The sequence below is a fragment of the Gopherus flavomarginatus genome, chromosome 20 (genome assembly GCF_025201925.1).
Source record: "Gopherus flavomarginatus isolate rGopFla2 chromosome 20, rGopFla2.mat.asm, whole genome shotgun sequence".
Lineage (NCBI taxonomy): Eukaryota > Metazoa > Chordata > Testudines > Testudinidae > Gopherus > Gopherus flavomarginatus.
Window position 1 is genome coordinate 25,138,276 of NC_066636.1, and position 562,983 is coordinate 25,701,258.

Below are 562,983 nucleotides of genomic sequence, written 5' to 3' on the forward strand. Positions count from 1 at the left end.
TGGGTCCCAGGAAGAGGGGTGCAGGACTGGACTCCCCACACTCCGTGACACCTCGCTGTCTGCAGAACCTGTCAGATCTCCCGAATCCTGCTCTGCCATCCTGGTACCCTCCCTCTGCCCGGCTCGGGGATGCAGCCGTGGGGCTGGACCCTGGCGGGGTGAGAGCTGTGACTCTCTAGGCCTGCCTGTTAGTGCATGGGGAGTGTTCCCCAGCTGTTTGAATGTGTCCGTATCTGACTGGGGCCCATGGGACACAAGGAGCTCCCTGGCGAATTCACGCAGCTGGCCGGGAAGGTCGTTCCTGAACCACAGCCAAGCCCTCTGCCGCACCGAGGCTCACTGAGTGCAGCGTCAGCCGTGTTTACTCTTTGTTTCCATTGCCGCCATAACAACGCGATGAGCCATGTCCAGGTGGGCTCCCTCCAGCCCTGGCCCTTCCTGCTGCTCTCAGCCAGGCAGGCCAATGCCAGTGGCTCGGCTTGATCCACTGCGGCAAGGGACTAACCCGAGTCCTAATTAACAGGGACTCCAAAGAGGGAGGGGGAGACAGAATTCCTGCTTGGATTCTCCCAAATTACAGAGAGCAGAGATTTTCCATCCTCGTGCTTTGCGTGTGCTGCTCCCCCACCCCTGTTTTCTTTCCATGGCAACATGCGCTCTGGAACGCAGGCTGCACACTGCTGGGTGGGTTTGGATCCAAGCATCACGACCTCCTGAAAACATGCAGTGTCTGAACAGGCCCACACCACCCTCCTCGCTAAAAACAGGATGGGGACTCAGATGTGCTGCTAGCTAGAGAGGCAGAGGCAGGAGCTCTTGACACGCACATCCCCGGGGGACTAGATCCAGAGAGAACATGGTCAAACTGCAGCTTATTCTGGGGGTTTTCTCCAGGTGAAAGTCTGCTCCAGGCAGCTGCACCCCCGGCAGCCCCAGAGGCCCCGCAAACGGTGGGAAAGGCAGAGACAAGGACAGCACAGCTTGTGATGCAAGCGCCCCTCTCTCCATGAACGAAAGCTGGGAAGACATGAGCAGGCAGGAGGGTTGTGTCACCATCCAGCCCATGGCCTGCCATGTGCAGGGAGGGGAGATCCGCAGGTATTAACTGGCCCATTGTCAACCCTGCAATCTCCCCTCTCTTACAACGACATCCCCAGGGAGCCCTGGGCCCTGATTCGGGGGCTGCTTCACTCCCGTTCAGCTGCAGCTGACTTACGTTCCATGCACACGCTCTCCGAGGGGGGCCAGGCTGCCTTTCCAGCGAAGAGCATGGTTCAGTGTGGCAAATCCAGCACAGACTCTGCCTTTTGTTGGCACAAGGGATGAGCCCCGTTGCAGATGCATGTTAGGGTTTAGTTCCTTCTATTTCGTGTTTGCAGTTTTCAGGTAGCGCTTTTCAGTGCAACAGCTTCAAGCAGTAGAGCCTCTCTTGTAAACCCTCAGTCCCCGGAGCAGTGTGCACAGCAGAACAGAGGCTGAAGGACTGAGAAATTAAGAGGTATTGGCTAGGGATGAGAGAGAGGTTTTCAGATGGGATTCGAGATGTAGCAGGGAGACTATTCCCTGCAGGAAAAGCTGCAGAAGAGGCTCTTTCACATGCAGTACAAGGCCCCAATATGCTGCGTCTGCAGTCTTCGCAGGATAAGCAACCGAGGTGACAATAACAGTGTCCCTGGGACAGGGGAGCCTTCCTCGATGCAGTAGGGAGTGGGGTGGATTGACCTGGGAATGTCATTTAGTTTTACTGGGGCTGTCTGCGTGGGGGATAGGAGAGCAGGGGATGACTTTAGGTGAGGGACGGTACCTGAGTCTGTAACCTGAGCCGGGAAGGGGGTGGGGAGTCGACACCTTTGCCAGGCAAGCTGGACAAAGGGAGGGAGCCTGCTGGAGGGGTTTTTGGTTTCAGTTTTGGGCTGGCTGGGAAGACACTGGGAACCCCTAGTCTGGGGTCTAAGCTCCTTGCCCCCCCGAGGGACTTGGCTGAGGGGTCCTGGTTGTACCTACAAGCCCTGCTTGGGACTGTGTTCCTGTCATCTAATAAACCTTCTGGGTTACTGGCTGGCTGAGAATCATGTCTGATGGCAAAGTGAAGTGGGGGTGCAGGACCCTTTGGCTTCCCCAGGACCCTGCCTGGGCGGACTCGCTGTGGGAAGCGCACAGAGGAGCATATGCTGAATGCTCCAATGTCAGACCCAGGAGGTGAAGGTGTGTGAACTTATTGTCCTGAAGACAGTCTGCTCCAAGGGAGAGGAGGCTCCCCAAAGTCCTGCCTAGCTTTGTGGGGAGCAGTTCCAGAGCATCACCCGGGGACTCAGTGACAGCCTCCTAACTCCACAGTAGTTTTGCACACAGCATACCTCATACCATGATGATGAGTGCATTGTAAACGCAATGCTGCTGCAGCTGGGCCAAGCCAGACATAGCACAGCACAAAGCATCTGTCGCAAAGCTGTGACCATTCCCTGGGGCCTGGCAAAGCTGCAGCAATTGATGCTAAACTGCTGTCAATTCCCTGCTCCCTTGAGGATCACTAAAAGCCTTACAAGCCATATCAGTGTTTTACAGAGGGGAAACTGAGGCAGAGAGGAGGTTACACAAGGAATCGGTCACAGAGTCAAGAGCAAGAGCAGCTCTTTAACCAACCCCCAACCATCTATCCTCCTGCAAACACCTCCCAGCAGGCTCAGACCAGCCGCCCCATACAGGGCGGGGTGGCAGGTTTACGATGTGGGGACTAAGCTAAAACATTCCAACTCTTTTACGACTCGCTGCACATTCAAACCCATTCTGCACAGATTCCCAGTTTAGCTGCTACAGAAAACCAATGTGACAAATAATTTGTCCTTGGAATTTGCAACGCTGAGAGAAGACACTCCGTTTCTACCCATGGCCCAGTGCAGGAAGTCCCGGGGGAGAGACAGGCAGGCCCTTTGGAGATACGGGGGCTGAGAGAAGGAGTTGCAGGGTCTGCTGGGGAGAGAGACAAGAGCAGGCATCTGCAAGGGGGTGATGCTGGGGATTCGGTCTCCAGGGTGGCAGGGCACAGGGAAAGTGCAGGGGTGTATCAGGCTCAGGGGGTATAGGGGCACAGAGGCGCAGGGGGTCAGCACATGGGGGGAATGGAGGTACAGGGGGTTGGGATATAGGGGTGTGGGGGGTTGGTACACGGGGGATATGGATGCACAGGGTGGGTCGGGGCACAGGGGGGTCAGGTATAGGGGCACAGAGGCGCGGGGGTCGGCACATGGGGAGATTGGGGGCATGGGGGGTCGGGGTATTGAGGCACAAAGGCACGGGGGTCAGCATGCGGGGGGATTGGCGGTATGGGAGGTCGGGGTACAGGGGTTGGGGTATTGGGCACACGGGGAAATTGGGGGTATGGGGGATCGGGGTATTGGGGCACGGGGGGGTTGGGGCACATGGTGGGATTGGGGTACAGGGGGTCGGGATAGTGGGGCACAGGGGGGTTGGGGCACATGGCGGGATTGGGGTATGGGGGCTCTGGATAGTGGGGCACGGGGGGGTTGGGGCACATGGCGGGATTGGGGTATGGGGGCTCTGGATAGTGGGGCACGGGGGGGTTGGGGCACATGGCGGGATTGGGGTATGGGGGCTCTGGATAGTGGGGCACATGGCGGGATTGGGGTACGGGGGCTCTGGATAGTGGGGCACAGGGGGGTTGGGGCACATGGCGGGATTGGGGTATGGGGGCTCTGGATAGTGGGGCACGGGGGGGTTGGGGCACATGGCGGGATTGGGGTATGGGGGCTCTGGATAGTGGGGCACATGGCGGGATTGGGGTACGGGGGCTCTGGATAGTGGGGCACAGGGGGGTTGGGGCACATGGCGGGATTGGGGTATGGGGGCTCTGGATAGTGGGGCACGGGGGGGTTGGGGCACATGGCAGGATTGGGGTACGGGGGCTCTGGATAGTGGGGCACGGGGGGGTTGGGGCACATGGCGGGATTGGGGTACGGGGGCTCTGGATAGTGGGGCACGGGGGGGTTGGGGCACATGGCGGGATTGGGGTACGGGGGCTCTGGATAGTGGGGCACGGGGGGGGTTGGGGCACATGGCGGGATTGGGGTACGCGGGTGGGGGTATTGGGGCACAGAGGGTATTGGGGGTACGGGGGGGCCAGGCTCGGGGGCATTTCAGGGCGCGGCGGGAGGGCTCGTGGGGGCTGCCCAGGCCCCACCCCCGCGGTTCGGGCCCCGCCCGGGCCGCAGGGAGGAGCCGGGGCCGGGGCCGGAGCCGGCCGGGCCGTGTGGTTCCGGGTCGGGCGGGAAGATGGCGGCGCCCATGGAGCTGTTCTGCTGGGCCGGGGGCTGGGGGCTGCCCTCGGTGGACCCGGACTGCCTGGCCGTGCTGGTGAGCGGGCCGGGCCGGGCCGGGCCCCCCGGGTCCCGCCTGGGCCTCCCGCCGGGCCCCTCCCCGGGACAGGGCCCCGCACCCCCGGGTCTGGGGGGAGTGAAGGACCCGCACCCCTGGGGTCTGGGGGGGGGGACCGGCACCCCCGGGGTCTGGGGGGAGTGAAGGACCGGCACCCTTGGGGTCTAGGGGGGAAGGACCCTCACCCCTGGGTCTGCGGGGGGGGAAGGGGAGGACTGGCACCCCCGGGGTCTGGGGGGAGTGAAGGACCCGCACCCCCGGGGTCTGGGGGGGGGACCGGCACCCCTGGGGTCTAGGGGGAGTGAAGGACCCGCACCCCCGGGGTCTGGGGGGGGGGACCGGCACCCCCGGGGTCTGGGGGCAGGGGAGGACCGGCACCCCCGGGGTCTGGGGGCAGGGGAGGACCGGCACCCCCGGGGTCTGGGGGCAGGGGAGGACCAGCACTCCCACCGACATGCTGGGCAGGGGGAAGGCACAGAAAGCCTCAGGGTAGCTCCACAAAAGGACACCAGTTTTGCACCCCAGGTTTCCGTTCCAATGGCTGGTATCCAGACCCACGTGCCGAGCCACTTTAGCTAGCCAGTAAAAGCCAAGGAGAGGGGTTTGGGCTAAGCCCGGCCCTCAAAGGGAATTTGGCACCTAAATCTGGGCCATAGAGAGGCGCTTGTCTCTGCTCTGGACTCCCCTATCCTGGAGCCACGCACCTACACTGCTTCTTGCAAGAAACAGGAGGAGGAGGTGTCACCTCTAATCGTTAGCCTAGCCACCTAGGGTTCAGCGCCTCTGATGTGGAGAAGGAATTTGAACTTGGGTCTCCCCATCTGGCAGGTGAGGTCCCTAACCACTAGTCTGTGGGGTGTTCTGGGGCCATTCTGCCGTGACTGGAACCGGGGTCTCACATCCCAGCTGAGCGCCCTGGCCGCTGGAGTCATTCTCACTCTGAGCCAGTGCAGAGTTAAACATTTATACACAGACTCCTTCTGAGTCTTTCTTCTGCTTCCCTTCCAGACCTACGCCAGATTCACAGGCGTGCCGCTCAGAGTTCACAAGGTCACTAACCCGTGGCGAAGTCCCTCAGGTAAAGGCGCTTATGAGAATGGGGCAGGGGCATGTGGGGGATAGAAATAAACACATGGCACACAGGTGATTATTGGAGCCATCACAAGCCACCGGAAAGTAGGCAGAGATTATCTCCCTGTTACAGGTGGGGAAACTGAGGCATGGTGAGGTGCCCAAGGCAAACTGGTGGGACAGCCAATATCAGAACTGAGGAGAGCTAGTTCCCAGCTTCCCTTGAGGCTGCTGGGCTGCACGGCCTTTAAACAAAGCTTTCCATTTAATTTCCCCATTTTCTTTAAGGAGGCAGGCAAACAAACATCTCCTCTTTCCTGACTTCATGGCCCTGCCCCGGGGCAGGGGGACATTCTCCCTTTTGGAACTCAGCTGTCAGAGCAGCCCAGAACCCCTGCCAGAGCTGACAGCTCTGCGACATGGTGTTTGTTACTTTTGAATCCTGTCTGCCACATCTAGCCTGGAGACTCCTCAGCAGGGGCCAGCCACATGGAAAGTTTGTGTGTGAATTCCAGCCAGTTCGGAGCTGTCCATGTGCAAAATCCATTTCACCCAGGAATAAGTCTCGCATTGTTCAACGCCAGACCAGTTCAGGCTTCCAAAAGGAAGTCACTGCGTGGGCTGAGACCAAACGCGGAAACCCTGAACACCACTGCGGCATGTGAAAACAAAAGGGTCTCTTGCAACCCATGTGTGATGCTGCCACCTGCGCCAGGATCCCCAATGAGAGCAGGTGGGGCTGGGGGTGCTCGCTGCGTGCAGGAGGCCTGTGAAGAGGTACCTCTGGGCAGGGTCTCCCCTGTATTCCCTTTCTCTGCTTTCAGGGTGTTTACCTGCTCTGAAGACCAAGGAGGAAGGTGTCCTGTCCCAGATGCACCAGATCATCACTCACCTCAGGAAAAAGGTATGGGATGGGGACACTGACTCAGGCCTGTTGCCCCAGAGTGAGAGGAGACAGTCACCTGCCCCCTGCGGCTCACACCTATGGGGGTGGGAGTTGGGGAAAACTGAGAGTGAAGCCGCTGATGGAAATAACCAGGAGGGCTTGCAGCAGTGGGTGGGGAGCCGAGGCATGGGTGAGCAGGGAATGCCAGAGCCTATAGGAAGCGACCCTTGGAGAGGGGGCTCAGCAGGGTCTGCAAACCCTGCCAGTGGAAGCATTGTGTTACGCAGTTGCCACAGGAGCTTGCCCATGGACCTATGCAGCGACACCTGGCTGGTCCTGCAGTCAGACAGTCTGGACTAGGAGAGGGGAAAGAACTGCCAAATGCCCAAAGCCCAGCTCAGCTTCCCAGATCCTGACACATCTGCCCTGAGCAACACATCTGTAGTGGCCCTGTCACAAGGACCATGGAGGAGAGGGCAGAAGATGCAGGGGTTCCCATCAGAGAAGCCCTTCTGTCCCTGTGTGCTAGTTTCACCCTTTGGAGTTGCTCTGTGTCTGGAACTTATGTGAAGATTCAGTTCTTCCCCTCCTGTCTTCCCTGCCCCCAAGTGCTGAGGCAAGTAGTGGACCAGCCTCGTGGATGGTTTGCCTGGGGCTGGCTAGCTGTGGGGAGGAGCACAAGTGGTTCCTTTGAGGCCTGAGGGAGGTGTCAGTCTGGGGACTCGGGCAGCTCTCAGACGCCAGGGTGTGGGCCAGCCACGCCGCTATTCAGGCTGCTCCCGGCTCTGGTGGAAATAGGCCTGCCTGGTGCCAACTTTCCTAGGAAAGGCTGGAGCCGCTCCCCTGCACTGCTTGCACCTTCCATCCCAGACTCTGCCTCGGCCCCAGCTTTCCTCCTCTGGGTCATGTGGCAGCACAGGCGAGCACAGCCGCAGCCAGTGTGTTCTGAAACGGAACAGGCTTCTGGCCAGGTTAAACACACCAGGCTGTGCTCGCCCCAGGGCTGGCCAGAGTCTCCCCTTGAAAGATGTAAGGGGAGCAGGCGGCCTGTGCACTGGGCTCCTGTCCACGCACCTTCCCCCAGCCCGTCGATACTGCTCCCGGGAGTGTCTCTGGACGTGAACACAGTTCAGCTTTGGTCAAGCTGGGTGTCTAAAGGGAATACGTCTCCTCTGGGCAGATGAGCTCTGACTCCATGCTCGTGGAGTCGGCCGCGCATCAGCATGTGCATTTTAGGAAAAACCCACGCGTGGCACTTAGTGCCTGGAAAAGCATCTGTGAAAGGAACTTGCCTGGGGCTAGTGTCATCCGCCCCGCATCCCACCCCTGCCTGTACTACCCAGACAGGAGCCATGTCTGCAGTTCATGGGGTGGGGGCTGGAGCACAGGATGAGCTCAGTCGCCACTTCCAGCTCAGGCCTCACACTGTTCCCTTTACTCTGTAGCAATACAACGCTGACTATGATCTCTCTGCGAGACAAGGGGCAGATACACTAGCCTTTGTGTCTCTGCTAGAGGAGAAGCTGCTACCTGTGTTGGTGAGTGCTCATGTAGGCCAGTGGAAGTGCTATGGGAGGAGCTAGCTAGTTCAGAATTCAGATGGATTCTGGGTCCAGCCCAGTGGGACGGTCCCTCACAGTGAGTGACTGAGGCATATTGGCGGATCCCAGAACCGCAGGGTGGAATCTGGAGATTGGGATTATGGTGCAGTGACAGAGCTGTGCGAGGATCAGGGTGGGGGTCTGAGGTAGCAGGGTGTCTCATAGGGCACTGCAGAAAGCAGCCCTGCACTAGTTCTTGCGGGTCACCACTGTCCTCGTGCCGTAGATTCACACGTTTTGGGTGGACACAAAGAACTATGTGGAGCACACGCGGAAATGGTACGCAGAGGCCATCCCCTTCCCGCTCAACTTCTTCCTGCCCAACCGCATGCACAAGCAGCATCTGGAGCGGCTGCAGCTGATCTGGGGGGAAAGCTGCTTGGAGGACGAGGAGGAGCTGGAGAAGGAAGTGAGTGGGCTGGTGGAATAGCTAAGCTCGGCTGTCATGTTGCTTCTGGGGGGAAAGATCCCAAAGACGGGGCACTTCTGTTCTGCAGCTCTTGCTACCCTTGTGGCAGCTGGGAGGACTGGCTGGGGCTCCTGGGAATCCATCACCTTGCCCCTAGATGGAAGCAACATGAGGGGTCACCTTGTCCCCAGCCGCTGGGCATGCTCCCAGTTCCCGCTGGATTAGAACAAAGCCAGCTCCCGTGGGGCACTGAGTTTAACCCTTTTGTGCCCAGCCCCAGAATACTCTGGTCGTTGGCTGTGAAGCAGAAGCCAGGGTCGGTCCCTGGCAAGGGCAGGTCAGCCAGTGGCTTTGCTCCCAATAAGGATGACATTTGCTTTCTTTGCTGGCGTTCTTGGACTGGAGATAGCACAGTCCCAGGACATGCCTCCTGCACCTCGTGTGCTGAGGGGATGTGACACCAGGCCTGCATCTCTCCTGCTCCCGTAGATGTACCGCGAAGCCCAGGAGTGCCTGACGCTCCTGTCTCAGCGCCTCGGGGACCAGAAGTTCTTCTTTGGAGACTCGTAAGTGGCTCTTGGAGGAACTTTCTTTGTGCGGGGAAGCGAGGGCTCTTTCCTCACCTGCCCACACGTGGATCTCATGCCTCTGCCTGGCACTCATGGCTGGGAGCAGAACGTCAGAGCAGAGGGGTTATGGTGTTAAGTCTCAGGTCTCCTTGCAGCTCCCTGGCATGCTGTGAGACACGGGCTTTGGCAGCCCTTTGAAAGAGCTCTGGGAATTATAGAGAAACCTCGGAGGCAATTAAAGCGAAAGTGGGACCGTGAGTTGGGCTGAATAGTGTCTCTCTAATGGAAGACAGGGCCCTGGGGAGAGGGCAGTTCCTTTCAGCCCATTAGGCTCCATCCGTTCCCACTGCCGTCCCGACAGTTCCCCTTCCTCTCCCGTAAAACTGAGAGCCAGGACCAGATATTCCAGCACTTCAGCCACGGCCTGCGTAGGAAGTTTTAGCCCATTAGACGGCTGCCTTGTTTGCTTCATGTTTAATGGGCCCATAATTTATGAAGCTATAAATGGTAATGGCTGAATATGCTGCTTATTCACTTCCAAAGAGCCAGCTGCGGTGAGCAGGAGTCAGAGAAGACAGACACTTATTCAAGCGCTTGCTGAGAAGCCACCTCCTGCCTTTGGTGCCCCAGCACCTTTGGCATTCAGGCACCTCCAAGATTGCCTGCAAGAGGAGTTGTGAGCTCCCGCAGCCAACAGCCCTAGCCAGCTCCTGGCAGCACCATCTCCTGGGACAGGCCAAGATGAGTGTAGCTGGGCTCACCACCCACAGCCAGCGCTCCTGCTCTGCTTCCTGCACGTTGGGACTGGAGTAGCAGGGAGAGGAGCAGCCTCAAGGGCTCTAGGTACTTTGGTTATGCTCAGCGTACACAACAGTTGGACCCTAGTGACGGTGTAAATTTGAGCCAGCCTGTTCCTACAGCCTGGGGTCGTGTGTTCCCAGTGCTGAGGGTCCTGGGCCACTGGTGCTGACAGGCCAGGAGCCACTAGCTCAAGCTCTCTTGCCGCAGCCCTGCTTCCCTGGACGCATTCGTCTTCAGTCATCTGGCGCCTCTTTTGAAAGCCAAGCTGCCCAACGGGAAACTGCAGCAGCACCTGAAGTCGCTGCAGAACCTGTGTGACTTTTGCTCCTCCATCCTCAGCCTCTACTTCCCCTGGGACGGAGGTGAGCAGCCAGGCCTCCAGCCCATCCTTTGGCACTGGGAAGCTGCGGGTCAGCTGGAATCACTGAAGCAAGGTCACAAAGGTGGGGGTGGGGGGAGGGATGTGAACAGGCTTGAACCATGCCTCAGACCCCACTAGTCACAGGCTGAGACTTGCTAGCCCACGGCAGATCAGTTGAAGTGGGACAGTGCCTTGGGGAGGAGCTCAGCTCACCTGCACTGCTCCACTCCTGGCTGCTGAGGAGGTGGGGGGGAAGGACTGGACTTCCCACCAGGTGTAACACAGGGAGTGCTCTGTGTCGGCCATGGTGGAGGCATCTCCTGACACCCTGCTGGCTGTAACGGGGGTCTGGTGAGGGTGGGGAGCGCCCCCTCTCCGGCTCTTGGAAAAGGAGGGGCAGCTTTCCTTTTTTCTCCCCCTGCTGCTTTCGGACCCTTGCCCCAACTATTCCCTGTTCACCCTGTTCCCCTCCCCCGAACAAGGGTAACATGGCTATACTCTTCCAGGCTGCCCCTGCTGTCTGCCCTCTGGGCTGGGGTGCACGTCGCCAGCGGGATCTGGGGTTCTGACGTGTTGTTTCCTTGCAAGGGGACGCCCCCTCCAGCGCCCCCAAGACATCTGCCTCCGAAGGGACCGAGTCTGAGGAGGAGCCCTACAAACGGCGCAACCAGATCTTGTCGGTGCTGGTGGGACTGGCGGCGATGATTGGCTATGCTTTCCTCAGCGGGATCGTCTCCATCCAGCGGGGCCCTCCTGGGGCTGCCGGCCCCCGGCCAATAGCCATGGAGGAGGAGGAAGAGGAGGAGGAGTGAGGCGCTGGTCTCGGGGCTTTGGTTCTCACTCGTCTCAGTATCACTTGAACTGACTCTTTTTTTACAGTGCTGGGTATGCCTAGTCTGATTCCTGCAAACTGCCCCTGTGTCCCGGCAGGACCTAGTGGCCCTGTTCAGTCTGGATCCTGGCGCTGCTACAAACACCAGCCCAGATTTCTAGACTGTGTCGCAAGCAGTCTGCCTCCCACTAATAAACCTGGAGCGCCCCCTGACGGGCATCTGTCTATGCTCTCTGTCTGTCCTCTCTGCAGCCCTGGGCACAGAGCCTGCGTAGTGCTGGGGGTGCTCAGCCCTCATGAACCAATGTGCTGGGCCCTCAATCTCTCCCCAGGGCAGACCTTCCCCACGGGGGCACGCAGGACAAAGCAGCATGGAAAGAGAACCTTGGCTTGAAGCTGTCCCTGCTGAGCTCTGCCCCACAATTCCCTGGCTACCCCCACGACAGCGGGAAGAATCCTTTTGGCTTCACATGCAGCTCTGATTCCATCTCTCCGTCCCCTGAAGGCTGTGTCATGCGCTAGAGCCTGCGCCTTTCCAAGGCGGGGAAGCCACAATTGGAGGGGCCTGGCCTAGAGGTTCACAGTGACTCTGCCTAACTGCTGGGCTCTTGACCTGGCCCTGCCAGCAGCTCCAGCCATAGAATATGAGTTGAAGCTTCAGCTTCTGGGCCAGCAGCCAGAACTAGCCCCTTGAGGAGCTGCCCTGAGATTACCAGCCCAGGTCAGAGCAGTGGGGCTCAGGGAGAGCAGGGGCCATTGGGGAATATTTCCCACGCGTCACTTAATGGGTAGCGCCTGCCCTGAAGCAGGGCACTTGATATCTGCAGCTGGCTGCTCTCTCTGTCCAGTCAGACCTCAGATCCTCACCTGTAGCATTATGAACCCGTGGTTAATTGCCCACGGGACAAGCCCGGGTCTTGTAGGACGGGAACTAGGAGACTCCATTTGTCTTCTCACCTGTTCACTGTTTGTTCTCCCTCAGTCACGGCCTCTCCCAACCCAGGGGTCCCAGTTGTTTCAGTCTCTCCAGGAGGCTGATTGCTTCTATGGCTCATCTCTGGGCCCCGTCTGTCCCGCCATATCTGTTGAGGAAGAGCAGCCAGGACCAAAGGGTGGGTGATTTGTCTGACAACCTTTTCATGCTTGCTTCCATCTCGTTCTCTAGGCAGCCTGAGGCTTGGTTTGCTGTGGCCGTGCTGCATGCAGAGCCCTGCTCTGAGCTGGCCATGGTAATGCTCAGGGCCTTCCCCACACGCTTGGCCCCCGGTGCCCCCGGTCAGCTTTATGAGGGGTTCATGGGGTTCCCTCCAGTGTGCGTTTCCCTGGCACTTGCTGACAGTGCAGCTTAGCTACTTCTTCCTCACTGCCTTCCCCAGGCTCAGCAAGCTAATCGGTCTGTGCCAATTGCAAACATCACCTCCCGTCACAGGCTGGAGCCCTGCGGCAGCCACCATTAGCCATGTGCCACGCTGAAAATTCACCATTAGTCCTGTGCTTTCTCTGGAACCGTAACTAGTGTCCTACCCTCTGCAAGGGCCTTTGACACCTTTTGGTGCCAGATCCAAAGATTGCCAGGGCTGCAGTAGGTGTAGTCCTGTCCCGTTACTCAGTGCCCACACGACGCCATGGGGCAGGCAGGGGAGACTTGCTGAAATCCAGTTGTGCACAGCCGTACCCAGTGCTACGGCACAGCTCAGAATGCTGCTTCATGGAAGGTCTCCAGCCCAGCCCAGCTCAGTGACTGACCGGCCTCTATGCCCACCCCACACGATTCCCACTAGGGCCAGTTCCACTGCAAAGCTGGCAGCTTTAGGACACTAGTGCCCCAAACACAGTAGACACAGAATTCCAGGCGAGCACCCACACACAGGCCCTTTACCTCTGCCCCCAGGTGCCAGGAGGAGCTGCAGGAAAAGAAACACCTGTCAGGGATGGTGCAGGAAATCTTAACACTGCCTCAGCACAGGGCTCTGGATCTGCCCTCGCAAGCTCTTGCCTCACCATGCGTTGCTGTGACACCTCCAAGGGCAGTAGCATGTGCCTCAGGCCCCCACTGCCAGAGCCCCGACAGCACCACCCGCTCTCCTAAGAGCCACAGCCCTACCCTGGGGCCTGACTAGTGACCTCCTGGCTGGTTTGCAACATCTGTCCAGAGCTGCAGGCTGCACCTGGAGAGGAAACGCTTGGGCACGTACTGGCTGGAGAAGTCTCTGCCAGGCTGCAGCAGGGTTTATCCCCCGCACCCTGGCCCTTGTGCCTCACCTCTGCAGGGAGGAGAGTGACCTGGGCTGAAGGGGGCAGGGAGGTACTGCTCCACCAATGCTTTCCCACAGTGGCTACTGAAAGACCAGGAGCTGGGACTGACTGTTGGTGGCAGGCGGCCTGGGCTGGCTTTGCTCTCTGAGGGGGAGGGAAGAGGTGCTGGCTCCCTGGGCAGTGGGAGCTGAGGGAAGCCCCCTTACCCCAAACTCACTGCTGTGATTTGAGAGGGGCTATCAGGGAGTTGCTGGCCTGTTCAGGTTAGAAATTCCTCCAGTGCTGACAGCTCTGTTTGCATTCCTGTGTGCACACTGGCCAGGACAGGGGCGTTCCTTGGCGCTGCCAAGAGCGCGACGCTCCAGAGCAAGTAGCCAAGGCCCCGAAGGCGGCAGAGTGCAGCGTGAGGGGCTGGAAATGCTCATCTGAGGAAGGACACCGTGAGATGGGGAGGGCAGGCGGTTAGTGCATGGTGCTGCACCTACCGTACACACAGGGCTCCCTGCCCCTCGCTCGCTCTTGGTGCTGGCAGGAGGCCCAGGATGACAAAACGCAGTGCCTCCGAGTGTGTGGCGGTGCTAGTGGAGAGCCCTAGCTTCATGTTACCTGTAACCCCAGTGCTGCATCCACTGCACCCCACTTTATCCGGGGCTCAGCTCTTGGGGCCACGCCAGGGTTTCCTCCAACTGCTCTCACATTCTTAGGCTCCACATGGAAAAGCGGCTCCTGGGCGACAGCTGGCAGGGGAGACTGTTTGCAGTACACAGCCCTTGCTTGTTCTGCCCTGTGGCACCTCTCCTAGGATGCCTGGATGCAGAGCTGTGGCTGCCCCAAAGAGAATGCCAGGGCCTGTTTCCCTCCAATTTAGCCAACCAGGCTGCAGTGCTGGCATGAGCTCCTGGCGCTACTTGCAGGACAGAAGCTCTTCTGCTGTGGACTCAGACAGCCTGACGTCAGCCAGCGCCCACATGCCGGTTTCTACAGTGCAGCCCCCTGGGGGGGGAACACTTGCTGGGGAACCATGCATAGCATGCTCTCAGGCATGCTACGACCCCCAGCATCAGAGGGCTGAGGTTCAACTCAGTGCCACACACTGCCCTGTGCTCAGCTTGTGAGGCCAATCGGTCTCGGGATGCCTGTAATGGGCACTTTCCCAGGGCATGACATTCACCCACCTCTCTGGGTGCCTCTTGCCTCCCAGATGTACATGTGGTAACCCCACAGTTCAGCACCCCACCCCTGCAGGTCCCCCCGTGCTGCTGCTTACCCTGCACTCCCTCCTTTGCAGCCAGCTTGGGAGTGACCATGCAGGGAGCGATGCAGGGCCCTGGGCCAGGCTTAAGGCAAGCTGTGTGTGACGACCTGGGACTGTTCTTAACGTTTGCTCTGAATACTGTGTTGGTGCCTCAGTGTCCCCATGGCAGTTCTTAAGTATCTAGGTGGTGGGATAAGGGGGTGTGATTGCTGCAGAGCAAAGGGCCAGTGCCCCTAAATGCCTGGCACTCTGTCTCCTAGCAACTGATGGCCTGGGCCCCTCCTCTGCAAAGGTACCAGCTGAAGGTGTTGGAGACAAAGAGATCAGGTGACCTCCTGGCCTGGGAAAGGAGCTGAGCAGAGGAGGGGCTGGCTGGGGACAAGGAGTGAGGACAGACGTGGGGATCTGGCTCATTGCCCCCTAGAATGGACCCAGCCGAGGGGTCCGGTTCTCTGTACCTACAAGCTCTGTTTTAGACCCTGTTCCTGTCATCGAATAAACCTCTGTCTTACTGGCTGGCTGAGAGTCACGTCTGACTGCGAAGTGGGGGTGCAGGACCCTGTGGCTTCCCCAGGACCCTGCCGGGGCGGGCTCGCTGTGGGAAGCGCATGGAGGGGCAGAGGATGCTGAATGCTCCAAGGAGAGACCCAGGAGGTGAAGCCGTGTGAGCTTCTTGCCCTGCAGACAGTCTGCTCCAAGGGAGAGGAGGCTCCCCAAAGTCCTGCCTGGCTTGGTGGGGAGCAGTTCCAGAGCATCGCCCAGGGACTCCATGACACTGTGATGCAGGCGGGAGCAGGTGGATTGACCGGGGAATATCGTTTAGTTTTACTAAGGCCTGGGCTACACTGGCACTTAACAGAGCTGCAACTTTCGCGCTCAGGAGTGTGAAAAAACACCCCCCTGAGCGCTGCAAGATACAGCGCTGTAAAGTGCCAGTGTAATCAGTGGTGCAGCGCTGGGAGCGCGGCTCCCAGCACTGCAAGCTACACTCGTAGAGGATGTGGAGTATGTGCAGCGCTGGCGCTGCGACCACACTCACACTTCAGAGCGCTGAAGTTTCAAGTGTAGCCAGACCCTGAGACTGTCTGCGTGGGGGATGGGAGAGCAGGGGGTGACTTTAGGTGAGGGACGGTACCTGAGCCTGTAACCTGAGCCAGGTGGGGCGAGGTGATGCCTTTGCCAGGAAACTGGACAAAGGGAGAGGGGAGAGAGAAGGAGGGGAGAGCCTGCTGGAGGGGTTTTTGGTTTCACTTTGGGGCTGGCTGGGAAGAGACAGAGAACCCCAAGTCTGGGGTCTAAGCTCCTTGTCCCTGAGGGACCTGGCTGAGGGGTCCTGGTTGTACCTACAAGCCCTGCTTGAGACTGTGTTCCTGTCGGCTAATAAACCTTCTGTTCTACTGCTCCCCAGTCACTTACTGCAGGAAGCGCTGTCCATGGGGTTCAGTAGATCCCACTTCTGGCACCAGTTGTCACGGAGTGTGGGGGAGTCAGTGGCCTGCACCACCGGCTTCCTGTGATTCACCGGGACTCTCAGCCAGCCAGTAACACAGAAGGTTTATTAGCCGACAGGAACACAGTCCCAAGCAGGGCGTGTAGGTACAACCAGAACCCCTCAGCCAGGTCCCTCTGGGGGGCAAGGATCTTAGACCCCAAACTTGGGGTTCCCTGCCTCTTCCCAGCCAGCCCCAAAATGAAACCAAAAACCCCTCCAGCAGGCTCTCCCCCTCCTTCTCTCCCCCTCTCTTTGTCCAGTTTCCTGGGCAAAGGTGTCACCTCGCCCCACCCCCCTTCCTGGCTCAGGTACTGTCCCTCACCTAAAGTCACCCCTGCTCTCCCCTCCCCCATGCAGACCATCCCAGTAAAACTAAAGGACATTCCCAGGTCAATCCACCCCGCTCCCTACTGCCTCACACAAGCAGAGCCCCTCCACTGCGAGTCTGTGCTTGGAGCTGGGCCTGCCCCTCCTTGCACACAACCCCAGCAGGCAGGACAACTGGCAGGAGCCCTGCCCCTCACCATGAGGGGAGAATGACTCACCCCCCCTTGTCAGACTTCTGCCTCCACCCCACCCTGGATAACATCATTTTGGAAGTATGTGCTGCATTCTCCCACTTCCCATTAGTGAGGGGAGGGGAGGGGAGGGCATTGCTGCAGCCTCCGGCCCCTGAGCTCCCTGCTACTGGAATTACTGATCCAGCATGAAACCTCAGCGGACGGGCTCCCGCTCCCTTTGGAAAGGAACCGCACGCTTGGCTGACGTCAACGCTTTGATTACATTCCCGTCTGCCTGACTCCGCATCACCTTCCAGCACAGACGCCAGCTGGTGGGCAGGCTGGCGCTAGGCAGTGTGCAGGAATGGCACCATAGCGCGATCAGGAGTGCGAATTCCCTGGCACCACCCGGTCCCAGCCTGACCCGGGGCCTGCTCCGGACGCTCCCAGCTCCCCGTGGAGACACCGGCCTCCACGTCATGGTTGGAAAGAGCCGCAGTGACAGGCTGGGCCTTGCCCACAGGCACACAGCGCGTCCCTGGCACTGCTGAGCTGGATCCCAGCTGTCCTGCGGCCAGGCCCCTCCGCTCACCACGCTGCCACCTGTTCCTCACACGGCAGCTAACCCCCCTGTGCTGGGCCCAGGTAGAGGGGCTTGTGGCTACAGCCCAGCTCATGGAGAGAGGGCCCCAGAGCCCTAGGCAGCCCCGTTTCACATGCCTCTATGGTGGGGCAGGCAGGGGGAGAGGACTGGACAGCAAATGGGCCACAACCCTCCAAACTGACTCCAGGGAAGCAGGAAACACCCCCAACCTCCCCAGCCTGAGCAGAAGCAGGAGCCCTTGGCTTTGCAGCTGCCCCCCAGCCATTGATGGGCCAGTGCTTTAGGCTTTGGGCCTGCTCAGAGGGAACATTCAGCTACTCTTGGGCCACCAGCCCTGATGCTTCCTCCCCTTCACATGTCTCACCTGGGCCCTTCCCCACCTCACCTGGCCCCTCCCCAGCCCCTGACTCTGGCCAACATCCAACCAACCAGGGAGGGGTGGAGGAAAAAACACCAGGCAAAGATGTAGAAAACCTGTTTCTTGTATTAAAATATCTAGAAAACAGTGGGACCCGGTGCTCTGGGAAGCGGCTTATCAGGCTGGGGAAGGCGGGAGCCCTGGCCCTGGAGGCAGGTACCCAGGTGGGTCGGTGCTCAGCCCAGGGTCCTGGGTCTGTCATGAGCAGGTTGGCGCGTCCTAGCATGACGACACTCAGTGTGACACACACACCCCCAAGCCCAGCCTCCCCCCTCCCTTGGATCCTTCAGGTCCCCTGCACTCAGGTGAGGTAGGACCCATCCCCAAGTCCCTCCCTGGAGGGATGAGGGGTTTCTGTGTTAAATGGAGAGGTATCAACGAAGGGGGGTGCATCCTTCCTCCCCCCACAGCCCCAGCTGCAATCCCGCCTGCCCTGGCCTCTTCCTTAGCGTCTCCACAGGTAGGTCTGGATGGAGTCAGCTGGAGCCACAGCCTCAATGTAGCCAACACCTGGGTCTGAGATCCCGAATGGCACATCCGTGGGGTACCTGGAGAGAGCGAGGGGGGTGATGAGGCACACGGGAGAGAGGGAGGCAGGTCTGACGGAATCGGAGGCAGCTGGAGTTGAGGAGGGGCTGGAGGGCTCTGAAGGGCTTTGGGGCTCTCCCCCAGGAGGTTTCTTTTCTAAAGCACCCACATCCTGGGAACCCACCTGCCGAGCTCCTGCCCCACTCGGAGAAAGGCAGGCCGGGTCTGGCCCAGGATGCTACACTCATGGGCTGTGCCAGGTACCCACCTGTTCAGGACCACGAGCACAGCGGCACCGTCCGGGCGCAGGAAGGCTGCGTACTCCAGGCTGCACCTGTAGCATTTCTTGGAGATGACCAGCCGCACGCGCTGGGAGCCCTCGGGGATGAACTTGCTGCACAGACAAGATGGGGAGCAGTGAGTGCACAGCACAAACTACATTTGGAAAGATCATTAAGTGGCCCGCTGAGACCCTCCGCAATTTTCAAGTGGTCTCAAAAAAAAAAGTTTGAGAACCACTGGTTTAGCGCTCCACTCCAGCCCCAGCTGCATTAAAGGCTGAATTTAGATCCAGGAACCACCCAGGAGCTGTGCCTTTTCCTAGGCTGCTGGGATCTAGTGCACGGCTGGCTACTCGCTGCAAACCAGCACAAGGACGGGTGCTAGGAGCAGCAGGATCCCATCACAGCACTGCTGCAAGTCAGCTGGGGTCAGAAACACACACTCAGGCCAAAGGGGCACATTCAGCCTGGCGTGTCCAGGCACACGTACACACGTGACGAGCTGCACTCACCCCCCTGTACATGTGCACAGGCCATACAGTGCCAGCTGCACTGCGCAGCTCAGCCCTCTCGGAGTCTTCGGCAGGGCCCAGCTCACCTGAAATGCCCCATGTGGTAGAACATGGGCTGCTTGTAGAAGAGATCCTTGCTGCTGTCCACGATGACTGGGCTGTCCACGTAGTTCTTGCTCCAGTTGGGCCCTCCCTCCAAGTCCAGGGCCAGGTTCCAGTCGGTCCAGCCAGTGACGTAGTAGTTCAGGTTCTGTGAGAAGATGAAGCGGCTCAGCTGAAGGCTCGTGCGGGCCGAGCTGCTCCTGTCCCCCAGAGGAGGCTGAGGCAGTGTGCACCGGGGAGGCCTTACCATCAGGATGCTGTGGCTGTACTTGCTCCCTCGGTCCCAGCCGCCCAGAATCACCCTGGGCTCCCAGAAGTAGGACCCTGTGGAGGCCTCTGTGGAAAGCAGGTAGTAGCTGGGGAAGAGGTGGTGGGTGATGGACAACGTGAGGTCGATGGGAGCCAGGAAGTCCAGGTACCAGTGGATGCCAATGCCGTTGATGAAGCTGGCGGCCACGGGGTCATTCAGGACCTGAGAGGAGGACGGAGGAGGAGTCACCTGCTGCCAAGGCCACCACCAGGGGCAGGGAGCCAGGCTGGTGCCAACCCCCTGGTCCCCCGCAAGCCGCGCTGCCTGCTCGGAACAGCAGGCTCCCCAGCGAGGGAGCTGGGCAGGGCCCAGGCGTGTGGACTCACCACTTCCGCCCAGTAAGGCAGCATCACTCGCTGGTCGTCCAGCATGATGAGCTGGATGCCTTTGTGCGAGCTGTTGGCCAGTGCCGGGCCCAGGTCCTGAGCGATGAAGTCCCGCTGGTGCTCGGGGGAGAAGCCCAGGCATTGGAAGGGGTAGAAGACAATCTCCCCAGCTGTGGGCTCGTTCCCAGCCGTCACCGCCCAGAACGTCAGGTTGTGCTTGGCGTATTCGTCCAGGAACCTGGGGGCCGGGGAGACAAGAAACATTAGCAGCCCCAGCCCTGCCCCCCAGCGCCCCTCCTGGGGTGCAGAGATCAGTCCCTCTGCCCCCCATCCACATAGTCTGTAGAAACCTTGTGACGCAGGAGGGAGTGGGGCAGATTGACCTGGGAATGTTTAATTTTACTGGGGCTGTCTGCGTGGGGGATGGTAGATCAGGGATGACTTTAGGTGAGGGATGGTACCTGAGCCTGTAACCAGAGCCAGGAGCGGGTGGGGCGAGGTGACACTTTTGCCCGGGAAAATGGACAAAAGTAGGGAGCCTGCTGGAGGGGTTTTTGGTTTCAGTTTTGGGCTGGCTGGGAAGACACAGGGAACCCCAAGTCTGGGGTCTAAGCTACTTTTCCCCTTGAGGGACCTGGCTGAGGGGTCGTGGTTGTACCTACAAGCCCTGCTTGGGATCATGGTCCTGTCGTCTAATAAACCTTCTGTGTTACTGGCTGGCTGAGAGTCCCGGTAAATCGCAGGAAGTGGGGGGTGCAGGGCCCTAACTCCCCCACACTCCATGACAGACCTCACCCACAATCAGATCATTTGGGGGAAGTTCTCTGGGCTGGACGATACTGGGGGTCAGACTGATGCTCACAATGGGCCCTTCTGTGACTCTCATTCTGATGGCTCAGGGAGCTCACATGGACTCCTCTGATGCCCCGTCCCCAACACCCATCCAGCCCCTTCCCTCGCACAGCCCCAGGGCCAGCTGTACCCACCGAGACCCGCCCCATCCTGCCGGCTCCTCTCCCCAGGAGAGCCCCCGCCCCGGGCTGCCCTTTACCTGATGAAGTAGTTGGCCCAGGTCTTGTGATACTTGTCCCCCGGCTTCCCCTTCAGTGTGCCCCTGCCTGTCATGGCTCCATTGGTTTTCAGCCAGGTGGGGGATGTCCAGGGACTGGCATACAGGAAGAGCGGTGTCCTGGCCACGGCCTGGGCATGCTGGAGAATGGGGATCTGAGGAGCATGGGGAGACAGGGGATCATGTGTTGCAGTGGCCCTATAAGCGACTCTCCCCAGACCCCCTGCCCCATGGGAGCCTCCCTCCACCCGCAGCCTCTCCTGTGAAATGGAGCCCCCATGTCAGGCTGCCCTGGGGCGAGGGCTGAGCAGAATTTGGACATTGTACAGGTGAGAGCAGGGCCCAGGGACATGTGGGACATGGCACCTCATGGCCCTTACCCAACCAGCCAGCCTGGCCTTGATGGGCCTCAGGGACCCCAGTGCCCCCAGAAGGGGCTGGGAGACACCTGCCCAAGGGGCTGTCAGGAGCAGCCAAGCCAGCATCAGCTGGAGAGATGAGGGCGATGGTGATGGGGCAAGTGTCGAGGGGGGACTCAGCCCCAGCCCGTGATGGCCACAGGAAACACCTGGCATCAGGCAAGACCTGGGAGCTTGGCCAAGGAGCAAACTGAGACTGGTCCCTGTGACGAAGTGGGACTGTTCTTAAATGTTTCCTCTGAATACTGTGGGGGGCCTTCAGTTTCTGGCTGACCCTCTGTCAGTTGGGAGCTGGCCGGGGACGAGGAGTGAGGGCAGACGTGGGGGTCTGGCTCACTGGGCCACAGAATGGACCCAGCTGAGGGGTTCTGTTCTCTGTACCTACAAGCTCTGTTTTAGACCATGTCCCTGTCATCTAATAAACCTCTGTTTTACTGGCTGGCTGAGAGTCACGTCTGACTGCAAAGTGGGGGTGCAGGACCCTGTGGCTTCCCCAGGACCCCGCCTGGCGGACTCACTGTGGGCAGCGCACGGAGGGGCAGAGGATGCTGAATGCTCCAAGGAGAGACCCAGGAGGTGAAGCCGTGGGAGCTCTTTGCCCTGCAGACAGTCTGCTCCAAGGGAGAGGAGGCTCCCCAAAATCCTGCCTGGCTTTGTGGGGAGCAGTTCCAGAGCATCACCCGGGGACTCCGTGACAGTCCCTCCCTGCTCCATCCTGTGCCGGAGGCCTTGCCCTCACCTTCCCCAGGGTAGGCTTCCCGTCCCCGCCTCCAGCACCACCCCCAGCCAGTCCCCTTTCCTCGCTTCCAACACCCCCCCCAGCCAGTCCCCCTTCCCCTCTTCCAGCACCGACCCCCCAGCCAGTCCCCCTTCCCCTCTTCCAGCACCGACCCCCCAGCCAGTCCCCCTTCCCCACCACAGCTCCTCCCCGCCCAGGGCCCTTGCTCCCCAAGGGAACTGCTCACTTTCAGCTTTGTGTCCTCCTCAGTCAGGCTGAAGTTCCTTAGCTCAAAGTCCCCCTCGGAGTCATCATAGGTGTAGAGGCGGACCGAGAAGTCACAGCTGGCCATGGGGATGCGGACCAGGTTGTACTCGATCCCTGTGGGATAGGAAGGAGGTGATCCGGGGCCCAGAGCTGAGTGGACTGTAGGAGGAGGGAACCTGGCCCGTGGGCATTGTTTGTCCTGGGGGTCAGCAGCCCTGCTCGCCCCGCCATGCCTGTATCTCCAGGGCTCAGCCCCACAACTCACCTTCCTCTGAGAAGTACGACTTGAGTAGGTTGGTCTGGGCATCCAGGGACAGGGCCATGATGTTCATGGCGGCAGAGTCTGTGAGAGCCCCACCAAAGCCCTTCACTTTCTGGTACCGCTGTGCCATGTCCAGCTTCAGCAACAGATCTGCGGGGCAGAGAGCAGCCCAGCTCAGAGCCCTGCAGCTGGCAGCAAGAGCCAGGGACAGCGGCCAGCCCTGCCCTTGGCATCCCAAGTGCCCAAGCCGATACCTGGGGCCGTGGAGTCGCTCTGGAACCTCCCCTCGCTGCGCTCCAGCCGCTTGCCCATCTTGCTGCTCTCATACTTGGCGTACGTGCCCAGGGCCGGGACGACAACAGGGTCCAGCGTGTCACAATAGGAGGCATTGCACTCACACACCAGAGAGTCATGGCCAAAGTTCTTGGCATTGCAGGGACGGCCGCCTAGGGATGGGGAGACAGACAGGGCTGGGGCAGGGCTCCGGGTACAGTTTGGGGCTTCCCCACCCCTCCTGGGAGAGGTTATCCCCCCCCCCGACCAATCCCATTCCTCCGAGCTCTGGGGATGCCCCTGAGAGAGGTCCCTCCCACACAGTCCCAGGCACCCATCCCAGGTGCAGCAGGATTCTCAGCACACCCTTTGGTCCCTCAACGCCCAAGACTCCTGCGCCAGCCAATACCCCACTACGCCCCCCCACCCCCACCCCGAGGAGAAGTGCAGAGGATGAGCTGCACCCAGGAGGAACTCTCCCCCCCGGGGCACACACATGACACATCACAACCACTTACCTGCCACCCTGGGCACTGTCTGGATGAAAAGGAACCAGCCCATGATGCTGGCACACCCGGCCCACATGGCGCCTTTCCTGCCCAGCGCCACCCCCACAGCCAGTCCCAGCGAGCACGGCACTGGGCACCTGGGCCTGAAAGCAGGATGGAGGCTGTGAGTGTCGGGGCCGCTGGGTCACTTGCTCCCCACTCACTGCGCCCTCAGCAGCTCCAGCCTCAGCAGCAGTCAGGCGAGCCCAGCACCGCAGGGACTCCTGGAGCAGCACATGGGGCGAAGGGGAGGGCAAGGGGCTCACGAGAGGCTGTGTCATGGAACAGAGCTGGATGCCCCAGCAGAGTCCCCTCTACCTGCGCCCCCTTGGGTAGCTTGGGCTGAGTCTGTCACCTGCCCTCAGCTCTGTGGCCCCAGGATAACCTGTCTGCCCTGCCCAGTTCCCCTTGCAGCCAGGGCCTGGCCCGGTCCTGCTGCTTTTCCTTTTGTGGCCCCCAGACTATCTTCCGGCTCTGCCCCCACAGCATAGGCTCCTATCTCTGCACTGGGCTGGCACCTTGTCACGGAGTCCCCAGACAATGCTCTGGAACTGCTCCCCACAAAGCCAGGTAGGACTTTGGGGAGCCTCCTCTCACTTGGAGCAGACTGTCCTCAGGGTAAGAAGCTCACACGGCTTCACCTCCCGGGTCTGACCTTGGAGCATTCAGCATCCTCTGCCCCTCCGTGCGCTTCCCACAGCGAGCCCGCCCCAGCAGGGTCCTGGGGAAGCCACAGGGTCCTGCACCCCCACTTTGCAGTCAGACGTGACTCTCAGCCAGCCAGTAAAACAGAGGTTTATTTGATGATAGGAACAGAGTCTAAAACAGAACTTGTAGGTAGAGAGAACAGGACCCCTCAGCAGGGTCCATTCTGGGGCCCAGTGAGTCAGACAACCCCATCTGCACCCACTCCTCGTCCCCAGCCGGCCCCAAACTGAAACCCCCTCCAGCCCCTCCTTTCTGGCCTTTGTCTCTTTCCTGGGCCAGGAGGTCACCTGTTCTCTTTGTTCACCTTTAGCCATCCCCTTGCAGGGGGGAATGGCCCCAGCCATTTGTTGCCAAGAGACAGAGTGTCTGCCATTTATGCGCACTAGAGACTTAAGAAATGCATTGGGGAAACTGAGGCACCCACACAGTGTTCCAAGAAAACATTAAGAACAGTCCCACTTCGTCACACCTCTCCCCCGATCTCAGCTCGCTCCCCTTCTGCCCGTCTCAATGCCAGGGAGCTGCTTCACTTAGGACTCTGGCCAGGATTCCCCATTGCCCAGCGAGGACCGCTCCACCTCCTGCACGGCCAGCTCCAGCTTCTCTCTCACCTTCAAAGCACTACTCAGCTCCACTCCTGGCTCCAGCAGCGTCTCTCCACTCCTACACCTGCTCCACCCTGGCTTCTCCGGCTCCACCCAGCCGCTTGCCAGCGCTGCTCCCTTTCCCACTCGCCCACTCTTGAATGTGAACCTTCCCACTCAGCCCCCAGCTCTTCCCATCGCCCCATCCCCGGCACAGATCCTCCGGCTGGAACACAAAGTGCCCCCATGGGATGGGCAGTAACAGCGGGTGCTCTGTATTCCCCATGGGGGGGCTCAGCAGCCAGGCATGGCTCAACCATTCCGGACACCTTGGGAGACACCATGCACAAGGGCTCCCAAGTGATGGCTGCACCAGAGCCCTCAGCTCCGGAGAGAGGGGCTATTGGGTGCCTTTAACCTCAGTTTCTGAGCCCTGCTCTGCACAATTGCACCCGCAGCTAAAGCACGTCCGGGCTCCAGCTCAGCTGTGCCCACTGCTGGTCGTACGTTTTCTGGGCATCAGCAAATGCAGCATTGCCCCAGCTGGCAGTACATAGGGAGCCCAGCTGGGCCCTGCCCACCCTGCAGAACTTGCTTGGCATTAGGAACATAATTTACATAAGCGACCAAGCAATGCGTCTGCTCAGCAACCACAACTGCCTTTCACTGGGACTGGCTGTGCCTAGGGGCAAAGCCACCACCACATCCCAGAGCTCCGGAGTGGGGCAGGCGGTGCAGCACAGCCATGCAAACGCCTCCCCTTCCCACTGCCCCAGTGTGTCATGCATGGGCCTGGGAACTCGGTCCAACCACTCGGTCTAACCACGATTCTGCCACTTCTGGGACTCTGGGCAAATCTCTGTCTCCCACAGAGCCCCAGTTTGCCCATGTGTGGAATGGGGCAGCTCCTCCCTGCCTCCCTATCGGCCTGTGTGGGTTAACTAATGAACACACTTCATATTCCCTGTGGGCAGCTTCCCACTTCCCCGAACAGCCTCAGTCAGCCCCCACGCCCAGCACAGAACAAACCGGACTAGCCCCACTCACCTGGTGAGCCAGCAAAGCAGAGACCCCCTGCTGCCAAGGCCACAGGTCCTGCTCTGCCTCTCTCCCCAGTCCCCAAGAGACTGGGATGCAGCCGCACCTGCCTGGTGGGGCAGCAGCACCGTGGGAGGAGATGAGCCAACCTGCTCAGCCAGAAGAATCTGTCACGGAGAGAGGGCGGCTCCCTGAATTCTAAAGGGAATCTGGGGAGGATTTTGCAACTTTTGCTCCAAAGTTCCCAGCAGCATTTGCAAATCTCTGGTCACACAATGCAACCCAGGAGTGGGGTAGGTCCCGAGTGCTAGTCTGGGGCAGAGGGAGAGGACCCTCAGGGGAACCCCCTGCCTGCCCTTCCATCTCCCCTGAATGCCTTCTGTGGACTTTCCCTGATGCCCCGGAGCAGCCCCAGCCCCAGTCCAGAAACCTGGGGACAGTTCAGAGTTTCTCGTCTGTAATGTGTTTGTGCCACTTCTGCTCTCATCCCTTTTCAGGCTGTTGTCTCAGGGTCCCCCAAGCTCTCCTGGGGGTCTCTGTAAATGCTCAAGTCTCCCCCAGTCTAGACAGCAAACCTAGGGCTGTCTCTGCAGACGTCTCCGGTTCTCAGCATTGTCTGAGTCACCCCGACACCCACCTGGCCTCTGGCCACAAGTCTCATGGGAACAGTTCTGCAACCTAATAAGCTTTGGTTTACACGTCTCCAGCTATCTCCTGCACTGGCATCTCCCGTGAACCCCACCAATCAGCTAGTTCTCGGCTTTTGGCAGAAACCCCCCGAGCCCCCTCGGTGAATAGCGAGGAGCTGGCCGGCCAGAGGGTAATACACCTGCCCGGCACGTCTGCGTCACAGTCACCCCAGCACTGGTGCCCCTGGGCTACCTTTCGCGGACTTTGTAAATAGGAATGGGCAGTGGCAGGTGCCCTGGCCTCCCAGGGAACCCCTGAGAGCAGCTCCCTCCTCAAGGACCAGTCCACTGGCTCGTCTGGAGAGCTCAGAAAAGCCCCGTGCTAGGAGCAGTGATTACCCTGGGACTTCCCAGGAGGCAGAGGTCTTACAACCTTGTTAAAACAACTGTTTATAAAAGCCACCCACACCCACACACTTTCCAGTGCTGCTGTTCACAGAGGGTGGGTCTGACTGTCCCCCTCCAATCTCCACCTCTCTCCTAACAGTTAAACAGGCCACAACAAACAGGTCCCGTGTCTTTCGGTTGCTCTAAAGAGCCAAGATCTGGTCAGTGCTGGCCCATTCCCGGCTGTCTCAGCTGCCCTGGCTAGCGTACCTGCCATGGACTGTGGCAGACCCAGCCCTTCCAGGCCAGCACCGAAGGGCAAACTCTGGGACGTGAACCCCTCCAGTCCTGCCTGGAGCCAGCAGTGCTGGTCTTGTCTGGTAGATTGTTTCCTAGCACAGAGAAAGGGTGAGAACATCGCAGGTGTGGCAAAGGCTAAAGGGCAAAGCAGGCAGCCAAAGACCCAGCTTCCTGACACCTCTCCTGGCGTGTGAAGCAGATGCCAGCCACGGGCTCCTGTCAAGCTCTGCACCAGGTGGCAGGGGACAGCGCAGCTTGTCTGCGTTATTCAGCAAGACAGGAGACCCCAAGAGCGTCCTGTGCCCTCAGCCTGGTGGTTCCCCCCTCCCAGCTGCCAGACCCCTTTCCCCAGAGCCACTCCACAGCTTGGGAGCTCCCAGCATGGTGCTTGCAGTTGCATTGCTCCAGCAGAGCAGCTGGGCCACAGTAGGACTTTGTAGTTATTGTGGCGCTCAGTGTCGGAGCACCGCAAAGGTGCTGGCAGCAGGCCAGGTGCATCGCAGTGTAAATGCTTCAGCACCAAGGCCCTGGTGGCTCCCAGGAATCACGCAGCTGCATTGCTCAGGGAAAGGGGCTTTCCCTGGGGCAGGCCAGAAAGGGGAAGGCTGCAGAAACCCTAGGGCTCAGCTGGTTCAGGTTTGGGCCCTGGGCAGTCCAGCTGAGCCAGGTCTCTGCAGGCTGGGGAGCCCTCTCCAGCTCATTATCTATTCCAGGAAAGAGGAGCTAGCAGGCTTCCACGGCAGACTCACTGAGTCTGTCTCCTTGGCGCCCTCATGCACTGGCTTCTTGCCCAGCCACTGCTGCTCCCCTGCAAATCCCATGCAGCCTTGTACCTGGTTGTAACATCCGGCACTCGCAGCCTGTCCCACACACAGTTCTGCAAAGGGTTTCTTGGGGTTCTCCGCTGCACCCAGCTCCTCCGCGAGGCCCGGCTAGCCTGGGGGCCTCTGCGCCCAGCTCCTCCCCGGCGCCCGGCCAGCCTGGGGGCCTCTGCGCCCAGCTCCTCCGCGGGGCCCGGCCAGCCTGGGGGCCTCTGCACCCAGCTCCTCCGCAGGACCTGGCTAGCCTGGGGGCCTCTGCACCCAGCTCCTCTGCAGGACCTGGCTAGCCTGGGGGCCTCTGCACCCAGCTCCTCTGCAGGACCTGGCTAGCCGGGGGCCTCTGCACCCAGCTCCTCCTCAGGGTCATTGTGACTCTTCCCTCTGTGGCTCTTCGGCAGAGCGGGGACAGCGCATTAGTCCCTTGGAGCAGACTGTCTCCAGGGCAAGAAGCTCACAGCTCTTCACCTCCTGGGTCTCTCCTTGGAGCATTCAGCATCCTCTGCCCCTCCGTGCGCTGCCCACAGCGAGCCTGCCCCAGCGGGGTCCTGGGGGAGCCACAGGGTCCTGCACCCCCACTTTGCAGTCAGACGTGACTCTCAGCCAGCCAGTAACACAGAGGGTTATTCGATGACAGGAACAGGGTCTAAAACAGAGCTTCTAGGTACAGCGAACCGGACCCCTCGGTCGAGTCCATTCTGGGGGGCAGGGAGCCAGACCCCCACGTCTGCCCTCACTTCCCATCCCCAGCCAGCTCCCAACTGACACCCCCTCCAGCCCCTCCTTTCTGGCCTTTGTCTCTTTCCCAGGCCAGGAGGTCACCCAATCTCTTTGTTCACCTTTAGCCATCCCCTTGCAGGGGGGGAAGGGCCCCGGCCATTTGTTGCCAGGATACAGAGTGTCGGCCATTTATGCGCACTGGAGACTTAAGAACTGCATAGGGGAAACTGAGGCACCCACACAGTATTCAGAGGAAACATTAAGAACATTCCCAGTTCATCGCACACTGGCAGTCTCCATCGAGAGGCTGCTCCAAGTGCATGGGGTGGCATGAGGTTCTGTCTGGGTGTCGCTCAGGCGCCAGATGATGGAGCTGGTACTCTTCCAAGCTCCACCCACCGAATAAGATCCACCCATGTGACACCCTCTCAGACACTTGTGCAAAATATGCCCATGCAGCTCGCTCCACTCTGTGGGCTTGGCTAGGCTCTGTCTTGGGTGGGTGGGGATGGCTCTCCCATGCCCGCCCACTCTTGGTGCGGCAATAAGCTGGCATGCACTGCAGCTGTTCACACCGAGCTCCTCCCCACGCGCTCCGTCTGGTGAGCTGACAAATAGGAGATCGGCTACACGCTGGCACAGGGTACCGGGGTGAGCCCCACACAGGGGATGGGCAGCGCATGCTCCGCAAAGCTAGTGGTCCCAGTTCTGCAGACCCAGACGCTGCTGCCTCCCTGGCACTGGGGCATATTTTGAAGGCTTTCTTGCAGCCCATGAGTTCAGTGTCTAGCTTAGCAAAGCCACCGTCCTGCCTGGGGCTGCCAGGGCCATCAAGACGTTACATCCCAGCAAGGCTCTTAGTCAGCCGGCTGGCGCCTCCTTGCTGCCAGCCGCTTCTCCAGCCCTGGGCTGTCCATGGAGCAGCATCACAGGAGCAGCTGGAGAAAGGAGGCTCTGGCTGAACTGGCGCCATCAGACACCCAGCGAGAGGAGCTGTGGTGGGTTCATCAATCACAGGGGGGCTCCCTACATCCCCCTCAAACGATCCCAGTCATAAACTCACCCATCCCCCAGCCCGTGCCGCCTTTGCCCCCAGCCGGACAGGGCAGAGTCCAGCCCCATAGTACGATGTGATCCGCATCGAGCATGCTGGAGCACAGGCTGTGTCTCTGGCTGGGGGCTTGGCCCTGTGGCCAGGTTCCACGGTCCCCCCCCACTCCCACCCCCACGGGCCTCACTGGGTCATTCCATCCCCCCAGCAGCTGGGCGGGGCTGGGAAAGCTGGATTTTCTAATGACCTCCAGCTCCAAGGTCTGCAAGCAGAAACCTGCCCAGGCCCCCACCATGAGAGAGGGCCCAGTCCCCTGCCACCCACATAGGGGGCTGGGGGAGAATCTGGATTTGATTTTGCAGCTTCGGACCCTTTCTTCCTCCCTATCCTCCCACTAATGCACCTCGCGGCAGCGGGCGTCCCACCCCGCCCCAGCCATCGCCCCACTGTGCCCACCAGGCACTCGCCTGCCCTGGGCAGGGAGCCAAGGGGCTGGGTCACGCACTCCCTGGGCCGCTGCGCCCCCTGCTGGGTCACTGTTTTATAGCACCACTAGTGCATGTCACCTCTGCGCCAGGTGACCTCTGCCAGCAAACTGCCCCGGCCCAGGGGCTCTCAGCCAGGCAGGGCCCCTTGGGGGTGTCTGTGCACACAGGGCCCGATGCAGGACCAGCGGCGAGGGAATGCAGATCCCAAAGGCTGCGAGACCCAAGCCCTGGTTTGCATTACTGGCTGCTGTGCCATGCTGGGCCCTGGAGCCCGGGGAGTTCCCTGTATTTCTATTTGAGCCACACACAACCTGACCCAAATGTGAGCCACCCCACACGCCTGCCCCAGCAGGAGCCTCACTGCCAGCGGGCCCCCCCCCCCAGAAGTGGCCCCCTGGGGCCTGCTACTCCTGCCGGCTGGCTCTGGCACCAGTCAGGAGGGGCTGGCGCAGAACCCGCCCCCCAGCCCCGTGAGTGGCTCCAGATGCTCTGAAGAGCTTGTGCAGCCACCCAGCAACACGCTGCACTCAGCCAGTCCTTGTGTAAGGTGCATCTGGTGTGACTCTGGGAGCGCCCTGCGCTCACATCCAAACGCCTGCCTCCCTTGGCCCACGTGCTGCTGCAGACCCCACTGGGACACGGGCTGCATGTTCAGCTCCATACAAGGGGGGCGGGGGACGACTCCACTCTCAGGTAGAGGCACACAGTGCCCCGTGCTGTGCCCAGACAGGGTTGTGGGAGACACAGAGACAGGGGCAACTCCAGGCACCAGCACACCATGCACATCCCTGGGGCAGCAAGCCACGGGGGGGGAGGGGGCGCTCTGCCGGTCGGTCGCTGCGAGGGCAGCAGGCAGGCTGCCTTTGACGGCTTGCCTGCAGAGGGTCTGCTGGTCCCGTGGCTTCGGCAGACCTCCCGCAGGCATGCCGCCAAATCCGCAGGACCGGGGACCTCCCGCAGGCAAGCTGCCGAAGGCAGCCTGCCTGCTGTGCTTGGGGCAGCAAAATACCTAGAGCCACCCCTGCCCAGAGAGACCTTTGTCCTGCTCCCCCCAGCCATCTGCCCCTGCCCCCCATTTCTCCCCATGTCCCTGCCCATCTGCCACCCAGGTTCTGTCATTCACCTCATCTGCCTCTTGCCCCACTGGGGTCTGCTCCCTTCCCCTATGCCCCAGGCTCCAAACCCCCCCACCATTTGCTTTATTCTCTAGCATTCTGCCTCCCCGTGGCCTATCGCCCACCCCCCATCTGGCCTCGTTTTCCTAAGCCCCCCCCCACCTGTCTGTAGCCCATGTGCTAGCTCACACTCAACTGCATCCTGACCTCCATCCCCTCTCCCCCATGTCCTGGTCTTCCTCTGGGTCCTTGCCCCCCACCATCCCTACTCTCTTTCCTGGATGTCCCTCCAGCCTCAAGTCAGGGACCACCCCCCTTGCACTCTGAGCATTTGGGAAACTGAAAGCACGAACGTTACAGATGCCGGCAGCGTGGGCATCGCGGGCATGGGACGGGGACTGATGGGGCAGCTCCGCAGGAGCACACAGGTCATGAGGACGAAGTGCAGAGGCTGAGCTGCCCCCAGGAGGGACCCTTCCCCCGGGTCACACACGACGCATTACAAGCGCTTACCTGCCACCCCGGGCGCTCTCTGGATGAGAAGGAACCAGCCCACGATAGAGCAGACGCGGGGATCCTTAGGGAGGCCAGTGCACAGGATGCACCCGACTGGCAGGCTGCAGCCAGGCCAACGTGTCCTAGGAAGGCTGGGGGGGAGGGACTGAAATCTCCAAGGAGGCTTCATGTGGAATGTGACCCACCAGAGAGAAGCCCCTTGTCCCAACCCCCCACAGCCCACAAGGAGATGCCTGGCCAAGGGGAGCCCCCCAGCCCTCTTCCAAGCCCCATCTCAGAGACGCATTGTGATCAGCCCCTCAGCTTCTCTCTACCTGCCTGCCTGATGGCTGGGGAGCTCCAGCCGGACCGGGCTGGGCCAGTCAGGGAGAAGGCCTCTTGGTCTCCCCTGAAGCTGGACGGGGGCTTGGGGCCCAGCCCATTCCCAGGGTAGCAATTCTGCTTTAGGAAAGTGACTTTAATAATGGCTCCAAAGCGCGGCTCGGTGCACGGCCCTGCTCCGCAGTCCAGAGCCAGGCAGGCAGCAGGCCACTGACCGACTCACAGAACCATACCAGGGGCAGAAAGGTCAAAGCACCCCCACCCCCTGCCTACATCACTGGTGTAGCTCCAGGCCCCAAGGCCACTGCTTGGCCATGGGCTCTCACCTCTCTGTGCCCATTTCCCCAACTCACCCCTGGAAGGGCTGCTGTGGTGCTCAGAAAACAGCCCACGCTCAGTGTCTGTGTACGCACCTTGCCTGTTCCCCTGCTCCCCTCAGGCCAGCCCCAAGGGCCCTGGCACCCCCCAGAGCCACCACAGGTTCAGGTCTCACACGACCAGCCCTGTTCACCCGGCGATTCAGCCCGAGCCACTGGCTGCCAGCCAGCAAAGCCAGACTGGCACCTGTGCAGCAGGCTGCTGAGGTGACAGGAACTAACAGGCTTTGCCCTGCTCTACAGAGCTGACAGGGACACGGTGACACCTGCCTTGCACGCCGCACCACTCGGTGATCATTCCCTGCTCAGTCCTGGTGACAGGGCCCATCCCTGGCTTTGCATGAACGTGAGGGGGAATCCAGGGAGGATTTCTCAACACTTGCTCCAACGTAACCTTCAAATCCTCTGGCAGCACTTGCAAATCTTTGACTTTTCACCCACTCCAGGGGCAGGGAGCAGGCCAAGAAGATGAGACCCCTGCCCCTTCCAGCCCTTTGGGGCTTAGGGCAGATCATTCCCTAGAACCCCCCCTGCAAATCTGGCCGGACACATGGTCATCTTACAGCTGGTCTTGGACCATGTCAGAGGATGGGGTAAAATCCCTCAGAACATACATTCCAGGAGTCCCAGCTGAATGTGGAGGTGAGGTTGAGTGCGTGGCAGTGTCTTAAAACCGTTAAGGGGACACAAGCCTCACAAACCCAGGAAAGGCCAAGTGAAGGTTAAAGACAAACGCAATCCAGACATGGTTATTAGGGGCTGGAAATGCCCAGCTTACGGCACCCAAACAAACGTGCGGCCGCCTTGTAGCAACATCATGCAAGAGCCAGACACTGATCCCTGTGTAACAACACTTGCACTTCCCACTTAAACAGATTTAGACATATTAGATTTTCTCCCTTCATTTCATCCTGTTGCCGAAGGCTGGAGTTAGAGATGTTTGCAAACCTTAAATTCTGCATTCCCAAGCCTTAAGGAACACGTGGCAACTGCTTTTAACTTTCTTCACTTCAGGATTTCCTGGGTTTATAATGCCTAGCTTGGTGATAATTGCAACATCCCTGTAACATTTGCAGGTTCTGATAGACACACACAGGCTTAATGCCATTTCAACAGATTGCAACTGGTGGTTTCCCTGCCTTCTATTATTATTACTACAAACTTACCATGAGAACTACACATTACTAGTGATACTGCAAATGAGGTGATGCTGGGGTGCATCAACCTTCAATGTTTCATTGATGGGGCAGCTTCACCACAGCACTTTGGCTGTGCACCCCACTCTGGAGCAGTGCAAAGTAGCCAGAGCACACAGGCCACTTCCCCCCGCCCACGAGTCCCTTGCTCACACCCGGTTCACCTCACACTCCTCTGTGTGCATGCAAGCCCATGTCCACTCTGAAGCTTCCTCCTGTTCCCCTCCCTGGTGAGCAGATTGGGTGAAACAAGGAGCTTTTCAAAGCCATTTGTTTCTTTAGGACTGACAGTCTCTCTGCTGTCCAGCCCCACCAGCATCCCTAAGGGCAGGTTGGCTTCATTTACCATGGGTCATTCTGAAAGATAGCATCTTTGCTGAGGGCACTTTCAGCTTTGCTGCCACTGAGCCAAAGGAGATGGCAGCCAGCCGTTGTGTACAGAACTCTCTGCAGAAGTTGATTAGTTGTCAGTCCCTGTTGAAGAAACTTGCAGTTATGAAGACCGCTGCCAAAAAATTACCATTAATCTTCTTTAAAAAACAAAACAAAACAAAAAAAAGTCTTCAACTGTAGTCAATGCACCAGTTTTCAGGGAGCCTGAAGTGGGCAGTTTGAAGCATCTGTTATCCCATTAATAAGATCATTCAGGACACACAGAACAGTCTGACACCAGGTGCTAAACTTCTTAAAGGAACCATTTTAAATTAATTTTTATTCAAAGTAACCAACCAAATTACTTGGCAATGTTCAGCAATTTCATTCTGTGCTCCAAAAGTAGGAGGTGGAATGTGGAGGAAAGTATGCTGTGTTCCTCACACAGAAACCAGTGGTGAAACACCTGCCTTACGTACAAAATGGCTCAGCTTCAGTCACGGGGCCACTGGTCTGCTCGTCCCTCCTAGAGCAGTAAGCCACTGGATCACACTCGGAAGCAGGAGGGGTTAGATTTTGTCCAAGCTTCGGTTTTATCCTCTCGAAATATAACTATGGGTGTTAATCAGTAGCCATATAAATGGCTAATGCTTTTTTGGAATCCTATCAGCTCTTGGCCTCAGTGAAATCTTGTGGCAGTGAGTGCCACAGGTAAATTATGCACCCTGTTAAAATTATTTCTTTTTATGTACTTTGAATATTTATTTCCTTTCAATTTCATCTGCTGGGCCCTTGCTCTGCTATTTGCAGAAAAGGTAAAGATGCTCTCTCACCCATTCCTTATTTCCTCTCCCTCAGGCCTGCGAGCCCTGGGGCAGGTGCTGTCAGAGCACCATGTTCCCTGGGCTGCTGCACCCTCTGCTAGTCAACAATTATTCAGTGTATACAGCACCATCCACAGCATGAATTTTGCCAGGCAAAGTCCCTGGCCTGGGGAGCTTGGTGGGGGTGGAACAGCATCCAATATGCCCCACTGGAGCCGGATTCTGTCACAGAGGGACAAGGAATGCAGGGCCCAGAGGCTGAATGAGACTGGGCTCTGGTCTGTGACCCCCTCCTCCAGTTATCAGCCACTGTCTGGGGTGGGAGGCCAACCTCAAGGAGCTCCCTGCCATTCCACATCTTGCAGCCTGACGGGGGAAGGCCAGAGATGCCGACAGACAGCACCAGAACAGGCAGCCCAGCAAGCCAGCGGGAGGTTGGGAGCCAGCTGTGGCACCCACCCCAAAGATGGACCTCCCTGGGGCAGACCAGTCTGCAGTGCTCAGCCCAGGGGTAATGGCTCCTGGCGGCTGCGCAACACCTGCCCACTGGATCTCCGCATGAAGCCACCGTCCTGGCCCAGGGGACTCGCTTACCACCCTGTGGACTGAGTCTCCAGCAGGGGGTTTGTAAAGGAGACTATTTACCAGCATACTCAGGTGTTTCCCCTCCAGACCCAGCTGTTCCGGTCTCCCTAGTTCAAGCCGGGTCCTGCCCCAGAGGCACCCAAGGAAGTGTCACTGGGGCAGGGGCAGCCAGGGACGCAGCGCATGGGAGGGGAGAGGCAGTGAGGTTTTAACTCCCAGTTGATGTAAAGCTTCAGACAGGCACCCAGACCGCTCGCAGCCAGAGGAGGGATGCCCAGAGAGAGCTGCTGTTTGGCAGAGCAGCAGTGATCGTGGTTACAGCACGTGGCTCTCTACTCCTGTGGGGCAAAGGGAGCCAGCTCCCTCTGTCCCCTGGTCCAGTAGGGCCCACCTGGTTCTAGACATGCTGCAGGCTTGTGGCTCAGCTCTGCCCCTGCTCAGGTGCTGTGCTTTGCAAGGGGCAGATCTAGGTGAGCACTGGCCTCCCTGTCCCCCTGAGGGCTCCACCCAGACCTGCCTGCAATGGCCCCACAGAGCGACTCTCCAGAGCAGCATGCCAAGTCCTCCTCCACCCCCCACCTTCCTCTGCCCCAGGCCCCCCGAGCCTTCTCACTGCCGTCTCCACAGGTAGGTCTGGATGGAGTCAGCCGGAGCCACAGCCTCAATGAAGCCAACGCCTGGGTCTGAGATCCTGAATGGGACGTCTGTGGAGTACCTGGGGGGGCGAGGGGCAGAGTCAGTCAGACTGCATGGCTGCCCAGTAGAGCCAGCTCCACTACTGTAGTGCCATGTGGGCCGCAGGAGCAAAGGGAAGGGACCACAGCTAACCTCCCCCTGGTCCCAGGCCCCTCTCCAGATGAGGATCAGTGAATGTGACCAACAGAGCTCTCACCCACCATGTGTTCAGTGCCTCCCCTCTGCCCCCCTGCCAGCTGCTTCCACGGTTCCCCAGTCCCCTTGATTGTACTGTGAGCTCGTGGGAGCAGGGTATGTGCCTCCTGCAGAGCTGGGGGCACCTGCTAATGCTCAGGCCAGCGGCTTGGCCCTCCTCTGCCCCCACCAGCACTATTCTTGCAGTGCACAGTGAGTAGCCTGGTTATCTCCAAGTCTCTTTCGTCCTGCCTGCCCCAAAGCCAGCTCCGGGCTCCCAACTCTTATCCCAGCACTGACTCCCTAAGCCCCTGCCCCACTGCCTTTCTGGACGAGGCTCCCACACTCCAGGCCCAGCCACGCACCTGTTCAGGACCACAACCACAGCAGCGCCATCCGGGCGCAGGAAGGCTGCGTATTCCATGCTGCACTTGCAGCTCTTCTTGGAGACAACCAGCCCGATGCGCTGCGAGCCCTCGGGGATGAACTTGCTGCGCAGACAAGAGGGAGTGGTGAGCATAGAGGGAAGGACAGTGACAGCCCCGAGAGACAAGGCTGGGCCAACGGCCTCAGCCTGAGGTGAGAGGGAGAAGAGCCTGGCTCACTGGGCACTGCTGTCATTACTGGACCTAAAATTTATCCCAGTTGTGAGCTCCGGCGTAAAAAGGCTGCACAACTCCCTGAGGTGTCAGAGTCACCTAAAGCCCTGCCGGATCGAGCGTGAACCAGGAAATAGGTCAAGTTGTTTTCAATCATTAAATTGAATGGGTGCACAGAACCCAAAACACACAAAGCACGTGAGCCCAAATGCAAAGCGCCTCCTAGCATCCCCCAAGAGCAGCGCTAAAATGACGCAGGTTAGAGAACAGGAAATGTGGAACCGAAAATTAATAAAGCAAAATTGGTGTGTCAAATGTTTGGTGGGCAAAATAATGCAGGAATAAACCAGGCAGGCTGGCCACGTTTTCCCCTTTGGGCGGGGGTTCTTAAAGATACTGGGTGTGAGGGGAAGAGGGAGAACCTCAGCTTCCAGTCGCCCAGCAGGCTGCCTGCCTGTTAGAAACAGGAGACATGAATACTCTTTGCAGATCAACATTAACCCTTTCCTTTCCCTCAAAGAAAGTTGTTCTAAAAATGAAAAACTAAGATTTTGCCTCCCAAAGGAGAAAAATTTTCAAGGTTTTAATTAAGTTTGTTTTGCATAATCACCCAATTTCGATTTCTGTATAAATGTTTCTTTTAACTTCTGGTTCTTCCTTGTGTTTAAATCAACAAACTTTCAACTTTAGAACAAAGGGTTTGGGTGTTGGTCAAGAAATCGAGTAAACCGAGGTCCCTCGGAGAAAACTCGGGCCTCTCGGTATCTCATTTTCTGGGCTGGGCTGGAAAAGCGTTTCACACACCTGTGACTCTTTTGACCCTGGGAGTTCACTCACCAGCACACGTGTACTGAGCCGGCTGTGGGCACAATCTCTGCAGCCCTCACCAGCCGACCAGGAATGTCCCAGCTCACCTGAAATGCCCCAGGTGGTAGAACATGGGCTGCTTGTAGAAGAGATCCTTTTTCCTGTCCACGATGACTGGGCTGTCCACGTAGTTCTGGACCCAGTTGGGCCCCCCCTCCAGGTCCAGGGCCAGGTTCCAGTCGATCCAGCCGGTGACAAAGTTGTTCAGGTCCTGTGAGGGGATGGCAGAGATGCTCAGCTGGAGGCAAGGGACAGGGCAGGAGATGCTCCCAAGGCAGCTTGCGTGGGGGACCCGAGCGGGCCTTACCGTCAGGATGCTGTGGCTGTACTGGTTCCCCCGATCCCAGCAGCCCAGGATAACGTCCCTCTCCCAGAAGTGGGACCCAATGCAGGCCTCTGTGGCCAAGATGAAGTAATCAGGGAAGAGGTCATGGGTCGGTAACAAGGTGTCCTCTACGGGAGCGATGAAATCCAGGTACCAGTGGACGCCGATGCCATGGACGTAGCGAGCAGCATTTGGGTCACCCAGTATCTGGGAAGGAAGGAAGGAGGAGCAGTCACTTACTGGCCCAGGCCTTCAAGGGCCTTCCAGACCCACACCCTTGGAGACAGCAGGAGAAAGAAGGGCCCAGTGACGCCACCCATTGGAGAGCACACTCCAGATGGGCTCTGCCCAACAGCACAGGTCCAGGCACTCTGCTGCCCTGAATGACAGCGCAGGTGCCGAGAGATCAGCCCCTATGCCAGCCGGGACACACGAGCGGCTCACTGCTCTGCAGCTGGGAACAAGTCCAGAGGCCAGGGCAGCATGGCGTGCTGGAAGGACTGTCTCAGCACTCCGCTCTGCGCTGGCCCACCCAGACATTGCGAGGGAAGGCCAGGATTTCCTGGGTGGAAAACAAAACGCAGGACAAGCCCCTGCTGCTTCCCAGGAAGCCAAGATTACTCGGGGCCCAAGAGTCCCAGGAGAACAGCCAGGGCAGGAGCCCCTGGGGCTCCCTGGCCAGCCAACTTTACCCCTGCTTCATCCAGGCTGGACATCAGGCACTTGGTTCCCAGCCAGGTCTCTACCACGGCCGGTTCCTGGGAAACCCAGAGGCTGCATCCTCGAAAGCAGAGAACAGGCAGATAGGGCCAAGCACCCCCAGCACTGAGAAGACCCTGCAGCCCAAGCAGAGAGCAAACGGGTCCCACAAAAGAAAGGAACCATCAGAGAGCTGGGAGCTCAGCGCCCTGGGTTGCTGGGTCCTGGCTGCCCCAGACCCCAGGCATCATCGCACCCATGCAGATCAGCTGAGAGCATCGGATGTGTGCTTGGGAATCCCAAGCTGGGCAGCCTGTGGGGACTGGGGGGAGCCCCATGCTGGGCTTGCTATTCTCCATCAAAACTCCCCCAGGGCCAGGAGCTGCTTTGCTGCAGCAACTGCTGGTCGCCACCAGTGTCACCTCCTGCCTGCCTAAGGCACAGCCTCCTCCACACTGCGAAGCAGGGCCCAGCCTCCAGGCACTGCTGTGATAAACAACATGAATGGGAAGGCTGGCAGCTCTCCTGGGAGCAGCGGTTGCCAAGCCAGGCGGTCAGCACAGCCTCCACGCTTACAGCCAGGCCGAAAGGGCTGGAAATCAGAGGCAACTACATGGAACCCCGCTGCCCCAGCGGGCACCTTGAGGAAGGATCAGGGCAGCTGTCTCTGGGGGCTGGAGTGTGCTCTCTGCCCCAGCAGCCCCGCAGTCATCCAGGGGTAATGGGAGCAGCTTTGGCAGGACTGGGGTCTCCCTGTATGTCCTAAGAGCACCCAGCCCTTGGAAGAGGGAGCACCCTGCTCAGCCTGGCAGGAAGCCCAGCAGGGCACACGCCAGGCACCGCCAGGAATGTGCCGGTTGAGTATGCTCAGACCACAGGCCAATCCCAACACCCAGTATCTCCCCACAGAGCAGAGCTCACGCACAGCCAGCCCCAGAAGAACAGGTGAAGGAGCAACAGGCCTCAGTGTGCAGACTCACCACTTTGGCCCAGCGTGGGAGCAGCATTCTGTTGTCATCCAGCATGATGAGCTGGGTGCCCTTGTGCGAGCTGTTGGCCAGCGCCGGACCTAGGTCCTGGGCGATGAAGTCTCGCTGGTGCTCGGCAGTGAAGCCCAGGCACTGGAAGGGGTAGTTGTTTATCAGTCCAGCTGTGGGCTCGTTCTGTGCCGTCACCGCCCAGAACGTCAGGTTGTGCTTGGCGTATTCGTCCAGGAACCTGGGGGCCGGGGACGAGAAACATTAGCAGCTCCAGCCCCGCCCCCCAGTGCCCCTCCTAGGGTGCAGAGACCAGTCCCCCTACCCCCCACTCGCATGGACTGTACAGACCTCGCTCACAGTCTGCCATTCTGCTGGCTCAAGGAGCTCACACCCAGGGCCGACCGGAGGTGGGGGGGGAGTCGGGACAAATTACCGGGGCCGGCGGTCCGGAAGGGGCCTGGGGTCCGGCCTTGCTGGGGGGCCCGAAAAAAATTTTTCACCGGGGCCCAAATCTGCTCTCAGCGGCCCTGCTCACACTGACTCCTTCAATGGCCCGTCCTGCCCCTTCCCTCGCACAGCCCCAGGGCCACTTGTACCCACCAAGACCCACTCCCCATCCTGCCAGCTCCTCTCCCAGGAGAGCCCCCGCCCCGGGCTGCCCTTTACCTGATGAAGTAGTTGGCCCAGGTCTTGTGATACTTGTCCCCTGGCTTCCCCTTCAGACTTCCCTTCCCTTTCATCTCCCCGTTGGTTTTCATCCAGACTGGGGATGACCAGGGACTAGCGACCAGGGACAGTGGCTTCTTGGACAAGGCCATGGCTTGGTGGAGAATGGGGATCTGAAGGGACACAGCATCGGAACCAGCTCACCATATGCCGCGGGGTCTCAGGAAGGAACGTGCCTAGACACAATGGTCCCCTGAGGGCTGCTCCCTCTAAGGAGGGCAGCACGTGGCAGCTCAGGGCTGCAGACGCAGAAGTGAGCCCAGAAAGGCTGCAAGACAGGGGCGCTGGGTCACTCGCTCCCCACTCACTGCATAGATGGGACTTTCCCCTCACAACTCGCCACGCAGGAGGGGCTGGGAGACGCCTGCTCTGCAGGGCTGTCAAGGCAGCCAAGGAGCATCTGATGGACACCCAGAGCAATGGCTGAGGGGTGAGTGCCACAGGGCGGTGGGGGGTCATCCCTGGCCCATGATGGCCACAGAAAATACCCTAGATGATATGGGACCTGGGAGCTTGGTTGGGGAGCAGAAAACCTGAGCAAATTGGGACTGGCCACTCCCTGCTCCATCTTGTGCTTCAGGCCTCCCCATGGTTGGCCCGCCGTGGCTAGGCTCCCTTCCCCACAGCCAGGCCCCCTCATCCTTCCTGCCTGGGCCCCCTCACTGTGGCCAGGGTCCTTCCCCCTCAGCAGGGTCCCCTCCCCATCCAGTGCTGCTCACTTTCAGCTTTGTATCCTCATCCTTCAGGGTAAAGTTGAGGAGCTGGTAGTCGTAGGGGGTGTCGTCATAGCTGTAGGGGTGGGTGGAGAAGTCACAGCTGGCCATGGGGATGCGGAGCAGGTTGTACTCGATCCCTGTGGGACAGGAAGGAGGTGACTCAGCTCCCAGTGACTGCACATGGGGACAGGGGACCTCAGGCTGCAGGACACGGGACGTGCAGCTCCTGAGAGCCATGAGCCCAGAGCTGGGGCCTGCCTGCCCCCCACCAGCAGGTCAATTCCATACAGTCCTGCCCCAAATCAGCCCCCAGCTCTCACCTTCCTCCGTGAAGTAGGATGCGAGCAGGTGGCGTTGGGTCTCCTTGGACAGGGACAGGATGTTCATCGCGGCTGAGTCTGTGACGGAGCCACCAAAGCCCTTCACTTTCTGGTACCGCTGTGCCGTGTCCAGCTTCAGCAACAGATCTGTGGGGCAGAGAGCAGCCCAGCTCAGAGCCCTGCAGCTGGCAGCAAGAGCCAGGGACAGCGGCCAGCCCTGCCCTTGGCATCCCAAGTGCCCAAGCCGATACCTGGGGCCGTGGAGTCGCTCTGGAACCTCCCCTCGCTGCGCTCCAGCCGCTTGCCCATCTTGCTGCTCTCATACTTGGCGTACGTGCCCAGGGCCGGGATGACAACGGGGTCCAGCATGTCACAATAGGTGGCATTGCACTCACACGCCATCAAGCCATGGCCAAAATACTGGGGGCTGCAGGGACGACTACCTAGGGATGAGGAGACAGATAGGGCTGGGGCAGGGCTCCGGGTACTGTTTGGGGCTTCCCCACCCCTCCTGGGAGAGGATATCCCCCCCCCGACCAATCCCATTCCTCCGAGCTCTGGGGATGCCCCTGAGAGAGGTCCCTCCCACACAGTCCCAGGCACCCATCCCAGGTGCAGCAGGATTCTCAGCACACCCTTTGGTCCCTCAACCCCCAAGACTCCTGCGCCAGCCAATACCCCACTACGCCCCCACCTCCACCCCCACCCCGAGGAGAAGTGCAGAGGATGAGCTGCACCCAGGAGGAACTCTCCCCCCGGGGCACACACATGACACATCACAACCACTTACCTGCCACCCTGGGCACTGTCTGGATGAAAAGGAACCAGCCCATGATGCTGGCACACCCGACCCACATGGCGCCTTTCCTGCCCAGCGCCACCCCCACAGCCAGTCCCAGCGAGCACGGCACTGGGCACCTGGGCCTGAAAGCAGGATGGAGGCTGTGAGTGTCGGGGCCGCTGGGTCACTCGCTCCCCACTCACTGCGCCCTCAGCAGCTCCAGCCTCAGCAGCAGTCAGGCGAGCCCAGCACCGCAGGGACTCCTGGAGCAGCACAAAGAGAGGCGGCCACCTGCCGGCGGAGGGTGTCAGGGAGCTGAGCCGCTCTGGTAACTCCTGTCTCAAACTCACCTCCCTGTCCTGTCCTTCCGCCCAGCCAAACCCAAGCTGTGACTCAGCAAGGCCTCCACCTCCACAGCCAGCCCCAGCCTCTCTTTTAAAGGGAGCCTTGGCTCCAGTCCCTCCCACATCTGATCTCATTTCCCCAAGTCTCGTCCCACCCCCAGTCTCTTCCCAACCACACCCCTAGTCTCCTTCAGCCACCCTGACTTTGTCCCTTCTTATCCAGCAGCCCCTGCTCCCGGGATACCAGCTAATCCTTCCCCTCACCCTGAACCCCACCTGCCCCTGAGGCTCACCTGACCCAGCACTTAAGCGGTTGTAGTGGGCACCTCAGAAATCTGGTCTTATATTTACCAACTTCATTAATGATCAGAGCAAGGGAGCAGAGAGCAGGTCCATCCCATTCCCACACAACACTGATCTGTGCATTGGTGCCGGCCCCAGCCAGAGAGAATCAGGAGGCCCTGGAACCATCAGACACCTGGGCAGGAAACGATGACAGCATGGGACTCACCCTGTGAGGGCACAGAGTGAACGACAATGGGTGGGAGAGACAGGGGGAAGGCGGCAAGAGAGGAGCTGGGTGCTTGCGTAAGGACCCCATCCATCTTCCCTAGCCAGTAACACAGGCATCTTTTGCAATGGCTCAGTTCCACCTGACCTCGATTACGATGGCAGCCTTAACGAGGGATTAGCAAATGCCCAGTCATACCAAACTACATCTACTGCCACACGACTTCTTACAGTGTCCTGTATTAACCCTGGCATCCTGGTCAAATTCCCACTTGGGCAATACTCTGCCAAACTAGAATTCCCTGCAATGTCAGGGGATGGAGTTATTACTCACTTCCTGCAACACTTGTTGCGCCGTTCTTCCTGGTACACAACTGCTGCATTCCACCCTGGAGCTGGGCGCATTTCAGTAGTAAGTACTCACTGTGTGGAGAATATGCAAAGTGCTTAGTGATGCCTCTAGCTGAAAAGCACTGTGGGACAACACACTGAAAATAAAACCAAAAAAGAAATTTTTGACCCTGCCAGCTGTAGGTTAGTTCAGGCCACATGGGGAAGAAAAGTTACTTAAAATCTGGATAACTGGTAATGTCACATTCACCTCTTGCCTGGAAATGACACCCATAGCCCAAGACTCACTCTGGTTTAGACTGCCAAGAATTCCCTTTTCCCCAAGAGATAGATTTTGAGAGGATGAGGCCACATAATTATCGCACCTTTACTGGGATTATTTTTCCTGTGGATTCCACGTCAGGATTAAAATTATGAATTTGAAAGAGCCTAGATCAAAACTCCAGCACTAGCCCTGATTGACCGCAGGCCTCTGTGCTTGTCTCCACGGGTCCTTGAGGCGGGGATTCATAGATTCCAGGACTGGACGGGACCTCGAGAGGTCATCAAGTCCAGTCCCCTGCCCTCATGGCAGGACCAAATACTGTCTAGACCATCCCTGACAGACATTTATCTAACCTACTCTTAAATATCTCCAGAGATGGAGATTCCACAACCTCCCTACGCAATTTATTCCAGTGTTTAACCACCCTGACAGTTAGGAACTTTTTCCTAATGTCCAACCTAAATCTCCCTTGCTGCAGTTTAAGCCCATTGCTGCTTGTTCTATCATTAGAGGCTAAGGTGAACAAGTTTTCTCCCTCCTCCTGATGACACCCTTTTAGATACCTGAAAACTGCTATCATGTCCCCTCTCAGTCTTCTCTTTTCCAAACTAAACAAACCCAATTCTTTCAGCCTCCTTCATAGGTCATGTTCTCTAGACCTTTAATCATTCTTGTTGCTCTTCTCTGGACCCTCTCCAATTTCCCCACATCTTTCTTGAAATGCGGTGCTCAGAACTGGACACAATACTCCAGCTGAGGCCTAACCAGCGCAGAGTAGAACGGAAGAATGACTTCTCGTGTCTTGCTCACAACACACCTGTTAATGCATCCCAGAATCACGTTTGCTTTTTTTGCAACAGTATCACACGGTTGACTCATATTTTGCTTGTGGTCCACTATAACCGCTAGATCCTTTTCCGCCATACTCCTTTCTAGACAGTCTCTTCCCATTCTGTATGTGTGAAACTGATTGTTCCTTCCTAAGTGGAGCACTTTGCATTTGTCTTTATTAAACTTCTTCCTGTTTATGTCAGACCATTTCTCCAATTTGTCCAGATCATTTTGAATTATGACCTTGTCCTCCAAAGCAGTTGCAATCCCTCCCAGTTTGGTATCATCTGGGAATTTAACAAGCGTACTTTCTATGCCAATATCTAAGTTGTTGATGAAGATATTGCCCTGTGTGCCCTTCTAATGCCATAAAGAGTCCTGCGTGAGAAACAGAGATTGGGCTAACAAAACAGAACACTGCTGGTCCCACCCCCTCATTCAGGTCCTATTGGTATCCAGGAAGCAGGCGGGCTGCTGCTAAAGGACCTCCCCCCAGCCTAAGGGGAGGATCCACAGGTCTGTGACACCAAATAATTGCGTGGGACAACCTATGAAAAAAGCAGGATCAGGAATGAGGTCACAGGACTAAATGAAGGGAACCTGATGGGGACACCGAGCAGAGAACCCCAGACAACGCCCACTGCTCCTCAAAGGTGTCAAGGGAGCCAGCGGACACCACCCAGAGGAAGTCTGCCCCGATGCGTGAACGGACGGAGGAGTGGAAATAGGCCCCACAGTCGCAGGAAATCCCATCGGCCAACCTCCTCTCCCCCCACTCATTCAGGTGCTAGGCAGTTGGCACCCACAAGCACCAGGAAGGATGAGGGGAGGGGCTCAGAAAAAGCCTTGATATTAATCTGACTGGCAGAGTCAAGCACTTCCCCTGGGGCTGGCTGGACAAGCTCCCACTCACTCGGCCCCTCCCTGCCAGCCATATGGGGCGGGGGAAGAGTCCCACGACTGCCCCACCAAGCTGCAGACCCGGTGGGAGAGGCTCCGGGCCCCTGAGTAGCGGGGGGAGCAGGGCTGCTGGAGCAATTTGTATAGCTAGGGTGCTGAGAGCCATTGAACCCAACTGTAAACCCACTTCAGGCCAGCGGGTGCGGCAGGCCCCCCGGACTCCTAGTTCCAGCACCTATGGGGGTGGGGGCAGCTGCTCCCCTGGCTGGGCACCCGGCGGCCGTATCCCAGCACCCGTCTAACAGCGCCAGCCTCAGTGTGCCGGGCTGAGCAATGGGAGCAGCGGCGGGGGCCGATCCCGGGCCACAAGCCGCCTCCTCCCCGCCGCACCTGCCCACGGTGAGAACCCAGGCGTCCGGGCATCCGGCTCCTCCGGCCACTCACCTGCGGGACCGGCCGGCGCCAGGGTCCGGCAGCAGCGACGGCTCCGCGGCCTCTCGCAAGCGCGGACTGGAGTGGACCGAGAGTCACATGACTGCGGTCACATGACCCTGCCAGCTGCGCCCGGAGGGGACGGGCCCGAGCCGAGCCGAGCCGAGCCGGAACTGCCTGGGGCCGGGCCGGGCCGGGCCGAGCCGGAACTGCCTGGGGCCGGGCCGGGCAGCCTGGGCCGGGGGCTCCACCAGCCCATCACACCCGAGTTCCAGTGGCCCGGGGGCTCGGTCCAGCCTGCGGCCTGTTCCCACCGTTCTCCCCGGGGCGCAGAGGACACGGAGCCCCGCAGCAGGTCCCCTCTCCCTGGGCTGCGGAGAACCACGGTGCCAGCTGGGGAAGTGCAGGGGCCTGGGAGCAAGTGGGGAGACCAGGAGCTCGCCCACCCCCCAGTCCCCCCAGCAGCCCCTTCACTTATACCCAGGACCCTCAGTTCTGTGAGCAGCTCCCCCCTAGAGCTGAGAGATCCCCTTAGAAAGGCAGCGAGAGGTGGCAGATGCCCACAGCCTGCCAGCAGAGACAGCACGGTTCCCGCGCCCTGGCCCCAGTCCTGCAGTGAGTCCCTGGCCTGTTGTGCGAGGGCCTGGAGAGTTATGTAACGATCGCTTATAACTCCACCGGCTGCCCTCCCACCCTCAGCTGAAGCAAACCAGCCCTTGCCCCCCACCAGGGTCAGAGACCATCTCAGGTCGGCCTGGTCCTCAATGCCCAACTCTCCCCTGTCCCTGTGTCCATCTTGCCTCGCATGGATTTTCTCTCTCTGGCACATGCACTCAGCCCACTGCCTGCACCTGCAGTTCCCCTCAGATGCCTCTTTCCCCCTCCCCCACCAGCTTGGCCCCCATTCCCAGCAGCCTATGCTGCCCCCTTCCATCCCCCCCCCAATCCGCTGAGCAGTTTCCCCAGGGAGTGTGCAAGCTGCTGCTGGTAGCCCAGGCCAGTCTGGTGGTGTGTCTCAGCTGCACAGCGAGGGAAGCACTCTCTCTTTTGGCTCAGGGTAGCTCCTGCCCACCCACAGCTGAGGAAGCAGAGCCCAGGACCAAGACTCCTAAGAAGCAGCCCAATCCTCCAGCCAAAAGCTAGAGTGGGGCTGGAGCTGGGAGGGACTGGCCTCCTCCAACGCACGTGTGCACCGAACAGATCCACCCACCGAGTGCAGGCTCATAGAATGTAGGACAGGCCGGGACCTTCAGAAGTCACCTAGTCCAGGCCCCTGCCTGGAGGTAGGAGTGAGTATTATCTAACCCCATCCTGACAGGTTTGTCTAACCTGTTCTTGAAAACCTCCAGTGACTGTGATTCCACAATCGTCCTAGGTCATTTGATCCAGTGTTTGATTCAATGCACATACCTCCACACACACGGCCCTCACACCTTGTGCCCAGATGCACACCTCCCCCCGCACGGCCCTCACAGGCTGTGCCCAGACGCACACCTCCCCCCGCACGGCCCTCACACCTTGTGCCCAGACGCACACCTCCCCCGCACGGCCCTCACACCTTGTGCCCAGATGCACACCTCCCCAGAGCCCTCACAGGCTGTGCCCAGACGCACACCTCCCCCCGCACGGCCCTCACACCTTGTGCCCAGATGCACACCTCCCCACAGAGCCCTCACAGACTGTGCCCAGATGCACACCTCCACACACACAGCCCTCACATGCCTCCATACACAGATGCACCCCCCCCCACCCCACCACCTGCAATGACCAGATTCCCCCCACACACACAATGCCAGAATGGGACCATTGTCCCTGTCCCAGAGAGAGGTATGTTTTCTTTCTCATGACAGATTAGTGAGGGCCCCAGGGCTCCTTTTCCCACTCTCCTGGATTGAGCCAGAGCTCTTCCCAGCTGCAGAATGGAGGCAGCCAGTGCAGGTCCACGGCAGGCCGGCCAAACACCAGGCAGCCCAAGCTGGCTCCCAGGGGTGTATAACTTTATTTGGTTTCTTGTATAAGTGTCAGTGCAGCTTAAAGCGCCTGCAGTGGAGACTCCCTGCAGGAGTTCCCAACATGCTTCCTGAGGTAAAAAGGTGCAACCCACACTCCCCCTGCCCACCCCCCCCACCCCACCATCCCAGAATGGGGAGAGCTGCATCGCGGCATGCAGCATACAAGCAAAGGCAGCGGCTGGCGGGGGAGGAGGAGGAAGAGGCTGCCAGAGCCCAGGGATGGGGACTCAGTGCACAGAGGGCTTTGGTTCTGCCCCTAAACCTGGTGGGGCCAATTGACCCCAGCTCCCAGAAGCCCTGCTGGAAGCTGGGCCTTGGTTGTGCCCTGGCCGTAGCCCCATTCTCAAGCCAGAGCGCCACCGTAAGATCCAGGCCCACAGCTCAGGCCAGCCCAGGGTAGGGCGATGAGACGAGCTGGAGCAGGCGACAAAAGGGAAGGTCACGCTCTAGGGGAAGGGGCTGCAGCCTCCGTTCAGGGGCTGCGGACTTGCCAGAAGAGGAGGGCAGTTGTAGGGAAGCCCAGCTTGGTCTGCCCGGCCCCTCCTTCGCCCACTCCAGAAAGGAGTGCATAGCATCTAAGGGGAGCAGGACTGAGTTGGGCTCAATCTCCCTGGCACAGATGGCGAGCATTCCCTGAAGGCAGGGGCCACATGAGGCACAAGCCTGTCGTGGGAGGACATCACCGGGCACATTGAGCCCAGCTTCCTCACCCTGGGAACCATGTTAGCGTCTGAACCAGCAGACTGCAGAGCAGGAGGCAGGACCAGGCTCAGCCCCTGCTCTTGGGTTATTACTACAAGGAGGGCCTGTATGGACATCCCCTCACACACACACAATGCGCAATAGCCCTGTCCAATATACAGCAAGGGCTTCACCCCAGGAACACCCCAAAGTACGCTGGCCCCTCGGAGTGAGCACGGGGGCAGGCACTGCCTCTCAGCACAAAGCAGGCTGTGTCCATGTTCCCCAGTCCCCAATGCAATCTACAGACTGCAGCACCTCCTCCTTCCCAGAGTCCCACATGGAGATCTGCCGAACCAGGCCACGATGCTCTGCCCTTGGCAATCTGCGTTTGTGTCCTCAGCTTGTGCTTTCTCCCACTGTCACCTGGCAGTGAGGAATGTCTGCAGGGAATGAGCCAGCCCAGCACCGGGGGGAAGGCCTGCCCCGGCTGCTTCCAGTTCTCGCTGTGGACCCCAGGTAGAGAGCCTGATGCTGGTGGAGACTCCCAGCTGGGCTTGGGCATGAGGGGGGTCAGACAAGGCTGAGGGCAACGTGGCGGCTCCCCTCAGAGGATGCTCTCTTTGTAGACCCCGTTGAGGCTGTGCGGACGGCTGCGCTCCAGCCGGCGGGCAGACAGGAGGCGACGCAGCGAGGAGGTGGAGCTCAGGTCCCCACAGCTCTGCAAGTGAATCCCTTCTGGCAGCGTGTGCTCTTCTGCCTGCCACGGGCTCCAGGGCACCTGGCAAGCCACAGCAATAAGGGCAGGGATGAGGACAGCAGGAACCTCGCCACAAGAGCACATCCAGGAGAAGCCCTGCCAGGCAGAACAGCCCCCAGCGAGTGCTGGGATGCAGACTGGAGGGGTGGGGGCCGCCCCAAAGAGGAGCCCTGAGAACCCAGGGAGCAGGCACCTTCCCCCCAGTCACCCCTGAGCAGAGAGAGGCCAGAGCCAGGAGGCAGCTGGCCCTGGTGCGGGACAGTGAGAGCAGGCTGTGACTCAGCTAGGCAGCAAGCAGAGGTAGTGCCTGCTGTCCCGGCCAGGAAGGCAGAGTAGCCTTGGGACTCCCCAGAGCAGTTCCCAGTGCACAAAGTCAAGAACAGCTTCAGGGACCCAGGGAAGGATCAGAACTCTCCAGGATAAGTAAACAATCTCCTGGGTCTCAGGCCCATCAGGTCTCTCACAGCGGCTTTAAGCTCCCAAAAGGGACGAGCTGTGACTGAGCATTGTCCCAGGGACAGAGCTGCCCTGCACTAGGAGGGGAAGGTCAGTGCATAAAGTCTCAGCTCAGATGCCAAGATCGTGACCTAAAAGCTTCATCAGAGCAGGGAGCCTAACGGCAATCTGGGGAGATGGCTGCAGGATGAGGAACGTCAGCATGGGTGGCCTGGAAAGGAGAGTGCAGGGGAAGAGGGCTGGTGACATGCGGCAAAGGTATGCACTGGGCCCACAAGCTGCAATTACAGACCGGCCAAGCCCCAGAGTTCCTGGAGACTGTTACCCAATGCAGGCTGGGTCCTTCCAGAGCCTCCTGCACTGAGCAATGCAGGCAGCACCTCACCGACCTCCACTAACCTGGGAGCAGGGAAGGGTCATGGGCACCTTTTTACAAGTGGGAAACAGAGGCCAAAATGGGACTGAGTCAGTGGCAGAGCCAGGAGCACTGAAGGACTCAGGAGTCCCCTGCTCCCAGACAGGCCCTGGACCACAGGGACACTGAGCTCCAGACTGCAGAGCCACATCCTGGCCCTACACGTCCCACTGATGTGGGACCCATCCCCTCTCCTAGCTGTAGCCGCCATTGCTTCCTCCATGAAGCCCAGGCGGGAACCAACAGAGAGAAACAGGCAGGCCCCCGGCTCCTCCAGAACAAGGGGCAAATGCTCCCGAAGCCCAGGGCATGCAGGAGCCCCTGAGAAGCCCTGCTCAGAGAAAAGGGAGCAGGACCGGCTCTACCATTTTTGCCGCTCCAAGCAAAAAACAGCTCTGACTGCAGCCGCCCAAACTGCAAAAAAAGCCCCCCAGACTGTGCTTCCCCAAGAAGGGATGGGATGCCACGCCGGGCACATGCTTGCTCTGCTGCTGCCTGGAGCCGGCCCTGAAAGGGAGGGGCAGCTGAGAGCGCCAAGGCAATGGGCAGGTGTTTGCAGGGGCTATGGCAGCCCGAGGGCCAATGTGGCCTGGGGGAGAACATACAGAGGGTCATGTCCCTCTCATGAGCTCACTGTTGGGCACCCAACCAGGCAAGCATAGAGAAAGGCTGGGATAATCAAGGGTTAATAGGTTGACTCTGCAGCAAGTGGCTTCAGGACGCCATCGCCCAGCAAGAAGGGACCTGGGAGCCCCCAGCCAGGCAGACTCCCCAGGGAAGGGCAAATGCAGGGGAGGCCGAGGTAGACAGGACTGGTCCTGGAAATGCCTGTAGGGGACAATCCAGGCCTGGGCCCAGGGGGATGGGCAGCACAGGGCCTGCTGGGGCTTCTCAGCAGCCCTGCACGCAGAGCGTGGCCAACACGGGAGCCCCTACCTGTTTGTGGCCCTGGGAGCCATGCCCAGCCATCTCCACACCAGACGCCAGGCTGCGCTTGGATCTCTGCAGGAACCTGGCCAGCAGCCCCCGGGTACCACGACAAACCTTCAGATCCCCCAGGGAGCGTGTTGCTGCCTTCGACAGCTGCTGTGTCACCTTCTTGGGCACTGGCAGCTGGTTCTTCCTGGCAGAGGCGGCCCGGAGGAGCTGGGGCGAGTCGCAGTGCGAGAGCCGGAACAGGCAGGCCTCAGAGCACAGTCCTGTAAGGAGACCGGCCAGTGAGAACCACGGCCGCAGGGGAACACGGTGGGGAGGGGAGAAAGCACCGGTCCCATGGGTTCCCAGAGGCTGTGGCCAAGAGGCCCAGACTGCAATGCACTCCGTGGGGGTGAAGGGCCTTCCTACTGAGCCAGCCTCCCCCAGCAGGGGATGCTCTAGGGAGCAGGGCAGGAGCACTGGTTGTGGGGGAGCTCCAGGCTACTCTGCTCCCAGCCGCCCCCAGAAGGGGCACTACAGCACACTGCCAGCCACTTCCAAGTAAAGGCGGTCACTCGTCAGGCCCCCAGTGATTTCCAGCCCATCCCCCAGGTCTGATGTCGGACACTCATCCTAAGCCTGATTCAACCCTGACCTGTATCTGCAGAAGAATTGGATGCATCATCCTCCAGCGCTTTGGTATAAAGCAGATCCCTCAAGTCGACTGGAAGGAGAAAGAAAGCCAGTGGTAAATACTCAGGCTCTACCCTCCTCCTGCCCCGATCCCATCACAGCTGCGTGCAGCCGTTCCCTCACACAAGCACTGTGCATGGGTCTGCCATCGCACACACTCCAACCCCTGCATGGGCCAGTGGCACCCACCCACTGCCAGGGGTGCACCAGTCCCCTGGCATGAGCTGCATATCAATCTATGCACCAATTCCACTCTGTGCCTGCAAACCGCACTCACCCAACCTATCAGTGACCACTGACGAGCAACCCCCGGAACACCCCTTGGTCCATCCCCCACCCCAAGTGCGTGAGTGAAAACAGACTGACACATGGGCACCCACATCAGCCCTGCTCCCCCTGCAATTCCCACCTACCAGGATCACCGGCAACAGCAATGCCGGGGTCGCTGTGCGACCGCACGAGCGGCCGTTGGCTCAGGCCCCGGGCTGGGCCCAGCAGGCAGGACGTCTCACTGTTGCGTCGCTGACGGCCGCGGTGCCCGCGATCTGAGTACAGGGAGCCAGTGGAGCTGGTGCCCTGATGCCCTGGCAGCAAGGTCTTGCCCTTGAGTCGCACCTCAGGGAAGCAGGGCCCAGCGCAGCGAGCCAGCCCTTCCAGACGATTGCAGCTGTGGGTGATGGCCCCGCCTGGCTCCAGGAGCCTGTCGTAACTGGGATCAGGGGTGGAGCAGGAGTAAGAGCGCTCCCCCCGCACCCGGGGCCGGGGCATATCCTCGAAGGGGCCCTGCAGGCCCAGCGTGGGGCTGTGGGGATGGTGGCCACACTGCACGCAGTCCATGCTCAGGCAGTAGTCTGCGCGGCTGCGCTGGATGGAGCGGAAGAGGACGTAGTCCACCGAGCGCATGGAGCCCTGCAGCTCCAGCAGGCAGGAGTCTTCCGAGGGGCTGCTGTCGCCAGGGATGTCGATGATCTCGGACATGACCAGGGAGCCACTATCCATGGACGCTGCAAGGCACGCAGGCAGAGCGGGATGCACAGGGTTCTCTGGGAGGGATCGGAGCACGTCCCCAGGGTACCTGCCTTGGGAACTCCAAGCCCAGCCTTGTGGGGGACCAGCTCACAGGCACAGGACTCCCAGCTCCACCCCTACTGGGCACATGCCACTGTCCTTGCACCCAGCCAACAGGGACAGCGCACCCATACGGTGCTCACGAGGACTTTGCCCCCGCCTCTCCAGCCCCCAGCTCCCACCCAGTCATGGGCAGACGTGGGCACAGGCAGCTCCCTCCTCCCAGGACCCTGCCCCCAGCTGCTGCCCAAGAACCGTTACCTTCCCCACTGAGCACGATGGAGGGGACGTGGTCGCAGGTGCAGCCGTGCGACAGATCCGTGAGCTGCAAATCAAACAGCGTGGCCTGCAGAGTGGGCAGAATCACGTCACATTACAGAACCATACGCAGGCCGTACGGGCAGGGAGATGCTGCACACTACGCTCTCCCCGCAGCCACTGCTCCTGCCCCACAACGCCCCCTGCTGGGAGAGGCTGGCACTGGCATAGCCGGGAGCTCCCCCTAGTCAGCACTCCTGCCCTGCCCCCCCACAGCACCCCCTGCTGGGAGAGGCCAGGGCTGGCATAGCCGGGAGCTCCGCCCAGCCTGTTTTCCTGCCCTGCCCCCACTACAGCACCCCTTGCTGGGAGAGGCTGGCACTGGCGCAGCCAGGAGCTACCCCCAGCCAGTGCTCCTGCCCCCCAATGCCCCCTGCTGGGAGAGGCCAGGGCTGGTGTAGCTGTGATAGATATAGCAAACTGTAAGCAGTGTGCTGTGGCCAGGTTGGCCCCAGGAGGTTACAGAGACAGGGCTAGTGAGGTAGGCTGCTACCTCAACACCCCACCCCAGTCTCTCTAGCACCACAGTGCAGTCAGTGATAGGCTGAGGAGACAGCAGCAAGAACGTGCACTCGCACCCGGGCCCTCAGCGTCTGGGTCCCCTGGAATCCATTACGGTTAGAACATTAGAACGGCTGTACCGGGTCAGACCAAAGGTCCATCTATCCCAGAATCCTGTCTTCCGACAGTGGCCAATGCCAGGTGCCCCAGAGGGACTGAACCTAACAGGCAATGATCAAGTGATCTCTCTCCTGCCATCCATCTCCACCCCCTGGCAAACAGAGGCTAGGGACACCATTCCTTACCCATCCTGGCTAATAGCCATTTATGGACTTAACCTCCATGAATTTATCCAGTTCTCTTTTAAACCCTGTTATAGTCCTAGCCTAGTCCTGCATCCCCTCACCCAACCCAGCTCTGGCTTCTCCCTCACCCTTCACTTTGTGGTTTGACCTGGGGCACCCTGAGCCCCTGGTGAGAGGACTGGGCCAGTCACCACCTGCTCCTCACCAGCCCCACCTCTTCGCACAACGGCCCAGCGCTGGGCCTGGCCAAGCCAAGAGCCCCTGGGCTCCTTACCTGGCTGACTGCCCGGAGTCCCATGACAGTCTCATAGGATGGGGGGAAGTCGGTAGGGTAGAGAGGCACAGGGCTGTCCATGGAGCCGTTATAGGTGATGCTGTGGGTCCACATGGGAAAGGTGCATCAGCCACAGTGGGGCACCAAACCTCCCATGGAAACAGCCTAGGGGAGGTCCAGGCTGAACCCTGCCTGGAGTTACCCCTGGGTCCCCCCTAAGCCCTGCCCTGGCCTCCCCCTCCCTACCTCTGCCCCCAACCCCAGCTTGGCTCCACCCCTGCTCCCAACTACCTCAGACTTCCCTGTCCCCCAGCCCCACCTCAGGTTCTCTCCTCACTGCCCTCCCCCCACCCTGCCCTGTGCTCCTGCTGATCCTGTGTGTCCCTGGGGTCCCCTCACCCACACCTCAGCAATGGGCTTCCCCTCCCTGCCTCAGAGCCCACCCCACTGCCCTCCCCTCCAGGGTGTCAGTACCTCTGGGCATCGGTCTCGGAGCTGCAGGTGTACTCTGGTGGATAGTACGGGGGCGGTGGCACCGGGGGCACAAACTCCTCCAAGTCCATCATGTTCTGCAGGAAGGGGTCTGGGGGCGATGTGCACTCCAGGGTCACCGAACTGGAGCGCTGCGGGGCCAGCTGCAGGGAGAGGGGAGTGAGGGGGAGCCTGCCAGCGCCCCAGGACAGGTGCCTAGGTTGGGTACAGGACACATCGCCTTCCCCTGCTGTTGGCCCTACTCACCCAAAGAGGTGTCGGGGGAGCAGCTCCAGTGCCCCCTACTCCAAGTCCCTGCACATTGCACCACTGCAAATTCCAAGGAGCTGCTGCTTGCGTCCCTGGGGACAGGCAAAGCATGGGGATCATGGGCAGGGGACATCCCCGCCCCCCGGAGGGAAGGAGATTGGAGGGCAGGATCCAGTCCCAGCCAGGTTCTCTCCAGCTTCCCCAGGGCCTGACCCTCCAACCCTGAGCTCCTGGATTCCTGTGGAGCGGAATTCTCTGGGAGAGGAGCCGCAGGCCAGGCTAGGACTCACCACATGGATAATGTCCAGGGAGAAGATCTGGATGCAGCACATGACAGCTGAGAGCGTGCAGACAACGGTGGAGAAGATGGTTAGGCCACAAACACTGAATAGAAGATCCTGGGACGGAGGAGAGATGGGAATGAGTCCCAGAGATGCTGCTCAGGGTGTGCGTAGGCTCTGTGCAGAAAGCAGAGAGCTCCCCCAGACACCAAGCTGCCTACCCCAGTGCCCCCCAATGCAGAAAGCATAGAAAGGACCTCCCAGATACAAGCCACCCAGAGAACAGCCCCACCACAGATGCCAGCACCCTCCACCCCAGTGGAGAGATCCCTGATCAGGCTCCAAGCCCCCCCGACTCCCCCACAGAGAACCCCTGCAGACTGCAAGCCTCCCCACCTGCCCAGTGCAGCCAGCCCAGTTACCTTCAGAGCCATGCGGACGCTCCGGCAGTCAGGGCTGGGGAACATGGTCAGTGTCTCGCCCTGTCTGCTGCAGGCAGGTCCCATGGATGGGTACTCAGAGAGGACCTGGCAGCAGACACAGGAGTCTTTCTCCTGGAGGGAGGAGAGACCCAGAGTGAGTACGGTTGTCAATTCTGGTTGGATGTATTATTGGAGGTTTCGTCATATGGCATAATCTTTAATTAAGATTAATCTTTAATTCCTGGAGGGTTGGCAACGCTCAGAGTGAGGAATGGCCAAGTTCCAAGGCCCAGACACAAGGAATCCTGCCACTGCCAGTAGGTCCCCGGGAGACCCAGCCAATAGGTCCCTTCCGCAAGAGCCAGCCCCAAGTGTCCCAGCCTAGCCTCTCTTCATGCATCTGGGATACTGCCCCTCCCTCCCATGGCCTATGGCCCATTGCCCTGCTCCAGGCACTCTGCTCGGCCACAGGCATTGATCTGCAGCCTCCCCCAGGTGTGCCCACTCCCCAAAGGGCTATCACCCAGCCCCGGCTGTCCCAGCCCCAGGAGGCAGAGTTCCTCCAAGGGCTGGCCTGGGTCAGGCCTTACCCTAGTGCAGGCGTCCAAGGACTTCACCAGCTGAGCATTCTGGCAGGAGAGGATGGAGCCAGCGAGGCTCAGCATGATGCCCAGCACGGAGAGCAGCGTGAAGAAGGTGATCTGCAGGCAGGACAGACAGAGGCCATGAGCTGGGCAGGCACATTAGGAGAGTGAGAGGCAACAGGCCAGTGTGCATGTTAGAAGACTGCACACGTGATACAGGCATGTGTGCACAGGGGATTGTCTCTTCGCTCTGCCTCCCCGTTCTGGAGCTGGGTGGGGGAGAAACAGGGGACTGTGGTGGCCCAAGATAGAAGCTGGGTGAGGGGCTGGGCCCTGCCCTGGGTCAGTGAGGACGCCCACAGCCCACACACAGGACACACCTACCACCAGGGTGAAGGGCCGCTTCCAGGAGACAATGCCGACGAGCCCGGACAGCGCCAGCTGGGGGGACAGAAGCACAGGAATTACAGTGGGAAGGAGAGAGGAAGGGCAGGAGGCCTGAGACCCCCACAGGCCACGAACCCTCCTCTGAGCCCTGTAGCCCCCAAAGCTGGTCCCAGAGGGACTGGGGCCAAGGCCGAGCCTCAGGAGTGGGGCCCATCCCGGGTGGCAGCAGCAAGGCCAACAGGCAGGAGCCAGAGAATAAGGGAGCTTGAGGAAAGTGCTGATTCAGGGCACTCTGGAGAGCCCAGGGCCTGCAGGCAGCTCCAAGCAGGACAGCAGGACCATGGCCAGGCACCCCCGGCAGGGGTCTGTGCTGCTGGAACAGGCAGGAGGGGTGGGTCCAAGGTGAGCTGGGGGAGGGGGTGTCAAGTGTCTGGAACACAGAGCAAGGATCCAAGAGCTGCTGAGGGCCTCTCCCAGCTCCTCTAGGCCTGCAGCCCCATTGGTAAGCCAGGGACCATCCTGAACCCCTGGGATAGTAAGGGGATAATAAAGGCTGTTGCACACCCTCCCCCCTGGGCCAGGGAGGGCTACGGCTGATGGCCTCGGAGATGGGGAAGTAGCAGTAGCACCATGAGGGCAGTGAGCTCGCCTGGAGGATGTACAGTGGGAAGCCAGTTCAGGGGCATTTGCCCCAAGGCCAAATTCCCAGCCCTGCCACTACCCAGTCTGGGTGCCTTGGACCAAGAAGAGCAGGGAAAATGCATTGCTGAGAAGTATTTTGGAAACTCTCCTAGCCAACAAAAGCTAGAGGGGAGGAGTCTTCCCTCCCCCTTCCCCCAGCCACACAGTAGCTCACTCCCACTGACTCCCCAACCAGACCCCGGAAAAACCAGCAGCACACACAGATGGCCATCCAAGGCCTGGGCCAGCACCTCTGAGCTGCTTGGGGACTCCCTAGTTTCCCTGGAGATGGCAGCTCCTTGTCTGTGAGAACCAGGAGACTCACCAAGAAGCCGGCCCAGGAGGGACAGGAGTGCCGGACCTTGGTGGAGGGCGTGATGGTAGCTGCCACAAGGCTGAAGGTGATGATGAGGATGCCCAGGATGACCTGAATGAAGCCCAGCACCAGCAGGATCTGCAGCCAGGTCCTCTGCACTCGGAGATGGGTGATGCTGCGGGAGGAGCGGCCAGTCAGGGAATAGCTGGAGTCGCTGGTTGATGGCATGACTCGTTTCCAGGTCAGGAAAAGACAGAGTTCTGGCCCAGGTGGTGCATGGGAAGCCTGGTGCAGTTAACGGAACTGATGCCAAAGGGTGCAACAGTCACAATGTGGGGCTGGCTGGCCTGCCCAGAAAAGCAGCCAGGACCAGATCAAGCGACACTTGCTTTTCTGGCTGAAATCTGTGCAGTTTTTGTTCCGTTCTCTCTGTTCCTACTGCTCTGAGCTGGCCACGTGCTGCCCCATCCACCCTGGAGCTGGGAGTGGGGATTCTGGATCAGGCGGGATTGGGGACCCTGCTTTCTGACTTTGGGGTTCACTGTACCAGCCTCAAGCACTTTGGCAAGGCCAGTCTGGATCCAACTCTTCTCAGTCACAGAACAAGCTCCCCTGGGATCCTCCGTCTCAGCATCCTGCCCGGGGCGGAGAACATCTGGCTCAATACTCCTCACCTGACACGGAACATCTTCTCAGAACCTGGGTGTCCCACTGTCTTCTGCCATCCCTGAAAGCAGCTCCAAGGACTGCATGGAGCTGAGGTTGGAGGCACCCAGGGTCAGACCTGCAGGTAAATGTTTTGCTCCATAAAGACACAGAGACGTGATGGGAGCTGCCCTCTCCAGGCCAGGGCTCTGAAACCAGAGGAGATACTGGAAAAGGGGAGCAGCCAGGCTTGATGGGATAGAAGTGTCTCATCCACCCTCCCAATTGGGTTTAGGAGCATCCTCAAATCCAGTTCTCTCCCCAGGGAGTTTGGAGAGGGTCACAGACCAGCTAGGAAACACTGAGTTCGCCTCTCTCCCAGTGAAGGGTTCTCAGGCAACATTGACGCTCCCAGCTCCAGAGACTTTCCCCAGCTTCCACTACCGAGAAGAGGGTAAAAATGGACCACTCTTCCCCGAGCTGAGCGCTCCGGCTCCAGGCTCACCAGACAGCCCTGCTTAGCAGGGACTTGCCCTGCTACCATCCCCACTCCCTCAGGCCTAGGGACTGAGCTGGGTTCACTTAACTTGAATGCTGGGATGGTGTTTCAATCCCCAAACACCCCTTATGTTGACATCTAGGCAGCAGCCAAACAAAAGGTGGGGGAGGAGGAGATACCCAGCAAACAGGAATCCTGCCAGGCAGAGCTGAGCGTAGAGTCAATTAAATGTTATCCATAAGACTGTGGGGTTCAAGACTCCTGCACCCAGCAGCTGCTGGCTACAGCCAGCCACGCGTTGGCCCTAGTCCCGGGCGGTCTGCAGGGCAGGGCACGACAGGCCACTTCCCCCATGGCGAGTCCCCTATTAACCCATCTCCGGCAGGCGGGATGCTCAGGCGCCAGATAGACAAAACTTAGTGGCTCCTAGAAGATTAATGACCAGACAGAAGCCGCCGGAAGCCCATGGAGGAGCTTGGTGCGAAGAGGGAGGGAGCAGCAGCCGGTCCAGGTGCAGACAGCGGGATGGGGCAACGGCTCTGCACTGCAGCCTCTGCCCAGGGCAGTTCCAAGGCAGGCTCCCGAGAAGCGAGGCCCGAGCTGCCCCCGAAGCTGCAGCGATGTGAGGGCTCTAGCGCCAGGGTCCCAGTCTCCGCAGCGCCAGCCAGGGTCGGTGCAGGGGGCGCGGGGCTCCCGGTCTCCCCAGCCGGGCGCCAGGGAAGGTGCAAGGCTGTGGGGAGCGGAGGGGGCTGGAACCCGCTTCTGCGCCTCGCCCCGCGCTGCAGCAGGAGCCGGCCGAGGGAGGAGCCGCGGAGTCTACGCTGCCTCCGACTTGCATCGCCCCGGAACGCTCAGCACTGGGCTGATGCTGCGGGGAGGGGTGGGGCGAGGGGACACGCCCCTTCGCGCTGCACCTTGGGAGTTGTAGTCTCGGGGAGGCGGGGCCGGGAGGGCCAGCAGCACGCAGATGTGAGCCACGGACCCGGCTGGGGCCCTGCTCGGGCTAGAGAGCGACCACATGAGCATCAGGCTGCGCTGGCCAATGAGAACGCGGCCAGGCTTTCGGGGGCGGGGGGGCCTGCTCCAGCTGTGCCCAGTACTTCTTCCAGGCTGGGAGGGGGAGCCCTCTCCAGCTGTGCCCACTGAAACTCCGCTTCCCCACGCCCACACACACAGCTGGAACTGCCCCAACAAGTGGAAGAACCGCTGCAGCTTGGCTCTTGGGGAGAGGGAGACAGGCATTTCAGACGGCTGGGTCATCAGGGAAAGGAATGAGCTGTGAGAGCGGTGCTGCCATTAAACACTCCCCTCTCTGCTTGCAGCCATAACCCCAGCAGCTCCCCTGGGCCTCCCCGCCTAATGGAAATTCTTTCCTACAACTGCAGCCCAGCTTCTACCCCGCTGAGCAATACACCCAGCACTTAGGGGCACAATGGCCAGGGAGACTGTTCAGACAAGGCACTACCCCCAAGCCTGCAGGTGCTCTGCCCCAGCGAGGATAACACAGGATAGGTCTTCCTCCCAGGAAGAGAGCAGCAGCAGGAGATGGGCTGAAGGCTGCCAACAAAGGGGAAATAGGGTCCCCCTTCCCAGTGGCTCCTGCCTCCCAGAGTGGAACTTCCAGAGCACCCCTCACCACCCATTACACCCTGCAAGTTCCACCCCCCACCTCCCCACCCTCAGCCCAGGGGATACTCAGCTCCACCAAGGGCAGCTCACAGAAACTTGTGACTCCCCAGCTAGCTGATGCCCTGTTCCCAGGAGAGGATGATGGACATGAAGCCAACCCAGAAAGCCCTAGAGAACAAGGAGTTAAACTTTATTATTTTAAATAAAATCAAAGCTGACTTTGCATTTGGCACAGGAAAAAAAAATCCACCACAGCTCTGGGGCAGGTGAACTGTGCCCTGTAGTGTGGAAAGTCTCCATGCCAGCTGTCACCCTCTGCCTCTTGCATCCCCTGACATCACAGGTCCCTAAGCACCCAGCCCCACCCCTCCAGAGACAGAAAGGAGGCAAAAGGAAACACATCCCTGCCCTTCTTACAGCTGCCAGCAGCTGAGTTACAACTCCAGGGAAATCAGGGAGTGCTGAGGCCAGGCTGCTGCACTGCAGGGATACACAAATGTAGTGCTGGAAGGCAGCACTTGTGGCCAAGTCCCATCCATCTCCCCCAGCCCCTGAGGCAGGGTCGCGTAAACCTAGATCCCCCAACAGGTATTTTGTCCAACCTGTTCTTAAAAGCCTCCAGTGACAAGGATTCCCCCACCTCCCTTGGGAGCATAGTCCAGAACTCAACCACCCTTCCAGTTTGATTAGACACTAAAAATGTTTTCCTAAGTGTCCCTGGCTGCAGATAAAGTTCACTGCTTCTGCTGTGCTGGCCACCCCCAGCAAAGGCAAGAATTCAAATCAACAGTGCAACCTATTCTGCACCCAGCCCCCACTCTAGGGAAAGGGGCCACTGCCTCTGCCCTGGAGCCAGGAAGAGTCTTGCTTGCTGCCCCAGCACACTGGCAGGATAGGAGAGGGGGTGGCCACCACTACAGCAGTTAAATATCAGAGGGGTAGCCGTGTTAGTCTGGATCTGTAAAAGCAGCAAAGAATCCTGTGGCACTAGTTTATAAGGTGCCACAGGATTCTTTGCTGCTTTTACAGCAGTTAAGTGGCTTTTAGCTAGCAGTGGAGCCTGGAGAGAGGGCACTAGGGAGTTGCCAGAACATTAGAGCTGTTTCAAGCCAACCAAACTCAGACCCCAGGGTGGGAATGGTGAGCTGTGCTCCACCCACAAGCCAACATGCTGTGGCATCTGCCCCCACCTCCCTCTCCATTGTTTGGCTTCCTCAGGACAGCCTGTGATGAGTCCTACCAGCCAGGGCAGGAATGACCCTATACATTGTTGACCCCTGCAGCATTGGGGGAGGAGGTAGGCGGCACTAGGAGAGAACACAGTGCCAGTAGAGTAGGACACTGGGCACTATGGAGCAGAGATGTGGGGATCCCTGGGGAAAGGATGCAGATGAAAGCTAGGAGCAGGATCTCCTCCAGCTGATGCCCAGGGGCACTGAAGAATCATACAAAGATCAATCATGCTACATCAGCCAAGCCAGGCTATGCAAGGGGGCCAGGGAAGCCAGGGCTATGGTGCCTGCTCCGCAACTTCCTCAATGACAGAGTAAACCTAGATCCTCAGGCTTGACTCAGCCTCCTGGTACCACGGGGCAGGCAGCACAGAGGCACAGGGAGCCCCAACACCCAGAGCAGCAGCTCAGGCCTCTTGCCTGTTAATCACGCGAGGAAGGAGTTCATCATAGGGCCCTGAGGCACGTGCTGGCCAAAGGCTGTAGCCACAGCACTAGGTGGGCAGCTGCAGGGAAGGGGACATAGGCCCAGGTTATTAGCACCAAAGTTACCCTTCACTGCACATATGCGCTAGGTGGCAACCCCAAAGCTGCTCCCCATTCTCACCTCAGTATCACACTGGGCCAACAGCCAACCAGCAAGTCACCCCCACTGGGAGGTCACAGCCGCTGCAGGAAGAGCATCTTTGACAGATAATGAGGTCCCACTCCAAAGGCAGTACAGTGAGAAACCTTCACCTATGCCTAGCCCAGAGCCAGCTCCACCCTCACGGCCTTACTCCCTGAATGGACAGAGGGGAGGCTGAGATTAGGATACAAGTCTCCCCCTCTGCACAGGAGCAGCAGGCTCTCTGGGTTAAGCAAGAAGCAATTCCATGGGCTGGGAGGGGTCTGGGGATCTCAGGCCCACAGTGCAACAGGGGCCAGGAAGAACCAGGAAATGCAACATGCACAATTCCCACCCCACCCAAGCAGTTGGTGTTGGACATGTGGGAACTGAAATGGCAAAAGCCCCTTCCTGAGCGCAAGGGGAACCCCATCTTTCCCCACAGCCTCTGTCCACAGGGGTGGCACAAACACGAGCAGCCTCCACCCATGAGGGAGGTGGTTAGAGCAGCAGAGTATCTGGGCATCCCTGCTTCCAAGCTGGGATGAGGCAGCCTGTGATTGGCCGAGGCAGACACAAAGGGACCCAATGAAAGTGCAACTTGGTTTCCTTTTCTTTAAAAATAGCCCATGTGAGAGTGATGGGGCCTTGGGCTTGGCCTGCCCCTACTGCGCCCGGAAGGCACTGCCCGCTGCCCCCGTCGCAGCATTGACTGCTGCTGTGCGCACTGCCTGGTTTGAGAAGACGCCTGCGGCAAACTCTTCCTGTGCCTTCTGGAAGCTGGCACCTGTCCGGCGGTACAGGGAGTGGATCTAGAAGAGAAACCCACAGTCAAGGGGCACTGTACTTGGGCCCAGCACCCAAACTGGGACCCCAGCACTACTATAGACTGAGCAGGCCACAGCAGAGGAGAGGGGGCACCCTAGTTAGAGTGCGATACCCCAGAATCTGGGCAGGCTCAGCCAGGCCCTGCAGAGCCCAGCAGGACCCACAGGGCTCCAGCATGTGCTCAAAGCAAGTTCTCTGCACCACAGGGACAGGAAAGCACTGGCTGGGATCCTGCCAGAAGGGCCAAGGCCCCACTCAGTACTCACCCTCTTCAGCATGATGATCCCCGACACGGCCACCACCGTGAAGAACACAGCCACCAGGATCATGATCACAGCAGCAGCCTGATTTTTCCTCAGCACAGTCAGACTTGCTATCCAGCCACTGCAGTGAGAGAGAGAGAGGGCTGCCCATGCACACAGACTCCCAGCCCCATCCCCATCATGACAGGAGCACCCAGCAACCTTGCCCAGCACCAAGTCCTGCTGGGATGGACTAGCTGGCACAGCTGGGTCTCTGCATAAGCAACACAGGGCCAGGCCAGAGAAAGGAGAGCCAGCTCCCGAGCCTAGGGTGGCCCCTACCTGAATCCCGAGCCTGGGATGCCGATGGCCTGCAGCACATACAGAATATCCTGGACGAAGAAGATGAAAAAGAACGCAAAGAAGTTGAACGAGCTGTCGCTCCTGAGAGGCAGGGGGAGAGAGAGAGAGAGAGAGAGGCTGGATTAGTTAGAGCATCCCTGCTCCCAGAGGAGACTCCCTCCCCCCTCCAGCAGGGCCAGTGAACACAGGCCTGAGAAGCAACAGCCAGGTCCAGGAGGCACAGCCAGGCCTGTTCCTTTACCCCCCAGGAAGCACACAATTCAGTCACCCACAAACTTGGGCACTTCACTCTCTTGTGGGGTGGGTGGAAAGGCTCCTCCCTAATTCCCTAAGGCAGACATGATACAGGGCCCCACCCCTCCCGGGCAGGGGCCAGTGCTACTAGGGAAGCATGGAGATCTGGTACTCTCCGATCATTATCCCTTTCTCCCGTAGGAGTTTGGCTGCAAGGTCCACAGCCCAGAAGTCACGGAAGATCTGAGGTGTCACCAGTGGTGACAGCCAGGCAGACCCACTGCAGCTACAGGACATCTCTGGTGCCCTGGTAAATGAATGGAGCTGCTCAAGAATCAGAGGCTCTATTGATTTGCCAGCCCCAGAACTCCCAGCAGGGACGTACCGGAAGGCTTTGTACATTGGCCTGTACCAACACAGGAAGGAGCAGGGTGTGAAGAGGAGAACCCAGAGGATAGAGAGACCAAAGTGCGAACCAGTTGCGACCTCCACGCTGAACCAGGCCAGGGAGGCCAAGAAGTTCAGGAAGAGGGTCACGGTGCTGGCTAAGAGAAACAGCAGGTTAGGAAACCCCTGGGGCAGCAGAGCCCTAACCCTCCATGTGTCTCTCACACACGGACACACACACCCACCCACCCCCTCCCCAACAGCAAGATCCACCCCCTTTGGTCCCAGCACTGGGAGTCAGGAATCCTGCTGCTCGAGGGGGCAAGGGAGTGCACCTCCCAGCCAACTCCCATATGCAGGGTATTCAGTCCCAGGCCCCATCCCCCTGAACATTGCAAAGTCTGGGCCTTCCCCCCTGACCCCCAACAATGTACAGGGATATTCACACCCCTCCAAACCCTCTCCTCTACCCCCCACATACTTGGGGATCTGCACCTTGGTGCCCTTCTCCAGATGCTCACCCATCCAGAGGTAGTACATGGAGGAGACTGTTTTCTGGAACTCCATGGGGATCTCCACAGCGATGTCCTGGTAGAAGCAGGGCTTCATGGGGCAGAAGGAGGGCAACGGAGGCCAGTTGTTTTGTCTGACTGTGAAGCAAAGCAGAAAGGATGAAGCCAGAGTGCAACCAGAGCAGTTCCCAGGAGGAGGGGAAGGCTACATGCGTGTGTGCACGCGCGCTGCACTGGGCCAGGGCGTCTGGGCTGCTGACCTTCCCCTGGCTCTAGCACTTACTTGCAGCATTGCCCAAAGCTGCGTTCTGCAGCTCCCGCTCCCGCCTGTCCAGCTCCTCTGCCTTCCGGTTCAGCTCCTCCTGACGCTTCAGCAGCTCAGCTGTGGCGGCTGCTGCTGTCGATTCCTAACAGAGAGAGAAGGGGCGACAACTCAGCTACCGGGCCCCAGAACCAGCTGCTCCCAACCCCTCTCCAAACTGTGACTCAATTCCACCAGCCCCAACTGAGAGCACAGGAGTCAACCAACCCTACTGCCAGCATGCTGGCTTCCCTGCCCTGCCCCCATCACCTGAGTTCCATAGGAGCCGTAGTTTTTGGACTCTGGGGGGCTGGGCTTCTTGGGGGGCTGCATGGCAGAGGCTGGTGGCTGGGGAACTTTGGTGACCGGTGGAGTCGGCTGAGCCCCTGGCTGGGGCTGGTAGGGAGGGGGTGGCTATTGGAGACATAAGAGAATAATTAGACATGGACACTGCTCACAGTCTTCTGCTTATATCTAGGAGGCAACAGGCAAGGAGAAGGGAAAGAGACAGAACAGGCCCAGAGTGTGTAGGATGGGAGCTGCTGACATTCAAACGTCCAGAGCCGGTGTTAAGCTTCCTGGAGTGGGCAATGAGCACCAACCTCATGGCAAATTGTTAAGAAGCAGGGCACTGAACCCAAACTGGGTGTCAGGTCTACACTTAGATTTCACCAGCCAAGTGTCAACTCCCCAGGCACTGTAAGAGCTTGATCATGGAGTCATAGACAGTCCCTTTGGGCACTCCACTCCCTCTATCTTGCCACCTAGGCAAGCTTGCCTTTCTGACAGATGGTCCCTTACACCAAAAATCACAACAATATTCAGGTTACTCCCAGCCCCGAAGGACCAGTCACTTATCCCAGCTCAATTGCACTTTAGATCTCACACTAAAAACACTTGTAGCCAGTCCTATAACTAACTAAAGATTAGTTAGAAATGAGAGTTATTTACAGGGTTAAAGCAGGTAAACATACACACAAACGAGTTAGGGTCTTAGGTTCCAAGAGATGGTAGAAGCTACTGTAATATGCAAGTAGTGTGTTCTTTAGGGTCAACCCAGGCTAAGTATCTGGGAATTCCTTGCTTATACTTAGAAATCTTGCCCTCTCAAAGTCCAAGCAGCACAGTGAGAGAGTTTCTTGTTAGGAATTTTTATGTGCTTCCCCCAAGAGTTCGGGGTGATGGGATGAGTTCCCATGCAAGCCTCCTCTTCATGTGTGGAATGCAATTAAAGTATTTGTTCTCTTACATTTCAGTGGGCCTTCTTGGAGGGAAGGACCTAACACCTTCTGTAGGAAGCCACCATTTTACATTCATTAATGCTCCTTTCCTGTTTGATGACTTACACAATTACAGAGGATGAGAATGCAAATACTTAATACCACCTCATAACATGGGGTACAGATGTTCTAAGTGAGATTAATACATACAGCAACTTAGAAGTATTCCATAAAGTCTAAACACAAACACAATCTTGTAAATTTAAGATTTTAACAAAACTTAACACCCAGGCAAGCCAGACTGGTTTCCAGCTGTGCATCTGTCAGTGTTCACAGGAGAGCTAGGGGCCTTGGCATGAGCTGGCACCAGGTCTGCCAGCCTGACAGCTGGGCATCACAGCTGCTGCGCTATCAGCTGTTAACCCACACACAAGATGCCTCTCCATGCACATGTAGCAAGCCAGCCCAGCACGAGAGGCTGTAGGGAGCAGGAGGGCTCAGCTCACAGCAAGTGTGAGAAACCCAACACTATCCTCCCACCAAAACAAGAGCCCAGGGAGCCCCCTGTCCCCAAGAAACCCACATGAGCTGGCCAGTTGCCAAAGAAGCCCCAGCTGAAAGGGACAGGCCACAGACTAGTGTCTGGGATGTAACCCAGGAGAAAGTGAGCATTTCCACAGACAGCCAGACCAATGCAGAGGACTAGAACCCTGAGGCCAGTGCAGGCTCCTCCCCAATGCACTACTCTCAGCGCACAGAAGCTTCCTTACCCCTCTGTTATCGAAGGGGTTGTACACATCCAGAGTCGCATACTCCGTGCTGGGCTGGTGCTGCATCACAGCAGGATCCTGAAATGGAGCATGAACCTGCAGTCACCGATATCAAACAGTGCTTCCATTCACCTGCTATACCCCAGGCCCTGCAGCAACCCACCAGCTCCCACTCCCAATGCTCAGGACAACATCCCCCCCTAGCCCATGCAGAGGGCACTCTCTCACCGGGCCCTGGCAGCCAGCACAGCTCATAAATTGACTCAATCCAAGGGGAAGCTCAGGAACTGGGACACAGTCAGAACTGCTCAGGCCAACATGGGCAGCACTGGTCCGATAGCATCACCATGCAGAATGGCGCAAACCCCGCAATAGAGCAGTTCTCCCTGGACCCCACTAAGGGACCTGTTTGGGAGTTAGAAGGGCTGAATGATGTGTACAATTCTCTCATCTAGTATTTTACAGAGACACACAGAGAGAGAAAACAGCACCCAGCAACAGACTGACTTCCCAGCAGGTCTCAGAAGCAGAATTCCCAGAAAGCCTCCACCAGCTCCCAAGGGCTTTGCTGGCAGCCAGGCAGACAATGCATCAGCCCTGGAAGGCCAACACCCAACTCCAGTGCTCCTACATGGCTCTGGGCACCCAGCGTGAGGCGCGGATGCTGGAGCACAGCCCTGGCTTGTGGAGGGCAATGGCAGTACAGGGGCGACAGGGAAGCAGCTAAGGACCGGAGAGCAACAGGAAGCAGGACATGAGGCAAAGGCAGCGGCCAAGCCCCAAGGGGCACCAGGGACCATCTTGTTCCCTTCCCCCCGCTCAGTCTACGGGAAGAGCTCGCCTCCCTCCCTGGAAAACTGCCCGAGCCGTTCTCCTGCGCGTACAGCGCCGAGGATCCGGGGGAGCAGCCGTCCTGCCAGACCCCACCGCCCAGGTTTGTTTGCTGAGCCGGGCCGGCTCCGCCCGAGCCGTTCTCCTGCGCGTACAGCGCCGAGGATCCGGGGGAGCAGCCCCCCCGGGTCCGTTTGCAGAGCCGCGCGGAGTCAGGAAGCTGCCCCCAGGCCCCGCCGCGGTGCCCGATGACGTGGATTGGGACGGGAAGCGCTGCCGGGGGAACGCGGAGGGGCCGGGCAGCACCCCAGCTCCGGTGCAGGGCCGGCCCCGGGGTCCCCGCGCTGCACCGCGCCGCGCACCTGGAAGGGGTTCGCCCCGTTCTGGGCCATGCCAGGCTCCAGCCGCGCGACCCCAGCCTCAGCGACTGACTGCGCCGCGTCCGCTCCCCCCGCCTGACCGACGCTTATTGGCTACCGCCCCGCCTACGTCATCGGCGCTGCCCACGTTGGGGGCGGGAACTCCGCAGCTGAGGCCTTGACAAATTGGAGAAATGGTCTGAGGTAAACAGGATGAAGTTCAATAAAGACAAATGCAAAGTGCTCCACTTAGGAAGGAACAATCAGTTTCACACATACAGAATGGGAAGAGACTGTCTAGGAAGGAGTATGGCAGAAAGAGATCTAGGGGTCATAGTGGACCACAAGCTTAATATGAGTCAACAGTGTGATACTGTTGCAAAAAAAGCAAACGTGATTCTGGGATGCATTAACAGGTGTGTTGTAAACAAGACACGAGAAGTCATTCTTCCGCTTTACTCTGCGCTGGTTAGGCCTCAACTGGAGTATTGTGTCCAGTTCTGGGCACCGCATTTCAAGAAAGATGTGGAGAAATTGGAGAGGGTCCAGAGAAGAGCAACAAGAATGATTAAAGGTCTTGAGAACATGACCTATGAAGGAAGGCTGAAGGAATTGGGTTTGTTTAGTTTGGAAAAGAGAAGACTGAGAGGGGACATGATAGCAGTTTTCAGGTATCTAAAAGGGTGTCATCAGGAGGAGGGAGAAAACTTGTTCACCTTAGCCTCCAATGATAGAACAAGAAGCAATGGGCTTAAACTGCAGCAAGGGAGATTTAGGTTGGACATTAGGAAAAAGTTCCTAACTGTCAGGGTAGTTAAACACTGGAATAAATTGCCTAGGGAAGTTGTGGAATCTCCATCTCTGGAGATATTTAAGAGTAGGTTTGATAAATGTCTATCAGGGATGGTCTAGACAGTATTTGGTCCTGCCATGAGGGCAGGGGACTGGACTCGATGACCTCTCGAGGTCCCTTCCAGTCCTAGGGTCTATGAGGCATGATCACGCGTGGCAGCGGCGTGTGCACATGCATAGGGCTAGAACCGCCGCGCTGCATGCTGGGATGTGGAGTTTCTCCAGCCCTTGAACTCCCGCTGCGTGACTGGAATGTCTCTGGGTCCTTGTCCGCAATGCATGCTGGGAGCTGTAGTTTCCAGGGTGACACACACAACAGAAGAGGAGGTCAGGCAGCAGGTGCCATTTTGTCTTCCTTCCCTTTCAGCGAATGAGGCCTTGCCTGCCCCCAAGCCTAGCGCGGCCAGCGCTGAGCAGGGCGGGGGCAGCTGCAGGCACCGGGCCTCATTACGTCTCCTGCACATCAAACCCAGGCCTAGTCAGTGCCTGGCCAGCTCAGAGCCACCCTTACGAGAGGGGGCCTGTGAAGGACTCCCCCACCGCAGGGCTTGGTGGCGCCTGGGCCAGGGCTGCTAGGCCCCTTCCTGCCGTAGGCTGAGCAAGTTTGAAGAGGGAGCCAGGAAACGACACTTGATTTGTAAAGAGGATGCAAGTGTGTTTAATTCAGAGTGCAGGAGCAGCAACTCCCGATCCAGAGAAACTTACACCCGCCGGAGAGCAAGGAACATGGCATCAGAATAAACGCTCTGGCTGACAGACTGAGGGCAGGACTGGCCCTAAGCCTTTTGCCCTTTCCTGGCTGTCACAGGATGGGTGGTTCCCGACAAGCCATTCTATGTGAGCATCCCAGGGCATTGGACTCAGATTCATTAATTACCATGAGTTGCCGTCCATCGTGAAATCCACCACAACCCCCAGGCCTGCTGTCTCTGAAATCTTACACAATTACAGAGGAGCTACAAAATGTTCAGGCCCACATGCAAGTGACCTGAATACCCCCCTGCCAAGAATCCCAGCTCACAGGTGTGTCCAAACACAAGTGCTGTATCTTATAATTCACCATGCTTGGCATAAGCTCATGAATCCTTCTTTCAGAGAAGCCAAAGCAGTGAGAGGTTCAGGGCTTTACCAGGAGATGGCGTGGTTGGGAGGTGAGGCATAAGAGAGTAAAGGTCACTCTGCAACTTCCAGGGTGATCCCACTTCCACACTTCTCATTCCAAAAAGATACTGTGGCTAAAGTGGAGGATGGATTCCCACACCCCCAGGGAGAGATGGTTCATGGAACAGAAGCAGATGTTGCATCAGAGGAGCAGCCCAACTCCCAACTGAACTCCACTAACCTATAGTTCCCCCAGGAGGGCGAGAACAGCAATTCTTACACAGGGCAGGGAGCACAGCAGAGTCTGGACTGAGCAGAGAAACTGGTCTACTGTGCCCCCGCTGCTGGTTTGTTCATATGATAGGACAGCGCAACCCCAGCCGCACGGACTGCATTGTGCTCTCTGCTGTTTTTTTCAGGGAGCTGAGATCCATAGCACTGAGGCTAGAGATGCAGGAGTCAAATTCAGGGGTGCCCTGAGGCCTCACCACAGCCACATGGTCCTGCAGCATTTTCACCTTCCCCCCAATGACCTCCAGCTGCTTCTTATCCACCTTGTTCTGAAGAGGAAACGAAAAGGAGAAAGATGTTAGTATGAGGAGTCATGCGTGGAGCCACCCAGCTGGTACCATGAGCTGGGTCCTGCCCCAACACAACTGTCCATCCAGGATCACAGGTCACTTGATCCTAAGGAAGTATCACAGCCTTACCGTATAAACAGGTTTTTCCCTCTTCCTAAATTAAATAGGGTATTTTGCAATTATCTACACCCCATGGGCAAGTGAACAGCCCCAGAGCTGGAGCAGGGTCTGCCCAGCAGCACATGGGGCTAGGACCTGACCAATGGGTGCAACCCAAGAGGCAAAGTTATGAGACTCTAATCCTAAGCTTCCCTGAGGAGCTAAGTCTCCTCTTCCCCAGGCCTGTTGAATTGGCTCCCCCTTACCTTGGGAGGCTGGTACTTCTCTCTGATGTGGGTTCTAATGGCTGCACGCTCAGCCTTTCTCTGGAGCATAGACCACATCCCGTTTGCTCCTGAGTTGGAAAGAACCGTGTCAGCAAGCTGCTTCACCCAATCAGAACAGGGTGGTGGGTATAATAGGTTTCACTGAGCTGGAGGAAGGTTGGGACAGAGAACTGCACTCTCTCATGGACTGACCAGCCTACGCAGCCCGCTGTGGGCCATGCTCTGTGCTCACTGAGGAACATCACACACAGAAGATGACTATACAGACAGGTCTGTCATTAAAGGGGTCCCCTCAATATGTGGGAGGACCCCATCAGATCCAAGCAGGACCTAGAACATCTCATTGAGCTGGGCATGGTGAGGTGGCCAGTTGCTCTTACTTCTTATCCTGGGTCCTCTGGTTCTGTTCTGCATTGGTTTATGCAGCCTCCCAATGCCTGGCAGTCCTTGTCCCCAGGAAAGACAGCAGAGATGCAGCACTGCAGCTGTTTCACTGGGGCCCTGAAAGCAAACTTCACTGCAGATCCCATAGGTGTGAGTTGGAGAGAAGAGGTGAGCAGAGAGGCGGGAGCAAAGGCAGCAAGGACAGCAGCAGTCAGTGCTGTGCAAGGTGCAGAGACAGACCTCAGAAAGTGGAACAGGTCATCCGTGCTGAAAAGGAACAACAACATCCAAGCAATTTTCTCTGAGATCGTTCCTGTCTCACGAGCAAAGGAAAACACAAAGCAGAAGATTCTGGAAGTGAATTGCAGGCTAGGTAAGTAGCATGGAGTGGAGGAGTTTTGTCAAACATTGGTCCCCCTTCACTGGGGAGAGGTGGATGTATAGTTTGGATGGCCTTTGCCTTGGCAGAAGGGGGACTAATCTCCTAAAGGACAGGTTGGGCGGACACCTCAAGCGGGGTTTAAACTAATAGTAAAAGGGGAGGGTAAAAGAGGGAAGATATGAGTATTCGGCACAAAATTGAGATGTTAAGAACAACGTTAATCAAGGAACCTAAGGACATGGGGAGAAGAAATTCTTAAATTGCCTATTCATCAGTGCTAGAAGCCTGGGTAACAAATGAAATAATTGGAATTGGTCATTTATAATTTGCATTTGTGTGACTGGAATGTTAAAAATCAATGGCTGTAACCTATTTAGGAAGGATCAAGTGGGCAAAAAGAGAGAGAGAATGGCACTCTATGGCAAAAATTGCATTGCCTGTTTCTGATTCACTGATAACTCAGAAGAAAATTATCTTGAATGTTTACGGCTCAGTGTCCTAACAGATAAAGCACAAAATTGAGTAGTAGCTACAGATCACCAAATTCCAGGGTGGCCATCTCCTTAGGCACCTACTTAGGATGTGTAGAAAAAAAATGATCATGGAGGACTTCAATTTGAGTGAAAGATGCTGGAGATCTCATGCTGGCAGTATTAAAACAAGCTTGAAAGGTATAAATTTTATCAATAATTATTTATTAATAATTTCCTATCTCAAAAAGTGTTGCAGTCAACATGGAGGAATTCTTTAGTAGACCTTGTCCTAACAAATAGAGGAACAAATTAATTAACAGTAGCTTAGGTACAAGTAAAAGCAACGAAGAGTCCTGTGGCACCTTATAGACTAACAGACGTATTGGAGCATGAGCTTTCGTGGGTGAATACCCACTTCGTCGGATGCACTCTTTGCTGCTTTTACAGATTCAGACTAACACGGCTACCCCTCTGATACTTAGGTACAAGTGATCATGACTTGGTCACATTTATACTGTGCAAGCAGAATAAAGTCCACACCTATAATATATATGCTTTGTGCTTTAAAAGGGCAGATTTCACAACGCTAAAAACAGTTTCAAGCCAAGTCAGCTGGAAGAGAGAAGTTAGTCAGAAAATGTGATTGATAATTAGGAATCATTTAAGAACAGCATATAATAGATGCCCAAGAAGCCAAAATCCAACAATTGAGGAAGAAGGCAGTGCTGGGTAAAAAACCAGCCTGGTTTACAGGGAAAGTGAAAGCACGTATAAATGTGTGTGTATATATATAACAAATGGAAGAGAGGCAAAATTGATAGTAACTAATATAAATCAGAAGTATGGTATTGTAGAAAATTGATAAGGGAAACAAAAGGACACAAGGAGAAATGTATAGCCAGCAGAGTTAAGGACAATAAGAATTTTTAACAAAATATATAAAGAACAAAAAGAATCCTGACAATGATATTGATCCATTATTAGACTGAAATGGAAGTGTTATTAATAATGCAGAAAAGGCAGAAATGTTCAATAAATATTTCTGTTCTGTGTTTGGCAGAAAACCAGATGTTAGTCTCATCATATGGTGATAACATACTTTGCATTGCAATAGTATGTCTGGAGGATTTTAAGCAGAAGCTTCTAAAGTTAGATACTTTTAAATCAGCAAGTCCAGATAACTCACATCAGAGTTTTAAAAGAGCTGGCTGAGGCGCTCACTAGACCATTAATGCTGATTTTCAATAAGTCCTGGAGTACTGGCTAAGTTCTTACTGGGTAAGGTGGCACACGAGCTGATTTTCAGTGGCACTCACACTGCCTGGGTGCTGGCCACCGGTCCAGGGGGCTCTGCATTTTAATTTAATTTTAAATGAAGCTTCTTAAACATTTTAAAAACCTTATTTACTTTACATACAACAATAGTTTAGTTATATATTATAGACTTAAAGAAAAAGACCTAAAAACATGAAAATGTATTACTGGCATGCAAATCCTTAAATGAGAGTGAATAAACGAAGACTCGGCACACACTTCTGGAAGGTTGCCGACCCCTGAACTAGAATGATATAAAATTTACATGGCACACATTAAATGGATAAAAAACCTGATCGGTCTCAAAATGTAATTGTAAACGAAGAATCATCATCAAGTGGATGTGTTTACAGTGGGGTCCTGCAGGGATTGGTTCTTGGCCCTACACTATTTAACATTTTTATCAATGACCTGAAAGAAAACACAAAATCATCAGAGTTTTCACAGGACACAAAAATTGTGGGCATGGTAAATAATGAAGAGGACAGGACACTGATTCAGAGCCATCTGGATTGCTTGGTAAACTGGGTGCAAACAATATGTGTTTTAATATGGCTAAATGTAAACTTAGGCTATACTTACAGGATGGAGAACTCTTAAGCAGTGACTCTGAAAAAACATGGAGGTTCTGGGGGATAATTAGTTGAAGTTGAAAGCCTAATGTGATACCATGGCCAAAAGACCTAATGCATGCCTGGGATACATAAACAGAGGACTCTTGGGTAGGAATAGAGAGATTATTTTACCTCTTTTTGGCACTGGTGTGACTGCTGAATGGAATCTGTGTCCAGTTCTAGTGCCCACGATTCAAGAAGGATGTTGATAAATAGGAGAGGGCTCAGAGGGTACGTCTGCACTACGGGATTGTTCCGATTTTACATAAACCAGTTTTATAAAACAGATTGTATAAAGTCGAGTGCATGCGGCCACACTAAGCACATTAATTCGGCGGCGTGCATCCATGGTCCGAGGCTAGCGTCGATTTCCGGAGCATTGCACTGTGGGTAGCTATTCCATAGCTATCCCATAGTTCCCGCAGTCTCCCCCGCCCCTTAGAATTCTGGGTTGAGAGCCCAGTGACTGGTGGGGCAAAAATCATTGTCGCGGGTGGTTCTGGGTAAATGTCGTCAGTCATTCCTTTCCGGGAAAGCAACGACAGACAATCATTTCGCGCCCTTTTCCGCTGGATTGCCCTGGCAGACGCCATAGCACAGCAACCATGGAGCCCGTTCAGCTTTTTTTTTTTTTAATAGTCACCGTATGTGTACTGGATGCTGCGGACAGAGGCGATACTCCAGCGCTACACAGCAGCATTCATTTGCTTTTGCATGATAGCAGAGACAGTTACTAGTGGTTCTGTACTGTCTGCTACTGGTGTAAATTGGCAATGAGATGACGGTTATCTGTCCTTCTGTGCTGTCTGCTGCTATCATGGGGGCCCCTGGCTGAGATTGGCTGGGGGTGCAAAGGCAAAACTGGGAATGGCTCCCCAAGTCAATCCCTCCTTTATGGTTTCTAAAAATAGAGTCAGTCCTGCCTAGAATATGGGGCAAGTGTGCTAGAGAACCAGTGTATCAGAGAGCACAGCTGCTCCGTGTCAGATCCCGCAGAAATGATGAGCTACATGCCATTCACAGGGGTTGCCTCTGCAACAACCCCACCTGTTGCTTCCCTCCTCCCCCAACCTTCCTGGGCTACCGTGACAGTGTCCCCTCCATTTGTGTAATGAAGTTATAAAGAATGCAGGAATAACAAACAGTGACTTGTTAGTGAGATAAAATGAGGGGAAGGCAGCCTCCCGGTGCTATGACAGTCCAGGCAGGACATTAAGCTGTGCGGGGAAGAGGAGCCCAGCATCCCGCTGCTATGATAGTCCAGGCAGGACAGAATCTTTTCTTTACACAGGAAAGGGAGGGGGGCTGATGGAGCTCAGCCCCCAGTTGCTATGATGAGGATGGTTACCAGCCGGTCTGTACCATCTACTGGGAATGACTGAGAATCATTCCTATTTTCACCCAGGCACCCCCAGCCAGCCTCACCTGAAGCCAGCCAGGAGCACTCATGGGTTGATAACAAGGACGGTTACCAGTCCTACTGCACCATCTGCCACCGGGCAGGGGAGAGGAGCGGATACTGCTCTTCACTGCTGCAGCATCGCATCTACCAGCAGCATTCAGTAGACATAGGGTGACATTGAAAGAAGTCAACAAATGATTTCTTTCCCTTTTCTTTCACCGGAGGGGGGGGGGGGGGTTAAATTGACGAGCTATTCCCTGAACCACACTGGACAATGTGTTTGACCCTACAGGCATTGGGAGCTCAGCCAAGAATGCAAATACTTTTCGGAGACTGCTAGGGACTGTGGGATAGCTGGAGTCCTCAGTACCCCCTCCCTCCCTCCAGGAGCGTCCATTTGAGTCTCTGGCTTCCCGTTATGCTTGTCACGCAGCACTGTGTAGCCTGGAGATTTTTTTCAAACACTTTGGCATTTCGTCTTCTGTAACGGAGCTTTGATAGAACAGATTTGTTTCCCCATACAGCGATCAGATCCAGTATCTCCTGTACGGTCCATGCTGGAGCTCTTTTTGGATTTGGGACTGCATCGCCACCCGTGCTGATCAGAGCTCCACGCTGGGCAAACAGGAAATGAAAATCAAAATTTCGCGGGGTTTTTCCTGTTTACCTGGCCACTGCATCCAAGTTCAGAGTGCTGTCCTGAGTGGTCATAGTGATGCACTGTGGGATACCACCCGGAGGCCAATACCATTGATTTGCGGCCACAGTAACCCTAATCCGATATGGTAATACCGATTTTAGCGCTACTGCTCTCAGCGGGGAGGAGTACAGAAACCGATTTAAAGAGCCCTTTATATTGATATAAAGGGCCTCATAGTGTGGATGGGTACAGCGTTAAATCGGTTTAACACTGCTAAAATCGGTTTAAACACGTAGTGTAGACCAGGCCAGAGAAGAGCATAAGAATAAGGATTAGAAAACATGGCATAGTGATAGGCTAAATGGAATGAGCTCTTTAAGCCTAAGAAAGAGAAAGTTAAGAGGCAACTTGATTACAGTCTGTATCTACATGGGGAACAAATGTTTAATTATGGGTTCTTCAGTCTTGCTGAGAAAGGTCTAACACAATCTAATGGCTGGAAGTAGAAGCTAGACAAATTCAGACTGGAAACGAGGCGTAAATGTTTGTCCGTGAGGGTAATTAACCATTGCAACAGTTTACTGAGTCACAATAGATTCTCTGTCACTGAATTTTTAAATCAAGATTGGGTGTTTTTTAAAAATATCTGCTCTAGGAATTATGAGGGCATTACTCTGCCCTGTGCTATACAGGAGGTTTGACTAGATGATCGCATTGGTTCCTTCTGGCCTTGGAGTCTATGAATCCATGTAGGGCATGGCGAGGTGCTATTTGTAGGGATGTCCCAGTCCCAAGCTGGCCTGGGAGGAATCCCTGGCATGACAAAGACAGACAGACAGGGAAATTCCAGTGGCTTTGAACCTCCTGGCCAGCTCAAATCAGGATACAGGACACAAGGGACCCTCAGTGCTGCTAGTTCCACTAACATTTCCCATTCAGACATCTTCTGAAGACACACAGCAGGAAGTGGAGTGGATAGACTGCCCTGATATGCCAAGGGGATTGCCACCATCCTGGGAGCTGGCTGTATGGGGCACAGAGGGCAAGCATGCCGAGCCAGACACAGGTCCAGGAATTCAGTACCTGGGCAACAGTTGCACCTGCCTCATGGCCACAGATTATCATCCATCCTCTTGGAGAACAAGAGAGAGGAGCTAGAAGGAATGCGTGGCCCAAATGCAGCCATTCCCCACCCAGCCTCCAGGTTGCCAGACTGATAGCACAGGGCTTGGTAGCTCAGTGCATAATGTCCAGGGCAGAACTCTGGTCCCTCTCAAGCTGCAAAGGGAGTTGGCTGTGTTGCTACCCAGGAGGCTGAGGGCAGGGGGTCAGGCTGGAAATAGGGATTCTCTCCCGGACCTCGCTGGGTACAGGGAACAGGTTACTCACTCAGATCCAGCTCCTGCTTGCCCTCAGCTGGACGCTGATGGCCGGAACAGTGGTGTCAGGCTTTCCTGTGCTCAATCCTGGATGCTTATTGTGTCACTGCAATGTGATAAGCTGCTGGTTGAGCAGCACTGTTGGAGACAGATTAATGCTCCCAGCCCAAGCTCCTTAAATTGGAATCAGGACACGAAGATGACTCAATGTCACCCCCTCCCTCACCCAAGTCTCAGCTCTCACCAACTCCAGGTGAAGCTGAGCTTTTCCTTTATCCTTCTGAGTGATGACAGGGTGCTAGGCTAGGGCAAAGTCTGTCATAGCCAGATGATGCATTAGCAAAGCACCCTGCATGAGCGCTCCTCATGCATCGGTTCTGTCTCTCCCCCCAGTCCCCTATGAGACTTTCCCTGCCAAGCATTTAACCAAGAACTAACATGAAGATTCCACTATGTTTGTGGCTCCAGTGGGAGATAGCTCAGTTCAGACAACTCCTCCTGCTGTGCAGCTGGTAAAAGAGCGGAGAGGAACAGAGAGACTAGCTCAGCAGCAGAACAAGTGGCTAGTGGCTATGCTGTGAGTTTGGGTAAGGAAAGCTCTTGTTGGGATGGCTGCCTGCAAAGGGACAGCTACAGCGCACCTAGACAGTTTTCCTGACAGCCATCACTAATACAGTCAATACCAATACATCCTGTGGGTGAGTGACACACTCTGGCAAGACCTCAAACAAACACTCAGGCTCATTTGGTGCAGACGTTAATGAGCATGGGACACTTCAAAAGTCTGGATTTGTCACAGCAACCTGGGCTTAAAGTCTCCTTTTTTTTGTCTTAGGAACTGGCTGCCAGCCCCACACCAGAGCTGGCTGCATTTCATATTTAGCACCTTCCAATCACAAAACACTGATCTTGAAATGAGGAGGCTTTTCCAGAGGAGCCAGCACATGCTCTGCTGTCCCCTGGAACAGCAACTGACGTCTCCAATCTTCTTACAGCCAACAAGCCAGGCTGGAAGACCAGGAGCCCTGCTGCAGTGACCTCTGCAGAGGTGCCAAGGCTACTAGGTAGCACATGGCAGCTACAGAAGGCACAAGAGCAAACAACAATGCATAGGAAGTCCATCAGAGGAATGTGGACAGGAGATGGCCTCACTGCTTGGAATGGCTCACCCTCAGGAAGGAGTTCTGGCTGCAAAACTGCAGAGCTGTCTGTCCCCAGTCCGGTCTCCAACCTATAATTGAATCAGAGTCACACAGCAGTAACTCTGAAACAGGATTGAGGCATCAGAGCTTATAGCTCAGATCCAGCTGCAACCCTCACACCAAGAGCATCCCTTGGCAGGTGCGTTTTTGGGCACCAGTCAAGCATTCAAGATTGGAATGAGTTTTACAGCTGGAAATGGGTCAAGCAGAGCAGAAACCAATACAAGGATCCTATCCCCTCAAGTATCTTCTTGCTGGGACAAAGGACTCCCATCCATCCTCTGCAGAAGCGGAGTGCAGCTGATGCACAACATCAGGGCCCAAAAGAACCACCAACAGTACATTTACTACCCAATATAAGACAGCAGCTGAACCTCCATTTCCAGGGAATTAGCAAAGATCTGGGGGTTAGAGTTCTTATTTAGGCTAATGTCCCATGCACCACATACCCCATCTTCTGGGATGCGGGAAGCAGCGCCTCAATCCCAGGGCACCGGAAAATGCCAAGATGGGCCCCCACTAGTCTGGACGCAGACTGGGAGGAAGGCCAGAAAGTTTAATTGACTTCATATTTATTTTCACAAAGACTGTACAAAATTCATATAAAACTCTGGTGCGGGGATGGGCTATGACATTGATCCAAAAAAATAATTCCCATGCAACCCCACCAGCTTCATAACTTACAAGGAAATGGATGAGCTACAGACAGCCGGGAGCCCTGGGGAGGGCAGGAGGAGAGAACAGGAGACAAAGCAACACATGAACAGAGGTATTCACAGCATGGACGTAAGAGGCCCCCTCCCCTAGGAGTAATGGCAGCAGCAGGGGCTTGGGTCCATGGAGTTCAAAGGCAGATATAGATTTGGGTATTTACAATATCTCACATATCAACAGTTTTACATAGTAATAAAAAGATCCAGGGGGTTTTGTTTGGGGTTTTTTTGTATAAAAAAAGCACCAAGTGTCCGAATAGAAATCACATAGGCCTCCACGGGGGCTAGAATCTGAGGACAGACTGGGCACCAGCAGTGTCACCGGCTGATGTCTCGGCTAGAGTCCCAAACTTTTGTGCTTGGCTCTGTTTTCAGCATGTCGAAGAATGGGTGTTTGAGTGCCTCGGCCAGAGTGATGCGCTTTGATGGCTCATACTCCAGCATGCTCTCAATGAGGTCGAAGAGATGGTGGTGGTCCTCAGCCTCAGAGGTCAGGTATCTCTGGGAAGATGAGGGGGAGAAGTCAGGGAGAGAGACACAGCATGGCCCACCACCCACACTGCAGCACAGCTGGGAGCTCCCAACACACTTCCAGGGCAAAGAGCCCAGTTAGGGCTTGGGACCTAGAAGGCCCCAAAGTTGTGGAGCATTCTAATGAGCACATGTTGTCCAGTTCTCATTTCTCTTTGGCAGGCACCTCCCCCAGGGCTTCTCAGCCCCCAACTCCCTTCCCAGCCTTCTGGCTAAGCTCCCATCATTGCCTTTTCCATTTCCAGTCTTAATCTCTAACTCAGTTCTGGTTTCCATCAAGAAGCCATGTGGACAGAGCCTTTCAGGGGCTCCCAGCAGGCCACGTTCACAGCCCTGCTGGCTACACAGAGTCCAAATTCTCAAGAGCTGGGGCAGGCATTAACAGTTCCCATGGGAAGGGAAGGGTGCCCCAGCTGGGAGCCTTACCCGCAGTGGTTTGCAGTTCTCCCGGACATAGCGGCCTGCGGAGGTGTTCTCGTCCCAGTCCAGGCGACCATGGTAGAAATATTTCTGCTTCCTGCCAGAGTAAGAGGTGACACAGAAGGGTACGTCTATACTGTGTCTTGTCTGGACACGATAAATCGATCCCCAAATCAACGCCCATACTCCACCTCGGCAGGAGTAAGCGTAGTCGACAAGGAAGCCACGGCAGTCAACTTGCTGCTATGAGGACGACCAGGTAAGTCGAACTAAGATACTTTGACTTCAGCTACGCGAATAGCGTAGCTGAAGTTGTGTATCTTAGTTTGAACCCCCCCGCTAGTGTAGCCCAGGCCTAAGTTACAGCAGAAGGGACGGAGCAATGAGGCCATAACAGCAAGGAGCTGGAGTGGAGACCCCCTGCCTCCACAGAGACTCAGCCACCCAGACAATATGGGGCGGGGATCACAGGCATGCTCGGCCATTCTACTCCAGAACAGCACTGTAAACAGAGCTGATTCAGTAAGGAACCTCTGAGCCCAAGCCCCACATCAGCAGGAACTACCACAGGGAAATGAGGCAAGGAGAGCAAATGGCAGGTCCTGCAGCATCCCGCCAGCCTCTCTCACCTGGTCTTTCGGATCATCCGTGAAGGAATCGGACCCAGGATCCTCTCCATCATGGCCAGATGCTCCCGGTTGTCATGAGTCTGGAAGAGACACAGATTGGCCCAGCTCATAAGGGGATGTCATGAAGCAGACTCGGACTCCTGCACAGCTCGGGGGATTCTCCAGCTCACTGGAGCTAGGATGTCTCAGCCTCTTACTGCAGCCACAGAATGAGTGTGGTTCCTGGCTGCCAGCCAGTGCCCAGTGCACCGCTGACTGCAGCACCAGAGGACACCAATGATCAGGAGAACCCACTCCCAGGTGTGGATGTCCCAAAACAATAGTGGCAGAGTGCCAGGATTTGACTCCATCAGCTTGAAGCTGATGTGGTTGTGGAGCAAAGACGTGAGTCTCACCTGGAACAGAGTGAAGCCTACATAATACTCGAAGACAATGCAGCCGATGCTCCACACGTCACAGGGCTGGGTCCAGCCGAGTTCTAAGAAGCAGAGAGGTTATTACCAGAGGGAAAGAGCAGTCACTGCACAAGATCTGCCAACCTCCTTTTCTATAAGCTGCTGCCAAAGGAAACTTTTGCCTTGACTGACACTCAGCATGCTCACAGCCTGTACTGAAGCCAGTGTGCTGAGCTGTGCATCTGCTGGCATTTCTAGAAAAATGGCATGGCAGGCAGGCAAACAGCCCATAGCTCAGCGAACAGAGCCCATGGTGCCTACTCAGTGTGATCCCTGGGAACTTAGGGGCCAGCACCCTGCAGCCCAGCACGCAGAGCTAGCAGTACATACCCAGTAGGACCTCTGGGGCTCGGTAGTGCCTGGTGGAGACAATGGTGCTGTGATGCTCATGATCAAACGTTGCACTGCCAAAATCAACCACTCTGATGGCCGTGCTCTTCACGCTCCGCTCATCTCGCTTCTTGGAGAGAGGGAGAGAGAAGGGACCACTTACACAGGAGTTTTACCAGGCAGCCTCAGCCCCTTGCACAGCAGGGCACCACAGAAATGGATCGCTTTGGAGGAGCATCATTAGGCCTGGCACTTGTCCTTCCACTCCTGCCCACCCACAAGCGCAAAGGCTGCTCTCACCAGCTCTCAGAGCACCGTGGGGCCACTGCTGTCTGTTTACAGAAGATGAAGGCAACTCATGTGATAACTGGGCCCTGAACAGACACAGGAACCCTATCAGTCCCATCCCATCCATCTCTCAGGGGCAGGAGACTGACATTGCAGAATTGTTCCCTACAGCACAATTCACTAGTGCTCCCACCAGGAAAACGGGTGCCCCCCACTCCTTCCTATCTGATTATAGGGCCAGGGGAGGCCAGAAAACCTCACAGGAGGCACTTAAGGTGAGGGCAGCCCCTTTACCTTTTCCAGATTATAAGTGAGTTCATAATCCGAATTCACAAAGAGGATGTTCTCGGGTTTGAGGTCCGTGTGAGTGAGTTTATTGTCATGCAGAACTGGGGAGGAAAACATGATCAGAGTCAGAGTCCATTAAACCCAGCTGACACCGACACCAGTTTGCAGTGGTCAATGAATGTGGTTTACATTGTCAGACACTGCTCCAGCCCAGGGTGCAGGGAACTGGAGCTGATGGGCTCCACACACAGAGTTGTGGGACACAGAAAGAGAGGGTACCCAGATCTGTGGCACCTCTTTGTCCCCATCCCACATGATTACTGCTCTTACAGAGACGGGTAAAGGAGGGTGGGTTCACCCCAATGCACCATTTTCCTTCTCTTGGTAGGCAGGGAGGGCTTGGCCTTGGAATCTGCAGAAGGGAGCCCCTTCTAGTGATGGGGTGCCCTGGGCCTATCAGATGCAGAGCTGGCACAGGTGTGGCCCAAAGATCCTCCTGCCCCATCCTGTCAGGGAGGGGAGCGGCTGCCACTCACATTTCACAGCCTGGCACACCTGGTAGGCCATATGCCGCACTTGGTGGATGGGGTAGGGCAAGTAGTTGTTGTCCTTCAGAAAGTCGAAGGTGCTGAGCCCCAGCAGCTCAAAGGAGATGCACATGTGGCCATGGTAATCGAACCAGTCAAACATCTGCACACACAGGCTGAGAGGAGACACTTCTGTTAGAGACGGTCCTAGTCCTCCCCGGCCATTCCCCACCCCCCAACAGGGCACAGAGCAGCCAAGACTGACCTCAACCCTACAATACTTTGAATAATGAACTCAGGACCCCAGTGTGGCAGACTGGGATGGCACTGCCACCCCACACCCTGCCATGGGCTTCCAGGCAGCTCCCTAGCAGCTGGAGGGCATAGGGGCTAGGATGACACTGCTTCCCTGGCCCCACCACAGCAAGATACTCACTTCTTATTCTCTGGATCCTTCTCATTGATTTTCTCCAGCACGTTGATCTCCAGCCGAGCAGCCTCTTTATACTTCTCCACATTTTTTATGATTTTTAGGGCGACGCGTGCGCCCCCTCTGGGGAGAGGAAGGAAGAAAGCAAGGTCACTGTGAAGCTCAGCCCATGCCCTGGGGAAGGGGTGTCATGGACTAGCCAGGTCCAGCAGAGATTTTGGTTGGCTGGAGAGTGCAGGCTGAGATGGTGGGTTTATTCCACTACAAACAATCACAAGACCCACCATTGTATCCCACACCATATGGGATCAGCAGTGGGTGCCTACTGATCCACACTGGATTTGAACTGGAGTCCAGGAGGGAGGGGGCTCGTCTCCCCACAAAAGCTCCAGCCTTTACACACACATTCAGCTGGTTGCCCACCCACCATGCGAGCCCAGTCAGCACGCTTACCTCCGGTGATCCACACACTGCACCACTCTGCCAAACGTGCCTTCCCCTAAGGTGCTAATAATCTCATCTGAGAGGGAGAGAGAGAGAGAAGGCAACATGAGGGAGTGAGCAGGACCTGGGTGCAGCGCATACACAAGGCAGAGGAGAATGCATTGCGACACCTAGCCTGCACACAGCTTGAGACACCAATGCAGCAGAATGCTGACACCAGCTGCACAAGGCAACTGCCCTAGTTCCCTGGTATTTTGGTAACAATGCAAAATAGAAAATTAATATATTTAACGAAAGGGAAGGAGGGAGGGAAGGGGGTTTTCTCTTTAAAAACAATGAAAATAAAACAGAACAGAAAGATAAGACAGATCTGCGACTGCGATGGGAGCTTAACTAGAGAGCTAAATTATGTTACGATTCGGCTGTACATCTTTCTTGTAGCCAGTCGCCGACGCGATAGATCAGATGCCCCTCGTCGTCGTCCTCCACACTCTTGGCCCTTCTGCTGCTCTGTCGACTCCGCTGCTGGCCCAGGCAGACAGGGAATTCATCATTCACCAGCCAATCAGATTTTCAAACCAGCGCAGCAGCCAGCGTCACACATTGGTTGGTTTGGAAATTCACATGGTTGTTTGAGGAGGGGTTGCAGGAGGAGATTCCCAGCCAATTCATACGGCACAGAGGAATATATAACGATAGGGATATTGCAAGGGAACATGTCAAGATACAACACACTAGCTCAGAAAAGAAAAAAACAGTTTGCTTTTCTTTGCAGCAAAAAAAGAAAAAGAAAAAAAAAAAAGAAAAAACCTACAAACAGCCCCCCCCCGAACCAGTGCAAGAGCGAAGACCAGAACAGGGGCGAGCGGAGGGGATGGGGTAGTGAGAGGGAGGGGCCAGCTGCTCTCACTTCTCTGGGGCTTTGGAGAGGAGCAGTGCTGACGTTCACGTCCTGGGTCAATGCCAAGAGAGCACACAGTCACCAGCCAAGTGTTCGGTGACCACAGGGAGGGGCTCACATCAGCCCCACATCAGCCACCAAGGAAAGGCAGCAGCAGATGGCGTGCTGGGAAATCCATCACAAGTAAAGGGCCAAGCTGCCCCTGCACAGACATCCCCACCCTTTTCCAACAGGCCCACCCCCCCACCAACAGCCTTCCCCACCCCAACACAGAAGGAAGAACTAAGAGGTTTACAAAGCACAACGTTGCATCCAGAACCAGACAGACCTTGTGAGTAACAACCCCTGAGGCAGATCAGAGACCTCTTCATCTGCCCTCCCCTAACCAAACTGGTCCTGGAGAAACTAACCCCGCAGAGAAAAGGAGCACAAAGTGGAATGGGCACAGCCTGGGATGAGGTCAGATGAGAGACTTGCATCAGAGAAGAGAGAGTTCCTGTTTTCAGTTCTTCTTCAGCTAAGTAACCCCACACTTGGGAGCAAAGAGCCAGCAGCCTGGAGGCCCCATCTCCAGCCCAGGACTCCCATCCTAGTCCTGGAACAGCCCTGAACATACAGCCAGGACATCAAGTGGAGACAGAGAATCTTGAGCCTACAGAAAACGGAAGGCAAGCAGCAGCGTAGGCAAGAGGAAGAAGGCTGGGGACCCTACACTGGAAAAAGCCTGTTGCCTCCATCTGAACTGATTGGTGCACACGCCAAACTGTTTTGCCATAGCCCGCTGCACAACATCTTAAATAGCCAGGGCCCACCCAACAGAAGCTAAGGGATGGTTCTACTGCTCAGACACAAGAGCTGAGCACCCCAGGGACCAGGCCTCCTGCTACAGCACCACTCCGGTGGGGATGCCAGGCACTGGGGCTGCAGGGGCCAGTCCTTCAGTCACAGCGATACTGAGCTCTCTGAGGCAAGGACCATCTTATCACTTCCATGCTGCCCAGCACAGAGACCCTGCTGCTTGGTTGCGGCCCTTAAGCAGTACTGTGATACAAACAACACACACAACTACAACAACAGCACCCTACTGGGGCACAGGAGATGGGAACGACAGTCACAGCATCACCGCCTGGGGAAACAAGAGGTGGGGGCTGCACAGACCCACATGGGTTGCACTGGGCCCGATGGGGTGCCCAGCTCCTCTCCTGGCTTCTCCTACTGGAGGATGGGTAACCCAAGAGGTGCCTGAAAGCTGCCTGGGCCCATCAGGCTCAGGGCAACTGCTGCACTGGTGAATCAGGACGGCGGATGGGAGCAGCTGCCTGCACGAGGTTTTTTTATGCATTTCACAAGCTGAGTCTGAGACTGTGTAAGAAAGTAAGTGAGTGTCCTACTTACCAAGCACGCAACCTGGGAGAGAAAGGTTACAGGGAAAGATCTGGAGTTACAGGGTACTCACCGATGAGGAGCGGCTAAAGGACCGGCTGCGGCGCCGTCTCCGCCTGTGCTTATTACGCCGGCTGCTTTTGCAGCTGCGGTAGCTGCCGTCATGGTCCCGGGAGCGCCGGTACTCATAGGAGTGGCGGTACTCAGTTTCATAGTAGGGTTCCCCGCGTTCACGGCTGTAGTCATTCCGCCTGTAGCTTTCACAGTAGCGCCTGTCATAGGCTCTCCTGTCCGAAGAGTGGTCGTCATAGCTGGGGTGAGGAAGAAGAGTAATTGGAACATGACTGGGCCCAGTTGGAAAGCAGCAGCAGCAAGCCCCAGCTTCCCTGAGTTGGGGCTTCCCTGAGTTCAGGCTTTAGTGACTGCTCACATGCTCCCCCAGGAAGGACTAAAGCAGCTCTCCCCACAGCCCCATTGGCAATAGTCCTCCAGACACCATCCTATGCCTGCTGGCATCAGTGCACTTCCCCCAGAGTGACTGGCAGGGGGCAGCCGGTCAGTCTTTCCTCCAAACTGGGGCACCAAACTTGCCAGGCCACCTGGCTGGCAGAAACTGAGCTGACTGCAACTTCCTTCAGTGCAGTTACAGGGGTGCAGCCAGGTCCCAGCCTGCCCCCAGCACTCACCTCCTGGAGCGAACATGGTAACTGTCTTCCCGCTGGTGCCGCCGGTCACGCTCACTGCTGCTTGACCGGGACCGCGTCCGCCGCCTCTTGTGCTTGCGACTTCTGTAGCGCTCGTGATAGCTGCCTCGGCTGCTGCGCCCCGATGAGCGGTACCTTCTGGAGTGAGGCATCTAGAGGAGAGGGCAGAACCAGCAAGTGACCTCCAGGGTGTCTGACAGCAGAGAAAGCCTGAGTGGAACTGACCCCAGACAAGCGTCACACAGAGCAGCAAAATGAAAAATTGTCCAAAAGAGCAATGGGTCAGAAACCAACCTCCCCCCATGCCCCTTTGGAAGAGGTGACAGACCCCCCCGGGAAGGCTCCTCTCTGTCAGCAGTACAGGAGTTACCATTTCACCAGGCTAGCTGCTGCCCCAGGACACCTCCCAGAGACCCATCCATCACAAACACAGCAACACCAGCTGCTGCGAACACGAGTACAAGCTCTGCCTGACTGGGGCTCTGTCTGGACTGTGCTAAGGGCTCTTGGACCACACACTGAATTGGGATGAAGACTCCAGCTCCAGACTTAGTTGCCAGAGAGCTCTCTGCCCTAAAGAGCTCCTGGGTAAGTATGACACCAGCGAGTGTGATCAGAATGCATTACAAGGCCAGCATGGCCCCAGGAGAGAGAGGAGAAAGAAGCTGGCTGGTCTCTAAAAACCTCTCAATTCGCCCCGCAACCCATTTTGTACTGAAATATTGTTTTTCTGACCAGCTCTGAGGGGTGGAGTGTGTTGTGTGCACACGCGGGGACACCACGTCACATGGTTATGGGAGACTGCAAACAGGGGCAAGGACAAGGGCAGCAATAGAGACAGCTCTGAAGAGAAGCAAGTGCAGACTCAGTTGCGTGTGACACTGATGGAGCAGCGAGAGGGGAAGGCAAAACGGTCAGCAGTGTTCTGAGCATGCTACATGGGAGAGGCAGCTTGCAGGGTGTTACTGCAGCAGGTCAAGGGCAGAGATGAACTAGGCCCAGTGCAGGGTGTGAGGGAGCGAGGATGGAAAGGGTTCAGAATCCTCAGCGCTATACTGGACATGAACATCCGCCTAGATCTGTTTTCACTTTGGTCTGTTTCCTCATTTACATTTCCCTTCCATCTCACCGCCCCCCAGGAACGGATGCGCACAGCAGGACTCAATGAAATGCCATGCACGGAAGAGGACATTGCTTTTGTCCAGCAGAATTCAGAGATACTGGCCTCTCCCTCTCAGATTCTGACAGTTTCCATTTGGGGCCTACACCCCCCCATTTATCCAACACATGGCATCGGCAGCCCCAGGAAGTTAAGCCCAGCCTCTGGCGTCAGCTCTACATCAATGGAGAGTTCATCAAAAACACCCCCAGTCTCTCGTATTATCTCTAATCAGAGCCTCTCTGAGTGAAGGCAGCTGGAGGGGGCTCTCAAATTCTGCCTGCACAGGGATAGGTTGCAAAAGTTACGGGAACTCACTAAGCACCTCAGTGTTCTCTGGAAGGGACAAAGCCCCAGGGACATGTCAGTGAGGGGTCCGGGTGCTGCAGGCTGGAAGAGTTGAAGAATACAAGCAAGTCTGGGAATCACAGCATTATTTTTGGTTCTGGGCACCCAGGGCAAGGTCAGATTCATGTCCTCAGAGGACCAGGACCAGCCAGCTCCATACCAACACAGCCAAGCACTTTGCTCCCATCAAGTGAGCTTGTTTCTATCAGCTGAACTCAACAGTAGAAGGAAACTTTCCAAACAAGGAAAGGCGAGGATGCCTGGGCTGCTCACTTGTCTCTCTGAACTGGGCCAGTGGAGGGGAAGATGACTATCCAAGTGTATCAAAGTACCTCTGTGCTGGAGCAGAGCCCTAGGCTGGTACACATAGACTCTCTGGTGACAGGATCCATGCTGCTCTCTCCTTAGCAGAGTGCCTTTTTCCAGCAGAAGGGTCTGTACTACTCCCCATCCCCAAGTGAAGAGGCTTTGGCTACTGCTATTCTAGTGGCCACATCTGCATGTTCCACCCCCAATCAGTCCTTCATTTTGTAATGAGCACACTCAGAAACAGCCAACATACTCTGGAGCCCCACCGGCTTTGCTTTTTGGGTCTTGGAAGGAGGCAGGTGAATGAGTGCTCTGGGTGCTGCTGGCATCTGGCCCAAATGCCTAGCGGAAGCAGGCAAGCTCCAAAGGGAACCGTCTTGGGATACTGGCGTGCAATACAGCAGCAAGCAGGCCTTGTGAACAGGCCCCATAGGACCTGTACAGCAAGGCAATCCCATGCCTCTTTGGGCACGCAGACACATTCCCAGTGTAGGCCAATTAAAATGCTAACGCTGGGCACTTCCCTGATGCCTTCTTTGTTCACCGGCTCTCAAAGTTCAATCTCGCATGTCTCCCACCCCCCAAATGCAGGCAATAATCATCTCCATTTCACAGACAGGAGAACTGGAGGGATGAAATGCCTTAAGTGGATTGTACAGCCACTGAGGCAGAACGCAGGAGTTCCAATTCTCAGCCCCTCTGCTCTTGCCACCAGACTGCACTCCTTCCCAGAGCCAGGAAGACAGCCAGGCCCCCTGCCCCCCACACTCTTGCTAGCACCTCTAGATAACTCTGGCTCTGAAATATTAACTAGTAATTAATTGCTGCTGCCTGGTCTCCTCTGTCAGCATGTGAAATTAGAGCTCCCATCACCCACTACTGCTCACTCACATAACTTATTCATCCCAAGATTCACTGGTACACCTGGCTCATTCCTTGTACTTGCAACTTCACTGATATTGAAAGCAGGTGCACAGAGACATAAATGGCTTCTGGTCAAAGATGGTGGAGTCGCCTCCTTATGAGTAAGTAAGCTAAGATATGGAGGGCAAAGCCAGGCCTCCCTGGGCAACCCACAGCTCCCGCCCTGCTGGGTAGCTTGGACCGCAAACAAACACTTCAAGCTCTGAAGCCAGGACAAGAGACACAGTTCAAAGGCTGCAGCACCCATTTCACAGACAGGAGACACATTTCTCGTCTTTAATAAGAAATCAGCATTTCTGAGTTTCATCCTGGCAGCTATTCAGATGCCAAGTGATGCTCATTACAGGAAACCCAATCCAAGACCAGCATTAATGCTGGCTCACAAACCACAGCATGGTCACTGTAGAACAGTGGGGCTTCCTCGGAAAATGACAGCAGCCAGCAGAAGCCACTAAGCAAGGTGCCACTCTCATGAACTGATATCGATTTTGAGCTAGCATGTCATATTCCCACTCACTGTGCAGTTATAAAAACCAGCCGAGAGATTGAAATGGAAGCAGCAACCAGCTGCTGCTGATAGTGGTCCCTTCAGGGATCAATGCCACCACTGTGAGCATTTATACTGGGCTTTCCAAACACCACTGAATTAATCTAGACACCCCAGCAGAAAGGAAAATGTCACGGTTCCCATCTACAGACAGAGAAACTGAGGCACAGGGGAAGGAGAGTGCCATGGGCACAAAACAAGTGAGAGCTAGAATTAGAGCCCCACAATCCTAACTTCCAGACCTCTGCTCTGATCCCACCCCTGATCCCTGCTCCCAGCCAGCAGTGAGCTCTGCTGAGTGCTCCACCTGGCCCTGGAAGCCCTTCGCTCTGGATCAGGCTGCAGAGCGACCCAGATCATATGGACACTGAGCAGCCAGCAGGAAGGGAAAGCTGCTGGGTGTGTGCCTGCCACTGGGACAGGGTGGGCTGCTCCTAGAGACAGATCATAGGAAGCACCAGCCCTGGGATCCCAATATTTTCAGCCCTGGCACCGGAGAATTAGAAATGTGGCCCCACCGCCTGCTCCCCACCAGCGATCACCTACATAGGCACCTGCTCCTGTCTGGGGGCAGCAAGACATCAATAGCAACGCCTGCTAGAGACAACCACCCGAGTCCCCCTGCAGAGCTGCCAGCCCCTGCCCTGTCCCTCCCGCACCCCCAAAACTGCCAGACCCCCCACCCCTGGCTGCCAGATACCCCTGTCCTTCCTGCACCGCCTCAACTGCCAGACCCCCCCCCTCGTCCTTCCCGCACCGCCTCAACTGCCAGACCCCCCCCCCTCGTCCTTCCCGCACCGCCTCAACTGCCGGACCCCCCACCCCTGGCTGCCAGATAGCCCTGTCCCTCCCGCACCCCCAAAACTGCCAGACCCCCCCCTCGTCCTTCCCACACCCCCTCAACTGCCAGACCCCCCCCATCCTTTCCGCACCGCCTCAACTGCCAGACCCCCCTGTCCCTCCCGCACCCCCAAAACTGCCAAACCCCTCGGGCTGCTAGACAACCCCCCAAAACGGCCAGCCGCCCGGCCCCTCCCCCACAGGCGAGCCCAGGCCCGACCCGCACCCTCCTCGCAGCCAGCCCGGTGCGCTTGTCCCACAGGAAGTCCGTGTTGGCGGCCGTGGGCCCCCGGCGATCCGGGCCCCGCTCCCCGCCAGGCCCCGCGCCGGGCCCGCCTCCGCTCCCTCCGGAACCGGGACCTCCCGATCAGGCCGCGCGCGCTCCCGAGTCCGCGGGGACGGGCGCGCACGGCGACGGACACGGAGCCCCGCCCCTACGTGGTACGGCCTAAGTGACGACCCCACCGCGCCAGCATTGCGTCACACAGGTGGCCCCGCCCCATCCCTCCACATCTAGAGCCCCGCCCCCACTTCCGTGTCCCTGCAGCCTCCCACCTCTATACCCCCACCCCCACCCCCCTGTATCCCCACAGCCTCCCATAACCCCCACCTCTCTGTCCCTGCAGCCCCCCACCTCTATACCCCCACCCCCCTGTATCCCCACAGCCTCCCATAACCCCCACCTCTACAGCCCCCCATATTTCCCTGTGTCCCTGCAGCCTCCCATAACCCCCACCTCTCTGTCCCTGCAGCCCCCCACCTCTATACCCCCACCCCCACCCCCCTGTATCCCTACAGCCTCCCATAACCCCCACCTCTCTGTCCCTGCAGCCCCCTATAGCCCCACTTCCGTGTCCCTGCAGCCCCCCACCTCTATTCCCCCACCCCCACCCCCCTGTATCCCCACAGCCTCCCATAACCCCCACCTCTCTGTCCCTGCAGCCCCCCACCTCTATACCCCCACCCCCACCCCCCTGTATCCCTACAGCCTCCCATAACCCCCACCTCTACAGCCCCCCATATTTCCCTGTGTCCCTGCAGCCTCCCATAACCCCCACCTCTCTGTCCCTGCAGCCCCCTATAGCCCCACTTCTGTGTCCCTGCAGCCTCCCACCTCTATTCCCCCACCCCCACCCCCCTGTATCCCCACAGCCTCCCATAACCCCCACCTCTCTGTCCCTGCAGCCCCCCACCTCTATACCCCCACCCCCACCCCCCTGTATCCCCACAGCCTCCCATAACCCCCACCTCTCTGTCCCTGCAGCCCCCCACCTCTATACCCCCACCCCCACCCCCCTGTATCCCTACAGCCTCCCATAACCCCCACCTCTCTGTCCCTGCAGCCCCCTATAGCCCCACTTCCGTGTCCCTGCAGCCCCCCACCTCTATACCCCCACCCCCCTGTATCCCCACAGCCTCCCATAACCCCCACCTCTACAGCCCCCCATATTTCCCTGTGTCCCTGCAGCCTCCCACCTCTATTCCCCCACCCCCACCCCCCTGTATCCCCACAGCCTCCCATAACCCCCACCTCTACAGCCCCCCATATTTCCCTGTGTCCCTGCAGCCTCCCACCTCTATACCCCCACCCCCACCCCCCTGTATCCCCACAGCCTCCCATAACCCCCACCTCTCTGTCCCTGCAGCCCCCCACCTCTATACCCCCACCCCACCCCCCTGTATCCCCACAGCCTCCCATAACCCCCACCTCTCTGTCCCTGCAGCCCCCCACCTCTATACCCCCACCCCCCTGTATCCCTACAGCCTCCCATAACCCCCACCTCTACAGCCCCCCATATTTCCCTGTGTCCCTGCAGCCTCCCATAACCCCCACCTCTCTGTCCCTGCAGCCCCCTATAGCCCCACTTCTGTGTCCCTGCAGCCTCCCACCTCTATTCCCCCACCCCCACCCCCCTGTATCCCCACAGCCTCCCATAACCCCCACCTCTCTGTCCCTGCAGCCCCCCACCTCTATACCCCCACCCCCACCCCCCTGTATCCCTACAGCCTCCCATAACCCCCACCTCTCTGTCCCTGCAGCCCCCTATAGCCCCACTTCCGTGTCCCTGCAGCCCCCCACCTCTATACCCCCACCCCCCTGTATCCCCACAGCCTCCCATAACCCCCACCTCTACAGCCCCCCATATTTCCCTGTGTCCCTGCAGCCTCCCATAACCCCCACCTCTCTGTCCCTGCAGCCTCCCACCTCTATACCCCCACCCCCACCCCCCTGTATCCCCACAGCCTCCCATAACCCCCACCTCTCTGTCCCTGCAGCCCCCCACCTCTATACCCCCACCCCACCCCCTGTATCCCCACAGCCTCCCATAACCCCCACCTCTCTGTCCCTGCAGCCCCCCACCTCTATACCCCCACCCCCACCCCCCTGTATCCCCACAGCCTCCCATAACCCCCACCTCTCTGTCCCTGCAGCCCCCCACCTCTATACCCCCACCCCCCTGTATCCCCACAGCCTCCCGTAACCCCCACCTCTACAGCCCCCCATATTTCCCTGTGTCCCTGCAGCCTCCCATAACCCCCACCTCTCTGTCCCTGCAGCCCCCTATAGCCCCACTTCTGTGTCCCTGCAGCCTCCCACCTCTATTCCCCCACCCCCACCCCCCTGTATTCCCACAGCCTCCCATAACCCCCACCTCTCTGTCCCTGCAGCCCCCCACCTCTATACCCCCACCCCACCCCCCTGTATCCCCACAGCCTCCCATAACCCCCACCTCTCTGTCCCTGCAGCCCCCCACCTCTATACCCCCACCCCCACCCCCCTGTATCCCCACAGCCTCCCATAACCCCCACCTCTCTGTCCCTGCAGCCCCCCACCTCTATACCCCCACCCCACCCCCCTGTATCCCCACAGCCTCCCATAACCCCCACCTCTCTGTCCCTGCAGCCCCCCACCTCTATACCCCCACCCCCCTGTATCCCCACAGCCTCCCATAACCCCCACCTCTCTGTCCCTGCAGCACCCTATAGCCCCACTTCTGTGTCCCTGCAGCCTCCCACCTCTATTCCCCCACCCCCACCCCCCTGTATCCCCACAGCCTCCCATAACCCCCACCTCTCTGTCCCTGCAGCCCCCTATAGCCCCACTTCCGTGTCCCTGCAGCCTCCCACCTCTATTCCCCCTGTTATAAACAGATAGCTAAGGGTTAATGTTTTTTTCACCTGAAGCACCTGACCAGAGGACCAATCAGGAAACCGGATTTTTTTAACTTTGGGTGGAGGGATTTGAGTGTCTAAGGTCTTTGTTTTTTGGCTGCCTGCTTTCTCTGAGCTTTGGAGAAGTAGTTCTATTTTCTAGTCTTCTGTTTCCAAGTGTAAGGACAAAGAGATCAGATAGTAAGTTATATGGTTTCTTTTCTTTGGTATTTGCATGAATATAAGTGCTGGAGTGCTTTGATTTGTATTTTTTTTTTTTTTTTAAATTTTAGATACTCTTTTTATTTGTTTATTTGTTCCATTTGCCTTTAAGTTCTCCACTAGGGGAGGTGGCTTTTTAGTTCTATAGGATGCACTTCCTCTGATGCGGTTCCCTTTGATGTCAACGATGTGTGGCAACAAAGGAGGTTTACGTATCATCAATGTTGTCCCTTCAGGAGTATAGGCTCGCAGCTGTAGTTTGTCTTCCAAGTGAGCAGTTATTGCAACCCAACCAGCAGAGGACAGCTTTATGTCAGCCACTGCCTTAAGGGTGCCACTACAAACTGACCATGCTGCACTAAAGTGGCTTCATACTGCCAAGGGAAACAACAAGAAACTTCTTCGTTAAAGTTTAGCTCTCCAAAATTTTAATTTTTAAATTCAACACATCACAGGAGCTTCTAACAAAGTAGCTAATGCACTCTCCCGTAAAAGTTTCCCAAAATTCAGTAGTTAAAAAGTGTTCTTAAAATGTACAAGTCTGTTAGTTATATACTTAGCAGTATATGTAAAGGTGTATGTGTTGTATTAATCTGTTTATTTTCAAGTTCTAGAATAAAATCGCCGCCAGTGAGCTTCCCCACTGTCTGCAATTTGGGGGGCGTGTCATAAACAGATAGCTAAGGGTTAATGTCTCTTTCACCTGAAGCACCTGACCAGAGGACCAATCAGGAAACCGGATTTTTTCAACTTTGGGTGGAGGGATTTGAGTGTCTAAGGTCTTTGTTTTCTGGCTGCCTGCTTTCTCTGAGCTTTGGAGAAGTAGTTCTATTTTCTAGTCTTCTGTTTCCAAGTGTAAGGACAAAGAGATCAGATAGTAAGTTATATGGTTTCTTTTCTTTGGTATTTGCATGAATATAAGTGCTGGAGTGCTTTGATTTGTATTCTTTTGGAATAAGGCTGTTTATTCAATATTCTTTTAAGCAATTGACCCTGTGTTGTATCATCTAAATACAGAGAGAACATTTGTACTTATTTTTCTTTCTTTTTATATAAAGCTTTCTTTTAAGACCTGTTGGAGTTTTTCTTTACTTCAGGGAAATTGAGTCTGTACTCACCAGGGAATTGGTGGGAGGAAGAAATCAAGGGGAGATTTGTGTGTTGGATCGCTAGCCTGATTTTTGCATTCCCTCTGGGGGGAATAGGAAAGTACTTTTTGTTTCCAGGATTGGGAACAGAGAGGGAGATTCACTCTGTTTGGGTTCACAGAGCTTGTGTCTGTGTATCTCTCCAGGAGCACCTGGAGGGGGGAAGGGAAAAAGGATTATTTCCCTTTGTTGTGAGACTCAAGGGATTTGGGTCTTGGGGTCCCCAGGGAAGGTTTTTCAGAGGGACCAGAGTGCCCCAAAACACTCTAATTTTTTGGGTGGTGGCAGCAGGTACCAGGTCCAAGCTGGTAACTAAGCTTGGAGGTTTTCATGCTAACCCCCATATTTTGGACGCTAAGGTCCAAATCTGGGACTAAGGTTATTACACCCCCACCCCCACTTCTGTGTCCCCGCAGCCTCCCATAACCCCAACCTCTCTGTCCCTGTAGCCCCCCACCTCTACAGCCCCCCATATTTCCCTGTGTCCCTGCAGCCCCCTATAGCCCCACTTGTGTCCCTGCAGCCTCCCACTCCTATACCCCCACCCCCACTTCCCTGTATCCCCACAGCCCTCCTACTCCTATACGCCCTCCCCCACTTCTGTGTCCCTACAGCACTCCATAACCACAACCCCACATAACCCCCACCCCCACTTCCCTGTGTCCCTGCAACCCACCACCCCTATAGCCCTACCCCCACTTCCCTGTGTCTCTACAGCCCCCGCCCTACCCTTGTAGGGATAGCTAAGAGTTTGAGCATTGGCCTGGTAAACCCAGGGTTGTGAGTTCAGTCCTTGAGGATCTCGGGCAAAAGCAGTCCTTGGTCCTGCTAGTGAAGGCAGGGTCCCTTCAGCTCTATGAGATAGCTACATCTCCTACAGTCCCTCCTCCCTACAGATGGTCCCAGTTCCAGCCCCACCTCCCTACATCCTGCCTGCCCAGCTACAGTCCCTCCACCTACCATCACTACAGCCCCCTTGCTCTCATAGCTACCGTCCCCCAGATCCCCCATGCAGCTTCTACTCTCTCTCCTGTTCCAAGGCCTCCACATGTCCACTACTCTCCCAGCTCCCCCAACTCCAACCTCCCTTCCACTTATATGCCCTATACTGACTCCATGTCTTGCCCCCCAACACCTGCAGTTCACAATCCAGAGCTGGGGCCCAGTACAAACCCCACAAGGAGCCAGTAAGAAACCTGTACAACAGAATCGATATTGAGACGTGGCCAACACTAGTATCCAGACAGAGAAAACCTAATCCAAATGATGAGAAATGAGCATGGACTTTCCACTGAACAGCAAGGAGAACCCAGTATTGCCACTGGGTCCTCCCTGATGAGCCTTTCCCTCAGGAACCCGTCCTCTTTGGGGGAAGAAGCAAACCAGACTGTAAATAAAGACAAAGGGACAGGCAGAGCACTCAGCGCTGTCACCTTCCCACAGTGGCTGCTTCTGCCTGTGGAGGAGGCACCGGGCACCATTCTGAGATGCCTTAGAAACAGTAGAAGCTACAGGGCCCTTGAGTCAGAGGAAACAAGGCCCAGCTCACCCGCTGCAGCCAGCATTCAGCCACAGTTTGGAATTCTCACATTACTATTTTTTAAAAAAGTAACCAACCAACCCAGTTTAATGGGGTATTGTTCTGTTTATTCAGCCAATAACAATTTCCACAGGGCTCACTGAAGACTCAGAGAGGGATTTGCTCCCTTCCCTTATCACAGGGACCAAAATAAGTTCAGACATTCTCTGCTATGGGCACTGTGCAATCAACCAGACAATTCCCAGCTCACTTTCCAGGGGCTGCAAATGTGGGAAGACATTTCCGATGCTTGGATAATTCATTGATGTTCTCCATCCATGAGCACTATGGTGGGAGAGAAAGAGGTTAGAGTCACAGAGCTTAGTCTGCCTAACAAAGTGCCAAACTAACACTGCGAGAACAACCCATTTGTACAAACCAATGTGAGCACCTCCAGTACCCACACAGACTCAGCCCTGGGACAGCAGAGCAAGGAATGAGAACCACACCCACCAAGGCATTGCAAGCCTGGGGCTTTCCTAAACAAAGCAGGCTATTTGGATAGCTGACCTGCAGTTTGTCACAGAGTTGGGGGATACAGGGCCCTGCACCCCCACTTCCTGTGATTCACCGGGACTCTCAGCCAGCCAGTAACACAGAAGGTTTATTTAGACAACAGGAACACAGTCCAAAACAGGTCTTGCCGATACAGACAACAGGACCCCCTCAGTCAGGTCCATCTTGGGGGGTCAGGGGAAGCCAGGAGACCTGTCTGGTCTCCCCTCCATTTTCCCAGCCAGCTCCAAACAGAAACTCTCCAGCCCCTCCTCTGCCTTCGTCCCTTTCCCAGGCCAGGAGGTCACCTGATCGCTTTGTTCTCCAACACCTTCAGTTGGCATCTTTGCAGAGGAGGGGCCCAGGCCATTAGTTGCCAAGAGATAAGAGTGTCAGCCATTCTCTGTACAGACAGCATCACAGGGGCCCTCTTGGGCTCTGCAACAATCACACACCCTGATCTCCCCACCCAGATACCTAAGAACTGCATAGGGGAAACTGAGGCACCCACACAGTATTCAGAGAAAATATTAAGAACATTCCCACTTCATCACACAGTTTTCCTTCTGTATTTTATACCACATCAGAGTTGAACCCCTGCCCTCTCCACAGTCAATGACTGTGTCTCTTTCTCCCCCTTTTACAAATGCAGACAGAGCTGAGGCAAGAAATGTCTGCTTTGGTCTGTGGTCTTTATTTCCATTCATCATTAGGGTTAGGTGAAGCCCCAACACACAGTCTCTTACTCTCCCTCATCTGCAGCTAGTCCAAACCCACCCCACAGAAGGATAATTTGGGATATAACTTTCAAGATGTGCAGAATGTGGGCTTAGGCTCCTAGTCGGACTCACTATGGAATGCAGGGTGCTGGAATGACCCAGTCAGAGAAACAGACAGCTTATGGGGAAGAAAACCTGCTGTCTCTCTCTCAGTGGATGGGTTCTTTGTGAGTGAGATGTTTGCCCAGTCCCAGTGGAATCTCCCTTTGCTTACAGAGTCAAGTTTGGGGTAACTGAAACCGAGTAACTTGCTGTGTAACATTTGCATCTCTGAAGAATCCTACCAACTAATTCCAGAGTCCCCTCGCTGCCAGGGCAGGATCAATGATTTAGTTAACAAATGGGCAAACTCTGGGGCAGAGAAACAGAGTGATTTACCCAGGGTCACACAACAAGTAGTGGCAGAGCCATGAGAGGGTCAGGGGGGCAGCAGGACAGATAATTCCATCCCTGCCATGTTGGGTGCCTGCTGGCATTGTGCCTCTGCCCAGCACACCTGTGGAGAACCTGCTCTCCTGAGGGTCCTGTTAGGAAATTAAACTGCATGTGGTATTTAGCGGCCCAAAGCTGATCTGAGGAGGTGGGGTGTGCACAGGCTGCCCTCAGCTGGGGGAAGGGAGGGGAGGCAGCAGGTAGCTCCTCACCAGGTTCTTGTTGACGCTGAGGAGGGTGGCCTGGTACTGGGCCAGTGCCTGCAGGTTCTGGGCCAGTCTTCCCAGCTCCTGGGACAGCTCAGCCACGGCCTCTTCAAAGCCTGCAAGACAGGTCAGAATTGCTGGGGAGCAAGAGGGGAACCCCTCCACCTCCCTCAGCCTCCTTCACCACCTTCCAGCCCCTCCCAGCGTGTGGGCTCACACCCCACCCACCCCACCCTGTGCAGGGAGCACCCCCCACAGCTCTCTCAACCCCCTTCACTGCGTGGGGAGACACCCCTCTCACTGCCCTCCAGCCCCCTCAGAGTGTGCGGCACACCCCACCCCCTCCGTGCGGGGGGGGCACATCACACCCCACCCCCTCCGTGCGGGGGGGGGGGCACATCACACCCCGCCCCCTCCGTGCGGGGGGGGCACATCACACCCCTCCCCCTCCGTGCGGGGGGGCGCACATCACACCCTGTGCCCGGCACTAACACCAGTGCAAACGTCATGATTTGAGACCGACTTCTCACAAGCGCCACAGACTCCCCCTCCCGTCACCTCTCAGCCCCGCCTGGGGGCCCCCGGGCTCCATCCCCCGCCCGCGCTCTGCAGCTGGACAAGCAAAGGACCCGGCAACCCCGCCCTTCCCCCGCCAAATACTGCACCGGCCAACCGCGTCCTGCCCCGGAACCCCCCCCCCACGGGCCAACCGCCTCCTGCCCCGGGACCCCCCCCCACGGGCCAACCGCGTCCTGCCCCGGGACCCCCCCCCACGGGCCAACCGCGTCCTGCCCCGGGACCCCCCCCCACGGGCCAACCGCGTCCTGCCCCGGGACCCGCCCCCCCCCACGGGCCAACCGCGTCCTGCCCCGGGACCCCCCCCCCCCCACGGGCCAACCGCGTCCTGCCCCGGGACCCGCCCCCCCCACGGGCCAACCGCGTCCTGCCCCGGGACCCCCCCCACGGGCCAACCGTGTCCTGCCCTGGAACCCGCCCCCCCACGGGCCAACCGCGTCCTGCCCCGGGACCCCCCCCCACGGGCCAACCGCGTCCTGCCCTGGAACCCGCCCCCCCACGGGCCAACCGCGTCCTGCCCTGGAACCCGCCCCCCCCCACGGGCCAACCGCGTCCTGCCCTGGAACCCGCCCCCCCCCCACGGGCCAACCGCGTCCTGCCCCGGGACCCCCCCCACGGGCCAACCGCGTCCTGCCCCGGAACCCGCCCCCCCCCATGGGCCAACCGCGTCCTGCCCCGGGACCCCCCCCCCCAATGGGCCAACCGCGTCCTGCCCCGGGACCCCCCCCCCCCCGCCAACTGAGTCCTGCCCCGGGACCCCCCCCAATGGCCAATCGCATAGTGCCCTGGGAGTACCCCCCCCCCCCGGCCAACCATGTCCTGCCCTGGGAACCACTCGCCTCACACACACGGGCCAGCTGTGACCCTGCCCTGGGAAACCTCACCCCCAGGCAAACTGTGTCAACTCCCCACCCACACACAGGTCAGCCCCATCACACCCCCCCTCAAGGCCAGCCATGACCCCACCCAAAACATGCGCCAACCTGACCCTGCCCTATGGGTCCTTGCCTGGGCCCAGCCCCTGCCCGCACTGCTGCTTGGCGCTGGTTCCTAGGATGAGCTGCTGTTGTGCAGGGGGGAATCTTTCTGGCCTCCACCCCAGGAGCATCCCAGCCTTGTGGGGATCCCGTGACACCTTTGACCTCTGTGGCTCAAGACACCCCATGGGAGAGGAGGGTGAAGCTGGGCCTGGGCAGGCAGCAGTGGAGACCCGCCTTGTCCTGCCACTCAGGGCCCCTTGCTCCCTCCATGTTCAGTGCCTGCAAGGGCAATACCATGGGGAGGGGGGCGTGACTCCCAGGCCCAGATGGGCACCAGCACCATTCTGTTTTTTATGGCTGGCAGGGCAGCGAGCACCAGGGGCTGGGGTGTGCAGTCTCTGCTCCACAGGCAGGGCCAGCTCCAGGGTTTTTGCCACCCCAAGCGGAAATAAAAAAAGACGTGATCGGTGGCAGCTCCACCGTGCCGCTTTCTTCTTCAGCGGCAGGTCCTTCCCTCCGAGAGGGACTGAGGGACCTGCAGCTGAATTGCCACCAAAGAGCCCGAGGTGCCGCCCCTTCCCCGTGGCCGCCCCAATCACCTGCTTGCTGGGCTAGTGCCTGGAGTCGGCCCTGTCCCCAGAAGCTCTGGACTGGCCTCTCCTGTAAGCCAGGCTCCAGGGGGTCAGAAGAGGAGTCCCAGCCTTCCCAGAGCAGTCAGTCATGGAGCTCAGATGTGTTACTGGTGGGGCCATGCACATCTGTGTGGGGCCAGGGACGGGCTGGCCAGGATCGGGAGCTTTAGGGGAGCGGAGTCCTAGCATTTTTTTCTGTTATAAAGTTGGGTGGCAGCCTGCAAAAGGCGAAGAAATAGCGTCTGAAACATTGGGCTCTAAATTAGCTGTTCTCACGCTAGAGAGAGCTCTTGGAGTCATTGTGGATAGTTCTTCGAAAACATCCATTTAGTGTGCAGCAGCCGTCAAAAAGCGAACAGAATGTTCAGAACCATTAGGAAAGGGATAGGTAACAAGACACCAAATATCATAATGGCATAATACAAATCCCTGGTACCCAACAGCTTGAACATAGCCTGCAGTTCTGGTCGCCCCATCTCACAAAAGATATATTAGAACTGGAAAAGGTGCAGAGAAGGACAACAAAAATGATCAGGGGGATGGAACGGGTTAGGGTTAGGGCAGAGATTAAATCTGAGACTGTTCAGGTTGGAAAAGAGCTGACTAAGGGGGATATGACAGAGGGCTGTAAATCACGAACAGTGTGGGGAAAGCCAAGAGGGAAGCGCTATTTACCCCTTCACAGAACACAAGAACCAGGGGCCGCCCAATGAAGTTAACAGGCAGCAGGTTTAAAACAAACCTAAGGAAGTTCTTCACACAATGCACCCCTGGAACTCATTGCCAGGGAATGTTGTTCAGGCCAAAAGTACAACTTGGTTCGGAAAAGACTGGATAAGTTCATGGGGACAGGTGAGCAGGGACCCAACCCTATGCCCTGGGTGTCCCTAGCCTCTGACTGCCAGAAGCTCGGACTGGAGGCAGCAGGGGATGGATCACTGGATACTTGCCCTGTTCTGTTCACTCCCTCTGAAGCCTCTGGCATCGGGCACTATCAGAAGACAAGACACTGGGCTAGAGGGACTATTGGTCTGACCCAGTGTCGCCATTCTTATGATGTTCTTGGCCAAAGGGATGCCGGGGCTGGGGGTGCAGGGCTCAGCCAAGCCTTCCGCTCCCCAGAACTGCAATAGGTGCCTTCACTGGGGTGCTTCAAGGACAAGCGATAGAAAGGGCTTGTTTTAACAGAAGGAAGCTGAGATTCCCCCTGCGGGGGCTGGGCGCCTCCCTCCCCGCTGCAGTCTCCGGGCTCTCGTCAGGGGGCAGCACTGGCTTTGCCGAGCCCGCGGCTCGCCGCTGGCTGGGCCAAGCCGCCGCCTGCCCGCGCTCCGGAGGCTGGAGCTGCGGCTCCCCCAGCCCAGCTAACGTCTGCCCGCCTGGGCGTGTGCAACAGGCTCGCTGTGGCCCGCCGGCACCGGCTCTGGGGCGGCCATGGGGGAGCAGCGGCCGGCGGCCCCGGCGTCCTGCGGCTGAGCCGGCTGCGGGGCAGGGAGGGGAGCGGCGCCCCCCTCCGCGGGGTCCCCAGCGCCCCCCCTCCGCGGGGTCCCCAGCGCCCCCGGCAGCATCCCCAGCCGCGCCCCCGGCGGAGCCCGGAGCTGCGGCCGCCTCCGCCCGCCGGCTCCGGCTGCGGTGAGCATGTGCCCAGGGGAGCCGGGCTGGGCGCCCGGGCAAGGGCGTTTGAAGGGAACCTGAGCAGGGCGCTTCCCCGGCAGGATGGAGGCGGCGCCGGGCTCGGAGCCCCGGGACAGGACGCAGGGCGCCGACCCGCGGGACAAGCCCCTGGCCCTGGACGGGGAGGCCCCCGGGCGCCCCGAGGGTAGCGCGGGCTCTGGGCCAGGCCAGCCGCCCCGCGCAGTGACCCCGGGGGAGGCGCCCGCCTCGCAGCCCGGGGGCGGCGGCAAGGCGCAGGCGGCGGAGCAGATCCTGTCGGACGCCGAGAACCCAGCCGCGCTGGCCGGCACCTTCGTGCAGCGCCAGCTCGGGGCCATGCTGCAGCCCGCGGTCAACAAGTTCTCGCTGCGCATGTTTGGCAGCCACAAGGCGGTGGAGCTGGAGCAGCAGCGGGTGAAATCGGCCGGGTCCTGGATCATCCACCCCTACAGCGACTTCAGGTGAGAGGGGCCTGGGCACCCCCTGCCCCCATCCTCCCTAGCCAGCCACCCTCTGCCACCCCTCCCCATCCACCCCTACAGCGACTTCAGGTGAGAGGGGCCTGGGCACCCCCTTCCCCCATCCTTCTTAGCCAGCCACCCTCTGCCACCCCTCCCCATCCACCCCTACAGCGACTTCAGGTGAGAGGGGCCTGGGCACCCCCTTCCCCCATCCTCCCTAGCCAGCCACCCTCTGCCACCCCTCCCCATCCACCCCTACAGCGACTTCAGGTGAGAGGGGCCTGGGCACCCCCTTCCCCCATCCTCCCTAGCCAGCCACCCTCTGCCACCCCTCCCCATCCACCCCTACAGCGACTTCAGGTGAGAGGGACCTGGGCACCCCCTGCCCCCATCCTCCCTAGCCAGCCACCCTCTGCCACCCCTCCCCATCCACCCCTACAGCGACTTCAGGTGAGAGGGGCCTGGGCACCCCCTGCCCCCATCCTTCTTAGCCAGCCACCCACTGCCACCATCCTCCCTAGCCACCCCTACAGCAACTTCAGGTGAGAGGGGCCTGGGCACCCCCTGCCCCCATCCTCCCTAGCCAGCCACCCTCTGCCACCCCTCCCCATCCACCCCTACAGCGACTTCAGGTGAGAGGGGCCTGGGCACCTCCTGTTCCCCTCCTCAGTCAGCTACCCTCTGCCACCCAGTCGGGCCTTACCCCTCCCCATGCACCCCTACAGCGACTTCAGGTGAGAGGGGCCTGGCCACCCCCTGCCCCCATCCTCCTTAGCCAGCCACCCCCTGCCACCATCCTCCCTAGCCAGCCACCCTCTGCCACCCCTCCCCATCCATCCCTACAGCGACTTCAGGTGAGAGGGGCCTGGGCACCACCTGCCCCCATCCTCCTTAGCCAGCCACCCCCTGCCCCCATCCTCCCTAGCCAGCTACCTCTGCCACCCCTCCCCATCCACCCCTACAGCGACTTCAGGTGAGGGGGGCCTGGGCACCTCCTGTTCCCCTCCTCAGTCAGCTACCCTCTGCCACCCAGTCGGGCCTTATCCCTCCCCATCCACCCCTACAGCGACTTCAGGTGAGAGGGGCCTGGGCACCCCCTGCCCCCATCCTCCTTAGCCAGCCACCCCCTGCCCCCATCCTCCCTAGCCAGCCACCCCCTGCCACCCTTCCCCATCCACCCCTACAGCGACTTCAGGTGAGAAGGGCTTGGGCAGTCCCTGAGGGACCTGCCTGCTCGCTGGCCACCCACTGCCTCCATTCTCTCTGGTCAGCCATCCTCTGCCACCCAGCCGGGCCCTACCCACTTCCCATCTACCCCTATGGCAACTTCAGGTGAGAGGTGGCCCGGCACCTGCTAAGGACCTGCCTGCTAGCTGCCCAGCCCCTGCGCCTGTCCTCCCTAGTTGGCCACTCCCCGCCCGCAGTCTCCCAGCCTCCCCTTCCGCTGTCTCTGTCCACGCCCAGCCTAACCACCCCTTCCTGTCCACCCAGCCAGGCCCTACCCCTGTGCCCCTTCCCATCCACCTCTTCAGTGACTTCAGGTGAGAGGGGCCCTTGCCCCTCCTGACCCCACCTTCCAGCCAAGCCCCTGTCCTCCAGCTGATACACAGGGTGGTCAGGTTGCATGTATCCCTGCCCACCCCCATGCAAGGATGTCTGCCCAGGTCCCCCTCTCCCCCTATGTCCGCCCTCCTGCGGCCTGGGGCTGGCGCTGTCTTGGGTACTGAGCATGAGGCGGCAGGCTAAGTCTGGCCTTCCTCTGCTGAGGTGGGCCCTGCTCAGCCCTGGGGGTGGGTCCCGGTGGCTCAGGTCTCAGTGGAGTGAGGGTGCTGCGTTCTGTCCTCCCTGGTCCCCATGGCCCATACCCTCTAATACTCCAACGGCTGCTCCCTCGGGCTGTGAGCATCTGTCTTCTATTCGTGCTGGTGCTCTGGGGCCTGCAGCCTCAGCCCCATTTTGCGGGGGAGGTGAGGTGGGGCTGGCCCAGGTGCCAGGGTCCTCTCACCAGGCTAGGGGCACCTGAGTCCTACAGCTCTGGTAGGAGGCCAGGGGGTGACATTCCATGGATGACCGGGCAGTGAGTTGGGGAGGTGGGCTCCATTCCCCAGGAACCCTGAAGGGGCCCTTCCTCAGCAGCTTGTGCTGTTCCTGCAAGCCAGGCACCAGGGACTGGGGGAGTCAGGTCCCTCCTCCCCAGACCAGTCAGGGAGATCAGTCTTGTCACCAGGGCCCCTCTACCTCCAGGTGGGAGCAGGGCAGCAGCTGGGAGCTGTAGGGGAGTCGGGGACTAAGAACCGACAGGATACAAATCCAGTGCCGTTCACTTTGCTGTGCAGGAAGTTTCTATTCCCAAGTCCTCGCTGTCATCAGCCTTCCCTGCACCCAGACTCCCCAGCATCTCTGGACCACTGGGATTTACCCCAAGGAGGCCTCACCTAGAGTGGTCCCCCTATTCTTCTTGGGGACCCCTTTCAAGCAGGCCCGGTGTGACCCTGGGAGGCCAGCTGATCACCAGAATCAGAAACTCCCCTGCTGCCCAAAATTCACCCCCTGCCCCTTTTCTTTGGAAGGATCCTGTCCCTGACTTTCCAGGGAAGGGGCTCTGCCCAGCACGTGGTCAGGGGCGACTCTGCCATTGGAGCCACAGGACCAGCAGATCCTCCGCAGGCACATCTGTGGGAGGTCCACTGGAGCCGCCTGCCGCCCTCCCGGCGACCAGCAGAGTGCCCCCCGCGGCATGCTGCCCCAAGCACGTGCTTGGCATGCTGGGGCCTGGAGCCGCCCCTGCACATCATTAGTCCTCCCCTCTTGCCACTACTCTCCAGTAAGGCAGAGGCTAAAAGTAACATGGAGAGAGCCCAGGGTACTGACCGGGATGTGCTTCTGCTGCCCAGCAATCACTCTGCTTGAGCATTTTCCAACCAACCCTATAGAATCCCAGGCTAATTCCTCTGGCAGCAGGACATGTGGTATCCCACGCTCAGCCCTTGGGAGTGACTCAGACCCTCTTGCCCCTGCAGTCCCAAGTGTCCCAGCAATCTCTCCCCCACAGCTCGCTCCTGCATCTGACAGTGCTTCGTGTATGGACAGGGGAGAGCTTCTAAGTAGCTGGGCCGAACCGACCCTGGGCACCGGGGCACCCCCAACAGAGGAAGCCAGATCCTTCTGTCTGCCCCTGAGTAGCCCTTCTCTCCTGCCAGTGGACTCGGAGCTGTTTTTAGTTTGTGAGTGTACTGAGTCGTCGCACACATCCAAGGAGATTAACTCCTGTCCCAGCTCTCGCAGAAGGGGCGCTTACAGAGCCCTCCCTCAGCAGGAATGGCTCTGGCTGTGCAGGCTGCTGGTGGAGTTGCACTGGGAAGGGCAATGTGACCATTTAGCGCGGGGTGTATGGCAAGAAGGCAGGCCTTCTGCTGGCAGGTCCAGGCACACTCTGTCCCTGGGGTCTCCAGGGTGTTACTGGGTTGTCTACATGGTGGGAAGGAATTGGATGTCACAGGGATGTTGAGTCACATCGGATGGGCTTTCTCTGTGAGGGTTGAAACTGCAAGACGATAATTTCTAGTGGAAAATTATGCCATGGTCACTGTGACCCAGCAGGAGGCTAGCACCTGAAACGGAAAGTCGTCTGCTCACATGTAGGTGTAACCAGGGGTCCCCCTGCAGAGAGGCCCTGATTCGCAGGGATGCTAAGGATCCTTTACACTGCTCCAGCAGAGTGTGAAGGGCAGTAAAGCAGCCATGTGTCACAGCTGCACCCCCTGTAAGGGCCTCAGCAGCCCCACGTTTACAAGCTGCAGCTCCTGTGAAGTCATGGTCCCTGCAGCTCTGCCTGGTGAAGGTGACAGGGTGACATGTAGGGGGGCTGGTAGGTAGCTGTCCAGGCTGGATTACGCCAATGTTGTTTATTATCCGCATTATGGTAGCAACTGAGACCAATCAAGATCAGGGCCTTGCTATGCTGGCACTGCCCGGCATAGAATAAAAGCCAGGCTTCGCCCTAAAGAGCTTACAAAGTAAATCTGAGACAAGAGGCGCCAGGTGGGTTTGGGCAGTCAGCAGGAGGGGAAGGACAGGGTTAGCTGGGTGAGCTTGTGCATGGCATTTGTCAGGGGCCAATGAGCTGGGGCAGATGACATTAACCCCTCCATAGCCACAGTCCTTCTGGGCTGGCACCCCTAACAAAGTACTAATCAGTAGGAAAGCTCTTGACTGCAGCTGGAAAGTCCCCAGAGTTGTGACTTGGAAAAGATTAACGCAGCATACAGCGTGGCTCCCAGAGAGGCATTAGTGACCAGCTGCTCATCCTCAACTTCTGACTGTTGGTTTCTACTGTTATGGAAATTTGGGGTCTCACCATTGTTAACTCCCCAGAGCCCATCTCTCCCTGCAGAGGCCTTTTTTGGTGCCCACCTTAGGAGACTGGGCTGTCAGTGTACTGAGTTGGCTTTTGCACCTGCCTCTGTGCAACCCAGACACTGGGGCAGCTCTCTAGCTCTGTCTTTAACTTGTTACTTGAAACTGTTCTTGGCTGTAGGACCAAAGACACCTTGCGACAATACAGACACGGGTGTCTAGGGCTGGGTACAGTTCTGCTGGGTCACAGGAAGAGCCGGAGTGTGAGCTGGCCAGGTTACCGCAGAGAGATGGGGAAAGGAGCCACATGGGCCTGGGAGGAAGGAGCAAAACTGCCCTTGATTTCTGTGAATGATTGTGGACTCCTCCATTACCCAGTGTTTGTCATGGGGGTCTGGGGCTGAGTGGCAGAGGGGAGAAGGGGGATGTGTGTATCTGACTGGGAGAATGAGAACATCCATGGCCCCACTGAGTGTGTTTAGAGAGAGAATTTAGGGTGTAATCCAACCCCTGAAAGAGTCTATTATGGGGGTTCTTCCCCATTTCTTTGAAGCATCTGGCCACTGTCAGAGAGAGGAGTGGGGTGGATGGGCCATCTGGCGGTGTCTCTGGGGGACTGATCTCTCTCCCCCCACTTCCCTCCTGGTGTCTTTCTCATGGAGGAGCAAGTTTTGGTTCTTTTCTTTTTCCCCCGTTCTGAACGTGGCGGTGACTCATAGACTCTAGGACTGGAAGGGACCTCGAGAGGTCATCGAGTCCAGTCCCCTGCCCTCATGGCAGGACCAAATACTGTCTAGACCATCCCTGATAGACATTTATCAAACCTACTCTTAAATATCTCCAGAGATGGAGATTCCACAACCTCCCTAGGCAATTGATTCCAGTGTTTAACTACCCTGACAGTTAGGAACTTTTTCCTAATACCCAACCTAAATCTCCCTTGCTGCAGTTTAAGCCCATTGCTTCTTGTTCTATCATTAGAGGCTAAGGTGAACAAGTTTTCTCCCTCCTCCTGATGACACCCTTTTAGATACCTGAAAACTGCTATCATGTCCCCTCTCAGTCTTCTCTTTTCCAGACTAAATAAACCCAATTCTTTCAGCCTCCTTCATAGGTCATGTTCTCAAGACCTTTAATCATTCTTGTTGCTCTTCTCTGAACCCTCTTCAAGTTCTCCACATCTTTCTTGAAATGCGGTGCCCAGAACTGGACACAATACTCCAGTTGAGGCCTAACCAGCGCAGAGTAGAGCGGAAGAATGACTTCTCGTGTCTTGCTCACAACACACCTGTTAATGCATCCCAGAATCACGTTTGCTTTTTTTGCAACAGTATCACACTGTTGACTCATATTTAGCTTGTGGTCCACTATGACCCCTAGATCTCTTTCTGCCATACTCCTTCCTAGACAGTCTCTTCCCATTCTGTATGTGTGAAACTGATTGTTCCTTCCTAAGTGGAGCACTTTGCATTTGTGTTTATTGAACTTCATCCGGTTTACCTCAGACCATTTCTCCAATTTGTCCAGATCATTTTGAATTTTGACCCTGTCCTCCAAAGCAGTTGCAATCCCTCCCAGTTTGGTATCGTCCGCAAACTTAATAAGCGTACTTTCTATGCCAACATCTAAATCGTTGATGAAGATATTGAACAGAGCCGGTCCCAAAACAGACCCCTGCAGAACCCCACTTGTTATACCTTTTCAGCAGGATTGGGAGCCATTAATAACTACTCTCTGAGTACGGTTATCCAGCCAGTTATGCACCCACCTTATAGTAGCCCCATCTAAATTGTATTTGCCTAGTTTATCGATAAGGATATCATGCAAGACTGTATCAAATGCCTTACTAAAGTCTAGGTATACCACATCCACCGCTTCTCCCTTATCCACAAGGCTCGTTATCCCATCAAAGAAAGCTGTCAGATTGGTCTGACATGATTTGTTCTTTACAAATCCATTCTGGCTATTCCCTATCACCTTACCACCTTCCAAGTGTTTGCAGATGGTTTCTTTAATTACTTGCTCCATTATCTTCCCTGGCACAGAAGCTAAACTAACTGGTCTGTAGTTTCCTGGGTAGTTTTTATTTCCCTTTTTATAGATGGGCACTATATTTGCCCTTTTCCAGTCTTCTGGAATCTCTCCCGTCTCCCATGACTTTCCAAAGATAATAGCTAGAGGCTCAGATACCTCCTCTATTAACTCCTTGAATATTCTAGGATGCATTTCATCAGGCCCTGGTGGCTTGCAGGCATCTAACTTTTCTAAGTGATTTTTAACTTGCTCTTTTTTTATTTTTATCTTCTAAACCTACCCCCTTCCCATAAGCATTCACTATGCTAGGCATTCCTTCAGACTTCTCAGTGAAGACCAAAACGAGGTCATTAAGCATCTCTGCCATTTCCAAGTTTCCTGTTACTGTTTCTCCCTCGTCACTGAGCAGTGGGCCTACCCTGTCCTTGGTCTTCCTCTTGCTTCTAATGTATTGATAAAAAGTCTTCTTGTTTCCCTTTATTCCCATAGCTAGTTTGAGCTCGTTTTGTGCCTTTGCCTTTCTAATCTTGCCCCTACATTCCTGTGTTGTTTGCCTATATTCATCCTTTGTAATCTGACCTAGTTTCCATTTTTTATATGACTCCTTTTTATGTTGTAGGTCATGCAAGATCTCGTGGTTAAGCCAAAGGTGGTCTTTTGCCACATTTTCTATCTTTCCTACCCATCAGAAGATCTTGCTTTTGGGCCCTTAATAGTGTCCCTTTGAAAAACTGCCAGCTCTCCTCAGTTGTTTTTCCCCTCAGTCTTGATTCCCATGGGACCTTACCTATCAGCTCTCTGAGCTCACCAAAATCCGCCTTCCTGAAATCCATTGTCTCTATTTTGCTGTACTCCCTTCTACCCTTCCTTAGAATTGCAAACTCTATGATTTCATAATCACTTTCACCCAAGCTTCCTTCTACTTTCAAATTCTCAACGAGTTCCTCCCTATTTGTTAAAATCAAGTCTAGAACAGCTTCCCCCCAGTAGCTTTTTCAACCTTCTGAAATAAAAAGTTGTCTGCAATGCAGTCCAGGAACTTATTGGATAGTCTGTGCCCTGCTGTGTTATTTTCCCAACATATATCTGGATAGTTGAAGTCCCCCATCACCACCAAATCTTGGGCTTTGGATGATTTTGTTAGTTGTTTAAAAAAAGCCTCATCCACCTCTTCCACCTGGTTAGGTGACCTGTAGTAGACTCCTAGCACGACATCACCCTTGTTTTTTACCCCTTTTATCCTAACCCAGAGACTCTCAACACTTCCGTCTCCTATGTCCATCTCCACCTCAGTCCAAGTGTGTACATTGTGTGTACATTACGTAGGTGAAGGTCAGGGCAGGAACCCAGTAAGCCAGGCCAGCCCCCTGTGGAGGTCACAGCCTGCAAAGCCTGATGCATCCATCTGCCTGCAGAGGGCTGGATTCTAGTCTCTTCCCCAAGAGCTTGGCTTTGCAGAGTGAATTCATCTGGCACCGGCACCACATTTCCAAAGTGAGTTAGTGGGGCTGTAGCATATGGTGGGAGGCGAGTCCAGCAGGGGAAAAACCAGGCTGAGAATTGCAGGAACCTGGCCTCTCTGAAATCCAGAGCACAGCAAGATGCCCAGGCATAAAATTGGTGCTATAGGAGATACAGGGGCTCCTCTCTGCCCAGTGCAGAGCACTCCCTGCTAACCACTCCCTCTGGCACTCGAGGAGCACCCTGGAGCACCCAGGGCTGGGTAGGATGCAGCAAGGGGCGTCACTCTCCCAACAAGTGCGGTTCTTTGGTCCTGTGGCTTGTGCAGCGGGTTACCCTCTGGCACGGGGAGGGTGCTGGCTGCAGACATCCCTCAGCCCAACAGAGGAACAGCAGGAAGGTACGTCTCCTTTAGCCCTCAGCCCCCACCTCTGCCTGCATGGTCACAATGTGCTCAGTACCCCGGCCTCTTCGTGGCTCTGACCATGAGCCAGGCTTTGGGAACCCAGAGCCCTGCCCATCTCATCCTGCTTGTGTAACCAAAGAGCTTATTGTAAACTCTGTAAGCCCCTGTGGGCAGGGCCCCCCACCAATGATGGAGGGCCAGAGCCTGAGTTCTCGGGGAGGAAAGAACCTGGGACCTTCTGTTCTTGGTCACTTGTGCCTGGGCACTTCAGCAAAAGCCGATTGTCCTGAAGCGCGGAAGCGAACCCAGTGGGGGCTCTTTTATCCTTCCCCCCTCAACCCCGCCCCCAGCTACGCCTATGGGCCACACCCTAAAGCTCCCTCCTGGAAGTCGGGGCTAGCACAATAGGCAGCAGTCGGGGGGTTCTGGGGGAGAGGGAAGTTTGTGTCTTGAGTTCCGGGCAGACAGGGACAGAGTCCATCATCTGAACTCCAACCCCAGTGCCGACCCTGCTTCACTGGGTGCAAGTCCCGTCCCCTCTCTGGGCTCAGTCTGCCCGTCCGTGGCCCTGATCCGCCTGCCTGGTGGGTGCCCACAGTGCCAGGAGTGAAGGTTTGCAAGGGGATGCTGGGAGGTCCATGCTGTTGGGTAAAGCACCACCAGGGAGGGTCTCCGTACCTTGCCTCCTCATCCACGGGAGGGAGCTCCTGTCCCTGGGCTGGCAGCAGTCAGCCTGGCACCCTCCGCAGGGGGAAGAGTTGGTTTCTGCAGGGGCTCTCCATAAGGCCCCCATTCTCCATAGCCCAGGCATCATCCTTGAACCCAAGCTCTCCTCCTCCTCCCCTGGCAGAACTGGCGATCACCATCTTGGCATCATTTCCCGAAGCCTTGCCTCCCCTCTCCTGGACTCCCCCCCGGGCCTTCAGCCCCTCTCACCGGTACTATTGCAACTCTCTTCTGCCAGGCTTGCCAAGCCCTGGTCAGCAGCATGGGCACAGTGAGATACCCACTCCGCCCTCTCCTTTCTGGGTCAGAATCACCCTCGCTGTTTTCAGAGCCTAGCCCAGGGCTAGGGAACAGATCTGGCCCACCTGTTCCTCATTAACAGCTGCACCAAGGACAGTCAGGCTCTATGCAGACCTGCTGTTTGTGAAGAGAGGGAGGCAGAAGACGGGAGAGGACGCTGGGGCAGAGGCTGTGATGAGCAGGTGGAAGGGTTTGGGCCTGGAGGCCCACATAGCTGCTGTAAGTGGATGGAAAAGGCCTGGGAGCTCCTGTGGAGATAAAGAGCAGGGCAAGATGCCAGGTGGAGAGGGAGGCCAGACCCTGTGGTGGGGGTGGTGGAGAATACATCTTGTGGAATTACTGAATGAAAGGGAAACTGAGGCAGGGTGCTACAGAGCCACCCCAGGCCACCAGGTGCACTTGCCAGGCAGCCAGTGTTGTTACAGGCCCTCAGGTGCTGGGTCTCTGTTCTCTTCTCATCAAGCTTTGGCTGTCTTCTGCTTTCATGCATCTCCTCACTGTCAGGGCAAGAACTTTCCCCTCCACAGCTCGTACTACCAGGCCCAGCCACCCTATCCTTTGCTGCCTCAGCAGCTCTCCGATTCTTATCATGGAGCCTCCTCTCTCTCCTTCCCTGCCACTGTGCTAATTCCTTTCCCCTTGGGACCTTGGGCTGGGTGCAGACGCAGCCCCTCCGTGTGCTCATACCACGGCTCTCTGATTGTTTGGGGGCACAAAGGTTGGGAGTAGAGCTGTCTGGCCTGGCCTGTTGTGTTGCCCTTGCACACGGCTGGTGAGCTGCAGCTTGGAACGGCAGGCTGCTCTCAGCCCTCTGAGGTGGAGAGACAAATGGGGTGATGCATGCATGCGTGTGTGTGCTCGTGTGCTTCCTGGCTGTGTATCTGTTTGGGGCATATGCAGTGGGAGGAGGGTGTGTGTCCGTGTCCATGCGTGTGCATCCTGGCTGAGTATCTGTTTGAGGTGTGTGCACGCAATCTCCAGAGGGTTTAGAGAGTCCAAGGCCAGAAGGGACCCTGCTGATCAGCAAGTCTGACATCCTGTGTCACGCAGGCCACAGGACTTCCCTGAATCGGTTCCTGTTGGATCTACAGCTCATCTTTTTGATTAAAGTATTTCTGGTGATGGAGAATCCCCCACAGCTCTGGGTAAATTGCCCCAGTGGTTAATTACACTCACTCTTAAACATTTGCATTTCATTTCCAGTTTGAATCTGTCTCTTTTCAACTTCCAGCTGTTGGCTCGTGTTAGATTTTTGGCTGCTCGACCGAGGAGCCCATGATCAAATGTCTTGTTCCCCAGGAAGGTACTTACAGACACTGAGCAAATCAACCCTTAAACTTCTCTCTAAACAGATGGAGCTGTGTCGCTGTAAGGCAGGTTTTCCAGCCCTTTCATCATTCTCATGGCTCTTCTCTGAACCCTCCAGTTTAAACTGATCCAATTTCTCACGCAGGTTTAGGTACTAGAAGGAGGTTTTCATTCTCTCTCTCCCTTTCTCCTTCCCTGGCTCCATTCCCCATCTCCTTTCTTGTTCCTCTGCTTCTCTCCCCTGCTTCGTGCCCGCTCTCCATTCCTCCTGCAGGTTTTACTGGGACCTCATCATGCTGCTGCTGATGGTGGGAAACCTGATCATCCTGCCCGTAGGCATCACCTTTTTCAAGGATGAGAACACACCACCTTGGATTGTCTTCAACGTGCTTTCAGACACCTTCTTCCTGGCCGACCTGGTATTGAACTTCCGCACGGGCATTGTGGTGGAGGACAACACGGAGATCATCCTGGATCCACACACCATCAAGATGAAGTACCTGAGGAGCTGGTTCCTGGTCGATTTCATCTCCTCCATCCCGGTGGATTACATCTTCCTCATCGTCGACCTGGAGACTCAGGTGGACTCCGACGTCTACAAGACGGCCCGGGCCCTGCGCATCGTGCGCTTCACCAAGATCCTCAGCCTGCTGCGTCTGCTGCGCCTGTCCCGCCTCATCCGCTACATTCACCAGTGGGAGGAGGTGGGACTGCCCGGGGAGAAGGGTGGATCAGCTGGGGGGATCCCTGCCTGGAGGGATTCGGGGGGAGGGTTTCAGAACCTCTGGTTAGGGGGAGGGGCATCTTGGGGACCTGTGGCTGGGAGGCTTCGGGAGCTTTTGTGGGGAGTTAAGGGGCATGTGGGGGCTCCCTGTCCTCCCATGCGGGTACCTGGAGAAGAGCGCTGGCTTTTCACAGTCTTTCTCCTGGCTTGTGCCCTTGCTCAGATTTTCCACATGACCTACGACTTGGCCAGTGCTGTGGTGCGGATCGTTAACCTCATTGGCATGATGCTGCTGTTGTGCCACTGGGACGGCTGCCTGCAGTTCCTGGTGCCCATGCTGCAAGATTTTCCTGAGGACTGCTGGGTCTCCATCAATCACATGGTGGTGAGTGCCCCGCCCAGCTCTTCTACACTGGAGCCTGAGATCCCCAGGTTCTTTGTGTCTCCCTGGGATGGGGCTGTTGGGCTCCAGCCTATCCCTTCCTTGCGGTATCTGCTCTCCTCAGCATCTGTCATCCCATTCTGATCTAAGAGAGCCCCAAGATGGAGCAGTGCCATCTGCTGCCCTGGTGCCTGTCATGGGACATAAGGAGCAAAGCCTTTATTGTACAAGACAATTGTTTAAAACCATCCCCCATCCCAGACTGCCGCCACAGAACGGTGTTCCTGTGGGCTCCCGGAGGAGCTGAGCCCAGGAGCAGGCTGGCTGGGGATCAAAGCGGGAATCCCTGGCCAGGGCCATGGGCTCCATGCAGAGTCCCAGTCTCCACTGTGGCCGTGACACGTGCACTGTGTCACTCTGTTAACAATGAATATGCTGGAAGGCAGATCCCCTCTCACCCAGCTCAGCGGCCAAGGGCTGCATGGGGTCGATGAGGTCAGAATTTGACCTCCCTGGCCCTGCAGGGCTAACAGGAGAACTGCCTTTGGAGAGGGGTTGATCTCCTGAGTGAGAGAATGGGGCTGTTTGCAGAGACGGGCTGCAGTCTGTGTAATGGGGATCGTGGCATGTGTATGGGGTGTGGGAGGCTTAGTGTTTATAAAGTGACAGGCAGGTGATAAATAAACCTTATGCTGATGGCTCCAGCCTGGGAGACCTCATGGACCAGACTATCATGCATGTTCCAGGCTGGGAACGTCCCCGGCACACACGCCACTAGACATACACTCTTACACACACCCAGGTGCACACACTTATACCTGTGCTAATCACACGTGCACACATGTGCTGTCCAGCCGGGGGTTGATGGAGATCCCGGAGTCTGACTGCAGCCCTGCAGGTAACAGTCAGACGGGAATCTCTCAGTCTGGGTGTGTCCCTGCTGTAGCACGTCTCTGCTGCTAATTAAATCCGACAAGCAAGGGAAATCCCTCACACCAGCTGCCAAGAGACAGCAGGCAGGAGGGGCTCCTGCTGCCTCCCTGGGAGCTGGGCTGGGGGCAAAGCCTCTGGTCCTTAGATCAGCCCAGAAGCCACTGCCCCCTGGGGAAGGAGGCCCTGCCCCGGGTGTGTGGCCACAGACGTGCTCCCCTGCTAGCTGGGAGCTCACATTTCTCCCACCCTGGGGTGGGAGATTCAGAGAGGCTGTGTATTCAAAGAAATCCCTGACTACAGTGGCAGGAACTAGCCCGGCTCCAGCCTGCTCAGGTGCCCTCCTGTCTGCAGAACGACTCCTGGGGGAAGCAGTACTCCCATGCCTTGTTTAAGGCCATGAGCCACATGCTCTGCATCGGGTACGGCCAGCAGGCTCCAGAGGGGATGACCGACGTCTGGCTCACCATGCTCAGCATGATTGTGGGTGCCACCTGCTATGCCATGTTCATTGGCCACGCCACTGCCCTCATCCAGTCGCTGGACTCCTCTCGCCGGCAGTACCAGGAGAAGGTGAGTGCCCCTGCAGGGCTTGGGGGCGTGAAGCAGGCCCCAAAGCTCAGGCAGGGTGATAAGGGGCAGGCCTTGAGGCAAGCAGGGGAGGTGTGTGGTGGGGAGATAGAGCCTGGGTATGAGCTGGGAATGAACAGATCCTTGTGTCACTAAACACTGCCCGACCTGTGCCGCTCCTTGCCATCTTCTTCCCTGGTTCTGTCCCCACATTGGCACAGCTGGCCCAGGGCTGCCTGGCACCATGCTGCACTCTTCATTCTTGCCCTGGGGCTCAAGCCACAGGCATGGGCCCCCTCCCAGCCACATATGGAGCCCCTGCCCTTCCCATTTGGGTGTGTCCAGCCCTGGCATGAGTGTTTCTGTCTGTCCCTCCAGTACAAGCAGGTGGAGCAGTACATGTCGTTCCACAAGCTGCCTGGGGACACGCGTCAGCGGATCCATGAGTACTATGAGCACCGCTACCAGGGCAAGATGTTTGATGAGGAGAACATCCTGGGAGAGCTGAGTGAGCCTCTCAAAGAGGTAGGCAGTTCTGGAGCCAGGGCCAGCCCCGCTGCCCCCTTTGGGTGGGTGAGTGCTGGGGCCAGCCCTGCTGCCCCTCGGGGGGTGATCGCTGGCGGGTTGCAGCTCTCAGAGAGGTAAAGTGACCCTCTGCTGCCCTTCTCCCAGGAAATCATCAACTTTAACTGTCGGAACCTGGTGGCCAACATGCCGCTGTTTGCCAGTGCCGACCCCAGCTTTGTGACAGCCATGCTGACCAAACTGCGCTTTGAGGTCTTCCAGCCTGGGGACTTCATCATCCGTGAGGGCACCGTGGGCAGGAAGATGTACTTCATCCAGCATGGTGTGGTCAGCATCCTCACCAAGGGCAACAAGGAGACCAAGCTGTCCGACGGCTCCTACTTCGGGGGTGAGGCTGGAAACGGCCATGCTGCTCCCCAGATGGGAGGGTGTGTCTGTGGTTCCAGGGTCTGGGATGGAGATGTGATGGGATCCCCTGGGTACAGCCTGGGAGCGTGGGACCACTGTGCCCCCTTAACTCTCCAGCCTGGGCTGTCACTCACAATGCCTGGCTAGTGGCCAGCTGCAGCCCCTCCAGGCACTGTGATCACGCAGCACAGCCACATGTGGAGCCCCACTCCCAGCTATATTGCATGAATGCTCCCAGAGCCACTCATGAATCAGACAAGGAAAGGCACCAGCCAGATCTCCCCAGCTCCCAGCCTTGCACCTCAGGAATTTACCACCCTGCACTGCTCAAGATGAGCAATGCAGATTTATTAATTGGTTCACCACTTCATGAATGGAAAGTGGATATACACCAGCCTTTGCAAACCTGAGCACATTTGCCACACACTTTGGGCAAACTCCCTGGTAAAGATAAACAGTTAAACAAATGTATTGACTACAAAAGATAGATTTTAAGTGATAGGCAAAAAGTCAGAGTTAGTTACCAAAAGAAAAGAAAATATTAGCACGCAGCCTAAACTCTGAACCCTACTGGACTGGGCAACATCGAGATTAAGCAGTTTTTCTCACCCCACTAGATATTGCAGTTCGTAGTATGCAGATTTCACCCTTGAAATCTGGGCCAGTCTCCTCCATTGGAGTCTCAAGTCTTCAGTTTCCTTGTTGCTTGCAGCACAGGTGGTGGCAGGAGAAGGGCCAAGCAGGGGGCCCCTGTGTTCTGTTTTATACCCTTAGTCCCATGTAGACCGTAAGTCCAGGCATGTCTGGTGGCCATTGCTGAGTCCCCAGGCAAGGCTGAGCAATTCCCCTGGTGTGGCTTCATGCAGGTGAGTTGTTGCATTGTAGCTCCCTTGCAGGACAGTAGCTGGGGGGTGGGGCAAGGGCTGGCTCAGTGGTTTGAGCATTGGCCTGCTAAACCCAGGTTGTGAGTTCAATCCTTGAGGGGGCCACTTAGGGATCGGGGTAAAATCAGTCCTTGGTCCTGCTAGGGAAGGCAGGGGGCTGGACTCAATAACCTGTCACGGTCCCTTCCAGTTCTAGGAGATAGGTATATCTCCAATTATTATTATTATAGCTGCTGATGGGTTGTTTGACACCTTGCCCGGGTGTTGGTTACTTTCCTGCTGTTGACTCTGGGGGCAGGGGGCTAATATCTGGCTGATTTCCCAACTTACAGCGTGTTTTAGTGACAACCATACAACACAATTCCCATAACGTCACATGCATCAATGATACATATCTATGGAGAGAGAAATGATTTTCAGTAGATCATAACTTTTCCCTTGATACCTCACCCAGCCTGTTTTATATGCAAGTTCACAGTCATATGTAAATGAGGAAGATGGGGGTTACAGGACACTCCCCCAAGGTACAGAATGTCACAGGAGAATCCTCGCCCCAGCTCTTGTACTCCTGTGCCCATCGCCTCATGGCTCTAACTTAGGCTCCACCCACGCACCTGGGTTTACTAAGGTGCCCCTCACCCTACAATCTAAGGCTTCTTTGAGTTAAAATACTTAGTAATCTGCTGCTCATGCTGAGGAGGGGGTCTTGTCCAAGGATTTGAACTGGAGGGGCTGGGAGCCAGGACTCCTGGGTTCTCTCCCCACCTCTGGGATGGAAAGGGAGCGGTGTCTAGGGTTAGAGCAAGGTGTGGCCATGCTGGACAGGACTCCTGGGTTCTCTCTCCAGCTCTGGGATGGAAAGGGAGCGGTGTCTAGGTTTAGAGCAAGGTGTGGTCATGCTGGACAGGACTCCTGGGTTCTCTCTCCAGCTCTGGGAAGGCAGTGGTGGTAAGAATGGGGGAAGAGGAGGGGCTGGGAGCCAGGATTCCTGGGTTCTCTCTCCAGTTCTGGGATGGAAAGGGAGCAGTGTTCAGGGTTAGAGCAAGGTGTGGCCATGCCAGACAGGACTCCTGGGTTCTATTCCTGACTCTGTAAGTGGCTGTTGCGTTGCCTGGGATTGATCCCTTCCCAACTTTGTGCTTCAATTTTGTTCAGCACACAAGCTCCTGTAACATAAGAGGCACTAGACAAGGTAACTGTCTCCTCCTCTCTGGCTGGGGGGTCAGTGCCAGCAGGGAGATGGCCACAGCCATGGTGCCAAGCTGTGTGTCCCCACAGAGATCTGCTTGTTGACGAGGGGGAGGCGGACAGCCAGTGTGCGTGCCGACACCTATTGCCGCCTCTACTCGCTCTCGGTGGATAACTTCAACGAGGTGCTGGAGGAGCACCCCATGATGCGCAGGGCCTTCGAGACCGTGGCCATGGACCGCCTTGACCGCATCGGTGAGGGAGCACCCACCCCAGGTGCATGCCAGCCACCCCCACGAATCTCCTTGCTCCCAGGCAGCTGCTGCACTGGCATGTACCCACCTGCTCCCCAAACCCCTTCCCCTGTCCTCGGGCCTCTAATGTCAGGGGCATTTCTTTCCCTGCCTCCTTTGGGGTTGGGCTGAGGAGCCTGCTCAGGGATTCCCTCCCTCTCCCCAGTATGAGGTAAGAGGAGCTGCTATATGACATCGCTTTTGTTCACAAGGAGGGTCTGTAAGTTACCCCTCCCAAGCTCAGCCTCCCACTGCCTCCCCCTTGCACTCCTCACTGGTGAGGGCCGACCTGACTAGCTGCTGGCCCTGGGGGAAAATGGGACCCAGGGGTGCCAGCCTACACCCTTATTACACAGCCGTAGATAGACACTCAGCCAAGAAAACTGCTAGTGTCAGCATAACTCCATGGTAGAAGCAGGGGGCCAGGACTCCTGGGTTCTGTCTCCCTGCTCCTCACCCTCCCTGTCTGTAAGACGGTGGAGATGCTCATATCTGCCTGCTACTCCCGTGGTTCCCCGGACCTGGGCACAGCTCAGGCAGGTGTTGGTGACCCTGTCTTTTCTCTCTGCCCCTCAGGTAAGAAGAACTCCATCCTCCTGCGCAAGAGAGCGGAGCACAGCTCGGGGGCCATGAACAATGAGATGATCCAGCAGATCGTCAAGCACGACCGGGACATGGCCCACAACATCCAAGACCTGCAGCAAATGGCAGTAGGCCGGGAGCTGAGTGGCAAGCCAGTGATCTGGGAGCCTCTGGTGCATGCACCGCTGCAAACGGCAGCTGCCACCACCAACGTGGCCATTGCCTTGACTCACCAGCAGAGCCTGCAGGCCCACATCTTCCTGCCACCCTCCTCCATCTCCAGCCCACTCTCGCCTGAGGCCACCCTGCTGACCAGGCAAGTGCGCAGGTCCCAGCCCAGCCTGGGGGGGGGCTCCCAGCCTTCCTCAGTGAGCTCCCAGTCCGGTGTACAGTCCCACCTGCAGACGCCTGCCGCCAACTCCCCTGCATCCCCCATGGTCCAGTCCCAGTTGCCTCTGGAAAGTGAGGGGCAGAAAGCTGGCCATGTGGAACTGCCGCAGCCAAGGCTGGTGCAGAAGGGAGAGCCCCTGGCAATAGCAAAGCAGCCCCTGATGGGCTCCCAACCCCAGCTCTCCAAGTCCCGAGGCACGTCAGTTTCCACGTCACTTCTCCAGCAGCCAGCAGGGGCTCCGTCCCCCAGCTCTGAGCAGACGCTCCCAGCAGGGAGAACTCTCCACTACAGCCTGTCCCGAGCCACTGGCTCCCACATCTCTCTGCCGATGCAGCCGCAGCAGCTGGTGAAGCACAGGAGCATCCAGGGCCTACCCATCGGGAGGCTTACCCAGGACATCCGGCTCCTGTCGGCATCTCAGCCATCCCTGCCCAATGAAGTCGCCCAGCAAGTGGACGGGAGTTCCTCCCATCAGGGCAGAAAGTCAGCGGGGAACCTGGCTCACAGGTCATCTCCCTCAGTAGCTGGACTCACCAAGCCACCCCCTGGGGTTCCAGGCCAGCCAGCACACCCACAGCAGATGCCTTCAGGATCTTTGGTCCAATCCAGCCGGCCCGTGAGCGGAGCGTCCACCCCGCAGTCTCCCGTCTCCAAGCCCAGGCATGCGGCATGCCCCTCCCGCAAGGGTTCCGTGGCATTCAGTCCTGAGGTGGAAAGTGGGAAGCCCAAACTCCCGTCCAACATATGAGAGCCCAGGGCTGTGTCCCAGCATGGGGGAGAGAGGAGTATGCTCTCTGGAGAGCCGTGCTCCTGGGGCTGTTGGACATGGGGCTGCGGCAGGGAGAAAGGGGGCCAGCCTCCACCAAGGCCCCCACCCCAGGCTGAGGCTGACTGGGCAAGGAGAGGAGATGGCCAGGGATGACCACCTACCATAGACACCGACTCTGCCAGAGTCATGTGCCTGGCTGCAGGGCAGGCTCTGCCCAGGGATCGCTCTGGGATTCCCCTGACTCCACTGAGGACAGGAAGCCACTAAAAGGCTTCCCCCATCTGCTCCCCACAGCAAGGGGGCAGCAGGGCCATGGGCTGGGCTGACTCCATCAGTGCACTCTGCCTCTCCCTGGGAACACTAACCTTGTAAGGGGACCTTGCCCCTACTCTGTCCCCTCACTCCACCCACTCCCAAGGGGCCCAGCCCTGCCCTGCAGGGCATAGGCCCCGCTGGGGTGAGCAGCGTCAGGAAGGCACTCGGCAGATCCTTCCACTCATGTTAGGAAGTTCTCCCAGCCCCTCCACCTCGCCCATCCGTCAGCTGCGTCCTCACAATGGCCTGCTTGAAGCCTTTGCCCTGTGGGGGAGGCAGGGGGAGGGGGATAGGGCCAGAGCCCCATGGTGAGGCCTTTCCCCTAACCCACAGCAGAGGACAGAGTGAGGTGGATGGACCCCATGGAGAGGCCTTTGCACTGGGGGAGGGCAGAGCGGGAGGGAGGTGGGGGGCTGCAAGGTTGCTGAGAGACTGACATCCCCCTCACTCCAGCTCCCAAGCCTCTGTACCCAGAGGAGGATGCCCGGGGCCCCAGGGCGCGGGCTACCATGGCCAACCCAGGAAGCCAAGATGAATCCATCCAGCACCCTGTGGTCCCAAGCAGCTCCGAGTCCCCAGGACTCCAGGTGTCTCCCCTCTCTCCCTCTCATCCCCAGCTGGTCTAGTCTGAGAGGCCAGGCCTCATTCGCTTGGCCTCTGCCCCCAGAGGCTGGCAAGTCACTCCCACTTGTGAGCATGTCTCAGCTGCTCCATCTCTCCCATAGGTGACTTTAAATGTGTGCAGCAGGAGCCCATGTGAGTGCCTCTAGCCTAGAGAATGCAGTTCCCTGGGGAAGGGAGGCATGTCTCATCCCTCAGTGCTCCGAGCACCTGGTCGTTATAGTCAGGTGGTCCCTGCAGAAAGTGGGAGATCTGGACCCAGCAGAACAGGGCTGTGGGCCAGGGCTGTCCTGGCTGTAACTGTCTGGGCTGGATTTGAGCTGGTGGGTTCCCTCCATCTCACAGCTCCTGGCCTGCCCTGGGGTCCAGGAGGCTGCCTCTGAGGACATAGGCCCAGTGCTGGCTTCCCTGAGAGGCTTGTTCTTGGTATCTGTGGCTGGTCAGAAGATGATTAATCAACCTCCCCCCCCCTCCCCGTGCAAGGAGCCAGGCCAGGCCTGGAAATGCAAAAGCTGAATAGAAACATCCCGAGGTCCCTCAGGACCTGTGCTGGGTGGCCATAGGTGATGTGCATTCCTATGAGACAGGCTCTGATGGATGTTCTGGGAGCCTTGGGGCAGCCAGACCCAGAGACCTGACTGAAGGGCCTCCTTGGCTGGGTCTTGTCCCCTACACTGTATTGAGGCAAGGAGCACAGGCTAAGGGCAGGGGCTGCAGCTCAGGGCTCTCAGCATCATCCTGAGATGTGCATTTCTCACTAGGCATGTTCTTGGCAGACCAGACGGTTTCCTGCTCCCCTCTTGTGGGAAGGGACTTGCAAACGAGTTTTGCTACCTCTGCTCTCGACTGCTAGCTCCTGCACCCCCGGAGGGTCTTTGAGAGCTGATCCATGGGGTCTCTCTCCTCTTACCTCGCAGGCTGGTGCCTATTGCCTGGGGTTAGTCTGAGTGAGCAGCATTGTCCCAGGGAGTTGGATGTCAGGAAGGGTTGGTCCCCACCCGCTGTCCATGGTCAAGTCTTGCTAAAGACCCAGCCCCGGTTTCTTGAGGTCAGTCCAAGATGCTCTTTGTCAGCATTAAAGTGACTCCAGGGAGATTGCAGAGGAGATGCTCACGTCCCCCCACCCCATGCTTGTCAGTCATGCCCCAATCACTGCCTGGATCTCAGCTTGAAGCAATGTTGCTTCCTGCACTTGTAGCCTCCCCAGGGGGAGGATTCTGCGACCCTGTACAGAAGGGTCAGGATTTTCGGGGAGTCTCCCAGCTCAGCCCGAGCTGCCCCTCTCCAGGAACCAGTAGTTAGCAATGTGTGTGCGAGTCGTGGCTCTGCTAAGCAGCTGAATTCTGCTTACGGTGTTGCTTTTGGGTCCAAACATGTTACTGATTCGGGTTAGAGTAGTGCCCCCCACCCCCAACTCCACTGTGCTGTATAGCTTCTTTCCACTACCAGTCAGGATAATCGTATCTTGTAGTCCCTGCTCTGGGAGGACTGACAATGTCAACAATATGGAGCTCAGCCCTGTAGGTACCTGTGCTAGAGGCGATAGGCCCAGCCGTGGCTAGGCACAGTGTTGGGCTAGGGGTTCTTTTCGTACAATACTTCTTGAAGGTAAGTTGTTCAGTTCTTCTCTTCATTCGTATTTTGGGATGTTGGGACCAGAGTCTTCACTGCAGGACAAAGAGGGGGAGCTCAGCCCTTGGCAGAGTTCAGTCCAGTGGGAATCACTTTGATGCCTGTATTGGAGGGAGTATTCAGCACTGCCTTCTCATGGACTTGAGTGTCCTTTCCCTCTGTCCCTGCCTCTCCCTCCTTCCACTTGGCCCCCTGTGTCTGTCCCAGCAGCTCCTCTGGAAGGGGCCTGCAGTCAGGTCACTTAGATTCAAACATTCCAGGATCTTATTGTTTACACTACGTAACGTAGAGACATTTGTAGCAATTGTGGTAGGATTCCATTGAGAGGAAGAGTGCCAAGGTGTGGGCTGGCCCAGGTGGCAACCGCAGAGCCGTGGCCCTCTTTCCACAGCATCTGGAACCTTTCTGGTCTTTCCAGAGAGGAAACCATACTCTGTGTGGCTGTGTCGCCCTGCGACTCCTCCCCTGCAGGTTCCCTATCATTGCTAACCCCGGGCAGCCCTGCTGCTGAGAGTGCCAGTATTCACGGTGCTCTGGGTAACCCCCAGCACAGTACCACTGTGCTGCCCAGCCTTGTTCTAAGCAGGGTTACAAATGCAGCAGCCGTGTCTGTCTGCGTCACCCCAAGGAGGTGGGGGGGCATTAGATGCAGCAGGACATAGCTCCTGCCCTAGAGAGAGGCTGTCACTCCTATCCATATTAGCAACAGGGGGAATCGGCTGGGGAGAGGCCACAGTAGAAGGAGAGAGAGAGTGTGTGTGTGTGTGTGTGTGTGTGTGTGTGTGTGTCTAGTCACCAAAGACCATGATCCTTCACTCTTGCACTCACAGCAGTCGATGTACAGAGCTTGTAGTTTTCATATTGCAGAGACTTTAAAAGCGTTTTTTAATTTTTAGTCATTGTACATAACAGATTTAAATAATAAAGAGCGACTCCAAGTTGGCAGCTAACTGCACCTCTGTCAATAAAGCAGCTGCTGCCCACCCCATCACCTACTGCTGGGGTTAGAGAAGCCCCTAGCCCCTGCTCTCCAGCAGTCACAGCTCTAGATGTCCTCCTGCCAGTGGCTTCTTTGGTCATGGTGCCTATTAGTGACACCAAGCCAGAGAGAAGGCAGCCCCTTGTGCCCTTTGCTCAGGTGATGCTGGGCAAGCACCTTGGTGCTGGCAGTTCAGGGTCTGCCTTGCTCTCTGGGACAGTTACGAGTAATTCTCAAAGCCCTTCAGCCCTGATGAAATTGTAATGGGTCCTTGCCTCATCCAGAGACTGCAATGAAACAGGACAATGCTGCTTCCCTAGACCAATGGCCCATGCAAATCCAAATCTAGCTACTGGGAGGGGATGGCACATGGGCGGGGGGAAAAACTGTATCCCCCGAGCCCTCATTGGATCCAGGAAGCTGTGCCGCAGAGGGCAGGCAAAGCCAAAAAGAGAGACCGAGAGAGCTGGGGGCAGAGGCTGGGCTCTCCCTGGGATTTCATTGAGGGCTTGATGGGCCAGCACAATTCTAGACAGGAGGCACTGCAGAGAAGGCTCTCGCTGCACAGAGAGGAAGTGGCCAATGTTAGCTGAACAGAGGGAGCTGGGGGAGGGGGTGGCTTGACTGGGCCAAGTCTGTCGTGGAATTTAAAAGCAAGGATAGAGTGCAGAGTCTGCAGTTTGCCCTTGGCCCGTGCTTCCACCTCAGGAGCCAAGAGGAGGGTGTGGCTGCATTGTACCGCCACCCCCACTCCCCAACAGGAAGCAAAGCCTGGCTGCATGGCAGCAGCAGGGACCCCCCCCCCCCTTCATTTTGGGATTAGTGTTTAATCTTTAGAGTTTTTCTTCCATTTATTAACGCGGGGGCGGGGGGGGGAGTTGATCTTGCCTGATTGCAGCTTGGACTTTAGGCATTAAATGGATTAAATCAAGGTCACATAGGGCACAATGGACTGGTGCTGGGGATCCAAGCGCCCCTGGAGCCAATGAACATTTCTACAGGGAGCAGAACCCTCTGCGGTGTGTGCTGCACCCAGACGAAACCATCCCCTCAGAGCAGGCCCAAAGCAAGTCCACCCGGCCCTGCCCTGGGGCATAGCTCTGACACCATCCACAGGCAGCTGCTGCAGCCTTACAGTAGCTCTCTAGCCAGGCCAAGATGGGGCAAAGCAGAGGGCATGACCCCAAAGCAGTGCTCAGCTGACTGCCAGTGCTGCAAGCTTCCCTGCAGCAGTGTCCTGGCAGGCCCCGATTAGGCCCCCAACACAGTGAGCTGGCCCCTGGCCATACTCAGCTGGGATGCCCAGTACTGCCCCTGAGGCACAGCAGTGTCTGTCTACCTGCCCCCCGGGGGGAGGCAATGGGGAGGGGGGGCTGCACAGCAGGTGCCCATGTCTGTCTGTCCGTCCCCAGACATTTGCTCACTGGAGGCACTAGCAGCAACCTCTCATGCAGAAATAGGCTCCATGACACAGGAGGAGCTCAGCCCTGATTAGCAGGTTTCTTGTTAATTTGATTAGTTCAGATTACGCTGACTCTGGGCCTTAGGCTCCCTGCATCCCAGGGGCCCCATTTAGGAACACCAGGTGTGGCGGTGCAGCCTACCAGCTGTTTGTCTGGATGGTGGTCAGTGGTGCTGACAGCCACCAGGGAGAGGACCCCCTCGCTGGGGCTGGGAATCCCTCTGGAGTAAAGTGCAAGTGAGGCCCTGGCTCTCAGGCAAGAAGCTCAGCCACACAGCTTACACTAGGGTCCTTCTGCTCCCTCGCCCATGCACCCATGGAAAAGGGGGGTGCAGGGGACATCTGCTGGGAGCCCTGGGGCTGGGCCATTGTATAGAAATTGGAACAGGTTCTACCTAACCTGGGGCAAGCCTGTTCTCCTGGGCTTTGCTCCTTCCAGAGGGGGCTCTGTCACGGAGTGTGGGGGAGTCCGGCCCTGCACCCCTCTTCCTGGGACCCACAGTGACTCTCAGCCAGCCAGTAAAACAGAAGGTTTATTGGACAACAGGAACACAGGTTACAGCAGAGCTTGCAGGCACAGTCAGGACCCCTCCACCGAGTCCTCCTGGGCTTTCAGCGTGCTTGGATCCTAGCTAGGATACCCTGAATTCCGCCCACACAGCCCCAAGCCCAAACTCCAACTGCTTCCCTCCTGCCACTCCCTTCCTTTGTCCCCTTCCCGGGCAAAGGTGTTGACCTTTCCCCTCCCTTACCTAGCTCAGGTTACAGTCCCTGGCATCGTCCATCCCCTAAAGTCCTCCCCTGCTCTCCCACTTCCCACACAGACAGTCCCTACTGCATCACAGGCTCCCCTCAGGAGATGACTATGAGTAACCACATCACAGTTAACCCTTTGGGTCCCCTAAGAAGGTGGGAAATTACACTGCCCCGCTGCACCGATCAGCTTTGTGGGTGCAGGTCCCTGGGGCCCGGCCCAGCAGGGCCCTATCCAGGCTGTTTTCTTGCATGCACTGAGGCTGCAGGAAGGGAAAAGAGCATTTGCTCGGAAATGTCATTTCTGCCCATATGGCCCGGGTGCTGGGAGAGCTCAGATTTACCCACCAGCTGCCCAGTTCCTCTGCTTGGGTGCCACGGTCAGGCACCACAGAGAGTGCTCAGGCTAATCACAGCCCCTGGCCTGCCCTGTGGCTGTGAAGAGAGAGCAGCTCCAGGGGCAGGCCCTGCCCCAGTCCAGAGAGGAGAGTGGCGCATCTTGGCCAATCCCAAATCCCTGTATCCCAGAGGAGCAAGCAGCCCAGTTCCCCCTCCTACAATGCTCTCCTAGAGCCTGGTCCTGGGGGGTGTTAGATGCAGCCCCAAGGAGGCTGGTTTTGCACTGATTAGCAGAGACTCTGTCCCATCAGCTTGTCCCTTGGGAGCCAGGCACCTTCCATGGCCATTAGCCTCCAGCACTGCTATGGCCATGGAGAAGCGGGATTGGTGGGATTTAGCTTTAGGGTCCCACTGCCTCTGGGAGCAGCAGCAGCTGGTGAAAGGGATTACAGGGAGTTGGGCAGAGATTGATTAAAGTGAGTTTAGTTGGAGATTAACGACTCATGGCAGATAACAGGGAAACTGCCAGTCAGCACATGGGCATGAGCAGAAATGCATGGGGTGAGTGACCGGGGGGGGGGGGGGGGGCTATAGCACCAGCCCAGCTGCTCCTTGCTCCCAGAGAGGGGAAAACCTCCAGCATCAGCCCCACCCCCATCCCCTAAGCTAGAGCTGGCCCTGGGGAACCTGCAGCAGAGCAAGGTCCTGAGAAAAGGGCAGGTTTCTGGCTGCTTGGAAGCAGGGCCAGTGGAGCATCTTTACTTCCTCTGCCCCTGCCCCAGGATTAGCCCCCTCCCCACACCCCAGCAGGATCCTGGCCCCATAGGAAGCCCCCAGGGGCAGGCACCTGAACATGCTGCAGGGCCCTGGCAGCACCAATGATCCAGAGCCTGACCCAGCTGCTGGGACAGGCTCCCTCCAGCAGCTGTGGGAGGAAGGAGCTAGTTCTGGTAACTTCCCCAGAGTCAGAGCTGGGGAGATATAGGTCTGAGGTCTCAGCCCAGGGCAACTCCAACCCTGGGGCAGGAGCTCCTCAGCTGGTGAAGCACAGGATGGGCATTCCCCTGCCCTTGATGGTGCTCTGTACTGCCCTGGCGACCTCTCCGAGGGTGCCACCCATCCAGCACACCACTGTGTGACTGAGTTCTAATTGTCTCTGCCCCGTGCTTCTGGCCCCAGTCCCAATGGCTCCGGTGCCAACACCCTACCCGCTCCATGCCTTTGTGTTCATCATCCTCACCCCAGCTGCCACCTTCCCCCCGACCCAGGGTCCCCCACACTGCCAAGGAGGCCAGGGACCATAACAGCTCCTGGCTTGACCTCCCTGGGGCAGCGGCAGAATCCTGGCTGGGAGGATGTGGGGGTGTGGGTGGGTGGGAGGTTGTGTTGAGGAGTCTGGGACCTTCCTCCCCCATTTCCCTCTGGGTCTGGGGCAGTCCCTGTAGTGATGTTGGTGATGTATCCACAGAGTCCCTGGGTGGCCGGTTCAGTAATGCCAGGGAAACAGTCTTGGGTAGGAATGTTTACTGGCTGAAGCCTGGAAGCTGTGTGGTACAGATAGGGCCACAGCATGGAGTGAAGCAGGGAGCTCCCAGTGTGGGAAATGGGAGAGAGGGGCTGGGGCAGATGCTTCCAGCAGCTTTTCACGGCACCTTCACCACCTGCATGATGTTGGTGTAGCCGGTGCCAGGTCTCCAACCTGTCACGATAATCACAGCATCATTGGAGCGCAGGAATCCACGCACTCTCCCTGGGGAGGAGAAGGAGCTGGTGAATGAGGGGATGGCAGGCTGGTGAAAGGTCAGGCAGGAGCAGTGGCGGGCAAGGTGGCCCTGGCAGGGTCCCCATGGAGCAGCAGGGGGATGGAGAGCTGGTTGGGCCAGACAGATGGCATGGGGAGGGGATTGCTGGGGGCTGGGTGGAGTGGTTGGGACTAGGCACTGAGTGGGGAAGACTGTGCCAGGCATGGGGTAGAGAAGAGCTGGCTGAGCCAGGCAGGTGTTGTGGGAAGGGTCACATTTACCCATCTCTATGCTGAATTGCACTCTGCGATCCACATCATCTGCCCACACCTTCTGCTGTGCCCCCCGATAAAGAACAGGGAAGATGCCCCGGCACAGGTGTGCCTGGCGTGCCACCTGCTCATTCCGTGTCACGGCGATGATAAGGGCACGAGGCCGGTAGCGGGAGAGCAGCTGTGCAGACCTGTGAGAAAGGTGGGAGGGTAAAAGGAGTAAACTAACCCCAATTCCCATATTCATTCCTTGGATTCAGCCTGGTGTGCGGACTGGATTTCAGATTGGGAGTGCAGTCTAGTAGTTAGAGCAGGGGTCTGGGAATCGGGACTCCTGGGTTCCCTCCTGAGCCTGGGGGGTGGGGAGGGGCCTAGTGGTAAGGGATGCAAGAGGACTAGGAGTCAGGACTCCTGGAGTCTATCCCTGGCTATCACTTATAAGGACCTCAAGTCCTTTCCCCTTTCTGTGCTTCAGTTTCCCATCCATGCACTGCGGATAGCCCTGTCTCCACTGCGGTCTGTGAGATCTGGAAGTGCTGCAAGCTCCCTGCAGAAAGAGCGCTAAACAGGCCAGGGGTTAGTGATACACATTGTTCCATGGGGAAGGTTCCAACCCACTGGTCCCCTCCTCTGTGCTGCTCCCTCCCCTGGGCACCCTGAAGGGTACAGCTTCCACACAGCAGCCTGACTCCATGCTCTCTCCAAGAGCCCAGCCCCAATCCCAGGAGGCCCAGCCCTTCACCTCTTACCTGCCCGAAGTGGTCAGCACAATGATGGCCGCAGCGCAGCACTTGAAGGACGCCTCCACAGCCCCAATGGCTGTCACCTCAGTGGGGTCCTGGCTCAGAGGGGTCACCTTACGCAACTCCTCAAACAGCTGCTGGTTATAGATGGCGGCCTCAGCCTCCCTGGCAATCTGCAGAGAGAAACCAAGCAGCTGGTGAATGAGCTCACTACAGCCAACACACCCCACCCTCCCTACAGCATGCCCTGCTGTGGGAGACTGATCCATGAGCTGGCAGCTCCCGCCAAAGCCACACTCCCACCCCACTGCCTCCTGATGGAAGAGAAAGCTCCTCCCACAGACAGCACCCCTACTCTGCTCTCCATAGCACCAAGCTGAAGCGCTCTTATGTCTCTCCAGGGTACGCACCGCATGCTGCATGTGCACAGCTTCCACAGGGTAGGCCCCCTGGGCTGTTTCTCCTGACAACATGATGCAGTCAGCTCCGTCCAGCACAGCATTGGCCACGTCACTGCTCTCTGCCCGAGTGGGACGGGGCTTCTTGATCATGCTCTCCAGCATCTGTGGGAGAAAGGGAGGGAGACATCAAGGACATGTTTCACACGATGACATGACCAGATACTCATTGCTAGCGCCAGACCAGCACTTCACCCAGCATTTCCAGGTGGGGCCCTGTCCCCAGGGTTCCCAGGCAGATATAGGGGTTGGGGGTTTTGCCTAGTGCCCCAGACCTGGTGGGGCAGGATCTGGAGTCCCCAGCTGGGCACAGAGGGATTGGGTCTGTCCAGGTCAGCTCATGCTACTCAGGGGACCACACTCACCTGCGTAGCACAGATCACAGGCTTCCCGGCACGGTTGCAGCGGCCAATCATCATCTTCTGAGCCAGGAAGACTTTCTCTGCTGGGATCTCGACACCCAGGCCCCCACGAGCCACCATTATCCCATCACTGGCTTCCAGGATCTCATCGAACCTGTAGCCAGGACAGAGCCAGGCTCAGTGCTATGGGCAGGGCACAGAAGAAACCTGGCCCTGGTGTCCACCACCCCAGCCAGCTCACAGGGGATACTGCACTGCTGCAGAGTGTGTTAACAGAACCAGTGAGTCTAGTGGTTAGTGTGCAGGAAGGAGAGTCGGGAGCTTTGGGCAAGAGGAGGGCACAGGTAGGAGTTTCTCTTTCCCATGGCCAATTTTACAGCTGGACAGATAGGGCAGTGTTCCGGAGTGCCCGATTCCTGGGACTGCACCCAGGGATGGGTGGGAGGCAGATGGATTCCAGGTACTGGGAACACAGATACACAGACAACGGGGCAGATCACTCAGTGCAGTGTGTAGCTGAGGGTGATCAGGGGGCAGAAGGACAGACGGACGCAGGGCAGAGATGGGCTCACTGGGGCACAGGAACGGATGGATGCAGCGAGACTGGGAGATGGACATGGGGTGGCCAAGTGCTGTGGGACATAGGAACAGATGGATGGGGGGCAGATGGACACTGGGAGGGTGAGTACTAGGTGGGGCAGATGGGAAGACGAGAAAGTTACTTTCTGACACCCTCATGGTTCTCAATCTTGCTGATGATCTTGATAGCGCGGCCGCGTTCACCCAGCACATCCCGGATGGCGGCCACATCTGCGGCTTTGCGGATGAAGGAGGCAAAGATTATGTCCACACCATGCTTCAGCCCAAAGTGCAGGTCACGGATGTCCCGCTCTGACACAGCTGGGAGGTCAACCTCTACCCCTGGCAGGTTGACCCCCTTGCGGCTGCACAGCATCCCCCCACTTTCCACCTCTGTTATGCAGCTGTCAGCACCTGGCCAGGGAGAGAGTGGCAGGGTAAGGCTGAGACACCCTGCCCAAGGGAGTAGCATGAGGCACAGAGGGGGCAGCATGGAAGCTCAAGCGTGCAGCAAGGGGCACAGAGGGGGCAAGGGTGAGGGAATCACATGGAAAGGGGACAGGTGACTTAGACGGAGGGGGCAGCACAGACATGAGGGGCAACAAGGAGCAGTGCAGACACTCTAGGAGCGTGGGCAGGGAGCCAGTGCAGAGGCCCACAGAGTGTGGGGGGACGTACTGATTTCCTTGACCAGCAGGGAGATGAGCCCATCATCCACAAAGATCTTCCCACCGACCTTGACAACGTTGGGGAGGTTCTTGTAATCCACCCAGATGGTGGCCTGGTCGCAGCACTCCTTGAAGGCATCATCAGTGGTGACCGTCACCCGGGAACCCTTCACTAGCTCCACCTCCATGTTCTCACCCTGCAGCAGCATGGATGGGATTGGGGCTCCATCACAGAGTGGCCTGCCCTGATCCAACCAGAGCAGCTCTGCTCACCGCAGCCCATCCCGCGATGCCCCAGCCCTCCACAGTCACCTTCCCAAGCCTTCTGACAATGCTCCCCCACGCCCAGCACCCACTGTCCCATGTCCAGCTCACTGACCCCTCCAATGACGGTCTCTACAGCACAGCTGGGCAGACACCACACACACACACTTACTCCCCCGCAGCAACCATTGCCCCCATGCCCAGCTCACTGACCCCTCCAAGGACACTTTAAGCAGCAGAGCTGGGCAGACTCCAGCTTTTTGCTGCTGATCTTGCCATACTCACCACTTTCACCAGCCCCGTGCGGATTTCCGGCCCCTTGGTGTCCAGGGCGACGGCCACAGGGCGGTTGAAAAGTGGGTTGGAGACGAAGCTCTCAGTTGCCTCCCGGATATTTTCAATGGATCTGGCATGATACTGTTGGAAAAGAAGGGCTGGGTCTTTAGGGCAGGCACCATTCAAAGGCCCTGTGCCTTGTCCCCAGGGACCCTGCCCCACCCTGGGGCTCTGCACCTTTGCCACAATCCTTACCCATCCTGGGACCCTGTCTTGCCCTTCCCCTCTCCCCAGGGTCTCTGTGCTCTGCCTCTGGGACTCTATCCCCAGGGTGGGCCCCATCCTGGGTCTGCCTCCAAATCTGCAGGAATCATTTCCCACCCCAGCCCCTTCCCCCAGGGCCCTAACATGAGGAATCTTCCTCGTTCCAGCCTCAGCAGACAGGACTGTCAGCCAATCACAGGGCAGGATTGCTCCCCAGCAGTCTCCAGTGGGCAGGATATTCCCCAACTGTGCACTACAAAGATCCCACCACTATCCTGAGAGACTGGGGGTTCGTGGTGTGATGTCCCTCCTCCTGTACCTCATGTGAGCCATGCGAGAAGTTGAGGCGTGCGATGTTCATCCCAGCCTTAATCATCTCCCTCAGCATCTCCACAGAGCGGGAGGCAGGACCTGCAACAGCATGGGGCTCAGGTGAGTACTGCTGATGGGCAGGTGCCTCCCACCCCACCCCCTCCCCAGGAGGTGCCTCACATCTTGTTCTTGTGCCCCAGGAGCTCACCTGTGCTCCTTGCTCCCCCTAGATGGGTCCCTCACACTCTTATCCAAACCCAGTGTCCCTTAGAGCCATGGTTCTCTATGACCAGTCTGAGGACCAGCACCGGTTCCTGACATCTCCCTAACACAGTTTAAGAGGGCAGCAAGCTAGCCCCTGGTATTGAAAAGGTTGAGAAACACTGCCTCAGAGGAACCAGCACCTCCGCTGGGTTAGCTGCTGCTGTGAGTCCTCCCAAGGTTTAACTGCAGCAGTCCATGTGGGGGAGGGGGTGGGTACCTATGGTGCAGATGATGCCAGTATTGCGGGTGGTGACGGGCTCAGAGTCGATGTCCAGCAAACAGAGATGCTTCAGGAAGGTGTCGGCCATGGCCGCTGTCTGCTGGTGCCTCTGGAAGAAGGCCGTGCCAAGCTCCTGGGTGAGCTGGGCCATGTTGTCCAGCAGCCTCAACTCAGCACCTGCTGACACAGGGACAACTCCTGTGTTAGGACCCTGCCGGGGCGCTCTTCCAGGGGCCCTCAACCCAGGCACTGGGTCAGGCTGCTTGGCTGGGTCTCTCTCACGCAGATGAGGCAGGCAGGAAGTGGCACAGCTTATCAAGGCACCTGACAAGTGCCCAGTGATCACTACTGTGCCTCATGATGAGAGTGCTCACAGCATTGCTGCTCCCTGAGTGCTAGAACTCACTGCAGAGACTGGCCTGTGTCCCCAGGGTAATTAACACCTTGTTAAATGGAGCCCCTGGATGATTGCTTCCCAGGACTCAGTGAAGGAGCAGCTGAGCAGGGCATAGACTCACCTTCCATGGTGTGGATCCAGAATCCCCAGGGGCTCACTTGCCCACCAGCTTCTGGCTCCATGCCTCCAGTCACATGTGTCTCTGGGATGGACACTCCCAGCCCAAAGGTCACATGAACAGTTCAAAACTCACCAGATCCAGGCTGACCCTGCAGCTGACTGACAGCACAGGAGAGGCCATTACCCATCCCAGGAGATGGCAGCACCACCTGGGACACCATACAAGCTGCACACCCCTATAGAACAGGGGTTTGGCCTGCTGTCAGTCTGATAATATACAGACCCTGAGGCCTGAGCTGTGAGTGCCACATACTCCCACCCAAACCCTCAAATCTGTCATTAGGCATCCAAGTATCTGCCTGCTGCACCTTCCTCTCCATCTATGGCCACACAAGGACAGAAAGATGCAGAGCTGGAGTTTGTGTGGACAGAAAGGCTGCACCCATTCCAGTCTCAGTGAGAACATGGGAGTCTGCCCCAGCTGGGATAGTACGAAGGGCACATGGTCAGTCCTCAGCTGTGGGGTGACAGGTAAGGCCTGGCATTTCCATCTCAGCCACTGTTATTACTAATGCTCCTGTGGCATTATAACATCACAGACACTCCTCAGGACCAATAGACATGCCCCCCACCCTGGAGAAGGAGGGGTAGGCTTGGGGTGACTGGGAATAGCCCTGGGGAAGCCAGTGGAGTTATACTGCGGGAGAGTCAGGCCCCAGCTCCAAGGACCATCCCCAGGAGGAGAGATGCAAACGTGAGGGCCCCTGTCAGGATAGAGACTGCAGTCTGCGCTCCCCCTCCTCCTGGCAAGTCTGCACAGGATGGAGTGAGCTGCCTGCAGTGAATTGGGAGCCACCCACCTCACTCAGGTTTTGCTGCTGCCTTTCCTTCTCAGCGGGCTCTGTGGCAACGCCCAAGTGAAAAACAAGGAAGTGGAAGCCATTTCCTTACTCTCTGCCAGCCCCTCTTGAGCCGCCCATTCTCAGTCCCTCCTTACTCCCTTCCCTGCTGCTCCCTGGCCCAGGCGCTGTCCCACTCCCGCCTGGGCAGCTGGGGGCATCCTCTTCCTGAACTGTTAACCCAAACCCCATTTATTGGCTCAGCCTAATGCTGGGGTGTCTCAGTTACAGCAACTCCCAGCCCCAATCCCTGCCCCATGCACCACACATCTCTCCCCCAATGCTGGTATGTGTCCTAAGAGCCCCATGGTCCCAATTCCCCCTCTGGGCAGGTGTCAACTGGTTCTCCCATCTGCCTGTTCCTGCTCCCAGGGGAAGGTCACAACACCCTTGCTTTGGCTTCCTGTCCAGGCAGGCGACTGCTGCTCCCTTTGGACAATCAGGCCTGGGGAGGAGAAGGATTATAGGGGCTTACAAGAGTCTGGCACTCCCTAGGGGCTGGGAGCCTCTTCAGCCTCTGGAGCTCAGAATCCCTTACAGACATTTTAGCCCTTCACCACCCCCGGGCTGTGCTTACTGGAGGTGCAGCCCAGAATCTCAGTCCTAGTATAGACAGGCTGCCAACCCCTGCCATGCTCAAGGGTCAAATTCCTTTCGGTCATCAGACCCAATCCCCTTCCCCGTCACACCCAAACCCCTCCCCTCAGCCCCCTCCCCCTCCCACCAACCCCATCCGCTCAGCCCCCACCCCCTTCACTCCCCATCACACCCAATCCCCTAACCTCAGCCCCCTTCCCCTCCCCTTCACACCAATCCCCTCCCCTCAGCCCCCTTCCCCTCCCCTTCACACCAACCCCCTCCTCTCAGCCCCCACCCCCTTCACTCCCCATCACACCCAATCCCCTCCCCTCAGCCCCCTTCCCATCCTCTTCACATCAATCCCAGCCCCTCAGCCCCCTCCCCCTCCCCCTCCCACCAACCCCATCCGCTCAGCCCCCACCCCCTTCACTCCCCATCACACCCAATCCCCTAACCTCAGCCCCCTTCCCATCCTCTTCACACCAATCCCCTCCCCTCAGCCCCCTTCCCCTCCCCTTCACACCAACCCCCTCCTCTCAGCCCCCACCCCCTTCACTCCCCATCACACCCAATCCCCTCCCCTCAGCCCCCTTCCCATCCTCTTCACATCAATCCCAGCCCCTCAGCCCCCTCCCCCTCCCCCTCCCACCAACCCCATCCGCTCAGCCCCCACCCCCTTCACTCCCCATCACACCCAATCCCCTAACCTCAGCCCCCTTCCCATCCTCTTCACACCAATCCCCTCCCCTCAGCCCCCTTCCCCTCCCCTTCACACCAACCCCCTCCTCTCAGCCCCCACCCCCTTCACTCCCCATCACACCCAATCCCCTCCCCTCAGCCCCCTTCCCATCCTCTTCACATCAATCCCAGCCCCTCAGCCCCCTTCTCCTCCCCTTCACACCAACCCCCTCCCCTCGGCCCCTGCCCCCTTCCCTCCCCATCATACCCAATCTCTTCCTCTCATCCCCCTTCCCATACTCTTCACAGCAGTCCCCTCCTCTCAGCTCCCTTCCCCTCCCCTTCACACCAACCCCCTCCCCTCGGCCCCCGCCCCCTCCCCATCATACCCAATCCCCTCCCCTCAGCCCCCTTCCCATCCTCTTCCCACCAGCCCCCGCCCCTTCCCACCAACCCCCTCCCCTCAGCCCCCGCCCCCTCCCCGCCCCTTCCCACCAACCCCCTCCCCTCAGCCCCCGCCCCCTCCCCGCCCCTTCCCACCAACCCCCTCCCCTCAGCCCCCGCCCCCTTCACACCCTAATCTAAAGGGTTAACGTTTGCAGGTTCCCGCCCATAACCCTCCTCTAGCCTCCTCCAATCACAAGGCCCAGTAAGGGGTAGCCCCGCCCCTTCACTTTCTACTGGCTCAGAGTTCTCGATCCCGTCTCATACGATGGAGCTGGCCAATGAACGCTGCCGCCTGCCATGGTCCTCCACGGGGCCCCGCTCCCTTCCCGAGGCATGCCGGGAGTTGTAGTCCGTGGATGGAGGAGCGGCGCTGTCTGCCGCGGGGTTCCGGCAGCGCGAGAACTACAAGCCCCAGCGTGCCGCGCGGCACAGCGGGTCGCTCTCCGAGCGGCGGCGGGTGGGGGCGGTGCCGAGTGGAGACAGGCTGTGGCTCTCCTGTTGCAGGCACCGCGATGAGCGGGGCAGCGGGGGACAGGGCGGCCTTCCTGGGCTTCTTCCCCCAGGTGCTCCGGGACCTCACCGCAGATGGGCTCCAGCACCCCGAGGTGGGCGACGCGGTCGCCCGGCTGAAGGAGGTGAAGCGCGGACTGCGGGGGCTCGAGGTTACCGGGCCAGGGCACGGCTGGGGGGAGCATGGGACCTGGGTGCTAACTGCCGTCTGTAGGCTTCAGAGTGAACGTCTCGCTGCGATGAATGGGGCAGCCCCCTCCCCCAAGCTATTGTTTCCGGCCGCCTGCAGGTTTACTGGACCAGCTATGTTCCGGTCGCTCTTGCTCTCTAGTGTGATAGGTCCCTAGCTGTTGATTGTATGGCAGTACTGTGATAGTAAGGCAAGGCCTTCATCCCTCTGGGACCAGCGAAAGGCTCCTCCTCACAGTGCGTACAATGCAGGTGGGCTTTGTACCTCTCTGCAGCATGGGCAGGGAACTGTGGGATGAGGCCCTCCTGGGATGACTGCACAGCTTCCTTTCCCCTTGTGTCCTCTCCAGATTCTGGAATACAACACCTTAGGTGGGAAGTATAACCGGGGCCTGACAGTGCTGGCTGCCTTCCGGGAGCTAGTGGGGCCAGAGCAGCAGGACCCAGAAAGCTTCCAGTGTGCCTTGACCGTTGGCTGGTGCATCGAGCTGGTTAGTGTTTACTCTGAATCGGGCTCAACCTGGAGCTGAAGATGCTCTTATTGGGGTGGTATCTCAGTGTCAAGGTGGGATTTTGGGATGCAGAAGCTCCGTAATGGGGCCTAGTGCAAGTTTATCTTATAACTCCTTTTATTGTAGCTTCAAGCTTTTTTTGTGGTGGCTGATGATATCATGGACTTCTCACTCACCCGACGTGGCCAACCCTGCTGGTATAAGAAGGTAATAGAGGCTGTTGAGGTCTTAGTGGGGGCACTGGGGCGGGTGAGAATGAGGCTGGGGTGCCTGGGGTATTGGGGGAGAGGTGGAGGAGTCTCTAGAAAGTGGGCATGGGGGTGCCTGTGTGGCTGGGCCTGCTGGTGTAACCTGTCCTTGTTCTGTTGCAGGAGGGAATTGGTTTGGATGCTGTGAATGATTCCTTCCTCCTCGAGTCTTGTATCTACCAGTTGCTGAAGAAATACTGCCGGGGGCAGCCCTACTACGTGCACCTGCTTGAGCTCTTCCTGGAGGTGGGGCTGGTCCCTGTGCCCCAAGATCTCCCATCCTTGGGTCACCCCCACCTCACTGCACTCAAAGGCACTTCAGACCTTGTTCAAATCTCTCTGCTTTGTTCTTGGAAAGTCTCTGCCTTTCCTGTGCATTGCCCTGGGGCTGCATCCCTGCAGCACTGGAGGGGAGTGCCTGTGAGGCAGTGACAGTGAGATGGCAATTCCTGCCCCCACCTTCAGTGATGGTGAGGAGGTGGGCACTCAGGCTCCCCATGTGCTGCCTGACGTAGGTAGCTCCTGGGTCTCTTCTCAGAGCATAGTATGAACGTTGTCATGTAGGGTTGGGTTCATAACATCTCTTGTCCCCAGACCTCGTACCAGACTGAGCTGGGACAGGCACTGGACCTCATCACTGCTCCGCCTGGCCACGTTGATCTTAGTCGTTTCACTGTGCAGAGGTGAGGTGCTGGGGCAAAAGAATCCTGCCTGGTGAGGGAGGAGTGGAGTCCTCGGTTCTCTAGGTTGAGAGGTGACCTTAACTCTCAAATAGTCCGGTCACTTCGGAGTTCTGCTAGCTCTGTCTAGCTTGGGAGTTGTCAGAGAGGGGTGCTTACCTCTCTTCCAGGCCCATTGGGCTCTGGGGACAGCCCTGCAGGAGCAACTTATCCCTCCAAACTAGCTGGAGAAGGGACACTGTCTCCTCAAGCTGGGACACTTGATTCCCCTGTTGCGGAGCAGGACTTGTACCCGACCTGTCCCACAGGAAGTGACCCTAGTGTCTGCACCGAGCAGATACAGGGACTTAAGTTGACCTGAGGCCAGTGTTACTGAGTGTGGATACTGTCTGGCAGGTACAAGGCAATCGTTAAGTACAAGACCGCCTTCTATTCCTTCTACCTGCCGGTTGCAGCTGCTATGTACATGGTGAGTGTAGCTCCAGCTGCTGGTTATGTGGGTTCAAACAGCAATGCAGAGGCCATGGGGTGTGAGCCAGGCTGGACAGGGGGTCCCATGTTAACAGGCGTGGGGATGGGGGGGTCTGGAAGGGGTGGGAGGCTGGGATGGAGGGGAGCTGGTGTCTGAGGATCAGGTGAAGTGGGGAAGGAAAGAAAGGTGGTGGGGAAGGATATAACAGGCTGGGGGATGCAGGTGCTGGAACATGCCAGCGAGTGTCTCAGCCCCTCCCGTCTCTCAGGCCGGCATTGACAGCGAGGAGGAGCATGCCAATGCCAAAGCCATCTTGCTGGAGATGGGCGAGTTCTTCCAGATCCAGGTAGGAGACTCCTCCCTGCCCCAGGGTGTTCCTGGGCACTGGGACTGGGAAGCTCACAGTGCGGAGGCCTGTAACTGGCTCTCTGCCCATAGGATGACTTCCTTGATTGCTTTGGGGATCCAAACGTGATGGGTAAGATTGGCACTGACATCCAGGACAACAAGTGCAGCTGGCTGGTGGTGGAATGCCTGCACCGTGTCTCGCCAGAGCAGAGGCAGCTCCTGGAGGTAACAGCAGCAGCTGGGTAGAGGGTGGGGAGGCAGCTTGGCGTAGGTGGGAAACAGTCCTGACCCTGAGGCACCAGCTTGGCTCCAGCTTTGTTCCCCTAGAGTGAACCTGTTGGCAGAACAGTGAATGTGAATGTGAATCTGGAAAAGCTCGCTACTCATGAGAAGTCCTGCCAGCAGACCCTGACACCTACTAGGCTCTAATAGTCGGGGTTTGTCACGGAGTCCCTGGGCGATGCTCTGGAACTGCTCCCCACAAAGCCAGGCAGGGCTTTGGGGAGCCTCCTCTCCCATGGAGCAGACTCTTGTCAGAGCAGGAAGCTTACACGGCTTCACGTCCTGGATCTCTCCTGGGAGCATTCAGCATATGCCTCTCCATGCGCTTCTCACAGCGAGTCTGCCCAGGCGGCGTCCTAGGGAAGCCAGAGGGTCCTGCACCTCCACTTTGCAGTCAGACGTGACTCTAAGCCAGCCAGTAACACAGAGGTTTATTAGATGACAGGAACACGGGCTAAAACAGGTCTTGTCGGTTCAGCGAATGGGATCCCTCCGCCGGGTCCATTCTGGGGCCCAGAAAGCCAGACAACCCTGTCTGCACTCACTCCTCATCCCCAGCCAGCCCCAAACTGACACCCCCTCCAGCCCCTCCTCCTCTGGGCTTTGTCTCTTTCCCAGGCCAAGAGTCACCTGATCTCTCTGTTCACCTTTAGCTTAGGGGGAAGGGCCCTGACCATTTGTTGCCTGGGAGACAGAGTGTCAGTGATTTATGCACACTGGCCTTTATCCCACCACCTAGAGACTTAAGAAATGCATTGGGGAAACTGAGGCACCCACACAGTATTCAGCGGAAGCATTAAGAACAGTCCCACTTTGTCACAGGCATCTAGAAATATATAGTGCTGAGTCCTATGGCAGGAGGATGCAGAGCCCAGAACAGGGGGCGATGATGGCTCCCAGTGCAGCTGGTTGTGGCAGCCAGCAGCTGCATTCTGGGCTGGGCCTTGTCTGACCGTGTTCCTTGGCTTCCAGGAAAACTATGGGCAAAAATCGCTGGAGAAGGTGGCCAGGGTGAAGGAGTTGTATGAAACTGTGGGCATGAGGGAAGCCTACCAGGAGTGTGAGGAGAGCAGCTACCGCCGCCTGGAGGAGCTGGTTGAGAAACATGCCAACCACCTCCCCAAAGCAATTTTTCTTGGCCTAACCGAGAAGATCTACAAGCGTCAGAAATGACGGGGCGGGGTTGGCTCCTCAGGGCTCTACCAGGAAAGGCATTGACAGGCCTCCTTCCACGAGGCCCAGCTTCTGGCATGGGAGCTGACTCTTCAAATTCATCTGCTGTGGGGAAGGTGATGCCTCCCCTGTGCCCATTCCATTGAGGATGACGAACCGTATACTGTCTGATATGGTCTCTTGTTGGAGTGTGTGGGAGAAACTGCTGTCCATGTAACAGATCAACTGTGATAGCAGAGATGCAAAGCATTTGTATCAATAAACATAATTTATTGTAGCTGCTGCCTGTGTCATTATGGGGGGGCACCTGGCCCTGAGAGCCTCTGCCTCTCTCACCAGCACACCTGCCTGCATGGAAGGGAAGGGGGAGCGTGACACCTGTGCCCTGCTCAGCTGGTGTGAGCAGTTTTGCTGCCTATCTGGCCTGGGGTGGACATGGGATCTGGTCCCAAGGAGCTCAGCTGGCCCAGAGATGAGCTGGTGAACTGCCATAGAATCTGACCTAGCTGCACCACTAGTGTTCCTTTGGCAGGATGGGCCTGGGGAAGGGGAGCGTCTCCAATCTGGCCTCTTGGTAAAGGGCCTGTCCAGAGCATCCGCTCTCATCCCACCTGAGCAGGCTGTTGGGGAGACTCCCGCATGCAGAGGCTCCCAGGGAGTGAAAGCTGACAAATGAGCAAAGCAGGTCGTAAGGGTGGAAGGACAGATCCAGGCTGGCGGGTTGTAAGCACTGGTTTCCTTGTGAGGATGGAGGGTTGGGTTGGTAGAGGTTCTCTTGTGCAGGCAGTTCCTGGATTTGCAGCCAGTGCAGGGTATTTCTGCAGTGTAGGGGGGGCGGACAATGGAAGATTAGTCCAGGCATGAGGATGTCTGCAGCCCGGGGCAGGGAGGGTTAATGGCAGAGGCTGGCGGAGGATGGATCACTCATCACTGGCTCCTCCCTGCAGCTGGTGAGCTCAGCCGAGCTGCTGCAGCCTCTTTCTCCATCCCCTCCAGCCGCAGAGCCATCCCAGGAGCTAGGCAACCGTGCGCTGCCTGCAGCAAGGACAGGTGAGCATCCCCTGTGGGACACAGCATGCTCCAGCCTGGCTGTGCTGCCAGTACCAGCAGGGAGCTTGCCAGGGCATTACCCAGCTGTGGTGGGAACCCCTTGGTCCAGGTGCGGGACTCACACCCCTCAGGGGGCCGGTCCCCAAGCCCCACAGCGCCCTGGTGGAGCTGCAGCGCCAGTGGGTCTCACCCCCCTTCCCAGCCAGGCACAGGTGTGGTAACCCCTCTCCAGTGCCAGCCCGTTACATCTCTGCGGGCTGCAGCTGATTCCCCCTGCCCCGCAGGAAGCGTGGAGGCCCCCTGTCCCTGCTGGGGGTCAGCTCCTAGCCCGTCCCCTCTCCCCTGAGTGTGCGTCCCATCGCAGGCTGCCTGTGGTCGCTCCAGGCTCAGCAGGGAGTGGCCCCTATCGGAGCCTGGCTCCAGCCCTCCTCCGATTGCCAGCCCCAGCAGCTGTGCTCTTAGTATGGACTCGGGGAGGGGGTGGATGGTGACCCCCTCACTCCGGCAGGAAGGCAGCACCAGGGGACTAGATTGGCCTTGCTGGGAAAAGCCCGGGGGCCAGGCCAGAGCAGAGCTGCTCCTTTCCCTCCCTGCTGGAGAGGCCATGCTCCTCTCTCTGCTGGGCAGGGTTACAGGATCCACTGGAGTGGAGCAGCAGCAGCTCCCTGGCACTGAGACCAGCCTCCCCTCCATGCAACTGGGCACAGGCTATGGGCTTGTGTTGCCTCCTAAAGACTTCGCCACCTGCAGCCTGCGTGCAGGCCCTTCTCGTATTGCTATGGGCAATGTGCAGGGCCTAGGAGCCCCAGTCGTGCCCCAGGTCCTCCTGGTGCCGGTTGATGTGCTAACAGGACAGAAGGCACCCGGGACGGGGCTGGGGCTGGGACAGGCTGAAAAGTCTGCATGCAGGTTACAATGTAACACCCTCCCACACACACACATCTGTGGAATAGGATGTTTCCTGTTGCCTGTGTGATGAGCTGGGAGTCTCTGCTGGGCCCTAGTGTGACTTTCTTGAGCTGTTCCAACCAGGACTGCCCTCCAGGGGCAGGGATTGCAGTGAGGAGCCCAGAGCTTTGTCTCTGGTTTATTTTTACAGCAGTTGTTGGGGAGGGGAGGTGTCTGGGGCTGAGCAAAGATGTCAGCAGCCCCTTGAGCCTGAGCCCAGGGCTGGCTCCAGGCACCAGCACGCCAAGCGCGTGCTTGAGGTGGCATGCCGCGGGGGGTGTGCTTTCGGTTGCCGGGAGGGCGGCAGGTGGCTCCAGTGGAACTCCCGCGGGCACGCCTGTGGATGCTCCACGGGACCAGCAGACCCTCCGCAGGAATGCCTGCAGGAGGTCCACAGGAGCCGCGGGACCGGCGAGCGACAGAGCGCCCCCCGCAGCGTGCCGCCATGCTTGGGGCAGCGAAATGGCTAGAGCTGGCCCTGCCTGAGCCTCTGTCGTCGTTCCACCTGCCAACGGGCCCCAGCCCTCTCAGATGTCAAAGGAGGGGTCATGTACCCAGGGTGCATTTGACACCAGGTTCTGCCTGCTGAGACTGATAGCACAGGGGCCTGGGGCTGGATTGTGAAACGTGGTTTGTGAAGAACTGGTTTGAGATCCTCCAACTCATTTCATGTGGGAGTCGTGGATCGGCACCTCCCACCAGGGCTGGATCAAAGCCAGTGTCCCCAGAGGGGAAAGGCCTCCCCTCCCACCCCCCCCAAAACCAGCCTGTCCCCGCTCTTTGTTAGCGGAGGGTCTCCCTACCACTCATGGCTGGTGAGTCTCTTGGAGATGCGGTAACCAACAAGCAGGAAGAAAATCCATCAGGCCATAGCTGATTCAGGCTCCACCTGTGGCTCGTCCCAGCCACGGACTCCCCCTTACCCACCCTCCCTGGATGGCCGGGCAGAGCTGGGTGTGGCACACAGAGTCCAACAGGGCTGGGCATGGTGCAGAGGGCAGGTCCACGTGACAGGAAATAGCGGTTGTCATGAGAACAAATCCCTCCTTGTGAATTATTGATGACCAGAGAGATGGAGATGGGGAGGGGAGAGGAGAGAAACGGAGGCAGGAGGGGGTACGAGTGCAGAGGCTGCCTCTTATGTTGGTGGGGTGAAGCAGCCTGAAATGCCCCAATTCCCTCTCTCCAAGCTCATAGGTGGGGGGTTGGTACCAGCAGGGGCTGCCACTGGGGGTGTGGGGGGGAATGAACAAATTGCCATTTGGCTGCTAGGATGTTGCAGCATCACTTGGCCTAGTGGTGCTTCCTGCAATGTTTAGCAGAACTATCCTTGTGGCCTAGGGTCAGCGAGTGCCATGCTGCGAAATTCTCCGAGGCCCCTCAGAGATCAGCATACACACGCGCAATCCCCATTTGCTGCAAAGCCCTGACAGCCACACACATCTGCAGTGGTGAGGGGACCAAAGGACGTGGAGGGTGAGCTCCTGGGAGATTCAGTGCAATGGCCTCAGCTGACACAAACCAGCTGTACCTGGACCAGGAAGCTCAAGAGAGGCCTCAGGTCAGGAGCAGTTGCTGGCACCGGGGTGGGGCAGGGAATGTGACCTGCCTCCTGCTTTCCTTTGGGGAATGGGACCTGCATGCAGTAGCAGTGGTGATGTCTCTGTGCTTTGTCTCTTCTATCCCTGCAGTCCATTTCTCTGATGCCTGCCCATGTGTGGGGGCAAAGCCAAGCAACTCCCTGGACGCGACCCCGGCCTTTTGGCTGCTCTCCTCTTGATGCTGGGGAGCCTTTTGGCACAGCCCAGAAGCCTTCCTGACAGCGAGGCTGAGCCTTCAAGGGCATCATCTCCTTGACTCCGCATTGCTGAGACACTGGCTGACGGAGACCTGGCAGAGGTAACTCAGTCCTGCTGCCCCTGCCGAGCGCCAGTGACCCACAGAGCTACCATTCCACGTGATGTGAAATCCCAGAGAACAGCTCCCAGGGCCAGAGAAATGGGACAGACTCTACCTAGCCCAGAAATGCAGGGCAGTTCCCTAAGACTGGATACTTTAGAACATTGTCCAGCGCCAAGGAGGAATCAATTCCCAGCCAGGCCCATCTCCCTGTCCAGAGGTGATGGGGCTCTCAGCCCCGCATGGGAGATGATTCCCTGACTGGATCCATCTCACTGTCTGGGAATTCTTTTGTTACTTGCCCTCAACTTTCTCTCTCCTGATTCCATCCCATTTCTCCCAGCTGTGACCCCTTGTAGCAGCCTACACTCCCATCATGCCCTCCTAGTATCTGTGGACCCTGGAGCTGTCGCTCCCTTTAGCTGAGCTGCCCAGATCAGCCCCTTAATTCTCTCCCCATAAATTGGTCCCTCCGGTGCATGCCCATTTGGCTGATAACCTGCCTGCTCCAGTGACTGATAAGCTATTTTGCTGTTGGCAGGGAGTTTGAGCTGGGTGTTCGGAGCAGCGTGCCTGTGGGGGCCTGTGACAAGCTGAGGAATCCAGGTGCTGCCAGCTAGCACCATGCTGTCCCCAAAGAAAGGTCTGCTGTGCAACCTCAACCACATCCACCTGCAGCACATCTCCCTGGGGCTGCACCTCTCCCGTCGACCCGAGCTCCAGGAGGGCCCTGTCACAATGGCTCCGGGAGACCAGACAGGCTGCAACGACTGCCAGGAGAACTGTGGTGCCTTGGAGCAAGTCGATGCCAACTCCAACAACACCTCCATGCAGTGCCGGTGCTGCAAGTCCCACCCGCAACAGACCCCAACACTGGATCTTCGGAACCAGCCTCTCCTGGAGGATTTCCCTTCCCTGCACACTGAGGAGGAGGTGGCTTCCCCTTCAGACCTGGCTTCCTCCTCTGTCAGCAGCTGCTCTGATTTCAGTTTGGATGACACACCAGTCTCTGTTTACTGCAAGGCATTCCCCAGTGAAGAGGCCCTATCTCCTGACAATCAGCCAAACATCGTCCCCCTGGAGGATGCCCATGATGCGCCCTCACTGACTGACAAAGGGGAACCATCTGATGGGAGAGATGCTAACCTCAACCTCCAGGTACAAGAGCGACCAGATCCTGGGGCCCGGGAGACGCCAGACAGCCTGTGCAGCAGCAGTTTGCTTGACTCCGCATCTGATGACGCTGACTCTCCCAGTGGGGGTGGGCAGGAGAACATGGCAGAACCGCTCCCTACCAGCATCTGTGCTGAGTTGGACTCCAACTGCAATGCCCTGCCTGCCCTAAGAATCCAACCGTGTGGTCTGTCTGCGCTAGCACCAGGAAAGTGGGTCCCCAGTCTGAACAGTTCAGTGAGGGCTCCCCCCCCAGTGCCCCCGAGGGCTAAGAGGGGTCTGCAGGTGCTGAACAGGAGTGGAGTGGAGAGGCCTGCCCCAACAGAGGTGCCCCCTGGAGACCAGTGCAGAGATGCCACTTGGAAGAACATCACCTCATTCCATGAGTTGGCTCAGAAGCGGAAGAGGAACATGGCTGGGCCACCCACCCCACAGGCCAGGAAGGACCGAAGCGACTGGCTAATTGTATTCTCCCCTGACAAGGAGCTGCCACCCCCCAATGAGCTCACCTGCTGCAGCACCCTGTGCCTGGAGCCACCTGGGCACCAGCTGCAGCCCGACGAGCAGGCAAAGCCCCCCAGCTGCAGCCAGAGGGAGGTGACCACGTTCAAGGAGCTCCGGTACCGCAGTGCCATCAACAAGCAGAAGGGCCAGCTGGCCTGGGAGCCAGGGGACAGAGCAGCATACCAGGAGCAGCCTGAGCCCCAGCAAGCAGCAATGGGCAGAGACGTCTCCAGTGGCAGCAGCAGGCTCCAGGGCCCCGGCGGGGTGCTGGCTCCACAGCTGGATGGGCACCTCCTGGCACTTATGGAAAGCCACCAGACGAGGAGGCAGTCTCGGCCTGGGCTGCAGCCCATCACAGAGGGGCTACCGGGTGATGCAAAGGAAGGGGTGCGACCCCTGAAGGGCTACGTCCTGAGGAGAAAGATGCCTGGGTCTGGCTGTGATAAGGAGGCACTGGGCTGGAGGCTCGGGGGACCGGAGGGGGATCTCTGGGTGTCGGGGAAGGCCCAGAGAGGACACAGAGCCTGCAAGGAGGGTAAGAGCACCAGCTGCTATCAAGGCACTTCCCCCTCCTCTGCTATAGGGGTTCCCCAGAACTGGACTGGGGTTGGGGACATTTCCCCATGTATGGAGGCCTGTGTTCCCTGGGGACAGAGCTGCAGAGTCCCCATGGGGTTAATACAGGGTTTCCTTCTCCTGATCCTGGCACACCCCCATCTCCATCACTAACCCCACCTGTCTCTCCACTTGCCCCATTCCTGGCGGGCTGCAGGGCTGGGGGATGTGGAACTGGCTTCGGCTTGGGGTGCAGGGTCCTGGCACAGGCAGACTGCGTTAGGTGTGCCTGAAATGGGTGTGTAGGGCTGAGCTGAGGCAGTGGGGTGGGGCTGGGATAGGTTTATGGGACAGGTTGCCAGAGTGAAGTGGTGGTGAATGCATGTTGCATCTGTGCACTGAGCTGGCCAGTTCTTTGCTATGCTGTGCAGATGATTTCTGTGCAGCTCAGCTGCTTTGCAGAAGACAGAGCCCCTTTACTGGGAGGAGGCATCCCACCCTTACCCTCCTTGTCCTAGCCTCTCCTCGCATACACTCCCTTCCCTCCCGGCTGCACTCTCCTTCCTCCATGGGTGTGCTGCAGCTCACCACTTCAGTGCAAACTCAGGCATAAGGGGCTTGGAGCCTGTTTGACTGCAGGGGGAGAGGGACGCACTGAGCTAGGTGGCAGGCAGAACCCAAGGCCATGGGTTAAACAGCTGATCCATCTGCAGCTCCCTGAGTGTTGACTTGGGGAGACAGCCTGGCCCAGGTTCCCTCAGATAGAATGTGGTGCAGGCAGAAGTCCTGCCCTAGCCTAAGAGCTCTGGGATACCCTGAGCCTTGTGGGATCCCTGAGCAGCTTCTGCCCAGGGACCATCGGGGATGCACTTGGTTGCCTTATTGGGCACGAGGCTTTGCTGGGGTCGCACACTGCTCTGGGCTGAGAGATGAAATGGGCTTTCAGTGGGGTGGGTGTTTCCATCTGGGGGGCTGAAGGGGATTTTTTAGGGGCAGGTGATGGAGAATGGCTCAGGATGGGGGACAGAGCACTGCAGGGAATGCTGATAGCAGAGCTGGGCCCCGCTTCCAGCCAAGGTCCCCGAGAGCCCTTGGGTTGGCGGGCTCCTAGGGCTGTCCTCAGTGTCTGGGAATAGCTTCTTTCTCCTCCTGCGCCCTACCTGGGGTGGGTGGTTCCTGGTGCTCCGTTGGTTCCTGTGGGTTGGTAGGAGGAGCCCTTGGTTCAGTGGCTCCAGAGACCCTGAGCAAACCAAGTATCTCTAGGGAGAGCAGTGGACATTGCTGGCCCACCGGGCTGCAGTGTTGTGCCTGAGTGGCCATGTCTTGGCACTTGGAGGAATGTCTCTGTTAGTGGGGGACAGCACAGCCTTGGCTCCCTGCTCCTGAGAAGGGTGCCCCAGGACTCTGGGTCTGAGGGAGACCAGGACTGAATTTCCCTTTCTCTGAAGGCTGCCTCCATATTTTCATCATGCTCAGCCACTTGGCCCTTAGCACCTCCGTCCCTCTGTCCTGTTCTCTTGGGGAAACCTCCCAGGGGCTGGGGCTGGGGCTGGGGCTGGGCCCCCACAGACCCTTTCCCGATGCAGGTTGGGGCCTGTGCAGTGACAGAGGGCACAGGCGTGTCCATGTGTCGTCATGGTTGTGAAGTTGCTGTGTGTGTGCTGTGACTCCTCTGAGCTAACTGTCTCTCCATCTCTCTCTCCTCCCCCTGCCACCCTGTCGCTGCTGCCCTGGGAATGGCTCACTCTGATTTATTGGGGGGTGTCCATTTTCTGTTCCATGCTTCCTGGTTTGTTTGATTTCCACCCCCTTGTTCTCCATGCCCACATATCTGCCTCTCTCCATTTCTCCCGCTGTGTTCTCCATGCCCCCGTATTTCTCCCCCGCTGCGTTCTCCATACTCTCCTTTCCCCTGCTGTGTTCTCCATGCCCCCGTATTCCTCCCCCGCTGTGTTCTCCATACTCCCTTCTCCTTCCCCCTGCTGTGTTCTCCATACCCCCGTATCCCCCCACTGTGTTCTCCATGCCCCCGTATTCCTCCCCCGCTGTGTTCTCCATACTCCCGTATCCCCCGGCTGTGTTCTCCATACTCCCTTCTCCTTCCCCCCGCTGTGTTCTCCATACCCCCGTATTCCCCCGCTGTGTTCTCCATGCCCCCGTATTCCTCCCCCGCTGTGTTCTCCATGACCCCGTATTTCTCCCCCCCTGTGTTCTCCATACTCCCTTCTCCTTCCCCCCGCTGTGTTCTCCATGCCCCCGTATTTCTCCCCCGCTGCGTTCTCCATACTCTCCTTTCCCCTGCTGTGTTCTCCATGCCCCCGTATTTCTCCCCCGCTGTGTTCTCCATACTCTCCTTTCCCCTGCTGTGTTCTCCATGCCCCCGTATTCCTCCCCCGCTGTGTTCTCCATACTCCCTTCTCCTTCCCCCTGCTGTGTTCTCCATACCCCCGTATTCCTCCCCTTCTGTGTTCTCCATACTCCCTTCTCCTTCCCCCCGCTGTGTTCTCCATACCCCCGTATCCCCCCACTGTGTTTTCCATACCCCCGTATTCCCCCCTGCTGTGTTCTCCATACTCCCTTCTCCTTCCCCCCGCTGTGTTCTCCATACCCCCGTATTCCCCCGCTGTGTTCTCCATGCCCCCGTATTCCTCCCCCGCTGTGTTCTCCATGACCCCGTATTTCTCCCCCCCTGTGTTCTCCATACTCCCTTCTCCTTCCCCCCGCTGTGTTCTCCATGCCCCCGTATTTCTCCCCCGCTGCGTTCTCCATACTCTCCTTTCCCCTGCTGTGTTCTCCATGCCCCCGTATTTCTCCCCCGCTGTGTTCTCCATACTCTCCTTTCCCCTGCTGTGTTCTCCATGCCCCCGTATTCCTCCCCCGCTGTGTTCTCCATACTCCCTTCTCCTTCCCCCCGCTGTGTTCTCCATACCCCCGTATTCCTCCCCTTCTGTGTTCTCCATACTCCCTTCTCCTTCCCCCCGCTGTGTTCTCCATACCCCCGTATCCCCCCACTGTGTTTTCCATACCCCCGTATTCCCCCCTGCTGTGTTCTCCATGCCCCCGTATTCCTCCCCCGCTGTGTTCTCCATACCCCCTTCTCCTTCCCCCCGCTGTGTTCTCCATACCCCCGTATTCCCCTGCTGTGTTCTCCATGCCCCCGTGTTCCTCCCCCGCTGTGTTCTCCATACTCCCTTCTCCTTCCCCCCGCTGTGTTCTCCATACTCCCTTCTCCTTCCCCCCGCTGTGTTCTCCATACCCCCATATTCCTCCCCACTGTGTTCTCCATGCCCCCATATTCCTCCCCACTGTGTTCTCCATACTCTCCTTTCCCCTGCTGTGTTCTCCATGCCCCCGTATTCCTCCCCCGCTGTGTTCTCCATACTCCCTTCTCCTTCCCCCCGCTGTGTTCTCCATACCCCCGTATCCCCCGGCTGTGTTCTCCATGCCCCCGTATTCCTCCCCCGCTGTGTTCTCCATACTCCCTTCTCCTTCCCCCTGCTGTGTTCTCCATACCCCCGTATCCCCCCACTGTGTTCTCCATGCCCCCATATTCCTCCCCACTGTGTTCTCCATACTCTCCTTTCCCCTGCTGTGTTCTCCATGCCCCCGTATTCCTCCCCCGCTGTGTTCTCCATACTCCCTTCTCCTTCCCCCCGCTGTGTTCTCCATACCCCCGTATTCCCCCCCCTGCTGTCTTCTCCATGCCCCGGTATTCTCCCCCGCTGTGTTTTCCACGCCCCCGTATTCCCTCCCGCTGTGTTCTCCATGCCCCCGTATTCACCCCGCTGTGTTTTCCACGCCCCCGTATTCCTCCCCACTTTGTTCTCCATGCCCCTGTATTCACCCCACTGTGTTCTCCACGCCCCCGTATTCCTCCCCACTTTGTTCTCCACGCCCCTGTATTCACCCCACTGTGTTCTCCACGCCCCCGTATTCCTCCCCACTTTGTTCTCCATGCCCCCATATTCCCCCCGCTGTGTTCTTCATGCCCCCGTATTCCTCCCCCGTCGTGTTCTCCATGCCCCCGTATTCCCTCCCACTGTGTTCTCCATGCCCCTGTATTCACCCCGCTGTGTTCTCCACGCCCCCATATCCCTCCCCACTTTGTTCTCCATGCCCCCGTATTCCCCCCGCTGTGTTCTCCATGCCCCCGTATTCCTCCCCACTGTGTTCTCCATACTCTCCTTTCCCCTGCTGTGTTCCCCATGCCCCCATCCATATTCCTCCTCCGCTGTGTTCTCCATGCTCCTGTATTCCCCCTTCCCCCCACTGTGTTCTCCATGCCCCCCTGGTTTTGGTTGCATTTCTTTGCAATGTTCCTGCCTGCAGTTGGCTCTCCCCTCTCTCGCTGCCCCAGGCCTCAGATGCTGCCGTTCCAGCCTCTGCTCTTCCATTTCTCGGCCGACGGGAAGCCTCTCTACTGCAGCGCAGACCCAGTGGCACCTCCCCTGCCCTTGATCCCCTCCCTTAACTCCAGCTTGGAGAGCATTGAGCTGAAGTCTCCTGCCCTCTTCACCTCGTCCTTTCGCCCCACGCTGAAGACCTTGTCCTGTGATGAAGTCTGCCTCCTGGCCAGCAATAAGGGGAGAGTCTTGGGTACCTTCTCCCCGGAGGAACTGCTCCCCATCCGCCTGTCCCCCATAGGGGCCTACTCCCCCCCACACCGGGAAGTGCTGCCTTTCCTGGACAGCTCAGACCTGTCTGTGCTCTTCTCCCCGCTCTTCCCACGAAGCAGAACCTTCCCAACTATGGCCTTCCCCTCCCACCAGGTCCCAGAGCTGCCACTCGGCATGGAGGTGTCCAGAGCCTGCTGCCCCAGGGGAGAGGCATGTGCACACAGTCAGGCTGGAGCACGCTCTGGGGCAGCGTCTCCTGAGAGAAAGCAGAGCAGAGGGTCCAAGAATCCAAGACCTCCCAAGCAACGTAAGCTGCCCGTTTCCTTTCCTAGTTTGCAGTCTGAGCACCTGCTCTTCCTCTCTGCGCTAGGACCAGGCACCCAGGAAGCAGCTGTGTGTGGTGATTGGGAAGTGATGCCGGGGAGACGGGCAGAGAGGATGGGACAGTGCAGGAGAGCAGAGCATGGTAGATGGGAGCAGTGTATGGGGGCCAGCTTCCTTGAGACCCGCACACAAGGTTGTGTCTGGAAGGATTCTAGGGGCTGTGTGTAGGCAGGGCTGCTCCTCTGTGCCAGGAGCCAAGCACTCAGGGGAAGGCTGCAACAAAGACAGGCAGGATGGCTTGTGATTTGGGTCGGGCACTAGCCTGGGACTCTGGACACCTAGGTTTAATTTCCCTGTCACCTCGCCTGTCTGGGCCTTCGTTCCCATTGGGACAGTGGGATAACACTACACTGCCCTGTTATACAGGGGCACCTGATACCATCTTGCAGGCTCTTTCCACGGGCTGGGGATGTTTCTGGGGTTCCCTGGCCTTCTCAACTCTGCTCCTTTGTGCCCCACGCTGTTTATCTGAGAGTCAAACTCACCTGACAAGCTCTGGGATACCTAGCTAGCAAAGAGTAACTTGGTCAGGTTGTCAGTTGTTGCCCCCAGAGTGCACCTAGGTGTGGAGCAGGGGAGCTCTCATCGGATACTGTGCTTCTAACGCCCCACTCCCCATCCTGGCTGGCTTGTGTGGTCACCACAGGGCTCAGACACGCCACACATTTCTTGTGTTACAAGCTCAGAAAGCCTGCGTGTGTGTGACTCAAGGTGTGTGTGCATGACGGGCTGGGAGCATGTGGCCCCCACTCCCCAGCTAACACTGAGGTTTCTCAGTGACTACCCAAGGGGGGCTTGGAGCAGCAGGAAGGAGGCTTAGGCTGGGGGATCCTGCTAGACTTTGTGCCAAGGGACCCAGCACACCTGCCTTTTGGGGTCTGGACAGGGTGCTGTGCTCGCTCACTGTCCCCTCCTTCTCTCTGTCCATCTGTCTGTCCTGCCCCATTCCCTCTCTCCCACTGTCCTTTGCCCTGTCACTCTCCCAGACCTGCCTGGCGGAGCCCAGAGCCGTGTGCACCCCCCCAACCCCAGCACTGGTGCAGATGCCCCGTGACTGTGCCCCCCCAACCCCCAGCACTGGGGCAGGTGCCCTGTGACTGTGATCCCCCCAACCCCCAGCACAGGGGCAGATGCCCCGTGACTGTGACCCCCCCAACCCCCAGCACTGGGGCAGGTGCCCTGTGACTGTGCCCCCCCCAACCCCCAGCACTGGGGCAGGTGCCCCGTGACTTTGCCCCCCCCATGCCAGCACAGGGGCAGATGCCCTGTGACTGTGCCCCCCCAACCCCCAGCACAGGGGCAGATGCCCCGTGACTGTGCCCCCCCAACCCCCAGCACTGGGGCAGGTGCCCTGTGACTGTGCCCCCCCCAACCCCCAGCACTGGGGCAGGTGCCCTGTGACTGTGCCCCCCCAATCCCAGCACTGGGGCAGGGGCAGGTGCCCCGTGGCTGTGTCCCCCCAAACCTCCAGCACTGGGACAGGGGCAGGTGCCCTGTGGCTGTACCCCCCCACCCCAACCCCAGCATTGGGGCCCTGCTGCCTCCCGATTGGAGAGCCGCAGTCAGCTGGGCGCTGACATCCTGCCCCCATAGCGGCCTCTCGCATCTGCTGCTGTCACACTGTCCCTGCCCAGGCTGGGGGGCGCCTGTAGGTGAGTCCCATACCCAGCGGGAGCCTCTCCCCTTGGCTGCCCCCTTCCCTGGCCCCTGCCTTCCAGCCTCCTCCCCCGGGAGCTGCTGCTGAGGCTGGGCAGTCACTTCCTGGTGCATGGGGCCTGGCAGGAGGGGAGCTGTGCTGTGCCCAGGTGCCTGCGGATCAGCCGGTACCTGCCAGCTCAGCACCCCAGACCCCCAGCCCTGGGACCGGTTCCCTCCAGCTGTGCCTCCCTCCAAACCCTCAGTCCTGGGGCAGGTTCCCTCCAGCTGTGCCCCCCTCCATACCCCCAGCCCTGGGGCTGGTTCCCTCCAGCTGTGCCTCCCTCCGAACCCTCAGTCCTGGGGCAGGTTCCCTCCAGCTGTGCCCCCCTCCATACCCCCTGCCCTGAGGCTGGTTCCCTCCAGCTGTGCCTCCCTCCGAACCCTCAGTCCTGGGGCAGGTTCCCTCCAGCTGTGCCCCCCTCCATACCCCCAGCCCTGGGGCTGGTTCCCTCCAGCTGTGCCTCCCTCCGAACCCTCAGTCCTGGGGCAAGTTCCCTCCAGATGTGCCTCCCTCCGAACCCTCAGTCCTGGGGCAGGTTCCCTCCAGCTGTGCCCTCCTCCATACCCCCAGCCCTCGGGCTGGTTCCCTCCAGCTGTGCCTCCCTCCGAACCCTCAGTCCTGGGGCAGGTTCCCTCCAGCTGTGCCCCCCTCCATACCCCCAGCCCTGGGGCTGGTTCCCTCCAGCTGTGCCTCCCTCCAAACCCTCAGTCCTGAGGCAGGTTCCCTCCAGCTGTGCCCCCCTCCATACCCCCACCCCTGGGGCTGGTTCCCTCCAGCTGTGCCTCCCTCCGAACCCTCAGTCCTGGGGCAGGTTCCCTCCAGCTGTGCCCCCCTCCATACCCCCAGCCCTGGGGCTGGTTCCCTCCAGCTGTGCCTCCCTCCGAACCCTCAGTCCTGGGGCAGGTTGCTTCCAGCTATGCTGCTTTCCGAGCCCTCAACCCTGAGGCAGGTTCCCTCCAGTTGTGCTCCCCTCCGAACCCCCAGCCCTGGGGCTTGTTCCCTCCAACTGTGCCCCGCTCCGAACCCTCAGTCCTGGGGCAGGTTCCCTCCAGTTGTGCTCCCCTCCGAGCACCCAGCCCTGGGACTGGTTCCCTCCAGCTGTGCTCCTCTCCGAACCCCCAGCCCTGGGGCTGGTTCCCTCCAGCTGTGCTCCCCTCCGAGCCCCCAGCCCTGGGACTGGTTCCCTCCAGCTGTGCTCCTCTCCGAACCCCCAGCCCTGGGGCTGGTTCCCTCCAGCTGTGCTCCCCTCCGAGCCCCCAGCCCTGGGACTGGTTCCCTCCAGCTGTGCTCCTCTCCGAACCCCCAGCCCTGGGGCTGGTTCCCTCCAGCTGTGCTCCCCTCCGAGCCCCCAGCCCTGGGACTGGTTCCCTCCAGCTGTGCTCCTCTCCGAACCCCCAGCCCTGGGGCTGGTTCCCTCCAGCTGTGCTCCCCTCCGAGCCCCCAGCCCTGGGGCTGGTTCCCTCCAGCTGTGCTCCTCTCCGAACCCCCAGCCCTGGGGCTGGTTCCCTCCAGCTGTGCCCCCTTCCGAACCCCCAGCCCTGGGGCAGGTTCCCTCCAGCTGTGCTCCCCTCCGAGCCCCCAGCCCTGGGGCAGGCCTGGGTGCCTCATGACTGTGACCCCCCAAGCGTCCTGCGCTGCGGCAGAGATGGATACCCACTCTGGGTCACCACAGTACTAGAGTGCGGGCTCCGTGGGGAGCAGAGTGGGAGTTAGTTCTTTGCCATCCCAGACCCTGCCTCCTCCTAGGTCTCCCTCTGGTCTCTCTTGCCTGGGTTTGTGGGATGCCCTTGGAGGGAGCAGTGACCTGCTGGAAGAGCAGCAAACGCCCCTGCCTCTCTGGGAGCTGGGCTTGAACTCCAACTGCTCTCACACAGGGACAGCTGCTTACCAGGGGTCTGTATATGAGTGACTCACTTACAGGGCCTGTTACAGGCTCCCAAGGAGGGCTGTATCCCTGGGCAGCTGTCCTGGTCTCCCCACTCTCGGGAGAAAGTGTTCCTAGCTTGGAGGGAGGCTGTGGCCATAGAGGAATTAATTCGGCAAGCCACATGTCCACAGCAGCTCAGGGATTCTGGCTTGTAAGGGCCAGCGCTAGGGGCCATGCCGGGGCCAGCATCAGGGGCTGTGCCAGGGTCAGAGTTAGGGGCCGGGCCAGGGGCTGTGCCAGAGCCTGCACCAGGGGATGTGCCAGATCTAGGGCCAGTGCCAGGGCCCAGTGCCAGAGGCCGTTCTGTGGCCAGTGCCCGGGGCCAGTGCCAGGGCCAGGGGCTGAGCTGGGACAAGTTTCCTTTGCTGGGGATGTTTCCATCTTCGTCCACCCTGGGAAATCTCTTCTGAGCAGCTTCCTCTCATCTCCAGCTGCCGAGCCCTTTGCTCTGGCCTGGGAATTGGAGTCTAGACGCTGCACGTACCCATTCAGGGCTGAGCTCCCTGAGCCACTGGCTAGTAACCTGGAACATACTGTGCAGGCTTCTCCATTGCTCTCCCTCCCCCATCCCAGCCCTGACACTGACCTGGCCTCATTTCCCTACGCTCTGGCTAAGGACACCCAGGAGTCCATGAGAAGGGAGAGGTGAGACTGAGGTGAATGAGGGACCGTCTCCCTTCCCAGGGATGGATGCAGCCCCGCTAGCAGGAATGTGCTGCACTGGCTGGCTCATAGAAAGGCCTATGAGGAAGGACCCTGCCAGCCCCTAGTGACTGTGGCCGTGGTGCTGTTTGCTCCCGGACAGGGCGTGCTGGGCCCGGCCCCTGTGGTGCCTGTGTCACATAGCCCCTGCCAACTGACTGACCAGGTTCTCTTTCTCTCTCTAGTCAGACATTCTCAGTCCTTTGCTGGTGTTCCAGGGGCAGGCCAGCACTGGATGGCAAATACAGACAGAGCCTATGACCATCTGAGAGAGCAAAAGAAAGGTAACCGTTGCCCACCCTGAAATCTGTGCAGGGGGAGCCCTTCCGTGCTCTTGGAATCCAGATGGGTGGGAAAGTCCTGTTCTTGAGGGGGTCTCGTTTAATTTCTGAATCAGCTTTGCAAAGGCACAAGCAGGCCCAGCCCCCTGGGACATCAGAGCCCAGATGACTGCCTCAGACCTGGAGTTTTTCACTGTCCATGCCATCTGGAACGCCTCTCCAGAACCGTAACAAGGAATTTTTGCACCCGAGACAAGGGCCGGCTCCAGGCTCTTTGGCAGCAATTTGGTGGCGGGTCCCTGAGTCTGTGTTGGAGGGAAGGACCTACTGCCTAATTGTTGCTGCCACTTCATTCTTTCCTTGGCGGCAATTCTGTGGCGGGTCCCGGAGTCCCTCTCGGAGAGAAGGACCTGCCGGTGAATTGCCATCGAAGAATGAATGAAGCGGTGGTGGCAATTTGGCAGCAGGTTCTTCCCTCCGACACAGACTCAGGGAGCCGCCACCGAATTGCTGCCGCCGAAGCGCCGCCGATCGCCGTAGAGCTGCGCCCCTCCTCTTTGCACACCCGAGGCAAGTGCCTCATTCGTTTGGCCCTTGTTACGGCAGGCACTGCTCCTCTCCTACCACAGGGTGATACTTTTGTTATAGACGCATCGATTTTAAGGCCGGTAGGAGCTATTCACTTAAGAAAGAAATTGGTAAAGTCCAGGTAGGGAACAGTCAAATGAAACAGAATCCTATTTAAATCTAACATATGAAGGCAAAGAACTGAATATTGACAAAATGTACAAGTGCTTACATACAAATACTAGAAGTCTAAATACTAAGGTGGGTGAACCAGAATACCTGGCATTACAGGATGATGTCCGTATAACAGGCATCATGGAAACCTGGTGGAATGAAGATAATCCTTAGAACATGGAAGTACAGAGTATAAAATATGTAGGAATGACCGAGTAAGTCACACTGCTGGGGAAGTGGCACCATACATTAAAGAAAGCATAAATCTTACATGAAATAAACGGTACTATGGAATCTCTTTGGTTAGAAATTCCATGTTTGACTAAAGAGAGTATAGCGGTAGGACCATACTATTCATCATCTGGCCAGGAAAGTGATAGTTCTTGTGAAAAGCTAAGAGAAGTTAGAGAAGCCACAAAAGCAGGAAGTGCAATAACACTGGGTGACTTCAACGATCCTCATATTGACTCATGGCATGATGCAGAGAGAACATTTCTAGACACCATAAATGACTGGTTCTTGGAGCAGCTAGTCCTGGAAGCCACAAGGGCAGAGCCAATTCTTGATTTAGTCCTAAGTAGACCACAGGATCTGGTCCAAGAGGTAACTATAGATGAAGCACTCAGTAATAGTGACCATAATGTAATTAAATTCCACATCCTTGTAGGGGAGATAATACCAAAGAACACCCCTCACAGGAACATTTAACTTTACAGAGGGGAACTACACAAGAATGAGGATATGCTTGTTAGACTTAAATTGAAAAGGAGCTGTCCCAAGTCGTAAATGCCTGCAAGCATCCTGGGGAACTAGTTAAAAGACAGTAAGAGGACCTAATGAATGCCACTCTGAGTAAACAGCAGAGTAATGAAGGCTGTTGGCGGCAAAAAGGCATTGTGTAAAATTTAGAAGTCAAATCCTATGGAGGCTAATAGTGTGATGTATAAACTCTGACAGATTAGTGTAACAGTATCTGAAGGCAGGCCAAGAAAGATTTGAGAAGCTACTTGCTAAAGACTAAGAAAGTAACAGTAAGAGTTTTGTAAAGTACCTCAGAAACATAAAGCTTGCCAAACAAGCAATGGGCCATTGGATGACCAAGATGTTAAAGCTGGTGTCTCACCAAAATATTTGGGTCCAATAAAAGATACTACTTTATAGCATATCAGGGTTGGAAGGGACCTCAAGAGGTATCTAGTCCAACCCCCTGCTCAAAGCAGGGCCAATCCCTAGACAGAATTTAACCCTGGTTCCTTAAATGGCCTCCTCAAGAATTGAACTCATAACCCTGGGTTTAGTAGACTACTGCCCAAACCACTGAGCTGTCTCTCCCTCACCTTGTCCTGCTAAGGCATTCAAAGAGCATTCAAGGAAGACACAGCCATTGCAGCGAAGCTATGTGAGTTCTTTGCATTGGTCTTCACATAAGAATGGCCACACTGGGTCAGACCAATGGTCCATCTAGCTTAGCATCCTGTTCTCCGACAATGACCAATGACAAATGGTTCAAAGGGAATGAACAGAACAGGGCAATTACTGAGTGATCCATCCCCTGTTGTCCAGTCCCAGCTTCTGGCAGCCAGAAGTTTAAGGACACCCAGAGCATGGGGTTGTGCCCCTGACCATCTTGGCTAACAGCCATTGATGGACCTATCCTCAAGGAACTTAGCTAATTCCTTTTGAACGCAGTTATGCTTTTGGCCTTCACAATGTCCCCTGGAAATGCGTTCCACAGTTTGACTGTGTGTTGTGTGAAGTACTTCCTTTTATGTGTGTTTTAAACCTTCTGCCTATTAATTTCATTGGGTGACCCTGGTTCTTGTGTTATGCAAAAGGGTAAATAACATTTATTCACTTTCCTCACACCTTTCATGATTTCATAGACCTCTATCATATCCCGCCTTAGTTGTTTCTTTTCCAAGCTGAACAGTCCCCCAGTCTTTTAAATCTCTCCTCATGCGGAAGCTGTTCCTAATCATTTTGGTTGCCCTTCTCTGCACCTTTTCTAATTCTAATATATCTTTTTTGAGATGGGCGAACCAGAACCGCAGGCACTATTCGAAGTGCGAGTGTACCATGGATTTATATAGTGCCATTAGGACATTTTCTGTCTTATTATCTATCCCTTTCCTAATCATTCCTAACATTCAGGGCCTGCTCCAGGCACCAGCGAAGGAAGCAGGTGCCTCGGGTGGCCAATAGAAAGGGGTGGCACTTCGTCCGCTGTTGGGGCAGCATGTTCAGGTCTCCAGTGGCAATTTGGCGGCGAGTCCGTCCCTCGCTTGCCCTTCGGCGGCAACTCCATCGCTCCGCTTCAGTCTTCAGTGGCACTTCTGCGGCAGCTCAATCAGGTTTTAATTTTTTTTTTCTTGTCCACTTGGGGCGGCAAAAAAGCCGGAGCTGGCCCTGCTAACATTCTGTTCGCTTTTTTGGCTGCTGCTGCAGTTGAACAGATGTTTTCGGAGAACTATCCACAATGACTCCACGATCTCTTTCTTGAGAGGTGACAGCTAATTTAGACCCCATCATTTTGAATGTATAGTTGGGATTATTTTTTCCAATGTACATCGCTCTGCACTTATTAATGTTGTATTTCATCTGCCATTTTGTTCCCCAGTCTCCCAGCTTTGTGAGAGGCCTTTGGAACTCTTCACAGGCAGCTTTGGACTTAACTATCTTGAGTAATTTAGTATTGTCTGCAAACATTGTCACCTCACTGTTTACCCCCTTTTCCAGATCGTCAATGAACATGTTGAAGAGCACAGGTCCCAGTACAGAGCACTGGGGGACCCTGCTATTTACCACTTTCCATTGTGAAAACTGGCTTTTATTCCCTACCCTTTTTGTTTCCTCTCTTTCAACCCATAACTGACCCATGAGAGGTCCTTTCCTCTCCCCCATGACTGCCTACTTGGCTTAAGAGCCTTTGGTGAGGGACCTTGTCAAAGGTTTCTGGAAGTCCAAGTACACTGTGTTGACTGGATCACCCTTGTTCATCTGCTTGTTGACACTATCGAAGAATTCTAGTAGATTGGTGAGGTGATTCCCCTTAAAAGACTTGTTGACTCTTCTACACCCTATTGTGTTAATCCTTGTGTCTGATAATTCCGCTCTCTGCTATAGTTTCAATCAATTTGCCTGGTACTGAAGTGCCAGAATTGCATCTGGAGCCTTTTAAAAACATCAGCATTATGTTAGTTACCCTCCAGCCGTCTGGTACAGAGGCTGATGTAAGTGATAGGTTACATACCACTGTTAGGAGTTCTGCAGTTTCATATTGGAATTCCTTCAGAATCTTAGATGAATACCATCTGGTCCCGGTGACTTATTACTGTTTACTATCAGAGCTGTAGCTGTGTTAGTCTGGATCTGTAAAAAGCAGCAAAGAGTCCTGTGGCACTATAGACTAACAGACGTATTGGAGCTTGAGCTTTCATGGGTGAATACCCACTCTGTCAGACTTTGTCACCCATGAAAGCTCGTGCTCCAATACGTCTGTTAGTCTATAAGGTTCCACAGGACTCTTTGTCACTTATTACTGTTTAGTTTATCAGTTTGTTACAAAACCTCCTCTACTGACACCTCAATCTGGGACAGTTTGTCACCTGAGATGTGGGAATCTTCTTCACATCCTCTGCAGTGACGACCGACTGATGTAGAGAATTCATTTAGCTTCTCTGCAACAGCTTTGTCTTCCTTGAGTGCTCATTTAGCAACTTAATCACCCAGTGCTCAGCTGACTGTTTGGCAGGCTTCCTGCTTCTGATGTACTTAAAAAAGTGTTCACTCTCTTCCAATTCTTGTTTGGCTTTCCTAATTATACTTTGACACTTGACTTGCTGGAGTTTATGCTTCTTTCTATTTTCCTTAGTAGGATTTGACTTCCGTTTTAAAGGATTCCTTTATGTCTCTAACCGCTTCTTTTACTCTGCTGTTTAGCTATAGTTAGGGTGACCAGACAGCAAGTGCAAAAAAATCAGGGTGGGGGTAATAGGAGCCTGTATAAGAAAAGACCCCAAAATCAGGGCTGTCCCTGGTCACCCTAGCTATGGTGGCATTTTTTTGGTCTTCTTACTGTGTTTTTTGTTTGGTTGTTTGGATATACATTTAGTTTAAGCCTCTATGGTGGTTTTTAAAGTTTCCATGCAGCCTGCAGGCATTTCATCCTTGTGACTGTTCCTTTTAATTTCTGTTTAACTAGCTTTCTCATTTTTGTGTAGTTCCCTTCTTTGAAGTTCAGTGTCACTGTGGTGATATTTCCTTCCACTCCCACAACAAGGATGTTAAATTTAATTGCATCCTGGTCACAGTTACTGAGCAGCTCACCTATATTCACCTCTTGAACCAGATCTTGTGCTCCATTTAGGATTAAATCAAGAATTGCCTCTCCCCTTGTCAGTTCAAGGACTAGCTGCTTCAAGATGGGGTACAGAAATTTTATCTCTGCATCCTGTCCTGAGGTGACAGGTACCCAGTTCATATGGGGTCACTTGAAATCCCCCATTATTATTGGGTTTTCTGTTTTTGTAGCCTCTCTAATCTCCCTGAGCATTTCACATTCACTGTCACCATCCTGGTCAGATGGTCGGTAGTATATTCCCACTGCAATACTCTTATTATTCAAGCAAGGAATTTCTATCCATAGAGATTCCATGGTACAGTCTGGATCATTTAAGATTCTTATGATATTTGACTCTTTGCTTTCTTTCACATATATGCCACTCCCACACCATTTAATATCAGGCACTCAAGTTCACCCATCTTAGTATTTAGACTTCTTGCATTTATATATGAACACTTATAATATTTGTCAATAGTTAGGTGTCTGCCTTCATGGGGTGTAGTTAAATGGGGCTCTTTTTCATTTGACCTTTTTCTCTTTAGTTCCTTCCAGTGCTTTATTAACCTCTAGCCTTTCCTCTTTATTAGGATATAGAGTGAGCATTGGCCTGCTAAACCCAGGGTTGTGACTTCAATCCTTGAGGGGGCCATTTAGGGATCTGGGGCAAAAATTGGTCCTGTTAGTGAAGGCAGGGGGCTGGACTTGATGACCTTTCAAGGTCCCTTCCAGTTCTAGGAGATTGGTATATCTCCAATTATCATTATTTTTTATTTATTTATCCTCCCCTAAGGGATGTCTTTGTCCAAATCATGTGCTCCTCTGGACCTGTCAGCTTTCCCCAGCCCTCAGTTTAAAAACGCCTCTACAGCCCAAAGGAACTATTAGGAAATTAATAGAAAATAGGACAGAAAATATCATAATACCACTGTATAAACCCATGGCATACCTGCACTTTGAACACCGTGTCCCAATCTGGTCGCCCAGGCTCAGAAAGAATGTAGTGGGCCTGGTAAAGGTTCAGAGAAGGGCAGAAAGATGATCAAGGCTATGGAACCTTCCAGAGTAAGAGAGACTAAAAAGAAGAGGGCTGTTCAGCTTGGAAAAGAGATGATGAAGGGGGGGCTATGATAGTGGTCTGTAAAATCATGACTGCCATTTAAAAAGATGACTATAGAACTATTATTTATCCTTTTTCACAACACAAAAAACAGGGGTTACCCAATGAAATTAATAGGCAGCAGGTTTAATACAAAAAGAGGAAGTACTTTTCACACAATGCACAATTAACCCGTGGAACTCATTGCCAACGGATGTTGTGATCGCCAAAAGTATAACTGAGGTTTTGCAAAGAACTAGATAAGTTCATGGAGGATAGATCCATCAAATGGCTATTAGCCAAGATGACCAGAAATGCAGCCTCATGCTCAGGGCCACCTTAAACCTCTGTCCACTGGAAACCAGGCGAGAAGATGGGTGGATATGTCGAATTGCCCTGTTCAGTGTGCTCCCCATGAAACTCTGGCTTTGGTCACTGTTGGAGACACAATACTGGCCTAGATGCACCACTGTTCTGACCCAGTGTGACAGTTCTTAGGTTCTTATTCTGCTCCTTCAGCCAATCTCCTGCATGACAGGACAGATAATTCCACTCAGCAATTCCTGCATCCAGCCAGTAATGGGGGTTAGCAAGAGCGTATCTTTGAGAAACCCCCAATTTTGACCCAAAGGCTCCAGGTGCATCCCAGAGAACCCGCTGCCCCTAGGAGATGTTGCCCTGTGCAATCAGCCTTGCCCTTACAAATTTGTACCTTATTTGCAGTTTCAGTTTGTCTAACTTGGCCTTCCAGCGGCAGGCTTCACTCTCCTTTTGGCTGGGAGATTAGCGAGCTAGGGGTTTATGGACTAACATCCCACCCTCTTGGTACCTTTTTTGGCTGATGCATTCTTGTTTGTGACCTGGAGTTGTGGCTGTGGGGAGCTCCTGGAGACTAGTCTTTGGGGAATCATGCGCCCAGTCTTTTCCAGCAGGTGGTGCTGTTGAGCCTGAAAACTTGGAGCCCCAGGTGAGTAGACTGGTGCGGGTGGCCCTGGATTCTACAAATACCTTTAATCTTCTGTAGCAAACATTTGCATCTTTGGCTTGTTGTCATGGTAACTGCCAGTTTCCATTGCACCTTTATTCTTAGACTCCGAAGAATTGCTAAAGAGATGACGGTTCCCATGGCAATGCCCTGGGTTCCCCAGCAACTCTGGTGCATCTACACAGACCTCAGCAGTCAGCCTGCCACCAAGGGTGACAGACTTGGGATTGCAGGGCTGGCACTAATGCTCTGAAAATAGCTGTGTGGAAGCTGCAGCTTGGGTTGGAGCTGGGGGAGGCGCACTGCCAAGGGCTGGGTAGACTTACCCAGAGGCTGGAGCAGCTGGAGCCACCCCAAGGGGCCCAGGTTCTGTGGCTCGATTCGGTCCCAGCCAACAGGGGGCACTGTAGGGAATGGGGAGAGAGTTTCACAGGGGAGAGGGGCCGAGCCCTGTCCCAGCCAGCGGGGGTGCTGCAGGGAACAGTCTGGTAGAGATTGCAGGGGACAGGCGCTATCCCTGTCCCAGCCAGCAGGGGCTGCTGTGGGGAATGGGGGAGGTTCACAGGGGAGAGGGGATGCTCCTTGCCTTAGCCAGCAGGGGGTGGTGCTGCAGGGAACAGTCCGGCAGAGATTGCAGGGGACAGGCGCTATCCCTGTCCCAGCCAACAGGGGGCACTGTAGGGAATGGAGAGGGAATGTCACAGGGGAGAGGGGCCGAGCCCTGTCCCAGCCAGCGGGGGTGCTGCAGGGAACAGTCCAGCAGAGATTGCAGGGGACAGGCGCTATCCCTGTCCCAGCCAGCAGGGGGTAGTGCTGCAGGGAACAGTCCAGCAGAGATTGCAGGGGACAGGCGCTATCCCTGTCCCAGCCAGCAGGGGGTGGTGCTGCAGGGAACAGTCCAGCGGAGATTGCAGGAGACAGGCGCTGTCTCTGTCCCAGCCAGCAGGGGGCGGTGCTGCAGGGTACAGTCCAGCAGAAATTGCAGGGGACAGGCGCTATCCCTGCCTTAGCCAGCAGGGGTCAGCGCTGCAGGGTACAGTCCAGCAGAGATTGCAGGGGACAGGCGCTATCCCTGCCTTACCCAGCAGGGGGTGGTGCTGCAGAGAACAGTCCGGCAGAGATTGCAGGGGACAGGCGCTGTCTGTGTCCCAGCCAGCAGGGGGCGGCGCTGCAGGGTACAGTCCAGCGGAGATTGCAGGGGACAGGCGCTATCCCTGCCTTACCCAGCAGGGGGTGGTGCTGCAGAGAACAGTCCGGCAGAGATTGCAGGGGACAGGCGCTGTCTCTGTCCCAGCCAGCAGGGGGCAGCGCTGCAGGGTACAGTCCAGCGGAGATTGCAGGGGACAGGCGCTATCCCTGCCTTAGCCAGCAGGGGGTGGCGCTGCAGGGTACAGTCCAGCAGAAATTGCAGGGGACAGGCGCTATCCCTGCCTTAGCCAGCAGGGGTCAGCGCTGCAGGGTACAGTCCAGCAGAGATTGCAGGGGACAGGCGCTATCCCTGCCTTACCCAGCAGGGGGTGGTGCTGCAGAGAACAGTCCGGCAGAGATTGCAGGGGACAGGCGCTGTCTGTGTCCCAGCCAGCAGGGGGCGGCGCTGCAGGGTACAGTCCAGCGGAGATTGCAGGGGACAGGCGCTATCCCTGCCTTACCCAGCAGGGGGTGGTGCTGCAGAGAACAGTCCGGCAGAGATTGCAGGGGACAGGCGCTGTCTCTGTCCCAGCCAGCAGGGGGCGGCGCTGCAGGGTACAGTCCAGCGGAGATTGCAGGGGACAGGCGCTATCCCTGCCTTAGCCAGCAGGGGGTGGCGCTGCAGGGTACAGTCCAGCGGAGATTGCGGGGGACAGGCGCTGTCTCTGTCCCAGCCAGCAGGGGGTGGCGCTGCAGGGTACAGTCCAGCGGAGATTGCAGGGGACAGGCGCTGTCTCCCCAGCCAGCAGGGGGTGGCGCTGCAGGGAACAGTCCAGCGGAGATTGCAGGGGACAGGCACTATCCCTGCCTTAGCCATCAGGGGGCGGCGCTGCAGGGTACAGTCCAGCGGAGATTGCAGGGGACAGGTGCTGTCTCTGTCCCAGCCAGCAGGGGGTGGCGCTGCAGGGTACAGTCCAGCGGAGATTGCGGGGGACAGGCGCTATCCCTGCCTTAGCCAGCAGGGGGCGGTGCTGCAGGGTACAGTCCATCAGAGATTGCAGGGGACAGGCGCTGTCTCTGTCCCAGCCAGCAGGGGGCAGCGCTGCAGGGTACAGTCCAGCGGAGATTGCAGGGGACAGGCGCTATCCCTGCCCCAGCCAGCAGGGGGCGGTGCGTGGCAGGGACCAGTGTATGAAGTGATGCTGTCCAGCCCTAGCTATTCAGGGCTCCCTTTCCATTTTCGTGGGCTACGGTGACCCGATGTCCCGATTTTATAGGGACAGTCCCGATTTTTGGGTCTTTTTCTTATATAGGGTCCTATTACCCCCACCCCCTGTCCCGCTTTTTCACACTTGCTGTCTGGTCACCCTATCGTGGGCTCACATGCAGCTTTTGTGGGGTTACGTGGTTGGAGCTGGTGTAGGGACTCAGCACAGGCCTGACTTGTCCCTTCTCTGTCCGTCCCAGCCCTGCTGGTTGGCATCAGCGGCTCCGTGGAGAAGCTCATTGCTCACTTCAGCATGGCGAGGAGCCTGGTGCAGAAGGTAAAGCGCTGGGTAGGGGTGGGGTCTCTGGCCTGGGCCGTGGATCTGGTGGATGAGGCTCAGCTGCTGCCTTGACTATTAGCTTGGTCTTGGCCCCTCCCTGCTGGCTGGCTGGCTGGGGCTATGTGGGCATCGTGGGCACCCTGTTCCCTGGCCTGTGTCTCATATGCCACGAATGGCGGGAGCTGGAAGCAACATGGCGGGCTGTCCCAGGCAAAGGGAACTCACCATCCCTGTCCTGCCTGTTCTGGGGAGGGACACGACTCCTGTCTCCCCACCACTCCAAACCATCACCTGCACCTCTCCTTACCCAGACACAGCTGGGCGACAGCTGGCTAAGCCCAGATGTGAGCTACCTGCTGCTCAACACCCTGTGCCCGGCACTCTATGCCCTGGTGGCAGATGGCTTGAAGCCCTTCCAGAAGGACATCATCATGGGCCAGAGGAGGAGCTCGCCCTGGAGCGTGGTGGAGGCCTCGGTCAAGCAGGGTAGGTTGGGGGGATGTTGCTGGAGGGGGCTTAGTCTGGCCCCAGAAGACACCATCGGTTCCCCTGGTCGAATAGCGAGATAAAGCGCAGGGGGTGTGTGGGAAGGGCCAGCCAGGTGCCTCCAGCTCCAACGCACCAATACTTTGGGATGCAGGTGACTGGGGCCATGTCCCCAACGCCTCTCATTGGCCTGATGCAGCTGTGGCTGCTGGCTGCTCTCTGAGCAGGGCCCCCAACTCCACGCCAAGCTTCCGGGAGGGAGAGGAGCCAAACTCAGGGGAGACGGCTGCTGAGTGGCTCTGTGCTGTGTGTTCTACAGGCCCCGGCACTCGGCCCCTGCACTCGCTGTACTGGCAGGTGTCCCAGCTGGCTCACCTCCGCAGCAGCAGGCAGAGGTTCCACGCCTTCATACTTGGCCTTCTGAAGTAAGTACCAGGCTTGGGCACTGCTTTGCCTCCCTAGGAGAGACTGGAAGAGCCGCTGGGCTCCCCAGGCAGGATGGTCCCTGCCAGGGGAGTGCTGGGCCTGGGAAGGGGGTGGTTCTGGTGTCTCGGAGCCCTTCTCCGTGCCTCAGCCTGCAGCTGCTGGACTTACTTTCACGTGGGTGTGCACACTCGTGCTTGCTCTCATCCTCCTGCTCACAGGTGCTCCCGTGTGTGGGCGTGTGCACTCTCTCGTGCTTGCTCTCACCCTCCTGCTCACGGATGCTCCCGTGTGTGGGCGTGTGCACTCTCTCGTGCTTGCTCTCACCCACCTGCTCACGGGTGCTCCCGTGTGTGGGCGTGTGCACTCTCTCGTGCTTGCTCTCACCCTCCTGCTCACAGGTGCTCCCGTGTGTGCTGTCTCTCAGTTTCTGCCATTTTCTCGCTCGCTCACACTCATGGCCATGGCCTCACTCATCTTTATGGTCCTACATTTGTTCTCAGCTGAACACTGGGACTTATTCAGGGTGAGATGGGACGCCTCAACCCAGGGGAGAGGAGCTGGGGTGCAGGCATATGGGGGGAGGAGCTGATGCTGGCTCCTGCTGTATGAAGCACCCAGGTTCAGTCTCAGGCCTGGTTCAGGGCGCCATGGCGCCAGAAGCTTCGCTCTGGTATGACACTGGCACAAATGAGCAGAACTTGGCTGGGGGCACCCTCGTGTCTGCTACCTTCAGACGGGGATCCCCCTGTGCCTCCTGCACACTCCAGGAGCTGGACCCTTGGTAAGCCTTGTGTTCATCCAAGTGAACCCAGAGACCCAGCTGGGTGGGAGGAGCACTAGGATGTTGCTGCCCCTAGGCAGACGTCAGCAGATGTGGGCCCTGGACTCCTGGGCCTGCTCCAGCTAGGGCGGCCCCCGAGTCAGGCAGTTTAGTGCTGTTGGCACGGCCCAGTCTGGGTCTGTCGTTATGAACAGTTGTAACTTGGACCTTTTCCGTCTCATTCAGCATAAAGCAGCTGGAACTGTGGCTCTCCCACCTGCAGAAGAGCTCAGGTAGGGAGCAGTGGGCTCTGTGAGCCCCCCAGGGCAGTGCCTATCTGGGGCTCCTTTAATGGGACACAGGAGTCCTTTCCCACCACCATGCCTCAGCTGAGGATCCCGGGCAGCCTGGTTGCTGAAGTACAGATGGAAACTCTCCCCCTGTACAGGCTGCTAGTGACAGACCCAGAAGAGACAAGCTGGTGTCCCAGGGTGGAGGAGTGGGATGCGGGGGACTTGGTGGGGTGGTTCTGTGAGGTGGAGGGGGTCTGGGGGTTAGTTATGTGGGAGGGAGCTCAGTGGCGTGGGGTGGCTCTGAAGAGTGGTTCCGTGGGGGAGCTCTGTGAGATGAGGGTCTTGGTAGGATGAGAGGTTTCTGTGCGTTGGTTCTGTGGGATGGGAGGGCTCTGGGTAGGGTGGTGCCATCTCACCCTGCCTGTGTCTCTTAGATGTCATCTCTGTCTTCTACCTGCCCACGGCCTTCTTCTCCCTGAGCCACGGCCCCTGCCCGCACTTGGCCCATGAGCTGTTGCTCCTCGTCCAGCCCCTCTCTGTGCTGACCTTTCACCTCGACCTGCTCTTCGAGCATCACCACCTGCCCATGGATGTGCGGCCCCTGCCCCACAGGCCGGACTCTCCCCACAGCCACCCTCTTGGCCCTGCCCTGGTGGCTGCTCCCGCACAGGGCCGGGACCCTAGTGACCAGGCCGAGGGGGCTGAAAGTGGTGCTAGCCCAGAGCACCAGCTGCCCACCAATGGCCCCAGGAAGGCAGCCCTGGTGGGCTCAGAGGAAAGTGCTAGATCCCAGTACAGCGCAGCAGTCATCAAATCACCCCCCAGCATCCCGGCAGGCGTCGCCCTGAAGCAGACATTCCAGCAGGTGCTGCAGTGGGGGGAGCAGATCACCCAGACGCTTCTGGGACCTGAGTGTCCTGCCGAGCCTGAGAAACGCCAGCAGCCTGTCCCACAGGACACAGGAGAGAGGCGGGGCAGCTGGTGGGAGCAGTTAAGCCAGACCTCCGAGGTCTACACCACGGCCACGAAGGAAAGGTTTCCCTTCGCCTGCTGGACAAAACTGCGGGTGGCTGCAGGGGACACCAGCTCCAGCCTCGCTGCTCCTCCCCACGGATCCGGCCAGGCTTCCGCGAATGAGTTCGGTGCTCGGGGAGGGGAGGGGGCCAGCGACACAGACCTGCAGCTCCTCAAGCCCAGAGCTGGGGAAGGTGGTGCTGAGGCTCCAGGTCCAACATCCTCCAGCGAGGCAGGAAACTTGGAGGCTCCTCATGCTGAAGAGCTGCCGCCGCAGGCCAGGACCAAGGGATACGCAGGCCCCAGGGAGACTGAGCCACTGGAGCCCTCTGCCAGCAAGCCATGCCTGCCCCCGTCCAAGGACCCGGCCCCTGATGGGAGCCCATTGGCCACGCCCAACCTGAACGTGGGCGGCTCCCCCATCTGCCCTATCTGGCTGGGCCGACTCTTTGGGGCCACGTGTCCGCCTGCCAGAGGCTTCCCCGCCTACTCTGACACCAGTGCAGCCAAGTCCAGGTCAGTGCCGGGCGGGGCGGGGCAGGGTGAGTCCTTGCAGGGCTTCCTCCTTTTTCAGGGCAGTGGCATGGCCCATGCCCCGCATCTGTGTCCAGCAAACAGCCTGCAGCATGGGGTGTTAGCAGCTTCTCAGTTACAGGCTCTTGGGTGCTATTGCATCTAATGGTACCTGCCCCCCAGGGGAGGGGCTGCGGGCTGCTCTGTGTGAGGCCCAGTGGAGGAGCAGGTTCTGGTCCATTTCCCCGATAGACATTCAGGCCTTTTGCTCAGCCTTTGGCATCACCTGCCCAATTCCAAACTCACCTGGGATGTTGCTGCAGGAGAAGAAATGCCCAATACTGTTGGGTCAGTAACACCTCTCCCTCTCGCCCCCGGCGCTTGCACCCAGCTTCGCCCATGGGTCCAGGACGGTTTATACCGGACCTGGCGGGAATGTTATGGGGGGGGAATTCCAAATTTTGGACACAGTCTTTGAAAATGTGACTCTTTCTTGCAGTGTTTTAGTTGAGGGGCCACACTTGGGGACCTGGGGATCTTGTCCCTCCTTCGTTGCCCTTGGAGATCTGTGAGCCTTTGTCTGTCCCATCGAGGTGTTTCTCAGACTTTCTGGTGACTCCCTCTGCTCTCTGGCAGGAGACCTTCCAGCTGGCTGCCCCCCAGTGTGAACGTTCTTGCCCTGGTTCTGAAGGGAGGGCCCTCTGAGAAGGCCTGGCCTCAGGAACAGCAAGAGAAGAAAGTGTCTGACTCGCCGCAGCTGCACAGGTGCCCGGGGGGCTTCCAGTGTTTGGGACTGGGTGGGTTGAAGACTTTGATGGATTTCTGAGTTCCCAAAAGCACTGGGTTGGTGCCAGGTTCGGTGTTCTTCTTCCTCACTGTCCTTCAAGTCCGCAGCCCCTGCTAGCCCAGCCCTGGGCTGCCTCCACATGCGCTGCCCTGTCGATGTGTCCCAATCCCAACCTGCAGTCCCCTTCTATTCCAGCTCTCTGAACTGCACAGTGGCTTTGTGAGGGAGATTCCTGACTGAATTTTCTAATTGACCTTGGGAGCCATCTGGACTAAAGGCCCTGGCGTTTCCTCTCTGGGATCCTGGCTCGAGTACGACAGGGCATCGGGTGTCTCAGGTCACTCCACAAGGTCTGGTCATGGGCCAGCACCTGTCACCTCGGTCTTGTTGGAGCCTTTTTCTTGGCTTGTGGACTGCAGGTTACTCACCCTTTATGTATCCCGGCTTGTGGATTGCCAGCCACGATCCCTCTGTGGAACCCCATCAGAGCCTGGCATAGGGTTGCCAACCTTCCAGGATTGGCCTGGAGTCTCCAGGAATTAAAGATTAATCTTTAATTAAAGACGCTATCATGGGAGGAAATCTCCAGGAATACATCCAACCAAAATTGGCAACCCTCAACCATGTCCCTGCCCTACAGGCCTCCTCCCGTGGGTCTAGCCCCTAATTGAGCCCTTGTTTGTTGTGCAGGGTTGTGCGGGCGCTGTGTGACCACACCGGGGCTGGAGACGATCACCTGAGCTTCAGTAGAGGGGACATCCTGCAGCTCCTAGCCACAGTGGATGAGGACTGGATCCGCTGTTGCCATGGAAACAACACCGGCCTAGTTCCTGTTGGCTACACGTCCCTGATTTTATGAGAGGGAATCCCGCGTGGAGCATCTGCCAACCCCAGGGCAATGGCCGTGACCCTGTGATTTCCCTAAGCAGCTTTGGGGGGCTAGTTCCAGGACACGCGTACAAAGGGTTCTCTATTGTCATTTCTCTGCAGTTTAGCAGCACCAAGCCGCAGGCTCTAGCCAAGAGATGCATCCTCACAGAAGTGCCAGATGGCTCCCTGCCACCCATGCTTCTCTGCAGCAGTACACAGTTAACTTAGTGCCCGCTCTGAGCCCTGTCCCTGCATCGCAATAGTCCTGCTGTGTCTTTTGTGTCTTGTCTCAACTGCTGTCCCTCTGCTCCTGTGCAGTAATCACACTTGAGTGTGTACCTTTCCTGCTGCCTCCTGTCAGCCCAGCATGCCCGAGTGCTGCGCCCCCCCCTCCCAACCCCGGCTAGGTTCTGCAGCACGCAGGCCCAGGCTGCAGCAGGGCAGTGGTTGGGCCCTTGGCTGGTGGGGGGGCTTAGCCCCAGCACCATGTAAATACTTGTGATCATAGGAACAAAAAACACTGGGCAGGAATGGGGCAGAAATAAAAGGTGCAACTGAAACACAACCACCTGTCGCTGGCTCATTGCAAACCTGGTGCTGTGCACAGACCGCAGGCAGGCCCCCGGAGTGCCTGTCACAGCGCCCCTCCCCGCTGAACCTGTGCATCAGCTGTCCCGATTTTATAGGGACAGGCCTGATAGTTGGGGCTTTTTCTTACACAGATGCCTATTACCCTGCACCCTCTGTCCCAATTTTTCACACTTTCTATCTGGTCACCCTACTTGCAACTCAGAGCTCCAGGGCCCAGGCTTCCACTTTCCTGGGCACGAGCATCTCTAGGGCTGTGCTGCCATTTCTGGGCAGCAGGTGGCAAAAGGTGCAGCAGGTGCAGGCCAGTGTGTTACCTGCACCCACAAGGGCTAATTGGGATCCCCACGGAGGGAGGGAGGGCGAGGGTGTGTGTGGGGGTGTGGGTCATGGAGGGAAGTGAGGAGTAGTGTGTGGCGAGTCACAGGGAGCGGGGGCTGGGTTGTGGTAAGAGCAGTGTGGGGGAGTACACAGCTGGCGTGTGGTGGCTAATGGCGGTACATGGAAGGGGTTGGGGGGGGTGGCTATTGGGGATGGAGGAAGGTCTTGAGGAGCAGGGCTTGAGTGCTGGCTGGGATGCACAGTTGCCGCTTGACCAAGAATTGCTCTATTCCCCAGCCTGCAGCTTTTCCCAGCTGTTGCTCAGGTCTAGTGAACCCACAGAGCAAGGTCAGAGCAATGGAAATTCCTTGTGGTTCTGAAATGAAGCCAGCGAGGCCCTTGCATGAGGCGACAGCGCTGCCTCGCCCGCCCCCACAGGCCCCAGCTCCAGACACCCCAGGGAATCAGGGGTGCTGCGTTGGGCAGTTGTGGTTTTTTTTTTTTCTAGACAGTTAGTCCCATCTCAAGCTAAATCCTGCTGGTTCTGTGCTGCTTGTAAGGGGCTCACAGTTAGTCCCTGCTGGACTCTGGCCCAGCAGGCTGCGCAGTAAGGAATCAACCAGAGTGCTGCGTGCGGAGCAGGAGCTGTTTACAGCTTTCATCCCCAGGCCCAGATGGAATCGCTTTCCCTAATGCAAGCCACGTTGTTTGTCTATTCTTAGCTGTGAGGGATGTGACCTCAAGTAACCTTTCTGGGGCTGGGCTGAGGCACCTGGGCTATAAGAGACTGTGAGAGGATAGCTGTGTGGGCTTGCTGCCCTTGTCTTGCCACCAGCTGATGGCTGCACCTGATGTGGTCAAGGGGGTGCCAGTTACAGCACAGGCTGCATAGTGTCAGGGAGGTGGGTTAAACCTCCGAAAGCAGGGATGTGCTTGTACAGCAATACCTCAGGGAAAGATACACCACAAACTATGGCCATGAAATCCTACAAAGGAATGAGCTGAAGGAGGTGAAGCCCAAAGGTTGAAGGCAGCAGGAGGGAGGTGCGGGCTGCTCCAAGAGTGTGGATCTAGGCTCAAGGGAAAATATAACAGGCATAACTGTCACATGTTTCCCTAATGGCTTGGGGTATGCAGAATGACACAGGCTGGGTGCTGGACAAGCCCTGACCCAGCCACGAGATAAGCCACCTAAAGCCTGTTGTTTCCTGGTGCAGCTATTCCACCTATTGAGCTTGCTCCCAGGAGACTGGAGTGACGTGCACTAAGACACAATTGAGCCATCACAGTGAGCTGAGCAGGTTGGCTGTGGCCAAACATGGTGCATGGGCACAAGCCTGCTGAGGGGGCTGTAGGGTTCATGTTCCCTCCTCTCAACACAATGCAACTGCTGGTGACTGCTCGGAAGTCAAAGCTGGCCTTGTCCGGCAAAACATTAAGTCTAACGTGAGTCTGTGCTTTGAGCCAGTGGGATCCAGAATTTGGATTATTTTTTAAACCTGTTCTTCCTAGCCTCTGCACAGCTGGGCATATACTGATCCATTCATACTGCCATCCCTTAGGTGGTGAGGGTTGTCCCCGTGCTTGGCTCTATCACCTGTTAAGACTAGCTTCTGCTACTTGAACACAAGTGCAGCTCTGACCCAATATGGTGTGGGGAGGAGTTCAGGAAGCCTGGACAAAATATGTCCCCCTCCAGCCCTGTCACACCCATGGGAGGGACTGATGTGGGGAGACTATGCTAAGTGAGGCTGCTCCCAGACTCATACCAGCTGGTCTTTAGCAGAATGTCACAGCAAGCCTGCTAGGGTGCCGGCAGCATGGGCAGCCTACATGACACTAGAGGACCAGCATGTGAAAGGGCTGGTGGGTTTTCTTTTGTGCGGGGTGAAGGGAAGTTGCCTTTGTGTACTTGAACATGACCAACACATGCAGCTTCACAACTGACCATTCCAGAAAAGGCCTGAAGTGTCTCTGAGCTGCCCTCCCCCGTGCCTCCTGCATTGCCAGTGAACTCTTATTTAAGTCTGGAAGGGGCAGGGGTGCAGCATCGGCTCCCCATGCACAGAAATGAGCAGGGCTCATGTCCTAGCAGCAGATGCTGACTTCAATGAGGCACAGCACATTGTCTCTTCATGCTGTTTGTCAGTCCCTGTGTCTCAACTTCTTGGTGGCTGGAGGAACATTTGACTTTCTCATATGCGAGTCAAGTACCAGAAATAAAGTGTGCTGGAGCCTGCACAAAGGAGACACAGGCCTCCAGGCACACATGCTGTGAGCCCATGCTAAAAGTCCCACACCCTGCAGTGTGTCTAGTCCACACATTTGGTGGCTGCCTCTGCTTCTCACCCCACACCTCCTCCCATGTCACCTTGATTTATCTTCAGTCCCTATTTACCCACTCATTCCTGCTCTTAGTTTTTAGTGGGCATAGCTGCAGAGGCCCCAGTGTATTGGGTGCTGCTTCCTGCCCCCCCACCCCCAAGACACACCCTGCTCCAAAGTGCTTACAGGCTAAACGAACCAGTTAGACAAAAGGTGGGCACCCAAAAGCAGCAATAGTCCCATTTTACAGATGGGAGTCTGAAGTATACAGACATTAAGTGACTTGCCCAAAGTCATACAAAGAGTCAGTAGCAGAGCTGGGCATTGAACCATGATCACCAGAGTTCCAGCCCAATCTCTTAACCTGACCCTGGCTTCCTCAACAAACTAGATGTTGATTGCCATGATCATGCAGGAGGGAGGAGCAAGCAGACCCATCTCTTTTATATGTATCCTCAATTCCTCAGCATCTCCCCAGATCCAGTCTCCTGGATTCTTATGCTCTTGCCTTTATTTCCCTCCTCTCTTCATTCCAAGATGTCTCTTTATTACTCCCTGCACCAAGGCACTGCTCCCACAGCAGCAGCTATGGGATACACTTTCCCCATATTCCCTGTGACAGCATCTCTCCCTGTCCCAGGGATAGGGGACACTGGACTTCCCTGCTGGGCTTATAGGGTGCTTGCCTCTTTTTGAGAAGGGACAAGTTCACTGAGGGCATCCATAATGCGGATAGCTTGGGGCCAGGCAGCCACCCCCCCTTCCATTCCTGCTTGCTCTGTCATGCTGGCTTGCTAGCAAATGTCTTTCCTGAATGGACTGGGCTTCATCCATTTGTCTCCTGCAGGGGAAGAAGTCTGTGGTTGACTGGTGATACCATCATGAATGGGATGGAGGAGGCGGGGGCATGTAGGGTACTGCAGTTCAGATCCTCCCCCACAACGACAAGTGTACTTCCGCTCCACCTTATAACAGCTCTACATCCCTTGGGAAAAGCAGTGATGTGCTTGTGACATGGAGGTTGACACAATCAACAGGCAACACACTAGCCCTGCTGAGTGATTGAGTTTCCCATTTACGAAGGACACTGCATTCTTGACATGCTCTGAGACCACTGTACATGTGCCTGGGCACCTGGTTGTCTGCAGCATGCTTTGTGCCTCGGAAAGAAGGTGACCTCAGAGTACCTACCATAGCAGATGTGCAAGCAAGAGCCAGGCAGGGCCTATGGGCTGCATAACAAGCTACTCTCAAAACTGGTGCGGGGGCAACAGGCCAGTGTGTGGAAGTGCCTTACTCCCACATTAATTAATTTACCCTCTCACACACAAGGAGTGAGTCAGTGTCAGAGCCAGGAATAGAGTTCAGGAATTCCTGGTTCCTAGTACTCTCTCTGTTGACAGGGCCTAGGCTCGCTCTTCATCTTGCCCTTGGGGAGGCTGTAGTAGGAGGTAGTCCTGGGCCTGACACTCAGCTGTTGACCATTTGTATTTATCAGCAAATTGATTAAGCATACACATTTACTGAGAGCCAGTGTCTCGCCAATGGTACCTGCCCCACAGGACTATGAGCATTTCCAATAGTTTATTTGCAGGACGAATATTGTACATGCTGCGGAGAGTTAGAAGAGACACCCCAAGTCACTGGACATCTATCTCAGTGTTTGGGATTTGAGCGCTGGCACATGAACCAATTGCCAGTGAGGGCCTGTGTACCCTCCCTTCCCACTCTACAGAAATGTGATTAAAAGTTGGTTGCATGCCAGTATAAATGAGTGGTTTACTCCTAATTGTGAAGTTGGAGTTGGTGCCTGTGGAAAGTCTGCTTCAAGGTGGCATCTCATAGAAAAACAAAGCACAATTAATCTGGGATTCTTTCAGTCAACTGACCACAGAAGAAAGTAGTTTTCCCCAGTAAGAAATTTCCATAGTTCTCTCCATGGCTTAACGAGTTTCTTAGTGAGCACCCCTAGGCAAGCCAGAAATGACCTCAGAAAGGCTGAGTCATCTATCCTGCTCTGCTACAAACTAACACAGATGGTGTGTGGGGGCACTCAAAGTCTTTGGTTCCTCTAATGATCACAAATATTACATGTACAATTACTATGTGTGGCACCTGCACTGACCAGGTCTATGAACTTTGGCAGAATATTAGAGTTGGACTGAATGGTGCCTGAGTTGATAGCCTTTTCCATCTCCAGTGCCCATGATTAGGCACATATTCTTTGTTTCACGGTTTTCAATTGTTTTAGGCCTAATCAAGGTTTCAATTTGTTTTACTGTCCCTCAGAGTTCAACCCCAAGGAGATCCTGACCCATAGCTGCTGGTGAAAGATTTTCTTCAGTTCTATGTCAGGTAGCATTTAAGTGGGTTCCATCTGAAATATATAACTCCTATTGCCAAAATATCACTTGCCAGTTGGAGCTGGAAATTTGCTTGTCTAGTCCTGGCATCTACCCTGCCTTTTCCTGCTGTTGGGGTGTGAGATGAGTCTAGCCCCCTCGAGCTCTGCCTTGTACATAAGTATCCTCATGTCCGGGAGACCAAAGCCAGGTATTGTTACAGTAATGGAAATGGTGTAACCTTAAAGCAATGCTGTTTGCTTATTCCTTTTCTTGGTATGTTCAACACTGGAAACTTAACTGGCTTTGCATTTCCCATCATTGCTATGGATGCAATACAGAGTGCACACTATCCCAGTTTCTGACTTGAAAAGTCGATAGCCGCTATTCTTAGGACCCAGCTTTCCTGCCACTGGGTTTCTGAATGACCACCTAGGCCAGAGAGACTTTTAAACCCTTTAAATGAGATTTTAATAGCATGAGTCAATATTTTGGTAACTGGTCATTGTTCTATATGACAGGATAAAGGGCTTATTTTATTCCGTTCTTACTTCCAGCTCTCTGTGTAATTCTTAGCCTTAGACAAGGGACACTGCATCTTAATTGGAATGTTATTTTGCTTGCATGTGCTGTGTGTATGTATGACTGAATTCCACAGCTGTCTCTGGACTCTGAAATGGGGTCAGCCTGGCAGGAGATGAATCCGGGTGCTTTTCAGTTAATTGTTTAATAATACAGTCTTTGAGATGATATCTGCAGCATGGAGGGAACAAATGCAAGTGTATGGGTCAGATGAAGCATTTTAATAGTAATACAGAGAGTCAGCCCAGGGCTGGGCTCCCATATCAGTATGCTTATTTTTCTGTATGTTACATTACAGCAGTTGGCAAGAAACCATTCTGTCCTGAGCGACCAATACAAATAGACAGCAAAATGTTCCTGGTGACTGCTCCATTTTCCTGTGAAATACAGGAATTCCTTAATATATGGGAACTCTGGAGGCCATTAAATTAACAGAGCAGGATAGTGACCTGAGTCTCATTGTCACCTCCTCCATGTGCAGCAGAGTACAGGCTAAGCACTTCAAAGGATTCAGAACAGCCTTCTTGGAAGGTCATGGTCCCAACCTCAGAGGGATGAGCTGAGTGGACTGACTCCCAGGTGAACTTCTGAGAAATGGTGTGACAAGGGACCTAGTGCAGTTTTTGGGAAGCCAGAACCAGGGATCAGGTTATTAGAAATGACCCAAAAAATGTGATTTCTAAGGGTTTTTGGTGTTGTCTCCTACATGCATTCCACTCACAATGTGTCCGACAATGCAACTAGACTCTCCTGAGGAGAGTCAAAAGGCCCATAAGGGGATGGTAATACTTGGCCAGGCTGAATGCTTCAAGGGACTCCAACTGTCCCTTATTCTTTCCTAGATCACCTTTTTGTTTTTTTGGCTATTTCCTTTTATATGGGACATGGTTAGCTGTTACAATGTCAATGTATTTATCTGGCACGCCCTCTGATCTAATATTAGTGGCAGTGAATATGCAGGATATGGTGCTACTTTGAGATTAGTTTGTGGTTACTGGCGTTGATGCAGAGAATTTAGCAGGAATTGGGGCAGTGATCTGAGTTCCTCTTGATTTTGGATATGGGCATCATATTTATAGGTTTAATGACTCATATACCAACCTGCCAACATGTGCAATCAAGGTTATACATCCCTGTGCTTAGTAATACTGGATGCCTGGGCCTTGTGCTGCAGCTCCATTTAGGCTCCTTGCACCTCCACTGCGATTCATATCAAGGTGTATTCAGTGCCTGCACACATGCTGTCAGCATCCTTTCTACTACGGGCTGTACAGCAGCAGGAAAAACAACAGCACCCAACTATATCTGCTCAGTATGCCAACAGTGATCAGGCAACGTGATATTCAAAGGAGATGGGGCAGCCATACAACTTAAAAAAAGGCTGTAAGAAGCTCTGAACACATCACAGGAACTGTTGGGACAAAGAAGCAAAAAAGTGAAATCAAGAACATGTGAAAGAAAAAAACCCACAAGTCATTAATAGGAAAAGTTTTTCCATTTAATACTAGACTCTCTCAGGATTGAGATGCAGGCTTTTTATGCAATTACATCCAATGTTAAAATTGGTAATACATAATTTACAAAGATTAACATCAAAACAATGATCTATTTAGATATGCTTTTGTAAAAAGGAAATATATTAGCAGCATTTATTTTCAGCAATCACACAGCCTACACCCATGCAGACTAAGAGTTCATATCTATTTGCAATAATGTAGTGCTTCCTGGTCTTAAAACAGCGATCCTGGTGACACACTGGTCTTCTCATTATTATAAAATAACCAAAAAATAAAAAAAGTCATTAATTTCTACACCAGTAAGAAAAACAATTCTTTGCACTTACCTAACATTTGATTGTCTAAAAAACATTTTGTTTAGTCTTTCAACAAAAGAAAGATAAAATGACAGAGCTAGTGTCTTGCTTCTGTACGCACTTTATTTTTTAAAAAGTTTTTAGTGTTTAACACCGTTTGAGACAATGATTTCTGTTATTAACTAAATGAGACAACCCAAAATTTTGGACATGCGATATTCCTACTACACGCATGAGTATTTTATACTCAGGGTTCCTGGTACTGTACAGTGCTTCTCTACAGTAAGAAAATATTTCAAACTATTTTCTTATTTCTTTTTTTTTTTTTAATAAAATATTTTTTTCCTCAAAGGGTTTTTTCCTTTCTTTTTTTTTCTTTTTAAATCAACACATAAAAGTTAATGGAATGAGTCATGTTCCACTAAGAGTAAAATAATAATTATAATAATAACAAGAATGTACATTAGGACAAGCTTGGTCCATTAAAAAGGAACATGTAACTACCGTATTGCTTTACATCCACGCAGCAGATATATACAACTTGGCACATTAAAAACTGGTTTCTCTTATAAGAACATCTAAAACAGGACTGTATATGCATATGTACGTCTGAAAGACAAAAAAGCAAAGCTATTTTAAAGGGGCAGTGTATGCCTACTGCCCCCTCCCTTTGCCACTAGCAGGGCCTGACCCAGAGACAGATGACAGCTCCATGACACTGGCTATAGGGGAAGGTTACATGTTGAAATACAGGGGATCCCAGTACAGCACTAGTTTATGGCAAACTATGGCAATCACAATATCATGCAGTGAAAAGTTAACGCCTTGGCTGTAGCCTTTGGGAGCAACACTTTCATAACGGCAGAGAGAGGGAGTGGTAAAATACACTATCTCTTTAAGAGACAGACGCTTTAAGCTGTACAGTTAGAACACAAGAATAGTGTTATTAGTTGATATATTCTACAGTTCACAACAAATACTCGCTCTGAATACTGCTTGACGGTTCATGTAGTGATGGTTTCTTTTTTTATCTTCTTTTAACAGATTTTCATTTGCACAACACATTAGACACACAAGAACCACAGCTTATCAAAAGAAACAACAGCAATGGTGTCGTCAGGATTCGACTCGCTTTATAAAATTTCTCTGCAGAAAAAATGTGAAAAATTACACACCCCCATTTCAGGATGTGGAACAACAAGTGCTTCGAACAACCAATTCTTGTTTCACTCTGAGCTGACTGGGGGCTTTTCCTCTCTACCGATCAAAGGAGCATCTGGGCACTGGCCATTTCACGGTGAACCTTTTATACATCCTGGTACATTTCCTTCCTCTCTGAACTTGTGCAAAACTGAGGCCGCTCCTTTAGGACAGCCTTTATTTTAATCCACTGGGCCTTCACCCTCCCTATGGACTTCATACATTGGTACATGCCACTGGCAGTGCCAATGGTATCTTGTACAATCATAGGACAACTGGTCTGTATGGGGAATATTTTCATCAGAGTAAATCAGTCCTCATCCTTCTATTTACCCCCTCTTTTTCCCGCCAAGTGGGGACATTAAGCAAAAATAAATTAAATCTGACCATCTTGGACAAATAATCACAAGGTTTTCTCAGTACCTAACATCAATACAAGGCACGCCCAACAACACACACACCATAAGAGCACTGCAGAGCAAGGCAGGGCCACCTGCCTGCCCAGACTTCTAAGTGCTAACTGTATTTATGTCAGTTTTCTTCTACCCATCTCTCCTTGGTTGTACAGGAAGGAGGGAGCTTCCCCATCAGTCTCTAGCAGACCTGGTAGTGGACTCCAGATCACAGTCTGCTGCTGGGACATCACTTCCTGAAGCTGCTCTCCAGGATGGTGAGAGTACGCCTCCTCAATTTTCTTCCTGATCCTTCCTCCAGCAGGTAAGTGACATCAATAGCTGCAACAGACCACAGGATTCTTAGTAAGGAGCTGATACAGTATTAATCATTGTACCTGATGCTCTAGTATTAATCCCTGTAACATGACAGAGAAGTGTGGTCTACTGGTGTGAGCACAGAAACTCCTAGGCTCTAATTCTGATGTTACATTAAACTCTTTCTAAGGCATAGGGCAAGTCTCTAAAGAATTGATCCAAAGCTCACTGAAGTCAATAAGAGTCTTAATTCACTTCAGTGGGTTTTGGATAAAGCCCTCAATCTCTTGTGCCTTTCTCTCAATCTTCTCATCTGTAAACCAGAGACAATAATAATTAAACTATCTATCTCATTGGAGGGAGGGAGTGAATAATTAGTAATGACAATGCAAATTCAAAAAGTCCTATATAAATGCCTGTTTCACTATTAACAGGAGATTTCACTCATCTATTTAGTGGGAATTGCAAATGCTTCTTATATAAGGCCCTACCAAATTCTTGGTCTATTTTGATCAATTTCATGGTCATAGGATTTTAAAAATCATAAATTTAATGATTTCAGTTATTTAAATCTGAAATTTCACAGAGTTTTAATTGTAGGAGTCCTAACCCAAAAAGGACTTGTGTGGGATGGGGGTCGCAAGATTACTGTATGGGAGGTGTGGTCAGGGCCGGCTCCAGGCACATTCTATGAGGCGACATTCCACCCAAACCTAGGACAGCATGGTTGGTTTTTTTGTTTTTGTTTTCGGTTTGCTGGTCCAGCCGCCCTGTAGGGGCAGCAGTGCGAAGGAGGGGAGCGCCCTGCAGCAAACTGGGCAGGGCAGCCCCTGTTCTTCCCTCTCCACCGACTGGAGTGGCGCGGAGCCCTCCCTGCAGGCGGCACAGCGGTCGGGACCACGGGACAAGTGCCCCGCTGAAGCCTTGGCCGCCCCCCTGCTCTCTCTCTCTCCCCCGCTCCCTTCCCTTCCTCCCCGCTAGACTGGGTGCGCACTCCGCTGCACGTCTGCAGCACAGGGAGTCCCCCTGCACCCTGGCTCCGGCTGCCCAGTAGGCGTTTTTTGGTTATTTTTTTCCCCCAGCTTTGCCGCTCTGGCCACGCTATAGGTCCCTCCTCCTCGCTGCTCCGGCTGCGCTGCAGGTTTTTTGTTTGTTTTTTTCCCCTCCTGCTTTGCCGCTCCGGCCACGACACAAGTTTTTTTGTTTTGTTTTCTTTGCCGCTCCGGCCGGCGCTGCAGTTGCCCCCCCCCCACAACTTTGCTGCTCTGGCCGCGCCAGAGGTTTTTTAATTTTGTTTTGTTTTTTTCCCCTCCTGCTTTGCTGCTCTCCGCCCCCCGCGTTTTTTTTTTTGTTTTTTGTTTTGCTTGGGGCGGCCAAAAAGCCAGAGCCGGCCCTAGGTGTGGTACTGCTACCCTTATGTCTGTGCTGCAGCTGGCGGCGGCACTGCCTTCAGAGCTGGTCAGGTGGAGAGAGGTGGCTGCTGGCCAGAATTCCAGTTCTGAAGGCAGAGTCACCGCCACCGGCAGGCAGCGCAGAAGTAAAGATGGCAGACACGGTATTGTCACCTTTACTTCTGCGCTGCTCCCTGCAGAGCTGGGCCCTCTGTCAGCAGCTCCCACTTTCCAGCCACCCAGCTCTGAAGGCAGCAGTGCAGAAGTAAGGGTGGCACGGCATGGTATTGCCACACTTACTTCTGCACTGCTACTGGTGGGGCATCCCCTTCAGAGCTGGCCACCTGGCCAACAGCTGCCACTCTCCAGCCACCTAGCTCTGAAGGCAGTGCAAGAAGTAAGGGTGGCAATACCACAACTCTCCCTAAAATAACCTTGCGTTCCCCCTGCAACTCCCTTTTGGGTCAGGATGCCCCAATTCTCACCTGTGAAATCTGTATAGTATAGGGTAAAAGCACATAAAAAGACAAGATTTCATGGAGGAAGACCAGATTTCATGGTCTGTGATGTGTTTTTCATGGCTGTGAATTTGGTAGGGCCCTATTCATAAGAATGGCCCTACTGGGTCTGACCAAGGGTCCATCTAGCCCAATATCCTGTCTTCCAACAGTGGCCAGTGCCAGGTGCCCCAGAGGGAGTGAACAGAACAGGTAATCATCAAGTGATCCATCCCCTGTTGCTCATTCCCAGCAAACAGAGGCTAGGGACACCATTCCTGCCCATCCTGGCTAACAGGAAACATTTGTTAGGAGAACTCTGGACACAATCATGTCCAGTAGCAATGAGTTCAGTTAAAAGCATTTGCTTTACTAATATGCCATGCATGACTCCAAAAACAAACCTAGAGAGGAAATCATTGTATTGCAGTGTACTGAGGGAAGGGGTGTTTGCTCACCATTTTTCCCTGGGATTTTCTCTAAGAGGTTGAGCAGGATTTGATTAAGTCTCTCTCTCTGAATATGCCGCCTTTCCTCTGGAGTGCACAGTTGCCTTGTGACAGAGTTACTTTCCTCCACCTTTTTATCATTCTCACAGCCCTCACTAGAGACTGCCTCTCTCTCTGGCTCTTCCAGGCTGCGCATCTCATTTGAAGCTTGTTCTTGGCTTGCTAGCTCATCCTCAATGAGTGGAAGAGGATCTTCTTCTTGGTTCAGGTCTTTGATCTGTGGCTTTGAGCGGTCTGTCTTCCAGGATGATCTAGCAGGGAGAGAGAGGTTTAAAGATCATAGTTTTGGAGACACTTGACAAAAAGGTCTATTGTCAGTGAGTCAGTAATCCCAACTGTGGAGGGGCTTATGAATTTTCTGTGGTTTGGAGCCAATCACACAGTAGAATCCATGAAGGGGAAATCTGCAGCCAGACACAGTAATTATAAAGCATGAGAGGCAATGCCCATAGCATCAGTTTACCTTGCAAAGCTGCAAATGTTATTTCACATTTCCTGGGTTACTTCTGCATATTTAAAAAATAAAACATAATTCTCCTACTACCCTGAAAAAATATTTTTTCCCAAGTGCCTAACCTCAGAATCCACTGAGAACTTTCTCTCTAATCTTCAACAGTCTTGACTAGGTGTTTCTAACCCCCTAAATGGCATAAGACTGTGGGATCTCTTTGAGCCTCATCCTGATGTCAATCTGCACCACCCTCTGTTTAGGAATCTTTAGTGGCTATTCTGCCTTTGCAGTGGTGGGCCCTAGGGCTCCCATGACACGTCTTAAACTGCTTCTGCCCACTTTCAAGAGCACCTAACCCCCCTGTCTTTCTGCAAATGTGTTTTAGGAGGATTGCTGCTGGCTCCATATTTATTATCGTTCCCTCATGTTCCCTCTCACTCGTATCTGTTTGAATTTTGAGTGGGTTGTTTTTAATTACTTGGCTTTACTGTTTTTACAGCCTCTCAAGGGTACTGATAGGGCATGGGTCCTTTACAAATAAAAACAACTATCCCACCTCTTTCACTAAAGAACAACTCAGTAGGTAGGACTCACCTGCCTCCATTTCTCTTGTAGTTGTCTGGTACATAATGAGGCTACAACAATAATAAAGGTCACAGTTAAACAAAGCACTAAGAGCTCAGCATTGGACAGTATAAAAATATCACAAATTAAATCCAATGTAGAAGGAAGAGATGGCCTGCCTCATGCATTGGAATTTAGTGGCTTAGGAAAAGGGATTGAGACCCATCATGATAAATACAGGGTGAAGGCAGAGAACTAATCATCCTTTAGCACCAGTCCCTATTACTCATCTCTTAACACCGCAGCCCTCTAGGTTTCCTGGGTAAGCTTCAAAACCAGTGGGATATTTTGCTATAAAACACTCCTATTCAGAGAGCCTGATTTTCCCTCTGTAGGAATATGGATAGAACCTCTAGATCAACTACAAGAGCTTGTTGCTCCTGAGGAGGAGAAACAAGCTCAGCTCTGAAAGCTCTGCCAAGTTAGGTGCTTCTGAGCTTGGGGACTAAGCTGCTGACACTGCTAGGGGAAAGGGTGTGTACAGGAAGCAGCTCGTACTTCCAGGGTATGGGGTGGTGAATGAGAGAGATAGGGAAATGTGAAGGTATCAATGCTTGAGATAGAGAGGGGCACTGCACTTCATGGTCTGGTAGCCTATCTGGAGTTCTCTTCTTGATAACAGACATGTCATTTTCAGTGCTGAAGGTCAATGATATGCAATTTGATGGAGCTGAGATAAAAAATTTGAAATTGCTCCTGTTCTATTGAGAACTGTTGTTTAGGGTTGGCTGCTCAAAACAACTTTTAGCAGAGCCCGGACTTGGGATAGTTAGACACAGAATGTGAGATGCGCTTACACTGTAAGCAGCTTGGGACAGGGAGCAAGTCTCTAAATAAATTAATGTTAATAGTGTTACTATTAATATTAATGCCCAGGAGTACAAAGCCAGCACAGACAGGGTCACTGTGGGGCTATTTTCTGTGAAGTTCACTGAAATATGAAAATGTGCTGCAACTGCTGAATTGTTGCTTGAGTCAGGGTTCAAGTTTTCTCCAGCCAGGAATGTCCTTGGTGAAAGCAGCACTGGGGTTTCTGTTGGAAACCAGGATGTTTTCGGCCGTACACATCTCCATTCATTCTAAGTGCATTTTCCTGAGAATTGGCAATGGTCTGACTGCAATCAATTTTCTTTTCAGATTATTTTCTGATCAACTTTCTATCCCGTCTGAGTGTAGTGTTAACATGTCAGTTCTCCTTGGTTTACCAGGCTTCATTCGGAAGCAGGGAGGCAAGAGTTTTCCAAGACTGTGTTCTGTCTTACATTAAGAAACTGAAAGGTCATTAGAAGAAACACTTACTGAGAAGTCTCTCTTGGGTGTGAGTTTCTTGGGGAAGTGGTCAAAGGCATACGGCTTGGTGCAGGCAGGATAGCGATTCCGGTGGATTTTATAGAAGAGGTGGGCTGATTTATCAAGGCGGTAATCACAGATATACACATCCGGCTCCTTCACTCCTTTTGGCCTCCCTGCAGTTACAGCAAAAACCAAAGTACATATAGCATTCCAGGACAAGAACAAACAGCATACACTATGGTATAGCGATTTATTGTGAGCACTTACACTGAAGTCCCAGCTACTCTTGTTCTATTCAATTCAGATTCATAACAAACAGGGGAATCTTTAATTAAATTTAAGAAAGAAACTTCCTTGCTCTAATCCCACTACGCACCCATCCACATGTACAATATATAAAAAAAACTAATGAGAAGGAAAATGCAAGGAGGTGGGGCTGAGGAGAGCTGATGTGAAGGGTTAAAGAGGAAGAAGGGAGCATTCTCTACTGTAAGTGTTTATTTTCTCACCGAGTAAAGCCTGCTTACCTTTACAGTAGGTGTAGAGGTCCAGCACACAGCAAGTCCCCACCACAGCCTCTAAGGGGATAATCTCATACAGTGGCACCCGGAACAGCTCATTGTGATAAAATCTTCGGGAAGGCGAGTGGTGGGTTTCATGTGGACGGAAATAATGATGACCAAACGCAAACCGCTCCTCTCTGTTAAAAGGTGTGAGAGACAATTTCCCTTGAGCTGTGGTTTTGACTTCACTTCATGCCCTACATTCACCACGCTTTTTGAGTTATCTATATTGCCCTTTTAGCATTGGTTATGACCACAGACAAGGTCACATCAATGTGCCCTGTGTTTTCTTGTTTACCCCTTCAGCAAATACCAATTCCAGTCTGATCTCTAGATCTTGTGTCATAAAAAAACCACCTTTTCTTTACACTATTTAAAGAAGACTATTGCAAGTTATTCTATTTTTGGCAGATACCCAAAATGTCTTGAGTGCAGAAAGTGCCTTGAACATACTTTTCATTTTTCCAAAGTTTTTCTATGCGGAAGATATCAAGTTTCTCCCTGTTAATGTGTGATAGCAGCCGGTAGGATTGCCGGACAGGGTGCCCATCTGGAGTTCTTCGGCTGTCTCTCATCAGATATACGCAGTCACCTGGCAATAGGCACAAGAGACACATCCTGTAAAGAACATCTCGTGTGACACAGCGGCCAAAAAACAAAGAAGAGGCAGGTTTAGTTAAAACAATAACATGACAAAGCTGCCCCATATTTAACCCTGGAAGAGTAAAATACAAGTAATGCAGAGCAAGTGAACAAGGGTCAGATTGCCTTGGTTTCCTTCATGACACATTCTACTAGCAGAGAATGAAACATAACGTGAATTTTATGTCCCCAGCCAGAAATGATGATACAGATTCATTGATTCCAAGGCCAGAAGTGGTTTGACCTCTTGTATAACACAAGCATAGAACTTGCCCAAAGTAATTCGTAGAGTATATCTTTTAGAAAAACATCCACTCTTGATTTCAAAATTGTGAGTGATAAAGAATCAACCATGACCCTTGGTAAATGGTTCTAATGGTTAATTACCCTCACTGTCAAACAGTTATCCTTACACCCAGTCTGAAATTGTCTAGTTTCAACTTCCAGCCATTCGATCATGTCATACTTTTTTCTGCTAGACTGAAGAGCCTATTTGTTTTCCATGTAGATACTTACAGACTTTACTCAGGTCACCCCTTAATTATCTTTTTGTTAAACTAAACAGACTGAGCTCCTTGAATCTCTCACTGTAAGGCAGGTTTTCTAATCCTTTAATCATTCTTATGGCTCTTCTCTGAACCCTCTCTAATTTATTAACATCCTTCTTGAATTATGGGCACAAGGAATGGACACAGTACTCCAGCAATGGTCACACCAATGCCAAATACAGAGGTAAAATAACCTTTCCAGTCCTACTCGAGATTCCCTGATTTATTTTTCCAAGGATCATATTAGCCTTTTTGGTCATAGTGTCGTACTGGGAGATCATGTTCAGCTGATTACCCATCATGACCCCCAAATCTTTTTCAGTCACTGCTTCCAAGGACAGAGTCCCCCATCCTGTAAGTATGGCCTACCTTTTTCGTTCCTAGATGTACACATTTAGCAGTATTAAAACACATATTTTGTCTGGCACCCAGTTTACCAAGAGATACATGGTGCTCTGAATCAGCAACCTGTCCTCTTTATTATTTACAACTCCCCCAATTTTGATGTTATCTGCAAACTTTATAGTGAGGATTTTATGTTTTCTACCAAGCCATTGATAAAAGCATAGGGCCAAGAACAAATCCTTGCAGAATCCTACTGGAAACACGTGACTGATGAAGATTCCCTGTTTAAAATTATATTTTGAGACTTATTGGTTAGTCAGTTTTTAATCCACTTAATGTGCACCATGTTAATTTTATATTCTAGTTTTTTAATCAAAATGTTATGTGGTACCAACTCAAATGCCTTACAGAAGTCTAAGTATATTATGTCAACGCTATCATTTATCAACTAAATGTGTAAACTTATCAAAAAGATATCAAGTTAGTTTGACAGAATCTATTTTCCATACACTCATGATGATTTCCATTATTCTCTTTAAATTATTTTTTAATTGCGCCCTGTATCAGGCACTTTACCGTCTTGCCAGGGATTGATGTCAGGGTGATGGGCCTATAATTACCTGGGTCATCCCGTTTATCCTTTTTAAAAACAGATACAGCATTAGCTTTTATCTAGTCTTCTGGAACTTTCCTCATGCTCCAAGGCTTATTGAAAAATCAACATTAATGTTCCAGTGAGCTCCTCAGCCAGCTCTGTTAAAATACTTGGATGCAAGTTATCTGGACCTGCTGATTTTAAAATGTATAACTGCAGTAGCTTCTGTTTGATGATGATGTGCTAGCACCACATGATAAGACTATATCATGTTTTTTCCCCAAATACAGAACAGAAATATTTATTGAAAACTTCTGCACTTTTTGCATTATTAGTGATGATTCTACCATTTCTATCTAGTAATAGACCAATACCTTTGTCAGTATTCTTTTTGTTCCTATATATTAAAAAAAACCCTTCTCATCATCCTTAACTCTGCTGGCCATAGATTTCTCTCTGTGTCCCTTTGCTTCCCTTATCAATTTTCTACAGTTCCGAACTTCTGATTTATTTTCATTACAATGAATTTCCCCTTTCTTCCAATTTTGTTTTATTTTTATATATATGATGATGATGTTCGTCCATCGTGGTCGATGAAGACCTCAACAACTCATTTGTTCGATGACCGGGCTCTGTGCGTCCGAAGATGACTGATCAGTCCGATTCAGGCGTGGAACGTCCTGTCACACGTCGGGCAGACATGTGATGGCACTGTCAATGATGTCACATGTCGGGCAGCCCTGGACTTGCGTAACTCACGCTTTCTTTCAGCCTCAGCAGTACGCCTCGCCTCAGAGATATTACTGCCTGTGTGAATGAGGCTGCGCCATGCTGGACGGTTCAGTGCGAGGGTTTCCCATGTGGCAGTGTTGATCTCGAGTGACTTCAGAGAAGTCTTCAGTGTGTCCTTGAACCGCTTCTATTGTCCTCCATGGGAGCACTTTCCCTGGGTGAGTTCTCCATAGAAGAGCTGTTTAGGAATGCACTCGTTTGACATTCTCACGACATGTCCGGCCCATCTGGTCTGGGCTCCCATCAGCAGTTTGTGAACTGACGGCAGACTGGCTCTGGTAAGGACTTCAGTATTGGGCACTTTGTCCTGCCATCTGATTTTTAGAAGCTTTTGCAGACAGGAAATGTGGAAGTGATTGAGCCTTTGTGCATGACTCCGATAGACAGTCCACGTCTCGCAGGCATACAGCAGAGTTGGAAGCACTACTGCTCGGTAGACTTTCAGCTTCGTTGGTAGGCTGATCCCTCGACGTTCCCAGACGTTGCAGTGCAATCGGCCAAATGCAGAGTTGGCTTTAGCAATTTGGCAGTTTACTTCATCATCGATTGACACTGTTCGGGAAAGGGTACTGCCCAGGTACGTGAAGTGGTCCACTGCCTGAAGTCTCTGTCCATTTACAGTGATGGACAGTTCTGAGTACGGAGCGTGGGGAGCTGGCTGGTGCATGACCTCAGTCTTCTTGATGTTAATGGTGAGACCGAAGTTGTTGCATGCAGATGAAAACTTGTCCATACTGGCTTGCATTTCTGGCTCTGTACTAGCATTCAGAGCACAATCATCGGCAAAGAGAAAGTCTCGAAGTACAGTTTCCTTCACCTTGCCTCAGTTCGTCTCAGATTGAATAGTTTCCCGTCAGTTCTGTACTTCAGGCCTACTTCTTCAGTGCAGTGTTGAAAGGCATCAGTCAGAGTGGCAGAGAATATCATGCTTAACAAAGTGGGTGCTAAAACACACCCTTGCTTGACACCGTTGGTGACTGGGAAGGCCTCAGATGTTTCACCGTCATCCAGGACATGGGCCATCATACCGTGATGAAACTGACGTACCATTCATATGAATCTGTCTGGACAGCTGAATTTCGACATGATCCTCCACAGGCCCTGGCGACTGACAGAGTCAAACGCTTTCGTGAGGTCCACAAAAGTTATGTAGAGTTCACGATTCTGTTCTTGACATTTCTCCTGTCGCTGACGCGCAGCGAAGAACATGTCAATAGTCCCACGTCCCTTGCGAAAGCCGCACTGTGATTCTGGTAGTAAGCCCTGCTCCAGGTGAGTGATCAATCGTTTCAACAGAACCCGTGCAAGAACTTTCCGCATTGTAGAGAGCAGCGAGATTCCACGGTGATTGTCGCATACCTGGCGATTGCCCTTCCTCTTATAGAGGTGCACGATGGACGCGTCTCTAAATTCCTGTGAAATGGATCCCTGCTTCCAGAAGGACTGAAACAGCTCAGTGAGTTTCCATAGCAGCACAGGTCCACCGACTTTGTACACCACTACTGGTATGGCATCTGACCCTGGGGCTTTGCCACTTGACAGCTGGTTGATGGCTTTCTTTACTTCGTTCTCTTCTGGTGAAGCACGCACGCACGCACTGGGTTTAAAACAAATAAAAGGAAGTTCTTCATGCAGCACACAGTCAACTTGTGGAACTCCTTACCTGAGGAAGTTGTGCAGGCTAGGACTATAACAGTGTTTAAAAGAGAACTGGATAAATTCATGGTGGTTAAGTCCATAAATGGCTATTAGCCAGGTTAGGTAAGGAATGGTGTCCCTAGCCTCTGTTTGTCAGAGGGTGGAGATGGATGGCAGGAGAGAGATCACTTGATCATTGCCTTTTAGGGCCACTGGATACTGGACAAGATGGACCTTTGGTCTGACCTGGTACGGCCGTTCTTATGTAACCAGCACAGCCCTATTCCTCAATTGTGGCTAGTAAGGAATTCTTAAATGATTCCCAATTATCAATCACAGTTTTCTGATTAAATTCTTCCTCTCAGCTGATTGAGCTCATAATTGTTTTCAGCTTTGTGAAATTCGCCCTATTAAAGCACCAAGTGAATATATATATATAAATAACTTGTGCATTTTATTCTGCTTGCACATTATACATGCAAAGAAGTCAAAGTCATGTGCACCCAAGCTACTATTAATTATTAGCTCAGTTATCAGTTCTTCATCATCTGTTAGGATAAGGTCTAATAAAGAATTCCTCCCTGTTGTCTACAACATATGAGAAAATAAAAATAAATTATCAAAGGGGTTAGGACTGACAGCAAAAGAGGATTTGGCTAGTAAAACATGTTATTCAAATTTGTAATCGTAACTGTACTGTTCTCCAGGCTAGCCAGAGAACAAGTCATTGATGGGAAAGAAGATCATTGATCAAAAAAGCACTAAACCTCTGACTACTCTCACAGAACTCTAACAGGAGTAAAGCTCCTGAGAGATACATGCAGCTCAGAGGAAATAGATTAAAGAGGGCCGAGCAAAGAGATCATTCTTCAGAATTGTGACTCTTTGCTCAGTGTAATCATGGGACAATTCCATGAACTTCTGCTTGTTCTTTACCAATGAAAGGAAGAAATAGCAGGGAAGTGAGTGTGGCCCAGAACTCAGAGCAAGCGAGAATGCTAGAGAAATGTACAGTGTCATTTAAAATGCCACAGGATTTAATGTGCAATATTTTAAGATATTTCCAACTATATTTGAATCCATTCACAATGAATGAAAAGCTGTGAAGGCCCCAGGACAGCAAGTTCTTCAGCCCAAGACAGTTAGTAGTTCTGTGTAGGGCCCTGCGAAGCTGAGTCCTTTTTACATGCAGACAGAAACTGGTGTTTGTTTGCAAAACCCACTATCTATTTGTATTTTCCTCACAGACTGATATCATCTGGGAAGGGGAAAAAAAATAGCCTTTTCAACTAACTTCTCCCACTTCAGTTCAGAGTAGGTTCAGTTTGTGCCTTGGTTACTTCCAAAACTTCACACAAGAGATGCCAGGCCACCGGGGCTGCAGTCTTCAGAAATCAAGTTCCATGAAGACCTGAAAGGTCTCATGATTCCTGGGCCTTTTCAGTCAATTTTTGGATTAAAGTTGAAAAAAAAAAAAAGTTAAATAGATCATTTGTCAAATTTGCACATATTAAAAAGGAGCTCTGAGACTCTTCCCCTCAAATCTATTTCAGGGATTTACACTGCTGCCCAACACCAAAGTAACTGAGATATATATACTGCAATATGTCAAGAAATGATAGACATAAAAATGAAAGCTCTTTTTTCCTATTTAGCCTTAACACGTGCCCTGCTGCCATAGGCCTCTCTTTAAACCCTTTGGCACACGGAGTTAAGGGCTTTTCTTCAGGGAACACTTCCTTTTCCTATTAAAAGGGCTGTAAGGCATATCTTCCATGCTGAGATAGACTGCTGGCCACTCAGCCGAACACCAGGAAGCAAATCAGTATTTTTAAAATCTTTGACTTATTAAATGAATAAAGTTTCAGTTTTTAAAAACAGAGAAGCAACTTTAGACCCCTCTGCCACCCACAGGGAGACAGCAGAACAACTCCAGCATCCACTGTACATGACTCTCACCTTTTAGAGCATCCTGAAGTAGAAACATGGCCAGATCGGTGAGGGGGAGAGTTGTGGCTCAAATGCATTTCATCATTGACCGCTGGACACAGGGAGAGCCTGTTTGCAAAGCCAGGGCTCAGATGACTAAATTCTAAGCATATTTTCATTTGGAAATTTACTAAAAAATTACTCATAGGTGAAACAGGAATAACTCCCCCTTGGCCCTGAAAGGCAGTTTGCAGCTGTGAGAGTGCCTCTGTGCCACTGTTCCTGCTCCCTGAGGTGTCCCAAGAGCTGTGCAAATCTCAGGCCACTGGTGAATTTACGGTATGGAAGTTCCTGTTTATTCTACAGAGTACAACTCCAATTGCAGTTTCCTAGCTCTGTATGTTGGAAAATCTGCGCTGCCCTGTTATTCTGACAGGTCTGTATTGAATGGGTGGTTCAAAATTGACCTCAGTACATTAATAATACTTTGGGTGTCTCAAAAAAACCAAACAAAACAACAACAACAACAAAAAAACCTAGCTGAAACAGAGGAATTAGACGAAAGAGAAGGAACAAACCTAGAAGCCCAACATCCCCCCAGTCAGCAACCCAATGACAGAAACCAAAACATAAAGAGGAAACCAAATGTCTTTGATGTGGCCAAGATGGTTGCCGCAGAAGGATTCTAAGAAAGGTTGAGGAAATGAGCATCCTAGAGTCCCACACAAAAGATGGAGAAGGCACTGCTCCTGGTCTCATTTTTAGTTACTCTCTCCTCTCCTGAAAAGTCTCCCATCCCCCCACACCCCTTAATAAACATACCAACTGGTTTAACTCAATCTTGATCAGTTCTTTTTATACTGTATGAATCTCTTTCTAACCTTGTCTGTATCTGTGGGATGAAATTAAGAAAAAGAAAAATTCAGGTTCAATATCACGAAAAGTCTCCTGACAGAGACCTCTACGAGAGCTGACTCCTACAGGGCTTGGAGCTTTGAAACAATGACTAGAAGTATACGCTGTGAGGAGCAGAGGAGGGGATGGATGATCTAATAGGTCTTTTCCACGTCCAGCTTGTATGATCCTATGATCTATTCAGCTTGGTACCAAAGTGCGGCTGAAGCCCATGCCTTCCTTCTTTGACTTGCTCTTTCCTGTTAATTCCCAGCAGCTGTCTCAGCTTTCTCTCTTTGGTCAGAAGGAAGCCTGTGCCTCTGCTAAAGAAACATAATGCCTACCCATCAATCAATATGTATCATCTCAACCTCCTCACTTTGTGTCACCTGCATAATAGCTAAGAGCACAATTTCATATTCATATGAAAGATGCATGTGCTTGAATCAAGGTCAAACCAGAGAGCTCTTTGTATCTCCCTTTCTGATGGAAATCACAGCAGTCACCAGAGAATGCACACACCTTGGCGCAGCAACAGGTCATCCCGTAACAGACAGATGAAATAAACACAGCCAGGCTGGGCATAATGGGGACGAGGAATCATGGGGACCTCCTGGCAAAAGAAAGAAATGGACTGGTGAGCTGGGGTGACCCTTTCATTACATCATTTACAATCTTTCCAGCACTGGGGCAGAGGCCAACCATATATGCTGCCCTTTTGGAAATGCTCAATAGAGCTGGACACAGAATAAGAATTAATATTTAACAGAATTAAAGAGGACTCAAGAAGATTGTAATGTAAAGCTGGAGAACCTCAGATGCGCATTTTCTGTCATGTGTGAGCTGTCAAAAGCTCTGGGCCTCATAATTCTATACTGGCCTAACCAGACTCTTCTGCCTTGGAAAGAGGGGAAATGCTTCTGTGCAGTTTCTCTTTTCCTGGGATAGGAGATGTAGGATTCTGACTACTAATTTGCTGCCAACTTGATTAATGTTGCAGCTGCTAAAATCTGGCATGGGTTGCTTCAGAAGCTTGCTTTCTACCTTTGCTAGCCCAAGAGAGAGAACTGTGAACTGATCCCACACTACTTGCAGGCCAGCACAAAGCTGAGAGCAATAAGAATTCATTCTTCACTAATTCCATAGATTAGTTACACTCTGACTAACTGGCACATGCAATAATATAAATGCAAGAAGTATTACAGTTTATGATTGTTACATCAGAGCAAAAGCAACTGAAAATAGTTTACCCTGTCCACAGATCGAGGGTCACACTGTTCACACAAGTAGTGTTCAACATCAGAATTCACACCCATGCAATCGCAGTGCTGCCAAACCTAAAAAGAAATCCCGATTAGGAAGACATGGGTTATAATTTGTAAATAAAACACACCTCCTCATGAGACAGATTAAGAGAGCATAAGAACAAGCAACCAAAAGGAAATGCAGGGCTTCCTGTGAAATATTTCATATATTGTCAGATGAAAGACAATAAGATCCGTATGCTGTTGGCTTTTATTCATCATTGCTGAAGTTTTGACTTCTCTATATAAAGGTATTGCTGGCTTTTTCATGAGTGTTAGCTCCTATCCCTAGTGATTTATTTGCATTTCCTGTGTGGAAAAAGCGGTGCTAAGTTCTCTTTGGGGAGAAAAGGGAGATCTAGAAGGGGGAGTCTGCCCTATCAGCTGTGTGGAAGCTGTGGGTATAGGAACTATTCACTATGCGGAAGGTGGAGCTGGGCACTCCCACTCCCTTTTGTTTCCCCTTACCATGCACTTGTCACACTGGATCATGAGTCCTTCATCTTTGTAAAGGCCACAGATGCAGCGGATTACATCCTCATCTTTCTCATGCCCATTCTCCTTCTCACAGATGGACGTCTCACTGCTGTCGGCTTCGCTTGCTGTCTCCCCCACAATTTCGTCGATCTGGGCAGAAGCCTCATGGCGAGCATTGTAATATGCCTTCCGTAGTCGGCACACGTCACGTCCAATCGGAGACTTCCTGCCATAATATTTCTGAATACAAACAAAAGAAGCAACTCAATCTTCTGAACATCCCCTACTTTGGGCACATTCATCCACTCTGCCCGCTTCAGTGTGCATCCTTGGGAGATGACCTGCTCTGCGTGCCTCATGTACCTCTGGGTAGGTGTGTTCACTCTACCCACTGCCATGTTTATGGGTCAGATGTCCCTACCTGGCCAGCTGTTGTGTATCTCTGGGGCCTGCCCCATATGTCTTAGAGGCAAGTGCGTGTGTCCTGGCTATCCCTGTATGACCCTGAAATACAATTTAGTTCCTTTGAGAAGTACCCTGGTCTCTTCAGGCTGGAAAGATGCACACTATTCACAAGTCTTTACTTTGTTGGCACCATATAGCTGGAGCAAGTTGAGAGATCAGGCTGAAGTGAACCAGTTACTAGTATCATCTCTCTGCTCTCACTTAGCTTGTCAGAGGACAGTTATCTGAATCTCTCTCTCTGTTGCAAGAATCTCTGTTGCCATGACCATTAATTCAGGTCACATCCACATTGCCTGTGCAGTAGCTTTATGCCTTGGCAACCTCACCTCAGCATTCCGGAAGACCTTCAGCATGTCCCCATCAAAAGCTTCCACCGTTTTATAATACCCAGTCAAGATCTGCTTCTCAATGGTGGCAAGGTCCAAGGGGTCAGAGATCTTCTCATAGTAATCTGCATTTCTAAAAGAGGAGGGAATCTATAGTGTTATTTTCACCAACCCTTCAAAGATGCACAAACCTGTTAGAATAAAATTACAGACTGATTTGAGAAGCAAGAACTTACTTTTTCTTAGGAGGAAGGTTCAGCAGTGGAGCTGCGAGAGCCTGCCTGGAAGAGTCTGTAAAGGAAGCACAGAGTTGAACAGTGCTTTGCCATATCAGAATTAAACACGAGATGTAAACAGTGAACTCAGTCTAAAGAGAGCCCCCTTTTCACCCTCAGACACAGGAAACAGGAATTGTTGGGTATTTTAAGGAATTGGCTATTGGGCACTCTTCACATGTACAGCATTGGAGATCAGTTCACACTGCAGCAGCATCTTGCACACTGAATCATAGAGCTAAATCTATGCAAAATAACTTTTGTAGGACAGCCCCACCTGTGGTAGCAGGAGAAAAAATTGTGGGAAATGGAGGGTGGAGCTGGGGGTAGGATAAGGGGGAATGGAGAAGGGGTTGTTTGAAGTCATGAAATAAATTTATTCTTCTTTAATACGATATGCTCTGAAGACCCTCATCCCTGTGTTCTGAAGAGTGATAAGGTCTCAATGCAGGCTGATAGCAGAGTGTCTGCTTCACCTTTGTAGGAGATGATGCTATCACAGATCTCCTTGAAGATTTGTGCAAGGCGTGCAGCACGAGCCACTTCAATGTTCTCTTCAGCTGCAGCCAAGCGCCGTGTTCGCACAGAACGGGAGGTTTGGAGGGCTGAGAACTGTGTCATGAAGACATCTGAAAGAAGGGACAAATACAAACCTTTATATAGAAGTTCTACCTCAAGAGGAACTAATGTCCTCTTCTCAAATTGAATACTTAAGATGACACCAGATGCTGTCTCCTCTCCCACACCACTGACACTGATTTGGGTTACAATTAAAAGTAAAGGGTCAGATTCACTTGTATTTTCTGGCTATTTTGTGCTGCTCTAGCCAGCTAAGCTGGATTTATGGCTATGTTGTGTTGCTACAGTGGAAAAAAGGAACCAGAACAAACTAGGGAATGTGAACCAAGGCATGTGGGTCCCAATTTCTCACTTAGCTGCCAGAGGGGAGCCAAATGCTGGAATGGGATTGCAGGGGTATAACTGAGGGCAGTATTTGATCTTCTGAATGGAGCAGCATTTTGGAGTGGGGCTTGTAACTTTCCTGTGGCAGTCATGTCCCATCCCCATAACAGATGGCAAGCCAGAAAACCTTGTTTCCCAAAGGCCTAAACTCAGAGATGCTCACTGTTATGAGGATAATGAGAACTCTCAAAGTTAGTGTGGATTGCTGCTGCAGGTGCTGAGCAGCTCTTTTCTCATTAAGGACCAATCCTGCCCTGCATTATTTATGCTGTTATGCCAATTCCCTAAAATGTCCACATCAGGTTTCTCCTTCTCTGAAAAATCACCTGTGGGAAGAAGGGACAGGAATTCCAAACGAACAATAGCATTTCCAGTGGGAGCTGTGAGCCTTCAGGATCCAGCAGAGGAACACAGGGATTTCTGTACTGAATAGACCAGTGGTCTATCCAGTCCAGTCCCTAGCTCTGACAATGGCAAAGGCAAATACCAGATGCTTCAGAGGAAAGTGTAAAACCTCATAACAAATAATATTAAAATAATATGCCTACAGAGGGATTTTCTTCCTCACTTAGGGTGACAGTGAAAACAGATCTGTACATAAACACCCCGATCAGTATTTGAAAAGCTATTTGGACTTGGCAGCAACTTTCTATTGGATCTGAGAACTGATCTGAATTATCCATCTGTAAAGTTTCACACCAATGTGATTTGACTAGGTCCCACAGAAGAAAGAGGTAACAGCAGGAGACTGTGCAGGCCTCACCAGATTTGATGTTGCCGTCATCGCGGCAGATTCCATTCCAGCGATTATATAATGATGCGGAATGGATGTTGTCACTGACATGTTTCACTTCCTCTTGTTTTTGCCTAATCTTCTCCCAATTCCGTACCAGAAAAACATGACGTTTTAGCACAAAATTCCTGCAAAAATTAAAAACATTCATTTTCAAATCACCTCAGTCTTAATGTTGGCTATGGGAAGGAGAAGAAAGAAGACAACAGCTTAGATATTCCCCCATCTATTTGGAAGTACTGTTGGGATACCACATGCCATCTATTATGCAGCACGCCAGAACTCAATTTGGAGGTATTGATGGGAGCCCTTTGTTTCAAATGGGTTCATGACAGTCTAAGTCTTGTTTTCTTGGTGACTTTTGAAATTGGCTGATCATGTGTTATTGAAATGGTAACTAAGTGGTGACGACGGTGTGTCTGGAACTGCCCTCCAGTAGTGTGGTTCTTATTAGTGACAATGATAATGATAGGTAAATGCATGTCCAGCAATGAAGAGTTTGAAATGTTGCATCCCTCAAGTTTCTGTTCTGTCACCTCTGTAATACCTTTTTGAGAGATAATTCCTAAATATATCAGTTTGCTGATAACACAGTTATAGATCCATAGATTCTAAGGCCAGAAAGGACCATTGTGATCAACTTGTCTGACCTCCTATATAACGCAGGCCAGAGAACTTCCCCAAACTAATTCCTAGAGCAGATCTTTTAGAAAAACAACTGCTCTTAATTTAAAAATTGACAATGGAGAATACACCATGGCCCTTGGTAAGTTGCTTCAATGGTTGATTACTCTCAGTGTTAAAAATTTACAGTTCATTTCCAGTCTGAATTTGTCTAGCTTCAACTTCCAGCCATTGGACAGTATTATATCCGTCTCTGCTAGACTGAAGAGCTCATGATTAAATATTTGTTCCCCTTGTAGGTACTTTTAGACTGCAATCAAGGTGACCCTTAATCTTCTTTTTGTTACACTAAACAGATAGACTCAAGGAGCTCAATCACTAGAAGATATGTTTTCTAATCCTTTAATCATTCTTGTGGCTCTTCTCTAAACTCTCTCAACTTTATTAATATTCTTCTTGAATTCTGGATACCAGAACTGGACACAGTATTCCAGAGCAGTCACACCAATGCCAAAACTAGAGGTAAAATAACTTCTCCACTTTTACTCAAGATTTATGTATCCAAAGATCACTTAGCCCTTTTGGTGACAGGTCATGTTCAGCTGATAATCCCTAAATCTGTTTCAGAGTTACTGATAGAATCTCTCATCCTACAAGTATGGCCTACACTCTTTGTTCCTAGATGTATACATCTACATTTAGCCATATTAGACCACATATTGCTTATTTGCACCCAGCTTACCAAATGATCTAGATTGATCTGTATCAGTGTCCTGTCCTCTTTATTATTTAGCACTACCCCAATTTTTGTGTCATCGGCAAACTTTATCAATGATGACCATGTTTCTTTCCAGGTCATTAAAAAAAAAATTAAATGGCATAGGACCAAGAACCGACCGCTGCAGGACCCTGCTAGAAACACACCCTTTTAGTGACTGCCCCCGTTAACAATTACATGTTAAGACCTATCAGTTTAGCTGTTTTTTAATCCATTTAATATGTGCCATGTTAATTTTACAGCTTTCTATTTTTTAATCAAAATGTCATGCGGTACCAAGTTAAATGCCTTACAAAAGTCTAAGTATATTACATCAACCCTACTATATTTAACACCAAACTTGTAATCTCATAAAAAAAGGTGTGAGATTAATTTGATGGGATCTATTTTCCATAAACCCATGATGATTGACATTAATTATATTATCCTCCTTTAATTCTTTATTATTTGAGTCCTGCATCAGTCACTCAATTATCTTGCTTTGTGAATCCTGATAGCTGGGTCTCTTTTGGAGGGACTACCTTAAAGACAGAATTCTAGCTTCTGGGTAGGGAGCATCAGTATGAGGAGGGTCTCTTTTCCTTTGTGTCCCCACTCATGATGGGCTATCTTTGGAAGTTGTGAAGTAGGTTTCATTATTTTCAGTCACATTCTTTCCATGAAAAGGAAGGCTATTTACATTATGCAGCTTTGATTTTCAGCAGCATAATTTGCACAGGCTGTGTACTTACCGGTATTTACCCTCTGATAAATTTACCAAAGAAACACACATATTCCCAGCAAGGGGCCATTATTTTCCTTTTCATTTACTAGGGACCACTTGCAGCTGCTGCAGATTACAGCAACTAACTGCCCAAAAGGTCTAAGAGCTGCCATCACATCATGCCTGCCACCCTGCGTTACTTATGCTGGCTGCCTGAGGAAGTAGTTGACTGAGTTTAAAGTGGTTTAAAGTGGATCTGGACAAACTGTAAGGGACTAGGGCACAGGCAGTTTGGCCTAGTGATCACAGCTGGGTTGGGGTCCACACATCAGGGACATGAGCAAGGGTCGGAGGAATCACTAGAGCCAGGTTCAATAAGCATGAGTCAGGATCAACGTCAGGTCAGGGTCAGAGACCAGAGATAGTAGCAGGCTGAAGTCAGAGTCAAAACCAAGCTGGAGTCTGAGTCCCGAGACCAGAGGTAGTACCAAGCTGGAGTCAGTAGGCAAGGGTCAGGGTCAGAGCCATGCTGGGATCAGAGATCAGGAGCTGAGGTAAGGTGTGGAATTGCAGCAGGCCCAAAGTCAGACAGCTTCCTGGGGCATCCTCCAGGGTTAAATAGGGCACTTGGCAGAGGGCGGTAGGGTACTGTCACTCTGGGTCCCTTGGGCGGTACTTACTGCAGCATCTAGTCTCCACAGTGCTCCCTGGTCATGGCTCTCAATGGCCCCCTGGTGGCACTGTGGGAATGTCAGCTATCTCAGGCTCTTCAGACCCAGGATCTAGTCCATGGATCCTTACAGCCTCATCCTGATGGTAATCTGGGCCCTGACAGTTCCACCACTGTATTGGTGAGCAATGCTAAGGTGTTGAACGTGCTCTTCTGGCACATCTCTCCCCACTTTTAATATATGCTGCATAAAAAACATTACACATTCTCTCTCTACTATTTTCCTTTCTAAAGAGGTCTTAATAAATGCATCAGGCCAAACTGCTGCCTGCCCTGTTCTACTCATTGCCAGCCATGCTAATGCAATGAATTTTGTTAGTTGCACAGGAAAAACCTTTGTGTGGTTGGTTCCACTCAAACTAGTACTTCATGTTGATTGGTTCTGCTTCGCTAAGAGCGGATTTCCTGCCAGAACAGCAGCAGAGAGCAGGCTGAGGCATTCCACACTGGACTGAACAGGTGTGCCTGATTCCAGCAGTAACATAGTGACACATTACCCAGGAACAATGTGATCACTGATGAAGTGTGCGCATTCTCCACCCCACTAGTAATGACCCATTCCAAAACAGTGATTGGAAAGGCCATCCTAATACTAATGCCACAATTTCAGATTGAGGACAATGGATCCTATCTGATCCACAACAGATCTTAATATTTAATCTACTTAACACAGATCCCAGCACCCCTTCTTCTTCAACTGGACATTCTGTGATGCCTTTTTTAATGGAGAAAAGATTCATTTTGATTTTATAGCAACCCTGCATTGCTGGGGAGAATAACAACACTGAAATCCTTCATTACCTTTCTCTGTTGGACATGGGCTTCATCTGAAGCTGTGGGGTTAGCCTGTTTGGCGTGTTCACACTTTCACTATTCTCCTCTGGAATGTGGCCCCTCTGTAAAACAGATAATTCTGGTGAGAGAAACCAAGGACAAATGGTACAACAATTCATTTGAGCAACAATCTCTGAACATCGTTTCTCCAGTTTTCTATGCACATACGTAACAAATATGCTTCACCTTGGTCTGGTTGAAACAAACTGACTTCCCAGTAACCTGTTTATGAGAGAAGAGTTGGCTTCAGTACTCACCCCCTTCTTTAGTTTGTGCTTTGACTTTCTCTTCTCTTTCGATCGTCCAGGCCTTCTGTGTGTGGTGACAGGCTGGGTGGTTTTGCCTGAGAGTCCATTCATTCGCTGACTCTTGCCCCCAATTATTCCTCTGCATTTGTCAAAACCACACTTGCAGAGTTGCTTTGAAGTAAAGAGAATAAATTATTTTTTAATAAAATCACAACAATGGAAAAATCTGTCAATATTACCAAATACCAGCTCACTCACATATAACACAGTGTGGCATTGTTAATAACCCCTAATCTGCACAGAATCGTTCATCTTTTGTGAGACTCATCTAGGTTTAGCAGTGTGAGCCTCACCTGTTTTTCAACATTAAATGAGTGAAAATTGTAGTCGTAAGTCAGTTCAGTACCAGCAGGCATGTCCTTAAGTGCGTACAGCCCAATCCGGTAGACACCATTAACAGACCTGTAAAGAAAATACAATGAAAATGTCCTGGCTTCTATAATCATGCAGGGATTGCAAAGTCTGGAGGTGGTCGCTAAAAGAATTGGCGGTGGAGCGAAATTAGGCTTGTCCATAAGAACATAATCACAAATCACATTAGGCACCACAAATTAAAGAATCGCACCCCAGCACCAAAATTCACTTATTTTCAGGGCTTTATTCTGAACCAGAAACTAACACTTGACCTCACATTATCATTGAATATATCTATTAATTCTATTACTTTCCATAATTGTTTTTGTGTTGAGTTTTCCTGTTCATATAAAGGAAAAACTAATTAGCACTGGGTAAAGCTACACTAGGTACAGACAAGCAGGGCAAGCTTCCACACCATGCTATCCTTATTATAAATCATATTAAGCTCACCCAACATTCCAGTGTAAAGCCACCCCTGCAAATCTCTGCTAATACACTCACTCCCTACCTGCTGTATTTCCTGCTATCCTAACACTAGGGTCTTTCCTAAGTAGACAATAGTGGTAACAGATAGTGGTAAATTCTGACTATTTTACTATTATCCTAACTCAAATACATTTGAACTGTCAGAGGGGAAGAGCATATGGATTTATCTTATTGAACCATCTAGTCTTAATGATTTATAATATCGAAGCAATATGACATACATAATGTAGGAGCTTCCATACCAGAACAGACTATTTAGATCCATGCAGGACAGCAGCCTGCCTCAGAGATGACATTTACCTGACAGCAATATGGTACAAGTCTTGCACAATACAAGATCCTTAGTCAATATTTTGATGTTGTTTCAATCTCTGCCCAACTCACCTCTTCCCTATTTCGAGACCAACTTCTCTAAGGGTACGTCTACACTACGGGATTATTCCAATTTTACACAAACCGGTTTTATAAAACAGATTGTATAAAGTCGAGTGCACGCGGCCACACTAAGCACATTAATTCGGCGGTGTGCGTCCATGGTCCGAGGCAAGCGTCGATTTCCGGAGCGTTGCACTGTGGGTAGCTATTCTGTAGCTATCCCATAGTCCCCGCAGTCTCCCCCGCCTCTTGGAATTCTGGGTTGAGATCCCAGTGCCTGATGGGGCAAAAATCATTGTCGCGGGTGGTTCTGGGTAAATGTCGTCACTCATTCCTTCCTCCGGGAAAACAACGGCAGACAATCATTTCGCGCCCTTTTTCCCTGGATTGCCCTGGCAGACGCCATAGCACGGCAACCATGGAGCCTGTTCAACTTTTTTTTTACTGTCACTGAATGTGTACTGGATGCTGCTAACAGACGCGTTACTGCAGCGCTACACAGCAGCATTCGTTTGCTTTTGCATGATAGCAGAGACTGTTATCAGTCGTTCTGTACCGTCTGCTGCTATTCTAAATTGGCAGTAAGATGACGGTTATCTGTCGTTCTGTACTGTCTGCTGCTATCATGGGTGCCCCTGGCTGAGGTCGGCCGGGGGCGCAAAGGCAAAACTGGGAATGACTCCCCAAGTCAATCCCTCCTTTACGGTTTCTAAAAATAGAGTCAGTCCTGCCTAGAATATGGGGCAAGTGTGCTAGAGAACCAGTGTATCAGAGAGCACAGCTGCTCCATGTCAGATCCCGCAGAAATGATGAGCTACATGCCACTCATGGGGGGTGCCCCTGCAACAACCCTACCCGTTGCTTCCCTCCTCCCCCAACCTTCCTGCGCTACCATGGCAGTGTCCCCGCATTTGTGTCATGAAGTTATAAAGAATGCAGGAATAAGAAACAGTGACTTGTTAGTGAGATAAAATGAGGGGGAGGCAGCCTCCCGGTGCTATGACAGTCCAGGCAGGACATTAAGCGGTGCAGAGGAGAGGAGTCCAGCATCCCGCTGCTATGATAGTCCAGGCAGTACAGAATCTTTCCTTTACACAGGAAAGGGAGGGGGCTGATGGCGCTCAGCCCCGAGTTGCTATGATGAGGACAATTACCAGCCGTTCTGTACCATCTACTGGGAATGACCAGGAATCATTCCTATTTTTACCCAGGCGCCCCCGGCCGACCTCACCTGAGGCCAGCCAGGAGCACTCACGGGCTGATGGTGACGAAGGATATCAGTCATATTGTATCGTCTGCCACCAGGGAGGGGAGAGGAGCGGATACTGCTCTTCACTGCTACAGCATCGCATCTACCAGCAGCATTCAGTTGACATAGGGTGACACTGAAAAAAGTCAAGAAACTATTTCTTTCCCTTTTCTTTCACGTGGTGGGGGGAGGGAGTAAATTGACGAGCTATTCCCTGAACCACGCTGGACAATGTGTTTGAACCTACAGGCACTGGGAACTCAGCCAAGAATGCAAATAGTTTTCGGAGACTGCTGTGGACTGTGGGATAGCTGGAGTCCTCAGTACCCCTCTTTCCCCCCATGAGCGACCATTTGATTATTTGGCTTTCCGTTACGCTTGTCATGCAGCACTGTGTAGCCTGGAGATTTTTTTCAAACGCTTTGGCATTTCGTCTTCTGTAACGGAGCTCTGATAGAACAGATTTGTCTCCCCATACAGTGATCAGATCCAGTATCTCCCATACGGTCCATGCTGGAGCTCTTTTTGGATTTGGGACTGCATTGCCACCTGTGCTGATCAGAGCTCCACGCTAGGCAAACAGGAAATGTAATTCAAAAGTTTGCGGGGCTTTTCCTGTTTACCTGGCCACTGCATCCGAGTTCAGATTGCTGTCCAGAGCCGTCACAATGGTGCACTGTGGGATACCGCCTGGAGGCCAATACCATCGATTTGCGGCCACACTAACCCTAATCCGATATGGTAATACCGATTTTAGCGCTACTCCTCTCGTTGGGGAGGAGTACAGAAACCGATTTAAAGAGCCCTTTATATCGATAGAAAGGGCCTCGTAGTGTGGACTGGTGCACTGTTAAATCAGTTTAATGCTGCTAAAATTGGTTTAAACGCGTAGTGTAGACCAGGCCTAAGAAAGATGCTCATCCTATCTACATTTTAACCACGGGTATAGCCAGAGCTCCAGCATGTACAGTATTTGTTTCTTACCATTTCTGCATCTCGCAGTTAGGATTACAGCTGTGGTTGATAAATCGAGCCTCATTGCCCATGCGATAGCTGTCAATCACCATCCCACTGTCTAAGTTCAGGCAATAATGATCACTGTGATTATGGTACTGTTCAATCATCCGGTTCCTAGAAAGCAACACAGCAAAGTTATTGTGATTTCAACTGTCAAAGCAAAGCACACACATAGTTAATATGGAAACAGAATGTGCAGGAACTCTGGGAGGTGGCTTTAGAGAGACAACTGAAACACTTTGCATTTACATCCAGAGATAGAGGATAAGCATTGTCATCTCTGTTTTTACAGATAAGGTAACTGAAGCACAGACAAGGGCAGTGATTTGACCAAGGTCACTGAAAGAGCTGGGATTAGAATTTGGGAGCTGTTCCCTCCAGACCATGCTACCTCTTGTTATGCAAATTAATTGTACAGGTTTCATTTTGGTCACATGCACATGGCAGTGGACTGTGCAAGTACAAGGCTGTCTGGTTTGTGTGCACGTATGAACAATTGGTATATATTCTCCAAAATTATCACTTCTCTTCATCTTGGTTTTCTGAGTATGACGTTACACCCCATAATGCTTTACAGAAATATACTTATGAGTGCAAATATGACATAACTGAAATATGTTTTACATTAGATATGCCATGTAACATATCTTTGCAAAGGTTATGATCTACTGAGTGTGTTCATCCTATTGTATGAATGTATAATTCTTGTATCTGAAACTAGGAATATAAAATATAACTCTGAGGTCCTATTGTAGTTATGCAAAGTGTGGGCCATTAATAGTGGTTTGGAATCTTGATGGCTCCCATTAACCAGGACAATTGGTTGTAAATGGCTCTGTTTACTTGTAAGTCTTCCTGTATGTGTGTGTGCTGGCAAGTGGGTAATTAAGTCTTATAGTGACATGTGATTATGTCATCTGAACTGGAATCCATCTTTAACCTGGTGCTTTTCCATTTAGAAAGATGGGCAGGAACCCAGAGAGGGACAAAGGATTCCCGCCTTGAGCCAAAGATATATAAGGGGGTGGAACAGAAGAAAGGGGGCTGCAATCATGAGAAATCCCCTAGCTACAACCTGAGCTGGAACAAGGAATGTACTGGGGAAAGGCTTGGGCCCAGACTAGAAAGGAGTTGAGTCTGTGAAAGAAGCTTATTGGAACATCTCTGAGGGTCAGGTTTCATCTGTAATCAGTTTCTTACTGTATTAGGCTTAGACTTATGTGTTTTTGTTTTATTTTGCTTGGTAATTTACTCTGGTCTGTCTGTTATTACTTAGAACCACTTAAATTCTACTTTTTATATTTAATAAAATCACTTTTTGCTTATTAATTAACTCAGAGCAAGTAATTAATACCTGGGGGAGCAAACAGTGGTGCATCTCTCTCTATCAGTGTTATAGAGGGAGAACAATTTATGAGTTTACCCTGTATAAGCTTTATACAGAGTAGAACGGATTTATTTGGAGTTTGGATCCCACTGGGAATTGGATATCTGGGTGCTAGAGACAGCAGCACTTTGTTGTTTCAGTTAAGTCTGTAGCTTTTGGGGGACGTAGTTCAGACCTGGGTCTGTGTTTGCAGCCATAGGCACTGACTTCCTCTCTTTCCCATGGGTGCTCAATCCCCCTCTGCCCCCTGCCTGCCCCCACTCCATCCCTCCTATGAAGCCCCGCCCCTGCCCCATCTCTTCCCAACCCTGCCCCACCCCTATTCCAACCCCTTCCCCAAAGTTCCTGCCCCAACTCTGCCCCCTCCCTGCCCCTATTCTAACTCCTTCCCCAAATCTCTGCCCTGACCCTGCCTCTTCCCCTGAACATGCCACATTCCCACTCCTTCCCCTCCCTCCCATAGCATGCTAACACTGCCAAACATCTGTTCGGCAGCGGCTGGGCGGGAAGCGCTTGGAGGTAGGCGAAGGAGCGGGGACACAGCATGCTCAGGGGAGGAGGAGGAGGAGGAGGAGATGGGGTGGCGGGTGAGGGGAGCTTTCCCCATGGGTGCTCCAGCTCTGGAATGCCAACGGAGTTGGCGCCTATGTTTGCAGCAGGCTAGCATGTCTGGCTCAACAAGACAGGGTACTGAAATCTCAAGGTGCCAGGGAAAATGGGCTCAGAGCTAGTCTCAGCACATCACGTGGCAGTCCTGAGGGGTTTTTTGTGACCCAACCCATCACACCGGGGTTGGATAGTTTCCTGGGCTATGTCCTAGGGTAAGAGCTACTCCTCCTTAGCAGTGCAGAAATGGGTTCAGCCATGTCAGTAGCTCACTCTTCACGTAAACATTATATCTATCTTCTGACTGAACCCTGACAGTAGTTGGTATGTAGTTAACACGACTAGGGATTTATTCCTTTCAACAAGTATTAACCATCCCACCTGTTGTTCTTTGTCTCTATATTTGCCTGTAAAGGCTCATTTATTTTCCTAAGCAATGCTGCTTGCTGATTGTCTTGTACAATTGGAATCCTGTACAGAGCTTGTTTCTGTATCAAATTCATATTCACTTGTGGCATTGGGCATTTACAGAACAGATGTTGCAGGCACTATGTTGCAGAGGCTAATAACCTTTCTCAACTTGACTGAAGAAAAGTTTATTGATTAAAATGATAAATTCTATGCGTTCTACCTGGTGCTAGTGGACAGAAAAATACTGCCCCTTCCTTCCCTCCTCATACTTAGTAACTAATTCCCTACAGGGGATAATATGTTCTCAAAGCTACTTAGTGAGTCTGCCATTTGAAACAGTAATGATAAGTTTCTACCTGAATTCTTGTTCACTAACAACTTCTCCCAAATACTCGATGATAAACTGTCCTGCTTTCAGGGGCTCTTTAGTGCGAATACCCCATCCTTTTTCTTCAGCACGGAATCTTTCCAGACACTGCACCCACTCATGCCTCTGAATCCTCTGGTTACAACATTGTTCACCACAAGGGCAAGTGTTAGGGGAACACTCAGCAAAGATCATTCTAAAATCAAAGACAAACAAGCTAAAGAAAGATGGTAAACATACATGGAGAGCTGCTGTTCAAGCAAAACACACTGTAAATCCTTTTAAAGGTGTCACTTTTCCCCAAATCTCTGATGACAATGGGATCCCCTTTCCTTCCTCTGTCACAAAACTGATACTATCTCAGTCCCAGTTCCTATCTCAGAAGTAGCAATGCGATGAGCTGTCTATCACATGGAAATTTGTCGGTCTACACATCCAAGTGAAGATGCAGAGCCAAAAAACCCTCTAATTAGAGCTGACTGGGAATTTTTGACAGCTTTTTTTGGTAGTAAAATGGCAATTTGTCAAAACAGAAATTCTTCATGGGAAAGGATTGGTTTCGGTGAATTTCTCAGTTCAAAATTTTTTTTGAAACAAGTTTAGAAATTGTTGAAATGTCTCATTTCAATATTTTCAAAATGAAAACTTATGGCTATAGGTTCAAAATGCCTTTTTGTTTCAAAAGTTAAACTAATTATAATACAATTGTCCTTTTTAAATAAGAAGGTCAAAACTGAAATTAAACATTTTGATTGATCTGAAATGATTTTTTTCCTATTAATTTGTAAATATTTTTGAGATTTGAATTTTGAGTCCTGATTGGGGATGAATTTTTTGAGATTTTGAAAAATCTTCCCAGGATCAGAAAAGCATTTCCTGCCCTGCTCTACCGTTACTATGCTTCTTATAGGGGCATGTGGCATAATTTATGTATAGCATTTCAACAGTCTCCAGTCCTGATTCTCCACTCTTTTATGTCAGTTTAGCTGCTCTGCAATTTCAACAAAGTCACACCGTGGTGAAGAGAATCAGGCTCAATATCTCTCGCAGTTTAATTGCTAGTAAAAGGTATAGAAATCTCTTACACTAATCTCTGGATATCTATTCTACATTTGTGCAACCTGTTTTTTTCAGAGTCCCCTGTGGATTGGCTCTGCTTCTGGGATGATGAACAACAACATTTTTGGTACAGTGTTCCATTTTAATTCTTCCAGTTATGCTGTAATACAGGCCTGAATTGGAAAGGGCAGTGGACTCTATGGCAATGTTCCAAGGAGGATGAGTAAACTGCAGATGCTTCATTTGAGGGACATGTTATGCTGAACAGGAAAACCTGATCTTTTCATACCTTCTGGGATAAAAGATTAGAAAATTTAAATAAATTCTTAGAAAAATCTCATTTTTTCTGATGCCACTTTGCTGAATGGCAGAAGAGCTTTGAGGGACAGGAACACTGGGGAGATAGGGTGTTGTTTAGATTCAGGAACAATGGGAAATTAATGAAATTATCATTTTTTAAAAATGTAACCTCTCCAGTAAACTAAATTATGAAGACTAGAGCTGTGCTTAGCATGCAAGATCTGAAGAACTTTCATAAGCAAAGTTGATTTAATCATAATAAAATGGCAAATTAGTCTAAGATGTTATTACTAGTCCCTAAGATTGAAGAAATGTCATGCTCTTCCCCACAGAGAACTGTTCTGGTAGTCATGAATGGAATCGAAAATCCCTATAATGTGTCTCAGTTCATAGTTTCTTCCTGGCTCTCCTCTTTGTGATAATGACTGCATTCTGTTTCTCTCCTCCTCATGGGAGTCCTGCTCTTTCTTCATACCTTCCATTCCCTCCTGAGTCATCCATTTCCAGCTCCATCAGCAACTGCTCTTTTCCGAACATAGCTCTGACCTCTGAACAACTGAGAGATTCCTTCCTGCCCTCAAACTAAAGTTCTTCAAAAGGAAACATCAAAACAATGGCTTCTACTATTGTCCATAGAGTAAAATGGGTCTTTGAAAGCTTCAAGCACAGCCCAATAGACTGCTTTCCTGTCTGAGGAGGGGAAAGAAATAGCATGCTCTCTTATTATTAAAGCGGTAGCCAGTAAACGAAACTATGCTATATGCTTCCATATCCACACTTCGTTGTACTGGGATCATTTCAGACTGACGAGCTTCAGATCACACACATCACATCTCTTTAACTTTCAAATAGTATTAGTTTATGGCGATAAGCCTGTTAAGGGGAATTCCCCTATTCTCGTTAGTGAGCACATTTCCTACCTGTTAAGACAGTCATCTAAACAGCCCTTTCCATTGCTATCATCTGGTTTCTTACAATTGCAGGTGGTGGCCTCATAGCCAGAAAGAGGCTTAACATCTACATAGACATCTGGAAAAAGAAAAAAGGAAAATAAATCATTTTTCCAGATTAAAACAGCTATTTGAAATGCTTTCACCCCAATGACAGAAAGCTGAGAAGAAGATGGACAGCCAGTCCTTTGTGGAACAGAGGGTGGTGGAAGAGTGGAAGTCATGTCAACGTTCCATAGTTACACTGCTTAGTGTAAGGCACATGTATAACGACACCCTATATTAAGTAATAAATAAAATAAATAAATAATAATAATAAATAAAGTTACTTACTAGAACGGATTTTTTTATAAAGTGGGACATCTGGCTTTTTGTACAACTAAAAGGAAGAAAAAGAAAGTTCTTACTTAATACATTGCGCAACTGCAACCGCCATTCAGAAGTGTCAGGAAAATGATGGGCACACTGTGTTCATATGTATATGTTAATGTTAATTACTGGATAAAATATATGCATAAAGCTCTCTCTTCATCAGTTCAGGCTATTTCTCTGTGTGCAGACATCAGAAGAGAGATTAAAAATGTATCTGAATAAAAAATACCTAAGTTTAGAGTGCTCATTGAACACAAGTTCCAGTATGGTTTATTCCTCCATATTGTCTGACCATAGCAAGCAGGAAAAGTCAAACAGAATATCTATGCAAACAGACATAGCTCTTTGGGGTACTAATATTTTCCTCAGCATTCCAGTGAAAAATACTTATTTAAAATAACTTTGAGTAGGGGCACCCGCTCTTGTGGAAATGCAGTACACTTATACTCAGTACAGTGGGAAGGAGGGGGAAATCAGAATTCAAGACCAAGATCTCTGGGTTGGAACCAAGGGAAATGCAGATCCTTTCGTCAGAATAATTTGCTATATATAAGGAGAGGACAGGAGACAAAAGGGAGTTCTCCCTGTTATATATTTACTATATAAGCTATTACAGAACTAGATTTCAGCTAATAATTCAATATAAAGTAAAAGACGGTTACTCACCTTTGTAACTGTTGTTCTTCGAGATGTGTTGCTCATATCCATTCCAATTAGGCGTGTGCGCGCCACGTGCACGTTTGTCGGAAGATTTTTACCCTAGCAACACTCAGTGGGTCAGCTGGGCGCCCCCTGGAGTGGTGCTGTTATGGTGCTGGAAATATACGCCTGCCAACCCAACAGCTCTTCAGTTCCTACTTGCCGGCTACTCTGACAGAGGGGAAGGACGGTGGGTTTGGAATGGATATGAGCAACACATCTCGAAGAACAACAGTTACAAAGGTGAGTAACTGTCTTTTCTTCTTCGAGTGCTTGCTCATATTGATTACAATTAGGTGATTCCCAAGCCTTACCTAGGCGATGGGGTCGGAGTGAGATGTTGCAGAACACAAAACTGCTGAGCCAAATGCTGCATCATCTCTGGACTGTTGAACTAATGCGTAATGTGCGGCAAAGGTGTGAATCGATGACCAGGTAGCTGCCCGACATATTTCCTGGATGGGGACATGGGCCGGGAAGGCAGCAGACGAAGCTTGCACCCGAGTAGAATGGGCACTGAGGTGGCTAGCCGGAATGTGAGCCAATTCATAGCATGTGCGGATGCAGGATGTTACCCAAGATGAAATCCGTTGGGAAGAGACCGGTAGGCCTCTCATCCGGTCTGCAACAGCTACAAAGAGCTGACGTGACCTTCGGAAGGGTTTGGTTCTCTCGATATAAAAGGTGAGAGCCCTGCGGACATCCAGGGTGTGTAGCTGTTGTTCCCGACGCGATGGGTGCGGCTTCGGGAAGAAGACTGTGAGGAAGATGTCTTGGTTGACATGAAAGGTGGACACCACCTTAGGGAGGAAAGAGGGGTGTGGTCGCAGCTGTACCTTGTCCTTATGGAATACTGTGAGTGGGGAGTCTGCTGTCAAAGCCTGAAGCTCAGATATTCGTCTCGCCAAAGTAATAGTGACGAGGAAGACTGTCTTCCAGGAAAGGTACAGCAGCGAGCAGGTAGCCAGTGGTTCGAAAGGAGCACCCATAAGCTTAGCTAGCACCAGGTTTAGATCTCAGGTAGGGGTCGGGCATCTAACTTGAGGATACAAACGTTCCAATCCTTTGAGGAACCTTGAAACTATAGGGTGAGAGAAGATTGATCGGTCATTTTCCCCTGGATGGAAGGCGTAAATGGCTGCCAGATGCACCTTTATGGAAGAGACCACTAGGCCCTGCTCTTTTAGGGACCAGAGGTAGTCCAGGACAGTGGGAACGGACACCTGTCTGGGGACTAAGTTACGCTGAGCGCACCAACAGGAGAAACGCTTCCACTTGGCGAGATATGTCATCCTAGTGGAAGGCTTCCTACTGCCCAAGAGCACCTGCTGGACCGAGGCAGAGCAATGCAATTCAGACTGGCTCAACCACGCAGCAATCATGCTGTGAGATGAAGGGACTGCAGGTCCGGATGGTGAAGCCTGCCGAAGTCCTGAGTTATGAGGTCCGGCCAGAGTGGCAGGGGAATCGGGTCTGCCACTGAGAGGTCAAACAACGTGGTGTACCAGTGCTGCCTTGGCCATGCTGGAGCAATCAGGATCAGATGGACGCTGTCCCTGCAGAGCTTCAGTAGAACTCTGTGGACGAGTGGAAACGGTGGGAAGGCATAAAGTAGGTGCCTGTTCCACAGGATCAGAAATGTGTCTGAGAGGGAGCCCGGGGAGTGTCCCTGGAAGGAGCAGAACACCTGGAATTTCCTGTTCTCTTGGGAGGCAAAGAGATCTATGTGGGAAAAGCCCCACTTCCGGAAAACAGAATGGATGACGTCCGGACGAATTGACCACTCGTGAGACAGGAAGGATCTGCTGAGGTGATCCGCCAGAGTGTTCTGGACTCCTGGGAGAAAAGACGCTACCAATTCGATTGAATGGGCTACGCAAAAGTTCCAAAGGTGGACGGCTTCTTGACAAAGGAGGGAGGAGCATGCTCCGCCCTGCTTGTTTATGTAAAACATGGCCGTTGTGTTGTCCGTGAACACTGATAAACAATGGCCTTGGAGATGGTCTCGAAACACTTGGCATGCTAGACGGACTGCTCTCAGCTCCCGCACATTAATGTGTAAGGCCAGTTCTTGGGGCGACCAGAGGCCTTGAGTGCGAAGGCCCCCAAGGTGGGCACCCCAACCCAGAGATGACGCGTCCATGGTTAGGGCCATCGAGGGTTGTGGTGGGTGGAATGGCATCCCTGCACAGACTAGAGTGGGGTCTAGCCACCAAGATTAGGGAGCCCAGAACCTTCCTGGGGATAGTGAGCACTGAGTCCAGGCTGTCTCTGCGTGGTTGGTATACTGAAGCAAGCCAGGCTTGGAAGGGACGGAGGCGTAGCTTGGCGTGCTTGGTCACGAAGGTGCAGGAGGCTATGTGACCTACTAGGCTGAGGCACGTGCACACCGACGTTGTCGGGAAGGTCTGAAGACTTCGGATTATTGAAGCCATTGCCTGAAAATGTGACTGCGGGAGGCAGGCTCTGGCCAGATTGGAGTCCAGAACCACTCCAATGAAGTCTATTCTCTTCGTGGGTATGAGAGTAGACTTTTCTGTGTTGATCATGAGGCCTAGGCTCCCGAAGAGGTCTCTGACCATGTGTAGGTGCTGTGATACTTGCCACTGGGAAGTCCCTCGAATGAGCCAATTGTCGAGATACAGGTAGACGTGTACTCAACGACACCGGAGGGAGGCAGCGACTACAGCCATGCATTTTGTGAAGACACGCGGAGCTGCAGAAAGGCCAAACGGAAGTACAGTGAACTGAAAGTGTTGGTGGTTGACCACAAAACGGAGGTACCATCTGTGTGGTGGATAAATACGCATCTTTCGTATCGAGGGCGGCATACCAGTCTCCCGGATCCAGGGACGGGATAATGGTCCCCAGGGATACCATGCGGAACTTCAGCTTTATCAAGAATTTGTTGAGTTCTCGAAGGTCTAGGATTGGTCGTAGACCTTCCTTTACCTTGGGGATTAAGAAGTAGCGGGAATAAAACCCCTTGCCTCTCATGTCCTTTGGAATCTCCTCTATGGCTCCCATGGCTAGGAGCGACTGGATCTCTTCTAAGAGGAATTGCTTGTGAGAGGGGTCCCTGAAGAGGGATGGGTAGGGAGGGTGGGAAGGCAGGGTTGAAGCAAACTGGAGGTGGTATCCCCCTTCCACTGTGTGCAGGACCCAACGATCTGAAGCTGGCTGGGACCAGGCAGGGAGGAATTGGGAGAGATGATTAAAAAAGGGAGGAGAAGGATCCGGTAGGGTAACTGGTGAGCCGTCCTCGGGCGTCCCATCAAAAGTTCTGCTTCGGCCCCACTGGTGGTTTAGGGGGTGCCTGATTTTGAGGTCCTTGAGGGCCAGACTGTCTCAGATGATTCCCCCTGCCACGCCTTCTGGTAACGTCCTGACGCAGCCTAGGCTGGGCATAAGGACGGTGTAGCTGGGGCCGGAAGGTCCTGCGTTTGGGTCACTGGCGTGTGCATACCCAGCAAGCGCATTATAACGTGATTGTCCTTCAGACTTTTCAACCTGGGGTCAGTCTTGTCTGAGAAAAGGCCCTGGCCTTCGAAGGGTAAATCCTGAATAGTTTGTTGCAATTCAAGGGGAAGGCCTGATACCTGGAACCAGGAGATACGCCTCATCGTCACTCCTGACGCCAGAGTTCTGGCTGCAGAGTTCGCTGCATCCAGAGAGGCCTGGAGGGAGGTTCTCGCTACCTTTTTACCCTCCTCAAGTAGGGCAGTGAATTCTTGATGGGACTCCTGGGGAAGAAGGTCCGTAAACTTCCCCAAGGAGACTCAAGTGTTAAAGTTATACCTACTTAGGAGGGTTTGTTGGTTCGCCACCCTAAGTTGGAGGCCCCCGGCTGAGTATATTTTGCGGCCTAGGAGGTCCATGCGCCTAGCCTCCTTTGACTTAGGAGCCATGGCTTGTTGGCCATGACGCTCCCGTTCGTTCACCAATTGGACAACTAGAGAGCAAGGAGGTGGGTGAGTGTAGAGATATTCATACCCCTTTGAGGGGACCATATATTCTCTCTCTACTCCCCTTGCTGTAGGTGGAATTGAAGCTGGGGATTGCCAAATGGTGTCCGCATTAGCCTGTACCGTGCGGATGAACGGAAGAGCGACTCTGGTAAGTGCATCAGCTGATAGGATGTCCACGACCGGGTCCTCTATTTGAGGGACCTCCTCCACCTGCAAGTTCATATTCTGAGCCACTCGCCTCAAAAGGTCCTAATGGGCCCTGAGGTCAATTGGTGGAGGGCATGAAGAGGATGTCCCCGCCACTGCCTCATCAGGTGAGGAGGAGGAGGAGAGGCCCGGGACCAAAGGGTCCTGTGGTGGCTCCTGTACTTGAGGGGCATCATCTGCATCCGGTGGAACCTTGGTGACTGCAGATGGAATTAGAGCCTCAGCCGTGCCTGTGGGGGTGGGCGGCTTACTGTCGCCTCTTATACCCGGTGTTCTGACGGTGTCGACCGTTGAGCCACTGATGGTGTACCTTGCCATTGGTGGTATGCCCATGGTGTCCAGAAGGACCAGTGATGAGGCCCTTGCTCGTGGCTCTGTCTCTCTGAGAATATATGGCTGGGGACGTCAGAGTCACGCTCCTGATGATAGGATACGCTACCAGCCTGCGATGACACCGATGTGTGTCTGGAAGGCCACGGTGGTGCCGATAGGCCCTGGGAGGGAGCCACTGTTCTCGATGCTTGGGCCCGGGAGATATAACGGTACCGCGAGCGAGACCGGGACCTTCTACCGTATCGGAGCCGGGAGGTTCCGGAGCATTAACAGGTGTGTTGTAAACAAGACACGAGAAGTCATTCTTCCACTTTACTCTGCGCTGGTTAGGCCTCAACTGGAGTATTGTGTCCAATTCTGGGCACCGCATTTCAAGAAAGATGTGGAGAAATTGGAGAGGGTCCAGAGAAGAGCAACAAGAATGATTAAAGGTCTTGAGAACATGACCTATGAAGGAAGGCTGAAGGAATTGGGTTTGTTTAGTTTGGAAAAGAGAAGACTGAGAGGGGACATGATAGCAGTTTTCAGGTATCTAAAAGGGTGTCATCAGGAGGAGGGAGAAAACTTGTTCACCTTAGCCTCCAATGATAGAACAAGAAGCAATGGGCTTAAACTGCAGCAAGGAAGATTTAGGTTGGACATTAGGAAAAAGTTCCTAACTGTCAGGGTAGTTAAACACTGGAATAGATTGCCTAGGGAAGTTGTGGAATCTCCATCTCTGGAGATATTTAAGAGTAGGTTAGATAAATGTCTATTAGGGATGGTCTAGACAGTATTTGGTCCTGCCATGAGGGCAGGGGACTGGACTCGATGACCTCTCGAGGTCCCTTCCAGTCCTAGAGTCTATGAGTCTATGAGGTCGACCGAGATCTCGAGTCCCTCCGTCTGGAGCGACTGCGGGATACACGGTGCCAAGACTGGTGCTGTGAGCCGGACTGGTACCAGGAGTATCTGTCCGGCGAACGAGATGTCCAACGGTGCCGCAAGTGCGACCGGTACCGCGATGGAGAGCGGCACCGGGACTGTGAGCGGTGCCGGGAGCGGGAACGGCACGATCGAGAGCGTCTGCGAGACTGGGATCTTGAATGACATCTCTCTGGTGGACCAACGGAAGGAGGTCTTATCATGGCCGGCTTGCCGATGGATTGTATGACCCGCACCGGTGGTGCTGGGGGTTGAGGCCGTGTTGACTCCGTCATTGCGATGAGCTCCCTTGACGTGGAGAAGGTCTCCAGTGTACAAGGGAGGGCAAGCTCAACCACAGCATGAGTCGGGGAGCTGTCAGGCATCGGACTCAACGGCCCTTGTGGGACAGGAATCGACGGTGCCGAGCTTGGCGGAGCCGCAATCTGTGGTGCCACAGTCGACGGTGCCGCGGCAGATGATGGTGCCGGACAAACCGTCTCGGAAGAGCGCTCCTTCCGTGGAGCAGAAGTTGAAATGCTATGTTGCTTCTCGGGTCTCCAGGACAGGGAGCGGCACCGAGCAGATGTCAGTGCCGGGACTCCTTCTCGGTACCGGAGCGGTCTGGGGCCAAAGGGGCGCTCCTGACCAAAGCAGTCTGTTGGGCGCTCGGTGCCGACGCTGCAGGACTAAGTGCCAACTCTATGAGGAGTTGTTTCAGTCGAAAGTCCCGCTCCTTCTTCGTCCTTGGTTTAAATGACTTGCAGATGCAGCACTTATCAGGAAGGTGGGATTCCCCATGGCACTTGAGGCAGGAGTCGTGGGGATCCCCTATTGGCATCGGCTTTTGGCACGCAGAGCACAGTTTGAATCCCGGTGCCTTGGGCATGGGCCTGCACCGGGGCGGAGGAAAGGGGCTAATCCCCGATCCCTCCTTAAACTATATACACTAACTATAAAGACAACAACTAATACTAACTATAACTACAAGAACTCGAACTATACACACAGTAACAGCAAAGAACTACGAGTAGCTAGGGATGTGGAAATCAGCAAAGCCACGCTCCACAGTTCCAATGACCGTCACGGGCGGTAAGAAGGAACTGAAGGGCCGTTGGGTTGGCAGGGGTATATATCCATTGCCATAGCGGCGCCACTCCAGGGGGCGCCCAGCCGACCCACCGAGTGTTGCTAGGGTAAAAACCTTCTGACGAGCGTGCACGCGGTGCGCGCACACCTAACTGGAATCGATATCAGCAACCACTCGAAGAAGAACATTAATTACTTCTTCTTTTAATTGTGTTTTAAAAGAAAAATTACAATTTACTTTTTGTGTGTACTTTACTAGTAGCCCCTTTCAGTACCAAATGTCTCAGATATCATATTACAAAATGATTCTATAAGTGTTCAGATATTAGGTGCATAAGGAGTGTATACAATTTTTAACTATGCAATATTATACTATAGATAATATATAGATAGAGGTAGATAATCTTAAAGTCGAAGCCAGGAACTCTCTCCAAGTAGAATGTTAACAGCTTTCATTATTTTAAGATTAGCCTTTGGTGGTATTCTGATGAGCCACACTACCTTGGGAATTTGTTTAGTTTATTTACATGGCAAGGTTACATCTCCTAGAGCTCATTTCTTGCTGTGGATTTGGAGATGGATTTACCCTGCCTGTGTTAAATCACCTGTGAAGACTTCTCAGTTAAGAAAAAGAAAAGAAAACCCTATTTTTAGTCTTACATTCTTTTTAAAGGTTTCAGAGTAGCAGCCGTGTTAGTCTGTATCCGCAAAAAGAACAGCAGTACTTGTGGCACCTTAGAGACTAATAAATTTATTTGAGCATAAGCTTTCGTGGGCTACAGCCCACTTCATTGGACGCATACACTGGAAAATACAGTAGGAAGTATGACAAAGTTTCTCCTCTACCTTTGTGGGTCCTGCACTTATTGGCAGATTTGCTGACCTCAGTGATCTTCCCCACAGTGTGGGTCAACTCCTCCTGTGTCTGATCAGGAGTTGGGGGGTTTAGGGAGAACCTGGGCTCGCCCTCTACTCCGGGTTCCAGACCAGGGCCCTGTGGATTGCAGCTGTCTATAGTACCTCCTGTAACAGCTGCATGACAGCTACACCTCCCTGGGCTACTTCCCCATGACCTCCTCCAAACACCTTCTTTATCCTTACTACAGGATCTTCCTCCTGGTGTCTGATAACGCTTGTACTCCTTAGTCCTCCAGCAGCACAGCCTCTTACTCTCAGCTCCTTGAGCCTCTTGCTCCCCGCTCCTCACACACATTTCCTCTCCTCTGGCTCCCCCCTTCCTGACTGGAGTGAGCTCCTTTTTAAACCCAGGTGCCCTGATTAGCCTGCCTTGATTGGCTGCAGGTGTTCTAATCAGTTTGTCTGCCTGAATTGGTTCTAGCAGGTTCCTGATTACTCTAGTGCAGCCCCTGCTCTGGCCACTCAGGGAACAGAAAACTACTCAGACAGTGACCAGTATATTTGACCTCTACCAGACTCCTGTACCCCACTGGCCTGGGTCTGTCACAGAAGATATATATATACACACACACAGAACATGAAACAACTGGTGTTACCATACACTCTCTAACGAGAGTCATCAGTTAAGGTGAGCTATTATCAGCTGGAGAGAAAAAAATCTTTTTATAGTGGTAATCAAAATGGTCCATTTGCAGCAGTTGACAGGAAGGTGTGAGGAACAGTATGTGTGGGGGAATAAACATGGGGAAATAGTTTTACTTCGTGTAATGACCCATCCACTCCCAGTCTTTATTCAAGCCTAATTTAATGGTGTCCATTTTGCAAATTAATTCCAATTCAGCAGTCTCTCGTTGGAGTCTGGTTTTGAAGTTTTTTTGTTGTAATATTGCGACTTTTAGGTCTGTAATCGAGTGACCAGGGAGACTGAAGTGTTCTCCGACTGGTTTTTGAATATTACAATTCTTGACATCTGATTTGCGTCCATTTATTCTTTTACGTAGAGACTGTCCGGTTTGGCCAATGTACATGGCAGAGGAGCATTGCTGGCACATGATGGCATATATCACATTGGTGATTCACACTATCAGAGGCTTGTTCACCTGCACATCTACAACTATTTTCCCATGTTTATTTCCCCCCCCATCGCCCCACTGTTCCTCATACCTTCCTGTCAACTGCTGCAAATGGACCATTTTGATTACCATTACAAAAATATTTTTTCTCTCCTGCTGATAATAGCTCACCTTAACTGATCACTCTCGTTAGAGTGTGTGTGGTAACACCCATTGTTTCATGTTCTCTGTGTGTGTATATATATGTATTTTCCTACTGTATTTTCCACTGCATGCATCCGATGAAGTGGGCTGTAGCCCACGAAAACTTATGCTCAAATAAATTTGTTAGTCTTTAAGATGCCACAAGTACTCCTATTCTTTTTAAAGATCTTTAAAGTATGTAACTGTTAGACACTCTCTCCAGTCCACTCAGTATGAAAATTTCAGCTTGCAAATGAAAAATAAATTCCATTCTGCTGGGACTGATTCAAGAAAAATAAAGCCTGAAATTTCTCAGTGCTCTTGGCAGTACATCTGAATTCTCCTGAGGCGCGTCTAAAACAAGATCCTTATAAAAAGTAGGCGGGCTTCCAAAACAAAAGTCCATTGCAAAATTAAAGATGGGCTTTTTCAGAAACCCAGTGGACCGCTGCTATTTTGCAGGGAAGGGAAAAATGGAAATTGTTCACATTAAATATATACATGCAAATTATTATTTTTTCTCATTAATGTCAACATGAATATTTACCAATATTCAGAAAACGTAACTGTAGCTGTGGTATAAGAACCCTCGTCTATTTCTAGCATTTCTGAATGCAATCTTACCACTTAGTAACATTTTTGTCTTGTACCTGATTATGTTTCCACTGCCAGAGGATGTCGTAGGGCAGCTGGAAATCTATTCTCTTCTGTCTCAGATACTTCCCTGAAACAAAATGGTTTATATGTCACACACTCATTCACATATACTCATGAGGAAAGAGGGCCACGAATGGGCACAGAGCCCAAATTCTGACAGAGCCCCTCAGTCTCTGAAAATAGTAAAAGGCAGAACAGCAGAAATCCTCAAAGAACATTTTGTTTATTAGGGGCAACACAGGAAACATGTCAGTAAAGAATCCTTCAAAACATGCTGGTGTTGTTGGCTTTCCTCTAGTGCCACAGCTAGGTTTATTCTTATGGGTACTGAATGAGTTTTTTTCACATTGTAACATCCTCAGTGTTATTACTGGGACAGTGTGTGCAGTGGGGTCCTGGTGACCCAACAGTGCAGTAACAGATCTTTTCCATTAGCCTCTTAAGTAGGGTCACATAAACTGTACTTCCAAATATGAAGATTGGTTTGCTGGGGAAGGTGAGAGGGGAAAGGCACTCTGCTTTCTGCAGAGAGGGGACTTAAACTGTACTTTGATGACTGGCCTTAGAGAGAGATCATAAAACTCTGCTGTTTGCAGCTAAACTCCTGACAACGCCAGGAACTCTGCAGGGGTTCTCACAGTAGAGGTCATTGTAAAGCAAGAAACTGGAAGGCCAGAATACATTTTACAGATATAAAAAGACTTACCTTTTAATCTTCAAAAATCTATTTTCCTCAAGAAGGTACCTACTCTGGTTTTGCAGTATTTTTCACATTGTAACATCTCAATGTTATTACTGGGACAGTGTGTACAATGGGGTCCTGGTGATCCAAGAGTGCAGTAACAGATCCTTTCCACTAGCAATTTTCATTGTTGTGCTTTTAGGTCAGGACTTCATCCTGACATTTGCTCTTCAAAACTCCCTTTCTCCAAACAATGTACTAGTATGTAGAGGATGAGTCTCTCCCCCCTCCCCGCCCCCCACCCATGAATGCACTGAAATGGGATCTCAGTTAAATTTCCAAAAGGTGAGACTATCCTGGATTTTTTCCCAGCCAGACTCAAAGTGAACTTTTCTGATCCATGAAGCCCTGCCCTCCGTCAGAGAAACACTGTGGAGAATTTATGTTGCCAATCCTCATTAAAAATGTACTTCCTATCAATGTGAGATGTCTGTAAAACAAGTAACCGATGCTGTCCCTTCTGCACTGATGCTGTCCATTCTTCTGGAAAATCTGACCAAGTCATCTCGATAAAGTCCTCAATTGGATGCGCCTAAGAATCAGCTGAGACCCCATCAGTGCTTCCCTTGCTCCCGGTATATAGAACTTAGGTGGGCAATACAATTGGGTGTACTAAAATATATGGCATGTAGAAAGTGAATAGTGTTCTTAGGCATTCAATCTATTTTACATTAGGTTTTATCCAGTCAGATTTTCTCAGGAAGGCACATTTTTCCCCTACTTATTTTACCGAAGTGAGCACTAAGACTATTACTATGTATATACTGTTTATTATATGACATGAAAAAAGATGTTGGAAGAAAAGAGGAATTCTTTAAGCACTTTTGATTTACTAAATCGTACAATGAAGAGAAGAGAGGATGGATGGAAGAGACAGAACAGTTTGCACTGAATTACACTTTGTAAAGAGAGACAAGATAGTGGCTGGGTTGGTTCTTAAGTATCTAGACAAGAATTCCAGAACTCTGACCAGACTTGATTTCTTAACCAATGAGACAGTGAATGTCTCTTTTGCTGGCATTATGCTGCATAATTTAACAAGGAGATCTCTAAAAACAATCGTATCTGCCTATGCAGTGCAGGGTTTCAGTATATATGAAGTGCTTCCTGACTCCAAGCTCCACATCTTCATATCATTTCCTCTTTCCTAACCAATATAAGTGACCTGAATAAAACCTGTTGTACAAATGTTCTTTTTGGAGAGGTATCTACAGCCCATCCCACTGTTTTTGTGTAAGAGATATTCCTTCCTATTTCAACAGCTGGTGTCAAACAGTTAGTAGAGGACACAGATACTGCATAGTACAAATCTGTTGTAACTTCCAGAAATGAAGTTACTTAAGGAGACTTACTAAGGAAAACAGCTATCTGACTGGAGCAGAGAAGCTTTGTCTCATACATTATTCATCAGTAACTTCTAACTAGGAAATCTCAAATAAAGTTTGATACTCTCTCTTTAATTCTCATTACTGTGCCCAAAGAACTAGAATGATCTAGCACAGATAACAAATATATACAAAAAGTTTCCACAAGCCTAATTTACACAATAGACCAGAGGGGTCAAGAGAATCCATTAGGGTCTAATGTACTAACTCTCAAGCCTATTACACCCTAAGAATATGAACCAGTGCTGAAAATGACGTTCAGTAATTGGTTACTATGAACTGGTATTAACGGTGGCTTAAATGTTAAGTGTCGATTTGACAAGGCCATTCCTAATAATGTTTCAAGGGGACATGGTATTGAAAAAACATGTTCAGAAATAGTTCAATTTCTTAGTGTAAGCAAAGTTTCTGCCATGAAGAACCTGGCTACTACAAGTGTCAGGGTTTGACACTGCAAACACCAGGACTTTCAAAATTAAGATTAAAATGTTGTCCTGCCATTTTGTTGGGATATCGTTGCACAGATCTGAAACCAAAAGGAGTGAATAAATATAAAGTGTCAGCCCAGTGCCCAAACATCCTGGCTTTCCTGGATCTAATCAAGCCTCTTCATGTTCCTCTAGCAATAATTGTTGTGGTTTAAATTAGATTCAAATGCATATCTCCATCACTGAGAAAACTGGAAAATAAAAATTGTAATGTTTTCCTTACAACTTACTCTTAAATTAGTTTTTATTTTCAAATCTTTTTTTATCCTCAGCAGGTTCCAGGAAACAGCTAAATCTGCTGGGAATTTGCTTTCACTTCTATGACCTCACTGAGTGAAACAAAAGGCTCTTTCAAGTGCCCTGGCACTGAGCCTGGAGAAAATGGAACATTCTCTAGCCCTCATTAAGCAGGCACTAGTAAAGTTATCTGGGAGAATTAAACCTTGTAACACTATTCTGCAGTTAAACCACTCTCCAGCTACTCAATACAGAGTAATTAAAGCTGCCTTATCTTTACTGTAGAAGTTTGTGTCTGCTGGTACAAATAAACTGGAGGTCGGGGCTTTGCGTGGAAAAAAGAGAAAAGGATCATTGCATTGCATACTAAACCTGAGCCTCTAGAGAGACAGTTCAATTGTGGGACAAAGCCACATGAACTAATAAAAAAAGGAGGAACTTATTGAGAAAGTTCACAGATATCTTGTTAATATCTTTAATTCTGAAATCTGAATTCTTAAAAGTTCATGGTTATTGATTTACACATGAAGATCTATCATATCCTTCAGCTGTTGTTTCATTAAATAAGCTAACTCACAACACAACACACAAGGAGTTGGCTAAAGTAGACATTCTAATCAAACAAAAACATTTGATGGCATAAACATTCTGTCTGAACAATGCAAAGTTCCCTACAAACCCCTTTTCCCAGTGTAATGTTGCAATAAAAATCAATAGAACACAGGGAGTTTACACCTATTAATCCTGGGGGAATTCTGCACCACTGACCACGTGCAAAATTGATGTCCCCCACATATTTCTTTGCTCCCCTGCAGAAAAATGACTTTCTGATTGGGAAGCAAAGGGAAGACACAAGGGCGGTCATGCAACCCTCTCCCAACAGCATGTTTTGGGTGCCCAGGGCAGTTGGCAGACATGTGAATCACTGTGGGTCAGGAGGTGGAACTGGGGAAGACCCGGCTGGTGGCTCCTACTCTGTGCTGGGCTCAGCTGCTAATCTGCGCTGGTCTGAGGAGGATGGGACTTCCTCTTCCCCTGCACAATATCCAGGGCCAGGTCAGACCCACCACCAGATTTCTTCCCCGGCTGCAGGAAGCTCTGCAAACTCCCTCTCCCGCTCTGCGTCCGACACTTTTTGCTCCTCAGCTGCAGGGGGAAGGATCCCAGCACAGTGAGCTGCTCTCCCATCTTTCCAACCCCCATGAGTTCAAACCCTCTCATCCCCAGACCCTCCCGCTGAGCCTCACACCCCTGCACTCAGAACCCCCTGATAAGCCCCACTCCCCCTGCATCTGGACCACCCAGATCCTCACGCCACCAAGCCCCAACCAGTGGCACCTGGATCCCCACCCTACTAAGCACCACTCCCCCAGCATCTGAACCCTGTACTGAGCCCCCCACACTGAGACCCCCCCCGGCCAATCTCCCTACCCCTCACATCAAGACTCCCCCCCTCATTGAACCCCAAACACCTTCACTTGGACCCCCCCGCAAAGTCCCATTACCTTTGCACCCAGAACCCCCCAAGAAGGGCCTGTGATCTCTCACCTCTGTGCAGCTGGTGACCTGTGCTTCCCAGTGCTATGCTGGAGCCTCCGCATTTATTTGACAAATAACATTTGCAGAATTTTAAAATATTGTGCACAGAATTTTAAATTTTTTCATGCAGAATGTCCTCAGGAGTAACCTACATGCTCTGCTCAATGCACTAGACAATTGTGTTCAAAAGTCATTTTTGATTGGTTGCTGCTATCCTGGGAAGTGACCTGTTTCTGAAAGCCCTCAGTCTGGAAGTCCTATGTCAAACTATAAACTAATAAGAAGCAGTATAATCTAGTTGTCTGAGTATGTGACTAAGAGCCAAGAATTTGTTGAGTTCTAATCCTAATGCTACCACTAGCACATTGCGGGTAAAACTGACCTTTGTGAAAGAGAGTCAGCACAAGACGTATCCATCACTTAAGTCTTATTTAAACTCTCAAAATAAGACTGAAGTGATGCACAGGTATGCACTTGCCTTCTGCACAAAGGTGAATTTCAACCTGTGTGACTTAGAGCAAGTGACTTAACCTCTCTATACCTACGCTTTCCTCATCTAGAAAGTGGAAGCTAAAAACCTTCACAGGTATGTGGGAAGGATTTATTAATGTTTGTGTTTTGTTTTAGAGATGTAACAGGTGTTCATTATTTTACTGGTTTCCAGCTGGTTTGAAAAGAAAATTATTGTACAACATTTAAGCAAAGTATATAATGTTTAAAGAATAAAGTATATAATATTTTCTGATTAAAAAAAAGGAGGAAAACTAGATTAAGATCTTGATAATGCAGATTAAACAGAAAAATTGCAAACAGTAAAATCCAAACAATAATTAAAGAAAAGCTTTTATTGTATTTCTCATCCAGTCCATCTTGTTCCCATAGACCTCTGAATGATGAAAGCATTCAGAGTCTGAATCAAATGAGTTTGATACAGTTTTGGGGGCAAGAAACTTTGGTTACTGAAGAGCTACAAAGCCATTTCTACACAAACAAACCTAACATACAGAATGCCCTTCAGTCTGAACTGTTAGGCTGAAGACAGTTCACAGAGAACAGAGGAGTGAGTATGAGTTCTGACAGTTAAAGAGTAGATGAAATGAGTGACCCTACAAGAAAAAGGCAGAAAAAGATGGGGAGGAAAAGGAGAGAAAGAACAGAAAATTTAAATGGAAAAGTTTAACCCCCAACTTGAGGAGTGGCACTTGATTCTCAGCAATAGAAAACACACATGAAGTACTCACCAACATGAATAGGAGCTGGGAACAATCCATGTTCATGCTCTCCAGGAGTGTACTCCAGCTTCTCTTTCTTTAATTGGATCAGGCGGCTCTTTGGGCTGAGAATGAGAGGCAGAAAGAAGCAGAGAAAGCCAGAGTGAGAGAGTTTTATCACTTGTGAAAACAACACTTTCTATGCTAATGAAGGTATTAATCCTCTAGTCTGTGAGATAGTAATTGTCTGTACCGCTTTTCTGGACCTCTACCATGCTTGAAAATCAGGCCTTTTCTTGGATTCAGGGCTTCTGAAGGTCAGGCCACTTGTATTTCAGTGTTTAAATAGGAATGTAGGGATCTTTAGACATACTATTTTGAAAACTGTAACTTGGACTCATATAGCTTATTTTTATATGTCATATTTACATGGACTAAAGAAGATACAAACTCCAAAAGCCTAAATCAACTTTCCAAGATGTTTTCCAAGTAGATCTAACCCCCTGTTTCAAGACTAATGGTCAAAATTATTTTTAATTGTATAATTTCTTTGTTGACAATACTTAAAGGGAAAACATCGACTTGAAAAATCACATTTCCATCTGAATATTTGTACCTACAGTTGTTATAAGTAATGCCCAAGATTACTAGAACAAAAAAGGTAAGAGATTACATAAAATAATATACTCTTTTTTCAGTTTGCGTACTTAGTGCATTTGATAGCATTTTGTGTATAGTCAGTTTCACTGTTTTATTGACTGCATATGCCTTCCTCCAAACCCTTCAAGAGGTTGTTAACTAGTAAAACAGCGGAAGAGCTGAAACTAAACAGACAGCAACCAGCAGAGGAAAAGATGAAGGGAAGAAGTCAGCCTGGGCACATTTGGTATTGTAGATCTGAGGCATGCTCAACAGGCCCATCTAAACATGAGCAGGGGGACAGAAAAATTCTAGCTTTTATTTGAAGAAAAATTTTAAACAACATACCATGGCATAGTATTTAAAGGATACTCAATCAGAAAATTGAATGTTTAGTCATCAGTTAAAAAAACCCAACTTGACATTGATACCAGAGTTTAAAGCAGGGATGGGCAAACTTTTTGGCCGAGGGCCACGACATGGTTGCGAAACAGTATGGAGGGCTGGGTAGGGAAGGCATAAAGTTAAGCTCTGCCATAGAGCAAGTCTATGGCAGAGCAGCGAAGTGAACATAAAGTCCCAAAGCAGTGCCTTATGCACAGAACCATTCCTCCCCCTCTTTTACATTATTATTGTACTTTGCTCTTAGTGCCTTTCATCCAAGCACTTTATTACTTGAGAAAAAATTAGGATGATTCCCACCCTATAGATGAGGAAACTGAGGCATGGGCAGATTAAGCAACTTTCTCAAAATCACACAGTGAATCAGTGGCAGATGCAGGAATGGAACTGAAGTCCCATCACTCCCAGTCCATTATTCTACCTACTAGATACACTTACATTTGTTACTTAATTCCAAGTATATATCCAACTTTACTTCAAACTCATTTATGCATTTGCTTCTACATCATTATTCTTTGACAGTGTTACTGGATAAGGTGGAAGCAGATGATGTGCTATATGTGATTTTAGTAAGACTTTTGACACAGTCCAATGTGACATTCTCATAAGCAAACTAGGGAAATGTGGCCAAAGTGAAATTACTACAAGGTGGTGCACAACTGGTTAAAAGACCATAGTCGAAGTGTAGTTACCAACGGTTTGCTGCCAGACTGTGAGGGTGTATCTAGTGGGGCCCCACAGAGGTCAGTCCTGGGTCTGATACTATTAAATATTATAATTAATTACTTGGATAATGGAGTAGAGAGTATGCTTATCAAATCTGCAGATGACAGCAAGATGGGATGGGTTACAAGTACTTTGGAGGACAGGATTAGAATTCAAAACTGCCCTGACAATTGGAGAATTGGTCTGAAATCCACAACATGAAATTCAATAAAGACAAGTGCAAAGTAGTTCACTTAGGAAGGAAAAATCAAATGCACAACTACAAAATGGGGAATAATTGGGTAAGTGGTAGTACAGTTGATAAAGATCTGGTGGTTACAGTGGATCACAAATTGAATGAGTCAACAATGTGAAGGAGTTGTGGAAAAGGCTAATATTTGGGAGTGCATTGACAAGAGTTTTGTATGTAAGACACTAGAGGTTACTGTCTTGCTCTACTCAGCACTGGTGAGGCCTCAGCTGGAGTATTGGGCACCACACTTTTGGAAAGATGTGGACCGACTGGAGAGAGTCCAAATTTGACCAACAAAAATGATAAGGTTTAGAAAATCTGACCTCCGAGAAAAGATGAAAAAAAACAGGATACGTTTAATGTATATATCTTCATATACATGCATGTTTCCTGAGACTGAAAAACATCTTCCACGTCACAAGTACCCAGTGAAATCATTATAGCCTCCATCGTGTCAACTACCTCTCCTGTTTTCATTTCATTTGGGGCAAGACTGTGACCAGCCACTGTACCTATGTTCAAGAGCCTCCTCAACCTTTTCATCCCCTGAACAGAACCCAGCCACAATACTGTCCATGGACTTTCCTCAGTTGTAAGGACTACTCCTTGCAGTACCACGCTTGGTGACAGCCATGCCAAAAGATGTGCGGATTCACTTTTTTGCACACTAGCAAGTCAGGCTGAGCACATACTGCTCCCTTGAGGATGGGGAACTCCAAGAGACATAAAACTCCTCTTGGTGGCAAAATGTTACCTGAAGATCCCTTGGAGCACATAGGCACAAGTGAGTCATTGGTCATCAAATACTGTATTGTTTGATATGATATATTGATATTGAACTTGTGAATTTTTAGCTAAGTGATGCACAATTTCTTCCCTAATAAACCATTCCAATATGTTCTCTCAGACAGAATTCAGTTATTGGTCTGCAGTTAAGAGCTCTCCCTTGCAAGCTTTTTCAAAAATTGGTATATCATCCGCTTTCCTCCAATCACCAATAACCTTTACTGTATCAAACATCATAAAAAATAAAGATACCAGTGGCTCTGCCACTAACTTATTAAAGAGGACCTACAAAAGGTGCGTTACTTTCCCCACCTGTATAAGGGGTACAATATTTACCCACCTTTTTAATATGCTTGGAGATCCTTGGATGAAAGGTGCCTTATAAGTGCAAAGCATTATTATTATTATTATTTAATATGAAAATACAAGAGTCAAACAGTTTCAGTATATTTTCTTATTATATATATAGTGCCACAGGTATGCACAGTGTTTTACAGATAAAAATAACCAGAGTACAAGGAACTTAAGAAGGGTCTGAGTTGCTAACAAAAATATGCAATTTATCATTAAAAGAGCTGCTGTACCAGACAAGTGGAGGGTAGAAAATATACTCTGCTTTATCTACATCAAACTATTAAATTCTCAGCCATTTTGACCTTACAATCGACACCCTGAGACAGCATGGAGTTTCAGCTACAATAAGACATGTAGCTATGCCATGCCAAGAGGCCTAGACCACTGTGATATTAGATAACTCAACCAATCACCACCCTTACCCTATAGCTGATTTGTATGTAACAATTTCATTAGTTGTATGAGGGAGACAAAACAGATGGTGGATTTCTTGGCCCAATTGCCACAGTGCCTCAAAACCACCAATAAAACAAAACCAGCATGCATACTAACCCCAAACACATATAGCACCTCACCACAGCAGATGCTCCTCAGTCTCCACCTGCACAAATCAACATAAATCTCCTTGCACAACCAATGAAATTGCTGCATGCAAATTAGCTGACTGTACAAATTATACCCATGTGACAAGATGGGCTTTTCGATATAGTATATTTATTAATGACCTGGAAAAGAGGCTTAGCAGTGAGATGGCAATGTTTGCAAATCACACAAGATTATTTAGGAGAGTCATAACTGGAGAAGACTTTGAGAAACTCCAGAGGGACCAAACTAAGGATGGTGAGCAGCCAGCAATGGCAGATGAAACTCAGGGTTGACAAATTTAATAATTTAAATTAGAAGCAATAATTTGAACTATTCATGCACCTTACTCTCTAAATCAGTGGTTCTCAAAATATGAGGTGGGCCTCTGAAGGGAGGCATGGGCATATGTCAAGGAAGGTGTGAGCTGTGTGCTTTTTTTGTGTGAGTGTGAAGAGCTCTGGTTGTCAGTCCTGGATGTTGGGGGTTTGTACAGAAGGAGGTGGGAATAACGGAGACAGACAGAGCCCTGCTACCTGGGCTTGGGCTCTCCTCCCCCCACCCCAATCCCTCACTGGGAGGCAGCCTAGGCTCAGGCTCTCCTCCTCTCCTGCTGTATTCCTCACATGGAGGCAGCAGGCTGCGGGTGTCAGCAGCAATGTAGAACTAAGGGTGGCAATGGGGCACTAAGTCTGCTGTGAAAAATGAAATTCATGAATATCTTTTTACATTGCCACCCTTACTTCTGCACTGCTGCTGGCGAGCAGCTGCCTTCAGATCAGGGTGCTCTCCACTCTGTTTCAGAGCTGGGTAGTAGTATATGTACTTGGGGTTGAGGGGACATAAATGACTACAGACACAAATAAAGGGGGTGCGTGATCAAATAAATTGGTCATAGATCAGTGAAAGCTTCTGTTTAAAGTGCAGTGGTGGTTAATAAAGCAAACAAAATGCTAGGTTGCAACAGAAAAATAATGCTGAAAAAGGTAATGATGCTTTTATATAAATAGATGGCATGCCCTGATCTCTAGTTCTGTGTTCAGTTCTGGTCAACTATTTCTCAAAAAAAGATGCAGTAGAAATGAAAGGGGTACAAGAGACAGAAGGCCAAAATTATTAAAGGCCTGGAAAGACTTCTATATGAGAAGCCACTGCAAATATTAGAGTTGTTTAGTTTAGAAAGAAGATGAATAAAAGGTAACATGATAAAAGTATATGAAATAATGAATGGCATGAGAAAGGTAAATTGTATGGCACATTTTACCATCTCATAATATATGAACATGCGGATAGCCAAGGAAAATTAAGGGGAATAAATTTAAAACCAGTGCAAGGAAATACTTTTTACACAGAAATCAATTAGCCCATAAAACTCATTGCCACAAAATCCCACTTAGGCTAAGGCTTTAGTAGATTTAAAAAAAAAAAAAAAAAAAGATTAGACATTTATATGGATAATGAGAGCAACTTCAATTACATTATATATGATAAAACATATACATATAAATATTCCTGCTTCAGGGCATAAGACAACTACCAACTGAAAGAGACAGGAGAAGTTTCTTACTAAGGGCAGATTATTCTGTAATGTTGATTCTAGAGACTCTAGGTCTTCCTCTGAAGCATATAGTACTCTCCAGTTATACAGATAGGGTATTGGACTTCATGAAATTCTGGTTTGGCAGTTCAGATATTACACACAAATGGAGGATACTCTAAGGAGAAGATAAATTTTTACTTATATAAAAATGTGTGCCTGTTTCTCTGCAGTTTCTAAAGGATTAACATTAGGTGCAAACACTACTGACTTGGAAAGAGTATAAGATATGGACGAGTTATCTTAGTAAGGGTGAATTTTAATGAAAAGGAAAGTTAAACACAACGTCAAGGATGAGAAGCCACAAATAATGGGAGTTAAGGTTCAAGTTTTATAAACATAAATACAGTACAAGTGAGTTCAAAGGAAAGTCTCTCATAACACTATACATCAGGCGAATGTGTTGCGTACGTCAACAGCAGTATGCCCACATGTTCACACTGGGACGATAAAAGACAATGAGTTACGTTGGGTAGGAGTTTGTGAGAGGAAATGAAGGTTTTGTTTTTGTTTTTATCAATGATCTTTATGGGAAAGAGATCTCTCTTTCATTTCACAAAGGCAAAATGATGGCATCTCAGAAACTCAAAGGCAGGGTTCCCAGGGTGCCAATTGGGCTGCTTTCTGTGGAGATGGTTTTATCAGGGAAGAGTCAGTTTTCTTTTTGGACCAAACATGGAAGTTTAGTAAACAGATAAACCTCACTACAGATGGTAAGTGCAGTAGGAATTCCCAGCATTCACACTCACTGATACAAATACCTGCTGGGGCCAATCTGCTGCATGCTATTGATGAGGACAAGCATCTAATTATTTCCATGCCTTACACTTTATGAAGTATTTCCCCCAGTAAGTGAGTACAAAGAACTATTCTAGCTGGAGGCGAGCATTATAGATAGGGGACTCTCCAAACAGGCAGCACATGCCACACCCATTTTCCTTCACAGACATGAGCACTAGATTAGGGCCCAGGGTGGCACGGGAGTCTTTAAGGCCATGAAGCCGTGCACTGGTCAGCTCTGAAAAGAGCCCTTCTCCCTCAAATGGAAGGTCCTGAAAGGTAGTTTGCATCTCCTGGGACAGCCCAGAGGACTATAACCAGGCGTTGTGCCTCATGAATGATCACCGTGGAGGTGACTACCCTGGCTGCCGAATCTGTACTGTCCCAGGCCATCTGGAGGGTGCCTCTTGCCACCACTTTGCCCTTGTCTACCAACGCGGCGAACTCCTGGGCTCAGTCCTGTGGGAGGCCCTCCTTAATCTTGCTGATGGAGTCCCACAGGTTGAAGTTGTACCTGCCCAGCAGGGCCTGATGGTTAGACACCCAAAACTGCAGGCTGGCTGTCGAACAATTTTTCCTGCCAAACAAGTCCAGCCTCTTGGCAACTTTATATTTTGGTGTGCCACTCGCCTGTCCCCTTTCACTGATGGTGGACATGACCAGAGATTCTACTGGAGGCTGGTATACAGGTAGTCAAATCTCTTTGCGGGCACATAGTACTTCTTTTCTGCCTTGTTAGAGGTAGGCGAAATGGAAGAAACGGTCTGCCACACATATGTGGCAATTTTAATGACCCCTGGGTGGAGAAGCAATGCAACCTGGGCCAGGGTGGAGGAGGGTATAACATTAAAGAGGCTGTCTGATTCCTCCGCTAGTTCCTTGACCTCCAAGTTCAGGTTGGCAGCCACCCTTTTGAGCAGGTCCTGGTGCTCCTTGAAGTCGTTGGGGGGGCTATTTGTTTGCAAGGGGCCACCGCTTTGTCCGGAGACAACAAAGATGACTGCACAGCAGGGGGAGCAGCAGCTTCCCCTTGCTCATCCAGGGACGGCTCCTAGGGTGTTGGGGCCCACTGTGTCACCCCCGCGTTGGATTCAGTTCCGTGTTCCGACTTGGGTGCTGGCTGTGCCAGGGGCAGCTTGTCTGATGCAGCCTGGGAGGAATGGTGGGAGTATGGGACCAGCATAACAGGTAAACTCCATGGGTTCCAGTATTGCCACTGAGTGGGCCATTGCCCCTGCCTTCATACCACCATCGCTGCAGGAGTCATGCTGGTCTCGCAGGCCAGTGGCTGTAGTAAGATGAGGCCCTGAAACATAAACTCTTGTATCAAAGGCCCAGTCTGAGGCTTGAAGCCTGAACCAAAGTACTTCCAGGCATTGCTAAGCAAAAGCTGGTCTGTGAGCCAGAGGCAGGCCCCCTCACAGAAGCTGGTGAGAAGAGGGTTGCTAGAAGCAGGTGCATCCACACATAAGTGCTAATAAGAGGAACTTGTGCCAAGATGGCATGAGAACACTCCACAGAGATAACAAGAAACAGGCTGGTGCATCTTAAAGACAGGGTCAAAAGGACAACATGATGGATAGATTTGTTTGAACCAACATGATCAAAGAAGGAGACAGCCCCCAATGAGTCAAGGGGCTGTACTTCAATACGTCAGTAGGGATGAGTAATCTGTCCTGTAACTGTATAAAAGTAGGTCCCGGAGTGCACATCTTTGTCTGCCCCAGGGGGCAGTGGAAAGTCCTGCCACTGACTGAGCCAGTCCATTGCCAGGGGGCACAAATTTGTAATATGTCTTGTAGAGTCTACAGGAAACTATTACTGTGCTTCGTTTGACAATAAACCTGGCTCGGGTTCCTTTGTACCTTACTAGAGTCTGTGGTCTTTGGGGGTTCTCTCGGGGTCTGCTGTGTCAGCTATCAGTGCCGAACTGGGGCATCACACAGAGGGAACACGCAAGCAGCCAATTGTTATCATCATCAAACAAGAGCAGAGCACCACACCAGTAGCTACTGACAACAGAGGCGATTTGCCTTTTATAGGCGAGGAGCTGAGCTCCGCTTCAGGCTCAGACCATTGTCCTCCCAGTGACCAGGGTCGAGTTGCAGATGCCTGAGTCTGCTGACAGACCCTCGTCGGCGACCGGTAAGGAGAGGGCAAGGACTGGTGCCTGCCCAAAGAGCAATACTGGGGAACCGGAGACCAGTGCCGTGGCCAGGAATGATCCTGTACCGGGGAGAAATCGATGCCTGGGAGACTGCCTAGGCGATGGTGATCTGTGCAGTGGTGAACTCTGGCAGGAGGCCCAATGGGTATGGGGATCAGTGTTGTGACTCAAGTGTCCCGTGCCTTGCAGGCACAGACCTTGGCATCAGGGACCTGTGTCTTCTAATCAGGGACTGAGGCTGCAGTGCCAGGGTGCGAGACCGTAGTGATGGGGACCGACACCTGCAGTCCAGTGATCAGGGATGCTCCACTGCTTTAGCAGGCTGTCCCGTAACCTACCTGTAGATGCTGGGGCCTTGGCTGGGTCTGTCACCTGGCTTGGTGTCTGCAGTGCTGCTGGCCTGCCTGCTCTTTGGCCACCAGGCCCACTTTGGGCACAGATGACCCTACTAGGGGCTGGGACCCCCTGCCACTCTCAGAAGTCGTGGAGGGGTCCCTGGTTGGTCTAGAGGGTCCAACCACAGCGATACTCCTGAACAGTTCTGGGGTGGGCACATGGCCTGACACAGGCCCTCTGCCAAAGGCCCCCTTTTTCTGTAGTGCTGGCAGGACAATTGACTTCAACTGCTTCTTAGGCACTGGGAAGGGGGAACGGTGTCAGGAGGGTTCTGATGCTGGTGGTGCGCTGTGTGCTGACGCTGAGATGCTGGGCGTGGAATCCGATCGAGAGAGCTCTGAGGTAGGATGAAGCGCACTCTCCATGAAAAGGGCCCTCAAGCGGATATCCCGCTCCTTCTGAGTTTGAGGGCAAAAGTTTTTGCAGATCTTATCCTTTCTGTGGGACAACCCCAAATACTTCAAACAGCTCTCGTGGGGGTCACTAATGGGCACTGCCCAGCTGCATGATGAACATGGGTTAATGGCATGCCGCATTCTGAGGTGAGGTCCCAGCTGGGATTCTAACTCCTAAACAATTACTCTGACACTTAATTTAAAGGTCTAAGTACCTATCAACTAACAATAAAGGAGACAGAACAATGGACTGTAAGAACAGCTAACGCTCTTGCAATGCAACACAAGGCACTCCAACCAACCATCACGGGCGTTGAGAAGGAACTGAGAGGGCGTAGGGTTGGCAGCGCCTAATATACCAGCGCAAGAAGGCGGCACTCAAGAGGGTGCTAAAGCTGACCCTACAGATACCACTAAGGCAGGAGTCCACAACGTGGTGCCCTGGGCCCCATGACGCCCGCTGGGGCGTCTAAGTGTGCCCGCGTACTGGCTGGTGGACGAGCATCCGCCGAAATGCCGCCGACAAGCTGTGTCATCCAGAGGCATCGCTGCCGAAATGCTGCTGATTTTCGGTGGCATTTTGGCGGCGAAGCCTTTGGATGAGGCTGCTTGTCAGCAGCATTTCGGTGGTGACGCCTATTAACGTTGCCGCTTGTTGGCAGAATTTCAGCAGATGCTCGTCTGCCGCCACAGTCCTCCATGGCTCGAAAGGTTGGGGACCACTGCACTAAGGGAAAAATCCCTGATGATTGTGCATGTGGGCATGCACACACCTAGAACAGAAACAACATGAACAAGCACTCAAAAGAATAACTTTTAGTGCTCCAGACAGCGTGCCAGGGTGCACTAGGCCCTGAGACACCTGCTGGAGACCAAACTGCCTCAGAAAAGGGTATTGGAGAGGGTCCTCCAGTTGCCTAGAGAGGCAGCATCAGACACAGCCAATCAGGAGAGAGGCTGCAGGGATCAGCCAGTCAGGGTCCAGCAAGCTTGTATAAAAGGAGCTGAGGGCCAGAGTGAGACTGGATGATCAAGAGGTGCTCCTGGCTGGCTGCAGGGGCTGAAAGGGCTGGACAGATCAGTTGCTGTCATGGACCGTGAGAGCCAGAGAACAGCTCTTGGTTCTCTGCTGGGACTAAGCAGGTAGTTACTGGCAGGGACCAGGGGAGTGAGGAAGGAGCTTCTGGCTGGCTGCTGGGACTCAAAAATAGGCTACAAGGAAGTAGCCTGGGGAACCATAGGGCAGCAATTAGTAAAGGGACACAGCATGAGGCTGCTATACTTAAAAGGTCCCAGGGTTGCGACCCAGAGCAGTGGGTGAGACTGCTATGCCCTAAGGAAGAGAATTAGAATTGTGGCAACCCAGGGAAGGGGACTGCACTGGGACTGACTCAGTGGGGAGCTGTGGACATTGAAGTGAGTCCAAGAGTGAAATCTTTGGTGAGCTTAAACTCAAAAAGGAAGCTTACAAGAAGTGAAAATTTGGAAAGATGACTAGGGAGAAGTATAAAAAATTGCTAGAGCATGCAGGGGTGTAATCAAGCAGGCCAAGGCACAATTGGAGTTGCAGCTAGCAAGGGATGTGAAGGGTAACAAGAAGGGTTTCTACAGGTATGTTAGCAACAAGGCGGCGGTCAGGGAAAGTGTGAGACCCTTACTGAATGGGGGAGGCAACATAGTGACAGATGCTGTGGAAAAAGCTGAAGTACTCAATGCTTTTTTTTAACCTCGGTCTTCACAGACAAGGTCAGCTTCCAGACTGTTGCACTGGGCAACACAGTATGGGGAGGAGGTGAGCAGCCCTCAGTGGTGAAAGAACAGGTTAAGGACTATTTAGAAAAACTGGACATGCACAAGTCCATGGGTCCAGAACTAATGCATCCAAGGGTGCGGAGGGAGTAACTGATGTGATTACAGAGTCATTGGCCATTATCTTTGAAAATTTGTGGCGATCAGGGGAGGTCCTGGATGACTGGAAAAGGGCAAATATAGTGCCCATATTTAAAAAAGAGAAGAAAGAGAACCTGGGGAACTACAGACTGGTCAGCCTCACTTCAGTCCCCAGCAAAACCATGGAGCAGGTCCTCAAGGAATCCATTTTCAAGCACTTGGAGGGGAGGAAGATGATCAGGAACAGTCAACATGGATTCACCAAGGGCAAGTCATGTCTGACCAACCTGACTGCCTTCTATGATGAGATAACTGGTTCTATGGATATAGGGAAAGCAGTGGATGTGATATATATTAACTCTAGCAAAGCTTTTGATACGGTCTCCCACAGTATTCTTGACGGCAAGTTAAAGAAGTATGGATTGGATGAATGGACTATAAGGTGGATAGAAAGCTGGCTAGATTGTCAGGCTCAACGGGTAGTGATCAATGGCTCGATGTCTAGTTGGCAGCCAGTATCAAGCAGAGTGCCCCAGGGGTCAGTCCTGGGGCCAGTTTTGCTCAACATCTTTATTAATGATCTGGATGATGGGATGAATTGCACCCTCAGCAAGTTTGCAGATGACATTAAGCTGGAGGGAGAGGTAGATATGCTGCTGGGTAGGGATAGGGTACAGAGTGACCTAGACAAATTGGAGGATTAGGCCAAAAGAAATCTGATGAGGTTCAACAAGGACAAGTGCAGAGTCCTGCACTTAGGAAGGAAGAATCCCATGCATCGCTACAGGCTGGGGACTGACTGGCTAAACAGCAGTTCTGCAGAAAAGGACCTGGGGATTACAGTGGATGAGAAGCTGGACATGAGTCAGCAGTGTGCCCTTGTTGCCAAGAAGGCCAATGGCACATTGGGCTGTATTAGTAGGAGCACTGCCAGCAGATTGATGGAAGTGATTATTCTGCTCTATTCGGTAATGGTGAGGCCACACCTGGAGTACTGTGTCCAGTTTTGGTCCCCCCACTACAGAAGGGATGTGGATGAATTGGGGAGAGTCCAGCAGAAGGCAACGAAAATGATTAGGAGGGTGGGGAACATGACTTATGAGGAGAGGCTGACGGAACTGGGGTTATTTAGTCTGCAGAAGAGTGGGGGGATTTGATAGCAGCCTTCAACTATCTTAAGGGGGGTTCCAAAGAGGTTGGAGCTAGGCTGTTCTCAGTGGTGGCAGATAACAGAACAAGAAGCAGTGGTCTCAAGTTGCAGTGGGGGAGGTCTATGTTGGATATTAGGAAACACTATTTCACTAGGAGGGTGGTGAAACACTGGAATGGGTTACCTAGGGAGGTGGTAAAATCCCCATCCTGAGAGGTTTTTAAGGCCTGGGCTGACAAAGCCCTGGCTGGGATGATTTAGTTGGTGTTGATCCTGCTTTGAGCAGGGGATTGGACTAGATGACTTCCTGAGGTCTCTTCCAACCCTAATATTCTATGATTCTAAGAGGGATGGCTCAGCAGGAAGGCTGGGATCACTGAGGACTCAAGGAGAGGCAAGGAACCCCCACGGAGGAAGCCCTAGGAGCACTGCTCAATACCAAGGTAGGAACCTTGCAACCCAGCTGGACCACACGAGGGTACCGTGACAGGCCCTGTTGGACTGTTAAAGACTAAGCCCAGTGAGGGCTGCAGGACACTAAGTATGTTTTGGACTGTGTACCCCAGGAGACGTTTGTTTGTTTTGTACATGGACAGAATGTGACTCAGCCAGAGGGCTGAGGCACCAAAGACCAGCTTGACAAGTGCAGCGGATGACAGGGGCACTGTGAGCGGAGAAAAAAACTGCAGGCACACACTCAAACAGGAGGCTCTTGCGTGAGGTGAGTGCAACCCATTACACAGTCCAACTTCTGTCTCTGGTCAAAAGTAAAGCTTTGCCATGACAAACACGATGACTGTGATGCAGTATTAAAAAACTCCAGTAAAAACAAAAGGAATCATATATAGTTTAAAGACACATAAGTGAATCTTAAAATAAAATTCATGCTGCAGTTAAACTTTCAAAGAATTTATTTAGACTTATAAGGAGGTTATGTTTTCTTCTGGTATGGGCAAAATAGCTGTGGTGGCAGCACCACAGGAAGATGATCTACTGCTGTGCAGCTGGAAGTATGGCTGGCAGCGTCACAAGAAGACTGCCCACAAGCATTTGTCCATCACAGCATTCTTTCATCTGTTCCTAAGAAAAGAAATGTCCACATGCTCCTGGGGCTAAGACACTAAAACTGAGGAGGGCTGCAATTCTGCAAACAAACAATTTAAGGAGGTGCCATGAGCACACATATTTCCAAGGGTTTCAAGCAGAGGTAGGATGGCAGTCTTTAGGATATGCTATACCCATCAGACCTTAACTCAGAACTTCCCTTAGAGAAGAGAAAAACTGTTTATTGTTCTTATTTTGGATGATAACTCTCTGTTAAAAATGTCATGAGCTGAAGAGATCTCCTGTCTATGATATTTATTGCCTTGTTCAGGACATTAAATCCAAGAGCATTATGCAACTTCGAAGAAACCAGCAAGCATACAACAAAAAGCCAGAAAATTATAGACCCAACAGGTATTCTGACCTTAGAATCTTAGCTTATATTAGTTAATATTTATATATTTTCAATACTATCCCCAGAGGAACATTACTCCCAAGGTAGGAAGAACATCTCTTGCATAAGGTAGTGACCCCAAATTTCCATTAGCAGAGGTACTCCACAGTAACTATTTTCCCCCATGAGCTAAAACAATTATTAAATATAATTGGGGAAGGAAGAAGAGAGACTCTGAACTCCTTCACAAAAGCCACTGTTGGGTGAATAGCAGTGATTGCTTTCCACAATCTTCCTTTGTTTTCAAGGCCTCTGGCTTGCACAGGCACACACTGAACTTTTTTATCTATCTCATAACGTTGTAAAGAGTAATCTATGTATTTTCGGAGACTTTTTAAAGTTTTGGGAGCTTCAGATAAAATCTGATGCAGGTACCCCATTCTCTGAGGAGGAGAGGCCTTAGGTGCTCATCTTCTATAAGACTCCAAATGAGCCCCAATATAGGTAAGATCCCCAAGTCTATGCTTTCTGGACATATCAAATCAGGATGCATCTCGTCAGCAAAAAGCCTTTATTATTTTTCCACTGGTAGTTGAAGACTGGGGAAAGCCCACTTGTACACTAATACCATACCTGCTATCCAAGGCAGTAAAACCACCCTAGGAAATAGAGGCTGAGGTAGATCTTAGATAACATCCCTTTAATTCTTGGTTCTCTTCCCAGAAATTAGGCTCCACTGATGCAATGCACTGCACATCTGGGCTTTCTTCAGCTTACTGTAAGAAAACCTCTATATCTAGTTGAGTTGAAAGAGTGGGATCCTACAGTGGCAACCTGTGTAATTCAAATTCCCTAAGCATAGGCAGCAGAGGCAGAGAAATGAATGCAGATCTTACCCCTGCAATGGCAGGCTACAGCTTTCAATGGCACTACAAACATTTTCTCTACTATCTTTTAACTGTTGGCCCATAACTGATCCAGGGAGAACCTCCAAACAGAAATGACAAAGCTCAGCAGAGCTGCAGCTACTGCAATTGTCCTCCCACATTGCAGTGCAGGAAACCAGTTTTAGAGGTGCCAAAATCTCTAAAGTTGGATAATGTAAAGAGCAAAAGGGAATAAGTGATTGATACCACACTGGAAAAATGTAAGAATGCAGACAGTGGCTTCTAGTGGAAACATGGACAAGCACTTAACTGTACCATCACTAGAGGGTGCTGTGCCACTGTAACAGTTGCATTCTTCCCAAACCATGATGTTTTTACAGCCAAAAAAACACGGGTATGGGTGAAGTTACATGAAACCTAGAAGAACACATATTAACAGCTGCTCCTTCCCCAACTACTAGTCCCATGATTTTTAATGAAACACCAAATAGTAGCTACAGAGGCTTTAATCATAAATGCAGCAACTCCAATTCATGCCTGCCCAAGAGATGGAAAATAAGATTGGGAAATAATTAAATTTTCTTTTATGGATTGTTATCAATTTTTTTACTTACTAAACTGTTTTAATAATTTGATTAAAAGTGGCTTACTGGCTAAGGGTTGAGAATCATTCCTCTCCCGCTTAGGATTTTAACTTGCAAAAGGGAAGTGGAGGAGCAAGTCTCAAGTTTCAACCAGCAAGTAAAGATTTTTTTTTTTGGGGGGGGGGGGGGAGGAGAACAAACAGAAAAGAGGCCCAACACAAATCCCACTTTCAGGTGATTCGTGTCACCCTAATGTCAGTCCTTTTTTAATCACTTTTACTGTAGCAGAAAGGGAAATGGGTGAAGCTTAGTCCTGGGATAGAAAAGGTGATCACATTTATTCAAGCAAATAACTTATAAAAATATTGTGATAAATTGTTGCATGGTTGCCCCTCTTAAAAAAAAGGAGGATCAATACATTGGTGAGAAGAATGGGAAATCCATTTAGGACATTACAGTGGTAAAAGGGAATTAGGTGGTTATGAAGAGATCTTCAGTGTATGAATATCTTCTCTGTGGATCATTTAATTTACTATTACATTCAGTTTCATCATTCCAAGACATGGAATAATCTATTAATTTAATAAACCACAGTGAAAACCTTGTCGTTTTTAAAATAAAAAACATTATACTAGATGCCAGATTGCAAACCCCTTAATCACACTGGTAAGCAGTTACTCATGAGTAGTTCCACTGAAGTCAATGAATTTGTATAAGTAACTGCTCACCGATGTTAGTAAGGCACTCACAATCTGTCTCTAAATAAAAACCAGAAAGTCAGGTGTGCTTAAGAGAGATAGATTTTTTAACTTGGATCATAGTCAGGAATCTCTGGTGTGGGTTGTGAAGGGGATATATCACATTTATGTCTTATAGTGATTTTCATACACCCTGATTTTCTTAATTATTTTGTGCATGTTGACAGTTACATTACAAGTTTGTTTAAAAGACAGATGTAAGGGATTCTTTTTTAGCTTTGCATGGGACCAAAGAACAACTTCCCAGTTTACAGTTCAGTTTTGTAGAAGCTTATGATATGCAAAATACTAGCAGCAATTTTTTAAAATGGTGGTACGCAGTCCAAGAGACAATAATTAGTTACTGACTTCAAGGATCCTGCTAGGATGCATCCTGTAATACAGGGGTGGCCAACCTGAGCCTGAAAAGGAGCCAGAATTTACCAATGAACATTGCCAAAGAACCACAGTAATATGTCAGCATCCCCCCATCCGCTACTGCCTTCCAGCCCCCAGCCCACCGGCAGCCCCACCAATCAGCGCCTCCTCACTCCCCCCACCCGCTGCAATCAGCTGTAGGGGCGGAGCGAGAGCATAGCAGGCTCAGGAGAAGGGGCAGGGGTCTTGGGGGAAGGGGTAGAGTGGTGGCAGGACCTGGGGCAGAGCAAGGGGTTGAGCAGTGAGCGCTCCACAGCACATTGGAAAGTTAGCATCTGTAGCTCTACCCTCAGAGTCAGCACCTATACAAGGAGCTGCATATTAACCTCTGAAGAGCTGCATGCACTCAGGAGCCACAGGTTGGCCACCCCTACTATAATACATTCCACCTGCAAAGAACTCAGTCATTGCAGATCAGTTACGTCATTTTCAGTCAGTTATGGCACTGACAGTCAAAGCTGTCTCTTTACAGTTTAAAGAGAGACTGGTGATTGACTTAAATCAGTCAATTTTTTTAAAATTTTAAGTTGATTATTATGGGCCAGGTGCCACTATCTTTATGCACACTGAATAATATTTTACTTCACGAACAGTTTGATACCAATGGAACTATTTATGGAATAAGGTCCTACTCATTTTGAGAAAGGATGTAAAAATTGGCTCTAAATAGCTATATTAATAAACAACCATAGCAGGGAATTTCTCCACATCCCTTTTGGAGTTCTTAAGGTTCACATTTCTTCCACTCTACACCTATCCTTGAAGCCTTCCATGGCAGCAATGTTATTTCTGTCAAAAGACTGGGCACAGGACTTAGAGTGGGGAACTCTGTAAAGATTTAAAACATGTTATCTAACTCTTCTGTACCACTCTAGATACTATTGTGATAAGCACACCTATAAATGCTTAATTAGATGGTTTCTTCATCTGTAAAAGGAGGATAATAATACTTACTCATCTTTGTAAAGTATTTTGAGATATAGGCCTTGATTTTCAGATGTGCCAGGCATTCACATCTCCAAATGAAATCAACAGGAGCTGCAAGTACTCGGAATCTGTGAAAATCAGGTCCCTACTGTAGAAAAGTGCTACATAAGTACTATTATTATTATTTATCTTTTGGAGCTCATCAACACTGCTTAAGAGTGAAAATTTGCCCTGTGCAGAGGACCAGCACAAGGTCTAAGTACTATGTAAAAGAATCTCCTTAGTTATTTTCTCTCGACAGTAGGAGACCCCAGACATGCTCAGTTATCTACATGGTATTGGGGGGTGGACTTATATATAGGCTCCTTGTTTCTTAGTCCTTGTAAGGGGGAACCATGCCCTTCTTAAGTCTCTTCTGATGGGGACTCAAAAGGAAAATTAAGCATTTCAGCTCACCCAAGAATAACTTCTTCTTGGGATCAACAGTACTTTCTTAGTTCTGGGCTATCTGCACAGCAGATTCCAAGGAGTCCTTCCGGCTGGGCTGCTGAATCTGGCCCACTTTGTCAGGCTTTCCCTGGGAGTTTGCTAGGCTCCCCACAGGGTCCTCGATGGAGATCTCCTGGATACTAGTTTGCCCGTGGCTTCAGGAGTTGCTCCAGCAGTTTCCTGCTCAGGGTGATCTCTCTCCCCTGCTCACTACAGTTTCCTCCTTTTTAAAGGCCTGCTCCCTACAATACATAATTGACAGGGACGGAGGGGCAGGGCTAGTCCTGCACATAGGGCGTCTCTGGCACTTTTGTCATCAGTGTGGGATCTGTACACTCCATCACATTGTGTTTTTAGAATTTAAAAGGTTAGTAATAGTATATAGGTTTTGTGTTGAACTTCTCTACGTTCATGCCCAATTCTGATAAATCTAGAAATTCACTTGAACTTTTAATTAAAATTTGAAAAGTGACATGTCTGTCCACCAAACCTGCAATGAGTGCTCCCATTGTCTGGGTAGGCTTCTGGCAGGATCATTAACATTTTATTACAAAGAAAAAATAGATTTTCAGTTCCTCAGCCATGGTAACATGTCTATCTGCTCCATTGGGAATATACTATTGCAAACAAAAATGCTCAGACGCTAGACATTTAACGCTTATTTTCGGAAAAGACTCTAATCTTTAGAAACAGAACATCCAAAGGAGAGTACCACTATCACAGCTTGGGGAGGAGGTGCTTTCTAACAAACAATCACCAACAGCTGAATAAAAATACAACTGCAGTCTCATTTTGGTCAAAACAAGAACCTCACAGCTTCTTCCTTACAGTCTTGCTCAAATAACTACATTTTAATGTGAAAAGAGATGTAATCAGGAACAGTTACTAAACCATACACCAGTATGTCTCACTGTAGTCTCTGAAGCATTTGCTAATTGTCTATGGAGAGCTCACTGGTCACATGATGCCAGCTCTCCTCTTCGTTTCCATCTGCCAAATCTCATTAAAAGAAAACTAAAAATACAATATTTTACTAACATAAACAATTGCTGTAGCTGCGGCAGGGATGTTATGTGATCACAAATGGGAGGGGAATTGGGTCCATGCAATCAGAAATGGGAGGAGAGATGTCCATGAAACAATCTCTCTATTAAGTTGAGAGCTACCTTGTGAAAAAAAAGTTTCGGAACCTCAGTTCTTTACATTAACCATCACGTATAAAAAGCAGCAGATGAACAGCACTTAGCTATACAATGAATAGGAAGCAGAAATGCGTCATTGGTAAAACATGAAGTTCCTTCACTTTACAAGCCAGTCACACTAAACATGACTGTGTTATCATAAATCAATAAAAGCAAGACAACTAAAGGCACTTTTTATGTTGACACTGTGCTCAGTACCTGAGTATCTCAAGCTCCACCAGCCCCTTTATTGTCATGATCTTTTAGGTTGTTGAATAAAGCTGTCTTACCTTCTTCAAGGCTGATACTCAGCAACACTTTCAGATTGCTGGAGGTTGTTTGCTGACTGGGGTTACATTTTAAATCTTCACTGGGTCAGATTCTGATAATTATCATGCATGTAATTTTTCACAGGCTTGAATTAAGTTGGTGGTTTTATTTCAGCTGCTTATTAGTAGCAGCTCTTCAAGGTTCTAGTTGAAAGAAGAGAGTTTCCTCTGGAATATCAGACAGCAGTGTTTCACTGGTACTACTTACTCTGTTGTTTTGTACACATCAGAGTACAACCCCGCCTTCTGGTACTTCTTCTTTGGGGGCCTAGGAGCCTTTTTCTCACGCTGGGTAAAAGTAGGCAAATGCTGCTCAGTGTTTTCAGATTCATGCGCCTTCCCAATGGCTTCTAGGTGACTAGGTGATTCAGCTGATGTCTCAGAAAAGCTGGAAGAAAATGTAAAGATGAACTTAATGCAACAGTATTATTCTATATCGTACAAAGAAGCCCAACAAAGAAGTCTCTGCAGATTGTTAAATGGCCAGATGTCTTTATCAGATTAAAACTTTTTTTGCCAATTTTTGCATTTCAGACAGGATATTTTACAAGTAACAATTAACATTGTACAAAAACAAGAAATCAACTTTATTGGAGTGTAAAGCACAAAGTAACTTAAATATCTGTTTTATATATGTATAATCATAAACAGGTGTCTAGCAGTCTGTGCACGTATATACAAGTAGGCATACATGCTCACACCATGTTACTAAATTTCTCCAGCCTATAGAGAGAAATATTTAAAACTTTAGAACTAATTTCATTTCAACGTAAGTTCATTTTTGGTTCTGGAAACAGCAAGCTGTTTGTTGACAAACTGATGAAGTTATCCAGGACTCCTCCAGAATTTTAAGATGGTTATTTTCCTCATAGTCATGAAGACCTAGGGCTTGATTCTCTCTCATTTACACTAGTATAAATCAGAAGTGACTCCACTACAGTCAATGGGACAACCTAGTGTTGGTGAGTGTAACCGAGGGTATGTCTACTCTGCAAATGAAGATGTGACTGCAGTGCAGGTAGGCATATCCATGCTAGCTTTAGTCTAGTTAGCGTGGATAACAGTAGTTGTGAAAACCAAATGGCACAGAATCCAGGGTGGGCCAGGAACTTGAATAAGTACCCAGAGTCCCCACCAAAACCTGCGCTGCCACATCCATACTAACGTTACCTGCGCCAATTAGATTAAAGCTAGAGTGGATACATTTACCCATGTTGCAAACACCCCTTCATTTGTGGTGTAGACGTACCCTGAGGATAATCAGGTCCTTGGTTTCTAAACAGGGCTTGACGTAGTGTCTATGAAACGCCCTGATGATGAAATAATATTCAATTGTTATAAAATTTGAGTATTAAACATAGGCTATGTCTACATTGCATGCCGCTGGCAGTGGTATGTAGGTTATTTGTTGCTACATGCTGCAGTGAAAAGCAGGTTGCGCCCATGCTGCAGTGTCTAGCTACACACATCAGTGAAAGACTTAGGACGGTGGAGCCAGCAGGGAAAGGCTCTGGCAGCAGGAAGCTGCCGGAGCCTTTGCACACTGCCTCCTTGCTCCCAGAGCCTTTCCTTGCTGCTGAAGCCTTTCCCTGTGGCAGAAAGATTCCAGCAGTGGGGAGGCAACAGGACATGACATTGCTAAAAATAGCAGTATAGACAGGTGAGGCATTGCTTGGGTGTGTTACAGAGCTGTGTAGAGTACCTACCCACAGGGTTCCTATTTATACCTGGGCTAAAGGGCATGCAGTGTATGTACTCTGCTTGCCACCATAAGGAGTGTGCAATGTAGACATATTCAGAATGGTCTTACCCATGTCAGAGTTCCCTATTTTGATGGGTCTGGTCTGCAACCCCATACAATACAGACAACCTTAAGCTTTGTTTCTAAAGCTATTGTGAAAGCAAGAATGACAGCTTGCTGCTGCACAGGTTGAATTATTAGCTAATGAATGTTTGAAGTGGATGCTCACCCAGTATGGCCATTCTTATGATATCATTTTAAGCAATGCAAAGTCTTGCTCCTTAAGAATCAAATAAGGGGCAACTTGTGATCTGTGATATTATATACAAATGTTAGCAGTAAATACTGCCTGGCCAACACATCCTGGACAAGCAAGGGGAAAGTTCTACCCATATCTTACTGAGGGACACAGAGAAATACCAGTACTGAGATTTGTCCGTCTGTTGGTGGAGACTAAACTGATGTAGAATTTAGCTTTCCAATATAAAGGACTGAATTAGGTGGAGATGTTGAAGTACCATGGTTATGACAGGGTTCTATTTTGCACTTAAACTGAGAGTTCAACCTCTTTTTTTTGTATGAAAAAGACAGTATATCTGCCCCAATTTTTCAGTACATAACCTCTGAATAAAAAAGACGGTTACTCACCTTTGTAACTGTTGTTCTTCGAGATGTGTTGCTCATATCCATTCCAATTAGGCGTGTGTGCGCCGCATGCACGTTTGTCGGAAGATTTTTACCCTAGCAACACTCGGTGGGTCGGCTGGGCGCCCCCTGGAGTGGCGCCGTTATGGCGCTGGATATATACGCCTGCTGACCCAACGGCCCTTCAGTTCCTACTTGCCAGCTACTCCGACAGAGGGGAAGGAGGGCGAGTTTGGAATGGATATGAGCAACATATCTCGAAGAACAACAGTTACAAAGGTGAGTAACCGTCTTTTCTTCTTCGAGTGCTTGCTCATATTGATTACAATTAGGTGATTCCCAAGCCTTACCTAGGCGGTGGGGTCACAGCCAGATGTTGCAGAATACAAAACTGCTGAGCCAAATGCTGCATCATCTCTGGACTGTTGAACCAATGCGTAATGTGCGGCAAAGGCGTGAATCGATGACCAGGTAGCTGCCCGACATATTTCCTGGATAGGGACATGGACCAGGAAGGCAGCAGATGAAGCTTGCGCCCGAGTAGAATGGGCACTGAGGTGGCTAGCCGGAACGTGAGCCAATTCATAGCATGTGTGGATGCAGGATGTTACCCAAGATGAAATCCGTTGGGAAGAGACCGGTAGGCCTTTCATCCGGTCTGCAACAGCTACAAAGAGCTGAGGTGACTTTCAGAAGGGTTTGGTTCTCTCGATATAAAAGGTGAGAGCCCTGCGGACGTCTAGGGTGTGTAGCTGTTGTTCCCGACGTGATGGGTGCGGCTTCGTTGAAGAAGACTGTGAGGAAGATGTCTTAGTTGACATGAAAGGCGGACACCACCTCAGGGAGGAAAGAGGGGTGTGGTCGCAGCTGTACCTTGTCCTTATGGAATACCGTGAGCGGGGGGGCCGCTGTCAAAGCCTGAAGCTCAGATATTCGTCTCGCCAAAGTAATAGCGATGAGGAATACTGTCTTCCAGGAAAGGTACAGCAGCGAGCAGGCAGCCAGTGGTTCGAAAGGAGCACCCATAAGCTTGGCTAGCAACAGGTTTAGATCCCAGTAGGGGTCGGGCATCCAACTTGAGGATACAAACATTCCAATCCTTTGAGGAACCTTGAAACTATAGGGTGAGAGAAGATTGATCGGTCATTTTCCCCTGGATGGAAGGCAGAAATGGCTACCAGATGCACCTTTATGGAAGAGACTGCTAGGCCCTGCTCTTTTAGGGACCAGAGGTAGTCCAGGACAGTGGGAACGGACACCTGTCTGGAGACTAAGTTACGCTGAGCGCACCAACAGGAGAAACGCTTCCACTTGGCGAGATATATCATCCTAGTGGAAGGCTTCCTACTGCCCAAGAGCACCTGCTGGACCGAAGCAGAGCAACGCAACTCAGACTGGCTCAACCATGCAGCAACCATGCTGTGAGATGAAGGGATTGCAGGTCCGGATGGTGAAGCCTGCCGAAGTCCTGTGTTATGAGGTCCGGCCAGAGTGGCAGGGGAATCGGGTCTGCCACTGAGAGGTCAAACAACGTGGTGTACCAGTGCTGCCTCAGCCACACTGGAGCAATCAGGATCAGGTGGGCGCTGTCCCTGCGGAGCTTAAGTAGGACTCTGTGGACGAGTGGAAACGATAGGAAGACATAAAATAGGTGCCTGTTCCATGGGATCAGAAATGCGTCTGAGAGGGAGCCCGAGGAGTGTCCCTGGAAGGAGCAGAACACCTGGAATTTCCTGTTCTCTCGGGAGGCAAAGAGGTCTTTGTGGGGAAAGCCCCACTTCTGGAAAACAGAATGGATGACGTCCGGGCGAATCAACCACTCGAGAGACAGGAAGGATCTGCTGAGGTGATCCATCAGTGTTCTGGACTCCTGGGAGAAAAGATGCTACCAATTCGATTGAGTGGGCTATGCAAAAGTTCCAAAGGTGGACGGTTTCTTGACAAAGGAGGGAGGAGCATGCTCCGCCCTGCTTGTTTATGTAAAACATGGCCGTTGTGTTGTCCGTGAACACTGATAAACAATGGCCTTGGAGATGGTCTCGAAACACTTGGCATGCTAGACAGACTGCTCTCAGCTCCCGCACATTAATGTGTAAGGCCAGTTCTTGGAGCGATCAGAGGCCTTGAATGTGAAGGCTTCCGAGGTGGGCACCCCAACCCAGAGATGACGCATCCGTGGTTAGGGCCATTGAGGGTTGTGGTGGGTGAAATGGCATCCCTGTACAGACTAGAGCGGGGTGTAGCCACCAGGTGAGGGAACCCAGAACCTTCCTGGGGATAGTGAGCACCTAGTCCAGGCTGTCTCTGCGTGGTTGGTATATTGAAGCAAGCCAGGCTTGGAAGGGACGAAGGCGTAGCCCGGCATGCTTGGTCATGAAGGTGCAGGAGGCCATGTGACTACGGGGTTGAAGCAAACTGGAGGTGGTATCCCCCTTCCACTGTGCGTAGGACCCAATGATCTGAAGTTAGCTGGGACCAGGCAGGGAGGAATTGGGAGAGGCAGTTGAAAAAGGGAGGAGAAGGATCCGGTAGGGTAACTGGTGGGCCGTCCTCGGGCGTCCCATCAAAAGTTCTGCTTGGGCCCCGCTGGTGGTTTAGGGGGTGCCTGATTTTGAGGTCCTTGAGGGCCAGACTGTCTCAGACGATTCCCCCTGCCACACCTTCTGGTAACGTCCTGACGCGGCCAAGGCTGGGCATAAGGACGGTGTAGGTGGGGCCGGAAGGTCCTGCGTTTGGGTCACTGGCGTGTGCATACCCAGCAAGCGCAGTATAACGCGATTGTCCTTCAGATTTTGCAACCTGGGGTCAGTCTTGTCTGAGAAAAGGCCCTGCCCTTCGAAGGGTAAATTCTGAATAGCTTGTTGCAATTCAGGGGGAAGGCCTGATACCTGGAGCCAGGAGATACGCCTCATCGTCGCTCCTGACGCCAGAGTTCTGGCTGCAGAGTTCGCTGCATCCAGAGAGGCCTGGAGGGAGGTTCTCGCTACCTTTTTACCCTCCTCAAGTAGGGCGGTGAATTCTTGATGGGACTCCTGGGGAAGAAGGTCCGTAAACTTCCCCAAGGACACCCAAGTGTTAAAGTTATACCTACTTAGGAGGGCTTGTTGGTTCACCACCCTAAGTTGGAGGCCCCCGGCCGAGTATATTTTTGCGGCCTAGGAGGTCCATGCGCCTAGCCTCCTTTGACTTAGGAGCCGTGGCTTGTTGGCCATGACGCTCCCGTTCGTTCACCGATTGGACAACTAGAGAGCAAGGAGGTGGGTGAGTGTAGAGATATTCATACTCCTTTGAGGGGACCATATATTTTCTCTCTACTCCCCTCGCTGTAGGTGGAATCGAAGCTGGGGATTGCCAAACGGTGTCTGCATTAGCCCGTATCGTGCGGATGAACGGAAGCGCGACTCTAGTAGGTGTATCAGCCGATAGGATGTCCATGACCAGGTCCTCTATTTCAGGGACCTTCTCCACCTGCAAATTCATATTCTGAGCCACTCACCTCAAAAGGTCCTGATGGGCCCTGAGGTCAACTGGTGGAGGGCCTGAGGAGGATGTCTCTGCCACCGCCTCATCAGGCGAGGAGGAGGAGGAGAGGCCCGGAACCAAAGGGTCCTGTGGTGGCTCCTGTACTTGAGGGGCGTCATCTGCATCCGATGGAACCTCGGCGACTGCAGATGGAATTGGAGCCTCATCTGTGCCTGTGGGGGGGGGGGGGGGGGGGGGGGAAGAGCGGCTTAATGTTGCCTCTGGTACCCGGTGTTCTGATGGGGCCGATCGTTGAGCCACTGATGGCGCACCTTGGCTTTGGTGGTATGCCCATGGTGTCCAGAAGGACCAGTGACGAGACCCTTGCTCATGGCTCTGTCTCTCTGGGAATATATGGCTGGGGACGTCAGAGTCACGCTCCTGATGATAGGATGAGCTACCAGCCTGCGATGACACCGATGTATGTCTGGAAGGCCACGGCGGTGCCGACAGGCCCTGGGAAGGCGCCACTGTTCTTGACGCTTGGGCGTGGGGCGGTGCCGGGGAGTGGTACCGGGAGCTATAACGGCACCGCGAGCAAGACCAGGACCTTCTACCATATCGGTGCTGGGAGATTGACCGAGATCTCGAGTCCCTTTGTCTGGAGCGACTGCGGGATACACGGTGCCGAGATCGGTGCCGTGAGCAGGATTGGTTACAGGAGTATCTGTCCAGCCAACGAGATGTCGAATGGTGCCACGAGTACGACCGGTACCACGAAGGAGAGTGGCGCTGGAAGCGGGAATGGTGCGATCGAGAGCATCTGCGAGACCAAGATCTTGAACGACGTCTCTCTGTTGGACCAACAGGAAGGAGGCCTTACTATGGCCGGCATGCCGATGGATTGTATGACCTGCACTGGTGGTGCTGGGGGTTGAGGCTGTGTTGACTCCGTCATTGCGATGAGCTCCCTTGACGTGGAGAAGATCTCCGGCGTAGAAGGGAGGGCAAGCTCAACCACACCATGAGCCAGGGAGCTGTCAGGCATCAGACTCAACGGCCCTTGTGGGACCAGAATCGACAGTGCCGAGCTTGGCGGAGCCGCAATCTGCGGTGCCACAGTTGACGGTGCCGCGGCAGATGACTGTGCTGGACGAACTGTCTTGGAAGAGCACTCCTTCCGTGGAGCAGAAGTTGAAGTGCTATGTTGCTTCCCGGGTTTCAGGGACAGGGAGCGGCGCTGAACAGATGTCAGTGCCGGTTAAGGGTCAGTGCCGGGACTCCTTCTCGGTTCCGGAGTGGTCCGGGGCCGAAGGGGCGCTCCTTACCAAAGCAGTCTGTTGGGCGCTCGGTGCCGATGCTGCAGGACTAAGTGCCGACTCCATGAGAAACTGTTTCAGTCAAAAGTCCTGCTCCTTCTTCGTCCTTGGTTTAAACGACTTGCAGATGCAGCACTTATCAGCAAGGTGGGATTCCCCTAGGCACTTGAGGCAGGAGTCATGGGGATCCCCTATTGGCATCGGCTTTTGGCACCCCGAGCATGGTTTGAATCCCGGTGCCTTGGGCATGGGCCCGCACTGAGGTGGAGGAAAGGAGTTTATCCCTGATCCCCCTTTAAACTATATACACTAACTATAAAGACAACAACTAATACTAACTATAACTACAAGAACTCGAACTATACACACAGTAACAGCAAAGAACTACAAGAAGCTAGGGATGTGGAGATCAGCAAAGCCGCGCTCCACAGTTCCAACGACCATCACGGGCGGTAAGAAGGAACTGAAGGGCCGTTGGGTCGGCAGGGGTATATATCCAGCGCCATAATGGTGCCACTCCAGGGGGCGCCCAGCCGACCCACCGAGTGTTGCTAGGGTAAAAATCTTCCGATGAGCGTGCACGTGGCGCGCGCACACCTAATTGGAATAAATATGAGCAAGCACTCGAAGAAGAACGTATACACTTCTACCCCAATATAACACCCCGGATGTAACGCGGTAAAGCAGCGCTCCTGGGGGCAAGGGGGGCGCGGGGCTGCACACTCCAGCGGATCAAAGCAAGTTCGATATAATGTGGTTTCACCTATAACGTAGTAAGATTTTTTGGCTCCAGAGGACAGCATTATATCGGGGTAGAGGTGTATTTGAAAATCCTCAGAAAATTCATCTGTTAATTTCTGGGTTCTAATCAGTTTTAAATTAGCCTAAAAAGATCACATTACTAAGTCTCACGATAATTTGGGCCCCTCTAGGTTAAAAACTAAAAACACATTTTTAACTTTCTACAATGAGAGTTTGGAGGTCTGGGGTAAATGTAATTTGTAGTTATTTAAAAACAAACAATTATTGGCATTATTTGTCATAATTTAATCTTTATGTTCTGCAGTTAGCTGATGGAAATAATGGTTTATGTTATCTACTTCCATTCTCCAGTGCAGTATGTGGAAACCTTTTTGAGCAGTTTAAGAAAGGAGTACGACTGCCTCTTGACGTATGCCCCCGTTATGTTCCCTGCATCCGAAATTGGGTTATGCCCACCTTCCAGCACCCTCTTCCCCAAACATAAGTTGGCATGATTTTCCAGAACTGTGCGGAATACAGAGTAAGGGAAAGTTTGAGGCAAATGTGGTCTGTTTGTGGTGATAAGTCTGGGGAAGGAGGCACTGGAAAAGTGGCATCCCTTCTAGGGAAGAGTTATATTTGTGGTCATCATCATAGCTTATCACCTCATTGTCTGTGGTGTACAGTGACTGTTCTAGTGGTAAGGTGTATGCCTTAACTTTTCTTTGTTTGGTTTTATGTTGGGTATGTCATGTACAGGTCATCCTTAACTGACACGGTTTCGTTATTAATTTATATTGGGTATATGCCACACTCAGAGGTGAAAGTAAGCCGAAACGGTCCGGTCCGGCGTACCGGCAAGAGCTGGTACATAGATGACCATATTGGCAGGAGGCAGCTTCCCCAGGCCGGTGATTTTAAGGGCTCGGGGCTCCCGGCAGCGGCCGCAGCCCCAGGCCCTTTAAATCACCGCCAGAGCACCACTGCTGGAGACCTGGGGTAGCAGCAGCAGCTGGGAGTCCTGGGGCTCCGGCAGCGATTTAAAGAGCCTGGGGCTCCCCACCGTGGCAGCCAGATCCCCAGGCCCTTTAAGTTGCCACCAAAGCCCCGCTGCCAGAGCCCTAGGGTAGTGGTGATGGTTGGGAGCCCTGGGACTCCAGTGGCAATTTAAAGGGCCTGGGGCTCCTGGCAGTGGCTGGGGCCCTGGGCCCTTTAAATTGCTGGCAGAGCCCCGCTGCCGTAGCCCTGGGATAGCAGTGGCGCCTGAGAGCCTCAGGGCTCCCAGCTGCCGCTGTGGCTACCACTACCATGGGGCTCAGGTGGTGATTTAAAGGGTCTGGGGATTTAAAGGCCCCATCTCTTCCGGTTGAGGCCCTGCCCCCCTGCTCAGGACTCCGGCGTACCGGTAAGTCCTTTAAGTTACTTTGATCCCTGGCCACACTTGAACAAAATTCAAATCAAAGATCTCCATGATGATGGAACTGTTATTTTCACTTCTTCAGTGGGTGATGTAGGGACAATCTTTGTTATAACCTTTCTGTCACCCAAACTGTCAACTATAATTATGATAGCCTAAAAATATTCTTTGCTAATCAAAGAGTCAGACAAATAATTTCCATTAATTGCTCCATTTGAAGCAGAAGCCCAGAGGGAGAATAGGTTTCACCAAGATTTTCTGTATCCAGTGTTTGCAAGTCTGAATGTTAGAATTACTTTAGATGCGCTCTCATTTTGGTGAGTTATATTCAGTAGTTTAAAGATCCTATCTGAGATACCTTAAAGAGGGCTGATTTTCAGAAAGTGTTAGGCAACCCACTTCTAAAAATCAAGTTCCTTTAAGTTTTCTCAAATTTGGCACCCTAATATTGAGGCATTCCTAAAAAAACAGTTACTTCTGAAAATCTTGGCCACTGCTTGCTTCACATAGGGGGTGAGGAGAGGTGCCTTTTGCTACACATTCGCAAAGATGCAGCCGTGTTCTGCCCAGCACAGCTCTACTGTCATGAGGGACTCTCTGGGCCACTCGTGCGGCTAGCAGTGCATATGGTCTCTCTATCCCAAACCACCCAGTTCCCAGAAGCCATATTATGGCTGCTCCCTGCACTGATTTTGAGGATGACTGCTCCCTACACTCTATTCCCCGTTAGCACATGTAATAGAAGGCCCATAATTTGACACCATGTGAAACAGGTCAACTATTGTAATCATGAAGGTTGAGGAACTGGGTGGCTCAGGTTAGGTCTTCAGTTCAAATCTAGCCCAAAGTCTTTATAATCTGGTTATGATTATGAAGGCTGTTTCAGTACCTATATACAATTAGTTAGTTTCAGTTCAGTTTCTAGCAAACAAGTATGAATTTAAACCCCATCATCTCAACTGCATTCTTTATGGTATTCTCAACAGAGAAGTAAAAAATCAAATACCATGGACATTGCATGGCAATTAACTCCCTTCTAACCTAACCAGGTCCAGGCTGAAGCACACTGATAGAGCAATGAATGGGAAATTTATCTATTTAGGTACTTATATGGCTCTCATTATTATCATATCTGAGAGCCTCATAAGCATTAATTAATTTTATCCTCAGAGGCAAGTTTTATCCCTATTTGTAAATCTGAGGCACAGCACACATTCAGTCATTTGCCCAAGGTCACACAAGAAGTCCATGGCTGAACCAGGAATTTATAGGTCTCTTAAGTACAAATCTACCAACCTTTCTCCCTACAGAGCCACTGCTGCCCTGAGTAGTACAGAGAAGAAAAGTACTTTGGTCTTCAGGGCTACTGATTTAGCACTTTTAGTGAACACCAAATTCACTTTAACAAAAAACAAAATTAAAAAAGTTATAACTTAAAACTAGCATATGCTGATTCCCTCTGAATTGATCCCCTGTGTCAGAGAAATTGTACCTAGCAGTGTATGTGAGATGGGGGATGGAATAGTTGAAGTTTTGGAGAAACACATTTCCTACAGGTTTCAATTGCCTATTCTTTGAAGGTACAAAAATGTAAAGGAATTACCTTTTATTACTCTCCTGCTCATCTTCTGGTACAGACTTCTGTCTTTTCCTGGCCTGTTCCTCTGCAAGCCATCTCTTCCTCTTCCATCCTTTTCTGTGCTCTGCATTCAAGTTCACACTCTGTACTACAGCCTCGATTACATCTGCGACAGTATCAGGTCCAAGGTGTAAAGTGTTGCTCTCTTTCCTTCCCTCTAACTCCTGACTGACAAACCGAGCTGCCTGGAAAGCCTGCATTGAAACTACAGCCTGTAGTGGGTATTTCCGGGGCCTGCCTGGCTTGCGCTTCACAAAGTTATTCCCTGTCCGTGACTGCCTTTGCAGCTTTTTGGCTTTTAGAATTTTATTGACGTGGTCCAGATTTTTCTTGGTTGCCAAGATCTTGTAACTACACATTTTTCTAGCCTGTCGCTGCATAGCTTCAACCACACTTCTCTTCAGATGATGTGCGGAGTAGCTGCTTGGTAATCTGTCTGAAAGAAGTGAGATGCCATCATTGCAAGAATCACTTGGAACTGTAGGAACTAACAGACTGTCCTGTTTTCCCAGGCCTCTCTCCCTGTTGTGGTTTCGACCAGGGCTAGCTGAAGGTGGAACAGATACATTTGCAATGACTGCTTCTATGGTTTTGTCCAGTGCAGCCTGGCTGTCATGTTGTGCCATGCGCTGCAGTAAACTGTCCACTGAATCATCTACAGCAATGCCCAGTTTTGTTCCTCGTGTGGGTATTCCAATCACTGGAAAACACAAATAAACATAAGCATACTAGAACAGATTTTAGTTATGATCATCACTAAATTCTATCAGGTTTAAAACAAATTCCAATAGCTGTATGTCCCCCTTGATCTCAGAATACTAAGGAGATATTGCCAAATTTTAATTTCTTATAATAGAGCTTCTAAAAATTAGATATTGTAAAGATACTTGTTTTTGTAACACTCTTACTAGGTAGGAGGACTAGGGATGGAAGTAAGAGGGGTACCTGCATTCTGTTTTATGAATTTCTTTCACATTTTTCTTTTCTCTTTGATCTAAGCGGATCAGCACACCTATTTTTCCCTCTTCTGTTTCTTTCAGGGCAGAATGATAAAGACATTGTCAATTAAAGAAAAGCCTGAAAGGATGCATTAGTCTGCAGCAGTAAAGTGCTTAAGAGTATGCCACTTTTCTTCTCATGTTCTGATCCTGCAAATACTTATGCACATGAATTCAAGTGTGAAAGTGTTTTCAGGATTGGGGGCTTTGAATTGTAAGTTCTTCAGGATAGGGATCATGTCTTTGTATGTGTTTGTACAGTACCATGAAAGGAGCTGGTCCAAACCATTATCGTAATTATAGTTGCCATCCCCCGCCCCCCGGTTAGATGGTAATCAGCATTTGGAATCTGGTCTCAGAACTGACTGCAGAATCCAATATATTAGAATTAAAAAAAAGAAAAATAACATGGACACCGAGGATGACCTGGAGAGTAAGTGGGGTAGGACTCATGATCACAAACACTGGAGAAAAAAAGACTGCTATTGTTGGGTTCAGAAACAAATTTTCCCCCATGAGATCAATTCCTATGCAAATAATAACAGTTTCAGAAATTCTGTGAACACATAATTTAAATGCTGATCAAATGTTAAGCACTATTTCAAATCATTAGCTATACTGCTAATGAAACTGACTGTGCATTAAGGAAATGACCTGGAATACCCAGAGAAAGCAGCAAGATAATTTACACAGGAAACAAACATAGCCCATTTTTTAAATGTGAAGGCTAGTCTATGTGCTTTGCATCTTCATCTGCACACTGTTACTTGAAAGAGAGAGTTTCCAGATCAGCCATGCTGTTGATGCAGTATGAGAAGGGATTTGTTCCAAATGAGCTGTTTCCCAAAGATGCCCTGTTGGTTTTTACAGACAAGATTTATTAGAAGAAACTCTGCTCTCACTGGAATAAAAAGAATGCTCTTAGTCTTCTCCTAAATATATTTCAGTTACATATTTGCATTTACAAAATGTTACAGTTATTATTGCCAATTACTGAGATTACATCTACTTAAATGGCTGGATGGTAAGACAGTAGAGTGTGTTCTGGTGTAAGCATAACTTTTGAAGGAAAGACACCATGAAGCTTTGCTGTCAGCAAAGTTTGTATTTTCTGGCAGGAGGGAGATTGTGCATTAGCTCAGTGGTTCTCAATGAGGGGTACATGTACCTCTGGGGGTACACAGAAGTCTTCCAGAGGGTACATCAACTCATCTAGATGTTTGCCTAGTTTTACAAGAGACTATATAAAAGCGCTAGCAAAGTCAGTATTAAGATTTCATACAGACAATGACTTGCTTATACTGCTCTATATACTATATCAGCAGTTCTCAAACTGTGGGTTGCGACTCCAAAGTGGGTCGTGAGTTTGTTTTCATGGGGTCGCCAGGGCCGGTGTTAGACTAGCTGGGACCCAGGGCAAAAAGCCAAAGCCCAAGCCCCCCCGGCCTGGGGTTGAAGCCCAAGACCAAGCAACTTAACTTTGTGAATCCCTCTGTGGCGTGGGACCCCAGGCAAATGCCCTGCTTGCCACCCCCAATGCCAATCCTGAGAGTAGGAATAGACTCTATGTGGAGAACAACATAATAGTTGCTGTTGCTTCACTGGCTCCTAGAATGACAAGTCTCACAAGTGAAAAACAGGCTCAAGTATCACACTGAAATATAAGTACAATATTTATATTCCAGTTGGTTTATTTTATAATTATAAGGTAAAAATTAGAAAATAAGCAATTTTTCAGTAGTAGTATGCTGTGACACTTTTGTATTTTTCTGTCTGACTTTGTAAGCAAGTAGTTTTTAAGTGAGGTGAATCTTGGGGTACGCAAGACAAATCAGATTCCTGAAAGGGGTACAGTAGTCTGGAATGATTGAGAGCCACTGCGTTAGTTGACAGATAAGACACAGAGAGTTTAAGATAAATGTTTGTGTTCACCAGTCCAAGTCAAAGACCCAGAAGACAAGAAAAAGATTATTAATGAAAATGTACACACCACTGAGTTCTCAAATTAATAAATCTACAAACACAATTGACAATAGTTTTCAAAGATGGAAGGCAACTTAAATGAGAAAGAATCGGCCATACAACTTCTAAAATCTTCTTATGACCAAATCACTTCTTAAAGGTGTTTGGAAAGAAATACAAGAACATGTGATAGATCACAGCTATTAGTGTCAACTGTGAACACTTCGTAAACTCAGCAACCTCATTCTCACTGAAACAAGGGGAAGATTCACACTGTCTGCTTTCAATTTTAGATGTAATATTAAAAACAAATAAATCATCCTTAGCTCTGTTACAACTTTTTAGATAAAAAATGTTGAGGAAATGGAATGCCTCTGGGATTCCTTACAGGCACACCATCTGTTTAGTAAACCTAGCTATGCAAACAGCTGCACTAACTGAAGATAATCAAACTATACAACACAACACATTTTCGGATGTGTCATTTGATGGCCTGTCCTTGAACTGGTGTTCCTGTTTTGAAACTAATCCAAAAAGGATCAGACAAAATGTATGATCCCAATGACAGCTGCAGCACTGATCATGCATGCCTAGAGCACTTGGTAACAAAGATGCTTTCTATGACAAAAACACTGAAATACACAATGTGCTCACAATCTATAAAGAATTTAAAGACACAAATGGTCACATCAGAAGCTCTAACAGCTTCATCTCTATGGTGATGATAAATTTGCCATTCAGTTTTCTATTTGTACTCTTCTTTCACAAGAGACATCCTGAATTTTCAATGTCTTCCTGCACACAGACTTGTGCCAGTGGATTAACTGTTTTTAATTGTCTCTTTAAAATGAACATGTAAAAAGTAAGTCAGTCAGTCAAACGGGACATCTTCGCTCTGTATAGGAATATGCTAAAAAAAAAAAAAAAGAACTTTAAATTTCGCTGTTTAAATTAAGGATCTGAGCAATCTTGGCACCTTGTGGACCCTTGGAAATGATAAAAATGAACAACAATTTCTGCAATGACTGGTGGCTGTGCCGCCAATCCAATTTATGTTGTAAGAGATAATGAATGCTGCCAATCAACTGCATATGGCCACGCTACCAGTTTACATAAGTGCACTTGAATCCAATTTACACAGCAAAAAACAGCCATACTACTAATCTAATTACATACTGACAGTCTGTTTTTGGATTTTCAAGGTGCTCACCACCTTATTTTTTAACAATTATATTCATTTTTTAACAAATACAGTCATTGTGATAGGCACTATACAAGCATACGGTAATGATAGTACACTACCCAAAGAACTTATTATGAGGCTTGGCAGAATTCTATTTTTATTTTTTTATAATTTAAATGGATAATATCAATGTTTATTTTTAAGCTTTTTTATTTTTATCTATTTAAATTTTCACAGTTGTGGAAAATTGGGGATGGGAATCAGATAATAATTATTTAAGAACAGTAAACACTGAGATTCAAAACCTTAAAGCTTTATAATCATTAATGACAAATTGTGTATGTTGACATATGACATTGACAAAGTAAATATCCTTAACTAAAAATCTCAAGTTCTCATGAAGTGTTTTTCTTACTTTGCCTATCTGTACATTTTGATTAATATCAGTGGAAATATTTTTTGTTGTTGGTTTGCGTGTGTGTACACTCAAATTGACATTTACCAATAAAAATCTAATCCTCCCTAGCCTATATATAATATAAAACATAAGAAGTGACAAGTGGATGAGACAAACAAGCCAGGGTAACAGGGAGACAGGGTACCAAATATAATAGGATGTGCACAGTTCTTAGTCATTCTGTAGCAATGATCACACCTTGCCATCTGCCAAGATGTTATCACGTTGCTGTTTTCTGTATGCATTCTGCAGGCGGTGAGCTTTGAAGAAGGGGTGGTAACTTCATAGATTTTGACTGGGCACTTTACCCACATAGGAGAGTGCATGAATGGTTGGTCAGAGAAGAGGACGATTGAGGCTGCATCATTGCTCATGATTTATTAAACTTTCCAGTACCCCTTACTTCAATAAGCAGAATTATTCTTCACTGGTGTCTTCCAGGAGAAATGTTACTGAACTATTCTGTAGTCACCACATTAGAGGGAAAGTATACATAGAGATGAGAAAGAAGTGTCAAGTCTTTGTGTCATTCTTATGTAGGGTGACCAGATGTCCCGATTTTACAGGGACAGTCCCGATTTTTGGGTCTTTTTCTCATATAGGCTCCTATTACCTCCCACCCCGTCCCGATTTTTCACATTTGCTGTCTGGTCACCCTATCCTTATGTCTGGTAAAGGAAAATGCACTTTTTCATCTCTTCCTTCACTAATAATGGCCGATCTTGTTCTGCCCCCTTTTTTCCCTTCATTTTTTAATTTTTATTTTTTTTAAAGGAAATAGCCTCTTTACAGAGAACCAATTCCAGACCCAAAGATGACAGTATCTCAGAGGAATGGCCCAATCAAAAGCAAGGGCTACAATAGAAACTGTTTTGCATCATTAAGTGTAGAAGTCACTCCTGCTTTAAGAAAGGGCATGAGACACAACTGAAAGTGTCTACTGGGGTGGGGGAGCCCAGCATCTGTGTGCTGAGGCACTATTGCTGTTAGGTCTCCTCTCGTACTGCTGCCTTCCCTGTCTATTGTAATTCAGCCCTCAGCATAGTATCTATCCAGACAACCTTGGTGAAGAACAAATGTTACTTGCCTGTAGAAGACGTGCTCTCAGAAGTAGATCTCTTTCTGGAAGGGCTGCAATTTGTGCTCTCTGGCTGTCTCTGGGAGGGCTTGTCCTGTGCTGGCAGGGTGCCTAAAAAGCAGAGGAGGGAAAACAAAAGCCCAAGAGAACTTAAATTAACTTAAAATTAGAAATGCCAATGAAACACATTCCAGATGTCAAATGTTTAAAGCAGGATAACAATTTTTACCAGAAATAACACTTGTTTGTATGGGGCATGCAAGTGGGGAAAGGCAGAGTTTCTCAGGTCCCATGGTTAGTGACAATCATAAACACTACCCTCCTAGATAGAGGGGGCTGTTTTATATTTAAACTAACTTTTACTATATGTAATTCAGATTAAAGACTTTTAAACTCATGGTTGTACATCAGCAACAGCATACACACTCCCCCAATACCTCACTTTGCAGGAAAGTAAACAAGATTAGAAGAATTCTTGCATCTCTGGGTATATACAAGGGTTTGTATATTTAAAGTGTTAGTGGAGCTATCTATATCTGCAAAGTGCAATGCGTTATATGCACAAGCACAAGAGGAGGCTGGGTAGAGAACCACACAGAAATTTGGCACTTAATCTCCAAAAATAATATGTAATAATAATCTAAACCATATTACAGTTCTAACGTACATAAATGAGCTGCCTGCATGAGACTGTGAAATACTTAACAAATTTTATCCATGTCTTAGCTGAATATTTCCTTTCTTGGAATAATGGGGGCCACAGACCGAGGACATTGGGTACTCTGCTCTATGCAGCCTTGGAGGCAGACTAACCCTGTCAATCAGAGGCAGGGCAGCTGTGGAAGGGCAGGGCAACCTCCGAGAAACCGTCAGTTGAGACATTTCCATAGCCTAGGAAAAATGAAGCACTCTATATCAGTAAGGAAGATGAGTCATTAAGCCTAAACAGAACAAGGAATTCTGCAGAGCAAGGAATTAAGTTAATAAACTTTGATAATAAGTCAGTATCTTTTCCCACTTAACACCCCATTTAGTGTGGATTGAATCTGTGGACCTCATTATTCTAAGAAAAGTAGTTTTCAGGTAAGACATGGATACATTTTCCTTTTCTTATACGTAATGAGATCCCCAGATCCATGACACTGGGATTTTATAGCAGTGTTCACTCAGGAAGGGAACTATATACAGACATGCACAGAGGTGAAAGGGGATAACCCTTTCCAAATAGTTACAAGAATGCTACAGTGAAGAGCACCGTCTACTGAAGGCAGCAGCAAATGATGACTGGATGTTCAACTTGTAGAATTTTAAAGGTGGCATGAACAGATGACCAGGTGGCTGGTTTACAGATTTTCTTGTATGGGGCACATGGTCTTTCTGCCCATGAAGCTGCCTTGGCTCTGAGGCAGTGAACTCTGATATTGGAAAATGCAATTAGGCTTTTTGACTTGTACGCCTCTGAGATACAATATCTCAGCCACTTGGAAGGGAGGATTTTGAAGCCTTCTTTCCCTCTAAACAGTGGATAATAAAGCATAAAAAAAGTGTTTGCCATTCTGACCTGTGCTCTGTAGTGAATATATACTTTGAGATCTCTGCAGACATCCAAAGTATGTCACAAATTCTCTTTGGAGTGTGACAGAACTTGACAGAAAGAGGGAAGAACAATTTCCTGCTCTAGGGAGCTTGGAGTTTATCTTGATTATGAAGACAGGGTTGGTTCTGAGGATCACTTAAGCCTTATAGAACATGCAGTAATGAAGTTCCAGGAAAAGAGCTCCTAACTCAAACACCCTGCAAACAGATGTAATTCTCATGAAACAAAACCATTTTAAATGGTTAAAAAGTAATTACACACCTTCACTAATGGTTCAAATGGAGGCCCTATGATGTGCATAAAATAACTTTATGCACATCAGGACGACGTAGATGAGATGATGCTCTCATAAGAAAAATGCTGGATAACTGGGTATGATGAAAATTCACGAGTTGTCTACTGCACAGGGGATAATAGATAAAACAGCAACTTGATCTTTGTGTTTGAACTGCCAGGCCTAACCTTAAGTCAATTCTGAAGATATATGAGAATCTGTGGTACCAATACAGGTGGGAGCGGGTGAGGAGAGGTCAGACCTTTGACTTGGGACCAACGGTTAAAGCTCAACCAGGCCCTTGAATACACTGAGTAGATTTATTTCTGGAAGCTAAAATTGTGGATATTATCTCTCCGAATTACCTCTGACTTAAGAGGCTCTGTCCAAGAACCATACAGCTAGTCTCAGACTGTCTGGATTTTGATTGGCTCTTGAAATATCATCTCTCTTCTAGATGGAAGGTAGATGAGTGATCTCTGTACCCTGTGAAGATGATAAAAGTACCAAGGCCTCCTTGGCCAGAATAGGGATAACAGAATTACCGGTGCTGCTTCACTCCTAATCTTCTGTGGAATTCTGAGGAGGACAGAAAAAGGGAGGGAAGGCATGTAAGAGTCCCTTTTGGCCATCTTTGCAACAAGGCATTTGTTGCATTGGGTCTGTGATCCCACCAGTAAGAGAATAACTCTGAAACCATGCAATTCAGGTGGGGGGCAAACATATCTATTGCTGAGAGAGTACTATTTTTATACTAGGAGATGAAACACGTCTAAGGCGTAGTTTTCATTCCGGATGTTCTAGCCTTTGCTTCTTGAGCTAGTTGGCTGTAGCATTCAATTTTGCCTTGGATAAGAAAAGAGTGAATTGACTGCAGATTCTCCTTTGCCCAAGTCATCAGGAGATGAGTTTCTCTTCACAGGAGAGTAGACCTTGTTCCCTTAATCTGTTGATGCATGATACAGCTGAGCTGTTGTCTATCTTGATCAGCACTTGAGGTAAGTCCAGAGATGGGAGCAGAGCCTTGAGACCATACTGGATTGCCCTGAGCTCTCCTCAGTTTATGGTATGCTTGTGCTATTGTTTGGATTAGATTCCTTGTACAATCTCTGTCCCTTCGTGAATGACCTGAGAATTCTCCTGGCATGATATACCTTAGTTGAGCAGTGGATAAGAGACAGTTGAGGGAGGGATAAGATGAAGTTCTGTAGTGGCCTCACGTGAGCACTGATGCACTAAGAATATCCACACAGGAGATCACTAATCCCAGAAGAGACAGAAACATATGAATGGATACTCTCCCCTTGAGAAGTTGACCATTTTAATAAAATGGGTCTGCTTCTCATTTGTTTCCTGCAATTTGTAGAGGACAGTTACTGTTCCCACTCAGACTGTGAATATGCTGAGACTGCAAACTGACTCTCATAAAACCATGGCTCTGCAGCCTTTATTGCTTTGATAGTACAATCCATGACTGACTGAATGAGGCTCAGGAAAGGAGGTCACCCAGAAAGGGGTAGACTGGAAGCCATCCTTTCTGATGGCTGATATTAACACTAGCAGCATTTTTGCAAACACTTGCAGTGCTGTTGCCAAACCAAATGGCAAGGACTTGTATCAGTAACGTTGTGCTCTGAGAGCAAAGGTGAAGCAGCATCTGTGAGACTGAAAAATTGAGTCTCATAGACATTCAGACAGGCATCCTTCAAATCTACAGATATCATGCAGTTCCCTCTGTGGATGGCAGTTAGTCTGGATTTTAAAATCTCCATCTTGAATTTAATTTATTTTTTAATCTGTGGAGATACCTGACATTGAGAAGTGCTGTGTAGCCTTCTGATTTTTTTTTAAATGAAGAACAATATGGAATAAGGCCTTCTTTCTTCTGAAGAGATGTGGACAGGTTCAAGTGCTCCCATTTGCAGGAGATGCAGGATGGCTGTCTGTATGCCCTGACTACTTCTCAGGCAAAACCTCCTAGGCTGTGCAAATGTTTTTTACACAGCCTAGGAGCATTCTTTGATAGGATAACGAGCCTTGTGGATAAGGGAGAAGCGGTGGATGTGGTATACCTAGACTTTAGTAAGGCATTTGATACGGTCTCGCATGATATTCTTATAGATAAACTAGGAAAGTATAATTTAGATGGGGCTACTATAAGGTGGGTGCATAACTGGCTGGATAACCGTACTCAGAGAGTAGTTATTAATGGCTCCCAATCCTGCTGGAAAGGTATAACAAGTGAGGCTCCGCAGGGGTCTGTTTTGGGACCGGCTCTGTTCAATATCTTCATCAACGATTTAGATGTTGGCATAGAAAGTATGCTTATTAAGTTTGCAGACGATACCAAACTGAGAGGTATTGCAACTGCTTTGGAGGACAGGGTAAAAATTCAAAATGATCTGGACAAATTGGAGAAATGGTCTGAGGTAAACAGGATGAAGTTCAATAAAGATAAAGGCAAAGTGCTCCACTTAGGAAGGAACAATCAGTTTCACACATACAGAATGGGAAGAGACTGTCTAGGAAGGAGTATGGCAGAAAGAGATCTAGGGGTCATAGTGGACCACAAGCTTAATATGAGTCAACAGTGTGATACTGTTGCAAAAAAAGCAAATGTGATTCTGGGATGCATTAACAGGTGTGTTGTAAACAAGACACGAGAAGTCATTCTTCCGCTTTACTCTGTGCTGGTTAGGCCTCAACTGGAGTATTGTGTCCAATTCTGGGCACCGCATTTCAAGAAAGATGTGGAGAAATTGGAGAGGGTCCAGAGAAGAGCAACAAGAATGATTAAAGGTCTTGAGAACATGACCTATGAAGGAAGGCTGAAGGAATTGGGTTTGTTTAGTTTGGAAAAGAGAAGACTGAGAGGGGACATGATAGCAGTTTTCAGGTATCTAAAAGGGTGTCATCAGGAGGAGGGAGAAAACTTGTTCACCTTAGCCTCCCATGATAGAACAAGAAGCAATGGGCATAAACTGCAGCAAGGGAGATTTAGGTTGGACATTAGGAAAAAGTTCCTAACTGTCAGGGTAGTTAAACACTGGAATAGATTGCCTAGGGAAGTTGTGGAATCTCCATCTCTGGAGATATTTAAGAGTAGGTTTGATAAATGTCTATTAGGGATGGTCTAGACAGTATTTGGTCCTGCCATGAGGGCAGGGGACTGGACTCGATGACCTCTTGAGGTCCCTTCCAGTCCTAGAGTCTATGAGTCTATGAGTAATTGGTTGACAGAGATCATACTTGCCATACTGTCCATCAATGTTAGCACTGCAGGGCACACAGGGTATGCCTGCATGGCAAAATCATCATCAGCGAATCTCAGAGCCTAGGCCAACTGACTTGAGCTTGCACAATGGGGCTAAAACCAGCACTGTAGATGTTCCTGCTTGGGCTGGGGTTCTGAAACCGGCAAGTGGAGTGGGCCTCAAAGCTTAAGCTCCAAATCAAGTTGGAATGTCTACACATTGTTTGTAGCCCGGTAATGCAAGCCTCGGGAGCCCAAGTCAGTTGACCTGGCCTCTGAGACACACTATCGCAGGTTTTTTCTTTTTCTTTTTTTTGCAGTGTAGACATACCCTTAGGGCAGGGGAGGGCAAACTTTTTGGCCTGAGGGCCACATCTGGGTATGGAAATTGTATGGTAGGGCTGGGGCAGGGGATTGGGGCTCAGGGATGCAGGCTCCGAGCGGCACTTACCTCAAGCAGCTCCTGGAAGTAGCAGCAAGTACCCCCTCCAGCTCGTACGTTTAAGGTCAACCAAGGGGCTCTGCACGCTGCCCCCACCCTAAGCGCTGCCCCTACAGCTCCCATTGCTGCAGCTCTCAGCCAATTGTAGCTGTGGGAGCAGCACTTGGAGTGGGGACAGTGCATGAGGCCTCCTGGCTGACTGTAAATGTAGGAGTCAAAGGGGGGCATGCTGCTGCTTCCAGGAGCTGCGCAGAGCCGCCCCCGACCTCGCTCCCCAGCTGGAGTGTGGGAGTAGGGCAAGCCCCACACCCTGCTTCCCAGAAGGAGCTCGAGGGCCAGATTAAATCGGCTGGCAGGTTAGATGTCGCCCGCAAGCCGTAGTTTGCCCACCCCTGCCTTAGGGTGTTAGATAACAGTTCTCTTTTGTTTATATATTTATTCTTCCTGGACAGATGCCCTTGATAGTGTTTATGCCTGAAGGAGGCTGGAATTATGCCTGCCTTGACCTGGCTGCCTACAAAGGGCCTGTATAGTGAGGAGGCCCCTCTTTCAGGTAAAAGTTTTTCCCAGTTAGAAATTATGAGTACTTGACCATCAGGGGAAAGGGCACATATATCTTTGGTAGTGATACCAGGATAAATTTTGACTGATGCATACTGAGGAACCTTCTGGCTTCACAGAATGAAGCCCAGGGGACATGTGGGATAGAAGATATGGTGGGAAAAGAGCAATAACTAGTACATTAGGACCTGGTGATTCACAGCAACAGCTGAAAATGACAATCCAATATTTAAGACATGGTGACCTGCAGTGGCAGCTGAAGACAACAGCCCAAAGCTTTTCCAGTTTTTAGGTCTGACAAGAAATCCTTATTCTACTATTACACATTCACAGGGTGCATGACCAGAGATATATAGCTATAACCTGTCGAAGACATCTGCAGAGATAAACGCAGTTCACAATACACTTTCCCTGAAAGTCTATTCTTTGTGTAGGGTTCCCCCCCAGTATTTTATAAATTGAGCTGATGGATGTGTTATGTGATCTGATGTGTTGGCCTTCCTCCCCTAAGCAGGGAGAATTTCCTTTGTGGGGTTGTGTGTACAAATGCCTAGAGGAAACAGAATATGTCTTTGACTTGGTCTTTTTTGCATTGATTTGCCATGCTGCACTTTATGAAGGAGAGCAGGGGAGCTAAATGTTGGTGGAGTACCCTGGGCTGCACTCCATGAAGGTGAGCAGGAGAACTAGGTACTGAAGAATATTTGCCCTGTCACAGTCCATGAAGCTGAATAGGAGAACAAGTTGCTGAGGATTTTTTCCCTGCTGCCCTCCATGAAGGTGAGCAAGGGAGCAAGGTGCTGAGGATTATCAGACTGGCTGCACTGCACAGACTTATGCAGTTTGAGGGAAACAGACTCCACTTTTTGCCTCTAGAGTGCCTCCTAGAGGAATCCTCTAAATCAGACTTTTCAGTAGATGAAGAGAATTAGGGGCTCATGTGTGTGTGCGTGCGTGCACTTTATGTTAGGTTGTCTAGATTGGTGTGAACATCTGAGACTCTTTCTTACGACTCCCCTTGATCATCCTCCTCCTCATGAGGGAGAGAAATTTCAAATTGATGGTTCCCTGGAAGGGAGCAGGGCCTTGTGATTATTCTTTTGAATGGCTTTCTTGCCCTGAGAAACAGGAGTTTTGTGCTGGATTGGGTCCAAAAGGCAACTTCCCAGGTCTCAGGCTCTGTGTAAGGGAGATTCCTGGATGTGGCCCAGAGATAGGTTGAGCCCACCCAAGGTGGCCAATACAAAGCCACCAGGCTTCAACCCTGGACATTTAAAGGGAGTCCTTGACCCATTTGCTGCACTCGAAGACATCTCTGGGCTGACATTGCTGTCAGGGTGTAACCCTGAGCCACTGCAGGCTTGGGCAGTGGGCATGCTATAGAATGGAGGAAGGAGTTGGGTCCAAGGGCCCCTTACTAGGCTCTCCTTATTCTGTCTGTGAATCTTTGACAGTACAGTAGCTCCCTGCCACTGTAGAAGCATGGGGGTGGGACTGGGCAGCTGCTTCAAGGTCAACAGATGGGGCTGTGAATGTGAGCTCCAGTGGTTGAGAGGAAGCTTCCTTTGCCTTTTGATACTGTGGGTCCACACGGGGAGCAGCTGCCAGCACTGCTTGCTGATCCCAAGTCTGACTGCTGCTGTCACCTGTGTCAGGCCTGGGGGACTTCGCTGCTGCTGAGGTACTGCCACTGCTTCCTGGGAGTTCTCCTGCTCAGAGGAGGAGGCTGCTGGAAAACCTACCCCTGTCTGAGCATCTGAGACAGACCTTGGTCTTCAAAGAACAGGCACAGATCTCTATGCAGGTATTTAATCAGCAGAGAAGGTTCAGGAAAAATCTGGTTCTCCCCTCTCAGCCTTCTCTGCCATGCTTCACTTGGTGTGGGTGAGCAGGGAGCATGGAAGGTCCCAGCAAATGAGGAGAAAGGGAATCCTCTCTGCCAATAAAAGCAAACCCCTATAAGCCTAGAGATTTTAAGCTTTTTTCCTCTTTCTTCTTCTTCTTTACATATGACTTGCAACAGGGAGGAGCAGGTCTGCCTGCCGGTAGCTGGAAAGGCAGATGAAATCTGGAGGGTTTCTCAGAGATGGAGCCATACCTCCCCTGCCTATGAATGGCAGGTTTGATTTGCCTCCAAGGCTGCATAGAATAGAGCACACAAAGCCATGGATCTGTGGACCTTATTATAAATAAGAATTACTTCAGGCAATTAAATATAGAGTGAAATCCTGGTCCTATTGAAGTCAATGAGAGTTTTGCCATTGACTTAAATGTGGCCAAGATTTCACCCACATACTGTATGCATTACTAGATTTGTAATAATATAGAAAATGGAGATTAATCTTATGTTGCCACAGTAAAGCCAATATGCCAGTTATGAATGGTGGCTGTGTTATCTTCAAGTAGTACTGAGAGATTCTGGGTATGTCTACAGTGCAATCGGGAGGTGTGACAGCATCACACGTAGACATACCTGAGCTAGCTAGAGTAAGTATCCAAACTTATGGGTAGATGGAGCTAGCCTTTGTAACTGCCTGTTTTGCTATGAATTCACTGCTATTGTTACTCAAGCTAGCTTTGATCAGTATCTACATGTGCTGCAATGACAACTCTAGATTTCAGTGTAGATATATAGCCTAATAGGCAAGATAGCTACAGTCTTCATCTCATGTGTCTGTACAGAACTGCATGAGTGGCGCTCCTAAGCACTATTACATTAAAAATAAATAATAAAAATAATAATATAAGTCCTGTGATAGACCCAGGCCAGTTGGGAACAGCAGAGTAGTCCTGTATCCGAAGCCTGCCCACTGCAGAAGGACCTCCCCCCAGCCTAAGGGGAGGATCCACAGGTCTGTGATACCAAATAAATACGTGGGACAACTAATGAAAAAAACAGGATTGGGAGTGAGGTCACAGGGCTAAATGAAGGGAACCTGATGGGGACACCAAGCAGAGAACCCTGGACAACGCCCACTGCTCCTCAAAGGTGTCAAGGGAGCCAGCGGACGCTGCCCAGAGTAACTCTGCCCGGATGTGTGAACAGATAGAGGAGAACAGCACAGTAGTCCTATTGGCATCCAGCGGGGGTGCGCGGGCAAAGCCCGCCCACTTCTAAAGGGCCTCCCCCCAGCCTAAGGGGAGGACCCACAGGTCTGGGACACCAAGTAATTACGGGGGGCAACTAATGAAAAAACAGGATCGGGAGTGAGGTCATAGGGCTAAACGAAGGGAACCTGATGGGGACACCGAGCAGAGAACCCCGGACAACGCCCACTGCTCCTCAAAGGCGTCAAGGGAGCCAGTGGACACCGCCCAGAGGAACTCTGCCCGGATGCGTGAACAGATGGAGGAGAACAGCACAGTAGCAGAAGGGAGATATACTGGCCACTGGAGAAGCAGTTGTCTGTTCCCTGAGTGACCTGAGCGGGGGCTGCTCCAGGCTAATGAGAACACCTGACTCCAATTAACCTGCTAAGAGTCAGGTGAGGCTGTTAAGTAGCTGACTCTAATTAAGGCCCCTCTGATGTTATAAAAAGGCTCACTCCAGTCAGGCCAAAGAGAGCCAGGGAGCCAGAGGAGAGGAAGTGCGTGCGAGGAACTGGTAGCAAGAGGTGTGCAAGAAGCTGAGAGTGAGTAGGCATACTGCTGGAGGACTGAGAAGTACAAGCGTTATCAGACATCAGGAGGAAGGTTTGGTGGTGAGGACAAAGAAGGTGTTGGGAAGAGGCCATGGAGAAGTAGCCCAGGGAGTTGTAGCTGTTGCGCAACTGTACCAGAAAGCACTCTACACAGCTGCAGTCCACAGGGCCCTGGGCTGGAACCCACAGTAGAGAGTGGGCCCGGATTCCCCCCAAACCTCCCAACTCCTGATCAAACACAGGAGGAATTGACCTGGACTGTGGCTTCTACCAGAGGGGAAAATCTTTGGGCTGTTTCCTGACCCACAGGGTGAATCTGTGAGGTGAGCAATCTGCCAATAAGCGCAGGACCCACCAAGGTAGAGGAGGAACTTTGTCACAGTCCATTGTCAGCAATGAAAGGCTAAAGATTTTTTTCCTCAAAGTACCCAAGCATGCTCTTTACCATGAATCTTCTTAAATACTTTCTCAATCACTGTCTTTAGTGAGCAATTCATTACTAAATTATAACTGTAAAGAAGTAAAGTTGAACTAAGAAACTATAGTCAAAGACTTAATAAAAAAGTGCCCATATACTTGGTAAGAAGAGTGTTGCAACTTTCATATAAAATTGGCTTACAAATGTCTCATCTAAAGAAACTCCCTTAAGCAGATGGCAGAAATATATTTGGAGGCATGGGTTTCAACCATAACTGAGAACAGGCTCTTACATCCAAAAAGATTCACAAATACAGGAGTAAATCCATCTACATGTAACATGCAGATATGGTCAGACACTGCTTAGAAGAATCGAGACCAAAAAAAAAAAATCTACTTTTTTGTTGGCTCCTTACTGCTCTCCAGAAAGAACCTAAGAACCTGAATTACATAAATGGTAGCCAAATTCTTTCACTTGCAGACTTCAGGTAAGGACAAAAGGAAAACTTCACAATTAAAAGAGGGTAAATTGACATAGGTTCCAAGGAGACAGAACTGGATAAAACCTGACAGCTAACCCAATAGAGATTGTATAAGAAATATGAGAGGAAATGGTTCTAAATAATGTTTAAAAAAATTTCTCGCTGTGGACTTTTTTTTGCCTGTGTTCTGAGACACTAATAAGTGAGAGAGGGTCCTCCTCTAGATGACCAAATCCGCAAGAAGCAGCTGGCCAGTAAGGATCAGGAAGAGTTTTGGAAGCCTCTGCTTGTCTCCTCCCACTATGCTGCCACAGCAGGTTAGAAATTTTCATGGATAGAAAATCTTGCAAGTCATGGAAATGCACAATCAAATCCATCTGAATATAGTACCGTTGGAGACTTACAAGACCTTTCTTAGGATTCTGCTACCATAAAAAGAGTTCAGGTTTTCTCCATGTCTTAATCTTGTAATCACACAAACTGAAGGCTTCATATATGCCTAGGGAAAACCAGCACATTTCTATAATGTTCTTTGGGTTAGGGCAGAAAATAGAGAGGAAATTTCTTGGCCAGTGTGCAAGGGACAGATCACCTTAGGGAGGAAGGAAAGCACAGATCTGAGATTAGGACTCGATAAGAGCAGATAAAGCCTGTGAGACATATTTTCAAAAGTGTTCAGAATTCAGCAGATTCCATTGGAAAAAAAGGTAGCTAACTGGGACCTGAGCTCTTTTGGAAATCTGACTGCTGATTTAGGTGCCTCAAATGAGAACTATTGGGTGCTGAGCTCTTTTGAAAATCTGTCCCTGTGATCCTCTGCCTGCACTCTGGTCAGACTTGACAGCTACTAGAAGACGTCAGGAACTTTAATGAACTTGGATTAGGAGATCTAAGAATTTGCTAGCCACAGCTGGAGAGTAAAACTGGTTTAGAAGGATGTTATGACTCTATAGGGAATGTATCATAACCACAGGCACGGGCCGAAATAAAACAGCTCTGTAAAATCTGGAAATGGAGGAAGATGGTCAATCTATTTTCTGCCTGGGATCAGAGCTTACATCTGGACCGTGAGAGTGGATGGGCCTTGCCCTATGTCCAGAGGGCCAGTCCTGACAACAGAAAAGCTAATATACATGTCAAAGATGTCTCTGGCCTCATACCAAGAGGAAAGGCACATTATACTTTGGAAAAGGAGGACAATACTGAGGCCTTCCTTGAGTTAATTTGAAGTGAGTACCTGTTACTTTTTTTGAGACAGGGCTGGGCTCTATAACTGTATCCTTTCAGTGGTCAATATCTTTGAGAAAGTCTCTAGTTCTCCATACAGAGCCAGTCTGGAGCCATTAGGATAACTGTTCTCCTCCACTTTCCAAAAACTCTTTGGAATTAAGGAACCAAATGGAAAGAAAAAATTTCCTTTGGACTCTCCTGACTGCTGTCATTTCCAATAAGTTGATGTGTAGGAGGGATTCCCACTGAAAATGTGTCCCATTTGCTAAGCGAACACCATATAGGTTGCTACTCTGAGGTAGACATTTTAGGTAAATTAATTCCTTGTTCTTTTGTCTAGATTGAATGGTTTTACCCAGGATGTCACAAACTGTATTACTATGGGAGGAAGGAAGGTCCTCCCTGGTAGACCATATTTCTTGGCTTTGGCTTTTCTGGTGCTTTTATTTTATTTTTGATCTTCTCGGAGAAAGAAAAGTTTTGCCTTGAGCAGCATCTATGAGGATCCAGATAGTCCAAGGTCTGGGACAAGTGGTGCCCCCAAGGCCATCCTCTCGAGCCACAGCCCTCCCCCCCGAGTTTTAATCAGGGGTATATAGTAAATGTCATGGACAGTAAACAAAAATTCACTGCCCGTGACCTGTCCGTGATTTTTACTAAAAATACCTGTGACTAAAACGTAGCCTTAGTCATCAGCTATAGTCCTACTGGCACATGTTGTCTTGTGGTGATGGCCATGACCACCATAAACTTTGTAAAAACTCTTGGTGCCATTGTGAGCCTGAAGAGTACAGCCCAAACCCAAAAGTGGTATTGACACCTTCCAATGGCAAACCTGAGGGGGGGAAAATGTCTTTGATTTAGCTTTCTTGCAGTGTAGCCCCCTCAAACATATTAGCATCCACACACTATATATTTATCTTGGGGAAAAAAGCGAACTCCCTCTCAAGTGGAGTGGGGACTTGACTTGACCCAGGGGTCTCCCACATCCCAGATATGTATCCTAGCCATTGGGCTAAAGTTATGAGGGAGGCCATCCTCCTCCTCTTCCCCCTCCTTCCCCCTAGCCTGCAGGTTGAGTTAGGCAGAGGACCACCTATCTTCTCTCAGTTCATGTTTTGCACTGGGGCTTATGTGTCTGGACACTTGGCATGGGGCTGTAGCATGCATGCTCAAAGGCAGAAACATAGGTGCCTAGGGGAATTTTTACTACTAAAATTTAGGCAGCAAGGGTTTTTTAGGCATCTACAGGGCTTGGGAGCAGCTGGGGGTGTGTGGGTTTGTGAATCTCAATGGGGCCTGATTCTGGGATTTAGGAACCTAAAGTGGGAGTTAGGCACCTACATCCTTTTGTGAATCTACCCCTTAGTGCCTGACCATTTGGCTACAAGCAAATAAAGACAGCAGACCTCTAAAACTATGCCCTATATCAGGAACCAGTACCATTATGTAAGTAAATGAGAGACAAGTGTCTCAAATGCTGCACAATTCTGTGAGATCTTTGGGAACAGGGGATGAGAGAATCTTAAGAACTGGTAGATGAGACTGAGTCAAAACTTAGTCAGAGACCTTTTACTTTCTGAGGCCACGTCCAGACTACCCGCCGTATCGGCGGGTTAAAATCGATTGCTCGGGGATCGATATATCGCGTCTAATCTAGACGCGATATATCGATCCCCGAGCGCGCTTATATCGATTCCGGAACTCCATCAACCCCAACGGAGTTCCGGAATCGACAGGGAGAGCCGCGAACATCGATCCCGCGCGGTGTGGACGGGTGAGTAATCCGATCTTAGATATTCGACTTCAGCTACGTTATTCACGTAGCTGAAGTTGCGTATCTAAGATTGATTTCCCCCCCCTAGTGTGGACCAGCCCTGAGATCATCTTCTAGATGCGTATCTCCTGTCTTGCCTCTGAAAGTTTTCAATCATCACAGTAACTTGTAGTATAACATCTGAGATGCTTGCGAGTGGAGAAGTTCCTGGGTTTTCTTGGGAGATATAGGAGAGGACTTCATTACTAAGCAAGTTCTTTGAGGTTACAGGTGAAGTATCTCCAGATGGCTAACCTCTCTTAAAGGGCAGAGAAATTAAGCTAAACTTCTCTACTAATTCTCCTCAATAAGGCAAGGGCCATAAAGCTTTATATGCCATTGAGTTGCATATCATGCTTGTGGTGAAGATTTTCAGACTGTTCTGAGAGGTGTCCTTGTAAAAAGATGCTGCCAGTGAGCACTTGAGGGTTTTTGCTTTCCTATGTCTACATCTCTCAGGTGTGCGTGGGGGAAGATGATGTGATCATTAACATTCTAGGCATAGAGAGAGTATACATGTGACTGCTAGTAGGAAAGAACAGTCAATTTTTTTCTTAGGGAAGTGTCAATCATTTTGTCAAGCAGATGTCTTTGGGAGCTATCAGTAGGAGAATATTAGCTAGAATATTAGCCCAACTTGAATTTGACACCACAGAGAGATCTACTTTGGGATAGTGACCCAATATGGACTACATTTCCTTGGGAAATTTGTGCAGCCCAAATGCATTGTGAGTGACCAGATCTATATGTTTCTACATTGCAACTATATATTCCTACATTAGAGAAACTAGAGAGTCTACTCCAGAATGGACAGAGAAAGAGTAATTCTCCACCTGTTCTTCCAGGTTAATAGTATTCTTTGAGTGTCAGACAAAGAGAATGACTGCTGGAGACAACTGCAACTATACATACAAAATGATGGGATCTAAATTAGCTATTACCACTCAAGAAAGAAATCTTGGCATTGTCATGGATAGTTCTCTGAAAACATCTGCTCAATGTGCAGTGACAGCCAAAAAAGCTAACTGAATGTTAGGAACCATTAGGAAAGGGATAGATAAGAAGACAGAAAAAACCATAATGCCACTATCAAGATCCACGGTATTACCACACCTTGAATATGACCTGCAGTTCTGGTAACCTCATTTCAAAAAAGATATATTAGAACTGGAAAAGGTGAAGAGAAGGGCAACAAAAATGATCAGGGGTATGGAACAGCTTCCATACGGAACACGTGTTTGTGTTATACACCAGACTATGGCTTACAGGCCTGATAGAAAAAGCAGATTCTCCTTTAGCTGAATAGATAGAGAAAGTACTTTTGGATGCAGAGAGTTTTCTTCCAGGAACAGAGTAATCATAAAGATGGCTTAATGAGATTAGAGTATGTTTAACAAACTACAAAGATGAACAAATGAGTTTTCTAAATAACATTGTGTCTTAAAATAACATCCAGAAAAGAGATAAATTCAGAACTTTTAAAAAAGAGGTATATGAGCAATACAATAGCTGTGACCAGACTGTTCAATTTAGGAAACTAACAAATCAAATGCACAGCTGGATGTGAATTTCTTAAGGAATTAGGGAGGACACTGGGAGAAACTGTGTTGATAAAAAGGTGCTAGGCCTGGTCTCAGGCCCACTGTGAATCCCAGTTAGACTTGTACTCATGCATCCTCTGGCCTGGCCTACCTTATTGGCACCTCATTCTTCTGACAAATCCAAAATCCTAAGCAAACAGCAGGGGGGTCAACTGTCAAAAGTAGAAGCTGGCAGCGTGAAGAAGCTGACAAGGAAACCAGAATTTGCTCTTTGTAAAGAGGCAGGCCAGCAGGTGTGTACAAGCAGGTAGAGAGTATGAACCCATTTCTGCCCATTGAGAGCGGCATGTTTGTCTTCCAACTGTCATGAGATTGGAAGGTAGACTGGGACACATTAGGAGAAAACCTTATTTTAGAGAGGTGAAAACAAAATGGGGAAATAAGGAGGGGATGGCGCTTGTGGGCCCTCATTATAAATATACTCTTCCTCAGTATCTCAGGCCAGAGTTCTAAGGATGAGTATATTCTTCTGGATCCTAAAGTTGCAATGAGATATCAGATAGACAACAGATGGGCTGTTAGCTCTTCTATGATGCAAAGTAACCCTACAGAGGCTCTCTACAAGGAACACTACGAGACTATGTATGTCTTGCTGGAAGTTAGCCCAAAGCACAATTATTTGGCTTACTTACATAACTTTACTGCACTGCATTCCCAGCTGTTAGGAACTGATGCACAAGTGATATCGCTAAGCATATGTCTACACTGCAGTTAGACACCCCCATGCCAGCTGACTCCGACTCAGAGGGCGCAGGCTAAGGGGCAGTTTAATTGTGGAGCAGGCTTGGGCTGCAGCCTGAGCTCTGGGACCCTCCCACTTTGCAGGGTCCTATAGCCTGATCTTAGTTTGAACCTGAACATCTACACCACAATTAAATAGCTACTTAGCCTGGGTCAGCTGGCATGGGCCAGCTGTGGGTTTCTAATTGCAGTGTAGACATACCCTGACAGGAGAACACTGGGGCCTTGAATAATTAGGGCATGTCTATGTAAGCCCATAGTTTGAACTCAGGGTCAAACCTAGTCTCCCTTCTCTCTATGTGCAAATCATGCTAACCCAGGACTTGGACCCAGAGTAGAAGGATCCCACAGGGCCTGAAGGTCCAAAACTGAGTCAAGCCAGGATCCAGAATTCAATTCCTATTGCTCAGTAGTGTGGACTTGTGCTCTGGGAGTCCAACAAAAGTATCCCACAATCCCACTTTCTTTGTCCTCTGGACAGTCACGTTAGGTGGACAGTCAAGTTTTCCCACACTGCACCACAAACAAAGAAATAGAGTGGCCCCATTTTGGAAAGGTGCTAGGAAGTTTGGGATATGGGTGGTTGGACTCAGGCCCGCACAAAACAGTGTAGACGCTAAGTCCCCAGTTGGGACCCAGGGTTCAACAACTCCTAATCTGAGGTTACAAATTAGTATAGACACTCAAATCCTAGATTAACAAACCCAAGGTCTGCTAACTTGAGTTTTACTAACCCTAACGTTTATACTGCAGTGTAGACATACCCTTAGGGTATGGCATACCCCACAAAGGGTCCAAGAGCCCAGGCTCCAGCCAGAGTGTTTACACTGCAATTTTACAGCTCAGTAGCCCAAGTCCCACAAGCCCAAATCAGATAACATGGGCCAGCTGTGGGTGTTTGACTGCAGTGGAGACATACCCTTACTATCCAAGCCAGATTCTAGTCTTGTCATTTAAAGGTGAACTGCAAAGGACTGGTGATTTTTGAGTTAGTATGGATTTACATGCTGAATGTTTCTGCAAAGAAATGTAATGTATCACAAAAAGCTTTAACTTATCTTTTGAAATTTTTTTTTATTCTCTGTGAAATCCTGACACTTCCTGGTTTACTACTTGCCCCAGAATGCATGCATCTGTGATGCTACTGATACTAGATATCCTGTAAGACTTATGGGATCAGTAACATCCCAGAATGATGAAAACACCTGTTAATAGCTTCAAATGGTAGACACAAACCTTGTGTGACTGATGAAAAGACTATTCCACCAGGAAGAACACTTTATGGAGTGGACAGTTTAAAATAGAATATTGTGGTTGGCCCCAGTGACCATTTACAACAATTTTAAAAGACATTCCCTACCATTACTCGCACTTCCTACCAGTCATTTTAACTGCTCTGATTCAATCTTCTCTCCATGATGGCACATAATTTACATCTGCTTTAATAAAATGAACTCACTTTACTATACCAGAAGTTTTCTCTTCCTTCCACCTTATTGTCTCTAAAGTGTATACAAATCTGAACTTTTTATGAATACTTGGTGTTTCAGAATCATATTCATGTGATGGTAAAAAAGGCAAAAGCAAACACGAAACTGACACTGATCTTTTCATAAAACTCTTATTATGGAACTTGTTCCTAGATGCAGTTCTTACGGCCTTTGCTGTCTCACACTGCTGATATGCAGCACTAGAAACTTCTCGTGAATGAGCTGAATGCTGAGCTAAAAGCTGGTTCAACAATAAAAACAGCTGGTTCCAATTGTGGGAAATATACTTACTGAAAGCAATACATTTCATCTGACTCACCAATTATATGCACTACAAGAGGGAGGGTGATTCAGAGCCTACACCAGCAGGTTTTAACCTAAAATGTCTCTACTTTTCCTCTAATTAGACTGTCTCTAATAAAACCCAAGTCAGATCATTCACCATAATGGAATTCCTCAGGAAATTCCCAGAACTGCACTAACTACCACAACTCGTTTTCTACCCTTAACCCCTTGATGACTTAGCATTTTGGAGCTTTCTTCATAAATAGCAGGAAGAGCTATATAAATTTAGTTCTTATGTAACTAAAAGATTTTTAATAATCTGAAATACAGAGATAGGAAAGTCACAATTATTATGACTACACATGAATACACTACCAATCATCATGGTATCTGGCATTTTACATGGGTTACATTGGACCACTGGGTCATAACACAAACATATGCTTCAAACAACTAATATAATTTACTCAGATATACTTTTTAAACAAACACAGAGACAAACAGCTAATCCTAATATAATTTCTGCAAGACAGCAACCCAGCAAGCACTAAGAATATCCTCTATCATTGGCAGGAAACACACAGTCATGTTTCTATTGTCATTTCTTTAAAAATTACTTTCCATGACTTAAGAACCACTGGTGAGACACATCTATGCAATGAGCTTTGACTTTTGCTAGCCTGAGACTCCATTTGCTACCTTTTCATTTTTTTTTTAATTACCACAATTTTCTTCCTTGCTGGAGGAAGAAAAAGAAGCACTTCTATACTGCATAGCACAGTATTCAAAAGACAAGAATCAACAATATTAAAGCTGCCTGTGCAACCTTAACTCTTCCCCCATGCATATGTATTACAATGTAGACTTTTATTATAGGGATCACATATTACTTTTTCAACATATCTTATGTGCAAATAAGCAGGACTCCTTAAATGCACTCTCTCTTTCACTAATTGTATAGAAGAGTGTAGCACTGCATAGAAACTTTCTTTACTCTAACATTCCAAGCTTCTGAGCAGCTTCAAACAGCCACCATTTAAAAAATTTCAACTTGCTAACCAAATGACTAGTTTTTTCCCTTCCAAATGTGGAATCCCCATTCCACCCTCCCAAGTCTCATAATGGACAATATTCGGTCCTGAAGTTGTGACGGGCGTAAGAGCTAATATTTCTGTCCTAGCAAAGCTAGAAATTAGAGCTTTATATCACTGGAAAAATGAAAATCTTCCCATTCCAGTGGGGGACACAACACTTTTATAGCTCTAGAAGGGCAAGATATACCTGATTTTGAAGTTATGATATTTTTATGTACAGAAAAGGTACGAAGTCATTAAAATAAGTTTTAAAAAACTAATATTCCTTTAATATACATAATTAGATATATAATATAATCATATATATTAATTAATATAGTTTTTCACTTCCAGGGAGACCTATATCATTTCACTCATGATAAACTAAGGCCACTGTCTTTTACAGGAAGAGGTATAAAAGAAATTGTCCCACTGACAATTTAAAAAACCTTATGTCACTATCCCAACATGTGTTATATATATATATACACACACTTGTGTAGTAAATATTTAACTAAGTTATGATTAATCACTGCTCTGTTCCTTTACATGCTGTACCTGTTGATGCCTTTCTTCATATGAAAGACAACTTTCTATTACTGAAATCCATGAGAAGTCTAATTTGCCACTTCCTGCCCATAGGCAATATTTCAGGCTGACTATATGCTACTTGGGCCTAACTGCATTCTCCAGGAGTCCTTCAAGAGGGAATCTCTTTCAATACATCAGTTCATAATTGTGCTGTAAGGCCCCAATTACTTACACTATTTATAATGGTCTTTACTGCTACATCTAAAACTGTGATTATTTAATTTTCAAGCAGCTGATTAGCGATGGTTGTAGCTTTAAGTGGATACTGGATTCTGGAGAGACCAATCAAATGGATCCTTTGTTTAACTAGTTTTCAATTTTTACCTTAGAGACAGAAGTTTAGAATACACCGGAGCCCTTGGCAGCTTTTGATGTTTATAAGCAGCTTCAAAAGAATGTCTGTTCGAGTAGTTTCTTGTTGGAAAACTTGAAAAGTTGTTCTAGCTAATTTAATTGTCTCTGTTTTCTGTCCAATACTGGAAAACAAGGTGCTTTCTACTCCAGCACCTGAAGATGAGACATATCTTGTTTTTATGCTTCTACGTTTTCTCCAGATTAGAGATAAGAAGAAGTTTAGCTTGAGGTTATCTTCTTTACAAGTTAAATTTACAGACATGTGGTCAACAAACATACATATTGACCACTGCTTTACCATCAAATGTGGTACATCCAATCTGTTTATGTGCATGCATCTACATCACTACATTGGACTAGATGACCTCCTGAGGTCCCTTCCAACCCTGATAGTCTATGATTCTGTGATCACCAATCACCTCACCTACATCAACTCACCAACCTATTAAAATTATTTGAGGGGGTCAAGAAACATGTGGACAAGGGTGATCCAGTCGACACAGTGTACTTGGACTTTCAGAAAGTCTTTGACAAGGTCCTACACCAAAGGCTCTTAAGCAAAGTAGGCAGTCATGGGGTGAGAGGAAAGGTCCTCTCATGGATCAGTAACTGGTTAAAAGATAGGAAACAAAAGTTAAGAATAAATGGTCAGTTTTCCATAGTGGAGAACGGTAAATAGCAAGGTTTTCCCAAGGCTCTGTACTGGGACCCGTGCTCTTCAACATATTCATAAATAATCTGGAAAAAGGGGTAAACAGTGAGGTGGCAAAGTTTGCAGACAATACTAAATTACTCAAAATAATTAAGTCTAAAGCTGACTCTCAAAACTGGATGATTAGACAACAAAATGGCAGAAGAAATTCAATGTTAATAAATGCAAAGCAATGGACATTTGAAAAAAATAATCCCAACTATACATACAAAATGATGGGGTCTAAATTAGCAGTTACCACTTAAGAGAGATTTTGGAGTTATTGTGGATAGTTCTCTGAAAACATCTTCTCAATGTGCAGTGGCAGTCAAAAACGCTAACATGTTAGCAACCATTAGGAAAGGGACAGATAATAAGCCAGAAAATATCCTCTGTAGACAAAAACTTTTCTCAAAGTGATCACTTCATATATGATCTTTCAATATTCATATTCACCCTCAAAGCAAGCCTGCACACCACCACCTTCAAAACCCAACTCTGGGAACTTAAGTTCATAATGCTGCTGGACACTAAAAACCATGGACTTAATGGGGACCTTGGTTTCATGGCTCATTACAATGATCTGTAACACACACCTGCCTATTATCCCTTAATGGCTCACTTCAAATCTCTTTTGCATAACACTCTAACCCTTATTGCCACACCATCTCAAGTGACCTCCTACAATGTGTTACCACTTATGCTTAACTATCTGTCTCAACTTGTATTTAGCTCAGACATTCTGATTTTTCCCCCAAATCTGAAGAACTCTGTGTAGTTTGAAAATTAGGATCTTCCATCAACAAAAGTTGGCCCAAAAAAAGATATCACCTCACCTACCTTGTGTCTCTCATATCCTAGGACTAACACGGCTACACCACCATTGTAAACAGGTTTGAAAATTATAGAGTATATGTATATTCTGAACTGTAATTCAGTAAAAATGCCGTCACAGGATTCTGTTTATTGTCTCATGTTAGCTTTCACTTCAACTTTGCTCAAGTTATAAGTAAAAAGATAGTCAGATAACTTCTCAGTTATGTAAACCAACCTGGAATAGTAATATTAAGATGTATTCTTCCTGGCTCATGCATCACCACCATATTACTGTGATTATTTTGCAGTAGCGTCTAGAGACACCAATCAGGCATCTAGGCTGCACTGTAGGAAAGGAAAGTTCCTGTCCCAAAGAGTTTACAATTTAAAGCTATGTCTACACTATGCATCTTTTAGCAATACAGCTGTGCTGCTACAGCCACACCGCTAAAAGATGCGCAGTGTAGTCGCTCTTTGTCGGCGCGAGAGAGCTCTCCCGCTGACAAAAAATTTCCATCCCCAATGAGAAGCAGTAGCTTTGTCAGCGGGAGAGCTCTCCTGCCGATAAAGTACTGTTCACCCTGGCGCTTTTCGTCGGTAAAACTTCTGTCGTTTGGGGGGTGTTTTTAATCACACCTCTGAATGACAAAAGTTTTACCAATAAAAGTCTAGTGTAGACAAAGCCTAAATATAATATGAAAGACAACAGGTGGATACAAAAAACAGATGACAGCACAAAATAACTGAGAGTTTATGATGATAAGCAGCAGTCAAAGCACATCAACTGCCTAGTCACCAGTAATAAAGATTCTGCAATTGGCATTTAGTTAACAATTTTGTTGATGCACAGAGTATTAAAGAATCCAGCGGACTCTCCCATAACTGCATTGACTCCATAGTACCATGGAGAGTAAAACAGAAAAAAATATTTTATTTGGTTAAGCAAGTAGATATGATTTACAAACACAAAAGGATAAAGGATCTGTTGTACAAAAAGGTGCTAATTTTATATAGTTACTTTTATGACCATTACCATAGTTTAAAAACTGAACTGAGTTTATAAGAGTAAAGAAAAATCTGAACATTTTCTTACAGCACAGGGGGAAAAAAGTGTATTACTGGCTAGCTCAAAACCAGCCAAACAAAATGTTATCAAATTAAACACACACACACAAAAAACCAACACGCTTCACTTTTAGACTGGAATCAAGCATGAAAAATTTCAATCCAAAGAACAATTTTCCCAGAAAGTTAAAAGTGCTGAAAAATAGGAGCTTATAATGAAAGTTCATCCTTAATCATAATGATAGTATTGTTACAGCAAAACAATAATAAAGGATTGTGTGAAATTCCACTTAGGTAATCTTGATAATGTCTCTATGTATAAGAAAGTACAATACACTGTATCAGTACGGTATAGGACAGTATTCCAATATAGTGGAGATGCTCAAAGTGAAAAACAGCATTTCAGAACTCCATTATACTGGTAGTTTCCTAATATAGGAAAAATTTTATAAGCTAATGTAACTTTTACCACCAAACCTTTTAAAATTATCTTATTAGATATGGAATACAATAATATAGTAATACCATCAATGAGAAGGGAGGTAGCATAAAAAGCTCTCCTACCTGATAGTGACTGTAGTGCCTTTTCAATAGAAGGCAATGGGTCCTTTCTGAGAGGTCGGCTGAGTGAAGCCTCCTGTGCACTGAAGAGTCCAGGGCCGTCAGTTAACTTTTTACGTCCACTAGTGCTGGTAGAGTTAGTGACTCTGCAGCTGCCTATTGCACTTGTGAAAAGATTTGTGTGTTCATCACTGGTAGCTGGCTCAGAGCTAGGGGTAAATCCTCCCAAGGACAGACCTGCAGAGTTTTCAGAACAGTCTATCTGTAATGGTGTCTGTAATCCCAATGCTAATGAATTAGACTCTGAAGGCTCTCTCCTGACCCACTGTTCCTCTCTGCTTAGCAAACCCTTTGAAGGCGAAAGGTGTGGACAAGACATATGACATCTGTGCTTCTCTTTATGTTTATATCTCTCACCAACAGCCTCCTTCCCAAATCTGTAGCGCTTCAAGGATTCCAGGACTGTTCTGGAAGAGCTGTTAGCTGTTATAGTGTCCATGGAAACCTGTGGTTGCTCTGAAGAACGATGTTCTCTATGTTTATGACGATGTCTGTGTTTATGTTCAAGCATCCAGCCATAAGCCATTTCAGGTGGAACACTGGGGTAGGTGCTCATAGAGAGGAGTGGAGTCCTGCTAGTTGTGAGGAAGGCTTCTTGACGTAGAAGCTTATGCTTCTTCTTGTGGTATTTGGCGGGATTTAGAAGCAAATGGCCTGTATGCATGTAAGAAGGTGGTGGCAGTGGGGTAGTAAAAGAAGGAGAAGGTGGTGGAGGATAAAGAGTTGGAGGATACCTTCCATAATAACCTAATCCTATTGGAGTAGCTGCAAGGGGAGAAGGAGAATAAGGCATGCCATAAGAGGGATAGAATCCAGTACTGGAAAGAGGAAAACTAAGACTATGCATGAAAGGCATTTCTGCCATAGCCTCCCGCATCTTGGGGGGTCTGCCTCTCTTCTTCTTTAAATCAGGTTTTCGAATGTAGTGCAAAGGATCTAAAGGAAATGTTGGATGAGTATAGAAGCTATTGAAGTTTATCCTAAAAATAGTAGGCAGTAGGTCTCGGGGTATAAAATGATGACTTCTGTGGGTTATTCTAATTTCACTCAAACGACTTATTAGTTCCTCTAACTCAGCAAGGAAATCAGGGTCTTGCCTACCTCGGAGCTGAGGATATTTCTTTTTCCTTTTTCGCTTCTGTCTTTTCATTTTATCGTAGCTGAGGTAATCATGACCCCTGCGCTTACATTTATGTTTATGTTTTTCTTTTAGGCTACTTAAAACTGTTGAGGTTTCAGGGGAAATGAGGGAAACATGCTCAAATGAATGTCTTTTCTTCTTCTGCCCACAGAATTTCTCTGCTCGGTCTGAAGTACTGTTATTATCTGTTCCTATTCCACTGTCACTGGGAACTGTCTCATCACTGTGAGACTCACTAATTGGTGAAGGAGTGGCTTCCTTCAGAGATGTCAGTTCACTCAAGTGAGAAGGAGAGTTTGGCAGTAAAGTAGGAGGAGATAATCTCCTCCTTCCCTTGGAGGCCTTTTTCATTGCAACGGTCTGAACTACACTTCCTTGTCTGGAGTGTAGATGTAAATATGGCACTGAACTGGGCTCAACAAATCCTGCATCACTGCTGACAGGGCTCTGCGCCCCACTTGCTGCAGAAGACTGAGAGCATACTGGAGATGGAAGAACCTCTGAATTATTAGCTGCTGAAGGCAGCAAAGGAGGAAGTACTTGTCCCAGTATTGTCCCCGCTGTTTCCTGGGTAGTATTCTCAAGAACAGTTAAACTGGCAGAATTACTAGTTAAAATACCATTTAGGACAGCTTTAGGTTTCCTACCTCTCCTCTTTCCTATGTAAATGGTTCCTTTCTTGCTGACATTTATCTGCTGGCCTAATCTTGAACCAAATGTGGCAGCAAGGGTTGACACCGTATTGTGGAGTTTTGATTGCACTTTCCCTTTGTTATTTGGCTCCACTGTGCTAGAGAGGATTTGATTCAAAAGCTTTTTTCGCTTCAGAGTTTTCATTTTGTTTATTTTTCGGATAATTGTTTTCATTAATTGTCCATTACTTCTCTTGGTAACTTTCCTATCTGATTCTACCTCAACATCTCTCATGCTACACATCGTTTTCTGAGCTTCCTCTGGACCTCTGACTTGGTCCTTCCTCTCAAAAAAATCCCCACTACATTGCTGATCACTTTCAGATTCCATTTTGTTTGAATTATCTGTAGCAACAAAAGATGCCACAGACAGAATAGGTGGTTTCATTTTAACAGCTGATCTGATCTGTCTTTTAGGTCTCCCTCTCTTCTTAGGAAAAGTCTGTCCTGTTAAGTTTTGTTTTAGGGAGGGAATTTCTATCTCTGGCTGCAGAACAGGAGGCTCCTGCTCTTCCTTTGACTGCACTGAGAAGACTTTTGATGCTGGAATTTTTAGGGTTCTCTTTGGGGGACCTTCCAGCTGGGGCATCTCCTTTGATTTAGGCCTTCCTCTTTTGGGCTTATAAACTTCTGGTAAAATGACATCTGACACACACACACTGGAGGGCTGTTTGTGAGTACTATAGAATTTTTGAGTCTGTTTGTCAGCTTCAGTTAACAGAGCAAGAGACTGTCCGCTGCTAGATTTGCTCAGTTTTGGCAACTGATGTTTGACAAATTCATGCTCTATAAATGAAGTTGACCCTATATTTTTCAAGAATTTAGCCTGCTCCAGACTATTGTTTGATAGTGCAGTGCATGAAATGTTTTTAAAAAGCTCTGACCTTTCTAATTCTAGACCCTTTGGAGGCTGACATATGTTTCTAGACACCTCTTTAGTCCATCGTGGTTTCCTTCCTTTTCTTTTCTTTAAAGATTTTGACTGAGTAGCACTCAGGTCATCAGCTCCTTGGCAAGGTTTCCCTGATGCAGTTATTGCACCAATCTTTAGAAACTGTTTGGTATTAAACAAACTTGTGAAGCTAACCACTGAAGAGGTGACGGTAGCATGAACATTTGATTCAGTTGCCAGACTGGTTTTTTTCCCTATGGAGGGACTAGTTCTTGTGGTGTCTGTGTGTGTGGCTTTTGAATCATTTAATTCTTTATCCACACCTTTAAAATCAGTGCTCAGACTGTGATTCAATGACCTGCTCAGGTTCAGAAGTGTACTGTCCGAAGAAAACTGAGTCTTCCCAATCTGCTCAGAAATTCCTTCTAAGACATCTGTTGTGGTGGTACTTGTATGTGATGGATTTGAAGCTAACTGAGAGGAGGTTGCTGTGGGGCTCCTGTTTAAGGTAGTAACAGACACTGTGGGTGAGGGTGATGGGAGGTTTCCTTCTCCAACAGCACTAAATGGGGACTTTGCTGTAGATACATCTGAAGCGCCTCCTGTTCTGAAGTCTGGTGAAGTGCAATATACTGGAAGCTGCTTTTCATGCTTAGATGTTTCATAAATCCCCTTTTCATTGGATTGGAAACAATCCTGCTGAATACAGGTTCCTTCATTAAATATTTCTTTGTCTATACCAGCAACCTCTTTTCGAAATGAAATCTTTTCCAAGATATTGTCTTTATTCTGTCTTATAATATGTTTCTCAAAAGTTTTACTGCTGATATTATCTTTCAATAATTCTGTAGTCTCATGGCTTTCAAGATTATTGAGGTTTGTACTGCAAGAAAGCTTGAAGGGCTCTGAGGCAGGACTGAGAGAATCAGCTTTCAGACTTCCAGAGTCCTTGTTAGTTAATCCTGCTGAAATGCCAATCCCTGGCAGTTTCTTCCCAGAGTCCTTGTTAACTAGTCCCACTGGGGTGCCAATCCCTAGCAGCTTCTTCCCAGAGTCTTTGTTAATCAATCCTGCTGGGGTGCTAATCCCCAGAAGCTTCTTCCCTGATTCTTTATTTACCAGTCCCACTGGGGTACCAATCCCCAGCAACTTCTTCCCCAACTCCTTGTTAACCAATCCCACTGGGGTGCCAATCCCCAATGACTTCTTCACCAACTCCTTGTTAACCAATCCTGTTGGGTTGCCAATCCCTGGTAGTTTCTTCACAGAGTCCTTATTAACTAATCCAGCCACAGAGTTAGTCACTGGCTGCTTCTTCCCAGAGTCCTTGTTAAGTAATCCAGATTGAGAGCCAATCCCTGGTGGCCTCTTTCCACAGTCCTTGTTAATTAATCCAGCTAAAGAGCCAATCCCTGGTGGCTTCTTCCCAGACTCTTTGTTAACCAATATGGCTGCAGTGCCAGTCCCCAGTGGCTTCTTCCCTGAGTCCTTGTTAACCAATCCAGCAGCAATGCTAGTTCCTGGAAATTTCTTTACTAAATCCTTGTTAACCAGTCCAGCTGCAGTTCCAGTTCCTGGTAGCTTCTTCCCAGAGTTTTTAACGAACCCAGATGGAGATCCAGTTCCTGGCTTCTTCTGCTTTGTTTTGGAAGACTTTGAGGGGGGGCAAATTGCAATAAGTTGAGCCAATTTTTCTGTTACAGTTGTTGCTCCATTAATTTGTGCTCTATCCTTCAAGTCAGGATCACGGCTACCAACACGAGTAGGAGGAGCTGACTTTACATAATCTGTCATTTCAGTGGGTGGTGGAGAAAACTTAGGTACAGGACTGGTTTCTCCTTGTATGTCTTCCTCAGCATGTAATTCAACTGTTGCAATTTCTCCAGCTTTCTTGCAAAACTTTGAAGGGTCCTAAAAGTTTAAATAAGAAAAATACTTTAGAAACCAAGTAAAAACAAAAGTTAGTTTTCTCTAATCATACTACCCTATAGTGTTGATGTAATTAATCATTGCTGTTTGATAAGGGATCACTGTGAATGAGATGTTGCATCTCAATGAACTGTATCATTTTTAAAAGAACACATTTCAGTGGACAAATACAGGCTTTTATAAAACAACTATCACCCACACACCTTCACAACATCCAGTCCAAGTAACTTAATCTGTTCTATTGATTGGAGTGGTCATGGGCTTTCAGCACAGTAGACTGCTAACTGTGCTAAAATATACTGAACTGCATGGTGGTTTGTACACTGGAAAAATGAGGACTAGAGACTACCAAAATTATTTGCAGCTGTGGCTCAAACTATATTTGAAATCTAGTCTCGAGAGGGGAAAAGCTATGCTAATACAATAATCCATTACATCACTAAACGTTTTTGGGGATGTTCCAGTAAATTAACCTTTTCCTTACAGAGGATTTTCACCTCTTATATACCGCTCCCAATAGAGATCCTAGAAATGCATGACATGTATTAACTTCTATTGGGAGCTGGGGAAGGAACTGATACTCATTTCTTATAATTATCAGGTAATGAAGTAGAAAGTACAAGGTTTGAAGAAACTTACCTGACACCTACTGGCCTGAGGATTAAGCCTATTATCCAGGGTGAAAAATATTGGTGCTACCATGCTCACCCAACATCATCCTCCCTGACATTTAAATTAATACAAAAATTGTACACAGTTTATTTTTACTGTTACTTAATTGACAATCAGTTTTGTATTTAATAAATTTTACAAAACTAACTTGGGCTGGCCAAATAGCAGAAAAAATATTTGTTGAATATATTCAAATGTCACCATAATTCATTTAATATTATTTGGTGAACAGGAGGTAACAAGCAATAGAGCTGCTCAAATACTGAAAAACAAAACTGCTGATATACCAGTGATGCTAATGTAGTAATTATAATATATTAGCAGTGTTCTTTTGACCAGTCTTACTTACTTCAGTATCGTGCTTTTGATAGACCTTTTTTCCCTTCCTGGCTTTACCCACTCTTTTATGCAGTCTTGAGCAGCTAAAATTTTGATTAGAAAAAGGAGGCTAAATTTAGGCTCTTATGTTCATGTACAGTCAATGGGATTTGTGCTCCTAATTGACTTAAGCACTTTTGAAAATCCCATAACTAAGGCACCTATATATGTACTTGGTGTCAGGAGTAAGGCCCTCAGCCGCATCTGCTCAGTACTCCTGACACCCTAATGAGCCAGCCAGGCTGCCTGATGGATCACCTTGCCTGACTGGCTGAGGAAGCCAGCAGGCCAGCTCTTAAACCTAGCAGCAGCAGCTACTCGCTGGCTGCTCAATGCCCATGCCCATGGGACTCTGCCTCCCTAAGCCTGTCTCTCTGAGCCTGCTCCTGCTCCTCCACATCTCCAAACCCAGACCCTGTTCTGCACTCAGCCTTGCTCCTGCCTCAGAACCAGCTCTGCTTCTGCCATCCCTGACTCCTGGTAATCCGGCTCTGACCCTCAGCTTTGACTCTGACTCCACCTCAACCCCTGGCTCTGGCATTTGGGCTCTGACTTCAGTCCTGACCCTCGATTCTGATTCCTGTCTTCAACTCCGTCTTGCCTCTTGTCTCTGGCACTCGGATTCTGACCACTAGGCATAACTGCCTATGACCCAGTCCACTGACACCTAGGAGCCTAATTTGTGGCTCCTATTTTCAAAAATTTTAATCAATAGTCTATTTCCTCTCTTCCTTCTCTTTTTCCTACAGCTCTCTTTCTTTCCCTTTTGATACATTGTGGACTCTGACTCCTACTTGATATTTCATGTTTCTCCCTTCTTCTCCAATATCTCTTTACATGCTGCACTTCTCTTTTCTAATGTATCCCATCAATCTCTCCCCTTTTAGACCCACCCATGCTCCTATACACAGGACTTGGAAGTTTTACTAGACAGTGAAGTATTTGAGACCTCACTGTCTGGGGCAAAACCAAACTGAGAGGCAATCCCTGCCCCCCTGAACTGCTGGGATAGGGAATTATACTAGAAATCTTGTCCTGGGACCCTGCTCAGTTTGCCATATTTTGTAGATGTCTTTGGCTAGCAAGAGTGATAAATTGGAAGGCCTCTCCTTGCAAATCCTCTGACTGTCAGAAGGGACCCGAAGGTGCACATTCTCACTCTCTATATATGCCTGTGTCCCTCCTTCAAACCCAGGGCTTGTTTTCTTCAGGAAGGTGCCTCAGCTACTCTACCCTTTTCCCAACTCTCTCTTGTAGGTCCTGCTCCTCAGTGAATAGTTCCAGCACCTGCCTCTACCATGGTTCAACTCAGAGCATTGTAGCAAAATTGATTTGATTCCTGTCAGTTTCACAAAACTGGAATATTTTCCAAAAAGGATCTGAACAGCAGCAGTGAAAATGGAGAAGGCTGATCAATTTTCATTTTGTTGCAGGTTGGAAAGCTCTGAGCAGCTGTAGATACTTCATGTGTCTGTTGGCAGATTTAGGAAAACAGCACTGCACTTAGTTTACCCTCAGGTCACAGTTGAAAAGTTGTTTCAAACTGTAAGAACTCAAACTGTCCTCTTCAAGTCATGTACTAATTTGGACCAAGTCCCAAAGCATGTGCACAGGTTTTGATTGCCTGCAATATATTCTTGGAGAAAGGTGCAGATCAAACTAGTCTTCGATGGGAGGGGAGGTCAAGATCTTGAAACTTTGTTATTAAACGAGCACAGATTTTGCAGAAATTGATGGCACTCACCCTGAAAAGCTTCTTCCTCATCCTGAGTGAGTGCATATTTCAAGCCCATAGAAAATAATTGTCAAACACAGGGGTGGGGGGAAATAAACTGAAACTGCTGCTGAATTAAAGACAAAGAGGTTGGAAGAAACCTTTATTTTTGCCTGCAACTCCAGAAACCAAGCCTCTGTCCTAGTTTGGAAACCAAGTATTTTTAATTTTACAGTTAAAAAAAATCAATTAATCACAAGTACGTTAACAGAAAAGATCTGGTTTAACATACAGTTTTTGTGAACCAATTTCATTTTGTTAATTGGATATAAAATAAAACAAATCCAGTTAATAGAGACATCTTGATATTGAGAACATTTTGTCTCCCTAGGAGACTTCTATATCAATAGACTGCTAGTGTAGTTACAAACCCATTATGAAAGGCAACATTTATAACCTGGATCAACAGAACAGCTCTTTGTTAACCCTATTCTCTGGAATGTTAAATAATTGAGGGCTGGTGACATCAAGTGATTTATGTAAATAAAAATAAATCACTCACATGCTATTGTCTGACTGATTAACTTGCTGAACCATGTAAACAGTCAACTGAATTGCAAAGACAGTATTTCACCACCTTTCCCCATTATCAATTGCTTCAGAGCTCAACCAATCAAAATATATTTAATGCCTGAAGCTTCTTTACTGCAACAAGTGTCTGGTGTTCAAACAAAAGTAGGATTTTAAAAAATTAAATAATTTTGATAATTTAAAAAAGTGATTTCTAAAATGCTCCTAGATGAACCTGGGAATACTGCTGAGGTACTAAGGCTTTTCACTTCACAGATCTCTCAAAATCAATGGGAGTCCTCCTCCTGCTTATAAACATATACCATTACTAAGGTTTGTACAATTATCTATTTTTATGATTGTTTTAGTCTCTCATAACTCCTTATTTGCTTCACAGCACCCAAAAGTGTCGTAAATTGCCTTCCTAACAACAAAAACACATGGGTCCTGCCCTGAAGTGCTTATAATTTGACTAAAGATGAAGAACAAGGGTATGGAGAATGAGAGAGGAGGACGAGGGTTGCAATAGCAAGATTGTATGATTGCACAGGAAGTATTGCAACCATCTTAATGAATTTAATGTTGTCTTCTTTGAAGATGTGTTTTACACTGTTTAATTTATATTACAAAAGTTAGGAGTTTGTGTCTGAGCACTTGGGGTTGAAGTGTGATAGGGGAGTGGTGGAAAGAAGTTGCAGGAGTGAGAGACAAGAATGCCTAAAGGGAAGCTGAGTGAGAGAGAAGTGGAAATAGAAAAGGAGGAAGGGAAGATTAATAAGAAACACAATAGATAAGAGATAGTGAGGATGGGCAGCTGAAGGATCACAGTGATAGGAGAGGGGTGATGACACTGGTGGCTGGTCCACCTTTACAATACAACAAATGTGAAAAAGCATCCTGACTACAAGATCTGGTTGCATTAGTAGCTAGGACATTAACCCTAGCTGCTTCTGGACTGGACAGTCCAACCTCCTTCCCATTAGCTACAGCTCCCTCATTTTAGAAGAGGGGACTGTTGGCAAGCTGCTGACAGCCCTTTGACCCTGGAATTCAAAAGTGATGCATACAGCTGATGATAACTGGAACACTAAGAATTTTATTATTTTCAAATACTTTCTTCAACCAAAGGCTTTGGTCTTTATCATCACCTAAAATATACAGATAATCTTTGGAGGCACAACTAGAATTTCTGATCTTCCTGCAATGTTGCAGACTTTACCCTCTTTATTGCCCATCAATACTAAACCAAAGAAACCGGACTCATTTACCACTTCCTCCCACCTCTTGGTTGCAGACCTATCTTCAAACTGCCTCCCAGGCTGCATCTACATTGATCATTTAGATAAGTCTTCCACTAATCTGGCATCAGTCCAACTCCAACAGTTCTAGCAATGGTGTGAATGCTAGTATAGACAAATAACAATGTCATCAAACATTGCTCAGATTAGGTCAGACAACATGGCAGTATACATGTCTGTGGCCAGCCTACATTACAGTTTAGATCCTTGCGAGTACCTGTGCTAGATCAAGGGTGGGAGAATTGTCTAAAAATCTCTGCATAGACCAGGCCCCAGTAGCTGAATGTCACTTTACACAATGCTCACTGCCCTGCTGGCCCAAGGAGTGACTCCAGAAATCAAACAGCCTTCCACAAAGCGGTGATGTGTTCTTGATTAAAGTCCTTTCTAAAGCAAAAACCTATTGGGTCAGATCCCTCTAGGCCAGAGGTTGGCAAACTATGGCCTGCGGGCCGGATGTGGCCCATGGGACCGTCCTGCCTGGCTCTTGAGCTCCTGGCTGGGGAAGTTAGCCCCTGGCCCCTCCCCTGCAGCCACACGGGCAGCGCTCTGGGCAGTGGGATTGTGCGCTCCTGCGGAGCAGAGCGGCAGCATGTCTAGCTCCGTCTGCGTGGCATGGCTGTCAAACATGCTGCTCTGAGCGGCATGGTAAGGGGGCCGGGGGCTGGATAAGGGGTGGGGGTTCCAGAAGGCAGTCAGGGAACGGGGAGCAGGGGGCGGTTGGATGGGGCAGAGGTTTGGGGGGAGTCATTAGGGGACAGGGAACAGGGGGGTTGCATAAGCATGGGTGTCCCAGGGGGCCTGGCAGGGGTGTGGATAGCAGTCAGGTGACGGGGAACGGGAGGGCTGGATACTCGTGGGGTCTCAGGGGGCCGGGGTGTGGATAGGGGTTGGGGCAATCAGGAGACTGGGAGCAGGGGGGTTGGATAGGGAGTGGGGTCCCAGGAGGGGGCGGTTAGGGGACAAGGAGCGGGGGGGTTGGATGGGTCAGGGGTTCTGAGGGTTGCGGGAAGTGGGAGGGGGCAGTTAGGGGATGACGCCCAGGCTGTTTAGGGAGGCACTGCCTTCCCTACCTGGCCCTCCAGACAGTTTTGCAATCTCAATGTGGCCCTCCAGTTAAAAAGTTTGCCCACCCCTGCTCTAGGCCCTTCCGTTTCAGAGAGTTGATGCCTCCAGGAACTTCTCAATTGTTTGCTTTGGAAGCTACTAGCGCTAGAGGGATTTTGTAATATGGAGAACAGTTTGGCACGGAGCCCAGCTTTTCCACGGCAGCTGCAATCTTATGTAAATTGTACCAGGGCTTCACATTTCAGAGGAGCTTTTTTCCTTTGCACACACAAAACAGACAGCTGTGGGGGCAGCCATGATCTGTCCTACGGCCTGGAGACTAAACAAGATGCCACTCTCATTTCCCAAAATAACATAGCGTGGAACCATATGCTCCCTTAAATGGAAAAGGAGTAATCCAAAGCTCTCTCCTCTTGGGTTGACCAACCACAACGTAGCAGGGTGTGCTTTCAATGAGCAAAGCATTTTAAAGGTGCAATAGTTTGTTCGGTGAGGTTCGTCAGCCCTATTGATATATATCCAGACTATTGCTTTCCTTTTTTGTTTCTGCAGTTCTAAGCTGGCCCACATGCAGATGATTTAGCATTTCACTTCCCCTTGTTGCATATTGTGGTTGAAAAGTCTGCACTGTTTTTAATGGATGCAAATAGGGCTTTATAACTCAAGAAAGTATTTCTTATTTTCCTGTTGATCTAGCTAATGTAAATTACCCAAATTAAGGGTCTTTACTAAAGAGAGCTAACAGGAGACATCCCCAGATAAAAACCTCATCTTGGATGTCTTGCTTAGGGACTGCCATTTATGCCTATATGTTCTTACTTTTTATTTTATTTTTAATAACTTTAAATCATGATGAGATGTCCACACTGAAGCTGTCAAATAAGCATGCATGATTACCTAATACTGAACTATAGCAAGCAATGAAAATTAATAATACTTGATAAGAATAATGTGTATGTTTACATGAGGAATGTAAGATTTAGGATATACTTAACTATGCTTTCTTTACCATTAAATGCTCGTGTTTTGTAAATGACATAACATTGACCTTACTTAACAACAACAACTGTTGTTTGAAACAAGTTTTTTGTCTTGGAATCTCTCTTCTCTTCCCCACCTCAACTTTTGAAAGCCTTAAGCAAGTGCAATGAAGGGATCACTAAATTATTAATAAAAGTTAAGAAGTGGCACTGCCCTATTAATTATTTATATTATTGCCGCGCCTAAGTGCCCCATGTGCTAGATGCTGTACAAACACAAAAACAAACAAAAAAAGGAAAATAGAAGATATCAGATTCTGGCCTGGTAAATGTTGTAGGGAGCAGGGTTTTGATTTTGTGGAAAACTGGTATACCTTCTATAGTGAGAGGCAGATGTAAAGCTTGGATAGCCGCTGCCTCAGTAGAAGGGGGATAAATTTTTTTGGAGACAGGCTGACTAGAATAGTTAAGTGGGCATTAAATGAATAGTAAAAGTGGGTGGTAAAAAGAGAGAGGATATGAGCATTCAGCACAAAAATTGAGATGTTGAGAACAAAATTAATCAAACAACCTAAGGACATGAAGAGAAAAACAATCTTTAATTGCCTATTCATCAATCTATAGGAGCCTGGATAACAAACAAGATGAACTGGAATTGCTCATTTATGAGCATAAATTCAGTCTAGTTGCTACTCCTGAAATTTGAAGGGATGATTTGCATGATTGGAATGTTAAAATCAATGGTTACAACCTATCTAGGAAGGATCGAGTGGGCAAAAGGGGAGGGAGAGGGGAACTCTATAAAAAATGGCATTACTGTTTCTGAGTCACTGATAACTTGGAAGAAAGTGATCATGAAAGCTTATCTCTCAACGTCCTAGCAGATAAAGCACAAAATAAGGTATCAGTTGGTGTCTGCTACAGACCACCAAATTCCACCAGGGAACAGGAAGACTATACCTTTACATTCCTATCTATAATGTGTAGGGAAAAAAGATGAGTGATAATGGGGGACTTCAATTTGAGTGACATATGCTGGGGGTCTCATGCTGCCAGTACTAAAACATCATTGTAATTTCTAAACGTTACAGATAATAATTTCCTAACCCAAAGTATGTTGCATCCAACATGGAGGAATTTTTTTAATTAGGCCTTGTCCTAACAGATAAAGAGGAACTCATCACATAACTAAAAAATAGTAGCTTAGGTACAAGTGATCATGACTTGATAACATTTATAAAGTGCAAGGAGAATAAAGTCCACTCCAATAATAATAATAATAATAATAATAATAATAATAATACTTGGTGCTTTAACAGGGCCAATTTCACAAAGTTTAAAACAATTATGAGCCAAATCAGCTGGAAGGAAGAATTTAATCAGAAAAATATGAATGATAATTGGGAATAATTTAAGAACACCTTACTAGATGCCCCCAAATCCCACAACTGAGGAAGAAGGCACCGATGATTTAAAAAACCTGGTTTAGAGGGGAAGTTAAGGCAGCTATAAGAAAAGACAGCTAGATTGAAAAAAAAAAACAAGTGAAAGAAAGAGGAAGTTGATAGTAATGAATATAAATCAGAAGTCAGGAATTGTAGAAAATTGACAGGTAAAGCAAAAGTACATAAGCAGGAATCTATGGCCAGCAGAGTTAAGGACAATAAGAAGGAATTTTTAAAATATATTTGGAACAAAAAGAATCCAGAAAATGGTATTGGTCCATTACTAGATGGAAAAGGTAGAATTATCCATAATAATGTAGAAAAGGCAGCAGTATTCAATAAATATTTCAGTTCTGTATTTGGGGGAAAACAGAAGATCTCGTCTCATCATAGGGTGGTGACATTCTTTCCACTCCACTAGGATCTCCAGAAGACATTAAACAAAAACTAATAAAGTTAGATATTTTTAAATCAGCAGGTCCAGATAACTTGCATTCAAGAGTTTTAAAAGAGCTGGTGGGCAGCTTGTTTGACTGTTGATGCTGATTTTCAGTAAGTCTCGCAGCACAGGGGAAAGTTCCACATAAAGTGGTCAGATAGCAAGTGTGAAAAATCAGGACAGGAGGTGAGAGGTAATAGAAGCCTATATAAGAAAAAGACCCAAAGATCAGGACTGTCCCTATAAAATCGGGACATCTGGTCACCCTAGTTCCACAAGACAGGAAGAAAGCTAGCGTTGTGCCAATATTTAGAAAGGGTAAATGGGATGAACCAGATAATTATAGGCCTCTCAGCTAAACATCAGTTCCTAGCAAGATAATGGAGCAGCTGACACGAGACTTTATTAATAAAGATTTAAAGGGGGTAATGTAATTAATGAAAATCCATGTACACTGATGGAAAATAGAGCCTTCAAACTAACCTGATACCATTTTTGATTAAATTACAAGTTTGGAGGATAAAAAGGTAACAGTGTTGACATAATATACTTACACTTCTGTACGGTGTTTGATTTAGCACTGCACAACATTTTGATTAAAAAACTATAACATAAAATTAACATGGCACATGTTAAATGGATTAAAAACTGGCTAACTCATAGGTCTCAAAATGCAATTGTAAACAGGGAATTGTTATCGAGTGGATGTGCATTCAGTTAGATCCCAGAGAGATCAGCTATTGGCCCTATGCTATTTAACATTTTTATCAGTGATGTGGAAGAAAACAAAATCATCACTGATAATGATTTCAGATTACACAAAGATGGTGGAGTGGTAAATAATGAAGGGGACAAGTCACTAATGCAGAGCAATCCAGATCTCTTGGTAAACTGGTGCAAGCAAATAATATGCGCTTTAATATGGCTAAATGTATAGGTATACATCTAGGAACAAAGAATGTAGGCCATACTTACCAGATGGGGAACTCTTTCCTGGGAAGCAGCTTCTCTGAAAAAGATTTGGGGGGTCAGGGTGGATAATCAGGTGAACATGAGCTCCCAATGAGACACTGTAGCCAAAAGAGCTAATGCGATCCTGCGATGAACAAATGGGAATCTCGAGTAGGAGCGGAGAGTTTATTTTACACCTATATATTGGTGCAACTGCTGCTGGAATACTGTGTCCAGTTCTGGTGCCCACAATTGAAGAAGGACGTTGATAAATTGGAGAGGGCTCAGAGAAGAGAATGATTAAAGGATCAGAAAACATGATGTATAAGATAAACAGACTGAGCTCTTTGAGTCTAACAAAGAGAACATTAAGGAGTGACTTGATTACAGTCTATAAGTATCTACATGGGGAACAAATAATAATGGGCTCTTCAATTGATTAGAGAAAGTTATAACACGATCCAATTGCTGGAAGTTCAGGCTAGACAAATTCAGACTGGAAATATGGCATTAATTTTTAACAGCAAGGGTAATTAACCATTGGAACAATTTACCAAAAGTCATGGTGGATGCTCCATCACTCAAAATTTTAAAATCAAAGTTGGATATTTTTCTATAAGATATGCTCTATGAATTTAGAGAAGTTCTATAAGAACAGCCCTACTGGATCAGACAAAAGGTCCACCTAGCCCAGTATCCTGTCTTCCAACAGTGGACAGTGGCAGGTGCCCAGGGCAGGTGCAAGGATGTTTCATGCCCTAGGCGAAACTTCCACCTTGCCCCCGCCCACGAGCCCTATGGCAGCTCTCCGCCCCCTCCTCCACCCTGAGGTGCCCCCCCTGCAGCAGCTCCCCCCGGCTCAGGGAGCCGTGCGGCAGCTCCCCGCCTCAGTTCATCTCTGCTCCACCTCCTCTCCAAGCATGCTGTCGCCACTCCACTTCTCCCGCCTCCCAGGCTTGCGGTGCCAAACAGATGTTTGGCACCGCAAGCCTGGGAGGGAGAGAAGCAGAGCAGGGCGGCATGCTCAGGGGAGGAGGTGGAGGAGAGGTGAGCTGGGGTGGGGAGTTCCCCTGCGTGCCGCGCCGCCCCCCCCTTACTTGCTGCAGGCGGCCCTCCCCGCACCCCCCTGCCCCAGCTCCCTCAACTTAAATGCCAACAATGACCGGGGCAGCCGAAGATCCGGCTGCTGCGGTTGCCACTGAAGGACCCGAAATGCTGCCCCCCAAATGCTAGTGCTCTAGGCGACCGCCTAGGTTGCCTAATGGGTTGCACCGGCCCTGCAGGTGCCCCAGAGAGACTGAACAAGTAATCAAGTGATCCATCCCGTGTTGCTCACTCCCAGCTTCTGGCAAACAGAGGCTAGGGACACCATTTCTGCCCATCCTGGCTAATAGCCATTGATGGACCTATCCTCCATGAATTTAGCTAGTTCTTTTTTGAACCCTGTTATGGTCTTGGCCTTCACAACCTCCTCTGGCAAGGAGTTCCACAGGTTGACTGTCTGTTGTGTGAAGAAATACTTCCTTTTATTTGTTTTAAACCTGCTGCCTATTAATTTCATTTGGTGACCCCTAGTTCTTGTGTTATGAGAAGTAAACAACACTTCCTTACCTAATTTCTCTATACCAGTCATGATTTTATAGACCTCAGTCAGATCTCCCCTTAGCCATCTCTTTTCCAAGCTGAAAAGTCCCAGTCTTACTAATCTCTCCTCATACGGAAGCTTTTCCATACCTCTAATCATTTTTGTTGCCCTTTTCTGAACCTTTTCTAATTCCAATATATCTTTTTTGAGATGGGGTGACCACATCTGCACACAGTATTCAAGACGTGGGCATACCATGTGTTTATATAGAGGCAACATGATATTTTTTGTCCTATTATCTATCCCTTTCTTAATTATTCCCAGCATTCTGTTCGCTTTTTTGACTGCCACTGCACATTGAGTGGATGTTTTCAGAGAACTATCCACACAACTCCAAGATCTTTTTCTTAAGTGGTAACTGCTACGTTAGCCCCCATTGTTTTATATGTATAGTTGGGATTATGCTTTCCAATGTGCACTACTTTGCTTTTATCGATATGACCTGTGTTATACAGGAGGCGAGACTAGATGGTCATAAGCACGTAAGACTGGCCATACTGGGTCAGACCAACCATTCATCTAGTTCAGTATCCTGTCTTCCAACCATGGTCAGTGCTAGATGTTTCAGAGGGAAGAGACGGGACAATTATCAAGTGATCCATCCCATGGCCCAGCTTTTGGCAATGACAGGTTTAGGGACATGTGGGGCATGGCATTGAGTCCCTGACCATCTTGGGTAATAGCCATTGATGCACCTATGCTCCATGAATTTATTTAATTTTTATTAACCCAATTATACCTTTCACCTTAACAACATCCTCTGTCCACAAGTTCCACAGGTTGACAGTGCATTGTGTGAAGAAGTATTTATATTTGTTTTAAACCTGCTGCCTATTAATTTCATTAAGTGACCCATGATTCTTGTGTTATATGGAGGTGTAAAACTTCCTTATTCACTTTCTCCACATCATTCATGATTTTATAGACCTCTATCATATCCCTCCTTAGTCATCTCTTTTCTAAGATGAACAGTCCCAGTCTTTTTAATCTCTCCTCATTTGGAAGTTGTTCCATATCCCTAATCATTTTTGTTGCCCTTCTCTGTACTTTTTCAAGTGTAACACATCTTTTTTGATATGGGATAATGAGAACTGCATGCAGTATTCAGGGTGTTTATATCATGGCATGATGACATTTTTCTGGCACCTCCATAATATGTATATCTATATAATCTGGTCTGGGTTTGGCGTGGGTAGTGTTGGTTTGAGGTTTTTGTTTGTTTCTTTTCAAACATTTTTAGCCAAGAGTTAAATTAAACTAAAATAATTTTTCATCCAGTTCCAAAAAACACAGTATGATTTTTAATTTAATCTAGATTTTTATTAAAAACTCCAAGCCTAACCAAACTTCCTCCCTGACAGCCAGATAGAATAATCTTAGATAAAGTCTATATGGGATCTGAAACCTCAAACTGAATTTTTACATAGACCAAGAAAAATTATTGTGCTCTGGTACACAGGCACAAATTAAAAAACCATTTCTCTAGCTTGCAGGATACAGGTGTTCAGGAAAGAGCTTGAAGGACATAGTAGTTCTAAGAAATCATGCTTTTCTATTCTAATAGGGAAACAGCCAGGATGTTGATGTTGTCCATGGTGACCGAGAAAGGAGGTAGTGTGGAGGATTTGGTGGGGAGGGGAGAGGGAGACTGGGACAGGGGGAGATTAAGAGCTGTTTCATCCATGTTGAGTTTGAGCAGACAGCTAATTGGTTTCTGGGGAGCCCTGCTTGATTCAGTGCGCACCTGAAAACATGTATGTTCACTACCGGGGTCGGCAACCTTCCAGAACTGTGTGCCGAGTCTTCGTTTATTCACTCTAATTTAAGGTTTTCGATGGTAGTAATACATTTTAACATTTTTAGAAGGTCTCTTTCTGTAAGTCTATAACGTATAACTAAACTATTGTACGTAAAGTAAATAAGGTTTTTTAAATGTTTAAGAAGCTTCATTTAAAATTAAATTAAAATGCAGAGCCCCCCGGACCAGTAGCCAGGACCCAGGCAGCGTGAGTGCCACTGAAAATCTGTTTGCATGCTGCCTTCGGCACATGTGCCATAGGTTGCCTACCCCTGGTTCACTACATAGCTTAGTTAGTACATGCACTTGTTGGTGTCACTAAGCATAACCCTAAGTAACTCGGGAGGGTGGAAGGCCACAAGGGTATGGAGCCTTCCTGGTTTTAGGCCTCAGCAGACAAGAGTCCCTCCATGTTTGAACTTTAATCGACCTAAAAGGCCAGGTGTAACAGCCGTTATCAGTTGTAACAGTTCTAACTGGTCTAAAGCAGAAATAATGAGGCCTGTGCACCTTTAGCAGAAGGACAAGATAACTTGCAGAAGGAAAACTTACTAACGAGCTGCCACGGCCAAGATTACTTAATGCACCTGTGCTTACGTAATTGCTACGGGGGAGGAAGGAGGAAGGGGGGAAGAAAGAGAAAAAAAACTTATAAAAAGGGAAAAGCCGCTTGTGTAGGAGGGCTGGATCTGAGGCATGTCAAGTCTCCCAGCACCGCTTTGAGATCTCAAATAAACTTTGCTTGCTTCTCCACCCTGGTGTGTGTTCATTGGCGCTAAGCACTCCAGGCACGAACCACTGTTGCTAGCCTCGGGCACCCTCTGTGCCTTGAACAGTTTTGGCATCCCTGGGTGGGCCTCGAGGCTAAAATCAGCCTTGCCTGGACCCCTCTCGGTGGCCGGCGGATCGCGGCGACGACCGACGCCCAGCGCGCACCGGTGACTTCACCAGGGGCCTTGGTGGAGACGCAGTTCGACCGACCCCAGAGGGCACAATGGTGCAACGCGCTCGAGTAGTGGAGAAGCAGTTGAGAGCGACGGTGAGGAACCAGTCCCTTGGATAAGGTAGGAACAGTCCAGTGGTCTGGATTTTTGCCTGTTAAGACCTGGGGACACCCAGTGTCACCCTAGGATATGGGGCAGGGAAAGAGTACAGGCAGGGCATGGTGTACACCCTTAGAATGCATTCTAGCAAATTGGGAAGTGTTTGGATCAGATCCACTAACTAAAAGCAAACTAAAAAGTTCTGTATAGTAGACTGGCCTCAATACCAACTAGAGGACCAGAAAGGTGGCCACTGGAAGGATCACTTAATTATAACACGATCCTCCAATTACTCCTGTTTTGTCAGCGAACGGGTAGCTTCTGAAGCTGTTTGTATGGAGAGCTCTTGTAAAAATCCCCCACCATAGCTCCTGTTTTCCCCCCTGTCTGGCGGAATGCAAGGATTCAAAAGCAGGTTAAGGATAGTGCAGGGACAAAGGAGGGACCTGTTTAGAAAGGGGAGACCCTATGTCCTAGTGCACTCTCTCCTTGTTGTAGCTAAAAAGCAAGATCAGATGCAGAATGGTACTGGGGGCCAGTGTGAGTGACTGTTACCGGAAGACACCCAGAGTACCCTGTGAAGCAAAAGCTTGTGACCAGGACTACTCTAACGCAAGCCCGGTAACTAGTGGATCTTTAGGAGGTCCGACCCATGGTGGGCTGACTCGGCCTGGCATCGTCTGGTGAGGAAGCTGCCTGGGTCTAGGAGTGTGTGTACCCATCTTCCCTTCCCCTTTCCTTTCCGTGTGGGCTACTGACAGTCTGATCATCTCACTGGATGCAATCAGAGTAAGCGGCGCCGTTTCCCAGAGACTAGCCGACGCTCTTTGCTGAAGGGAGATGTAGGAGGGTCGTGGCCATCCTCGTTAGCCTCTCCTGTGTGAGTACCCTGTAGGGAAAAATCCTTAGTTTATGAGCCGCTAGCGTGGACAGGGCACCCTCCCTGTGTGTGTAAGTGGAAAATGGGTGGGGGGGGGCGCCAGACTAAACATTCCATCTCACCCCCTAAGGGTACTCCCGCATATTACATGTACATACATTATGGTTCATCAACCTGCAGGTATTTAGAGAATTGGAATATTTACACGCGTGAAAATCCATCTAAACAATGCCCATTAGAAGGTACTTCAGTCTAGATAAGATCATACATCTAAGAGGAGCGTTTAATCACCAAAAAGCCCTGACACAGCGTGAGCAAATTTCTCTATTGAGGAAAGGAACGGGTTAATTTAAAAATCATCTTGGCCCAGGGATGGAAGTGGGGGGGTTGCTCTGCATTCAAGGTCAAGAATCAACGCAGACTATGCTAAGTACAAAGAAAAACTGCTTTCGGCCCCAGCTGGCTGTGAAGGAAAAAATATAGACAGAGGAGAACCCAAGGCAATACAAGTTACAGAACTGAGATTAAATTTGCAAAGCTTAACTGTCCAGTAAGATCCAACAATGTGCCTTTGTGACCCCGGAGTCGGTGTGGCTTGGTTACACCAAAGAAGCCACAGGCAGCCGACCTGGACTGGAATCTCTGAAAAAGACGCCGCAGGAGATTCCAGGGTGTAAGAGAACAGCCCTCCCAAGAGCAGAAGCATGTTGGAAATTCTCGACAAGCTGTATACAGGATAATCTCCTATCCACCTCTCCCCCTTCTCTGAACATTATACACAGAAGTGGCCAGTCTGGACGTACGTGTGAGAGTATGAAAGGGGCTTCGGGCATTAATATTTTCCTGAGTGATGAGGGAGCGTTCCCAACACTCTCCGTTGTTGTTTTATTATTGGAGCTTTAAAAATTCAGTTATATGGTGTGTTTTCTTTATCTTCCCCCAATGATCCTGTAGCGTCAGCCTGATCACCTGACACGAGGGATAGATTGGTAACAGAAATTTGTCACAGTTTGGTGAGCAATTAAGAAGGGGGGAGCCATGCAGAATTTATACCATCTATTTGTTTTACCCTTGTTATTTTATGTTTGCTTTGCTTGGTACTGTTGGTGTTATATGTTGAGAACTGCATGAGTAAAAGTGAGTCCTAATAGGATAAGAAAACGCTATCTGCTTCTGGTTCTGTTCTGTTTAACCGGTTACTGTTGTTTGTCTGCTCTGTTCATTTGGGCGTTAGGAGTGTGGGCGGAACTGAACCTCTCATTCGTAATTCCTCGGAGTGGAAGCCATGCGTGCGAGGAAGCTCTGAGGTCGAATTGAGATCCTTCTGTCCCGTCCCCTGTAGCGGTCAGTGTATAGAAGTGGGAAAGCCTGGCTTAGACTAAGTTCCTCTGCTCTGTGTAATTCTCTCTTCTGTTTAAGTGTCAGCAGACAGATGGATGGGTCTTTGGGTAAACCCTCTAAAGGGGTTTGGATTATATGTTAAGTAAATGGCCTTTGCCCGATGGGCCATGTGTTTTTGTCCAGGTGACAAGCCTCACGAGGGAGGACTCGGGTAGTCTTGTGAGTAAGAATGTTTAAGGAAAGAGACCAGGAGGGGTGGAGGCTAGTTGAGAAGCCCACCCTCCTAGCTAAACTGGTAGTGGAACAAGTTGGTGCCCATGGAAGGGACGGTTCAGCAAGAAAAGCAGGATCGGGCCCAGGCGGGCAGGCAACAGACAGAGAGATTGGAAAACAGATTGGAAAACTTTAAGGGTGTAGTGGAAGGAAGGAGTCAGTAAGTGTAAGCATGGGGATTTCAAATACCCAGGACTTACTTGGAATGGTGAGTTAAGTTGATAAAAGTGGCTGTTGAAAGATAAGCAAGTGATTTAAGGGAGAGTGAGAAGTGAACTCTGTAGTTGCTGGAGGGAACAGCAGTTGAACTTTGTAAAAATGCTAAAGAAGAAAGTTCTTGGTGTCTGTGAAATGTTTGTAAATAAATTCAGGCAAAGAAATTATTGGATTGCAATCATTTGGTTTGGCTATGAACAATTTAGTTGAATTAGCTGAAGAATGTATACAGTGTTATGTAATTGAAAACCTGGGCTGCCTATGAAACAAATACAAGAAAATATGGGGTAATTCCTCTGTTTTGCCTGAAGTCAACAAGGGTATTTGTGTCAGACGTGTACCCAGAAGCCTCCTACTGCAAGACAAACCCAAGAGAGAAACCAACAGGACTCCATTGGCCATCACATACAGCCCCCAGCTAAAACCCCTCCAACGCATCATCAAGGATCTACAACCCATCCTGGACAATGATCCCACACTTTCACAGGCCTTGGGTGGCAGGCCAATCCTTGCCCACAGACAACCTGCCAACCTGAAACATATTCTCACCAGTAACTGCACACCGCACCATAATAACTCTAGCTCAGGAACCAATCCATGCAACAAACCTCGATGCCAACTCTGCCCACATATCTACACCAGCGACACCATCACAGGACCTAACCAGATCAGCCACACCATCACTGGTTCATTCACCTGCACATCCACCAATGTAATATACGCCATCATATGCCAGCAATGCCCCTCTGCTATGTACATCGGCCAAACTGGACAGTCTCTACGGAAAAGGATAAATGGACACAAATCAGACATTAGGAATGGCAATATACAAAAACCTGTGGGAGAGCACTTCAACCTCCCTGGCCACACTATAGCAGACCTTAAGGTGGCCATCCTGCAGCAAAAAAACTTCAGGACCAGACTTCAAAGAGAAACTGCTGAGCTTCAATTCATCTGCAAATTTGACACCATCAGCTCAGGATTGAACAAAGACTGTGAATGGCTTGCCAATTACAGAACCAGTTTCTCCTCTCTTGGTTTTCACACCTCAACTGCTAGAACAGGGCCTCATCCTCCCTGATTGAACTGACCTCGTTATCTCTAGCTTGCTTGCTAGCACACATATATATACCTGCCCCTGGATATTTCCATTACATGCATCTGAGGAAGTGGGTATTCACCCACGAAAGCTCATGCTCCAAAACGTCTGTTAGTCTATAAGGCGCCACAGGATTCTTTGCTGCTTCTAAGGGTATTTGTATATTTCAAGCGATGATTGTCTGCCCAGAAGGGGTGGGTAGACCTCTGTTTTTTTGTCTTTCAGATAACCAGAGAAAACTGAGGTCAGCTGAACAGCATTCAACGTACAATGCATTTACTGGCACAATAGGAATCATGTTTTGTGTTCTATGTTCTGTCCTGTGGTGTTTGTCTTGTGGCTGGAATTGTTGTGTTTAATATTTTCATAGAATAGTCTATTTTAAAATTAAACAAAAAGGTTAAATTAAAATGCAGATACTTGTCTTGTTCACCTTGGAATACAAAGTGTTTGGATAAATCAGGAGAATGTGATATACTAAAGTCTAATGCATTTCCTTAAGTAAGGAAAAGAAACTTCATTGGCCAAGTTGTTAATTGCAAAAATTGTTGTTAAAATTTGCATACCAACAGTCTTTGAAAGCAAAGACATGAAAAGTTAACCCACTCCCCATATTGTACATGGGATCTTTCTGGCTACCTCAGATTTCTAGCCAGAGGGCTGGGGATGGTGGGAGGCTATTGAACTAGAGGTTGAATTGAATGAACTCCTCAAAGTGGGTGTGCTTGTTCTAGCTTGTTGCTCCAAAGTTCTGTAATAAGGTTATTTTAGTAAAAGGGTATATGTGGCATATATTGAATAATAAGACTAATGTACTGTATAATGACAATGTGTAGGTGTTCATTGCTGGGAAAAAGGTGTATAAGTGAAAAGTGGAAGTTTCCTTTGCAGGTTAAAAGAAGCCAAGAAGGGAAGAAGGATAAAGAACAGAATGAATTAACTGGAAAAAAGAAATAAAATAGCAAGCTCAGACTATAGGTAAGACACTGACTCCATTCAAGGACACTGCTCACAGTTAAGACTTGGCTAACAACCAGGAAAAGGAGGGCTTGAATTTGCCCACGCAGCTATGAGATTTGCAAAACACTGCCAGGCACTAATGAAATGTGTTAAGTTTCTTTTCTCACAGGTAAAGAAGCGCTACCCAAAGACCCTAACAGCCCTGCCACTCCTTGGAACCAGGAGACGGGATTGATGTAAAGATCCACCAATGAAAGACTGCTCTGGCTCCACCCTGGAAAGGCTCTTATTAAGTCCTGTTACCTACCAACACCACTGTGAAGTGCCAAAGACTGACTGCTTGGACCCAAGATTCTCACTGCAAAAAGACCCCTCCACATCGGGAGAATTCTCCTACTGATGATTAGCCTATTTCGCCTTCTAGCTCCACTGTGCCTTCTGGACAGCAGGGAAAAAGTACAAGGTGAAGTGCTAGTAACCTCTCCCTTGTCCACTGACAGATCTACTGTGCCTTTGAATTTTTCTAGAAGAATCAAAACCATTACACGGTGATGTGCTAGTAACCTCTCCCCTGTAGGACGCTGAACCACGACTGTTTCGGGAAAGAAGAAGGAACACTCAGAAATTGCCGAAGTCCAGGAATTCCTGACTAGAAAGGACATTAAGAACTGACCCTGGTGAAGAAACAAAGAATTATACACTGGCTAGAGGACATTTGTGGGACCCATGCTTGGGAATGTGGTATTGATTGGAGCTTGGGGTTTATTCTACAGGCTGCGCCCTGTGTCCTGGAGAGTGACTAATAATGTAACCCCCCCTCCTATGCTATTAATGTCGATGCCTTTTGAAAGTACCTGAGAATAGTTAAATAACAGGTGTATTATAGTACTACACCAAGGAAAGATGGTATTGAATATCACTGAGGCTGGGAAGGCATTGCAGTGGGATCTAGTAAGTTTAGGAATTCAGGATTTCCTGAATGACCAGCTGATGGCCATTTGGAGTGATCTTGAGTACCAGACTTAGCCCACTGCCCTTACAGACGCATCAGAAATACCATCTGATCTGTGATCGAGACCTACGTGGACACTTCCTGGGTGGAAGTGTGGCTTCCCAGGGCGGGGTGTCGCCCTTATAGGGGATGAATGCTGTACTTATGTCCCAGAAAGAGCACAGGATATTAACAAGCACATCCTGTCAGCCAAACAGGCTTTTGAACAGTGGAATGCCCAGGAAAGGAAACCCACTATTTCTGATTCCCTCTGGGGCTGGTTACCCAACCTGGGAGGACTAGGGGAAGGCATTGTTCACCTCCTGCTCACTGGTGTGGTGTTGTGTATTGTTACTCTTCTCTTGCTTGCTTGCTGTAAAGCACTTCAGCTCCCTAGAGCTAAATCACATGTTATCCTTTAAATGTGAGAACACTCAGCCAAAAGTTTGTTGAGTATTCTCAAAGGAGGGAGTTGTTGGTGTCACTAAGCATAACCCTAAGTAACTCGGGAGGGTGGAAGGCCACAAGGGTATGGAGCCTTCCTGGTTTTGGGCCTCAGCAGACAAGAGTCCCTCCATGTTTGAACTTTAATCGACCTAAAAGGCCAGGTGTAACAGTCGTTATCAGTTGCAACAGTTCTAACTGGTCTAAAGCAGAAATAATGAGGCCTGTGCACCTTTAGCAGAAGGACAAGATAACTTGCAGAAGGAAAACTTACTAACGAGCTGCCACGGCCAAGATTACTTAATGCACCTGCACTTACATAACTGCTACAGGGGGAGGAAGGAGGAGGGGGGAAAGAAAGAAGAAAGAGAAAAAAAACTTATAAAAAGGGAAAAGCCGCTTGTGTAGGAGGGCTGGATCTGAGGCATGCCAAGTCTCCCAGCACCGCTTTGAGATCTCAAATAAACTTTGCTTGCTTCTCCACCCTGGTGTGTGTTCATTGGCGCTAAGCACTCCAGGCACGAACCACTGTTGCTTGCCTCGGGCACTCTCTGTGCCTGCAACACACTCACAGCCACCTTAATTTCAAATTCTGATAAGAAAGTTCTAAAAATATAGCAAACTGAACACCACACTCAAGATTAGCACACAGGTCTTTTGGTTCCATAGCCATTGCCTAATTTTCCATACCATAGAGCCACTCAGATAAATCACTATGATTTAGTTACTGAATCTGAAAATTGTGGCTAATAGCATTTGCTATTATACATAAAATCTTCCTGAAATGTAAGTGGAATTCTTGACTTTTGTAAAGTGCTTTTAGAACTGGTGAAAAGCTCTGTATCAGATCTAGGTATTATTATGATGAAGATGTCAATGTTCATGCTAACATTTCCACTTCTTGCTTTTGGAAATACTTTAGTTGATGATCATAAAAATATTAAGTAGAACCTTTGAAAGGCTGTGTGTGTGTATGTTTAAATATAAAAATAGTTTATTAATAGAGAATTAAAATATTTCTTAGGGTTACATGACTCTACAACTTTCCACATATTGCTTAAACTGGATGTGAATTCTTAGAATAGTTATTTCTTCACGTAGTTTAAACTGGTCTTTGCTAATCTCAATTTAAGGTCCACACAATATGTGCCCATTTGCAGTTTTATCAAAAGAAACTAAAAACAGCATTGGGATGCTGTGATGCAGTAGGGAGCGGGGTGGACTGACCTGGGAATGTCATTTAGTTTTACTGGAACTGTCTGCGTGAGGGATGGGAGAGCAGGGGATGACTTTAGGTGAGGGACGGTACCTGAGACCTGTAACCTGAGCCAGGAGGAGGTGGGGCGAGTTAACACCTTTGCCATAGAAACTGGACCAAGGGAGAGACCCTGCTGGAGGGGTTTTTGGTTTCAGTTTTAGGCTGGCTGGGAAGAGGCAGGGAACCCCAAGTTTGGGGTCTAAGATCCTTGCCCCCCAGAGGGACCTGGCTGAGGGGTTCTGGTTGTATCTACAAGCCCTGCTTGGGACTGTGTTCCTGTTGTTTAACAAACCTTCTGTTTTACTGGCTGGCTAAGAGTCACAGTGAATCGCAGGAAGTGGGGGGTGTAGGGCCCTGACTCCCCTACACTCCATGACAGATGTAAAGCATGCTTCTTTAGGGTTGTGTAACTTCACTGAATTTACCTCCTGTGCTGTTCATTCCATTGTGTTCCATGGAAGTCTACACAGAGATTCTGGTCTCTAATATGTCAGCAAACATGTACAGCAGCCAATTTTACAAAACACACTCCCTTATGTATTAAATAAAAATAGCTGTGTTATGAATTCATAACATTATAGGCAAGATTCTTGGTCCTCGTAGGGTCCCTTTACATTTTTTGGGATTGCCTGGCCACTAAGAATTCCCCTGGTGCAAGGATATCTTCTTGATGACAATTTTATAGTGGGGCTGTTGACAGCCATTGAACCAAACTGTAAACCCTATATATGATGGAAATCACTTCAAGCCAGGGGGTTCAGCAGTACCTACAGTACCCTTACTTCCAGCACCTATGCCCGACCATATCAATTCCAGAAATCCCTATTTACGGAAATGGTGCCTATGGGCTGTTGGCAACTAGCATTGTATAGAGGAGCCCTGAAGCTTCTCTAAACTATGCTGATGACTGGACCAGCGTAGAAATGGTCAATATGAGGGAGAGGGTAGGAAGGGGGTAGTCCCATTTTGCCCATGCTGGATCTTGGATAGGTGGGATTTGGAGAGCTTTATCAGTGTTGATAAATGCAAAGTAATGCACCCTGGAAAAAATAATCCCATATAAAAACACGAGATCTAAATTAGCTGTTACCATTGAAGAAAGATCTTGAAGTCATCATGGATAGTTCTTTGAAAACATCTGCTCAGTGTGCAGCGACAGTCAAAAAAAGCTAACAATGTCAGGAACCATTAGGTAAGGGATAGATAAGACGACAGAAAATATCTTAATGCCACTGTATAAATCCATGATATGCCCACATCTTGAATACCATGTGCAGTATTGCTCTAGCAGTTCTGGTTGCCTCATCTCTAAAAGATATACTGGAATTTGAAAAAGTACAGAGAAGGGCAACAAAAATGATTAGGGATATGGGACAACTTCCATATGAGGAAAGATTAAAAAGACTGAGACTGTTCATCTTAGAAAAGAGACAGCTAAGGGGGGGGGGATATGACAGAAGTCTATAAAATCATGAATGGTGTGGAGAAAATGAATAGGGAAATGTATTTTACCTCTTCACACAACACAAAAACCAGGGGAATCGCCCAATGAAATTAATAGGCAACTGGTTTAAAACAAACAAAATGAAGTACTTCTTCACGCAGCACACAGTCAACCTATGGTAAGGCCAAAGATATAACTGCATTTTAAAAAGAATTAGGAAAAAGTTCATGGAGGATCAGTGGCTATTAGCCAAGATGGTCAGGGATGCAACTCCATGCTCCACGTGTCCCTAAAACTGTGAATGCCAGAAGCTGGGACTGGATGACAGGAGATGGATCACTCGACAAATTTCCCTCTTCTGTTCATTCCCTCTGAAGCCTCTGGCACTGGCCATTATCGGAAGACAGGATACTGGGCTAGATGGACCATTGGGCTGACCCAGCATTCTTATGTTTTTATGCAATGTGGCTCCATAATTAGGGCTGCATTGAGATCAGAATTTAAAGCAGAGATTAAACCTGATATGTATGAGTAATAAAGTGTATCCATTCCAAATTTATGTTCAAAATGATTTCTGAGAATTTTCAATTAAATGTTAGTTTACAAGTTAGAATCACTTTAGATGACTCCAATAAGATCCCAAGAGAAAAAAATTTCTTATTCCCAATATGCAAAAAAGACTAATTTAGGTATTGTGGCAAGATAAAAGACACAGGGTATTCTTTAATGTGTTCATATTTTATTAACAGTATGAATAACTATTTCTAGCCACATTGCAGTGATAGCCAACTAATATTTTCATTGTCAATTATTTGCTTTGAGAACCTGTCTAGGAAGGAGTATGGCAGAAAGAGATCTAGGGGTCATAGTGGACCACAAGCTAAATATGAGTCAACAGTGTGATACTGTTGCAAAAAAAGCAAACGTGATTCTGGGATGCATTAACAGGTGTGTTGTGAGCAAGACACGAGAAGTCATTCTTCCGCTCTACTCTGCGCTGGTTAGGCCTCAACTGGAGTAGTGTGTCCAGTTCTGGGCATCGCATTTCAAGAAAGATGTGGAGAAATTGGAGAGGGTCCAGAGAAGAGCAACAAGAATGATTAAAGGTCTTGAGAACATGACCTATGAAGGAAGGCTGAAAGAACTGGGTTTATTTAGTTTGGAAAAGAGAAGACTGAGAGGGGACATGATAGCAGTTTTCAGGTATCTAAAAGGGTGTCATCAGGAGGAGGGAGAAAACTTGTTCACCTTAGCCTCTAATGATAGAACAAGCAGCAATGGGCTTAAACTGCAGCAAGGGAGATTTAGGTTGGACATTAGGAAAAAGTTCCTAACTGTCAGGGTGGTTAAAACACTGGAATAAATTGCCTAGGGAGGTTGTGGAATCTCCATCTCTGGAGATATTTAAGAGTAGGTTAGATAAATGTCTATCAGGGATGGTCTAGACAGTATTTGGTCCTGCCATGAGGGCAGGGGACTGGACTCAATGACCTCTCGAGGTCCCTTCCAGTCCTAGAGTCTATGAATCTATAAACCTAAATTTTCATTTTAAAAATGTTTATAGTCCTTATGGTTGTGAAGAAAACCTAAGTGTAAAGCAATACAGTATTTACTTCCTGAATCTGCTGATAGCGTCAATTTTTTTCTCTAACATTCTGCATTTTTGTAGGTGTGTTGTGTACACTTCCAATTTTTTTTCTAATATGTATTACACATGATTCTGATTTAAAGTCAAACATATAGGGGTTTGCTTTTGAAAAAAAATTCTGACTATGTAAGTCACCTTTCTATTCTCAGCATCATAGGTGAAAATGCTAAAACTGAAATTTTAAAACTGTAAATTGTCATTAAGTTATTAAATGTAGCACTGGAAGATACAAGTTAAGGACAATTTTCACTTCTTTGAGTGCACTGAAGGTGATGGCATTGTTGAATTGAGAGTGACTGCATTAAGAGTATTAGGCCTTGGTCTGGTCTACACCTAAACCATTGGTTGATCTAGGTTTGGTCACTCAGAGGTTTGAAAAATTCATACCCCTAAGACATGTAGTTAAATCGACCTAAGTCATAGTGTATGTACCATTAGGTCAAATGGAAGAATTCTTCCATCGACCTAGTTACCAACCCTCAAGGGATGGACTTATACCAATGAAAAAACCCTTTCCATTGCTGTAGTAAGTAGCTATACTACAGTGCCTTATGTCCACACCAAAATGGTATTCAAAGCGATTTATTTAGCATCTTAGGTTGCAGTAAGTAATCCTCCTTGGAACAAGAGTAACTCCACTTTGCAGTCACTTCATTTGCTCTAACGTTTGTGTGGACCAATTTCTAACTACTGTGCTGTTGGCAGTCCTCCAGCTAGTATCCCAAACTGCACTACTTCACACCTGGGTTGACCTGCTTTTGTACTTGCGCTCTCCATTGCTCCAGGCCATCTTGTCTTAATGTAATATCTCTGTTTAAATGCTGGCAGGCAGACAGGAATGCCCCTTTTCAATACCAGACAATAGTGAGATCACATACTGATGATAGCAGCCGTGCTGCCCCCATGCTTCCATGTGGAAACATGCAGAGGTCCTGGACTTGGTTGGACTCTTTGGAGACATACATATGCAGTTCCATCTGAGTAAGCTTCATTGTAATGCTGACATCTACAAGGCCCAGTCAGCAAAAACAAAGGTGAATGAGCACTTTCAGAGCAGGTCCCAGTGCAAAAGACAAAGCAAAAGGAGGTCTGGAATAAGTACCTGAAGATAAGGGACCAGGACCTTCAGTAATGCCACTACTACTTGTCCATATTATGAGGAACTGCACCACATTTTTGAAAGCAATACCATCACTGAACATAAAGATCATGTGATAGATAGCACCGCACACCACATGGCAAGTGCCCAATAGTGCCAACTCCTTGCTTGACCTCAAGAATGCCATGCTGTCCAACCAGGAGGAGATTTATCATGGTAGCCAAGAACTACAGGACTTGCTTGATATGGACAACGCACAAGAATCCAATACAGCCAGCCATATGGAAATCACTCTGGAGGAGGGCTCTACCATCACCCTGCCTGAAACTGCTGCAGAGGAAAGATGTGACACTACGAATTGTGTTGTACTATAATATAGCCACTTTGGGGAATTTAAACTACTTTTTCCTGATATGGGATTTTCAGCACCAACTTGGGCAGAGTTTGAAGACCCTCTTCACCTGCAATGCATTTAAACCCTCTCCCTCCCAATATGCTGTCCATGTCATCTGTGCCACTCAAACTTTATTTTTTTAATTCTCTTTTGTATCTAACCCTACAGCCACCAGTACCTTTTCTGCATCGCAGAAAACCCATTCTTTATTGAGACATTTTCTGCTTGCTTGCCCTTTCCTCCACCCCATGCCTCCTTTGCTCAGGATGTTGGCACCACAGGTGTTAAGAAAGGAAGTATACTGCATGTAAAGCATCTTTAGTGTAGCCCCACATACAAACAAAAATGAGAAAAGGTACAGTGATTTATGTTCATTAGTGCACTCAGGTGTTACTGAACTTCATAGAGTTCATGAGGTAAATGCCTCAAATCAGGCTACAGAGACAGTCAAAATGCACAGATATTTTAAAGCACTATAATATATTTGGTGTGACAGGGTCTTGCCAGATGGATACAGGAGTGTTAGAAGGCAGATATATTAGTCCCAGATTAAGTAGATCCCTTTTCCCTGGGTAAGGTAACAGGGGCAGTTCCAGAACAAGCAGGAACTTGCTAGAATCAATTAAGGCAGGCAGGCTAATTAGGACACCTGGAGCCAATTAAGAAGGAACTGCTACAATCAATTAGGACAGGCTGTCTAATCAGGGCACCTGAGTTTAAAAAGGACCTCACTTCAGTTTGTAGTGTGCATGCGAGGAGCTGGGAGCAAGAGGCACTAGAAGCTGAGAGTGGGAAGGTGTATTGCTGGAGGATTGAAGAATACAAGCATTATCAGACACCAGGAGAAAGGTCCTGTGGTGAGGATAAAGGTGGTGTTGGGAGAAGGCCACGGGGAAGTAGCCTAGGGAGTTGTAGCTGTCACGCAGTGGATCCAGGAGGCACTCTAGACAGCTGCAGTTCACAGGGCCCTGGGCTGGAACCTGGAGTAGAGGGTGGGCCTGGGTTCCCCCCAAACGTCCCAACTCCTGATCAGACACAGGAGGAATGGACCTGGACTATGGGTTCTACCCAAGCAGCAGGTCTCTGGGCTGTTCCCTGACCTACATGGTGAATCTGTGAGGTGAACAAATCTGCTAATAAGCACAGGACCACACAGATAGAGGAGGAACTTTGTCACATTGGATACAGAGTACTTAAAGCAGAATTCTATTAAATTTTGCAGTGCACTTTAAGCCGACCTATAGGAGTAATAAAAGAATTCAAGACAAAAAGATAGTGTTAAATTTTTGCTCAAAGATTGCCTGGCAAAGCAGCTCTATTAGGGTTCCCCATATAGCAAGGTTGTTCCCTTCTAATCTTGCGGCAGCTGCAGAGAAACCATCCATTTAAATGACAGCATTGCATATCTTCTCCTTTTGCCCACTGCCTTTTTGAACAGGAACTTTTTCTGTCTACTGGTGACTTGGCTAAACGTGATGTCATCCAACATAAAAACAGCCTGCCGAGCTTCATGTGCAATTACTAATGCGCCACCATCCATCTAAAAAGAGAGAAGATGCATCCAGCCATCAACCTTACAGTCCACAAGAAAAACTAAAAAACAAAAAGATACCTCCAGGCATCCACTCTACAAATTTCAGGCACCCCAGAAAACTAACAATAATGCCAGACACCACAAATATTGTGAAGTAAGCCTGAAAACATCTTACCATCTTAAAAGGAATCACAGAGTGGGAAGAGATGATGGGAATGGCATTCCAAAATTGTGGGAAAAGGAATTTTATTAGTATTGGCTTTCAGATTACCAGGCACTTATTGTTCCACTCCTGTGGCTTTTTTTTTTCCTGATTTCCCTTAAAACCTGTAATTGCACAGAAAGGGGAGTTGTCACCCACAGAGAGGCTATCAGAAAAATAAAATGATGCAGATAATCTCTTCCATTAAGTATTCTCTTCATCAAAATAGAGGGCCACAATGAAGGAGCTTTGCTTGCAGAGGGCTGGACCTGCTAACTGGAGCAGCCACTAGGGAAGAGTAGACAGACCAAGAGTGAGTTATGCATAAATAAGAAACTGTTTGGGACACAAGTCTGAAGGGAGATAGATGGGTACCTCACTGGAAGGTTGGGGGATGGCCCAGTATTGAGCTGGGTTTGCCTTCTGTTTCAGGGCTTAGCACCTCCAACTCCCACATTGGGGATAAGACTGAAGGGACAATTACCTGGTGTGACAGAGCCCCACTACAGTGGGCTGCAGAGGCGAAGACTTCTCCCTCCTGCCAGGAAACCGGCAGCCCTGTCAGGGCACCTGGAAAGTCCACAAGGAGCACTGCTCCTCCCACACTTTCAAAGTAGCATTGTCACTTCCCTCACCCCCTGCTATTCAAATGCATTTAATAACTTAAAAAAGTAATTCACATACAGCTAAACTCCTCCAACCTTTTCAGAAGGTAAGCTGGGTCTCCAAGAATGATAGGAATAAGCATAACTCCATTAATGTCCGGTGTTCCAATGAACAAAAGTTCCTTTGCTCATTCAAGAGGACAGGCATGAATTTTTAAATATCTTTGCATCATGGACCTTTCCAGATCACTCCACATTAATAGTGGCAAATCTTCCACAATGATCAAGCAGGCTGCCATACCATGGAAAAACACCCCTTCCTGTTAATCAAGTCTTTGGCCTGGTGCGGGGTGCAAAGAATAGGAATGCGTGTCCCATCAACAAACCTAATACAGTTTGGGAATCCCATCTGTGCAAATACATCAATAACCTCCTGTGCACTGCCAAGCTTTGACATAACAGCATCCTCCTCATAGCACCTCCAACAGTTGATTTACCCACATCAACCTGGATTCCCTACCAACCGGTAGTAACTGGGAGTGGCAATCTTCCAGATGATGATGGTAACATGCTTCTCTATATTAAGGAAAGCTCATGTTAGTCTTCTGCCACTGCAACTCAGAGATGAGATCTGCACAGATTTCTAGGAAAGTTGAAGCAAGTTGTGTCACTACTGCTAGTCATCTCAGTTCTGCATCATTACGCTCTCCCACCAGTCAGTGATAGCTGGCCAAGACTAGAAGTGATGTCCCACCGAGTACAGGTGCTCCACATATATGCTCTGCAGAAGCAAATGCTCAATTTCATCCTCAGCCATTAGCCATACCACTGCAGCATCAACGGCTCTTTTAAAGCTGCAGAGCCAAACTGATCCACTGGAGCAACTCAGAATGCATGTATATCATTCTGTTCATATTAATGACCGTCATGATCATGGTGCTCAGCACTGGATCCTTCAGGCTGCCTGACATCAGTTTGAAAGTGGTGCTGGCAAAATGGAATGGATGACAAGAGAGGAATCATGGAAATTTGTTAGTTGGACCTCAAATTCTGTGTCCTGTAGTTTCTGGTATGCATCCGACAATGCCCCACAAGAAAAAAAAACAGAGCAAAGCAGCAGAACAGTACATCATGGGATATTTGCCCAGTAATGCTGAATGGCTAGTGGACACTGCTGCCGAGCTATGTGGATGCAATGATCAACAATGGAAATGCCATAACAAAGTCATGTGGAAACACTTTAGTCCACTATTTTTAAATCACAACAGAGCAAACAAACTACAGAGTTGTAACACTGCCATGTAAAGGTCTTATTGTGTTGCTGAATATTGTGATGGCAGTGGGCTAATTCTTGGACATGGGAATTGTTGCTTATGATTTCCTTACTTATAAATATTTGTTGTTGTAAGGAAACAGTTGATCAAATTTAATTCAAAATAAACAATTTTTATAGGACTATGGTATGCATCAGAAAGCTATTATTATGGAGGCCTACAGTGGCAAACAAAAAACAGTGACAGTAACCTCATCTCACTGCCCTCCACTTTCAGTCCACCCTCATCACCTAATGCCTAGAAAAATAGGCTTTGAAATGTGCCTAGAAATTTAACGAATGCGTGCTTTGGTAGATCAAGCAGATGAATTCCAGAGCCAAAGATCCCCCACATACAGTAAGCCCTGCCAAATGCTTCTTCCATTTAAACAAGAGGAATTGTAGCTCAAGTGTCTACTGCTCACAAATGCAGCAGTACCACTCACAGAGAGAGTGGCACTGTCTCAAGCGACTAGGTCCACTTAAAAATCAGTACCTTTAACTCCACCCGAAAAGTAACAGACTATAGATTACATAGAACTGATGCAATGTGCTGAGTGGCTTGTGTCTTAATAGAAAGGTGTGGTATTTTAAGCTTCCATATGCCCTCATAATACAGGTCCATTGAGGCAGCACTGCAGTAGCCTAGACTTGAAATGAAAAACCATATATGAAAAAAACTGTAGCACTCATCTTGTCAAAAACCAATGAAATTCTTGGTCACTACCACTGTAACAAATAGCTGACACATGCTCTCCATCGGGGGTGCAGATGTAATCTTTGAAAACTCTTCATGTTGCTTCCCCCAAACTACTACTGTTATCTCAGTCTTGTCAGGGTTGAGCCTCAGTGAACTGGCCCTCATCCAACAATTTCATTTAGACCTCAGGTCATTTGTTCCAGTTCAGATGAGATGGAGATGCAGAGTAAGATGCCATCAGCAAACTAAAAGACACCACAGTCCACGATTCCATGCTAACCTTCTTAGTAATTTCATATAAACATTCAGCAGGAAAGAACAGCATGAAATGCTGCAGAACCATCCATGAAAAGAGATCTCAGGATAAAAAGCAACTGCCCAAACTACCACCTAGAACCTCAGGACTAAGGAGAACCTCCAGTCACCTGTTACAGTCCACTTTGTGGTCAGCTGTATGTAAGACAGCTGACAGAACAAAAGGGAATAAAAAAGGACACTTTATTCAAGCATAATCGAATACAGTAGAACCTCAGAGTTACAAACCTTTGGGAACTGAGGTTGTTTGTAACTCTGAAATGTTCGTAACTCTGAACAAAACATTATGGTTGTTCTTCCAAAAGTTTACAACTGAACATTGACTTAATACAGCTTTGAAACTTTAGTATGCAGAAGAAAAAATCATTTAAATTAAGATGGTTAAAAGCAAGACAGCTTCCTTATCTTGTCAAAAAAAATTAATCCCCTTCCCCCACCTTTTAAAAGTAGTTTACATTTCACACAGTACTGTACTATATTTGTTTTTTTGTGTGTCTTGTCTCTGCTGCTGCCTGATTGTGTACTTCTAGCTTCAAATGAGCTGTGTGGTTGAACAGTCAGTTTCTATCTCAGAACACGAGCTCTTTATATGTGAAGAATGTTTATAACATGCCTTCATACCCAATTCCTCAGCAGTAAACACAACAGGGACAGACTTGAAAGGGAAAAACCTGGATATGTCATCTTTGTTGCTTCCTTATAATGCATAATGATGACTTTTGAAAGTGTTTTTTTTTTTTTAAACATTTTAAATTGCAGGTTTTGCCTAAGCTGGAAAACTCTAGAGCTGAGTCCCCACGAGCTTCAAACACCACTCCCACATCCAACAAGCGAGCTACCTTGAGCTTAACACTGCACTTAATTTGAGCTAGCAATTGTGTGTGTGGTTGTGGGTCCAGCTAGGGATAACCTTCAGGATATACCTTGAGCTAATGATGCAGTGAAGACATATCTATCTATGTTTACTGGAGAACTAGAGCAGAGTGTGAACATTATGTAACTGAGAGGGAAAAGAGGGAAAGACATTTTTAGTTAAGCAATCTAATGTGTTTGTTTTCCTCTACTTAACTTTAAATGCTAAAAATTCTCGAGAAAGAAAGCCTTTGATAAAGATTCAGTACTTCCACTGTTTCAATTAAGGTGTAAAAAACTGCCAATGTACATCTTCTATGACCAACACACTTTTTTAGCAAAACTATGCAAAAAGGCTAGAACTTACATTCCTTATATTTGAAAGACAAGGTGGGTGAGGTAATATCTTTTATATTGGATCCAGGCCTAAAGAATACCTCTGTGTAGCTCAAAAGCTTGTCTCTCTCTCACCAGCAGACGTTGGCCCAACAGAAGATATTACCTCACCCACCTTGTCTCTCTAATATCCAGGGACCGATGCAGCTACAACACTGCATATATTCCTTGTATTTATAATGTTAATAGAATGGCAGAAAGAGACATTATAAAAAAGAGTTTCAGACTTTTACCTATTATTGAAAGACAAAAAGAACAAGCTCCATTTTAAAAAAATCCTTTGCAAGTCACTCAGAGTAAAAGAAAAATGGTTCTTAACTGCTCTGGAGAACAATTGGAAGGGCACTCTGCTGTTTACCCTCAATGGTTTTTTAACTTAAAGGGATATACACTTCCATGTTTAACAATTAAAAAAAAAAAAAAAAAAAGGTTTTCCACACACTATTTTAATATGGCTTGGCATGGCACGAAATTTTCTGTTTAATTTCAGTACTACTTTACGGGAAAAACAAGCCAAACAAAGTGTTGCCAAGTGTTGAAGAGACAGACCCTCTCAGGTCTCTGACATAGGATGGAAAGTGCTCAAGATGAGGTTTCACAGTGTTTAGATTTTTATCCCATGTCCATTGTCATTAGCATGCATTCTTAATTTGGTGGTAATCTGATATCTAAAGTGATGTTTGGAAAAGAACTGGAAAGGGGCAGGGGCAAAATTAGTTTAGAATTAAAATAATATTAAAATGAAGACATTCACTTCAAGCCCTTAATTTTCAGAGACGTATTTTATTTATTCCATTTTTACTGTTTTCTTTTTTGTTTTAAAAACACACCTGAAGCTCTAGGTATAGTTCCACATGACAAGTTTTAAAAAAAATAAATTCAAACAAATCTTTAAATTCTACCAACTTATCTCAAAACTCTTAAATAAGCCACTTCCCATCAAAATGTATCCCTTTTCCAAGGAAAAGCCTGGAGAATAAATAGGCCTTGCAGCATGACCACAGATTCAGCTTATGATGATCCACAGACTCAGCCTATGATGAACTGAGGTGGGAGCAAATTTCACACCTCATAGAAAATGCACTCTCTTCAAACCACAGCAATTAAACCTGAGAGATGTTAGATCAAATGCACTGGATCATCCAGTCTAACATGTGGAGAAAGATGATATCCAAAGGCAGAGCATTCCAGACACATTTTATGTAGGATTCCTCTTTCTTCTTTAGTAGTGGTCTCTGCAATCCTTCTGATTTGACTCTCCACCTGTCTACTCTCTCACTTTCTAGGACTTGTCTACACTGTGATGTGGTCGACAAACCTTGTGTCTTTCAAGGATACTTAAAGACAAAAATTTTGCCAACACAAGTGACAGTGTGAACGTGGCTTTGTCGGCAGGAGTGCTCTCCTGCCGACAAAGCTAACACCGCTCGTGGGGCTGGAAGTATTTTGTCGGCAAAAGTGCTGACAAAAAACCGACAGAGTGTGTTTACACACGCTGACTTTTAGCGACAAGGCTGTGTTGACACAGCCTTGTCGCTAAAAGCTGCGTACTGTAGACAAGCCCTAGCTGTTTTGTTTTGTTTTAAACAGTACAGCAATCAAAGAAGTGGGGAGATGAGCCACTGAAGCCACCTACAAGTTCCTTCATTCTCTGGCACACACGGCGAAAGGACATTCTGAGCCAGTTCACCTTGACAATAACATGGGAATGGGGGCCTGGGGAGTGGAGCCAAGCCACCTGCAGTGCACAGCAAAAAGCTCCATTATCAAAAAATAAAAACTGTGGAAAATAATCATCAGTGAATTTTACACTGAAGTATTTTCAACTATGAGCCATGAACTGTGTATATCTGTATGGGGGTGGGAGGGATGCAAATAAAGAGTATTTCATGGTAACAAAATAAATTAACGTTGTCATAGAATTTAGGAACTGTTACCAAAAAGCAATCACCAACCTGTCTGTAAACCCTTGCTATAATCAGACTGTTAAAAATGACAAAAGATTTTTCCATGGCATAGACAAGGCTTGAGAATCTTATACCTTTTCTAACTACAACATCTTATTTTTTCACAGTGACAAGTACATCTGTTTGGAGTAACTTTTCCTGACACTGTTAAAAATGGTTTATTCCTGCCTCCATTAGCATTTTATTATTTATTCTTTATATTATAGTTGTACCTAGGGATCCTAATAAAGGATAAGAGACCCTTTGTGCTAGGTCCTGTGCAAATATGTAGTAAAAAGACAGTATCTGTCCCAGAGCTCTTAGAGTCTAGGTTTCTGACAAGACATAGCACACAGTTGAAACATTTTATAGGTGGGGTGAGGAAGAGCAAAAAAACTAATGTGTTTTGCATAATAAGTATTAGTCTCAGCTCACCATCTGGCTAGACATGATCAGATGGCAGTGTTCAGTAGTTACTACAGTAGAGAAGAATCTGATGGAAGGATAAGGTGGGTGGGTTTATGGATTATAATGGGGAGGTTTTCCCCCATCAAAGTGCGAGACAGGAGACTGAGCAAAGGTGCTTATAGCAGTTAAACTGTTGTCAATACCAGCACAACTGCACTTGTTGCTGCTAACAGGTATTGGGGCCTTGTCCACCATTATTCACCACCAGTGCAGCTCCACTGTATCTAACCCTGCTCAGCCTACACAAGGACAGAGAGATGCACTGATTTTAATTCCCTTTTTATATATAATTAATCCTGGTCTTTTCACCACCAAATAAGTATTTAGCAGAGTATATCACTTGAGTGGAAGTTATTGGGCCCATTTCCCTTCTTGGGTAGAAGGTAATATTGTACCTGGTAGCCATCTTGAAGGAGACACCAGGGCCTGCATTTTATGCTTTTACATTTAGAACTGCAAAAACAAATAGCTCCCATTGAAACTATTTACATAAAACTAACTAATTTCAATTTTTTTTTTTAAATGAAACAATAAATATATCACCCATATCACTGAGATTGTTCATTCTCTGCTTGGGATCTTCCCCTCCTCCTGGACCTCTTTCAAATCCCCCTAGAATGATCTATCATTCCCCACTCCCACTCTGCCTGATTACTATATGCAGGGGAGCAAGAATACATTCAACTATGGGCTTCTTTAAAGTTTAAAGTTAAAATAAAGTTTATTCCTGTGGAATGACTTTTCAAACAAATCCAAGCACAGCTGACAAAATGTTAGTAGGATGTTTCTACTACTATGATTTGCAGTGAAATAATTAATATTACTATTTACCTTGTTATCACTGTTTTTCTAATTTACTGCCCCATTTTGCTGAAAAAGTCAATTCAAATGTTTGAAGGCTATTGTCTAGACTGTCCCCAGACTTTGAAAAACAGCACTGGATTGCAATTGGGTAGCTATTTTTGCAACCTGAAAGTCTACAAACATAAATTTCTTTAAAATGAAAGCTTGAAACTTGCATATATGAGAAAAAAAAACCTGGAACTATCAAGGTATGTCTGGTTAAACTGATAAACTGGGAATCATCTTTGTTACCCAAATTCTTCCTCATCCCTATCCTTCTAGGTATATGTTATCCCTACTTGTCTGTCAAATCAATCACTTAGACTTTTAGATTTTTGGGGCATGCACCTGTTTTGTGTTTTCCATGTAGCACTTAACATAACTGTGCACTATAAGTAATTTATTCAAACAACTCAAATATATATAGATACTCTACATTTACATCTTCCTTGGCATGTATTTGCAGTGGCTTCAGTGATAACTTTAGTGGCACGGCAGCATGGTCTTGGATCTGCAACTAGAGTTCAGGAATGTGGGAATTATATACCAGCGTAGATTGACTTCGAATTAAGGTGATTTAAAACCTCATATTTTAATCCTGATTTAAATCAGCAAGCAGGAAACCTTATATTAAATTATCAATTTTAAGTCTTGTTTTGCATTTGTACTTTTTAGTTATCTTCCTAATGAAAGGCTGATTCTTATTGATTGGTAATCATTAAACCACGTGGATTTGGAATGAATTATAGTCTTTACACTAAAATTGGAGCTTCATTTTGCTAACCAGGAAGATGAACTGTATCTAGACACATTTATTTAAGCAATTTTAATATACATTAGGATTCCTCATTTTTATTATGTTAGAAAATGATGAATGACACTGTTTCCCATTTACTAGATGACGATGGTTATTTTACTTATGATTTGTCTCAAGCTCTATTTGGATGGAAATTGTAATTCAATTAGAAATAAAAAACAGCATTTTAATTTTTTTCTTTTATTAAATAAAACTATCTTAAAATGTTCTGATACATAAACTTTTTTTCCTTTATCAGAACATGTTTGGCATTTAAAACTAACCTATTTATTAAACAAAGGAAGTATCTGTAACTAGTGAGTTGTACTGATTGTTTCTGATCACCTTATCCTTCAAGATTTTAGAACTAATAGATCTGATCCTCTCACACCTTCACATACTGTAAGAGGAAAATAACCTTTCCTTCTTTTTCAATTCCCAATCAGTATCTCAACTTTGACCTGGTCACTAAACTGAACTAGCTGAATAAACTGAAATGAAGAAAAATATTCTCTCGGCATTGCAGAAAAAGCCACTGCTGTCAAAAGCTGGTTAGCACTTCAACAAACTCTGGTTCTAGGTGCTAGTCAGTGACTTCCATCAGTTCAGTGGTTTGACTTTCTTTAAAACTTCAGCAGCAAACATATATTGCTTGAATATTTTTTTTCAAGCTTCAATGTTATTTTTAAATTTATGTTAATACCAGAACTTTGGAGCGGAGCCTGGAGCTGGAGTGCAGAGCAGCTCCGGAGCAGTGGAGCTGCAGGTTTTTGCCTGGAACTGGAGCAGAGTCAGAGCACAGCTCCAAAGCCCTGGCTAATACAGTATAGTAAATTTAGGTCTTAACACAAGTCGCCATCATTTCAAATTTAATTTTTAAAAAGGTTTATTTTAAATAAGAAAAATGTATTTAAGTATAAATATGAGTTTATTTTTAAAAAGTCATCCATTTTTAACTGTCCTGTTATATCCAATATTGGAATTATTCACAGAAGTACATATCGGCGTGAAATTTGTTTCTGCTTCCTCCCATGCAGTGAAAATCCAAGGGGTCTGACAAAAAATAAAATAAAGTTTTATGCTATTTGCCGTGGTGTTTTTAATAAGCTTGAGACAAAGTAATTTCTGACATGCAATAGGTTCACACCGATTAACCAAATGAATATTGGCCAGCAAAACACAGAGGAGGTAAACATATATTGCCTTTGCTTTATACGTGAAACATTTTGCATGATTTAGTCTGGAGGAGAAGGAAGGAGACTTTAGCTATCACTGTTATTACACTGTATCTATTCTTTAAAGGCAAGGACAAATGCTTAAAGTTGAGAATGTGCTTAAGTGTGACAATCTCCTCAATGGGGGAGGGTGTGTGTGTCAGCCAGTAGAAAAATCAGGTCCTTAACACCACATGACCAAAGAGTTCTATTCTGCCACCTCCAGTGTGTGGGTTCTGCCTGATAGATGTTGCTGGCTGTGTTTATATACAGGCGACTTAGCTGGGGAAAGCACAGGACAGGGAAATGGAACACCCTCCAGTCTTGGGAGCTTCCCACAGCAGCAGCAATGTGGAAATTAGGGGGACTTGTGTTGAGAATGGGAGCTGACTGGCAGGAAGAGGTGTGGCATATTCTCAGGATGAATTGTCCAGGGTTGCCACATGGAGTGAGGGTAGATAATGGAAGGATGCTGAGGGAGTACAAAGAGAAGCAGGAATAGTCAGGGAGGTTGGTAATAAGGGGAGATGGATATTTAAGGAGGGTTGGTTTAAAGGGGAGAGGACTTGGCCCTCAACTCAGCATAGTACTTCAGCACGTTTAACTTTAAACTTCAACAGAATGTAGGCACCACACAAATGTTCTGCTGAATCATGGCCTTAGATAAGTAGTGAAGAGAGGCAGTGAAAAGGGCCACTTTGCTCCAGAATAGTATTTTAGTTGGTTGGGGAAATTTTTATGCATATTGGGAAGCTTATTTTGTAACAAGATGTGTATATAAAAAAGTAATCAATCATGCACACTTATCTTTGTAATCCTTGTCAACTCATCCTATTTATCCCATCTATTACTGTAGCTCTTGTTGCACATCTTATCAGAACAAGAGTTCCTTGAAGCGGGGGCTGTCTTCTCATATTTGTAAAACACCTAGCACATTTTGGGTGCTACTGAATTATAAGCAGTAAATTGTAAGTCTTCATTCCATCAGATTCAATGTTCTTTTTCTCTTCCAAACACTGACTAATGAGTAGCAATATCAATGGCGAGGATCTAAGCATTAAAATAACTGTTTAGTAGGGAAACTAATATGGTTACTATAGTGATGAGCATGGTATAAATACACAGTTGTCACTGTAAATGTAGGCAAGAGACTAAAAACGGTACTGCAATTTACTCTGGTCACATCCACTTAGGATACCAGCAAAAACTAGTTTTTTACTACTGTAAATACTACAACAAAGTCAAACTAGCTAATGAAGAACAAAATGAATTCTCTGCTGAGTCAACCACCATCAACAGAATGGCCATTAAATTCTGAGACCAGAGTCTTCATTTCTTGTAATGATACACAAAGCAGTCAACATACCGCACGATCTTGTGCTGGAGACAGAAAATCTTTGTTTAGATTAGTAATTTTGAGTTGACTTGACCTGGAAATTATTAGCAGATATTAAATATGAAATGGGGAGATGTCACTTCTCTGACCATAACTAGACTTTAGAATGAAGACTATTCCTCAGATATGTATTTTATACAGGGGTGTAACTTGGCCAATAGCACATACAACCCCTCACAGGATAATCTAGGAGTCGGGAAGCATTTAATAGTATATAAACACTACTCACTTGTTTTGAAGGACAATGTTCGTTCTTCTCATCTGTCATCTTCCCACTCTTTGATGCCTTTCTTGGTTGCTTGATAGTGGTTTTTATGGCAGGCCGGCACACATAATTCTCCAGGTTCTTAGGGGGCTTTTTAGTTCTCTTAGCTTGAAGACCAATTTTCAATTTTAAATTTCCCTCTGAAAAATTTGTTTCTTTCACTGAAAACTGTTGCTGTGCATCAGTCAGACCCTCATTCTTCCCAGTCTCAGTGTTGCTCCCCTCCCAGTTCTTCTTCTTAATATCTTCTTCCTCCTTGGTGCTACTCTCTAGATCTACTTCTCTCTTGCCTATCACTATGTCAGCGTTGACTGCAGAGGGGCTTTTCCCAGAAAAACCTTCGGAATCAGAACCCAACCCTAACATAGCAGTATTCTGAGGGTCCATCACAGGTGCAGTATATGCCTTCAGGGGATTTTAGGGAAGGTTTACAGAGGTATGTTCCACAGAAAAATCTCTTCTACAACTTGCAACCACATCTTTTATACTGTAAGAGAAACACAAAAAATAGAATAAACAATTTTCTATTTTAAAGAAGAAATTAATGAAACATTCTTATTATTGCTTTCTGGTCAATAAACATAAAAAGCTTATTTCTCAACAAAAAGTTCAAAACAATGAGCACCAGATCCATTCAGAGGGTATGGCAAACCCCACAAACCTCTGCTGAGCTACAGCAGGAACCCACCAGCTCTCTTCTGTCAAGCCATCATTTTTAGGTATTGGCTAGTAAAATTAATCTTATTACTAGTTTAAAAGCCTGCAACTGTAGGTCCTATAGGGCCTTTTCAATTGAAAGCTCCTGAACAAATACAGCCAATGTCAAAATTATTGATCAGTGGCACTTACCCACTCCACCCCTACAGCCCCACTGTAAAACTGGAAGCATAAACCTACCCAGTTTTCCATCCACAAATCTCACCCCCGTTGGTTTTTTTTGAGTTATAGGCAACTTTTGATCTCAGTTGTTATTCAAAAACCCAAGTCTCAAGACTGGGAAAAATAATAGGATAGTCTGTTTCCTGGTGTTTGTGGGAGATAAAAACAGTTATAACACTTAATGGTGAGATTTGCCATTCAAAACTGTTTTCTCCCTTCTAGCTAACCCCATTTCTAATACAATTGCTAATGAGGTATCTCTACTCAGCACAGATTCATTAAAAGACAACATAGCCATTGCTCACCCCAGAGGCTCAGACACACGAACTTTAAAGTAGACACTAGCTCCTGATTGTGTTGCAGAATAGGAAATGGCAATTATGACAGAAAGAAAATCTGCTAAATGGCAGCTCAGAACTGCCACCCACTATAAAATGGTAGAATATCACCATTATTTACTGTTTAATCATCTGCAAGAAATTAAGTAACCTTTTATGGTTCCAATTTCACACTATAATACAAGAAAAAAATCTCTCTTTTAGAAATGATAAATATTTTCTGTTCTAGACAGGACTATTTCCCATTAGTATTTCTTCATATTTATACATACATACCTTTAAAGGGCAGAACACTTTTAAAGGCTGTTGTCATGGCAACATTCTCCTACCATGAAATTTGATCAGATTTGCTTTCTTTCAAGTTTCTACAAGTTGCAACTTCCACTGCACCAAACAATCAAGCAATCTTTTTTCTTAGCAACTTTGCATTTAATAAATTACACATACTGACTAAGTTGGAGGCCAAGCACTCAAACAGAAATGACCCTGGGGTTAAAATAGTACTTGAGATAGTGTTTTCTGCTAGATTTCAAGAATTACTTTCACAAGCTAAAAAAGCCACCCAAACCCAAAAAACTAGTTGTCCTCTTATCCAGTCAGTATGTGTTTTAGTTTTGGTTTTTGCTCAGCCTATCCCTCTGTTCCATCTCCATCCAATATATCAATCTAACTCAGTTCTCGCTTATACGACTATAATTGAGAGGAAGGTTCTAGAAAGTTTCTTATCTGTAGTTGGAATGGTTACTACAAGTGCTCTATCACTGAAAAGTTATGAAAGGTTATTCCCAATTCAAAAATATTTCTTAGAGCACACTGATTATTATCATTCACACCCCCATGAAATATTTAAATTACAGAATAACCATAGCGAATAGTAAAATTCTCCTCTCGGGGGGGTGGGGGGCGGAACCCTACAAAACTTGCCAGTAAGAAATCCTCACTGTTCTAGAGTTCCCCAAAGAAAACTCAGATTAAGTATTCTTCTAAATCTTCTTGGAGGGTAACTGGATCGTGACTCACATGGCTTACAGATTTGTGTAGAATATTTACTGAAAGGTCCTGTTCAAAATCCACATCTTTCTACTGTTGCAAGAGATATGGGCACCCACAGGAATCCACTACTATGTCTCAATATGTGCTTTCTTTCTCAAGATCAAATAGGACATTTGGTGTGAATTTAAATTGCACTCATAATACTTTACAAAAATATCATTTCTTTGTTGACAAAATACCATATATACTTGTTCATAAGCCGAATTTTTTTTGTAAAAAAGGGAAGCACCAGAGACGGGGGTTGGCAGGAGAGGTGGAACACATCCTCTCCCCCCTACAGAGGCAAGGGCGGCTCTAGGCATTTTGCCACCTCAAGCACAGCAGGCAGGCTGCCTTCAGCGGCTTGCCTGCGGAGGGTCTGCTGGTCCCACGGCTTCAGCGGACCTTCGTGGGACCAGTGGACCCTCCGCAGGCAAGCCGCCAAGGGCAGCCTGCCTGCCGCCCTCACGGCGCCAGCAGAGCGCCCCCTGCAGCTTGCCACTCCAAGCACGTGCTTGGTATGCTGGGGCCTGGAGCCGCCCCTGAACAGAGGGAACAAGGAGAGTCAGCATAGCCAACAGAGACAGAAGGGAAGAGACAGGGCCAGAGTCTCTCCAGTTCTGGCCACACTGCTTTCCCCTCAGCCTCTGAAGCAGCTGCAGCTCTGGGGCTGGCAGGCTGCAGCCACGCCGCCCGGTCTGGCCCACCGGAGCAGGCTGCGGCCAGGTCAGACATCCTCCTCTGGCCCCCCCAGATAAGGGGGGAAGGGGCGGGATGGGGAGAGTGTGAGGGTCCCGGGCTAGGGGTGGGGTCACGTGGGGGGTGGCCACAGGGGTTACTCCTGACTCCCAGCTTCTCCCTCATAAAAAATTTCCCCACCAGTTGCTGTCCTGGCCCGTCAGGGTAAAAAGCTGGCGCGCTAGGACACTTTGTTTACTTAGGTTTACCTCCATGCCTGTGGACGCTCAAGGTAAACAAACCATCTTGGCCCACCAGCAGCTTATCCTGATGGACCAGGAGCCAAAGTATGCTGACCCCTGAATTATAGGGTCAGATTATGAAAGAGTTATAATTTTTTTTCATTTTTACTTATCCATCTTGTGTGGGGGGGTGTCAGCTTATAAATGAACCAGCTTATGATCGAGTATATACGCTATGTCTGAAGTCTGACAGTTATAATCAATATGTACACCTTGCCCATTAAGATTCTAAGGCCAATACAAATATCAACCATCACAGGCTTGGACTAATATTCAGAAGTTTAATTTGACTTTGTCTGTCCAGGGATGAGACATATCTCTGGCTCCTCTTTCATATCCTTTTTGAATAGGACAGGGAATTCTAACAGAGGTTATATTTAAATTTTATTTTAGAGTATGCTAGAAGAGAAGCAATGAAAAGCAAATGGAAAGGCAACATTTTTACAGGGAGAAGGAAGATTGTGTGTATTTCTTTTGGTTACTATTCAAGGATGTGCAGAACTTAAAACACAGGAAATTTCTGAAGGATGGCAGGATCCTGGTTTAAAAATACCAAATTTGAATTTCTTTACTGCGTATTGACTTTTCCAATAATTTTATTTCCTTGAGATAAAGAGCAACACTAAATGCATTAATATAAGGATTAGGGATTTCAGACATACATTCTGATCATGTTGTTCTTTTTCGTTGGTTCTAATTTCATTACCACGTCGGACTCTTCTAACTCAATATGCACAAAACTTGACAAGCTTTAATTTCTCCAAACCTGGCAGATCACCTCCTTACCAATATAAGGAAATGGAACACACAACTCCCATTCTCAAATCTTCTGTGTTGGTCTATTCCACTATACAATACAAAATGATAGAAAATGGTTGTTTCTAACTACAGCTCCAGAGCAGGTTTCAACAGTTGATCACAAGGCGCTGCTGACCTTCTTACATGACAGAAATGCAATAGATAACACAACACTACAATGGTTTGAAACGTGACCCAAATAGCATTAAGGGCAATTGATCCCCTTCCCTAAGATTTCTCACTTGCAGAGTCTGGCAGGAATCTACTCACCCTCAACATTTACATGAGAGCAGTTGAAGAGATTGTGAGATAATACAAGCTACACTGCCAACAATATGTTGAGGACATCCACCTTTAACTAACCTTTACAACAGTGGTTTCCAAACTTTAAACAAACCTGTGAACCCCTTTCACTAAAATGTCAAGTCTCACAAACCTCCTCCTAAAAATTAATATTTCCAAGGATTTTCTCCTTTACCCGAGTATAAAAGCAGTAATCTTGGAAATATAAAATTTGTTTTTATGACATGCTTATTACACACTATTATGAATTATTATTTATCATTAAAGTATTTTTGTTACATTATGAAAATGGCAACACACTTCCAAGATCTCACTTTCGTAGCTTGTTATCACTTTGAATAAGACTTATTAGACAAGGCTCCTATGTTTCATCAAGGAGTATCAGATGTGAAACAGCATGAAGGTATCTAAGAAGCCAACTCAAAGTGTTCCTCCCACACAAGCACTCAGGTCTTGAGCAGTCCAGGCAAATGACGCACGTTACAACAAAGCTTAAACTTGTTCTTCATAATAATTTTAAAATCAATACTAGCTGCCTATTTAATTTAAAAAACAGCAAAAAAAATCCACTTCCCTTTCCATTTCTTATAAAGAATCTTGAAGTTTAAATCTCAGTGTGATAGATATGCTTGCTTTGATCTGCTTAGCTCTTGGCAGTTCAGGGGCTCCGGGCTGCTGGTACTGTGCTGCCCGGGGTCCATAGGGACAGCTCTGTCCACCATTAGGGAATTCCCCCCTGCCCCCCAAGAACCCGCTGTAACATTTCGTGAACCCCAGTTTCAGAACCACTGCTTTACAACAAAAGCAACAACTCCATCTCAAGAGAGATCCCAATGCCCGCTGGATATGTTCAACTGGCTGATTAGTAACTGCACAAAGAAAACTAAGGAAAAAAAAAAGAGTAAAACAATGTTGATGGGAAGAGGGAAGTGTCAAGGAACTGGCCAAGCACTGATTTTTTACTTTTGTCATCTGCCCTCCATTCAAAATAGTATAAGATATTGGGGCTCTGCAGATTTAACCTTAGATGATCAATTAGTGACAATGGCAAGAAATGTTTTCTTTCATCTTCAGCTTGATACGAAACTGTTACTTATTCTCAAATAAGGATACAGCTCCAGTCATCTATATTTTCATCTCCCCATTCCCACTACTTTGATATAATAGCTGTAGCAAAGGAACTGAATTTTCCACAATTAGCTCTGCTGCCGGCAAAATCCATCCAATTTGCTCTAGCAGATTCTAGCTAGTAGAACATAGCAGACCACCTTCTCACTGAGGTAAGCCATTAGGGTACATCACTCCATTGGTCTGTACTCTTTCATTGGTTCCCACTGCAGTTAAATGATAATTCAAGCCCGAGTGCTAATACTCAAAAATATTTTTGAATCAGGACTCAGTTACCTCTGAAATTGACACTTTCACCCATGACTCAGCGAGACAGCTGCACTCTGAGAACTATACAGCTAACAAAGTCTAGTTCAAAACATGTGAGAATCGGAGGTAGCATGTTTTTGATCAAGTGGGATGAGGTACCAGAGAAGAAGCCAAAGTCTGACTGCTTTTCAAACACACTGGAAGACCCCCCTATACCCTAAATGTCTTCCCACCATAACCAAATCAAAAGAGAAAGTAGGCATGGGAGCGAGGAGAGAATCACACCAAGCAGTACTTTGCAGAGCCAGAAAAGGTTCTCTGGAGCATACACTCTCTCTTAGTTACTGTTCAAAATGGACAACAATGTATATCTAACTTACCTGCTCACTGGTAAGGTATTATGTAGATGGCCTCTACCAAAAAGCTTAAGACAGATAGAAAACAACTGTAGTGATCTCTAAAGTTTTTCTAGTTTTACCAGGTCAAATTTTACCTAGTTAGTCATTGACAGATAAGAAGATCCACATGATTGGAATGTTAAAATCACTAGATATAAGCTGTTTAGGAAGGATCGAATGGGCAAAAGGCAAGGCAAGGCGAACTGGCACTGTGTCAAAAATGGCACTGCCTGTTTCCAAGTCACTAAACAACTCGGAAGCAAATAATCCTGAATGCTTATAGATCAATATCCTAACAGATCAAGACCAAGATGGGATACTAGTTGGTGTCTGCTAGGGATCACCAAAAATCATACTAGAGAACACAATGCCTGCATCACCTATCTATAATGTGTAGGAATAAAAGATTTATTATGAGGGAGTCTGATTGAGTGACATACGCTGAAGGTCTCATTCTGCCTGTACTAAAATGTCCTTGGAATGTCTAAAAGTTGTAGATTTCCCAATTCAAAAAGTGCTGCATTCAACATAAGGGAATTCTGTATTAGACCTCATCTTGATAAGTAAAGAGGAACTGAACACAGAACTGAAAATCAGTGGCTGCTTAGGAGCAAGTAATCATGACTTTATTACATTTGTTACGTGTAAACAGAATAAAGTGCAAACCAGTAATATGTATACTTGGTGCTTTAAAAGAGCCAAACTTCACAAAGCTGAAAACAATTATAAGCCAAATCAGCTGGGAGAATGAATTTAAAGAGAAAATTGTGAATAATAATTGGGAACTGTTTAAAAACATTTTACTACATGCCCCAGAATCCCAGGATTGAGCAACAAGACTTCATGGGTTAAAAAACAAAAACAATCTGGTTTAGAGAGTAAGTGAAAGCATCTATAAAATATAAACATATATAACAAATGGAAAACAGAGGAATTTGATAGCAATTAATATAAACTAGAAGCTAGGAATTATAGTAAAACTGTAGGGAAAGCAAAAGGACACAAGGAGAAATCTATGGCTAGCAGAGTAAAGGACAAAGATAAAGAAATCAGAGTGATACAAAATCAACATGTTGCACATTAAATGGATTAAGATCTGGCTAATGGATAGGTATCAACATGCAACTGTAAATGGGACACTGAGTGGGTGTAATTTTAGTGCAATCCTGTGGAGACTGATTCTTGGCCCTACACTATTTAGCACTTATCAGTGACATGGAAGAAAACATACATCATCACCGATAAAGACTGCAGATGACACAAAAATTGGGGGAGTGGTAAATAATGAAGAGGACATGTCGCTAAAAGAGAGTCATCTGAATTGTTTAGTAAACTAGGCACAAGCAAATAATACATGTTTTAATATGACTAAATATAAATGCACGCATCTAGGAAAAAAAGAATGTAGGCCATACTTACATAATGGGGGACTCTATCCTGGGAAGCAGTGACTCTGGAAAAGATTTGGGAACCGTGGTGGATAATCAGCTGAACATGAGCTCCCAGCACAACACTGTGGCCAAAAGGGCTAGTGTGATCCTTGGATACATAAACAGAGGAATCTCAAGTAGGAGTAGAAAGGTTAATTTAACTCCGTATTAGGCACTGGTACAACCACTGCTGGAATACTGTGTCCAGTTCTGCTGTCCACAATTCAGAAAATATGTTGATAAATTGGAAAGGGTTCAGAGAAAAGCCAAGAGAATGATTAAAGGATTTGAAAACATGCTTTATAGTGACAGACTCAAGGAGCTCAATGTATTTAGCTTAAGGAAGAGAAGGTTAATGTGGACTTAATTACCATCTCTAATTATCTACACAGAGAACAAATATTTGATAATGGGCTCTTCAATCTAGCAGAGAAAGGTATAAAACACTCCAATGAGTGGAAGCTGAAGCTACACCATTCAACCTGGAAATAGGACATACACTTTTAATAGTGAGGGTTATTACCCACTGGAACAATTTACCAACTGTTGTGGTAGAGTCGCCATCACTGGCAATTTTAAAATCAAGACTGAATATTTTTCTAAAAGATATGCTCTAGAAATTATTTTGGGGAAGCTGCATGGCTTGTGTTATACAGGAAGTAAGACTGATGATCACAATGCCTCCTTCTGCCTTGGAATCTATGAATTAGTCTACTAAGGACCTGACCATCCCTATTGATTTTATGTGAAAGATACTCAGATGCTCATATGGAAGATGCTAAGGCTTGGAAGGATTAGATTTTTCTATGTCAATTTCACCATACACACACAAACCAATGAAAAAGTATTTCCATAGGTAATCATCAAAATTCACAGCTAGGCAAAGTAAGAAAAGCACTGTGAGAATTTCTTAGAGTTTGATTTAAGGATATTTACTTTCTGTATTTTGACTTGTGATATTGACAATTTATGTTTTAATGGTTATAAAACTTTTTGAATTTCAACATCTACTGTCATTAAATAATTGTAGGACCATCCGAGAATTTCCCACAACACTGAAAATTTAAATAGTTCAAAATTAAAAAAAATGTTCAAAACCCATAATTTTGTGCAACTGCAAAATTTAAAAATCAAAACAGAAAAAATGCTTAAAAATATTGATCAGTCAAAATGATAAAAAAAATCCAATTCTACTGAGACTAAAGATACTTTATGGGAAAAATGTTTGTACCACTAATCTTGCATCTTTCTTTAAGACAGTAAGATCTTTGGGGTGGAAACAGCTTTTTACTGTCTGCATAGGTCCTACAACAATAGAGCTCTAGATAATTCTAACTGTAGCCTCTAGGCACTACTGTAATCCAAATAAATACATTAGAACAGCTAGCAAACACTGAAATCTGATTGGACAGGAAGCAACATACTGCATTTTCAAAGCACTGAAATCTACTCAGAGCTTAAGAGTGTGTTCAACTCACCAACAGAAACTAGTGTTAGTTGATGAGAAAATACAGCAGAAATATTTAAACCACAACAGTTACTAGACAAAATCTTCATGGTAATTGTATTTCTGCACTGAGCATGTGTCATTTCCAAATTGATGACTTGCTAGTTCATTTGCCATTTGAACAAGCAGATGCAGTAACCATCTATAGGTATGACTTTTCTGAGGCCCTCTAGTGGTGAACCATTTCTAGAATTAATTTTCTTCAGCTAAGACTTCCAAATACTTGTTCTTTGGAAAATAAATGCATTACACTGTTTTCAATACTCTACACGTATGTGAGCTGCAAACCACACACAGCTAAGAAACAAAATGTAAGCAGTTTACGAGCCTATATCAAAACTTATAAAGTATCCAAATTGCAATTCTTTTCATGATGGGTTGTTCTGTACTTGGCTATTACTGCTACAGAAAGACAATCAGCAGATAAGGCATCTCTTTTTCAGCTCTTCATGTGCCAGCTTACAATTAATGGATCTGATTAGCAAATCCTCAACTACAATATATGAAGCTATATCTGCAAAGAAAATTGATAACATTAGTGTTCTCACTGACCCTAAAGAAAATCAGCCAGGACTTGCAGTATTGAACACACAAACTTTCCTGCAACTGATGCTGAGTACCTGAAAGCTCCTGGCAGATGCTGCGGATGAGCTGGTGATGCCTGAGGCACTGGCCTCCATGATTAATATCTCCCATTCTACCTCTCTAAATGCCTCTCAGCTGAACATGGTGACCTGCTGTAACCATCGCTGATGAGAGCTGGAGATCCTCCTGGAAAGGATGATCTTATCTAGTTGATCTAGAGATGCTATTAAAATAAAGACAGAAAGAATATTTTGCTCCAACCAACACCTACCAGCCAGAGCTTTTCAATCCCAAGTCCTCTTCCAGACAAGACATCTTTGATGTTGCTGCTCTCAGGCTTTCAGAAAAGATCCTTATAAACATCAGCAGGGGAGCAGAAAACCCTAGTATTTTTTTTTTTTTTTGAATTCTAAACTGCTACTTAAAGGTCTGTCTAATTTGAAAAAAAATCTAGTTTCTGATAGTCAATTAGTCAAGTTGAAAGCATCTCTAATTAATCCTCACACCACTCACAGGAAGTAAATGGATAAGTATTATCCTCATTTTACAGATGGGAAAGTAGACACAGTGCTTGTGATTCGCCCAGGGACACAGAGCAAGTCAACAGTAGAGACGGAATTAGAACTCAGGAATTCCTGGCTCCCGTCCCTATATATATTCAAGACATAAGACCAAACTACACCTCCAAAAAGTGATGTTTTCTACATACTGATAGGCAAATAAAAACTTGGTGAGAGGATAAATAGATTTAAACTAGCACATGAATTTTCACTATCTACAGTGAAAGTACGGAATGCTATGGAAACTTCATGTAATACACACCTCTTGGATCTATGCCCACTCAAGTGTTTTTTTCTCCTTCTCTGTTCTCCTAGCGAACACTACGCAAAATACCTCCAACTCTTTACAGCTATTTACTACCTTAACTTGAGCTGCAAACAGAATGCCTTTAGTAATGCTTAACAAGAACTAGGATTGCAATATGGAATTTAGGAACAAAGACTCAAGTTTTGTTTTCTAAAGGTGTTATACTAGAGGAAAGTATCAAAGGGGTAGCCGTGTTAGTCTGGATCTGTAAAAGCAGCAAAGAATCCTGTGGCACCTTATAGACTAACAGACGTTTTGGAGCATGAGCACAGAACACTCTACCTATTCAAGCGCATTAACTAGTTTGTAGGAAGCAGTGTGAAACAGTGGCTAGATCACTGAACTGGAAGCCTGGAGATCCTGAACTGTATTCTTTTTGGTTGTGCCAATGACCTGCTATGTGACCTTCAGCAAGAAATTTTACCTCTCTGATTCATTTTCCCCATCTGTAAAACACATGTATGTATATAGTCTACAGATGAGAAATGCTGTAGAATTTAAATACTATACTAGAATGGAGGGTTGGATAGGTCTATAATGTATATATGAAATATAAGGGCCGAAATGTTAATTTCACCGTCTTGTCAATTAAGGATGCATTACATAATATGACATGGTTTTACAGGTGTCACATGTAGTGGGTGATGCACATATTAGAATGTCTAATGAGAGTTCAGGCTTATAGATGATGAAGAAGTACAGAGTGAAAACATAAGACTGTCTCATGCCATTGGGCTCTAGAGAGTGGGCAGAAGAATATGAGAGCAGATTTAAGGGTCTTTGGGCCACCTTACCTTTGTGTTTCCAATTTTTAATTAAAAAAAGTGTTAACTTTTTTTTTTTTAAATACAACTTGTTAAGTTCTCTCACCATCTTTTAATTATTGATATATGTATTTACTACCTTAACTTGAGCTTTATTATTTACGCCCTGCTTTATGAAGGATATGGTACCAGAGATAGTAAATCAATATTTCATTTTGAATTCTCTCTATACTGCAAAGAGAATGCCTTTAGTAATGCTTAACAAGAACTAGGATTGCAATATGGAATTTAGGAACAAAGACTCAAGTTTTGTTTTCTAAAGGTGTTATACTAGAGGAAAGTATCAGAGGGGTAGCCGTGTTAGTCTGGATCTGTAAAAGCAGCAAAGAATCCTGTGGCACCTTATAGACTAACAAACGTTTTGGAGCATGAGCTTTTGTGGGTGAATACCCACTTCGTCAGATGCTAGAGGAACAATTTACCAAACTTTCACCAGCTATAAGATCAGCATTACCCGGTTAGGATAAGAGAATCAGGCTCATAATGGTGTAATTCTGCCTCTCTCCAACTGTGGAGCAAAACATGGAGTCTACATTCCACCTCATATTAATGTCCAGTTAACAGCACTGAAGTTCTGGAGCAATATATTACATTTAATTTTCCATAATTGTAACAGCATCATGATTTGTATCAATGGCCCTGTGGCATGCCAATTGTTTAAACTACTTTCTATACACTCATAAAAGTTGTAGACATGAACAGTTTCAGTTCAGCAACTAACAAATAATGAGAACATCTTCCTTTTTATAAAGCATAACTAAATGCATTTTGCTGTTCAGTATTAACGCTATATTAAGTGATTTTTAGACAACTGTTGGCTCCCAGGAGGAAATCAAGTAGAACTGAAATATAAAAATTTTGGAATAAATTTGTCTTTAAAACTGGGGGAAAAAACCCTACCACCAAAGAGCCTTTTTCTTACATTTACATCTTAGAAAAGCTAATGTGTTTTTAAAAAAGCATAAGTTTAAAAACCAAAACAAAACACTAGGAATTAATCATTCTACTAATTTTTCTATACTAATATCTACTAGAGAAGGTTCCTGGCTTCTGTGCTCTTCACTTCTTGCTAGAAGAAAGTGGAAGAAATTCACTGCATAAGAAGAAGAGAGATTAGAATATTTGCTGTAGTATTATTAAGGAAGTTCAAAACAAGTGTTGTTTGGCTTACCTGTTACTCTTTACTGTTTAGTTACCTTATAAAGTAATTTGAATTTTGTTATAACAAAATTAATCTGGAGAAATAAATCTAACCTCTATTGAAACAGCATACTTGAAATGATATTTTGAATGTTTCCACAGGAATCCTTCCCTTATTCACTACACGAATTGTATATAAATGACTTATTGCTAGTCTATCTGACAGAGTAACACACAGTGGAAGAGGCTACAAAGGTGCAACTAGCGTAGAAAGCACTTCTAAAAATCAGGCCAGTTCTATTTAAGTGTCTAACTATGATTTAGGAGCCTAATATTTAGATTTGAAGATTCTGGCCTGTGTTGTAATACATGCTTTACAAAGGGGGCAAAGTTAAGATTGCATGAGCAACCCTAACATTGGCATTTCTTTGCTCCTAGTACTATATAAACACAAAGTAAGAGAGAATCCTGCTCCAAAGAACTTAATTCACCTCATCCACATACCATGGGCCCAGATTCATGTACAATAACAGACTGTCCCAGAAATAATACAAGCAACAGCCCCTTTTCCCTTCCATGGCTACCAAAAAGGCAAGGTGAATTCTTTGAGAAATCTGAAATGTCCAGATAAAGTGTCCAATTAGTAAATAAGATTATAGATAAGAGTAAAGACTAGATGACTATATAGATCTATAACCATCACATAAGAACAGCCATACTGGGTCAGATGAATGATACATCTAACCCAGTATCCTGTCTTTCAATAGTGGCCAATCCTAGATGCTTCAGAGGGAATGAACAGAACAGGTAATCATCATGATCCTTCCCCATCACGAACAAAGGGGATTCATTTGAAGAATAACAAAAGGGACATTTAAACTGACCACAAGCAGATAGTGCATTTTCCCATTACAATATGCAGCTGTGGTCCATTCTGTGGCTCATGCATCCCAAGAATTCCCACATAACTTAGGAGAAACCACAGAGCCCCTCAACCCTGTTAAATACAGGCTCCGCTGTCAAAGGGCCAATCTCAACTCCACCAACAAATTGCTGACCATACTATTGAGCAGTCCCCCACAAAAAGTCCCATAAAATCTGCCTCTATGCAAGAAAGTAAGAACTCCAGCCCTTCAAAATAAAACAATCCACTAGGTTAACATGCTCCCACTCCTTCACAAACATGAGTAAAATCCCCTTGCCAAATAGGCCCAACAGACTAAGATCCCTTCCCACTTGTTCAAACACAGGTTTAGCTGCATCATTGGTTATCTTGCAGATAGCAGATGACTTCAGGGAACTCAGAAGCATACTGAAGAAGAATGTCCAAATTAACTTCTCTGTGACCCCTCTTGTCTCATGAGCAAAGGAATACAGAAGGCAGAAGATTCTGAAAGAGAATCACTGGCTAAGTGAGCGATGTAGGGTGGAGGGTTTGGATTTGTGAAATATTGGTCCACCTTTATGCTGACAGACAGATGTATAGTTTGGATGGCCTCCAACTCAGCAGAAGGGGGACCAATCTTCTTGGGGACAGGCTGTCTAGAGTAGAGTAGTTAAACTAATAACAAAGAGGGAGGGTAAAACAAGGGAAGATATGAGCACTTAGCACAACAACAATTGAGATGATGAGAACATAATTAATCAAGGAACCTAAGGACATGAAGAGAAGAAATTATTTAATTGCCTATAAACCAAAGCTAGGAACCTGGGCAACAAACAAGAGGAAAAGGAATTGTTCATTTATGAGTATAAATTTGATCTAGTTAGTTATTGAAACTTGGTGGGATGATTCTGAGTGGAATGTCAAAATCAGTTGTTATAACTTTGCAAAGTCCACAATTTTGCATGCATTTTGAGTATGCAATTAGTACTGCACTAACATTAAATGCCTGTACAATGTAAAAGGCTGAAGTGACTGGACTTGGACTTTCTATAGCAGTTGTGTTAAAACTGTTAGTCTTCTGAATTTTATATTGCACCGGTCACGTTTTATTTTTTAAATGAATGTAATATAGTTGCAGCAAAATGTCTGGTTATCAAAAAAATTAGTAGGCATAACATAATACTGGAGCGTTTATATATCATTCCAGCAATTTTTTCTTAAACAAATGGGTCTACCCTGGCTTTTCCAAACTGCTGCTATTAATAAAGGTCCATTATTACTTTTCTGTGATATTCCATGTCTTGTCCTCAACTCAGCTGCAGTTATTTTACCTCTGTGTTTGGCACGGGTACAACCACTGCTGGAATACTATGTCCAGTTCTGGTGTCCACAACTCAAGAAGAATGTTGATCAACTGGAGAGGGTTCAGAGAAGAGCCAGGAGAATGATTAAAGGATTAGAAAACAAGACTTACAGTGGTAGACTCAAAAAACTCAATCTGTTTGGCTTAAGAAAGAGAAGGTGACCTGATTACAGTCTATAAGTACCTATATGGGGAAAAAAAAATTGATAATGGGCTCGTGAATCTAGCAGAGAAAGGTATAACATGATCCAAGGGTTGGAAGTAGAAGCTAGACAAACTTAGGCTGAAAATAGGGCATACATTTTTAACAGTAAGAGTAATTAACCATTGGAACAACTTATCAAGCACGGTGGTAGAGTTTCCATCACTGACACTTTTTAAAACAAGACTTTTTCTAAAAGATATGGTTAGGCATGATTTTGGGAAAGTTCTATGGCCTGTGTTATATAGCAGGTCAGACTAGATTATCATAATGGTTCCTTCTGGGTTTGGAATCTATGAACTGTTAGGGAATCAACCTTCCAATCACAATATTTCCTGACTCCTGACTGCCCTATTCACCCATGTTCGAATATAGGCCTGACCATGAACAGTCACCCCTCCTCCAAACACAGGCTTGATCCTCATGGATCTCCTAGTTACTTACACTGCCCTATCACCATGGTGCCTGAGCACCTCAAATATTTAAAAAAAAAAGAGAAAATCTCTCTCCCACGCACTTTCCAACAATAGGAGAAATAGTCTGATCAGTTCATTTTTTTAAACGTATGTGTTGTGAGCCTGTCTCTCTGTGCACAAAAAGCTTATTGAGGGAAAGCCTGGCCTAAGATGGGTTGTGCATGGAGTTCTGTGGTCACTTTATCTACTGCAGGAGAGTTCATAGACTAAGGGTATATCTACATCTACAATTTTGCAGCGCTGGTTGTTACAGCTGTATTAGTACAGCTGTATAGGGCCAGCGCTGCAGAGTGGCCACACTTACAGCAACCAGCGCTGCAAGTGGTGTTAGATGTGGCCACACTGCAGCGCTGTTGGGCGGCTTCAAGGGGGGTTCGGGGAAAGCGAGAGCAAACCGGAGAAGGAGACCAGCTTCGCCGCGGTTTGCTCTCGCGTTCCCCGAACCCCCCTGCAAACCGCAGGGAAGGAGACCTGCTTGCACAGGGGTTCGGGGAACGCGAGAGCAAACCGGGGAAGGAGACCAGCTTCGCCGCGGTTTGCTCTCACGTTCCCCGAACCACCCTGCAAACCGCAGGGAAGGAGACCTGCTTGCTCGGGGAACGCGAGAGCAAACCGGAGAAGGAGACCAGCTTCGCCGCGGTTTGCTCTCCCGTTCCCCGAACCCCCCCTGCAAACCGCAGGGAAGGAGACCTGCTTGCTCGGGGGTTCGGGGAACGCGAGAGCAAACCGGGGAAGGAGACCAGCTTCGCCGCGGTTTGCTCTCGCGTTCCCCGAACCACCCTGCAAACCGCAGGGAAGGAGACCTGCTTGCACGGGGGTTCGGGGAACGCGAGAGCAAACCGGGGAAGGAGACCAGCTTCGCCGCGGTTTGCTATCGCGTTCCCGGAACCACCCAGCAAACCGCAGGGAAGGAGACCTGCTTGCTCGGGGTTCGGGGAACGCGAGAGCAAACCGGGGAAGGAGACCAGCTTGATTACCAGAGGCTTCCTCAGGTATGCTGGGATACCTGCTTATTCCACGGAGGTCAAGAAAAGCGCTGGTAAGTGTCTACACTTGATTACCAGCGCTGGATCCTCTACACCCGAGACAAAACGGGAGTACGGCCAGCGCTGCAAACAGGGAGTTGCAGCGCTGGTGATGCCCTGCAGATGTGTACACCTCCTAAGTTGCAGCGCTGTAACCCCCTCACCAGCGCTGCAACTTTGTGATGTAGACAAGCCCTAAGTCTACCTCCAGTGCAAGTTGAGTTTCTAAGGCATGAGCTTTGCCTATCAGTCTGCCACCCAGTCCCCTTCAAACACGTGTCCTACTGTCAGGATCCCACTCTCTGCATCTCAAATACAAGGCACAAAGTCAAGTATTCCACACCTCGCCCTGGCCTGTCAGGATTTCCATCTCCCTTGCCCAAAGCACAAACATCTCTGCTAGTGATCTTACACTTGAAACACAGGGCTTCCCAACAGAAATGCCCATCTCCAACACAAAACTGATTGGCAGGAATTCTCTTCCATGTTTAAATACAGGCACAACCATCATGGATCCTTGGCATCCAAATGTCCTACTTTCAGAGAACCTTGTCCCTCAAACACAGGCAAGACTGTCAGTGATTCCCCCAGCCCCTTTCTATGTTATGCAGGAATTCAGGCTAGATGATCAAATGATGTCTTCTATCCATAAAATGTATGAGTTTACCAATCCCAAATATAAAATCAGTTTGTCAGAAAGCCCCTCACATCTCTGTCTAAAACACAGGATAAACTGTTAGGGTTTCCCTAGCCACCAACCACAGGCTTAAGGAGGGGACATCCCCATCTAAACACTGGCTGAAATGTCAGAGAATTTCCTGCCCCTTCCCCGCAATCACAATCTTGCTGGGAACCTTCCCCTTCCCAAACACAGGCTGACTTTCAGGGGTTCCCCTTGTCAACTCAAACAGATCAGATTGCCTGGGATTAATCCTGCCAACCTAAACACAGGTTAGCATGTCAGGTAGCCACCTCTCTTATCCCTTTTGATACAGGCTGGTCCAGGGATTTCTCTCCACAGAAACACACAGATATACGGAAAAGCAGCAAAGAGTCCTGTAGCACCTTATAGACTAACAGACGTATTGGAGCATGAGCTTTTGTGGGTGAATACCCACTTCGTCGGATGCAGATATATGGAGCTGTCATGGACCCACCCCCTCTCCACTCATGGAACTGACTGACTGAGGTTCCCCACACTCACCCTTCACCCAGAGTCAGGAACATCATCAGTGATCTCTTTCCTCCCAAACATGACTCCCAAATGTAGGCCTTATCAAGACTCCTCACAGGCCTCGAGGGGTATTTCTACACAGCTGCTGGGAGCAAGCCTCCCAGCCCAGGTAGACACACTTAGACATACTTGTGCTAGCATGCAAACAACAGTGTGGATGCTGCAGCTCGAGCTGGAGTTTAGGTTCTCAAGTCGATGGGGTTGAGAGACCAAACCACAACAGCCACACTGTAATTTTTCGTGCACTAGCTCAAGCTCTGTTAGCGAAAACATGTCTTCCTAGGCTGGGAGGCTAGCTCTGAGCTACAGTGTAGACATACTGAAAGTCAATGATCCCTGATCCCTCCAAACATAGACCTATCAAGGATTCCTCACCCTCACCCTAAACACAGGCCTGTAAGGGATCTCCCCTGCAAATACAGACCCATCAGGGATTTCACTCCCCCACATACTCCGAACACAGCATTTCCCAATCCAAGGTCATGCCCCCAGGAAGAGTCAGACTAATGCAATGAGGACACAGAACAGATGAGAAGAACTGGATGACTCTGAATCTGACTACTGATCCTTCTCAATAAAAACACGTGGCTGTGGGCATTTCTGTGAAAAGCACTTGCTTTCCACCCCTACTACCAAAGGCCTCCTAATTAAACTGAATGGCCACAGGAAGAGCTAATTGGCCTAAATGCTCTCACACAAGCCTGATTACTGAAGAACTCCCTGCTTCCTAACACACAAGCCAGGTTGTGATGGAGTCCCCTCTCTCAAGGCACAGGGCTCTCAGTGATCTCCCCCTTCCCACAATGCACTGGGGGTGAGGCTGGCTGTCAGGGATCCCCCCGCCCCAAGGCACAGGACTGGCAGTCACAGATGACCTCCTCACCCACCCCAAGACTCAGGCATGGCTGTCAGGGATCTCCCTCATTCCCTCAAAGCAGGTACCCCAGCTGTCAGGAATCTCTCTCACCTACCAGGCACACCCGACCAGCCTATCAGGATATCCGCCCTCCTAGGCATGGGACCTCAGCTGTCAGGGATATTCCTCCCCACCCCACACCAGGTAGGGGCCCCGGCTGCCAGGGATACCCCTCCCCCTCCACCAGGCAGGGGCTCCGGCCGTCAGGGATCTCTCCCCGTCCAGCTCCCGCAGGCACGGGCCCCCGCCGTCAGGGATCTCCCGGCCCCTCCCCCAGCTCCCGCAGGCACGGGCCCCGGCTGTCAGGGATTCCCGCCCCCCCGCCCCCGCCGCAGGCACGGGCCCCGGCCGTCCGGGATGTCCCGTCCCGCCCCCCCGCCGCAGGCACGGGCCCCGGCTGTCAGGGATTCCCGCCCCCCCCCCCCCCCGCCGCAGGCACGGGCCCCGGCTGTCAGGGATTCCCGCCCCCCCCCCCCCCGCCGCAGGCACGGGCCACGGCTGTCAGGGATTCCCGCCCCCCCGCCCCCGCCGCAGGCACGGGCCCCGGCCGTCCGGGATGTCCCGTCCCGCCCCCCCGCCGCAGGCACGGGCCCCGGCTGTCAGGGATTCCCGCCCCCCCCCCCCCCGCCGCAGGCACGGGCCCCGGCTGTCAGGGATTCCCGCCCCCCCCCCCCCGCCGCAGGCACGGGCCACGGCTGTCAGGGATTCCCGCCCCCCCCCCCCCCGCCGCAGGCACGGGCCACGGCTGTCAGGGATTCCCGCCCCCCCCCCCGCCGCAGGCACGGGCCACGGCTGTCAGGGATTCCCGCCCCCGCCCCCCGCCGCAGGCACGGGCCACGGCTGTCAGGGATTCCCGCCCCCCCGCCGCAGGCACGGGCCACGGCTGTCAGGGATTCCCGCCCCCCCCCCCCGCCGCAGGCACGGGCCCCGGCTGTCAGGGATCCCCGCGCCTCTTCTCCGCCCCCACACAGGCCTAGCTGTCAGGGATCCCCCCCGCCTCTCGCCCGCCCCCAGGCACGGGCCTGGCTGTCAAGAGATTCCCCGTACGTATCCAAGGCCCAGGAGAAGGGGCTGGCGAGGGCCCGGGCGTCGCATGCGTGTGCTGTTGAGCACCATGTTTATCGGGGACAGGGTGGGGCGGTACTCCTAACGCGGACCCCCTGCCCAGGCTCCCCTCCCCCCGGTCTCCGGGCCTGTGGAGGCTCCGGTCCCCGCCCGGCCCAGCCCGACACGACCCCCTCCTCACCGTGTCAGCGACAATACGGCCAAGGCCGGGGCCGCGTTCCTCCGCGCCGCATCCTCCCGGCCGCCCTCAGGGACGGGGCCAGGGCGGGACCCGGACCAGCCCGCCGCCGCTTCAGCCCCTTCTCAGAGAGCCGAAGCAGCGAAACCAAAATGGCGGCGGCAGCGACAGCTCCTGCCTCAGCTCGAGCGAGCGCCTCATGCCCCGCCCTCTTCGCCTCTGTCCACGCCCCCAGCAGACACACCTCCTGGTTTGCTCGGCCCCGCCTCCTCTGCAGATCTCATTCCCTTCCCGGGCTGGGGGGAGGCTGAGGGCGGGTTTAACCTGCTGGGGGTGGGGCGCAGAGAACCCTGTTCCCCGTCTCCGCGCGTTATTCTTCGCCTTGCTCGTTTGTCCTCTCAGAGCATCCGTAGTAAGCAGATCCCTGCATTACTTCCTTTTCTTCCTCTGTAAGATGGCGGCGCCCAGGGGCGCGGTGGGAGCGGTCTAGTGGCTTATGCGGAGTTCCCATCTGCTGGTGAGGCCTCGCGAGGTCCTGGGCTTGGGCGACCGAGAGAGGCCCTCCGGCACGCGGGCAGCTGTATCCCGTCGTGACCCCGCGTTTAGGGAGGGGCTGGGGATGCAGTGTGTAGCCGCCCTGGAGAGTAGGGTCCCAACAGAGCTCGGCTGTCATGGCCCAGCTCGCAGCAGCGCCCCGGCGTGACGGGGGAGTGCTGGGTCTCCGAGGTTTCAGAGGCCTCAGCCATGTGCCCTCGAAAGTTCCGGGAGAGGGAGCCAAAAACACCCATCGGGACAATGGAGCTGTGACCCGAGGCACCCTGCAGGCTAGTGGCTTGGGGGATAGGGCCCCAAGTTTAACGCCCTCTACCCCGGCCCTCACTCGTGGTGTCTTCTGCTTTTGTCCTCATTTATATTTGTTTCCTCCCTACAGGCTCTTCCCTTTGCTATGACCTCTTCTCTATTTCCCCCACCCAATAGTGTGGCCCTTTGGAGTCTCACTGGATCCCAGCTTGGCTTTACCTCACAGTGCTGAACGTTGTTTGGCACAGCTGCCACTTCTCCATTATATTTGGCTCCTAATGTGTCTTCCTTGGGGGGAAGGGATAGCTCAGGGGTTTGAACATTGGCCTGCTAAACCCAGGGTTGTGAGTTCAGTCCTTGAGAGGGCCATTTGGGGATTGGTGGTGCTTTGAGCAGGGGGTTGGACCAGATCTTCTGAGGTCCCTTCCAACCCTAATAATATATGGTTCTTGTTGCCCTCTCAGTAATTTCCACCTTTTCCCTCCAAATGCCATGAAACCTTTGGGTCCCAGTATCCCTTTGCCACTCTTCTGAAGGGGCCTTCACCCCAAATTTGAAAGCCTCAGATTTTAGTGTTGTGAAGAACCTTCACAATGTGGCTGATTCTGATGCTATTCATAACAGAGACGTCAATGGTTCTGCTCAGTGATTCCCAAGCGGCTATTAAGCAAAAACTAACCAGTATCTTCAGTTCTTGCTGCTGCTTTTGGGTCCTCTGTGGGCAGCAGTGATATTGATAGTCTGATCACACTGTGCTGCAACCTGCAAAAGCTCTGAATAGACTTAAACACTGGGGAAAGATGAAGCTATAGTAGGATCGGGAATAGCAGTTTGGCAGAACTGTCAGCTTTTTCACTTTCCTTGCCTTCTGGGTAGATTGGGACCACCATTTTTCACAGCAGTCTGAGACTATTTTTAGTTCTTTGCGTATTAGATACCTGAAACCTTTGTTTGTCCATGTGGGGTATCGTGAGAGGGAGGGATTGATGGTACACATTAGAAGAGTATGGTAGAGATATTTGGGGAAGAGCAGAGGGAGAGCATATGTGAGCAGGGTAGAGAAAACAGTGGAGGAGAGAGAAGATTCAATATGTGAATCTGCCATAGAGGGTGTGTGGCTTCTCCTGCCATATCATTTCATTTTGGGGTTCTTGAATCTGGTGGTAAATATACTGGTACTAAACATCCACTTTTTAATACTTATGAAGAAACTTGTTTTTCAGATTAATGTAGGGAGAGAGACACCAGATTAGGGTTTCTCTGAGGTGGAGATGCTTGTATGTGTAACCTTCATGGAGTTTTCACTGGTAAATTAATTGTGTGGCTGAGATGCCTCCAAAATTGCTTGCTGTTTACTTTTTAAAATGACTATTCACAAGCTATTTCAAAATAATGTGCAAACTTTAACAGTGAGGGTAACTAACCATAGGAACAATTTATCTACTAACATGGTTGATTCTCCATCACTTGAAGTCTTTAAATCAAGATTAGATATCTTTCTAAAAGATATGTAATAGTTCAAATAGAAGTTGTGGGTTTGATGCAGAAATTATTGGTGAATTTCTTTGGTTTTTCTCATACAGGAGGTCAGAATAGATAGTCAGAATGGTCCCTTCTGGCCTTGAATTCTATGACTCAATAAGCTGCCTCTTGCTCTCCAGAACCAGCAGTAGTTGGTGTTGGTGAAGGGCCTTGTAATGATCTTCAGTGACACCCCCCTCCCACACTCATGTATATGGTGGTTCAAAGTTATGCTTGGTTTGAGATGGATTCTCCATGACTTGAGGAGGCTTCCAAGTAACACAGTTGATGCTGCTGTTCTGAAAGTATTCTCAAAAGACTGAATTCAGATTTCTTTAGTGGCAGAATGTGAGTGGCATCCTGGATTGTTTTTGAACTTAGTCCTTATTTTAATAAGACCAGGCACAAGTTAGCGAAATATCTGTTATAATAGAGAAGTTCATGACTCCTAGACAAAGGGGTTAAACTCTTGTGAAAAGTTGAATTACTCCTTTCTGTTCCTCACCAATGTCTTGTTATCCTTCTATGTGCTGGCACTGGAGAGTAGAATGAACTAAGAATTTCAGCAAGTTTTTTTAATGTGGCAAAACTAAAACTTGCTCTTTTAAATTTGTTTCTTATGGATTGCTCAGTGTGAGATCAGAGGATCTCTTTACAAGGCTAATGTCATCCTTCCTTAAGTGTTCAGTTATTTTCCTTCCTCCTCAGCATAATGAGAATTCCAGATACAATTCCATCCAGTTAGTAACCTTTGTCTTCTTTCATAAATTAGCTTTTGTGTTTCTTCTGTGCAGAAGCTGTTAACTACAGGAAGATCAATTGGTTCCTGAAAGTCATCCACTCCTGAAAGGTTAGTAGCTTGCTTTAAATGTATTCTATAATAACTTCTCACAAGTGAAATTTTTTTTTAAATCCGTTAATTTTATGTTGTGTTCTAATATGCTCTTTAGGATAGTGCTATGAAGACAGCCATGAGCACAAGTACCCTGATTAAATTGATTTTTTGGACCCTCTGTTCTTGCCTCAATCTGTCTGTTGTGCATTTTGCTGCTTTTCCTTCTGTCATGGTAACCAAAGCTGACTGTTGAGCAGCAGACTCTGACAGATGGAGGAGCAGGAGCGAATTGAGAAGCTTTCTGTGTCTTAGTGTTGTCTTGCATGATTCCTGCTTCATAATATCTAGTAATATTAAACTGACTTCTCTTATTCAGAAGGAGGATCACCTTTTGATTCTTCCTGTTAAAATCACAAGGAAAGGGGAATATCCATTCCTCAATATAGCTGAGCACAAGACAGAGGCTTTCAGTCGTTAAAGCTACTTATCAAGTATGGTGCTTATTGCATCTAATGGAGAAGGGTATTTTGCAGAGATATTTGCAACTGCTATGCTGTCCCCCAAGGCAGTGCTGCTGTTTTAATAACATGCTTTACTGCTGTGAAGCACATACACACCACCTAATGCTTTGTCGGAATCTTATTGGTCTATTTAATGGTAAGCTCTTTGGGCAGGAACAGTTTGTCCTATGTTGGGTATAGTTGGCACTAAACAAAAATCATATTTCCCAAAGTTCTTCACCTTGGGATTTGGGAGATGCTTACATGTAAAGTTTTTGTATGATATTTGACATACTTTTAGCTAACTTTTGGAAGAGCGTTGACATAGGATTCTGAGTAAAGGAAAACCAATTGTTTGCAAGTAGTTCTAAAGCCAGAAGGAGACCATGCAAAGTTTGTTTTCACACTCATTGATGTAAGAAATACTTTATGCCCATCTGGATACATGGTTAACCTGACTTCATTTATTCTTTTTGGAGGACTCTAGGATTCTCTTCATGGAACAGGCTCACAGCATGACTGATGAGGGAGAAGCTGGAGGAAGAGCTCTGTGTAAGCTCGAAAGCTTGTGTCTCTCACCAGTGAAGTTGGTTCAATTAAAGATATTACCTCCCTCACCTTCTCTCGCTAATATTCTGGGACCAGCAGGGCTACAAGAACACTGTATACACCATGGCTGATGACAGTTCCTAAGACACGCATTTGAGAACTTGATAGGAGAGATCAGATATTGTGAATTGCTGAGAGTAAACTCCACTCTTGTCTCTGCAGGGATAATGCTGAGAAGCGTGAAAGGAGTGATCTGCCAAGGGCCCAAGGTGAGTCCTGCGCTGGCTCTGTGAAGTATCCCCTTTGCTGGATCTCTGTCTTGGGATCTGGAATGATTGTCACTAAAGGTCTATTTTTTTCACATTGTACTGCGTAATATAAATCATTTTGAAAACAGAAAATCTGCTGGATTTGCAATAAAGGCATCCTTTCTCAAGATCATTGAGCAGCACTACTCTTGATAAGAAGATCCACTACTGATGATGGCCTTGATTCTTTACTGTGCCTCCTGAGGGGGTATGGCCCAAGAAGTGGGGGGTAAAGATGGGGCAAAGATGGCTTTTATATGTTCTTTACACCTCTGGGCTTGGCTGCAGGCCTATCTGTCCCCACTTATGGATCATCCTCTAGCCCAAAGTAGCTGAAGTGCAGAGTAATGTGGTCCTGTTCTGGCCTGCCCCGCCCCTATCCTGGGGACTGTGTTGGAAGTAGAATCTTGGGGTTATCTTAATGACCTTATGCTTGCTAGGGGAACTCTTTCTGCTCTGGTCTTTGTCCCTGGGGACCAATTAAACTGGCTCTATGGCCCCTTTATGGCCAACAGCAGCACAATAGTGAGGACCTTTCTCTTCCAAAAGATTTTACCTTCAGAGTAACAGCCTTTTGCATGTCAGTCTAGTCTAGTCATGTGACTACCTTCCTGCAGCTCTTATGGCCTTTAAATCTCAAATGTCCAGTGACTGAGGTATGTAACTTCAGCTGTCAGCAAACCTGCAACCCTAAATTGTTCCAAGTGGCCAGGAAGCAGGCTCCCAGCTTCTGAATGCAAATGGATTATAACAGCCGCTCATCTTGCCTATTTTCAAGCTGTAAAGTTATTTGTGCATTTATGGGTTTAATTGTAGGATTTTTGCCCACTTGTGTGTAAACTAGGAATTTAAAAGCCAGGGCTGGATTGAAGCATAGAGACTTTAGGCCCATGTCAAGGTCCCCATCTTCTGGAACCATGTTACATCAGACTCTAAACTGTATTTTGAAAAAAAGTAAGGGCTTGTCGACATGCAGTTTTTGTACCAGTTGAACTGCTTGAAACCAGTATAGTTAAAACAAGCAATACTCCCCTTGTGTGGATGCAGTTATACTCATATAAAGGTACCTTCATACCAACAGACTCATCCATATTAGGCAGTTGTGTTGCTTTAACTCTTTTGGTAAAAAGTAGTGTCCCTAGCCAAAAAGGGGAAGTTTGGTACTACCCAAACTGTATACAACTATAGGCCTGAGTTTCTAGCCCTTGCGATGGCAAAGAAAAGCTTGAGTATGTGAACCAAATAAAACCAAGACAGCAATATCTTCCAGAATACAGACAGCATGAAAAAATGAGGTATGAACTGCTCTGTGCATCTCAGTTAGGTGCTAACTTCAAGACCCAGTGCTTGGTGGTTAAGAAAATGCCAGTGCCACCCCAGAAGAGGACTCTGTGTAGCAGGAGGAAAAGAGTGCAGTGGGCCCACCAGCTCTACCGAAGCAGATACATCCAAGTTGCACAGAGTCCTCCTTACTGCTATCTCTCTGTCTTTCTGGGAAGTGAGGAGGGGGCTTAGTGCCACAGCCCTGCCTATTTATGGACAGAGTCCAGAGTCTCTGTCTGTTTTGCACTAAGAATATTCCCTTGCATCACTAGCTCAAAGATTAAACTTGCACACTCAGCATGTGTGTCAGTACACTAGTCTCAGGATACAAACAATGAGCAGGATTTAAAGACCTAGTGCACTACCTCAGAATGTAAAATCTACAGCTTTGTGAACACAATGCTAATGCATTAGCTTTGCCCATCTGGGGTGAATCATTAATAGAACAAACAACTAGAAGATCCTCTTCACTATTATTTAAATCAATCAGAGTGACCTCTTTTGAGATGACTTCTAAATGCTCTTTTTTGTCAAAGACTGTATCATTCCTGTACTGCAAAGGGAGAATATACAAACTGGTTGTATCCAGAGATAAGATTCCTGTTGTGCAGTGCCATATTTATCACTGAGACCTGCATAGAATGTAGGGAATTACTTTTATGGTGATTTATTGAATAAGTGCATGGCCAGTGAGGTGCAGGGATTCATGTAGAAACAGCTCCACCTTATGGTGTTTGGTTTCTTGATGAATCCTTGGTTTAGTGTGTGATAGGTGGCTTGTCATGTAAGAGGTTTGAGTTAGAGTGCTGTCTTCTGGCCAACAGCAATTTAATATAAACGCCACTTGCTAGGACTGAGATCAATTGTCTTCAGATCTCATTTGAACAGCTTGTTCAGTTTACATATGTTTTTCAAAATTAAGTGAATGGAATCCTATGATGAACTGAAGACAGACATACACAAGTATTCCATGTGAATAGCTTTATAGCCTTGAGGGTGAAGTTGTAATTTAAAAAAAAAATCAGGACATGTATGTAAATTAATGGTGGTCTAGCTGTAAACCTTTTGAGGTACAAAATAAAGCTTTACAATTCCCCAAACAATAACTGGCAATCTTTATCAGTACCTCTTCCTTGCTCATTTGCTCTCTGTGACATGAGAATCTGTCAGTTCCAAGGACTGAGTGACATTTGTTGTTCCAATATAGGAGCATCATTACCTATAGAGGGGGAAAAAGGAACCCTTGGTAGTACAGTGCCTAGTGAGTTACTGACAATTTTCTCTATTTGTCAATGGTAACTCCTTCTGAACATGAGACTGAAAATATTTATATTCAGGTGCAGCAAGGTGACAGTTTGAAGACTTGATTTTGTTGATGTTGAATTATTGTAGAGTATTGGGAATGTTTTAGTTTAACCACTTCAGTGGCTTGCAAAACCAAATTGACCAATAAACCGAAGTGAACTCAGAAAATGCAGATATGCATCATTAAAACTCTAGGACAGTTGTTAGAGCTGTTCTGTTATGTTTTGGGGAAGATTGGTACCCATCACTCAAGAGGCTTGTAATTTGGTTCTCTATCCATTCTAGCACATTTAGATGGACTGTGTGTCCAGGTATATTAAAAGCTGCATCTATGGGATGGTGCAGAAAGGAGTCTCCAGATGGAAACTGCCAAAGCAGTGTGACAAACAACGAATGTTGTGCAGGTGATCCTAAGAAATACATCATGCTATCTGTCTTTGGAACAAAGAGAATGGTCTTCACTTCATGTAGAATCCAAGCTTTACTGAGGCTGTGGGATTTTGCTTTGGGAAAAGTGGAATTGGCAGTGCTGGTCTCAAAGCTGTGTACAAATGGAACCAAAATCTTACTCTGTTTACTGGAAGGCTTATGTGGGCAGGCATTGGGAGGAGTGAGATGGGGAGCAGGAGGTCTGACAGAAGCTCTTGGTTATCCTGACTTGTCTATATAGAGCATAGAACTTGGCTTTCATTCAAGCCATGGTGGATGTGGGGGAGGGGGCCAATAGCGGACTAGTGCAATAACTTTTCATTTCTGTGACCCAGGCCAAGATTTGAACCGAGTTCACTAAAGTCCTGACTTGTCTACATCACTGATCAGCCACACAGTGTGAAGCACTTTGAAGTCTCAAGCAGGAGAGATGCATATTTGGAGTAGCAGGGGATGTTGCAGGGCAGACTTGAGCTGCATTGGCAAGGCTGTGAGGGAGGGAGTCAAGACCAAAACAGCATGGGTGGTAGATGGTTGAAATTGAGGTACCATTGGCAGAGACTGGGAGGTTGTGGGGATGGGAAGGACTAGAACTGCAGGAGTTGTACCAGGTCATGACTTAGGTGTACTAGCAGAGCAGGTGGAAGGTACTTTCACAGCCCCAGTTGTTGACACTGCTTGACTCACGTGAGTGCTCTTAGTTCTTTGCTCTCACAAGCACCAAAATAAGTCATACATCTCTAAGTGAAAATAAAATCTTAAAAAAAGCCAATGAGACATCTCTCCAGATTGCGTGGTGCTAAGGAGAAAAGGGCACCCTGGGGGCAAATAGAGACCACCTAGCCATATGATGATAAACCTGAAGATTGGTGGTATAAACAAGGGTGTTTACCTGCATAATGCCCACTATCACTAAGGTTAGTTAAATAGGTATGTAGAGTGGAGAATACAAACTGGTTTTGTTCCTTCCCTAAGCAGAGAGCTGAAATGCTGAATCAGGAGCACAGTCATATTTAATTTGGATGTGAGTTAATCTGAGCATTCTGCATTCTTCAAAGCCCTGTGATGCCTTTCAGGTGACCCCAAGTAAGACCCTCAAATGCTGATGGCAGAAAAGCTGCATGACACAATGTGGAATTAAGCAGCTGTTCTGTGTCTAAATCTTGGTGTTTTGGCTTTACACAGTGCTGCTCTCATCTGTGCTGGGGAACAAATGGACTGTACAGGGAGGCAGAGCAGGAAACTGCTTTCGTTGTATCTTGAGTTGGAGACAGCAACTGTTGCTGTCTAATGCTTAAGCAGGTTTTTGTTTGTTTTTTTTGGCCTCTCCTCAGCCTCTCTACCCTGAGTGTGTGGGACAGTTAATTCATTGTGTTATCTCTGAACTCAGTCTCTACATTCACCTTTAACATTTTCTTTCACCTTGGCCTACTAAAAACTCTTTTTATTCCTCGCTGCCCTTAATCCCCTGCCCTCTCTGGCTGGGACTTACAGGCACACTTCATGAGTTTCCTATAGAGTAGCTTGTATTCGCTAGCTGGCTGTTTCAGTTTCATAGTAATAAGCAGGAAGAACTGGAAGTGCTAATAAATAAATACAACTATGACATTGCTGGCATCACTGAAACTTGGTGGGATAATACATGTGATTGGAATGTTGGTGGGGATGGGTATAGTTTGCTCAGGAAGGATAGACAGGGGAAAAAGGGAGGAGGTGTTGCCTTATATATTAAAAATGTACACACTTGGACTGAGGTGGAGATGGACATAGGAGATGGGAGTGTTGAGAGTCTCTGGGTTAGGATAAAAGGGGTAAAAAACAAGGGTGATGTCGTGCTAGGAGTCTACTACAGGCCACCTAACCAGGTGGAAGAGGTGGATGAGGCTTTTTTTAAACAACTAACAAAATCATCCAAAGCCCAAGATTTGGTGGTGATGGGGGACTTCAACTATCCAGATATATGTTGGGAAAATAACACAGCGGGGCACAGACTATCCAATAAGTTCCTGGACTGCATTGCAGACAACCTTTTATTTCAGAAGGTTGAAAAAGCTACTGGGGGAAGCTGTTCTAGACTTGATTTTAACAAATTGGGAGGAACTCGTTGAGAATTTGAAAGTAGAAGGAAGCTTGGGTGAAAGTGATCATGAAATCATAGAGTTTGCAATTCTAAGGAAGGGTAGAAGGGAGTACAGCAAAATAGAGACAATGGATTTCAGGAAGGCGGATTTTGGTGAGCTCAGAGAGCTGATAGGTAAGGTCCCATGGGAATCAAGACTGAGGGGGAAAAACAACTGAGGAGAGTTGGCAGTTTTTCAAAGGGACACTATTAAGGGCCCAAAAGCAAGCTATTGCGATGGGTAGGAAAGATAGAAAATGTGGCAAAAGACCACCTTGGTTTAACCACGAGATCTTGCATGACCTACAAAATAAAAAGGAGTCATAAAAAATGGAAACTAGGTCAGATTACAAAGGATGAATATAGGCAAATAACACAGGAATGCAGGGGCAAGATTAGAAAGGCAAAGGCACAAAATGAGCTCAAACTAGCTATGGGAATAAAGGGAAACAAGAAAACTTTTTATCAATACATTAGAAGCAAGAGGAAGACCAAGGACAGGGTAGGCCCACTGCTCAGTGAGGAGGGAGAAACAGTAACAGGAAACTTGGAAATGGCAGAGATGCTTAATGACTTCTTTGTTTTGGTCTTCACTGAGAAGTCTGAAGGATTGTCTAACATAGTGAATGCTTATGGGAAGGGGGTAGGTTTAGAAGATAAAATAAAAAAAGGGCAAGTTAAAAATCACTTAGAAAAGTTAGATGCCTGCAAGTCACCAGGGCCTGATGAAATGCATCCTAGAATACTTGAGTTAATAGAGGAGGTATCTGAGCCTCTAGCTATTATCTTTGGAAAGTCATGGGAGATGGGAGAGATTCCAAAAGACTGGAAAAGGGCAAATATAGTGCCCATTTATAAAAAGGGAAATAAAAACAACCCAGGAAACTACAGATCAGTTAGTTTAACTTCTGTGCCAGGGAAGATAATGGAGCAAGTAATTACAGAAATCATCTGTAAACACTTGGAAGGTGGTAAGGTGATAGGGAATAGCCAGCATGGATTTGTAAAGAACAAATCGTGTCAAACCAATCTGATAGCTTTCTTTGATAGGATAACGAGCCTTGTGCATAAGAGAGAAGCGGTGGATGTGGTATACCTAGATTTTAGTAAGGCATTTGATACGGTTTTGCATGATATCCTTATCGATAAACTAGGCAAATACAATTTAGATGGGGCTACTATAAGGTGGGTGCATAACTGGCTGGATAACCGTACTCAGAGAGCAGTTATTAATGGCTCCCAATCCTGCTGGAAAGGTATAACAAGTGGGGTTCCGCAGGGGTCTGTTTTGGGACCGGCTCTGTTCAATATCTTCATCAACGACTTAGATGTTGGCATAGAAAGTACGCTTATTAAGTTTGCAGACGATACCAAACTGGGAGGGATTGCAACTGCTTTGGAGGACAGGGTCAAAATTCAAAATGATCTGGACAAATTGGAGAAATGGTCTGAGGTAAACCAGATGAAGTTCAATACAGACAAATGCAAAGTGCTCCACTTAGGAAGGAACAATCAGTTTCACATATACAGAATGGGAAGAGACTGTCTAGGAAGGAGTATGGCAGAAAGAGATCTAGGGGTCATAGTGGACCACAAACTTAATATGAGTCAACAGTGTGATTCTGGGATGCATTAACCGGTGTGTTGTGAGCAAGACACGAGAAGTCATTCTTCTGCTCTACTCTGCGCTGGTTAGGCCTCAACTGGAGTATTGTGTCCAGTTCTGGGCACCTCATTTCAAGCAAGATGTGGAGAAATTGGAGAGGGTCCAGAGAAGCGCAACAAGAATGATTAAAGGTCTTGAGAACATGACCTATGAAGGAAGGCTGAAAGATTGGGTTTATTTAGTTTGGAAAAGAGAAGACTGAGAGGGGACATGATAGCAGTTTTCAGGTATCTAAAAGGGTGTCATCAGGAGGAGGGAGAAAACTTGTTCACCTTAGCCTCTAATGATAGAACAAGAAGCAATGGGCTTAATCTGCAGCAAGGGAGAACTAGGTTGGACATTAGGAAAAACTTACTAACTGTCAGGATAGTTAAACACTGGAATAAATTGCCTAGGGAGGTTGTGGAATCCCCATCTCTGGAGATATTTAAGAGTAGGTTAGATAAATGTCTATCAGGGATGGTCTAGACAGTATTTGGTCCTGCCATGAGGGCAGGGGACTGGACTTGATGACCTCTCGAGGTCCCTTCCAGTCCTAGAGTCTATAGTTCTGTTTTAATGAAAAATTCTGTATGCTGGGACACAGTTAGCCAGGAAATCAATGCAAGGAGTTAAATTATAAATACCAAATAGTGGGCAGTGCTGCATTAATCCTGCAGTAATTGAAGCGATTATGGATTACTAGGCAGCTTGAATTTGCAAGGTACTAGCTGCCATTCATCACTGTAGGCAGAAACCTTACAGGAACATCTCAGCTATAAGACTTTAATGGCTGCACTGTGCTCTTGATCTGTCCTTAATGGGATAAAAAACGAGGAGTCCAGTAGCACCTTAAAGACTAACAGATTTATTTGGGCATATACTTTCATGTATAAAAAACTCATTTCATCAGGCGCATGGAGTGAAAATTACAGATACAGGCATATATCTATATATCTATATCTATAGGCACATGAAGAGAAGGGAGTTATCTTAGAAGTGGAGAACCAGTGTTGAAAGCCAATTCAGTCAGGTTGGATGTGGTCCACTCTTATTAAGGACAGCTATTATCTATATCTGGCTATTTGGACTCTGTCCTCAGACCCTACACTACCAGCACTCCTAGTCATCTTCAAGACATCACCGACTTCCTGAGGAAACTACAATACATTGGTGATCTTCCTGAAAACACCATCCTGGCCACCATGGATATAGAAGCTCTTTACGCCAATATTCCACGAGGATGGACTACATGCTGTCAGGAACAGTATCCCTGATGAAGCCATGGCACACCTGGTGGCTGAGCTTTGTGACTTTGTCCTCACCCACAACTATTTCAGATTTGGGGACAACTTATACCTTCAAGTCAGCGGCACTGCTATGAGTACCTGCATGGCCCCACAGTATGCCAACATTTTTAGACTGACTTAGAACAACACTTCCTCAGCTCTTGTTCATTAGCACCCCTCCTCTACTTACACTACATTGATGACATCATCATCATATGGACCCATGGGAAGGAGGTTGTCCCTGAACAATTCCACCTGGATTTCAACAATTTCCACCCTACCATCAACCTCAGCCTGAACCAATCCACACAAGAGATCTACTTCCTGGACTCTACAGTGCAAATAAGTGATGATCATAGAAACACCACCCTATACTGAAAACCTACTGACCGCTATACTTACCTACATGCTTCCAGCTTTCATCCAGGACACATCACACGATTCATTTTCTACAGCCAAGCCCTAAAAATACAAGACCTACAAGATCTCTATCAAGCATTCTTAAAACTACAGTGCTCACCTGGGGAAATGAGAAAACAGATTGACAGAGTGAGACGGGTACCCAGAAGTCATCTAGTACAGGACATGCTCAACAAGGAAAACACCACCACACCACTGGCCATCACATACAGCTCCCAGCTAAAAGCTCTCTAGCACATCAACAGCAATCTACAACCTATCCTGGAAAATGATCCCCCTCTCTCACAGGCCTTGGGAAGCAGGCCAATCCTCGCTTACAGACAGCCCCCCAACCTGAAGCAAATACTAGAAACTATACAGCACACCACAGAAACACTAACCCAGGAACCAATCCCTGTAACAAACCCCGTTGCCTTCTCTGTCCCTACATCTACTCTAGCGACACAATCATGGGACCCAGCCACACCATAAGGGACTCATTCACCTACACATCTACTAATGTGATATGCCATCATGTGCCAGCAATGCCCCTCTGCCATGTGCATTGGCCAAACAGGACAGTCTCTGTGTAAAAGGATAAATGGACACAAATCAGACATCAGGAATGGTAACATACAAAAGCCAGTAAGAGAACACTTCAGTCTCCCTGGACATTCAACAACAGATATAAAAGTAGCCATTCAACAAAAAATCTTCAAAAACAGACTTCAAAGAGAAACTGCAGAGCTACAATTCATTTGCAAACTTATCATCAATTTGGGCTTGAATAGGGACTGGGAGTGGCTGGCTCACTACAAAAGCAATTTTCCCTCTCTTGGTATTGACACCTCCTCATCAGTTATTGGAAGTGGACCACATCCACCCTGACTGAATTGGCCTTAAACATTGGTTCTGCACTTGTAAGGTAACTCCCTTCTCTTCATGTGCCAATATATATTTATGCCTGTATCTGTAATTTCACTCCATGCATTTGAAGAAGTGGGTTTTTTACCCATGAAAGTTTATGCCAAAATAAGTCCGTTTAGTCTTTAAGGTGCCACCGGACTCCTCGTTTTTGTGGATACAAACTAACATGGCTACTCCTCTGATACTTAATGGGATAACTCATTTAGATAGAGAGCTCAGCTTTGCAAGAGTGGCAGATGGACTTAAGTGAATTGAAGGGGTTTAGAACAATGCAATTGAACTTACAGTAGGGCTATACATAACATTGAGCTTTACACAATGAATTTCCTATATATTTTAATTGCTATGATCCCTACTTCCAGAGCAGAGCATGTTACATTGACTCTTCTCTGATGTGTACAGTAAGTGTGTAAAGCTTCAACAGTTAACTGGATTTTTGCATGTAATTATGGTCTTTCAATTGCTGAGAAATGTTTTTCCTCTGTAGTTGGATTCTGGGTATTTTCTTCATCCCAGTGCCAGGGCTTGGTTAAGTGCTGCGGTTAATCAGGATGTCCAAATCCCAGCAGAGAAACCCAGAACAGTATTCCGCACCAATGAGAGCAACCCGGTGAGTTACTGCCATATGTCAACTAGCCAGTTCCCTAAGTGCATCAGTGTCTGTTCTTAGGCACCCTGGACCCAGTGGTCCTCACTGACTGAGATCATATGCTACTTACGAGTGGGAATGAAGGGAGTAGGTGGTTCTTCATAATAGCTATTCCCTGCTGCTTTAGGGTGTGAATAACAAACCTTCAAAACAGGGCCAAGACCCTTTCTGAAATCTCTTTGGAACATGTATCGATTCTTTCTCTGCAGCTGTACAAATGAAATGGGCCATGTAGTGCAGCAGCTCAGATGTGGGTGAACTTGGCATCGGACACCATTAATTTCAACTTCAGGGTTATTCTTTTCTGACTAACCTCCCCAGATTGCCTATTAAGGGAAAAAAATAGCCCAGCACACCCTACAGGCTTTATAATTCTAGCTGTAGTCTCATCTTCTCTCAAGCACAAAATGAAGTGAAATAAATGAATGAAATAAGTCTTTGAGGAGCTTTTCCACTGCCTCTGTAATTGGAGTCTCTTGCACTGCTGATTCCTTTGAGGTCTCTATGGAAACAGCAGCATGCAGATGATCCAGTCATGTGATCAAACCATCTCTATAGACTGCACAGAAGAGCCCAGATGGCAAGAATTGTCTCCACTGTCCTAGGTCTAGGATTTATGTTGCCAAGCAACTGGCTTCAGCATTCCGGTTGCACATGTCTGATATGTTTGGCAACAGCAGCCAATGCTTCTTAATGAATCAAATCCATGTTCCTCAAGCTTGTCCATATTGTGGATCACTTCTTACTGTACAGATTCTCCTGTTGTTTATCTTCCCACCTCATTCTACAACTTTCCTCTAGAAGTTAAAATGCTTGGTTACAGGAAAGTTTCACTAAACAGCACTGAGGCGACAGTATGAAAGCTAAACGCTCAAAAAAGACTGTAGAATTGGCACCTTCTTACTTAACAGCCCTGGTCCCTGTGTGTATCCCCAAATAATATTTTGATAGGGTGGAGGTATGATTGACTTGTCTAGATCAAAACTGATTAAAAAAAAATTTTGTGAATCCAGGAGACACCCTGGACTGTGCTACTGCTAGTAGGAAGCACTGCTGCTTCTAGACTTGCATATACTTCACCACTGTAAAAGAAACCATTTTGTGGACCACCACCACTGCTAAATAAATAAAACCTAGAAGCAAGTGTATTCTGACTCTGAGCAATATGATGATTATTCTGCCTGGGTTGTACTTTACTACCCCACTCTTAAGGGAACCTCTGTACACAGACAGATGTGATGGCTCATCTAGAGTTCAGCAACCCATGGTTGTTACAATTTGTATTTTAACTTCACAGGCCAACCATGCAGAGCAACATGAGGGTCAACACTACAGCATCCCCCTCCAGGAGGTGAAGGTGGTGTTTCCACATGGACTGCCCTACCGCTTCCAAATGCAGGTACTCTGTTTCAGCGCTGGTTGGGGAGATGTGGGGAAGCACTGGATGTGTAATAGAACTGTGATATGAGGGATAGCAGGCACCCACATTCCTGAGGCACCTTCACTGAGAAGAACACAGTTGTTTTGGGTCCACAGAACGCTGGATTTTCTTTTGGCAGTGATGGCATACAGTCATGAGTGATCCTTCCATGGGAGGGTGCTGGGTTGAGAAAAGATTGATCTTGCTTTGCATAGTGGAAGGGGGCTGGGGAGTGGAGATTAGTGGGATGTGATTTAAGTTTCCTCAGTCTCTAACTTATGAGTCTATAACAGGGGTAGGCAACCTATGGCACACATGCCCAAGGCGGCACGCAAGCTGATTTTCAGTGGCACTCACACTGCCCGGGTCCTGGCCACCAGTCCAGGGGACTCGGCATTTTAATTTAATTGAAGCTTCTGAAACATTTTAAAAATCTTATTTACTTTACATACAATAGTTTAGTTATATTATAGACTTACAGAAAGATACCTTCTAAAAATGTTAAAATGTATTACAGGCACGTGAAACCTTAAGTTAGAGTGAATAAATGAAGACTCGGCACACCGCTTCTGAAAGGTTGCTGACCCCTGGTCTGTAATGTGCTATGGGTCCAGACTGTCTGAGCACAACCCCTCTTGGGGACTTGGATGGTGTCATTTCTGTGTAAAATAGACTTGCTCATAAAATGGCTTTAGATCAGCAAAAAATATCTTGCTCTTTCTTTCCATCTGTGACACAGATCTCACTCTGGTGGGGTTTACTCTGCAGCTATCGCATACTGTTTAAAATGCATTTCTGGACTCAGAAATGATCTCTGAATCATTAATGTAAATGAACCAATGACAAGGAAGCAAGGCACCTAACGCCACCTGTTAAAATATTCCAAGAAATTCAGTGAAACATCCTATGCCTGAGCACAGTGGGTCTCCTCCTCTTAACACTTGCATGGCTTTTCTCTTCATGCTGTGCTGTAATTAATACTTCAGTATCGATTTCCTGGCTTTGGTTTATTGTTGGGCCCTTGTTGTTCCTGATAGCATCTGAGTGCAGATAATAGTGTATGTGCTCCCAACATAATACAGCAACCGAGTAAGTTACAAACCTTATGGTTTGTGTAAACTACATACTGTGGCCTTTTAAAGGCTCAGTTAAACATCTGGGCAAGTTTTTTTCTTTTCAGAAAACTAGTACATCTCTACCTCGATATAACGCTGTCCTTGGGAGCCAAAAAATCTTACCGCATTATAGGTGAAACCGTATTATAATGAACTTGCTTTGATCCCACCAGAGTGCGCAGCCCTGCCTCCCCGGAGCACTGCTTTACTGTGTTATATCCAAATTCGTATTATATCGGGGTAGCAATTAAAGCTCATTATAGACTGCCATTTATGTTTGCCTTGCTTATTTAGATTTAAATTTAAATTCAAGCTTTTTAATTAAATGCAGAGAAAAGTCTCCAGCTGGGAAACATTTAAGGCAAATGGTTCTTCCTCATATAATGTAGCTTATAACAATGTACATGCAGGTGAATTACGTTTGTGTGCTTGTTAAGCAACATCTGCCATTAGTCACAGTTCTGATATGGTACAAGGAAAAATAAGGAAAAAAGAAAGTAGTGACAACAGTAGTCTGAAGTGGGAAAACTTTGTGTTCATTGATCATTTTACTTTCAGCTACTAGTATAATATTAAGATTGCAACAGTGTCCGATATACTCCAGGATTGCAGAATTCACTGTCAAGTCATCCTTTATTGCAGAATTGTGCTCCAGAATTTAAGCGTTCATTTAAAATAATTTCCAGTACTTGTGGTTATGAAGAAAACCTTAGAAATGGGAACCAAATGTAACTAAAGAATGTTGTCTTCCTGAGTGTGCTAACTGCCTGAAATACCACCTTGGAAAGGTGCCAACTGTCCTGTACATCTTAATAAGTTGCTGACTGTGAAACCTAAAAATGACAACACAAACATCCACTGTAAACTAGTATAGCCCAGAATTCCAAAGTGCTTCTCATGCACTCTCTGCTGCCAAAAGATGCAAATGGCACTAAGTGGCCAAAATCTGAAGCTTCCCTTCTCTGTTACCCAACCTTCTGATATGCATTTATGCACTGTCAAGAAAGAAAAATCTGAAGCATCAAGAACAAACTACACAGCTGTGTAAAATTGAACTGGGGGTAAAATCCTGGCCCCACTGAAGTCAATGGAAGTTTTTTTACTGAATTTAATTCACCCATAGTATGAAAATAAATGGGCTTCTGTCTTGGCACATATTTCATATTTAGTTCTTTTAATGTTAGTTTTAAAATTTAAATGCAGCTATTGCAGAATTTCCAGTCTGCCATATCAGAGTGCATGGTTAGGGAGTATGAATATCTTGGGCCTCAAGACATCCTCTGATCCCTTCAAGGGTTGTAAGGAGATGTTTCCTACCATGTGCAGCATTGCATAACTGGCTTAGGAGCGTTAAGGCAGGAGGACTTGAGGACTGAGGTGGTTATCTTCTTCCTTTGAAGCTTAGGGTATTGGCCACTGGATACTGGACTTGAGGGCATGTTGCAAGTTCCATCTTTAGGGAGGCAGGCAGGCAGAGGTATTGTTTAGTGTAGCTGATAATTTTCAGACTTCAGACAGGGAGTAGATTGTTTACTATTTGGCAAAGATGCTTATAGCCCTTGATAGGTGCTCTTTTGAATATATTGTAAATCAAAATAAATTGGTCTGTTCCAATCTTGGCAGGTCCTATGAGATTGGGATTTTCAAGTTGGTTAGTTCTTTTATAGCATTACTAGTAAGTATGAATTTTAAACTAATCTCTGTAACATGTTAATGTGGAAGCAATTAATAAATTCCAAGGCCAGAAGGAACCTTTGTGATCATCTAGTTTGTAGGGTACTTATCAGGAAAGTGCCTCTGAATAAGACAGAGCAGAAAAGGTGAAGGAAGGTCATGATACAAACTGGAGGGGTTGTGTCACAAGTACAGGACACTTCTGTCAGGGCGGGTGTTACTGCAGCCCTGAAAGACTATTGTATAACTCAGACATAATCAGGGTAGGAGCTGCTGATGTGTGCTTAATATGTGGCTCCTTGTTCCTCTGCTGTCTCTTGTCAGATGAGGACGTTCAATGAAAGCTGCCTGATGGTGCGGAAACCAGCTCTAGAACTCCTTGGTTATCTGAAAAACACCAACTTTGCCCACCCAGCTATCCGATATGTTATCTGTATCCTTTCTTCATTTGTCTTGCTCTAGAATGCAAGTTAAATAAGAGCAGCTGAGCTTCCTGCACACAGAGGGAGATGGGATTCTGACCTCATGTTGGGTGGCATGGGTCAGCCTCCCACCTTCCCCACCAATGCCCTTTCCTCACATAGTTAAGGAAGGTGGGAGGCTGACCCATGCCACCCAACATGAGGTCAGAATCCCATCTCCCTCTGTGTGCAGGGGGAAAAAAAAAATCCATAGCCTGGAGACTCTCCGTCTGAGGTTTTCCTTGACTGTTTATGCTGGAGATGGGGAGAAGGGAACGGGGAAAACTATGACGCTGTGCCATGCTGTTCATTACTGTGCAAAACAGGACTGGCTGGTGCTGCATATTCCAGATGGTAAGTACTCGGGTGATACCTCTGAATGCATAATGTTTTGTGTGCTGTAACTAACCTACAGGGAAGGCAAAGCAGCTGAAGATATTATAGACTGGGAAATTTTATTCATCATGGTTTTCCCATGATTGGGATATAAAAAGTTAGAGTAAAACAGAGAAGAAAACAGAGGCATTGAATAGTGTTGTTTCCCCTGTGCGTGCGTGCGTACACACACACCCCCTCATGCTCTGTCAGTACAAACTAGTCAATCTGGTATGGATCCCCTGAGTTATGGATCCTGCTACATTTGGAGGTTGTGGCGAAATCCTGGTGAATGTTTGCTGTGTGGCTATATCCCCAAGGGTGGGGTATACTCATTATATGGCATAGTGGTTTTCCTTTAGTGAATACAGAATGAGGGAAAAGGTCCAGAAAGAAAGCATGCAGTTACTCTTAGCTAAACAGGACAATTGTTTCTCGTTTTGTTTCTGCTTCACAGCTCACCTCTGGGTGAAGAACTGCAGGGAGCTTATGCAGTCCTCCTATAACAAAGAGCGGTTTGACCAGCCTCTGGAAGCATCTACCTGGCTTAAGAATTTCAAAACTTCAAATGACCACTTCTTAAAAGAGGTCAGTAGATTCTATTGAGCCCACTGGATTAGGAACCAGGGGAAACCTACAGGAACAGCTTCTTCTGGAAATTTCATGGGGATGTGCTCCTTCCCTTGAAAACTCTCTCCAGTGGAATGGGGTCCACAGATCTGTTCATTTTTTTGAGAAGTATTTCCTGGGTTGATGGTGAATGTGCATTCACATTGGATAACTTATCATTAATCATGTAACTTATTTGGATGTACGTTTCAGTGGGGTTGGAAATGCATTAAAGATCCCTGTGTTTGCAAAGGGGTCTCATCACTGGGGGAGATCTGAGATTTTGGTCATTATATCACTGAGGGATGCTGCACCAAGAAATACCCTTCTGCAGCTATCTTTCCCAGCACCTCTGGAGCAGAGTGGGGGCTCCTACTGCCCAGGTTTGTTGAGTTTCCCCTGAAGTGGGAGCTTGGCAGTTCACACTCTCTATCTGTGTTCAGTTACCGTACCTCCTGCCCCAATTCTCCTTTTATCACAGATAAAAACACAACAGACATACATGTGGAGCAAACGGGAAAGCACTGAGAAGGGCAGACCACTGGGTGAAGTGGTGGAACAGGTGAGGGAATGACAACTGCCTATGATATTGCTGGAACCTGTCAATAATATGAAAATGAGATATGAGCCCTGTAATGGGGTTGGGACTCACCACCTGGCACCTCCCACTGGTGACTCTGGGAATTAGCTCTGTCTGGCGGAGTGCCCCCTCCTGGTGGTGTCCCATCCGTCTTTCTGCCCTCAGTTGCTGTCTCTGGACTCGCGTTGCTCCCTGCTCGGCAGCGTCCTCTTCAAGGCCACTGCCCTCCAGCAGTGCCCCTTAGTGCATCTGCACCCCCTTCCGGGGGTCGGTGATCAGCACTCCAACACCCCAGCCACATGTCCAATCGCCCTCTGAATCCAATCCCTTGTGTCAGGGATCTGGTGTAGTACCATGGCTGCTCCCTATACCCAGTGGCTGGGTGTATTGCAAAGGGAGAAGGGAGAGACCCAGGCCCACCCTCTACTCTGGGTCCCGGCCCAGGGACCCTCTGGCAGCAGCCTTGCTGTCCTCCTTCTCTCCCCCCGACTGTCTGTTTCCCTGGGCTGCTTCCTGTATGGCCCCTTGCACCCGCTAGGCCCTTCCTTCCAGGGCCTGCAGCCTGGCAGGCTACAGGCTCAAGCTCCCTAGCCTCCCGGAGCCCGGCCAGCACTGCACTGTACACGGTGCTAGTCTCCACCCTGGGAGACTGACTTTCCCCTATCAAAGGCCTGGGACAGACTGTCTGCTCCCCTCTTGGGCAGCCTTCTTATAGGGCTGAGCCTGGCCCTGATTGGCTGTCTCCACTCTGGGCGCTGATTGGCTCACAATAAGCCCTTCTTTAATTGGCTCCCTGTCTGCACAGGTGCCCTGGCCTGTCGCAGCCCACACTCACAGGGAGTGGGGCAGTTTGCCCCACTGCAAGCCCAGTGAAGGGAATGGGAAGAAGAACTATATTTACTGCTTCTAAAGCATTGTGCAAGCATTAGTCCTGGGAAGTTGGAAGGGTTGTTATCTCCACCTTGCAGATGGGAAGACTGAAGCATGGAACTAGATCCCTCAAGGAGTACACACACACCGTCTGTGTCAGGGCTGGGATTAGAACTCAGGAGTTGCTGACACCTATCCCTATTCTCGATCTATTTATTAGACCACGCTGCCCCTTTGGGAGCAGAGGACAGAGTCTTAGGTCTCTCCTGTCTCATCTTTCTGCTCCTCAGAGACACGTTGGTGTCAAGGCTTCCTGATTGCACATGGCCTGCATTCTCTCCCTTTGCTAATGTTGTGTACCCATCCATTTGTAGGGTTTAACTCGAGTGAAGAATGCCAGTGATGCTGTGGGGGTTGTGCTGAAAGAGTTAAAGAAGCAGAGTCCTCTTGGTTCATTTAGACTTCTGGTGGCGGTAGATGGAATCAATGCTCTCTGGGGACGGACAACGTTGAGGAAGAAAGACAAAAGTGCTGTAGGAAATTACCTTCCTTTCTTGTGGCTAACAAAAATGGAGAAACCTAAGGGGAGGGTTTGGTTCCACCTTTGGATGATGATTGTTTCCAGGGCTGTTAAGTTCTAGCAGTAATAAACAATATACCAGCTTCTCTAACTCAGAGGATTCTGCAATGCAGAATATGAAAGTGAATGACTTCACACAACCAAGAACAGGAGAGCATTCATTTGGCTCAACACCCTTGCCAATATACAGCTTTATTTTGTATAGTTATTTTCATACAATCTGCTTCTCCAAAATTCTTGAGGTTAAATATGACAGTGGTAAATAATAGCAAAGGAAGAAGGCATTTACATGATATAAGCAAACAAGAGGCTTCCAGTCTGGATTTTGAAGGAATTGGAGAGTCACTGAGGCAGAAATAGGCAAGGAGCATGGTTCAGGTGGAAGGTGCTGCAGAGGAAAAAGTTCTCACACTTACACTGCTGAGAGTGTGAAGGCGGGGCCGAGTGGGGGGGAATCTAGCTGAGATGTGAGGAGAGTAACCTTGTATAGGGGTTCAAAAACAGGGAGGGCAATTTTGAATTGGATCCTGAAATGCAAAGAAACCCAGGTCAGTATGAGGGAGAAGGTGGGACGGGGGTAGCCTCATTGATTTGGAGAGGCCTTATCAAAATTGATAAATGCACAATAATGCACATTGGAAAAAATAATCCCAACTATAAATACAAAATGATGGGTCTAAATTAGCTGCTCCCACTCAAGAAAGAGATCTTGGAATTGTCATGGATCACTCCCTGAAAACATATTCTGTGTGCAGTGGCAGTTTAAAAAAACAAAACTAACAAAATGTTCGGAACCATTAGGAAAAGGATAGATAATAAGACAGAAAACATCTTAATGCCACTATATAAATCCATGGTATGCACACATATTGAATACTGCCTGCAGTTCTGGTCGCCCCGTCTCAAAAAAGTTACATTAGAATTGGAAAAGGTACAAAGAAGGACAACAAAAGTGATTAGGAATATGGATCAGCTTCGGTATAAGGAGAGATTAAAAATACTGAGACTGTTCATCTTAGAAAAGAAATAAGTAAGGTGGGTGACGATATGATAGAGGTCTATAAAATCATGAATGGTGTGGAGAAAGTTAATAGGGACGTGGTATTTACCTCTTCACTTAGCACAAGAATTGGAGTCACCCAATGAAATCAGTAGGCAGCAAATTTAAAACAAACTTCTTCACATAATGCACAGTCAACTTATGGAACTCATTGCCAGGGAATGTTGTAAAGGCCAAAAGTATAACTGGGTTAAGAAAAGAATTAGAAAAGTTTATGGAAGATAAGTCCATCAATGGCTATTAGCCAAGATGGTCAGTAATGCAACCCCATGCTGCAGATATCCCTAAACCTGTGACTGGACAACCAGAGATGGATAACTTGATAATTGCCCTGTTCATTCCCTCTGAAGCATCTGGCATTGGTCACTGTCAGAAGACAAGATACTGGGCTAGATGAACCTTTGGTATGGCTGTTCTTACGTTAAGAATTTTAATAGTCCAGGTGAGAAGGGATTAGGGCCTGGGGTAGGTCTAGCACATGACTAGATCTGCAGACACAGGAGATGTGGAAGAAGAGACTGATATCAAGGATGATGCCAGGCCTACAGAGAGGGAAAGCAAGTCGAAGTCCTGAGTTGAGAAGGGTTAAGAGTAAATAATAGTGCTAGTCTGTTGAGACACCAGAACTGCTCTTTGAGGTTCTTGATAGGTGGAATATTTTGCTCAGTTGTAGATTTTCCCATAGAAGGGTGACATAATCGCCTTAATCAAATGAATTCAGGTTATGTTTGCCATGTGGCTAATGAATTCAAATTTAGTAGTGCCTGTATGGCATGGAATGGATCATCTTACCAGTATCCCATTCCCAGAAACTGATCTCATGGCAGGTGGCTGCCTATGGAAAAGCTTCTGCCTTCGTCCTGTGCATGCTTTGTGTTTCGGACAGCCCCTAAAAATCTCAATGGCATCTCTGAAGGAAGCTCCAAATAGTTCTTGCACTGCAGCCACTGTTAAACTGTTGTGCTCTGGTTTTTTTGCTTGTTTAAGCATCCAAAGGAACCTCATGGGTGGGAGAGGAACTGGGAGACAGGTACAGCTGGCTGGAGAAATCACCGACATTCTATCATCATTAGGTATCTCCAGAGGAACTGACGCTAGTCCACAATCTGAGGAAGATGGTGGTGAATGACTGGGTGAGTGCATATGTGGGCTTGCCGGCAAGTCATTGCACAATGTTCAGAGCTAAATGCTGACGTCCAGAGCTGAGACCTTCTGAGGGGTTTCCTATTGGGAATTTACAGAGCTGTGTGACTTGGGGGAGTTACCTCTGATTAGTAGTTTTACACTTATTCCATTTCTTCCTTTCACTGACAGTTGTATTACAGGAAAAGCTTTTAAAGAATGTGGTGCAAAGATGTTTCAGTTGAAAGCTTTTTAAACAACCTTGACTGCATAACAGAAGCCTCACTTTATTGCAGGGGTGGGCAAACTTTTTGGCCCGAGAGCCACATTGGGGAATAAAAATTGTATGGCAGGCCATAAATTCTCACCAAATAGGGGTTGGGGTGCGAGCTCTGGGGTGGGGCTGGAGATGAGTTTGGGATGTAGCAGGGTGCTGTGGGCTGGGACTGAAGAGGTTTGGAAAGTGGGAGGGGGATCGGGGCAGGGTTCTGTCTGGGGGTGTGGGCTCTGGGGTGGGCTGAGGATGAGAGGTTTGGGGTGCAGGAGGGTGCTCCAGGCTGGGATTGAGGGATCTGGAAAGTGGGAGGGGGATCAGGGCTGGGGCAGGGGTTGGGGCATGGCTCAGGGGACGCAGGCTCAGAGTAAGTGGCTCCCAAAAGCAGTGGCATGTCCCTTCTCTGGCTCCTACGCAAAGGCGCAGCCAGGCGGCTCTGCACAGTGCCCCATCTGCAGGCACCGCCCCTGCAGCTCCCATTGGAGTGTGTAGGATCCAGAGCAGGGCCATGCCACAACTTCTGGGAGCTGCGTGGTGCGGTCCTGACCCTGCAGCCCACAGGAGTGCTGGAGCAGGGCTGAGCCACATGGTGCGGCCCCCAACCCAGCACCCTGGCCAGAGCAGGGCCAAGCCGTGTGGTGCAGCTTATGGGCTGGCTTAAAACAGCTTGTGGGCCGTAGTTTGCCCACCCCTGCTTTATCGCCTCCAGATTGCTTTTTATTTTGTGCTGAATGTCTGCTCATAATGGCCAGGCCTGGAATGACTGGGAAGCCATCATAGCATTGGTCCCCAACGTAGTGCCTGTGGGCACCATGGCGCCCGCCAAGTGCCCAGCAGGGGAGAGAAGCCGCGGCACCCTGCCTGCTGGGGACAGAGAACTCTGGGGCTGCAGGCTGTGGGCGCCAGTGTTCTCTGTCCTCCCGGCTTCTCTCTGCATTGCCCAGAACTGGCACCAAAAAAACCCAAAACACAAAACCAAAACAAACCGCTCTGACTCTGCAGAATGGGAGGAATGCCGCCCCATAGCATGTGCTGTCCCAGGCACGTGCTTGCTCCACTGGTGCCTGGAGCTGGCCCTGTATGTGAGTAATTGTTGGTGCCCGCCACACTCTTCTGAAAACATGAATGTGCTACTGGCCACAAAAAGGTTGGGGACCACTGCATCATAGCCTCTTCTCAGATTCTGTACAGTGCCACCTAGTGAAAAAGCTATTTCAGTTCCAGCTTCTCCCAATAGAGGTAGTGTGGAGATCCTATAACTACTTCACTCCCATCCTGAAGTCTCTGTAATCAGTCCCATTCCCTTCAGCACTGTCTCCTGGGAAGAGCTGCCCAAGAACCAGTGCTGCTTCCTTGCTTTCTGCCCTGCATCCTGCTGGAACTAGAGTAGTTGGGTGCTCTTCACAGCCAGTACTTCTGCTCTGTTCCACACATTGTCTAGGAGAAGCTGGGACTAAAGGTAATTACAGGATCCAGAAGGAAAATGCAGGATATCACAGAAGACAGTTAATGATTCTAGACAGGTGAGGTATCTGTCCTGTATCTAAGGCTCCTTCTAATACAGCTCTGTGTTTCAGAATGGAGGTGCCATTGTGACCACTCTTAGCCAGACAGGCTCTCTCTTCAAACCACGTTCCACTTATTTGCCCCATGAGTTGCTGGGAAAGGTGAGTTATGGCCTCTGGCTTCCTCTGCATTGATACATGTAAAGCAATGGAAATAATAATACTGGTTTGAGACCTACCTCCTCAGTAGATACGATGGACTGAATCAGTCTTGCACTGTTCAGTCATTCTTGCATGCTGTCTCTTATGCTTGGCTCAGTCTCCCTCAGGGCTATCCCTAGCTATTTTGGTGCCCTACGCAGCCCCCCTGTGGGGGTGCTGTGTGGGGCCCCAGGACTCTGTGGGTGGGGCTGTGTGGGGCCCCGCCCCAAGCCTCCATGTGGTGGGGGAGGGCGCTAGCTCCAAGGGGAAGCGGGGCTGGCCACTTCCTACGAGAAGTGGAGTGACCCGGCCCCAGCCTGCTCTGCTCCCCTGGCTCCCAGACTGGTGGTGGGGGAACTGCCCCCCAGCACTTGCCGGCGGTGTGGCTGGGAGTCAGAGGAGCGGAGCAGACTGGGGCTGGGTCGCTCTACTTACCGGTGAGTGCAGGGCACCTCAGGGGAGTGGGGGCAGGGCTGGGGTGGGACAGGGTGGAGCAGGGGCGGAGGCCCTGGGGAAGAGCTGGAGCAGGGGCTGGAGCAGCACGCAGCTGCGCAGGGCACCAGGAAATTTGGGGCACCAAATTTCCTGGTGTCCTACGCAACTGCGTACTTTGGTATGGGTTAGGATGGTCCTATTACCATGTGGCTACCAACCTCTATATCTTTCAAAATGTTCCTTACACTCTTTATCTAACTTCATCATAGTCTTATTCTTCAGCTTGGCCTGTGTGAAAGGGATGGGGGGAACTTGCCTTTGAACATGGTGAAACAGGTTGTCCACCCGAGTCTGCCCCAGTGCTCCTGCTTTCTGACTTCTCATTCTCAGCTTTTTTCTCTTTCATTAGCCTGCTTCTGCACAAATAACTGGCGTATTTCAGAGTTCACTTAATCTCTGTATTTTAGTTGCCTTCCTGGGTTACATGAACCATAGAGCTATTCTTTTTTTAAGCAGTTCTACTTAAGCTTGCTCATGGCTAGGCTGTGCCTTATCTCTCCGCAGCTCAGACCATTCCTTCTGTCTGCCTCACAGTTTCACTTTTCCCTTCCAGGAAGGTTTCGACACACTGGACCCCTTCATTCCCATCCAGGTTTCCAATTACAGTCAGCGAGAGTTTGAGAGCTGTTATCAGTATTACCTTGACCGCAAGTGGCTTCAACATGAGAGAGGTGAGTTCTGTCCCCCTCCCATGTGACGGAATGAAGACAGCTGCATATACTGCAGTACTTTCAACTTCCATCTCCACGACAGAGAAAGATGAGCTCTGTGCCCTTCATACCATTATTCCAGCTGTTAACCCAAACCAAGAAACTTCTTGATTTTAAAGCTAAGTGCTAACAGTAAAGCTACCTATTGTATTTATAAAATCCAAGAATTTAAAGGAGTAGGGACAATCTAGATCTTACGATGCCCTCATAATAAACATATGCATTATCACCAAGCATAAAGAAAGGCATATTTCATCAAACACAAACCTTCTTTTCCCAATGGATTTTTTTTAAAAGGTCATATTTAGATCCTGAAATGAAGGTAATATTTTATGGGTTATAATTAATTAGAAAATAGCATTGCAGTATCTTGCAATGTACATTCCTTTTTTTAGAGACATGCTTAAACATTTCAACATTCTCAAGCAATTATATCGAACCATTTCTATACAGTGTATAGTTAAATCTACATGTAGAGGTGATCTTGCATTTGAGGCTGATCAGGATGCCATTGAGATGTATGTTCCACTTTCTTTCACAAGAGCTTTGTGGATATATTTTGAGGTAAGAATACAGATACACTAGTAGTGCTATACTATAGCTCTCTAGATTTAGAAAAGTATATTGAGTGCATAATGCTGAGGGAGAGCAGAGGCAGCACATCTAATATTATAATGATGATATTGGGAGACATTAGTTACCCACATATACACTTGCCACATGGCATAACAGCACCAAGTTTAGAGAAGCAATTTCTCATCATTTAAAGTGTTCCTAGCAGAGTTATTTCTTGACCACAGAAGAGGAAAGGCTATTCTCAACTTACTACTTAATGCTTCGGTGTAAGAATGACAGTTGCTGAGCCACTAAATAATAATGATCATAACACCATAATTAGGTTCAACACCCTATGGGGATGTAGGATAACAAAGTAACACAGCTACACTAAACTTTAAAAAGGGAGATTGCATTAAAGTGAGGAAACCAGACAAAAGGTCCTAAAGTCAAAAGCAAAGAAAGTGGAATCCTTAGATATGACATGGATGCTACTTAAAACCATATAAGGCCTGAAATAAACCAATGTGGCTCAATGATAAGGTTGAAAACTTAGACACACAAAGTGAGTGAGGTAAAATCTTTTATTGAACCACCTTCCCTTCACCTCATAGACTCACAGACTTTAGGGTCAGAAGGGACCAATATGATCATCTAGTCTGACCTCCTGCACAAAGCAGGCCACAGAATCCTACCCATCCACTTCTGTAACAAACCCCTAACCTGTGTCGGAGTTATTGAAGTCTTCAAATTGTGGTTTGAAGACCTTACATTGCAGAGGCCTATCCACACCTGCGCTCCCCTGCCCCGCCTGCGCAGGGCCTATCCCCGCCTGTGCCCCCTGCCCCAACTCCGCCTGGCCATTCCCCCGCCTATGCCCCCCTAATTCGACTCCGCCAGGCCTGTGCCCGCCTGCACCCCTCTACCTCAACTCCGTCCGGCCTTTCCCCGCCTGCGCCCCCCAACCCGACTCTGCCCGGCCTATCCCTCCCTGCCTGTGCCCCACCTAAGCCGACTTCGCTCGGCCTTTCCCCGGCTGCGCCCCCCTAACCCAACTTTGCCCGGCCTTTCCCCGCCTGAGCCCCCTAACCCGACTCTGCCCGGCCATTCTCTGCCTTCGCTCCCCTAACCCAACTCCGCCCAGCCTATCCCTGCCTGCGCCCCGTCCTGACTCCGCCTGGCCTTTTCTCGCCTTCTACCACCTAACCCAACTCCGCCCGGCCTTTCCCCGCCTGCGCCCCCTGCCCCGACTCCGCCTGGCCTTTTCCCACCTGAGCCCCCTTGCCCCGACTCCGCACGGCCTCTCCCTGCCTGCGCCCCCCTAATTTGACTCCACCCGGTCTTTCCCCGTCTGCGCCCCCCTAACCCAACCAGCCTGTCCCTGCCTGTGCACCCTGCCCCGACTCTGCCCGCCCTATCCCTGCCTGCGCCCCCCTAACCCGACTCTGCCCGGCCTTTCCCCGCCTGCGCCCCCCTAACCCGACTCTGCCCGGCCTTTCCCCGCCTGCACCCCCTGCCCCGACTCTGCCCGGCCTTTCCCCGCCTGCACCCCCTGCCCCGACTCTGCCTAGCCTTTCCCCCTCCCCCGCACCCGAGACCAACACTGCTACAACAAGGTTCAAAACTTGGAAATCTAACCCTAATGAAGCCAATAAACAGGAACAGAAATTACAGCAGGTAGAATGTTGAACTACTCAGATACCCTCAGCATTTTGAATTAACAGTATAAACTCAAAAAAAGACCTAGACACCATTGTGGAGTGGTTAATGAAGATCTTGGCTAACTGCTGCTGTGCTCAAAAAAGCAAACTTTTACAATGCATAAGGAATAGGATGAAGAATAATACAGAAAATGTCATAAGTCAGTGGTTTGTCTCTTCTGGAATACTATGAGCAGTACTAATCATCCCAACACAAAAAGGATATTGTAGAATTAGATGGTTTTGAGAGAAGGATAATGAATTATCAGGGGCCTGGAAAAACTCTTGTATGAGGCAGATTTAAAAGATTGGGATCACTTATCTTAGAAAGGAGATTAATAAGAAGGGGTGTAGTTTTAAAAAACAGTGAAAGGTAGAGTGGGAGCTTCTGTTCTTCTTGTTTCATAACATGGGCTATTTCAGTAAAAGTGAAGGGTGACAAATTCAGAACTGGCTGTGGAATTCAAGAATTAGCAAGAGTCAGAGGGATTGAACATTGATAACTTTTGGATATTCTTGTTATAGTTAATGTTGCCAAATTTTGGAAGGGATATAAAACCTCCTGCTTCAGGTTTTAAGCCAATTGCTAACTATTAGGACTAAGTGAGTGGGAGTGATGGGGGCAGCAAGGGTATGTAACAGGTTGCTGACATATCTAGATCAATTGGTAAACTAGGTGCAAACCAACTGTGTGTTTTGAAGATGGCTAAATGTATGCATCTAGCAACAAAGAATGTAGGCTATTCTTTCAGGATGGAGGACTCAATCTTAGAAAGCAGTGACCAAAAAAGATTTGGGCGTTGTGGTGGATAGTCAGATGAACATTTGCTCACATTGTGATGCTGTGGGTAACAGGGCCAGTACAATCCTTGATTGCATAAAGAGGGGGCTCTCAAGTGGGAGTAGCAATGTTATTTTACCTCTGTATTTGGCACTTCTGCAACCACTGCTGGACTATTGCGTCCAGTTCTGCTGTCTACAATTCAAGGACGTTGATGAATTGGAGAGGATTCAGAGAAGGGCCTTGAGAACAATTAAAAGATTACAAAATGTGACTTATGATGATAGACTCTAGGTGCTCGATCTATTTAGAGTATGAAAGAGAAGGTTAAGAAGTGACTTGATTAGTCTGTGAGTATCTACAAATATTTGATAATGGACTCTTCAATCTTGGCAGAGAAAAGTTAACATGGTCGAATGACTAGAAGTAGAAGCGAGGCAAATTCAATCCAGCTACGAGGAGCAAATATTGGATAGTGAGGATAATTTGAAACACTGTCCTGATGGTTGGGGTTGAGCCTCCATAACTGACCATTTAAAAATGAAGATGGGATGTTTTTCAAAAAGATGCTATAGGAATTCATGTGGGGAAGTTGGATGGGGCTGTGTTATACAGCGCATCAGTGATCACAGTGGTCCCTTCTGGCCTTGGAATCTATGAGTTTATAATAAAGCTTTAAGGGTCAGTACACTGAAATCCTAACACAACTGAAGAACTTGTTGCTGGTGTGGTATTGACAGGGTTCCTTTTCTCTCTTTGTTTCAGCCAGTACAGAAGAAGGGAGAAAGGAACTGCTGTTTCTCAGCAACTCCAACCCCTGGCAGCTGGAACGGATCTCTGCTTATCTCTGATACTAAGGCATCTTTGCTGGCAGCCACTGCTGCCTTTTAATCATAAGATAACCAGTCCTTCTTGCTGCTTTATCATATGCCCCCTTGGCTACTTCGCTAGGCAGAAAGAGCTGGGCTCTCTTTCCCAGCCCTGACAAGGAAAGACTCTGGAAAAGCTGGGTGAGGAGGTGAGCTCTGCACCAGCCAAGGAGAGGCTGCAGGGATAGAGGGGGAAAGAACAGGGTTGGGGTGGGGCTTCTGCACCTGACCCTATCAGGGTTTCTCTAGGAGAAGCTGTGATGACCCTGCACCAACAATAAATGGAATGTGGTGCCGGTCTGTGCTGTCTGAAGTTGAATGAGTGATGGGCTTGTGGGCAGTCTCTAGCTGTTCACTCTCCTGGCTGCATTTTCTGTGGTGCTGGCAGGTAGCCGCACCTCCGGGGGGAGGAGACATCTCAGGCCAGGTGGGGCTGGCAGAGGTGTCATGGGGCTGGCTCTATAGGTGCCCTGGTGGGGAGGGGAAGTCTCAGGCCAGGTGGGGCTGTCCAGTGGCAGGTTTACAATGGCCCCAGTGGCTGCATAGAACCAGGCCCATGCTCAAAAGGGGCCCCGGCCTGCTCCGCTTGCACTATGCCCCAAGACCCTGCCAGCTGGCCCCTCTGTCTGGGGACTGATCTCACACTACCGTGCCCCACTGCCCGAGCTGGCCCCTCGGTCTGGGGGCTGATCACACCCCGCTGTGCCCCATTGCCCCGGCTTGCCCCAGTGCCCAGCTGGCCGCCCTGCTTGGGGGCTGATCTCACCCCGCCATGCCCCAGCTGGCCCCTCACCCTGCCATGCCCCACTGCCCTGGCTGGCCCCTGCGGTCTGATCTCACTCCGCTGTGCCCCAGTGCGTGGCTGGCCCGTCGGCTTTGGGGCTGATCTCACCCTGCCATGCCACACTGCCCCGGCTGGCCCCTCACCCTGCCGGGCCCCACTGCCCGACTGGTCCCTCGGTTTGGGGGCTGATCATACCCCACCGTGGCCCACTGCCCCAGCTGGCCCCTCACCCCGCCGGGCCCCACTGCCCGACTGGTCCCTCGGTTTGGGGGCTGATCATACCCCACCGTGGCCCACTGCCCCAGTTGGCCCTTTGGCCTAGAGACTGATCACACCCCGCTGTGCCCCATTGCCCCGGCTTGCCCCAGTGCCTAGGTGGCCCCTCGGCTTGGGGGCTGATCTCACCCCACTGGCCCCTCACTTGCCCTGCCCCAGCTGGCCCCTCACCCCGCCGGGCCCCAGTGCTAGCTCCACAAACGGCTAATCCCGCGCTGGGGCTGGCGCTATAGGAGCCCGGGGGGCGGGGAGGGGAGCCCTGGGCTCGAGGGGCACGTGGTACCTCTGCGCGCGCACTCGAACGCGAGGTCTCGCGAGCTCCCAGCCCCCCCGGCGGTGGAGTCTAGGCGCCAGGGCGGCCCACTCTCCGCCGCCGCGAAGATTGACGGGCGGCGAAGTCGCACGTGCCTGTTTTGCTAGGATACGCGACCCAGTCGCTGTTGCGCCGCTTCCAATCAGGAGTTGCCCCGCCCACATTTGGCGGCGTTAGTTGCGGATTGGTGGGACTCTCAAATGGCAAGTGCTTCAGCCAGTGGGGCCAAGTAGTTAGGCTAAGCCCCGCCCCCAGCCCGTCCTGGGGCTTGTGGTCGAAGCATGTTCGAGGCGGGTGGGACGCCGCGGGCGGCGCTGACGCTGCAGCTGGGCAGTTACGCGGGGTTCGTGGGCGCGCACTGGTGGAACCTGCAGGTGTGGAGCCTCCTGGTCCGGTCCTGAACCGGCCCGGCCCGCCTCAGCCCCCTTCCCCCCGGTCCCCCAACAGCCTGGGCCCGGCCCGCCTCCCACTCCCCCCCCAGCAGCCTGGGCCCGGCCCGCCTCCCGCGCCCCCCCCCCCCCAGAAGCCTGGGCCCGGCCCGCCTCCCGCGCCCCCCCCCCCCCAACAGCCTGGGCCCGGCCCGCCTCCCGCGCCCCCCCCCCCCCCAACAGCCTGGGCCCGGCCCGCCTCCCGCGCCCCCCCCCCCAACAGCCTGGGCCTGCCTGTCTCCCCCCCCCCCCCCAGCAGCCTGGGCCTGCCTGTCTCCCCCTCGTCCCCCCCCCCCAACAGCCTGGGCCTGCCTGTCTCCCCGCCCGCTCCCCCCCAGCAGCCTGAGCCCGGCCGGCCTCCCGCGCCCCCCCCAACAGCCTGGGCCTGCCTGTCTCCCCCTCGCCCCCCCCCCCAGCAGCCTGGGCCTGCCTGTCTCCCCCCCGGCCCCCCCCAGCAGCCTGGGCCCGGTCCGCCTCCCCCGGCCCTAATGTCCCCTCCGCCACCGGGCTCCCCGGCCCCAGCATAACACCGCATCCCCCCCCAAACCACCTCCCTGGCCCAGCCTGCCTCATCTCACACCCGCTTTTCTCCCCGCCAGCCTGTAGCTGGAGCGGAGGCTGCTGGGAGGGCAGCATGCGTGCGGGGGCGTAGTGGGGACTGTGCAGGGGACCAGGTGTGTGTGGGGGAGGTTGCTCGGTCTCCTGGTAATACCGACCCTCTCTCTCCGCCGTAGGATGCTGTGTTGCACTGCGAATCAGAGGTGCAGGAGCGCAAGGTCTGCCCCGATGTGCTGTATCGGGCTGGGCGGACCCTCAGTGGGCAAGAGACATACACACCTCGACTCATCCTTATGGACTTGAAAGGTAGGGGTGGGGGGCTGCTGCACCCCGGGTGGGGGTGAGTGAAACCCTGATGCCAGTGGTCCGTGGGAGGTACCTGCGAAGGATCTTGCCCCAGTGGGGAGGGCCTCCCACCAGCAGTGCTTTGCTGACCCCCCATGTTGTGGTGCTAGAAGCATCACTTCATCCCACTGTCTGTGCAGGCGCATGATGCCTGGTGGTGCTAGCCTCAAACCGCTGTGGAGTGGGGTTCATCTAGAATGGAGAATATGGTGCGATTTCTTACTGTCTTTAGTCCCAAGTACTGCAAACCTTGACAATATACTAAGCAGCAGCTTCAGTGACCTACTCTCTTGTGCAGGAAGCCTGAACTCTCTGAAACAAGAGGAATGTTTATATGGGGACATGAAGATAGACACCTCGGTAGCATGGTGAGTGTTACCATTTGTTCTTTCATCCTCTTAGCTGGAGAGGTTATGCTGCTGCAACAATGTGGGTCATGTGCCTCCTGCCCTTCTTCTCTGGAGCCTGCACTTAGACCTAGATGGACCTCAGCTGTTGGTCTTTCCCCAGCTGCTAGTTCTTAGACACATTGTTCTCTCTCTGCCATCTCATGCTCTGCTTTAAAATGGACAGCAGCTCAGTGAGAGATTTGTAGCTGTGCCTTTGTAGTGGCCTGGAAGCACTAGTGAATGCTCTGTATTGTAATGGTGCTCCTTGGTCAGCTGCAAGGCTTAGCTCAATCACTGCACAGCTGCTTTCAGGTGTTGTGGCTGTACTAAATAATCATAAAAGTTAGGATTCAGAGTGATAGCCATCTTAGTCTGTATCAGCAAAAACAATGAGGAGTCCTTGTGGCACCTTAGAGACTAAAAAACTTATTTGGGCATAAGCTTTCATGGGCTAAAAAGTTAAGAAGTGTCAAAGACATATTAGATGCTATCCTGGGTCCCCTCCAATCTGGCTTCTCCCCTTTCCCTAACAACTGCTCTCATTAAGGTTTCTAATGCCTCTTTGTGCTTTCAGGGCTTCTTACTCAGTCCTCAGCTTTCTGAAGCTTCCAGCTGCTTTTGGTTCTGATCATAGAATATCAGGGTTGGAAGGGACCTCAGGAGGTCATCTAGTCCACCCCCCTGCTCAAAGCAGGACCAATCCCCAACTAAATCATGCCAGCCAGGGCTTTGTCAAGCCTGACCTTAAAAACCTCTAAGGAAGGAGATTCCACCACCTCCCTAAGTAACCCATTCCAGTGCTTCACCACCCTCCTAGGGAAAAAGCTTTTCCCAATATCCAACCTAAACCTCCCTCACTGCAACTTGAGACCACTGCTCCTTGTTCTGTTGTCATCTACCACTGAGAACAGTCTAGATCCATCCTCTTTGGAACCCCCTTTCAGGTAGTTGAAAGTAGCTATCAAATTCCTTCTCATTCTTCTCTTCTGCAGACTAAACAATCCCAGTACACTCAGCCTCTCTTCAGAAGTCATGTGCTCCAGCCTCCTAATCATTTTTGTTGCCCACCCCTGGACCCAGACTAATGTTTGTTTTTTCTTATATTATAAATTCTTCTTTGGGAAGAGATTGTGATTCCTGTTTGTATGAGAATGATCTAGTATGTTATGCATGATACTGGACTGCAGATAATTATTAATCTAATTCCTCCTGCTGCATGGGGAGGTCATGATTAAACATTTGAGATCTCTGTTCTCAGCCTGAAACTGTGTCCCCAAGTGGATTCACAGCTCAAAACTGAAGTCCTCTTCTATTTGCAAAAGTTTCCCCTCTTGCTCCCTCTCTTCCATGGCCTGCTATAAATTAAAGGAAGTTAAAGAAACTGACAAACACAACCTCTTTTAGTAAAGTCCCACGGACCTAGAAAAGATGGTTACTCACCTTTGTAAGTGTTCTTCGAGATGTGTTGCTCATATCCATTCCAGTTAGGTGTGCGCCATCCGCGTGCACGCTCGTCGGAAGATTTTTACCCTAGCAACTCTCGGTGGGTCGGCTGGGCGCCCCCTGGAGTGGTGCCGCCATGGCGCTGGATATATACCCCTGCCGACCCAACTGCCCCTCAGTTCCTTCTTGCCGGCTACTCTGACAGTGGGGAAGGGGGGCGGGTTTGGAATGGATATGAGCAACACATCTCGAAGAACAACAGTTACAAAGGTGAGTAACCGTCTTTTCTTCTTCGAGTGCTTGCTCATATCGATTCCAGTTAGGTGATTCCCAAGCCTTACCTAGGTGGTGGGGTCGGAATGAGATGTGGCAGAATGCAAAACTGCTGAGCCAAATGCTGCATCATCTCTGGACTGTTGAACCAGAGCATAATGCGAAGCAAAGGTGTGGACCGAGGACCAGGTAGCTGCGTGACATATTTCCTAGATTGGTACGTGAGCCAGGAAGGCAGCAGATGAAGCCTGAGCCCTGGTAGAATGTGCGGTGAGATGGCCCGAGGGAACATGAGCCAAGTCATAGCAAGTGCGGATGCATGCCATCATCCAAGAGGAGATCCTCTGGGAGGAGACAGGTAGTCCCTTCATTCGGTCTGCCACTGCAACAAAGAGTTGGGGCGATTTACGAAAGGGCTTCGTCCGTTAGATATAAAATGCGAGCACCCTTCAGACATCTAGGGAGTGCAGTTGTTGTTCCCGTCGTGATGAGTGCGGCTTCAGGAAGAAGACCGGAAGGAAGATGTCCTGATTGGTATGAAAGGCCGATACCACTTTAGGGAGGAACACTGGGTGTGGTCGCAACTGTCCCTTGTCCTTGTGAAAGACTGTATACGGTGGGTCCACCGTGAGCGCTCAGAAACTCGTCTGGCCGATGTAATGGCTATGAGGAAAACTGTCTTCCAGGACAGGTATAGCAGCGAGCAAGTTGCCAACGGCTCGAATGGTGGAGACATAAGTCTGTTTAAGACTAGGTTGAGGTCCCAGGTAGGGGCAGGGTGGCGTACTTGGGGGTTTAGGCGTTCCAAGCCCTTAAGGAACCTGGAAACCATAGGGTGTGAAAACACGGAGTGGCCACTTTCTCCTGGGTGGAAGGTAGAAGTGGGTGCCAAGTGCACCCTCAATGATGATACCGCTAGGCTCTGCTGTTTGAGAGACCAGAGGTAGTCCAGGATGGTGGGGATCAAGACTTCGATGGGAGTAACGTTTTGCACCAGCAGGAGAAATGCTTCCACTTGGCCAGATACGTAGACCAAGTGGAAGGTTTTCTGCTACCCAGGAGTACTTGTTGCACTGGGGCAGAGCAACGTAACTCTGACTGGGTTAACCATGCAGGAACCATGCTGTGAGGTGAAGGGACTGCAGGTCTGGGTGGTGAAGCCTGCCGTGGTCCTGAGTTATGAGGTCTGGATGACGAGGCAAGGTGATTGGGTTGGCTATCAACAGGTCGAGCAACATGGTGTACCAGTGTTGCCTGGGCCACGCAGAGACGATCATGATCAGGCGAGCTCTGTCCCTGCGGAGCTTTAGTAGGACCTTGTGAACCAATGGGAATGGTGGAAAGGTGTAAAGTAGATGGCTCTTCCATGGAATCAGGAAAGCGTCCGAGATCGAACCCCAGGAGAGACCTTGGAAGGAGCAGTACCTCTGGCATTTCCTGTTCTCGCGGGAAATGAAGAGGTCTATGTGGGGAAATCCCCACTTGCGGAAGACAGAATGTATAATGTCCGGACGAATCGATCACTTGTGAGACAGGAAGGATCTGCTGAGTTGATCTGCCAGAGTGTTCCGAACTCCTGAGAGAAAGGACACTACCAGATCTCTCGAGTGGGCTATGCAAAAGTACCATAGTTGGATCGCCTCCCGACAAAGCGGGGAGGATCGTGTCCCTCCCTGCTTGTTTATGTAGTACATGGCCGTTGTGTTGTCTGTAAACACTGAGACACAACGGGCCCTGTAGGTGTTGCGGGCACGCCAGGCGGACTGCTCTTAGTTCTCGGGCATTTATGTGTAATGCCAGCTCCTGAAACGACCAAAAGCCTTGAGTGCGAAGATGTCCGAGGTGAGCACCCCAGCCGAGAGATGACGCATCCATCGTCAGGGATATGGAGAGCTGTGGCAGATGGAACGGCAGTCCTCCACACACCAGGGAGGGCGTCAGCCACCAGTCGAGGGAGCTTAGGATGCTCGGGGGAATGGGGACTACCATGTCTATGGCATCCTTGCCTGGGCGGTAAACCGAGGTGAGCCAAGTTTGAAGGGGACGCAGACGTAGTCTGGCGTGCTTGGTCACGAACATGCAGGCAGCTATGTGACTGAGGAGGCCGAGACAAGTGTGAGCCAAAGTTGTTGGGAAGTTTTGAAGGCTTTGTATAATTGATACTATTGCCTGAAATCGGGGTCGTGGTAAACTGGCCCTTGCGAGATTGGAGTCCAGGATGGCCCCAATGAACTCTATTCCTTGCATGGGCAGTAGAGTAGATTTCTCTAGGTTGATCATCAGGCCTAGTTGCATGAAGAGGTCCTTGATGACGCCCATATGACTGGTGACTTGGGCCTTGGAGGTCCCCCGAATAAGCCAATCGTCGAGGTACGGGAAGACATGTATTCGACGACGGAGGGAGGCAGCGACTACAGCCATGCACTTCATGAATACCTGAGGGGCTGTAGAGAGGCCAGATGGAAGGACCGTAAACTGAAAATGCTGATGGTTGAGCACAAACCAGAGGTACCGTCTGTGCGGAGGGTAAATGGCAATGTGGAAATATGCGTCCTTCATGTTGAGGGTGGCATACCAGTCTTCGGGATCCAAAGATGGGATGATGGTCCCCAGGGATACCATGTGGAACTTCAACTTTTTCATGAACTTGTTCAGTCCTCGCAGGTCTAGGATAGGCCTGAGGCCTCCTTTCGCCTTGGGGATTAGGAAATATCTGGAATAGAACCCCTTTCCCCTTAAGTCCTTCGGTACCTCCTCTATAGCTCCCATGGCAAGGAGCGTCCGTACCTCTTGCAAGAGGAATTGCTCGTGAGAGGGTCCCTGAAGAGGGACAAGGAGGGGGGTTGGGAGGGAGGGAGTGAAATAAACTGGAGGTGGTATCTGAATTCTACCGTGCGTAGGACCCAACGATCCGAGGTTAAATGGGTCCACGCAGGGAGGAAAGGGGAAAGGCAGTTGTAAAACTGAAAAGGATCCTGGGAGACAACTAGTACACGGCCCTCGGGCGCACCTTCAAAAGTTCGGTTTGGATCCCGTTGTTGACTTGGAGGGACCGTTATTCTGACCCCCTTGAGGCCCAGACTGTTGTCTGCAGTTGCCTCGACCTCGCCTCCTGCCAAAGTCCTGTCTTGGTCTAGGCGGCGGGTAAGGGTGTTGAGGTTGGGTGCGGAAGGATCTTCATTGAGTCTGTGGTGTATGCATCCCGAGCAAACGCATAATCACCCGATTTTATCTTTCAGACTCTGTAGCCTAGGGTCTGTCTTCTCGGAGAAAAGACCCTGGCCATCGAATGGCAAGTCTTGGATAGTGTGCTGAAGTTCAGGTGGCAGGCCTGGCACCAGAAGCCATGATATACGCCTCATGGCGATTCCAGAGGTCACAGTTCTGGCTGCCGAATCGGCAGCGTCCAGCGAGGCCTGGAGAGAAGTTCTTGCCACCTTCTTTCCTTCCTCCAATAGTGCCTTAAATTCTTGGCGGGAGTCTTGTGGGACCAGCTCTGTGAATTTCCCTACCACCTCCCAGGTGTTGTAATTATACCTGCTAAGTAGGGCTTGCTGGTTCACCATCCTGAGTTGGAGGCCCCCCGTGGAGTAGATTTTACGGCCCAACAAATCCATGCGCCTAGCCTCCTTAGATTTTGGGGCAGGGGCTTGCTGGCCATGGCGCTCCCGTTCATTTACGGACTGTACGACCAGTGAGCAGGGAGGAGGGTGCACGTATAAGTACTCGTACCCCATAGAGGGCACCATGTACTTCCGTTCCACTCCTCTGGCCGTGGGCGGAATAGATGCTGGGGATTGCCAGATGGTATCTGCCTTAACTTGAATCGATCGAGTGAACGGTAAGGCCACTCGAGTTGGTGCATCCGCCGACAGTATATCTACCACGAGGTCCTCAACCTCCGGAACCTCCTCCACTTGGAGGTTTATATTCAGGGTGATGCGCCTCAGGAGGTCCTGGTGTGCCCTGAGGTCAATTGGAGGCGGGCCCGATGAGGATGTCCCCGCTACCGCTTCATCCGGGGAAGAGGAAGACGAAAGTCCTGGGACGAGTGGGTCCTGTATGGTCTCCTGATCATGGGGGATGTCAGGGACCGGTGGGACCTGAGGGTCCGGTGCATGGATGGAAGCTTCCTCCGTACCTGCAGGAGGGGGGCGGCTGACAGTGGCCTCTGGCACCCAGTGTTCCGATGGAACAGAGCGTGATGTCACTGCAGGTCACCTTGGGCTTGGTGATATGCTCAAGGTGTCCAGAAGGACCACTGATGAGGTCCCTGGTCTGGGCCATGGGTCTCTTGGAAGACTCTGCTGTGAGTATCCGAATCACGGTCGTGTGCGTAGGAGGCACTGTCCGTGTGTGATGATACTGATGTATGGCGAGATGGCCACGGAGGAGCTGAAACCACTTGGGAAGGGTCCCTGCATCTGGTTGATCCATCTCCACGCGGCACCGGAGAACGGTACTGGGCGCCATATTGGTACCGGGATCTGCGACCGGAGTGGTGCCGGGAGGTCGACCGGGACCTCGAAGCTCTATGTCGAGAGTGGCTGCGAGAGGTGTGGTGCTGCAAACGGTGCCGGGAGCTGGATCGGTGCCAAGAGTATCGGGTTGGCGAGCACGATCTCGAACGGTGCCACGAGTATGACCAGTACCGAGATGGAGAGCGGTACCAGGACTGCGAGCGGCGTCGGGACCGGGATCGGTGACGGGACCGAGAATGCCGGTGAGACCTCGATCGTGTTGGGTGCCTTTCAGCGGTGCCGAGCGAGGATGGTCTCAGGAGGGCAGGCTTGCCTACTGATTGGATAACCCACACCGGGGGTTGAGGCAGTGCAGGGTCTGTCAGGTCAATCAGCTCCCTTGCCATAGAGAATGTCTCCAGCGTGGAGGGAACGATAAGCTCAACCACGGTGCGTGCCGGGGAGCTGTCAGGCACCGTACTCGACGGCTCTTGCAAGGCCGGAATCAACAGCGCTGAAGTTGTCGGTGCCGGGCGGTCTGACTTACGCGGGTGCTCTAACTGCGACGTAGGCACGGGCGTCGCAGGAGTCTTGTGCCTCTTGACCCGCAGGAAGAGAGAGCGGTGCCGGGCAGGTTTCTGGGCCAGCGACGGTTGGTGCCGAGGGGCCTTCACGGTGCCGGTGCACTCCAGTGCTGAAGATGCACTTCTTCCCGGTGCGGACTGTCTGGCGCTCGGTGCCGAGGGCGGAGGAGTAAGGGCTGCCTCCATCAGGAGCTGTTTGAGACGAAAGTCCCGCTCCTTTTTCGTCCGCGGCTTGAAGGCCTTGCAGATGTGGCACTTGTCTGCAAGGTGGGATTCCCCCAGGCACTTAAGGCAGGAGTCGTGAGGATCTCCTGTCGGCATCGGCTTGCGACAAGCCGAGCAGGGTTTGAAACCCGGTGAACCGAGCATGGGCCCCGGCAGCGGGTGAGGGGAAAGGGCTAATCCCCAACCCCTCTTAACTATATACAATAACTACGTTAAAGAACTAATAAAACTAAGTAGAAATATAGAAAATTGAACTATATACACAATAACAATGAAAGAACTACAAGAAGCTAGGGAGGTGGAGATCAGCTAAGCCACGCTCCACTGTTCCAACGACCGACATGGGCGGTAAGAAGAAACTGAGGGGGCGGTTGGGTCGGCAGGAGTATATATCCGGCGCCCTAGCGGCGCCACTCCAGGGGGCGCCCAGCCGACCCACTGAGTGTTGCTAGGGTAAAAATCTTCCGACGAATATGCACGCGGCGCGCGCACACCTAACTGGAATGGATATATAAAAGCAGCAAAGAATCCTGTGGCACCTTATAGACTAACAGACGTTTTGGAGCATGAGCTTTCGTGGGTGAATATCCACTTCCTCAGATGCATGTAATGGAAATTTCCAGGGGCAGGTATATATATGCTAGCAAACAAGCTAGAGATAACGAGGTCAGTTCAATCGGAGGATGAGGCCCTGTTCTAGCAGTTGAGGTGTGAAAACCAAGAGAGGAGAAACTGGTTCTGTAATTGGCAAGCCATTCACAGTCTTTGTTCAATCCTGAGCTGATGGTGTCAAATTTGCAGATGAACTGAAGCTCAGCAGTTTCTCTTTGAAGTCTGGTCCTGAAGTTTTTTTGCTGCAAGATGGCCACCTTAAGGTCTGCTATAGTGTGGCCAAGGAGGTTGAAGTGCTCTCCTACAGGTTTTTGTATATTGCCATTCCTAATGTCTGATTTGTGTCCATTTATCCTTTTCCGTAGAGACTGTCCAGTTTGGCCGATGTACATAGCAGAAGGGCATTGCTGGCATATGATGGCGTATATTACATTGGTGGATGTGCAGGTGAATGAACCAGTGATGGTGTCGCTGGTGTAGATATGTGGGCAGAGTTGGCATCGAGGTTTTTTGCATGGATTGGTTCCTGAGCTAGAGTTATTATGGTGCGGTGTGCAGTTACTGGTGAGAATATGTTTCAGGTTGGCAGGTTGTCTGTGGGCAAGGACTGGCCTGCCGGGCAAGGCCTGTGAAAGTGTGGGATCATTGTCCAGGATGGGTTGTAGATCCTTGATGATGCGTTGGAGGGGTTTTAGCTGGGGGCTGTATGTGATGGCCAGTGGAGTCCTGTTGGTTTCTTTCTTGGGTTTGTCTTGCAGTAGGAGGCTTCTGGGTACACGTCTGGCTCTGTTGATCTGTTTCCTTATTTCCTCGTGCGGGTATTGTTGTTTTGAGAATGCTTGGTGGAGATTTTGTAGGTGTTGGTCTCTGTCTGAGGGGTTAGAGCAGATGCGGTTGTACCTCAGTGCTTGGCTGTAGACAATGGATCGTGTGATGTGCCTGGGATGGAAGCTGGAGGCATGAAGGTAGGCATAGCGGTCGGTAGGTTTTCGATATAGGGTGGTGTTAATGTGACCATCACTTATTTGCACCGTGGTGTCAAGAAAGTGAACCTGAGCAATCACTCGAAGAAGAACAAAGAATTTTCTGCTGCTCTTGTAGCTTAGAAGGAATCATCCCCTCTGGGTAGCTTATTCTTAGAATTGTCCACTAGGTGGTTTCTTGCATCGTCTTCTGAAACATGCAGTGTTGGCTATTGTAATTAATTAGGAATTACCAGAACAGATCAATGTTCTTATCACAACTCAAGAGCCAGGTTGTATTTAGTGAGCTAGATACTAGACTGTAAGCTCTTTGGGGTGGGGGGACTGTCTTGCTACATGCATGTAGAGTGCCCAGTGCAACCTTGTTCTCTGAGGCCTCTTTATGCTCCTGTAGTACAAATAATGAGATTTATTTTTCAGGCAGGGTAATCTGATGACTCATCAAGAAGACCCTCCTGCAAAGAACCTTTTTCTACAGGACCTCAGCAAACTGGAGGTGAGAAGCCAGAACTCAAGGTGTAGAGACTGAATGGGTTTGATTTGTATCCTAGAACCAGAGATGCTAAATTAACAGGGTTTTGTTCTCGGCAACAGGGTTTGTTAGATGTTGTTGTTGGTAGGTTTTGGTGTCTAGAACTTTCTACTCCCTCTACCCCACATACAAACAGCTGACTTCTCCATGTCTCCAGTGGCAATGCTCAAGGGCAGAGAGACTGAGAAGCTGCAGTAAAGGCAGGACTGTAGGTTCTGGATTTAGTTATTGGTGATGGGTGTAGGCGGAAAACCTGTCCTTGCACAAACTGTGTAAAAAGTACAACCGTAAATGGACCAGAGACAGCCATTGGAATTGCACCAACAATAGTTTGGTTTTGTTTGGTTTTTTTCTCCAGAGGATTCAAGATCTGTGAAAGGGTCTTTTCTCTAATGTTGAGCTGTCTGTGGAAATCAAAAGTCTCCTGTTTTGATGTGAAAGAAATGGATGAAACATTGTCCAAATAACACATCCCTGTAGCTTGGCAGTCGGCCTACAAATTCAGGCTGAACATCTACCATTGGTGTCCTTGATTTAAGACTGCATTCCTCCCCTAGTGCCCTGCGGCATGCGTTATACTAGTTGTTGCCTGCATCACAGTACTGCTGTTTGTGTGAACCACTTTGCAGTCATTCCGGATAAATTTACTAGAGAAATGAATGAGACTTTATGAACTGTACAGCATAGCATAGAAGCCCAGATGTAGAACAATGTTCAGAGCCCCATCCCACTATATTGCCCTGCTACCCATTTACAAGTGAGGCAAAGCCATAGTAAAACCTGTCTCTGGGGCTTTTTATTGCAGGGAGGCATGTCCTCTGATGGAGACTTCAGTCCCAGAGCTCTTCCTCTCAGTAAAGGTGTGTAAGTCTTCCATGCCTGTCTGTCTAGGTCAAAGATCACAGAAATAGAGAATTGTAAAGCGAGTGAAATGGGGAAGGGACATCATTGCAATCAATCAAGAGATTAATTTTGATTAAAGAATGTAAGAGAGGCCATTCTAGGTCAAACCAAAGGTCCATCTAGCCCAATATCCTGTTTCCCAAAAGTGGCCAATGCCAGGGACTTCAGAGGGAATGAACAGAACAGGTAATAATCAAATGATCCATCCTTGTTGCCCATTCCCAGCTTCTGGCAAAACTGAGGCTAATAGCCATGGATGAATTTATCCTCCATAAATTTATCTAGGTTTTTTTAAATCCTGTTACAGTCTTGGCCTTCACAACAGCCTCTGCTAAAGAGTTCTACAGGTTGACAGTGCGTGATGGGAGGAAATACTTCCTTTTGTTTTAAACCCATTGAAAAGTCCCAGTCTTATTAATCTCTCCTATTTTAAGTCCAAATTCATCATACTCCGTCCTGTGGCTGCTTTCCTCCATTGGTTGGTTTTGTATGCTAGTATTCAGCTCTACAGCACTCTATTTAGCACAAAATATAATTTTACACACAGGTAGTAGTCTTATCACAGTGCTATTTTGTTGCTATGAGTCTGTGACAGGCAGGGGTTTGGAATAATGCCATGGTGTGAAGGGCAAAGAAAATAAGTTTGGGACTAGGTTAGTTGGTTACCAAGAGAATTATGGGTAAAGTACTGGGAGCTTGGTTTAAAATAAAAAACATTTTAGCAGAGAGCCCTGTGATCCCCACTGTCTGGGTTATTAGAAGCTGAGTGTTGGAAGGACCCTCTGACCTGAACCTTTTATCTGTAAATGTTCTTCTTGCAGATGTATCTCAGCTCCCTACACAGTTGCATGTTTCCCAAAAGGGTCACCAGTTGGAAGGCAGTGTGCGGGTTTGGTCTGATTACCTCCGAGTGCGTCTGCATCCTAGAAGCATCTTCATGATACATCAGTACAACGATGATGGGTATGTTTATTTCACTTCAAATGCAAACTTAGGCAAAGTGGTAGCTGCACGAAGGGGCACAGCTGCTGACTGTAATTTAGGGATCAGCCTAACTGGATACGTGCTAAAAGACACAGAAAGAGGGAGTGGAGTTAAATGCTCACTTTGTCCCTTCTGTTAGGGAGTCCAGTCAACTCGAAGCCTTTGGACAAGGGGAAAGCCTCCTGCATGACCCCACTTACCTAGAGGAGCTGGAAGATAGATTGCACTTCTACGTGGAAGAGTGTGATTATCTGCAGGTACATGGGGTTACATTAACCTGACCTGGTTGGGGAACTCTGCCAATTGAACTTTTGGTAGAAATTCAAATACTATTTGTCCCCTTCGGTATAGGGTTTTCAGATTCTCTGTGACTTGAACAATGGATTTTCTGGAGTTGGAGCTAAGGTGACAGAACTTCTCCATGATGAGTATTCAGGGAGAGGAATTCTGACATGGGGATTGACTCCAGTCATTGATAACGTTGGGGTAAGTGTGCAGTGGGAAAAGAGACTCTGCCTGATCTCCTGACATTAGTACACACATTCTGACTCAGACTGCTTCCTGTAAACCCGATATTGAGAAGGAAGAGGATTGATCAAAAGAGCATCTCAATGCAGTGGGTACTGCAACAGTAGCTGCCCTTCTATCTGCCTGGCATAGCACTTTTACTTCCAAAGGAACCTAAGGCCAGGGCAGATTAATTGGGGGGCATTATGTTTAATTACTAAATTGTTTAAGTGCCAAGCAGAGCTGTGTGGATTTTTTTGGCATCTTTTGTCTGCAGGTGTCCTGGAAGAATTTTTACAGGCTGATGAACACAGTTCTGGGAATTGTCCATCTCTCCAGTCACAGCTCACTCTTTTGCCCACTGTCACTCAATGGAAGTCTGGGACTCAAACCAGAAGCCCCTGTTACACTCCCATATGTACATTATGATGTGAGTATACACTGTCACTGACTGTGCAGACAGACTGGAAGCTTTTGGGAACTCTTTGTCTGGAAAGGCTGACCACACTAGTGTGTATATTCTGTATTGTCAGAACTTTGTGCAAGAAGGGCTAAATCCTCCCATGCTAAAAAATCAAGCTATGCTCTATATAGAGGGAAATTCTAAATAATAGTTTGTCTTGGGGAACCTGCTTAATCCTATCCCTAACATTTGAAGTTGATTACATAATTCCATCACTGTATATTTCCTCAATTTTAAACCTACAGCCCCCTTAGTTCTGGTCTGTCCAGTGACCGTGGTGATGTGTTTAATAACCCTTAGATTACTGACAGGCCTCAATTATTTACCAGCTGTTTTCTGCTCGCACATGAGCCTACATTTCAATTACCTGTGCTGCCATTTACTGCACTCTCCATTTTAACTCTGGGTTATGGCCCTTTACAACATTAGTTGTAATAATTGTAGGTTGCTGAATTGTTTCACACACTTACCTTGTGTTGTAGGTAGAGCCCTGCATAGATACAAAATTTGTATGCCCACATGATCGGCAAGCATAGTCTGCAGATATAAAGCGGGTAGCCACAGATTTGCAGGACTCTAGTTACAGGACTAAGATGGATTCATTCACATAATTGAATTCAGTTTGCAGAGTCTCGACTCTTGTTTAACTGGTTCAGTCCAAGGCTGGAGCTAATGCATATGGGTGACTGCACAGGAAATCTAAACTGGTGTAAAGTTGTAATTGCAGACTGACACTAGCTCATTGCACTTTGATTTAATCAGCTTCTTACAATGCTAGTTGAATTGCAGAAAGCTCAAAACTTTGTAGATTCTAGGATGTGGTCTCAGTGACCTGAGCCCCCCAGTGGGAATGCACAGCAGAACATATGGGATGACCATAACACTAAATTGTGTCATTGGAGAAATTACTAATGAGGTAATCAGCAATAGCAATTTTTTTATTAACAGATTTCTACTGAATGAATGTCAGCAAGTTACTCAGGCTTTAAAATGTAACATCAGTTTGTGTCCTCTGGGCTGTTTTGCTCTGAAACAGGTTTAGTTGGTTTGGTTAAGGAACTGAACAATCTGAAATTCAATCTTAAACGACCTTTTCCTCCTGTAACTTTGCTGTGGTTTAATTGTTCTTCTGTAGGCCTCTCTAAACTTTCATAGCAGTGCAATCTTGGCAACAGCAATGGATACCTTCAGTGTTCCATACAGACTCCATTCCTCCCAGTTCTCCATGGTACAGCTTGCTGATGCATTTAACAGCTCTGGGAGAAAGGTAGTGTTCTTCTAAGAAAATCATTATCATTCAGCCCTTCCAGCCTCACTGTGCTCATTGGTGTAAGATAGAAGTAATATGGTGAATGTGTTACTATAGCTATTCTGTTTCATACCTCTCACTGGCAGAATCTTTCCTCTTGCCTATAAATTGAGCCTCTGTGCATGTGGATGTTATATAACATGCTGCATCAATGTCTGCTGGTAGTTTTGGATACAGATCGCTTGCACAAGTCCCCCCGATCCCCAGATAAAGCTAAGCTCAAATTATTACCAACATTTCTATTGGCCTGTTCTCCCTCTGGCTCTCAGGTTGTGGCTGCAGGAGCTGCTGTGCCCTTTCCTATAGCATATGGTCAGTCTCTCCCAGATGCTTTGTGTAGCTACCAGCTTGCAGTGCCATGGACACCATTGTCTTCATGTGGGGAGCAAAAGGACAGCTGCTGTTTTGCTCAGTCTGTTGTGCTGAGAGGAATTGGCAAAGAAAATCATATCAGGTAAGAGAAACAGCTAGATCAAATACTTGTCTTTCAGAGCTGGCTCCTAGCCATGGTGATCTCTGACAATAGGGGCTTCTTAAGGGAGGGACTATAGCCTTTAAATCCTTACTCATCCAAAAGAACTGAAGCAGGTAACCTTTCAGATATGTGGAAGGCCTGCTTTGCTTGTCAGGTTACCACCTGACAGGCTGGTGTCAATAAGGGAGAATCTCTTGGTACTGAGAATTACAGTACCCTTGCATTGTTCTAGTACATGCTGCTGTTTTTAGATCAGTATAGAACCATTGCTGGCTCCCTATAGCTCAGCCACAGGTACCAGCATCTCAGTTCAGACACTCCTATAATATGCATTTACTTGTTTTTCTTTGCAGTAATCTTCCTCCAGGGTCACAACCCAAGTCTGCCCTCCATGTTTGTGAAACTGGAGAGGAGGTTCTGGGAAGCTACTTACATGCTCGGTGCCCAGGGACATTCAGGTTGGTGATATGCTCTGACTAGCCAGCTTGGGGGAATGGGTCACTGACTGCTAAGTATGAAACTCTATAGTGAATTTTGGATAATTCTTCCTCACTTTGTTTCATTGGCAGCACCTCATATTTGCTTCAGGGCCCATGTAAAGTGTTAGCCCCATACCCCCAATTTTTCTCTGCTCTTCTAAACAAGCAAGGTTTCCTCCTGGACAAGCTCCCCGGCTGCACAACAGGTAAGATACTTTCACACACCCTATGTGTGATAAACTGCTCAGTACCATACAGCTGCATCAAACCTATGAGGAAGGGGTTAATGCTTGTTTTAAAGAAAAAAAAAAGCTTGTAAACTAAGAATATTAACCAACAGCTGGAAAATAGCTAGCTTGAGTAGGGCCAGTGCATGCCAATGACATTGTCCTATAGGCTCTCCCAAAACCCCTGCCCCCTAGTAGAACTTAAGGGGACATGGTGACATACTCTGAATGTAATGACAGATAATTCAGTGGAGATGTTTTTTCCACAGCAGTTGAAAGCATTCCTGTCCTAACAGCACTGCAATCATCACCTACTCTGCACAGTGCTCTCTACAGTTTATATAAGGAGCTGCACCGAGTGGATGTACGGCGCTGGGCTAGTTTTTTCTCTGCAGGCATTGAACTTTATGATTTTCAGGAGGCCCTACATGAGCTAAGAACGCTGTCCCAATGCTATAAAACAAGCTCTGAGTTGGATGAATCTGAGGATGAAGCAGACTAACTCTACTTCCTATCACTTTAGGAAGAAGAGAAACTTAAAAAAAAGTTGAACTAGGGCACTGACTTTAAAGAATAAAATGTTACTGCAAATTAAGCGACAGTTGTGCTCCATCTTGTTACACAGAGAGAGGGTGGTATTAGACACCTGTAATTCAAGCATGGTACTTGCCCATTTACAGCAGCAGTGTCCATCACTTATCACAACAGAATAGAGTTATGCTTTAAAATGAGACTGAACAATAGCCATAGATCATTTCAGCTTATAGCCTTTCCAGATATAAAAAAGGGGACAGTAATGAAATTTACAAAATTTGAGTGGGAAAGCATTTACTTTACCTGAAAACAAGACACAGCTTATGATATAGCAGTAAAAAACATGTAATTATTGTATCTGCAATAAATCACCAGGATGTTCAATTTAAATCTTTATTACACAGAGAGGCAGGGCCTAGCCCCAACAGAGTCTTTATAAACTTCCCCTTTTAATCATGCAGATCACATTTGCAGAATGAAAAGCTGTCAGGGTAAAATTATCCTACTAATTTTGTAGGAAACATTAGACCTGTGCTCCTGTAGAAATGAAATTTAGTTGATTACATATGTAGCAAGATTATCCCAAAAAGTAAGGTGCCATTTTAAGTTACAGTCCTGTGCAAATATTCCTGCCTCTACCAGCAAACTGGCTAGTACCTAAAGTGTAGTTTACTCATCCTGTTCTTCTTCAGAGAGGAGCAGATCCTTATCTGACAGCTGGTCAGTATTGCTGGTGCTTGTTGCATCTTCATCATCCTCAGAGCTTCCGTCATAGGATGTATGGAAGAGCCTCATCAATTCCCTGAACCGGTGGGACACCTGACCAGAGAGAGTTGAGATTAAATGGCTCATGCACTGAGGTCTGTAGGTCCTACCCATCCATAACACCAAGATTAGACATTACTGTGAAAGCAGAAGCATTTAACATACTCCAATCCCATCAAAGGAGAAAGAAATGAAGGACTCAGGAATCATTTTAAAAATCTTGGATGCCAAGCAGTCAAGTTACAGAGCTGAGCTAATTATCTAGTGTTAATAGCAAACTGTGGAACATCACAGAGCTTCCTTAAGGCAAAGCCTATACACAATCAGCGTAGTACATAATGGTGGGAAACACAAGTGTTATAGCTCAGAACAGCTCACACCTCGCAACTCTGCCAGTGCACCACCTTCTAAAACATTGTGCAATTAGTCCCAGCACTCTTCTGCACCGACCCATAAGCTATGAAGGTGGACTTTTTTTTTTTCGTTTTGTGGCACAAGGTAGCCTGGGTGCCAAGCCTAATGCAGTAACCATCTCTCAGTCCCTTAAGCCAGTGGTTTTCAAACTTTTTCTGGTGCCCCAGTTGAAGAAAATTGTTGATGGTCGTGACTCAATGGAGCTGGGGGATGAGGGGTTTGGAGGAGCTTACTGCTGAGGCAGAAGGTTGGAGTCTGGGGGTGAGGGCTGCAGGGTGGTGATAGGAATGAGGGGTTCAGGGGGCTCGGGTGTGGAGCCAGAGAAGAGGGGTTGGGGGGGGCTCAGGGCTGGGGTACATGCTTACTCCCACTCAGCAGTGCAGCTGGGGTGCAGAGGCAGGCTTCCCACCTGTCTGGCACCAAGGACCATGCTGCATCCCAGAAGCAGCCAGCAACAGGTCTGACTCCTAGGCGGAGGCACCCAAGCAGCTCTCACGCACTGAGCTTCCCAGCCAATGGAGTGCAGTGCACAGGAGCCCCATGGGCCCCCTGCCTAGGAGCTGGACCTGCTGCTGGCCACTTCTGGGGCACAGCACAGTGTTGGAACAGGTAGGGACTGACTAGTCTGCCTTAGCCGGGCAGCACCACCAACAGGACTTTTAACAGCCCGGTTGGCAGTGCTGACCAGAGTTGCTATGACCCAGTGCTTTACATTCTGTGACCCAGTACTGGGGTATGACCCACAGTTTGAAAGCCACTACCTTAAGCAGTGGTGCTCAGAATATTGTATTGGTGACCCCTTCCACACACCAAGCCTCTGTGTGTGACTTGTTTATATTGAATACTATTATAAATTCTGGAGACAAAGCAGGTTTTGGCAGGGGAGGCTGACAGCTCAACTCCCCACCCCACAATCTCATGACACCGCCCCCCCCACCCCAGTTTGCAAACCCTTTAACAGCTTTCAAAATGATCTTCACCCTTTCACATACAAGCACTTACCTCACTAGCAGTTTTATTGCCCAGTTCCTGTGAGATGGCACTGAAGGTTTCCAGGTGGGCTCCTCGCTCCTGGCAAGTGGTAAGAATGACACGGTCAGCCTCCCTGTAAGCAATACACCACAGTTATGGACACAGCTTGGAGCAGGAGGAAGAGACTGACCCTACAGCCGCCTCAAGTATGAAAAAAAAAAAACCAAAACCCACCAGTGGACTTCAGGGTGAGATGCACAAAGGGACTCAGGTTGTTGCAATGCTGAGCATCATGGTGTCTAACTTTTAGGTCCTTAGAAAAATCACAGGAACAACTCTGCAATCCCCAAAGCCCAAGTTAGCCATCTATGGGGGACCTTTGACTGCGCCTCAAAGCCAGCACAATAGGCCAGGAGCCACCTATACTACCCACTGGGAAATACCAACCAGAGCTCTTTCAGAGAGGACAACAAGTCTGGGCTGCACAGAAGACATCTAGCTCTGCTAGTGAGCCACACAATGGAAAAGATTGGTGCTTGGCTGCTCAAATTGTGTACAGAATTTGAAATAAAACAGCTGGGGGTGGTGCTGCGTGAAAAGGGACAAGACTGCCCTTGGAATCTTTAGCTTAGTGAATAAGGTACTCATCCAAAATATAGGAGGCACCCCCTCTTCCCCTTCTGAGGGAGAAGTGACTTGAGCAGGGATCTCCCACCTCACACAAGTATGCTAGGCTCAGCTGTGGAGAGTCTCTTACATTCTCTAGCTTAGTTAAGTATTCCATAGTTTAATTAACATGGAACTTCAATAAGAGAGACTGAGGGAGTGCTACATCAGCATAGTCCATAGCCTAGTTGTTAGGGTACTCAACTGTGAGGTGGTAAATCCCTGTTCATATTCCTTCTCTCCCTTAGGAGGACAGGAGACTTGAAGTAAAGATTGCTAACATTGTGGGTGAGTATCCTGGCCCCTAGGCTGAAGACTATAAGGGAGATCATCCCGCCAAGGCTATGTATGAACTCACCAGAGAGGCTGGATCTGGTAGGCATGCTCAGAGGCAACTGTCACAGAGTGTAAGGAAGTCAGGGCCCTGCACCCCCAGTTCCTGCGATTCACCATGACTCTCAGCCAGCCAGTAAAATGGAAGGTTTATTAGACAACAGGAACACAGTCCCAAGCAGGGCTTGTAGGTACAACCAGGACCCCTCAGTCAGATCCCCAGGGGGGTAGGGAGCTTATCCCTCAGCTTTGGAGTTCCCTCTGCTTCCCCAGCCAGCTCTAAAACTGAAACCCCTCCAGCAGTCTCTTCCAGCCACCACCCCTGGCTCCTCCCCCAGCCTTTGTCCAGTTTCCAGGGCAAAAGGTGTCACCTGGGCTCAACCCCCCTCCTGGGCTCAGGTATCATCACCATAGTATCCCATCACCAATGTAGACAGTCTCAGTAAAACTCCCACACAACATTCCCAGGTCAATGCGCCCCACTCCCCACTCCGTCACAGTGACCTACCACATTGGGTCCCTTGCCTACAACTTGGGCAGCCACACACCTATTTTTCATTGTTTGTGAATCACGCTGAGGCTTAGGTGGGACATAGGTGTCCAGATGCCTACAACAGTGCAGCAGTGTACATCCATATGCAGGAGACAGGTGCCTCGCTGCCTAGAGTGAGGCTGCAGCACACATGGCCCAAGGGGGGGAAAAAAAAAAGTTGGGCACTGAGTAAATTTAGGTGCAAGAGTTAGGCAACGGCAAGCAAGCGTTTCATGAACAGCAGGTGTGCCTAAAACTAGGACTTAGGCATCTTCATGGCTCTCACCCTAAGAGTGTGTCTCAAGAGCTGCCACACACTGGTGATGGCCAGCTTCAGGCATTGTGCTTAGCCTTTCTTGGGCAGGTGCATAAGCAGCAGGTTGCATAGGAAGGGGAGGAGTTGCCTCCCCAAATAGCCAGGCATAACCCCACCCCTGCCATGATGCTCCCTGAGTCCGGCTGCAGCTCCAGTAGTCCTCCCAGCTCTGGGGTTGGGGCCGCGCACTGTCCATGTTCCCGCCCCACCCCACCCCACCCCAGGCTGTGGCCCCCTGCCCTCCCAGTGCTCCTTTGTGACTGGGGGGCTAGCTGTGGGACTGGGCCAGTGGCTGCGGTGTGGGGGAGGGAAGGGGGCGCTTGGCTCTGGTGGGGCCCTGGGCAGAAGGGGTGGGACTAGCCTCCCCCAGCCAGCAGTTCACATGCTGCCCTTGTGCAGGGGGGCTCCTAGGGAAAATCCCTTCTTTCCCAGCTCAAAGTATTGGACTTATTATTAGAACCTGCCTGAGACAACAGTTGGGATGAAAAGTGTTATGCTGCTGTTCTGGGCTGCTCCAGTAAGAAACTAGACTGGAGAACAAGATGAAGATAGACGAGAAGACACAAGGAAAGACATCAGGAATGGGAGACAGCAAGATGGAAAAAAGGTAAACTACAGAAGCTGAGAGATGAGCCACTGCAGACACACTATAACAGGAACATAAAATATGATGCACGAGGACATACCTGGTCCAGAGAACAACCTTCTCCCCAGTAGAGCTGACTTTGCTATTCTTTGCACACACGGTGGCTTCCATGATTTTCTGCTGCTGCTCATCTTCCCTTTGCCCCATGTCAGAAGGAACTGCTCTACATCCCAGCTCTTCAGACTGTTGGGGCACCTCAAAGCAGCAGTTACTTTTATTTGACTTTAATCTGCTCTGTGATTCCTGGTCAAAAGGAGAGACTCCAATGCAGCCAGTACCATCTGCTTCTGATAGTATACGATCACTGGGGACCTGCAAGTGGGAGCTCTTATCCAGTATTTTCAGCCTGAGTTTTCTAACTGCTCCCAACCAATTCCTCTTCACTTCAGGTTTTCCTTTCAGAGGGAAGGACAATCTCTCCATTTCTCTCCCTCCTGATTTTGAAGGAGCATGTCCAGGTTTAACTGATGACTTGAACTTAAGAGCTACATTCTGTTGCAAGCTCCTTCCAGGGAAATGATCAGCTCCCATGCAGCCTGTCCTTGCAGCTGAATCAGACCCTAAAATATGCTTGGCAAGGCCAAGGGAACCCTCACCAGTCCCTCCTTGTCTCTGATTTAATCTGGTCTCACTATAACTTCCTAGACCATAAGGGTTGCTTTTGTTCTGTTGAGGCAGCTTTATATTAAATCCAGAGTCAGCAATTCCAGTTTGACTTTCTTTTGCAGTGTCCACAACAGCAGTGACCCTAGCTTTTGCAGAGCACAGAGGGCTTCCTGTAGAGCTCAGTTCTAGGACCCTGCTATTCGGCAATCCTCCTTCAGAAGACACGCCTCTGCAGCAAATCAACTGTCCTTCTAGTTGAGATCCTGCCCAAGAAACCCCACAAGATTAGTAGAAAGAACTTCTGAAGGACAGAGATTTTAGATTGGAGCACAAAGTGCTATAAACCAGAGAATACAGTTTTAACCTCTGCTGTGTTTTGCACAGATCACTCCCCAGTGCAGTTTCCCTACGTATGTTACTGTGTAAGAGTGCTGGGTGCAGAGGTAAATCACAGCTAGCGAGGCTGTGAATATCCTGTGCCTGTAAAAAGGTGTTACACATGCTAGTATCCCAATGTGGACTAGGTGCTGCCTGCCTCTTAATAGTAAAACATGGAAAACAAGATGGCAGCTCCATATATGCTAGGCATCCCGAGCAAGTTGTAACCCAACTGCACTTATGGACAGGAGGGGTATGCCCCCTTAGTGTATTTACACTGCCAGTCATCCTGTGTATTTTGTGTGTGTCGGACAGAAGGGAAGGTAATTGAGGAGGAGATAATTTAAAGGAAGGCTGGGAGGAGGTTGGTTTGAATTGTTGTGTTAAGATCCCAGAGGAGGGAGAATAACTACATAAGTACTCTGGATAGATGGAACTGCAGGGAAAAGTGTGCTGGCAAGGAGATCTTACATAAATTAGTAATTTTATGGAGGTGTCAGGAAGGCTCTCCAGTCCCGTGGAGGGGAGAGTTCCACGAACAATCCATCAGAATAGTTTAAATTTGATGGGGGCTCAATGTCCAGGTGGGCTAAGATGACTGACATGGGGGCACGTATACTCATAGATTGGGTATTTAGGCCACCTAGAGCCAAGGGAAGGCACATGGAAAGAGCTGAATTAACAACTATTTCTAATCATCCTCATTTTAACCTCAATGAATTTGCATTTAGATGACACTTAAGACCCATCTCAGTTTGTCTGCACAATTTACAAAGTGACAGCTGCCCATACATATGACATTCACAGACCTGAAGCCAGGGAGTCTGCTTTCCTAGACATGTTTTTTGTTCTGCTCTGGCCATTCTCCTCTTCATCCCTGTACTCCAGAGACTCCTCTGCAGGCTCCTTACATGTCCCAAGCTCCTTCTCTTCAGGCTGAGGGCTCAACTCTCGTTGAGTCAGGCTGTTAGTGAGCTCTTGAGAATCTTTATTTTTATAGGATTTGCTATCACACACCTGAAGATCAGAAGAAGAACTTCAGAGATTACAAACGGACTCTCAGGGTATCTGACCAACCCATAGCACCACAGCTCTTGTGTAGAATCATGGAAACAATGGGGCTGGAAGGGCCCTCTGGAAGTCATGAAGTCCAGCCCCCTGAACTGAGGTAGGACAAAGTAAACTTAGACCATCCCTGACATGTGTTTGTCCAACCTGGTCTTAGAAACCTACATGATGGGGATTCCACAGACTCTCTTGGAAGCCTATTTCAGATCTTAACTTCCCTTATCAATGAAAGGTTTTTCCAAACATCTAACCTAAATCTCCCTTGCTACAGATTAAGCCAATTACTTCTTGTCCTACCTTTAGTGGACAGGAAGAACAATTGATTACAACAGCCCTAAACATATTTGAAGACTGTTATTAGGTCCCCACTCAGACTTCTTTTCTTAACACTAAACATGCCCTGTTTTTTTTAACCTTTCTTCACAGATCAAGTTTTCTAAATCTTTTATCATTTTTGTTGCTCTCCTCTGGACGCTCTCCAATTTGTCCACATGTTAAGTGTGGTCCCAGAACTGGTCACAGTACTCTGACTGAGGCCTCCCCAATACTGAGTAGTGTGGAACAATTACTTCCCATGTCTTGCATATGACACTCCTCTTAATATACCCCAGAATAATATTAGCAACTGCATTACATTGTTGATTCATAGTCACTTTGTGAGCCACTATAACACTCAGATCCTTTTCATCAGTACTACTGCCTCTCACTTATTCCCCATTTTGCATCTGTGTTTGATTTTTGCATCCTAAGAGTAGTACTTCGCACTAGTTTTTTTTTAATTTCATCTTGATTTCTGAACAATTCTCCAATTTGTCAAGATCCTGTTGAAATCTAGTCCTCTCCTCCCAAGTACTTGTAACCCCTCCCAGCTTCATGCCATCTGCAAATTTGATAAGCACACTCTCCATTCCATTATCCAAGTCATTAATGAAAATATTGAATAATATCAGACCAAGGACTGACCTGACAGACCCCGCTAGATACACTCTCCCAGTTTGGCAGCAAGCCACTGATAACTACTCCTTGACTAGTCTTTCAACCAGTTATGCACCCATTCTTAGAATAAATTAATCTAGGCCGCGTTTTCCTAGAACCCTCACTGTCCCTCAGTCCAGACTCGGCCTTCAACTTAGTGGTTTATGTACGTTGTCTTTAGGAAACCAAACTTCTATATCCATGAACAGATAAAGGTTCAGCTCACATAGTGTCTAAGCAAGCTTCCTCCACACCATTTTTCTTGTCCTGGAAGAGCGCAAAAATCTCAGTTATGTAACACAGCAAGGGAGGGGTAGTAAAAGGGAATGGAAGGCGTATAGGAAGAGAAAGGTTAACACGGTTAGAGCTCATAAGAGGGAGGTGCTTATTTTGGTGGTTCCCCTTTGGATGTTTGTTTTAATTAGGACTGTCAGACCATTAAAAACATTAATTGTGATTAATCGTGCTGTTAATAGAATACCATTTATTTAAATATTTTTGGATGTTTTCTACATTTTTCAAATATATCGATTTTAATTACAATACAGAATACAAAGTGTACGGTGCTCATTTTGTATTTATTTTTTATTACAAATATTTGCACTGTAAAAAAAAATTGTATTTTTCAATTCACCTAATACAAGTACTGTAGTACAATCTCTATCATGAAAGCTGAACTTACAAATGTAGAATTATGTACCAAAAAAACCTGAATTCAAAAATAAAAACAGTGTAAAACTTTAGCGCCTACAAGTCCATTCAGTCCTACTTCTTGTTCAGCCAATCGCTCAAACAAGTTTATTTACATTTATGGGAGATAACGCTGCCCATTTCTTAATTACAACGTCACCTGAAAGTGAGAACATGTGTTCGCATGGCACTGTTGTAGCTGGCGTCGCAAGATATTTACATGCCAGATGCGCTAAAAATTCATATGTCCTTTGATGCTTTAACCACCATTCCAGATGGCATATGTCCATGCTGCTGACGGGTTCTGCTTGATAATCCAAAGCAGTGTGGACTAACATGTTCATTTTCATCATCATGAGTCAGATGCCACCAGCAGAAGGTTGATTTTCTTTTTGGTGGTTTGGGTTCTGTAGTTTCCAAATCAGAGTGTTGCTCTTTTAAGATTTCTGAAAGCATGCTCCACATCTCATCCATCTATTTTGGAAGGCACTTCAGATTCTTAAATCTTGGGTTGAGTGCTGTAGCTATCTTTAGAAATTTCACATTGGTATCTTCTTTTCATTTTGTCAAATTTGCAGTGAAAGTCTTCTTAAAATGAGCATGTGCTGGGTCATCATTCAAAACTGCTACAACATATGGCAGAATGCAGAAAAACAGAGCAGGAGAAATACAATTCTCCCCCAAGGAGTTCAGTCACAAATTTAATTAGCGCATTTTTTTTTTAATGAGCATCATCAGCATGGAAGCATGTCCTCTGGAACGATGGCTGACGCATGAAGAGGCATATGAATATTTAGCACATCTGGCATGAAAAATTTTTGCGACGCCAGCAACAATAATGCCATGCGAACACGTGTTCTCACTTTCAAGTGACATTGTAATTAAGAAGTGGGCATCATTATCTCCATAAATGTAAACAACCTTGTTTTTCTTAGCGATTGGCTGAACAAGAAGTAGGATTGAGTGGACTTGTACACGCTAAAGTTTTACATTGTTTTGTTTTTGAGTGCAGTTATGTAACAAAAAAACCTACATTTGTAAGTTGCACTTTCATGATAAAGAGATTGCATTACAGTACCTGTCTGAGGTGAATTGAAAAATACTGTTTCTTCTGTTTATCATTTTTACAGTGCAAATATTTGTAATAAAAATAATATAAAGTGAGCACTGTATATTTTGTATTCTGTGTTGTAAATGAAATAGATATATGAAAATATAGAAAAACATACAAAATATTTAATAAATTTCAATTGTTATTCTATTGTATAACTGTGATTAATCGCAATTAATGTTTTTAATTGCGATTAATTCTTTTTTAGTTAGTCGCATGAGTTAACTGCGATTAATCAACAGCCCTAGTTATAATACATTACAATCTGGAGACAGGAAGAACAAGCCTGGGTGAATTAACAGACACCATACAATAGGATACACTACAACTGTTCCTTGCCCCCACCATCCCAGTGCTCAGCCCCCTTCAACTGACCTTACAGCTGGAATGGCTGCAGGTCCTCCTCTTGCTCTTCTTTAGTTTGGGGTCACTGCTCCCTTCATGGCAGGAGCATGAAAATTCCTTCACCCCATCCACCCACTCCATCTCCTGGAAATAAACACATCAGCTGACATGGACTTTCCTGATCCACACAGCACTGCACAGATAACACGTACACACCAAACAGAAGCAGGTCACAGGCTGGCCAGTCCACAAAAAGAGCCAGAGCAGGGCCAGTCTGACACCCCCCAGGGAGAACTAAAGCAAGTAAATTGCCAACAGAGATCGAAGCGGCTGAAATTTGGGCAGAAGCATTTTAATCCCTTTCAGCCTGTTGCCTAACTCTTTAGAGACTAGGACTATTTCTACAGACATTTGTCTTCCTAGACATGTATTTGCCTGGAGTATGAAAGAGGCCACATGCTTTGGGCTAGTCAGATATCCCAGTCCCACCTTGTCATTGTTCTGGCCTCCAATCTCTTTCCTCTTTTTATTTTTCGAGGCTGTGTGCATCTTGGGGGTTTCCTCCTCCTCTTCTACATCTGGTAACGACACCTCTTCAAACCCATCAAACTAAAAGAAGCACAGAGGCTGTGTTACCAGTACAGCAAGGGGAGCTTTCAGTAGACTGACCTTTCATACTCTCTCCTACAAAGGGCTTTCTTTGCATCAAGGCCCATTTCAGGGCAGCGTGACAAGTTCACAATAATGTCAAAAGTAACAAGTGCTGAAAGAATTTGAATTTTCCACCCCGACCATCCCCAGCCACCCACAATCCCAGATCTTTATCCCCCCTCTTCCTTTTCTGGGTCTGTCACCTCCCTATTAAGACTTTCAGTCTGACGGATCCAAGCCTTCCTACTTCTCTCTCTCTCTCCTAGTTTAGAGAAAGGGTCTCCACCTCATACTCTTTCTCCTCTGTCCAGTTGATCTCCTCAAAGTCTCCCATGCGGCTGGCTGATGGACGTAAATGATCAAAGAAGATGGAGAATTCATCCTGTAGGTGGTCATGTCCTTTCAGCAGCTGCCACATCTGGGTCTTCAACTGTGGGAGAAAACTCTGGAGTAAGATAATGGTGGAACATGGCATCGGCTTCAAGGTCTGCACAACAAACAAGACCCTTTGCTAGAAACAAACACAAAAGCTCAGGCTCAGTGTTACCAGCTGTACTGTATTTCATTTTTGGATCAGAGTACTTCCAGGAATCATCCTGGCACTGAAGAATCTCCCCAGAAATCTTAGGGAGAGGTTACTTGAGAGAAACTAAAGCATCAACCTGCAGGGTAATAAAAGCAAGGTGGGAAAGAGAAGATACATAGGGGCCAATTAGCTGTACAATCTTGTGCAGGTAACGATTAGATCAGTTCTCTCTGCTCTTACTCCAGATGAGGGGTGTATCTCAGAGCTGGTTACACCACAGCAATCTGAAAGTCAGAGGGGAAAGCACTATGGGGTATGTACCTCTGCATTCTCAGGGCTGGCTGAGGGGGAGGGGAATATATAGAACAGGCCTGCACAACATGCGGCCCGTGGAGCCTCACTGTGTGGCCCGTGGGGGGATTCTAAATCCCCCGCACATGGCACTCTGCGGGCGGCCCAGAGCCCTTTAAATCTCAGCTGGCCCGGAATCAAAGGGCTCGGGGCTGCCCACAGCCGCGGGGAGCCAAGAGCCCTTTAAATCCCAGCCACGGCCGGGAATCAAAGGGCTCTGCGCTGCCCACAGCGGAGGGGAGCCCAGAGCCCTTTAAATTCCAGCTATGGCCAGGAGTCAAAGGGCTCTGGGCTGCCCACAGAGATTCCCAGCCGTGGTTGGGATTTAAAGGGCTCACGGCTGCGGGCAGCCCAGAGCCCTTTGAATCCCGGCCCACAGCCGCTGATTGCCCCCTCCCCAGACCCCTGCCCCAACTGCCCCCCAGGACCCCCACCTCTTATCTAATACCGCTGGTCCTTGTCCCCTGATACCCCTCTCCCAGGACCCCTGCCCCTAACTACTCCCCAGGACCCCACCCCCTATCTAAATGCTGCTGCTCCTTGTCCCCCGATTGCCTCCTCCCGAGGACCCCCCCAACTTTCCCCCAGGACCCCACCCCCTACCTGTCCCCTGATAAACCCCTGGGACTCCCATGCCTATCCAACTGCTGCCTGTCCCGACTGCCCCCCTGAACCTCTGCCCCATCCAACTCCCCTGCTCCCTGTCCCTTGACTGCCCCCCCCGAACCTCCTACCCCTTCTCCAACCCCCTACCCCCTTACCGTGACACTCAGACCAGCGTGTCTGGCGCCATGCAGCTCCAGACATGTTGCTGCCATGCTTCCCCGCGGAGCCCACAGGCCCCCCACCCCAGCACCTGCCTTCCAGATTTGAACACCTCAAAATTCAGGAGTGCTCAGTCTCAGTTTGGTCAGCTGTTACTTCATTTCTCTCAAATCAAATACACTGATTCACTGTAACTTGCTGTAGAAAAAGTAGGATAAAATTGAGCAAGAAATGCTTCCCAGTGGTTATTAGGACTGGAATTGCTATTTTCAACAGCCATTGCCTTTTTGTTTGTTTAAAAAGAAGACAGTGACATTGCATTGGCAAATTCCACACAGAAAGAAAAAGTGGAACAAAAGAATAATAAAGGCACCTCAACTTTTCCTCATTTATGGAGGACAGTCTTATAATATGCATCCAGATATCCTCCAATCACACAAGCTGAAAATTGTTCCACTTTCCTGCAGTTCTGTAACCATAGGGGAACCAATCCTGTCTGTTTTGTGCACATCCAAAATTCCTGCTGAATGACTCGCCCTGGGAGTGTTACCAGTGACCCAGGGCTGGGGCAGCGGCAGGTGTGGGGGGGGCACTGGTGGGGGGAAGCCCAGGGCTGGGGCAGCAGCGGGGTGAGGGGAGGCCACTGGTGGGGAGGAAAGGGGGAAGCTCAGCACTGGGGTGGCAGGGGGTGTGGGTCAGTGGGGGGGAGAGCCCAGGACTGGGGAAGCAGGAGGGTACGGGGGGAGCCCAGGGCTGGAACGGGGGGCAGCCAAATTTTTTTTTTGCTTGGGGCAGCAAAAAACCTAGAGCCGGCCATGCCGGGTTCCCCCAGCCGCTGGAGTGCCGGGCCCTTTAATCTGACCCTGAGGGCTCCCAGCCACCTTTTCAGCTGGGAGCCCCCGGTTGATTTAAAATAAAGTATCACCTCCCCACCCCCAGCCTTCCTTTTTGGCCCACAGCTGTTTTGGTGGGGCGGCACTGGGGCGGGGTGTTTCTGCAGGGCTGGGAGGTTTCGGCCCTCAGCTGTTTTCTTTGGAGTAACGTGGCCTTCGCTGCTTTATGAGTTGTGCAGGCCTGATATAGAAGTTTGGTTACCTCTGCAATGTCCTGGGGGAGGCAGTCTGCACAGCTTTGCAGCACTTTGATGATCTTTTGATGGTGAGTGGGATTTTCAGCAAAGCAAATTTCCAGCTGCCTGAGGAACTTCCGGCTTTTGTCAAATGCTTGCTGCTCTTCAAACTGATCAGAGAACAAGGAGGATCTTTTCACTCCGGATACACCAATCTATATTTACAGGCATTTCTGATCTGCTTTGAGAAGCTATGTAAAGTATATCTGCTCCAGCCAAGAGTTTTACAACTCACTTTGGACTGCGGACTGCAGGCCTCAAACAGAAAACTGGTTTCAAATCTCTTAACGGCTTAAGAAGTGCAGTGCAGAAGTTAAACGAGGCCACGTTTACTGAAAACAGTTTAGATTTTAAAATTTACAGATATACCAAGTTACAGAAGGCTGTAGCTGTGCATCATGCTGCAGCATTCCTCAGCACTGGAAGATTTTACAGAAAAGTTAATTAAATAATTAGCACCTCCATCCAATTTATCCCTGCCTCTATACTTAATTCTTCCTCCATTCCTGCAAGGTTCACTACATTTGTCTTCTCAAACTCTCCTGTTTGCTTCTTCCCTTTTACCTACCAATCCACACTCCAAAGCTTGCTCAGGCAAAAGAAAGGCAGCAAAGTCTGTGAGTAGCTGTGGCCACTCCTGCAGGAGGGTCTGGAGAGTGGAATACAGATCCACGGCAGTTGGCTTGTGAGTGCTGGTCTCAAACTCATAGATAACACGAAGAAAGTCTTCATACTTCCCAGGCACATTCCGCAAAGCTTCGCGCACCTGCAAAGCGCATCAGACAGTTATGAGACTTTCTCCCCGCTTATGAAAACTCAGGAGGAAAGAAAAGTTAATTCAATAGCTACTTCAATACTCAGCACTTCTACATTACTTCACTTTTTCAAATTGCTGTACCAACAAACTAATTATTCTCTAGATTCAGGAGCATGGAATGGTCACAAGATAGGAGTGATCCCAAGTGGGTTACAAATTTTGGAAACACATCAGATCTGGATGGATTCTTCAGCTAAGTGGCTCAGGTGTTAATTCTGTTACAGAGGAAACATTTATCAGGAAATGGTAACTGGACATGCCAGCAATTTGATTTTCTTTATTTTAATAGAAATACAAGATTCACATTCTGTCTGATGACAAAGCTCTAAGGTCAGCCTGTTCGTTCTTACCCTGTTCAGATAGGCTTGGGCAAATGCCAAATCCTTCTGTTCCCTGAGAGGGTCTCTCTCCAGAATCTCCTCATCATACAGCAGCAGCAACTTGGAGGTGTCTTTGCTGGCACGAGTCCGTCCCCTCTTATTCCTGGCTCTGTGGGAGTTCCTGTTTTTCCCAGGCACTTTCACATTCTCATCTGAAAGCACAGTCCCCATGCAAATTCCTCATTCCAGGGAAATGCAAAACCCGTCGATGTTGGTGCTGTGGACCATTCTAACTGCCAGGAAAGGGTTCCCTTCATTTTATTCATCATTAGGCCCTGACCCACAGACATACTCATGTCCTGCCAGAGCAAGGAATGTGTTTGTGGGTCATATAAGCTCCCCTTTATTTTGTGGGAGTCCACAGAAAATGAATGTAAAGAGAAGTGAACTGTGTATTATAAATTTTATTGAGTATCCTTATCCCATTGAGTCAGCTGAACAGATTTCTTCTTTAGAGTGTGGAAACACTTGCCTCATTTTCACGGTCACTGAATCCTTTCCAGACTTACAGCTCAAATTACACCCAGTTAGCAGAGACCATGAGATAAAGACCAGTCCAAGGCCTTGATGCAGAGACTGAATGAACTGAGTACAGTACATCTGATCCCTGTTACTAATGTGCCTCAGATTCTCATATTTTGGAGAGTTAGGGCACAACAGAGCTCGTATCACAAGGGATGAAGAATAGGAAAGATGCTTCAGTGATGAGGGAACTTGTCTAGAACTTAGGAGACACAGATTCAGTTTCCTGCTCTGCCACAGGTTTCCCAGGTGATCTTGGACAAGTCACTTAACCTCTCTGTGGCTCATTCCCCATCTGTAAAAGGGGAATAAGAATACTTCCATACTTCACAGGAGTGTCATGAGGATAAGTACATTAAAGACTGTGAAGCGCTGTGAAGTCAACTTATGAAAAGCTCTACATAAAAATCTAGGTGGTATTATTATTATTATTATTCATGAGGGTCTAGGTCTCTGCCTTTTCCTGGGCCTGCTTCACAATCTGGGAAGGCGCAGTCTGCTTTTGGAAAACAAATTAAAAAAAAAAAATGCCAGAAGCCCACAGATCTGCTGGATTTAGGGTTATTTTCAGCATTGCTAGCTCTATCTTCTTCCCCATTCCTAAACCCTGCGGTTTTGAGTCCTGCTTACTGACTTCACTTACATGGGGACTTTTTTAGTCCCATTAGCAGATTCTGCTTTGTTGCTAACGTATCTGGATTCTATTCTGAATTACACAGAATAAGCAACTCCATTCTGACTGCAGAATCTTTATTATCAGTGATGTCTGATGAAGAAAGAATCCCAATCACTTTTCAGTTCCCAGGATGAGCCACCGGAAAACTCATCTTGTGACTTGTACATTCAAACAATATGACCCGTAAAGGCCAGAAAGAGACCACGGAACCCCACAATCTCATTTATGCAGTCAGATTTCAGAGTATAACTGCACTGCCAGTGGATAGATAGGAGGGGATGCAGAGAACTGTTTTTGTAGACTCTTGTTTCTCAAAGCCTCTTTTCCAAAAGTAAGGCAACACTGTTAAACCTTGAGGAAATTACACACTTGTTGTTTTGCTGCAGCAGACCAGTTCTGTTTCCGCACCGTGACAGTCTGCACCCCTGTATTCATCCCTTTTACAAGACTATGATAAATTTTGTATAAGGTATACTTTGTGAGGTATCGCTTGAAAACTCAAGAAATTGGTGATCATGATTGTCCTGGTAAAATACATGTGGTAACACTGTATATAAAGTTATAAAATTCTACTCTATGACATTACTAAGACATGTTCCAAGTTTAGTAAAGCAGCCACAAACCAGTTCCTCAGAGACAAAAAGCAAACTGATGCCTCAGCCAGGTGTCAACAAAATCAAATGGACTATCACCTGGTTAAGTGTTGCCAACTTAGCTACTTTGTCACTAGATTTAGTGACTTCCTAGTGTTAGGCCTAAATAAAGATATAGCAGACAAAACCAGGTATGCCAACCTAACCAAAGTCAGGCTAACAGAGGTTTGTGGGTAATCCCTGAGTGGAAAACACTGAGAAGTAGCAGCATGTCTCACAAGCGCTGGAAAACAGTGAAATAAGAATAAAGCTGCATTCCTGGCATAGTACCAGATGTGCTGTGTTCGGGCAGCTCCTTCGAAGAACTAATAAAAGTCCTAGTTTCCCAGCCTCCTTGTTTTCACTCCCTGGTTTTGTTCTTTGTTTGTTTTTAACTCCCCTACATTTCTAACTTTAGGCATGCATGTATACTAAAGGTGTCTAGTTTCTAGTTGTTAGAAAAAGGGGGTGGGTTGCTCCAGTGAATAATTTATGACGCGACGGAACTGTCTATATAGGCTTATACTAAGATGTAAAAAGCAGGCTGGTTCTCTCTGGAGACAAGCTGCTCTCTATTGATGCATGCACTTGTCAATAAAGAGCTTTTGATCGAACCTTGCTGGTGTTGCCTGTCTCTCTCGCGGTCAGACAACGAACTTTGCCGTCTGGGTTAGAGTCCCTAACACTAGTGAAGAAATAAGCGTCAAGTAACCAGTGACAAATCTAGCAACTTTCACTGCTGATTACAGTGACATTCAGAGAAAAAAAACACCAATATGCATAGTCAAAAAAATCATTCTCAAGCAGCTCAATAATGTTAATAAAATCCACTCCATGCTCTTACTACATTCTGTTGCACTCCACGTCAATCTCATTATGTCTCAACTGAACATGTCCTCAGAAGGAATCACATTCCAGGGCTTCTTGGGCTGAGATCACTAAAATCTGCAGGCAAGGAAAAGAAGTTGGAGGAGGCTAATTAAATGCTTTACTAAAGCCAGGTGCACTTTGGAGGGAGCAGCATATTAGCCAGGGCTTGTTTTTAACCAAATGTGTTTTCTCACTGCTCCATAGTAAGATAAAAGGTGTAGCTATCTTGATTTCGGCTCCCCTTTACTCCTTCCCCTGGGTTGGCCTGGGGTTAGCTGCCCAGCTGTTACATTTGATCCCACTACACAGCAGCAAGAAAGAACACATTTGGATAAAAACAAATCCTGGCTAATGTGGTGCTGTCTGCAAAATGTGCCTGGCTTTAGCAAAGTATTTAATTAGCCTCCAGATTACAGCGATTCCTTGCCTGCAGATTATAGTGATCTCAAACTAAGAAGCCTTGGAATGAGTTTCCTTCTGAGGACATGCTCAATTAGGATGTAATGAGATTGACTTGATGTGAAACTGAATGTCATAAGAAGAGCATGAATGGGTTTCATTAACACTATAGAGCTGCTTGTGAATTATTTTGTAACTATACTCACCTGGGCGCGCACACACAATATATACCTCATACACACTATACATACACACACACACACACACACACTCAGGAGGTTCCAATCACCACAGACTTTGTCTCCTAAACCTCAGATGGAGATGACTCTTAAAGAAGAGAAAAAAAGCATAAGAATGGGGAACAGATCCCCCAAGTTATTCCTTTCTTTCTACCCATGGTGGCCACAACATCTGAGGAATAAACAGCTTTGGACTGAGGGAAGGATGCTGTCAGAAAGAAATTCAGCCAGTAGAACTGCTGAAGCATGTGGTGAGAGAGGCTTTTGTGTAAAATTCACTTAGCTTGTTAAGATAAGTGTTAGTTACCTTTTACTTTTATTTTCTTATTACCAATTCTGACTTTTTATGCCTCATTACTTGTAATACTATAGAAAGCCAGTTTCCTGTTTTATCTGAACCAGTGCCCTTGGACTGAAGTGTCTGGGAAACTCCATTTAAGATAAGAGGATTTGTGCATATTGTCTATTAATAAAATGACAGACTTTATATGAGCTTGTGTCGTCCAGTAGAGGGCTAAGCAGTACAAGATGCTCATTTCTGGGGGAAACTCTGTGACTAGGAATTTGCTTGGTGTTGCTCCACAACAGTGTAACTCAAGAGTTGCTGGCCATAGCACTCATACAGTATAGTTAGAGTAATTTACATGCTGAAGGCTGCGTGTGAACAGACCAGGAGTGGTTGCTCTCACAGTGAAGCAGTGTAAAAGGCACCTCAGGTTGGAGAATTGAGGGGACAGCTATTCAACAGTCCAGATTGTACCCTAAGTAATGTCACACCACCATAGAGAGATAATTAACTCACCTGGTGGCATTCTGTTGGTTTCCACCTCTGGGGCAACCTTTGTAAAAATGAAGGCAGATTTGGGTTCCTCTGCTAAATCTTCAGCTATCTCATCTGTCATTTCATCATCTTTTTGCAAACTCTCCATTCCTTCCCCTTCTCCCTCCTCCTCCTCTTCCTCTTCCGGCTCTGAGTTCTCTTCCTGGGAATTCTCTTCTTCAGAATCTCCCTCCTGGCTCAGATGCCTCTCTGTTGCAAGCCAAGTCAGTTTTTCCATTGTCTCCTTTAGATCAAAGCACCCAAAAATCTTTAGTCCTTGTATGCCATTCAACTACCTCCTCATTTAATTATAATCCTAACTACTAACCCCAGGTATCAATTTAGTTCTTGCCAACTAACGATTAACATAATTAACAGTGACATGACACCATCTAACCCAGGAACGGGAGCTGCCAGCCTCCACACTGCTGCTAAAATCGAAGTAATCCGACATTCATTTACAAGTGTGAAACTGTGCATGTATTTCTTTGGTAGAGTTTTGTCTATTTTTTATGCTTTCTTTGAATTACTTTATCGTGGGGAACTCTCATTAAAAATAATTTCTACAAAGTACGCAGAACAAACAAGGAGCAAGCTCAGCTGAGGAAGCCCTTACAACTCCAGAAGAACTGAAACCTGGCCATTTGCAATTTATGCTCCTTACCTAGTCTGTAAGCTCCTCAGGACAAGAGTTGGTCCTTTAATTTGTAATGTGCCATGCACACTCTTGGCACCATATAAATACACAATGAGCTGGTTCTTACAAAAAAGTGTGGCTTTATCTCATTTGCAGAATTCATTATCTAGGCTGCTATGTTCTTACCTGAAGTTCTGGCACAGAAAGCACGGACTCTTCTGATGAGGAGGAGGATGAAGAAATGTCATCAGCATCTTGAGTAAAATCATCGAAATCCTCCTCCTCTTCCTCTTCTTGTCCGTCCTTCTCTCCCACTGCTTCAGGGCCAGCTGGTGTCCCTACAGACTGACCATCCACACTGGATGAGTCCTCTGGTTTCCCCAATGGGCTACTGAACTCTGCATCAACATCTGTTGAATGAGAGGCATTCTTGGAAGTCTCATGGCTCATTTCCATCCCAGCTGTATCAATGTCTTCCAACTGCTGCTCATCCTGGGTGGGTGCCTCTACTTCTCGTCCCTTCTCCTGATGGGACGTGCACTCTTTTTTAATTTCCTTTTGTTCACTCAGATGCTCAGATGGGACCTCCATGTCCAGCTCTTGCCCTAGATCCAGTATGAACTCCTCCTTTATTTCAGCGTTCAAGTTTTTCTTCTCCTGAGTTGGGTTTTCTTCTTCTAGGGCATCACTGGAATCTTCAGGTTCAGTTTTCACTGTTTCTCCTAAATCCTCCAAATGAGGTAAGAGGTCCACTGGTAATGGCTCCAAGGCCGCCTTTTCCATTGTCTCCACAACTATCCAACTATAACACTCACTCTCTTTAACCTTCTCCTGGCTGTCATTGTCTGGAGTAGCAGGACCTGTGCTGTGTTCCTTCTTGGGGGAGATGGCAGAACATGAAGAGTAAAGCTCTCGGGGTTCGACTTTAGGCTCAGCTATGGGGAAGGAATTTTCATCATTTACAGCAAGACGGGAAGTGACTAGATTCAACTTCTCTTTTTCTTCAGCAGTTGATGAAGCAGGAAGACCTACAGAGTTAGGAGAGGCTATCAAGGGAGGAATAGAAGAGGACACTAGAGGCTGATTTAATGGGCATGGGAAGGTGGTGGGATTTACCAACAAAGTTGTAATTGGAATAGCCTGAGTGCCGCTGCCAACTGTTGTGTTTATGGGCTGAATCATATTGCAGCCATTGCCAATACTAACCACTTTCACTGTAGCAGCAGGTACCGTAAAGATGACAGGGGCTGGATGGATCAAAGGGGCAGCCTTTATCAGAGGGGTGGATTTTGTTCCCTTTTTCTTTTGGTACCCCCTGCGGACACAGGGTTTGCGGATTTTTGAGGCAGTCAATGCTGGCATCATTTTTGTCTGAAAAGTCACAGGGGTTGAGGATACTAGTGCTGGTGGTATAGCAGCTGGAAGAGAAGTTCTGGAATCAGATTGTAAAGTGGAAAGCACGCTCTGAAATTCAAAGCAATCGCCACTCCCCACTGCTGAAGGGATGTTCAAATGCTGCATTCCTGGTATAGTCTGCATAATTGTAGCTGGCTGGATTAACCGGGGAATTTGAACCACAACTTTGTTAGGAGGAGCTTCTGATTGGGGTAACTTTACAGCAGCTTTCTGAATATTAATAGTGTTGGCACTCGGCTGCAGACAAGGACTTGGTCGAATGAGTAGGGGCTTCAGGGCTGCAGACCCCTGCCGCCTCCAAGCTCTCCTGGAGAAACGGTTGGCAAGAGGCTTCAGTGTCAGCACTATTCCCTTGGGCATGAGTAGGGGGTATTTTTCATCACACTGCGATTCCAAAGTTTCTTTTTCTGTCCTCAAAAGAGCAGATTCTGTACTGGGTGAACCTGCTGCCTCCCCAGCATCTTCTGCTAATTGCTTCAGCTCCCTTTGAAGGGAGGATAAACTTGCCTGCAGGAGAAAAGAGCTTCAGTTATTTAAGTCCCCTGACCCTTACCACCTTCAGGCAACACAGAAAACATTATTCCAGCACAAGAGGCAGTGACTTATTTTGATTCACTTTATGAATAAGTATATTTTATTTACTGCTCACTGTAAACTCTGACAGGATGTAACAATCTGGAAGGAGCAATGTGATCATAAAGTTCATGACCTTGATGTGTCTCTTCCAAACTGGTTTGTAAAGACTCTCTTAGCAAGAGTCAAGTGTCATCAATTCCCCAATAGGATGGTCATGTGATAAAACCCTCAACTGGGGTTTGGGGGATCTGGGTCCAATTCTTGGCTCTGCCACATACTTCCAGTGTGACCTTGGCAAGTCAGTTAATTTCTTTGTGCTTTGGTTCATCCCTTCCACACAACGGGTTGCGAGGAAAAAAATAATGGCTGAGAGGCATTTAGGTACTACAGATATAAGGGTCCCGTAACATAAGAGAACAACATTCAAATCCCAAATCTGCACTTTTATTCCCAGGGCAACAAGTCCACAATGAGAATGTCTGTCTCTCAGTAAGACTGTTTGGTGCAGCGAGGAAGATGGTAATTGCTGCCTGTACGGTGGTGGCCATCCTGCCCTGACATATAAACTGCAACCAGGAGCACCAGTGTCACACAGCCAATATTCTAACCAGCTGAATTAAACCGTTCAAGCCAACAGCACTAAAAGGTAATCAGCGCTAGGGATAAGATGGGTGGAGGCATGATGCTTCTAAACAGCAGGCACTGTACCTTCAGCCAGAATGGCAAATGCTGCTCTTCCCTCTCCACAGGGGGTTTGCACTCAGAAGGCTGGATCTCCTCACAACACTTGAACAAAATGGGCAACTGCTTTGTTCGTTTATAATACTGAGGAGATGGGGTGGTGGAAGAAGAAAAAAAACAAAAAAAGAAGCAAGGTCAGCAATCCCCATCCTTCATTAGTCTAACTGCCAGAGTTACTCCTACACTGATGGAGTGTTGCTCAATTGTGTATCTATTAAGAAATGGAAAGGAGGGCTGAACAAAATCTTATGTCCTTTTTGACCCATTTCTCTGGACAGATCATTGGTGTAGCACATGTGTGCACTCACTCTACTTCCGTACAGCATGCAAATCTACTGGTAGGAAGCTCATTATTTCTGCATTATGTGAATTACAGTTGTATGAAGTATCAGAGTGGTAGCCGTGTTAGTCTGGATCTGTAAAAGCAGCAAAGAGTCCTGTGGCACCTTATAGACTAACAGACATATTGGAGCATGAGCTTGTGTGGGTGAATACCCACTTCGTCAGATGCATGACCTTGTATCAAGGTTCTCTGTAGTAGGCATTGTGTTCTTGAGAGACAAGGCGGCAATCAGAGCAGTTGTAAAAGGTAAGTACAGAGGGCAGGGTCTCTGAAGGAGTCTTCATTCTTATTGGAAGTGAGGTGTCATGGTCTCTGATGAAATTAAGTGCAGACCGAATGTAAACTCTTAGGGAAAGGAACTGTGTCTTCCATTATGTATGGGCAACACCTCGCAAACATGTAAAATACAAATGCATACGAACTATAGATTGTGTCACTTACTCTGATGATATTGTCAGGGGCACGGTTCATATTGAGGTTCTTGATTCTCACTGTCAGCTGGTGCGCAGTCTTTGCTGGCAGGAGATACTTGCTGATCAAAGGTTTAGGAAATTCTGTCCCTTCAAAGTGTTTCAGACCCAAAGCTAATAAACTGAAAGGAAAAAAAATTCTGCCAGACAATGATTCAAATCAAAAGAAACTGCAAATACTCTCAGCTTGTCTTTCCTATCCGTTAACATCCCTGGAGTGTCTCAATCTGGTTAGCCACAGCAACACAGAAAAGACAGAGTATGGAATTAAAACAGCCCAATCAACTGCTGAATGCTCAACATGGCTTAATCTAATGAAACAAATTGTTAACGACGCCAACACAGAACTCGACTGGAGACACATTAATAAATCAAGATGGGGAGTACATTGGCTCAGGAACATCTCAACACACTCAGATTTGTCCCTCTGATCACCTTGGAAGTCAGTACACATATTGGCATGGAAAATCCACAAAAGACTAAATCTGTCTGGCCTACTGAACTAATAGCAATTGTTCTACGGCTGGGAACAAGGGGCCAAAGTTGCCATCTGATTGTGCTATTCCAGAATGTCCAGATATCCCATCAGTTGGCTACAGCACCCTACTTTTTCCCCGATGGAAAGATGCCCCCCCCCCCTTTTTTTTTTTTTTTTTTTTTTTACACACACACTAACATTGAACACCTACTTGTCCTCTGCCTTTGTGAAGATAATCTTGTTCTGGGGGGCTTTGGCCTTCAGGGAGCAAATTGGTAACAGCTCTGGGTACATAAACACTTTTCTCGTTGCCAGAATCCATGCCACTTGCTTTGGAATACAGGGGAATTCATTTGCTGTGAAAAGAATCCACAGATCAGCACAAGTTGATGAACCTCACAAGCATAGATGCTTAAATTCTGAAACTCACCATTACTTTATTGTAAAAGCTGTGGTCCCTATAACTCCTGTTGTGAAAGCAGTACAGACTGGGGTTACTTTCCCCACAAAAACCTTTGGACTTTGGTTTAGAACACAAGAAACTAAAACTAAGAATATAATCTAGCCCAGCAAAAGTTACTTTTCTTTTTGATTTCTCCACAGAATTGTGTGTGCAATATCAGCTCTGTGGAAGGATGGAGCAGCTCCATTTGACTCTAATCTGCCTATCATTTGGCTAAGAGAAAGTTATGACAAAAATTTCCAAAACAATCCATTCAGAATGCTTTTTAATTTTGCAATTTCATAGTTCAAGTCCCTAGTCCTGTTAGTAGAACCATCGCAACCAAAAGAAAATGTCTTTGATGCATCACTCAAACCACTGGAACAAATTTTTCCAATCTATTGTTGTTTTCCTGATGGATTTCCAAAGCTTGAAACATCTGCAAACATATCATGCATTCCGGACTACCAAGCTAAGCAATCTTGTACAAATCCCTATGATGTGATCTTACTGTGTCACTTTTCATGGCTTAAGTAGAAAAAGATAGCCAATAATACTGAGGTCATTGTTTAAAGACATGTTAGAAACAGTGCTGCAAAATAAACACTAAATTCCATTTCAAATCATAGCAAAAAATCTGAAATCCATCTCATTTGAGGGGAGGGCATCACGCAAAAGGCTATTACTACCCTACAAACCTGCCCCTTCAGCTACATACCACTCTTCTTCACAGTTTTGCGAGGGCTCCAATCAACTTTGACCTGGGCATGAAAGTCTTCAATGAGCTGCAACGCTCCCTTCAAGTTACATGGTTGGAACTCTGTTTGAAACTTGGGATGGAACTGCTGACGAAGGAGCATGGAACTGTGAGCAAAGTTACTCAGCTCAGTCTGAAGAGTCAAATACAAAGGAAATAAAGGGACTTGCTTTCAATGTAAGTACTCATGTATGTAGAAGTCATTCAGAAAGCAAACTTGCCAGATAGGAGGCAGAGAAAGTTTCAGTTATTGTCAACCCTGCTTTTCAGAGATACCGAGCCATGAGACACAAGTGATTACATTTATTCTGCTCTGAAACTGTAAAGCCCCAGCTCTGCTGTGAGTTATTACTCCCCCATTCCCATGCAGAACCATTAAAGATCACAGACCAGACACAAACTGTTCTAAGGATGACCTTTTCAAGCTTTGTTTTTAATCTTTCAAAAAAAAAAAAAATTCAAAAATCATGCCAATACAGAGCACTGTGTTATTGCCATTACCACACAGATACAAACTCGTTCAGTAAGCAATTGATCAAGCATTAGTATGTAGATGATACTATCATTTGAAACAAATGTTAAGGAAATATTTCTCAGCTGAATGAAGTCAGATTTTGGGTTTTTTAAGCTTTGCAGGGCATTCCCACTAACCAACCCACTCTCACTGGGATTTTTTATGTTTCCCTCAGCAAATACACACATAGGCTTCAGACAAGTATAGCATAGGCATTAGCTGAACACACTTCTCTCACCCAAGCCTTCAATTCCAACCTGTAGCAGTCCTGCTAATCCCACCCTAGTCATCTCTAGAGCAGGGACTGTCTGTAGTGCCAAACTGGAGGGAGGTGTGTGTTAAAACTAACCAGAAAGCAAAACTAATTTTCACCTAAACTGGCACCGTTAGTGTACTAGCCCATTGCACTAACTAGGCTACCCTCCCATGACAGCAAACTCTCTCTCACACAGTGCTGAACCATTTAGCAATGTAAAGGCAGCTGCAGCTACATAATACTGCCTCTCCTTCACTGCTCATTTTTGAAAATACAGACCAAGTCATCTTGATTAAAGACAATGGCGACCTTTATTTTTGTGATAGAATTATTGTATTTCTAACTTTAGCTAGATCCTTACCAGAAACATCCTCGTGGTGCTGGCTTCTGAACTCAGACTAGAGTTGGAGCTGGTAAGAAGGTGGATTTGAGTCAGGAGCTGGACATGCTGGAAGAACAGGGCAGACAGATGAAGCTTTTCCATACACAAGACACTAATATCCAAAAATACTGGAAAATATTCTAAAGCACCAACAGGTGGAGCAGGTTATATCTCCTGGGTCTCAAAATAAGTGTTGGCTACAGACATACCTCAACTAACAGAGAGCTTGAAATAATTTTTAGTGCTGACATCTTAAGCAATTACCTTAAAAATACACAAGCACACACTAGTGACAACTACAGTTCAGAGAAATTTCCACAGTAAGTGAAACCAGTAGTAAGAGGTTTGATGCAGGAATCACTTGGGGAAATCCTGTAGTTTGCATTTGTAGGAAATTATCCTAGATGATCACAGTGGTCCCTTCTGACCCTAAACATTTATAAATCATTTAAACTAAAACATGATAGCTGAGAATATAAATGCACAAAAAAGTCAGGAAATACAAAATTAGGGTTCGTAGAGCAACGTGAATGGGTACTCCTAGGAATTCTGCACAGGTGCCACCATGATATGCAGAGGCCTTTGCCCTGCAGTTGACAATGAAGCTGTGATAAGATGGTGTAATATTTGTGTCTGATAATATCTACATCTCTTACCTGCTGCATTTGCTGATGCAGCCTCTTTCTCTGCCCCATGTCCAAAACTAGGGTCTGAAGTGGCTTCTCAATTTGAGGTTTTGACCCCTCCATCTCCTGTGGCTGCTTGGTCGAAGATTTCTTTATTCTCAGCTGTTCAAGCTGTTCCTTCACTGTCCGGTGCTGTTCGTTGAGTAGGTTGGCCAGAGGCTCTTCAAATCTGTTTCAGATCAAGCAGACAGTATTATGCCAAATCCATGACTTACAGACACCACTCTTAATGACCTGGTGTATCAAGTAGATTTCACTTAGCTTCTGCAAAGCACAATTAAAATATTAATTACATTTCTATAGCACCTTTCATCTCGAAGTACCCAAAGTATTTTATAAACCTGGTACACAGCACCTATTCCTTCAACAGCCCAAAGCAAAAGTTAATTTCCTGTCCGAAACTGTTAAGGCAAATCCCGCGTCTCATTAAAGCTGTGAGAATTTAGAGAATCAGAATAGAATTACTTGAGGTAAAGTTTGGCCACACACCAGGATTAATTAATAATCCTGTTCTTGAGGAAAGTGTCATGGAATCTTTAATGACCACAAGCAGTCAGGGCTTTAGTTTTACATCTGAATGCAGCATCTTCAGAAGCACCATGCCACTCTAACATCATGTTGGGGTACTGGTTAGTTACAGACTCAGGCCATGGCTACACTGGAGAGTTGCGCTGGTGGTGGGTTTACAGCGCTGCAACTTACTCACCGTCCACACTTCCAAGGCACATACAGCGCAGCAACTCCCTGGCTGCAGCGCTGGCTGTACTCCTGCTCTGCCTTGGGTATAAGGATTGCAGCGCTGGTGATGCAGCACTGCTCCGCAAGCATGGCCACCAATAGCACTGTAATTGGCCTCCGAGGTATTTGGAGGTATCCCAGAATGCCTGTTCAGCCACTCTGCTGTTTTGTTATGAACTCCGGGCTCCCGGAGCTGCTTATCTAAAAAACAAACACAGCTCGTTTGCTCGAGCAGAGGCAGGCAGGGGAATTCCTTTGGAATGTTCACAGCTTGATAGTGTTTGCTTCAGGAGAGAAGCAACACGGCGGGGGGGTGGGGGAGTCCGTTTTGGAGCAGCTGCTTATCTAGTCTGAAGGCTATTTGCATTTAGTGAATAAGAGAGGGGTGGGGGAAGAGGTCGAAACTTTTAAAATGATTGAAGGTTGGTGCTGTGTATCTTCCAGTCCTTAGAACTTGCAAGGCAGGGAGCTGACACAGTGTCAGCTCCAAAAATCCACTCTCTCTGTCTCCCCCACACTCCCTGTCACACTTCACCCCACACCCCCCTTTTGAAAAGCACTTTGCAGCCACTTGAACGCTGGGATAGCTGCCCATAATGCACCACTCCCTACAGCGCTGCAAATGTGGCCACACTGCAGCGCTGGTAGCTGTCAGTGTGGCCACACTGCAGCGCTTTCCCTACACAGCTGTAGGAAGACAGCTGTAACCCCCAGTGCTGTACAGCTGTAAGTGTAGCCATACCCTCAGGGTATGTCCACACTACCCACGGATACTATCGGGGAATTGATTTATCGCGTCTAGATGAGACACGATAAATCGATCCCCGAACGCTCTGCCATTCACTCCGGAACTCCACCAGAGTGAGAGGCAGAAGCGGAGTCACTGGGGGAGCCGTGGTCGTCGATCCCGCGCCATGAGGACAGGAGGTAAGTCGATCTAAGATACGCAACTTCAGCTATGTGAATAGCGTAGCTGAAGTCGATGTATCTTAGATCAATCTCCACCTCCGCAGTGTAGACTAGGCCTCAGATAAAAGCATTCCCTACTCAATCACCAGTATCATTTCCTCCACCATCTTATTCAAGTACTCACATACCACTGTTAACGGCCATGGTATAAGAAGCTAGATAAGACATTGCTAAAAAGAGATCATTCGAGAACTAGACCAGACCTGACCCAAGCTTGTTGGATTAAACAAGATCACAGCCCAAAGTATTATGGCTGCTGGCTATTACCATCATCAGTCCCAGTGAAATCACTTGCAGCTCTCCAATGCTGTGGACACACTTTGTAAATATTAATGATGTGCCCCTGAGTTTTACTCAGCAGGCTATTTCATTATGTTTGTTTCTGCTGCAGCAGAGAAGTGGTGTAAATATTCCTGTCATTGCAAACAGCTTTAAGTGTCAGCCTGCTTATGACAGAGCTCTATAGATAGCCCAATCAACACTTTCCCACCTCTGACCCAACTAGGATCAGCTCCACTTCCACAACAGACCCAGCATGTGCTCTCAAAGTTAGTCACGATCAAGGGCCCTCTAAGACATTTACATTCCAAGATACTAAAGGGAAGGAACCAATGGAACAAATAGGTGAAAATTTCCCACAAAATTACCTCCCTAAAGAAGTCCAGGAACAACACTATGTACAGATAATACCAGGGAAGAGGAAACCAGTTAGGAGGAGGACTTACCCCACCTTACCCCATACAGACGAGGGAAATTAGCATGAAATACCCTTCACACTAAGACTGTAGCTGGTCTAAGATTTCCACACTCCCCTCCAGTACTGCTCATCTGGAGAGAATGGTGCAGTTGCCCAGCAGTCACTTTAGCTCCCTTCCCAAACAGATACAGCTTAGTCTTGAGCTGAGCTGCCCCATAGACAAGGAGTCTTCATTCAAACTGCAGTTCACTTTCAGCCCCTCAGTTACTGTTACTGTTACCATTTCAATAGTAAGCCACAATTTGTCAAAATAAATATTAACTAAGAACAGGAGAAGGATCATGAGATCTGAAGCCAATCAGCTCCAAGTCACTGGCTAATATTTAGCCCATGCTAGTAATTATCAAAAAGATGTCATATGTTGTCCACAGCTGACAGTTGCTTCAGTCTCGTGCCCCTACACAGCTCTGCCAGTCCAACTCTTTCCTGACTAGCAGCACCCACCTGTTCAAGAAGTGATGTGCACTGGGAGATTTGTTAGGCAATACCAGTACAGTAGAACTTTAGAGTTACGAACTGACAGGTCAACCACACACCTCATTTGGAACTGGAAGTATGCAATCAGGTAGCAGCAGAGAACACCCCCCGTCCAAAAAAGGAACAGTACAGTACCGTGTTATACATAAACTACTAAAAAACTAAAGGGAAAGTTTAAAAAAAGATTTGATAGGGTAAGGAAACCATTTCTGTGCTTAGTACCAGAGGGGTAGCCATGTTAGTCTGTATCCACTGAAACAACGAGCAGTCACTGGCCTCCTCATTGTTTCTGTGCTGGTTTCATTTAAATTAAGATGGTTAAAAGCAGCATTTTTCTTCTCCATAGTAAAGTTTCAATGCTGTAAAGTCAATGTTGAATTGTAAACTTCTTAAAGAACCATAACGTTTTGTGCAGAGTTACAAACATTTCAAAGTTATGAACAACTTCCCTTCCTGAGGGTTCGTAACTCTGAGGTTCTACTGTATTGAGCAGCCCAGCTCTTCAACAGTACCTTCATATTACCAAGAAAGCTGGAGGTAGTAAGTGAACTCCTCTGGAGGAAGTTAAAAAAGCTGTCACCCTTCAGCTGTGTTGCTAGAATACAGTCCAGTCCCTCAATGACACCTCTTTCTGAGGTCCACTGCCTTTCCTCCAATAAAAGCCGCCATTACACTCTCCTTCAGGGCATTGCCTCCTTCTTCCTGGCCCCTTCACTGAGAAGCGCTGTCCATACTGGCTCCCTCCATGATACCTACAAATTGCAGCAAATACACTGCTGTATCAGGGAGTCAGAGCAAAAGGGCCATGGACACCATCGCCATCTGGATGGTATGTCTGTGGCTTCCATCTTCTTTCTATTACATATTTGACAGCTGGGTGCCCAGACACCCTCTGCAGTTTTTATTGAGACCAGACAGTCATACCTAAGTGCCTGTGGTGTGTTAAAATTCGGCCGTGACTCTGCAACAGTGTCCTCATCTTCTTGGCCTTCATCTTCCATGTTGGAGAAACCCATCTCATCCTGGAACTGACAGGAAATAAAGCTCAGCAGTTGTCAGGTATATGAGGCTCTGTCTGAAGTTCAGGGAATTACTTTTAGTACAGAAGGGTTTCTGGCTCAGTATAAAATTAATCACAATGGACCTATACTGATGCCATCAGCAGCAGACATGCTCAGCCCCCTTGGGTCTTCACTGGGGTACATGCTTTAACCTCCTCACAGTTGCACATACATGACAGGACCCCTTACAGTGAGTTTATGCTGAGACATCCAGTAAAGTTCCCTCTCTTTGGCTTATGATGGCACCTTCAGAGACCCTCTGTCAGTTCCAGGATAGAAAGACTCCCACATATTGTTAAACATCTCACTTAGACCTGGTGTACACTACAGAGTTAGATCGACCTAAGGAAGTTTACATCAACCTAACAATGCAAGGGTCTACTCTAAAATGCAGCTTCCACCAATGTAACTCACCCACTACAGTGACTAAACTCTGCCTCCGCGAAAGGTATAGTGCTTAGGTTGATGTAGTTAGGTCGATGCTGCATCAGTGTAGATACTGCATTGAGTACATCGACTGTTGCTGCCTTTCAGAAGCTGTCCCACAATGCCCCACGCTTACAGTTAAATTGGTGCAAGCGTTCCTAGTGAGGACACACACCACTAACACAAGAAGGCAGTGTGGACGTGCAAAAACTATTTAATTACTGCAGTGGCTGTATGTTGACATAACTAAGGTTGACTTTAATTATGTAATATAGACTTGCCCTTACTGTCTCAAACAGCTCCTCCATCAGTTCATTTACTTCTTTCTCTGTAAGAGACAAGACAGGGTGCATGAAGAAACAGTTAGTAATCCAGTAAGAAAAATTTCAGCAATTTGCAGGGTTTCCTTTTCAGAAGATGACAAACCCTTGCAAACTTTCCAACACAAGTGGGAAGAAAGGGGACCCTCTCATATACTCTTACATTTTCTCTTTGTGATGGGGATCAGCCCTGAAGCATCCAAGTACAGCCTGCCTCTCAGCCACTCAATCCTAATCCCTTGTGTATGCCAGAAGGGCTTCACCTCCTTGATCTGTGATTTAAGAGATCAGCATCCCGCAACTGTGGTCACAAGGTTTTCATCCACATTCAGGCTGCTATTTCTCCCCACATACTCTCTATGCGCCTAATGATGCAGCTTTGACCCCACTCACAGGTGAAGGCCTGAGCAACACAGTAAAGTCCTTCAATGCAACCCTATCTAACCTCCTTAACACCCACATCAGACTCTGAGAGTATCTTGGCTACTGTTTCATTTTGTCTAAAACAGAACTCAAAATAAAGAAGTAGCTGTACCTGATAGCAATGGAATGGTAAAGCTGGACCACTGGCCAGATCCATTCATGCATTTATGGTGAGTCATTACTATACAGAGGAGCGGGAAAAGTTAACAGCATGGAGGGTGGTTCTCTTTATTTTATTTTTTTTTTAAATTAGCCCTGCCTTGCAAAACCTTCGCAACAAACACTGAAGTTTTAAATTTGGATCAACAATTCTAACAGAAGCAGTGCTGAAGGAGCTGAGCTTCGGTTATCACAGTACTTACTGGTGATTCTCACAGCACGATCATTCCTGAAGTCTTCTGTATCTGGTTCATCCAGATCTTCCAGGAAGTTATACTCAGGGTCATCATCATCATCAGCCTCATCTAACAAGATAAATGTTTGAAACATATTTTTTCATAAATCAGACCGTAAGGGAGACCGTGCTAATGGCAACCTGGGGAGAAACACTGGGCTTACTGGCTATCCTGCCAGACAGAAGCAGGACTTGAGTTAGTATTAGTTTTAACAGGGTCCCAGTTTGCTCAATTGCTGTGGTAGCAATAAAAAAAAAAAAAAACTATCTTCCTTTCACTCTGCACTTATAGCACCCTCATTTCTTTCCCTAGTATTTTAAATATTCCAAGTTTAGTAAGGTGAGACTGATTCTCCACTAGCTGTAATTTGTGTCATCTAAATTTGCAGAAAGTGAGTATATAATGCCACTATTCTAATAGGTGCGTTTTACACCCACTGTACACAGGTGGTGTAAATGATGACACAAGAGGCAAGACAGAGACTCAACCTCTGAATTATTTTCTTGTTTCTTATAAGAGCATAAATCATGATGGTAAATACAACATGGTGCCCCTCATGTAAAAACACCACATTGATAAATAAAGGTGTGCCCTATACTGTACTTTTCAAGTTAGACACTACTACAACAAGAAATAGGCCTAACTGTATTTTCCTATCTGACAAACAAATCCAAGCTCCAGGTTTTCAGTGGATAATTCATTTTAAGATTTCCTCCTGCCGATCCTGGGGCTTTACTCTTCCACTGAAGTCAATGGGAGTTACTCATATAATGTTGTGAAAATGGCAAATGTCATTCTGCAATGTATTAACAGGAATGTCATATGCAAGATACAAGAGGTAATTGTTTCACTCTACTCGGCAATGAGGCCTCAGCTGTAATAATGTGTGCAGTTTTGGGCCCCACACTTTAAGGAAGATGTGGACACACTGGAAAGAGTCCAGGAGAGAAACAAAAAATGGTAAGATGTTTAGAAAACATGATCCATGAAGAAAGTATTTTCATACTACTTCTTCTAAAACAGGTCAACGCACATCCCCGTCAGTACCCAGGCCAGGCAAACTAATGATCCAACCAGCAGACCAAATTCAGTGATGCATCCTGGGCATACGCCACCTAAGGCACATGCTAAGAAGATGATTCCAGCAATGATTCCAGCCTCTGCTAACATTATCCTGCTTCAGTAGCCCTTGTTAAATTCAGTTTGCAAATGAAACTAAAGCCAAAGCAAAGCAGTTATATTAGTCCTTATGACAGGTTCAATATCTATTCATCTCTCTCTTGCCAACAACAAAACCAGTTTCTCCTCCCTTGGTTTTCACACCTCAGCTACTAGAAGAGGGCCTCATCCTCCCTGACTGAACTAACCTTGTTATCTCCAGCCTGCTTCTTGCTTGCATAAACATACACACCTGCCCCTGGAAATTTCTACTACATGCATCTAATGAAGTGGGTATTCACCCATGAAAGCTCATTCTCCAAAACTTCTGTTAGTCTATAAGGTGCCACAGGACTCTTTGCTGCTTTTACAGATCCAGATTAACACGGCTATCCCTCTAATACTTGACAAAAGAGAAAGGCAGCATTGACATTAAACCAACAGCTGGCTTCATCCTGCTAGTTATGGAAGCTGTCTTGTGGAAAGTTTCAGCAATGGTGAAGGTTGAAACGTTAAATACTTCACTCCAGTTTCTGGGATCAGGTTATGTGAACAGCAGCTTCCAAGTTTCATTTTAATTTTTATTATTAAACATTTATATATTTGCATTCAAATGATCAAGCAGGATCAGAGACCAATTGTACTAAGCACTGTGCAAACACATATTAAGTCTATGGTCCTTCCCTGAAGGGCTTACAGTCTAATGAGAAAGGTAGAACAAAGTACAGAAGGAAGCTAAGTTTAGAAAAGAAGAAGAAATCTCCAAAATATCTGACACAAGAGCATCCACTGTGTTAATAGCCATTATAAGCTCTCTGTATAAGCAGACTCAGCCAGCCAAAACTTTTCATCTCTAGATCCATTATTAAAGCTCATTTTACTGTAGTATCTAGGTTCTGACACAGACAGTGTGTTGGAGCATGGGGAAGAAAACAAACAATAAAAACAGCAGAGCTGGTTAAACAGGACACTGGAGTATTTATAGTGCAACTGAAATGCACAACACCCTCATTATTACTCATAGGCAGCAGTTAGCATATATACTAGTACACTAGTTTACGAGTCAATGCATGTTTAACCTTGAAGAGAGGATTGAGCCTAGAACCAATACAACAGATATGTGGAAGGTTAGCAAGGATGTTGGCATAGAGAACATATCCATGTTACTAACCAAGCTAACGGCTGTACATGAGACTGCCTGGGATAGACAGGAAGAGAAAGCTTCAAGCTTCCCACAGAACTCTTAATCAAGGTCAGAGATGAAAATGCCCCCATCAATACCACTAAATAACCAGGTATTGCTGCATACCCTCGCTCTCCACATCATCATTCATGAGTCCCCCAAGCCACCTTTTCCAGTCTTCATCATCTGCAGTATTTGGGTCATACATGTCTGGTGTGATATCTGGGGCACGGAGCTCAGCCTCCAATTGACCAAGAGGAACATCCTTCAAGGGTCTCTTTGATCGAGTGCGGAAAGCAATGAGGCTATCATCCAAAGACTGAAACATGGAGAGAAAGCACAATCACAACCGTCCCATTATTCTTTTAACTTCAGTGCAGCCAAAAAACCAACAACAAACCTGACACCAGAAAAATCTGATTCTTGCCACAAAAAGATTCATGTTACTTTGTTGTTCCCTCCAAGGGTAACATTTAATTAATCTGTAGTTATTACACTAACATCACTTATAAATATCTTTTCAACATGCACCTCATTCAAACCTATTGCCTTAAGAGCTTTCTTCCCCTTCAATATTTTACTCCTTATCAGTTGGTTTATCCTGTCCATCCCCACGGCTCAGTTATCACCACAACAGCCCTTTCCAAGACAGGAGCCAGGCAGAACAACTTCTGCTAGAGTCTGTATCATTGCAGCTCCATAGATTCACTGAAATACAATCATTAACACACTACATCACCCTCTTAGGTCTCTTGCTCCCAATTTTACAGTCTACTGCTTCCCTGCTGAGTCACAGTGTCACCTAAAGGGAGCAATTTACATAATCAGCTTAAATTTGGCAAATGTTATATTTTATAAATCTTGTTTTTACAAAATGTAACAAAAAAAGAAACATTTCAACAATTTAAAAATTCTAAAACACTTTAGAAACATTCTCCTGCAATGTTTTAATACCTGAGCAATATAGCACAAAGAATACAAATGTGAAACTGATGGAACTGATTTTCATTATCCGAGCTGAGAGAAATGCAGAGTGTAAACAAAGGGTATAAATAAGGAAAAGTAATTGATTTGTATAATTCTCTCACTTTTAAGCATCTTAAAGTGTTAGCAATGTGCTTTACACAGTACAGATCAAACAACCACCTTACATTAACAACAATACTGTTATACTTGCAGCACAGTGTCATTTTTGCAGTATCCCTGATCACATTACCTGGTAGGAATCCATGCACACTGGGCTGGAGGCCAGTTCCTCATCCACAGCATGCAGCTTCTCCATAAAAGTGCTATCCCTGCTCTGTTTCGGTTTAGGTGGTGGTGGAGGTCCCATGGGAACCACTTCAGCACTAATATGCCTAATAAGGGGTGTAGAAACCTTCTCCACCTAATCAAAAGAAGTCCTTCATGTTAAAAATATTTTACTTAGGTCAGTCTCTCCAGGGCAAGGATTTCTTTTTTCTGTTTGTATAATGCCTTGCACAATCAGGTGCTACTGCAATACAAAATAAAACACGGCATCACAGGGGAAAGGGACTCTCCTGATTCTGGTAGACTTGATTTTTAGCAAGAATAGTGGTGAGAATGTAACTATTCAGAGCTCTGCAGGAGAGGAGAAAGTTTCAAAGATTTCATTCTAATCCGTTTCCAAAATTATCAGCTCTGGAAGCATTTTAACTATATGAGATTAAATTGGTGATAGGAGACAATGGCAGGGAGAAAGGGAGGGAGAGGAAAATCAGTACATTCACCATGTTGCCTCTGATCTCATACACTGTGCCATAGGTGAAGAGTTAATAATTGCTTCTGAAGAGAAAAGATAAGCAGTACCATAACCTTCCTGTTTACTGCAAGGAGCATCATTAAAAACAGAAAAACTAGGCTATTTGGGGAGGGCTGGGGGGTTATGTTGAGAGGTATGTGAATGTGGGGTTCCAGGAAGACCTAACTTCCAGAAAATAAAGGCTCCAGAAACAGAATAAAAAGTTTTCATTCTTTAGAAGCCAGGGAAACTCAGACTCACTCTTGCACTTAGCACACAGCACTATCTGTTCTCATGATCACATATTCCCAACCTACAGTTGCACGAGGGAATCAGACAAAATGAAGCTGTTAAAAATCATGTTCCTTGCTCATCTCTTGAGCAGATCATCCCCCCCTTTTTTTAATTCCACCAATAACTCTCTTCCTTACACCAAATCAAAAGTAAGCTTCTTGTCCTAATCTTCACAGCCCTTCCCAACTCTTTTGCCTTTCTACTTATGCATTATGTATCTCTTATCGCATCATCCACCTCCCACATTCCCATTCCTCCACCTGCAATACCATCTTTGGCAGCCCACAGCTACCACAAACATTTTGGTACTTTTTTCCACACTACTCCTTATTCATGGAGACTCGCCCTGTACTGATGCATAAGGTCGCTAATGTCTCTTTGAAATCTCTCCAAGGCCCATATCTGTCTCGATGCCTATAAGAAATCATCCAATGTTTAATGGCTCAGCTAAGGTGCAGTTGGAGGAGTTAAGTACATGTACGTAACTAGAAAATATATATATATAAAAAATTGCATATATTTTAACTGTCTCTCTCTCCGATTCTTTGTAAACTGCTATTCATAGACTATAACAGAGGAGGCAACCTATGGCACATGTGACAAAGACGGCACGCAAGGTGATTTTCAGTGGCACTCACACTGCCCAGGTCCTGGCCAGCGGTCTGGGGGGCTCTGCATTTTAATTTAATTTTAAATGAAGCTTCTTAAACATTTAAAAAACGTTATTTACTTTACATACAATAGTTTAGTTATATATTATAGACTTACAGAAAGAAATCTTCTAAAAACATTAAAATGTATTACTGGCACTCGAAACCTTAAATTAGAGTGAATAAATGAAGACTCAGCACACCACCTCTTGAAAGGTTGCCAACCCCTGGACTATACGGTCTTTGGGCATGGGTTGTATCCATCTCTTTATATTGCACCCATAACAATGGGACAGAGTCAAATCAGCACATGAGTGCTACCAGTACATAAATGTTAACAATCAACATTTATTATGGATTTCTCACTGGTGACTCAGAATGAAAGACTGAAGCTATTTCAGAAAGTACTGGAGTTTTGACGTGAACTGTACCTCAGACAGGGTTGCTCCCTCTTCATCTGTCTCTATCATATCTGATGATCGCCTTGTCCTAGATCGCTTTGCTCCCCGAGGAGAAGAGGTAGTGCTCTCCACATCACTTTCCAACAAGCTCTATAGAAGAAAAGAAAAGCAAAACACAGCCAAGTAATTTTGCAATCACTAACATACTCTTTTTCAACTAATATCTCATTCCAGTGATTTTCTTTTAACATAATTAAGTCAAAGTCTCAGTATACTACGAAGGAAAGAATGAACCAAAACCAGTAGGATAATCTTTCAGGGAGGACACCAAGGGATGAACCTTAGAAAAATGTTGGAAGAGTGAGGTTCTGGAACAACCCTCCAACAGGAATTTTGGGGCACACACCTTTAATTAGTTTTTAAGGGATCTGGATAAATGTACGTGTGGTACTGTATGATGGGGTTGTTTGTGATGGTAGCAGGTAGGGCTCAGCACTCATGAGGGTCCCTTCTGGTTTCTATCTAGCTGATGTTCCTAAAAAGCTCATGCCTTCAGGGGTGCACCTGTTTATCTGCAAGAGTCAGGAAGGGATTTCCCACCCAGTGTATTCTGGGTTGGTTTGTCTGTCCTCTTCCTGTGAAGCATCAGAGATGGCCACAGCTGGAGATATGACATTGGATGGGGTGGGCTGAGGTAGTACTAAGAATTCTGTCTCTCAGATGCTTGCCTAGTTGGTTCTTACTCATAGGATCTAACTGATTGCTATATGTGGGGTCAGGAGCAAATTTTCACCCAGGTCAGACTGACAGGAACCTCGGGGTTTTTTTGCCTTCCTCTATTGCATGGGATGCAAGTCACTTGCCAGGATTACCTGGGTATCTCTCATGTAACCATTGGTATGCCTCTGTCCCTCCTAGTCTCTGCCTGAGGGACGTAATAGTTCAGACTCCTGAGGGCTAGAATATCTTGATTCAATTTCTGTTGTGGGATTTAGTGTGCAGGTGCTGAGTGGCATTGATTGTCTGTGATATACAGGAAGTCGGACTGGATGACCTGGTGGTCCCTTCTGGCCTTAAATTCAATGAATTTATTAACCCAACTGTTCTACATCCCACGGCAGTGCCCTAACCACTGGGTCAGAGCATAATTCTCGCTCTCTCTAGGGCCCAGTGAATATTTAAACATTTTATGCAAACTAGAAAAGCTTCAACAGGAGAGACAGAGACTCTCTCCAGAATAACTCATGCCTCAACAATTAGGGCACTCACTAAGACATGAAAAACCTGGGTTCAAGCTGCAGATTCTCTCAGAAAGAATAGGGATTTGAACCGAGCTCTCCCACATCCTGGATGAGGGCTCTAACCACTGAGCTGTTGGATTAAAAGAGGGATGGTGGGGAGAGAAACAACCTCTGACTCAGTTTTGTGCAGGACCTAATCCAGTAGGGTGTGCTCTAAGGCAGCCTCTGAGCACACACACCAGATTGGACCCTGTAGGCACCATAGGTGGGGGAACACTCAGTTTGAAGATTCTGCTAGGACCTAGGTCTGAGCTAGGTGCCCAGGCATCAGGACTTAGGTGGCTGTGCACATACCCCCTGGCAGTTTTTTAGGTACCTAGGAACTTTACCAGCAGCAACTCAGCCACCTACAGAATTAGACAGCAGCTGATTTTGAATATGGGTGCCTAAAGTGGCTGTTAGGCACTAAAATCCCTTTGTGGATATAATCAGATGTGTTTAGCCATATTTACCTCTTCAGCAGTCTCATCTTCATCCTCATCCTCAGGCTGGTACTCCTCATCAGATGAATCATCATCTTCAAGGGGGATGTCCACAAACTGAGGAGGCTGCAGTGAAACCAAGGGAAATATAAGAACTTTACAGATTTAAGCTAAAAGTTTTACAGTTTCAAATGCCCATACCACAGGACATGTGTGGAGAAGCTTAGAGAAGGAGCCAAGATAAGGAGAGAGCTCCAGAGGATGTGGAACTGTATCCAAGTAAGTCTTGTGGAATGGGTGGATTCAGAGGTGCAAGGACAGGCCCAATTTACAATATTAAAAAGCCACTGAATGAGTTCACAGCGTCTCATATTGCACAGTCTATGAAACCACATGCTTCTAGCACTGATACACCTGTCATCCTATTGTTTGTTACACTGACTTGTTGCATTATATCTAAAATTAAACTGTCAACTCTTTGAGATAGGCAGTGCCCAGCCCTCAGTGGGGTTTCTGGGCAGTACCACAATACACATAATAAAACATGGAAGAGGAAAACAAGCTACAAGTCAGGAGAAGGAACAGTCAGAGAGAAACAAAAGGCCGAAGATGTGAGCCCAAGGTGAATCAGATGAGTATATTCACTGGAGTTTTTTGTGCAGGGATGCAAATCTGCTTGCAACAGATTTTGCAGACAGAGGAAACAGCACAGATTCACCTTTCAGTTGCTAACCTTGATCTCATTAGCCTTCTTAATTGGAGAAATATTCCATGCAGGGATTACCTAATGGAAATAAAACAATTATTTGAAATCTAATGTTACACGGATTATTGAGTGTTAAAACAAAGGACCATCTGCGTTTTGTGATCCTATTTCCCCAATTAGTCAAGTAACATCTGACTTTAAAATATATGCTTTCTAAACTGCTCAGCAGATTTGGGCGTCGGGCAACAACTCCCTCCTCTATTAGATATTCTCAGTTCCCTGTGTGCACTTTACCCCCTCCAGCTCTGATCTGGCACATTACTGTTCATCTCTAAGGAATCTCTATTTTCTTTGTTTAAGATCCCTACAAATATGGGCACGTGCACATACCTCCCCTTGTAACGTTTTTTAGGCTTAGGAATAGTTCACAGAAAGCATCCCCAGTCTACAGTTCCTACTGTCCCAGAGGCCAGTAAAGCATCTTCTATCCTTTCCCAAGCCAATGGGAAAAAATGCAAATGACAAACTCACCACTCCTTTCTCCACAACTTCCTTCAGTTTAGAGCGAGTCATTTTTGGCTCCTAAAAGAGTTAAAAAGAAAGCAAACTCTTAACTATAACATTTTTCACCGGTCTCTCTCTATGGAAAATGTCTTTGTTTCTTGTTGCTAAGTACACTACCTGTCTGACATGGTGGGCATGACATCTCTGCACTAAACTATACCTGATGATTCTGTTTAGCAGTTAGGTTCCAACAGAGTAGTAGTTAGCGTCTCTAACTGCTTATACATATTGCAATACAAGTTCTTCCATGATCCTACCTTTATCCTATTCTCTCCCCACACCAGATCACTAGCAAGATTCAACAGTCAGAGCAGCGTCTGAAGGTACCATGCATATGGATAGATAGCAATGGGGAAGGGGAAAGCTTGTTACTCACAAACATGGGCATGTCTTCTGTCTCACTGATGGCTGCTTTCATCATGGCAACCACGTGCTCATTTGTGATCACTTCCTGCAAGAACATAAAAATTGGCTTCAAGTCTCCTTTTTTATTTTTGTTGTGAAAAAGAATCAGACTTCAGCTCAAAATAATCTTGGAAATGTGGTGGGTGGTGGAAAGAGGACAAGAAAATATTAAGTGCTCCTCTTATGATAAAGTGCAGGCCCTACATTACATGCAAAGATTTTGTAGAATGAACCTATCAAACTTTCTAATGCTATTAGGAGGGACAACAGTGCAGTCTATACACACATCAGTTTCATCAGCTCTGTTCTTCTCACACAATGTAAAATCCCAAATTTGCTGGTTTTAAGAACATGAGAAAAGCTACTGTGGGGCAGCACTGGAGAATTTACACCTTCAAACATATATTCACACACGTGAGAGTGAGAGTATGGTATCTATTCCACTGCTCCACGGCAAGTTTAATGCTACAACATTTTAGAGCACACTGATTACTAGAGAAGAGAGATACAAAAAACAAAACTGAAAAACAAAGGAGAGTTTATAGAAAATAAAAGTTGAGGAGGTAAGACGAGATCAGAGACTCTGGCTTCTGAATCCAAATATTGTAACTAGGTTGCCAGCATGGGGAGCTCTGGGAAGGAAATGACCACATCAGCACCAGGCTGTAGAGAAAGATAAATGAATTGCATCCTGACATTTACATAGTAATGACTAGTGAATCTGCCTGAAACAGAAGCAGTGTCAGTCACTTGTCACTATAGAGGGAATAGACAAAGGACAAATTCCTGTGACCATCAGGCATGGAACATGATTAGAATGCAAAGAAAAGCTTAAAATAAACAGTATAAATTATTATTTTGAAAACAGCATTGGTGTTCCCTAGGCTCAGTTCAGGGATGACTGGAATCTGACAACAAGTGCTTCACTACAGAATTAGCTGGCTCAAGTTTTGCACTAGGTAGCTAAGGGGATGTGGATTTTCTCTCCACTACAATTCATTCCCATGTGGAAATTGTGTGATAGGATAAAAATATTAAAAAAAGAAGGAGGTGGCCTTTGGCACTAAGTACACTACATTTCCATAACAGTCCCACCAGAATTCCTGAAGGCCTTTAACAAGAAACCCAGTCCTCACAGAAAATACGAAGTTTGTACATTCCCAGTCTATGTCCTCTCATCCTATCTTAATAGCTCTTGCCTTTGTCCTGGACATCTCAGGTGTAGTACAACCAGTTGCAAAAGATCACACTACAGGAAGTTAAAGATTAACATCTGCTAATGACAATGTAAGTGACTGAGTTCTGGATCAATTCCACCTATAACAATAGGTAGCTCTAGCTTTACTAGTCTGTGTTTACCCCGTTTAGAAAATCCTGTGCAATCCCATAGGCTAACCTCAGATCAGCCAGCACTTTTCCAGGAAGAAACACAGGGTCTATTCCTTTTCTTAGTATTGACATACATCTCCACTCCACCCCACTCACATGGAGGATATTTCGCACATTGACGACGGTCAAGTTGTGCTGTTTCGCTCCATCTTCTAAGGTGCGATCAAGCATATCATCTAGTTTGATGTCACAAGCCAAGGACGCCTCCTCTTCTTGGCATCTCTCTTCACGTTTACGTTTGGTTGCCTTCCTCCTCCTCTTCCTCCTCTCGCCTTCCTCTAAATCTTGCTCCTCTGCAGATTACCAATAAACAATTCAGTTTCAAAATACAAAGACAACCTCCCACTCAGGCAGTGGGACTCTCCAGAAGACAGAATGCAGCAGACATTAACAGGTCTCATCTGCTTTCCACCTACTGATCACGAACAGGAACCATGAGTCACTAAAACACTGGTGTTTTGACCTGCTCCTATGCATGTTATAACTAGTGCGGGGGGTCACGGGTCAGGGGTGTCAAACTCATTCTTCGGAAGAAATATGGATTCCATCTTTAGTTACAGTATGTGGGCTGGAACATAAATTTATAACCACATACAAACCAAATCCACAACAGACTCGGGCAGACAAGAGTGCACTGATCCTTCACAACCATGAGAACTAGGAACACATTTTTCAAATGGAAGACTCAGATACTGAAAAATCTGAACAAACCACAGAGGCCACAAATACATTAAGCTAAGTATTTAACATCTATGCTCTAGTGACTTCACAGAGCTGCCATATTAGCCACTTCCCCTCCTCATGAAGGAGTTGCCATGAAGCAACCATGTAGTCAGGCTACAAATCACGAAAATCCTGGAACCCAGCACCAGTGGGCAGGGGTGAAAGTGAGCCGGTACGGGCTGGTACTCAGTACTGGTAAGAACCCCCACTAGCCCATATCCAGCCCACAGTAATTAACTGCAAAAGGAGCAGCTGCCCTGGGGCCAGCGATTTAAAAGGGCCTGGGGCTCTGGGTGCTGCTGCCACTAGCACAGCAGTAACGTCCGGAGCCCCGGGCCCTTTAAATCAACATGGGAACACCAGGTGGCACAGGCCAGGCGGCCTGAAAGGGCTAGTTGGGGGATGCTGACCCCCAGTCCTGATCCTTCCGCCCAAGGCCCCATCCCTTCTGGGGGCTGGAGCCCCCCCACCCCTCCCCGGGTCCGTACCGGCAAGTGACCTAACTTATTTTCACCCCTGCCAGTGGGTTAGAAAACTTATCAGACTTAACATGCTTCTCAAGCCTAAGTGTATTGCTGACTCAGGAGAAGAGAAGAGCAGCGTTCAAGCTCTTCTCTTAGGAGGCCAGTGTTTGGGCAATAAGTGAGACAGACCACTGCAGGGATCAGCTCTAGTTTGTTTCAGAACATGCTCCTCAGGCTTAGTCAGCTACTGAATTACAGTGCAGAAGTTTAATATTTCATTCAAAATGGCTGAACCCAAAGGCTGGATTCCTGCTCCCGTTGTGTGCTTCCTTTCCAGAGAATTTCTAGTTGTACTGTGTCACCATGTCACAGGTTCTCCTCCTGCAAGACACTTACCCAGTGGAATAAACAGCCCAACGTCCTCAGTTTCCTCATCAGTCTGCTGCAGCTGCTCCCCTGTTTTGGTGTTTTTCGATGTCTTGATCATGGCAGGAGCTTTAATGGGCAGCAGCAAGGAACTTTTCACTTGGGCCAATTGTTTTGGTGAGTGGTTGTCAGATGGATGGGGGTGTCTCTGCAAAATTACTTCTACCCCTGTATGCAGTTTAGGAGATTTCCCTGCAAACAGCACATATTAGGGTCATTTTGTTCAAGGTGCTGCTCCCCAGTTAGCTTTTCCTCTTTTGCACAAACCTATGATACAAATACAGTAGGGATTCCACAAACCCTACAACAATATACGTCTCATGGGTTCACTATTCAAAGCTTGTGAACTTCAGAAAAATGGGTCACCTAGGCTTCTGATGCTGCCTCATCACTTCTCCCAGTCATTTAAAAAAGTGGACACCCATATAAGTTGAACAAGTAATAATAGCTTTTGCTATCTCCTGGATTTTAATCACAAGTGTTCAGATATATTAGAAATCACAAAAACTCCTTTAAATACGTAAGTCATATAGCGTCAGGAAAAAATGATGGTGTGAACAAGCTAACAAATTAGCATTTTGCCTACATCGTTTCTTTGTGCTTCCGGTGACACACTGTGGTTCAGAAGTCTCTCCTGCCGCTTGATGTCACAAAACCCAAGTGCTATAATAAATCTGTATAAAGTTATAAACTTGCATTACAGCTTAGGGAAGGTCCTGCTAAGGATTGTGGTGGCTTCCCATTACAAGCCCTAACAAGACGGATCTAATCTTTCACCTGTGTGAAGGAATATTATTCTGAGAATGAAAATACAGGGTGACAACTCATGCACAGGCCACCAATAGCATGAAATATCTGAAAGGACATTTGGTTGCATTTTGGTCAGTTTTTACACATATCTAGCCAAATGTTTAATCTTTAAAAGTAATGCCAAGATGATTACTTAGCTAGTAAGCAGTGTAGCTGTAGCCATGTTGGTCTCAAGAGATCAGAGAGACAAGCTTGTCTCTCTCACCAGCAGAAGTTTGTCCACTAAAAGATATTACCTCACCCACCTTGTCTCTCTATTTAGCTAGTATTTAGACAGCACTTTCAAGATGTAGATATTTGTTTTAAAGACAAACTTAAACAATACAAAGTATTTTACACTGTACATTACCTACAAAACTTACTGATACAAGATATTGAGTCCAACCACTTAGTAGGGTTCATAAAGATTAAACTCATATGGATAATGAGGACATCAGTTACATTAGGCAGGATAACTAGGAAGTTGCACGCTTCCCAGCTTGTGTAGACTGAGCTTACTGCACAGCAAGAGCTCCTTGCATTGCTCTATTCTACCCAAGGCCCTGTGTGCCATCCTCCTATCTCTCTCTATTTCAGGGACCACCTGCAACTTCTCTCTCCCCTCGCCCCCGCCCTGCATTCTCCTCTCCCCGAGTAGCAGGAACACTGTGTGTTCCCCATCCTCCCCTCAGCAGAGTTCCCCATTATCTGTCCCTGGCTGGGGCTCTGTGTACATCCCCATGCTGCCCATACCAATGTCCATCAATCCCCCACCCCCAGCGGATCTGTGCACCTTCCCAGTCCTCCCTCTACTCATCCCAGGTTCCCCTATTTGCCTCCTATAGCAGGTGCTCTGTGTGCACTGCCACTAACTCCTTCTCCCTCATTCCCCACTTTTTCATGCTTGGAGCTCTGTGACCTTCTTCCCCCATCCCCATACCTGGGTCCTCCAATTTGCCACGTGCCAAGGATTCTGTGTGCCCCATTCCCTATTCTCCCCCCCACCCTTGCCAGGGTCTGTGTGCATGCCCTCTTCCTCACTTTCTCCCATGACCCATATCCCCCATTATTTTTCTGTCTGAGAGATAAGTAATTCAGGGTATCATCATGTTAAATTCTATGGGTAAGATGAGATAGCACCCATTAACACTTCCACCATAACAATATCCTATCAACCAATCGTTTGACCTACAAACAATTGCAAAGGTGCCTGAAGATAGCAGAGACTCCCATGTGTCCTCCATTTTACCTTTTTCTCATATTCCCCAAAATCAACAGGCCTGTTGGCCACTGATGCTTAGAACATTCCCTGAGATTTTGGAATTCATTGTACAAAAAAGTGTTCAAAAGTTATCACATTACACACAGACAGACAGACGTGCAATCAAGTTGAGCCTAAAGCCTTTGCAAGCTCAGCCAAAACTGTGTAAATGATGTAACGCTCAATGCTTCAGGACATAACCCAATCATTAGAAAGAAGTTGCTTCTTAGCACCTGTTACTGTCCAATGTCAGAAATAAATCTCAAGTTCTCCCCCAGTTCTCCATGAGTTTTCAAAAAAATAACTGTCAAAACAAAAAGAATGTTTACCAACTTCCATAATATTTCATAATGCAAATCAACCAGGACACGCATTTTTATATGCTCAAAAGTAACAAGTGTTTCCTTATCTGATTTTTATCAACAGATAGGAAGTACCCTATCAGATTAAAAGTAATGCTTCCTCTAGTCCAATATCCTGTCTCCAACTGTGGCAGATACTCATATTTCAGAAGCAGATGCACAAAATCCTGCAATGGAATAACCTGTCCTCAGAAGAAGTTTCTTCCTAATCCCTCAGTACATGGCTGGCTTACACCTAAAGCACCATGGCTAATATACCTTCTAAAAGAAACATTTATTGTACCAGATAAACTCTGGATATTCTTACCCCATAAACAGATTATCTTTTTTTGACTCCTATTAAACTCTGGACCTCAATAATATCTAGTGGCAATGAGTTGTGGGAAACAGCTATTTCCTTTAATATTTTAAACGTGTTGTCCTTTCAATTTTATTTAATAATATCTTATTCTCTTTGACTTTCTAATTTTTTGGTTTTTTCTCTTTCTTCTGAAGATTTTCTGCCTTGGACAAAACAAGAAAGTGGCTCTAAGAGCTAAATTGAAGTCTCCTCCCTGACAAACACCACCACTCCCAGAACTAACAAAGCATGTGGAACAACACCACTTAATTGGTTTCTGCTGCATCCCATTCCCCATCCTTTATCCATATATTGGCTATCTAGATAACAAGGGATTGAATTTCAAAACTGATGCACTCCTGTAATAGCTTAAATTCATGAGTTTATATTTCAGCAGGGCTGGAAATCAGACCCAAGATTCCATGAGGCAGAGCCCTAATCCCCTTTTGTTTGTAAAATACCTCCTGTGCTTCTGCTACTGTGTAAATAATGACAGCAGCAAGCAACCCATATCAAATTAATTTACCTTCTTTAGTGAATTCTTGCTCCTTACCCTGCTCAAGAAACTCAGTTGCCATCGCAGTTTCTTTTGTGTTCAGTTGACCTTCACCACTGTCTTGACTGAGATCTGATCTACACTTCATTGGGATTCTTTCCCCACTTCTCAGGAAATTCTCCACTGGTTCTTTCCAAGCCCTTTGGCTACACACCTGGGAGGTCCCTTTTCCTGGGATTATGTTTCCCTTAGAGACTCCACCATCAGTGGTTTCCAAAAAGGGCAACTCCTTATCCAGTATGATAGCAGTGCTTACAGAACAGACAGGCTGTGCACCAGTCTTCTTGACAGCTGACGCAGGCTGAGTATCTGTAATTTTGCTCACTCGCCAGTGCCTTGATACAGAGTCTCTGAGCTCCTCAGCGCCACTAGGATTAGAAGACTCCAGTTTAACAGACTCTGCATCTGAGAGGAGAGCCGCACACTCCTTGTGATAGCTCAAGTCGACAGAAGGACTCCGGGGCTCCACAGCAACAGCTCTTCTCTTCTTGCAGGGCAACATCTTCAACGAGTGCGACATTCTGCTACCAGTCCCCCAGCTCCACCCTGAAAGAACAAGTGCAATTTCTTACCACAGCAAAGCCCCCCCCGGACATGAGACCGGGGCCCTCCCCCGTAGCTAACCCCACGACAAGCCCTTCCGGGCGGCCTGGCCTCAGCGGTCAGACCCGCGAGCCCACCTGGCGGTACCTAAGCGCCCCACAGCGCCACGACCCGGGAAGCCGTAACCCCCACGCCAGCCAGACTCCTCAGCTCCATCTTCCCGTCCCGCTTGCCGCCGCTTCCTCCAACGGGAAACGGAAATGACGTCTGGACTCCCGTGTGGAGCACAGAGCGCGCGCCGGCACCGCCATGTTTGGGAGCAAAGGAAAACGAGCCGCCCTGGTTCCGGGGGAAGGTAAGTAGGGCGCCGCCATAATTGTTCCGGGCATGGGGGGGAGTATGACCGCCAACTTTAGGCGGGGGGGAAGGAGAGCTGCCATGATTGCTACAGACTGAGCTGGCGTCGCTGCCCTGGTTCTTGGCTATGTAGCTGAGACCCCTGCCACGTTCGTTTGGTGAAGAGACGGTGGGGCGCCGCCACCTTCGCAGGGGGCAAAGCTAAGGAGCCGCCATGTTTGTTGTTTTCCGTCTCTTTACCGCGCTAGGAGCGTCTCCTGCGGAAATTTCTTCCCTCCGCCGCAGGCGTGCGTTGTGTGGGAGCAGAACAGAGCAGAATCCGGACAGCCGGGAATCCGAGGCTGGAATATCTGCCGGGGGGGGGGGGCAGACCATGTATGTCACACACAAGAGGCCTTGGGGAGGTTAACATCTGGTACAAACGGCACAGTTCCGCGCGAGGGGTCTGCGCCTGCTCGGGTGCGATACTGAATTGGTCCGTACAGCCACGGAGGCACTGAGCGACTAAGCGTCTTGCCCGAACTCACACGGGGGGAGCCTAGAGCGAAGCAGGCTTCTCCCAAAGCCCAGGCCAGTGCCCTGACCTAACCCGTCTTCACTTCGCCTTAAATCCTTGATCTCTTTATGTCTCTTTCGCGCGCGCACTCTCTCTTTTGCTATTGTATCAGATTTATTGCACAGTATGACTCATTGCCCTCAGTTCTGTGCAACTGGAATGATCTGGTAGGGGACATGTCCCCTTCCAACTCTGCGGGAAAGATAGACCCCCTACAACACCCAGTGAGGGGCATAGCTCCAGCATGGCATGCACCCCACTGCAGTAACCCGCCCTGGATGCACACACTATCACCCTAACGTGGGATAAACCAACTCCCTAATCCCGCCTCCGCCCCAATCCCAGTGTGGGCTAGACCGCCGCCCAGGCCCCGCGCTGGCTATACACCCTGCGTCGGATCCCCTGTCTCCCTGAGCGGCTCCACCTCGCACGCTGGTGCTGGATACGCCCGCCTGTTGCCAATGTGGGGTGAGCGAATCCACAGACATCTGCACACCCCGTCGGCGTTTGGGCGGAGTTTCCTCTTCGGGTGACATCGGAGAGGGGCGGAGCCTAATCCCCAGATCGTTCTTTGTGGGCGGAGTCTGCGCTGCATCGGGGCCAGTCGCCAGCTTCTGCATCCCAGGCTCGGAGCATCCTCAGGGCGGAGGCTGGTACCGCGGGACCCCAGTGTACAGGATCCCGCACCCCCACTGCACCTGTTCAGCTGCACCATGGCTGAGATCGCCAGTGTCCGTCCCGGCTTAGGTGAGTGGAGCTAGGTCACCGGGTCCTACCCAGCGCCTGTCGAGCCGAGGCCGTGCCCAGCGCCTCCCCTCCCCCATCGAGACTGTGCCGTGCCCAGTGAATTGCCCCTGCATCCCCGTGGCCGTGCCCAGCGCCATCCTGCCCGCCCCCTCGCATCGCGATTTGGCCCACCACTTTCCTCATTCTGTAGACAGGGCCATACCCAGCAATAGCACCCCTCTCAGCATGCCTAGGTCTTAGCCTCCCCTCTAGAGCAACACGGTCAGTGTCCACCGCCGGTCGGCTCCTTCAGTCTGGGTCGGTGCCAGGGACTCGCCCAGGCCGATGCGGGGGGCAAAGATGCTGCGAAATGCTCTGCCAGATACAGAACATGTAAACTCCGCATGTGGGAATAGGAAAACTGGGCGGGGGCGAGTCCCTGCTGCCCACCCATCGGACGGAATGCTGTGGGCAGAGTTCTTGTTACTCCCCGTCGGGGCGGGTTGCAGTGGCTAGGGGCCCCTCTGCTCCCCGTTTTGGGTGGGTAGAATGCAGTCAGGGGGGGGCTCTCCCCACGGCTGTGGTGGGGAGGAGTGGGGCACAGCATTAGAACTGAGAGAGCAGGTTGCGAGGGAGGTCGGGACTGGAGCTGGCGGTGCTCTTCGGCCTGATCTCTATCCCCGCGGGTTCCGGGGGAGCAGGTGCGGGGAGCCTGGGCTGCAGCGCAGCTATGGAGCCGCTGCTGCCTAATGGCTTCGAGCGGGATGACGTGATGTCTATTCCGGGCCAGGCAGCGCCCCGGCCTCTGGCTGGAGCCTTTGTTCACGGCTCCCTGGGGGGGAGAGACGGCTCCGAGGGGGCTGCCGCAGCAACACAGCTCCCGGCTCCGGAAGCAGGTTCTAGCCCTTAGACGAAGCTGGATAGATGGAACATTTTTTCTGCACTATGTACCTGGATGCGGGCAGGGCGGTCTGGGGAATCTAAGCCGTGTCCCCAGAACTGAAGAGAGCCGTGCCCCATCGCACATACCCTCTTTCCTCACTCTGGAACAGCCGGGATGCAGGTATCCCCAACCCCTCTGTTTCTTAGCAGGCTGAAATACCTTCTGCTCAGATCAGTCTGTTAGTTGTGTGGGTCTGGAGAGATGCTTGGAGGCTGTAGCGCTGGGAATAAAAGGCCCTGCTTTGGGGCCAGGGACACATTGTGTTTTAAGAAGCTGCTTAATCCATGTAGTAAATCACTAAGTGTAAAAGAGGCAGAAGTTGTGCCTGTCCAGTGTTATTGTCTGGTGCACATTATACTACATCTTGCAGTCTGTGGCTGAGTAATAGGCATGACTGTTGGTCCCCTGGGTCACCAACAAAAATGTTTCTCCTGATTTTCCTAATGAACAACATTTTAAATAAAAAAATAAATTTTAGCAATTACTTTTAAGGCCTCAGGACTTGCCTACATAGCAAATGATGGGGGGGAAACAGCAGGTGAATATGTGCATTTCTCAGGAATACAACCTGCTCCCCCTCTCTTTCCTCCAAATCTGAGACTTTTCCTTTAGGCCACTCTTGAATGAGGCCTCATGGTTAAAAAATGGTTGCTACATTTCTTTTTTATTCTCAGGTGTTATATAAAACACACACACTCTCTCCTCTCTCTCTTATGGTAAGCACACAATGTATCTATTTATATTTACAACCTGTGCAAATCACTGTGGAATCTAGGTGAATTTCACCACTGATAATTGGTATACTATAGCAACATCATTAAGAAACCCCCAAATAGTATTAAAAACAAAGAAAATTAAAAGTGACATTCTGCCTTTTAATTAGTTTAAATATTTATAGAGTGAAATTTAACTTATGTGAGGGCCCTGATTTTAAATTAGTACTGGCATGGTGCTAGCAGAGTACCAGGAGCTTTATGACAAGGATTAAGACAAAATTCCTGCCCCATACAACTTATTCACTAAAGATAATGTTTAATTTTTGCTGTATAAAGTTGCAAACTGTCTAATAATCACTATATGCAGTGTCATTGTAGCCAGTGGGTCCCAGGATATTAAAGACACAGTGGGTGAGGTAATATCTTTTATTGGACCAACTGCTTTTGGTGACAGAGACAAGCCCTCAAGCTTACACAGAGCTTTTCTTTAGGTCTGGGAAATTTACTCAGAGTGTAAGGTGGAACTGATGCTAAACAATCTGTTTCACTTTATATAAGCTGTGATACTCAATACGTTTCCCAGACCTGAAGAAAAGGTCTGTGTAAACTCAAAAGCTTGTCTCTCTCACCAACAGAAGTTGGTTCAATAAAATATATTATTGTGATGGTTTCCTCAGAGTGCAGTCTGGGACTGTGGGACTGCTGTACCCCCTAAACCTTCCAGCCTGGGTGTCTCTCACAATACTTTGCTAGTGACAAGCAGCAAACCCCTCCAGGCACTGCTCAGTTGCAAACTGTCTAATAATCGCTCTATGCAGTATCATTGTAGCCAGGGCTCAGCACAACTGCATGTGGAGCCCCACACCTAGCTATATTGCATGAATGCTCCCAGAGCCACTCATGAATCAGACAAGGAAAGGCACCAGCCAGATCACCCCAGCTCCCAGCCTTGCACCTCAGGAATAATACCGTCTTGCACTGCTCAAGATGAGCAATGCAGATTTATTAATTGGTTCGCCACTTCATCAAGGGAAACTGGATATAGACCAGCCTTTGCAAACCTGAGCAGTTATGCCACACGCTTCATACAAACTCTCTGGTAAAGCTAAACAGTAAAATAAATTTATTGTCTACAAAAGATAAATTTTAAGTGATTATAAGTGATGGGGTAGGCAAAAAGTCAAAGTTAGTTACCAAAATAAAATGTTAGCATGCAGTCTAAACTCTCAACCCTATTAGACTGGGCAGTGTCTAGATAAAGCAGTTTTCTCACTCCACCGGATATTGCAGTTCATAGTACAGATTTCACACTTGAAACCTGGGCCAGTCTCCTCTGTTAGAGTCTTAAATCTGCTCAGCATCCTTGTTGCTTGCAGCATAGATGAGGGCAGTTGAAAGATGAAGCATGGGCCTCCGTGTCCTGTTTTATACCCTTAGTCCATGTGCTTGGAGAACACAAGACCAGGCATGTCTGGTGGGCATTGCTGAGTCCCCAGGTAAGGTTGTTCAGTTCCCCTGGTGTGGTCTTATGCAGGTGAATCATTGCATTATAGCTCCTTTGCTGGACAATGGCTGGTGATGTCTGTTCAACAGAATCCAACCAGGTGTTGGTTACCTCTCTTGTCATTGTCTCTGTAGGGCTAGTATCTGGGCGCCTCCCAAACCCACATCATATTTTAGTGAAAACCATACAATACAATTCTTATAATTTCATATGTATTGATGATACACATATTTAGATAGAACAATGTCTTTCAGCAGATCATAACCTTTCCCCGATACCTTACAATGCATGCTTTAATGCAATATCACAATTATATACAGATGAGGAATATGGGGATTACAAGAATGTCACAGTTATCTCAAAAAGAACAGGAGTACTTGTGGCACCTTAGAGACTAACAAATTTATTTCAGCATGAGCTTTTGTGAGTTACAGCTCACTTCTTCGGATGCATAGAATGGAACACACAGACTGAAACCTATGCTAAAATAAATTTGTTAGTCTCTAAGGTGCCACAAGTACTCCTGTTCTTTTTGCAAATACAGACTAACATGGCTGCTACTCTGAAACCTACAATTATCTAACTCATCATGTCTCTCTGACAGTTATTCTCAAACTTTTGTACTGGTGACCCCTTTCACAGAACAAGCCTCTGAGTGTGACCCCCCCATATAAATTAAAAACACTTTTTAATATAGTTAACACCATTATAAATGCTGGATGCAATGCGCGGTCTGGGATTGGAGCTGATGGCTCATGACCCCTCATGTAGTAACCTCACAACCCCTTGAGGGGTCCCAACCCCACAGTTTGAGAACCCCTGCTCTAACAGTCCTTATGGCACTCTTATAAAGAAGCCATCAAACCTTGTAGACCATTGTTAAATGGTTTGGTTCCCAGCAGTCTTTCTTGTGTTGTGCATTACCAAAGTACACTCTGCATCAGGGACATCTAAATATTTGTTTGTGCCATTATTCAGAGGACTTGTCTACACACAAATTTGGACCAATTTAACTAAAGATGTTTTTTAATAAATTTAGCTTTACTGATGCAATACCCTAAATGGACACTCTTAAAGCAGTTTAAAAATGGCATGTATCAATGTAGGTTATATCAGTAAGGGATCTACCTATGCCCTTAATAATGTACACAAAGGGGTTTGGATTGGTTTAACTAAATACATTTAAAATCCAACTTTTAGTTAAACTGGTGTATGTAGATATTGCCTAAACACATCCACTAATACTAATTCTAGTTAGCTGTGTGATTTAGTTACAGTATTACAACCTTTCAGACCTAGAGAATGTCCTTGGCCTTCTACTGTACAATTGTATACTTGTGCAGACTGTCTAAAAGTGGTTGGTCCTTTTATTCATACAGCTCTGCATCTTTTCTTGAAACAATCACTCTTCCCACCTCTTCTAGTTCTTACTTGCAGAGAACTTATAAAATAATCTAAAATTATGTAAGAAACATAAGTTATTATTGAACATATATAAGTGCCTCCTGGGAATGAATAAACTGTGAGACTCACAGAAAGTCCTGATTAAGAATAATTGACTGCTTGACAGAGTAGGCTTGTGCTAGTTAGTTTGAATGACCGAGATTCATAAAGATATTTGGGTGCCCAACTTCTACTGAAATCAATGGAAGTTAGGAGCCTAATTACCTTTGGTGATCTGGGTCAATCAATGTCCATGACTTTCATCTGTTTTTAAAAGCTAAGGTGGCTTGCCCTCAAGTAAGTACTCTGAGACAGAAAAGCCTTTGCATTATGCACCTCTGAGGCCTCAGTCTCCATTTTTACACCATTTATATGCCTATGTAACTCCATTGAAATCAGTGGTCATACCAGCATAAAACGTGTGTAGCAGACTGGAACATCAGGCTCCTTTTGTGTGCCAGTGTTGTCACTGAGAGAATAAATAGAACCTTATTTTTTATTATTTTGTATTATGGTTGCATCTAATGGCCCCAGCCAAGACTGGGGGTCACTGTGTTAGGCTGTATAGAAACCATGAGAGGAATTTCCTGTCCCAAAGATGTTGAAGTTTAATCGGGCAGAAAGAGAGAGAGGAGGAGGAGGAGGCGGCATATGACAGACAAGGAGAATGAACAATGTGATGGTTTGAAAATGTCATGTTAGTTACATGATCTTCTTGCCCTCAGTTTGGCTGGGGATTTTTGTTTTTGATTTATTTACTAAGTGGTGTCTCCTAGGTGGGGATTAGCTGATCAGAAGGATGAAAGAAAGGAGTAGAGACACTGAAGGGAGGAATGTGAGAGTGATTGGGGAGGGAGGAAAGGGCAAAGCACAAAGGACAATAGGTGTAAGGAAAAAGTGAAGAAATTGGTTGGGGGAAGTTGGAACAAACTGCTCATGAGCAGATGGGAAGGACTGTTTGGAATAAGCTTTGATAGGAAACTCTACTGCTTCTGAATGCAGAGGTCCTCAGTTAGTTTCTTGCAAGAGTGATTCATCATTTGGTGCGTACTCACTAGAGAACCATGCTGTTGCAACTTACACCACTATAACTACACCAGTGCACAGTAGGGTGCCATGTTGTTTTGAGTGCACAAATGCATTGTATTTCCTGCTGCATTGTGAGTAACTTTCCAAGAGTTACTGACACAACTCCTAGAAGATTAACAGGATAGATGCATTAATGAGATGTGGATCTTCTAAGGTCCACGGTGCCTGTGCTACCTTCCCCTGCACTTCCTAAAGTGCACAGTAGGGGAATGTGGTACTGTAAACCACCTGCAGTCCACATCTCCTTAGACCACGAGTGGGCAAAATAAGGCCCGCGGGCCTCGTCTAGCCCGCGTACCATTTCTGTCCAGCCCACCAGGCTCTTTGGCTGCCCCCTCACGATCTCCAGGCTGCTAAAAGTCCCATGGTGCAGCGGGGCGCTCAGGCAGGCTGCCTTCCTGCTGTGGCCCCTTGCTGCTCCTGGAAGCAGCCAGCTGCTGCTGGCATGGCTCTGCGCACCCCTGGCAGGGGTAGGGGGAGGCATCTCCATGCGCTGCTCCCAGCACTGTCTTCAGCAGAAACCGGCCAATGGGAGCTACGGGGGTGGTGCTTGTAGGCACGGGCTGTGCACTGAGACCCACTGCCGTCTCCCCAGAAGGGTTGCCCAGGCGTGGTGTGGGGCTATGGCAGGCAGCCTGTCTGAGCCCTGCTGCGCCGCCGGCCAGGAACCGCCTGTGGTAAGCGCCTCCTGGCCACAGCCCTGCACCTTGCACCTCCTCCCGCACCCCCAGGTCAAAACCCCTTCCTGCATCCAAACTCCCTCCCAGACCTTGCCCCTCCGTATCCCAATCCCCAGCCCAGAGCCCCCTCCTGCACCCAAACTGCCTCCCAGACCCTGCACCCCCCCATTAATATAGTAGAAATGTGCGGCCCATGACGACTTACCAAAATTCATGAAGTGGCCTCCCTGAAAAAATTGTTGCCCACCCCTGCCTTAGACACATACCATGTAGATCAGGCCCTTTTAGTGCCATTTCCAGTGCCTACCGGTACACCAACTTTTCCTTCCACTCCCAAAACTACCAGAGGGATGGAGGGGCAGGAATACATTTCTGCACATCTTAGGCAGCATATAGGAATGATTCCCAGTTTCTGTAGACTGCTGCCGGTCCCCAGTAGGAGAAAGGAGAAAGTACTCCTCCCTCTGTTCACCTCCACATGCACCCAAGAAATTATCAGGATTTAAAATGGGATTGTTTATTTATATGGATAATAAAAACATCCAGGGTCACAACTGCAAGTTTTTGAAGGGATATAAATTCTCACATTTCAGGGCATACCTCTAATTTAGTGGTTTTCAAACTGCAGGTCGTGACCCAGAACTGGGTTGCAGAATATAAGGCATTGGGTCTTGGCAGCTCTGGTCGGCACTGCTGACCGGGCCATTAAAAGTCCCATCGGTGGTGCTGCTTGGCTAAAGCAGGTTAGTTCCTACCTGTTCCGACACTGTGCTGTGCCCCGGAAGTGGCCAGCAGCAGGTCTGGCTCCTAGGAGGGGAGGCCACAGGGCTCCACACACTGTCCCCACCCTGAGCACCGGCTCCACACTCCCATTAGTCGGGAACTGGTCAATGGGAGCTGGGGGCGGGGTGGGCAGTGCCTGCGGGCAAGAGCCTTGCAGACTTTCTTGCATGCCTGTGCCTAGGAGCAAGACCTGCTGCTGGCTGCTTCCGGGGCACAGCGTGGTCCATGGTGCCAGGACAGGCAGGAAGCCTGCCACTGCGCTGCTGACCGGGAACCCCCCGAGGTAAGCCTGTGCCCCAGCCCCATGCCCGACTCCCTACCCCCTGAGCATCCCAAACCTGGAGCCCCCTCCTGCATTCCAAACCCCTCATCCCCAGCCCCATCCTGCAGCCTTCACTCCCACACCCCAACCTTCTGCCCCAGCCCTGAGCCTCTCCCACACCCCCTCATCCCCAGCTATGTTGGATCACTAGTATCAAACATTTTCTTCAACTAGGTCACCAGAAAAATTTTGAAAACCATTACTCTAATTAATGGAGGTTCAGTAGCAGTCTTTCCCGTAAGCAGGTTGTCAGGGCCGGCTTTAGGCCGATTTGCCCAATTCCCCGGAATTGGGCCCGGCGCCTTAGGCGCTGTTTAATTATTATTTTTCTTTTTTTTACTCACCCAGCGGCAGTCCACTCTGGGGTATTCGGCGGCATTTCGGCGTCAGGGGGTTCGCTTCAGGGGTCTTCGGCGGCAGGGGGGGTTCTTCAGTGCCGTGAAAGACCTGGAGCGGACCCCCCGCCGCCAAAGTGCCGTCGAAGCCCTGGACCGCCACCGGGTATTGGAATCAGGCCTCACAGTTAAAGCTGGCCCTGCAGGCTAGTCCATAGCTGCCTCCTGAAGGGTTTCTTGGACCTTCTTCTGAAACTGTTGGTACAGTCCACTGTTAGAGACTGGACTAGACTGACCACTGTTCTGAGGCAATCTGATAATTCCTATGTACCTAATACGCCAGCCTGCTCTTCCTTGTGTGGTCTTCTAGAGGCGGAATAGGACCTTATGCTTGAGGTCTGCAAGGGGCTCCTATAAATTGCACTGTCTTTGTCAGGCAGTATAATTTTTATTTCTTTTGGCCAGAATGTGTTTATAGTTAAGGAAGAGGTTGTTGTAGTTTAATTATAAGTTATAAATAGGGGGTTAAAACTTTCAGAAACAAAAAAACCGCCTTTTCAGATGAGTCTTTTTAATTCCTGTTCCCAGCCCAGATTTGTGTGTGGGGTTTTTGTTTGAAAATTTGCAGGTGGCTTTTTCTGCTGTTTTTGAGGATTATATAGTATTTTGAGATCAGAATGAATAGGGACAGGATTACAGCATTGGTCAGTATCTTCTTTGCAGTTGGTATGTAACTTGTAATATCTACAAAGGTGCGAAGTATCAGGCGGTAGCCATGTTAGTCTGTATCCACAAAACCAACAAGGAGTCCGGTGGCACCTTAAAGACTAACCTCACTTCTTCAGATGCTGAAGAAGTGAGGTTTTTTACCCACGAAAGTTTATGCCCAAATAAATCTGTTAGTCTTTAAGATGCCACTGGACTCCTTGTTGTTTTTATCTACAAAGGGTAACTGTAGTGATTTATACAGATAATCTGTTAACAGTTATTTGTCTCTCTTCAAAGAGGATAAGAAGACTAGTAAAAAAAATCCTGTCAAAAGCAGAATCCAGTTCATATGGAGGGTAGAGGGAGTATTAGAAATAAAAACAACCAAAGACATGTCTACTGAATTGTAAATGTCATCTATGAAAACTGTATGCTCTAGTTATTCTAGTCACAGATCATGGGATCTGAGGCCAATTTATCATCTCTCGGGTCAGTTACCTTTGGGAAGTCGTGTTTTAGTTCCAGTCCAAGAAGAATTTTTTTTCTAACAATAGGGACAAATCAGTGAATAGGATACAGATATTGGCATCCTGAAAGAATTCAAGGTTTTCACTCAGCTCAATAAATGTTAATCTGTTGCAGTTCGGCTAACTATCAAATGACATCATCCTTCTTAAGACCAAAGAGCATTTAAAGATGATAAAATGAAAAATCCAAGATGTCAAATACCTTTCCAATTTACCACTTTCAAAGTTGCGTTGTTAAAATATTGGGTCTAGCTGCTGTGGCTGGTGTAGAACAGTGATTCTCATACTTGTGTACTGGTGACCCCTTTTGCATAGCAAGCCGCTGAATGTGACCCCCCCTTAAATATATAAAAAAGTGTTTTTAATTTATAACACTATTATAAATGCTGAAGGCAAAGCAGGGTTTGGGGTAGAGGCTGACAGCTCATGACCCTCCATGTAATAACCTCACGATCCTCGGTGGGGTCCTGACCCCTAGTTTGAGAACCCCTGGTGTTGAATGAAAGTCAGTACAAAAAGTTAGTTTTTTAAGACTGTGCTGCCCATCACTAACTAAGATTGTAATAATGCAGAGATCAGGCTGATTTCTGGTGTTTTATTTTATTAAGGAAGTAGTTTATGGAGGTCTCTGACATGTTGTAGGCCAGGGAGGAAGAAAGATGGGATTGAAAGCTTTCCTCTCATCATTCAGTTGAATTATAATGGGGATTTGAGAAACAGCAAACCGTAATGAACAATGATGGGTGAAGCTAAACCAGGCAGAGGTGAAAGTAAGCCAGTCCGGTCCGGTCCAGTATCCATATATTAAAGAATATTAAAGGAACTGGCACATGAAATTGCAAGCCCATTAGCAAAAATTTTTAATGAATCGGTAAACTCAGGGGTTGTACCGTACGACTGGAGAATTGCTAACATAGTTCCTATCTTTAAGAAAGGGAAAAAAAGTGATCCGAGTAACTATAGGCCTGTTAGTTTGACATCTATAGTATGTAAGGTCTTGGAAAAAATTCTGAAGGATAAAGTAGTTAAGGACATTGAGGTTAATGGTAATTGGGACAAATTACAACATGGTTTTACAAAAGGTAGATCATGCCAAACCAACCTGATCTCCTTCTTTGAGAAGGTGACAGATTATTTAGACAAAGGAAATGCAGTAGATCTAATTTACCTCGATTTCAGTAAGGCATTTGACACTGTTCCACATGGGGAATTATTAGTTAAATTGGAAAAGATGGGGATGAATATGAAAGTCAAAAGGGGATAAGGAACTGGTTAAAGGGGAGACTCCAACGGGTCGTACTGAAGGGTGAACTGTCAGGCTGGAAGGAGGTTACTAGTGGAGTTCCTCAAGGGTCAGTTTTGGGACCAATCTTATTTAACCTTTTTATTACTGACCTTGGCACAAAAAGCAGGAATGTGCTAATAAAGTTTGCGGATGACCCTAAGCTGGGAGGTATTGCTAACACAGAGAAGGACCGGGATATCATACAGGAAGATCTGGATGACCTTGTAAACTGGAGTAATAGTAATAGGATGAAATTTAATAGTGAAAAGTGCAAGGTCATGCATTTAGGGATTAATAATAAGAATTTTAGTTATAAATTGGGGACACATCAGTTGGAAGCAACAGAGGAGAAGGACCTTGGAGTATTGGTTGATCACAGGATGACTATAAGCCGCCAATGTGATATGGCTGTTAAAAAAGCTAATGCGGTTTTAGGATGCATCAGGCAAGGTATTTCCAGCAAAGATAAGGAGGTGTTAGCACCATTATATAAGGCACTGGTGAGACCTCATCTGGAATACTGTGTGCAGTTCTGGTCTCCCATGTTTAAGAAGGATGAATTCAAACTGGAACAGGTTCAGAGACGGGCTACTAGGATGATCCGAGTAATGGAAAACCTGTCTTATGAAAGGAGACTCAAAGAGCTTGGCTTGTTTAGCCTAACCAAAAGGTGGTTGAGGGGGGATATGCTTGCTCTTTATAAATATATCAGAGGGATTAATATTAGGGAGAGAGAGGAATTATTTAAGCTTAGTACCAGTGTAGACACAAGAACAAATGGGTATAAACTGGACACTAGGAAGTTTAGACTTGAAATTAGACAAAGGTTTCTAACCATTAGAGGAGTGAAGTTCTGGAACAGCCTTCCAAGGGGAGTAGTGGGGGCAAAAGACATATCTGGCTTTAAGACTAAGCTTGATAAACTTATGGAAGGGATGGTATGATGGGATAGCTTAATTTTGGCAACTGATCTTTGATTATCAGCAGGTAAGTATGCCCAGTGGTCTGTGATGGGATGGGATCTGAGTTACTGCAGAGAATTCTTTCCTGAGTGCTGGCTGGTGAGTCTTGCCGACATGCTCAGGGTTTAGCTGATTGCCATATTTGGGGTCGGGAAGGAATTTTCCTCCGGGGCAGATTGGCAGAGACCCTGGAGGTTTTTCGCCTTCCTCTGCAGTGTGGGGCATGGGTCACTTGCTGGTGGATTCTCTGCAGCTTGAGGTCTTCAAACCACAATTTGAAGACTTCAATAACTCAGACGTAGGTTAGGAGTTTGTTATAGAAGTGGATGGGTAGGATTCTGTGGCCTGCTTTATGCAGGAGGTCAGACTAGATGATCATATTGGTCCCTTCTGACCCTAAAAAGTCTGTGAGTGTGCTGGCAAGAGCCAGTACACCGTGCCGGACCGCACTGGCTTCCACAGCGGAGATTTAAAGGGCTCTGGGCTCCCTGCTGCAGCAGGCAGCCAGAGCCCTTTGAATCCCACCCGCAGCTCCGGTGGCTGGGGCCGGATTTAAAGGGCTCAGAGCTCCCGCGGCTGCGGGCAGCCCAGAGCCCTTTAAATCCTGCCCGCGGCTCCGGCAGCCAGAGCTGCGGTGGGGATTTAAAGGGCCCGGAGCTCCACGGTGGCCCAAGCCCCGGGCCCTTTAATTTGCCCCTGAACCCTAGGGGGCTCCCAGCCACCTCTGCAGCTGGGAGCCCCGGGTTCGTTTAAAGGCCCTGGAGCTCCCAGCCACAGCCAGTGCCGCAGGGCCTTTAAATCTCGAGAGGCACCACCTCTTCCCATTGAGGCCACGCCTCTTCTGGATGAGGCCACGCCCCCCTCAGGACTCCGGCAGTACCGGTAAATCCTGTAAATTACTTTCACCCCCTGAAACCAGGTCAGATGATCTGTTCAGATAACTCCCCCCACCTCTCCAAAAATAGATGCTTGATTCCACCTTCAGTAGTTTCATTTTTCTCTAGCCCTTCTCTTTACAACCACACAGAGATTCTTACCTTTGAAAACCCTCCCAGAAGTTAGCTCTACACTAGAAAAACAACACTTACTACAATTGTAACACACTGTCTGTCCACACACAAGTATTTACAACAATCCACAAATACTGTCAGCACTCTTCTAATTGTACTTAATTGGAGTCAGGGTCACACTGTTGCACCCTGCACTGAATCACTGCATCTTTTGGCTTCATCTACGCTGGACAATTTAGATATAATTCTCCACTGTTAGAAGCTGTAATTTAGAAAGGACTCAAGTGTTTTTTACCACCATGTTGTCTGCCTCTGAGTGGGTTAGGACAACAGACTGGTAAAAATGCTTGAGCCCTGTCTACAGCTTTCACTGTTGCTACCATGATTTGTGGTGAATTTTAGCTGTGAGGTTGTAATGGGCCCTCCTTGCAGTTCCACAATCCTCTTGCAACCTTTTTAGTGATCACACTGCAATGGCTGCTGTACCCTCTTCTGAGCTACTGCAGCTTCTAGGGCTCAAGTTAGGCATAGAGCAACTTGGCAAGCTAGCATTTTTTAGGTGGCCATCTTCTACTACAAAATGTCAACTTTCATAAAAAAGTCTCCAGCCCTTTTTGTTTGTAAAGAAAACCATCAACCTGGGCTGTCATGAGCTATCAAAATGCAACTTCTTAGTGTGGTGTGATAGATCTCTAGGATCCCAGCCTGTTTGCCAGAGAAAAACACAGAATCTGCGTTTTTAAAGAGAATCATTAGTTTTTACATTTTGTGAAAAATAAAAACATAGAATGGGACCTCGATTATCTGATCTAATTGGGAACGGGGGCAGGTCAAATAATCAGGAGAATGGGCAGGGCTTGGGCTGTCAGCTTGAAAATTGTAAATATATCAATAAAACAGTGTGTTCAAGTAATACGTGTATATAGCGTGGCTAGAGTAACTACAGTTTAGCATTTAATTTTCATTGTGAAAAAATGTGGATTTTAATGTTTTTTATCGGAGAATTTTGGTTTTTGTATCACAGAAAACTAGGATCCTTGGTGATAGGCAACCGCAATGTCTGCTACTGCAATGACTGGAGGGTTCAGACACTCTGAACAGCATTACACTAGATGAGATGCACTATGAAAAGTAACAAAGTTCAGCCAAACTGTTTGCTTGTAATAATGCAAATCTCAAGTGCAGATGGAGGTAGTGTGTCTGCTGGGACTTCAGACTGCTGTTTTATGCAGACAAGACCTTGGGCTTCCCCGTCAGTCAATCTCAGTGCATGCAGATCTTAATGCAGAAGAAAACCAGAGTCCAAGACAACACAATTTCCCAAAATCCATCAAACTTCAAGAGAATCTTTGAAGGCACAGGAACCACAGGGGGATATCATTAGTCTTTTCTTTTATACCTCTAACAAAAATGTCTATTTTTCACAACCCTGAATGTAAAAATTTTTTATTAGTGCCACAGTTTCAGGGTAACTATACTTCTATTCCCCTCTGTGGTCTACTTCAGAAGTGCCCAGTCAGATCTCTGGTATTCAGCTGTCACCTTTCTGTGGGCTGTAACCCTTGTCTCACTCCCTTCTGACCAGGGAGGCGGGGTTTAAGGCTGCAAATCTCCCCGCCTTGCACAGTTATATCCCTGGCAAGCCCCTCTGCCTAATGTCCAGCCCATATGTTATTTTATCTCAGAAGACAATTAGTGTTTTTACCAGTGACAACACACCATTCTTCCAAGCAAACACATTTCTACATAGGTCAAAAACAGTACATGGAAGCCATTAAAAAATAAAGGTTCCTATATGCATGCTAAAAGCTAGCCATCCATCAAAGTTCTAGTAAGTCAAGGGCCATCCAAACCTTCCACAAGTGAGTCCTGTCTGTTTGCCAAATCAAAAGACAGCCATGTATCAGCTTTTTATACCGAAAGCCCTCTCTTTGTCAAAATCTCTGGAAAAATCAAGTTTCAATCAGTATATTCAAACACCCATGGGGGTGGTGTTTCTTTGGAGTTGTTTACAATCTCTGGGGTAAATCACACCCTTATAATTACTCCCTTACTCTTTTTAGTTCCTGGAGGATCCATGGTAAGCTTCCACCATGGAGTAGAACACTATCCTGCATAAACCATTAATAAATTTCATAGAATGGACCCCAAAGATTGTGACACATATTGCAATCCCATGCACTATTAAAATCACACAGGCCTGTAGCTAGGAAAGCAAAAATAAGGAGGCAAATAAATAGTGGGTCATCACCCTCCTGGCAAATTTTAGACTAGCAAGTGCAATTTCCTGTATTTTAGAATATTTTATATTTTAGTAATTGCAAATAAACTTTTCTTTTTTTTTTTAAACTTGAGGCCTGCTCTGAGCAAAGACAGACAAACTCAGTGTTTAAATCACCAGAAGCCACCTGGAACCCTGTCTACTTTAATGCTTTCACCATTGCTTCCATTGGTGGAGCTGAACTGGTGGTAATGATGGTGTGACACATGGCTAAAAAGGGTTAAACATCCTGCAAAATAAACGACTCAAGCTGGATCCTTAAAGACATGTGGGGAGGTAATGGTTATGTTTTTGAATATTTGCATGTATATGGATAATGGGCAACAATGTAATCAACAGTCCCTGTCTATGCTGTATTCTGATCATCCAGATATCAAAAGAACACCCTAGCATTTAAAATAATTGTAAGCATGGGATCTCTCTGTATTCATCTCTCTTTGAAATGTATAGCAAATCATCTGCGAATGGTGGAGGAACAAGCAAATTGCCTTATGTTAATTCTATAGCCAAGTACCCGTGATGGACCTCCTTCAAAGTCATCTTAATTATCTTTTGTTCCCGGAAGAACTCCAGCTTGTCAATGAGGACATGAAATTGTATAAAAGATCCTTGGGTCCTGATCCTGTTCATCTCAGATCTGCTTGAGGCTTCATACACTGGAAGCTTAGGCCATTAAGGACTGAGATCCCAGTTCTAGCTGGATCACCCTGAAATATAAACATTGGACTATAACCTATGGACTATTTCTTAAAGAACTCTTTGCAGCTACAAAGCTCACCATCTCTGCTATGAATCTGAATTTTAAGAACTGAACTCATGTCTGTATGTATATTGCTCTTTTAACCATACTCTCTCGTTTTTTAATAAATTTTAGTTTTGCTAATAAGAATAGGTTGTAGCGTGTATTTGGGTAAGATCTGGACTATTCAATAACCTGAGAGGTAATGTGTCCGATCCTTTGGGATTGGCAGAACCTTTTATTTGATATGATGAAATAGATTTTCAGAAATCATCATATTTGACTTAGGTACCTGGATGGAGGCCTGAGGCTGGATCATTTTAAGGGAACTGTGTTGTTTGGACTTCTGAGTAACCAGTAAGGTAATAAAGAAGCTGTTTTGTGCTGGCTTGGTAAATCTGAGTATTGGAGTAGCCACCAGCTTTTTGGGAATTGTTTGCCCCATTCTTTGCAGTTCACCCTGAGTGATCACAGCTGGCCCCCACTGGGACCCTGGCCACAGTGGTGTAGTTGTGCTACGATACACATTACCACAGGTTAATTGGGTTTTTGGATCAGAACCATACACTTGTCAAAAATTAATATTGGATATTGGAGAGTTTAAGGGAAAATCAGTTACAGTGAGTGACCCATGATCCTGACAGAAAAAGCCTGGAAGAATTGTGCTCACAGAGGGGGTTGTCTTTTAAGAAAAAAGCCCCAGAGCAGGAATTGAAAATCTGTTAATTACCAGTGATAAGGAAGCAAGACCCAGTGAAAATGCTTGGAGTGAGAAACCAGCAGAAGTTTGAACAAAGAATGGCATATCTTCAGTTTCTGGAAAGGCAAAAAATAATTGATATGGAAAGAGAACACCTGTGTTTTGAACATGAACAGAGAATGGCATATATTTGATTGCAGGAACTAAAAGCTAAGGCAAAAGTGAACAGACTTAAGGTCCAACTCAAGAGAATAAAGGAACAACAGGAACTTATCCTGAAAAGCCAGCTCCTCTCAACAACAAAGATGGGGATAGAGTCTATCCAGTTTGTAACTATGTTGTTTGACTCTAAGCAGTTTTCTGTATGTAACCAAATATACCCCAACACTGCCACCTTTTATGTAAATGATTTTTCTGTGACCTCAGGTGAAGGTAACCCCATAACTTGTGCAGAGAATGTAAAAGTCAATGGTAAAAGCTATTTAGGGCAAGTTACAGCTACTAACATCACTCTTGTTAAAGCAGATTTTGTCAAAGAGGAAGATTACTTACCAGACCAGTGTGTGAATATTGTAATCCTCTGAGTTTACTGTAAGTGTGCCTTTAACCAAAATCTACCTTGAATTAAATGTTAAATATGAAGTTATAGATGGTGAAGGACAGTTATTGCCTAAGGATCTTTTGATTGGGAATGATATTAAAACTTTGTTCAATCAGGTTGATATAAATCAGTCACAGGAAAGAAATAATCCTGAACCTGTGCCTATTAGAGGGCAAAGACTTGCCTATGGAGTGTTTTTCCAAATGCTTGTCTGATGAAGATAGCTGTTTGTGCAAGAAGGCAGTGTGTATGTGGAAGAAATTTCTGAGTGTCTGATATCTCAGAAGTAAATCTGCTATTAGATAAGGCTCAGGGAAATGTTTCTCTAGAGCTGGTGATCAGATTAAAGCCCTAACTGAGGAAGGAAAGGGTACAGTCTTGGTAAGTGATGAATTGTCAGCAAGTGAAGTTTGTGAAAGTGAGCCTGAAAAGGGAGATTATTTGTTTAAAGCAGCTCAGTGTAATTAGACTCTTATCTATGGAGAATAGCAGTTTATCTGTTGGGAGTGGCAACTTGCCTGATAAGGAAGCTGTCATCACTGTCTGGGTATGTGTCTGAAATCAGCCATGGGTGCTGAGACAAAGAGAACGATATCTCCAATTGTCTGTTTTGAATAGCAGCATGCCTGCTGAGAAACAGTGTCTCTCTAGTTCTGTCTGTAAAGCAAACAGAAGAAGCCTGTCAGCCTATGATGGCTGAAAATTTATTATTTAACTTGGAGTTGATTCTGGATACAACTAAAGCCCAGGAAGGAAGTGGTCCTAAATTTGTGTCTGCGAGGGATAATGACATTATAACTAGGTTGCATCCAGTTAATGTCATAAGTAGCTCCCAGAAACCAAGCGATTCTGGTGCTTTTATTTTGCCTGTTGCTAGTGTGTTGCTGCGTAAAGATATGACAACCTTGTCTGATCAGGTTGATATAGCCAGGGCACAAGGAAAGCATGAAGGTGATTTAACTATGTTACCCACTGACAGTGTGGAAACTTTGAACAAGGAAGAGAATGCTTTTAATCTTTGGACTATGAAGTCTAGCAGTTTACCTGAAAGGGGATTGTGTAAGAATCCTCCTGATGGGCCAGAGGTGATTCTGGATGCAAGGAGGTTGGTGATTTGTCTGTTGTGCCAAAGTCAGCTCTGGACATAAATAAAGCTCAGAAAGAATCTGTTGCAATGCATGATATTGCAGAAGGAAAGGAATTTCTTGGTGTAGTCTATGAAAAGAAATTGTTTCCACTGACTCTTAATGGGCCATTGTTGATAGTAAACAGTCTCTCTTCTGAGGAAAGTCTGTTGGTGCCTAATGGCCAAAGTCTTTCAAATGAAAATGAATCCACTGAATTTGCTTTGGAAAAATCTACTGTGAATAGCTTAAAGGAGGCTTCCTTAGTGAAAGTGAACAAACAGTCTGTGTCTCAGGTTGAAGAAAGAGTCTGTATTCCTGGTTTTACACAGCAGAGCAGCCTTATGAATAGACCCATAGATACTTTGGATTTGTCATGTCATTTCTTAGTAAGCTCTAGTGTAGGGGTTCTCAAACTGGGGGTCGTGACCCCCTCAGGAGGGTCACAAGGTTATTACATGGGGGGGCGTGAGCTGTCAGCCTCCACCCCCAAACACCACTTCACCTCCAGCATTTGTAATAGTGTTAAATATAAAAAGAAGTGTTTTAAATTATAAAGGGGGTCACACTCACAGGCTTGCTGTGTGAAAAGAGTCACCAATATAAAACTGAGAAACACTGCTCTAGTGCATCTGATACGTTGTGGATGCAGAAATTGCTTGGTGAAAAGCAGGAGAACTGTAGTTAAGACATACTGATAGAAAATGGTTGGGTCTCTTTAAGGAATGATGTCCATACAAGTTTTCTAGCTGAGAAGAAAAAAAAAGAAAAGCAAGCTAACTCTTAAAAAGCAAAACGTCCTTACAAACTTGCCTCCCTCATCTCTCAAATACTAAAGCTTCAAAGAAGTGGTTAAACTGACATCCAATGTTAAGAAAAATCCTAAAGTAAAGAAAAAGCTACTAAGGGCTTGACTACACTCGAAACTCCAAAGCGCTGTCGCGGGAGCACTGCCGCGGCAGCGCTTTGAAGTGCGAGTGTGGTCGCGGCGCCAGCACTGGAAGAGAGCTCTCCCAGCGCTGCAGGTACTCCATCTCCCCGTGGGGATTAGCTTGCAGTGCTGGGAGCTGCGCTGCCAGCGCTGGGGCACTGTTTACACTGGCGCTTTGCAGCGCTGTAACTTGCTGCGCTCAGGGGTGTGTTTTTTCATACCCGAGCGAGTAAGCTGCAGCACTGTAAAGTGCCAGTGTAGACAAGGCCTTAGGTTCAAAAGGGATATTGAACAAGCTAACCTAACAAATGATTTGTCTAAACAAAAGGCTTGGTATGACAAAAATGATTGCAAAGGTGCACATGATAGAACTAATGTTAATATTATTGCTAATAAATTGTAACTAACATGTTGGCTAATACCAAAAACTGTAAAAATGTACAGTGTGCCTAATCTTTTGGAAAAACCCTTGAACATGTTAAGAGTGATACATAAGAACACACTTTGTTAAAAGGCCTTATGATACTGATATTTCACAGTTAATGCCTGTATCTAATCTTGAAACTGTACACAGGAGAAAAGACACTGTGGACCTAATGTGCTGTGCAAAAAAAGGGAAACTGAGATACAACACCTCACAGCCTTCATGGCTGAATGCCAGAGTAAGTGCTCTCTGAAGAACATTAATGGCTATTTTAAGTCAACACCTAGACTAAACCCTGGAATCACAAGTGTTACACAAAGCATGGACTAAGGTTCTAACTTGGGCCAAAACACGCCTCAATAATTTGGCCTTACTAAGAATTCAGTGTAAACACAGCACATATCAATGTTGAAAGGTCCTTAAGTTGTATCCAGGAGCTTTAATTTCTCCCTTCCACACAGTCTCACGTTGAGGGTGTGATGACCTGGGTAATGGTCAACAATGTAATCAACAGTCCCCTGTCTATGCTGTATTCTGATCATTCAGAGATCAAAGAACATCCTAGCATTTAAATGAATTGTAAACACCTCCTCTCTCTTTGAAATGTATAGCAAGTCATCTGTGAATTGTGAAGGAACAATCAAATTGCCTTATGTTAATTATGTAGCCAAGTACTGGTAATGGACCTCCTTCAAAGTCATCCTAATTATTTTTTGTTCTTGGAGGAACTCCAACTTGTCAAAGAGGACATGAAATTGTATAAAAGATCCTTGGGTCCTGATCCTGTTCATCTCAGATCTGCTTGAGGCTTCATACAGTGGAAGCTTAGGCCATAAGGACTGAGATTCCAGTTCTAACTGGGGGTATGGCTACACTTACAGTTGTACAGCGCTGGGAGTTACAGCTGTCTTCGTACAGCTGTGTAGGGAAAGCGCTGCAGTTTGGCCACATTGACAGCTACCAGCTCTGCAGTGTGGCCACATTTGCAGCGCTGTTGGGAGTGGTGCATTGTGGGCAGCTATCCCAGCGTTCAAGCGGCTGTAACGTGCTTTTCAAAACGGGGGGGTGGGGTGGAGTGTGACAGGGAGCACGGGGGAGACCAAGGCCTTGGCTACACTGGCACTTTACAGTGCTGCAACTTTGACACTCAGGGGTGTGAAAAAAATCCCCTCTGAGCGCTGCAAGATACAGCGCTGTAAAGCCTCAAGTGTAAACAGTGCCACAGCGCTGGGAGCGTGGCTCCCAGCGCTGCAAGCTACACCCGTAGAGGATGTGGTTTACGTGCAGCGCTGGGAGACCTCTCTCCCAGCACTGGGGCTCCGACCACACTCACACTTCAAAGCGCTGCCACGGCAGCGCTCCGAAATTTCAAGTGTAGCCATACCCTGAGAGAGTGGATTTTTGGAGCTGACACTGTTCTCAGCTCCCTGCCTTGCAAGTTCTAAGGACTGGAAGATACACAACACCTACCTTCAATCATTTTAAAAGTTTTGACCCCTTCCCCCACCCCTCTCTTATTCACTAAATGCAAATTATGCACTCCTAAATAGCCTTCAGACCACATAAGCAGCTGCACAACACGGATTCCCCTCTCTCCTCAAGCAAACTGCTGTGAACATTCCAAAGCAATTCCCCTGCCTCTGCTCACTTGCTGGAGCAAAGAGCAGCTGTATTTGTTTTTTAGATAAGTAGCTCCGGGGAGCTCGGAGTTCAGCCATTCTTCTGGTTTGTTGTGGACAGGAATTCTGGGATACCTCCTAATACCCTGGAGGCCAACAACAGCGCTTTTGGTGGCCACTCTTGATGAGCAGCGCTGCAATCGTTACACCCCAAGCAGACCAGGTGTACAGCCAGCGCTGCAGCCAGGGAGTTGCAGCTCTGGATGTGCCTTGCAGGTGTGGACAGTTACTAAGTTGCAGCACTGTAAACCCACTACCAGCGCTGCAACTCTCCAGTGTAGCCAAGCCCTGGATCACCCTGAAATATAAACATTGGACTATAACCTATGGGCTATTTTTGAAAGAACTCTTTGCAACTACAAAATTCACCATCTCTGCTATGAATCTGAATCTTAAGAATTGAACTCATGTCTGTATGTATATTAATCTTTTAACCATACTCTGGCTTGTTTTTTAATAAATTTTAGTTAATAAGAATTGGCTGTAGCATGTATTTGGGTAAGATCTGGAATATTCAATAACCTGGGAGGTTGTGTGTCCCATCCTTTGGGTGCAGCTGCCAGTCTACCAAAATATGGAAGACAACAGGTAATGACACTGAGAAAGGTGTGGAAGCAGAGAAATTCATTATCCATAAATGGGAATGGTTAACATAGAAATAAACTTTTGGATGAGACACACTTGTGGGCATTTCATATCACATGACACTCTTTTCAAAAGGAGAGATGTTAGATTTTAACCAAGTGGTGAGACTAACTAAAATTCTCCTAGCAGGTTGACTTTTATGAAATACTACACTTCCTACCTTACACTCTTGTCTAGCGTCAACATGCACTCTTACCAGCTACCACTTTCCACCCCAGAAACAGTTGCATTTAGTGATCAATGAAGTGATTCCTCTATATGTACTCTGTAAGGCTCATAAAATGCTATGGGATTCTTCAGGATGAAAATCCTTATATAAATGGAAACAAGTTTTGTAAATTTTTAATATATACAAAATTACAATTGCCAGTCTCCAAAATCTATAGCAGTGTCTGAGATTCAAGTATCTGAAGAAGTGGGAGGTTATAGTCCTAACAGTTAATTATTTTAGGGCCAAACTGTTTAATATTTAAAATTACTTAAGTGTGACATAACTCTGGATTCTAAATAGTGTAACTACTTATTACTCAACTGCTGATATTAAAATAGAAACAAGTACTATTCTTAAAGAAGCTATAAAGTGTGAGAGCACCTCTTATGGCCCATGAAACTGTAGTTCCCTAGTAAACACTTTTACTAGAGCAATGCTGACAGTGATGGTGATGGCATACAAAATTGATTTGAGAGGATAAGGCAATAAAAATTTGAAGATGTTATTAAGCAAAACCTAGGGCATCTATAAGTGTGGGGAACTGACTCCCTCATGGAAAAGAACAATTTTAGAGAAATAAATGTCAAGCTCCAAAGGAATTTCTGTCACTAAGATCTTTGAGTAATACATAGACCATATTTACTTGAGAGGTTCATTGGTTGTACGAGGTGTAGCGGATATTTTAATTAGCATAACATGCTTTTTTTAAGTGCTGTATGAACATAGTCCCTTAGGATGAGTATCTCATCCCTAATTGTTTTGTCTCCTTTACAGATGTGCCTCCGATTGTGGCAGGACTTATTGGTGCCACGGTCCTTGTGGTGTCTGTCTCAGTAACAGTGTTTGTGTGGACATGCTGCCACCAGCAAGCAGAAAAAAAGCACAAAACCCCCCCTTACAAATTCATTCACATGCTGAAAGGCATTAGTATCTATCCGGAGACCTTGAGTAACAAGAAGAAGATTATCCGGATCCGCAGAGACAAGAACGGCACTGTCAAGGAGACTGGAAGAGGAAACCTTTTGGTAGATGCTGCAGAAGCTGGTTTAGTGGGCTCTGAGAAGGCACCAAATGGGATGAATGCAGCCCTGTGTATTGACCAGCTCCCAATAAAAGTGGATTACGGAGATGAACTAAGTCCAGATCAAAGCATCACTCCAGGTGGGAGCAAAATCTCCTCCCCATCTTCCCCAGAAGAGCATGTCCTGCTGGGAACACTGACTCTCTCAGTGGACTACAATTTCCCCAAAAAAGCATTAGTGGTGACCATTCAAGAGGCCCATGGGCTGCCAGTGATGGATGAGCAGACTCAGGGCTCTGACCCCTACATCAAGATGACGATCCTTCCAGACAAAAGGCATCGAGTGAAGACTCGTGTGTTGCGCAAGACCCTGGACCCTGTCTTTGATGAGACCTTTACCTTCTATGGGATTCCCTACAGCCAGCTCCAGGATTTGGTACTTCACTTCCTGGTGTTGAGCTTTGATCGCTTCTCTCGAGATGATGTGATTGGAGAAGTCATGGTGCCCCTCGCTGGAGTGGATCCAAGCACTGGAAAGGTCCAGCTCACCCGGGAGATCATCAAAAGGAACATACAAGTAAGTAACCTCTCTCTCTCTGAGTTTGGAGACACACTTCACATGCTATGCTTGACCTATTTAAGCTGATCCCCAATCAGGCTGAGTTTTCTTGGCACAGGGAACGCAAAACATCTGGGAACCAGGAATATAGCAAACCCTTATTCATGTGAGTAGTTCTTACCTGTACTAGTCCCATTGACGTCACTGGGAGAAATTGTAACAGAAAGGCTTACAGGATTAGATCCCAGGTTATTTATGTTCTGGGCCCTTGTCCAAAAGTCACTATGTAAATGGTTCCAGAGTCAAATACCCCCAGAAGTACTTGTCTCCTCTTGTATTTAGTACCTGATAATCATTTCATTTAAACCTCAGTGTTTCAAACAGCTAGGTGTCACTGCTGCAAAAGTGAATCGCAGCATGTCACTAGAACCAAAACAGTAAAGTGTGGACCACATCAGCCAGGAGAGAATTTTTAACAGAGTCTGTAAATGCTGGTTGACACTTGTAATTTGCTGCTGTGTATATATGTCTCTTTTCTAATTACAGGTTAATGCTTTATTTTCCGTTTTTGTTTAGTACCTGTCATGCAAAATTAGAAATAAAGCATACTTGAGTAAGGAAATTTTAATACACATTGATTTGTTTTCTTGTACATTTCTAAATTGAAAGTAGTTTAGTATTGATTTCTTGTTATACATTTTATCTTTAACTCACTGGGGCCTGAATGCACAAAAGGAGTTTAGGCATTGTGATGCTTAATGTCACCACGCCTAACTTTTCGGCACCTAGAAAATCACTGTAATTCACATACTGGGACAAGTACTCTAAATCTACTAAAGGTCAAGATTTTAAAATGATAGTAGAGAAAAGTACTATAGTGCTCCAGAAGTGAATGTGTAACATGGGACTCTGTATTTAAAATTTAATTATTCCATGGCTATTAAACATTCCTACCTGATTTTTATATTCTGCATATCCTTCACATTAATATTTTTTATTACAATAGCCTCTGAAGCCTTCAGCTAAGATCAGGGCCCCATTGTGTTAGGCCCTGTGAAAACACATAGTAAGAAACAGTCCCCACACCCAGGAATTAATCTAAATAGACAAGATAAAGGGATTATCGTCATCCTCATTGTATAGATGAGGGAGAGAGGCACATAAAGATAGGTTACAGTGGCCACAGTGGTAACAAAAGCCTGTGGCTGAGCTGGGAATTAAACTCAGGGTCTAAGGGCTTGTCTACATCAGAAAGTTGCAGCGCTGGTGAGGGAGTTACAGCGCTGCAACTTAGGAGGTGTACACATCTGCAGGGCACCACCAGCGCTGCAACTCCCTGTTTGCAGCGCTGGCCGTACTCCCGTTTTGTCTCGGGTGTAGAGGATCCAGCGCTGGTAATCAAATATAGACACTTACCAGCGCTTTTCTTGACCTCCGTGGAATAAGCAGGTATCCCAGCATACCTGAGGAAGCCTCTGGTAATCAAGCTGGTCTCCTTCCCCGGTTTGCTCTCGCGTTCCCCGAACCCCGAGCAAGCAGGTCTCCTTCCCTGAGGTTTGCTGGGTGGTTCCGGGAACGCGAGAGCAAACCGGGAAAGGAGACCAGCTTCGCCGCGGTTTGCTCTCTCGTTCCCCGAACCCCGAGCAAGCAGGTCTCCTTCCCTGCGGTTTGCTGGGTGGTTCCGGGAACGCGAGAGCAAACCGGGAAAGGAGACCAGCTTCGCCGCGGTTTGCTCTCGCGTTCCCGGAACCACCCTGCAAACCGCAGGGAAGGAGACCTGCTTGTTCGGGGAACGCGAGAGCAAACCGCGGCGAAGCTGGTCTCCTTTCCCGGGTTTGCTCTCGCGTTCCCCGAACCACCCAGCAAACCGCAGGGAAGGAGACCTACTTGCTCGGGGTTCGGGGAACGAGAGAGCAAACCGCGGCGAAGCTGGTCTCCTTTCCCGGTTTGCTCTCGCGTTCCTGGAACCACCCAGCAAACCTCAGGGAAGGAGACCTGCTTGCTCGGGGAACGCGAGAGCAAACCGGGAAAGGAGACCAGCTTCGCCGCGGTTTGCTCTCGCGTTCCCCGAACCCCCCTTGAAGCCGCCCAACAGCGCTGCAGTGTGGCCACATCTAACACCACTTGCAGCGCTGGTTGCTGTAAGTGTGGCCACTCTGCAGCGCTGGCCCTATACAGCTGTACTAATACAGCTGTAACAACCAGCACTGCAAAATTTTAGATGTAGACATGGCCTAACATAGAATTACTAAGCAACAATTATATTGCAGAATGTATATTTATAATTTTCTTCCCAGAAGTGTTTACAGTGTTTTGTATGGCAAAAACAATTAAAATTGTACAAATAAAAAAAATGTTGATCTATGGCAACTGCCATCATTATAATCTGACACCATTATTAGACAGCTTTCTAACTGGTATTTGGGAAATGGGAATTACATCTGGTAATATAAAATCTCATTCTGTTGGAGTTCAGAAATTCTTCCAACTGCTTTTGAGGTACACATTAGCTCTGAACTGAAATATGGTAAAAGCAAGTTATCAGAATTATAGGATGTTGTAGGCTTGCTAGAGTATACAGGATCAGAACGTGGGGTAAATGGAAATTTTAAATGAAGTAGATATTATTTCTGCATATAATTGTTCATGTTTCTGTTTAATTGTTAATGCTGATGTTGGTGAACAAATGTGGTTAAAAGAATGCATAATCCCTAAGAGAGACTGACTTTTCATATGAATCAAATAGTTGACACATTAGTCGGGGCTTTGGTACTAGATTTCACATTTTGCAGTTACAGTGCATTGTATCATGACTGTATGCACTAATGTACAAAACAAACATTGTCTGGGCAGTTATAATCCCTGCTTTGAGTACTGCCTCTGAGATACAACAACACTGCAGTTTTATTTATCTGTGTTGGTCCCAGAATATTACAGAGGCAAGGTGGCTCTTTTATTGGACCAACTTCCGCTGGTGAGAGAGACAAGCTTTTGAGCATACACAGTTCTTCATCAGCTCTGGGAAATACTATAACGCACTAATCCCCTCCATCTCCAGCCAGCTGCCTTCTCCTCCCTCCCTCCCTCCCTCCATGACTTGAGTGGTGTTAACAGGCCATTTCACCTTGAATGGTCCCTTGAAATATGTGAAAGCAGCAAAGAATCCTGTGGCACCTTATAGACTAACATACGTTTTGGAGCATGAGCTTTCGTGGGTGACTACCCACTTCGTTAGATGCATGTGACGAAGTGGGTATTCACCCATGAAAGCTCATGCTCCAAAACGTCTGTTAGTCTATAAGGTGCCACAGGATTCTTTGCTGCTCTTACAGATCCAGACTAACACGGCTACCCCTCTGCTACTTGAAATGTGTGTTAACTATTTATGCAAAACCTTCTGTTCTACCTTGTATTTAACTGAGACACACTGAGTATGTTTCCCAGACCTCAAGAAGAGCTCTGTGTTAGAGTATGTCTACACCAGGGGTCAGCAACCTATGGCATGCGTGCCAAAAGTGGCATGCGAGCCGATATTTGATGGCACGCTGGGCAGACTGAGCCGTTCGGCACGTGGGGCGGGCTGAGCCATTTGGCCCGCTGCCGCTCTGGGGTTCCCGCTGCTGGCCCCTGGCCAGCTGGGGTGCTGCCGCTGGTCCCACTCAGCACCCGCTGCTGGCCTGGGGGAAGGAACCCCAGACTGGCAGCGGGCTGTGACCCCAGCTGGCAGGAGCTGGCGGTGGAAACCCCAGAGTGGCGACGGACTGAGCCGCTCAGCCCACTAGTGCTCTGGGGTTCCCGCTCTTGGCCCCTTACCAGCTGGGGTCCTGCTGCCAGTCCCACTCAGCGCCCGCTGCTGGCCTGGGTGAAGGAACCCCAGGCTGGCAGTGGGCTGAGATCCTGGCTGGCAGGATCCGGCGGCTGAAACCCCAGAGCAGGGACAGGCGGAGACACTCAGCCCACCCCTGAAACCCCTGAACTCCCTGAGCTGGGTGGGCTGACCTGCTCAGCCTGCTGCCGCTCTGGGGTTCCAGCTGCTGGCCCCTTGCCAGCCGGGGTCCCCACCGCAGCCCCACTGACCTTGCTTCCAGTTGGAGTTCCTGCACAGGCCCCCTATCAGACAGGGTCCAGGCTTCCAGCCCTGCTCAGCCCTACAAGCTGTCAGCTCAACTCACCTCAGCTGCCGATCTGGGGTTCCAGCCACTGACCTCCTGCCACCTGGTTATCAACTGATCACTCAGAAGCCTGTGTGCAGCTTAAAGTATCCAAATACGTGCCACCAGACGCTGGAAAACTCAGCAAGGAAAAGGAAGGGCAAGGATCACACTAAACTAATAAGATCTGCATTTTAATTTAATTTTAAATAAAGCTTTGAAACATTTTGAAAACCTTGTTTACTTTACATATAACCAAGCTACTGTTATATGTTTATAAACTTAGAGAGACCTTCTAAAAAACATTAAAATGTATTAACGGCATGCGAAGCCTTAAAGAGTGTATACATGAAGACTAGGCACACCACTGCTGAAAGGTTGCTGACCCCTGGTCTACACTTACCATTTAAAGTGCAAAAAGTCCCTTTTTTGCACTAAAACCGCCAGAGCGTCTACACTTATTAATGACTTTTTGCAGTCAAACTCAAAAGTTTGACCGCAAAAAGAAAACCACCTTCACGAGAGGCATACAGCTCTTACTGTTGTTCTTTTTGCACTGTTATGAAAGTGAAGACATGTTCTAGCAGTGTAAACACCTTTTGGCCTCCAGAGGATATCCCACAGTTCCAAAAGCGACCACTCTGGCCAGCATCTCCACTACTCTGACACTTGGATGTCTGCCCCTCCCCCTGTAAGCCAGGGGACATTTGAAGCTCCCTTTCCCTTGGTCTGTAGATGTGGCGGGGAAAGCAGCCAAACAGCAGGAGGTTAAAAAAAAATATGCCATGAAGAAACCAGGAAGTAATGGGGCTCCTGAGACATGAAGCAGGGCAGCCCAGGGCACTGAGCAGGGACCCAGAATGCCTTCTGTTCACCTCGTCCTTCCCACAAGACCTATCGGGAGAGCTGCACTGTGGGAGAGCTGCCTTACAGTGCTGCTCTGGTGATGGAAGTGCTGGTAGTGTAAACATTTTCAGACACCTGAGGAATTGAGTGAGTACACAAACCAGCCCTTTACTTCCACCGGTTCCCTATCACCAGTGAAACTTACAGTGCAAAAACTCTGCAAGTGTAAACATAAGCTTTTGAGCTTAGGGTGTCTCTCACTAACAGAAGCTGGTCCACCTTGTGTGTCTGATATAAAATGAACACATATAACAGTAGTTTCATCTCTTGGGATTGCTGTATCTGTGAAATTCCTGCAGGCAGTGTTCCTGCTCCTCTCTTTCTACAGTACCTCCTGGTAGAAAGGCTGGCACTGACGTGACTGTAAATACTGAGTTCACATCCCCCAATTCTAGCTGAAAATTGGTACTTTCAAAAGCTTTTCCAATAGGAGCCTCATATTCCCACATAATTACAAATATTGATCCTAATCTGGTCATTGTTTTCTTTTCACAAGCCAACCTCTGAGGCAGTGATTCTCATTTTTTCCATTGTGAGACAGCCCCTGGGGATCTCCCTCCCATCTAGCTCAGGCCAGGTCAGGCCTTCTCATTTAGCAATATGGGAAGGGTAATGTGGTCGTGACCTCCTGGCACCTGTTCATTACCTCCTAGGTCTTCTCAGTTGTATCTGCTTCTTTTCCACAGAAATGCATTAGCAGAGGAGAGCTGCAAGTTTCACTGTCTTACCAGCCTGTTGCACAGAGAATGACTGTTGTGGTGCTGAAAGCTAGACATTTGCCGAAAATGGATATCACTGGCCTCTCAGGTAGAAGCTATTTTCTCCAGCCTATTAATAGTTTACTGCCCTCCACCTGATGCATAGTTTGTTTTTCCCTGTAAAAACAAAGGGAATGCTGTGAAATGGAGTGTTAATTTACACTATATTTACTGATCATTTGTTTCTTGGTTAACTCATCAGCTAGATCTGAAGTGTTTGTTCTTCCATTTAATGCCTTGAAGTCAGTGCAATGGTAAAAATTTACCACACACAGGCACAATAGAGAACAACTTAACATGGCATGCTGTGTGTGTGTCAATGCAAAGAAGGGCTGCTCTACCTTCATGTTAGCGTGTGTCACACTTCTACTTACAGTATGAACAAAAACCAAAGTGCTTGCTGGGGATGAAAATACAAGACAAAGGGTTCAGGTAGGGGGGCTAGATGGAGGTGCAGAAAAGGCAGAAGCGTTTAATAAATATTTGTTTGGTATTTGGAAAGGAACAGGATGATGTTTTCATATTGCATGAGGATTAACTTTTTTTTTTTTTTTCCCAGTCCAAGGAGGATTGGAGAGAGCATCTACTAGGGATAAAGTTGGCAGGCCTAGATAATTTGCACCCAGGGTCCTAGAAGAGTTGAGTGAGGATCCCTCTGAATCCAGAAGACAATGAGAGTGCTAAAATCGTGCCTGTAGTAAAAGAGGGCAAATGGGATGACCCTAGGTAATTAGAGGCCAGTTAGTCTGATATCAATCCCAGGAAAAACTAAAAAGATTCAATAAATAAAGAATTAAAGTATAGGAATATAATTATTGCCAGTCAACATGGTTTTATGGAAAATAGGTCTTTCCAAACAAACATTCCATTCTTTGATTAGATAAGTTTAGTAGAGAAAGGTTTAACTGTAGATATAATACATTTAGACTTTTGTAAGTGACAGTTCTCGGGGTGCCTAGAGCTGTGAATTACTTTGTTTCCCCATGCCTCCAGCATGAGAGAATTATGCTTGTTCTTAACTGGGTGTCAGTTTCCTAACACTGCCAGCCTGTTAGCTAGGCAAGCACTCTTCTCAGGGCTATGACAGCCCTTACTTTGCCTTGCAGTTTAACACTATATCCATCTAATTCCCCAAGTCCCTTTGAAGCATTCCCCTGTGATATCTAGCTCCTGACACTAGCTACTCACAGAACTACCAGGTCCGCTATTCTCAAAGGAACAGACCATACCAGCTTGTAAAATTCCACTTAGGATCAGCACTTCACTTAACATCACAGCACTTAGCTAGCTATAGGTATAGTGAAAACAAGAGTAAGTTTACTATCAAAGATTCAAGTGATAGTGAGTAAAAATATTAGAAACAAATGGTTGCATATAAAATAAGATCATAATACTTTCTAGAGACTAAGCTTAACTACCAGGTTAACCTCCCGTCTAAAGAAGTTTATCTCACCTAGAATCCTCCGCAGCATTTTAAACCAACTTTGGCTAAGATCCCATTTTTATGAATGTAAACATGCTGTCTGTTTACTTCCTAAATCAAGGATGAAGGGATGTCTTCTTTACTTCCTAGCTTTACCCCCAACATTCATTGTCTTAGCTCATAGCCAAAATAACCACACGTCTTGTTTTTCCTGGGGGCTGCTTCCCTTTTGATTTCATCTCTTCATATGTTAACAGGCATCCATTGTGTTAGCTTACAATGCGTAATTTATATCCTGACAGAAAAACATTTCTTACCTCCTGTTTGGAGGAAAACATGTTTTTCACCTTTGCTGGTGACTAATATCTTGAGATACAAACATTAAAAACATATTTTCCAGTATATATCCATGATGCTTTACATAGTATCTGTATACTCAGTGTTTCTGTAGTAGTGTGGGCCCCAGGATATGAGCCACACAAGGTAGGTGAGGTAATCTTTTATTGGCCCAACTTCTTAACTTTAAAAGATTACTGCACCCACATTGTCGCTATAGTGCCTGTACATACGTTTCAGAACAATATTAATACCAGAAGGACACTTGGTTTCATTTGAGATCTCACATTACATTCTTTGGTGAACTAGAACGTAAATACCAACCTCATGAAATTTCTATAACTGCGTCAGAGTTGGCTTTAAGAGGTCCATGGGTCATAGAAAGCACTTGACTTACTACTGCATGACATTCTGATTTTAAAAACAGCATATACACATCAAAGCATGTTAAAGGGCTTAGCAACTGGCCTACAACTCTCAAAAAGTAGTTAATGAGGAGTCAGCAAAATGGGGTATTCCTAGTGGAGTTCTGCAGCCATCTGTTCTAGCTGAACACTAATGATTATTTTAAGTATTTAAATAAAAATTACTGTTGATAAGTCTGTAGATACCAAAGACCTATGTTAATGACACAATAGTTAGAACAATCTGGACTGTTTGATAAGCTGGACTAAGTCAAATTCAATGTATTTTAAAACAGTCAAATGCAATGTCACATGGGGGAAAAAAATGCAGGCCATACATACAGAATGGGGCAATTGAATCCTGAAAGCCAGTGACTGAAAAATAGTTAAGGGCATAGTGGACGAACAACTGAACCTGAGCTCCCAGAGTGATGCTGTGGCAAAAAGGGCTAATGTGATCCTTTTATTTAAAAACAGTGGAGTAATGAGTAGGATTAGGGAGGTGATTTTACCTCTGTATGCAGCATTGGAGAGAGACACCCCTGCGCACACGTAAATATTGCAACTAGTTCTGGTGTCCACATTTTTAAAATGTTGAAAAATTGGAGAGGGTGCAGAGAAGAGCTACAAGAATGACTTGAGGGATGGAAAAACTGTCTTACCATGAGAGACTTGGAAAGCTCAATCTGTTTAGTTTATCAAAAGAAGATCAAGCTGTTACTTAATTACAGTATATAGGTATCTTCACAGGGAGAAAACATGAGTTAGTAAAGGGTTCCTTCAACTAGCAGAGAAAGGCATAACAAGAACTACTATCTGAAAGTTAATGCCAGCTGAATTTTCAAATTAGAAATAGGGTACAAATGTGTAATGAAGATAAATTAACCATTAGAAAAATCAACCAAGAGAAATGCAGATTTTCCTTCTCCTGAGGTCTTCAAAATCAAGACTGGATGCCTTTCTGGAAGATATGCTTTAGTCAGACATGAATTATTGGGCTTACTACAGGGGTAACTAGGTGAAATTCTATAGCCTTATTACTGAAGGGATCAGGCTATATGATTTAATGGTCCTTCCTGGCTTTAAAAATCTATGAAACTAAAGATTCAAATCTTCCCTATCCTTCTAAATAAGGCATGAGAGAGCTTCTACTCCAGTCTGCCATGGAGACTGCCAGTGACAAGGACAATAAGCATTTTTCCCTCTCAAAATAATAAAATAATTTTTGATTGTGGGGAGACTGGGAAGTAGGAAGTTAGAAGCAAAAAAGGTTGTTCTTTACCCAGTATAAAGAAGGCCTGGAAGGGCACAAACTTCCCTTTTTTTTTAAAAAATGTTTTTCCTCCCTGAATAGATCTCTTTTAACGAAGTTTTTCACTTGGAGAATTCTTGATCACTTTGGTTCTTCACCTTTAAGGGAACCAGGGATTTAAACAAACACTCTCAGATATTTATGGGGGGATGAACTTCTATTTCTGTTCAGATTCTCTGATTTCCATGGTTATGGTTTGCCTTTTAATGAAAGTGGTTTACGGTTGGAGGGCAGCCAGTGTGTAGGGAGCTATGGGGTGCTGCGATGTCTAATCTTTAATTCATTCTTGACCTCTTAGACATACTATTCCAGAGTATTATTAGGCTGTGTTATTGGTTTGCTTTTTTCCCCCCTCTGGCAGACCCCTATGTTAAGGTGAACGTTTATTATGGCAGAAAACGCATAGCAAAAAAGAAGACCCATGTGAAGAAGTGTACTTTGAATCCCATCTTCAATGAATCCTTCATTTATGATATCCCTGTGGATCTCCTTCCTGACATCAGCACTGAATTTCTAGTCATCGACTTCGACCGCACCACAAAAAATGAGGTGGTAGGTCGGCTGATTTTGGGAGCACACAGCATCACCACTGGAGGCGTGGAACACTGGCGAGAGGTGTGCGAAAATCCCCGAAAGCAGATTGCCAAATGGCACAGCCTGAGCGAATACTAGCAGAGGCTGCAGCAGTGGGTGCTGGCTCATAGAACAGACTTAAACCGTGTTTTAGTCATAGAACTAAACTTTTGTAAGATGCAGCTGATTGGTTCTCAAGTGATGTGATTTTGCAGGGCACTAAAATTCTAAAAAAAGCATTCAATTTACAAATACCACAAATATATAAGTGTAATCACGCTATTGCATGCCTAATACAAACTAAAATTAGTGTAACTTACCAATATCAAGTTGCAGATTTTAATATCTGTTACTATGGAAGTTGTGTTTGTGCCGAACTGTCTTTGCTGGTATTCACCACAACTGCCCTCTCTTTATTAGGCTTTTCCCAAAGTTTCTGAATTCTGCTGTTTAACCTCTAGTTTCTTATTAGTTCATCTGCCCATAGATTCTTGCTGTTCTGTCCTTTGATTTGGAAGCAATAACTGCATTTCCATATATGAAGGTTTAGAATTCAGCAATAGTTCAAAGAAGTACAAGTAAGGCTCTCTCCTTTTAAGAAAAATGCGTTCTAACCTGGTATTTCCCTTTGTGATGTATTTGCTATAGAGCTATAAAGTCATGCTTGAAGGTATAAACATCTAAATTGAAAATGCTAGCAACCTGATCACTTTGCTTTTGCCATACGGGACTTAGTTCAGGATAAATATTTGGTGCATCCCAAATTCCCACAGAGCACAAACTGTATTTTATTCAACTCTATGTATGTATGTATAAAGGGTCCATACAGAACATTATAAACTAAATGTGTATGATTCATTTTAGGGCGACTGAGGCGAATTCTCTAAAAGGATTTTGAATTCTAACTGAGCATTATCGTCTTCTAGATTGGCAGTGAAATCTGAAATTAGACAGGAAACTTTATGCTAGAGAAAGGCTTTTAACGAATATAATCGAATAATTAATGATACAGCCTCCTCCACATTTGATTTGAGATTATATTAGATATACTATTTTACCATTTGTTTCTATAATAGCCAGTATTCAAAGCATTAGACTTAATTTATATTGAGAAAAATAAACTGTCTTCTCAAAACATAAATAAATTAAACTCTTGAAGTACAAAGCATTCTGAACTATCCTTACATTTTTGGCTTCCAATAATTAGAATTTGCTTACTGTCATCTTTGGAATTTAAAAACATTACTAGATAACTGTGACTTGTAGCACTTTGTAGGTCATTTGCCTAAATAGTCAACAACTTCTTTGTACAGAAGGACATGGACCCAATTTCTGTAAAAGAAAACAAAGGGTGGAAGCAGTTGCACTAGATCTCACTGTAAAAACACTTGGCTAAACTTTTGTACAAGATGATAATATCTTGACAAAGTAATCTGATTTGGCTTCCTATAACAAGTCAATTTTTATTTTAAACATTATTGGCAAGCGGATCATAAACAATTATGACAAGAGACCTACTAAACAGCTCCTCTGCCAGGATTTGAATTTGTTATTTTTAAATGCTACACATTAAAAACAAAGAAGAATTGAGTGGGCAGAAAGGCACACAGAAGACTACAAGTTTTCAGTATTCGTTTTGTTGCTTCCATGCAGCCACTGTTGTGCCCTGTGGAATGTAAATAATGTATCATAAGACATTTTTAAAAGTTCATTTATCTGTTTACAGTACTTGAGACCACTGACTTTTAGAGCCCTGTTGGAAAAACATAATACTCACAATGTTCTTACTATTGAAAGCAGAACAACAGCATGTCTTAGTCTCCAGTTTCCTCTCCAGCCATAACAGAGCAACTGCTGTTGGGTTGACAAATAACCTAAGTTTTACCACCCATTAATGTCTCAGCAGCAATTTCTGACAAGCTGTCTTAGTGGAAAGATTCAACTTTCCACTGACAGCTTTTGTTGCTTGTAGGAACCTTTTCAAGAGAATGTTTCAGTTTAGCTGTGGCTGTTAATGGCTCTGGGACTAATAGTGACACTGAGACTGAAGTCCTCTCAATATTTCTAAGTCTTGCAGTGAAGTAAATACAGTGTGAGCTTCCCCATATGACTTACCAGGACATCTCAATCTTGAAAATGATTCCTGCTTGAGGTTACAGTAGATTTTGATCTTTGTCTTAATTCCTTGGTAGCTCTTACTCTATTAGTGGTGCTCAGCCATGAACAGAAGAACAGATTTTCCTCTGGAAGCTGGTGTAGATCTATTTAAATCCTGGTTTTTGCACTGAGCAATATGATTGTTAAAGGTTAGGATCTGTCACTATTCCTTCCATATTCTTCCCCCACTATAAATATGATTACTTGTGTACATTCCATTCAAAAGTAACTAAAAAGTTCCCTTTTTGTCTTCAATGTGAAAAGTATACTTAAGCCTAGATCATCTCCTTATTCCGATTCCTTAGTTGAAAAAGGAAAGATTAACATCTTGTCAAGGAAAAGTGCTCAGGGTAACTAAACTTCGGCTTATTGGGCAGATGTGAATAGCTCCATTACTCCTCAGGAATAATGGGAAACTGATGATGTGCAGATAATTTTTCTTTGGTGTAAAACTGACAGTTACTGACAGCTGCCTTACCGTGGCATCTCCCAGATGTGTTTTTTCTTTACCTTGTGTCTTCTGTTGTAAAATTAACTTGGACAGTTACAACTTTGTGGTAAAAAAAAAAAAAGTTAAAAAGCAAAAAAAACCTAACATGAAATGTGTGAAACTGCATAATACTGTATGCTAATCTACAATATGTAATGCTATCTTGTATGTTGAATTTGTTAACGCACATTGAGTGTGCAAATAAAGATTGATTCACTTTAAATAGCTACTGACTGTGGGCCATTTGTAGAAATCAGAAGAATACAAATGTATTTAAAAACATAACTATACCAACTATCTTTAAGAATTAATTTCTAAAATTTGTGGTCCTGCCATAACCTGTTATGTTTCATAGAAAGCAGCAGCTCATGTACAAGAAACACATCAAAGTAATAGCTGAGCAACATCAAATGCAGAAACCAAATTAAAGAAATCTACTTGTCCCTTCACTGCATATATCACCATCACCACCACCACCACCACCACCACCACCACCACAGCGGCCCATTGTTTGGACAAGATCAGCGTATGGATGAAGAAAAGCTGTTTGGAGTGGAACCCAAGCAAGACAGAGATGATGCCAGTAAGCAGAGAAAAAACACTTGTCAGTTTGCAGTCCTGATGCAGGCTCCTTTTGTGATGGTGCACAGCTGCTATTAATCAGTTCAGTCTGTCTTTTAGGAGCATTCCTGGAATGCTAGCCCTGACACTAAGCTCTCAGATACCTGCATCTAAGGGCTGGTCACTCTGAACTAGGAGGTCAGTGTGTACCAGAGAATTTTTTAGTGCATGGTAGCAATGTCCACACAAACAGTCTGAGCATGTCATGCTAGTTCATTTTAGATTTATGCCCGTTTGCCACACACTAACTATTCGATAAGACCTAAGACTAACACTTTCTACCATTTCTGGTTGGCTAGGAGATGTTGGTCAAGCCTGAAGGAAAATGATCTGGCCACAGTTATACACTCCATCAGCTCCCCTCTGGACTACAGTAATACAATATATCTGGGCATGAAGCCATCAACCCTTAGGAAATGCCAAATACAACACAACACTTGAATGAGTCTCCCCAGCAACATAGGCTACTGTGAGCACATTATATCTGTCCTTCCCTTGTTTCACGGGCTTCCCACAGAATATCAATTTAAGTTCAAGGTCTCAATCTTCATCTTCAAGGCACTCAATGGCCTCAGTCCAGAACATATAAACATTGCCTAAAGCTCCAGGATGAGTACCATGGTCAACAATTCAGCTCTTCAAGCACAATGAAATTTTCTACCATATGGGGAAAGCTTGTCTATGTAGGAGACAACTTTCCCAACGGACTGCCACAGGAACCAAGGACCATCACAAATCTCACTACCATCCGCTTCAAGTGCAAAGTGCACTTTTTTGATCTTGACTTCACAAATATAAACACATAGCAGCATGTATATTTAAAAAAAAAAACCTTACCAGAACAAAACACTACATTGTCATCCTCCCCGCGGGGGATTTTTTTTGTAATGTATGATGCACGTGATAAATGTTACTCACATCATTTAAAGCACTACTGGAAGATGCGCAGATACCACAGACTCATAAAACTGCAGGTGAAGTTACTTGGCAACAAAGATCTGACTTTATATATTAGTAAAAGGTCCTCTTGTTTATTTAAGTTATTTTTGGAGCTGTCTTTATTAAACTGGTATTAACATGGTGGAATTCAGTCCAATTTGGCACCTGACGCATGAATTAAATTTCAAAGAAGCTACAACAATTACCTATGAATCTCACACAGTTATATATACATATTAAAATAAATATCTTGCAACAGGGATCTTAGTTATCAAAACAAGTAAATTTTCCACTAGTTATTGCTGTTCTCTGCACTTTGGTTCCGAGGTTCAGCACCTAACCAGTGTTAACTGCCTGTCATTATCTCAATAACTGTGCAATATGAGTAATGATTGGCTAATAACAGCTGTGTGTCAAAGTATAAATGTTTTCATAATCATTGGTTATTTTTCACCAACTCTACTGTAAACATTAAAAATCTTTTCACAAGTCTCTTATTGGATTCCTTACTTAGTGCTGCCACTACCTGCCATTAACAACTAGTCCACCTCAGTGTTTTATCCCCTTCAGCTGAAGAAGAAACACTCCAAACTTTACATAAGGAAGGGAAAAAAGAAAGAAAATGGGTTTGACAAACTGAAAAGGGAAACAGTTTTAAAAAACAAGCAAGTTCAACTTTCTCTCTTTCCATTGAGTCTGGCTCTGGATCCCACTCAAGTAGACAGATATTTTGCCATTGCCTTCAGTGGGAGCCCAATTCAGCCTTTTTGCCCCTGACACTTCCACCTCACGTAACTCTACACATTAACAATGTTCTTATCAGCACAGTAACTCATTTATGTTTATTTCTTCATTACAAACTCCAGGTCAGGAATCTCTTGCAATTTGTGTCCTGTGGAGAATGTAGGCTTTGATGACAACCAGAAAAAAATTAAACTCCAGAGTCTGATTTAAGAAGGGTCCCGGAGAGGACCAGGCAGTGGTTCCTCTTTCTGATCTCAGGGAATACAGTATCATAACATCAAGAATAGTTTCTTGGTCATGACATAGAAGAAAAAAATGGAGAAAAATAAAAAAAGCCTGTAAAGTCAGATTTTACCTGAACTTTCTGGAAAGTTTTATGGCATCAGGGATGAGGTGGCTTCTGGGTCTTTGTGAGATTACAGGATAAGCATGTCCTTTTCTTTGGGTCAGCTCTCTTTCTCCTTGAGTACATATAACAATCTTAAACACAAGTCATTTGCCTGTCATATGCCTTAAACAGCCTTTCTAGAATTTTTATTCTGTACTCATAGACTCTGACTTTTCACCATTATCCATGTTGCTTTTGGGTATTTTTGATAATCCATGAGAAGCAAACAAAAAAAAGTCATATGTAAACATTATTAGCCATTCACCTTTAGTAAGGCCACCTAGTGGTTTAGCTGCTTACAGTGCAAATCAAGTTACAAGGCTTCCCGTCTCATGTGCAATTTTTTTGTGCAGTCTCACTTTGAAAGACATTATCTCATTCCATTTGTGTTGGCTGGGTTGTGGACATTTCAATATCACTTCTTTGCTGCGACTAACGTGTTGGTCAACAAAAGACACCCATAATTTTTTCAGGGACTATCTTTGCCAGATTACTTGCAGCTAGCCTTACACAAAGTGAAAGGGAAATGAGAAGGGGAGGCAAAAAGAAACAGCCCTCCTCATGGGACTTGACAACTCAACTACCTTTAGGCCACGTCTACACTACCCGCCGGATCGGCGGGTAGTAATCGATCTATCGGGGATCGATTTATCTAGACAAGCCATAATAAATTGATCCCTGAATCAACGCCCGTACTCCACCTTGGCAGGAGGAGTAAGCAGAGTCAGCTGTGGAGCCCCCTGTAGTGGAGCCTTCATGGCGCTCAATATATGATCCTGTCGACCTGGCACCTCCTCAGTTCCTTCTTGCCGGTTACTCCAACAGAGGGGAAGGAGGCGGGTTTGGAATGGATATGAGCAACACATCTCAAAGAACAACAGTTACAAGAGGTGAGTAACCGTTTTTTTCTTCTTTGAGTGAGTGCTCATATCGATTCCAATTAGGTGATGCCTAAGCCTTACCTACGCAGTGGAGGCCGGAGTTAAAGAAATGCTGATTGCAGCACTGCTCTGCTGAAAGACGCATAGTGAGAGGTGAAGGTATGCACCTAGGACCAAGTTGCTTCCCTGCAGATTTCTTGGATCAGGACCTGAGCCAGGAACGCTGCTGACAAGCCTGAGCCCTCATAGTGTGCCGTAAGAGCCAGGGCCAGTACTTTGGCCAGCTCGTAGCACATGCAGATGCATGACGTGATCCAGGATATTCTTTGAGATGAGACCGGGAGCCCTTTCATTCAGTCTACCACCGGTACGAATAACTGGTTAGTACTTGTCAAACATCGAGAAGTACTGCTCCCAGTTACTGGCATGAGGCTTAGGGTAAAAGACAGCCAGGAAAATGTCCTGGCTGGTGTGGAAGTGTGATACTACCTTGGGGAGAAAAGCCAGGTGTGGCCTGAGTTGCACCTTACCCTTGTGAAAAATGGTGTAAGGTGGGTCAGAGGTGAGGGCCTTTAGCTCAGACACCCTCCTTGCAGAAGTAATGGTGACAAGGAAAGCTACCTTCCAAGACAGGTACAGGAGGGAGCAAGTTGCCAGTGGTTTGAATGGGGGCCCCATGAGCCTGGAGAGGACCAGGTTAAGGTCTGCCTGATCTGAGGATGTAGGCAGTCCAGACCTTTGAGGTGAAGGCAGATTGACCAGATGCTCCCGGGTGGAAGGCCGAGATGGCAGCGAGGTGTACCCTTATGGAGGTTGCTGCCAGGCCTTGCTATTTCAAGTGTAGAAGGTACACCAACATGAGGGGTATGGGCGCCTGGAAGTGGGGGTGTATGTTGCCAGTCACACCAGCATGAAAAGCTCTTCCACTTTGCCAAATACCTGGTTCTAGTAGAGGGCTTCCTGCTGCCGAGGAGGACCTCCTTTCTTGTTCTGAGCACAGAAGTTCCAAGGAGTTCAGCCACAAAGCCTCCAAGCGGTGAGGTGGAGGGACTGCAGGTCGGGGTGATGAAGGCGATGATGGTCCTGAGTAAGTCAGGGAGGAGAGGTAGCATGACCGATGCATCCACCAACAGCTCCAGTAGCTTAGCGTACCAGTGTTGTCGGGGCCACACTAGAGCTATCAGAATTACCTTTGCCTCCTCCCTGCGGACCTTGTGCACGAGAGGGAACGGGGGAAAGGTGCAGAGCAAGTGCCCTCTCCAGGGCAGCAGAAGTCATGTTTAAAGTAACACATTATTTTGGGGAAAGATTACATTGAACTGACATCATGACAGCTCTGGAAATGAGAGTCCTCAGATTCCCTTTGGCCTGGTCTACACTGGGGGAGGGGGGGGGGAAATCGATCTAAGATACGCAACTTCAGCTACGAGAATAGCGTAACTGAAGTCGACATATCTTAGATTGACTTACTTCGCGTCCTCGCGGCGCGGGATCGACAGCCACCGCTCCCCTGTCGACTCCACTTCCGCCTCTCGCCCTGGTGGAATTCTGGAGTTGACGGGAAGCACGTTCAGGGATTGATGTATCGAGTCTAGATGAGACACAATACATCGATCCCTGACAGATTGATCACTACCCAGCAATTCGGTGGGTAGTGTAGACATATAATAATAATAACTGGAGATATACCTATCTCCTAGAACTGGAAAGTACCTTGAAAGGTCATTGAGTCCCTTCACTAGCAGGACCAAGTACTGATTTTTGCCCCAGATCCCTAAGTGGCCCCCTCAAAGATTGAACTCACAACCCTGGGTTTAGCAGGCCAATGCTCAAACCACTGAGCTATCCTTCCCCCCATACCAGATGCATCCCACCTTTTCCTTCTGATTCTCACTTTCACAGCAGATTTTTAACTCAAAGGGAGCTGAGCACAGCATATGGAGAGGGGTCAGGACTTGCTGTTTTCAACAGTGCCCACCTCATGTCATCAGCCAACAGAAGTTTCTGGCATATAGTTACATCTGGCCACCTCCACACCACACCTCCACACCAAAGATATTAATCAGTTTGAAGGTATCCACTTAGATTGTTTTTAAAGAGAATTGCTACAAGAATGTTAACTTTGGAATTTCTTGACTTTTGCCTTGAAAAGCTCAGTCTTAGTTATATTTCCTTTCAAAAAATAATTGCCAGCAGTTCCATACAGCCGTATCCTTAAGGTCATGGAAAAAACATTTGCAAATATTTGATTTCTATATACCCCATAACAAAAAAAAAAGCCTGCAAATTTACTAGGTCTTCATTACATTGTGGTTATCCAATAACTTTTTCTTTATTAAAAGAGGTTTGAAGAGTGTTTTAAGGTCATGTCTAACCTCTCGTCAGAAGTGTTGGATACAGATGTTCCTTGTGATTGACTAGCAGCTGACAATAATAAAGTTGTCAACGAACATGTTCTTCCTTGCTACTTACATAACTTACATCACCACCTCTTTGGTGGTGATTGGACATCTAACTTAGTGAATACCAGTGAAAATGAGGTAGGAACAGAAGAGGAGTATTGTGTCCAGTTCTGGGTTCCACCTTTCAGGAACGATGTGGACAAATTGGAGAGTCCAGAGAAGAGCAACAAAAATGGCTAAAGATCTAGAAAACATGACTTATGAGGGAAGATTGAAAAAATTGGGTTTGTTTAGTTTAGAGAAGACTAAGGGGCAGGGGGGATAGGATAGCAGTTTTCAAGTATGTAAAAGGTTGTTACAAGGATGAGGGAGAAAAATTGTTTTTCGTAACCTCTGAGGTTACGACAAGAAGCAATGTGCTTAAATTGCAGCAAGGGAGGTTTAGCCTGCACATTAGGAAAAACTTCCTATCAGGGTGGTTGTGGAATCTCCATCATTGGAGATTTTTAAGAGCAGGTTAGACTAATACCTATCAGGGATGGTCCAGATCAGGCGTCGGCAACCTTTCAGAAGTGGTGTGCCGAGTTCTCATTTAAGGTTTTGTGTGCCAGTAATACATTTTAATGTTTTTAGATGGTCTCTTTCTACAAGTCTATAATATATAACAAAACTATTATTGTATTTAAAGTAAATACGGTTTTTAAAATGTTTAAGAAACTTCATTTAAAATTAAATTAAAATGCAGAGCCTCTCGGACTGGTGGCCAGGACCTCGGCAGTGTGAGTGCCACTGAAAAGCAACTCGTTTGCCGCCTTTGACACGCGTGCCATAGGTTGCCTACCCCTGGTCTAGATAATAGTTAGTCCTGCCATGAGTGCAGGGGACTGGACTAGATGACCTTTCAAGGTCCCTTCCAGTTCTATGACTATGTTTACAAATGATCCAAATTTGGGAACTTGCTCTTCAAACTAACTGATATAGGCAATGCAGTAAAATGTTTTAAGTCTTTCCTGGAGGTAAATGCCCAAAGGAGAGTGATGGCAAACTGTACCTCTACCACCAGATCCCTAAAATGCAGAGCCCCACAAGGATCAATTCTCTCTCCAGTCCTATTCAACATCTATATGCAGCCACTACAAAAAAGTGGTAAGATGACACACAACTTCTAGGAATATGGCAAGATGACAACTCTACTTATCCTTCACCATCCTTCACCACTACCACCAAGATAGCCCAGTGCTTGAACAAGTTTAGCTCATGGATGAACAATAGCTGGTCAAAACTGAAGCAAAACAAGATGGAGGTGATGCTGGTGGGAAGAAGAAAGCACTTTGAAGAGTTTCCAGCCATAGTACAGTATCCTTGGGTTGAAGGTAAACATAACTAACTTGATTTATTTTTTTGGAGGAGACAAGAAGTTTGGCTGATAAAAGTAATAGTGTTGACGTAATATACTTCGACTCCTGCAAGGTATTTGACTTGACACTGCACATTTTGATTAAAAAATTAGAGCAATATACAATTAACATTGCAACATTAAATGGATTAAAAAGCAGCTAATTGATAGGTCTCAAAATGTAACTGTAAATGGGGAAACATCATGAAGTGTATCTGTTGCCGGTGGAGTCCCACAGGGATTGGTTTTTGGCCCTATGCTATTTAACATTTTTATTAATGATCTGGAAGATAACAAAATCACTGATAAAGCTTGCAGATGACAAAAAATTGGGGGGAAATGGTAAATAATTAAGAGGACAAGTCATTGATTCAGAATAATCTGGATTGCTTGGTAAACTGGGTGCAAACAATCAATACACATTTTAACATGGTTAAATGTAAATTAGGACTGTTGATTAATTGCAGTTAATCAGTTTTAATTGCACTGTTAAACAACAGAATACCAATTGAAATGTATTAATTATTTTGGATGTTTTTCTATATTTTCATATAGTATTATATGTTGTAATTGAAATCAAAGTGTATATTCTTTTTTATTACAAATATTTGCACTGTAAAAATGATCAAAATTGTATTTTTCAATTCACTTCATACAAGTACTGTAGTGCAATCTCTTTATTGTGAAAGTGCAACTTACAAATGTAGGTTTTTTGTTTGTTAAATAACTACACTCAAACACAAAACAATGTAAAACTTCAGAACCTACAAGTCCACTTAGTCCTACTTGTTGTTCAGCCAGTCGCTAAGACAATCAAGTTTATTTACATTTATGGGAGATAATGCTGCCGACTTAATGTCACCAAAAACTGAAAACAGGCATTTGCATGGCACTTTTGTAGACAGCATTGCAAGGTATTTACATGCCAGATATGCTAAACATTCGTAGATCCCTTCATGCTTTGGCCACCATTCCAGAGGACATGCTTTCACGCTGCTGACACTCATTAAAAAAAAACAATGTGTTAATTAAATTTGTGACTCAACTTCTTGGGGGAGAACTGTATGTCCCCTGTTCCGTTTTACCCACATTCTGCCATACATTTCATGTTATAGCAGTCTCGGATGATGACCCAGCACGTTGTTAATTTTAAGAACACTTTCACTGCAGATTTGACAAAAGCAAAGAAGGTATCAATGTGAGATTTCTAAAGATAGTTACAGCACTGGCCCCAAGGTTTAAGAATCTGAAGTGCCTTCCAAAATCTGAGAGGGACGAGGTGTGGAGCATGCTTTCAGAAGTCTTAAAAGAGAAGCACTCTGATGTGAAAACTACAGAACCCAAAGCACCAAAAAAGAAAATCAATCTTCCGCTGCTGGCATTTAACTCAGATAATTAAAATGAACGTGTCAGTCCACACTGCTTTGGACTGTTGTTGAGCAGAATCTGTCATCCGCATGGACATGTCCCCTGGAATGGTGGTTGAAGCATGAAGGGACATATGAATCTTTAGCACATCTGGCACGTAAATATCTTACGACGCTGGCTACAACTGTGCAATGAGAATGTCTGTTCTCACTTTCAGGTGACATTGGAAACAAGAAGCGGGCAGCATTATCTCCTAAAAGTGTAAAGAACTTGTTTGTCTGAGCAACTGGCTGAACAAGAAGTAGGACTGAATGGACTTGTAGGCTCTAAAGTTTTACATTTATTTTTAATGCAGTTTTTTGTGTACATAATTCTGCATTTATAAGTTCAACTTTCATGATAAAGAGACTGCACTACAGTACTTGTATTAGGCAAACTAAAAAAAATACTATTTGTTTTTATACAGTGCAAATACTTGAAATAAAAAATAAAGTGAGCACTGTACACTTTGTATTCTGTGTTGTAATTGAAATCAATATATTTGAAAATGTAGAAAACATTCAAAATATTTAAATAAATGGTATTCTATTGTTGTTTAATCAGCAAGATAATTTTTTTTTAATCGGTTGATATTCCTAATATAAATGTATACATCCAGGAACAAAGAAAGTAGCCCATACTTACAGGATGGAATGCATAAACAGGGGAATCTTCACAAGCAGCAGAGAAGTTATTTTACCTCTGTATTTGGCACTGATGCAACTGCTGCTGGAATACTGTATCCAGTTCTGGCGTCCACAATTCAAGAACCATGTTGATAAACTGAAGAGGATTCGCAGAAGAGCCACAAGAATGATTACAAGATTAGTGCCTTTTAGTGATGGATTCAAGGCACTCAATCTATTTAACTTAATGAAGAGAAGGATAAGAGGTGACTTGATTACAGTCTAAGTACCTGTATGGGGAACAAATATTTAATAATGGGCTCCTCAAAGAGAGAAAGGTATAACATGACCCAACAGCTGAAGTTGAAACTAGACAAATTCATACTGGAAATAAGGCACAAATTTTAAACTATGAAAGTAATCAGCCAGTGATACAATTTACCAAGGTTTGTGATGGATTCTCCATCACTGACAATTTTTAAATCCAGATTGAATGTTTTTCTAAAAGATCTGCATTTGCAATTATGCTGGGGAAGTTCAATGGCCTGTGTTATACAAGAGGTCAGACTAGATGATCACACTAGGCCCTTCTGGCCTTAGAATCTATATACAATTGGTCAGTCCAGTAGGTAGTTGAGCAGTGCTCTTCCTCGCAGCTGTTAACCTCTCAGGGTATGGCTACACTTACAGCTGTACAGCGCTGGGAGTTACAGCTGTCTTCCTACAGCTGTGTAGGGAAAGCGCTGCAGTGTGGCCACACTGACAGCTACCAGCGCTGCAGTGTGGCCACATTTGCAGCGCTGTAGGGAAGGTGCATTATGGGCAGCTATCCCAGCGTTCAAGTGACTGCAAAGTGCTTTTCAAAAGAGGGGGGTGGGGTGGAGTGTGACAGGGAGCGTGGGGGAGACAGAGAGTGGATTTTTGGAGCTGACACTGTGTCAGCTCCCTGCCTTGCAAGTTCTAAGGACTGGAAGATACACAGCACCAACCTTCAATCATTTTAAAAGTTTCGACCCCTTCCTCCACCCCTCTTATTCACTAAATGCAAATAGCCTTCAGACTAGATAAGCAGCTGCTCCAAAACAGACTCCGCTCGCCCTCCCGCCGTGTTGCTTCTCTCCTGAAGCAAACACTATCAAGCTGTGAACATTCCAAAGGAATTCCCCTGCCTGCTTCTGCTCCAGCAAACGAGCTGTGTTTGTTTTTTAGATAAGCAGCTCCGGGAGCCCGGAGTTCCCAACAAAACAGCAGGGTGGCTGAACAGGCATTCTGGGATACCTCCAAATACCTCGGAAGCCAATTACAGCGCTTTTGGTGGCCACACTTGCGAAGCAGCAGTGCATCACCAGCGCTGCAATCCTTATACCCGAGGCAGACCAGGAGTACAGCCAGCGCTGCAGCCAGGGAGTTGCAGCGCTGTATGTGCCTTGGAAGTGTGGACGGTGAGTAAGTTGCAGCGCTGTAAACCCACCAACAGCACTGCCACTCTCCAGTGTAGCCATGGCCTCAGATAGACTCCAATAGTAATGCTTTTTGACATCTCTGGTTGGCTAGGAGACCCACCCTGGCAGATGATGAACTGAACTGGCCCCAGTTATACATGCCTTTGTCATCTTCCATCAGGTTTACAGCAATGCAATATACCTGAGCATGAAGCCAATCTGCCCTCAGGAAACTCCAGCTAATTCAGAATGTGGCCGTGCATTTTTTCAGAAAGATGAACTACTGCAAGCACATCAAATCTAGCCTCTGCTCTCTACGTTGGCTTTCTATACAGAATACTGTATCAAGTTCAAGGTCTCTATCCTTGTCTTCAAAGTGCACAATCGCCACAGCCCAGGATATCTAGATCACCTAAAGTTTTGGGATAAGGACTATAGTTAACAATTCAACTGCTTCAGCAAAGTGGAATCTTCTACCACAAGAGTAAAAAATGTTTATGCAGGAGATAGAGTACTTTCTCAGAAGCTGCACCCAGATTGCTGAACAAATTCCCACCAGACCGAAGAACTACCACAAACTTCACTACCTTCTTCTGCACATGCGAAATGGACTAAATTTACTTTACTTTCTTTAATATGAACACATTTTTATATTTATTTTAAAACTTCAAACAATACACTGCACACGTCACAGAGTATTAGAGAAAGCGAACCACATGAAACGTGCCATCTAGCTTAATGCGTTACTGGCACTCATACTATCATGTTAAGATTGGTACAAGAACTTCTATAAAATAAATTAGGAAGACAAATGCTCGTTAAATAAATCCCTCATGATACTTGAACCAAGGAACACTGGTGTCTGCCTAACTGAAGGGGCTGACTTGAGAGCTCATATGGATCAGACAGGGGTGCAGATAGAACCAGCCCAGATGATCAACACAAAAAAAAAAAAAAGTGATTATAGTTGCCTTTCATTTATTATAAAAACAAAAAATTTCAGATTAAATAATAAACTTTGTAAACTGGTGGAGGACAAGATGTTTTTAAAAAGGAATTGTACAATAGCTTCAATTAAAAAAAGATTATTAACCTGCCTTTTTCAAAAGGGTATCAAAACAATTGCCTCATCGTTAGCTAGTAAAAACTAAGAGCAAATAATACACCAAGAAAACGATACAATGAGAAATACAGGATTAAGTTCTCCTGTATGCTAATATCAAGTTTCCCAGACCAAAGTTTAGCTGCTTACCCTTCTAAACACCATTATCTTCCCAACCCTCAAATTAAAAAAATGGCAACTCAAAGGCTCATATAGTACATACAAGTCTGAACTATTATATTAATGAAAATTCTCTCTCTCTTAAGCAGGTCGTAGCACCAAACTCTTCTTATGGTACTTCTTAGCCTTGCATCTTTTAAATGATTATTTAGTTTTACAGCTCACCTTCTAAGCCTCCAGCTAGTAAGCTCACTCCACCAAAAGTTATGCACTACAAACTTTCTACTTATTTCTGAGCCCCCAGCCGCAATGTTTTCTATTGACAGTCTTAGGCACCTAGGATTAAAACACAAAATACAAACATTTATATTAAAAATTCTGTATTGTGTCAAATGAAATAATCATTTCTTTGTGTACAAATGTATACATGACAAAAATAAAACAATCTTCTTGAACAACATTGTGTAAAAAAGTGCTTGCTGTTCAGATTTATTAATTCCACAAGCAACAGGCTCAAATGGAATCATTCAACATTGAATTGTTAAAGGGCTAATTTAAGGCACAGAAATCCCACCATTTATCAGAAGGCAAGAGTAGGAATTAGCCCCATTTATCGCTGCTCACAGGTTATGTTTTGTTAATGCCAGCAAGTTTTGAACATACTAGTAGCCGAGTAGAATTTCAAGTCACATTTCTATCCTTGAAAAGTAGGAATTAAAATGGTTTTTAACTTTCAGAAAAAGCTGGTATTGTCTCATCTTTTAATTAGAAACGTGTGTGTGGGGGGGGGGCTTTTCTGGGATTTTTATTTCATGGTTAAAGACAGTACTTACTCCAATACTGAATAACTATTAGGGCCTTAATTTCTAAATTGGTTGGTATGGATGGGTACACCTTGCTCAGGAAGGATAGACAGGGGAAAAAGGGAGGTGGTGTTGCCTTATATATTAATAATGTACACATTTGGACTGAGGTGGAAATGGACATAGGAGATGGAAGTGTTGAGAGTCTCTGGGTTAGGATAAAAGGGGTAAAAAACAAGGGTGATGTCATGCTAAGAGTCTACTACAGGCCACCTAACCAAGTGGAAGAGGTCGATGAAGTTTTTTTTAAAAAACAAAATCATCCAAAGCCCAAGATTTGGTGGTGATGGGGGACTTCAACTATCCAGATATATGTTGGGAAAATAACACAGCAGGGCACAGACTATCCAATAAGTTCCTGGACTGCATTGCAGACAACTTTTTATTTCAGAAGGTTGAAAAAGCTACTGAGGGGAAGCTGTTCTACATTTGATTTTAACAAATAAGGAGGAACTCGTTGAGAATTTGAAAGTGGAAGGCAACTTGGGTGAAAGTGATCATGAAATCATAGAGTTCCCAATGCTAAGAAAGGGTAGAAGGGAGTACAGCAAAATAGAGACAATGGATTTCAGGAAGGCAGATTTTGGTAAGCTCAGAGAACTGATAGGTAAGGTCCCATAGGAATCAAGACTGAGGGGAAAAACAACTGAGGAGAGTTGGCAGTATTTCAAAAGGACCCTAGGGCCCAAAAGCAAGCTCTTCTGCTGTGTAGGAAAGAAAGAAAATGTAGCAAAAGACCAGCGTGGCTTAACTATGAGATCTAGCATGATATAAAAAAAAAAAAAAAAAGGAGTCTCATAAAAAATGGAAACTAGGACAAATTACAAAGGATGAATATAGGCAAACAACACAGGAATGCAGTGGCAAGATTAGAAAGGCAAAGGCACAAAATGAGCTCAAACTAGCTATGAGAATAAAGGGAAACAAGACGACTTTTTATCAATACATTAGAAGCAAGAAGACGACCAAGGACAGGGCAGGCCCACTGCTCAGTGAGGAGGGAGAAACAGTAACAGGAAACTTGGAAATGGCAGAGATGCTTAATGACTTCTTCGTTTCGGTCTACACTGAGAAGTCTGAAGGAATGCCTAGCATAGTGAATGCTAATGGGAAGGGGGTAGGTTTGGAAGATAAAATATAAAAAGAACAAGTTAAAAATCACTTAGAAAAGTTAGATGCCTGCAAGCCACCAGGGCCTGATGAAGTGCATCCTAGAATACTCCAGGAGCTAATAGAGGAGGTATCTGAGCCTCTAGTAATATCTTTGGAAAATCCTGGGAGACAGGAGAGATTCCAGAAGACTGGAAAAGGGCAAACATAGTGCCCATCTATAAAAAGGAAAATAAAAACCACCGAGAAAACTACAGACCAGTTATTTTAAACTTCTGTGGCAGGGAAGATAATGGAGCAAGTAATTAAGGAAATCATCTGCAAACACTTGGAAGGTGGTAAGGTGATAGGGAATAGCCAGCATGGATTTGTAAAGAACAAGTCATGTCAAAACAATCTGATAGCTTTCTTTGATAGGATAACGAGTCTTGAGAATAAGGGAGAAGCGGTGGATGTGGTATACCTAGACTTTAGTAAGGCATTTGATATGGTCTCGCATGATATTCTTATCAATAAGCTAGGCAAATACAACTTAGATGGGGCTGCTATAAGGTGGGTGCATAACTGGCTAGATAACCACACTCAGAGAGTAGTTATTAATGGTTCCTAATCCTGCTGGAAAGGTATAACAAGTGGGGTTCCACAGGGGTCTGTTTTGGGACTGGCTCTGTTCAGTATCTTCATCAACTACTTAGATATTGACACAGAAAGTATGCTTATTAAGTTTGCAGATGGATACCAAACTGGGAGGGATTGCAACTGCTTTGGAGGACAAGGTCATAATTCAAAATGATCTGGACAAATTGGAGAAATGGCCTAAGGTAAACAGGATGAAGTTTAATAAAGACAAATACAAAGTGCTCCACTTAAGAAGGATCAATTTCACACATACAGAATGGGAAGAGACTGTCTAGGAAGGAGTATGGCAGAAAGGGATCTTGGGGTTATAGTGGACCACAAGTGAAATATGGGTCAACAATGTGATGCTGTTGCAAAAAAACAAACATGATTCTGGGATGCATTAACAGGTGTGTTGTGAGCAAGACACGAGAAGTCATTCTTCCAATCTAGTCTGCGCTGGTTAGGCCTCAACTGGAATATTGTGTCCAGTTCTGGGCACCGCATTTTAAGAAAGATGTGGAGAAATTGGAGAGGGTCCAGAGAAGAGCAGCAAGAATGATTAAAGGTCTAGAGAACATGACCTATGAAGGAAGGCTGAAAGAATTGGGTTTGTTTAGTTTGGAAAAGAGAAGACATGATAGCAGTTTTCAGGTATCTAAAAGGGTGTCATAAGGAGGAGGGAGAAAACTTGTTCATCTTAGCCTCTAAGGACAGAACAAGCAGCAACGAGCTTAAACTGCAGCAAGGGAGGTTTAGGTTGGACATTAGGAAAAAGTTCCTAATTGTCAGGGTGGTTAAACACTGGAAAAAAACTACCTAGGGAGACTGCAAAATCTCCATCTCTGGAGCTATTCAAGAGTAGGTTAGATAAATGTCTATCAGGGATGGTCTAGACAGTATTTGGTTCTGCCACAAGGGCAGGGGACTGGACTCTATGACCTCTCGAAGTCCCTTCCAGCCCAACAATCTATGAAAATCTGTAACTATGGTAAAGGTATGCAGTATTGCTCATGAAGTTAATTTTAACAAAATAATTTCATCTTACACTGCAACAAACAACTAAAATACATTCTAAATGTTCTAGATTATTTTGAGCTACTTTTTCCATGTAATGGATTGTGGCACAGCACAGCATAACACAGGTGGATTTGCAATGGAACTTTATAAGAACGAACCCAGAAACTGATTTATACAACTTTGTAGTCCAGGTGCACAGTTTTACAAAAGTAAAAAAAATCAAAACAGAAGAAATGCAGAAAATTCTGTATCAGTTTCTCTGATTTCCTACACAGAAAATCAAACTTAAAAAGCTTACATTTCCTATGAAGCTGTTCGCAAAAGAATAGGAAAAGCTAAGCAGTTTAGTGCAGGAAATCATGAGGGCTCACCCATTTGCCCTATTTGTTGCTTTCATCGAATCCTTTATACACAAATCTTAACATCTCTGCATTCCAACTCTGAATGTACAATGATCATGTGTGTCAAACTAAGGCTGAAAATACAGATCTGACACCAACCCAGTATGGTTAATGTAATTATTGATAAAACCAATCATAGAATACAGTCGTGATACTATACTTGTGGGCAAGGAAGCACTTTCATTTTAAATTACAGTTTTTAGTGTTTGATTTTCTGAGAAATTATGTTTAGCCTAAATTTTCTCTTGCCACTTCTGAGTTACCTATGTGAATTATGTTACTTAAAAATAAAAAAAATCCATCTTTCATGCTATTTTTATACTCGAATAAACTCTGGATTAAAAATCTTCAGAACTGACATATATATAGTCCGCCATGAGGAACATTTAATTTGCAGCATTTGAAAAATGTGCTGCTTCACAAAACACCAGCTTCCTAATTAGCCTAAGTGATCACTGGGCACAAATATCTACATATACCCACTTGAGTGTGTGTATATGTAGGGATATCCATGTATATATAATTCTCAGGACTGACATTAAGCCCAGGTAATCATCACTGTCCCCTCACCTCCCCACCTACCTGCAATGGATGAGTCTCACCAGGTTTGGAGTTATTCCTGCTAGGTCCTATTGCCAGCAATCTCCAATTTTACACTCTCCCTCTACAACACAGTGCAGTGTGGGTACAGAGCCTCAAAGCATAAAAAATATCTGTAATGAATTTGTGTTTGAGACTTCAATCTAACAATATTGGCTTCTTTAAGAAAAGAACGTGAAATTTAACGCAAATACATAAGCCAATGCAACATTACAGATAAGATTTTAAGCATGCAAGTCAGGAAGGTCAAAGCTCTAGTTTCCAAGAGCCCCTGCAACTCTATCACATTGCACATACTATACTATGGCAGTATAAGAACACTATACACATTAAGAAAATGCTACATATTCATGCAATGTTCTCAAGTTATGGCTGCCATGGAAATCATAATTTTAATTTTCCTGACTTGTTTAAAATCTAAACTATACTGTTGCATTACACTTGTTTCCTTTAATTATTTGTATACAAACATGCACATGGAGTCCATCATTACTCGTTTGTTGGAAAAATACACAATCAGAACATAAAGCAATTTCAGCATGAGTTCTTCTCAATTGACATGTGCACACAGTTTGTTCCACTAGTCTGCTATATGTGCTTCACTAACATTACTTTTAACACTGATCTTGACAAGCCTTCTCAAACTGTGAATTACTTTTCCAGAAAGCAGCAAACTTTGTTGTGCAATCCTCCAGGAAAGAGGAAAAACAAAAACAAAAACCACAACAACTAAGTTAGGCTCTAAGTAAAAGTTCAAAGACATTCTACATAGTTCAGTTTTCATTATGCTGAGATCCCTTCAGACAAACATTTAAAAGTGCAGGAACATACGTAACAGCATTTGCAACCAACTACATCAGTGACATTTGCTGGATCCAAGTCAGAAACTGACCGTAAACAAAAGTAAAACCCACTGCTATGTCATAGACCAAACATTCTGAAACTGGGGGGAAGATTACTTTAAACAACAACGTAAATCGCAGCCCCCCCACAAAACTCCTAATAGTTAGATTTCCTTTTAAAATAGTCAAAAAATAGAGAGGAAAGCATAATGCTCAAAAATGTAGGTCACTGAACTGCTTTGATTATATATTCCAGTTCACAGTTTGACAGATACATCCCTCCCCTTCAGGTCACTGAATCTTTCTTTTTTCGGAATGGTGACTTCAGTCTTTTCCATACGCTGCTTTTGGGTTTGGATTTTTTTTCCATGGCCATTATTGCTTCCTTCTCTTTCCTACGGATTTCTCGCACAAGAGCATGAAATACATCATCGATATAATAGCGGAATGCGGCTGAAGTTTCAAAAAAAGGGCAGCTGAATTCTCGTGCTAAAGCTGAGCCTTCTTCTTTGGAAACCTTCAACAAAGTACATATTTGTCAATAAAGCAAAACGTGTTCATTCCTTCCCCCTTTCTGCTCCCTTTGCCTGTTCCTCTCACTCTTAACCATGTGAATTCTTTCACATTACCTGCTCCTTTTGGAACATCCTCTTTCCATGCATCTCTCTGAAATCTCTCCCTGAAATCTAAACTTTTGTTTATTCCTACTCAGTCACCTGATCTTTTAAATATTTGTACTGCATCCTATATCCATAAGACATCCAGCTCCTTGAAGTAGGGACTGGATCATAATCTGCATTTGTAAATAATGCTTACACCTTTGGCACTATACAAGTAATAAACAGAAAAGGGTTTTAATAGCACACAAATTATTAATCTTTCAAGACCTGAAAAATTAACAGATGAGAATGATTGTTAAGGTGGAATGACAAGACACTTATTTGGTCACAATTAATCTATTTCCCTGACAGCGTAGGAGTGTTCTCTACGGAAGGTTCTCTAGCCTTTTATCCAAAATTATGGTGCTTCAGCCACATTCCTGTGGAGACTATTCCACTGACTAAAACGTTTAGTCAGGATGATTTTACAGATATTGAGACTAATTTTTTTCCCCATTCATAATTTTCATATTTAAGCACCCTTTTATCAAATAATTAAATCTCCCTTGTTGGTGTTAAACCTGCAACTATCTGAAGGGCAAAATGCAATTTCCACAAGTTGTCAATAGGAAAGTTATATTTCTTCACATCAGTCACCACCGGTGATTGTCTCTGAATGCCATCCAATCTGTCCATCTTTTCTCCCAGAACTGAACATACTTCAGAATATGGGTACACTGGAGCCATATGAAGGGACTCTTGATTCCCTGTCCTGTGATATGACTCCTCAGCATATATATCCAACAACGTCCATGGCATTTTGCTCTCGTATCACACTGGAAACTCAATTTCCTGTGCAACCACTACCTGTGGTCTATTTCAGGGTTACTATTTGCCAGATTTTTTTCCCCTCACAGTGAATCTGTATTTTGGATTATTCTTCCCCAAACGTTCTAGCTAACACTTTCCCAAGTTGAATCTTATTTTATTTTCTGCCCTTTCTAAGCCCCCTTTTATTATTTCTCTATTCTCAATGTACTCGCAACTCTTCCTAATATATTACTATTTGCAAAGTTTGTTCAAGTGCCGTTTAATTCCCTGTGCAGATGCACTCTTCTTTCAGGATAAGAGAAATTGAAAACATAACAGGAGTTGAAGGTTAGAAATTACAGTGGCAAACACCCAGGTTTTCAAAGTGGAAAACTAATGAGTCTGAGATTATGTCATGTCTATTAACATTAGTATTCCATAATAAAACGACCTGTATTTTAGAGATCCTGCATTCTGCACTTACCACCATTGCATCACATCCCTTTTTCAACATTACTAATACAAATATTACATTTATTTTAAACATTAAATTAAACATTAAATCAAGAGCAAAAATGTAATTCAAGGAAAAGGAAAAAGCAAATACACTTAGGATAAACCACAGCATTATGTTTTAAGTAGGGCTGTAGATTAATCACAGTTAACTCATGCGATTAGCTAAAAAAAAATTAATCGCAGTTTTAATTGCACTGTTAAACAATACCAATTGAAATTCATCAAATATTTTGGATGTTTTGCTACATTTTCATATATATTGTATTCTGTGTTTTAAATTTAAATTAGAAGTGTTTATTATGTTTTATTACAAATATTTGCACTGTAAAAATGATAAAAAGGAATAGTATTTTTCAATTCACCTCATACAAGTACTGTAATACAATCTCTTTATTATGAAAATGCAACTTACAAATGTAGATTTTTTTGTTACATAACTGCACTCAAAAACAAAACAATGTAAAACTTCAGAGTCTACAAGTCCACTCAGTCCTACTTCTTGTGCAGCCAATTGCTAAGACAAACACATTTGTTTACATTTACCGGAGTAAATGCTGCTCTCTTCTTACCTACAGTGTCACCAGAAAGTGAGAACACAAATTAGTGTGGCATTTTTGTAGCCGGCATTGCGAGGTATTTACGTGTCAGATATGCTAAATTTTCGTATGCCAATTCATGCTTTGGCCACAATTCCAGAGGACATGCTTCCACGCTGATGACACTTGTTAAAAAAAGTGTGTTAATTAAATTTGTGACTGAACTCGTTGGGGGAGAATTGTAGGTCCCTGGCTGTTTTACTTGCATTCTGCCATATATTTCATGTTATAGCAGTCTCAGATGATGACCCAGCACATTGTTCGTTTTAAGAACACCTTCACCGCAGCTCTGACAAAACGCAAAGAAGGTACCAATGGGAGATTTTTTAAAATAGCTATAGCATTTGACCCAAGGTTTAAGAATCTGAAGTGCCTTCCAAAATCTGAGAGGGATGAGATGTGGAGCATGCTTTCAGAAGACTTAAAAGAGCAACACTCCGAAGTGGAAACTACAGAACCTGAACCACCAAAACAGAAAATCAACCTTCTGCTGCTGGCATATGATTCAGATAACGAAAATAAACATGCATCAGTCCGCACTGCTTTGGACTGTTATCAAGCAGAACCCATCATCAGCATGGATGCAGGTCCCTTAGAATAGCGGTTGAAGCATGAAGGGATATATGAATCTTTAGCACATCTGACACGTAAATATCTTGCGAGGCCAGCTACAACATTGCCATGCGAACGCCTGTTCTCACTTTTGGTGACACTGTAAACAAGAAGCAGGCAGCATTATCTCCTGCAAATGTAAACAAACTTGCTTGTCTGAGCAATTGGCTGAACAAGAAGTAGGACTGAGTGGACTTGCAGGATCTAAAATTGTACATTAAAAAATAAAACAATGCAGTGTTTTTGTACGTAATTCTACATTTGTAAGTTCAACTTGTACGATAAAGAGATTGCACAATACTTATATTAGGTGAATTGAAAAATATAATTTCCTTTGTTTTTTCACAGTACAAATACTTGCAATAAAAAATATGAAGTAAGCACTGTGCACTTCGTATTCTGTGTTGTAACTGAAATCAATATATTTGAAAATGTAGAAAACATCAAAAAATATTAAAATAAATGGTATTATAGTATTGTTTAACAGCATGATTAATCGCAATTAATATTTTTAATCGCTTGACAGACAGCCCTAGTTTTAAGATATACACCTCCTGAACTCCTTTGGGTAGTTTACCTGTCGGAGCAGTGTCAAATCAGATTTGTTCCCCACAAGAACCACAGGAGTGTCATCCGTGCGCCGAACACGGTAGATGAGCTGTTTGAACTCACGCACTTCATGAAAACTGCGTCGGTCCGTGATTGAATAACAGATGATAAATCCCTCACCTGCCCTCATGTACTGGTCCCGCATAGCTGTAAACTCTGCCTAGAAAGAATGTTATATTTCAATTCTCGTACAAGCTCAGCAGCTATTGATCATCTCATCACTGTCAGCTCTCTATCCAGTCTAAGAACAGCTATATGCCATGTAACATACTGGTTTGCTTATGCCACACGTTCACTGGAAAAAACTGGAGATTTTATCGATTCTCCCTATTTGAAATATTACTTAAACACATGAAATACACAACTAAAAGTGCAACATGTAGCAGTCAGAGAGTTAAAAGAACGTTATGACCATTTGTTTCCTTTCTGTCCTTTAACACAAACAAAATATTGTGAAAATTTAGGACCAATATAGGAAGCAAATGGAAGGCATGAGTTTCTGTTGTTTCAGGGAATTGGTAAGAATGTTGGCACCTCTGCGTTTGTATATATCATGTATAAAAGAAGGACAATGGAAAAACGGGGAAACAAAGCAAGGTTCAAAGTAAATGCACATTCTGTGGCTACCAACAAATACAATATGTTGGGGAAATGGGATAATTCAGAAGACAGAACTAGAACAAAAAAGATAGAGACAAGCAATACATTTTTAGAAGATCTATGTGAATATGCCTGTCCATTAGTTCCATCCTACTCATATTTTTATTGCTCACATACCTGTCCTGCTGTGTCCAAAATGTCCAAATTTGCAGGTTCATCATCAATCCGTATTCGTATTTTATAAGCATCCTCTGTGGATATAGAAGAAGAAGGGGGGCGGGGGGGTAGCAGAAGTTCAGTAAAACTGCAGTACTGATCTCATGCAAACAACAATATACTACTACTGAGCATTTGCTATAAAGCAATGGAAAATACATTATTACAATTGATTTTATAAAGTAAGAATTCAGTTTTGAACACCTTAACAAATAATACTCTCTCTCAGACTAATGGGCCTTTCCCAACTGAAGTGAACAGGCAGACAAATAAAATAAAATAATCCACCAACAGCACTGCCAATTTCCTAAAACAAGATAAATTACTAAGTATATGTCTACACAACAACAGCACAACTATGCCACTGTACTGTAGACACTGACTACAGCAATGGAACGGGTATTTCCACCTCCTTGTGAGGCAGTAGCTACGCCGATGAAAGAATTCTTCCATCAACCTAGCTTCATCTACAATGGAGGTTGTCATCCTAAATATGTTGCATAGGGCATGAAATTTCACAGTCCTGTGAGACGTAGCTAAGATGACCTGAGTTTCAGGTGTAGACCGGGCCTTAGAAAGATAAACAGATCCTTCCCTCCAAATTAAACTAACCCAATTTAAAAAGATAGTTAAGACCCAGGCAGACTGCGAAGAGCTACAAAAGGATCTCTCAAAACTGGGTAACCGGACAACAAAATGGTGGATGAAATTTAACATTGATAAATGCAAAGTGTTGCACATTGGAAAGCATAATCTCAACTATACATACAAAATAATGGGGTCTAAATTAGCGATTACCACTCAAGAAAGATCTTGGGAGTTACTGTGGATAGTTCTCTGAAAACACCCACCCAATGTGAGCAGCAGTCAAAAAAGTGAACAGAATGCTAATTAAGAAAGGGATAGATAATAGGACAGAAAATATGTTGCCTCTATAAATCCATGGTATGCCTACATCTTGAATACCATGTGCAGATGTGGTAGCCCCATCTCAAAATAAGATATAGTGGAATTGGAAAAGTTTCAGAAAAGGGCAACGAAAATGATGAGCGGTAAGGAACGGCTTCCGTATGAGGAGAGATTAATAAGACTGGGATTTTTCAGCTTGGAAAAGAGAAGGCTAAGGGGAGATATGACAGATCTATAAAATCATCAGTGGTGTACAGAAAGTAGATAAGGAAGTGTTGTTTACTACTTCTCATAACAACACAAGAACTAGGGGTCACCAAATGAAATTAATAGGCAGAAGGTTTAAAAAAAAATGGAAATATTTCTTCACATAGCACACAGTCAACCTGTAGAACTCCTTACCGGAGAATGTTGTGAAGGCCAAGACCATAACAGGATTCAAAAAAGAACTAGATAAATTCACAGAGGATAGGTCCATCAATGGCTATTAAGCCAGGATGGGCAGGAATGGAGTCCCTAGCCTCTGTTTGCCAGAAGCTGGGAATGAGCAACACAGGATGGATCACTTGATGATTACCTGTTCTGTTCATTCCCTCTGGGTCACCTGGCACTGGCCACTGTTGGAAGACAGGATACTAGGCTAGATAGACCTTTGGTATGACCCAGTAGGGCCATTCTTATGTTAAAAAATGTCACCAAAAGGTGCTCAGATGTTACCATCATAGGCACACTACAAGAATCTGACTAGAAATGCAAGTTCTCCTTTCCGTTTGATCAGATTCTCCTAGCAACACTAATGGGCTGAGTGACAACTTCAAAAGAGGAAGACTGAATAAAACAGACGGCTAGTGTCAGAGGATCTCAAAGCTGGAGTTAGTAACACCACTTTATTTGGAGACAAAGATTGCAGAAGGCCTGATCCATGGCTAAAGCTCCTACGTGCCACGGTAATACAAATAAACAACAGTAATATCCTATAGGATTTTGAAAAATCATGGTGTCATGGCCGGCAAGTATCGAAGGCGGAGGGAGGTTGTGCCTCCCGAAACAGCCTTGCGTGATCCCGCTGACGCTTGATCCCCAGACCCCTTCCTGCTTCCTGTTCCCGGGCTGTGTGCTGCGGGGGAGGGGGGTGCTCCCCCCCCCCAGGAAGCCAGGGCCACGAGCTGGGGCTAAGGGGCTGATGGGGGCCAACCTGCACTCCAGAGCTGGACGAGGGAGGCTGCGCTGCCTCTCGGCGGGCTGAGGCCCGTGCTGCCTGCTCACCTGCCTGGCACTTGGGTGGGGGAGACAACACCATCCAACCTCCCAGCGCTCCAGGGCTGGGCTGTGCTGCTGCCAGGCTTTTCGGGCCTGGTAGTGCTCGGGCAGTCTTGGGTGGGGGGAGAGAGGGGAGTTGGCTGCCGCGCCAGGAGTGGGGATGGGACTCTGGGCTCCAGTGGGAGGGGCAGAGGACTCCGAGCGCTGCCTTCATCTACAGAAACCACCCCCCGCGGCTCCCACAGCCAGGAACAGAGACCAATGGAAGCTTTGGGGGAGGTATCTGCAGGCAAGAGAAGCAGCAGAGCCCTCTGCCCATCCCCACCCCAGGGATGTGGTGCCGGCCGCTTCCGGGAGCAGAACGGGGCCAGAGCGAGCAGGCAGGCAGGGAGCCCGCCCTGGCGCGCATCGCTGTCACCCCGGAGTCACTCCAGATAAGTGGTGCCGGGCCGGAGCCCGCCCCCCAAACACCTCCTGCACCCTGCATCCCAACCCCCTGCTGCACCTCACACCAATCCTGCACACCAACCCCCTGCCCTGAGCCCCATCCTGCACCCCAACCCCTTGTCCTGAGATCCCTGCCGTACCCCACCCCTCTCCTGCACCCCAACCCTTGCCGAGCCCCTTCCTGTACAGTGCACCCCCTCCAACACCCCACACTCCCCTCCCACACCCCAACCCCCTGACCCAGCCCTACATTCACGGTCCTGCATGCAATTTCTCCATGCAGATGTGGCCCTCGGGCCAAAAAGTTTGCCCACCCCTGCTCTAGAGTCATCTGCTAAAGGAAAGTTAAGGTTGCTGGCTCTGCTAATTTTTCTGGTCTGTATGTAGAAGAGTAAATCTGTTGACTCATAATTTCGACAAACGACGTGGAAAAATCAAATGGAACACACAAGAGACAATTTAGCTGAACACAAGCATTTTGGGCAGTTACTGTCCCCCTCCTTTTAATCTGCCGCACATTTATAAAAAGTAGCAATAACAAAAGGAAACAAAGGCAGTTATGTACGACAAACTATCACACTGCAAAGCAAAAGTAGCATGGCAGAAGAGATGATGGTCATCAAGAGGTCTCATTTTTGTTATTAGTCTGTTAATTGTGACTGGCAATTAACTTATTTTAGTCTTTTAACTTTTTCTGTAAGTATTTAATAATACCTAGCTCCAATATAGCACTTTTCACCAGTAGATCTCAAAACACTTAAAGGGAGATAAAAGTATCATCATCTCAATTTTACAGATGGAGAAACTGATTCATAGATTCCAAAGCCAGAAGGGACCATTGTGATCATCTTCCTGGTCTGACCTCCTGAACAACATAGGCCATAGAAATTCCACAAAATAATTTAGAGTACATCTTTTAAAATCAAGCTTCCAATCTTGATTTAAAAATGGTCAGTGATGCACAATGCACCATGACCCTTATAAATTGCTCCAATCGTTAATTATTCTCACTGTTAAAAAATGTACACCTCATTTCGAGTAGGAATTTGTATAGCTCAGAGGTCGGCAACCTTTCAGAAATGGTGTGCCGAGTCTTCATTTATTCACTCTAATTTAAGGTTTCCTGTGCCGTTAATACATTTTAATGTTTTTTAGAAGGTCTCTCTCTACAAGTCTATATATTATATAACTAAACTAGTGTTGTATTGTAAAATAAACAAGGTTTTCAAAATGTTTCACCTCGGCCGGCAGTGGGCTGAGTGCGGCCTGCGGCCGGGACCCCAGCTGGGAAGGGTCTGGCAGCCAGAACCCCAGACTGGCCGCGGGCTGTGCGAGGCCAGCAGCCGGGATCCCGGCTGCCGGACCCACACAGCTCACTGCCGGTCTGGGGTCCCGGCCCTGCCCACATACAGTGGGTATGTACCTTCTCCCTGGTTCTGGCTCATTCTCTTCCTCTCTCTGCACTGAGCTGAGGGTGGGAGTGGACTGAATACAGGGCTGGGGGTGAAGGGTCTGGCCAGGAGCTAGAATGAGGGAAGGGGCTCAGGGTTGGGGCAGGTGGTTTGGGTGTGAGGGCACTTACCTGGGCAGCTCCCATTTGGTGTGAGGGGTGCAGGTGGGAATGTGAGTGGGGATGCAGGAGCTCCTGTTTGGTGCTCAGAGTAGGGGTGGGGATGTGCAGGGTGCATGGGATGTGGGGGGTGCAAGAGTCAGGGAAGAGAGCTGGGGGCACGTGAGGGGGGTGCAGGTGTCAGGGTAGGGGGGCTGGGTATGTGTGGGGGTGCCAGAGTCAGGGCTGGGGTCATGGGGGGGTGAAGGAGACAGAGGGCTGGGTGGTACAGGGCTCTGGGCAAAGGGCTGGGTGTGTGTGTGTGGGGGGGGTGTCAGGACTCAGGGCAGAGGGCTGGGTGACTGCCCCTCCCAGAACCCCCAATCCCCCCCCCCCCCCCAGATTCTTGTCCCGACTACCTCCTCCTGGGCCTCCACCCCCTATATAAGCCTCCCTGCCCCTTGTTCCCTGACTGCCCCCCTAGAACCCTACTCCCTATCTGTCCCTGACTGCCCCAACCCTTATCCACACCCCAGCACCCAGACAGAGCCCCCTGGACTCCCATGCCTATCTAACTGCTCCCCATCCCCTGACAGGACCCCCAGAACTCTGGACCCATACAACCCCTCCCTGCTCCCTGCCTGTCCCAACCCCTCTCCACACCCCTACCTCCTGACAGCCTCCCCCAAGCTCCAGACTCATCCAACTCCCTAGCTCCTTGTCTCCTGACCACCCCCTCCAGAGACCCTCCCCACACTTACTGCGCCCCCCCCCCAAGGACCCTCCTTGCTCCCTGTCCCCTATCCACCCCCCCCACCCCCTAACAGATCCCGGGACTCCCATGCCCCATCCAACCCCCTCTGCTCCCTGACTGCCCCCTCCAGAGACCCCAGCCCCTAACCACCCCCTGTGGGATCCCACCCCCCATTCCCTGTCCCTTGACTGCCCCCACCCCCCCCGGCCCGCTTACCATGAGGCTCTCTGCTCATCTGGAGCTCTGCTGCTGCCACCGCGCATGCGCAGCCCCTCCACACCACTCAGAGTGCTGCGTGCGAGGCAGCAGGGCTCTCGATGAGCGGGGAGCGTCTTTTCCTCCCCACGGAGACAAACGCTGCCCCGCGGGAGCGTGCAGCCCCAGCCCCCAGAGCACTGCACGCACAGTGGCAGGGCTCCAGGGGAAGGGGGGGGGGGGGGAAGGCGGAGGAGGGGCCAGCGGCTTGCTGTGCTCGGCTGGACGATCGCCCCGGGAGCATGGATCCTGCGGTTTGCCGTGTCGGCAGGATTTTTAATGGCAGGCGGAGTCCCAGCAGGCAGCCGTGTGCCATTAAAAAATGGGTCGCATGCCATAGGTTGCCGACCCCTGGTCTAGCTTCACCTTCCAACCAATGGCACTGGTCCCTGGCACATTGGAAAAAAAAACTGCTGGTCCCCCACATCGCATAGCTTGAGAAGCACTGACCTATATACATTTAGCCGTATTATAACACATAGTATACTCAGTTTACAAAGTGATCCAGATCACTCTGTAAGAGATGACCTGTCCTCTTCATTGTTTACCACTCATCCAATTTGTATCATGAGCCAATTTGATCAGTGATTATTTTGTTTTCTTCCAGGTCACTGCTAAAAATGTTAAATAGCACAGGGCCAACAACAGATCCCTGTGGAAGCCTACTAGAATACATGCTCAGTGAGGATTCCACATTTACAATTACATTTTCAGACCTATTGGTTTGCCAGCTTTTAATCTATTCAATGTGTGCTATGTTAACTTTATACTGCTCTATTTTTTTTAACCAAAATGTTGAGATGAGCTCGAATGCCTTACAGAAGTGTGAGTATATTACATCAATACTATTACCTTTATCAACTAATCTTGTAATCTCATCAAAAAAGGTACCAAGTTAGTTTGATAGGATGTTTTCCATAAGTTCATGTAGACTGGCATTCATTATAGCCTATGTTAATTCTTTATTAATCCACTCCCATATCATCCATTCCATTACCTTGCCCAGGATTGATGTCAGACTGACCAGCCTATAATTACCCAGGTCATCCAGTTTAAATACTGGCACAATATTAGCTTTCTTGCAGACTTCTGGAACTTCCCTACTGTTATACAACTTAAGTAAAATCAACATGAACGGTCCAGCGAGCTCCTCAGAGAGCTCTTTTAAAATTCCTGGATGAAAGTTATCTGTATATGCTGATTTTAAAGTGTCTAACTTCAGCATCTGCTGTTTACTCCTGGGGGAATTCTGTGCCACTGCACAATGCAGAATTTGTGCAGAAATTATTGTTGTGTGCACAGAATTTTCTGTAAATATCTTTTAAGATCTGGCCATTAGTCCTGTTCCTAGCACAGCTCATAATCCTCTTCGCAGACTTTGGACTCAACAATTTGTCTAACTATTACTGACATGATTATGAATGCTTTGTTTGCAGACGAGTTTCTGGTTTTCTGTAGCATATAAGGTTCATGGTAAATAATTCCACAAAAACAACTTTTTAACTTGCAAAAGCAGAGACAGATGTTGGAGAGGTTTTTCTTACCAATGGTAGGATCATGGTCCTCTGGGAACCGGTGGCTGATGAACTGCATGGTCATAGCTGAAAATTAACATTGGATAACTACAATTACACAGGTAATTTCCAGTCCTCCTGATTAAGCTCACAGGCGTAGGCGGGGACATAACAGACAGAGAATATTTAGAATTACTGATTACACAGATTTCAGAATAGCAGCCATGTTAGTCTGTATCCGCAAAAAGAACAGGAGTACTTGTGGCACCTTACAGACTAAAATTTATTTGAGCATAAGCTTTCGTGGGCTATAGCCCACTTCATCAGATACATAGAATGGAACATATAGTAAGAAATATCTATACAGACAGGGAACATGAAAAGGTGAAAGTAGCCATACCAACTGTAAGAGGCTAATTAATTAAGATGAGGTATTATCAGCAGGAGAAAAAAACTTTTGTAGTGACAAACAAGATGGCCCATTTTAGACAGCTGACAAGGTGTGAAACATTTAAATGATACAATTGGCATACTATTTTGGCATTTGCTAAAAATTGGAGCACTTCATAGGGAAAATGCACATTTTATTCACCCTAAATCTCAAAGGCGATATGGTAAATGTACTTATCAGTAAGGCTACATTTTAGTCACAGGTATTTTTAGAAAAGGTCATGGACAGATCACGGGCAGTAAACAAAAATTCATGGCCCGTGACCTGCCATGACTTGTACTATACACCCCTTACAAAATCTTGGGTGCTCAGGGTGGGGGTGTAGCTCAGGGACACTGTGCTTGCTCAGGGGATGGGAGGGGGAGAGGCTGGGTGTGCTATGGGTGCTCAGGGGGTGAGGGGGGAACGGCACCCCCGCTGGTGCTGTGGGGGTAGGGCAGGCAAGGTTGGCAGGCTCCCTATCTGGCTCTGCGCAGCTCTCCAGAAGCGTCAACATGTCCCTTGGCTCCTGGGCACAACTGTGGCCGAGGGCTCCGGGTGCTGCCTCCACCCCAAGTGCCAGCTCCGCAGCTCTCTCTGGCTGGGAACCATGACCAACGTGAGCTGCAGGGGCAGTGCATACGGGCAGAGGCAACGCACAGAGCCACCTGGCCACGTCGGAAGGGTGGGAGGGACATGTCACTGCTTCCAGGGTGCTCCGAGGTAAACGCCTCCTGGATCCCACATCGCCTCCCATGACCCAACCACCTGCCCCAGCCCTGAGCCCCCTTCCACACCCAAACTGCTGCGGAGGGGTGGGGGGGGGGAGGAAGAGAGAGGAAGGGAAGGAGAGAGAGTGGTGGCCCCAGGAGTGGCCAATGCAGCTGGCCCAGGGGCTGCCTGAGCTGCTCAGGTGGCCCCTGGGCCAGCTGCACCAGCCACTGCAGAAGTCACAGAGGTGCCAGAAAGTCTCAGACTCTGTGACAGACTCGCAGCCTTACTTATCAGTATGAAATTATGAACTATATTCTCAAAACCTATTGCCTATTATTTTCAACTATGGGACTAACAGCTTAAAATGGTTTAATAAATTAAACAATGTCTTACAGATATAAGACATTACAACCCTTCAGTGTTTATGATCCTTACACCTCAACTATTAACTCTAAAGTTTAACAGAGACTGCTGTATTACAGTTTAATCAACCCTAATCAATGATTTTCACACAAATACCTTCAATTATTGAAAATACCAAGGTAGGAGCTGGGGAAAGATATTTTTTAAAAATCTCCAACCCACCCTTATGTAGGTGACCTCCTACAGTGAAGCAAAGCAGAGACTGTCCCCCTGAAGAAGAGCTCTGTCTCACTCAAAAGCTTGTCTCTCTCACCAACAGAAGTTGGTCCAATGAAAGATATTACCTCAGCCACCTTGTCCCCCTCACAGTGGGTACCTCCACAGTACAGCAGCGAGCAAACCCATTCGTCACCTATGGGGGCCGCCGCTCTCAGCAGAGACAGATTAAAGCCTAACGCCCTGCCCCATGACAGCTGCTCTGGAACCTGGACCGGCCCTGCGGGTTCGCAGACGTCCCGAGGGACAGCCTATCCCAACTCCTAAGCCAAAGGGCGCCACACCCCGGCAGGCCCGAGACACCCACCGCTCTTGCCCACGCCGCCAGCTCCCAGCATCACTAGTTTATACTCGCGGGATTGTCCTAAGGCGCCACCGCCCTGGCGGGCTCCAGAGTCCATCTCCCCCGGCGCCAGGGAAAACGCCGCCGCCTGCAAGGAGAAAAGTGTGTCAGGAACCGGCCGGGAAGGGGTGGAGCGGGCCGGAGCCACGGGGTCTTCACAGGCTCTCTCCGCCCCGGTCCCGCCCCAATCCGAGACCGGCTGCATCTCCCCCACGAAAACCCCGCAATCGCTCCCCCCCCAACTCACCGTGTCGGGGACTCCGGACTTCTCCGCGTCACATCCTCCCGTCCGCACTGACAGGGCCCGTGGAGAGCAGGACCCCACCGGCCCACCACCCTTTCAGCCCCTTCCCAGAGCAACCCAAAATGGCTGCCGCTGCGGCTCTGTGGCCTTAGGCCGAGCGAGCGCTTCAGGACCCGCCCGCGCATGGGCCCGCCCCTTCCGTGTATAGGATGCATCAGGAGCAAGGGCAGCGCTGCCTCAAAGGTGGAAAACGGAGTGTCTCCAAGTCCCTCGCTGCCGGGCCTTCGTCCTTCGGGCAAATCGCTTACCTTCCTCGATTCTTCTCACCCGCCATCTGCGAGTGAAAAGCAGCCTTCTGTGTATAACTTACAGGGGGTCAGGCCGGTCAGCAGGGTGACCCTCTAGAGCTGAAACGCACTTCCTATCCCCAGCCACCCCAGAATATCTCCTAAGCATTTAATTTAAAATTAAATTTACTCTGCCAGTTTCTGGGTTTTGTACACTGATTTCTGCTAGTACTTAGAGTAAAAAAGACTATCTGATAGTTTCTAGCTACCTCGCTGTAATTAGCAAGCAAACATGGGTATGGTCAGATTTCAAAACATAGGAAAACTATTAGACCCAGAGACTGCCCCCCTTGACTTTGATTTCAGTGGGACTACTCACCCTCTTAATGAAAACCAAGTGCATAAGTGTTTGCAGGACTGGGGTTTATTAAAAATAAATTATGGGAATTGGTTTTAAAAGTAGGTGATAAGATATGTTGCTCTAAGCATATCATATACATAAATAAAACCAAACCCAACAATAAAAGTCCTGCCAAACCAAAGCACTACATTGCATAAACAATTCTGCCCTTGTACAGAGGATCAGAGAGAAAAAAAAAAGTCACATGACAGAAGTTAGTCACATTGCTTAATACACTACCAAAAGGGGCTCAGATATTGCAGTGATGAGGGTAGCAAAAGAACCTAAATAGAACAGAACAAAAACTTCTATTTTATTTTTAATTGTAGACCAAGTTTAAGTGGAGAATTTCCTTTACATTTTTTTATTTATAGACTGCTTGCTACTACAAATGAGCAGAACTAAATGGTCCAACTGGTTTAAAAAAATCCATTTTCTGATACTATTTTAAAAGGTGCAATATGCGGCCCATTGTTTTTTTGCTCCTTTGCACTCACACAAAGTTCTGTCAAATGGAAAAAACAAGCTACAACTAATGTCCAGTTATGGTAGTCTTAGCAACCTGTAACAATAAAAAGGTACAATATTTTCAGACAGAAAAAGCAGCAAAGAATCCTGTGGCACCTTATAGACTAACAGACGTTTTGGAGCATGAGCTTTCGTGGGTGAATACCCACTTCCTCAGATGCATGTAATGGAAATATCCAGGGGCAGGTATATATATGTGTGCTAGCAAGCAAGCTAGAGATAACGAGGTCAGTTCAATCAGGGAGGATGAGGCCCTGTTCTAGCAGTTGAGGTGTGAAAACCAAGAGAGGAGAAACTGGTTCTGTAATTGGCAAGCCATTCACAGTCTTTGTTCAATCCTGAGCTGATGGTGTCAAATTTGCAGATGAACTGAAGCTCAGCAGTTTCTCTTTGAAGTCTGGTCCTGAAGTTTTTTTGCTGCAGGATGGCCACCTTAAGGTCTGCTATAGTGTGGCCAGGGAGGTTGAAGTGCTCTCCTACAGGTTTTTGTATATTGCCATTCCTAATGTCTGATTTGTGTCCATTTATCCTTTTCCGTAGAGACTGTCCAGTTTGGCCGATGTACATAGCAGAGGGGCATTGCTGGCATATGATGGCGTATATTACATTGGTGGATGTGCAGGTGAATGAACCAGTGATGGTGTGGCTGATCTGGTTAGGTCCTGTGATGGTGTCGCTGGTGTAGATATGTGGGCAGAGTTGGCATCGAGGTTTGTTGCATGGATTGGTTCCTGAGCTAGAGTTATTATGGTGTGGTGTGCAGTTACTGGTGAGAATATGTTTCAGGTTGGCAGGTTGTCTGTGGGCAAGGATTGGCCTGCCACCCAAGGCCTGTGAAAGTGTGGGATCATTATCCAGGATGGGTTGTAGATCCTTGATGATGCGTTGGAGGGGTTTTAGCTGGGGGCTGTATGTGATGGCCAGTGGAGTCCTGTTGGTTTCTCTCTTGGGTTTGTCTTGCAGTAGGAGGCTTCTGGGTACACGTCTGGCTCTGTTGATCTGTTTCCTTATTTCCTCGTGCGGGTATTGTAGTTTTGAGAATGCTTGATGGAGATTTTGTAGGTGTTGGTCTCTGTCTGAGGGGTTAGAGCAGATGCGGTTGTACCTCAGTGCTTGGCTGTAGACAATGGATCGTGTGATGTGCCCGGGATGGAAGCTGGAGGCATGAAGGTAGGCATAGCGGTCGGTGGGTTTTCGATATAGGGTGGTGTTAATGTGACCATCACTTATTTGCACCGTGGTGTCAAGAAAGTGGACCTCCCGTGTAGATTGGTCCAGGCTGAGGTTGATGGTGGAGTGGAAGCTGTTGAAATCATGGTGGAATTTTTCCAGAGTCTCCTTCCCATGGGTCCAGATGATGAAGATGTCATCAATGTAGCGTAGATAGAGAAGGGGTGTGAGTGGACGAGAGCTGAGGAAGCGTTGTTCCAGGTCGGCCATGAAGATATTGGCATATTGTGGGGCCATGCGGGTGCCCATAGCAGTGCCACTGATCTGGAGATATATATTGTCATCAAATTTGAAATAGTTGTGTGTAAGTATAAAGGCACAGAGCTCAGCAGCCAGTTGTGCTGTGGCATCATCAGGGATAGTGTTCCTGACAGCTTGGAATCAGTGGTGTCACGGAGATAGCTGGGAGTGCTGGTGGCATAGGGTCTGAGTAGAGAGTCCATATATCCACATAGTCCTTCAGTGAGAGTGCCAATGCCCGAGATGATGGGGCGTCCAGGATTTCCGGGTTTGTGGATCTTGGGTAGTAGATAGAATAACCCTGGTCGGGGCTCTAGGGATATGTTGATTTCTTCTGGTGTTAGTGTAGGGAGTGTCCTGAGTAGATGCTGTAGTTTCTTAGTGTATTCCTCAGTGGGATCTGAGGGAAGTGGCCTGTAGAATTTGGTATTGGAGAGTTGTCTGGCTGCCTCCTTTTGATAGTCAGACCTGTTCATGATGTGGATATATGGACTCTCTACTCAGACCCTATGCCACCAGCACTCCCAGCTATCTCCGTGACACCACTGATTTCCTGAGGAAACTACAATGCATTGGTGACCTCCCAGAAAACACCATCCTAGCCACCATGGATGTAGAGGCTCTCTACACAAACATCCCACACACAGATGGAATACAAGTGCAAATAAGTGATGGTCACATTAACACCACCCTATATCGAAAACCCACCGACCGCTATGCCTACCTTCATGCCTCCAGCTTCCATCCCGGGCACATCACACGATCCATTGTCTACAGCCAAGCACTGAGGTACAACCGCATCTGCTCTAACCCCTCAGACAGAGACCAACACCTACAAAATCTCCATCAAGCATTCTCAAAACTACAATACCCGCACGAGGAAATAAGGAAACAGATCAACAGAGCCAGACGTGTACCCAGAAGCCTCCTACTGCAAGACAAACCCAAGAGAGAAACCAACAGGACTCCACTGGCCATCACATACAGCCCCCAGCTAAAACCCCTCCAACGCATCATCAAGGATCTACAACCCATCCTGGATAATGATCCCACACTTTCACAGGCCTTGGGTGGCAGGCCAATCCTTGCCCACAGACAACCTGCCAACCTGAAACATATTCTCACCAGTAACTGCACACCACACCATAATAACTCTAGCTCAGGAACCAATCCATGCAACAAACCTCGATGCCAACTCTGCCCACATATCTACACCAGCGACACCATCACAGGACCTAACCAGATCAGCCACACCATCACTGGTTCATTCACCTGCACATCCACCAATGTAATATACGCCATCATATGCCAGCAATGCCCCTCTGCTATGTACATCGGCCAAACTGGACAGTCTCTACGGAAAAGGATAAATGGACACAAATCAGACATTAGGAATGGCAATATACAAAAACCTGTAGGAGAGCACTTCAACCTCCCTGGCCACACTATAGCAGACCTTAAGGTGGCCATCCTGCAGCAAAAAAACTTCAGGACCAGACTTCAAAGAGAAACTGCTGAGCTTCAGTTCATCTGCAAATTTGACACCATCAGCTCAGGATTGAACAAAGACTGTGAATGGCTTGCCAATTACAGAACCAGTTTCTCCTCTCTTGGTTTTCACACCTCAACTGCTAGAACAGGGCCTCATCCTCCCTGATTGAACTGACCTCGTTATCTCTAGCTTGCTTGCTAGCACACATATATATACCTGCCCCTGGATATTTCCATTACATGCATCTGAGGAAGTGGGTATTCACCCACGAAAGCTCATGCTCCAAAACGTCTGTTAGTCTATAAGGTGCCACAGGATTCTTTGCTGCTTTTACAGATCCAGACTAACACGGCTACCTTCTGATACTCAGACAGAAAAGTGATTTTCAAGTTGTGTCCCATTAAAAACGGTTAAGGTTTTAAAACCTTTTCTTAGAAAGAATATTTCACCAAAGTCTGTGTCTGTTAAAACACCAAATTAAGGGATAGACAGAGGCTGTCACCATTCCCACCCCAGGTGAATGTGCTGTACCCAAGAAAATTATCTGATAGAGCTGAAGAAAAAAAGATGGAAGCAAAAGGAATATTTGTATATTTATTTATAAGGAAATTATGTTTCTATAATTATTTACAACATGTAGGAAACCAGAGAATAAGTTTATACAAAGCCAGCCAGCCTGCAAGGTAGTCAAAATGTGTAAAAGTTACACTTATTACAATACTTCAAACTATTACTCATGTTTCAAATGCAGACCCGCACCTCCATTTACACTGTGTCCCACCACACATTAGTGGATTCACACATCAATGTTATGAATACAAAAGAGTAATCTTTTGGCAACAGCTTGCCATGATAAGAAAGGCCCCTTTGCAGTTCCAGTCACTGTAAACAATCCACAATTAATTCAGAGGTTCCGCTTCTGTGCTTCAGTGTAATAGCAGTGCTTGCAATCAGGTCTTTGGAGATTAACAAAGAAATATAGCATCCTGGTTTGTGCAACAGTCATAAAACAAAACTGGTGGAATCAGACTCAGAAATTAATGACAGACTGACACCAATCTGACAAGTAGTATCACATGGACCAGCTGAAGGTGGTTAGAGTGTACATACCACTGATATACCAAGTATGTCCAAGTATTAGTAGTAAGCCAAATCCATCCAAAACAGAATTATGGGGGAAACCTACAATTCCCCCCCCACACACTCCAAGAAATTTGCCTAGAACCAAAAGTTATTCTGAGTTACTAAAATTGCATTTTGGAATTAAAAGGAGGGGGAGAGAGAGGGGAGAAACACACATGGGAGCTGCTTAAAGTAAATAAAATTAGGAATTTAAGGAAACATGATCTTAAAAATTAATTGTGTAATGCATAGATTTTCCTTTCTCTGGTGAAAGTCAAAACATTGAGGACATCTGTTGTCACCACTAACTCAAAACAGGTTGACAAAAGGAAAATTACTTAAAATAAACACACAAAATCTGTACTTAAGTCAGCCTGGCTGGCTGTCTCCATTTCTGAAGCTATCCAGGGCACATGGAAAATGCAGGGGGAGCAACATACCTCCCTGTTCTTGTTTTGTGAGCACATTCCCTCACTGTATAAAAAGTCCGTGCTGCACTGAGTTTGTGATTTCAAATAACTTTTCATAGATGACAAATTCACTGCAGAAATATGGATTGTAAAAATATTATAGAACCCCTTTCAAAAGGGAATAGTGCACCCTTAGCAGCTTCTGCAAAGGTAAGAACAATGTACATTCGCAAAGTTCATTTTGTAATATACATGCATTATTGCTAGAGAAAAAAGGTGTAACTGAGGGTACAAAAACTGTTCTGCAGCTTCTATGGTGCCATCCAAAATGGCATCTGTTGTTTAGCTCGTTGCTGTGAGGAAGGATACTGGTATCCCAAACTCCATCCCTGTGAAAAAGTACTTGCATTTTTATGGCCACCATGTTCCTCTTCTTCATCTGATGAATCTCCAGTATAAGACACCAATCCAAATCCCTTTTCAGCAGTTTTCATCTTTTTAGCTGGGTGATCTAGAGGAAAAAAAAAAACAAACATCTCCCACCCCCGAGAAGGAAGAAAAAGATAATACCCCAAACAGGTTAATTAATAAAAAAAGACGTTAATTATAAATTGTTAGTTGGACACCATTTTGAGGTCACAGGGTCAATGGTCATCCAAGGTCGGATGTCACACGAAACAGCACCAGCAACGGCACATGTGATCCATCAGAACCATGTAAGAGAGCAGAGAAAGAAAAAAGAAACACAAAAAAAAAGGCAAAGTTAGCAAATGAGTTTAAGTGACTGCAATTTCACCGTTAAGAGATAAATATGTAAAGAAAAGTCCAAATTTAATCATAAGAAGTCTAATACAATGGCAAACTCTGGCATCAATACTGGAGAAAAACTGAGGTTAAAACTAATATACTGTGTCTGCAGCTCTTTGATACAAGGAAATGTGCAATTTTCAAGGTATTTACAAGTACAGGGATTTAAAATGTTGTCTCAAGTAGCAAATATTTGATGCTACAGAATCCTATGAAAAGATGGAATCCACTAAGGATTTCTGTTAGTTGTGGACCACTTTGGGCGAATGTCTACTAGACACATGGCTTATGTTAACGACTGGCTTAATATACTGAGCTATACAATTTGAGCCTGATGGTAATGTAAAACTATGTGATATACCAGTGTTACAAAGCAATTGTTATGAGCTGTGCCTGGGCCGATTATCAAAATTAAAGAGGCCTTCCTCTTTCTTTCAAAATAGGAGTTAAACATATCACAGTTCCCAAGGTTTTTCTAACACTCAATTATTTACCTTAGCTCTCAGAAAACTAGATATCTCATGTGTTGACAGTTCAAATCTATGTAAGAAATGCACAGGTTTAAAGCCAGTGGAACATGCCCATCCTCTCACTTAGAGCTGCAATCCCAAGGACAGCCCACGATTGATTGGGCGTTTCACTATTTGCCAAAGTCAACATTATATCAGTACCTTGCAAGTCAAGCTTGCTTTCGCATATGAATTTGTTTTGTCCATTGTGCTCACCATGGCTGCCCAATAAGGACCCCGATCCATTTCTTTCTTCCGATTCTGTTTTCATTCCGGTCACTGGAAAAGCTGGTGGAGGCATCAACTGCCTGTTTTAATAAAAGTATTCTTTAATTATTAAATAATTTAGTAATTTTTTAAATAACTATTGACCTATTTGATTAATTTAATTATTCAATAATTAAGCAATATAAAGCATTGGTTTAGGAGGGATTTAAAGAGGAGAGAGAGAGAGGGAGGATTTAAAATTATACAACATGGGATTGGAGTAAATTCTAACATCTTGCTAAAGATCTAACAGAAACAAATTAACATTGTTTTATGATTTAAAGGAAACATCCTGCTTGCATGATATTTTCCCCATCAAGCATAACAACAAACTAAGTAGATGGGCCATCTCATGGATAGCTCACCATGATTAAGTTTCCAAATAATTTGATAATCTGATCATTTATATTTCAAAATACCCAAGAAAGTTATTCACTTAGTTCTAAAGCAGATTTGAGAGTTTTTAAAACTTTACTAATATCCCAGATGTATTTTTTCATGACATCAAATAAGATCTAGAACATTATTTCTCAACCTCTTTGAATTGGAAATTCCTTTTTTGAAGTTAAAAAAAAATAGATTGCAACGCCTTCACATTTACTAAACATCTCAGTGAGAAGCCTACATAATTTGTGAGTGTTTCAAGATGTTGACAGAGAATACTTAACCTTGAAGGTAAGGGTGTGCAGGGAGTGGGAACCAAGATCTTCTTTAGATAGTAAGAAAATTCAGTGCCTCACAACCCTTCTGATTGGCTTTTGTGACTGCTGTGTGGGTCACAGTCCACCAGTTGAGAAACACTGATTTAGAAGTTCAGCTTTTCTTTAGGATTAACATATATGACTGTAATCGTTTCGTACTTTAGTTAAGCACAACATTTACCTGTCCCTCTCTCTCTCCTTTCCTGAGGAACCTGCTGGCTTCGATCCTGCCCCATCGATTTCACTCTGACTGGAGAAGCCTGTACCTAAATTAGTCATATGAATGGGTCCATGCTATGAGCAGAAAAACACATGGCATTAGCAAATCTACGACTATGATATAAGCTACATCTCCTTAATGAAAATGTCAGGAAGACCAACCTTTCGGAGCATATTGTAAACTACAGACTGGATTTAATATTTCCAATTTTCTGGGTCTAATATTTTTGTGACTGCACTATACATAAGAGATCAGGAAATATCTACAGCTCTCTAATGTAGTTATTCAAAATGCTTTTTCCTACAGTATCCTGAACAAAGTAACTTATGTATATAAACATCTATGAATTGTCACAAAGCATTTTGTATTGCATCTGTAACCACAGTGTCTACTGTAACCAGTGTCGAAAGCCCAGAGTTTTAAAGGTATTCAGACTCTTAAAGTGCTTTAATCCCTTTTGAAAATTAAATTTAGCCTCCTGAACCAGTAAGACATTGCAACACTGAGCACCGCAATGCCTAAATACTTTTAAAAATCTGGGACCAAGTGTGAGGTAGAAGAGACTTTACACATCATCTAGCTCATCTTTCCAACAGTGCTTCATTGTACAGCCATTAAGCAGTCGGACAACTATCTACTTCCTTCATAGGCAAAAACAAAAATGCTACTTGAAACACCAATTTTCACCTCACATACATTTGCGGGTGCAAACATATCTGCCATTTGAGATTCTGATCCTGAGTAATTTTTAAAATGTTTTCTGACAAAACAGCCTTTTAAATGCAAGTTTGGTTAAATTTTATCAGGGACAATTTGGACTCAGGAAAATACTTCAGGCATGAGAAGGCACTTTTCCATGGTGGAAACTACCCTTACACACGGAAGTGTCTGAGGAACAGTGGTAAATTTTAATAAATTTAATAATTTTAATAAATTTTAATTTAATAAAAATTTAATTTTTATTAAATTAAATATGGCTGTATGGAGTAAGATTTTTATCATGACTTTATGCCTCATGCTATCTCAAACAAAAAAAATTAAGTCTAGTCTTACTGTAATCCTCCTAATTACGAAAAACCTGAATAGAAGATTCTGGAAGCAATCAATATACTTTTTCTCACAACAAAAGCAACAATTGCTTTTCATTATGGAAGACAGTGAAAAGGAAAGAATTATTTAATTTTTGTCTGAAAGAAATGGGAGGCATTAGATGCAAATAGTGCATCTGTTCCAAAGAACAGAAGTGTGAAGTCTCATCTTCACCACTCATGATTACCTTTAAAAGTCTATTTAATAATTCACTAGCATCTCCTAAAGGTCTTAGATCAGAGTCATGAAACAACTCAAACTACATTAAGAATGACCAATTTACAGCAAAGTCTCTTCGTAGGGAAGGGAACTGGAGGCAGGCACTAAAATTGCTTATTTTATTGCACCTGGTATCCCAGCAGTCCTGACTCTCTCTCATCTGGTAGCTCCTCAGTGAAGCGCCTCTTTTGGCCCTGAGGCTGTGGTTGGACTTGTGGCAGTGTAGCAGTCGGCAAGGTTGTTTTTACTGAGGCAGCAGGAAGAAAAGGCCCACTCAGCGGACTCTAGTGACCACAAAAAATTAAAACAGATAGTATACTATCAGATTCTTACATGCTAACAAAGATAATGGTTTAAACTGAATAAAGTTTACACAAAGGAATAAAATACATTTCACTAATTTCTCCTTATAAGCACTAAAAAGGCAGATAATTTAAAAACTGTATTTAGTTTAAAGGCCCACTAAGTAGCGAAGTTGTGGAAAGCTATCTTAAAGTGATAGCTATTCAAATCTGCTCTACCAGTGTAACTGTGGTGCAATTTGTGACAATGCCTGTGGTAATTAAAATTATTTCCAACATTAACACAGATAATAGGAATTCAAGAAATTTCTGCCTGACTAATGGATACATGCTATGCATGGAGTTGTCATCTCTTAGGTGATTGTAGCAGTATTTGACTCGAAGAGACCCAACAAAATAGCAGAAGTATTTTATACAAGCATATTCTGAAGAAGACATATTGAGTCTTCGAGTTACTATAAAGATTTCTCAGTTAGCAGAGGCAGAAACTTGTTAGCCAAGAACTTTAGGCCAAGTAACGCATCCCTTTCCCTACCTGGCCGGTGCTAGCTGGAGGTTGTACTTGTGAAATTGGATATTGTGTGGGCACAGGTGGTACTCCTGTGGGTAATGCTGTTAACACTCCAGGTGCCAGTGGCACTGCAGGTGGTACTATGCCTGGTACTCCATAAGGTGGTTGAACTGGCTGCTGAGGAGGAGGAACAACAGGGTAACCGGACTGGTAGCCATTGGATGGATAGTATGATGGCTGAGGAGGTATGCTATTTATAGCAGCAGTTTGTGTGAAACCTGGTGGGGCAGAAAAAAAACAACAATTACTTCTAAATCAGCTGCAGAATCTAAGAAAATCCATTTAATTGACAAGGAAAGGTAAAGAAAGTTAGCTGTTGTTCACTGAAGATAAATGAGGGGAAGACTCAAAATTAACAGGGAAAAATAAGACTGTTGCCCAATACCCTCTGACTGATAGATATGTAAGTGTAAATACTGCTCACAGAAACAAGGTAACTTGCAAAAGTCAAAGATACTAACACATACCTGCTAAAGGTACTGCAGTGGTTATTTGATTCACAAATCGGGAGTATTCAGCATGAACCTTCAAAAAGACATTAATAGATTAGCAAATAAATGTATACCATGTCAGACTAGCTCTTTGGGGCAAAGAAAATTTCTTACTACATATTTATCCAGCCACTAGCACAATGTGGCCCTGACTCTAGGTTCTACCAAAAGCACAGTAATGATAATGATCCAAGCAATAAAAGGAAAAGGACAAAGCTAAGTCACTGGTATGGCATGTGAGCATGACAGATTTCTACCAGAGATGTATTGCTGGAGTCACTAAAGGTTAGTTAGGGCATTCTGAAGTATTTTTATTCTTAGTTCACTTTAGAATGTCCAAAAGACCATGAGGAGCCCATATTTGAACACTGATAGTACAACGAAGAATTTGGCCCACTAGATTGAGCTATTTTTATGCACTATATCCTAACACCATAACAGAGAAAGAGATAAGAAGTGGATTCTACATACATCTGAATATGAGCAAAACATGAACTAGCATTGGACAATGTTATGTTGCAATAGATTGCGTCTTCTGAAACTCTCAAAAAAGTATGGTAAGAATGGCACAACAATCATGAGAAACACTAGGGTCTCTGTAGGAGGTATGCACCCTGATTAATTTAAGTTTCCTGCTTAAGAGATATTTGCATATATTCAAGGTTCCTTAATGCAAGTGTGTTCTGAAAGTAATTTAATATCCCTCCCAATGGTCTGTGCAGAAATGTAAATTTTACTGCTTTTGGGGAGGGCACTGGTGGGGGACACAGAACTCCTCCACAGAACTCCTCCTGTTCCTGGGCTGCGGTGGGGAACAGTGAGAGAGCTCTTCTTCCCAGGGGCTTCAGCTGGGAGAGGGAACGCCTTCAGCCCTGGGGCTGTGGCAGGGAGAGCCTGGGGCTAGAGAAGTTCCGCTCTCCCAGCTGCAGCCCTGGGGTGGAAGGAGTTCCACTCTCCTGGGGCTGCTGTGGGGAGAGGGGAGCTCTCTCACTTTCCCTGCCACAGGGCAGAAGCAGGAAGAGATCTGAATCCCCCGTTGATTACAGGGAAGGCCCGTGCCCATTTGCCTCCTCTTGCACACGCCCCTACTCAAAGCCAGTTGTGTCCTTGAGACATACCACCACCAGCATGTCAAAGCTTATGAAAAGTTTTGCTGAGAGCATAAAAAAAGCAGTTACAACACTGAGGCATAGCAGAGCTAAAAGGGACCCCGAAATCTCATATTTCTGTGAATAAACTGCCATGAAAAGTCACTTACAGTTTGTAATAAATTCTCACACAGCTTTTTGGCAGCTGCCAGACCTTCTGGTTTCGGATGACTGGAGGGAAAAAAAAAAAAAAAAAAGAGAGTCAGGAACTTGAAAAAAGTACATTAGTGGTCTTGCTCTATTATGGCTGAATTTTATGACTAGACTTGGGTGCTTCCTCCTCTTTACTTCCTCCATTGATAGCGTAGTACCAGGCCTTTTCCCTGTCCCTTCACATAGGTAATCAACTGCTTGTCTGCTCAACAGCACATCCAGACCTCTGAACTTTTACTGTTATTTAGAAAGTAAATGTGCCCCCACTTCCTTTTAAAATGAAAGTTCAAAGAGGCTCAGCTGCTGCAAGAAGTACTACAGAGGTCAGTAACCTGACTGGAAGAAGGACATTGTGTTTTCATTTTAAATTCTACCATTCATAAGACACTGGTAGCTACATTAAAAGGAAAATACTACATTCTTCCTGTAGCCCATCTTCTGCTCTCAATAACAATTTGAAGGTGCTTAGAGTCTAGAGATATAATAGTGTTTTATGAAAGATTTAAACAGGGGCATAACATCTCTTTCTAAACAAATCTAACCAGAACTACATTGTACCGTGTTCTTGTGCAAAGCAGTAAGTTAAGATTAAACTTGATGCAATTTTACCTCTTAAGAAAAGCAGTTGCTACATTAGAGACTTTTAATCAAGCTTACTCAGCTGTCAGATGAAGATATTTCTATGCTTTCAGCATAACCTGAAATTACATTCAGAATAACTTTAGATTGCATGGCTTCTTAAAGGTACCCATACCTTATGTAGATGTACATAGGTTCAAAGGCTTCTCTGCCTGAAGCTGGCTCTATGCAGCCTGAGCCTTTCCCACGTAGGAAAACCTTGGCACCAGTCTCAATTTGAATGTGTTGTAAGTAGGAGCATCCAGGCCCTTCCACCTTTTCCTTCACATTAAATGTAGGTACAGCATGTTCCAGACCAACAAATAATTTGTCTTGAACATAATGCATCTGCAAACATAACAGTAGACAGCTAATCATTCCATGAATAAAGTTTACAACTCATTTTCAAAGGTTAATTATTCTGACTTCTGTAGGAGGAAGTTTAAATGTTGGATGATACAGTGAGTCCTCTGCTCTTCTGTAAGTAGGACTGCTCTCTCCGTCCCCTTCCTCTAGGAGGATGGTATCAGCAGAGCCCCACTTCACAGACTCCACCTTGTTAGTCCTCCAGTTATCACAGTGAATAAAAGACTTTAAAAAGACAAATGTATAAATGGGTAAATCTTACAATATGAGCATAAAATACCACAAGAATCACAGGTATGCATTACATACCCCTGATTGGAATGGAGGCTTCTGGCCAACAGTGGGAGACAGCTGGGCAATGGGAGCAGGCTGGTGATAAACAGTAACTGTAGCTCCATTGAAAGTTGGACTGGAACCAGTGGCAGCTTTCACTACTCCATTAGTAATTATTTCTTTAATTCGGTTTACAGCTCCTGTTGGGTATAACATAATACTACTTTAATTTCAGGAAAAGCACGCTATCAAATGACTAGATCTTCGGGTTCTTCATACTTTCCTTTGATTGAACTACTCAAACCAGAACACTGCTCTTCCTGTAAATAATATCTGCATTACTGGCTTGCCTGATATTAACAACTCAGTAGTGGAAAGTCTTCCAGAAGCAATAAACTGCTGCAATCATACCCCATTCCCTGGATCTGTTACATTCTGACCTTTTCAGCAGAGTTCCAACCCTCAAAGCAGGGGTAGGCAACTTATGGCATGCGTGCCAAAGGCGGCACGCAAGCTGATTTTCAGTGGAACTCACACTGCCCAGGTCCTGGCCACCAGTCCATGGGGGGCTCTGCATTTTAATTTAATTTTAAATGAAGCTTCTTAAACATTTTAAAAAAAAAGGTATTTACTTTACATACAATAGTTTAGTTATATATTACAGACTTATAGAAAGAAACCTTCTAAAAATGTTTAAATGTATTACTGGCACGTGAAACCTTAAATTAGACTGAATAAATGAAGACTTGGCACACCACTTCTGAAAGGTTGCTGACCCCTGCCTTAAAGTGACAAGGTACTAAACAAAATACAGCCCTGGCATTCCAGTCAGTTTACACAGAAAAAAATACTCTACATTTATACTAGTATTATACACATGCTAACTTCGGAGTGCTAAAAGGACATGTGGCCAAGATACCTGACCAAAAGCAAACTAAGGCAACTGAGAAAAAAATGTTTTTTTTTGTCTACACAGTCACTGTATTGTAATTCTACTCCTGGATCACTTAATTTACCACATCCTCACATTATTGTTATATTAAATATCATTTATATCATGTTCCCACTACTCCACACACATTTAGACGACTGAAAACTAAGTCATCTTGAGGATTTTACTGATTTCATTTAATCCTTAACAGAAGAGAATCACTCTTACTGATACAATTATAATGGAAATAAGGGCAAACATCTATCTAGTAAATGTTAGGGGTTTTTTATTTTATTTTTTGCTAACAATTTTTCACCAGATGAAACTTGGGGAAGTGACTTCACTCAGGAGAGAACAATTTTCTTAATTTTCATTATCTAAAAGATCAGATTATAGATTTTTAAAAGAACAAAGGCATTTTTAGTGCTGTTTTTCATCATGAATACGAGTACCTTTCACATGGAGCTTAAGATCACATCATTCCTGGGATTCAAACAAATCATTCTTTCTCCACTAAGTTAACCATTCCCAACTGACTTTAGTCAATTATTAATTTAATACTTAAACAAGTAAAATTACAAATGCTCTCAGGGACCATCATTACCTGTGAGAAACAAAACAGGAAGCACCCCACCCATTGATTAGAAATCCTAAAAACAGTTTAAAAAAAATTCCACAGCAACACTTTCCAGTCTCTAATATGAAGAGTACATGGGCCTCCTCCTTAACACTACCCGTTACACTGCAGTGAAAGTCTTTTACTTGTGAATTCTCAACCTTTATGATTTTTTTTAAAATAGTTTCCTATTTTTCAATCCTATTTTTGTTTCTCAAAATAGGCTAAAATAAAAGACTTGTTTATACTGGGGAGCCATGTGAACATTACATTCTGGTAAAAACATTAGAACTTAATAGCTCTCGTTCCAGCTCATTTGTGTATCCTAGATTCTGGGTGGAATTTTGCTATCAATATGCTTGGAGACAGAATACTAGTTCAGAATTTCAAAGTGAGCAAAATCAAAATACTTGAAATTAAAATGTAAAAATACTAAAAGCTCATGTTAAGGGAGTCTATAGTTCCAGATGCAAAAAATCACCATAGCTCATTTACAAATATAGATAAAAATGATGTACAGAATCACAAACAATGTAAATGCAAGCCACATTATGCATTAATAACTAATATAGAGATAAACATAGAACAAATAAATATGGTTGATATGGAGACAGATATTGCCCAGGTGCATCCAACAAACAGAGGAGCAAAGGTCACTTTACCCCATCTTTGCAACTGCTGAATTCAGGTCTGGTCCAGGGACTGGCATGGCCCACAACTGCTGTTCTAACCTACAGCTGTTACCCTCACAGCTACCTACGAATCTGCTCCTCAGCCCAAAATATCCTCACACAAAGTGATCCAGCAATATTCCAGTGTTCCATTATGATGGGGCCTGCAAAGGGGGACAGGATGTGATGACCTATGCTGTCCCTGTGCCAACAGAATTCCCAATATGGGGACCCAACGTGTTCTGGACAGAACTGTGGTCTCTCTGTCAGATTGCAAGTAATGTTTAGGATAATCTATGCAGTTGGGTGACCTATATTAACCATTATTTTAAAATATTTGTATGTAGAAATTACATAATTGAAATCTGCATACATTGACAAATCTGTACATTACAGGAAAGATTTGGCATATGAGGGCTGCAAGTAGTGTAAAGGAGGTAAACTGGGAAAGTGAACTGACAAGAAGAGCAGATGGGAAGTTGAACAACTCCACTTATTCCTTTGTTTTTTTAAAATATGTCTTGGTGGGCTATGCAATCTAGCCTCTTTATTTCAAAACTCACCTTTTGTAACAACAGAGGGCTGGTTTACACTGGCATAGCTGTGTCCAAGGGGTGTGAAAAATCCACACCTCAGAGATGTAGCCATGCTGACCTAACCCCTGGTGTAGGCAGTGCTAGGTCTATGGAAAAATTCTTCCATCAACTTGGGGTATGTCTACACTACGGGATTATTCCGATTTTACATAAACCGGTTTTGTAAAACAGATTGTATAAAGTAGAGTGCACGCGGCCACACTAAGCACATTAATTCAGCGGCGTATGTCCATGTACCGAGGCTAGCGTCGATTTCCGGAGCGTTGCACTGTGAGTAGCTATCCCGTAGCTATCCCATAGTTCCCGCAGTCTCCCCCGCCCACTGGAATTCTGGGTTGAGATCCCAATGCATGATGGTGCCAAAACAGTGTCGCGGGTGCTTCTGGGTAAATGTCATCACTCAATCCTTCCTCCGTGAAAGCAATGGCAGACAATCATTTCATGCCCTTTTTCCCCGGATTGCCCTGGCAGACGCCATAGCATGGCGACCATGGAGCCTGTTTTGCCTTTTGTCACTGTCACCATATGTGTACTGGATGCTGCTGACAGAGGCGGTATTGCAATGCTACACAGCAGCATTCATTTGCCTTTGCAAGGTAGCAGAGATGGTTACCATCCCTACTGCACCGTCTGCCATTGTAAATTGGTGATGAGATGACGGTTATCAATCATTTTGTACTGTCTGCTGCTGTCATGGGTGCTCCTGGCTGGCCTCGCTGAGGTCGGCCGGGGGCACATGGACAAAAAATGGGAATGACTCCCCGGGTCATTCCCTTCTTTATGTTTTGTCTAAAAATAGAGTCAGCCCTGCCTAGAATATGGGGCAAGTCTACTAGAGAGCCAGAGAGTACAGCCGCTCCAGGTCACAGCCCCAGAGATCTTGCAGAAATGATGAGCTGCATAACATTCTAAGGGGTGCCCCTGCAACAACCCCACCCGTTGCTTCCCTCCTCCCACACCCTTCCTGGGATACCGTGGCAGTGTCCCTCCATTTGTGTGATGAAGTAATAAAGAATGCAGGAATAAGAAACACTGACTTTTTAGCGAGATAAAATGAGGGGGAGGCAACCTCCAGCTGCTATGATAGTCCAGGGAGTACAGAATCTTTTCTTTAGACACGAAGGGGATGCGGGGGGGGGAGAGAGGGCTGATGGAGCTCAGGCTCCAGCTGCTATGATGAGGAGGTTACCCAGCATTTTGCACCACCTGCCAGGAATGACAGGGAGTCATTCCCATTTTTACCCAGGCGCCCCCGGCCGACCTCACCGAGGCCAGCCAGGAGCACTCATGGGATGATGACGGTTTTCCACCATTTTTTCCCGTCTGCCATCAGGAAGGGGAGGGGATGCTGCTGTCCAGTGCCACAGCACCGCGTCTACCAGCAGCATGCAGTAGACATACGGTGACATTGAAAAATGGCAAGAAATAACTTTTTTTCCCTTTTCTTTCATGGAGGGGAGGGGTGGTAAATTGATGAGCTATACCCTGAACCACCCGGGACAATGTTTTTGACCCTACAGGCATTGGGAGCTCAGCCAAGAATGCACATGCTTTTTGGAGACTGCGGGGACTGTGGGATAGCTGGAGTCGTCAGTCCCCCCTCCCTCCCTCCATGAGCGCCCATTTGATTCTTTGGTTTTCCGTTAGGCTTGTCATGCAGCACTGTGCTGAGTCCCTGCTGTGGCCTCTGTCTATCATAGCCTGGAGATTTTTTCAAATGCTCTCTCATTTCGTCATCTGTAACGGAGCTCTGATAGAACAGATTTGTCTCCCCATACAGTGATCAGATCCAGTATCTCCCGTACGGTCCATGCTGGAGTTCTTTTTGGATTTGGGACTGCATGGCCACCCGTGCTGATTAGAGCTCCATGCTGGGCAAACAGGAAATGAAATTCAAAAGTTCGCAGGGCTTTTCCTGTCTACCTGGCCAGTGCATCCGAGTTCAGATTGCTTTCCAGAGCAGTCACAACGGTGCACTGTGGCATACCGCTCGGAGGCCAATACCGTCGATTTCCGGCCACACTAACCCTAATCTGACATGGCAATACCGATTTCAGCGCTACTCCTCTCGTCGGAGAGAAGTACAGAAACCGGTTTAAAGAGCCCTTTATATCGATATAAAGGGCCTCGTTGTGTGGACGAGTGCAGGGTTAAATCAGTTTAATGCTGCTAAATTCGGTATAAACGCACAGCGTAGACCAGGCCCTAGCTACACCTCTCAGGGAGGTGGATTACCCTCACCAATGGGACAACCCCTCCCATTGGCATAGCCAGCATCTACACTGAAGTACTACAGAGGCGCAGTTATAGTATTGAAGCTGTGCCGCTGCAGCGGTTTAAATGTAGGTGCATAACCTTAGATCTGAATATACATGACCAGAGAGGGGGCCTCTCCACCTATGCCCCACCATGCCAGTTCTTGCTGTGTCTCACCTGGGGACAGATGGCAGATTATTCCTTTTGATGGTGGGGCTGCACCTGAGCTCAACAAGTCACACCTTGTGGTCTATTACAGCCTTAGTCTGATGACTTGTAGGATGCAATGGAAGATGCTTCTGACTTTTCAACCAACAAGGGATTTACCATTAGTGCATGAACTGTTACCTTCTCCCAGATGATTTACAGCTCATAATAAAAATATATATCAAAGTAACAAAAAAAAACAATAGTACAGGGACACAAAACTATGTATTACTTACTATCAACTAGCTCCCGTGTCTGACCCTGGACATGGAGATACAAAGGCCGATCCCTAATAAAAGAAAACCAAAACAGTCTATGGAAGCACTGACATCACCATCCAGTAATGAATTCATCCCAATTCCACTATGCTACATACTTTTCCTTAATAAGTATAAGAATAACAATCCCTGCTTAATTCTGAGAGAAATGGCAGCAAAGCAGAGATCAGCTGCCTAAGAAAGTATAAGTAAAAGTAACTGAGTATTTCTTAATTACGTATTTTTCATTTAGATTTCATGACCCTTGATAGGCAAAGGCATATAGTCTACATAAAAAAATTCAGAAGTTCCTTATTTGAATGAATGAAGACTCCCTAGATTATTAGAACCAGGAACTTGAAAAATACAATTACTTTTCATCATTTACACTGCATTTACTCTTTGGATTTCACTCATCTGGTTCAATTGCCCAAGTTTTGTCAGTTTTACTTTCTGGTTTGCATATATTAGCATGCTGTCATCTCCCAGACTTTTACTGTGACAGGCCTACCAGCCCAAGAGGTGGCAATCTCCACACCAGTGGGCTCCTCACTAGGAGTGACATCTTGGCTCTACTGAAGCCAATGGCAAAACTCCCGTTGACCTGGAGCCAGGATTTCACTCTTAACAGCATGCAAGCCATAATCCAGAGTTCCATAACGAAGCACATAACATCTCCCACACACATGCTATTTAATAGTGTAGCAAAATATTAAATATGCATTTACGGATCTGAAAAAGGAAACCACCCTGGTAGCGTTCATGAAGGCACCTATCCTTGAGCTGGTTATGTAAGGAAAATGTACCTCAAAATTGACATCATGCTGTAATTCCATCAATAGCATTTTGATAAACTACTAATTTAAAGTTTCACTTGAATCTCAAAGCAAGAATTCCTAGTCTCAATGTAAATAAGTTATTCTTGAAATGCTCATAATACTATACACTGAAATATTTGATGAGAGAGATAAACCTTCACAGGTACTAAAGTTCCCAGTAGGAGCTAAAAGCAGTTTTGATTTCATATTAGTTCAACTATTAACACAGTTATTTAGTATTTGCACTGTCATAGTGATTAAGAGCCCGAGTCATGGGCCAGGATCTCACAGTGCTAGGTGCTGTACAAACACAGCTAGTCATGCAATCAGTGTTTCAGCCTGATAAAAGCCTTCATAATAACCACAATATTGACTTACCCTGCTACATAACAGAGAATCTTTGAGGGTAACTACATATATCCACATGAGTATCCAACCATGATGACAAATAATTTAAAAGAACTACAAACCCAGGTCCTAATTTTGCTTTCTCCTCCATGGTCATGAACCTCCCTCGAGTAGAGACAGCTGCTCCACTCAGACGACTTATCTACAGACATTAAAAAAAAACCAATTATGAGTGAAGCCCTACCTGAATTGGAGGATGATTGTAAAATAACTGCTGTTGAGTTGTGGACAAGACATGGAAAATAGCAGAAAAGTAATGACGGACCTTTATTAATTTGGAAAAGCCAGAGAAAACCTACTTGCTTAAGAAAAATTTGCTGGAACAATATAAAGTGTTGATTTTAGAGATGTTATCTGATAGAGAGATTATAAAGACTACACAAAAAAGTTACATTGGGCACTTCAGTTTACCTTTAATTATAAAAGACAACATTAAATTACATCGAAAGAGAACATATTTAAAGCTGAAAAAGGGACTTTTGTTTATTTGTGGTACCAAATTACAGGGGTTTCTTTAAAAACAAAAAGAGGACTACAAATTCTCTGGCTTCAGGATATAAGCTAACCTCTCACTAATGGGCATTAGCAAGACACTTCTTTCAGGGGCAATTTCTTTCACTTTGTTTCTTACATCTTTATTTGAAGCATCTGATACTAGCCACAGCCAGAAGTCTACAATAGATGGACCAGTGGTCTGATCCAGTATGGCAATTCCTATATTTCTACAAAGACTGTGCAGAGGTGTTGCCTTTACAGGCAAGAGAACAAAAAAATCAGGAAAATCCAATATATTTACAAATGTTCCAGCTATGCGAGTAATTAAAGTCATACCCAAGATAAATAAGACCATCTGGAACAGAAGGCATTTCTATTCTAACATCATAAGTAAGATTGATTTGATTAGTCCCTAGAAGATAAGCGTTCTAATCCAGTTGTTCAACTCTAACAACATGGATTCCTCAAACTGGAACATTAAAACTAACTCATGGGAGAGCTGAATGTTGCTCCAGCCACAGTCTACCATGTCTCAGTATGATGTCTACGTAAATTACTTTGAATATTTTTACAAGCAGTCACATATTTCACTATTGTATTGCATAGTTTCAAATTCAGAATCTAGTCACTCTGGCCAGTAAGTTACAACGTGGCTTACAGACCCCTGCTCTCTCCGTACCCACAACCCAAACACTTTTGCAAGGAACCTTCCCTGAATCAATGAACATTAATCCTTTTAAACTTTAAAAACAGTTGAAAGCCAAAGAATTAGATGCAGCTTCTTTACACACCTCATCCTGAGTTTGTCCTCTTGTCAACAGGTTTCTGCATGTGAGGGGCACATCATTGATTTCCACTTCTGCTACTACAAGGTCATCTTTACTTTTGCTTGTAGCCGGACCTTTCCCTGGGGCCTGTAGCTTCAACAGACCGTTACAAAACTTTGATACATGGCAATACTCAGTTTCACTGTATAATAGGACAAATTGACCTGAAGGGCCCTTTAACACAAATAACAATGTTGTCTTTCTATCCCTCAACTCATTTGCTTTACAAACAAGAAAATAAAGTTATTAGTTATATCCAGTATTCATTACTTACCTAGCTCTCCACATCTTCAAACATCTTGTATAAATACCAACTGATCAATCCTTCACAACACTTCTGAGATGGATATTAGTATTTCCATTTTACAGACAGAGAACCTGAGAAAGGAAGATCTTTGTGGCTAAGGAACTGGATTCCTGTGAGTCTTTGAACAAGACACAATTTCTAGTTGCCTCAACTCCCCGTGTGTAAATTGGAAATAAAAATTTCTTTCACATTTAGTGTAAACTGTAAACTCTTCCAAGCTGGGATTGTCCTTTACTATGTGTTCGTACAGTGCATAACAAAATGGGGCCCTGATCTCAGTTATAGTTTCTAGAGACTACAATTAAACAAATAATCATGATAAGAGGCACAAAGAGGTATAGCTGGAGGAGGTTACAATCACTTTGGAGGACAGGATTAGAATTCAAAATGATCTTGATAAAAATAATAAAAAAAAATATGGAGATATACCTATCTCATAGAACTGGAAGGGACCCTGAAAGGTCATTGAGTCCAGGCCTCTGCCTTCACTAGCAGGACCAAGGACTGATTTTACCCCAGATCTAAAAGTGGCCCTGTCAAGGACTGAACTCACAACCCTGGGTTTAGCAGGCCAAAGCTCAAACTACCAAGCTATCCCTCTCCCATAAATTGGAGAGCTAGCCTGAAATTAACAAGATGAAATTCAACAACAACAAGTGCAATTTCCTAGATTTAGGATGGAAAAATTAAATGCACAAATAGAAAATGGGGAAGAACTGGCTAGGCAGTAGTACTGCAGAAAAGGATTTGGGGATATAATGCATTATAAATTAATTATAAACCAATAATCTGATGCTAATATAGTTTTGGGATGTATTAACAGGAGCATCATACGTAGGACACAGGTAACTGTTACGCTCTGCTTGGCACTGGTGAGCATACTGTGTCCAGTTTTGGGCACCACACCTTAAGACGATATGGACAAACTAGAGAGAATCCTGAAGAAAGCAACAAAAATGATGAAAGGTTTAGAAAAAAACGACTTATGAGGAAAGATTAAAAATATTGGGTATCTTATGTCTTGAGAAAAGACAATTGAGGGGGGGGACCTAACAGTGAAAACATGGTACCATTGATGTTTACGTAAACAAAGTAAATTAGGAAACATCAGAAGTTTTAATACACCAGTGGTTCTCAAACTTTTATGCCGGTGACCCCTTTCACATAGCATTCCTCTGAGTGCGACATTAAATTAATTTTAATAAATTAAAACACCTTTTATATATTAAACACCATTATAAATGCTGAAGGCAAGGCGGGGTTGGGGGTAGAGGATGACAGTTTGCGACCCCCCAGGTAATAACATCACGACCCCCTGAGGGGTCCCAACCCCCAGTTGGAGAACCCCTGCAATACAGTTTACAATACTCAAAAACATCCGAAGAGTGGACACACTTCACGCACTCCTTCCATGGTGCTTTTGAAGACTGCTTCAAATTAAAATTCCTTCCCGTGTTTCTTTCCAGGAGGTGCAACACCCTACTGAGGCCAAAAACTTCAGATCCTCATGTTGGAGCCCGTATCATGAAACAACAGAGAATGAGGTTCTGTGGTTGTTTCATAGGAGGTTAAACTCATCAACTAATGGTTTCAATTTCACCAGTTAGCAAAATTCTGAAGATTCCTGGGAGCAAGGAGATCTTACAGAAATGTTTACTACATAAGCCCATAAAATAGATTTTCAAAGCAAGTTTTAGATAAACTTTCCATCATTTCAATATTTTTACTCAGTGAATAAAGACTGACAAAATAAGGACTACTGGGTAACTGCTAGCATGGTATTAGGAAGGAAGGCACAGTCTCTTCCTTTGATAAATAAAGTGCTACCCCTCTCCCTTCCCTTCTCCTCGTTCAGGATTAACAAGCATTGCAGTTGCATAAAGAATGTGCGGATCTAAAAGATACTCTTTGTGTAAAGCAGTGTTATCTTCCCATCCCTTCCTTTCCCAGCTACATAAACAAGCTTGGGGTCACTATCCCTTCCTCCCTCCCCTATGAACTGCTGATTAAGGGAACATGTCTCTACAATTACTGCAAAAAACAATGTATCTTCAAAGTAAAAATTATTTGTAGAATATGCGAATACTGAAAACAGTAATCAGGGCTGGGATAATTATATTCAGTATATAGCTATTAATATTCATTGTATAGGCATTCATATTACTCAATAAGGGTTTTGGGGGTGTTGCAGTAAATGTAGATATTTACATACTATCTTAAAAAAAGTGTGCCATAACTAATTCAGTGCTTACTCAAAAATTGGATTGAGGAGAAGAAGCGCTGCAATAAAGAAACCCATCTACTCAATCCGCCGATGGGTCAGCCTGCTCAATTGTCTAACAAAACTAGTGCGTGTATGTCTACTTTAATTGGAAATTACACCTTCAGATGCAGCATAAGTGTACCCTATGTGAATTTTTAAGCAAGTTACTTATGTTGTATCTCTCTTTTTGCATCTGCATGGAAAACTTCTTGCCAGGATTCCTTAACTAAGGCCCTGCACATGCCACTGAAACCATGGCTAATTTTAACCATGTGAGCTGTGTGGGCTCAAAAAGGCTACTTATTTTAAAGTTAACCATGTGTTTTTTATAGTATCGAAGAATTAACATGCATAGAGTACTTTGAAGAGACTATAAGTTCAAAATATTATTAAATCGAGTTAAACTTTTTTTCTTGAGGAGAGTTGTAGAACTGATCTCTCAATAACTGTAGCATCTAAGTTTCTAATGTCTTCTGAATACAAAGTGGGGTCTTTCTCTTGAATTTTGTATTATTCAAGTCCCAAAATGGAGCTTCCTGTTCAATTATTAATTTTCCATTATATTTAAATCATCTACTCTTTTCAGAAAATTGACAAAATATCTGAAATCTTTTGCAGTTCACTGGACTGTGCCTTTAACTCAAACCTTAGACACTAGGTATTTAGGTAGCAAAGTATATTCATGTATTACAGCATACATAAAGAGAGGAGGCCACAACCCCCTACCCTGCCACTCACTCACTTTGTCTGTAGTGTTCGCTGTTGGTTTCAGTTTTCCTTTAGCCATTAGCATCGCATTGATTTTCGCTGCCACAGCAGCAGCTGCATCCAGAGCCCCTGAGGGGGCCGCAGAGCTCTCGGAACCCGGCACACCGGAGACGCCATCTCCGCTGCTCTGGAAAGGGCGGCCAGGCAGTGGGGCCGTATCAGGGAGAATGAAAAGCGCAGGAGACGGACCGGGCTGGTCCCACTTACTGCGGCGCCTGGAAAACAAAACACGCCCAGCTTCATCTCATCTCAGCTCCGACACCGCTCACACTTCCCACCGAAGTCTCCAACCGTTTTCCCCCCACCAGCATTCCCCACCCCAAGCCGCAGCGACCGTCCTCGGCCCGGACCCCCGCGTCGAAATGCGGACTCCAAACCCCCACCCACCAACCAACCAGAATCAGACTCTCGAGTCCTGGCTCCCGGCTCACCCGCCAGCGGCCCCGGAATCTCGCTGCCCTGTACTCCCCGCTGACATGGCTCCGACCCGGCTCAGACACCTCCGCTCCAACCCCTTCGTCATTTCCGCCAGCTCCGGAATATGGAGGCAATTTCCGGCCGTTGTCATAGCGACCGCACGGTTTAAACGACTTCCGGTGTCCGATTCCACAGGAATCCAGTCACTGACGGTACCAAGGCGACTTCCGGTCACTGTGCCCAGTAGGATGTTGGTGATTAGCGTACCGCTCCGGTCCCGTAGTGTTTCGGTCCCTGTTCACGGCAAGACTAGGAAGTGGCAGGGCAGCAATGGGTTTAAAATATCAAATTTGCATCTCCGATTTGGAAGATTGAGGCGGATCGTGGCTCGTTCTCCGCAGAGCTGAGAGAGAGAGCCGGGGTGGGGGGCTAGCAGTTCTGTAGGACGAAATCGAGGGGCGCTATAGCACAGCCTTGTGCCGGGGCGGAAAAGGTGGTCGGCATATTTTTAGGCCATGGCTACACTGGAGAGTTGCAGCACTGTTGGTGGGTTTACAGCCCTGCAACTTACCGTCCACACTTGCAAGGCACATACAGCGCTGCAACTCCCTGGCTGCAGCGCTGGCTGTACTCCTGCTCTGCCTCGGGTATAACGATTGCAGCGCTGCTCTGCCAGTGTGGCCACTAAAAGCGCTGTAATTGGCTTCCGAGGTATTTGGAGGTATTCCAGAATGCCTGTTCAACCACTCTGCTGTTTTGTTGTGAACTCCAGGAGCTGCTAATCTAAAAAACAAACACAGCCCATTTGCTTGAGCAGAGGCAGGCAGGGGAATTCCTTTGGAATGTTCACAGCTTGATAGTGTTTGCTTCAGGAGAGAAGCAACACGGCGGGAGGGCAAGCGGAGTCTGTTTTGGAGCAGCTGCTTATCTAGTCTGAAGGCTATTTGCATTTAGTGAATAAGAGGGGTGGGGGAAGGGGTCGAAACTTTTAAAATGATTGAAGGTTGGTGCTGTGTATCTTCCAGTCCTTAGAACTTGCAAGGCAGGGAGCTGACACAGTGTCAGCTCCAAAAATCCACTCTCTCTGTCTCCCCCATGCTCCCTGTCACACTCCACTCCACCCAACCGCCCTCTTTAGAAAAGCACTTTGCAGCCACTTGAACGCTGGGATAGCTGCCCATAATGCACCAGTCCCTACAGCGCTGCAAATGTGGCCACACTGCAGTGCTGGTAGCTGTCAATGTGGCCACACTGCAGCGCTTTCCCTACACAGCTGTAGGAAAACAGCTGTAACTCCCAGTGCTGTTCAGCTGTAAGTGTAGCCATACCCTCAAGATTAGATCGCCAGTAGCTGCTGCAGAGCGGTACGAGGTGGTGAGTTATTGTCCCTGAGCCTCCTTTCTGCCTATAATCAGTGACTGCTAGTTAGAGTAGCCTGCAGCAAGAAGCTGTAACACAAAGGATGCGATCCCCAGAAGGCAAACAGCACCCAGGAGACAACCCCGCCCCTTTCCCCAAGGCAATCCTAGCCCCACAAGGTAGTCACAGACCCTTGAAGGCAAACATGGCTCTCAGAAGACAATCACAGTCCCCAGAAGGCAATCATGGCACTTTGAAGGCAATCATGGCCCCAGACAGCAAACACAACACCCAGAAACCTATTATGCCCTCCCAAAGCCTATCGTGGCCCACTGAGAAGGCAAAAATGCCCCCTCGATAAGCCAATCGACCCCCTCAGAAGTCAGACACAGCTCTCAGAATGGAACCGTGGCCCCCATCAGGTAATCACGGCTCCCAAAAGGTGATCACAACTCCCTGAAGGCAATCATTGCTCCCCAAAGGGAATCACGGAACCCAGAAGTCAAACACAGGCTTCAGAAGGCAATCACAGCCCTCAGAAACCAATCACGACTCTCCAAAGGCAATCATGCCCCCCCAAAGGCAATCACCACTCCCAGATGGCAATCATTGACCTAAAAAGGCAAACACTGCCCTCAAAAGGCAATCACAGCCCCAAGAAAGCAATCATGAATCCCAAAGAAAAACAAGCCATTCCCCAAGGAAATCATAGCCTGCAGAAGTCAAACACAGCGGCCAGAAGATGACCATGGCCATGAGAAGTCCTCCCAGAAGTCAATCACGGCCCCCCCAAAGTCAATCACCGCTCCAAGAAGGCAATAACTGCTCCCAGAAGGGTTAGGGTTAGGTTAGGGCTAGGGTTTGGTTGAAGTGAGGGTGGGGGTTATGGGTTAGGGTTTAGGGTTAGGGTCAGGGTGAGGGTAGGGGTAAGGGCTTAGGGATAGGGTAGGCTAGGGTAGGGGTTAGGTTTAGGGTGAGTGCGGTTTTGGGTTGGGGTAGGGTTTAGGGGTAGGGTGAGGGAAGGGGTCAGGGGTGAGGGTAGGGTTAGGGTTACAGAGTTAGTGTTGGGGTTAAAGTTAGGGGTTAGGAGTCGGTGAGGGTTGGGGTAAGGGTTGGGTTAGGGTTAGAATTGTTAGAGATTGGGTTCAGGGTTGGGGTTAGGGTTCGGGGAGGTTAGGATCAGGGTGAGGTTAGGGGAGGGTTAGAGGGTTAGGTGGAGGGGGAGGGTCAAGGTAGGGTTAGGGTTATCTTAGGGAGACGGTTGGGTTAGGGTTGTGGTTAGAGGGTGGGGATGAGGTTAGGGGTTAGGGTGAGGGGTTAGGGTTAGGGTGGGAGTTAGGATTGAGGTTAGGGTGAGGGTACGGGATAAGAGTTGGCCTTAGGGGTGGGGGTGAGGCTGAGGGGTTACAGGTTAGAGGTGAGGGTGGGGGGGCATTAGGGTGAGGGGTTAGGGTGAGGGTTACGGTAAGGGGTGAGGGTGGTTAGGGTGAGGGTGGGTTAAGGGTTGGGGTCAGGGGTTAGCAGTTAGGGTTTAGGGTCGGGTTCGGGTTAGGAGTTAGAGTTGTTAGGGTTAGGGGTTAGGATTAGGGTTGTTAGGTTTAGGGGTATGGTTAGGGTTGGGTCAGGGGGTTGGGGTTAGGGTTGGGTTAAGGGTCAGCGTGAGGGTCAGGGGTCAAAGGTGGGGGTTAGGGTAGGGTTTAGGGTCAGGGTCTAGGGTTGGGGTTAGGGTCAGGGGTCAGGGTTGGGTTTAGGGTCAGGGGTGGGGGTAGGGTTAGGGGGGGTTGGGGTTAGGTTTAGGGGTTAAGGTTAGGGTGAGGGTTAGGGGTAGGGTTGGGGTTAGGGATAGGGTTTGGTTTAGGTTAGGGTTTAGGGCTAGGGTTCCTATGGGTAGGGCACTTGGATCTAGGGTTAGGGCTCCTATGGGTAGGGCTTCCCGCCCTAGAGTCAGGGTTCCTAAGGGTAGGGCTCTTGGAGATAGGGTTAGGGTTCCTATGGGTAGGGCGCCCCACCCTATGGTTTCAAGTATCAGAGGGGTAGCCGTGTTAGTCTGGATCTGTAAAAGCAGCAAAGAGTCCTGTGGCACCTTATAGACTAACAGACATTTTGGAGCATGAGCTTTCGTGGGTGAATACCCACTTCGTCAGATGCATGTAGTGGAAATCTCCAGGGGCAGGTGTATATATATGCAGGCAAGCTAGAGATAATGAGGTAGTTCAATCAAGGAGGATGAGGCCCTGTTCTATCAGTTGAGGTGTGAAAACCAAGGGAGGAGAAACTGGTTCTGTAATTGGCAAGCCATTCACAGTCTTTGTTTAATCCTAAACTGATGGTGTCAAATTTGCAGATGAACTGAAGCTCAGCAGTTTCTCTTTGAAGTCTGGTCCTGAAGTTTTTTTGCTGCAGGATGGCCACCTTAAGGTCTGCTATAGTGTGGCCAGGGAGGTTATAGTGTTCTCCTACAGGTTTTTGTATATTGCCATTCTTAATATCTGATTTGTGTCCGTTTATCCTTTTCCGTAGCGACTGTCCAGTTTGGCCGATGTACATAGCTGAGGGGCATTGCTGGCATATGATGGCATATATTACATTGGTGGATGTGCAGGTGAATGAACCAGTGATGGTGTGGCTGATCTGGTTAGGTCCTGTGATGGTGTCGCTGGTGTAGATATGTGGGCAGAGTTGGCATCGAGGTTTGTTGCATGGATTGGTTCCTGAGCTAGAGTTACTATGGTGCGGTGTGCAGTTACTGGTGAGAATATGTTTCAGGTTGGCAGGTTGCCTGTGGGCGAGGACTGGCCTGCCACCCAAGACCTGTGAAAGTGTGGGATCATTGTCCAGGATGGGTTGTAGGTCCCTGATGATGCATTGAAGAGGTTTTAGCTGGGGACTGTATGTGATGGCCAGTGGAGTCCTGTTGGTTTCTCTCTTGGGTTTGTCTTGCAGTAGGAGGCTTATGGTTAGGGTTCCTATGTGTTAGGCCCTTGGAGGTAGGGTTAGGGTTCCTATGGGTAGGCACTTTGAACTAGGGTTAGGGTTCCTATTGGAGAGCCTTTCCGCCCTGCGGTTAGGGTTCCTAAGGGTAAGGCACTTAGAGCTAGGGTTACGTTTCTTATGCGTGGGGCTTCCTGCCCTAGGATTAGGGTTCTTGAGAGCAAGGCACTTGGAGCTAGAGTTAGAGTTACTAAGGGTAGGGCACTTGGAGCTAGGGTTAGGGTTCCTATGGGTTGGGCTCCCTGCCCTAGAGTTAGGGTTCCTAAGAGTACGGCCCTTGGGGTTAGGGTCAGGGGTGAGGGTTGCAGTTGGGGTGAGGATTTAGGATTAGGTTAGGGTTAGGTTGGGGTCAGGGTTAGGGGTTTAGGTCAGGATTTAGGGTTTGGGTCAGGGGTTCTGTTCCACTAGGCCGGCAGCCAGGACCCCAGCCCAGCAGTGGGCTGAGCTGCTCAGCCCACTGCTGCTGAGGGGTTCCATCCGCTGGCTCTTGCCAGCTGGGATCCCGGCTGCCGGACCGGGGTCCTGGCCCTGCCCACATACAGCGGGTACCTACCTTCTCCCTGGTTCTGGCCCATTCTCTTTCTCTCTCTGCACTGAGCTGAGGGTGGGAGTGGACTGAGCACAGGGCTGGGGGTGAAGGGTCTGGCCAGAAGCTAGAATGAGGGAAGGGGCTCAGGGCTGGGGCAGGAGATCTGGGTGTGGGGGCACTTACCTGGGCAGCTCCCATTTGGAGTGAGGGGTGCAGGTGGGAATGTGGGTGGTGCAGGAGCTCCTGTTTGGTGCTCAGGGTGGGGGTGCGGATGTGCCAGGTGCAAGGGATGTGGGGGGTGCAAGAGTCAGGGCAGAGGACTGGGGCCATGTGGGGGGGTGCAGGAGCTCCTGTTTGGTGCTCAGGGCGAGGGTGCGGATGTGCCGGGTGCATGGGATGTGGGGGGGTGCAAGAGTCAGGGCAGAGGACTGGGGGCATGTGAGGGGGTGCAGGTATCAGGGCAGGGGGGACTGGGTATGTGTGGGGGTGACAGAGTCAGGGCTGGGGTCGTGGTTGGGTGAAGGAATCAACAGAGGGCTGGGTGTGTATGAGGGAGGTACAGGGCCCAGGGCAGGGGCCTGGGTGACTGCCCCCCTCAGAATGCCCCTGCTCCTTGTCCCCTGACTACCCACTCCTGGGACCCCTGCCCCTAACTGTCCCCCCACGACCCTATCCCCTATCTAAGCCTCCCTGTTCTTGTCCCCTGACTGCCCCCCTAGGAGCCTACCCCCTACCTGTCTCCTGACCGCCTCAACCCTTATCCACCCCCCACCCCCTGACAGGACCCCCAGAAATCCTGACCCATACAACCCTCCCCCTGCCTGCTGCAACCCCTCTCCACACCCCTGCCTCCTGACTGCCCCCTCAAAACTCCTGACTCATCCAACCCCCCCAGCTCCTTGTCCCCTGACCACCCCCTCCAGAGATCACCCGCACCCTAATGGCTCCCACAAGACCCTCCTTGCTCCCTGTCCCCTATCCAGCACCCACCCCCTGACAGACTCCAGATTTTCCATGCCCCATCCACCCTCCTGCTCTCTGCTGCCTCCAAAAGACCCCAACCCCTAGCCACCCCCCCGGGATCCCACCCCCTACCCTGCTCCCTGTCCCCTGACTGCCCCCACCCCTAGACCCCTTACCATGAGCCTCCAAGCAGAGCCAGCCTATGCTGCCCCGCGGGAGCACACAGCCCCGCCCCTCAGAATGCTGCGCGCGGCGGCCGGGCTCCGGACAGCGGGGAGCGTCTGTCCCTCCCCGCAGAGCCAAACGCTGCCCGCGGGAGCGCACAGCCTCACCCCTCAGAATGCTGCGCGCGGTGGCAGGGATCCGAGGGAGGGGCCGGCGGCTTGCTGCGCTCGACCCCGCGCTCCAGCCCGGGAGTGCGGACCCTGCGGCTTGCTCTGCTGGCAGGATTTTGAATGCCACACTGGAGTCCCGGCAGGCAGCCGCGTGCCATTAAAGATCAGCTCGCGTGACGTCTTTGGCACGCGGCTGCCAGAGGTGGCCGACCCCTGACCTAGTGACCCTGTTGCTCCATGAGGGAAATAACTAGTGACACCCTGTGGCCACACAGGGTAATGCACAGAGCATTTCCCTCATGGAGAAACAGTGACACCGTGTGGCCACGCAGGGTAATGCACCGAACATTTCCAGCATGGAGCAACAGTGACAACATGTGGCCTTGTGGGGTAATGCACAGAGCACTTCCTGCATGGAGCAACAGTGACACTGGGTGGTCACCCAGGGAAGTGCACAGTTGCTCCATGAAGGAAATGCTTTGTGCAGTAGTCAGGGTACGTCTACACTACAGGATAAATTTGAATTAGCTTAAACCGATTTTATAAAACAGATATTATAAAGTCGATTGTGCGCGTCCACACTTGGTACATTAATTCAGTGGTGTGCGTCCGTGGTCCGAGGCTAGCGTCGATTTCTGGAGCGGTGCACTGTGGGTAGCTACTGTAAAATAATGAGGCCAATAACGTTGATTTGTGTCCACATTAACCCTAAATCGATACAGTAATATCGATTTTAGCATTACTCCTCTCGTTTTGAAGGAGTACAGAAATCGATTTAAAGAGCCCTTTAAATCGATATAAAGAGCAGTGTAGTGTGGACGGGTGCAGCGTTAAATCGATTTAACGCTGTTAAAATCGATTTAACAGCGTAGTGTGGACCAGGCCTCAGAGTGCCCACCCAGTGTCTCTCTTGCTCCATGAGATAAATGCTCTGTGCATTCTCCCAAGAGGCCACTCACTGACACTGCTGCTCCATGAGGGAAATACTTTGTGCATTAACCCTGACTGGCCCCTCGTTGTCACTGTCCCTTGATGAGGGGAAATGATTTGTGCACTACCTGGATTGGCCACCAGGTTTTAATCTTGCTCCGGGAGGGAAATACTTAGTGACACCAGGTGGCCACTCAAGGTAATGCACCCAGCATCTCCTTCAGTGCATTCCAGCCTGACCCCCACTGGGACCCATTCAACATCCTCCAACCTGCTCCGGCGTCCCCAGACTTGCCAGCACTCCGCTTACCCCACCCCAATCTGCCCCCTGCGTGTGGCCCTCCAATCCACCCTATCTGTTCCTCATCTCAGGGCACCCCAACATCCTCCATGATACCCCTTCCCTACACCCCAACCCCAATTGGCTCCAATCTATTTCTCCATTGCTGGGCCCCACTTTCCCAGCACTGCACTTCCCCACACTACCCACAGCCAGCCAGGTTTCGCTTTCTAATTCCTGTTTCCCTTCCCAGCCACACTGGGGCCTTTCAACCCCTCTCCAACCTGCCCTTACTCTCCAAGGCTTCTGAATCCCACATTCCCTCAGTACAGCTTGGGAACATTACACCCCTCTACCTCACAGTGCAGTCCCCACCCCCAGATATCATACGACTAAGCCACTGATGCACGGACCCCAAATTGCCTACTGAACATGTCCATTGATCAGCCCCATGGAGTGCTGTCTCCCTTCCTAAGACACGAGCAGGCATGCTAGGTGTGATCCCCACAGGTTAGGTCTCGGGAGCCATGAAGAAGTAGGACGGGACAAAAATTCTGCAAGGTAGCGGATAGTGGAGTGGAGCAGTGACTGTCAGTGTTGACTCAGTCTCTGCTCATTGAGTCTGGCGGATGTAGATGGGACTGGAGAGGGAGGCAGGGATGAGGGCAAGATTAAATGCAGCAATAGAGCTCTGTGTAGTGATAGTTCTTTCTTGGCTTTATTAGTTTGCAGAGGAATCATCCAGGAGCCCTCGCCGGGGGAAAATATGGCAGAAGTGGACCTGAGCAGCCTCGACATCCTTATAAGGAGACATGAATAGTCCTCAGCTTTCTGCCTCTCACCTAAATGGCTGTGAGTAAGTGGTCAGTGCTTTCAATTCCCTTTCTGTACTCACTGTAGTTTTCTTCACAGACCATGTGGTTCCTCGTTGGGTACGGGGCTCTGTGGGATTAAGGCTGGGGAGGGGCCAGAGTCTGCTGTGCAGAGCGACTCTGTCAGGTGTAGTTGCAAGGTGTGCTTTCTACTTTTAGTCCTAAAGGTGTAATGGGAAGAGGGTTGAGGGCGGAGCCCCGCTGTGTAGGAGAAGCAAAAAGAAGAGCCTACGAGACGTTGCCGACTGAGCTGGTAACTTACTTGTTTTATCTCCTGGTTTTAATACCAAGGAAAAAGACATCACGTGTGAGTCTATAGCCCTCGTGATGGAAAACGAGTGAGAGTGACGAGACTGCGAGCGTTGTTGGTGCCAGGCAGCAGCCGTCCATCTGGGAGCAGAACAGCCGCTACTATCACTGAGATAAGTATCTCTTTTGCTGAGGGTTCTGCTCCTCCAGGTAGGGACACCTCATTAGCTGGGGCTGGGTTTGTAAGAAAAGCTTCCTGACTAGCTGTCATTATGAGGGAGACAAGGTCCCCATTTTCAGGGGCTGGTCAGTTCTCTGGCCAGTAGCAGTGTGTCCTCTGCAGCAGAAGGTTAGATCCCTGAGAATGACTGCAGGTGGAAAGTTGCTTGCCATCCTCCCATGTTTCTCTCTTTCTTCTCTACTGTGTTGGCCAACATTCTCCCTCTCTGTCTGTCTGTCCTTGCCTCTCCTTGTGCTGTCTTCCTTTGTAGCACACAGGCAGGCGTGCTCGGAGTGCATCCCCACGGCCTATGTATCAGGAGCCATGAAAAAGTAGAAGGGGATGAAAATAATGCAGATTAATGGGCACGAAAGCGGAGCGGTGACTGTCGGTGTTAACTCGGTCTCTTCATCAAGTGGGGCTGATGTAGATGGGATGGAAGAGGGAGGCAGGGATGAGGGCAAGATTTCAAGCACCAATAGAGATGTCTGTACTGATGGCTCATGCATGGCTTTTGCAGCTGCTCTTGCAGAGGAATTGTCCAGAAGCCCTCGCCGGAGGAGAAGCTGGCAGAGGTGGACCTGCTCAGCCTAAACATCCTTCTAAGCAGACGTGAACAGTCCTCAGCTTTCTGCCTCCTGCTTTACTGACTGTGAGTAAGAGGTCAGTGCTTTCAATTCCTTATCTGTACTCGCTGTAGTTTTCTTCACAGGCCGTGTGCTTCCTTGTTGGTGTCACGGAGTTTGGAGGAGACAACGCCCTGCACCCCCGGCTTCCTGCCATTCACGATGACTGTCAGCCAGCCAGTAAAGCAGACGACTTATTTAGATGACAGGAACACAGTCCAAGACAGGTCTTGCAAGTACAGATCAAAGGACCCGCTCAGTTAGGTCCATCTTGGGGGGCCACAGGGAGACCAGAGCTCCGTCTGGGCTCCCCTCCATTTTCCTAGCCAGCTCCAATCTGCAATTATCCAGCCCCTCCTCTCTGGCCTTTCTCTCTTTCCTGGGCCAGGAGATCACCTTATCTCTTTGTTCTCTGACACCTTCAGTTGGCACCTTTGCAGAGGAGTGGCTGAGGCCATTAGTTGCCAGGAGAGAGTGCCGGCAATTGTCTATGCAGACAGTATCACAGGGGCCCTCTAAGGTTCTGCAAAAATCATACACCCTGATCCCCTGCACCTAGATGTTAAAGAAAGGCCTGGGGAAACTGAGGCACTCACACAGTATTCAGAGGAAACATTGCGAACATTCCCACTTGATCACAGTTGGGTACGAGGCTCTTTGGGATTAAGGCTGGGGAAGGGACAAGAGTCTACTGAGCAAAGTGACTATTTTGGGTGCAGTTACAATGGGTCCCTTCTAGTTGCAGGTGTGAAATAGTTGAGGGCAGAGCTATGGGACACAGGAGCTGTGAAATGAAAAGACTACTCAACATTGCTGACAGAGATGCTAATTTACTTTGTTCTTCTCCCCTCTGCTGCGTTTAGTGTCAAGAGAAATGAAGTCACACGTCAGATTCTATTGCCCTCATGCGATGGAAAGTGAGTGAGAGCAGCGAGCCTGTGAGCATTGTTCATGCCAGGCAAGAGTCGTCCATCTGGGAGCCAAGCTGATGCCACCGACACTGAGATAAGTTTCTGTTTTGTTGAGGGTTCTGCTCACGCTCCATCTGACTCTAGGTAGAGACACACCGTCAGCTGGGGCTGGGTTTGTAAGAAAAGGTTCCTGACTAGCTGTGGTTTTGAGGGAGACATGGTTTGCATTTTCAGGGGCTGCTCATGTCTTTAGCCAGGACTGATGTGTCCTCCTCAGCATAGTAGATCCAGGAGGATGACTCCAGTTGGTGAGTTTCTTGATTCCATCCCACCGTTTTCTCTATCTCTCCTGTAATGTGTTGGCCAACACTCTCTCTCTCTCTGTCCTCGCCTCGCCTTGTGCTGTCTCCCTTCGTAGGACATGGGCAGGTGTGGTAGGTATGCATCCCCACAGGCTAGGTCTTGTGATCTGTGAACAAGTAGGGGACTGAAATATTACTGGGCAGTGGGCACTACAGTGCAGGGGTGACTGTGAGTGTTGATTGAATCTCTGCCCTTGTGGGGCTGATGTAGATGGAATGAGAGAGGGAGGTGGGAATGAGGGCAAGATTAAACGCTCCAATAGAGCTCTGTGTAGTGACGGTACTTGCTTGCCTTTATTAGTTTGCAGAAGAATCATCCAGGAGCCCTCGCCAGATGAGAATATGCAGAACCGGACCTTAGCAGCCTGGACATCCTTCTAAGGAGACATGAATAGTCCTCAGATTTCTTCCTTCTGCATAACTGGCTGTGAGTAAGAGGTGAGTGCTTTCAATTCCTCACCTGTACTCGCTGTAGTTTTCTTCACAGGCCGTGTGCTTCCTCATTTCGTACGAGGCTCTGGGATTAAGGCTGGGGAAGGGACAAGAGTCTCCTGAATAAAGTGACTATTTTGGGACATAGTGTACTTAGATTTCCAGAAAGCCTTTGATAAGAGCCTTTGGTGAAGAACCTTATGTAAATAAAATAGTCATTGGAAAAGAGGGAAGATCCTTTCATGGATTAAGAACTGGATAAAAGACAGGGAACAAAAAGTAGGAATAAATGGTAAATTTTCAGAATGGAATGGAGTGACTAGTTGTGTTCCCCAAAGGTCAATCCTAGGACCGCTCCTATTCACTTTATTCATAAATAATCTGGAGAAAGGTGAGGTGGCAACATTTGCAGATGATACTAAAGTGGTCAAGATAGTTTGTGAGATGTTTTTGAAGTCACAGTCTTCTTTGGGTTTAACTAAGTGATTGGTCAACAAAATGGCAAATGAAATTTAATGGGGATAAATGTAAAGTAATTCATATTGGAAAAAATATCTCCAACTATACTCACAATATGATGGGGGCTAATTTAGCTAATCAGGAAAGACATATTGGAGTCAACATGGAGAGTTTTCTGAAGACGTCCACGCAGTGTGCAGAGGCGGTCAAAAAAGCAAACAGGATGTTAGGAATCATTAAAAAGGGGATAGAGAATAAGGCAGTGAATATCTTATTGCCCTTATATAAATCCATGGAAGGCCCACATTGACTACTGTGTACAGATGTGGTCTCCTCATCTAAAAAAAGATATATGACACTAAAAAGGTTCAGAGATGGACAACTAAAATGATTAAGGGTTTGGAACATTGCCCATATGAGGAGAGATTAAAGAGGCTAGGACTTTTCATCTTGGAACAGAGGAGATTAAGGGGGGATATGATAAAGGTATATAAAATGACGAGTGGTGTGGAGAAAGTGAATTAGGAAAAATGTATTTATTTGTTCCCATAATACAAGAACTAGGGGCCACCAAATGAAATTTAATGGCAACTGGTTTAAAATAAATACAGGGAAGTTCTTCACACTGCACAGTCAACCTGGGGAACTTCTTGCCTGAGGAGGTTGTGAAGGCTAGGACTATAGCAGGGTTTCAAAGAGAACTGGATAAATTAATGGAGGTTAAGTCCATTAGCCAGGATAAGTATGGAATGGTGTCCCTAGCCTTTGTTTGTCAGAGGATGGAGATGGATGGCAGGAGAGAGATCACTTGATCATTGCCTGTTAGGTTAATTCCCTCTGGGGCACCTGGCATTGGTCACTGTCAGTAAACAGGATACTGGGCTGGATGGACCTTTGGTCTGACCCAGTATGGCCGTTCTTACATTCTCTCTTCTCCATGACTGGCTGTGAGTGAACAATTCTGGCACTCTATTTCTCATCCATACCACTCTAGATTTCTTCAGAGGTTGAGAGCCTCCTCGTTGGGCACGGGGCTCTGTAGCATTAAGACCAGGGGAAGGGACAATAGTCTCCTTTGCACAGTGACTCTGTCTTGGATGCAGGTGCAACGGGCTACTTTCTTCAGACAGTGGCTACTGCCAGGTGCCCCAGGGGGAATGAACAGAACAGGGAATAACCAAGTGATCCATCTGCTGTCGCCCATTCCCAGCTCCCGACAGACAGAGGATAAGGGCACCATCCCTGCCCAACTTGACTAGTAGTTGATGGACCTCCACAAACTTGTCTAGTTATTTTTTGAACTTCATTAAGCTTGACCTTCACAGCATTCTCTGGTGAAGAGTTCCACAGACAGAGGATAAGGGCAGCCTCCCTGTCCAACTTGACTAATAGTTGATGGACCTCCACAAACTTGTCTAGTTATTTTTTGAACTTCATTAAGCTTGACCTTCACAGCATTCTCTGGCGAAGAGATCCACAGGGCGAGTGTGCATTGTGTGCTTTTCAGTTGTATCTGTAAAGGTGTAATGGGAGATGAGAGAAGAAGAACCTACACAACATTGCAGGTTCTGATGATAACCTTTGATTTTCCCTCCTGGTTGTGCTTTTGTAGCAACGAGAAAGAACTCAAGGGTAAGAGCCCACCTCCATTGTGAGATGGTGTCATAAACAGATAGTTAAGGGTTAATGCCTCTTTTATCTGTAAAGGGTTAAGAAGCTCAGGAAACCTGGCTGACACCTGACAAGAGGACCAATAAGGGGACAAGATACTTTCAAATCTTAGTGGAGGGAAGTCTTTATTTGTGCTCTTTGTTTTGGTGGTTGTTCGCTCTTGGGACTAAGAGGGACCAGACGTCCATCCAGGCTCTCCAAATCTTTCTGAATCAGTCTTTCATGTTTCAAAATTGTAAGTAATAGCCAGGCAAGGCGGATTAGTCTTATTTTTGTTTTCTTAACTTGTAATGTTCCTTTTTTTTTTTTTTTTTTTTTTTGCTGAGACGATTTTACCTCTGCTTGCTGTAACTTTGAACCTAAGGCTAGAGGGGGTTTCCTCTGGGCTATATGAATCTAAGTACCCTGTAAAGTATTTTCCATCCTGATTTTACAGAGATGATTTTTACCTTTCTTTCTTTAATTTAAAAGCTTCCTTTTTTAAGAACCTAATTGATTTTTCCTTGTTTTAAGATCCAAGGGGATTGGGTCTGGACTCACCAGGGATTGGTGGGGGGAAAGGAGAGGGGATGGTTAATTTCTCCTTGTTTTAAGAGCCAAGGGGCTTGGATCTGTGTTCACCAGGGAATTGGTGAAGCCTCTCAAGGCTGCCCAGGGAGGGGAAGGTTTTAGGGGGGCAAGAAGTGATCCAGACACTGAAATTTCTGGATGGTGGCAGAGTTACCAGATCTAAGCTAGTAATTAAGCTTAGAAGTGTCCATGCAGGTCCCCACATTTGTACCCTAAAGTTCAAAGTGGGGGAAAAAACCTTGACAGATGGAAAGCGCGCAAGAGCCATGAGACAGTGAACTTTGTTGATGCCAGGCTATGCAGATGACGTTGAGCTGGGAGTGGAGCAACCGTCGCCATAAGTGAGATAAGTGTCTGGTTTGGGGAGGACTCTGGTAACTGCCTATGTGCCTCCAGGCCGGGAATTAATGTTGTCTGGGGCTCGGTTTATTGGAAAAGAGTCTTGACTAGGGAGACAAGATTTTCAGGAGCTGGTTATTTCTGTGGCTAGGAGTGTGTGTCCTCTGCAGCAGAACGTTGGATCCAGGGGGATTTCTCCAGCTGATGAGTTTCTTGCCTTACTCCCATGATTTTTCTCTTTCTCTGTACTCTAGTGTGTTGGCCAACTCTCTGTGTCTCTCTCCTCTCCTCTCCTTGTGCTGTCTCCCTTCATAGGACACGGGTAGGCATGCTACGTTTGCATCCCCACAGGCTGTGTCTCGGGAGCTAGGAAGAAGTAGGAGAGGACAAAAATCACGCGGGGCAGTGGGTGCGAGAGTGGAGCAGTGACTGTCGGTGTTAACTTCGTCTCTATTCATCGAGTGGCGCCGATGTAGATGGGATGGGAGAGGGAGGCAGGGACGAGGGCAAGATTTCAAACACCAATAGAGCTTTGTGTAGTGATGGTTTTTGCTTGGGTTACTTGTTGCATTTGCAGAGGAATTGTTCAGGAGCAGCAGCTGAAGGAAAAGCTGGCAGAAGTGGACCTGGGCCACCTAGACATCCTCCTAAGCAGAGATTAACAGTCTTCAGCTTTCTGCCTTCCGCATAACTGGCTGTGAGTAAGCGGTCAGTGCTTGGAATTGCTCATCTGTTCTCGCTCTAGTTTTGGTCAGAGGCTGTGAACTTCATTGGGTACGTGGCTCTGTGGGATTCAGATGAGGGAAAGGCACAAGTCTTCTGTACAGAGTGACTATTTTGGCTGTAGGTCCAAGAGGCTTCTTTCTAGTTGTGCTCCTGAAGGTGTAACAGAAGAAGCATGAAGGGCAGAGGTCTGGGGTGCAGTAGATGGGAGAAGAACCTATGCGATGTTGCTGACTGAAATGCTAACTTGTTTGTTTTCCCCCTTTGTGCTGGGTTCATTACCAAGGGAAAAGAAGTGGAAGGTCAGAGTCCACTCCCTCATGCGATGGAAAGGGAGGGATAGCAGGGATACTCCGAGCATTGTTGATGCCAGGCAAGAGCCATCCAGCTGGGAGCAGAGCAACTGTCACCATCAGTGAGATAAGTGTCACGTTAGGTGAGGGCTCTGCTCAGTGCCCATCCTGAGCAACACCATTTATGGGCCTGTCCTCCATGAATTTACCTAGTTCTTTTTTTAATCCTGTTATAGTCGTGGCTTTCACAGCATTCTATGGCCAGGAATTCCACAGGTTGAATGTGCATTGTGTGCTTTTTAATTGTATCTAAAACGGTGTAATGGGAGATGAGAGACGAAGATGAAAGAAAACATTGAGAATCCAATGATGACTTTTGGTTTTCCCTCTTGTGTTGTGCTTTGGGAAAGGGAAAGGAAGTCAAGGGTAAGAGCCCACCCCCGTTGTGAGATGGAAAGCATGCAAAAGCCATGAGAAAATGAGCATTATTGATGCCAGGCTATGCAGATGCCATCGAGCTGGGAGTGGAGCAGCCATCACCATCAGTCAGATAAGTGTCTGGTTTGGTGAGGACTCTGGTAACGGCCCACCTGCCTACAGGCTGGGACTATTCATTAGGTGAGGCTCGCTTTGTAGGAAAAGATTCTTGACTAGATGCGGTTATGAGGTAGACAAGGTCCCCATTTTCAGGGCTGGTCAGTTCTCTGTCCACAAGCAGTGTGTCCTCCGCAGCAGAAGGTTGGATCCAGGGAGATGGCTCCAGCTGGTGAGTTTCTTGCTTTCCTCCCATGTTTCTCTTGCTGTCTGTCTCTTCTCTAGTGTGTTGGCCAACAGTCTCTCTTTCTCTCTCTGTCTCTACCCTTGCCTTTCCTTGTGCGTTCTCCCTTCATAGGACACGGGCAGCTGTGCTATGGGTGCATCCCCACAGGCTAGGTCTCAAAAGCCATGAACAAGTAGGAGGGGACGAAAATCATGCAGGATAGTGGGTGCAAGAGTGGAGGCAGGTACTCGAAGATGTCGTGCACCTAGACTGTTTTTGTCTGTGATGGCTCTTCCATAGGTGGTTAGCTGTTCTTGCAGAGGGCTGCTCCAGGCCAGCAGAGCAGCCCCAGACAGAGTAGGAGCATCTGGAGGAAGCAAACGTACCCAATCTTGCTGTTTTGCTTTGCAGTGGAGCCGAGGAGCGATCTTGTAATGTTGGAGGAGCAAGTGCGTGTTTTTGTGAAATGATATTTCTCTATCCAGTATCTGCAGAGTGAGGTGCCTCGTTGAGAGCAGAGAGATGCTTCTCCTATCCCTGGGATGGGTCCTGGGGAAGATCCAGCTCTGCCTGTGGCTGGTAGTGGTCTGGGATTGTCCCTTTCCTGGAGGGCTGTAGCTTCTTAGGAGTGATGAGCATTTTAGGCCCTGGGTGGGCTGGAGAGGAATAGAGAAGGGGGCCCCAATGAGCAGCAGCCAGTGATGTGTGTGTGTCCATTTTTCTTCTATGCCCCAGTGCTGGCCTAGCTTACAAGTGTTCTCTCTTTCTCTTTTCAGTTCCTACTGAGATTGGTCTCTGCCACAGGTTGGCCAGTCTCTCATCTGACCAAAGAAGTAGTGGCCACCATGAGCCCATCCCTAGGGATGGAAGCCAGACAGTAATCTGCAGAGTAAGAGCAAATGGAAATTTTCTGAAGTTCATTATTGAGGGAGGGCTGCAAACACTCGTCTCAGTGGAGAGAATTTGTAAGTATGGGGAAGGCCCCTGAGGAAAGGCCTCTGCATCTCATGGGGACACAATAAGCTCAGGGGAATCCTTTGTGCCCTGTCAAGGGGTTGTCAGATGCTATGGAGTCTTCCTGAAATGCAGTAACCCTTTATGGAGAGCCAGGAAGGTGACTACAGGTGCTGAGTTTACCTCCTTCCTGTGTGTGTATCTCTGCTCTCATATGTTGGCCAACATGCTCTGTGTGTGTCTGCCTCTCCTTGTACTGTCTCCTTGCATAGAACATGGGCAATGGTTCATGCTTTCTGGCTTGGTCTGGAGAGTCTGTATCCCACTGGAGCATTGGGAGGAGGAAGAGAAGCATGATGGGTATTAGATCCTCCATTGGTAGTGGTCTGGGGGGACTGTGGGAGTTGACTCTGACTCTGTTCATCAAGTGGGGCTAATGTACAGTGGATGGGAGAGGGAGGGCGGCATCTCAGACACCAATAGAACTTGGGGCAGTGATGGCTCCTGATTGGGTTACATGTTGTCTTTGCAGAGGGATCGTCCAGGAGCCGCAGCCAGAGGAGAAACTGGAAGAAATGAACCTGAGCAGCCTGGACATCCTTGTAAGCAGAGATGAACAGTCCTCAGCTTTCTGCCTTCCACATAACTGGCTGTGAGTAAGCGGTCAGTGCTCGGAATTCCTTATCTGTTCTCGCTCCAGTTTTGTGCGGAGGCTCTGAACATCCTCGTTGAATGTGGTGCTGTGTGGGGTTAAAGCTGGGGAAGGGACCAGAGTCTCAGTTGCCAACTTTCACTAGGTAAATAAGCACCCCAACTTTCATAATAAGCCAAAAATCAAGCTAATCCCATTTCAAAACAATTCCAAAGCAAGCCAATCCCTTGGAACCCCAGCACTCTGTGCGACTAAATCTCCCATTTCAAGTCATCAGAGACTGTGGTGGGCCCCCTGTACACCCGACTCTCTCCCCTCTTTGCCCCTGTGTGCCCCCAATTGCTGGGAGCCGACCAAAAAAAAAAAAAAGCAGTCAGAAACTACAGCAAACAACAACCTACAAGCCAAAAACTAGCCAATAAGCAACTTGCAAGCCAGTTAGGCCAAAAACATGACCAATTTCTGCATATTTTTCTGCAGGTTTGGTATTTCTGACCAGAGTCTGCTATGCAGAGTGAGTATTAAGGTGTCATTGCAAGGGGAGTTTTCTACTTTTAGTCCTAAAGATGTAATGGAAAGATGGTTGAGGGCGGAGGCCTACCGTGTCGAGGAGGTGAAAAGAAGAGCCTACAAGACATTGCCTCCTGAGAGGGTAGGGTATTTCTTTTTCCCCTTGTGGTGGGTTTAGTTGCAAAGGAAAAGAAGTCACGCGTCAGAGTCCACTGTCCTCGTGCGATGGAAGGGGAGCAAGAGTGCTGAGACCGTGAGGATTGTAGATGGACGGCTTTTGCGCAGCATCAGGGAGTGGAACAGCCATCACTGTCAGTGAGATAAGTGTCTGGTTTGGTGGTTCCTCTGCTCACGGACCACCTCGCTCCTGGTAGGGGCGCCCTGTTAGCTAGGGCTGAGTTTGTAAGAAAAGGTTCCTGACTAGTGGTTATGAGGGAGACAAGGTCCCCATTTTCAGAAGCTGCTCAGTTCTCTGGCCAGGGGTGGTGTGTCCTCTGCAGCAGAAAGTTGGATCCAGGAGGATGACTCCAAATTGCGAGTTACTTGCCTTCCTCCCATGTTTTTCTGCCTCTCTCCTCTAATGTGTTGGCCAACACACACTCTGTCTGTCTGTCTGTCTCTCTCTCTGTCCTTGCCTCGCCTTGTGCTGTCTCCCTTCATAGCACACAGGCAGGTGTGGTAGGTGTGCATCCCCACAGGCTAGGTCTTGGGAGCTATGAACAACTAAGGGACCGAAATGACGCAGGGCAGTGGGCATTAGAGTGCAGTGGTGACTGTGGGTGTTGACTGAGTCTCTGCTCTAATGGGGCTGATGTGGATGGGATAGGAGAGGGAGGCAGGGATGAAGGAAAGATTTTACACACCAGTTGAATTTTGTGTAGTGATGACTCTTGTTTGGCTTATTTGCTGCACTTGCAGTGGAATTGTCCAGGAGCAGCAGCTGGGGGAGAAATTGGCAGATGTGGACATGAGCAGCCTGAACATACTTCTAAGCAGACATGAACTGTCCTCAGCTTTCTGTCTCCTGTTTAACTGGCTGTGAGTAAGCCATCAGTGCTTGGAATTCCTCATCTGTACTTGCCGTAGTTCTCTTCACAGGCTGTGTGCTTCCTCGTTGGTTACAGGGCTCTTTGAGATTAGGGCTGAAACTCCTCACCAGAGAATGTTGTGAAGGCCAAGACAAAAATTGGGTTCAGAAAAGAACTAGGCAAATCCATGGAGGGTCGGTCCATCAATGGCTGTTAGGACGAGCAGGGATAGTATCTCTAGCCCCTTCAGCTTTTCAGGCTGCTTAGCCTCTCCCCCGGCGCATAGGACTGAGGGAAACACTACCGAAGGGGGAGTCTCTCTGCTCTGCTTGGGCAGGGTTTCCTTCCTCTGGTCCTCTACAGAACAGTAAAACTCCTCCAAACTCGACTCAGCTCTCCTTCCCTCACCCCTGCTTCAGTCAGAAAGGGAATTTTATTAGCTCTTTTTTGGGGCCTTAATTTGGTCTAGGTTCTCCAATTACCCTGTAGTAACCTTTCCCTAGTCCACAGGGAATAAAACCTTGATCATCCTAGGGCTTTTATATCTCCCATCTACAACCGTCTTTCTGCTCTCTGGCCCTGCTGTATCACAGCACCCAGTGTCACTCCTGCTCCATGAGTGAAATGTTTTGTGATTACCCTGCGTGGCCACAGGGTGTCACTGTTGCTCTGTGAGGGAAATGCTCTGTGCATTACCCTGCGTGGCCACACGGTGTCACTGGTGCTATGTGAGAGAAATGCTCTGTGCATTACCCTGCATGGCCACATGGCATCACTGTTGCTTCATGCAGGTAATGCTCTGTGCATTACCCTACTTGACCACATGGTGTCACCGTTGCTCTGTGCAGGAAATGCTCTGTGCATTACTCTGTGTGGCCACACAGTGTCACTGTAGCTCCATGCAGGAAATACTCTGTGCATTATGCTGCATGGCCACATGGTGTCAGTGTTGCTCTGCGAGAGAGATGCTTTGTGCATTACCTTGCGTGGCCACACGGTGTCACTGTTGCTCCATGCAGGAAATGCTCTGTGCATTACCCTGCATGGCCACACGGTGTCACTGTAGCTCCATGCAGGAAATGCTCTGTGCATTACCCTGCATGGCCACACGGTGTCAGTGTTGCTCTGTGAGAGAGATGATCTGTGCATACCCTGCGTGGCCACACGGTGTCACTGTTGCTTTGTGAGAGAGATGCTCTGTGCATTTCACCACATGGCCACACGGTGTCACTGTTGCTCCATGCTGGAAGTCCTTAGAGCATTACCCTGCGTGGCCACAAGGTGTCACTGTTGCTATATGAGGGAAATGCTCTGTGAATTACCCCATGTGACCACATGGTGTCAGTCTTGCTCTGTAAGAGAGATGATCAGTGCATTACCCTGTGTGGCCACACAGTGTCACTGTTGCTCTATGCAGGAAATCCGTAGTGCATTACCCTGCATGGCCAGATGGTGTCATTGTTGCTTTATGATAGAGATGTTCTGTGCATTACCCTGCATGGCCACTCAGTGCCACTGTTGCTCTGTGCAGGAAATGCTCTGTGCTTTACCCCACGTAGCCCATGGTTTCACTGTTGCTCCATGCAGGTAATGCTCTTTGCATTACCCTGCGTAGCCACACGGTGTCACTGTTGCTCTGTGCGGGAAATGCTCTGTGCATTATGCTGTGTGGCCACACGGTGTCACTGTTGCTCTGTGAGAGAGATGCTCTGTGCATTACCCCAGGTGGCCAAATGGTGTCTCTGTTGCTCCATGAGAAGTGCTCTCTGCATTACCCTGCGTGGCCACACGGTGTCACTGTTTCTCCATGCAGGAAATCCTTAGTGCATTACCCTGCGTGGCCACAGTGTGTCACTGTAGCTCCACGCAGGAAATGCTCTGTGCATTACCCTGCATGGCCACACGGTGTCACTGTTGCTCTGTGAGAGAGATGCTCTGTGCATTACCCCTCATGGCTACACGGTGCCACTGTTGCTCCGTGCAGGAAATCCTTAGTGCATTACCCTGTGTGGTCACACCGTGTCACTGTTGCTCCATGCAGGAAATCCTTAGTGCATTATTTAGCATGGCCACACAGTGTCACTGTTGCTCTCTGACGGTCATGCTCTGTGCATTACCCCGTGTGGCCACACAGTGTCGCTGTTGCTCTATGAGAGAGATGCTCTGTGCAATACCCTGCATGGCCACACAGTGTCACTCTTGCTCCATCCAGCAAATGCTCTGTGCATTACCCCACGTGTGCACATGGTTTCAGTGTTGCTCCATGCAGGTAATACTCTGTGCATTACCCTGCGTGGCCACACAGTGTTGCTGTTGCTCTGTGAGAGAAATAATCTGTGCGTACCCTGCGTGACCACACGGTGTCACTGTTGGTCTGTGAGAGAGATGCTTTGTGCATTACCCTGCGTAGCCACACGGAGTCACTGTTGTTCCATGCAGGGAATCCTTAATGCATTACCCTGCGTGACCACACGGTGTCGTTGTTGCTCTGTGAGAGAAATAATCTGTGCGTACCCTGCGTGACCACACGGTGTCACTGTTGGTCTGTGAGAAAGATGCTTTGTGCATTACCCTGCGTAGCCACACAGAGTCACTGTTGATCCATGCAGGAAATCCTTAGTGCATTACCCTGCGTGATCACACGGTGTCACTGTTGCTTTGTGAGAGAGGTGCTCTGTGCATTACCCTGTGTGGCCACACAGTGTCACTGTAGGTCTATGCAGGAAATGTTCTTTGCATTACTCCATGTTTCCACACGGTGTCACTGTTGCTCTATGAGATGCTCTGTGCATTAACCTGCGTGGCCACA

General features: G+C 48.2%; 17 protein-coding genes, 5 long non-coding RNA genes and 1 other non-coding gene across 75 annotated transcripts; 11 read left to right on the forward strand and 12 right to left on the reverse strand.

The window, feature by feature from the left end:
• Positions 1-4,223: 4,223 nt before the first annotated feature.
• MTX1 (metaxin 1) lies at positions 4,224-11,135 on the forward strand. Its single transcript, XM_050930135.1, has 8 exons — positions 4,224-4,371; positions 5,401-5,470; positions 6,288-6,367; positions 7,795-7,887; positions 8,177-8,359; positions 8,849-8,925; positions 9,937-10,091; positions 10,679-11,135. The coding sequence occupies exons 1-8, from the start codon at positions 4,291-4,293 to the stop codon at positions 10,900-10,902; spliced, it is 963 nt and encodes a 320-aa protein (XP_050786092.1). The 5' UTR covers positions 4,224-4,290; the 3' UTR covers positions 10,903-11,135.
• A 6,757-nt stretch (positions 11,136-17,892) lies between these two features.
• LOC127038418 (lysosomal acid glucosylceramidase-like) lies at positions 17,893-22,639 on the reverse strand. Its single transcript, XM_050931011.1, has 8 exons — positions 22,496-22,639; positions 22,245-22,391; positions 21,960-22,093; positions 20,558-20,730; positions 19,507-19,744; positions 18,855-19,342; positions 18,244-18,369; positions 17,893-17,995 (listed from the first exon to the last, which is right to left on the reverse strand). Exons 1-8 carry the CDS (start codon positions 22,551-22,553, stop codon positions 17,893-17,895), a joined length of 1,467 nt encoding a protein of 488 aa, XP_050786968.1. The 5' UTR covers positions 22,554-22,639.
• A 10,808-nt stretch (positions 22,640-33,447) lies between these two features.
• LOC127037903 (lysosomal acid glucosylceramidase-like) lies at positions 33,448-45,716 on the reverse strand. Of its 6 annotated transcripts, none has more exons than XM_050930075.1 (13): positions 45,620-45,716; positions 43,163-43,316; positions 41,984-42,117; positions 41,445-41,636; positions 41,194-41,340; positions 40,877-41,010; positions 40,098-40,270; positions 39,432-39,669; positions 37,735-37,959; positions 37,475-37,638; positions 36,327-36,452; positions 35,705-35,806; positions 33,448-33,784 (listed from the first exon to the last, which is right to left on the reverse strand). In XM_050930075.1, exons 2-13 carry the CDS (start codon positions 43,231-43,233, stop codon positions 33,778-33,780), a joined length of 1,713 nt encoding a protein of 570 aa, XP_050786032.1. In that variant the 5' UTR covers positions 43,234-43,316; positions 45,620-45,716; the 3' UTR covers positions 33,448-33,777. The 6 variants fall into 6 exon arrangements, with proteins under 6 accessions (XP_050786032.1, XP_050786033.1, XP_050786031.1 ...); XM_050930076.1 differs by having other exon boundaries at positions 43,163-43,251; positions 45,620-45,705; XM_050930074.1 differs by lacking the exon at positions 45,620-45,716 and adding an exon at positions 44,008-44,228.
• Positions 45,717-48,099: 2,383 nt separating this feature from the next.
• Positions 48,100-59,403, reverse strand: ENTREP3 (endosomal transmembrane epsin interactor 3). Of its 2 annotated transcripts, XM_050930060.1 has the most exons (12): positions 57,427-59,403; positions 56,418-56,474; positions 56,040-56,150; positions 55,450-55,581; positions 55,037-55,144; positions 54,480-54,640; positions 54,006-54,105; positions 52,869-52,953; positions 51,953-52,543; positions 51,502-51,570; positions 50,868-51,130; positions 48,100-49,081 (listed from the first exon to the last, which is right to left on the reverse strand). In XM_050930060.1, the coding sequence occupies exons 1-12, from the start codon at positions 57,643-57,645 to the stop codon at positions 48,908-48,910; spliced, it is 2,070 nt and encodes a 689-aa protein (XP_050786017.1). In that variant the 5' UTR covers positions 57,646-59,403; the 3' UTR covers positions 48,100-48,907. The 2 variants fall into 2 exon arrangements, with proteins under 2 accessions (XP_050786017.1, XP_050786018.1); XM_050930061.1 differs by lacking the exon at positions 57,427-59,403 and having other exon boundaries at positions 56,414-56,473.
• Positions 59,404-62,590: 3,187 nt separating this feature from the next.
• On the reverse strand, positions 62,591-68,125 carry SCAMP3 (secretory carrier membrane protein 3). Of its 2 annotated transcripts, XM_050930102.1 has the most exons (9): positions 68,080-68,117; positions 66,887-66,964; positions 65,167-65,310; positions 64,879-65,002; positions 64,605-64,733; positions 64,082-64,241; positions 63,442-63,543; positions 63,124-63,241; positions 62,591-62,841 (listed from the first exon to the last, which is right to left on the reverse strand). In XM_050930102.1, exons 1-9 carry the CDS (start codon positions 68,107-68,109, stop codon positions 62,695-62,697), a joined length of 1,032 nt encoding a protein of 343 aa, XP_050786059.1. In that variant the 5' UTR covers positions 68,110-68,117; the 3' UTR covers positions 62,591-62,694. The 2 variants fall into 2 exon arrangements, with proteins under 2 accessions (XP_050786059.1, XP_050786058.1); XM_050930101.1 differs by having other exon boundaries at positions 63,124-63,543; positions 64,082-64,237; positions 64,579-64,733; positions 68,080-68,125.
• An 11,216-nt stretch (positions 68,126-79,341) lies between these two features.
• On the reverse strand, positions 79,342-91,332 carry CLK2 (CDC like kinase 2). 6 transcript variants are annotated; one of them, XM_050930092.1, is made up of 13 exons: positions 91,183-91,332; positions 86,812-86,981; positions 86,199-86,436; positions 84,270-84,363; positions 83,851-83,917; positions 83,404-83,520; positions 82,977-83,143; positions 82,447-82,541; positions 81,865-81,991; positions 81,475-81,557; positions 81,080-81,159; positions 80,457-80,547; positions 79,342-80,000 (listed from the first exon to the last, which is right to left on the reverse strand). In XM_050930092.1, the coding sequence occupies exons 2-13, from the start codon at positions 86,979-86,981 to the stop codon at positions 79,818-79,820; spliced, it is 1,512 nt and encodes a 503-aa protein (XP_050786049.1). In that variant the 5' UTR covers positions 91,183-91,332; the 3' UTR covers positions 79,342-79,817. The 6 variants fall into 6 exon arrangements, with proteins under 6 accessions (XP_050786049.1, XP_050786048.1, XP_050786047.1 ...); XM_050930091.1 differs by having other exon boundaries at positions 84,270-84,366; XM_050930090.1 differs by having other exon boundaries at positions 81,865-81,994; positions 91,183-91,331.
• Positions 91,333-96,671: 5,339 nt separating this feature from the next.
• On the reverse strand, positions 96,672-99,663 carry LOC127037935 (uncharacterized). Its single transcript, XR_007770525.1, has 3 exons — positions 99,529-99,663; positions 98,977-99,086; positions 96,672-97,343 (listed from the first exon to the last, which is right to left on the reverse strand). It is a non-coding gene; the product is annotated as an uncharacterized LOC127037935 (long non-coding RNA).
• Positions 99,664-102,778: 3,115 nt separating this feature from the next.
• HCN3 (hyperpolarization activated cyclic nucleotide gated potassium channel 3) lies at positions 102,779-125,019 on the forward strand. 2 transcript variants are annotated; one of them, XM_050930046.1, is made up of 8 exons: positions 102,779-103,269; positions 114,135-114,564; positions 114,808-114,969; positions 116,251-116,469; positions 116,845-116,991; positions 117,139-117,379; positions 119,562-119,801; positions 120,341-125,019. In XM_050930046.1, the coding sequence occupies exons 1-8, from the start codon at positions 102,872-102,874 to the stop codon at positions 121,483-121,485; spliced, it is 2,982 nt and encodes a 993-aa protein (XP_050786003.1). In that variant the 5' UTR covers positions 102,779-102,871; the 3' UTR covers positions 121,486-125,019. The 2 variants fall into 2 exon arrangements, with proteins under 2 accessions (XP_050786003.1, XP_050786004.1); XM_050930047.1 differs by having other exon boundaries at positions 119,562-119,726.
• A 4,097-nt stretch (positions 125,020-129,116) lies between these two features.
• Positions 129,117-136,154, reverse strand: PKLR (pyruvate kinase L/R). Of its 3 annotated transcripts, none has more exons than XM_050930082.1 (12): positions 135,923-136,154; positions 134,550-134,707; positions 134,029-134,208; positions 133,555-133,646; positions 132,981-133,112; positions 132,442-132,628; positions 131,907-132,177; positions 131,188-131,338; positions 130,775-130,927; positions 130,371-130,537; positions 129,631-129,812; positions 129,117-129,357 (listed from the first exon to the last, which is right to left on the reverse strand). In XM_050930082.1, the coding sequence occupies exons 2-12, from the start codon at positions 134,608-134,610 to the stop codon at positions 129,251-129,253; spliced, it is 1,683 nt and encodes a 560-aa protein (XP_050786039.1). In that variant the 5' UTR covers positions 134,611-134,707; positions 135,923-136,154; the 3' UTR covers positions 129,117-129,250. The 3 variants fall into 3 exon arrangements, with proteins under 3 accessions (XP_050786039.1, XP_050786038.1, XP_050786040.1); XM_050930081.1 differs by having other exon boundaries at positions 135,409-136,154; XM_050930083.1 differs by lacking the exon at positions 134,550-134,707 and having other exon boundaries at positions 135,409-136,153.
• A 1,438-nt stretch (positions 136,155-137,592) lies between these two features.
• Positions 137,593-141,842, forward strand: FDPS (farnesyl diphosphate synthase). 2 transcript variants are annotated; one of them, XM_050930111.1, is made up of 9 exons: positions 137,593-137,786; positions 138,201-138,341; positions 138,489-138,569; positions 138,734-138,856; positions 139,205-139,293; positions 139,687-139,759; positions 140,031-140,108; positions 140,201-140,335; positions 141,365-141,842. In XM_050930111.1, the coding sequence occupies exons 1-9, from the start codon at positions 137,664-137,666 to the stop codon at positions 141,563-141,565; spliced, it is 1,044 nt and encodes a 347-aa protein (XP_050786068.1). In that variant the 5' UTR covers positions 137,593-137,663; the 3' UTR covers positions 141,566-141,842. The 2 variants fall into 2 exon arrangements, with proteins under 2 accessions (XP_050786068.1, XP_050786069.1); XM_050930112.1 differs by lacking the exon at positions 137,593-137,786 and adding an exon at positions 137,814-138,102.
• Positions 141,843-142,481: 639 nt separating this feature from the next.
• Positions 142,482-172,856, forward strand: RUSC1 (RUN and SH3 domain containing 1). 3 transcript variants are annotated; one of them, XM_050930041.1, is made up of 12 exons: positions 142,482-142,615; positions 145,255-145,462; positions 146,004-147,674; positions 152,024-152,617; positions 157,208-157,306; positions 167,063-167,139; positions 167,454-167,628; positions 167,948-168,053; positions 169,061-169,107; positions 169,542-170,637; positions 171,271-171,431; positions 172,112-172,249. In XM_050930041.1, the coding sequence occupies exons 3-12, from the start codon at positions 146,087-146,089 to the stop codon at positions 172,159-172,161; spliced, it is 3,993 nt and encodes a 1,330-aa protein (XP_050785998.1). In that variant the 5' UTR covers positions 142,482-142,615; positions 145,255-145,462; positions 146,004-146,086; the 3' UTR covers positions 172,162-172,249. The 3 variants fall into 3 exon arrangements, with proteins under 3 accessions (XP_050785998.1, XP_050785997.1, XP_050785999.1); XM_050930040.1 differs by having other exon boundaries at positions 142,484-142,615; positions 171,271-171,399; positions 172,112-172,856; XM_050930042.1 differs by lacking the exon at positions 152,024-152,617 and having other exon boundaries at positions 142,488-142,615; positions 171,271-171,399; positions 172,112-172,856.
• LOC127037937 (uncharacterized) lies at positions 154,566-155,812 on the forward strand. 3 transcript variants are annotated; one of them, XR_007770529.1, is made up of 4 exons: positions 154,566-154,652; positions 154,791-154,836; positions 155,021-155,112; positions 155,205-155,812. It is a non-coding gene; the product is annotated as an uncharacterized LOC127037937 (long non-coding RNA). The 3 variants fall into 3 exon arrangements; XR_007770527.1 differs by lacking the exon at positions 154,566-154,652 and having other exon boundaries at positions 154,747-154,836; XR_007770528.1 differs by lacking the exon at positions 154,566-154,652 and having other exon boundaries at positions 154,747-154,836; positions 155,021-155,066.
• Positions 172,857-179,925: 7,069 nt separating the features above from the next.
• On the reverse strand, positions 179,926-350,360 carry ASH1L (ASH1 like histone lysine methyltransferase). Of its 7 annotated transcripts, XM_050930024.1 has the most exons (28): positions 350,173-350,356; positions 330,331-330,853; positions 286,764-291,456; positions 263,789-263,890; positions 258,066-258,801; positions 247,346-247,525; positions 228,062-228,156; positions 222,423-222,496; positions 212,361-212,406; positions 211,998-212,106; positions 209,708-209,914; positions 206,915-207,061; positions 203,757-203,865; positions 203,413-203,574; positions 203,123-203,217; positions 199,457-199,614; positions 198,207-198,359; positions 197,692-197,746; positions 197,456-197,588; positions 196,656-196,904; positions 196,134-196,220; positions 195,406-195,496; positions 187,954-188,092; positions 187,465-187,637; positions 186,944-187,110; positions 185,615-185,655; positions 184,519-184,820; positions 179,926-182,196 (listed from the first exon to the last, which is right to left on the reverse strand). In XM_050930024.1, exons 2-28 carry the CDS (start codon positions 330,751-330,753, stop codon positions 182,105-182,107), a joined length of 9,018 nt encoding a protein of 3,005 aa, XP_050785981.1. In that variant the 5' UTR covers positions 330,754-330,853; positions 350,173-350,356; the 3' UTR covers positions 179,926-182,104. The 7 variants fall into 7 exon arrangements, with proteins under 7 accessions (XP_050785981.1, XP_050785986.1, XP_050785987.1 ...); XM_050930029.1 differs by lacking the exons at positions 330,331-330,853; positions 350,173-350,356 and adding an exon at positions 319,743-319,826; XM_050930030.1 differs by lacking the exons at positions 286,764-291,456; positions 350,173-350,356 and having other exon boundaries at positions 330,331-330,429.
• A 206-nt stretch (positions 350,361-350,566) lies between these two features.
• DAP3 (death associated protein 3) lies at positions 350,567-382,021 on the forward strand. 4 transcript variants are annotated; one of them, XM_050930106.1, is made up of 14 exons: positions 350,567-350,686; positions 353,286-353,341; positions 354,598-354,644; positions 364,607-364,729; positions 366,066-366,167; positions 369,302-369,410; positions 369,700-369,792; positions 370,271-370,401; positions 370,904-370,984; positions 372,247-372,405; positions 374,586-374,645; positions 376,486-376,575; positions 377,702-377,780; positions 381,621-382,021. In XM_050930106.1, the coding sequence occupies exons 3-14, from the start codon at positions 354,603-354,605 to the stop codon at positions 381,704-381,706; spliced, it is 1,155 nt and encodes a 384-aa protein (XP_050786063.1). In that variant the 5' UTR covers positions 350,567-350,686; positions 353,286-353,341; positions 354,598-354,602; the 3' UTR covers positions 381,707-382,021. The 4 variants fall into 4 exon arrangements, with proteins under 4 accessions (XP_050786063.1, XP_050786065.1, XP_050786064.1 ...); XM_050930105.1 differs by having other exon boundaries at positions 350,570-350,686; positions 377,663-377,780; XM_050930108.1 differs by lacking the exon at positions 372,247-372,405 and having other exon boundaries at positions 350,568-350,686; positions 377,663-377,780.
• A 1,320-nt stretch (positions 382,022-383,341) lies between these two features.
• Positions 383,342-400,139, forward strand: MSTO1 (misato mitochondrial distribution and morphology regulator 1). Of its 3 annotated transcripts, XM_050930071.1 has the most exons (14): positions 383,342-383,471; positions 384,260-384,389; positions 384,727-384,796; positions 393,818-393,893; positions 394,735-394,789; positions 395,654-395,795; positions 395,956-396,073; positions 396,168-396,302; positions 396,601-396,753; positions 397,922-398,053; positions 398,365-398,549; positions 398,924-399,028; positions 399,140-399,255; positions 399,546-400,139. In XM_050930071.1, exons 1-14 carry the CDS (start codon positions 383,379-383,381, stop codon positions 399,776-399,778), a joined length of 1,743 nt encoding a protein of 580 aa, XP_050786028.1. In that variant the 5' UTR covers positions 383,342-383,378; the 3' UTR covers positions 399,779-400,139. The 3 variants fall into 3 exon arrangements, with proteins under 3 accessions (XP_050786028.1, XP_050786029.1, XP_050786030.1); XM_050930072.1 differs by lacking the exon at positions 399,140-399,255 and having other exon boundaries at positions 399,546-399,644; XM_050930073.1 differs by lacking the exons at positions 383,342-383,471; positions 384,260-384,389; positions 384,727-384,796; positions 394,735-394,789 and having other exon boundaries at positions 393,827-393,893.
• On the reverse strand, positions 399,910-447,606 carry GON4L (gon-4 like). Of its 7 annotated transcripts, none has more exons than XM_050930036.1 (32): positions 447,515-447,606; positions 446,822-447,370; positions 443,487-443,708; positions 442,000-442,196; positions 440,486-440,560; positions 440,077-440,127; positions 439,573-439,623; positions 438,870-438,965; positions 437,147-437,266; positions 435,226-435,396; positions 434,136-434,328; positions 431,636-431,737; positions 430,818-430,858; positions 429,968-430,071; positions 426,073-426,271; positions 425,396-425,482; positions 424,226-424,397; positions 423,277-423,421; positions 422,559-422,727; positions 421,742-421,858; positions 419,228-420,964; positions 418,387-418,648; positions 414,217-414,398; positions 413,618-413,815; positions 413,016-413,159; positions 410,565-410,708; positions 410,117-410,236; positions 409,658-409,771; positions 406,248-406,455; positions 404,495-405,323; positions 401,992-402,094; positions 399,910-400,629 (listed from the first exon to the last, which is right to left on the reverse strand). In XM_050930036.1, the coding sequence occupies exons 2-32, from the start codon at positions 447,342-447,344 to the stop codon at positions 400,480-400,482; spliced, it is 7,026 nt and encodes a 2,341-aa protein (XP_050785993.1). In that variant the 5' UTR covers positions 447,345-447,370; positions 447,515-447,606; the 3' UTR covers positions 399,910-400,479. The 7 variants fall into 7 exon arrangements, with proteins under 7 accessions (XP_050785993.1, XP_050785990.1, XP_050785991.1 ...); XM_050930033.1 differs by having other exon boundaries at positions 429,968-430,065; positions 446,795-447,370; XM_050930034.1 differs by having other exon boundaries at positions 422,559-422,709; positions 446,795-447,370.
• On the forward strand, positions 402,104-422,112 carry LOC127037936 (uncharacterized). The gene is made up of 3 exons (XR_007770526.1): positions 402,104-402,915; positions 421,488-421,679; positions 421,783-422,112. It is a non-coding gene; the product is annotated as an uncharacterized LOC127037936 (long non-coding RNA).
• A 34-nt stretch (positions 447,607-447,640) lies between the features above and the next one.
• SYT11 (synaptotagmin 11) lies at positions 447,641-484,963 on the forward strand. 2 transcript variants are annotated; one of them, XM_050930098.1, is made up of 4 exons: positions 447,641-447,722; positions 471,423-472,246; positions 477,972-478,092; positions 481,880-484,963. In XM_050930098.1, exons 1-4 carry the CDS (start codon positions 447,677-447,679, stop codon positions 482,188-482,190), a joined length of 1,302 nt encoding a protein of 433 aa, XP_050786055.1. In that variant the 5' UTR covers positions 447,641-447,676; the 3' UTR covers positions 482,191-484,963. The 2 variants fall into 2 exon arrangements, with proteins under 2 accessions (XP_050786055.1, XP_050786056.1); XM_050930099.1 differs by lacking the exon at positions 447,641-447,722 and adding an exon at positions 448,669-449,027.
• A 15,580-nt stretch (positions 484,964-500,543) lies between these two features.
• On the reverse strand, positions 500,544-516,031 carry RIT1 (Ras like without CAAX 1). The gene is made up of 6 exons (XM_050930133.1): positions 515,880-516,031; positions 515,597-515,720; positions 513,537-513,593; positions 506,780-506,853; positions 505,971-506,162; positions 500,544-502,777 (listed from the first exon to the last, which is right to left on the reverse strand). Exons 2-6 carry the CDS (start codon positions 515,688-515,690, stop codon positions 502,547-502,549), a joined length of 648 nt encoding a protein of 215 aa, XP_050786090.1. The 5' UTR covers positions 515,691-515,720; positions 515,880-516,031; the 3' UTR covers positions 500,544-502,546.
• Positions 516,032-517,655: 1,624 nt separating this feature from the next.
• LOC127037932 (uncharacterized) lies at positions 517,656-557,463 on the forward strand. 11 transcript variants are annotated; one of them, XR_007770520.1, is made up of 7 exons: positions 541,333-541,410; positions 549,269-549,395; positions 549,707-550,547; positions 551,374-551,729; positions 552,085-552,221; positions 555,832-555,951; positions 556,264-556,412. It is a non-coding gene; the product is annotated as an uncharacterized LOC127037932 (long non-coding RNA). The 11 variants fall into 11 exon arrangements; XR_007770521.1 differs by having other exon boundaries at positions 549,707-550,013; positions 550,405-550,547; positions 551,374-552,221; XR_007770519.1 differs by lacking the exon at positions 541,333-541,410 and adding an exon at positions 517,656-517,801 and having other exon boundaries at positions 551,374-552,221.
• KHDC4 (KH domain containing 4, pre-mRNA splicing factor) lies at positions 520,634-541,307 on the reverse strand. Of its 3 annotated transcripts, none has more exons than XM_050930068.1 (14): positions 541,171-541,307; positions 540,714-540,954; positions 537,366-537,494; positions 536,142-536,221; positions 534,833-534,885; positions 529,356-529,519; positions 528,817-529,028; positions 528,020-528,080; positions 526,738-526,795; positions 526,235-526,488; positions 525,526-525,681; positions 524,051-524,163; positions 523,118-523,209; positions 520,634-522,096 (listed from the first exon to the last, which is right to left on the reverse strand). In XM_050930068.1, the coding sequence occupies exons 1-14, from the start codon at positions 541,305-541,307 to the stop codon at positions 521,897-521,899; spliced, it is 1,950 nt and encodes a 649-aa protein (XP_050786025.1). In that variant the 3' UTR covers positions 520,634-521,896. The 3 variants fall into 3 exon arrangements, with proteins under 3 accessions (XP_050786025.1, XP_050786026.1, XP_050786027.1); XM_050930069.1 differs by having other exon boundaries at positions 537,366-537,488; positions 541,171-541,276; XM_050930070.1 differs by lacking the exon at positions 520,634-522,096 and having other exon boundaries at positions 523,120-523,209; positions 524,051-524,135; positions 541,171-541,276.
• LOC127038488 (small Cajal body-specific RNA 4) lies at positions 529,125-529,252 on the reverse strand. The gene has a single exon (XR_007770669.1). It is a non-coding gene; the product is annotated as a small Cajal body-specific RNA 4 (non-coding RNA).
• A 27-nt stretch (positions 557,464-557,490) lies between the features above and the next one.
• LOC127037934 (uncharacterized) lies at positions 557,491-559,557 on the forward strand. 3 transcript variants are annotated; one of them, XR_007770524.1, is made up of 3 exons: positions 557,491-557,919; positions 558,517-558,640; positions 559,117-559,557. It is a non-coding gene; the product is annotated as an uncharacterized LOC127037934 (long non-coding RNA). The 3 variants fall into 3 exon arrangements; XR_007770522.1 differs by having other exon boundaries at positions 557,491-558,640; XR_007770523.1 differs by having other exon boundaries at positions 557,491-558,636.
• Positions 559,558-562,983: the final 3,426 nt, after the last annotated feature.

Coding starts and splice junctions, on each gene's coding strand:
- ASH1L (XM_050930024.1), bottom strand. CDS start 330,753: ATGGACCCTCAGAATACTGCTATGTTAGGGTTGGGTTCTGATTCCGAA. Junction 207,062..209,707: donor GTTAGTGAACAAGAATTCAG/GTAGAAACTTAT, acceptor GTTGCTTTCTAG/GAACCGGATGATTGAACAGT. Junction 197,747..198,206: donor TAGCATCATCTCCTACAAAG/GTGAAGCAGACA, acceptor CTTCCTTTACAG/ACTCTTCCAGGCAGGCTCTC.
- LOC127037903 (XM_050930075.1), bottom strand. CDS start 43,233: ATGCGCCCAGCTCCAGGGTGGAATGCAGCAGTTGTGTACCAGGAAGAA. Junction 37,639..37,734: donor ACAGCCACAGCATCCTGACG/GTAAGGCCCGCT, acceptor ATCCCCTCACAG/GACCTGAACAACTTTGTCAC. Junction 36,453..37,474: donor TACCACCTGGGGCATTTCAG/GTGAGCTGGGAC, acceptor TTGTCTGCGCAG/CAAGTTCATCCCCGAGGGCT.
- MTX1 (XM_050930135.1), top strand. CDS start 4,291: ATGGCGGCGCCCATGGAGCTGTTCTGCTGGGCCGGGGGCTGGGGGCTG. Junction 6,368..7,794: donor TCACTCACCTCAGGAAAAAG/GTATGGGATGGG, acceptor TTTACTCTGTAG/CAATACAACGCTGACTATGA. Junction 8,360..8,848: donor AGGAGGAGCTGGAGAAGGAA/GTGAGTGGGCTG, acceptor CTGCTCCCGTAG/ATGTACCGCGAAGCCCAGGA.
- PKLR (XM_050930082.1), bottom strand. CDS start 134,610: ATGGAGCCAGAAGCTGGTGGGCAAGTGAGCCCCTGGGGATTCTGGATC. Junction 132,178..132,441: donor CCTGCTGGTCAAGGAAATCA/GTACGTCCCCCC, acceptor CTCCCTGGCCAG/GTGCTGACAGCTGCATAACA. Junction 130,928..131,187: donor CTGTGATCTGTGCTACGCAG/GTGAGTGTGGTC, acceptor TTTCTCCCACAG/ATGCTGGAGAGCATGATCAA.
- RIT1 (XM_050930133.1), bottom strand. CDS start 515,690: ATGGACTCTGGAGCCCGCCAGGGCGGTGGCGCCTTAGGACAATCCCGC. Junction 506,854..513,536: donor GGACCATGATCCTACCATTG/GTAAGAAAAACC, acceptor CTATATCCACAG/AGGATGCTTATAAAATACGA. Junction 502,778..505,970: donor ATTTGACACTGCTCCGACAG/GTAAACTACCCA, acceptor ACTTTGTTGAAG/GTTTCCAAAGAAGAAGGCTC.
- LOC127038418 (XM_050931011.1), bottom strand. CDS start 22,553: ATGGGCAAGCGGCTGGAGCGCAGCGAGGGGAGGTTCCAGAGCGACTCC. Junction 22,392..22,495: donor GAGCGACTCCACGGCCCCAG/GTATCGGCTTGG, acceptor TCTGCCCCGCAG/ATCTGTTGCTGAAGCTGGAC. Junction 19,343..19,506: donor TGCCTTACTGGGCGGAAGTG/GTGAGTCCACAC, acceptor TCCTCCTCTCAG/GTCCTGAATGACCCCGTGGC.
- CLK2 (XM_050930089.1), bottom strand. CDS start 86,981: ATGCCTCACTCCAGAAGGTACCGCTCATCGGGGCGCAGCAGCCGAGGC. Junction 83,144..83,403: donor AAGGATCCAGAGAATAAGAA/GTGAGTATCTTG, acceptor GTCTCCTCTCAG/CCTGTGTGTGCAGATGTTTG. Junction 80,548..81,079: donor CGGATGATCCGAAAGACCAG/GTGAGAGAGGCT, acceptor TTACTCTGGCAG/GAAGCAGAAATATTTCTACC.
- SCAMP3 (XM_050930101.1), bottom strand. CDS start 68,109: ATGGCCCAGAACGGGGCGAACCCCTTCCAG. Junction 64,238..64,578: donor ATCTGGAGAAGGGCACCAAG/GTGCAGATCCCC, acceptor TCTCTTAGCCAG/CACCGTGACCCTCTTCCTGA. Junction 62,842..63,123: donor GGATCATCATGCTGAAGAGG/GTGAGTACTGAG, acceptor TTTCTCTTCTAG/ATCCACTCCCTGTACCGCCG.
- RUSC1 (XM_050930040.1), top strand. CDS start 146,087: ATGCTGTCCCCAAAGAAAGGTCTGCTGTGCAACCTCAACCACATCCAC. Junction 157,307..167,062: donor TCTGAGAGAGCAAAAGAAAG/GTAACCGTTGCC, acceptor TGTCCGTCCCAG/CCCTGCTGGTTGGCATCAGC. Junction 167,140..167,453: donor CGAGGAGCCTGGTGCAGAAG/GTAAAGCGCTGG, acceptor CTCCTTACCCAG/ACACAGCTGGGCGACAGCTG.
- HCN3 (XM_050930046.1), top strand. CDS start 102,872: ATGGAGGCGGCGCCGGGCTCGGAGCCCCGGGACAGGACGCAGGGCGCC. Junction 114,565..114,807: donor ACATTCACCAGTGGGAGGAG/GTGGGACTGCCC, acceptor GCCCTTGCTCAG/ATTTTCCACATGACCTACGA. Junction 117,380..119,561: donor CGACGGCTCCTACTTCGGGG/GTGAGGCTGGAA, acceptor GTGTCCCCACAG/AGATCTGCTTGTTGACGAGG.
- DAP3 (XM_050930105.1), top strand. CDS start 354,603: ATGCTGAGAAGCGTGAAAGGAGTGATCTGCCAAGGGCCCAAG. Junction 370,985..372,246: donor TGGGTGAAGTGGTGGAACAG/GTGAGGGAATGA, acceptor ATCCATTTGTAG/GGTTTAACTCGAGTGAAGAA. Junction 372,406..374,585: donor GGAAGAAAGACAAAAGTGCT/GTAGGAAATTAC, acceptor TATCATCATTAG/GTATCTCCAGAGGAACTGAC.
- FDPS (XM_050930111.1), top strand. CDS start 137,664: ATGAGCGGGGCAGCGGGGGACAGGGCGGCCTTCCTGGGCTTCTTCCCC. Junction 138,342..138,488: donor TTGGCTGGTGCATCGAGCTG/GTTAGTGTTTAC, acceptor CTTTTATTGTAG/CTTCAAGCTTTTTTTGTGGT. Junction 140,109..140,200: donor GCGAGTTCTTCCAGATCCAG/GTAGGAGACTCC, acceptor CTCTGCCCATAG/GATGACTTCCTTGATTGCTT.
- SYT11 (XM_050930098.1), top strand. CDS start 447,677: ATGTTTGGGAGCAAAGGAAAACGAGCCGCCCTGGTTCCGGGGGAAG. Junction 447,723..471,422: donor CGCCCTGGTTCCGGGGGAAG/GTAAGTAGGGCG, acceptor TCTCCTTTACAG/ATGTGCCTCCGATTGTGGCA. Junction 478,093..481,879: donor GGATATCACTGGCCTCTCAG/GTAGAAGCTATT, acceptor CCCCTCTGGCAG/ACCCCTATGTTAAGGTGAAC.
- ENTREP3 (XM_050930060.1), bottom strand. CDS start 57,645: ATGCCATCAACCAGCGACTCCAGCTATTCCCTGACTGGCCGCTCCTCC. Junction 52,954..54,005: donor GACTCCGGGCAGTCAGCCAG/GTAAGGAGCCCA, acceptor CCCACTCTGCAG/GCCACGCTGTTTGATTTGCA. Junction 52,544..52,868: donor CATCGTGCTCAGTGGGGAAG/GTAACGGTTCTT, acceptor CGTGCCTTGCAG/CGTCCATGGATAGTGGCTCC.
- GON4L (XM_050930032.1), bottom strand. CDS start 447,344: ATGTCGCACTCGTTGAAGATGTTGCCCTGCAAGAAGAGAAGAGCTGTT. Junction 430,859..431,635: donor TCGTGCTGTGAGAATCACCA/GTAAGTACTGTG, acceptor TGTCTCTTACAG/AGAAAGAAGTAAATGAACTG. Junction 402,095..404,494: donor AAGGTTGTTCTCTGGACCAG/GTATGTCCTCGT, acceptor TATTGCTTACAG/GGAGGCTGACCGTGTCATTC.
- KHDC4 (XM_050930068.1), bottom strand. CDS start 541,307: ATGACAACGGCCGGAAATTGCCTCCATATTCCGGAGCTGGCGGAAATG. Junction 534,886..536,141: donor AAAGCAAAATTAGGACCTGG/GTTTGTAGTTCT, acceptor TTCTTTTATTAG/GGATCGGCCTTTGTATCTCC. Junction 524,164..525,525: donor CAGGACTGCTGGGATACCAG/GTGCAATAAAAT, acceptor TTCTGCTCATAG/CATGGACCCATTCATATGAC.
- MSTO1 (XM_050930071.1), top strand. CDS start 383,379: ATGTTCGAGGCGGGTGGGACGCCGCGGGCGGCGCTGACGCTGCAGCTG. Junction 398,550..398,923: donor GGCAAAGAAAATCATATCAG/GTAAGAGAAACA, acceptor TTTTCTTTGCAG/TAATCTTCCTCCAGGGTCAC. Junction 399,029..399,139: donor CGGTGCCCAGGGACATTCAG/GTTGGTGATATG, acceptor TTTCATTGGCAG/CACCTCATATTTGCTTCAGG.